This window comes from Rhipicephalus microplus, chromosome 2 (assembly GCF_043290135.1).
Source record: "Rhipicephalus microplus isolate Deutch F79 chromosome 2, USDA_Rmic, whole genome shotgun sequence".
Classification (NCBI taxonomy): Eukaryota; Metazoa; Arthropoda; class Arachnida; order Ixodida; family Ixodidae; genus Rhipicephalus; species Rhipicephalus microplus.
The window spans coordinates 282,626,754-283,121,753 of NC_134701.1; the positions used below are offsets into that span (position 1 = coordinate 282,626,754).

A 495,000-nucleotide genomic window follows, 5' to 3' on the forward strand; every position below is an offset into this window, starting at 1 on the left:
AGTGGGATGGTTCGTTGGTTGATTGATTGGTTTATGGGGTTTAACGTCCTAAATCAACTCGGACTGCGAGTACTATATAATAATATTAATATTATCTGTGGTTTAACGTGCCGAAATCACGTATGATTATGAGAGACGCCGTAGTGAAGGGCTTCGGATATCTCGTCCACCTGGGGTTCTTTAACGCGCACACAAAGAGGCGCGATAGAAAAGAGCATATGCAGCAGGCTTCCGCATCGGCGCCTTTAGAAAAGAATGTGGCTCATCATCTTCAATTGCATAACTACCTGTGGGCTTCCGTAACAGATGTGCTGGTTAACACCTACGCAGTCTTAATATAAAGCGAATACTTTATAGTAGGGTTCGGCTGTTTTCCTAAGCAATGATCGGCGATAGTTCGTGCTCAATTTGGTTGCTTGGAAACTCAGTCTAATGTTGTATTCTGCCTTCCGTATCAATTATATTGCTGGGTACGGCAGCAAGCATAAATAAAACACGGCATCTCAACTGCAGTTTGAGAACGAAACTGCGTTTATACGCAGTTTCGTTCTTTTCAACAGCCTTAGCAACTCGTGTGAATTATCAGCTAGACTCGAACGCAAACTGAAATACGCTCGAAAACTCAACGGCCTGTTTTTTTTTTTTGTTCTCGGGCCACGAGTAATGAAATTTTTGCTTACCGAGATGTTCCTTTATTTTTTTCGCATATGCAGTGCTCCTTTTCTCGAAGGGATCGCAAAATAAGCACTCGTCTTTTATCGGCTCGCTTCTCTTAATTCAGCAAACGCGCGGAAATAAGCACCACTGCTTTGCTTATTTCAAAACGCCGAGCAGCACATGCACAGAGAAATGGGATAATTTTTCCTAGTTTTCCGAGCAACATCCAGCGAAGAGGAAATGCACACAAACGCATCCAGATTTTTTGCTTAACTCTTTTTTTTTTGTACCGCGTCTTTTGAAACGAGTCGCCGTTACAGCGAGCGCGGTCCGTTTAAATGCGGGTCTAATGCGAGACACACGTCTGTCTACGCTCTCTCAATTACCAATAATTCAATCAATAACCAATCAATCAATAATTCAATCGATAAATCAATCAATAACCGAAATCGGTAGCTGACGCTACCGATTTCGGTTATTTGTTGGCGCTCGCACGTTAAAATTGCCCATGTGTGTTCTCGTCGTTCTTGGGTATAGACACTGTCTATCACCAGCGGCACATACCCGCCCGTGGGTATGTGCCATTGTCTGGCGGGACGTGTTTGACGACGTACGTCCCAGGATTGTGACCTTATTCATGTCTTGACCAGCACGTCATATTGGTCAAACCATCTTACCCTCCCATGCTAATTTTTGTTCACGCCAAATTAAGGGGTTGACCACGAGAGTACCCAAACGTAAGAGATAGATAGATAGATAGATAGATAGATAGATAGATAGATAGATAGATAGATAGATAGATAGATAGATAGATAGATAGATAGATAGATAGATAGATAGATAGATAGATAGATAGATAGATAGATAGATAGATAGATAGATAGATAGATAGATAGATAGATAGATAGATAGATAGATAGATAGATACGCTCCAACTCTCCGAAGTTCGCTAAGAAATGCTCCGCATTAAAAAAAAATGCGAAGCACCGGCCTTAAAGTTTTTGCTATACAGCCCTTGCATCACCTCCCTTGCTTTTTTTCGTCTTGTTTTTTTTTTCTGTTCCAAACTCTAGAGTGTACACTGCACACACGACTTGCCGCTGCTGCTTGCGCCGACATCGCCCATGCAGCGGCAGCAGGTGTTGTTGACGAAGGGCCGCGCCTGCTGCGCCATTGTTGTGGTCACAGGCGTTGACGTCAGGCTCAGAGAAGCTCGTTACAAGCGACGCCGGGGAGGTCCCGCTCACCCCAGTGTTTACGCGTGGAACAATTCCTCTCTTCTATCGCTCTTTCTTTACTGTACATCATTCATTTATTACCGTCATTTCGCGCTCGCGCGAACCACCGGTGTAGCCACCCGCGCGGCATTCGTTTTGGATTAACATACAAGTAGGCTCTTGTGCGGTAGATAGGCAATCGTGCCATGAAGAGGGGAAAAGGTACCTGTCGCAAGTGTTTTGACCTGCATCGCAGCTGACCGAGATATAGATTAAAACCGAGCGGCGTGCACGGACGAATGATATCGATTGTTTCCATTTGTATATATTTGAAGGTGATGTTGATGTTGGGGTTTTTTGCCGAGCGTCACGGTGTGGAAGCGTGATGGACGCGCGGTCGCTTCTCTCCTTTTTCTGAGACTACTCGACTCACCTCTTACACGGTTGCCTCATTCCCCAAGTGGCGAGGGAAAGGTAACTTAATTAATAGACAAGCGGCAACGATACTCGCTTGGCCGGCGATCGTCCGCTCCAGTGATCTCGCTTGAACTGATTAGCTGGGCCGTACACAGACAGCGTTTTGATTGATATGTGGGGTTTAACGTCCCAAAACCACCATTTGATTATGAGAGACGCCGTAGTGGAGGGCTCCGGAAATTTCGACCACCTGGGGTTCTTTAACCACAGACAGCGTTTATTCCTGTAGGAGATCGTGCACTGACGTCCGTGTGTTTGTGCAAGCACGTGCGCGCCCGTTGTATTCTGAGCAATGTCGGCACTCGCGTCCATGACCATGAACAGCGAGGGGCTCGCGAGGTCTCTAACATCGGCTTCAACTTAAGTCTCTTTCTCACCAATGCCAAGTATACAATTTTACCGAAGATATATGGGGATTCGCTACCTCCAGTTTTTGCACAAATGATTTCTGATTTTTTTTTGTATTTCGTGAAGTCCTATTTACAACATAACGAAGTACCGAATCCACCCATACAGCCGTCTTATGCTTGTGAGTCTATCTGTAGTCTCACCTGTAGCATTAGCTGCGGTATTATCTGTAGTCTATCTTCACTCTTATCTGTATTAGCCAAGCGAACAGATACAAAACAGCAACGTTGGCTGCCCAAGATGGCGACATGTAGACGCCTCCGTAATGTGTCACGGGTCTATCGTCATCATCATGTGGAGCGCATAAACTATGTGACTCATTCCTATCACACGTGGCTCCGTCAATAGGTCTGCCATGTAGGAAATGTGAACAAATACATCACACCAGTTTTTGTTCCGGAACGGAGTGGGGGCTCGGCAAATGACGTTGGCTTTTTCGAACAATTCATTTATATTGCGCTGACAACTATGGAAATAATTTGTCTTTTTTTACTGTGCGACTTGTTCCTACCAGCTATAATCAGATTGATTAATATAGTATGTGGGGTTGAACGTCCGAAAACCACCATATGATTATACGAGACGCCGTAGTGGAGGGATCCAGAAATTCCGACCGCCTGGGGTTCTTTAACGTGCACCCAAACGGGAGCACACGAGCCTACAACATTTCCGCCTCCATCGGAAATGCAGCCGCCGCAGCCTGGATTCGATCCCGCGACCTGCGGATCAGCAGCCGAGTACCTTAGTCACTAGACCCCCGCGGCGGGGTAGCTCTAATCAGAAGTCGTATGTTTTAAAAGCGAAAGAAAACGCGAGCATTAGTTTGTTGGTATATTTAAGTACTGGTTACGCGATGAGGCTTTATTTTGCGTCATTGTGCAGCAGCGGCTTTCAAAACGATGGGGAAGGAGTGTAGGGAGGATCTATTTATTTACTTTTTTCGGGGTGGGAGGTAGGGGGGGGGGACATTTGTTTTTCTCAAGGCACAGCAGCACTTGCCTTCACGCAAGCTATACATCAGCGCTCCCTGCCCCAGCCGCGATGCAATGCTGTTCACCCAAGGGGGAGGCTAAAAGACAGGCCTCTTATCTTTCGGAGTACCGGAGGACTCATTTCCTCCACTCCCTCGACGTTCAACTTCCGTTATCCTTGCTTAATCTGCCAGAGCATACATAATATTCGAGCCGAATATGTTATCGCTGCTCTAAGGAGGGAGAGGAGGGAGTGCAGCAATCGATCAGTACGACCTAAGCGTATCTTCTTACAGTTTAGTCGGCTGACTCGCGTGATCCGTGTATTACGAACATGCGTAGATACTGTAGTGTTTATTTACATTACTATACCAAATATCCGCTTCCGTGACAAATGCAAGCGAACACGTTGGCTTCCCTATGGGTCCGAGCAAGTATATAGAGTGGCGTTCAAGCGACTTTGATTGCCACACTGATTGCCACACTTATATACCGGAACTCGCGTCTTATCGAACGTTTTGAGCCCTCCCGATTCTAATATCAGTGCCTGTTACACCTGTACGTATATAATTTCATTGACGTGACATTAAACGTGTCGCATTTTATCCTTAGTTGGGAAGGAGCACACGTTCTTTCGTCATACTGCATGCGTTCAATTACTATATAGCTCATCTGCTTTGGACCAGTTTTTTTTATTTATCTTCAATAAATATGACTTCATTTGCTGTTCGATGAAGTGTAATTTGATTGAATTGTACGATAACTAGCGAAATACACGAAGAAACGTTTTATAATGACATTTTACTTTCCTCATCTGGCTTTTGTCTGGTTGTTTCTTTCAATGGGGCTCTACCACACCTTAATTGTAGCAAAATCTATTCAGCTTCGATACATGGTTACCCGTTACGGTAACTTAGCGGATGTGCGGTCGCTCTACTGAGCTCAAGGAGCCGTGTTCGTTTTTCGGCCACAACAGCTGCTTTTAGATGGAGGCGTCATAATAAACTCGGCTGTGTAGTTGTGTGAGGTCAAATTTAACCAGGAGTACTCCGCATACTTGAGAGCATACCGCGACTTTGTAACGCAAAACAAAAGAGACACTCGTTTATTGACAGCCCATCACAGATTGTGACTGAACGAGATATAACAGCAGGTGCCGTGACTTCTCGCCACGCGTCTATCCTAAGTGTTTCGGGAGGTGTTTGTTTTGTGGCGCTCGCGTGGTTGATAAGTCGGCGCTGATACGCAATCACGTGTCGTGACGAAAGAGGTGGCGATATCACGCATCTGATGCGTCGAGGATGTCCGCTTGTATACGGCGTCCGCGTTCACTTACGAAAGCCGTTGCACTTCCCGAGAGTAAAACGATGTAACTCGACCCTCTTCTGGCGGCACTTATAGCTTGCTCCAAGGGGTGACACTCCTTACGAGCGTATTTAATGATTCTACTACGACAGTGTCTAATCTATCTGGAACATTCCATCACGCCTAGTTTCGCAAACAACGCTCAACAGACATGGGACAGTCTGTAAAAGTTAGGTGAGCTCAAACATGTTCTTCCCCCAAAAGTGGGGTAGCAAACCAGGCAAACTTCTGGTTTTCGCCTCTACCCAGCAGAGACCATCCCCTCCCTCAAAGCCAAATCCCTGACCCCATCATTTCCAACACACACACACACACACACACACACACACACACACACACACACACACACACACACACACACACACACACACACACACACACACACACACACACACACACACACACACACACACACACACACACACACACACACACACACACACACACACACACACACACACACACACACACACACACACACACACACACACACACACACACACACACACACACACACACACACACACACACACACACACACACACACACACACACACACACACACACACACACACACACACACACACACACACACACACACACACACACACACACACACACACACACACACACACACACACACACACACACACACACACACACACACACACACACACACACACACACACACACACACACACACACACACACACACACACACACACACACACACACACACACACACACACACACACACACACACACACACACACACACACACACACACACACACACACACACACACACACACACACACACACACACACACACACACACACACACACACACACACACACACACACACACACACACACACACACACACACACACACACACACACACACACACACACACACACACACACACACACACACACACACACACACACACACACACACACACACACACACACACACACACACACACACACACACACACACACACACACACACACACACACACACACACACACACACACACACACACACACACACACACACACACACACACACACACACACACACACACACACACACACACACACACACACACACACACACACACACACACACACACACACACACACACACACACACACACACACACACACACACACACACACACACACACACACACACACACACACACAGTAAACGCATGAGCACTTTCTATGCGCTTGAATTATTCCTATAGGGATTGATATCAGTCAGTTCTGATAACAAACATGTAGCGAAAGCTGCAGGCTAACGGTACACCGCTCTCCCGAACGGAAACCCTTCTTGGTGGGACATGTGCTCCACCACGTGTAGTCTTCTGTGTTATTGAATGAATGCTAGCAAAAGAATAAAGGAGAACACGTACTCGCATCTTCGTCTGCATCACGCTAAACACCCCTTAAAGTCCACATTAAGACGAATGCGCCTGGTTATATCTGCGAGTTTCTTCTTTGAGATATAGGTTTTTTGGAGGCACTCGGGGATATGCTCACTACTGCAGTGATGCGCACTGGCCTTCGAGTGTACTGAACGTTTATTTCTTTTTGCTCATATTTCTTCGTTCATCTGCAGCAACCCGCGAAAGCGCTGCAGTATTCTGAAAAAAGCGTAGCCAGATTCACTATAGTGAATGAAGTGACGCATAGTCGGACTCGTTTCAACTTATATGCGACCAGACACTCTCGGCCCCAAGGTCATCCTGACTTGACGTGTACGTATGAAGTGAGCGCTTTACTTAGCTGTTCTTTGCGTTGTGCTTCTAGGAATAAAAACAATGCGTAACCAGACCAGTAACTGCTATTTTTAGAGAAAAAAATAGGGGGCCCACCAGTGAACAATGTATGTGCGCAAAATGGCATCGTGGCCAACTATGAGAGAACAGCTTGCGCGTAAGTGAATGTTCTTTTGCGTCTCTCGATCGTATCTCGTAAATCTAAATTCATTGTAAGGACTAGGTGGTGATCACCTCACGAGTGTTGGGAACCGATTCATGTTTATTCGCAGCAAGAAATGGAGCAGCCGAATGTCTTTTGTCCCCTTCAGTGTAAAATTACCAGAATAAAAAAATGTCTGGAACCAGTTGTCCTGATTGGTGGGTATTGCAGCCATGGCCAGAAAAGTGAATATAGAAAGGTTTATTGCTGTGTCGACATACGTCACGTTCACGCTGCCTCTCAGGTTATATGTTGTCGCATGTAGTCGCCATGCTGCCTTCTGCATGCCCTGTAATCAAGAAGCTGCTTTCAGCTGCTAGTGACCTTCACGCTGCTTGGATAAATGCGTGCGCGTGAAAAAAGTTTAAGTGAAAGAATCACTAAATGGTAGAAACCCTGTCGAGTAAATAGGCGAGAAGGGGGAGCCCATTTCAAGAAGGAGCGCGATGACGATTCCTGAAGAAATTCGGGCTTTGCTCAGTCGAACTTATTGTGCAGCCACGTTTGGAGTTAAGCCTAAAGTAGGTAACGTCTTGCCGGACCCTCAGAGCGTTAGGTATACAGGTTCCAGTGGTGATGGTCGTCAGTCCTAGCGAATACAAATAAATGCGGCATCGAAGGCGGTGAGCGGAACCTTACGCAAACGACGCTTCGCAATCTACATCTATTGTTCGGGGGCACACGAGCGCGTATACCTACAGAGAGGTCAATATGGTGGCTTATGCAGTATAGAAGGTTTCGCATTGTCGACGCAGAGTGTGTGCATGCACGGGCTATACGACAAATTCAAATGAACATGGACACGAGCATTTCAGCTTTCGACGTCCTGATTATAATGATAAGGAAACAATGGAGACAATTTATATATATATATATATATATATATATATATATATATATATTCAGCTTTCGACGTCCTGATTATAATGATAAGGAAACAATGGAGACAATATATATATATATATATATATATATATATATATATATATATATATATATATATATATATATATATATATATATATATATATATATATATATATATATATATATATATATACACGCGAGTGCTTGTGCGTGTCACCTTCGTTGAGTGTTGTCCAAATGTTTTTCTCGCTAAAATGTTAACTTGTGGATTACCGACTAGCCCGATGTTGCATTGTGTGATAAGATGGTTATTTAACCAGAGACATACCTGTCATGACTCATCCTTCATTATTTGCGTCTTTTTCGTTGTTGCGGTTCCTGCAAGCAACCGGGCTGAAAAAAACAAACTCTGGCTGTTCGCGAACAATGTTGCTGCTTAGTGATTTTTTTTCCCGGCAACAAACTCTTGTTTTTCTGTTTCATTCTTTTATACCCCCTTTTTGCTCATCCCAAGCACAGGGTAGCAAACCGGAGTTTTCCTCTGGTTAACCTGCCTGTCTTTCCTTTACCCTTTTAGGGGCGAAGCTTCTTATGGCGTGGCTTGTGCGTCCCGTTATCGTATGTAACCACCGGTGGCACATAACTGAGAGAGTGGTCCTTAGAATCTCCGCTGTATGATGGTACTTGTATGTGATGAATACATTATGAAAAGATGTGAGATAGCGGTACTTGGAGTGTTTACTAGATATACGGACGGATGGATAGACATACATACAGAAGGGAGGACGGATGGCTGGACAGACAGACGAACGGACGCATTCACAGACGCACGGATGGACGGACGTACCGACGGTCACACGGATGGACGGACACATGGATGGACGGACACACGGATGGACGTACACACGGACGGACGGACACACGGACAGACGGACACACGGACGGAAGCAAGAACGAATGGACGTACAGAAGAACGGACAGACTGATGAGCGTTTTGCCCCACCAATATCGTTCACTCCGTGGATATGCTGTGATTTTTTCTCCCTTTTTGTTTGTTTATTTTTTTTTTGTTTTTTTTCTGTGTGGTTTCAGCTTACGAGTAAGCATAGTCGCTCAGCTCGAAGTTGCGGGTTCGATTCATAGCTTCTGCTTGTCGCGGCTTCGTTAATATAGGATCGGTACAGAAAAGAAAAGTCTACATCCTCATATATGGATGCACGCAAGAAACAAGCCATGGAGTGTTCCAGAGAACATTGGGCTGAAACCCCAACCCTTGTGAAACGCATGTCAAAGATAGTGCGCCTGGCTTTTGAACGTCATTAACCTTTTACTTGCCAATGTTCCAAAATTGGAACATACGAAACCTAATTTTTTATTTCCTCTCCAATATATCGCATATTAATATTATAAGTTCACGCATACTCATTGATGCTTGTGAAAAACATAGCAGTTTTAATTTCTATTATGTACCTACGGAGAATCATTAGATAAATTTTTAAAAACATGCATATTTTGCGCTCCTTGACCACCAGATGTTTGTTGCACTATTCCGCTAGAAAAAGTAATGTTGCAGTGAGCAAAGCAGAACTAAAATATCGGCAAATAGTTCGGGATTACGTGGCAATACAATAAAAAAATAACAAAGACAATCTAGTTTTCAGCTTGAGAGTTTTGTGCGGATGTTCCTTTTTTGGAACATTGGCGTTTCACAGTGTCAAACGCAGCGTAGACGCACGCGCGCATTTCGCCTCGTTCTTTTTCTTTTTCTGCCTTGTCGATGGCGCCCGCTGGGTGGCGCTTGGCAGAAACTTGAACATAAGCTTTCCTGGGCATCATTTTGAGTTTGCCAGACACGTGCAAAGAGCAGCATTGAACTACAGTGCCTAGCTACATCAATCCCTGTGAATGTAGGTAGAAAACTACCTTGCAGCTGGTTTTCTTTTTCTAGCACTGTGCTTTACACCGCAATAACTTTTGTTGTAGGTCATGGCACAACGCTTCCTCACTTTGGAGGCAGCAATTGACCTTTTGTTCAGCCTTCCCGGTGACGAACGCGAAGGTGCGTCTGTATGCCAATTGCCGCCTGTTGAAGATGGCAATATTACTGACGAGGAACACGTGAACGAAAACGACTTTTCTGAAGTTGTTCCCGATGATGTTTGCGGGCACGTTGAAGTTATGCAGTGCAGCGATGAAGACGTTGATTCGTCTTCTGCATGTTCGAGTCCTGAGCCACGACGAAAGAAACCAGCGGGGCGGCAATTTACTGCTGGAAAAGGACGCAAAGCTTCAACGAACGCTCGGAAAACAAATACTTCAAAGCGCTCCCATACACCAGTATGGGGTGAACATGCCACAAGAACCGGTGGTTGTCCACTGAAGAGCTTCAAAAACATCTAAAAAGAAGAAAGAGGATCTTTCCACTACAAGCGTGACGGGGCTGTCTGCGCATGCAGGTGGAATGACAATGCAGTCGTCACAGTTTCATCTAACCACCTCAGCCAAGAGCCTGTTGGAAGTCCGAAACGCTCCTCACGACGCCCAAACAAAAAAGGTGGACATTCCTCAACCACAATTGATCAGAAAATACAATTGCGGCAGGGGTGGAGTAGATATAATAGACCGCCTCCTCGCAAGCTATCGACCGAGACTGAGGAGCAAGAAATAGTGGTGGAACCTTTCCAGCAATGGTTTGAACATAGCTGTCGTCGCAGGATGGCTCCTCCATTGCGAGATTCACAAGGGTAGTGATGCCGCCATGACGCACATCGCCTTTCGGCGGGACGTCACCATGTCCTTGCTGCAGCTCAAGCAGAAACTCACTGTAAGACCTGGACCCTGGGTTCATCCGAGATATGAGGACAGAAACACTGATGGCCACTACATCATCTCAACGACTCAGGGAAGGTGCGCGGAATGCAAGAAGAATACAATGAATCAGTGCCAGCAGTGCAAAAAGCAGATGCACAAGAAAGGCTTTGCCGCTTACCACGGTTTGTGATTTGCTCACTGTAGTACAGCCAGTAGTATGAAAGAAGAAACTTTCATGAAGTGTTGTTATAAATATCTATGCTTTTCAGAGACATCGTATGACGCTAAATATTATTCTTCCGTTATCCTGAATGAGAAAACCCGACTGAAAAGTCAATAAAAGTTGTTCCAGAGAAAATGTGTGTTTTGCATATGGGAAATGCCAATGTTCCAAAAATGGAACATGCGAAAAAACATGCTTAGTCATTGTGAATGTGGCTGGATCTTTTATCATAGTTAATTTAGAAGGCCAATGCAAATTATCAACATAAATTTCAGTTTTTTTCCTATTGCTTCATAGTGCGGCATTTAAAAGGTTAACATGACTCACCGTTAACGTAATGATATAACAAATAAAAAAAAAGCACCGGAGTTTTTTACTCAGTAATGCGGCGCTTGAGTTCAACCTACAGATATTAGCCTGTATTAAAGTCAATGCTCACGTATGATATCACTCTAATACACGTATCACTCGTGGACGTTCGCGTTTAAACACCGTCAGCTCAAACTGAGAGAGTACCTGAAACGACGCCGTGCGTATTAACAGAAAATAATTATTGAACATAATAAAATCAGTGTTCAACATGTCTAATTTATAATATCCTGCATTGCGTCTCACGGCTTTTGCGCATAGATATGTCGTTACTTTTGCAAATCCACGTCTTTAATTCTTACTATTTATAAAAAAAATTCTCCCAGAGCATCTTCGGGTTAATTAAGGTTCCCCAGTGGCCTTTGAAGACTAACATATTCCGGTTAACATCTCTACTTTAATTTCCTGCTTTTCATAAGCGGTAAAGTGTCGACAAGTTCCTGCAAGTACCATGCCGTTACCGTTCTACGGGTCTCTAAGTGTGCGTGGTGAATGCGGATGTGTATGTGCGCGTATCGCTTTCTCTGTTTCTCTTCTCTTTCCTCTCTCTCTTTTTCATCTTTATGCCCCCTCCCCATTCCCCCAGCGTAGGGTAGCAAACCGGGCATGTGCCTGGTTAACCTCCCTGCCTTCCCTCTTGTTGTTTATTCTCCTCCTCCTCCTCCTCCTCCTCCTCCTCCGTATGCTTTCTCTATATTCTTTTTCTCCCCTTTCCTCAGCGTAGGGTAACAAACCCGGTATAGCCTGGTAAACCTGCTCGCCTTAACTTTGCCTGTCTCTCTCAACGAATGTCAGACACACATGGCCACTCTAGCTGTGGCTTTTCTAAACACGCTGCCTCGAGGTACAGCGCGGGAAATCCAGAGAGACAGGAACGCGTGGCGGACTTCGCCTCATCCACCGGTCACTGTTTGCTCTCCGACTTAACCATATACTTTCGTGTTGGGCGCGCAACGTGGACACAGGTCCTCGTGTGTGTGCTCGGAGCGTCCAATCATCGCCCGCGTTGTCATTTCTTTCTCGACGTACGAACATTTTTCCGTTTGTTAATTCCTGTGTGTGTTCCTCACCAAACAGTTGCGAACGAATCTCTTATTTAATTCTGCGCCATTGGCAGAGTTTTCCAGTGCTGCCTCCTTGTCCTAGCTAAGTTGATAAAAACTTGAGAGATTACTTACTACCTTAGCTAACGATTGGACGGTATGCGCAGACGAGTAACGACAAGCTGTTTTGAAAAGTCTGCGCTTAAACGCACGTGACCTTTTGTCCTTGGGTGTTGTTTTCTCGCGTCTTCATGCTTTTGCGAAACAGAACGAAGTAGTTTAAGAAAAAAGATAAAGATGAGGCATGCCTATTTATAAAGTAGCGAGACAAGCAACTTTTAAGAAGCGGTGAAAATCGTGAGCTGGCGAGGGTTTAAATCACGAAATTCAAACGCTCGGTTAATGAACTTTTGAAGGAAGATAAGGTGTTTGAACTCCATGAAAATAAGTTGGAGAAAAAGGAATACGTTTGCGAACATGTCGAGTGAGTCCATTGCACGCGGCAAGTTTTCCCGACACGGTCTGGCTATAACAACTGAGACAAACGTTAAGTCCGCGCCAGGGCTCGTCTTTTGAGTTGCGAAACTTTTTTGGCAAGCGAGTGGGGCCCCATGACGCCTCGCAGGCAAAGCGGGCGCTTTTCTCGCCTTTATAGTGAGACGTTGTATTCTTAACGAGCCGCTTAAAAATAACTTCGACCGCGCATATTCTTGTGTCCGCTCCGAGCTCCTGCGCTTATGTCACCTGTTAAATAACTATTCCGCCGGAATGACGTGTGACCCGCCGCGGTATAGCTTAGCGAGTGAGGTTTCGCATTGCTGAGCTCGAGGGTGCAGATTCAATTCTGGACCATGACCATGACCGTTTGCTTAGGTCCAGGTGCTCGTTAAAGAACCCCAGATGGTCGAAATCAATCCGCAGTCCTCCACTGCGGCATGGCACGTAATCATATCGGGGTTTTCGCACGTAAAACCAGTCATTATTATTGTGGAAGTGTGTGTGGAAGTGTGTGTGTGTGTGCGCGCCTGCCGACGAGATTTCCCGAATTACGTGGAAGGTCCGGCTTCCTTTTAACCATACTGCGGCTCCGAATTCTCATAGCTAGACGTTTTATTTGTCCATACGGTATACTGGTCCAAACGCTGCGAACCTTAACGACCCTGAGAGAGCATTTTCCAAGCTCTCTTCGCTAAGCTTTAGAAGTGTCTCGTTAGTGCGCACCAAGCAATAACGCACAGCTAGTATTCCGCCCACGTGCAACTGCAGCTTGATGCTTCAAAGTGTATACGAACAATAGACAAAGTGGTCGCTGTTCATGTTAAAGCTGAAACGTCGAGCACAGATTTTCAGGGAAGTGACGTGGCATGGACGATGAAGCATTTTTTCTTAATGGGAGGTGGGTCGCATGACTGTTGGATCACTTACGAATTTTGTTTCCTCTGTAGTTCTCTTGAAGTGTCTCGTTATTGTCTTGTAAGTTAATTTATAGCTCTGCAGAATTGATGTACTTCCCGAAGTGTGAGATGATTGTGTTCATTTCTCTCTTTTCTTCTACCTCTCTCCTCGCCTCTTTATTCTTCCCCTAACGAACGGTAGCGAACCGGACGTGCAGGACCCGTCAAAAATTCCCAGGCCACATTGCCATAGAAGTACATAGGATAGTGGCCTAGCGACTTTACACAGAACATGCTCGTCTAGTTAACTTACGCGTATCTCCTCGCCTTTTCCTCCTTCTGTAAAATCAGAAGATGAGTTGTTTACGAGACGCAAAATAAAAAGATAGGCGATAAGTTTGTGTGCGGGAGAAAATATGTTCGAAGGGTATACATAAGTAACTAAGAAAGAAACGCAGCAAAAAAATTGCACTACTTTTTCAAATGGAGTACAAGAAATCGCTCGATACCGTTGGAAACGCCAGGGGGAGACAGCAGAGCGAACTGATAGATCAATATGAAAGGAAACAATACCGTCTTCATACGGGGATAGCCGCATGAGTATTAGTAAGGATGCTCTTTCGCCTAACTGTCATGCTGCTTTTAGTTTATTTTATTTTATCATAGAATGGAGTGTGCGAGTGGATGCAACAAGACGAAGCACCGGGATTGCTCGAGTTGAGTTTTCATGACAAGTGTGGGCCAAGCCCGTTTACGTCTTCTGCTGTCCCTATCTTACACGTGCTAGTTATTTTGCGTCATGAATTGAATGAGTCATGCCTTAATGATAGCGGCAATACTCAAGTGTGGATGCTCGGTACTATTTTCGTGCTTCAGCATTGTCAAACGCGCACATGGTTTTTTTTGTATTTTTCGTTCTTTTCTTCGATTTCGTTTTCGTTTGTTTTATTCGTTTTACTTGTGCTTTGAGGTGGCTGACCACTACGTGCGTCTACACTGCGTTTGTTGTTTGTATGCACAACTGCAACTTGTTTCGCTAAAGTCCCCACTGAAAGTCAACGCCTTGTCATTTTTTGTTTTTTTTTTCATCCTTCCTCGCTATTTATATGCGTGCTGTTTTGACTTAGCGTGGATTACAAAAAGTGTTTACTCATAATTCGTTCAAGTTATACTGCTCTATAGTCTATAGTTTGACGTTATTTGAGCAAGTAACTATGCCACACAGTCAATGCAACAATACTTTTATCATACAGCCGACGCAACTAGTAGCCACTCCGTGCTACTTGTTGCGCGAACGAAGAAAGGACACACAGCTTACCATGTCATACAATTGGTACAAAAAAGAATAAAAAAGAAAGAAAGAAAGAAAGAAAGGAAGAAAGAAAGAAAGAAAGAAAGAAAGAAAGAAAGAAAGAAAGAAAGAAAGAAAGAAAGAAAGAAAGAAAGAAAGAAAGAAAGAAACCTATACAGGTGCCGCAACAAGTAACCACACTAAAGCATGGATACTATCAGCTATGACGTAAGTTATGTGATGGCTTGTGTCGGCTATCGTTGACTACTATTGCTTCATCTTCGTTCAATAACGAAGAGAGAGATGAAGAGGAAGACATTAATCAGGTATAAAGTTGCTGCTGCTGGATATTTTTTTTTTCAGCACATCTCTAAGCTGTGGAAGTATACGAGAACGAATTCTGACCGGTGAGTTTCTGCTGCGCGACAACTGACCCACTACGATGGCACGCTCTGTGGAAAAGTATTGCTCAGACGTAACCTTCGTAGAGTCTAGCGGAACGACTCTGTGATCACGCGAATAGTTATAAATAAGATAAGCTACGTGCAAGAAAAGCGTCTTGATGTATGCGGACACTTATAACCCCGTGTGTACTGGTATTGGGACGGAAAAATACCGCCATGAAAAGACGTGTGAGATGTTTACAGAGTGCGCGTGCGCACTCCTGATGCCTGATATCATGATTTCACGCGATAAAGGCGATCTACGCAATGATGCCACGTCATAGAGACGACGTTTGTGAACGTGCAACTGAACGAGGAAATATTTTCGAGATGATATTGAGCAAGCCGGTATGGTGACGTCCTGGTCTGAGAGGGAGCCTCTAGAAGGAAGTCAGATAAGTGCGCGTGCACTTCCGCAACGCATCTTTCTCGCACTCGAACGAAGCGATCTCTTACAGCCCCCTTGGCTCGAGACGTGCAATACGGAACGCGGCGGTCCTTTGATTAACGCCACCATCGACGTCGACGATGACGGTATAGCTTGTATGCCGCGGCCACCACGAAGTCGCCACAACCAATTAAACCGCGGCGCTCGTGTTCGAGGAACGGGGTCGTATAGCATGCCCCGGGCGCATCTGTCGTTTCGCCGCTGTGCCAGAGTTGGAGAGAACAATGGGGGAGAGAGAAGAGACTGCTGCGGAGTACACGCGAGCGCCGCCATAAAGATGTGCGGTGCAGCGGCACTTTCTTTTTTTCCCTGTCCGTCTCACGTTCGCCCACGTGGGAAGCCGCGCGTCGCTGCGCTTTGTATGCGTGGGGGGTGACGGCGCCGATGAGTAACGGCGCAGACGCCGTGTCACGAGGCCGCGACTACGGCGCCAGACTGTCTTGTCCCCTCCTCTACCCCCCTTTCCGACACGACGCTTCGCCGTCAGTTCGTAAGAGGGCAACCCGAGCGGCGGCACCTCCCGCGAACAAACTGCACGCGCCCTCGTGACGTCACAGCGAGAAGTGATGGCGCAGCTTCGGCGCTTGGCTCGGAGCCCGCGTGCGGAACGTAACGGTAGCTGCTGCTTGCACTGCGCTCCATGCGCGGAAGGTTGGGTGTTGCCCTCGATTCACCTGAACTGGCTGGTGCGATCTTCTTTCAAGGTTGAGAAAGCGGAGAGACATGCGGTAGCATGTCAAGACGATTGGGAGGAATAAGAACGGTGTTCCATTTCTGTTGCACGCAATCAGTTACTTAAAGGAAGTAAAAAAAAGAAAAAGAAAGAAAAGAAGTAGGACGGAAATCCGGTTGCATCAGCTCGTGGATGATGCATAGGGTGTTCCCCGGTATGTCATAGCTACCACTAATGCCAACCTGGATACGCGCTGTCTTTCTCGGCCACCTTTCTTTTCTTTTCTTTTTTTCCGGCTGCATAAGATAGCAGGAAGTCAGCGGCCGATGTGCAAGGGCGCACGTAACGGAGATGAAGGAAGCCGCGCATCGTGCGACTTGAGAGTAGGTGAGAGAGAGAGAGAGAGGTCGCATAATTTCCAAGCAGGCCCTGACTCGCTTCTCTGGCGTCGGAGACGGCGGCTTGCTCATTGAGTAGCAGGTCAAGGCCGCATTTTTCGTGCCAGCGAATCGCTACAGAGTGAGCGGGGGAAACCCCTTCAGTGAGAGGAGGCGCGTATCCCACGGTGGAGTGTCTAGCGTTCACTTAGAATGTAGCGCGCGCTTACGACGGCACAGACAGACACTGCTGGGCGGAAGATAACGAACGAGAATGCTCCGTCGCTTGCAAAAAAAAAGTAAGAAAAAGAAAAGGAACTCGAACGAAGAGAGAAAAAGTGTCTTAGTGTTACGGCGTTTCGGAAGATGTTCCTTTAGAGATGGACGCCTGGCTACCTAGCCCCTGGTACCAGTAGCAATAACCATTGGACAAATAAACTTCCAATCCAATTCCATAACAGTGCATGTATGATTCTATGGTGTTAGCATCAAAGTATCGAGTAATCGCGACTATACTAGTATTAATGACCACGACGATTCACAATAGCAACAAGTGGTGCTGATATCAAGACAGTACTCTATATAAACAGACATGGAGAGGAAGAAAAATAATAGGTACAAAATTAAGCAAAAATAAAAAAATAACGCAAGAACAGTTGAAGATGCACGAATACTGAAAAAATGAACACTATGGTAATGGCAATATATGACTAGGAAACGTCTGAAACAAATTACCACTGTCAAGTACACCTCATGAAATGAGATGTAACACTGGAGGGCTAATATGAGGGGTGGATCGTTTGTCGTTCATATTTCGTGCGTGTACGTGATTATAAACCGTTGCTCCGGGTGGCACGTTGAGGGAGCCTCAGGTTATACACCTCTCTGCTGATAAGCGAATCACGTCAACGCCAGCCCGATTGGTCAACGGTTCGAGTTACATTGTTGTTACGTGGAATGCAATAACCCTCCATACATCGAACACAACGGGTAAAAAAATGTAAAAAGGTGATGTAACTTTACGGAGTTTACCCTTTGGCGTCACTCCTAGCCCCGATGTTTGTTCGTGACGTTGAAATGAATGGATGAATGAATGAACGAATGAATGAATCAGTCAATAACATAGTCCAGGACAGTAGACATGTATGGACTGGTTACCTGTAAGTGAACACAACCAATTACACTCTCTTCAGTAGCGTACGCTCAAAGTCGCTTTCGCGGAATAATTTTGTTATTCGGACTAACAACTGTCAAGATAATAGTTTTGTCTCAATATTATCCACTCGGCGTGTTCTGTTCGTATTGTTTCGTACTGACGTATATAACGCAATATTTTTAACGAGGTTATTAAAACATAAAGTTGTCCTCCTTCATCGCGAAGTTCAGAACGAAACTTACTAAAAAAGAAGCTTCGCAATATACTTAAGTAATATATTTCTTGATAAACCTATTCCGGTCCACTTCAATAACACAATACAAAGGTCAACCACGTTATACCACCGGCTTGTTTCGAAGTGAAGTAGCTCTTGTAAAACAGATATGTAATTTGTGTTTTGCGCAAGTTGCGTGATTGCTCGAAATATCTTTGGAAAATGCGAGCAAGTTGCGCAAACGTTTGCAACGGCTGAACATCTCCGGCATGCCCAGTATGGCGCAGTCAACGTTTAACTAGTATTAACGTGAGTAAGGCCTGAACACATACATTCGCTTCTCGGCTGAAGGGGCTAGTAATGCGTTATTCAAAGACATTTGCATAAATTTCTACGGCATTCTGGTTTTCATCCTACCTTTCAGCTATGTATTTGACAGTGCAACGCCGTATTAACGCAGTTGCTTTAAATACCCCGCGTCGCATTAAAGGGTGGTGTCCCCTGCTTTCCCGGGACCGACGCCCCAGCTGTGTGAATTAGTGCGAGGGACGCATTAACGATCCAACGCTGCCTGTGAGAACTAAGCTATACATGGTTAGTGAAACTAAAGCAAAACGAAGCATACAAAGGTATCCTCACATCAGGCAAGTAATACTTCTTTTTATGGCATCATGCGCTTTTGTTTCTAGCGCCTTCTGTAAAGGGCATACAGAACATTTTTACGTAGTTAATATAATAAGAAGCAGCCATTATGGCTTAGTGGCTACAAAGTGGCGCTGCTGTCAACAATTCCAAATGAGCATTCACCACCCAGATGGGCGCGCCTCCGAGCAGCACCAGATGCATCGTCAACCTTGCAGCAAAATGAGTGCGCCGTATAATGTATACACTAGGGCGCACTGTGGAATATGGCCACGTCAGCAGTGCGCCGTATAATATATAGACTGCGGCGCACTCATAAGCTGGCATGAGCATATTCCTTAAATTGTTGTCATGCCATCACGTGCGTGCCCCGAATCGAAAAGAAAATAATCGTTGTCCAAATACATATTGCGCACGAAAATGCGTGTCATCGTGGTGTAAAAGCAGCAGCGTATCGTTTCCCAAAAGAAGCAGACGACGCGCAATGGAGAATCACGCTTGCGTTGCGTATCTGTCAAGAACAGACGGACACTATGTTGTCTGCATTTGAAACACTTCACCCGTAGCGGTTTTCTTCTTCCTGGTGAGTAGACCAGCTTTGTTTGTGCGTGTGTTATTTTAATGGCCTCTCGAAGAGCGGGGTAAATGTTAGTTTTGGCAAGCGTTTCAAGAAATGAGAGACGCGCGCGAAATTCGGTTGTTCATTTTCTGGACCGGCCCCGCCGCGGTGGTCTAGTGGCTAAGGTACTCGGCTGCTGACCCGCAGGTCGCGAATTCGTATCCCGGCTGCGGCGGCTACATTTCCGATGGAGGCGGAAATGTTGTAGGCCCGTGTGCTCAGATTTGGGTGCACGTTAAAGAACCCCGCAGGTGGTCTAAATTTCCGGAGCCCTCCACTACGACGTCTCCCATATACATATGCTCGTTTTGGGACGTTAAACCCCACAAATGAAATCATCAATCATCATCAATCATCAATTTTTTTGGACCTATATTACTTGTGTGCGTTACTCGCTGACGTACTTCTGCGCTCGTGCAATGTAGCAGGGAAGCCTGATGGACGCACACGTTCCCGCATGCCTACTTTTATTCTGTGCTATGAAGATAATGTTGCGTTCACTTTAAACGCGACTTGTCGGCAGCTCATCCGCTCGCAAGACATTTGAAGCAACTGCAAGTAGCACTTGTTCCAGCGTCCGGAGCATCCGACCTATACGCACCGCACTGCTATAGCTTGTTGTCAGACACTGTGCGTGTTAATACATTATCGTGCAACAGATTAGTTTCCGTGTGATGAGCTTAAATTCATACCGCAACCCTGGAATGCCACAGTGCACCTGATATCGCGGCCACGTTCAGCAGTGTTGCCAGCAGAAGCAGCGTTTTCTGGAGTTGCGAATATGCACAAGCTTCGGGATACAATGGCGACGAAAGAAAAAAAAAACTAGGAAAAGAGAAGTTCAGCGTTAAAAAAACTCTTGTGTGTGCAGTCGTCAGCAAACTCATTTCGAACGCTGCGCCGCGTGGCTTGAAATGGTTTGATTGACGCTGGCGCCGCGTAGCTTTGGGTTGTGTTGGCGAAATGTTACCTACGCATGCCGACATACTATCCAAGCATACCAAAGTATTATGCCGGCAACAGCATACACCGCTTCGCGGCTGGCATGAGTCAAACCAGTCCAGGTCATGCGGCGGAGTGTTCAAGTTAAGTTTGCTGACGAGTGTATACTTTGATTTCTGGGAACGTTATAGAGCCCTAGATGGTTGAAGTGAATTCCTGCCTCGCAATCAGGCAGATCATGGTTTGAAACGTGTGTCCAAAATAAAATTTTAAATGTTTCCCGAGACGAGACAGGATGACGAAACAGCCACAAGGATGTCCGTCATGCCTTGCTTGCTCCCTGGTTCTTTTGCGCCGCTGGGGAACACGCACTTATCGAAACCACTTAAGCTGGAAAGTAGAGCCGCCTCCGGAAGATGCTTTCGCAACACTTCGCTGATTCACTGCGGCATCTAGAACGGCTGCACATTCGTGTGCACAGTCGCCTTGTCCGCGTGGTCACTCGCCGGGTGGTCACGTGTCCAGGCTATCGCGTAACGGCCCGATGGTCCGTTAGCGTTGTGGCCTGCGTGTTTCAATTCTCTGAAAGACTTTTCTGGTGGGGGCGACCACGTTGATAAGATGCCCGTGCGATTCATTGCTCCCAATACCGACTACTGTACGTGCGTGCATAGTGCGTGCATCATTGCATGCACTATGGTCTTAATATTTATCATAGGGAGTTGTATTGCTGCTGTCATACATCATCATCATCATCATGTCATGGCAGTTAGACCGCCGTAACGATCAAGTTGTTTCATTCACCAACCATAAGCCAAGGTATTGTGTAGTGTAGCATGTTCTTTTGTATCATGAATGAAATGTGTATAAGAAGCCGAATTAGCCTGCAATCATATATTTTTGGCAAGTTACGCAGAGACATATATTCTGAGACAATGAAGTGCTGAGAGCTAGTAAGTGAAGTCAACTAGCGTGTTGAAGTGAGTTAGATATGCATCTTGAATAGCCTTTTTTTTTTGAGCCTGAGAAACCATAAAGACACAACATAAACCATAAACACGCAGGACACATGGGTGCTTTGTGTTCTGTGTCTATCGTGCGTCATTGAGAAAAGAAGTTGAAATTTAAGGGCTCCTTTTTGTTATTACATATACAATTTTAATTAGAAGAAAGAGACAATAGTGCCAAGGAAATTATGGGGTATGTTATTAGTAGAACGTTTATAGCAAATCTTAAAGAGAAGTGTTAGAAAAGATAAGTCGCTGCTTATAGGAACCAAACCTGCGACCTTCGAATAACTCGTTCGATGCTCTACCAACTGAGCTGATTGATATGTGGGGTTGAACGTCCCAAAACCACCATATGATTATGAGAGACACCGTGTGGAGAGCTCCGGAGATTTCGACCACTAGGGGTTATTTAACGTGCACCCACATCTGAGCATATGGGCATACAATGTTTCCGCCTCCATCGGGAATGCAGCCGCCACAGCCGGGATTCGATCCCATGACCTGTGGGTCAGCAGCCGAGTACCTTAGCCACTAGACCACCGCGGCGGGGTTCTACTAACTGAGATATAGCGGTGGTCATCCCCCCCCCCCCCCCCCCGTGCACATTATAATGTATATACGTGCATCGCCCTGGGTCACTAAAAGCACCTGTTAAGTCGACGTTAATTGTTGAAATAGTGGTCCAGAAACCTCTTAGTGTTACTCTTGTACCAAGGAAGTGCCTATTTTGAAATAAAATCATGTTTTAGTGGTCCGCATAGGGTTCGCACACTTCAAATTACCCGCCTCAAGCGGAACGTGCACGTCACTGTTGCCGTGCACAACGGTGCCCAGCTTTACTGCGAGGCCGCCGACACTAGCAGCAGCACGAAAGCAGTGGAAGCCACAGCAGCAAGAACGGCCATTGAAAAATTTCCTCATATGGGCCCCGAGATGGCAGACGTGTTTTTGGTTCAACTGGGTCCCGCGAGATGGCACGACCATTACAGTTTAACTAGAGAGCCTCAATGTGCGCGCTTCTCCGTGGGAGACACGCGCGCTCATGAAGGCTCCCTAAATTTAACCAGGCGAAAATAGACCTTTTGAACCACTCGCGCCATTCCCTAAAGTAACGTCCGGTGGTTCTTTTTTCCTCGAACCAAACAGAAATGAATAAGCAGCATTTTATTAAGTCTCTTGATACACGGAAGGATATTTATTAGGTGCAACTAGTTCGATGATTAGTGATTGTAGATTAGAATTGTAGGTGGTACGTCTGACGTAATCGGGATCATTTTGTTAATGTCCTATCGAGGCGCATGTGTTTTCGAGCAGTTACCTTATTTTCCGGGTAAGTAGGGCCTTGCTGTTGACAGTATTGTCGTTTTAGACGTTTTTATACATTTAGTTTTCACTCTGACATGAATTGTTATTAAAGACGATAGTAATTCTTGGGGACCTTTGACACCAAAATTTTTGTCTGTCTATCTGTACATTTCTCTGTTTGTCCGCGCTAACGATATTTTAAACGGCACCCAACGATATGTCCAACGGTTAACATCATCCGCAGCGCCCTCCAATATTGCCCACGTTTAAGCGTTCATACTTGTGCGATAGTCAACTAAAAAGCAATTGTTGCGCATATCTGAATCATCATAACAACACGTCGATATTTTCTATGTGTGGCTTCACACTATTGAAGGCACACATAAATAATTCCAAGGACCGTAGCGTTTATCACGCTGCACTGACAGTGCAATGCGATGCTCAAAAAGGCAAGCGTTTCCAACGCTTTGCTAAGATGACAAGGTGGTGGCACCTGCCCGTCGCTTCGCGTTCTACGCCTTATCGCCTCTGAGACAGGCGCGCATCTTTCTCCGTGGGCGCGCACGGCTTCCTTCGTCTTCGAAGATAACTGCCAGATGGTGCTCGTGCCTAACGTGCCTCGATGCGCTCGTTCGCCTTTGCTGCACTGATCGACACTCTAAAGCTGCGCTTCCGGAATGCAATTCACCGATTTTCTCGCGCAAAACATCAAATAAACGTTTTGTTCACTCTCTCCACACGCAAGATTACCATCTTTCGACGACATTTGCAGGGAAACATGCAGATACGGGGCCAATTTTTACACTTTAGTGTTCCTTTAAGCGTGGGAGGGCCAGTAAGCGCCGCCAGTCGCCTTTACGGCGTGTGTGGACGCTCTTGTTCGGCTGGCCAGCGTCACGCAGCAAGTGATCTTATTACGAGCTGGCAGCTGATTAATAATCCTTCTCATACTATACCTGAAGGCATCAAGTCTGCCAGAACGAGACTCTCGGTTGTGTCATCGTCGTTCTTCGAGCTGAGAGAAATCGGCCGTTTAATAACAATAACCATATATGATTTACGTCCCAAAAACCACGATATGAGAAACGCCGTAGCGGAGGGTTCCGGAAATTTTGAACACCCGGGGTTCAAATCCCTTCACCATTGCACCTCCATCGAAATGCTCCCGCTGAGGTCTGGAGTATCGGAGTTAGGTGGACATATATGCACGCTCCAGGGTCCCTGAAGTTGATTGATATGTGGGGTTTAACGTTCCAAAACCACCATATGATTATGAGAGACGCCGTAGTGGACGGCTCCGGAAATGTCGACCACCTGGGGTTCTTTAACGTGCACCCAAATCTGAGCACACGGGCCTACAACATTTCCGCCTCCATCGGAAATGCAGCCGGGATTTGATCCCACGACCTGCGGGTCAGCAGCCGAGTACCTTAGCCACTAGACCACCGCGGCGGGGTCCCTGAAGTTAAAATCTACGCGGTCTTTTATTCAGTGCGTTATTAATATAGAGCTCGCTGGACAATATTTCATCACCATAACTCTCCGTCTGTCCACCCGTTCGTTCGGCTGTGCGTACATGTGCGTGCATTTACGGAAGGCGGTGTATTATCCCTTCATCCATCCCTGTTCAACGAAAGGGCTGGACGCCGGGGAGGCGGCGATGCAGTTGCTGAACGATACCGTGGATTGGCGTGTACACAACACACTCGATCGGTCGCAATCGTCAACCTTCTATGTACCGTACAAACAGGCGCTGGAAAACGGCCGAACCGAGGGCGGGGAGAACATCCCGCGCGAGGAAATTGGACGCTCTACGTGCCCACCGCGGCGCACGTCGGCCTGCAGGGGAGACTTATCTGAGGAGCGCAACCTTTGGCCCTACTGCATGTAGCGCGGGTAACCGTTTCACGCGCGCACGTACGTACGATTCTTCGAACAAAGCAACGTCACTGGAGAGAGACAGAGAGGCCGGACTACAACGGCATCTTGAAACTCCGGTTTGTAGATCCGCGTTGAACGCTGAACTTTTATTTCAACACTGCGCCAAAATACAATAAAAGACATCATCGAGACACTCTGGAATTTCAGCGCTGAGCGGATCTGAGCGCACATGCGACAACCCTGTTTGCGAAATCCTGTTCCTGTTTGAGTCAATGACGAATAGGACGTCCCTCGTTTGACACGTTTCCCCCGTACTGTCAGAGAGTGGATTCTATAGCCCGACACATGTGCAGCGTTTTTCCGGCGTTGTCTCGGCGTTTCGTTATGCGCCGGCGTCACTCGGCTTCAACGCTGCCGCTGACGGTGGCCGCAACGCCCACTTCTGGGCGATTCAGATAATGTGTATCTCACCTCTAATAAATGTATTACCACAAGTGTTCATATTTTATTTTTTTGCGCGTGTGAGATATAAAGATTGCTCCGTTATTTTCTACATGTAGTTCTTTGGTACGGCGCACAGCTCACTTCAATGAAAAATAAAACATTTGTAAATATTTGTTTTACGTCGAATATCGTCACTCTGCTTTTCGGCATGCCTAAAACGTCGCGTCTTTCACCCGTGCCACAAAGGTGCGAAACGCGTGCCATGGCTGGCTAATCCGCGTAGGACCACATATGCAGAAGCTCCGCCCTTTGTTGCTTTCCTTTCATTACCAAGGGAAGTCGTCTGCGAGTATAGATAGTAGCAAGTTGTGAGCAGATAGCAGAGCTCGTCCTTTGTGCGCTACTAATTATACAGCCAGCCTGGCATGTGCAAACGCGCGTACTGCAACTAGCCATTTCATTCGAGATCGAACACGCCTTTCAAGTTAAAGGCGAATTTTGCCGAAACTGCTGTAAGTCCCTGTGAGTTCCTGTTGTTTCGACTGCCTCTCGCTGGTGTTCTGTCAGTTATACTCGGCATCGTTTCGAGTGGCCCTTCTCGACAGCTTTCGCGCCACTTGAATGGAAGTGCCACTTCGTAGGGATGGCTTCCCCGGGACACCAACAGCAATGTCTGCGTGACAAGCGTCTAGTAAGCCTGCGGCGAAAACTTTCCGTGTTTCCGAGCCTGCGCAAGAAAAAAGCGTATCGCGCAGAAACCCCAGTGGAAAAAACGTTGAAAACGGAGAAGTGTCTGGGGCCCCAGACAGGCAAACAGAGGCCGGCTGCCTCTCAGCGTTGCGAGGAAGCCATACACAGTTCCTTGTGGAGCGGTGAGCAAACTGCGTGAAAAGCCCTCCACAGATTAACACCTATCTCTGCGCGTCTCGCACACTGCGTGATGCGTGCGTGGTCGGCCACAACACACCACGAAGTTGAATGGGAATGTAGTACAACATGTCACCTCGGGTGTCCATTGTCGACTGCCGATTCGGTCGATGTGGACATGCCCGCTAATCTTTAGACGAAAGGCGAAATGTGTCGAGTGCTTTTGCGCACCTTACACTCTTGAATTGGAGTTGGTGTGTTTTGAAAATGACGTAAGTGCACTGTTGTGGAAAAAAAAAGGCAGGAGGCTTAGTAGAAAAAAAATGCCCGCAGCTTCCCTCGGGGGAACACTGAGGAGGATGCGGAGCATATAATTGGTTAACGGGGTGTTAAAGTGCGACTTACTTGGGTCGATGGCTAAATTGGTTAACGTGGTTGTGAAATGGGGTGTTAAATTGCGACTTACTTGGGTCGATGGCTAAATTGGTTAACGTGGTTGTAGGAGGGGGTGTTAAATGAGTGAACACGTACACACGTATGCGAAAGGGCGGCGCTGGTCGAAGGGACGTCGCTCATTGTGTTTGTGGATTCGTTGGAATTCATTTCACCGCGACCTTGGACGTCGACGCGCCGTACAAACCAACCGACGAGCGGCAACTGAGCGAGCGAGCGCCGACCTTGAGTATATATACAGCGCGACGGCGCATGCACTGTCAGCTGTCGAATGTTCGAGAAGGGGGAGAAGCGCAACGGCGCATGCGCGCGCGTCAGCTGCCGATGTTCTCGAAGCGCGACGGCGCATGCGCGCGCGTCAGCTGCCGATGTTCTCGAAGCGTGACGGCGCATGCGCGCTACATTATGCAGCTAGCGAATGTTCGTGAAGAGGAGAAGCGCACGCGGTGTGTAGAGGAGGAAGGGTGCACAGATGGTGGAGGAGTGAAGCGCGCGCGGTGTGTAGAGGAGGAAGGGATGCACAGATGGTGGAAGAAGGAGGAGGAAGCTTGCGGACGGCGCCGCACTACAAGCCTCGAGTATTAGATGCTCCGCATCTAAAAAAGGGGGGTAACGCAACTGGGAGTGTTTAGCTGACAAGTCTGACGAAAATCGGTCAGGTCTGAAAGGATTACAAGGAAATGTTTTATTACAATTAATTTGTCTTTTAGTCCACTTAACTTCATTTTCCGTTGCATTTAAAACTACTGTATTTTATCTCAACTGAGTTAACCTAACCTACCTTCTCTTTTTCATAATTTCCTCAACAAACCTCTGTCGGGTCTATGTTCATCGTGATGGGCAGGGCGCAGTTGCCGCATCGTGTCTACCAATACGAACTGTCCTAATTGATAGCTTTTGCAGCTATAGTTCCCAGAATAACATATTGTGTGCTTGTTGACGCGTGAAAATAATTATTTTGTACGGTAACAATGCACCTTCAAAAGAGCGCATACGTACCTGTACATACGATACGCACGTGGACAGTTCTACACCCCCACACACATTTACGCACGCACATATGACACAGGGAATTCTGATTGCATACTTCGACTCGTATCCGTTTTTTGACCATATACAAGCCACGAATATGTGGCTGTTTTTGCGTGACGAACAAGTTATGGACCATCTCCCCGAAGGGAACCCCGATGCGATGCGAAGCAGCAGCGGTACGCACGGCGCTCACCCGGTTGAAACGGGCGTCGACGCCGGAGCTAGAAGGAGGGTTTGAAGCGAAACTCGGTGTAGCGTTCACTCGAGTAAACGCTTGTTTGAAACGCAAAGGCACGGCAGGCGGGTTGCGTTTCATGTGCAAGTATCATCGCAGATAAACGAGCCGAAAGAGTGTTCCCACTCGACGTTCGGTCAAGCGTTGCGGGCGGTGGAGAGTGTGAAGCGAGCGAGAAGTGTGTTTCGAGCGGGTGGAAGAGCCGGCAGCGGTGGGAGCTGCAGTGAGCATGCAGCCAGTGAGGGAAAAAGTGACGTCAATGTGCACCTGCGAGGGAAGCGTGTGAGGTGAGCGTGACGTCAACACGCAGCTACAATGTGACCTGCTTGGCACCGCTCCAACACCTGCGACGAGGGGAACCCGTTGTGGTGCCTTTGTACGGACGCACGGACTTACGGTGTTACACACGTGAGTCAAACAGCTACTTCACATCTAATAACGAGATAAGGTGTCAGAGGGAGCGCTCTCCTTGAAGTCTTTCCTCATTAATCGTCGCGCGAAAACAGTCATATGTTTTGTGCCTTTGTTGTGCATGAACAGACTAGCGCAGCGAAGAGTACTTCTATAGACTACACGCATTCTTGATGTTTCGCAAAAGACAGGCAGCATAAATCGCACCTCTGTCTTTGAAGTCACCCTAAGTAGATGTAAGAATGGAGGCGTAGATTGAGCATTCATTACAGAGAGAAACAAAATCGAGAAAGGAAATTCTAAAAATAAATAAAAGGCAATGTCGTATGAATGGTCATAAATTGAGCGCTCGAAAGTGAAAGGCGTTGTTGAGTGCGCAGATCATGCTCTGTGCTTAAGTTACGTAGTACGTACGTACTTGTTTATATACACCACGTGGTTGTAACATAAAAATGCCTTTCCATCATAGAGTATCAGCGTGTAAGACATGCTTCGATGTGAATGAATGTTGAGAGCATTCATAATTAATGAAGACCCTGTTTAAAGGGACACTAAAGTCAAATAACAATTTACGTCAGAGTGAAAGCAGTGTATGAGAACGTCTAAAACGACAATATTCTCAACATTAGTGCCCTACTTTCCCAGAAATTAAGGGAAATGAACGATAACAAATGCGCCACAGTAGAAAGTTCGCGAGATGATCCCGATGATGTCAGAAAAACTACCTACAATTAATCATCGATCTAGCTGCATTAAGTAAACAGCTTTCTGTGAATGAAGAGCTGAAATAAAATGCTGCTTAATTATTCGTTTCTGTTTCATTCATGAAATATAAAACCACCGGACGTTACTATGGCGAATGACGCGAGTGGTTCAAAAATTCTATTGTTCTATGGCTGTTTTGCTGCTATTGCTCCCGCTACTTTCCTTCTGCTGCAATGGTGCCACTATACTAACCACCCTAACCATATTGCTGCTACTGTAATTTCGGCGGCCACGTATTAAAGCCACTAAAGCCGGGCAACGTTGGGCTCGGCAACAGTGATGTCAGACGTTTCGTTGAGGCGGCTAATTTGAAGTATGCTAACCCAATGCAGACTCCTAAAACGCAATTTTATTTCAAAATAAGCTCTTCCTTGACACAAAAGTAACGCTGTGAGGTTTCTGGACCGCTATTTCAACAATCAACGTCGACGTAATAGTTGCCTTTAGTGTCCCTTTAATGACTCGACGGAAGCAAATGCTTACAGTTTGTCGAATAAGAGCTAATGGTTTGTCGGCTTTGTGTGATGGAACAAATAGCGCTGTCCGGAATGAATTATAATGTTTTATCCCAGATAGTATGTTCGTATTCGCGTCTGCAACGTGTACCTTCGACATGTCGCCGATGTATAGGATTCGTTCTTGATTACCTATACGAGGCAGCTGCAGCAACACGAGAAAAAAAAATTTACAGTATATCCATGGAGTGAATGATGCTGAGTGGGCGAAGCCTCCGTGCGTCAGTCCATCCATCCTTACGTGCGTCTATTCGTCCGTCCACACATCTGTCCCTTCGTCTGTCCGTCCGTGCGTCCGTCCGCTCTTATCAAACTAGAACACGCACCGGACGGAGGGACGCTTCGCCCCACTCATCATCATCCACTCCGTGGATATGCTGGCTACGCAGGAAGGACAGTACGACCAAGCAGGTGATGCTATAAGGAGCGTGTCCCCTGAAAAATTCTTGACTAGGGAGTATAGGAAGCAGCTATGTTCTCGGAAAAAGGGGTCAGCCGAGCTGATATGGTGTCGATGTTCACCGATACGGGTGGCGCTTGCCCAAGCGTGTGAATATTTAATCACGACGATGCCTTTGCCGAGGCGGATTTCTCATCGTCTTCTTAGTTTCGCACATATTGCTTCCATAGACGTTGTGCGGGCGATCAGTGAACAAAGCGTGTTATTAGAACCGTACTACGTACAAGTATATGGAGAAATGAGAGTCGGAGGCCCGGGTTCCCGCCATTTTTTATTTCAGGTAAACGCACGCAACTCTGGATCGCATTCAAGTGGGTCCGCGAATACGGCGGCGTTTCCATGCAGCTGACAGATAGCTTGAACGCGACTTGTTAGACGCAGCATCTGAACGGACCGCTTATTCGAGATGGTGGCCGTGATGGCAAACTAATTCAGGTTAACCCGCTTCAATGCGTTAACGATGTGGCAGCAGCGCCTATATGCCTGAATGACGAAAGAAACGGCACGTGGTGTTTTGATAAGATTCATGTGACGTCACAAGCTTTTGAGTACCGGTGCTCCGACACGGGGGACTAACGATATCAAGGCAAGCCATTTATGGCAGCGATCGCTTTGTGATAGGAAGGTTGTTGTTTGTCATTCTAGCTTGACGTCGTTCACTCCGTTTCCGATTAAGTGTTGGCAGTGCGATCCCGCTTAAAAAGGCAAAGAAAGATTAGAAGCTTCAGTTAGAAACAGCGAGGCGACTTCGGGATCATGTTTTTCTAATGAATGGCGCCATGTGTTTTCTTAACGCCACAATGAATTGCCGCCGGTACCGCTCATTACTGTCGTGTTATAGTGGCGCGCTGTTGTTTTAAAATAAAATGAAAGACATTTACCGTGTCTGAGTTCGTTACAAGTCTTGTACGTAATGTTGGTGGAAAATAAACCCTAAATCGGAACAAGTTTTCGTTCTGGACACGTCCTATTACGCTCGTATAGTTAAAAATTTAACACACACGCACACGCACACGCACACGCACACGCACGCACACACACACACACACACACACACACACACACACACACACACACACACACACACACACACACACACACACACACACACACACACACACACACACACACACACACACACACCGATAAATACAAGTTTGTTTGCCGCCGTTCTTGTCTGCGTTTATGTGCGATGCGTCCGCGCGTGCTGGAGAAGCGTGTTGTACCGCCAGCAGCAGTCAAATGCAGAGTCACGGACCACTCGAAATAAGTATTGCGGCTGACGCACTTCTATGCCAGTTAAACAGCTTTGGTTTATATTTTAGCTACCTTAATTGCACATGCTTCATTGTACTATAACGCACGTCACTGTCATTATCACCAGTAGTTAAATCACAACACTCGTTTTATCACACAACCGCTTCCTCTGCTATAACTTTTTCGCTGCTTCACGATTGGTTTGTCGGGAGATATCAAGGGCTGACTGCGAAGGAATTAACACAACAGCAGACATTGATATTACCGACAAGGGGATGCATATACACCTTAAGACGTTATTTCCTAGGTTATTTTAAGTACATTAGATTTTCTAAATAACCTGTTAGCAGTGACGTCATGGAAGGGCGGTGGCGCTGCCGGTTACGAAGTCGTGGGTGTAATTAGTACGGTTACGATAAGCACCTCCGCGTAATTTCTTTCTGAGCGCAATGTGAAGCGCTTGAGTGGAGTTACATGTAATTTGGATCACCGTTCTTGCTTCACTACAGCGTTTTGTTTGTTTACATGCGTGTACCCTGTCTGCAAACGAGTATACTTCTTAATCGCGGCACACGAGGAAAGTTAAATGGAAGATGCATCTGCGAACGGTGTTCGACGCGCTCAATATTGTTCCCCAAATGCCAAGCTCTGAGCGGCTGACTGTCTCGTTTGGCCACTTGCGCTTTGTAAAGAGCATTTATGACGGCATTCCTCGTACCACTCTGCGCGACACGTTTTTACGTAGTACATCTCGGCAAACGTCAACACACCGTGAACTACACAGCCGCACCACACTTTACACCACAGCTACACATTTCAGCCGCACCAATGCACTATGCCCTTATTCAGACAGGCGCTCTATTCTCGCCACGCAAAGTCTGACAGGTCCGTAAGAAGCATAACAAGTTACGACACACTTTTCGCGAGAACAATGCGTCGATACATCGTATACGTTTGTTGGCGCATACGGCGAAAGGTGCGCGCGTTAGAATAGCTTGCGAGGTTAGGGGGAAGGTGTACGTTACGCAACGGGCAAGCCGATTGTATTATAGAGTGCGCAGCTTTCGCGCTCTCTTTAACTGCAGCCAACGGTGTACGCGTGCGTGAACGGCGCGTGCGATGGGAAGCGAGGGCAGATTGATTTAAATAACAAAAGACGGAACTCCCTGGACAAGACTCTCTATATAGACTGGCCCGGACGAGTCCTGCGTCGAGGCCATCTCATTGGCAACAGCGCCGACTCGCAGGCAAATTGCTCTGCGAGTGTGCCTTACGGACTTTGCTATCATATTGCAGAATTATGCCGACGTTGGGCTAATTTTCACGCACAGCTGATACAACGCGATAAGGAGAGTCGAATGTAATTCGCCTTGCGTTGCTTTGCAGATAAATCACTGGCTTCGCGCGCGTATGACGGGTCGTACCTTGCTTCGCGAGACAAAGCGCGAAGTGAAATTGTTTACTAAACGAGTTAGCCCCGCCGCGGTGGTCTAGTGGCTAAGGTACTCGGCTGCTGACCCACAGGTCGCGGGATCGATTCCCGGCTGCGGCGGCTGCATTTTCGATGGAGGCGGAAATGTTGTAGGCCCGTGTGCTCAGATTTGGGTGCACGTTAAAAAACCCCAGGTGGTCGAAATTTCCGGAGCCCTCCACTATGGCGTCTCTCATAATCATATGGTGGCTTTGGGACGTTCAACCCCACATATCAATCAATCAATCAATCAATCAATCAACGAGTTATGCATGTCGGGGTTCTAGAAGCCGATGCACGTAAAAAATATTTATTTTTTTCCGGGTGGAATTACGTAGCTTTCAGAAGTTTCACGAGCAGAAACCCTGATTTGATAATGACACACACCGTATAGTGTCAACGAGGCAGAAGCTCAGCGGAGGATGTGAAGCGCGAAGAGATTAGAAAGATTTCAACGGGCTCTCACTGGGACCGCCGTTTCAAGTGACCGTATTTTCGAAGCCTTGTCAAGGCAGCAAGCACTGTTTTTTTGACCACCATGTACCTGTGAAATCATCATCATCATCAATCAGACTGTTCCCACTACAGGCAGGGCAAGAGCTTCTCGCATGGTCCGCCAATCAACCCCGGTCACGTGCTTGCTGCGGATATTATACCCGGAAACTTCTTCGTCCTATCTGCCCACCTAATCTTCTGTCTTCTCCTCGTGCGTTTGCGTCTCATGGAATACCGGCTGTTATTCTTAAAGACCTGCGGTTATTTTGCACACGCGCTAAATGGCCTACCCATGTCCATTTCTTTTACAGCAAAAGCTGTAATGAGGTCACAACTCTGGTCACGCGCTGTTGTCCGCCGCCGCCCATGGTGTCCGTAACCACATCACGCGAAATTGAAAAAATAAAAACCTAGCCCCAATGACACAGTGCGGTTCCAACCCGGGTCCGCTGGGTCGCTGGGTGCCAGCCCAGTATTCTACGATTGAGTTACGCCAGGGCTTGTAAGTTTTCAAACTTGCCTTAGGAAGGCTTGACCTAGCACCAATGACACAGTATGGCTCGAATCCGGGTCCTCTGGGTGCAAGCCCAGTATTCTGCCACTGAGCTACACCGGTGCTTGTGACTTGTCAAACTTGCCTTATAGGCGGGCTTGTTGTCGGGAAATCAATCGTGTTAATACGACTTATAAAGCGTTTTAAAACAATAAAATAACAACCAGTCGTCGCACAATGCGAATAGCGTAACGAGTGGGCCGTCCAATGTTCCAACCCATCACAAAAGCTTGTTCTTGTTCCCCTATTAACTGTGGCGCATACCCACTTCAGCCGTAAATATTTATCGTCGTCAGCCACTGCATGAGCAATTGACACAAAATTCCTTGCAAGTGTTAAGCGAAAAGCCACGCTTCTCAGAAATACGACGAAAAATAGCATAGCGAATGTCGGCCTACTACCCAAATAAATATATTAACAATGACCTAGTGGGTATCATGCAAGTACTTGCAGTAGTTACCCAATGAGTGTTTAGAAAATTCCCTGAAAGGCCGCTTTTCTAGCTTTCGCTTTGACTGTGCTGCACCTTCGAATTCCGCGCAGGCCTGGCGTTTTCTCCTGATTTCGACTAACACAAGTGGCACGCGCGATTCTAAACACTTCCACCTGGTTCTTGCTCTAGTGGGAACGCACCTATAAGCAGGTGCTACACAAGAAACATACGCCACCTATTCGAAAGCAAACCGATGAAAAGGGAAAGAGGTCTGTTGATAGCGGCACGGCAGCACGATAATTGTCTTCTAACTTCAAGAAAACACTTCCTGTTGGTGCCTTGAACGACCGCCGAATGAGAAAAGATCCCGGTAATTACGCAATGCATTATGCGGTTTTACAACAGCGATCGCAGAGCTCCGCGTTAAAGGTTGTTGCCATTGAACGTGAGTTATATATGCTTCAACGTGTGTATCCTATAGGGGTTAGCGTATGTGCTGACCCCTGTAGGACACACACGTTGTATTTCGGAAACAGCGTGCGCATTCGGAGAACGCCAACGCTGCGAGCTCTATTATTAAACTGCCTATTGTTCTGAAATGCCAGGATATTCACTAGGAGCGTATTTCAAAGGCTCTGTGTTTGATGTCGATGAACGTATACGAAATGGTCGCTGGTTGCTAATAAAAGAAACGGTTGTTTATAATACTAGCGAAGAGAAGAAAGTAAGCAGAGAAGATATTGGCAGAGCAGGAGGCGCTTCTGACGTAGACAACAGTACATTTAAAAATGAAGCTGGCATGAAGGAAGAAAAAAAAAAGGAGAGAAAGTCAGGATGGTGATTAGAGGTTACCACGCCATTTCGAATTGGTTTGTGACGCTACTACTACTACTACTACTACTACTACTACTACTACTACTACTACTACTACTACTACTACTACTAATAATAATAATAATAATAATAATAATAATAATAATAATAATAATAGCCACAACGGGAGTCCCATCAGAGAGAATCGGAATTACAGTACGTTCGCACTTTCTCTTTGCCCCTACTGCATATTACTTGCAAGATAGGATGCGCAGGTGGTCTTTGCTCTGAGCCATGGATAGACTATATAGACACTCGCCGAGGACGAATAATACTGGAATCTAGGCCACGGACGTTCATTTGTTATAGCTCCCATCAGAAGCACAGCTGCTGATCGAGTCACCGCGATAAGAAAAATGGTTGTGGTGAACTTGCTCGTTTCGTCTTATGTAATATTGACTCGCTTCTGCCGTCAACGAGATGATATATTCACTCGACCCTCCACTGCCTTGAAAGGTGGTCGCCCGGTTAGATAACCAACTGTCGATAAGCGCCTACTCAAAATGGTTATCGTCCTAGGCTCGCAGAATTGTACTCATATAAACCGCGAACACACAAGACTCTTCAGTGGTTAATGATAAACCACAGCGAACGGAAGGCCCGTGGTTCATGAGCAAGTTTACCCGCAACATGAGCACTGATGAGTTGTTGCAGGCGGCGTAACAGCTTACCGAGGTCATATTTGGAATGTATGAATGTTCTTCGTTTTATATACTTGACAGTTTAAATTGAGTGCCGGCAAATGAGCTGGCAAGCTCATTGCCAAGTTCATCATTAATGCACGAGGTTATTCATCATAATCGACATCATCATCATTATCATTATCATTATCATCATCATCACCCCCCACCACCACCACCACCACCACCACCACCACCACCACCATCATCATCATCATCATCATCATCATCATCATCATCATCGTCATCATCATCATCATCATCATCACCACCACCACCACCACCACCATCATCATCAGCCTGTCTTCAACCCCTGCAGGGCAAAGGCCTCTCCCATGATCCGCCAACCCAGCCTTGTGATTTCTGCTGCCATGTTATACATGCGAACTTTTTAATCTCATTGGCCCACCTAACTTTCTGTCTCCCCTTCGTGTGTTTGCCTTCTCTGAGAATACAGTCACTTACCCTTAATGACCAGCGGTTGTCCTGCCTGTGAGCTACGTGCCCGACCTATGTCTATTTCTTCTTCTTGATTTCAACTATGATATCCTTAAGGTTATTCCTACGAATTGGCGAATGGCTCAACCATTCCTAAACACAAATAAATCAAGTTTCCTTCCCGATTGTACTGCCTAATTCAGCCATCATGGCCAATTCCTATGCTTTTTTTTTCTTCTCGAGGAAAAACGTAATGCCCGCTGTTCTCAAACGAGCCCTTTGATCTTGTTTTCGGATCTGTGTAAAAAAACTCGGCTACTTTTCTCGTTAGATTGAATTCGGGGGTTTGATAGAGGTATGACATTTAGGCAGTAGTTCCGTTAGATTGAAAAACGGGAAGTTTGCCTGAAGCGGAAGGAGCAGCAGATGAAGCTGCAACGCGCCGCAACAGCAAGAAGCCGGTCTTCCCAATCATTGTGCACTGAGAGATCTAAATGGGATGGAAGTTTTGTTAGGTTCTTTTTAGGCAGCTCTTATTACTCGCTTGACGGAGAGCGTATGTGGAAGGAAATTCCACTTCGTCTTTTACTGTCCGAGATAACAAAAACGAATAAAACGAAGAGTATTGTCTTTCACCACTATCATGCGTATAGTCAATTACTTCTGGAGCTGACATTGCGAATTCAGCTGCCGATTGATTTGATTTTTTTAGATATTATAAATGTCTTTACTATTTACCCGGCAAGGAAGGCTCGTGTATTTTCCAAGAGCGGCTGCCGGACACACGCTATAAAGCGAAACACACGTGACATCGCAAATAACGATGGGGACACAAGAAGAAAAAACACGCAGCGCTGAACTAACGACAGTTTATTAGGTCTATTTTTATGACACACATACAAAGAAGCACTCGCATTGATGAGCACGTCAGAGCAGATAATCTTGGAAAATAAGACGGAAGCAATTTTAACTCTATGCGACAACATTATTGACGCCGAACTGACACATTCACCGCCCAAACTTTGAATGATTTCAGCTTCGATTATCTCATGTACTTCTTTATTCCTGTGCTTGCTTACTATGTCAGCTTCTTTAAAAAATTATGAGCACGTATACACCTCTACAATGCAAAGCAAGACTTCTCTGACCTTTCTTTACATCGCTTGCACAATCAATCAATCAATCAATCAATCAATCAATCAATCAATCAATCAATCAATCAATCAATCAATCAATCAATCAATCAATCGATTAAAAGCTTTCATTCGCCATTTCATAAGTAGTGTGAAAAGGGGAGAACTAGATAAAAAAGCCGAAAGTTCTTCGGCTTCGCAAAAGCTCTGGTCCCACAGGCAGACTGTGGTGAATCGCTCATCCATCCAACGGCCAGTTTGGCCGATGTACTGCTTTCCACAACTTAGCGGGACAAAATAATTAAGCCACATGAACTGTGCATTTTTAACGCGATAGCGTTATATAAATCGTTTCGCAGAAATTTTGGCGTTAGTGTCGGCTTTAGTGTCCGACACTAACGCTGTGAAGTGGCGTTAGTGTCCGCCACTAACGTTAGTGTAGTTAGTGGCGGAAAAAAAAACGAGCATGTTTGCGTGACCGAAAAATTCAGGAAGATGCAAATAAAAAAATCTTGGGCACCAGTGGGGGTCGAACCCGGATAGTTCGGGTCTGAATGGTGATCGAACTCGGCTTGTTCGCGTGGCAAGTGGGTGTTCTGTCACACAGCCATGCCATAGCCTTCTAGATTTTCCTTGCCTGCCAAATTATTGGTGGTCACTTGGAAAGCAGCCGTCGTTGGAACTATGGTGATGGCGCCACCTAAGTAGGGGGTGTTTTCAAATAAATTTTTACGTTTTTGGAACATATATGCAACAAAAACAACGTAAAAATGTTTTGAAAAGGCGCAAACGTAATTATTATTAACCATACGTAAGTGACTCCGTCATTCAGCAGGCAACTCCTTCAATACAAGGCATAGCCTCTGAAATTCATAGCAAACACCAAAATTTTCGATCTCAAAGGCCAAGTACAAAGATTCTTATTCCTACGTAGGTAGCGCCGCCATATATGACGGGCGTTTCGCGCTCATCTGGCAGGCAAGGGAAATCTTGGAGGCTATGGCTATGCTTTTTTTTTATTTCCAGTTAAATTTCTTACACAGGAGGACGAGGTAAATTTATTACAGTGCACATCAAATATGACACAACAATGACAACGACCAGCAGGGCTTCTACCTTTTCTGACCATGAAGGAACGCATTCATTTGTCCTTACTACCTCGAGAAACGTTGATATGCTTTTTTTTTTTAAATACTGCCTTGCGGGTCTCCTATCAAGGTCTGTGTAGTATATGGCGCTCTGCAATTACTAGATACCTCACAGCCATGCCTCTGCTTGTCAATACAGTGAAAATAACTTCCTCTGTTTGGACTCCTGTGAAAGTTACTTTCATGCTTTACAAACACAAGCGTGCTGTGTACATTTTTCACAATTGATCATGAAATATTGCAGTAATAATAGGTGGTACAAGCGTACATTGCAATGGGGCGTCAAACGTAGTATTATCATGATGACTTCGTAGTTCGAAGCCAGTCACCCACTACAGAAGGCACACACGCTGCTTCGCCACAGAGGCCACGTAGTGGGTGCATAACAATTACGAAAATACTTCATACAGTGTGTTTTTGAAGTATGCACTAAGAACAGAATATCGCTATGGCGTTCGAATCTAAACGGTGAAGCTTGAGGGTCCTCCATTTTTCTTGAAAAGGACCACGGTGTTTTTAGTGCAAGGATTTGCCTCTTCACTACTTTTGTTGGGTTGCGTTAGCCCACTCACAAAGAGGCCTGCTTTAGTGGGGCTTAAATTACAGTTGAAGCCTGCGATTTGCTGAAACCTGCGTAGCTCTTCGGCTACTGCAACATGGACAAGCATCGGATAGCTTGCCAGAGATTAGATAAGCGTTTTGGGTTGAAGCAGCACAGCTTACATCGTTAGATGAGCACGTGGCTTGGATAAGGCATCTCTAAAAAAAAACACACTTCTTTTTCACGTATTTTTAATGTGCTGACTGAAAAGTTAGCAATAGTCGTCCCTCCGTAGGATCATACCTCCAGCACACGTGCTGAGCATTAAAGTTTAGCAACAAGTCAAGAAAACGCAGCTTTTCATCAACTGGAATTCCATAAGTTACAGTTAAAGGATCGAAACAATCCCAAGTCATGTTAAGATCCAGCAACATCCGACTTAAGTGAGGCGCGATCAGACTGAAAGAAAATCAAGTAATCACCAATAAACATATTAACTTGTTCAATCTAGACCAATGTGCCAGAAGGAGTCGTTGACGCCTTTCACTGTCACAGCCAAAAGTGTTCCTGTCGTCTCCTCCTCTTGGCATCGCCTGCTCCGCTCCTGCCATAGCTTTGTCTTTGCTCACCTCCTCTCCGCCCAGCTTCACCCTCTACACGTCGCTACATTCTCTAGCAGACAGCTCGCTACACTTGGCTTCCCTTTCACACACCTAGATTTACACATGCTTTCCCTCTTGCAGCCGGGCTATAAAGATTGGAAAAAGATTCCCATAGATTTACTTCGGTTTTAAAGAGCTCCACAATTAAATAAAAGCTGAGGGGCAAGATGGAGCACATATTGATTGATATGTGGTGTTTAACGTCCCAAAACCTCCATATGATTATGAGAGACGCTGTAGTGGAGGGCTCCAGAGATTCCGACCACTGGGCGTTCTTTAACGTGCACCCAGATCTGAGCACATGGGTCTACAACATTTCCGCCTCCATCGGCAATGCAGCCGCCGCAGCCGGGATTCGATCCCGGGACCTACGGGTCAGCAGCAGAGTACCTTAGCCACTAGACCACCGCGGTGGGGCAAGACGGAGCGCATATACAGAGACCCTATAAAGAACAGATGACCACATCAATTGGTTCATCGAGTGTGATAGTCGAGCTGTACTGGTAGCTCTGTATAATGTCAGCGCACTCATCTCAATATGACGTCGATAAGTGTTACGCCGATCACTTTTGCAATCCCCATCATTTCACTCTGCCTGGCGGTTCCTTGATCTCTAGCAGGCCCAAGAGCGCTGCAAGGCTAGGGAGACTGGGAGAGACCCTACTGCCTTCAGAAGGACCCAGTTGAGAAGACATACAATGGCTGCCGACCGGGTTGCCAGCGTCATGGACCACCACCAATTGAGCGAAGCGGGGCCTGCGTGTTCCTCTGTCCTAATAAAGTTATTCTCCTCCTCCACAACACGCTCATCAAACTACCTGACCTTGGCTAACACCGCTTTTTCAACATCGACAAATTTTAGATCTCTCCAGTGTCAACAAAGCGGGACAACAGACAGGTGAAGGTGCAAGTGCTCGGGTTGCGTGGCGTGTGCAGCGAGTTTGTGGCGCTGTACTACAATGGGCTGTGTTTGATTCTCGAAAACTTGTCGCCATTGTTACTCCCCATTTTCTCCTCTATTTAAAATTGTTTAACTTGTTTCGCCAAGGTGGAAGTCGTAGTGTGGACATCAGTGTTTGCGCATGCCAACGCTTTTAGCTATTTGGATGGCAAGCCTCGATCTTCCCTTAGTATTGCTTCGCACGCTGCACCATAATGTGATCATGGCTACGCCATTATAGTCATTCCTTTATTCCGACGCAAAGTGAATTTGATCTAAGCTTCGGCAGCGAACAAAAAAAGTCAAAATTGAATTGGGTGAGTGCTTGCGAGGTGAGACGTACATACGTGGTACGAAATATCTGTTAGCGGCAACAGCGTAGTACATCTCTCTCTTTCACTTCGTGTCTCTGATATGCAAATCACTGCAGTAATGTGTCGGGAAAGAGTAAACTACGTATAGTGCTCGTTGACACTCCCCAGAGAGCCGAGCTGAATGCTCGACGAAGTGCAGCGACCGGGTCTGTCGGCAAACTATGCGCGGCCGCCTTCCATTTTGCGAATGTCCGCAGGCCACGCGTAATGTATGTACGGCTACGCAGAAGCGTTGGCGTGGGTGAGTGGCATGGCACATGCTGTCGTCGTGTCTGCTAATGTCCCGCGCGGGCCGTGGCCCTAATGTGCCCGTCGACGTAGTGTTCGTGGGCCAGACTTGTGGAATGCCTGCAGCATGCAATGCGAGAGGTGGGCGCATTCGTCTCTTTCCGTGAGAGTGTGCAGTCACGTGAACACACCCTCTTCGCTTTAACAGTGGATCTGTTATTTATTTATTTATTTATTTATTTATTTATTTATTTATTTATTTATTTATTTATTTATTTATTTATGCTTGACAAAGCTCGGGGATCGTCCGATACCAGAAGTCAACTGGTTCCGGCCGACGTTATCGGGGAGGCGGGGCAGAAGACAGTGAAAGCGGTAGTCGCGACTCATCCCCATCACCCCCCCCCCCCCCACACACACACACACACACACACTCTCAAGGGTGCAAATAGTCTTTTCCCTCCTTTCAAAAGCAGACTGGCATGCACCGCAGAAAGAGGGTATGCGCCAATGAGCTCGTATTACAAAGCGTAGCCATGCATAGGGCAGTATTCTAAGGGGTTGGGAAGGGAAGCCAGGATAAGGAGGAAGGAAAGCCTAACATAGCCTTGTAAAGCATATAGCATAATAACGAGGTAATTCTTTTGTTATTGTTGTTTGGCCCTTCGGCTTTCTTCCTTCGCGGCGTCCTCTTAGTTAGGCGTCCTATTGCAAAATAGTCCACGAGATTCGATATTTTGTGGCACCAGCTAGCTCGCTGCCACAACTTCAAGTACCTTTCGGTGTCTTAATCGTACAACGTCACTCCACTTGCAACTTCAATGACAAATTATAACATATCAATAGAGCTGTACATCAGCTCTTGACGCATTTCGAACGCATCTATAGTATTAGTTCAAGCCACTTATTGAGTCACTTTGCCGCTTCGGGGAAGTACCTTTATAAGTACCAAAAGAAATGCCCTGTGCTCGAGTAGGTGCACTCGAGGACTACGTTTGAGTACGAGGGCCGAAATTCGCAATATGTGGAACGTCGTTCTATACTGACGCGTTAAAATGCCATGACTGAAAAGCTCGGATACAGATGTATTAAAAGACCATGCTCAAAAAGCTAGTGGGACGCAGTTGAAACCAGAAAATACTGGTCCATAGTGGGCTTAAGGAGTTCGAGTGCGCCCGTTTGTGTCGTTATAAATGCCGCTGGTGGAAACATTCAAGGCTTCATCGTCGAACTGATAGCAGAATAAGCCGATGAGCTTTCTCTGGATACTACACTACCGGTGGTATCGTCTGATATTTCGTCAATACGGGACTGTAATATTTGCTATGAAATCACACTAACCCCTGTATCAGCGTATAACTCATAGTTCCATATGCTGTCTGTAGAAACGCTTAAAGTCTACGCCTCCACTTTAATGACGCTTAACTAGTTGGCATGTATGTCGCCATAATGCACGATCGCCCTCACAAAACATCCATGTGTATCATATTGTTGCACTCGAATGAGATCGCCGAAGGCTGAAAGGGGCCGCTTATTAGATCGTGAGGGCGAGTTTAGAAGCGGCCGACTAATTCGAGATCATCCTCGTGCTCCTCTTCCTCTCTAACTCCGAGCGGCAAGCGCGTTCACCGTGGTCTTCGTTGCCTTCGTCAATGTGCGCAACAATATTAACGCGAAAATTTTCTTGGATGCGTTCTTTTCCTTTACGTCTTTTGATTTTTATTTCTATCGCGTGCTTTATGGCGAAACGTTCCACTGCACGCCATGCCATCCTCCTTGATTCCTTCAGAATTTGGCTGTAATGGAGAACCCATTGAAGAGATACATGTTAACGTTTTAAGTTTCACATCTATCTATCTATCTATCTATCTATCTATCTATCTATCTATCTATCTATCTATCTATCTATCTATCTATCTATCTATCTATCTATCTATCTATCTATCTATCTATCTATCTATCTATCTATCCGTCTGTCTGTCTGTCTGTCTGTCTGTCTGTCTGTCTGTCTGTCTGTCTGTCTGTCTGTCTGTCTGTCTATCTATCTATCTACCTATCTATCTATCTATCTATCTATCTATCTATCTATCTATCTATCTATCTATCTATCTATCTATCTATCTATCTATCTATCTATCTATCTATCTATCTATCTATCTATCGAAACATTACACAGGAGGGGGGGGGGAGAGGGGTCAGGCAGGCGAATGGTCAATTTGCGCTATGCATGCCATGGCAAAAACAATTTTGAGAGGGCGGTGAGGGAACGGCCCCAGTATGCCAGCCCCCTGCCTACGCCACTGCAAGAAGGGTAAAAATACGCCTGTAGTGCGTGGAAACTCGTTGCTGCGCTCGATATAATGACGAAAGGACAACCTGTGATTGACGCAGTAACAAAGAAAACAAACAAAATAGGTAAATAAATACTGCCACTGCTCTGCTCCTTTTTCCGCCATCAAAAGAGATCGCTTGTCGGCTAAAGGTGAACGAAAATAGCTAGCGGCAGGTTGGTTAGGCAACCGACTTTCTCTGCGGAACCTGAACTGAACGAGAATCGCTGGAGAGAGGAACAATAGCACGGAAGGAGAACCAGGGAGAAACGCGAAAGCACGCGCCCATAACAAAGAAGAAAGCTCATATCGCGTCCTCGCTCGGAGCATGTCAAGTTGTCTTACATCGACGTCACTCTCAGAGACAGAGAGGAAAGCATGCGCGGGCAGCGCCATCAGCGGCGACGTGTGAGCCCGCCTCACGAATAATCGACAGGCAGCAGGATCTCACGGGTGGTCGCTCCTCCCACATGGCGCATGCAAGACGCGGCCATTACGAGAGCGGAACGACGCGCTTCTTTTTGTTTGTGCACGCGGGCGTTTCTGCACAGCGAGTCTTGCACGCAACGAGGACGAGCGAGAGCTACAGGAAGAAAACGCTCGTTGCTGACGCGCCAGCGGCGATGCCCCGACGCAGCCTCTTTGGACGGTGCATGCCTGTGTTCTTGCGCGCAGTGTTCAGCTGAAAAGAAACAAGGGAAAAACAAAACCGCGAGACTCTCGTCCGTTAAGGGCTCAAGGCCGTCGGCAGCTACTTCGTTCGAGCAGCGGTGTGAGGATGAATAAAATAGGACACGGCTAACGGGCCACCGCTGCCACACCCTTGTTATGAGCTCGCGAAGACGGGGCGGCATTTGTGTCCTAATGGACCGGCCGCCGCAGCACTGTTCAGCTTCTCCGCAACAGGCCATGTACAGGTGTATCCGATAGAGCTGTTTGTGTCCCCTCGCACAGATAGCGCGAGTATGCGCCGGCTGTGCGCTTCAGGGAAACGGGAAATGCAAAACCTTTTATCCTGTCATTCCCTCAAAGGTCTGCACTATAGCATACAACCGAGGTCGGGATCAACGGACGTATTCATTACACAATATGTTTTCGCTATATTATAAATATAATAACTAGTGGTTTCACGTCCCGAAACAAGATGATGGGTGGCGTAGTGGAGGACTTTGGAAATTTCGATCACCCGGCGATTCTTGATTGCGCACCTAAATTAATGTACACAGGCCTCTAGCATTACACCTTTGTCGAAACGTGGCCGAAGCGGCGGGAATCCAGTAAGGCATGATACCCGGGCTTGATGGTGGAGGGTCATTTCTAACTTAGAAGTGTGGCAGCTTGGGCTAGTTGTTATGGCATGACGATAGCTATAGCGCGAGAACAAAACGACGACACAGGCACAAGAAGGAAACGCGAACAGGTGCCTTGTATTAGCAAGCCCTCCGTGGCTCTGTCCGAGAAGGAACTCAGGTTCCTCGAAGGTTTCGGTGCGCGCAAGTAGTTATATTATCTTTACCTTTCTGTTTCGTTTTCTTATAGATTCTTCTTTGCCGTTTTTCTGTGCTTTTGTTTTTTGTCTTTTTTTCCTTACTCACGTTCTGCTCTTTGTGCCATATGGTTTTTATCACATGGTTATTGTCTCCCCTATATATTTTCGTGCTCTGCGCAATAAACTCAGCTGGAAGTTAGTGCTCGTATCTTTCGTGTCATTCTTGTCTCTGTGTCGTCGTTTTGTTCTCGCGCTATAACTATCGTCACTTCTAAGCTTTGTTGTACAAAGCAGCAAATGGCATGGTCATCGAAAAGAAACGACCCACAGAGCTACCAAGGTCGCGGAATTCGATACCGTGACCTTCGGGTCGGCAGTCGAGCCCCCGAATAGGTCAACATGACGTATATGTTTTCGCTAATCGAGAAGTTCGTTATAGTCGAAAACTTCCGGTGGTGTAAGAAATGAGCTTGTCCATTTGGGCTACCTGTTGCCCCCATTGCTTGGGGAACATTTTCTCTTCTTATGGAACTGCTCGTATTTGGCGAATAATAGATATATCTTCGTTATGAACACTTTGTGTCTGAAAGTTTGTCACTATAGCCTGTGCAGTGTTAATGTGCAACACCATAACGCAGTTCGGAAGGTGATAATGAGAACATGACCGCATAGTTTCAGCCATTTTTTTGCTATAGAGGGAATTGTCTGTAAAAGATATATAACTGAGAGCTGAAATGTAGCTCAGTGAAACGAAATAAACGTAGACAGATACTATGCATTAGAATAGAGTGGCGGCAGTCAACGCATATCGGTGCCCTAAACATACCATCTATAACTAATGCGAACAAATCGGCTAGTCAAATGAATTGCACCTTTCATATGACAGATCCAGCTCCACATATCGAGTGACAGTGATGTAGTTCGCTAGGATGTAGTCAAAAGCAGCGTTGGCAAGTTCAAGCCAAACCTTGGCATTTTATAATACGAAGTTATGAGGACAATGTGCATTTGCATAACGTGCGACGGAGCTCGTTGCTTGGAGCAGTCTGGCGCTGTGGTGTGCTCCCATTTTGAGCGATGGAGCAGCAAGGCTTCCGAAGCTATTAAACTTAAGGTCAGGAAGGCTTCTCTGTCACGCTGCCGTCTATGCAACCTTGGCGCGCAACCATATCTCCAGCGATTGTGTGCGTTTGCGCGGCGATCGCTCTTGCGTGCGGGCACTTCTCCAACACGTTAACCAACGCGGCAATTCATGACTGCAACCAAGTCTGCGCCCTGCCCGTTTGGATCGGCAGCGCGTGCAAATAACTAAAACACTTACGACTGCAATAGCGAGAAGATTAATTGTTGGAAGCACGGAATCGGCAAAGATTAATCTTGACATGTCAAAATAGTCTGGGTATAAACCTTCGAGACAGTTATCGTATACTGTGTGAACAATTCTCGTGCGCTCTGGCGCGCAGGGCTTTAGCGGTCCTTGTCGTGCTGTTAGTCCACTTGCATACAGTAACTTGCAGTAACTAGTAAGTTACTGTAACTTGCAAGTGCAAGTTACTGTAACTTGCAGTACAGTAACTTGCATTGGAGGTACCTGGTTTTATAGCGATACGCACAGGAGGGCATAAGGAGGGGGGGGGGAGTGGCCCCTTTGCGCTATAGTCATATCCAAGGAGGCCGTCTAGTCTGCCCTATACCTTTAGCCACCCTCAAAGAAAAAAATTGTCTTTTGACTTTTTGTTTTAAAGTTCTGGCTTGCCACGTATATGACTCTTTTTAAGGAGGGGCGTAAGCTCTCTTTGGCGGTCAATATACTTTCTCCAGAGAGTCGTGTGACCCACAAGAGAGGTAACGTGTACCTTGAACATACTTATATACGTGGCAAGCCAGAACTCCCTAAAAGGAGTCACGCATGTTCTTTATTTCTTTCTTCCTAAGAGTGCCGTAAGACCTGTTCCATCATTGCTTAATGAGCGTTGTTTGTGCCACCAAGTTTTTTTTTTGGTGATAATGGCTGCTGAGATCTCTCACTCTAAGAATTCTGTACTTCGTACATTTACCCCCCCCCCCCCCCCCCGAAAAGCAGAGAACTTAATGCAGGCCGTCGCAGGAACCACATCATCGCTTCATTTTCATTATTGCATTCATTTGTTTCAAGCTGCATCCAAGCTTGTTTCACACGTCTACTACCCTTCCCCGTTATTGTGAGTACATGCATGTCTAAATCATCCTACTCGGAGCAAAGAAACGGGACAACAGAAACGAAGATGAACACAGGAACAATTTTGGAAGAAATTAATGTGACGGAAAATGTAAACAAAATTTCAGGGTGAAGGTGGGTGGCTGAAACGCCTGAACCACCCACTGGCTACGGCCCAACTCAGCGCATAAAAGCTCAGCTCATGGCTTTTCGGCCTAAAATAAGGCAAACCAGCTTACGTTCAGAAGCACGTTAAAGAATAACTCCTGGAGGTCAAACTTCTTGCAGCGTTGTACTATTCCATCATAACCACATCTTGGTTAATACTCATCTAAGAGGGGGCGGGGAGCGAAGTCTGCCTTATTCATTCACCTAACGGGCGGGGGAGGGATGCTGCGACGAACCTGCCCTCCCCCGCCCTGTAGGTGAACCCTGCGTGCGACTACGCCAATAAGCAATTAGGCAAACCTGCTCTCAATACGAAGGCTTGTGCATGACATTCAAGATTATATAAGTCATATCCGTACGACGCTCTCGAAGGCCATGCTATGGGCGAGAAGTCGCATCCAGGAGAGCGGCGCCACTGGCACGTGCGAGGGGAGCAAGGCATTCCTGGTTCTCCTCCGAAGGGTCTAACGCGTGACAAAGAAGGCCGCTGCATCGCGAGGCCGCAGTAATATGCATCGCCTTCCTCCTCTACAGCGCCATTCTCTCCTCTGACCTCCGAGCGAACGCGGGACCGAAAAACCGCTTGAGATGCAACAAAGCCCGAGGATTGCGCGCGAGAAGCATGGCCGGGCTGTTTACCGCGTGCTGAAGACGCGCTCACGGCTTGTTATCAATAAGCTGGCTCGTCACCGGTGTCCCGTATATCGCGGGGAGATAGCGATAACAGGAGGCGCCACGTACCCACAATCGGGCGTCGCTTATCGTGCATGGGGAGAGCGAGAGGAAAGACGGGGCGCAGACTCTGTGGGGCCTCGTCCTGCGCGTCTTATCGGAGCGCGCTAAGCCGTGTTGCAGCAGCGACTGCACTTGTGCTGGGCGAAATGTGCGACGGCATTTGCCGGAAGTCGCGGGATCGCGCGCGTGCGCTCATTTACGGCGCCAATCACGAGACGCCGCTGCGATCTAACGCGTTGTCTCTTCTTTTGTAGTTACGACGTAACTACAAAAGAAAGGGGGGTTACGACGTAACTACAAAAAGTTACGACGTAACTACAAAAGAAGAGACAAGACTAGAAAGAGCGCTGACTTCAAATCAAATTTTATCATTATATTTTCAGCGTTCTCGCTAATGAAATTTCAGTTGAAGTCAGCGCTCTTTCTGTCCTTGTCTCTTCTTGTGTAGTTACGTCGTAACTACTCGTAGTTTTGCACTGTGCGAATATGTATATTCTCAGTCACCAACTAGCCACAAGCATCTGTCTTATAAGAATGCGTAAACGGCAGATCGGCCTGAATGAAGTTCTAAGAACTGCGAAGATTACGCGTGGAGCTGTGTGCCACTCTGGCGACATGACGAAACGGTTACACAAATGCAACATTGCATTTCAGGGTAAGGATAAGCCCCGAGGAAGGGATAAGTGTATCAACGTTATTTTTTTTTCGTCTGATGGCTCTGTTGTGGAGATAGCAGCAGAAAGAGAGGGAGAGAGAGGAAAAACTATGTGCGAGTGATGGGGATGAAGATGGAAAGGCGGGGAGGCAGACGTACTGTACAGGACTAACTGTAGGGGGAAAAGATGTATAGGCGTGCGGATTGCCCGTTCGGTATCACTCATCGCACAATCAAAATAAACCGAAAAGCTTCAGTCACCCGACAGTTTGTGAGAACAGAAAATATTTTTGATTACCATTATAATTATCACACTCTTAATTTGTTTTAAAACAATAATGAAATCGTCGCTTTGTGGAACCATCCGTTAGTGTTATTATTAACGTGTACGTATTCAAGAGGAAAGTGAAAGGAAGCGTATGCTCAATAACTGTGCCTAACTCTATATAGCGAACCGTCGCGTCGTTTAAAATTCATTATATTTGTTCTAACTACCAATCACTTACGTGAACAATGTCTTCAAGGCCACCTCGCAATATATATTCTGGAAACGTATCCCTGTACGACGAATCGAACAGAGTACACTTCTTGTCTACTTCCCTTCATTTCTGTGAGCTGCTGAACTATTTTTGCGGCGTGTCTTTACTTTCTCGGCGTTATGTTGTTCTAAGTATTCGTATAGCTTTGGTAGTGGTGGTGGTTGTGATGCTGTAGCAAGGCGTAGTTAACTTCCTACATGGCCGGCAATTGTTCCGCCTGAGCATCTCCGGAATTTCGGGAGTCTGTCAAGTTGTGTTAAACAGCCTAGTGTGTCACAGTGAAGCCTTCAAGATTCGTTGCATGGGTATACGAGTTCAGCTTGCATCCACATCAGCACTCCAAAGCGCCTTCACCCGCTTCAGTTGAGTATTTTCACTTCCGTCGGTAGTTCTGGAGGACAAAGGCTTTTTTTTCAATATAGTTGTTTCTAACACACTACGTCGTACTAGCATTTAGTTGGGATATGTGGCAGCTGGTCACCTTCAATGCCAACGCGTTTGTTATTTACAATGACCTTTATTGATCAAGTGGATTTCACAATACAATGGTAACAACGACACAACACGTGTGCAAGTTCAGCACAATACAAGTCTTTAATCACGCACGCGTCGATGGAGACAGCCCCCTTATGACGAATGGCCTTGTATGTGTAGCGATATATATGTATGTGCTGCGTCATTACGTATGCGAGTTTTTTTACGGCTCTGTTATCAGCGGATTTACACAATGGAGCGACGTCCTTCTCGCCACAACAATTGTACGCTCTCAAGCGGACCATTAACTCCCTTCACGAAAGACGAGCTTTCCAAAAGCTTTGTCCTCTTCGCTCACGTTCATACACTGTGCATTGTTTCGTGAAAGTTTCTTTCTTCCCATGTTTTCGTCGCCTAAGATTCTGGCCTGTACAGGCCTTCTATAGCGCTGGCAAAAAGTGTTTGCATTTCAAAGCGAGGAAAGAAAGTAGTTGCCATGAAGTCGCTTTTTGTGCTTTCTTGTGCGTAGCCTGGAAGAGGTACGTACGATGACCTGCACGCTTTGCACATATTAATGACGTATGCAGAGAAGAGCAGGTTCTGCTTAAATCAACAGAGACGTTTGCACGGTATACGACACCTCTGGTGATTGCAATTATCAATGAAATGATACACACAAGTCTAGTGGTACAGCCAGAACTTTTTTTTTGCAGGGCAGCCGTTGCAAACTGCGGATTGCGCAACGAGTGGATGGTGTAAAGGGCCATCGGTTACAGAGCGCTTAGGCTTAAGTGATTATCATCATCAACCATGGCATCAAAAAAATGTGCAAGTGCGGGGGTGTGTGTATTGACTCGCACGCATTAGTAAGGCCGCTTATTGAGTATGGTAATATTGTGTGGGACCCACACCAGACTTATACAAAACCTATACATAAACTAGAAAGTATACAAAATAAAGCATTAAGATTTATATATTCGAAGTGCTTTGGACACCAAAGCGTAAATGCACTTAGAAATCAGGCAGGATTACCTACCCTTGCGTGTCGGCGTCTTGTGGCCGCAGTGAGGTTTCTGTTTATGTTCTGTCATAACCACATAAACATAAATAAACAAGACTATAGGTGCAGACGCCGCATCATCTCTCCACCAGAACCTGGCACAATAAACACATCAGGCCTTTTCAGGCCAAATGCGAGACATTTACATATTCCCTTTTTTTTTTCATGGGCTATTGAAACTTGGTATGTTTCACCAAGTGAAATTGTTAAATGCCGATCTGCGGATGAATATATAGCTAAACTAGAATTCTTTCTTGATTGTACATACGCATGTGCTTCATGAGGTAAATGTTTGCAGAAGCTTGTCAAATGTGTGGTGCTTCTTGATGTGTGATCCCATTTGTGCATTTTTTTTGCGTTGTTCTTGATCTATTACTGACGCATTATCTTATGAGGCATTCTGTGTTCTGCTTTCGCTTTTTGATTTTAATATGTCCATGCTCATGTATACTTTTTCTAACCACTTCCTGTATGGGCCATTACAAAAGCCTACAGTATTGTGAAATAAAAATAAATAAATCGATCGATCGAGCAATCAATCGATCAAAGAATCAGTCAATGAATCAATCAATTTTATTTTCACTTTGATAAGTGGCTACTTCGCTTATTCACAAAGCCACAAAGTATGTCGTAGTGGGCATTTGCAATTTTACATGCGGCAGGTCTTTTAGAAAAGTTTAAAGCGGCCAAAGTTTCCCGAACAGGTGTGCTTCTTTCAACGCGGCACTGTAGAGGCGTCCTTAGAGAAGCGAATGAGAATACGATGCAAACGGGGCCCAGATACGCTATCGCGTTTTACTTATGAAGGCGTACCTAAAGTGTCTCCAGGTTTACTTTTTTATACTTTTGTTTATGACCTTATTGGACAGAAACTTTATTTAACACACAAGTTGCGTGTACGTTGCCGATCTATACTGTTAGTAATGAATCAACAACTACCACCAATAGCCTAACACGCACTTTATCTGTCACTACTACTCGAACTTTTTTTCCTAACTCCATACGCGTATGTAGATCTGATCAATTTGAATTACGAGAATAGCGGTGTCATATCAATATAATGTTAACACGAGGAAAAGTAGTGTGTAGATCATAGCCACTTATATTGTGATAAATAACTCTTGCCAGAACGCTGCTTTTCCTAGTCATAAAGTGTAAAAAAAAATATCTACTTCTCTTTGGCTCATGTGTAGTACTCCACTCTGCAAACGTATGCGGGACAAGACTTTTGCGATAAGGGCCCCGCCGCGGTGGTCTAGTGGCTAAGGTACTCGGCTGCTGACCCGCAGGTCGCGGGTTCGAATCCCGGCTGCGGCGGCTGAATTTCCGATGGAGGCGGAAATGTTGTAGGCCCGTGTGCTCAGATTTGGGTGCACGTTAAAGAACCCCAGGTGGTCTAAATTTCCGGAGCCCTCCACTACGGCGTCTCTCATAATCATATAGTGGTTTTGGGACGTTAAACCCCATATATCAATCAACTTTTGCGATAAAGCCCCTTTCTTTATCAGTCTCCGAGCGCGAGTTCAGAATGCAAACTTCAGTCTAAGCAAAGTATTTCAAACTTTTCAGTGCCCTCGTCAATTTTAGCTTCGTAAGAATAAATTTAGCTCCTCTTTTGGCATGACAACTGTATCGATGTGGCAGTTTTTCAAGTATACGAGAACCTGTTAGTCCGCTTTGAAAGTGTGAACAGTGGGCGGGTATAGGATTTCCGTTCTTCTCCTCGCCATTTCACCCGTTGGTCGAGTCTTAAAAGAAAAGATCTCCGCAGTGGACGAAAGAATGAAAATGAACCGATGACGTGTTTGTCACTAGGGCTTTCTATTGGTCTCCGGCCTGCCTGGGTAAAGGGGCCGGAGCAGTACATTGAATGTAACATCAGGCACGGCTGTACTGGAGGACACCGCCGCACTCTCTTGAAAAGAGGACATGCGTGTCGCTCTTCTAGTTCGGCCGTGCATCAGGTAGCCTTGATCGCCATTACCGCCAAAAAAAAAAAAAAAACACGCGTAGCCAAACGCGGCGCATTAAGGGGACAGGGTAAGCAAAAATATTAAAAAAAAAGGTTTTTCTTTTCTTTTCACGCAATTTGAAATCTGCAGTCTGTTCTCAACCAGAATCAGTAATTTGTTTGTTCTAGTGTGACTTTTTTTCCTGTCTAAAAATTGCATATTTCGAAAGCTATGCGGTGGCCTGCTTCACCCCTATTAGGTACGCTTCACCCGAGTGCACATGTGGGCAGCTAAAAACGCGCCTAAATGAAGGGCACTAATTTTTTGACCTGTTTAGTGAAAACAATATTTGATCTGGCAATAAGTGCTTCATCTGCCGAGTCAATATTTAGCCGCAGGTAAAAACACTTTGCGGGCGTTTTTTTTATTTTTTACGTGTTGTTTGTGCGCGTTGCACGGGCTGTTCGCAGAGTTCTGAAAGTATTATGGTTTGTCCATTAGAAAAAATATAGGCAGCTTGGAGGACATGCGAAAGGCTGTCTGGGCCACGTATTTCCACATGGCATCAACGGATATTAATCCACCCCACGGCCTTTGCCCGAAGGACGCTGATACCTGGTGCGATTTAAACAAAGCCCAGTTCAGTGGTAAACCATACGTTCACAAAGAGCACCTTCCGTCATCTGTTTTCGAGGCTGTTAAGCCAATTCTTGAGCAACTTGGTCATCCCGAGTTACTTGCGAAATGCCAACACGGGAAAACTCAAAACTCCAACGAGTCGTTCAACAATGTCGTGTGGGAGCGCGCTCACAAAAAAGAAAGAAAAACGTGTTTCTCGGACAGCTAACACTGAGAATATGTAGTCTTGACGTTGTAATCACCTGTATTGATGACAGTATAGCTGGTGTGAATGATCTGCACTCGTTTGGATTTTCGCCAGCTCGCTACACAGTGCAGGGCCCATACGCACACTTGCCCTGAGTCGACAGTACTTCGCTGACAAGGCTGCGAAGCAGGCGACAAAGGAGACCCGCCAGGCCAGACGCCTCAACCCAAAAAGAAAAAGTGATATATGTGATGAGTACATGCCTGGTGCCTATTAATAATGTCCTTCAATTGACGGTTGTTTTGTGGCGCTTTGAAATAAAGGATATTTTCCTACTTAAAGGCGATGGCCTCAAAACGTGCTTTTTTGTACGTATGTACTTTTTTTCTCAGCAGCCATTGTATGTATAAACATAGATTTCAGCCAGTATTTAGAAAACGGTCTACAGAATATACTGAAGAAGAATTACTTTTGTGTGAAGTACTTTTTTTAAAGAAAATATATATAATGCCGATTAACAGGTGATAATTAGGTGCGTCAAGTAAAAAAAAATAGAACTTAGCGTTGCAAGTTTCCGGATTAATTTTGTTTCAGTAATAAGAGAAATGGCTTATCATTATAATGATAGCAAAATAATTTCTGTAGCGTTTATGGTCAAGGAGAAAAAAGTACATAAAGCTGGCCTAAAGTACATGGCGGGTATAGGGTTTACCCTGTTCCCTTAAACAAATGACGTGAAGGGTCCGGCTGAATGAAAGAATGGAGAGACTGGGCACCCCTTTAGAAGATAAAAGTGAAAGGCTCCCCGCCACCCCCTTTCCTTTGCGCGCCCGCCTATTTGGTGAACGGTGCTCCTCGAATACTTGCTGTCCACCTCGGTGGAACAGTGGCTACTGTGCTCGGCTGCTGACCCGTAGGTCGCGGGTTCGATTCCGTCCGTGATGGTCGTATTTCGATGGAGGCGAAATGGATAGAGGCCAGTATACTGCCCGATGTCAGTAAGCGGTAAAGAACATCAGATGGTCAAATTTCTGGTGCCCTTCACTACGGCGTCTCAATCATATCGTGGCTTGGGGATGCGAAATTCCAAGATATTACAATAAAACTCATTGAATCTTTTCAGCGCTTGAATCGTTCCAGTTTCCCGTGCTGCCATCTGCAGGCCGGGACAGCCGATATCGCCAGAGCGAAATTGCCTCCGAAGTCACGTGTCCTTTCGTGACTTTTCCGCTCTCCGAGGGGCCTCCGCCGTTGGCATCGTGTAAAAAAAAAAAAAAGGCGGATTGCCTTCGTATCGCAGTTTCTGCGTGCGCTTAAGCTCGCCATCTCGCGTAGCTTTGCGTAACTCCATTGCCGCGCCGTTTCGTCGCATGATTTACAGAACAGCGATGTAGATTACACCAATAGGCAAGCGAAAAAGAAAACGAAAAAAAAAACGAAACCCGCGAACAGTATCACTTGAGTGCATACTCAGCAAGGCCGGTCTCGAGACGATGGCCTTGCGCTTGTTCGTTGAATAATGTGCCCTTCAAACTTCTTAGAATGCTCCTACAAAAGACGATGACCTGCCGCAACGCGCACAGCGCAAGCGGTATCGCCGAAAAAGAAAAGAAAAAGAGAACAGCCTGTGAGCGATTACCGCTCGCCTGTAGCTTGGTATCTGGATATGTAACTGCAGCACATTGCATCCGCTTGAAAAGCTAGGCTCTCATTTTGAACGCATGTTTTATTCGAATGAGGGAAAATGTCGATAACACTATATGTATTGCCGTTACGAAGTGTATGAAGACCACCGAGATTATTTTTTCTTCGGCCTATGTGTGGAGTTGGAAGTAAGTTTACTTAGTTTATGTCTACGCGCTTCACCATAGCAACGCAGTGATGGAAAAATATACGTCACACGGCTGTTATGACGGATAGTCTAATTTCGGCCCCGTTGTAGTGATTTTTAAGTAATTGCTCCGAAAGAGATCCTGTTGAGGTTTCAAAAGTTTCCGACAAATACTAGACGTCAGCCTTAGCAGGCCTAAGGACAATCTCGCATGAAAGAAAATTCAAACAATTTTGTTGTAGTTTCGCTGGGAGCTATGACAGAGAAGCGAAAGAAACAGAGTCCATATTTGCAGCATCGCACCTCGAAACTGCAGCGCCTAGAGTTCCCGAACGCAAGTTTTGTATTTTTTTTTCATTATGAGCTCAAATCAATATCAACCCGTCTTCGCCTCCCCTCTTCTCTGGCTCCAATGTTGGTTAGTAATCAGTACTTTATAGACAAAAGTGCAAAAAGAAATGTTTTTTTTGTCGCTGATATTAAGGTAGCATTCTCTTCAATTTATCTTCAAAAACTTAGGCAAATGTGACTTTCTGCCCGCTGTGATCGCATATAGACGAGACAATGTTAAAGGCTTGTATAACGAGCGAGTACAGGTGGTCGAAATCACGCGAGGCACTGCATTACGGTGCGTCGCATAACCGTATCGAGGTGTTGGCCCGCCCGAGATATTATCACGGGGTTTCTTTCGTGCATTGCACATGGGAGCAAGGCGGGAAAAGAACGAGGACATGCAGGGGCATGCCCACATGCCCCCAAAAACCGGGCGTGACACCTGTGTGTGTGTGGGGGGGGGGGGGGCGTCACGGCTGAGTCACGTGCAAGGAGGCGGATGGAGACCGGATGGGTGAGGTCGGTGACGCAACCAAATCCGTCCTTCCCTTTTTCACTGCGCGTCACTTATCGTCCACTTTCTCTCTCTCTCTCGTCACTCCTTCAGAGCCGCCTGCCCGTCGAGCAGGCTCGCGAGTCGAGTGCGACAAGTCTTTCCGCCACCCGGGGTGTTGAACTTCTCTGACGTCGGCGTCATCATTGACCTAGCTTCTGCACTGCGTCCTTTTAAACGCTATCCTATCTCGCTCCTCTCCCGCCGCCCTCTCTCAGCGAGAAGAGGCCGTGCTTTCTCTTCTCTCGCTTTTTTATTTCCCGCGCAAACGAGCTCATTATTTGTCTCTGCTATTCTATGACTCGTGGGTTGTCGGGCGGGGGATTACGTTTCCGCTTGTCTTCTCGGCGGCCTTCCTGGAATGGAAGACGACGGCTGAGCAATTTGGCCCTTTGCTTTGGAGGAAACCGCGGCCACCGAGAGGGGGAGATGGAGGTTCTCGCTAGTCGACCTCCGACGTCGTGTTATCGGGCCGCACGTGCGAGTCCATCAGGTTCATGGCGAGCGGTTAGCGAGTGTGTCTGCCGTTCTTGTACGTTCCGAACTACGGGAGCTTATTCGGAACTATGGGCCAAGTTCACGGCACACCGTGGGAGTCGTTTGGCTAGGAATCAACACTCGTTATTCAAGAGAATTCGTTTCGATGCAAAATACGCGCCTACATGGGCTTCCATTGAACAGCCGTATTAATACATCATTCGGGGTTGATCAGTGGTAATACTGAGATTTCTAAGAACAGCTGCGGAGCTTAATGCTCACTCCACAACAACATGTGTAAATGTAAGGTTACAGTGGTCGTCAAATAAATTGTTCTGCAAACTATACAACGTGTGCAACAGTGAATACCAGCTTAATAAATAGGGATGTGATTGACTCAATAGGCATTGCTTCGGTGATTGGATCAAGCGATCGTGTTTAAGTCGATGTTCCCTAAACATGTTTCTGGAGTTCACATGCAGACACCAACTTTTGCTTTATCAGCAGGAACCAGGGGGTCACTGCGGCAGCAAACACTAACTAGTACGGATAACGACTCTATTGCGGTGAAGAGCCCTTGACTACGCAGAGATATCTTGCCACTCCCAACCCGGCATATACACTGTGCAGCCAGATGACTAGATGAAAGAGCAAAGCTTAAATATTGGTAGTTTCCGTTACTAGCAAGTGATAGATTTACTGGCAAACAATAACACCACAAGGAAGTCACTTTGAATATTCTGGAATAGTTTAAGCATCACGTCACTCTTTTATTCGAACGATGTAAGATTACAAGCTTTGTCGTTCGTATAAACTCGGGTTTATTGAAAAAAAACTATGGTGCGAATACAAGTCTAGTAGAGCTCGAGATTTTTTTTCTGTTTATAATGCACCGCATCATGAAGTGTGGTGTGTATGCAAATGCAGAGCCAATTACACTATTCTGATGATACAAGTTTCGATAGCCTACTCTTCCCAACCGCATAAGAGAGAAAACATTAACGTACCTACAGTATTACGACAATGACCGTGTTTAGTGCTTGTACACACATGTGATATGGCGATTTTCTTTTTTTATTTATGCCTGCGTTATAACCTCCTCCGTCGTAGCGAACGTTCTGTGGTACATAAGATTTTCTCTCACTAGATAATGCTTCCTTAGCCGCATGGCTTTATGCTACTCTGTTTAGTGGGAGGGCGTCAGGGCTCACCGAGCTGTTCTAACAGCTTTTATATAGCCACCTAGAAAGATTTTTCAGCTGCGGAATAAAATTTTGATTTCTATATTTAATTTCAACTTAGTCGTTCACTTTTTATTCCCTCTCGTTCGTCTCTCTTCAGCTCCTCTTATGCGCTGAGCTCTTCAGCATGCACTCTGACTTGAGTAACTTATGCATTACAGGAATAAGTAATAGTTTTAAGCTGCTTTCTAAATGACCACAACTTTCTCCTGCGAGAGACTCCATTTTTTTCTGGAAAACTCCTCCTCTTCGCTGCTGTTAAATATAAGCGTGTCATTTTGGTAAAAAAGGAAAAAAAGAAGAAAAGATACACTGCACGCTATCAACTATCGTTTGGTGGTCGCGTTGCGTAGCCGCTTTCTCTTATATAGCGCAGGAATATGTTAAACTTTGCGGCACTCGCAGAGAGCGTCTCTGCAACTATACTCGACAGGCCCGTTTCGTAACTTTATCGATAAGCTGCGCTCCTGCGCAGGAAGATTTACCGTTCGCTACCATTTTCGTGCGTAATCTGTGATGCCCCCCCCCCCCCCAACGCAGGCAGGAAATCTCTTTCGAGCATTTCACCACAATTGCAAGTTTTACCGCGCGTTACGACAGTCTTGTCTGGGCGTGCGCATTCGGTGTAAGCGCACAACGAGGAAAAAAGAGAAGGGGGTGGGGGGCTACCGTGAATTGAGTGTGTATAAGTGCGCGACGGAGAACGCCAGAGACATATAATATGTAAACAAGGGTACACCTACATGGCGTGGCTGATTTACCAGGAAGCCCTCGAATAAAGAAATAAAGAAATGACTTCGTGATTAAAAAAAAATAACTCCGGCGCCGCATGCGACCGTGAGCAACTGATAGACGCCAGCCTTCGACGCACCGATCTCTTCTCACCTATTTGGTAGGAAGAGCCACACCGATGGCTCGGAACACGTGTTCATTTTTTGTAAGAACGTTGCACATGGCAACGTCTGCCACAAAGCGAAACAGTGACGAAAATACGAAATTAAAATATTATTGAGAACAGTGAGCACGGCCTCTTTTTTCACTGACGCAATCGATAACTGTGGTGACAGCCGCCAGCAAAACTTTTGAATGTATGAGAGACGAAGAAAAAAGGAGGACGGCCTTCAAAGAGTGCGAAACTTTGTATACAACTGAAGAAAAGGATGTAGAGGACGAAAGTAGTGCAATATCTAGCACTCATTGCTTAGTTGGAATCCTGTTGCGTGGTTCGAGTTTAGGTCATTGCTACAATGAAGGTTACCACACCTCCCGTAGTTCAGTATTTAGGGAACATCTTACACTGTATGACAGACACGAGGCGATGTGTATGTAACATAATTAGCATGGCAGCTTCAGCGTCAGTTTGAAATTCCACGGTACGAAGCCACGTGATTTCGCTTGACACATTCACATTAATGACCATTTATTCTTGACATATTCATATTGTGGTTATTGCATATGTTTGATGGTGTCAAGAATTTCTCTTGTATTATGTAATAAAAGTAGACGCTGGTACATGTTTTTTTTTTTTATGGGGGCTAGCGTTTGTTTGCAAATGTGCTACTGCATCAATAAAGCGATTCGATGCGGGCCTGTAGCACTCTGTGAACGACTCTATGCGGGAGCATACTCTTGATACTTTCTTAGGGCCGATGCTCCTTATGGTCTAGGGCAGTCCATCTCTCCAGTGTAGCCAGCACAGCATATCCACATACAGACAGAGAGATGGATGGATGGACGGACAGACAGACGGACGGACGGACGGACGCTTCACCCTCCTCATCATCATTCACTCCATGGATATGCTGTGAAAGTTTTTAGGGGTGTAAGTAGGTGGACCGTAGTTCTGCATATCCATGATGTGCGAGCATGTGCATTTCTACTTTTCATGTATATAATACTTAGACGCCAACTGAAGATTACCCGTCCTTTGCCCTCCGCGTTATGCATATGACATCCGCTTTAATCAGTTCGCCGACACAACGGCTCTCTGAGCAGATGTTCTTGTCGCGAGCATGTCATACCACATGCTTCCTTGCACCTGCCGATAAAGACTTATGTGATTACGACATAAGAGGACAGTTACACGTGGCATTCGAACCAAAGCGAGCTTCTTTTCTCTCTCGATGGCCAAGGGAACGGGAGCAACATGTTCGGGCGTGCGCAGTCGCTGCGCAGGCGGACTCGCCGACAGCCTTCGCGGGGTCGTCCATTTAACGGTTCAAAGCGCCCGTCTGACCACGAGCGGAAAGTCAAAGCACGGGGGAACACGCACCTCCGCCAAAGAACATTTGCGAAGGACAAATCCATTAAGAGTCAGATGCGCCGCTTCGTACGAGACACGACATAAACAATGCCGGGGGAAAAGACAGGTGCTCGTAATGGAGGGCGTAAATTCCACGTCACTCCCAAGGACGTGGAGGCCTTCCCCGTGTGGCTCGGTGCTGTGTAGGTAAAAATAAAGATAAGTTTAAAGAAAATCAGACGTAGGAGGAGCGCCGCGGAGGAATGACATAGTGCGTCGTCTCGGCACCGCAGCCGCAGCCGCTGCGGAGGAGAGACTTGACACGTGCATAGAGGTGGAATGGCGTCGGTGAGTGTGTTGCCATCTAGAAACGTGAGGCCAAACTTCGTTAAGTGGGCCGTGGCCGCCGTGCCACCGGCTTGATCATGGCGGCCACGAGTGGGCGCCACGCGCGAGAACGGGGGTGGACGTTGTCATGGGCAAAATGTCCCCTATGAGCATAATAATAATAATAAAAGTTGGGGTTTAACGTCTCAAAACCGCGATACGATTATAAGGGACGCCTTAGGGGCGGGCTTCGGAAACTTCGAACAGCAGGGGTTCTTTATCGTGCATGGGCATCTAAACATGGACATCTAGCATTTCGGCTCCACCGAAATGGCTGGGATTCGATCCCGCAATCTTCGGATCAGCAGTCCAGCGCCATAACCAGTTCACCACCGTCGCGGATCAATCAATCAATCAATCAATCAATCAATCAATCAATCAATCAATCAATCAATCAATCAATCAATCAATCAATCAATCATCGATCGGTTGATTGATCGATCGGTTAATCAGGAAAGAAAATTATTGATTGATCGATCCGTCAATCAATCAATCATTATATTTCCGTTTATATAGGAGGAGTGCAGGACTAAACGCTCAAGAGCTTGACGAGGTCCTGACCCCGTTCACAAGTTGGCAAAGCAGCAGATGGCAGACAATCATGCATAACGAATATCAAATAAACTTATTGGTATAACATCACAAAACGTAATACAAATAATTATGAAAAAAACACTGAAAAATAAAAAGAGAATAGTTGAAATCATTTAGTCATGAAGGGGCATGAACATGAAAAAAAATCAATAATGGAAGGAAAGAATGGTCATAAATTCTGAAAGATGTATTGTTCAGGAAAATATATCAGCTAGGCGAAGTGTTTACTGTGACAGTTTTGTTTAGAAGAAGGATAAAAATCTTCGCGGTTTAAAAAGTTTAACAGAGAAGGTAGTCTGTAGGACAATGATTCTTCGTGATTGTCGCCGTTTACATTGCGAATACAATGAAACGTGGAGCTTAAATTGCATTATATCTCCGCCGTTGCGTTAGCCTAGTGGTTAGGGTTGACTCATAAGGTTGCGGGATCGAATCCCGAATGCAGCGGCCACTTTTCGATGGGGGAGAAATGATAAAGGGCCGCGGGGACCTAGAGTTAGACACACATAAAGAACCCGAGGTGGTCGAAGTTTTCGTAGCACTCCACTACGGCGTCCTTCATAATCAAGTCGCAGTTCTGGGACGTCGAAATCAGCAATATTATTATTATTATTATATTATTTACAAAGCAAATAACATGGCGGCTGCCCACTAATGCACCAGAACCATAACATGTTAATGTGGTCTTCATCGTCTAGAGTGCAGACAAGCTGCGGCGGCTGTTGCGTTTAAGCACCGGCTCAGTGTTTAACCTGAACACCTGTAGACAAAGGAAAGTAATATAATTTCAGCTTAACTGCATGAATGACATCATTTGCAGATGAGGATGGCGCTGAGAGACCGCTCGCAATGATCTCAGTTTGGTTATCCAATTCCTAAGTGAATAGTTTATAGTGATCACTTTTTCTTTCTCTAAATTTCTTCCACATATCATCGCATAACGTACAAAACTTTTTTCCTCTTCGCCTATGCCCAACATTGTTCTTGTTCACGCTTGTGCTTTGAGCAGAAAGGAGAGAGTAGAGATCACTTTTACGTCTTCAGAACATTCGCCAATAATAGATGAAGGTAATATTGGGAGAAGTGTCATTTGTCAGGCAGGAATAAAAAAAAAAAAACTGGTGCGGCCAGGCAATGTAGAGGAAATGGGTATCCGAATGTATAACAGTTGAGCCGTAGGTATTATGATGTTACGTTGTTTGTGCGCTGCCTCTGGCCACACGTCACAGTATCATATGAAAAAATTGATTCCGGACGTGCATATACTTTTCTAGAATGCGTAGCACTTGATTTCAATAATGATCAATTCTGCCTTTTCACAATTGTGACTTGCAGTTCGATGTCGTATAACGCTGCTGTGCTGCAGAATAGATACTTCGCCATAATTGACATACAGGCTAGCAGACAATGAACTTTAATGAATCCTGGAGGGGGGCGGGGGTTACTGTCACGACCACCTCTGTCATAGTTGAGGCATCTTTTTGTTTTCTGGGTCTGAATCATTCGCGCGTGCGTTCGCAGCAGTATTTCAGTAGCCATAAAATTCTGTTTTGCTGCTGTATGGTATTAATAATTCTTAGGCTTTACCGTTCCAAAACCCCCGATCATGAGGAATGTCGTAGCGAAGGGCTCCGGCAATTTAGACCACCAGGGGTTCTTTGAAGTGCAGCTATATATTGAAGTAATAATGGGTCACCGCTGTTTTCGCCCCGATCGATAACGAGGCCGCCAAGACCGGGATTCGATCGCGCGACCTTTGGGTCAGCAGACCAGTCCGCCACCATAGAGGGAGCTGCTGAGGCCTGGTTAGAGTATGATATAATTTTGATCGATAGTCCCGCCAAAGTGTTGTGAGAAAACGGAAGAGTGATGGCGGGCGACATAAAAACTCGTGGTTATTAAAGAGATATTGATATGAATGACATGAAAATTAAAGTTATTGTTCTTTGGCGTCAAATGAAAGGATCAAGTCCTGAGGGGCTTAGAGATGTACTGCTAAGCTCTAGCGCACCCTGAAAAAGAAATTACAGCGTGTTTTCAAAAGCTATAGCCATACTTGTGCGCGAAGTCACCAGAATTAATAGTAATATCTGTGGTTTAGCGTCACAAAACCACAATATGATTATGAGAGATGCCGTAGCGGAAAGCTCCGGAAATTTCGGCAACCTGGTGATCTTTAACGTGCACTTAAATCTAAGTACACGGACCTGAAAAATGTTCGCCTCAATCGAAAATACAGACCCCGCAGTCGGGATTTGACCCCCCGCGACCTTCGGATTAGCAGTCCAGTGCCATAAACACAAGACCACCGCAGTGGTAGGTCACCAGAATCGACACTGCTGCCTGACTTAGCGCTAGTGTTAATGTTAGTAGGTGCGCCATGACAAAATAGCTGTTCAGCTGTTAGCACCATTCCCGCTGTGGAGTGTCTCATAACCAACCTTTCGCTTTTTTTGACGTTCTCTCTCGCCGAGACAGAGATAGCGGGCGGATAAGTAAAAGCCGGGGAGATTAACCAGTAGATAACTATTCGGCTACTAAATCATGTCCTAAAAACGACAGAAAGGGTAAGATGAAAAAAAAAATTCTAAACAGGGGTTGCGTAGAGCCACCGTTTCGACAAGCGGACTTCTCTGCATAAATTATAACAGTTTGTACGCCTGTGTGCTCAGATGTGAGTGCACGACCCCAGCAGGTCGAAATTTTCGGAGCCCTCGGCTACGGCGTCTCTCATAATCATATGGTGATCTTGGGACGTTAAAACACGCATATCAATCAATCAATCAATCAATCAACCAATCAAACAGTTCTGTTCTAGCATTGAGGAAGACAAGTTTGCTTGTCACAACGCTAATGTGTCATTCGCCAGAGTGTAGATGCTTTATTGTCCCGTTTAAGTGATGATTTTGTACACTATTACTAAAAAATGAAATAACGAATAAAATGTCGTTCGAAGTTTATTATGATAACGATTTCTACTGGGTGACGCCTCTTCACATTGCTTCGCCGTTGCTTGCGGTTTCACAGCCTCCTCTTTTCGATAGATTCCTAAGGAGGGCAGGTAACGGCCTCTTCACGTTATCAAAGTTTTCCCCTGCGCAGGCGTGAGTGTACCTACCGCAGAGTGGTCACAAGTGAGTCACGAGACGCGTAGTGGCCAAAGTGGTCACGCTTTTCATGACGTCGTGGCCAGAGAGGCGCCCGGCCCGGGCAACTCCTTTCGCAAGATATATTTCCCCGTGATAAGGGCCAGGTGATAAGGCTCCCTTGCAACACGGTGTGAAACGTGACCCGAGTGAACCGGGCGTGATAAGAAGCTCCACAATGAGACTAGGATAGATAGCGATGGAAGTTACCACTCGCGATTGCAGTATCAGCCAACGATTTCTCGCACCGATGTATCATATGCATGTATCAGCCTGTAGCAGTTTTTGCTGATGCGTAAGAGGTGAAGGCAACAGCACTGGGTGTTTACCTTAGATGGGAGGCGAAGAGCGTTGTCTCTATTCTCTATGGCACGCTTCTTTCTAGGTGCTCGTGCACTTGTACTGATAAACCGTTTTCATTAGGCATACATGTAAAAGAAGTCATTTGCTACATATATCTTTAGCCAGCGAAATAATTACTTCAACTGTCTTACATCAGTAGTGATATTATCACTCCTGGTGTAGGTCTCATAGCAATTTCTATGCGTTTTTTGAGCACACCCACAACCTTCAAAAGTTGTGGGTCGGATCGAAAAGGGCATATTTTCATTCGCTTTACTTAATTGCAACTTTACTCTTAATTACAATGCTACAATTAAACACAATCAATATACCTTATGCCTTCCCTGGCTTGGTTCTTTGGTGGATTCATTCGGTGGTGCCATCAAAAGCCTTTGCCCGCGCTCTCTTTAGCGTTGCTTATAAGCGCTGTGAATTTTTTCGTCCTCAAGCGGATAAGCATTCTTACATCTGCGGCGCTTCCTCCGCGCTTTGAAGTCTACTATGAAGGAGTATAAAAGCGCACACATTTTCTGAACAGCGTATGATAAACCAAGCATACATATCTCTTCGTGCCTCGCTGAAATAATCTTTCGACACTTCGTTTTTTTTTTTTTTTGCATCTGAACCTCGAGGTGGATAACACCGTATAGGTCTCGCGATAAGACTCCCCTGCTCAGCTCTGCTGTTTGCTTGCTGTAGCATGTGCCTGCCTCTTTAAGCTTAGTCAACCTCTTGTTGCGCGCCCAAGGGAATGTTCTGCGTGATAAAATGCTTCGTTTTGCCCACTTTGCTGAAACATTTGCATGTTTCGGCATACGGTCGCTTGCTACTAAACTGCGCAAAAGTGCGAGTTTGCTGAGAGCGAAACAACGGCGATGCTGTGTAAGCGGTCGCGGACGCAAAAAAGAAAGGTGTACATGTTTCGTGCACTTTTGAATCACCGCAGCTTATATCGGTGCGCATTCTCGATTGTGTCGCGGGCTGCTTCTATTTCAAAAGTCGGTTGTCCTCAAAGGGATTATTGGTGTTCTGGGCAACCTTAGTCGCCGAAACGCTATAATATTCGAGCTCGTTGCCCTAAAGTTACGTTCTTACCACGACCGAGAGCAGAAATGCGTCGTCAAACTCGCATTCTGTTTTTCGCTTATACAGGTTATATATTATAGTGCCTTTTACAGCTCCTACACGTGTCTTTGATCTCAGCGCATCGAGCGGAAATGAACGCGCTGGCGCAGCATGCGAATGAAATTCTTCGAGTTCAAAGCATTTCATTTCTTTTCGCGAGAGATTGAGAGAATCTGTGCATCCTTTCTGTGGCTCCGAACGTTCCAACCGCATTGATTTTTCACACTTTTAAAACTTGGAGTGACTTCTATATAGATCGGTGCGTTTGCTTCTCGCTGTTGCTTCTGGTTCTAGCTGGGAAACGGCCGTCTGCATTCTTTATGAATCGGATTATGAATCCATGTCGATTCTCATGCATTCTTTTGTCGCTATCTTAAAATTTACCGGACAGCACCTTGCTTCAACACTCTCCTAATGTAATAATGAGTCGTAACATTGACAACTTGTTGCTTACAATACTGCCATTTCATATAGGTCAACATCAAATATCATAATAAATGCTGCCAATCATCAATAATTTAGTAGAAAACGTATTTGCAAACCGGTTTCTGTTTAGGTGTCCATGAGGTGGATACGTTCATATTTGTATATTGTATAGTAGTATATAACGCTCTTAAATGGAACATCATTATGCACGATCTGACATAACGAAAGGAACAAATATATAATGATGTGAATGCAAAGATGATATATGAAACCCTCAAGGAACGCACAAAATTTCAACAGGATAAAAAAAACTGTGAGTCTCTTAGTATCCGTTCCATCCCTTCGCAACCTTCATTTGTTGGTCTATCGAAGTGCGCTTATGTTTGTGAAATAGACTGTCTACTGTGCTTTCTGCGATTTCGATTCTGTACTGCGCATTAATCCTCGTGCCATGTCATCCAGATATGGGCACAGCCGTTGTCAAGGAAGACATTTCTTATAAAAACACAGCATAAACAAAACAAAACCAAACAAGTGCTAGACATTCGTAGGAATACTGCAGCATGGAATGAAGTATCCTTACGAACGAGGTGTTTTGTGATGGCAAGGTTTAGACAGGTTGCGCAAAAATGAATATGCTAAAGTATACATTTTACCTGTAGTGAAAGGAATTATTTATTTTCAAAACCTATGTCATGCACCTGTACTTTACGGGGCAGTTTCAAGCACCTGCCGCAGAGTTGTCAATGAGGAGGTTGTTATTCCCTGGTTCGGAACCCAGGCACTCATTGTAAATATATTTGGAGAAGGTGAGCGGCGTTAATGTTCATTGGCTAAGGGGCACAACGTGAATGTACCAGTGGTTTTGTGATGAACAGCTAGTTCGATCACAAATCAACTTGCTCTAACTTATTCCTTGCAGACCATAATGCGAAACTGCCAAGTTTTCCATAGTTGATCGATAGTAGAGGAATTACAACATTACTGCACTTTGCATTACGTCAAATTTTGCGCGGAATTCAGCGTACGTCACCAGATTTCAGTGACATGTGGTCACGCTGGCGAGAAAACACATAGCTTCTTTCCTCCTTCACTGCCCGCAATCACGGCACGATATACTGCGAGAGTTGTTAGTGTCCAACGTTCCGTACTGCGGTACTGGTAATTTAATATCGTGGTATACGTTTACCATTTACTCTTAGGGAAAAGATTCCTGGCACAAGGTTAAAAGAGGGGCTATGGAAAAGGCCATTAGGGGCTTTTGAAACTGCTGTGTATAATGCGAATAAGCTAGACATGCTATAGGCGCTCAAGCATGCTTGGGGACACTAGTACGGATTTTCGTTCCATCAACTGACATATGTGTCCCAGTTCATAAACCCCAACCAAGCGATTTCACCTTATTGTGCATGACGTGCTAGCTTTATATTATGGCAATTTTTCGTGCTACTATTCTCGGCTTACGCACGCACGCTACCCAACGAAGCATGACAAAAAATTTTCCATACAAAATTTACTATGTAAAAACATTCATTCTTTAGGATCTTTTCAGTGACACTTTAGACTTCGCAGTGATCACATGTAATGAAAAGATGTGTTTATGAGAATGTATCTCATACTTTCAAGTCACAAAGAAACCTCTTCTGGGCAATACCTTTTCCTTGCAGGGCTAATGGGAAAGAGGAAGAAAAGGGGGCTGTATGCTGGCACAATTGAGCGTCTGTTTATGTCTCCGCAACCACAAGATAACCCGAGGGAATTCGATTCCAGACGAAAGACTATAAACCTGGCACGTACGCAAAAACCACACATTTCCATTTTCGTTCTCTTTTGATCTTTTTTTTTCGCGCCGCCAGCTCATAACGCCGGGTCTCTTTTATTTCCCAGTGTATTGAGACGACCACTGTGTGGAAGCAGGACCGATATGGCGGCCCATTCTTGGGAAGGCCACGAGGAGAAAGCAATGACACAGCAAATGTGATAGAGCGGCCAAAGAAACCGGCCATCAGGGGGAAGATGCGGGTAAAGAGAAAGGAAATCATCCCGGTGATGACACCGCTGGAAGCACTTTCCCGAAAACGGGGGGGGGGGGGGGGAGGGTACGCGAAAGAAGTATCGGCGCATAGATGATCGACTCGCAGGCCCTGTCACCCTGCCGTGGCAGTCAGATACCGAACAAACGCACGAAAAAGCCGCATCGATGGGAGCGTATGGAGGGTGTGAAAGAGGAGCACATAAAGCAGAGATGAGTGCCTGATGCCGACTATGGCTATTTACTGTTCGTTCCTTAAGCTGCACAGCGTTCTGGAATACTTAACTGCCGGCACCACATATTATGGCGTTAGTATGGTGACGCAAGGTGCGCTCTCTTGCAGAGCAATGTGAGGGGTGAATTGGAGTGGTACTTGCAGTTCCGATATCTAGAAGGAAAATGTGCGATCGCAGCAATCTTTGGCGCATGCCAAAGCAGGTTAGTACACTTCAAGGGTAACTGAGGAACTCGAAAAAAAGGAGTAACTGAACCAAACGTGATAGGTGTCAGCTTTGCGAGACTCGACGGCAGTATATGAATCACAGTGCGTTACCGGGTGTAGCTACTAGCTTGGACGTCGTTAGAAAATAAAAATTAATTTTGGAATCCTGTGGAGCAGATCACGGGTTGGGTATTATGTTAACAGAATGAATTCCAACGGAAGGCAAATGCAGATGAAGGTCGTGATAACATGCACATACGACGATCATATATTTTCTTTTTTCATTTTCTCTTCCAACCTTTTTCCTCCTTTGGCTTCTCTTCCCTCAATCGCCTTATTTATACGCAAAGTAGCATGTAGACGCCCTTATATAAGCCGGCAGCATTCTGTTTTCTGGATTGGATAGATTCCACGTGACGTTGTGGACGCAGTTTTCTTACTTATTGATTCATTAATTTGGCGGCTTTGCTCACGTAAATACAGCGTGATCACGTGTCCCTTAATGGTTGATTTGTGGGGTTTAACGTCCCAAAACCACCATTTGATTATGAGAGACGCCATAGTGGAGGGCTCCGGAAATTTTGACCACCTGGGGTTCTTTAACGTGCACCTAAATCTAAACACACGGGTCTATAAGATTTCCGCCTCCATCGGAAATGCAGCCGCCGCAGCTGGGAATCGAACCCGCGATCTACGGGTCAGCAGCCGAGTACCTTAGCCACTAGACCACTGCGGCGGGGCGCACGTGTCCCTTAACCTGCGTCAATATATAATTGATGTGGCCACGTCATTATTGGTCACTGCGGATAAAAAGCAAAGAGCTTGGAAGTGTGGTAACGATAGCGTTAACGTGACATGACAAATTTTGCGTCGTATTATGCAAAGCACCAATATGGTGATTTCAGTGACGTCTGTGCAAGCCATTTACAAAAAAAAAACTTCCTACTTTTCGAAGATATATGTGTTCCTATGGTATTCATGTCTACAAAAAATAATGCCGTGTGCTTCGAAAACAGGAAGCACGTTGTTCTCGAACTGGCTCAAAAATAAGCTTAAGGTTATCACGGTGAGTTTCAAAATCAATTATAAGCGTGTTTGTGGCCATCACTTGGAATTCCTGCGTTCTCGCGTCTTAGGTAGGCATACTAATGAGAACAGACAATAAGACATAGTACCGTTCTTTAGTTCTCATTGATATTGTGTCGAACAAAAAAATTAAATTCCCGCACCGCCTTTCCTTCAGTAGACACGCTAGTGGCATGAGCGCATTGCAAGGTTGGTTGGTTGGTTCCTCGACACCTTGGCGCAACCCACCTAGGGGGATAGGCCATGAATGGGACGGTGCCTTGCTTTTTAAATTAATTCACTTCTTGAAAGGGAGGGTTGGAATAATTAGGTAATATAGGTAATAATTTAAAGGTGGTATATTTCCAAGCAAACAAAAAAACTTGAAAAGGAAAACATACATAATAAACATACAAAAATAAAAGAAAAAACTCTATACATAGAACAACTGAATTTATGTTTAGCATTCCATTCTTTCATATTCTCGTAGGAAATTTGTAACAGCGGTAAAAACGCTCCTGTGGCTGGCATTGCAAGGAAGCTGTAAGGAAGCTGTTGATATCTTGTCGGTTCGGATTTTTCGTATCGTCGTCGTCCTCGCGCGAAAGAAATGAAGGTTTATCCTAAAGACAGCGCCAGGAGGCGGTGATCGCTCAGTGTTCCGCTTCGCGAAGAGGCATCGCGACGTCATCAGGTGACATTTTCACATCGCGATCGCGTCATCACAGGACGTCACGCTCACCTTGATGACTCGATATCATGAAACACGATATCATTATTTAGCCTGATAAGTTATCCAACCATGGGACGCCGGATCTTTCGCTTCAAGGAACGTATGAGTTCTTCCCATTTGTAAATAACGCCCCAACGGCACCTGTAGCAGTATCTTCCCTACATTTTCGCTGGGCATCCGCTTTCTTAGAGCCGGAGTGGTGAATTTATTTTCATTTGAACGCAGGGCGTTTCTGCGTAGGGAAGACACGCTATAGTCTAGGTTGAAGTCATCTATTTGCTACCAGATCATGGTAGTCGATGTGCACTATCTTTCTCTCTATTTCTCTTTCCTCTCTTTGCTTTCAATCTACCCCATCCCGTATGTATCCACGTGTATGGGGTAGCAAACGGGTTATCCTGAACTGGTTAACTTATCTACATTTCCTTCTCTCAATTTCTCTCTCTCTCTCTCAAGCGCAACGCGAGTTAAGTATTGTTTGAATCGCTAATGGAAAGGACGCGGTCGAAATGCGAGTAGGAACAAAGAAAACACTTTGTGGTTTCAGCGCAAATTCATTTTGATAACGTTGATAAGGTGGTACCTGCGTGCTATAGTAGCAGCGCGACATGCGACATAAGTCTCATTGCGCACCGATATCTCAACTGACATCTAGCGTACAAGAGGTTCATTCCTGGAATCACCGTAAAAACTTATCTTGTTTCATCCTTTGCCGGGTGTGCGTTTATGAGGAGTCATGGCCTACAGGGCGCCTTGCTTTGTTACACTAAAGCGCACACACTTTCTATCGTAAGATATAGGCCGCGGACTCTTACACACAAAAAACAAGGGCCATAAGCTCCCCAGTACTGGTTGTTGCGGCTTACGTGAGCCGGAACCCACAAAGCGGGACGGGTCTACAAGACGCGCGCGCGGATATGCCAGATAAGCGATGGAATTGTCAGTTGTGCACTCTCTCTCGCGCGCATTTTGTGAACCGGGCTGGGAGCGGGGGATGCCACCAAGTGCGTGGAGGACGTCGTTCCCGGAACCGCGCCTCGACAGCGTGCGCGCGCTCGCTTTTCCTATTGAGTCTAGTGAATACCGAAACGCGGCGTCTTGAAGGCCACCGCGTTACAAGAATAATAAACGAGCAAGCACCGTCGAAGAAGGGGCACTCCGTCGAACACCTCGTGCGTGTGACCGTCACCGGGTCGCACAGTCCCAAGGGGGATCTCCCTGTCTGTGGCGGCTATCGAGGCCGTCCCGCGTAGTCTCTTCGACATCGTTAATGTTGGATAACTGCCACATTCGAAGCGCCTGGTCGTTCGGCGGTTCCGTGGATGATGCCCCAGGACGAGTGGTGAAATGTTTCATATAGTGATACGAACGAGTTTTCCAATGCAGATGGGTTAGTTATTTCTCCATCTGCGTTATGCAAACGAATCATTCATTATACGAAAATAATTGGTCTTCACGAAGTGACGAGATCACGCGAACAAAGACATTTGCAGCACCAACAGATCCTTTTGCTTACTGACAATTTTAATGAAACATACTCTAAAGGAGCTGACATATGGGTGGTGCTCGTGCCCTTTCTTTACCTATGTCCTTGTTGTTCGCCTAATATGTTGAAATATTTTAGGGACGGTTTTGCTCTTATCAACGAGTGACCTTACAATAAAAAATAAACTCCGATAAAAAGAGGAGCCAAACAGGTGAGAGAAATAAATAAAGAGTATGTGCAAAAAATAACTACGAAAAATATTGCTGTGTACTATAATGCATTCCGATTATACGACTCGTGGCGTGGGATCGTGTGGTGGTCCAGTGACCCCGGAGTGTCTGAACACACTTGCTGATAAAGTATCTCTGTCTTTCTGTCTGTTGTGGCCGTAAGTCATGCTGTGTGACAATACTACTCATTTTACGCCACACGAACGCCGCTTTCTTACGTATTTTTAGTCACGTGAGTGTGGCAGAGGGGGTGTGAACACTCAGCTCGCTCCCGCTGTGGAACGCTGAAGTGCAACTCCGCTGACTTAATTTTAGGAGCTTGCTCTTTTTGCGGGGGGAGGGGGGGGTCCTTTGTCGTTGCGGTGGTGTGCACGCTAGAGCTCATTGCTTTCGCTGTGAGCGCAGCTGTGCTCTTGGTTTCAACAGCGCTCACTAGATGGCGGACCACTACTCTGGCGACTAAAGCCCCCAGGCGACGCTCGCTCCACTCTCAGTGCGTGCTCTAGTTTGGTAGGAGACCGCTAGGTGGCCGCGCCTCTATATAGCGCTCGCTTTCGCCGCTCTTCCATTCTCTTTCGCCGGGCATCACTCAGTGCACTTCGATACCGTTACCCACTATGAACACCGCCCGAGCTAAAGTGACGGCATGGAGGGCTCGCAATGCGACTGCAGCGTGAGCTCGCCATCCAAACCCCTGTCGAACTTTCCACTACATCCTATAGTTCAAGATCCTCTGGCGTTGTACTTTACGTATCACAAAGCCATTATACTAAAAAGGAAAACTTTCCTCCAAGCTTACGGGATCCGTAAATAAGCTCTTGAACAAAATATGTATACTGCATCAGTAAGTAAATATGTGCATATAGTACATTGATATGCAAATAATAAACATTGTGTATATAATGTGTATATACAATCACACCACAACTCTTGTGTCGCGGGTTCATACGATGATGATTGAGCACATGAACAGAGGATTCGCTGTTTACCGGATTTAACCTCTGGAGCGAGCCAGTTCATCACCATTCACTTCGTGAATACGCGGGATTTTTTTTTTTACTTTACGTGAACCACAACGCCGCTTAACGCAAACGCCATGTTGGTTATTCTCCTTGCATTTCCCTCAATTATCTCTCGCTCTCTTTCCAAAAAAGTTCGCGCTTCCAGTACAGTCAACATGCTCATACCGTATAAGTTACAATCTTATTCGGCAATTAAATGAGTACGTCAAGAATAAAGCTTGACACAATGACAAAATAGTTGTGTAAATAAATACAGTGCCAGCTGATCATCATTTTGGTATTTCATTAAAATTGCCCCTACCACACCGACCACATCGGGAGTCGGCTGAGAACTTTGTAAGTATAGCGCCTCCTGGGACGCCATCTAAAAGGCGCATGTTCAAGGGTTGCGAAACAGCAAGAATGAAACACACATTCAAACTGTAGCTGCAGCATCTGTGTCGTGTAGCATTATTTCTGTGCCAACTGTTTCTCTTACATTTTCACGCTGCGGCAGGTATACATACTTCGCGGAACTTGTAGCGGGGCCACTTGGTAGATAACTTCGAGAAAAAAAATATGTAACCTAGGCGAGCACTACCATCAGACAGCAAGGGCAGAAGAAAATAACGTTCTATATTTGTGTTTCATCTTTCTGATGGTACTGTTTAGGCTTCTATATGTTTTTCTCGAAGCCGCTCACACGCTTACTTTAGTAGGCCTATCCAAAGAGAGAAGGGCGCGAAAATGAGAAAGAAAAAGAAATGGCATCCACAGGGCTTCTCCCTATAGTTATCCTATATTCAGGAAGTGGAAAGAGGGCGTGGAAGAAGGAAGTTTAATGAAACAAAAGAACCTATGTAGGCACCGCATTATAATTACGACTATGGCAATGCCCATGGAACTAATACAAGGAAAGAAATTGGCCCCGCTTCTGCATGTTTTACTGCAAATGTCTTTGAAAGACAATAGTATTGCGTCTGTAGAGAGTGAACAAAAATTTCATTTGATGTTATGCGCGAGAAAATCGGTGAATTGTATTCTGGAGGCACTGCGTTAGAGAGTCTCGATCCGTGCAGCGAAGGCGAACGAGCGCATCGAGGCACGTTAGACACTAGCGCTATCTGGCAGTTATCTTCGAAAACGAAAGAAGGCGTACGTGCGCGCCTGCCTCCGAGGCGATTGTAACGTTTGCAGTGCTCGCCCTCTTTCTACGTCGGGGCTTTCTGATAACATTGCCCGATTGCTGTTATCTTGCTGTTTTCTTTTCTTTCATGCCAACCTGCGATTGGCTGCGTAGCGCTTAAAAACGCGCCGCAAGGTGAATAAACTGGGATTGTCTTCCTGGCACTGCTTGAGTCGTCTCTTTCCTGGGCCGGCTGTCGTCCAGCCGCCGAATACGTAACAGCTGGTGGCAGCGGTGGGATGAACGCCTTCCGCTAGGGGTAGCTTTGGCCGAGTTGTAACGTTTGCAGTGCTCGCCCTCTTTCTACGTCGGGGCTTTCTGATAACATTGCCCGATTGCTGTTATCTTGCTGTTTTCTTTTCTTTCATGCCAACCTGCGATTGGCTGCGTAGCGCTTAAAAACGCGCCGCAAGGTGAATAAACTGGGATTGTCTTCCTGGCACTGCTTGAGTCGTCTCTTTCCTGGGCCGGCTGTCGTCCAGCCGCCGAATACGTAACACGATAAGGTGAAGAACGCAAAGCGACGGGCAGGTGCCACCACCGTGTCGTCTCAGCAAAGCGTTGAAAACACTTGCCCTTTTTGAGCAACGCGTTGCATTGTCAGCGCAACGTGATAAACGCTACGGTCCTTATAATTACTTATGTATGCCTTCTCTAGTATAAAGAGCACATACAAAATATTGAACTGTTGTTATGGTGCCTCAGGTATGCGCATTATTCGCTTTTTAATTGACAGTCGCACAAGTATGAACGCTGAAACTTGAGCAATATTGGTGGGCGCTGCGGATGGGGTTGGCCGTTTGAGATATCGGTTGGGGTCGTTTGGGGTATCGTTACGGCGGACAGAGAGAGACACCAAAATTTTTGCGTTGAAGTACCCCAAGAAGCACTATCGTCTTTACAAAAAAACATCAATGAGCCATTACAATGTGTGCAGGAGCGCCTAGGCAATAATATTGCCTCTTAGATCAACGGCCACATCAATTTTTAGTCTTTCAGAGACAAGTTTTTGTGGCCGCAGACCGTTCATCGGGTTTTCTATTAAGCTACACCTGTGCCGCATATCTCGCTTGAATTTTTTTATTTGCAGCCCACTGCGTGCTAGTCGTGTCTCTGAGGGCTCTAAATAAAGTTTCTCCATCCATATATTCATACTTATAATTTGACATCATCAACCAAGTGCCATCTGGTAACGTTCAACAAAATTTAAACCATCAGCGTTGTAATTTTCCGAAGTCTTCGCTTCTCGGTGACTGCCCCTAATTTTTCTTCGTGGAGTTCAAGAATTCTTACTTGCATGATCTCTGACAATAATGTTGCCCCACAAATTAAAAAAAAACAATAAGTTGTTTTATTAAATGTGTTAAGAAAAGATTGTTACCTATAGGTATGTCTTATGATACTCATTTTTTCTTACACAATTATTTGCATCATGAAGATAATAATAAAAAATAATGTAATGCGAAATTAACGCACGTTAACTCCCATACACAAAAGCAATATTCACACGCCACAAAACATGTTCCCGCTTGAACAGCAATGTTCACACAGAAGAAATGTTCGCGTTTTGCGCAAGAGTTCATCGTAAACAATGTTAAATCCAGAAGTGGACGGCCGAAACTCCGTGACATTACATCGAAACTGTTGCGCCAAGCTTTACCGAAGAGTGGACAGTCGTAAGCGTGTACTGTCCGCTAGAAGTGGAGCGGTTTACAACTTTACCCACAATGCATGCATTCGACTTGCAATGCAAGTACCGAGTCAAGCGTAAACAAGGGGTTTCGAAGCGCCAACTTTGGGGTTTAAAAAAAAAAAAAACGGCGTTCGAGGCAGGCTTCTTCGAGACAATTCGCACGATTTAGGTATCACCGATTTGCTGCTTCAGTCGACGGCTTTTGGCACGTGCAAGCGTGAGCTATATGTTGCCTATATATGCCTTATCCTACGCTGCATCCACTATAAGCCTCGTTACGGGAGACACGATCCGGAGGTCGTGCAAATGTTATCAGGTTCTTTGAAATAGAGAAGTGAGAACACGTTGCGTCGGGAACAGCAACGTTCTAAAAGAACTGGCGACGCTGTTTCCTGCTTCTTCTCACTTTATGAAGAAACACACGAAAGTAAACACACACCAAGGACGTTATACGGGAGCACAACGCGTTACAACACGAAAAAAAACAAACAACAAAAACTTCACAGATTGGGAGCCTAGTCCAAACTTTACCGAAACAGTCTCAACGGTGAGTACCACTACTGAGGTGCCTGGCGCGTCAACGGCGAGCAGATGCAAACAAGCACGGGGATGCCGTTGTCCGAGGAACTTGAAGAAAAGCAAGGCGATGCTCAGGTGTGTACACCGACAGTGTGGGCAGGTTTTGAAGACAGGGCCGACGAAGTCAGGCAGTCGTCTCCTCGGACGTGCGGACCAGGGACCACAACCAAGAACTCGGGCCTACGTCCGGCATTGGACCTTGCGGCTGTGGTAGCTTCTCGCTAGCTCCGTGGGCTGTGCAAGCTTGAGGTCAAGCGAAGCAGGGCGCTCTGGCTCTTGACCTCTGCCAGGCACACGGGGCAAACTACAAACGTGACGCTGGCGAAGTGCCTTCCTCGCTTCTGCCTGAACCAACACCACGTTGGCAACTGCGTGGCACTCCACTCCATGTACCCTACTGTCGGTCTCTTCTCCTCGCGCGCCGGTGCCCTTGTCGCGTCCTAATTGGTGATGTTGAAGTATCGCGGTGCCCAGCTATGGGTCCCTGAATGATGATGATGATGATGATGATGATGATGATGATGATGAACCTTCAGCTTTGCTGGCACTCGCCTACAAAGGGGGATCGGCCAAGAACCGGGTGGCAGGATCATCAAGTGTGCTAAGTCAGGCATTCAGGTGGCCTCGTAGCCGTAAATAATAACAATAGGCTAACAGGGTAATCTCTTTGTTGTCCTTATGTACGCGCACACGGCAGAGAAAACCTCCCTGTGGCTATAACCTGATGTAATCCTCCGAAGGATAAAATTAGTTCCACGTTTATTTTTAAACCTAGCTTCTCAATTGGTTCGACCAGGTATCTTTTCCTTTGATAAGCATAACGTTGACAGGATAAGAAATGATCTATTGATTCCGATTCCTTGCAAAAGAGACACAACGGAGATGCTGTCAGTCCAGCTTTGTGACGAGCTGAATTCTTATTGGGCCACTTACACGTCGATCCCTTGCGCCGCGTGGTCTCGTGCTCGATATTACTCTGACGTCGTCGTCTTCCTTTCGGACACTGTGCGCGCACGCCCTTCTAATAGTGTTGGCAGACTCAAAGGCACACACTTTGAACGCGCACCATACATCACAACATGGCATCCTTAAACCAACACTATTAAAAAAAAGGTGGTAGTACTTGCTAACTTTGGAGTAGTTATGGTTTGTGACATATGTTGCAACCCTGCTAGTAAGTAACGGCGAGAATGGCGCAACAGTTACTATCTCTGCCGTCACTAACGACACTTAGTAACTGCTTCTACCCTAGCCGTTACTAACCTTGGGTAGTAACTTTTAAAGGTTTTAAGAAAAAAGTAGTAACTGGTACTACCGTGTTCATCTGATTGTTAAGGTGCTGCGAAAATATACAAACGCGTCAAGACATCGTAATTCAGATATTAGGAGCGAAGCTCCTTAACCTCGCATGATGTCTATTGTATAGTGTTCGTTCTTGTAGGTCTCCGATGGACCGAATCACAGGTGTTGCAACAGAATCTAAAGTTGGGCCAGTTGGATATGCATGGTATAACGGTCGGTTCAAGCGCACGAATAAACAGAAAGGAAGAGAGGGCAAGCGTTTTCCTCTCTTCCTTTCTGTTTATTCGTGCGCTTGAGCCGCAGTTATACCACAGGTGTTACATATACTGTACATACAGTGTTCATAGCGTGCATGGATAAAAAATAGACCGTATACTCTGTCCTTCGAACCTGTCCATCCGTCCGTCGGTTCATGAAACCGTCCATCCATGTGACCATTCATCTTTTCGTCCGTGCATCCATGCGTCCGTCCATCTGTCCGTCCTTCATACTAGTCAGCGACTTCAACTTACACGTACTCGTATGAACCTTAGGACATGCGTTCACTTCATCATCAGCATTGGTTTCGTGGATCCGCGGGAATTTTGTATAAAGTGTTTTGTTACGTTTGAACGAAACGCGACGTTTGCAAGGTGGCGTTATACAAGGCCCAAATCCAACAGAGGTCGGCGCAGCAATGCCACAAATCGAGGCACTGGTGCGTGAACTAGTGTCTTCTTGTGCTTCTGTGTCGCAGGAGAAGTAAGCTTGCGGCTATGCATAAAATCTAGAGGTTCTTAACAAAAATTATTTTCTGAAACTTTTTTGTGCCATACCCACAATGTGATAATGAGATTCGCCGTTGTGAAAGGTTCCGGGAAACATCTACCACGAGGTGTTCTTTAACTAAAGTGCATGCTTGACTGTGATTGTGTGGCATCTCAGAAAATAAAACAGCGCGATAGACTAAGCACTAGAAAAAAGGGGCACACCCGCTAATTTGCGAAAATATATTTCCGTTAACACAGCGCAATACATGTACTTATTTATTTATCATGGTGTTGACGAAAATAAATTTTCGTTCCAAGTCAGCGGTGTTGTGCTCCATCTCTCGCGCTATTTTATTATCCGAGGGGTTCTTTAACATACGCTGACGTCGCACAGTCGTTTTCACTACATTGCGTTTCGAATCCATTGAAATCTGACAGCTGCGGCCGTGGTCGACCCCGTGTCTTTAAGTTCAGCAAAGGGGCATCAAAACCAAGGCCACCGCAGCGGCATAATCTAACATCTAAAAACAACAAAACGTAAAACCTGCAGCTCATGCGTCATCATCACATGGACATTTAATAACCTCGCTATGTTACTGCGTAATTGCACGTTGTCGGAGTACTTGTTGAAATTGTATACCATTCATCGCTCCATCTTATTATCAAATTCTATGCAAGGCTAGTCGTCATTATAAGTATTTTAATTTTCTGCTTAGAGCTGAGACACGACACGTTGCTTAGTAGCAATCTGTATGTCCCTGTACACCGTTTTGGTGCACAGTGCAGCGTTCTCGGAGATTCATAAACGTGAAGCGTCCTACCGCAACGATTGTACCGCAAGCACACCATTCGCGATGACACCTCTGATACCTTTTATGGCCTCTTACGACAAAGATTGAGGATATGTAGGAATTCGTAAACATTTGGTTACGGAAAGACAAAGTGAAACAACGCTCGTATTTATCACTGCCTTCAGAAGCCGTCGCAATGTCTGCAACATCGTAAACGTATACATTTAACACTAAAACGGGGAGTTCCCCTTTTTGAATGATTAAGTACAGCATTTCACAACCGCGCTTATCGTTAGCAACAGGCCTGTGCAGGAACCACACGTGAGCATAGGACTCAGCTGTTCTCGAAGCCAGTGCCAACTTTCCGGTTTTTCTTAAACAACACACCCTTTGGGGCCCTGTTCTATCGAGGTGTGCGGGTCGCCGCGTACTTCCCCGTTAGTAACTGTACGGGTAGCCCCGGTATTGCTATAGGCGGCTCATTACCATACATTGCGTACGAGTCGTTGCAAAAACCCCGGATACGCCCCGTAGCCGCACACACCTACGCGGAGGGCCGGTAATGAATTGTCCTTACAGACAGGTTCGTCCTCACAGGACATCCTACTCACTTAATGAACCGGGAACGGTGAGCTTGAGGCGTTATGGAGGACTATCGTTAAACGAGCCTTAGGCCGATTTCGCCGCACTAGACATTGAAAGAGGTGTTACTCCGAGTACAGTAAGCCATCGCCAAGCAGGGAATAATTGAAAGCAGCTGTCGGCACCTATTTCGCATGATGTGACGCCTTTGACGTACACAGCCGATTCCCAACGGGTACCGTGCCCTATAACATTATCGTCAGGCGCCTGACTCGTTCACTCCCTGTTAGTTTATTATGAGAGCCCAAGTGATTATTTGAAAGAATCCATGAAGCTTCTTGGAACTACGCATATAATCTAGACACTGCGGTATAATGTGCTCAAATCGCTCAGGCCTAAATACAAAATGTCATAGGCCCTTTATCAACGATATGGTGAGCGCAGGTGCAGCTCTCACGAGACATTCATTAAATTACTTTGACACTATCAGTCTATTGATTGATTGGTTGGTGTTGAGGAAAATAGTATGTGTATTTTTCACAAAGGCTATGTGCGTTTTCGGAAAAGATAGCTGAGACAGGTAATAGAAACGTTATAACTGACCAAAACACAGCGACATTGATTCAGCAACAGCGTATACGAAATCGCTATTGTACGGCTTAGCCTGTTCACAAAATATGCATATATAAGTTGTTTTTTTACCCAATGATTTAGAAGTTATAAGAAGCGCAGGTGCACTTAAAACAAGAAAAAACAAACACGTTTATTCGATGATTGCACCGGGCACTCAATTATTTCCACATATAGCATGACTTGTCAGTGAGATTTCTCTGCGCGTGTTTGCTATTACTCGCTTGTTGCCTTTACGTATACGTCTATTTTCAATTAATGGAGTGACGCGTAGTGTCTCAGTGCTCAGAGCGATGGAGGCGAAATTGCCGTGTGCTCAGACTTGGGTGCTCGTTAAAGAACCCCAGGTGGTCGAAATCTCCGGAGCTACTACGGCGTGTCTCATAATCAAACGGTGGTTTTGGGACGTTAAACCCCACATATCAATTGTTAATCTTAGTGCTCAGAGGCAATAACTCGACGCTCGTCCGAAGCGACGTGTGTCGTGCCAGCGCACCTGAAACCGCATTGAGGGTTTCATGCCGAACGACGAAAAGATTATATCGATGATATGCTAAGGAAGCAGCGCAGCAGTGACGGTTCTGGTTTCGCACGCAACTCCGTTGCTTCTTCAAACCAAGGATACGTTGCCAGGTGACGCGCGAGAGCAGAAGTTGCTGTCATTCGCTGCATAATGGGAGCGAGCTGTTCTTTCACATGAGTATAGCGGTGCTTGTGCGGTCCTTAGAAAAAAAAAACACCTTTTTTGCATACCTTCAGATGTATGACAAGGCGCGCATGCATAAGTATACAGCGATGGGCCTCTCGTGTGCCTGAATATATGCAAAAGCGTGCTCGTATGCTCAGAACAACGCAGAAGAGGACGAACGGAAGTGCGCTCATCTCTTATCCAGAGAGGGCACACTCGCCTTCCATGAGTATATGTGTCCCGGAGCGCAAAACTTGTTGAACACCACGCAAGCCTACAGCTCAAAGATCACACAGTTGAGCACCTCCGGCTTGTTTATCGAAGGGTCCGCGCAGGCTTTTTCTGCTGTGCCCAGAAAACTATATACGGATGTCTTCCAGGCCTGCGCGGAATCTTCTCTACGTATGTAAAATGCGCGTTATGGAAAACAGGTAATCAAAATAAAAGTAAATACACGATGTCTATTAGAGGGCAGTCTTCGCATCGTATACTACTGTTGTTTCATTGAGTCTACTTGTTTAGAAATTCCGTTTTATATATAGAGAGTACTAATACTATTCTCCCACAGATGCGTTCTGGATAGACTGTGCATGTAACAGGGGTCTAAATATGCCTTCGGGAATCAATGAAAAAGCAAAGGAAGGAAGGAGACGCGCATGCTCAATGTAAATAAATATGCAAGTTGACTTCAGCTATAGTAACTGCCGTAGAAGGATGCTGCTGGTTGATAGATAAGGCTGAATAGAAAGAGAGACGTAAAAAGCATCGAAGTGGCTGGGCACTGACGATGTTACACGTGGTTCGTTGCCCCACTCATGGGAGGTGGGCAAAGGGAACAGAATGAGAAAATGGAGAACGAAAGAAATATCATGCGATATGTGGGCACTAGTAGCAGCGTAATAAATCGAAAAAAAATTGGTGAAAGGACATCATCTCAGAAAAGTTTATGCCTGCTGATAATCATGGTTTAGCGCAAAGACACATTGCGAATACACCCAAACGTATTTCCGTGTCTTTGTTATGAGTCTTTGTGCTACACTATATATATGTGCGCACGCATAGCAGCGTTATAAATCGTAAATCATTCTGTGGAAGGACTTCTTGGAAAAGTTTGAGCCTCCTGAGAATAATGGAATAGCGCAAAAACACATTATGAATACACCCAAACGGATTTTTTTGTCTTTGTTATGAGTCTTTGCACTCCACTATTATTATTAACAAGTATAAAACAGCTGTATATGAAGACAGCCGAGGGAGGAAGAAAGCGGGAAAGGGTGTTTGAGAGAATCGCTTTCTTTCTTTCTTTCTTTCTTTCTTTCTTTCTTTCTTTCTTTCTTTCTTTCTTTCTTTCTTTCTTTCTTTCTTTCTTTCTTTCTTTCTTTTCTAACGCACGCGGCATGTGAAGTCCTCCAGCTGAAAGCTCCGCGAGTGTTATATACCCAACACTTCGGTTCCTGTCGAATGACACTTAATCCCTCGCAGAACACTCCCAAGCTCTCGTTGACGCTCATCTGTTCGTTCCTCGAAGCGACGTGGTGTTTCGTAGTATGTATAGCGAACAAACACTCTACAGGTGCTTGTCGATCGCCGACTGGAAAACAAAGACGCAACAGTCGGTCGACGCATCGCCACTTTCGTTTTACGTGAGCGTAACAGGCGTTCCTCGGGCAACGCCACTTCACGAATATGATTCCTTGAGTCGATGTTAATATTATGCCTTCAAATCTTGTGACATCACCTAAAATGAAAAAAAAAATGAAGGGACATGGGGGGAAAGTATAAGGCAGCATGTCGTCTGAAGAGTGTATGTATGCTTCCGTGTCGTACTCGACCAATGCGGTATTGTACGGTGCAATTTGTTTTTTACACTTTGTACTGCAGCTAGCGCATGACGCTGTACGTAAGTCTTACTTTGCTCGTGCATCCATGCGTCGCTTGCGCTGCACCAAACAGCCTTGACGAGGAAGAAAAGAAAGTCCAATTCTCAACACGTGTAGCGGGTTTGATAATCATATTTCGCCACTGTTCTACTGAAGATAAGTCCTGTGACGCACATTAGGTAAAAGTTCTTTTCGAGGAAACTGGCTTCCTCGTCTGTCTGTGAGAATGTAATACCTTCCTGTCCTATTGTCTTCTTTGTTTCCGCGTTACGCGGACAACAAGCACGTCACAATATTTACCTTGTTCGAATCAGTGAACCGTTGTAAGGGTAGCTTTTTTTTTACTGGGGCGGGAGTCTGAATGCACGTGATTACGTAACTGGCTGTTGTTAGGACCGGCGCCAGGTCTGACAATGGATCGGCGTTCCTTTTGATGTTCCTTTTGAGTCGCCAAACGGGGGGGCGGCCGGTGTCCGCCATGTATTGTTCCCACCTGGCCGGAGGGTGCGGCGTCCTGCCGCCGCGGCGCCGTGAGCAGTTCGGGAGACCACCGGTGCAGCTTCTTCTTTGGAAGATGACGGCGGCGGCGGCGGCCGGGAATCGTCCCGCTAATTGAACGAGTCGTTCGGCACCCTTGGAAGCTTGTTTACGGCGGCCCTTTCGATGGATGCAGTCATCAACTCCAGACCCCTCGCCCAGCGACACACCTTGACGGGGGGGGGGGAGCCGCGTTCGTGCCACATGGCCGTGCGGTGACCACGCTTCAGTTTTGAACGTTCGCGTGGACCGTGCGTGCTCGTCACCCTCGCGGGTAATGTGTGGTCCGTGATTGGACGGTGCCATCTGTACGCGGTCCCCGATCTAGGGATCTGGGGAGGACAGACCCTTTATAATGAGCCCCCACGGCTCATTCGGTGCTTTTTCGAGTGGAGAGCTCGCCATGTACGAAGAACGCCACTATATATCTAAACTTTCTTATTGACCTCTCTCTAATGTAAATAAACGTCTGTTCTCTGTTTTCCCATATAAGCATTGCTTCTCGCTATAAGGGACGAGTCCGATGGGAGCCAGCTACCAACGACGAGACCCACAGGACCCAGACCACAACAACTGGATGGCAGCGGTGGGATCGAGCTCATCGACCAGGAGGCAATGCTGAGACCTGCTGTCTGGAGGACCTAGAGTCGGACAAAACTGCTTCGTGGCATCTCTGACAACACGGGAAGGAACGCGTCCGAATTCATGACTGCATAGGGTGAGTGCACTGCTTTTCTTTGCTGAGATATCACCAGGCTTTGCGTAGGATTGTAAACAAAGCAGTGATTTGGTAACGGTTGACGGAAGTATTGATAGTACGTCAAAGTTGTTTAGTTAAAAGAGTTAGCAGCACCAAGGACCGCCATGAATTTGAAGGGACTAAAAAAGCCAGAGTTGTTAGAGTTGGCCCGAGAGCTGGGCCAGGTAATTGCCGAGACGAAAAGAAAGCAGGAGATCATTGACGCCATCGAGAAGATCGGGGCAGATGACGATGAGCTGAGCGAATGCTTGGAGGCTATTACGCAAAGGAAAGAGGAGCAGAGGCTCCGTGAGGAAAAAGAGGAGCAGAGGCTCCGGGAGGAAAAAGAGGAACAGAGACGTCGTGAGGAGAAAGAGGAAAGAGAACGTATCGATCGTATGGAAATGAAACGCCTAGAAATTGAACTAGCAAAGGCTCAATCAATGAACGGAGCTAGCGCAGTGGCACGAGAAAGAGAGCGCCGAATGACAGATTTGATGCCATCCTACGCGGTAGGAGGGGACATGGGTCTTTTTCTGGTGCACTTTGAGCGCACGTGCGAGAGGGAAAATTTTGCTAAAAACACGTGGCCCCAGCGCTTGCTTACGCTGCTGCCGTGTGAAGTAGCTGACATTATAGCCCGTATGGGTAAAGAAGACGCAGACGACTATGACAGAGTCAAAGCGAGTCTGCTCAAAAAGTACAGACTGTCAGCGGAGGCGTTCAGGCGAAAATTTCGTGAGATCGAAAAAGCCAAAGACGAGTCATACCCAGAGTTTGCGTACACCTTAAAGGTAAATCTGGAGGAATGGCTTAGAGAGGAGGGTGCGCTTGGCGACGCGGAAAAGACTCTGCAGTGTTTTGCGTTGGAACAATTCTTTCGGCGTCTACCTGAAAACATTAGGTACTGGGTTCAGGATAGACAAGGAGTAGATACTATCACGAGAGCGGCAGAGCTCGCAGAGGAGTACGTAAATCGCCGTGCCCTCGAAGGCAAGGATGTTCCTAGGAGGGAGATTAGTAAATATCGGGCCGACAAGCCTCCGCGATGGACAAAGTCGGGTCGGTATATGCCGAAGGAGGGTTTAGACTCCAAAGGAAGCGGTGATGAGAAAAACAAGAGAAAGGAAGAAGCACCCGAGAAAAGGGCGGAAGGGCAACAGAAAAAGGCGTTCGAGGCCAAGAAGCCGATAGTTTGCTATAACTGCCAACAGACGGGGCATATTTCTTTGGGTTGTAAGAACCCGAAAGTTGTGTTAATGTCACTCTGTAGTAATGACGAAAACATGAAATTGCTAGAACCATACATCCGAGACCTAGTCGTGAATGGCCAACCGTGCCGCGTGCTCCGCGATTCGGCCGCCACTATGGATGTAGTACACCCGTCCTATGTCGAGGAGAGTCAGTTTACAGGAGAATGCGCGTGGATAAGACAAGCAGTAGAGACAAACAGTGCATGTCTCCCAGTAGCAAGAGTCCGCATCGAAGGCCCTTTCGGTGTTCTAGACACTGAAGCTGCCGTTTCGGCACATCTCCCAGTGCAATACCCGTATTTGTTCTCAAATAAATCAGAGTACTTGCTGCGACAAAAAGGAATTGGGTTCAGTGAGGGTATCGTACAGGCCTTAACTCGATCCAAAGCAAGGGAGCTCGCCGCTCAGACAGTTTGTAAAGATCCGGTGGCAGACGAAACAGCTTCAGCGGCAGAGCCTTCTTTACCTGGCACGAAACTGGACCGCCCTATAATGGAGCCTCAAAACACAATATCTAAAGAAAGATGTAAGAAACCGGATGAATCCGAGGCATCTCGAGAAGTAGAATGCACTATAAAGCTGTTAAATGTAAGTCCTACAGAACTGATAGTGGAACAGGAAAATGACTCCACTCTCCGTAACTTAACGCCAGACGCGAAGGAAGGGGTGGCTAAGCAAAACATTCAGTTCACCAAGAAGGGGGGCGTCTTGTACAGAAAGTACACAAGTCGAAAAGGAGTTCGGTTTAATCAGCTAGTCGTACCGTATCCTTTCCGCAAGGAGCTGCTGCACCTGGTCCACGGAGGTTTGTGGTCAGGGCATCTCGGCATCAAAAAAACAAAAGAATGTTTGTTACGGGAGTTTTACTGGCCCGGCTGCTTTCGGGAGGTGGAGGCATTTGTAAGAAGCTGCGACACGTGCCAACGCGTTGGCAAGCCAGGGGATAAGGCTAAAGCACCTATGAAGCTGGTCCCCATTATCACAGAACCGTTTCGCAGGCTAGTTATAGACACAGTGGGTCCACTTCCTGTAACGCAGTCCGGGTACCGGCACATACTCACAGTGCTCTGCCCGGCCACGAAATTCCCGGAAGCAGTACCGTTAAAGGAGCTCAGCTCGGAGGAGGTAGTTAAAGCGCTTTTATCTATCTTTGCACGTGTAGGCTTCCCCGCAGAAATTCAGTCCGACCAGGGATCTGTTTTTACAAGTGCACTAACCTCGACATTTCTAGAAAAGTGTGGCGTTAAAATCATCCACAGTTCAGTGTACCACCCTCAGTCAAATGCTGTAGAAAAGGTACATTCAGTCATGAAACGGCTGCTACGCGCCCTTTGTTATGAGCAAAAAGAGGATTGGGAGGCTTGCTTGCCCGCAGCTATGTTCGCGCTTCGGATCGCTCCTCACGAATCAACAGGGTTTTCGCCTGCGGAGCTTGTTTACGGACGTGCTCTTCGCTCCCCACTTCGCATTGTTCGAGAATCTTGGGAGGGCCGGGCGGACGACCCTTCGGTAGTAGCATACGTGCTTGAGCTGTTAGACCGACTTCACGCAGCTCAGGAACTAGCGGAGCAGGAAATGCGCAGAGCTCAAAACAACGCTAAGCGCTATTATGACAAGACAGCCCGGACGCGAAGCTTTCGAGTAGGGGAAAAAGTGATGATACTGAAACCCTCACTGAAGAATAAACTTCAGGTCCAGTGGGAGGGACCTGTTGAGGTAGTTCAGAAATTGTCAGACACAAATTACTTGGTTACTGGACTGGGAAGGCGTAAAACGCAACAGGTGTACCACACTAATCTGCTCAAACCGTACCAGCAGAGGCATGCCGTTGTAAACATGTCGCTCAATCAACCGGAAGAAATGCCTATTGATTTCCCGGAGTTAACAACGGAAAACAAAGACATTGGCGAGACTATTAGTAACCTGGTAGAGCAGGCGGAGTTGGAGCCAGATCAGAAAGCGGAACTGAAGGAACTATTGTTTGACTTTAAAGAAACATTTTCAGACACACCTGGCAGAACCAAAGCCCTAGTTCATGATATTGAGCTGACATCTTCGGAACCAATTCGTTCTAAAGCTTACCGCGTTTCCCCGAGGCAACGGGAAATAATGGCCGCGGAGATAAACCGAATGCTCGAGCTAGGAGTGATCGAGCCAGGAGAGAGTGATTACACCTCGCCTCTGATCTTGGTTGAGGTCCCAGGGAAAGAGCCGCGACCGTGTATTGACTATCGGAGGCTCAACTCGATTACAAAGGACCAAACTTATCCAATTCCGCATATTGAGGAAAGGCTTGAGCAAGTCAGCAGTGCCAATTTCATCTCGACTTTGGATTTAGTCAGGGGATACTGGCAGGTGCCTCTAACTGAAAGGGCTAGTAGGCTTGCGGCGTTTATTTCCCCGATGGGAACATTTCGGCCGAAGGTCCTTAGTTTTGGATTAAAGAATGCCCCTTATTGCTTTTCTGGCCTAATGGACAAAGTGTTACAGGGTATGGAGGACTTTGCCCTCCCGTACCTAGATGATATTGCTATTTTTTCTTCTTCCTGGATAGACCACATGAAACACTTGCGAGCTGTGCTATGTCGTCTGCGTGAGGCCGGCTTAACAGTGAAGGTTGCGAAATGCCAATTGGGGCGCGCTGAGGTAGCTTATCTAGGGCATGTAATAGGCCAAGGCTACCGCCGGCCGTCAGAAGTAAAGCTGGCCGCAATAGACAACTTTCCCCAACCACGAACCAAGAAAGACATTCGGTCGTTTCTTGGATTGGCCGGTTATTATCAAAGGTATATCCCGCGTTACTCTGACATTGCAAGTTCCTTGACAGACGCTCTTAGAAAGACTGAACCCCAGACCGTAAAATGGGATGGGGCCAAGGAACATGCATTTTCTACGCTAAAGAAGGCACTAAAAAGTCAGCCAGTGTTGAGCGCGCCTGACTACTCTAAGCCGTTCATTCTTCAGTGTGACGCCAGCGACCGGGGTATGGGTGTCGTGCTTTGTCAGAGGGGAGAGAACGACCAGGAACACCCTGTACTGTATGCCAGTAGAAAGCTTTCTGTTCGTGAGGAAGCATACAGTGCCTCAGAAAAGGAATGTGCCTGCGTTGTTTGGGCTGTGCAGAAGCTAGCTTGCTACATCGCCGGTTCTAGGTTCACAATAGAGACTGACCACTGTCCCCTCACATGGCTACAGTCCATGTCATCGAAAAACGGCCGTCTTTTGCGCTGGAGCTTAGCTCTTCAACAATACACCTTTGATATCCATTACAAGAAGGGTAAACTCAACAGCAACGCAGATGGTCTGAGTCGTTGTCCCTAGTACCCCGAGGGCTTCAAAAGATTTTCTGCTTTCTATCCTCGATTTGAGGCCCACTAGTTTTCTGTATTTATCCAAACATGTGTCAAGTGTTTTGTTTAATGTCTTCAAAAGTGGCTGATGTGGTGTTGCGACTCGGCGGGGGCCACAGGAATAAAGTTGAGGTAGAAGGAAATGACTTCCACAGGTGAATCTAAGTCTGGTGATTCTGAGTAGGGAATTGCCGTGTGCTTGCTCGTGTGTGGGTGTGCTTTCGGCGCAGTTTCCGCAGTTCCTCATTGGTGGTGGGCGGAAGATATGGTGGAGAGGGGTCACCTCATCCCTGCGAGCAACGCCCTCTTGGTCAAAGATCATCGGATCCAGTGTTCGGGACAAAAATAATAGAGGAAGAGCCGACAAGCTGCAATACAGATCCCGCTGCACAGTACCTGCTGGCCACTGCACCTCGGGATCTTCTTTCCCCGGCGGAGAGGCTGTTAGGACCGGCGCCAGGTCTGACAATGGATCGGCGTTCCTTTTGATGTTCCTTTTGAGTCGCCAAACGGGGGGGCGGCCGGTGTCCGCCATGTATTGTTCCCACCTGGCCGGAGGGTGCGGCGTCCTGCCGCCGCGGCGCCGTGAGCAGTTCGGGAGACCACCGGTGCAGCTTCTTCTTTGGAAGATGACGGCGGCGGCGGCGGCCGGGAATCGTCCCGCTAATTGAACGAGTCGTTCGGCACCCTTGGAAGCTTGTTTACGGCGGCCCTTTCGATGGATGCAGTCATCAACTCCAGACCCCTCGCCCAGCGACACACCTTGACGGGGGGGGGGAGCCGCGTTCGTGCCACATGGCCGTGCGGTGACCACGCTTCAGTTTTGAACGTTCGCGTGGACCGTGCGTGCTCGTCACCCTCGCGGGTAATGTGTGGTCCGTGATTGGACGGTGCCATCTGTACGCGGTCCCCGATCTAGGGATCTGGGGAGGACAGACCCTTTATAATGAGCCCCCACGGCTCATTCGGTGCTTTTTCGAGTGGAGAGCTCGCCATGTACGAAGAACGCCACTATATATCTAAACTTTCTTATTGACCTCTCTCTAATGTAAATAAACGTCTGTTCTCTGTTTTCCCATATAAGCATTGCTTCTCGCTATAAGGGACGAGTCCGATGGGAGCCAGCTACCAACGACGAGACCCACAGGACCCAGACCACAACACTGTGCAATAATGAATGCAACGATCGCAATCTGGCAATGACGGTGGAGAAACAAGAATGACGTCGTAATAACGCTCATGCATGTCGCTTGCGTTTTGCCTGCAGATATGTCACCGTAGCAAAAACCAACGACTAGATGACGAAGTGGTCAAGTGACTGGTCGTGCCACTGGTACGAGAGGACACAGTTGAGAAAATGGGAGGACACCTTTAACACAACCAGCAGGCTTACCAGATGGCGCGAGCCTCAAACCGCCAAATTGGACTTCAAGATAGCCCAAACATAGTCCAACGCGTAATATTGAAGTAACCCAAAAATAGCCCAAGCCAGTTGTGTTTTTTTTCATCATTTTTTACGCTTGTGTAATTAATTTCCCGCAAAACTATATGCCTATTAACTCACCAATTATCAACCAAAATTTTGTTACTCTCATATTTACGATAATAATACAGCCCCGGGCCATCACTCAGATAGGACTTATGAAGGGGGCCTAATAAACGTTACATCTTTTTATATAAAAAGAGAGCACATAAGAAAAAAAGAGGAATAAATGAGGACTGACAAGACTTTCGGCGTCGTTTACAAAATATTATGCGCCGAGGGCCCTTCTTCGTAAATTGGCGAGCCAAAAAAACCTATTGGAACGACTCTGACAACACGCCAAGAATGTCCTGAAGCTGAGCAAAGTGCGCATAGCCATCGCCGAATATTGTTCGACAAGATAAATATCAACCATACCAGGATATTCCATCCTGGAAAGCGAGATTAACTGGAGTAGAAGACTACTACTGAGTCGTCTCATATATAGCGAACGGCCCAAAACATTCATTGTTCCCTTGGAATCCTTCCCCCAGTGTATGCACACGGACTCTGCTCTACGGCATAACGTCGGGTCATTAACAGCCGCGCAAGTGCTTTCAAGACGCCGCTGCGACGGCGCCATAATCCCCCTGACGTAGAAACCAAGTCGGTTCTGATGCGTCGGGTTTTTACGTGTATTCACGTAAAACATCTTTTTAACTATTTTAAATCCAACAATTGATGGAGTAAAAAACAGTGTTTCTTAGTTCACCTACCTTTTGTTTAATGTCTACATTTAAAGGCATTCTTTGCTCAGTCCCAGAGTAATCAAGGGGAGCCGGTGGTTGAGAGGGGGCAGGTGCTCTCTCACCCTCAAAACACGTTAGTGATGACACATTTGAGTATTTTAGTGCCGGAACCCCAAACAGCGCGCGCAAGTTCTTGGGGCTTTGTGTTCTTTGTGTATCCATAGGGGAGGCTGAGATCACTAAGGGACGCGTGCGTGCTTAAGCCGCTTGGGGTCCCCTGTTCGAAAATTCTTCACCATTGTAACTAGCTTCTTGCCTAATCGATAACAACGTAGCCCGAAAATAGCCACATAGCCAAAGAGAAACTTTACACGCCAACTCGAACAAAAAGTAGCCCAATATGTGGCTACTAATTTCCCAATCTGGTAACCCTGACAACCAGCTCGTCCATCTGCTAAATGATCGAGAGGAGTGAATCCAAAGGAATCTCGAAGTTTGCTCAATAGACACGTAGTCACATACGGACAATGCAGATAGTTTAAAATGGCTTGCTCACATTTGATCGCTTTCTTATGTGGCTGGGGTTGAGGCACGCACCAAGAACAGAAAAAGAAATCTGCAACGCGGCTTTCTTGCAAGGTTGTTTTCCAACCCAAAACTCGTGCGCAGACTGCTTTCCTCGCTTATTGTGCCTTGAGTAAGACGACTTATTCCCTCAACAGCTACTAAGGGGTCGTACTGTCTCGTGCGAACCCTCAGCCTAGGGATCGCACGGTGGACGAGACACCTGTTGTTCGCATAGAAAGGAGTGAATGGGGGGGGGGGGTGCAGACAAGAACACAATGAGCGAGAAAAGCAGCTTGTGGACGAGAGATTTTTGGTTGGAAAACAAGAAATGCCATCTTGCAAGTTTTTGCAAATGCTCAATGGAGACCGCAGTGCCCAAGGGGCCTGATGATTCTATCACGTTCTACGATTGGTGATTTTCGAGCGTCTTTCAAGTTTATTATTATTATTATTATTATTATTATTATTATTATTATTATTATTATTATTATTATTATTATTATTATTATTATTATTATTATTATTATTATTATTATTATTATTATTATTATTGTCGTTGTTGTTGTTGTTATTAATATTATTATAGCTCACTGTCATTCTTGTTGTCTCTGCTCTTGGCTGTCTTAACGCAGTTTTACAAAATGTACAGATTCTTCCCTTTTCCATAATTAAACAAGACTCCTACATAGATGTACATACCCCTCTTTATTTTTCACTCCCATTTCATGATTCTCTTGTCTTTTTATTCTTTCCATTCCGCGCTGATTTCTTTTCGTTTGCGCGTTATCACTCTCTTTATTCAATTTCTATTTTTGAAGACTGTCCGTATTGTATTGCTTAGTTAATTGTTCATCTTTGTGTACACCTGCACTGAGACGTCGTGGTTGTTACGGGGCACGTTATTTGAATAATTGATTGATTGATTGATTGGCTGATTGATGATTGGAGAAAGTACCAGCGAAATCAGGCACCTACTACAGATACAACGCGTATGCGTTTGCGTGTCGTCTCTCTTGTGGTTGTTGGTTTGCGTTAGTACTTTCTTAATTTGAGATAAATCAACTCGCCCCAAAAAAAGAAGAACTTATGACGTCGTTGCTGCTTCAATTTATCAATATCCTTAAAACCTTCCTTTTCGGAAGCCAATAATTCAACACTAATGGACATCCAGAGTGGCCCGCTTACGTGCCGTGCATGTGTGCTCCCGCACGGCGAACCTAACATAACCGGCTTATTCCATCAATCATCAAGCCTTAATGCGTTTCGCAACCATGGCAGTGGGTGAAAGCTACTCGCTGTCACGCCATCGAAATATTCAACCACATCTCACAGTTTATTCTTCACGAGCGCTAGACGACCATTTGGTTCGTTCGATCGTTCTTTCGCTGAAGTAACAGTGCTCGTTTTTTTGTACTTTCATTTTTCAGTATCCCGCAATAATAATAAAAAAAGAAACGCCAAATCAACGGGCTGCTAAGCAGAACAAAACAACTTTCACGTCCACTTCCACAGTCGGGATTGAAGTTACATTTATACAGAAACATATTGAACCGAGAACGCAATAAACAAGGGTCAAAGTATTAGAATGAGCGCAGCGATGCAGCTTCATGCCTAAATTACGAATGCAGTATGCACGAGAAATCGTGAAATGCCGTGATGATCATATATATATATATATATATATATATATATATATATATATATATATATATATATATATATATATATATATATATATATATATATATATATATATATATATATATATATATATAGATGATCAGAGTTTCTTCCGGCTACCGTAATAAACGTTATAAACTTCGAGAATAGGGCAGTATAGGAAACAAAACAATAAAATAGTTATTTAATCCTAACAGTTTTGTCCATGGTCAACACATAAATTGAAGAAGTGGGCTTCAGTTCACTTCACTTTCGGTGGGATCCGAAACTACAACCTTCGCCTTACGCCCCCGTTCCTCTACATATAATTCTGCGATGGAAGGCGCTCCCAGGTCTGCTTTGTTGAGTATTTTTGTTTTGAGCGTGCAATTCTGGGTAGTGTTAATCGTCGCCACTGGCAGCCAAGGCTGTGATAGCATCATTATTGCGAGCCGCGATCCAGTGTATAAGACATATCGGACATGCGAAAGACCTTCTTGTAGGGGCCCAAGGCGTGACCAACATATTTTTTATGTGCTAGAAACGGCGATATAATTAGGAGAGACTCCTTAGTGAAAGAGTGGACAACATATATTTCGAGACCCTTTAGTGAAGGGGTCTCGAAAACGTGACCTCGGGTGTTGTTTAGCGTGCATCTAAATAAAGAGTACATACTGGCCCCTAGACGTTCGGCTCCATCGAAATTCGGCCGCTGCGGCCAAGATTCGGTCTAGTGACCTCCGAGCCAGCAGTCGAGCCACGGTGGTGCGTGAAAAGGCGGCTACGTTTCTCCCGTTTCTTCTTTCGCGCGTATACACTTGAATTACCTCGCAGTCAATTTATGGGAAGCCGCCAAATCGCATAATACGATGTAAGGCAAGTTCAACTTCCTCGTACTTTTATCTATAGTCGGCTCTAATTTCCCTTGGAGCTTGCGAGAGGCAAGGCCTTCACCCCATTGCATCCGTGCATGCCAGAATCGTACGGTTAATTGGAAACGTGCAGTGGGAACGTTTCGAATAACGCACGGTGCACCTATACCGCGATAAGTGCACGTACCCGCATAGGAAGCGAATTTTTTCCGAGAAATCAAATCTTGACGATGCAGAGCTGCGCACGCGGCTGTTTAATTAACCTGCGGGACTGGTTCCGCGTCCGTCTGTAGACAAAAGACGTGTCCCACACGGCTCACTTTTTCCTCATTAAATGTTCCTCCTTTCGCTAATGCGGGCCGAGTCGATTTCACGGAACTTGCGACGCTCGTTTTTTTTTATTATTCATCCGGATTCTATTCTCAGCTCCTCGTTGCATATTGGAATTGATATGTGGTCGTTCGAGTACTGTTGTCGGAGCAGCTAGGACTGTATAATATTCGCTGGAAAAGCAGAACATACAAGTTCAAACAAAATCTAAGATGATGCCTTTAGTTTTTCTGCAGGGACATATTTTCATTTTACCGCTCAACCGTGAAGGTGATAGGAGCTCTTTTTACTATATGTTTTATAGCTTACATTTTGAACTTTCTAACAATCCTCCATCCCTCCTATTACTTATACCAGAGTCCTTTCTTTGTATTTGCTTAAGGAAGCTTAAAATTACGCACACGCATGCGCATGGAGGAAAGAGAGAGAGAGAAAGTGAGCAATCAAAATAGAGGGGGAGAGAGGCCAAGCTCTCTCTATTCAATCAGTTTTAAGCCACCAATTGAAGCAGCTCGATGATGTCAAAAGAAAAAAAAAAGAAAGAAAAGCAAAGAAGAGGTGGTATTTCAGGCCTCCCTTTCATTTGCGTGGCTTCGGAGTGGTGTACGCGGGATGATGGAAAAGATTCAGGTAAGTATCCGGACTGTAATTTGAACATGCATTTAAATGATAATGTCAGGGGTGAGTGGAAGAGCCGCGCTGCTATATTTCCCACCATCCGCATTTTGTGCTTTAAAAATTTTCATTTCCTAATGGTGCAGTTTTGAGCGTCCAATGCTAAGCGGGTTCAGAGCAGAAGCCACAAATGGCTTCACTTAGCGAAGTCTCTTCAGTGCTTCAGGTCATTCAGCGTCTGCTTTTGCATTTGGAACGAGGAACCGCTTTCCGGCGAGTGGAATATTTGCGCAACGAATTGGGGACGCCGTATAGCTGCTGCTAAAAGCGCAGAACCCAAAGACTTGGAGGCGGACTAAAATAGAGTATGTCATTTGGTACACTGTCGTAAAGCGTGCAAGAAAAATCCATGAGCCTCAACGATCTTTATGCTACTATGCATTGCATTAGGTGCAGACTGAGTGAGCTTAAAGAGCACTCGCTGCTCTCTTACATACATACATACATACATACATACATACATACATACATACATACATACATACATACATACATACATACATACATACATACATACATACATACATACATACATACATACATACATACATACATACATACATACATACATACATACATACATACATACATACATACATACATACATACATACATACATACATACATACATACATACATACATACATACATACATTGATATGTGGGGTTTAACGTCCCAAAACCACCGTTTGATTATGAGAGACGCCGTAGTGGAGGGCTCCGGAAATTTCGACCACCTGGGGTTCTTCAGCGTGCACCCAAATCTGAGCACACGGGCCTACATACATACATACATTTGATGTATGTATGTATGTACGCATGTATGTATGCATCTATGTATGTAATGTATGTATGTATGTATGTATGTATGTATGTATGTATGTATGTATGTATGTATGTATGTATGTATGTATGTATGTATGTATGTATGTATGTATGTATGTATGTATGTATGTATGTATGTATGTATGTATGCATGCATGTATGTATGTATGTATGTATGTATGTATGTATGTATGTATGTATGTATGTATGCCTTGGTGAAACGGGCGTGTATATAACGATAGCATGGAGAGTGATACAGAACCAGAAACAGAGAGACAAGTAACGGAATGTAGGGAGGTGTTAACCAGACGTTCTACCCTCTGGTAAAGAGATAACAAATCAATGTTTCGAGTTTTAGTACACGATGAAACAGAAATAAAAGAAATATGTAATCGCATTGTTTCCACACACACCTTCCTCGCGTTTATCTCTGTCAGAACGAATGCAGCAGCCGAGTCGATAAGGGATTGGAGCAAGTGGTGCTAATGCGTTCTCGCTGTCTACAACCGAGGCGCCACAGAGCTCTTCGAGGAGGGTGCTCTCGGGGTGACCCCGGGGAGGGCCTTGCGAAGATGTGACAATGCGACAAGCAGTGCTTTTGGCTTCCGTCGTGGCTGGCAGACTTATGAGAGGGCAGGCTATTTTCATCGTTTATTCGCTGTCTTTCACCTAAATACCCCGCTGTTCGGTTTTTCCTCCGCGTTTGTCTTTTCTCGGTGATGTTTTTTCTTCACCCTGCGTCGCCGGAAAAATAAAAGTAAACAAATGTAGTGGCTGTTTCTCTGTCTGCCAGAGTTTTCTCGCCTTTATCGATCGTTGGATTTCTTCTCGGGGATTTTCATTTCTGTTTCGCTGCGGCCGAATGCTGTTGCTAACTCGATTTGCCGCGTGTACGGCTTCTGCAAACGACGCCTGTTTCGAACGCGGCTCTCGTCCGTCGTTTGAATCCACCTCTCTATAGCCCCGGGCCAGAAAAGACCGACCTCATCCAATCTTCCCACCCCCTCCTCCTTCAACTCTCACCATCAATGTCACGGACGGGAATGAAATAAAAAAAGTGGTTCTCTACGTCATGATTCTTTATGTTCTTTTCCATCCGCCTTCTTCAAAAGTAGGCATGTGGCAAAAACAGAAACAAAAAAAAACGGGGGGAACGGAACAACTAAACAACCGAGTGAAAAACATGTCCGCGGCTTCGCGTCTTCCAATTCTTTTACGCCAGGGTTTACCTTCGCGGAAGCGTAGCATCTCGTCGAATGGTTGGCGTTCTAGTTTTGAGAAGCGAGCCATTTTCGTTGCGCTTTCATTCGATTTGCGACTAAGTCAGGCATTTTGGAGCATGCATCGGCGAGACCATAATGCAATGTGCTCGTTTTCCTGAAGCAAGGATTTTCTTTGTTTATTACGGAACAAACGAATCCTTTCAGACGGAACGGCAAAGTTCCTTTCAGAGAAAGGATAAACGGTGCCCTGGCGGTCGCATTATGGCTTTGTGCGTCGTTCGTCGCGGAAAAGCTTGCCATCATGAAAGCCTTATGCAATATAATTCTTTTTTTTTAGCATATAAGCGTTTCTTACTGGTCCCTTTGATAAAACAGCTACATAGCAGATAATGGCAAAGTCAAAGTGCCACTGAAAGGCGACAAGCACAAGAGATAACAATGCACTTATTCGTCATACGCCTCCGATAATAAACAAGTTATAAACAGTCTGTTGTAATTAGCCCTTATAACACGTAAGTGAATGTTGGACAATAAAGGCTCATATTAGACTTGATATTGGGCTAGTTGGTAATATGTCATATTTCCAACTATGTCAGCGCCATTTTTGGGGTGTATAGTGGTCAGTGCGTGCTTGTGTAAATGTCTATAGGTGAATAAGAGGGCGCTTAGTAGAGCTCATTTTCTATATGAATGTAAATATTAAATGCGCATCACGTCTAGGTTAACGAAAGGGGACTTGTGTATATATATATATTGCCTCCGGCCGCATACATCAGTGCATGTGTGCGCAATGCACGCAAGTTCCTCAACAATATGGTTCTCAGGGCAGTGAGAGCAAAGTCACCCACTGTGTTATAACATGAACGTGGTGCACATTCGGTGAACGGGTATAGGAGAGCCACGAGCGAGGAAAGATGTGTCATATAACCGACGCAATCAGCGTCTCATTATTATTTGCCCCAGCACGGCTAAGCCGGGATAAAGCATTCTATAGCGCGAGCTGTTCACCGCTGTCACCGCCTGCGATTTATACTTTGGTGCAACAACGACTCCCCGCACACGATTGCCGCCTCGACCATTACACGATGCCCACGGTGACTGCCAGATTTCATACTCGTGGATTGCTGCAATTTTCTCGGTTCTCTCTTCACATAGAGGCCTGTGTTCACTCTATTCGACGAATGATGTTTGACGTCGAACAACAGATAGCATGCATCAATAGCCAACATGAATTAGGCACGGTGTACTGTGTACTATCACTTGAGGGAACTTCGGGAACCTCAAGGGACCCAAGAATATAGTATACATTTTATGTTCCCTAACCTGAATATTCACTGGAATTCGGAGCAGCATTTGGCACTGCAGAGATGAAGTTAAAAGTCTAAAATGCAATTTATTTTGAAAATAATGCTGTCATTCTCAATCTCAATTTTGTTGACAAAACTAACTAATTATTACATTCTCAATTTCAATGACTAAACGTATATAATTATTACAAACTTTCTGGACCGTTAGCCTACATTGGCTAGTGGTCTGGTCATATCAGAGTACATAACAGACCAACAGAGCATATATATATATACACGCACACACATATATACACGCACATACATACTTACATATGAATACTACCCTACCACTTAAAGGCCGTTGAGGAGAAACGGGCGAAGATTAAAAGTGAAGAGCCGACCCACTAAGGGGAAGCTCTTCCCTCACGTGCGGCGGCACGGACTCCTTTCGCCTGCCGCGGCGACGATTTCGGATTGCCCGACATTAGTCGAGAACCGGTCAGCACAAGATCAAAACCAGATGTGAACTTCCAACTACTTTTAGCTGTGCACAGTGTGGTTTCGTTGTTCACAGTTCAGGGTTTTATTTGCGTTCTTCGTCATTATTTCAAAACTTTCTATAACGTCGTTATTCTTTCTTTCTTCTCCTTCTTTTTTAATTTCCTAGTTTCCTTTCACTGTAGCAGACATCTTTTAAATTGAGAGAGACGCGGCAGGAAGCATGCTTGAGCATGTACGTTTGTTAAACTCGTCCTTTGACGAATGAAGGACCCCTCCCGAAACTGTTGGGAAATAAGTATATCTGTCATTGTTGACAACTTCCGTTGTGTTATAATTCATATCTTATATATGAATATATATACATGCATATCTACATATGCGCCCGCCGGGATGGTTCCAGTGGCTAACTTTACTCGGCTGCTGACCCAAAGTAGCGGGATCGAATCCCTGCTGCGGCGGCTTCATTTTCGATGGAGGCGAAAATTATGTAGGCCCGCGTGTGCTCAGACTTGAGTGCACGTTAAAGAACTCCAGGTGGTCGAAATTTCTGGAGCCCTCGTCTACGGCATGTCTCATAAACATATGGTGGTTTCGGGACGTTAAACCCCACATATCATCATATCGTCATATGTATATAAAACGGACGCCCTTACACGCACACACATAATACATGCACATGCACACACGCATTTGGACGGACGCCCTTTAAGCGCTAAAAGATACGCAGCTATTCAGAGTCTACGTTTCTGCGCACTGTTTCTGCACATCTTGTTGCTGTGACACAGAGTCTTGCAGCTTTCTAATATATCCGAGAGCCCCGGCTAAAGATACAAAATTTCAACCTTCAGCAGCCATTACAACTTTTTCATCCCAGTCTTCTATTTTCGGTTCCGTTCGAGCAATGGAAACAACTTCCGCATTTGATAGTTCTGCGCAGCTACTGTGCTGCGCTCTCTTTTGACAGATTTGCGAAATTTTGCAGGCAATTTCATTGTGCACAACAAACTTCGATACTTAGAAAACTGGCTCAGGATACATTTAACTCACTGGAATTCACCACTCGAAGAAAGAGAGCATCCTTTTGCAGTATATAAGTATGCTATTGCACACATGCGTATATGCCAGTATAAGGCATATAGAAAGAAAAATTGAGCTAGACACGTCAATGCAGGGTATATGTTGCAACATCGGCCGACAGATTTGACGAATCTCCTTGTGTTCCTGAAGCATTGCTTATGTTAGAACAGAGAAAGAGTAGGAGTCTATTCTGCTCGTGGAACCCGCACATGAACCGATTGTTACGTCACTCGCCCCTTCATTTCGTCTTTCGGCAAATGTGCGCCACTTACGCGTAAGTTGTCGCTGCACGATCCCTCATGTAGGTATTAAAAAAGAACGCTGATAAGTACCATGTAACAGTATACTCGCGATGAGCAAACACGAATATAGAGTCCGTTAAGAAGTCCCGCACGACGCATAATACTTAGGTATTTCCGATAAACTCGCTGTTCCTTCTCCTTTCAACCAAATTGAAGTAAGCACTGAGTCAGCTAGTGGTATAACTTGACGCAGTGCCGGCATGCATGATGTGTTCCTGGAACGCGCGTCGTTCGGCTGTATGCCCTATAGCTAACGGAGCGAAACTGCACACGTACTCCAGTAATTGGAGGGATCCCAACTGAAAAGCCAAGCGTCTAAACCCCGATTGAGCACGTACAGCTATGCCTTCGAGTTAGTTCTTTCTTTTTATTCTTTCTCAGAAGAGCCGCATTTTGAAAATTGGTCCCGCTTATATAGGCTGCCTACTTATATTGGCGAAGAAAACACGATGTCTCAGACGTGCCTGTCTCTAGATCAATCCTCTAAGGAAGCTGTGTGGGAAAAAGAGAAGCCGAGTCTATTCGTATTTTGTTTCATTTGAACTTTGCCAATCTTTTAATAGAAGCTCTAGAAGGTGCCTAGTCTCCGCCAGGGAGGTTTGTTTGCGTTGTATGCGGAGCGTTCGGGTGATTCGCAACGAAAGCTCAACAGAGCAAGCCGGTCGTTTCCGCCGCGATAAGCACGCCCGCTTCTCACGCATGAAAGGGTCTTGTTACCTCAAGTGATGCTTCTGGTTATGCTCCTGTTGAAGCGCAAAGGGAAATACGTTTCCTGACTGAGTAGAAAAACAAAAAAGGGTGTCTTTTAATGGAATGCGGAACAGTACTGAAATTGCTAAAATGGCGTCGTTTATAATTCAAAACCACTGCGAAAGCATGCGATTGCCGTCTGTATAGGACCAAGGAGTTCGCGCTGCATTTCTATTGTATTTTTCTTATTTAGTACTTTTTTATTCTTTAGAGTGTCCTGCATTCGCTACGCCGTGGACATTGCTTATTAAGGAATATAGACTCACTGGGTCCAAGTGCACGACTCTTCAAGGTTGCCTGTGTACGAGGGGGTGTGCTGCCGGACGTAACGCTGCACATCGGGGTCCGCTAACCTGTACTAACTAAACAGATATGGCCTCCCATTTAAAGCTTATTTTCGTGCCAGTACTTGTTGTTGCCCCTCTCTGCATCACTTGTTGACTTTCCTATGTTCCCTTGCTCTCTCTTTCCTCCTACCTTGACTTCATCTGTCTATTCTGTCCTCCCAAAACCTTTGTGCCCCTTCTCATGGTTCTATGCAGCAATTTTTTTTTTCAGAGGGGGGGAGGGAGGGGATCTTTTTGACTAAAGTGGGGGCCGGGCAGGCAAATGGCCATTTTGCGTAATGTATGCATGGCGAAAAACAATATAGAGGAGGGGGGGGGGGGCATGGGCCTGGAGTGCCACCTTCCGAATGTACGCCACTGCCCCCTTCTAGGTGGCAGTTGCAGGCTTTCTCTTTCCCTATTTTTCCTCTCCATTATACACTCTGCGATGAAACGTGGGACGCAAAAAAGAGTTAACGTCGTATACGTGGCACGTCAGAACTCTTCGAGAAGAGTCACACTTATTCTGCCGATAGCTAAGCTGTTTTCAGTCGAAGCTTTCGCGTCCCACCACTGCTCCACTAAAAATGAGGGCAACAGTTAGTCAAACAAATGCCGTGCGCGTTACCATAGTCACACCACGTTATGCGCTATGGTCTTAAAAGGTGCTGGCTAAACTATCACCTCGAAGCTCAACAAAGAGTGTTTAGTAAAGAACAGTGGTACAGCGTACCTGAAAAACTCGCAAAACGTTGGAACGCGTTAGCCTGACGAAGGTAAAGTTACCAGCTTCACTGTTTCAACGGTATCCACAAACCAATTGAAAGCTGGTTAGTTTTTTTTTCTTCCGCAGAGGGCATTTGATTCGCTGAGACACGCGGAGAGGGCAGTGCCTAAACGCCACACCCAGGACGTATAATGCTTGCATCTGAAAGGGAATGTCATCAAAGAACGTGGCCAGTATCTCTTGCTGTGCTGCAGGGACACCGTGGCAGTGCGCTCTTTCGTTTGTTTTTCCCGCTTTCTGTTGTTGAGAACGACGACGAAGGTACGACGCGTGATTCATAGTGGTTTTAGTTCGCAAATACCCATTACCACCGAACAGCTGGTATTAGTTCTCTTACAAACATAACTCAAGCCGTTCTTGTGAGTGCGGAGTACGACACTGCATTGAAGCGACCGCGAGCCACACCCGGTGAGTACGGTGCCATAGACGGACAAGAAGAAAGCGTACAGCATCGACCAAACTTCGCAAAAAAAAAAAGACATCCAGGGACAAATAATAAAACAAAAACGAATTCTCGCGGAGCCATCTTACTCATACAAGGACGGCGCTCCCTGCGAAGCGCGGCAGTGATCGAAAATCTATACTAAATTGTGCGGAGGAAAGATGTGAGGTTTCACAGAGAGGCCGCGCGGGGGCGTGGCGTTTGCGTTTATGGGGCCGGCGCGAGAATCTCGTCTCGCCAGGCAACCTCGACGAAATCTAAAAATAATACAAAAAAGAAAGTCTCGTCGAGCGTCGCTTACGTAAGTGGTTCACTTGAGAAAGGAAAACTATTTGCATGCGGCTTGCAGACTACTTCGTTGAGTCGTTCTCTATAGCCTTTCTTTCTTTCTGCTGGGTGGAAGGTTGGGGCTGCTGGCAAGCAAAAAACGGCAAAAAACAAAGTGCACGAAGGCATACACGAGCAGGTGCACTTGCAGCCCGTCTAACTGTTGAACGATAAAAAACTGGAGCTGCCTTTCGCCTTTCTACAGAGCTCTTGGGGTTTACCAATGTCGTGAGGTTGTGAACGCATGTTGGATACACCAACCTCCTTTTCTCCCTTTTGGGAAGGGTTAAAGGGAAAATTCATCTTTATTTTGCGAATTTTAGGAAGCCCATGTTTTCCTTTGGTATACGTTATGTCACCCCGCGAGCTTCAGCCGCACATGTCCGGCTGCCTGCTTTCCTAGTTGACGTTTACACTGCTCTCAATTTGAGAAATTGCGGCGTCTTGCCCAAACACATACTCGCTTCGACGACCGTGAGTCGAGGTTGGGCTGCTAAAAGCGAGAGCGCCCGGCGTTGAAGAGGAGTGCCGCTGGCGTATCGTTTAATCGTTACCTAAACTCGAGGCTGCTAGATTATTTTTTATGTGGCTCGAGATAGAGCACATGGGTGGGCTCGTTTATTTTTGTCATCCACTGACGCGATCTCAATTTCGTCCCCACCCCTCATCAGTGCGCCTGTATTGAAGAAACGAAATAGCTCTCAGGTAACTCTTGAATTGACAGAAACAGTAACAAAAAAATGGGAAGCTCGACGCCTGCTACGGAAACGTCCTTTTTACTGAATTTCGACAGCCTGAAAGTGATTTCATTACCGGGTTATGAGGGGATAGTGGCCATGTACTTAAAGGACCCCTCATCACCCCTCAATAAAAAATGAGGGACTGGTTTTCTCCTCACCTTCGCTACCCTTCCTACACCTCCTCCTCGCCACTTGATTCTCAAAAGCACGTGCTCAGTGTCAGAACTAAGCGTTGAGCCTACGAACGTTTCGTGCATGTTTACTACACGCTGTTATCTCCGCTTCCGCAAACGGAAACACACACACACACACACACACAAAACGAAGCTCGGCCAGTTGATCGCGCACGATTTTAATGCGACGCAAGGAAGAACGGCCGGGCAGTGCGGCAGACAATTCACACCCGATATTTCGCGCATTTGGGACAATCTCGTGCCGTAACGACGTCACGAGAATCATTCATTTTCCTTGCGTCACGAAGTGCGAGAGAAAGAACATTGATTGATTTGATTGATTTGTTGGGTTTAACGTCCCAAAACCACGATATGATTATGAGAGACGCCATAGTGGAAGGCTCCGGAAATATCGACCACCTGGGGTTCTTTAACGTGCACCCAAAATCTGAGCACACGGGCCTACAACATTTCCGCCTCCATCAAAATTGCAGCCGCCGCAGCCGGGAATCGAACCCGTGACCTGCGGGTCAGCAGCCGAGTACTTTAGCCACTAGACCACCGGGGCGGGGCAAAGAACAAAATGCTGGAAGAGAATAACCCGTACGTACGTTGTTATTTTTTTCTCCTATTTTCAGAAATAGTTGAGGGGTTGGTTTGACTTTAGTCAGTGATTCGCTGGTTTAATCTGTACACATATATTTTGCTCATCTGCACAACACGAGGCAGTTAGAAGTCAGCGCTCTTTTTTCTCATCTATGCAGTCGAAAAAAATTGAAAGAATAAAAAAAAAATTTCGTACACTGCGCTAATATACCGTCATGTAGTATTACGAACAAGATCAAGCTTTCACTTTAGTGAGATAAAGTACCGCGTATGAACCGGAAAAAACACTGCAGTACTTTTTCGTTGCGAACCATTGCGGTTATCGCAATGCAGCGCATGCGGTTTAGGTGAGACATCCCAAACTGCCATGCGGGCGACCTTTGCACAATAGATGAAGGCGCCACCGGGCAGGTGAGCAAACGGGAAGGGTTAATGCTGAATGAAACTTGCGTTGAACTGCACCACGCGTGAGATAGAGAGATATAGTGATGATAATAACAAAAAAACGACGCAATTATACACCCACGGAGAAGCGAGACGGAGAGGCGAGGGGAGGGAGTTTAGCGGCACGGGTCATTAATTGCGCACCGCCGCGGCAGCTAGAGATACAGCCTCAACGTGAGCGTAGGCATAATTTAGGGGCGTCCACCACCGCAATGCCAGGGTCAGCCCGCGGCGCGACCAGGCAGGAAGCGTGCGGTGGCTTGACTCATTTGCGAAAAGAGAGGACGTGGTTCATTGTTTTTTTTTAGTTTTGCCTTGGCTGTTCTGCATCTTGTTGCGGTGCAGAGGTAGGGAACACGAAGGTATAGGTGCCGTAGTTCATGGAAATATTGTGAAAAAACTATGTGGTGAAAGCATGGCTTGCAAACAGGCCCGACTGTGTAAAGGTAGGAAACAGACTTGGTGGCTCTTATTTAGACAACTAGAGGGGGGACGGGGTGTGTTCAAAAGGCAACAACCTTGTCGGTTAATTGGCCAATCTTTCATTTGTCTTGTACCGCAAGCTTGACATTTCAAGTGCAGCAATTGCTAATGATTCAAAAGATTATGCGTGCTTAACTCATATGTAATATTAGGTAATATATCTCTTCAGTATGTATTATTCCAAGGTTTTATTTATTTTTCGGCTGGCCTCGACAGACGCGTTGACACTGGAAGAACTGAGATAGTCAATCTTTCTAAAATATGACCAGAACTTGTAAGGGCATTGAACTATAATTACTATTTCCATATTAGCATTTCGTACCAATTAAACAACCTCGGGTGGCCAAAATTTCTGGAGCCCTCCTCAACGGCATCTCTAATATTCATATCGCGAATTCAGGGTGTAAAACCTCAAAAACTATTTATTGATTTTACATACACTCAAGTGTATGTAAAATTACTGTATGTAAATAGGTGTATGCAAATTAGGGTAAAATTTTGAAATTTGGCACACCACCTCCAAATAAGGTTTGTCGTCGTTGTATTCGGTACATATATAGGACGTGGGCCGCAAGCTACAAAGAAATAAAGCGTTGATAAGATGGTCTGCACCATATATTTATAATTACGTGTAATTACGTCGCACTGTAGTCGAAACTACCAGAAGGGTTGTAATTTGTTGGAGATAGTGCTACTGAGGGCCATTAGGATATAGAAGAATACAAGAATACATGGCTTCTGATTGGCTGATACCGGCTGAGCCTCCCACTGTAGAGCCACATTAAAGATACAACGGAGTGGCAGCTTTCACTTTACATTCTCCTTTATTTGACCGATAAGTGCACAAAGCCCATTCAGAAAATCATAAACGATGCTTGGCGCGCATAAATAAGGCCTAACGAGTGTACATTCAGCCACGGCTGCTGAATTCGGTGAACTCCGCGTTCGAAATGGGCCGGAACTGCGAGATTTGCATCCAGTCTCTTTTCGTCGCATTCAAGATGCGCTGCGGCGCGTAGAGCTCGCTTTGGAGCTGAGCCAGCTCTGGCGTTGGAACCGAGTGACGCTTGCGAATGTGTTACTTCAACGCACACAGCCGGCCGCACGGCAGCATTTCGCGACGACCCGGTCGCTATGGCAACTAAATGTCTTATGAGTCAGGCGAAACCTTTACGAAGAGTTCCCCGCCTCTTCTGCAAGTTTTACCGTCACCCTATTCTATAGTGGACATTCCCACGCTGCGCTTGAAATACGGCGATGTACGAAGAGGACGTCCTTCTGCCGACATACAAGTTACAAGCGACGCGTCCTTGTTAGCCAAGACTATCCTAAAAATTTAAAAAATATATATTAAGAGATGGTTTGATTCCGTCAAGAAACATTGCATTGTAGGAAAGCCAAGCTCAATATAGAAGTGGGCCAAGTCAATTTTCAACATAGATCTTCATTTGCAAATTGAGCGAAGTCAGTTTTCGGGATGGGCCACACAAGCTTTGAAGTGGTTTCGGACGTGAGTCAGTTTTATTCTCGAATCGCGCAAAGTCGATTTTGGGGGTGGGTCATCCAAATTTCAAGGCATGCAATGCAATGAAGAGAAGGAGGAAGAGAAAGACAGAAGGGCAGGGACGTTAGCCATTTCTCAGAACAAGCTGGCTACCCTGTGCTGGGGAAGGGAGTTGAGGGGAATAAAAGATTGAAGAAGAAAAATGTCATGAAAAACGTAGAAAAAGAGAAAAAGATTAGTACGATATACGGCATTTCTGCAGGTATGCCTGTAAGGTTTTCAATGTAGTTGCGCTGAACGAGTAACGAAACAAGAGGACAAGACAGGTGGTGTGTCCTCTTTTTTAGTTACTCGTTTGCACAATTTGCACAGCAAAACTACATCACAATGGCGTACCGACTATTTCAAATGGAAGCATTGCTAAACTTTTCTGTCCAGTTAGCGACAAAATCAACAACGCTCTCAAAGACTCGACGAAGGTGTCGAAGAAGGTCCCGGCTAATGTCATAAAACCTTTTCCTCCTACAATGGTCAAAGTCCATTTCTTCCGACAATGGGCACAGTCCTCGCCCTATCCCGATCTTGGGCATGCTCAAAGCCAACTCTTACCCCGGTTATACCTGCAGGCTTATATTCAGTTGATTTCAGCCAAGTGCATTGCAGAGTCGAACTTCAGATGTGCCGTGGCATGTCCATGGGCATGCCTGTTGCACTACCTCCTTGCACTCCCATTCATATTCAGCAGGGACATTGCCAAACACTGCATTAATAGTTGATTTGCCCTGCATGTCCATTATCCCTCTTAATAAAGATTATACGGGGGACCCCTGACCACCCAGAGTTCAAAGATAAAAGAGTAGGCCGAGTTCTTTTAGGGGCGAAGCTCCTTATAGCGGCACCCGTTCATCCCTCGTAGCCGTTGTAGTATGTAACGAGTATAACATTTTGACCTCGAAGGTGGTGCTGGTGAGAGATTTTTTCTGTGTGTTGTTGAGCAAAAAAAATAGTGCTCAATGTACATGCCAAAGGGGAATGAGAGACAGGAACATTCGCCTTTTAGTTAACGCGCACGTTGCGATCCCCATTAGCAGCCATTCGCATGTACACTGAGCACTATCTGACAAGAAAGGGTTGCTACGTTATACTCTCTGGCTGTAACCTCCTTTGTTCTAGAAAGGTTTAGCAAGCGTTGAGCCGCAGTGCCATGAATACAATGAACTAGCATATACCATGATCATGAACTCGATGTGGTGAAAGGTGGGAAGTAAATACGAAGCGCAAGACGTAAGAACGTGAAAGCTGAATTCTCCTGTCTCTCAATTTCCATTAGCAGCCATCGGCATGTAAATTGAGCACTATCTGACAGGAAAAGGTTGCTACGTTATATTCGCTGAGGGTAACCTCCTTGGTTTTAGAAAGGTTTAGCGAGCGTTGGGCCGCAGTGCCATGAATACAGTGAACTAGTATATACCATGAACTCGAGGTGGTTAAAGGTGGGAAGTAGACCCGAAGCGCAAGCCGTAAGGAAGTGTGCGTGTGCCACCTCTCGTTTAGTCCTTAGAATGTCCGCTGGATGGTGGTGCTTCTATATGGGGAATATATGGTGAAAAGATGCGAGATGGTGCTACTCGTAGTGTTGAATAGATGGACGAACGGACACACAGACAGATGCATGGATGGACGCATGAACGGACGCAGGGGCGGATGCATGGACGAACGCAGGGACGGACGCACGAACACACGCACGCACGGACGGGCAGATGGACGCATGGATGGTCACACAGACGGGCGCATGGACGGACGGAAGCAAGAACGAATGGACGGACGAATGCTTCGCCCCACTCTCCATCATTCACTCCGTGGATATGCTGCCAATTTTTTTCACCTCCACTACCCTTCCTGCAGGCGTTGTCTTTCCCACGTCCCTTATTTCTTCGTAAAACACGCGGGCGATGCCACCCACCAAGCCTTGAGAATTATACGCGCTTTTCGGCTAGACGTTGTTATCTCCGCTTGCGTAGTTGAAAACGCACAAAAGTAAGTGGCATCGGTTAACCGCGTATCCGGTAGCCATACAGGACGACAAGCAATGGGCATACGACTGCATGTCAAAGCAGCTTATAGAGGAGACAACTCACAATAGATATCCATCATACATGTACCCACCAAGGGCTTATTTTCTCACGCCATCACGTGAAACGAATGCTGGTGTGACAAATTGTGCCGAAAAAACGGGAAACACCAGGGTGGGATAACGCGCTAGTTATCTATATTTCCAGAGGTTACTTATAGGAGCGCCAAGCACGGCGCTCTTTTCTCACTTGACTTTCATGACATGATTAAAAAAAAAACTGTTTGACAGTAACTACAGGACAAAACAAGTCTGGGCGAACACACGCTACGAAGTTGACACTACAATAGCAAAGTCGTCTCTACTTTGTGACGTGTGTGTTCCATAACTTCTTTTGTTCCATTGAGTGTATAGCGACCCGTCACGGTGGTCTAGTGGCTAAGGCATCGGCTGTTGACCCGCAAGTCGCCGGATCGAATACCGGCTGCAGCGGCTGCATTTTTGATGTCGAGGCCGGTTTGCTTCGATTTAGGTGCACGTAAAGAACACCAGGTGCTAGAAATCTCTCCGAAGCCCTCCTCTACGGCATCTCTCATAATCATATGGTAGTTCTAGGATGTTAAACCACATCAATCAATCAATCAATCAATCAATCAATCAATCAATCAATCAATCAATTATCTGTAAAACTGTTTTTAGGGGCGAAGCTTCTTAAGTCGAGGGTCGTGAGTCCTCGATGTATGTAGTAGTATACAGTAGCAGGTAGCCACCTCTCGTTTAGTACTTGGAATTTCCGCTGGATGGTGCTACTTGTACATGATGAATATGAGAAGATACTAGATGGCGGTACTTGGAGCGTTCACTATAAGTGGATGGATGGACAGACGGACGTACGAACAGAGAGACAGACGCATGGACGGACGGAAGCACGGACGGGCTGATTGGCGCTTCGCCCCACTGATCATCATTCGCTCCGTGGATATGCTGTAATTTTTTTAAATCGTGGAGGAGGAGGAAGAAAGTTTAAGCGGAAAGACAGGGAGGTTAGCCAGTTCTTAGACCGGCTGGCTACCCTGTACTGGGGAAAGGGGTGAGGGGAATGATAGATGTTAAAAAGAAATGTTGCGAAGAGAGGGAGAAATTACAAAAAAATGCGACAGAGGAAAGGCAACATCAAAGAGTATAAGACACTAAAGTCTGTCTCTGAGGCCAGTTGTCCGCAAAAAGCGCAGCAAAGCTTTCAAAGCCTTCTGGGCTGAGGATGGGCTTGGCCAATGACCCAGAATCCTTTGTTCCGACAAAGGCCGATTGTCTAGTCTATCCAGAGCTGCAGTGAGTTCTTGTCTTTGCACGTTGAAATGGGTGCACTCACACAGAAGGTGCGCGATGGTTTCTTCGCAACTGCAGTAAGTGCATTTAGGAGAGCTGGCCATCCCGATGAGATAAGAGTATGCGTTCGTGAAGGCCACTCCAAGCCACAGGCGGCATAGAAGAGTCTCCTCAGCTCGAGATATCCTTGGGGGAAGACAAAGCTGCATATCGGGATCCAAGTTATGCAGGCGCGCGTTTGTGAAGTCTGTCGAGTTCCACTGTACCAGTGTGAGGTCACGTGCAAGCGAACGAAGTCTTGTAGCTGCGTCGGTTCTTGAGAACGGGATGGCTGTGTATTGGGTACCATCGTGTGCAGATCTAGCGGCCTCATCTGCGCGGTCATTGCCATATATAAATCGTGAAAATCCAAATAGCCCAGCACCTCACTTTCCTGCCATGACTTTATTTTCGTGACTGCAAGCAATGTGATTTCATTCGATGGCGTAGATACAGTGCAGACCTTCTTCAGGCGTGGCATAGCGTGCTATAATCTTGGCTGACGTTCGCGAGACGGTTGTCAAACTAGAGCTGATGACTGGTCTCTTTTAAAATTTTAGTTTTGAAAAAGAAAATAGTTTTTTAACTTTCGTATTGACTGCAACAGGGAATTTCAAGGCGGCAGCTATCGTTTGACCAAATCAGAAAGTATCTGTCAGTTGGAAACTTCAACAATTATTATCTTCTATAACACGAAATTGCAACGATAAGATTAGCCATATAATGATAACTGTTTATTTGCTTTCGATTAAGGTATAAAGCTGACTTTTGATTGTGCCAACACATGGTGCAATTTGCGTCTCAATATGGGCAAAAATGACAATTTTCTGAAGTTCGTCATTTTTTCTTGTAAAAATTTGCAACATTAGAGGTCTAAAGATATTTTTTTTCTCAAAATGTGTCTCTTGTGGAGTAAGTATTTACAGCTCCGATATTCATCCTGTGCAGTATTGCAATAAAAAATGCAAACACATTTTGCCTTAATTGTTGGAGGCGTATGTGGCCGAAAAATTGTATTAATACTATCGAGCTTCAAATACTTTAAACAAGCTCGTTACCTTAACTCGTAGACCAAACTTGGCGTAGAAAGAAAGAGCGGTACTTTTAAAATAAATTGTTCAAAAAACAACACCCAGACTACATTTCAGGATGTTCAGAAGGCAGCCACGTGACCGACACAATTTTTTTGCGAAATATGATGGCTAATTAACTACTTCTCACTGTCAGATACACTAGCATGACTTGTTAGCATGGTCGGAGATGGTCGATAATTGACCAGGTATGCTTGATTTAAAACGATATATATATATATATATATATATATATATATATATATATATATATATATATATATATATATATATATATATATATATATATATATATATATATATATATATATATATAAGGGAAAGAAGTGTATACCTAAGGGCTCGTTTTTCCATGTTTTAAAACAACAATAATGAGATCTAACAGACAACAATATATATATATATATATATATATATATATATATATATATATATATATATATATATATATATATATATATATATATATATATATATATATATATATAATATGGTGCAAATTGTGCATGCACCTATGCACACCGTGCGCATGGGTTTCGGATGATGCTCTGAAATTAAACGCACCCGCAAGCGAATGCCTAAAGAGGAAGAGAACGATGAAGCGAGAGCGGCTCATCATGCATTGCGGATGTTTACGTAGCCCGCGCATCGGAGAGTGCTTTTATGCGTACGATGCACGGCTGGGACCCTGATAGTATCGCAACAAAAATATATGACGCTACGTGGGACACACTGTCAGGCCAAATTGATCGCTTCGGTGAGCATGATCGATTAAGACGGGACCATGTGTGGCGCGCTTATGGAATATTCATCTACCGAAGAGCTACAATGTTGTGCATATTTGCATACAGGCACAATAAATAATAAAATAATCAATCAATAAATAAAGAAATTCCACGCGATGTAGCCCGTACATAAGCTCAGAACAAACCACCGTAGATATGCGAAGGAACAAGCTTAAAGCATAATCTATAGAGAGAGAGAAAAAGAGAGACACGTTCAGGAGGAAGGGTACAGGAATAGGGCTTGCCCTTGTATCTTCCCTTGTGAACATCTTTTTCTTCTTTCACGCAACCTTTTGATTTCAAGAATGTTAAACAAACTGTAGGCGAAGAATGGCTTTCTTTTAGGAAACCTTGGCCATCGTTTCATGAATGCTTTCTCCGAACGAACGCTATATGCAATGTGTGCTATTCGGTCGCTCGTTTCACCGATTTGGGATGCGCTGCTTCTGTTTGAGTTTCGCTTCCATCAGTAACAGTGTCCTTATGATGTCGTTTCCCCAAACACCAGCCCGGGGACCTGAGTCAACAAGGGCAACGTGACAAACCTGTCTCCTCCCGACCTGGGCTCGATACGAACATACACGATCACGCAGTAGTGACGCGCGCCCTTCTCGTTCATGACGTCAGCGGCTGCCTTGTTTCTCTCCTCCGCATAGTTACCGCAGACAGTTTATTGAGCTTGTCGGGCACATCACATGGTGGCCGGTTTTTTTTTAGATACTCTTAAAATAGGGCTTACTTACCTTAGTGGAACGCTTGAGAAGTGTTCACGTGATCAATGTTCCAGGTGGACTATCACATTTGCTGAACGAAATTCCATCTTAAGTGCACCCTTGTTTACGGTTTCCTCGCGCAAATATTTTGATGGTGTACACGGACGCACGGCAGTTTCGCTAAGAAAAACCGTGTCATGTTGGCGTAAGCGCGTTTCGGTGATGCCCTACGAAAAATTTGAGAACGGCGCATATGGCTTCCATTGATGCGCTATGACGTAATCTCCCCAGGAGATTTAGATAACCTGATGTAGGTGGCAAGAATGTTCGGTGTAGTGCTCAACATTTATATATGTATGAGCACAGTAGGCTGACCACCTCGTTAATATTGATATTAAGAATAGATATTTTCTTGTATGCTGGCAATAAGGTATTCTTAAATATTAATGTTAGATGTAAAGATACAAATGCACAAATAAAATTTCGAGAGTGTAGGCTGGCTATGTATCTGCGAAGAGTGCAATGCCTTCGCACTGATTAAGAAATGTACAAGAAGAAAGGGACGTAGTTGCAGCACATCATATCAAAACGACATTTACGTTTGCGAAACACAAAAACTGACATCCAGCAGGAAGCTGCAAGAGAAATTTATAGGAATTTCACTAAAGCCAATCTTTATGCTTCGCAAACAGTTCGTACCAGCTCTAGATTTGAAAGTGAGGTCAATAGCGGTGCGATCACTCTGCCACATGGTCTAACACGGATGCGTGCAGCTCTTTTAGGCAGAAAAATAATCGCGCTTTTCTCTTTTCTCGCCCTCCTTCTCTTAGGGCCTTTCTGCCCTCAGTCCCTTCCCCAGTAGCACGTGTACGCCGGCAGGATTCGCTGATCTTTACTAAAGAGCGTTCTCTTTCTCTCTCTCTTTCTACACTAATTCTCTAAGCTGGCAAACAGCAAATCATTAGCACGATAGCTTGCCAAGACGAGCACGGAGAAGTGAACCTTGCAAGACAAGCTTTGAATTTGAATTCGAAAAGCCGACAGTTCTGCGTCGCTCGATTTTCTGCTATTCTTGATTCTGTTCGTCGCTTTCGTTCAATTCACGCGCATATGGTGAGCAAAGAACGAGTGGCCGAATTTTCAAACCTCTTCGTATGTACTTCTTGCCGTAAAGTTCTCGTATTCGCTAATGGTATGCCTAAAAACACGATTGGTTGGCAAACGATTTTGGTGGCCTTTGAAGCGCAGTTTTGTTAAGCCACAAGTCTACAAAGCATGGTGGCTAAGCATTTTAAAGGTAGAATACAGTAAATGATGCAAAACCTTCATCCGGTGCTGATGAATCTCCGTATCACGTAAGGCTGCAGTATGAAATACTGGCAAAGAAGTCGTTCCTAATTATGAGTACGCCTGCCGTCTTAGTCATTCACATTCCACATGCTTATAACATAGCATAACCCGTCCGATCTGTGTTAAAAAAATATCAAGCGCTGAATATATGTTTTGAGCAACCTCAATTATGTTAATAAGCACCCGTCATGCATATAACATACGTATTAGACGCCTCATTTGGTCTTACTCGGTTTAGAGACCCTTATGAGGCGCAATGATCACTGGCAGGGGAATAAGTTATGACGTATGCTAAACCTACGAATCTTCTCGCTGCACCATCGTCTGAAAACTGCTTCTTTTTCTTCTTTTTTACTTCACTGAAATGAAAATAAAGGTGATAAAGAAAGTTCTAATTTTCGATACAGCGACGCAGCCTCATTAAGCCTGCTGAAGCTTCAAGCAGTGCTTGAAAAATGTATCACCGCTGGAGGCTCGAATGAAAGGAGCGGCGCTTCAAAGAAGATTTGAAACCTGAACATGGCGAACCTCTTCAAGAAAGCGTCAAGGGTGGGCACGGCAGGGAAGACGTTTACAAAATTTAACATCCAGCATGTTTTGCTTTGTTTTGTTTTCGTATTTCCTAACATTTTTATTTACCGGCAGCCGCGACAGCGCTGCTACATTTTTTTAGTCGTTGCTGGCAAACTCAAACAATACACAAGCAAAGTTTTTTTTTTAATTTCTGCAAGAACTCGCCTGGCGAGAGAATTACCTCATCCAATTTAAAGCGAGCAGCGTTGTCAGCTTCAAACTTCGCGATAGCGAGCTTCACTGCAAAGGCGCTGGCCTGAACGAGACAATCTCGCTGCCTGTTTGGGTTTATACTTGTTACTACTTTTTTTATCTCTTTTTGTAGTTCGTGTGTGTTGTGCAAGTGTATTTCACTGGTGCATTTCCTGGGAGTCAAATTATTTCCACCCGGACTGGCGTGTATGTGCATTAGCTGGAAAGCGTCTCCATTCAAGAATATCTATCTGTCTTCAAACCATAAATTGTCTTTGGTGCACTGCCTGTAAAGGAATTTCAGAAATACATAAAGCTGGGAAGAACAAGATTTACGGCAGAGCCGTCCCGCGCGAAATTCTTTCCGGCGACGGCAACATTTCATTTCACTTATTGCTACCCTCCGGGCTTTTCGACATTACAGAGGTGCAGCGGTATGTAACGGTACAGCGCGTCCCATCACCAGGTGAGTATTAGCAGCAAGCACTTCATTCCAACTCGGAATTTATAAAAGCTTCTGCTACTGCTTATTTCTCTAGCTCAGTTGCGTACACCATGTGTTTAAGTAGCGTCATGATGCTGAACGAAAGCATTCTGTCAACACCAGCGTTAATTAATAAAGACGGAACTTGGGAAAAGGAGAGAGGCATTAAAAATTGATCGATCAATTCATTCATATGACATGTAAACATCACATGTAAGAGATAGAGAGTGGTGCATCCGTGAGTAAAACTATATACGGGCCATTGCCGTCTGCGCCGTCTAGTAGTGAGCTGTCTGCTGCCGAGAACATTTCCTTGTCAAACTCCGTAGAAGTAATGCTTTCGGCAGCAATACGTCAGAGCAGTGTTCTCGACAGTAGACGGCTCACGAGGAGAAGGCCTAGACAGCAATTACGGCATTCGCCCGCGTGGTCCGTATACTTTTGCTTATGAGTGTATGTATACGAGTTGTATATTTAAGCAAACAAACAAACAAACAAACAAACAAACAAACAAACAAACTAACTAACTAACTAACTAACTAACTAACTAACTAACTAACTAACTAACTAACTAACTAACTAACTACTAACTAACTAACTAACTAACTAACTAACTAACTAACTAATATCACACCCACTTGTGTCCATGTGGCAGCAAGGTATGCTGGAACTTCTTCAATAGTTTTTGAAGGGACACTAAACAGGAAGATAATTTTTCACGTATAAGTAAGGTACACAGTCCTGAAAACACCCCTCTTATACCATGGGTGGAAACAGCACCCTTAGATTCCCGATTAAAACACCGTCGCGTCATATATTTTGAAGGCGTCTACTGGGTCCTACATAGCGTCTTATTGATAAATATTAGGTATTTTGTCATCTGTGGAGGTGCCGTGGACCTAGCATGCGAATGCCAATGTTGCGAAAACACGAAAAATATACATTTTAAAAATTTGACGTCACGCGTGGAGATTTCGGCGTGATATTCAAAAATGAAACTTCAACCTTGATTTTCTCCGATAATAATGAACTTATGATAGTGAAAGATATGGCATTAGAGTTTTCTGAGTCTGAGGTGCAGTTTGTCAATGTAAATCAAGTCATCGTTTTTATTTATTGTCCATTTTTGTATAATAAGCAGGTGCCACATGTCGTGATGTAGCAAAAGAGACAAATGATGTTGGGTTGGAGTGATATCACCCTAACCACTGCTAGGCTTCTCGGCATGCTTATTTCTCTTCATTCCCCCCACCCTCCTTCCACGAGTGCCTTGGTTGAGATGTCCTATACAAAGACAGTTATCGAGCACTCTTCCCCTGTTTTCCCTCCTTTTACTTTTTCTTACCGATGCATTAAGAATCGCTAATGACGAATTCCATCGGGAAAACAGGAGCACTTAAAAGCAAGCTAGAAGTTCTCTCTTCAGAGCCGGCATGTTTCAGAGGTCGAACAGGAGCGAGAACACTGCCATTCATTGGTAGAGCTAGAAGGCGTTTGCTGCAACAGCCAGGCGCAGTTTGTTGTACTCTCGCCTGAGAAGTAGAGCAGGCGCAGTCGACGAAAGTCCCGTGACTGAATTTTCCTTCAGGCGGGAGCGTATCGGCAATGGCGGCAACCGTGTGTAGTTGGACACCGCTGTTGTTTGCCGTATCGGTATGGAAATAGGGACCCTAGTATTGGTGCCGTTTTTACGGGTGGCGATGATGACGGCTAGGAAGAGTACATACAGAGCTACGTTCGCTGAATACGTCGTTGCACAAATGTACTATACGTAAGTGCGAATGATGATAATGGTGGAAATGCGACTGACAGATTTTAAACGTGCTTCACGGGTGTCCTGCAGACAATGCCGGCGTTGCGAATGTTTTGATTACATGGTATATTTCATCCCACTCGTCACCCTCTCACTGGCACTCCTGAAGCGTGCCACATTCCAGTGGCAGGTATACAGTGGCCCAGCTCTTTAAGCCTCTACTCTTCCATTGATTCCTCCCTACACTACCCCTATGTTACTGTTCTCTCGGTGGAATTCGCCATGACATGTGGTGCCAGGGCACTGTTGCAGCCGATGCACAAGCGCTACAGCAACCGTGTCGTAACGTTAGCTTGACATTTACTGGCCACTGCGCCCAGATTCAGCACCGCGTTTACTGACCATTACGCTCACTCAGACCAGTGCATTCACGCTGTAATGCTAATTCGCTTACTGTCAGTGGGCGCACAAAATCATGCCAGCGGCGGAAGGAACAACGCGGCTCTGCTTCCGTTGCTAAGATGGGCGCTTACGGTTCGTCGCTTTCGCATCCAGGCGCTTCTATAGAGGCCCTTTCCTCCCGAGCGTGGGCCGTACATACACGTTAAAGTACAACACAACAGCGGAAACGCACTTTGAGAAGGCTGTTGTATTCCTGTCGCAATAAAATATTCTAAAAATGATAAGGATAGTGTTGTGCGAGGTCATTTACTGGTTTTTACAGAGCGTTTTTATTTGTGACATCAAGCATTGCGGCAGCCTCGACACAACCTTTACAGTGAACTAGACTACACACATTGGTAGTGGCCGAGGAAGGAATGGAAGGGGAAAAGAGAGAGAGAGAGAAAAGGCGAGATTGTTAAGCAGTTTAGAATAAAACAGCAAGAACATCTCGGGTTTGACGTCCCGGGACCACGATCATGAGAGACGCCGTAGTTGGAAGATCCCGAGATTTCGGCCGCCTCGTGGTCATGGTCTGCACTGACATCGCACAGTACGCTCCTCCTCCGAAATGCGACCACCATCAAGCCTGTGACCTTCAGTCAGCAGCCACGCACTCAACCTCTACACTACTGCGGCAGACCAGTTTATATCCTATCTTGCACAGGGGAAAAGGATGGGGTAGATTAAACAAATAAGTAGTTAAAATAGAAAAGTACTGAGAGAGACAGAGATAGAGAGAGATGCAAGGAAAGGGAGTGAGGTTAACGAGACGAACGTCCGGTTCACTACCCTTCGCCGGGGGAAGGGATAAAGAAGAGAAAAGAGATATAAAAAATAGATGGAAGAAAGATACACGTAATCACGAGCACACCTTGTGGAGCGCACCCAGTCTACCGGCGGTCACTCAGATTAGTGGCGTCCAAGTACTGTAGTAGCGCTTTAGTCGCTTTCTGCGCTATTGAAGCACACGTCCAAGGTCCCAAAATCATGTGCACAGAGAATGGTCTGGAGTCCAGTTTGTTCAAAACCATATGGATCTGGCGTCGCTGGGTGTCGTAGCAAGCACAGTCACAGGACGTGTTCGACGGTCTTTTCAGCTCCACAGCAGTCGCATGTCGCCATAGCGATGCGAAACGAGTGTGCCTTTGTGACGACGTCTACGGCATCAGAGCTTGCCTACAGAGCCGCTTTACAATATCCCGTTCAAGGAGATCCAGAAAAATGGGTCATATTTTACGATTCGAAGGCAGCAGTTCAGAATTTGTCGTTTCCCATGAGTAAGAGTAATCATGAGCAATTGGTGCATGAAATTAGACATTGCCACCTACAGGTCTAGTGAGAGGGCATGATAATATATATCAGTGGCTGTCGGGATCTATCGGTATTACTGGAAATCAATCAGCGGAAGATGCACCCCGTTCAGCCCATGAAGGAACGAGTGTGGTTCCGATTCCTCTAAGTAATACGGCAAGACAGCTTTACTTGCTGCCTCGAGATTTTAAACGCAAGTTTTTGTCGTCTACCAGCTTCCAAGTGTGTCACTTATATTAATTGAATTTTTCGCTCAAGCTACAGCTACCATTGTAACTTTCTCGCTCCGATTCGACAATGATGTGTCGCCTTTCGTTGGGTGTCGCACTCAGAAAAAGATCGAGAGAAACAAAAGGTCGTATGGGCTTCTTCACTTCCTTGTTGCGACCACAGCAGCGCTCCGACGAGAGTGAGTTTGCTCTTATTACTGAAACTGAAGCCGCTTCCTTCCTCCGAAAACCCTCTTGCTGTTTGATCCGACCATTCTCTTTTCTGCGACTTCACGCTCGCAACGGCGCTTTCGCTTTTTCCAAGCACGCTTCCACATCTCTCTCGGATGCCGCACCACAGCCGCTGACCCTGAAAGATTAAACGCTCTGGCACAGTGTTGTTCTCCTTCTCCGCAGCGCCCATTTGGGACAGCACGCCTTGAATGAGTTATAACCACCACAGGACGACGACGATGCCCAGCGCTTCCATCCCGGTGATGGCTTTTCGCGTCCACTTCTCACGGCTCTTCCCGCAGCGGTGAGGAGGCCGGAGATAAAATGACGCCCGCGAGGCGATTGATCGTCGGTGTGCGCTCGCTCGCATTCCTGTCGTACCAGGAGGAACGACACTGTACGCCGAATTTAATTTGGGTCCCGTTGTAAGCGCCATCAGTGACGCGCGCCAAACACGAGCGTTGGTTCGAATTTAAAGTCGGCAGTCTGCAGGCGTGGCAGCCTCGTTAGTTCGGCAAAGAAAACGCTTCAGTGTTAGCGAAAGTGTGAACAGAGGGCTGAGCTAGTTGGTAAGTATTCATTATAAAGACTTTCTCTCTCTCGAGCGAGCGAGAGAGAGAGAGAGAGAGGTGGAGCGAAAGGCAGAGAGGTTCACTATAAGAAAAGTTTCGGTTTGCTACCCTGCATTGGGCAAGAGAAAAGAGGAATAGAAGGGTAAAGAGGAAAAAAAGGGAATGAAAAAATTGGCCCCGTATCTGCATGTAATCTGCAAACGTCGTCGAAAGACGATAGTCTTGCGTGTAGAGAGAGTGAACAAAACATTTATTTGATGTTATGCACAAGGAAATTGGTGAATTGTATTCAGGAGGCGCTGTGTGAGAGGGCCTCGAGCGTGCAGCGGAGGCGAACGAGCGCATCAAGTCACATCACACGTGAGACATGAGCCCCATCTGGCAGTTTTTTTTTTTTTGAAAACAAAGCGCGTGGCTCCGAGACGGGTGTGCGCGCCCGTCTCAGAGGGGATAAGGTGTAGAACGCAAGGCAACGGGTAGGTGGCACCACCGTCTCGTCTTAGCAAAGCGTTGAAAACACTCCCCGTTCCGTGCAAGCGCTGCATGGTTAGCGCAGCGTGATAAACGCTACTGTCCTTAGAATTCCTTATGTATGCCTTTTCTAGTAAAAGACGAACATGCAGAATATATACGTGTTCTTATGGTGCCTAAGATATGCCTAATAATTGCTTTTTAATTGACAAACGTGCACGTGTGAACGCTGATTCTTGAGCAACATTGGTGGGCGCTGCGGATGGGGTCAGCCGTTCGGGGTATCGGCTGGGGCTGTTTCGATGCCCGGTTAGCAGTAACGGTGGATAACAGACAAATGTACGGACAGACAGACCAAAGATTTTGCGTCGAAGGTCCCCAAGAAAGTCTATCGTCTTTAAGAAAGAAGAAAACTCGCACACACTGAAGCATGGGAGTGCCATAGTCGTTTTGCGAGTTCAGTTGACCGCATAAACTTCAGCAGTGCTTTAATCGCTGCTGAAGTTTCTCAGTCAGACAAATCACCATTTCAAGCTACAGCCATTTGTGCAAGAACCAAACGTCATCCTACCGTGATCGAGAATGTGATAACCAATTATTAAATCTATCTATAACAAAAATACTTTTGTAAAAGATATTTAGTTTAGTCATTGAACGACAAATACAGAATTCATGCAAGCCAAATGGCATACGGAGAGTCACAGTCATGTTTATTAAGTCAAGAGCTTTGTATGCCTTTTGCCAAAATACAATGTTACAAAAAGCCGACATAAGCATGACCTGAAAACACGAGTTAGGCGCTCACTTTTTGTCTTAGTGACGTACTTGTGAATAATACAATAAAACAAAAACACGACTTGACTACGCAAGCTTGGCGTCCTCTGCGTCTTTATGGCGCTTGCTTCACTAAAACAGCTATAAAAATTCACAGCATATCTGTGGAGTGAATGATGATGAATGGGGCGAAGCGTCCGTTCGTCCATCTGACCATCTGTCTGTCTGTCTGTCTGTCTGTCTGTCTGTCTGTCTGTCTGTCTGTCTGTCTGTCTGTCTGTCTGTCTGTCTGTCTGTCTGTCTGTCTGTCTGTCTGTCTGTCTGTCTGTCTGTCTGTCTGTCTGTCTGTCTGTCTGTCTGTCTGTCTGTCTGTCTGTCTGTCTGTCTGTCTGTCTGTCTGTCTGTCTGTCTGTCTGTCTGTCTGTCTGTCTGTCTGTCTGTCTGTCTGTCTGTCTGTCTGTCTGTCTGTCTGTCTGTCTGTCTGTCTGTCTGTCTGTCTGTCTGTCTGTCTGTCTGTCTGTCTGTCTGTCTGTCTGTCTGTCTGTCTGTCTGTCTGTCTGTCTGTCTGTCTGTCTGTCTGTCTGTCTGGATATGATGCGCTGGGTATGCCGGATGGATGAACTGCTCTAGACCTTAAAGAGCTTCGCTCCTAAAACTGAGTGCGCTTCAGCTATATGGGATCCGAATCAATGCCCCGCCACGGTGGTCTAGTGGCTAAGGTACTCGGCTGCTGACCCGCAGGTGGCGGGTTCAAATCCCGGCTCTGGCGGCTGCATTTTTGATGGAGGCAGAAATGTTGTGGGCCCGTGTACTCAGATTTGGGTGCACGTTAAAGAACCCCAGGTGGTCGAAATTTCCGGAGCCCTCCACTACGGCGTCTCTCATAATCATATAGTGATTTTGGTACGTTAAACCCCACAAATCAATCAAGCGTATATCAATGATAATATAAAATCCCTGCAGAACCCTGGTGCTCGTTTCATTTGTTATGACCACTCACGTTTCACTGGCGTCACTGCCTTAAAAGCTAGTGCTGGTCTTGTTGAGGTTTCCCATCGTGGAAAACTTGCTCTCTTATATCTTTTTGATAAAATCTATCATCCGTTGCTTCATGTCCATTTTTTCAGTTACCTTTACCAATCTTTCCTCACCGCGATGACCCTCTGTAGGTCTGATGCATCACATGCCGTACCTCATCATTTCCTAATTTGTTCATACCAAAAACCATCATTGAATGGAACCAGCTGCCTCGAACTACCGCAATAGAGCGGAACATTTAAAATTTAACCAACTTTTTAAAAATTATAACGAACTTTAGCGTTTCGTGCTGTTATAAATAACTCATTTTATTTTATTTTGTGGTCCATCATTAAGTCATTCTGTTATCTCTCGTTGCGTTTTTTGTTATTTCGTTTCTATATTTCCAACAGAGGCTTGAATATTGTGTTTCTTTCTTCATTAGGCAAATCATATGTTTTTTTTTGCAAATTTTTTTATGCTTCAGGTGTATTCATTGCATTAAATGTTTTACCCCCCCCCCCCTTTGTAATACCCTCCCAGTGAGGGCGTTTAGGGCTAATTGAAATAAACAGGTACAACAAGAAACGACGTTCGCGTAATATGAAGTGTCTGGTTAGACAGGCACAGTTATTGCTAATGGCGTCGAGCCTAGTGCATTTTACCCGTGGGAACAAGACAAGGGTGAACAAAGACGCACATAGGCTTATCACCTGACTTCAGCCGATATTCTTCTTCGGTTGAAGCCTTCGGAGACATGACATGTGAAGTGATAACAACCACAAAAATAATCCAAGCTGACTGTAGTATCACTATTACAAGAAAAAAAAAACTAGACATGACGACCTATGTGGTGCATGCCCACTTGCACGAAGCTAAAGTGTGTGTGCTTGTTTGCTCTGGCCACGACGCCAATAGAACACCTCATAGTTGTATTAAATTGCCGTTTGCTAAATCTATTCTCGCTGGGAAACTTGTATTCAAGTTAGGATCAGCGAGCTCAAATTTCAGGTTTAACTTAGCGACTTCAAGTCGTCTTAGTCCAATGCATAACAAACCCTGTATGTCTTTTTTTACCAAATACTTTTGTCGGACTACCGTACTTCATCATGCGTTTTTTTTTCTTTCTCTTGTTGAGTGCGTCCACGTGAAATCACGACTGTCCCCTGCGTGGGATGGACCGCAGCAGGGGAAGGACAGTAATCGAGTCCTCTGAGTGCCGTCGTGTGACCGGAGCACTCTCACACCGGCGAGCATACCGCGCTACATCAAATTAAATTTGGCTCTCGGCATGAGCATCAAGTGAAAGAAGGTGTGCATCAGCCCTGGCTGTATTCAGAATCCGTTCTCACAGTCTGTTTTGTCCTTGATGCGGGCGGTGCCGTCTTCATTGGTGTATAAGGTGGTTGGTGGATCGTGAAGATGATCTCACCTGCGAGCCCCGATGTCTGGAGGGCAAAATATTCGATGGCTGTAAAAAGTACTCAGCATTTAAGTGAGCCATGGCCGGTGAGCTTTGTTGTCAGGGAAAATTAGACCGAAAGCGGAAAGGTTAAAAAAAGCTTGCTGAAGATGTACCTATTGTTGCTTTTAGTGGAGTGCACAACGTATCTGTAACCACCACCACCACCACCACCACCACCACCACCACCACCACCACCACCACCACCACCACCACCATCATCATCATCATCACCATCATCATCATCAGAAGCGGCCGCTCTGCGGATCCGGCCAATCAGCTGGTCTTCCAGGTTCTCGCTGCCAGCAGCTCTTTTCATCGCACCACTGTGGATTTTGCATTGGGGGCAAAGCTGTAATGGCCTGACATGCCCATGCGACCTGTTACAGGGTAGCTTTATCTGAGCGCCACGGGCATCGAGGAGAGTGTGCCTAAGCATCTTACAGAGGGTGTGCAGATTCGAAAATACGCCGGTGTGAATTTGTTCAGATGATCGATTCCTTGTTAGTGTTCGGTGAGGTAGGGAATACGTTTACCGAAGACCTCTATAATGGTTGAAGAGGGCCAAAGTAGTCGCATGGGGCGGGAACAGATTCCACAGGGGCGGAGTTGGATGGCGCTCGGCTCGCGTACACCATCAAGCTACTGTATTCGCTGCCTCGTTTCCCTCCAGCCCCATGCGGGCCGGGTTATGTGATCCCTTGCTTAATGCAGAGTGTGTGTGTGTATTGGGATGCTCGTGCGTGTAATGTCGCGGCATCATTACTTACGTAATACTCTCTATGCACGGTTAGCAAGGCTCTGTCGAAACATGCGGGATTTTATTTAGGCTTGTTACATGTTTCGCGCCGTCAGTGACTGAGAGCTGAGTGGTAGATCTTTACGCTTGCGCATTTTCCCTTGCAATCATGAACACGTGGCACTTTTTTGTTCAGTGTTTTTTATTTGTGCTGAAATAATGTACAAAGAGGTGATAACTACGAACTTGAGCCAGAGTCGCCCAGAATAACGTTGGTTGGTTGTCTTTGATCATCGCGGATCGATGCTCCCTATTTTATTTTAGATGTGAAGCAGCTGTTAGACTATCCTGTGTAACGCTGTTCGTCCATGTCTCCGTGCCATCGCGCCGCACCGCGCTCCCCTTGCCGCAGGTGTTGGGGCGGTTCCAAGTAGGTCACAGCTTTCCTCGCAGTGCGCGGTGACGTCACTCTATCACTCTCCTGCCGCACGCTCGCTTCACCCTCTCCACCGCTCGCAACGTTCGAGCGCACATCGAGTGAACACTCTTTCGGCTCGTTTATGTGCGATGAAGAGGACGCCGGAAAGCGAAGCTCCTTCACCCGCCGAAGCATGCGCTGAAGCGATCGCACCTTTCCCGGCCGTCGCCGGCATTGCGAGGGTTAGCAGGGCCGATCGCGTTCGCGACTGGTGACATCGCACCTGCATTACCGACGACGCGCGAGTAAAAAAATGCCGATCGCATCCATGCGCAACGCTGTGCTTCGCATCCCATCAGGGTACCCTTTGTGAAGATGGCGTTAGTTTTGTTTAAACGTGCGGGATGTACTCTTTTAGCTACTTTTCAAAAGACAAACAAGAGTGCCGAGTTCATGAGCGTGAATCCGAGCAGGCCGCAGACCAATTACGCATTCTCCGACCATTGTAACTATGACGAAACTTTCCCGAAATAATTTCTTGTTCGCACCACTCTTTGGAAATATATGCGGAGTCATCTATCTTCGTTTCGTGCTGCTAAGCAGTTACGAGTCATTCTTTCTTTTTTTGGTTTTCGTTGTCGATGACAGCTCCATCTCTGCTGGGAAACCTTCCGCTGCGGCTTCAGAAGCGAGAGAGCAATCTGGGAAACTCTGATCTCGTTAATTGCCTTGCGACAGTAGCATATCGCTGCGACGCATCCATCTCATTCCTCCCCACTCCCCGTCCTTCTTTGCTCAATCCAAAGAACACAGTGCCTCAGAATGCTTCACACCTATCTCGCGTGCCTTCATTTTCTGTCGGGCCGTGCCTCTCTATACAGACTCCTGCTTTCCACCGCCATGAACTCTCTGAGCACTGAGGAACGGGCAACGGGTACTATTACAAGACCTGCAAACAAGTGATAGGTGATGATGTGACAGAAAGGATTCTCGCACTTCGTGACAGTTTTCTGTTTGAATAAGCTGGAGCCTGCTGGACGACAGTAGAACGCAACATGAGCGTGATATACAGAGTAGAGCTATAAATACAGGACGATGCATCACCAGTCCATCCCCGCCCCTTTGAACGGAGTTTGCTGTGTGCACACCGCAAGATATGCACGCTATGTTCGCTATATACGTATAAGAGCTTGAGCCCGCTTGCATGCACACACATCATAGCGAACAGTTTGCTTGCTTTTCACAGCCATTCGTGTACACCTCGTTAAAGAAGCACCAAGTACACCATATATACAGCAGGTAAACACGTGGTCTGATAGCGAGAGTAATTTGTAACGATTACTGCCTTGTTTGTAGGAAAAAATTTTGCACCCGAGTAAGGTTTGTGGGTGGATGTTACTTCGCGATTTCCGCAGCAACTGTAAGACAGGGAAATATGTCTGCCTGCTATAAATAGTTAGCCTAGCTTTCCCCGGGAAAGCACACTCCGTGGCAATCAATCGCACTTTGCCACGCCACAGTCGGTGGCAACGAGAGTCGATTCCTTCCTTCCGTGACGTCAAACGAACTAAGGTAGATCGATCACTGGGCCCACCAAAATTATACCTCTCTTGCGAGAGGCTTTCAATTAGTGATTCATCGGTCTGCCACGCATGCAGCTTCTGTGCCAATTGTGGAATCGAAAGATGTTAAACATTAACGGGAATATTTAATGCGTTCTAGATCATAGTTTTCCGGGAAAAAAGAAAAGAAAAAGTCTGAAACAAAGAAAAGACACTATATGGCGCGCTGCTTAGCGCATCACGGTAAATGTTTGTGCACGTATAAATTGCATGCTTTTACAATTTTGATGCATGCATACTTTTGAAGTTTCACTTGCACCTCTCAGTGGCAATGGTTTAGTTAGTGAGACTAACTTGATAGCACACCGCTCAACCTTATGAATTGGTGCAATAGCCGTGAGTGACCAGTAATAACGAAAGCCACACGCACACAAAAGTGACAAGTAGTGCACTGTACACCCTTATTACACTTGTAATTTGACATTTTTGTTTGTGTTCGTCTGAGATGTTGTTGTGCCAACTTGCCTAGCAATTTACTTTGTTACTGATTCTTGTGCTGGTATGGAATATAGTCAACACATCGCGTTCAACCACCCACGACCACACCAATAGGGGAAACGTACTGACACAAATAAAATAAAACGATAAAAACATCAGTGAACTTAGTTACACGAAAACGAAAGCAAACATTCCTAATTGACATTCTAGAAAATCGTCCCGTCTTAATATCCGGCGCCTCAACTACAGCCTGCATACTAATCACATCCTTGTTTTGGCACGTAACCCCATCCTCTCCCAGAAACTATTTTTATTACCAGATACTTGGATCAGATTACGATGACTAGAGGGTTATGCTTAGCGCTATTATTGTACAAGTGTTACCTCTCTCGCTGGGTAGAAATGTGTCCAATAGAAGGTGCAATATTTCATTGACGCTAAGCTGGCGAAGTCTTGCCGTCAACACAACGTGACACTATCGTTTTCAGGTAGAACCGGCGCCCGTCACAATCACGCGCACTTCTCGAGGACGCTACTGTTTCGTTCCTTCTTTTTTCTGATCGGACCAAGTCAATAAGATTCTTAGTGAAAAGATAAATGTTTGATGTTTGCGCTGAAAATACACGCTGCTAAATGAATCACGATTGCGCAAAAAGGCAAACATCTGCCATGAGCACTCTTGTCTGTCGTGAAGAACGAGAAAGAGAAAAAGAGGTGGAGGGTGAAAATGTCAGTGCTGACATGACTGATAGCAAACTCACTCAGCTTTAAAAAAAAATGCGACGCTATGGGCGGCAGCTGCCCTGCCATTTAGTGCACCAGAATATCAGTTCTAGCTGACTCTGATTCCTCAATGGCACCGCACACAAGAAAAACGTTGAAACAGCAGGAAGGCGGTGGTCAGTCAGAAACAACAGCTATCAAAGTTAAGCATTTGAAACTTACAAAAAGACATTTGTGCTCATGAATGCGTGCTGTCCTTGATTAGTACCCCCTTTATTCACGGAGTTAAGCATGCGAAGGCGTCATATTTTCTTAAAGGTTGCGAAAAGACGTTGCCACCAATTGAATGGCACCGCCAAAAAGAACAGGTTCATAAAAACACCCTGGCTAAATGTCGTTAGTCGTGGCTGCATGCGCATTCATGACAGCGATGGATAGTTTTTCGTTTATCTCTTTCCGCTGGGGAACTGGTGTCGTTGATACAGCTGTTTCTGAAGCTATCTGGAAGAATGTTTGTTAACGCACCACCTAAGCACGAAAGAAAAGAAAAAACATCATGGCTTTATTGAGGACGTTTGCAATGCTGTTTCGTTATCATTTTTGTAAGCCTTAACACAGACGCACCTGCTAAATTTAGCCACCCTTTCAAGACTAACGTGTCTGTGGCTAGAAGGGCTAAGAGGGGCGCTACAAAGGGATCATGGATGCTAATTAAAAAAGCGTTTTCTTTATCAAATCTACGGAACTAACATGTATTCACAGAGAATGTAGCACCACCGCAGTACCTTCAGAGTTCCACTTGAAAAATGACCTAAGCCTTGATTCTTTTTTCCCCCAAATTCTTGTGGCTCCACGTGGGTTCACGTAAACTTGTTTCGTCCACCAGATACGTATTTTGTATTGTTCAGGTAATTTTGGCAACTTGTATGTTCTGATGTTTGCCAATTTCATTGCGCGTTTCTAGTTCCATAAGGAGTAACAGGATTGAAATTGCTTCCAAGTACATCAATTTTTATCCTGGGTTTTAAACAGTACTTAGCGGCGACTGCACAATCGCTAAGGCGACCTTATTCAACTTTGCTAATGTTTCGTTCTGGGCAGGAAGAGAATAATGGACAAAAAACCTTTACAGACGCAATTTTAGTATGTGCGTATGTTTAACATGGAATACCAACTCACCCGTATCGATACATTGTTTCAGTGTATTCAACTGCCTTTCACAAAGACCAGAACCGGGTGTGTTCTTTAGGCATGCGAATCTTAGAGTTAGACGGGCGCACTGCCACACTTTGCCGACAAACTGCAGCCACGTTTGTGCTTTGTGCATACCTCGTCACCTTTTCCTTTGGAAAAGACCAAGAAAGAGCTGTGAAGGAAAAGCAGGGCGGTTAATAAGCTTAGGAACACCAGTTCGCTACCCTACACATGGGAGCAGGTTGGGGCTCAGGAACCGGATGCTCCAATGATCCCTTTGAACAGAGGGAGTGCACGACCATGCCCGGCAGCTTGAGGTACGCAGTTCCTGACCTCCTTCCCCCCTCTTTCCTCCGGGGACTGTCAAGGCGGCCGGAGTGTTTCCTCGGTGGTTCGTCGGCTGCTATCGCATGCTTTCTCTAACCTAACCTAACCTAACCTAACCTAACCTAACCTAACCACTACCACTACCACTACACAGAACATGCGGCACCAATGGCGTAGCCAGAGGATGGCACACCGGCTCCATGCCCCCCTCCCTCCGAAATGTTTCTGTCGTAGCACACATAGCCCAAAATGACACACAGCTTTTGCTAGTCCCCCACTCCAACTCAAGGTGCTATTTTCCCCTCCCCCTCCTCCCCGGAAACATTTCTGCCTACGCCGTTGTATGACACACAGGACAATATATTGGACATTTGATTTTATACAGCACCTCACGGAGACGCCGTCGCTGGCGGCAACATTACTACTTAAAAAATAATAACGAATATGTAATGTGTAAGATGGCATTTAAGCTACATCTTGAAGACATTGACGCCGAATGGGGCCGACTATTCTAAAACATTTTTCTTCCATGTTGGCAGGAATAAAACGTAGTTCTACTTGCTAATGTTCTTGAAACACACATGTTGGGTAAAATAAAAAAATGAAAAAAAGAAGCTAATTTACTTGAAGCTCGCTTATGTAGCCTTGAACTGAAGTGCGGAACCTGCACATGGGCGTTCAAACCTGCGCGTTCTACACTTATAGGCTGCACCGTAAGTTAACGCTCTTTCTAGTACAAATGCATTATCTTAGCGCCTGACTTTGACTGGACTGTGCTCTGACTTCACAAATGATTACATTAAATAGCTTGGTGAAGCACGTAGACGCACAAATACGCAATCGATGTGCTTAGGAAGTTGTGATGATAAAGAGAGTGAGGTTAAGGGGCCACAAACATATAGAGTCTTCATCTCTTTTTTCTCTTTTGTACTCTCCTTACATTCTTCAGCTTATCCAGAGGCTTTCCAAATGACCTAATAATGTCCTATCTGAATGAAGGTCTGTGCGCACCTTGCAGTCCTCATGTTTCGAAAGCGTCTTTAGCACAGCACTGTCGGCATCCAAGTTACAACTCTTTGGCACCAAAAACTTTCCCGTAGCGGCAATCTAAACCAAAGGCATGCCACTTGGGTTCACTAAAAGAACAGCAAAGATATAGCGTCGGGCGCCGTCGTCATCAGTAAATATAAAAAAGGTCAAGCTTTTAGTACTCCAGTTTCCAGCGAGCATATTGCAATCTACCGATGCGTTCGGAGAAAGCGTTGCTTAGAATAGGAGCGTTGCTTTGTAAACGTTATAAGAATGGAGACGCGCACAGAAGAAGAAAACACGGTGGTCTTGACGGCTTAGGGGACGGTCTCGGGTGGATGCATGAGCAGTGTGGCACTTCCAGAGGTTGCATGAAAATAGCGATCCTGCTAGGAAATGCAAAGGAGAAGTACCGTGGTTGAAAGAAGGAGGTTGCAATTTCAGGAAAAGAATCATCCACAAACCGGATTTCTATGAAAAGTCGAACTGTCACTAACCGCCCCGTACTTCGTTTTTTTCTTGGTGCTAACCACTCACGCCACCTGTATCTCACTGTTCGCGCACGCAATTCTTTACGGAGCCGAGAGAGAGAGCGTGCTTCGTTACACACGTTGCAAAAACGTTGCAAAAACGTTACACACGTTTTTCGGCGGCACTTGGCGGGATTTTGTCGATACAGATAGACAGTTGCTCATCACAATCGTGATGAGTGCTGAAAATAGAAGACCAAGAAGTCCTCTCACTTCGTGCCTACTATCATCATTAGGATTCAGTGTGGAATTAAACGTAGAGGAAGAAGGCAGGCATGCCGTCCGTCTCTGTCTTTTACAATGAGTATGTTCCAGCTAGCCCAATTTGCTACTTTACTTCAGATAGATAGATAGATAGATAGATAGATAGATAGATAGATAGATAGATAGATAGATAGATAGATAGATAGATAGATAGATAGATAGATAGATAGATAGATAGATAGATAGATAGATAGATAGATAGATAGATAGATAGATAGATAGATAGATAGATACGAAATATAGTAATTCATCTACTACGCTGTAAATTTGCCATGAAGATATTCTATGAAATTCGTAGAGCCTGCGAACCTGGGTTTTTACATGCCAGAACTATACTGTGTGTTTAAGCAAAACCGGGAGACATTGTGAGACTTTTGATTAATTTTAACCATCCGAGATTACTTAACGCGTGCGTAGATATAAGTGTACGGATATTTTTTGTTTCTCCCCGCATTGATATGCAATAGCCGTGGCGAGAACCGAACGTGCGTCCGCGTGCTTTGTAGCGTGAAATTCTGGCTGCTAAACTACAGAACAGTAGCTGGGCCATCAAGTGTAGAAGTGAATTAAGATGTTGCTATGATCTTTATACCTAATCTCAAGTTAATCACCTCCGCGCTTTTATGTAAGGCTGATTTATTCCGACGAAGCAAAATAAAAAACACCAATTAAAATCTGAGTGATAATTGCTTGGTATGAATATCATTCCCCGTGTAGCTCTATTAAAACAGTCTAATTGGCTTTCACTATCACATGTTGCATCACACAAGTGTTTGAAAACTAGTTTTCTTTGCTGGTTCAAGCAGAAGTCCGCGTGAGCTGTTTTGATTAGTTTGTCGTTTCAACAGCGCTTGACAATGAACAGGCCATACGAAATATTTGCGCCCGCTCTGTATTTTCTGTGTTGTCTGTTCGTTTAGGGCACTGCTAAAATGCCAAATCTTTCACTCATGCTACATTCAAAATAACTAAGTATTTTTGTGACAAAGCATCGAATGTTAATAACAACATGAAGAATATTTGGCGAATTCTCGCGAAGAATGAAACCGACGTACGTCAATACGTTCACTTTTCTCGTTTATTTTTGCGGAGCCTCTATGCTTTCTCATCGTTCTTTTTTATTTGCGGACAAATAAACGCAGGCCACCGTGTTTTTCCTCAGGACAGAGAGCGTAGTTTATGTCTATCGCGGCGAAAAACCGCCTTCAAAAACAAACCCATTGCTTTCAGCGTAATAGTCATTTCGAGTGGCCAAAAAGCCAAGTCCTACATTTCAGAATAAAATATAATCATGAGCAGGGCTTGTCCAAGCTCTTTCATATTCTGCTTCCACGTTACAGTGAGACATAATACGAAAACAAAAGAGATAGCGGAGGCGTGGAAACCAAAAATGAAGCACTGCGATGGTGTTTATCTAAACGGTGCAGCGCTTTAATTAGTATAGCGACGGGTTGAATTGTCTGAAGTTTTAAAACTGGTGTTTAGTTGGAGATTCTGCTGACCAACATTTTTTTTTGTTTCTTCCTGTCGAGTGCTTATCGCGATGGGCGAACTATGGCAATATCAGCATTGGTCGCCGTGCCCTTACTAAAATTCGCAGACGGAAGACTACATCATTTGTAATCACGATGAATATTTAAATGACTTTGCTCAATACCCTATTATCAAGGCGCCAGAAAGTATCAATACTTTTATGTATTATTGCATCATTCTTTGACTTTGTCGCATACGATGCGAAAATTTCACGCTATATATATATATATATATATATATATATATATATATATATATATATATATATATATATATATATATATATATATATATATATATATATATATATATATATATATATATATATATATATATATATATATATATATATAGAGAGAGAGAGAGAGAGAGAGAGAGAGAGAGAGAATTGAAAAACTGCATCTAAAACAGACAGACCTACAGACCTATAAAAAAGAGGCGCTTTAATTTCAACCAAAAAAGATCATTGAGGAGGGAAATAAAGCTGACGCTGACACGGACACGAATTTCCGGAGATGTTTTGTTTTTTTGCCCTGTCCACTGGTTCTTCAAACAACTAAACGAGCGAAGACATTCTTGTAGCATCAAAAGAACAGTATGATTATTCGCAGTCTGGGGGCTAAGTCGATATCACACGTCGCTTTTATTGCCACAAACATGCTTACAAGCCGCCGGGTCCCAGTCTTTTCATTCACTGTCTGGTCTCGGTTTTACGGTCGAGGTCGCAGCTCGGAAGTCACGGGACATACACACACAAAATGATGGCTAAAAGTTCAAGAGGCCGAGGAAAGCAAGAGAAGGCGTTGCAGCTGCGTACGCGAGTGCGACTGCGAGCGATGGCGCGCAAGCTGTCAAGGACGGCGGCTTTCGGGGTCGTCCCTGTGCTGCGAGTCGTGCTTCTACGGTATCGATCCCATGGCCAAAAATTCGGGAATAAAAACGAACCACGGCCGCGAGGGGAAGAGAAATGGTGAGAAGCAAAGCTCCAGACAGGGAGAGGACTATCGATTCAGCGTCGGATCTGGGGTGGCGATAAGGACGTAGCTCAAGATGATGGCCTACGGCACTGCTGCCTTTGCTTAAGCTCGCCCCACCTCCTCCTGACCTGAAGCAGCAAAATCAGGTTGAGACAAAGGACCTGCGCTGACCCGGATAACAGGAAAAACAGTGTAGATGTAGCCGGCGGCGAGGTGGAGAAAAGTACCGAACCAACAGAGCCAAAAATAACCGTCTCTGGGCGACCTCGATGTAGACGCTTCGAAGACGTAGAGCTCCTAAGCTACATTAAGCCCGCCTTCGCACGGCACGCGGGGCAAGAAATGAGAGGCGAGGAGCCAGGTTCGACAGGCAGGTCTGTATGGACCAACCATGACTGGTCGGTCATACGTTCGTGTGTGTGTGTGTACAGAAGGCCTTCGATCCGCGAACGCGACACGCAACGCAACAGCTTGGCGGGAGGCCGACGTGTGCCGTACCTGCGGTGCCCGAGGTGAAAGTGGCCGGTGTTCGTGCGCAGGCGGAGGAACACGAAGCACTGTTTGGACGGGAACGCCACTCCCGGGCGCCACACGCACGAAGCAGACAAGCAGAGAGGGGAGAACCGCGCACCTGGGTGGCGTAGAAACGATGCCTTTCTTGAAGGAACCCCTTCCCAGGAGAGATTATTGTCCGCAAAGTGTGTTTGCTTTGCAGAGGCCAATTAGCGGAAGTGATACCGGCACACGTGGTCGATGGCGTGTGTTTTGGCCATCGCTTCTCTTTTCGCTAGTCATGTTTCATTTTGATCCTTTCCGTTTATCGTGATCTAGAACAGAGTTGCGAAGACTCGTTCTGTGCCTTCTTTTTTCCTCTACTGGAATTGTTCGCATTTCCCTTGATACCCTGCGCTAATGAAGCTAGGGCTACGCACAGACCGATTAGTCTCCGAGTGCCTCTTATCCCCCAAAAGGGTGGACGTTCGGCCTAGTTTGTAGTTGACCGGCATCTTGAAGGTGGCCCGAAATACACTGCGTCTCTCCTTTTTTTTCTCTCTGCCGAGTGCTTCAAGCTACTCAAACCTACGATTACGTCTCTTGAGCAAACAGCAAAAGTGACTTTCGAAATTACATACACCTCACCATTTAGCCGCTGACCCGAAGGCCACGGATTCGATCGCGGTCGTCGCGGCCACAATTTGTTGGCGACGGAACGCCAGATACGTTAAAAAACACGAGAAGGTCAGAATATCCCGAGTTCTCCACCACGGCGTGCCTGACAATCATATCGTGTTTGTGCCTCTTAAAAGCACAATTATTATTATTATTATTATTATTATTATTATTATTATTATTATTATTATTATTATTATTATTATTATTATTATTATTATTATTATTATTAATTTATCTCACTTTTATTTTCTTTATCCCGTGTTGATAAAGAAAAAGAAAACTTAGCTTCATACTTGCAACAAGTCTTACAGCACGGATGCGTCCTTGCTTTTAAAAGGGATCACGTAAAGCGGCGCTTATTTCTTTCGTTCTTCAACCTCGTTTTCTTACAAAATGTGTCTGTAGGCCGGGTAATCAAAGAACACTAACGCCGAAAACAAATGCAGGAACTGTTCCCGTATAAAGTTCGGGGCGCCTCCTGCGGGGAGCGGGCACGCTCGCTTAACGTCAACCATTGGCGCGTCGTTTTGCCGCTAATCCACGTTGTCGCATTAAAGACGAGTAGCGAGGGCACTGGGCCTTCAGAAGGAACTCCGAAAAGAAAAGCTGCTCGCCGTTACGCAAACATCGAATAACGGCTGTGTGCTCGCGCCTCTTTGCGACGGAGCATAAAGCTGTCAGATAAGCGGCCGTTCAATAAGCGCCGAGCCGAACCGTGAGTCTGGCTTCTGTTATAGCATCGGCGTTTTGCAGGCAAAGCACGCTTTACAGGCTTTGAGAAGGGCGCTTTTTGAGGCGGGATGGAAAACGTGCAGCGGCTTGGGCTTTCTTTCTTTCTTTCTTTCTTTCTTTCTTTCTTTCTTTCTTTCTTTCTTTCTTTCTTTCTTTCTTTCTTTCTTTCTTTCTTTCTTTCTTTCTTTCTTTTTTTTCCTTCTTCCTTTCTTTCTTTTTTTCTTCATTGTGTTTACACACTTAAAAAGGAAAGAAAAACGCAGAGGTGTTTGAGGTTTCCGCTGCACTAGCTCTTTTGATTTTGTCAAATGTTTAAGAGCATTCTTTACAACGCGTGCAGTGAAACACAGGGAACAACAGAATAATTTTCGCGGTGTCGTAATGCCTTAATAAAATTACTGATTTTATTGAGCGGCCAATCAGGCAATAAATAAATAAGTAAATAAATAAATTAATAGTTACGTAATGCTATTTGTTAATCGCGTAAAGCTTGAAAATACTAAACAATATAAAGTTTCACCGTTGAAAATGTATTTATAATGCCTTGTAAATCTTTTTATCCGCCCTGTGAGATGTGCGATGAGAGTGGGTTATGGGGGGACTAGTGATAAGCACTTTCGCAAAACATAATATGAGCAGCGCTCACGCGTGCAGTGATGCAGACATCAAAGAAGCTCTGAGTCTACATGAGCTGGTATGAATAAGATAGGATCGGTATTTGTCTTCTTTAGTGCAAGTTGAAGTAGGTGTAAAGAGAGAGAGAGAGAGAGAGCACGGAGGCTAGCTTGAACCGCAGCCGTGGTTCTAGGGTTAGAGCGTTCCCTTCTGATGTTGAAGGTGCTGCGTTCGATTCCCAGAGTCACCAGGTACCCACTGATTTTTCCAATGATGACGGAAGTACCCAGGCCTGGCGCTCGGTGGCCTAAGTGTTCCATTTCCCGCGAAAATGGCTTCTTCTTTAAGCTCTCTTCTTCAACTTTTTTTTCTCTCATTCTAGCAATGGTGAACAGTGCCCTGTTGTGGTTCGTATAAATAAACATTTCCATGTGCTAAAATAACTACATCAACTAGTCAAGCTTCGGCTTTTCACTATACCCTGTTGTACGCAGGTGCTAATTCGCTTGGGGTTACATAGCAGAAAAGCGTGCTTCTCTGCTAATAAAAGCATGTTTAAGTCATGAAAAAATTATTATTTTGACAATTTCTTCGTTATTATTATAACTTCCTTATCTTACTTGTTGTCACGTATTAATGCATTATTCATCCGAAGTCCCATTGTGCTTCATGAGTCATAGTTATGCACCAGTGTGCCAGAGCGATCATATGCGTATAATCTATGAATCGGCTAGAAAAGTTGATTATCTTAGCTGCGGCATGATTTTAGCAAAATACCACGCCTCTTCTCTTGTATTCCAAGATATGATAAATAAATGAGTCTACGGAGGCGTGTTCAGCTACTCTGCACCTCAGAGGACACGGTGATCGAGCACTTTCGAAGATTGCCGCTCTTCCCTTCCTAGTGAAGCAAAAAAAAAAAACATTTCTGTCTTATTAAGTCGCAGCCTCCAGCTAATGGTATAGGCACCTGCCTAACAAATAGCACTACAGAGCTCCATGTATTGGGATAACATGCTTTCATTTTGTTTGTTGAACGGTAACAAGAATGCTTTGTCGGGAACGCATTCGCAGTTTCTCAGCGCGTCAACTATTGCCACATAGACACAAACATAATAAAGAGAAAATATTTCTTGCACATATAACAGCATAACCTACTAACATACTTTGGCAAGACAGCAAAACTTGGTGGAAATGAGCACAATGAGCTTATAGTTCGCGTATGCTATAGCTGTAAAACCTGCGGCGAAGTATCGGCGTTGCAGGCGCGGAGCGCGAAACGGCTGCCACGTTTTTTTTTTCAGTTTTGCATACGTGAACACGGTGCCAGGCATGGTCAGCGTAATTGTTCTAGGTTCTTCTCTATAGGCATTAAATGCCATTACCGAATTAATATATATAAACACAACAGATTTCCTTTTGTAAACTATAGCTGCACTACATTGACGATCACTGGTGATTAGTGGAACCAACTGCTTAATTGCCCGCACCACGCCACCTTTTTTTTTTTGGCACAGAAATCGACACTTTTTGATAATCTACATAGAGCGAGAGTGCGAATGTTTGCTTTAATTTTTTCTATTGCAGAAAACTGATTTCAGAAAATTTTTTATTGCATGCGATCCAATTATCATTCTCGCAACCTTAAGCGCACCTTCTTTACATTGAACTGAAAGAGCGTCTGCATCATTGAGACCCTCAGTAATCGTTTGAAAAAAAAAACAATGCTCGCTACAATGTGGTGCTGATTCCAGCCACGGGTGATCTATGCGCTCACTGCATGTTCGCGTAAGTTATGAACTGTCGTGTGATAGCCTGCGCATTGTAATGCATGCGATAAAGTTTCGCACTTTCATATTGGAGGATGGCTGTCAGTTAAAAAAATGATTTGTACGGAGGTACAGCTAAACCGTAATTGTGGTTGCCGTCGGGTGGATTCGAAGATGAAGTTGGCAGCAGGCTGCTTTTGTTATTCCTTAGACACGGCATGGTAACGGTTTGCAGAGTAGCGATATAAATAAAATGCGAAAATTCTTGCCACGTTAGCTAGCTAAATATGCCACAGGTTTCCACCTTGTTGACATCAAAGAAGAGCAAATCCCTACCGCATAGACAGCACAGGCTGAACTACTGAAAAGAGAAAACCAACGCAACTCGACGCATCTGTTCCGTAGACCAAAAGACAGTCACTAATGAGGCAAGTGCTTTCTCAGTTAATTCGCAAACAGTGACAGTCTGCCTCTCAAGTCGTGCGCAGAGCTGACGGTCTGTCTCGTGAGTCGAGCGCGGAGTCTGAGTGGCACCTAATTTGTCTCCCGCAGACTACGCGTGGCTTGCGAATGCCAGGTCGCCGTGACAGTCGTCTTCGCGCTCAGCTTAAATCGGCGACCACAGGATTAGTGCGAAGCTGACGCCAGCTCTGCTCTCAGCTACGACACTGCCTGTCTCACTCTTTCGACTCGCTAGTACGCAATCGGCGGGCATCGAGGATGATAGAAGAAGCCCTGAGAAAATTGTGACCTTCGCTAGAGTCCGACACGCGAGAGAGTGCCGAGGAGGATTATCTAGACGTGCTGCGCCGCTACAACACAACAAGAGCGACGGTTACGGATTGAAGGATGCAAGAAGTAAGTTGTCGCTGTCGCAGCGCAAGGAGTAATAGTGGAATAACTGAAAGATCGGGAGGAGGAAAAAAATGCCCCAGTAGTTCTCATCGTCGTATAGCTGAGGGCCGCGCTGAATTCCGGCCAAGTTAGGTACTCACCGATTCGGTGACGACTGTAAGTAGTTGCAGTTTCAGGGGCGTCGTGGGGACGACGTGCTGATGCCGTTCAAAAAAAGGGCCAGTGCGAGCAGTCGAGTCAGTCAGTAGCCCGGCTGCAAGTGTGGCGCTGCCAGATAGACGTCGCAGCGTGCGAGTCTCCGCTCCCCTCCTTTCTGCGTGGGGCAAAGAGGAAGACTGCGAAAAGGGACCGGCGAAGCCTGGAGGCCCGACGGGAGCCCTAGTTGCGCCGCATTGACCACCCTTCGTTCTCCGCCGAGGGCTGCGCCTGCTGGAGGTGTCCCGGGACGGAGTGAGGGAGAGGGTGCGAAGGGAATAGGGGAAGCGTCTGAGGAGGAAGAAAGTTGCGGAGCGAAAGGAAAGTAGCGGAAGTCGGCGGAAGTGACGCCGGCCGCGTCCATTACCAAAACTCCCGGGGGAAGCGGTGGCCGAACGCTGACTCTTTCCTTCCTGCCTCTTTTGTTCTTTCTCGCGTATGCCGTACAGCAGTGTTTCGCCGGCGAGTGGCGCGGCGCGACGGCGCGCTTTTCTCCGCGCCGAAATTCCCTGCCTTTTCGTTTTTTTCCTACTTTAGCATTTTCTTCTTCTTTCCATTCTTCCTCCTCGTCGAGGCACTGCCAGTGTTGCTGCCACTTTGTTTCCGGATCTTGTTTTATACCTACGCTCGCTGCTTCTATGCGCTACCGACGTCGCCGGCAGCAACGTCCGCTTGCTTTCACGTCTCGCACTGTGTGTGCCGCGGCTCTTCATCTTCTTCCTGATTTTTCGTGCTTTTCGTTTTTTGTGAGTTTGACTGCGGATCGCTCTTTTTCTCCTTCTGCTTTCCTCCTTACCGCAGTGACGCGTTGTCGGTTTGCACTGTTGTCACCATTTGCGAGGAACCTTTATTACCCTGTCTCACAAGCAGGGGCCGCTGCCTCCGAAAGAGTGCCGTCCAAGGCAAGTGAGCGGCAAACAACGGCTGATGACAGCGCGGAAAAAAGGGGCGATAATTTAGCGCACGGCTTGGAGTGAAGGAAATTGAGGTCTCCAGAAATGGACACGGATAGAAAAAAAATCACAATAAATGCAGCGTTGTAGTGCTTCAACACATTTTAGCAAAACAACACGTTCGGGATATGGTTCAATGTTAGATAATACTGTGCTCGGAAAATGCAAAGCCGCCTGTAAGCCTTCCGATGACTGTATTTTGACAGAGCTCCGTGGATATAATGTTTATCTTAGGTTCTATGCTGTGACCTTCAAAACAGCTACAGACTTTGCATTTATCCTTTTTGTGTACTTCTGAAAGTGGCCTCCTCTAAATGGTATAAAAATGGTATTTTTGGTGACACAAGAAAGCCTGAATTTGCCTAGTAGTATATCGCGTTTACTTATTAGGATCAGATTTGCCTCCCTATTTTATATCTTTTTCATACTTCCTTTGTTTTCATTCTGTTCTGGAATCTTCGAACTTCCATTTTCCTACCTATGCAGAGGTGAATGTTTGTGGCCGTATACATGTGGTAAAAGATTTATTACTTTCAAGTTAACTCTCTCTCTCTCTCTCTCTCTCTCTGAGGCTACCCTTGCAGCCCGCCGGTAAAGGTACTGCTTTGACGAACGCAAGTATGTTTTAAATATAGCTCGATTTCGATGATGTCTTTTGTTATACCACTGTAAGTCACTCAATATTATGCCACAAATTGACCAAAGGTCAGTGTAAATTGGGGCAATTGCAGCAAACTGCTTCGCAAAGTGATGTTTTACCTTGACAACAGTAGGCTGATAAAACAATAAAGAAGCGAACCTGTTGTTCAAGTGAAGGTATGCCGGGTCGACGAAGGACGGATCCCAATATAAAAACATAACTGTTTATTAACGTGGCAGCAACAGCGAGGCGAGCATGCCGACACTGCGCTTGAATGGTTAAAAAATAATCATGTAACCGAGCTTGACAGGTTGGGTTTAATAAAAGATTGGCTTTTCCGGCTGGAGCAATCCAGCCGTAAAAGAAAGCCAAGACGACGTCTTCCACGGCGATTCGCTCGAGGGGCCTTGCCTCGGGCCATCGAGTGTACCCATCGATGACGGTGAAGCACTAACGGTAGGGTCCTGCCGGGGGAAATGGTCCTATGATGTCGTGGTGGACGTGCTCGAATCAACCTTAGGGCAGAAGAATGTTCCGAGTAGGAACGTGACGTACCAAGTGATTTTAGCGGTTTGGCAGTGAATGCAAGAGTGAGCCAACGTGCGACAATCACGCTGTACGGTGGGCCAAACGTAGCGGTCAGTCACGAGGCGTGCAGTGGCACGTATGCCGGGATGGCTGAGGTTGCGGAGCTGGTAGAAAAGACCTCGGTGATGGCTCAAGGGAACATAGGGCTTGCTCCATCCTGTCGACATGTCGTGGTAGATTGTTCTTACGGACCCTGCAATGGGGACATCTAGTAGCTGTAGTGAGGACATGCCCTTGAGAAGTTCATGCAGTTTGGCGTTGTTCCGTTGTCTGACCCATGGTGAGGGCGTCCGCTGTTATCTGCTCCGGACTGATGGTGGCTAGACGTGAGTGTGCATCGGCGACCGCGTTTTTTTTCCCGCTGACATGTTGGATGTCGGTGGTGAACTGTCCGATGAACAATAGTTGGTTCGGCTGATCAGGCGGGAGTTTCGTCGTGACATTGAGATTGATTGATATGTGGGGTTTAACGTCCCAAAACCACTATATGATTATGAGAGACGCCGTAGTGGAGGGCTCCGGAAATTTAGACCACCTGGGGTTCTTTAACGTGCACCCAAATCTGAGCACACGGGCCTACAACATTTCCGCCTCCATCGGAAATGCAGCCGCCGAAGCCGGGATTCGAACCCGCGCCCTGCGGGTCAGCAGCCGAGTACCTTAGCCACTAGACCACCGCGGCGGGGCTCGTGACATTGAGAGAAGACGTAGGTAAGAGGCTCGTGGTCGGTATAGATGGTGCAGTTCTGTGCTTCGAGAATATGCCGAAAGTGTTCAATCCTTCACTATAAGTCTTGCACAGAGAACACGTGGAAGCCATGAATGCGATGGGTGAAGTCCTGTATGTGGTGGGTGGGGTACCTGCATGGGATAATGCGTGCGTTGAGGGCACGGTAATCCCCACGGGGTGCCAGCTTTCAGTCTTCTTCGGAATAAGATGGTGTGGTGAAGCGCATGAACTGTCAGAGTGACCGGCGATTCCTTAGTGGATTCCATGACCCCAAATTCTGCTTTGACAAGGCGCATGCGGTCTGGGAGAAAACGACGGGTGCGGCAAAAAAAAAACAAAAAAAAACAGGTGGCCTGAAATTGTTCGGATGTAGTGCACAGTGTTGTGCTGCACTTTGCCTGGCGGACCGCTGGATTGCGTCAAACCAGGAAACTTGGAGCGGATGGCATGGTACAGCGATCGATTGTCGACACTGAGTACCTTGATGCTTGGATGTTGGGCGGTCGTTCGCTGGCCTGGTGTGGAATGTCCCATTGTCGCGTCGATGAGCCGGGTCGTTGCGGCAGTCCGGAAGGAGATTGTAGTGAGCCAGAAAATCTGAGCCATTGATTGGCTCAGCGACATCGGCGATGAAAATGTTCTAATGAAGGTCGCGACAGGAGTTCTCTAGCTGGATGTGCAGGTGCAGCGAGCCGTACGTCATAATTGTGTACCGTTTTGCCGCGCTGTGCTCGAAAGATGTCGGCGAGCGAGGACTTTGAAGGTGGGATCGCGGGCAGCAGCAAATGTGGGACCACGTAACGCTGCTTCGTGATTTGGTCGGTGACGAAGCTGCGTCGGCTCCCGGTCTGGCTGCTTGTGACCGTTTCTACGAGCTGCCGTTGTCGTTTTCCGCATGTTCCACGAAACAGGGCGATCGACATTGCCGGGCTCTGTCACCGAAGCGTTGATGGTAGTAGGACGGACCGTTGATGTCAGGTTGCCGCAATGAGGTGGTGTTATGGCCGCGAGTTTGCGAATGGCGGCGCTGTTGCATCGGAAGACGTTCACTTACGTGTTGTTTAATAGAGGTGAGGAGGTGAGCCGTTGATCGATGTCATCGATATGGCCCGCAAGCTCGCTGGAGTTCCGCGGTGAGGTGACAGCCTGGATGGTGGGCGACAACAGCGGAAAAAGGGCCTCGACGATGCGATCAGTAATCTCCACAAGTTCGTCGAGATGTAGCTTGACCTGAACCTGCAGAATTGCCTGGGCGGGCGGTGAGAGTCATTGGAGCCAAAGCGATCGCAGGAAAGAATCCTGTACCGTGTTACCTGATAGCGTACGCATGTGTCGCAGGATCTGCGAAGGTTTGCGCTCAGCAAACTCTGCGAACTGCAGTTGTCGCATCTTCTGTTCTTCCGAAAGTGACAAGCAGCAGATTCTTAAGTGCAGTCTACAGACGTTCGCAGAGGTGGCCGCTGGTGGATCGGTAAGTATATCCTGGACTTCGTTGACCTATCGTGCGTCCAGGTGGGTGGCGACGTAGTCTTAGCGAGTCCAGTCTTGAGGGATGGGCGCCAAAGACAACTAGGGCTCGACCTGGGCAAACCATACCTCGAGCGAGTCCATCCAAGCGGCTGAAGTTGACAGCAACACGCCAGGAAGCAGCGTGCGGGATGGCTTCTGTAAAAGCTCTGACGTCCTCAGTGGCGTCATAGGCACGGCCTCGTTTGTGGAGGCGTTGCGAGATTGCTGCTGTCACCGAGTCTGCAGTTCCTGTTAAAGTTGTCGCGCTTGGAGGCGGAGAGCGGTGAAGTTTTCTAAGTCGGTCAGGGTGGTGTGGTAATTTCTTTTTCCGGGTCACCTGAAGTGGGATGCCGAGTCGATGAAGTACGGATTCTAACATGAAAACAACTTTTTATTAACGCTGCAGCAACAGCAAGGAGAGCATGTCGATGCTGCGCTCGAATGGGTAGAGGAACAACCACGTAACCGAGCTTGACAGCTCGGGTTTTATAACCACCAGTGGTTACGTAAGCCTCCGGTGAAACTTCAGTGGCGCTGTCCCTTATCAGAAGCGTGTTGCAGCAAGTGGCCGTGTCACGCCGGGTTATCCAGTGACTAGATGGAGGATGCGCAGGTTCGTGCGCAATGGTCAGCACAAAATCTTGCTATTTGGGCTAGTTGTTCATTCACCATGACTGCGAATAGCACAGCGCGCCCAGGACGGGACAAAATGAGTGAAACAACACTAGCACAGCGGTAAATTTCAACAATATTTTGTAAAGTTAGCGCTCGTTGTATACCATTCGCCTCGACGCGAACACGGTACTCTTCATGAAAGGTCGGCTTCTTTCTTTCCTTGTCACGTTGTTGTTGACCAGGACTGATTTTTAACCCCCAATTCGTGTCCAGCTAAATAAACGCTGGCCAGAAACAAAATAAAGGGGATCGCAGTGGAAGCACGCGATACGTGGTTCTACAAAGAGCAGAGACAGCGGCGATTGGCTGCTGGCGTGTCTGACTCGCTATGTCTTGTCACAACAAAGGGAGCGCGACGTTACGAATCGGTTGCGTGCGCCCTTTGCAATGCGCCGTGAGCGTCGCAGCTCCACCTCTACGCTATAGCGTGCACTGGCCGCGGTGTTGTGGAAAGCGTCTCAAAGGTTATTTACTTTTTCTTACCTTGTTTGTCCTTAGAGATCGGCCCTTTAGGTCGGTCGAATTTCGCCCGTGACTATTACCCCTGTTCGCGCATTCTACGGAGCTATACTTACAAACAAACATGACTGTTTGTGCAGAAGGTGACGTAGAAAAAGTGCGCAACGTATTGTCTGCCAAGAATTGAGGCTGTGTGCACGTGCGTTAAACTGAAACCTTTTCTGGTGCGCAACACGTAGACGCTCTCAGTTAACATCTCGTTTTAAAAGCTCACTGCAAACCTCAAGAGATGAATATTGATGCAACTAGACGACCCTGCATAATTCAGTGATGTTTTCTCCTTTTTTTGTTATTGTTGACGGTGGACATTATTTGGGTGTTTCTTCTATACCGATTATTACTTTTATCTACTCTCTCCCTGTAATGATTCACAAATGTGGGTTAACAGTATGTTAAGATAAATAAGTAAAAATAAATAAATTTTTATCCTCGCAGTAGATCAATAAAGCATCTTAAAGCACTGTTGTATTTTACTTGGGCAAGTTTATGAGATTAAGCTCATTGGTATGGTTAGAATAACTTAGAAAACTCAGCAAAACAGAGATCTGAGCTAGTTGGTACGTATTCATTCTAAAAGAGAAAGCGAGTGCAAACACGGACACGAGCGGGAAGTCAAGAGGCCTCGATATGACTTTGGTCCTGACCTATTCCTTGTGTCCATGTTTACACGCGCTGTCTCCTTAGAATGAATAGCGTGACGAAAATTAGGGGACCCTAAAGCTTCGCCGTCAAGAGTTGAACGCGATAGTGACATTCTGTTTCTAGTGCGCATTTCAAACACTAAGTTCATGAGTAAAGTGTGGGATTGGGCTAGTTGGTAATCCATATAGAACTTCTAGGCGCGTAAAACTTCAGACAACTAACACAAGAGACGAGGACGAGCGCAGACTTTCAACTGATTTATTACTACTACGACACACATATATATGTTAGAAAGAAGATAAGATCACTTGCTTAAGCAAAAAAAACAACACACAAAATCAAAAGGCGAAAAAAGAGAGACTGCAAAACACCACGTGCTTGGCGTTTTTAAATTTGGCACGTGAGGGTCCAGGGTGAGCACGTGGTGTTTTGCAGTCTCTCTTTTTTCGCCTTTTGATTTTGTGTGTTGTTTTTTTTTTGCTTAAGCAAGTGATCTTATCTTCTTTCTAACATATATATGTGTGTCGTAGTAGTAATAAATCAGTTGAAAGTCTGCGCTCGTCCTCGTCTCTTGTGTTAGTTGTCTGAAGTTTTACGCGCCTAGAAGTTCTATACTAAGTTCATGAAGCCTTTTCGAACTTGTCATGCACCCACTACGTGGCCTTGAGGAAACACTGGCGCAATAGCGTGCGTGCCTTTTTTTATTGGGATACCTGCTTTCAACCACAGAGTCATTATGATAATCACATATTCTGACGCCCGTTGGCAATGGACGCTTGTACCGCGCACTATTACTGCAATATTTCACGTTACATTGTGAAGCATGTATACAGGGCGCATGCGTTTGTGAAGAATGAAAGCTATTTTGTCTGCACTTCCAAGCAGAGGAAGCTCTTTTCAATGTTTTCCCAAGCAGAGGCGTGGCCGTGTGGTAGAACACTCGGTTGCCCCGCGAACGACCCGCGTTTGATCCCCACTCGGAGCCAAACAACTCTGGTTCAGTCCCCACTCAGCTCCAGGATTTGTTATCATATATTTTATTGGCATTGTTCTTGATTTTATGCTCACGCTTATGATGATGATTTTTCGCTCACAACCAGCGACGCCGACACTGACCTTGACACCGGAATTGCTTCGTAACGAGCTTTTTAATGCTATTGCGTTCAAACGACGAGCCTAAAACATAACTGATAATACTATGGTCTATTTGTACTGAGTGTCATCTTTACAGAGTATATGCTTGTCATGTGTGTGCTTATAATATTGCTTTTCATCGCCCAATGTGTGTGTATTTGTCATAATGTGGGCTACATATTAAATGAGAAGAATTTCTTTACGTACTGCAAGCACATTGAGAATCTATCTGTCTATCAACTGCCTACATCAGGGTGTTCTCGTTATCAACCCCTTAGCTTGGCATGACCCAAACTTAGTTTAGGAGGGTGATGGTTTGAGGAATATGACTCACTGGTCATGGCATGAATAATGTCACAATCCTGTCGCGTACGTTGCCAAGCCCTTTCCACCAGACGTTTGGCATATACCCGCGGGCGGGTATGAGCCAAATGTAGGCGGGTACATGTTACATGTGATTGACACTTGATATCTGATCAGAAACCGTGAGAATATGCATGGGTAATTTTAACGCCTGAGCGTTCGAAAAAAGCTGACATCGGCAACGTTTACCCGAGAAATGCCAAGAATAAACGTCAGAGTCCCAACCGGAATCGAACCCCAGTATTCTGCGTGGCAATCAAGTATTCTACCACAGAGCCATGCCAACTCGCGGAACTACTTTTCAAGTACACCCTAATGTTCGTAAAACGTAAATTGCGGTAGTAGTGCTGGCTGTTCAATTTTATAGACATTACATATGTATTCCTATGATACAGCTGCCATGGTTGGTTAACGTTAATTTGAGTTAGGTGCCATCCGCTCAAGTTTATTTGGGAAGCAGTGTCCAGACGATCGGCCACTCTCTATGCAGATGCTACTGGAACACCATCCTTGCCTTTCGTCGGCTCAAAAAGCAGTCAAAGCTGTCCTGTGCTTTTTGGGGACTACAGGCCTACGTGACCACCTTTGACTTTTGTGTAGTGCCACCGCCGCATACGCGTCAGCCCATTGACTGACAATCCCTTTTTTTCTCTCTTTCTCTTCTCCTACCTCTCTCTCTCTCATCTTTATGCCTCCCTTCCCATTCCCCCAGCGTAGGGTAGCGAAGCGGGCATGTGCCTGGTTAACCTCCCTGCCTTCTGTCTTGATCATCTTCCCCCCCCCCCCCCCCCCGTGTCCAGAGCTACTGTCCTTGCAAGCACCAGCGCTTGATATAAGCTTACTGATACCAGTGTTGATGATATTCATATCACTGTTGGCATCGTTACGCAACTGTAAACAACTGCCTATATAAAACATATGCGGTTGTTTAACGTATTTCTTTCCATGCGTGCATTTGTACATGTCATTATCGTCACTTCGAAACGTTTCTCTCAATAAAAAAAAATACGACACAGTCCCATTCCAACCGCATGCTTCGCACAACATCAAAGTACGTGGGATCTACTGAATTTTTCTGGTTAGCAGTGCATTAAATATTACGTATACAACCGCGGCCACGTCTGTGTATAGCACGCGAGCCGTCGGTTTTTGCTTTGCGGCAAGACATCTTGAGGGAGTATCGGGCTCTGACGTGGTCAGCCTGACAAGTTAACCACGCATGCTTTTCATACACCACTTCATAGCCGCAAGCTTTCGCCCCGCCGGGTGGAAACCGGCTGCTCGTGTGCTCTACATAGAAGTGGCCGCAGCTGTACCTATATATTATTTTCATGGAATCGTGGTATTTGTATTTGGTATATCTGATGAAATAGAAAAAAGGAGTACACTCAATTCGCTAACTGTGGCTTGGTATAATCGCCTCTTGTGTAGCCCTTTTTTTGTGTGTGATTTTATAAGTAGCCAGAAGAAATGCGATGAAGAACAAAGGCAACGTGATTTCCATTTTATTATTACATTATGACTTGAGCTTAGCTTTGTAGTTTTTCTTTTGTTCTTTGAACGACACAACGAATGGCTACCCGCGAAATATGATGAAATGTGTATCACTTTCACATGTCACGATGGGCCGGATGGTCGGTTCACAAAGATGTGTCACCGAGGCTGTCAGTGTCATTGACAATGCGCATTTTGCAATCCTGGTCGAGATACACATGTGCGTACTAATGAACTAGCTTTCCAAGTGCTATATACTGGGTGTTTCTGCGAAGTCATAAGAATATAACAATAAATAAAAGGTTTCAAGGAAAAAGAAAAATTCCTTCGAAAAACCAAAAAAAAAAACGGTCGCGTTGACACAATCTGCGCATAATTTCATGCAGCTTCCACCTTACTATCATTTAAGCTCTGCGTGACAAGGCTGCACGCTGCTCTGGGCTCTGATAAGCCACAGTGCCACCGCAGCATCATCTGAAACATACGCCACTGGCGGTGGCTACAAATCCAGGCTACCAAGCTTGCAAGATTATTATTATTGCTCCGCAATCTCGGGCGAGCGTAGCGTCAGAATTCTCGCCCTATGCTGCTACTATAGATGAATTAGTTAAGTTTTCATGTTGGGATTCGTCCTTCCGTCGACACGGCATTCAACACTGTAATTATAGTGGAGGTCTACAAAATAGAAAATCAACTGAACTAGCCGTCGATTCTTTAAGGCGCACCAAATAAATTAAGTAATAATATTAAAATTGACCAAGTGCAGCCGGTGTGTTCGGACAGACTTTTTCCCTGACAGCATACTAAATTTTTAACTGATACCACCATTGAAAACACCAAAAACTATTTTTTAGGAAGTAGAATGAGGATTCCGCTGACAATGCTCACCCCTACCGGGAATCGCTTACTGGCTCGCCGCTGTTGACTACACAAGCAGCCATCTTCACGGACGTGCAAATAGATCGCACAACCTATCACCAAAGCTTTATTCGTAAGGGCAGCGTATGTTGGCACAGACTGGCCGGCTTAACGCAAACGTGGCGGGACCGCTTAACTATGCACAGCACTGAAGACAGCTGCCAACTCACAGCTCCTGAGGTTCATAATGAAAGACGAAGCTTTCTGAAATAAACTATACTCCTGGATTTTCTGCGAGCATCTTCTCTGAGGTCTGCATGTCGCTTCTGCCATTCAAAATGGCACCTGCAGCAATGGTGAGACAAAGCCGGTGATCTTGATATAGCAGAAAAATAGATAAGGGTTTTCGACGTCTTATCTATAGATTGTATCACTACCCGTTCCAGCATTTTGGAACACTGGTCCATTACTTCCACGGCATTCTTCACGATCAGGGTTGCCGCTGGTGGTTAGACTGGTTACGTTACGATCACATCTGCCAAAGAAAATTTCCCGTTGGCTCAATGGATACTTTCTAGCCAGGAAGTATCCCAGTATCCATTTTTGTGAACTGTATTTGTATATGATATATGGGGCTTAACGCCCCAGAACTACCATATGATTATGAGAGATGCCGTAATGAAGGGTTATGGAAATTTCGACCACCTTGAGTTCTTTAACATGCACCCAAATCTGAGCACACAAGTCTACCGCATTTTAGGGTCCATCGAAAACGCAGCCGCCACAGCCAGAATTCGATCCCGCGACCTGCGGGTCAGCAGCCGAGTGTCTGAGCCACTAGATCACCGCGGTGTGGTGAACTCTAGTTGTCTACTAGTAAGCTTTCACATTTGAAGATGAAATAGCAAGCACGTCAGTCACAGAACGAGCGCTAAAAAAGAGCGCGCCGCCGAATCCTTGCGACAACGGTCGGCAGAAACGCCGCGAGGTAAAAAGAAAAAAAAGAGAGAAAGCAAACATCCAAGGCTCCCGGGCGCGCGCTCTCCCCGCAGAAGCACGGCTTCGCAGACGAACCTCCTCACCCCACGGCGGCGGCCGGGCAAGCGCTAGAAATTTCCAGAACGAACGGGGCGGGGTCAGACCGAGTGAATCACCCTCAGGAGAGGGCAGTCGAACCGTCTCGTGCCTCTCCCCAGCCTTCGCTGCGCGTCGCGCCGACGAAATGAGGAGAACGTTCTGGAAGGTGGCGCGGAACGTATTTAATCGAGCAGCCGAGACGAGAAAGCAGGAGGTGACGGAAGTTAACGCCAGAACGCGTAGGGATTCCGCCGTGTAGTCGGCGAAGTTTTGGTCCGGAGGGACGGCTCGAGCTACAGGCAAGAGCGTGGGTTTACCGCTATCGAGCGAAGACGCGGGCAACAGCTGCGTGTGTGAAGCCGACGGATTTCCGGCGAAGAAGTTTGAAGCTTGGAGAGTGGCCTATTGAAGACGGGAGTTTTCCTGGAAGAGAAACTCCGGCGAGGTTTCCTGGAAGAGAAACTTCAGAGGGCTGCGGAACGACAACAACGCTGGACTTTGAGTGAGTTATTCTCGGAAGAGTATCATCTAGACTCTGGTTCCAAGAACTTTGGACTGAATAGGCTTTCTATCTCTTTAGTCTTTAAGTGTCTTGGTTGTTCAATGCATGCGACTGCATTGTAGTGCGTATTGTTGTCCGTGTCCGTTGTATTAAGTGTGGCTGATGGTGTTGCGTAGTACGTTGATTGATTGGTTTGATTGGTGTCATATTGTATGCAACTATTGTGGAGTGTGCATTCTTATGTATTTTTTCGATCTGCCATTATTGAGAATATAATTTGTTTGTTTATCAACTCTCGGCTCTGACTTATTCTTTGGGCCACGGCCGGCGTCCGCTGGCGCACCAAAAAGGACCACTTCAAAATTGTCCACGCTTTCGTGGTGCGTTTCGGGGGGCCGATACTTCGGCTCTTGGAATTAGCCCGGCGATTGCCTCCCTAATAAACGGGACAGGTGTGACAATTAATCTGGCGTCCGCGATACAGGACCTTTTGGTGCACAGTGTGTCCAAAGTAGTGAGAAAGAGCCTCGTGTTGTTGATAGTGCTATCGGAACGATTTTGTGTGTTGTTCAGGGTTCTCGTTAACGAGTGCAGGAGAGTGTTCCGATAGACTGATTTAGGCAGATACTTTTTGCACGCGGCAAGGTTTTATTTGAGAGTTGCGAGACACCATGGATCTCGAAAAGTTAGTTGCTCTGGGTGAGAAGATGGGTCTTTCTGGCGCCGAACTACGGAAGTGGGTCACCCAGAGGGAAAAAGAAGAAAAAGCAGCCGAGCTGGAAAAAGAGAGGTTGGCGGTCGAAAGAGCCAAAGCGGAAAAAGAAGCTGAGGTGGAGAGAGAGAGGTTGGCGGCAGAAAGGGCCAAGGAAGAAAAGGCAGCTGAGTTGGAGAGAGAAAGGCTGGCCGCTGAAAGGGCGAGAGAAGAAAGAGAGGCAAAAGAGCGACAGCTGAAGGAAGAAAGAGAGCAGCAATTGAAGTTGGAGCTGGAGAGAGAAAAGTTGGCAGCCGAAAGGGCGAGAGAAGAAAGAGAAGCGGAGATGGCTGAAAGGGAACGGCAACGGCAGTACGAGATGGAACTCGAGCGGCTCCGTTTGCAACAGCGAAGCGAAACACCCGTCCAAGCTAGAGTTGAAAGCAGCGAACGGGAAGATCACGGCTTCCGTTTGAACCCAAGCAAGCTGCTCGTAGCGTTTGATGAAAGGAAGGACGACCTAGACGCGTACCTCCACAGATTTGAGACGATTGCGAGGAGCCAGAATTGGCCGGAACAGCAATGGGCAACTGCTTTGAGTACCTGCTTGAGTGGTGAAGCGCTCAGTGTGTACCGATGCAGCCAACTACGCAAAGGTGAAAGCGGCTTTGTTGAAGCGATTTAGATTCACTGTGGAAGGATTCCGGGACAGATTTCGGACAGGAAAGCCAGCTGACGGTGAGACGGCTACGCAGTATGCCGCCCGACTAAGCCATTATTTCGACAGGTGGATTGAACTTTCAGGGACAGCGCAGGAGTACGATGAGCTTAGACAGCTGCTAATTAGAGAACAATTTCTTACTAGTTGCCACCCAAGTCTGTCACTCTACTTGAAAGAGAGGAAGGCTGACTCACTTGAAGACATGCTTGAATTGGCTGATCAATTCTTGGAAGCCCAAGGTGGAACTAATTTGGCCAAGGTAAAGAAGGAGTGTCCCGATGATTCGAAGAAATTGGCTCCTGAAGAAAAGAAGCGTGCACCAGAGAGCATTCCGCGATGTTTTCTGTGCAACCGAGTGGGTCATCGCGCAAAAAACTGTCGAACGATCTTTACGAGCCCTACGAAAGTAAAATGTTTTAAGTGTGGTCAGACTGGGCACAAAGCAGATGCTTGTCGGAACGGAGTGAGTCAAACTCACCAGGTATCTTGTGTTCAAGCGGCACCGAAATCTGATAATAATGCCGTCACTGATGGATTCGTAGAATTGAAGAATGGGGAGAAAATTCCTATTGTGGGTGCTGTAATGTCAAAACAGCTAGCCGGTGTCACGAAGGGAATGCCAGCGCTGCCTGGAAAACTTGCGGGCAAAAAGGTTACGGTGTTAAGAGATACCGGCAGTTCCACTGTTATCGTGCGGAGAAATTTGGTGCGGGAAGGTGAGTTAACAGGCAAAACGAAACCGGTTTGCCTAATTGACCGTACAGTTCGAATACTTCCCGAAGCAGAAATTGAGGTTGAAACCCCGTACTTCAGCGGGAAAGTAACCGCTCTGTGTATGACGACCCCCCTTTACGACCTTGTCATCGGAAACATCGATGGGGCGCGAGGGCCGAATGATCCCGAATGTTTGGGAGAAGACCCGAAGATAGAGCCCTCGCCAACACAGCGGCCGCGAGATACAAGGGAGGAACATCTCGTGACGGATCTCACTAGAGCCCAAGGTGAAGCTGCGGCGCAAGAGACAGCGAAGGAGAAGACGATCGGGTCGAATAAGTTCACGGGCCGAGCAACCGGACTTACGTCGGCACGACCTCAACCGAGCGACAGTGTAAAGGAGACGGAGTTGGCCAGCCGGGCAAAATGTAGAGGCATGATCAAGCGGGTAAATAAACAGACAGGACCCGTCGAATGTAATGACGCATTAACGGTGTCGGAAGAGACAACGATGGCTGAGACGACGCCTCAGATATCGTCGTTGGAAAGGGCTCGCCGAAAAAGAACGTGGAAACACAAGAAGAGATCGAGCGAGCACCGCAAGAAAGGACGCAAGCGCAGCTCGAAACACACAGGATAGGTGCTGAGGTGGAATCAGATTGTGTTTGGCAGGGCTGAGTGACATATGTTGTGTTAATGTTCTTGTTATCCTGTGTCTCAAGTGTATGTCGAGCGAGTCAGTGTTCTGTGCGATGGTGTGATGTATAGTGTTGTATAATTGTTGTATAGACAGAACTTTGTACATTTGTATTATTGGGAATGTATGGTGGAGTGTTGTACTCATGTGCCTGTGGTTATATTTCATGTGTTGTGGAATTGAACTACAATGTAAGATTGTATTGCGTGATATATTGTGAATGTGACGTGTCACGAGCGACGGATTGTGTTACAGTCTGTGAGAGTGTGTGGTGACTTTTCGCGCTCGTCTGTGTGGTTTTGAATATTATGAGATAATATTCTTAAAGTGGGGGGGCAGTGTCACAGAACGAGCGCTAAAAAAGAGCGCGCCGCCGAATCCTTGCGACAACGGGCGGCAGAAACGCCGCGAGGTAAAAAGAAAAAAAAAGAGAGAAAGCAAACATCCAAGGCTCCCGGGCGCGCGCTCTCCCCGCAGAAGCACGGCTTCGCAGACGAACCTCCTCACCCCACGGCGGCGGCCGGGCAAGCGCTAGAAATTTCCAGAACGAACGGGGCGGGGTCAGACCGAGTGAATCACCCTCAGGAGAGGGCAGTCGAACCGTCTCGTGCCTCTCCCCAGCCTTCGCTGCGCGTCGCGCCGACGAAATGAGGAGAACGTTCTGGAAGGTGGCGCGGAACGTATTTAATCGAGCAGCCGAGACGAGAAAGCAGGAGGTGACGGAAGTTAACGCCAGAACGCGTAGGGATTCCGCCGTGTAGTCGGCGAAGTTTTGGTCCGGAGGGACGGCTCGAGCTACAGGCAAGAGCGTGGGTTTACCGCTATCGAGCGAAGACGCGGGCAACAGCTGCGTGTGTGAAGCCGACGGATTTCCGGCGAAGAAGTTTGAAGCTTGGAGAGTGGCCTATTGAAGACGGGAGTTTTCCTGGAAGAGAAACTCCGGCGAGGTTTCCTGGAAGAGAAACTTCAGAGGGCTGCGGAACGACAACAACGCTGGACTTTGAGTGAGTGATTCTCGGAAGAGTATCATCTAGACTCTGGTTCCAAGAACTTTGGACTGAATAGGCTTTCTATCTCTTTAGTCTTTAAGTGTCTTGGTTGTTCAATGCATGCGACTGCATTGTAGTGCGTATTGTTGTCCGTGTCCGTTGTATTAAGTGTGGCTGATTGTGTTGCGTAGTACGTTGATTGATTGGTTTGATTGGTGTCATATTGTATGCAACTATTGTGGAGTGTGCATTCTTATGTAGTGTTTTCGATCTGCCATTTTTGAGAATATAATTTGTTTGTTTATCAACTCTCGGCTCTGACTTGTTCTTTGGGCCACAGCCGGCGTCCGCTGGCGCGCCAAAAAGGACCACTTCTGAATTGTCCACGCTTTCGTGGTGCGGTTCGGGGGGCCGATACTTCGGCTCTTGGAATTAGCCCGGCGATTGCCTCCCTAATAAACGGGACAGGTGTGACAACGTCTAAAGACTAGCGATTCTTTTCCCGTCCAGCTGACGCGTGGGCATGTCCTCTACCTCACCAGCAGGCTGATCTACGTCGAGTCACCTTAATGGAACTCGCGGAGTCCTTCGAAGACGCAGTCACAAAGTTTCGCGCATGCTTGCAGATGCATGGCCAGCAGGCCGGTGGTGCTGTCCGCAATCTATTCTGGCGCTGTTGACCAGTTTTAAAGGCCCAGCATCTTAGCGTCTTGGTGCGCATAGTCGTCTGCTGTCGTGACACTCCATCTGCCTGAGTGCAAGAAAGGGCGCCACAGGCTCAGCACTCGCCGTGTAGCAAGAGTGAGTGAACGGCACGCGTTCACTGTGGAAACGATCTTTAAAAAAAACCAACTGCTTGCGCTGCACAATCGTTCGCTCCTAAGGTAGTGCGAGTGGGAGATCTTTCCTGTGCGTTGTGAACAATATATATGCGCAGTATGCACGTTAACAAAAAGCGCGCTAGAATTTAGTGCAATATTCAGTGCAAAAAAATGTGGATTGACGGTATTCAATCATCACGAAGACAAGGCAGTCTCAATACGGGGCCAAGAAATACGGAAAGTGAGTGAGTGCAAGTACCTCAGGGAATGGGCAAATGAGGGAGGTAGATATATATGGAGGTTCAGGAAAAAAACGTCGGCAGCAAAGGGAAAGAGGAATGCGGCGATAATGAAGCACAAAGCGTTATGGGGATACAATAAGTACGATGTGCTTCGAGGTCTGTGGAAAGGCCTAATGGTTCCAGGGCTTACATTTGACAACTAAGTGTTGTGAATGAAGAGGTGAATGAACTCACGGGAAAGGAATCACGGGGGCGCGCATAAAGAAGATGAACGAGGCTGTAAAGAGGGATATGGAATGGACAGGCTTTCAAGTAAGTGAAGCTCAGAGCAAAATGAGATTTGAAGAGAGGCTTAGGAAAATGAAAGAGAGTAGATGGGCAGAGAAGGTGTTCAGGTATTTGTATAGAAAGAGCGTGAACACAAAGTGGAAAAAAGGAACTAGGAAGCTCACCAGTAAATATACGGCTGACAATGTGGACGATATGGCAGAAAGGAGCATTATGCGAAAAGTCGGAGAGGCAGAGATGGTTTATTTGATGACAGCGATGGAAAAGAAGCCAGCTCTCAGTAGCTACCGAAAGGGTAAGAACGAAATAAGGTGGAAAAGGTTTTATGATAATTCAAGGAGAAGTGCTTTACTGTTCGAAGCGAGATCGGTTGCCTCAGAACGCGTATGAGACTTAATAAAGAAGAGGAACAATGTACATGCTGTGTGGGAGCTAAGGAAACGTTCGAACATATTCTAATTGAATGCCGCGATATCCACTTAGTTATACTTGTGGGTACCGGCTTACGTAAGGCGGTTGATTTTAGGGACAAACATGGAAAGCTGAACTAGTCCGCGATAGAAGCAAGTAAGAGATGGCTAGAGTATTGGTGGCAGGAAAGTAGAGATAAAGGACAGAAATAGTGGGAAAATGAGGTCATTCTTTCTGAAGAGCCCTAGAGATGGAACATAAATTTATTTTTTTGCTATAATTAGATCGATTTAATCGAAGTAGATAAGGCATTAAGGTCAACATAGAGTTTTATTCTTCATTTTGTTTTCTTGCGAGCCTGGTGGCACGCATGTCACTGGGCGGTAATAATGGGGACGCTCATAGCATCTCTCCATCAATCCATCCAGCGGACTGCACGTCTCTGTGTCTAATCAGTCTTCTGTCTCTGATTGGCAATTAGCAGCGATTGGCATGTTCCAGTCGGAAACACCAGTCCAACACCAGTCTTTCCCAGGTTTTTCTCCAGCGCAATACCGCGATGAGCGCCAGCGTCAACGTCGCCGCCAGTGTAAGCGTTAGCGTCCGCTGCTTCACATCTCCACATGGTTCCATTTAGAGGGCGATGGTGTAACTTTTTTTCTATCCCCTCTCTCTTCATCAAGTGTTTTAGCAAAGCAAAACATGTTTTCCGCTTCGGTTAAGTTCCCCGCCTTTCTATTCCCCTTTAGTATGCCCTCAACTTAGGAATTACTCGCTTTTGGTGATGGCTAGTAGCAATTTCGGTATTGCGCAGGGCCTCCGGTGTACACCCGAACTTCGCCTAGGTACGTTTATACTCTGTCAGTTAATCGTATGCCATTATCTAAGGCTCTTACAACACTGTACGCATTTAGTGAAGAGGGTTATGTGGCGCGCCGCTCGACTTTGTGCTCGGTACTCAAGCGCCAGTACATTGAAAGCTCTCCAAAAAAAAGAAAAATGTAAGCGACCACCCAAGGCACAGCCTCTCAGTAGCGGCATATTGATTACTCGGCCTTTTATCTGTGCCTGTACCGTATAATAGCGGTAAACGCTACAGTTTCCAAGCATCTCAACCTTCACTTCCCTCACATGGAACCATTCCTCCCCTTTCCCGCGGACTCCTCTCCCACATCTCTTCTTGGCGGCCCACCGTAATGGCGCCTCGATGGTTCTAATTACCTGTCCTCGGCAGCTGCCGTCGACTGCAAACCCAGGAGTGCTGGGCCCTTTGTTCTTAAATATAGAAAGCACCATCCTCTACCTTGATACGCTGTGTCGGTGACGCTGGCGGCCTTTGGTGGCTTACGAATAGGCGCCCAAATGATCGGAAGGCTTATTCTCCTGTACAGACGTGTCGCTGTTCTATTCGAGATGGCATCTGGCTCATGGCGATGGCAAATTGAGAGGTGCAAGCATGGATCTAGATACTGTGTCATCAATTGAAATGAAAAAAAAAGTTGCTATACCACGTAGTAGCATGCACGAATGACACTAGAGAGGTTCGAATATTTCTCGTGTATTACGCACAGGAAAAAAAGTGAGAACAGGTATTCGGGAAAAGCACTCTGTCTTGTGCTTTGGCATTCTTTTCTCGTTCATTTTTTTCTTCTTTACTGTAACTACGATAGACTTTACCAACATGCTTTACTAATTTTTATTTGTTCCCAGAGGGGTTTTTGCAAGGCATTTCTCGCAACTTTTACGCAATGGCATCCAATAAACTCAAGCTGTCTTGCTTGATACATGAAGAGCAGCAATAAATTGAATAAGTTGTCTGCTGCTTTATGGCTGTGTCCTGTTGCAAATAAGTTTCTGTGATGATCTTGAGGTGAATAACAACTATATAGTATGTGAACTATATAGCAACTGCATTGAAAAACAATTATATGAATATCTAAGTGTCCTTTTCTATCCACTCAACAATTTGGTTTTCGTGCAGGCTATTCAACAGAGGTTGCAGTGTTTTTATTCACCGATAATATTAAACACGCTCTTGAGTCTGGTTGTGTTTCCGGAGCTCTGTTGATTGATCTCTCTAAGGCGTTTGACTCAATCGTCCATACCATACCTTTAGCTAAACTTAACTCAATAGGTGTCGTAGGTAGTGCGCAGGAGCTAATAAATAGCTAATTATCTAATAGCCAACAAGCTCTTTCTGTCTCTAACATTCTCTCCCCTTTTAAATTTATAGATAAAGGTGTCCCGCAAGGTTCCATACTGGGCCCGCTGTTATTCTTAATCTATATTAATGACCTAAGCTCGATTTTAACACACATTCATCCTTTCTTGTATGCAGAGGATACAACTATGCTTACTAAAGACAAGTCTATCGATGCGCTAACTAACTAATAAATTGTCCTCTGACTTCTATAACATTCAGAACTGGTGCACAGCTAATGGTTTAACAAATAACACCAATAAAACACAATTAATTGTTTTCCATTCTAGTCAAAACGCTCTTTCACCTACACCCGCTATTACTCTCAAAGGCTAGATACATCTTAATGCCACGAAGTACACATTCCTGGGAGTAGGCATAGATGCTCATCTAAAGTACCATCATCACACTTCACTTATAAGACAGAGGATTGATCATGGTATCAGAACGTTAATTAAAGCACGACCTTTCTTCAACATGCAGACTTTGCTTAAATTCTACTACGCCTTCATCCACAGTCATATTACGTACTGCATGACGTCGTGGGTGAACACCTACCAATCTCATATCAACCCCAATGTGTTTATATATTTTACAACAAATAAAATTTTTTGATCGATTTATTGCTTAACTCGGCTACTTTGAGGTTGTGCAACTCAGGATCAGTCGATGCCGAAGATTTCTGCCATACCCTATGTACACGAGGATCACTAAAAAAAATACCAGCGGTGAGGGTTTGGTTCCTTTTACGGGAAGAAATAAGCCAAGTTCTGTATGCAAGAGATTGAATACCGAAGGTACTATAAACATTGGGTGCAGTAAGCAGAAGGCAAAAAAATGTTTGTAGATTGCATTATAAGAGTTGTACTGCATTTTTCTTATGATGTGGTCGACGGTACATCCGCCAGACGGGACGTCGTCTAAATGACCGCTTTCGAAAGCACGCACATATCATGCACACATCTATGGGCAGCCAATTTGCATGTTACTGTGCCAAGTACAGGGGCACCCCTATGTTTGACGTTTGTCTAGTAATGGAAAGATATGGAGATAAGAGCGCACGTGAAATATATGAACCAATTATATTTCGCGAGACAGGAACCTAGGGTGTGAGTGCCCTGTCTGTCAGTTTGTTAGCCACTAAATACCGGTATCTTTTGAGTTGAAGTGCCACTTCAACGTGCGAATAAGCTGTTTTGCACGTCTGCCATCGCTTTCCCTTTCTCTTTGTTGCTTCACTTTATCATAGCACACCCGATTGGGCACATATATTCCCACCATTTGAGCAAGGAAGGGGTTGTGTGTGCGCTATGCCCTATCTCAATTTTTTCTGAAACGTTTTGCGCACAAAAATTGGGGGTGGGAGGCGGTCCTTGAAGAATGCGGTACCAACCAGCCAATCAACTACCCTTTAGCAATGATTGGTTAGAGTGAAACTACGTAAACAACAATTTTAGCCTCAACATCGTTTATATAAATTAGTGGAAAGAAAGAAATTGTTTTGGCGGGTATGAAATGAACAAATTGTGATCACTTTTTTTTGGCATTTTAAAGAGAATATTATGTCAAGCGTCAGCACTTGCTCGAAGCTAAAACGCTTCAGATTTGCTCGTAGTGTGGTTTTCTTGGCATGACAAGGCTGCACGCGGTGAACACTGCTTTTCAATCAGAAATGTGACCGCTTTTTTGAATATGAATGTACTGCGTGGAGGGACGCCGTAGTGGTACTTTTAGTATTAAATCTGCCCCCACGTTCTTCTTGTCACGGGTTACACAAGGTTATGATTTCTTACCCTAAAATATTGTGTTTGTTAATGACTCATGAACATATATGTGTGCGCCTCTGCGTACTAGTTTAGTTTCTATGAAATGAGGCGCGTAGTTTCCCAGTTTATTGTAGACTGTATGTAGGGTAGAGTAAATAGGGTGTTACACTATGTTCTATTTTCAGTGAGAACGGCTTTTAATGTAATTCATTTATTTACAAACACTGTAGACTCTATTCGAGCCCAAGTAGTAGTGGGTACAGAAATGTCAGTGACAATATCAGAAAAAAAAGAACATAAACAACAAAATAAAAAGTGCGAAATATAGAGAAACTATCAAGAACAGTGTGCAACATAATAATGTATTTAAGCATATTAAAAATCAAAAGAAAGCTTATTCCCGTGATGGGTGAATGATTGTGTTGTGTCACCATTAATCACTTCTTCCATTAACTTAATAACTGAGTTGGCTTCAAAGCCCCAAAACCACAACACGGCTATCAGAGACGCCGTACTGGGGGGGCCCCTCAAATTTTTATCACCCGGAGATCTTTAACGTGCACTTGAATCTAAGTACATGGATCTCGGGCATTTTGGCCTCCATCGGGAATGTGGCGCCCGTGGCCGGGATTTGGTCCCGCTCCATGTGGTCAGCAGTCGAGTGCTATAAAAACTAGACCACCGTGGCGGTTTTGCGGCAACTTGTCTCACAATTAAACTTGTCTTTAGGTGCACTAGCTATCCAAGATCTTATTTTGTGGTGATGTCGGGGTTTTCCCGCTCCAAAATCACTCCTGCCAGCTCCTTCAAAATTGACATGGTATGAACTCTCCGCAACTCCTACCGAGAAAAACAGTTTACCATTGTTACCTGGGCTGGAAGAGTCACTTCTCGCGTGGAGCCAGGCGTCAAGCAGCTGACTTAATCATATAAAAGTTCATACCACCACCCCACAAAAAAAAAGAGGGGGGGGGCGAGGAAACATTCAGGGACACTTTGTAAGTTTTAAAATGTATTCGCCAGGGCCCATTGAGACGGGGTCTTCCTGCCTTGTGATGAGTATGATCACAGAACGTGGTATTGTCGGTTATGTTACATATAACGTATTAACGCGACAGTGTTAAAAAGCTCGTTTCGTAGAAACTATGCTGTGGGCGTCGTTGGTTGGGAGCAAGAAACCATCAATTCATGCAAAGATAAATAATGAAAGGGTTCGTTTTCAGTGAGAATCGAACCTAAGCCGTCTGCGTGGCAAGCAAGTGTTCTCCCATAAAACCACGCTGCTTAAAACTGCTTAGAAAAATCTGCGTGTAAATGTCACGCAGTTTAAGGAAAGAAAATGAATGATAAAAAATATTTTGTTCGAATAAGAATTGCATCTATGCCGTGTATGTGACAAGCAGATGTCGAAGCACAGTGCGACGATATCTTTTTTTATTGCCTTGCATATCGAGACTGTTCACATACTCGACAAAACACAATTCTATAGCAGTACAACTATAAGGTGCAATGAGGAACAGTCAGCTCTGAGTTGACTATTGATCAATACTTGGGCATGCGTAACACTGGTTAGTGTCACGCAATCTACTCTGGTACATCCTCCTGGCACTTCAACGCTTCAAGAAAATGGCACACAGATTCGCAAAAATATTAGTGCACAAATCGCACTTCTACATCCACATTTTAAAAGGCCTTTCGAGTTTACCATATACTGTGTATGCCCAGGGCATTATTAGATAATGTTACGCCGGCTGCCAATTTTTAACAGAAAGTAAACGCATGCCATGTCGACTTAAGAGTAACTCTTTTTTTTTTTCAAGATTCTCTGCAATATGTCCCCCAAGAAAACACCCCGATATAGCAATCTATAAACACGCGTTTCATTGTTCCCGGTTTATTGCACCAGTAACAATTTGTGCCCTTTGATAGAGAATGTATAAGGACATGGTCAATATTTTACTGCCTGCACCATTGCATACCGGCAACTTCACTGTGCAAGCCCAGGACAGAATGTCTTCAAATGTGTTAAAATAATGCGTGTGGCACCAGGTGTGAAACCTTCTTCTTTTAAGTTACACACTGGTACTTTACCAGTTAAAACATGGTTATAACATAGGGGAGTAATGCAGCATAGCCACGATATTACTTGAAACTGCCATATATTTCGCGACAGAAGAGTAGAAATGTGCCAGGCGTCAAAAATTGTGAATTGTGCAACCAGTAGGTGTTTTACACGTCCACCTCTTACGAAGCATTCATTAATCATCATCAGCTGCAGAAGCATCAACAAAGACAGCAGAGGTGTAGGTTTGCGTGTGGCCTTACAGATGCGTAGTGGGCCTTCCGCTGATTCACAAAAGAAGTAGTTATGGTGGTGTGCACGGGTATTTAACTGTACTTGAAGTATCCAGTCTAGGATAGCATGAAAAGGTCAACGTTAAACGCACAGTCATTCGTTTGCTTACGGTACGGTTGAGGCATGCACCGAGAACCGAAGCCAGGCTATAAATTAAGAAGGTCATGCACACGCTTGATCACGCTGTCTCGTTCTGCTCTAGATCGCAAAGTTTAAGAGTCACCAAAATAAAATAAAAAACTTTTTCTTCTTGTTTTAGGCTAAGTTATAAAGCGTAACATGCGCTGCATGCAGACACTAACTGCTCTTGTTTTCTAATGCCAATAAAAAAAAGGTATTGCAGATGGTAATTTTACAATTCGTCACCATTAGATTGCAACCACCGCCACGTAAGAAGGATCGAAACCCCGTCCTCGTGTGCAGCGCCGGCACATCCACGCTAGATTCGTCGGCTAGCTTTTCACAATTTCTGAGACGTCACATGTGATGTCAGAAAAACGCCCACTTTTTTCAATGTGCTTGAAGGAAGGGCATTTAATTTGCAAGCCGCGTACCTTCAGCCCGGAAGAGTCTCCATACGCAAGGGGATTAACCACCTTTCCGTGCGCGCAGCTATCTGGGCGGATTTATTTGCTCGCTCTTCAATTAAGGCTTAGTTAGTCGGGGATTAAGGCTTAGTTAGTCGGGGATTAAGGCGTAGTTAGTCGGGGTCAAGTAGTCACGTTCACATTCATTGCAGCTGGCCGAAGCAAGTAAACACTGCGATATGTCCTCTACTCAGGAACGCCAACTTTTCAGCCATCCTCACTGGCACTCGGGGTGATTCTTTTTGACCCCCTTCCTCTTTCTCTCTCTCTCTCCTCTTCACTGGAGCACGAAGGAAGTTACTACACGAAAGCTGGCTGTTTCATCCCTGCGGCATGGAAGTTCATTAATTTGCAGGCGACTGTTCAACAAAGAGGTGCGATGCTACGCATTAATGCTTTGCAAAATAAATGCTAAAAAAATCTACCACCTGATTTGGTTTTCCTTGACACGCGAGTGGTAATTAATCTCATTTACAACCTACCAACTGCCACCGCTATCGCGACAATGCAGTTGATGGAAAAAACACTAAAATAAGAGAGACAACTTTGATATACCACCGAAAGTAAAAATTGATCATTTCATGACGCTTACAGACGCCGTTAGTGAAGCGTCTTGCGAGAACCAGCTTTTGTCTTAACTAATTGATTACTGTAGACAAACATTTGAAACAACCTTGTTTAAAATTGCACAGAACAGTGTGACGACACAGGAAAAAAGCAATTAAACAAGAGTATTGTTGTAATATATATATATATATATATATATATATATATATATATATATATATATATATATATAGAGAGAGAGAGAGAGAGAGAGAGAGAGAAGAATAAGGTTTACGCTTCTAAAAAATTGTTCATTTGTCGACGTTTCGATCACAGACAGATTTTGATCGATTGAAGACTGATGAAAGACTCGTCTCTCATGAGGTTCGCTCTACCATAAAAATATCGGCAAGTAAACTGTTATTGGGAAGCGTACATCTTTTTCCTAATTTTTACGGCAACCGAAGACAGTTTTCATAGTCTATGACACACACACACACCCATTGTATATATAAAGTGTCTACCTAAGGGCTCGTTCTTTCGTGTTTTACACAATATTAATGAGATCTAACAGAAAATAAAGCCATGGAAAGTGAGAGAAGAAAAGAATATTAGAAAACTAGGTCAAGTCCAGTTTGCTACCCTACACGGTGGAGTGGAGAATGAGGAAGAAAAAAGAAAGAGAGGAGGAGATACACATTGCACATAACACACACACACTGCACACACAGTTCAGGTTTTACAGGTGGTTGGACAGAATAGGGGAAGTTATTGGACCTAATTTTAACGTAGCTGTGAAAAAAAAAGAAAAGTGGGTGAAAAGACAACCAAACCTGCGACTTTCGAATAACGCAATCGATGATCTACCACTGAGCTACCACGGTGGCTATCCCGCTACCACTTTATTGGGCCCATATATGAATTGGAGTGTGAGTAAACGTCCCCAGTAGCCACGGTAGCGAGTGTGGCATATATATATATATATATATATATATATATATATATATATATATATATATATATATATATATATATATATATATATATATATATATATATATATATATATAAAGTGGTTGTGTTGTGTCCCATGGCATTAGCCCTTCCTAAGTTTTATAGTGCTTTTGTGCATAGCTTTAAGGTACTGCGGCAGAAGTAGCTTTACAAAAGGTTTGGCACGTGATAGATAACGGTCAGGCCGGTTGTTGTTTCTTCATTCGGCAAACTATTGATTTGCATATTTTAGTGGCCTCGTAGGCGGGGTTTATTTGCGAGAAAAACGCAAACGTTCAGCTAGAAGCAACACACGCAGCATCTACATCCAGGCATTGAAAACAAAAAACGTTAGTATTAACGCAATTAGTGCACTTGAGCAATAAGAATTAAGCGGCTTTAAATTGCATTGACAGCACAAAGGGCCAACTAAAAGTTGAAGATTTCTCCGAATTAACCAATAATTTTGAATTGTTGAAAGTCTACTGTATCCAAATTCACTTGTCTTGGATCGGGTGAATAATAAATGTAGTAGGTCGTACAAAAAGAAAAAAAAAAACAAGGAGAAACTTTATCCGACGTCTTGACCGGATAGCGATCTTTTTTCATTTTGAAGATAAGAATTGAGAGGTCCTTTCTTTCAATTTATACACGTTCACTCAGAGAGAGGGGTCCGGATAGACTTGTCTAACAATAACAAGATGATTGGTGCAGAAGCAATTTTCTCGCAACTTTAATGTAACTCTTTCCTTGAACTTTTGTTTGAGCGAACGATTATAAGTTCAATGACTGCACCTGTCAACTCCACTCTTGAAAAAAAAACCAGACTGTGGTCAAAACATTAAAAATATGTGCACGCGTTTGTGTTTGTGTTGTTGTTGTGTTTGTTGTTGTTGTTGTTGTTGTTGTTGTTGTTGTTGTTGTTGTTGTTGTTGTTGTTGTTGTTGTTGTTTAGTATTGTTTTTGAACACGCGCTTGGACTTCATAGTGCTCATTGCTCTGGCGCTATACTTCTGGCTCGGTGGCCTTAAATTGTGATAAGCACTTTACTAGTTCAGTAGTAAGCAGCCTCTCTGCACGCACGTGTGTAGGCAGGATTCTGTCTTGAAGGGTGCAAATCCGTGTTCCATCGCGGTAGGGTAGAAGGGGACCCACTGGGTGAGCTTGGGGGGGGGGGGGCGCACTTGTGTCTCCGCATGTATCACTCTTTTTTCCAGGTGAAGTTGTTTTAGTAACACTAACCCCACATTGTCACGCAGAGGTTATTGAACTCGAACAGGGGACGCAATTACGGCGACCCCCGTTAATTCGGTCGACTTTTATTGGCCCGGATCAGGGTAGAGGCTGTTGCTGGGATAAAGGTAACCGCTATGTGCGATCGTCCGGCTAAATGCGTGGCTCTATGCGCGGCCACCTATGTATTGCGAGGCGTTAGTGCATATTTGACCTAAATTAATAGTCAGTGGTCATGACCTTTTCAGTAAACTGCTGAACTTATCTACCCACAGCACTATAGCGCATATACATCGCGATTGCTGTGCGTACACCATCTGGTGTCTGCTGTTGAAGAACATTAGAAACAACTTACCACGTCTTCATAACATGTCAATATGTTCGTACAGCAAAGTCTGTGGGAAACGCCCTTTCCAAGAATTCTCGGATTAATAATAATTTTGACGTTTACGTCCCGAGAGAGTAACGAGAAAAAAGGAAGGCAGAGAGGTTAACCAGATGCTAGTATCCGGTATGCTACCCTACGCTGGGATTGGGGAATAGGGGGTTGAAAGAGAAAGAGAGAGTTAAAAATACATAAGAGAAAAACACTGACACACACGCACACACAAAATCAGTCCACTCAGAGGCGTTCCGACAGGCCAGTAATTCGCAAGAAGCCCAGTAAGCGCTTGCACGGCTTTCTTCTGTGACGATGAGTCATGACGATGGCGCAGTATACTTTCTTCTGACAGCGGCTGGTCATCTAACCTGTTTAGTTTATTAGAAAGGTGTTGTCTTTCCAGGGAAATCACGATACTGATTGAGGGATGCTGTAGTGGAGGGCTCAGGAAAGCTTGACCTCTGGTGTTCTTTAGCGTGCACAGGCATCGTACAGTGCACGGGCCTCTAGCATTCAGCCTTCATCAAAATGCGACCACCGACTCGGGGATCGAGCCCCCGACCTTCGGGTTAGCAGTCGAGAACTGTAACATTAGCCCACCATGGTGAACGGAAGATCTTGGATTCAAAGCGGAAGTATGCGTTAATGGGTCAGCCACCGACATAATCTCGGTGCGTTTATAGCAATTGTGAAAAAAAAAGAGGCGGGCAACGTGCAGATAAAATTGGAGTATATAAAACACGCAGGTTATGACACTGCACGTAGAAATAAGCGCACTTATGAAGAAAAAATCTAACTGTGATAGCGAAAGTGCAAGAGTGTGATAGTGTGATAAATCATTACATCAAGTATGCCTAGTTTTAATAGGTATGAAGGTGATAACCGTTATCACATTTACGTCCACCAGTGGGTCGAGACACTAAATTTGGCCCCGTTCGTATCGCTTTCGCATTTAGTTGAGACGCTTTGTTTCTCGGCATTCGCGTCAAGCGCAATGGAACTTACGGCCCTTTATGGCTATCCTACAATGCTTACTGCAAGTATAGCTGCGTAGCTGCTACACCACAAGTAAGTGCCAACGCCTATGCCTAATACGCCGTAATTCAACATCCCACGAAGTAGAGAAGTAGGCAGTGCGTGTCTGTAAGACATTACGCACACTTACTCAGCAGCACTCTTTGTTAGTACTTTCAATGATGATGATAAGCCTGAGCGTTTTATAAAGGATATAACGTTAAATCACCCACTGATCGTGCAATCCACGTTGTGCAACGCGGGGCGCGACTGTTAACGTGACCACCCGCGCTAAATGCCATGAAAGTAGGGTTTGTTTGCTTTTTATCTTTCTTTAACGGGGTAGGTGCAAGCACTGGCGCGACTTCATGCTGCTTGCTAAGCTCTGTTTCGACTCGGAACCATGCATGGAATGGAATGAAAAAAATTTATTTCAGTCCTGCAGGACGCGCTTAGCGCGTAGCGGGCGTCTCGCACGTAGGGACCGACAGGGAGTACCTTGTGGCCGCTTCGTGGGCCTGCTGGACGGCCCATTGCTGGTCGGCGAGAAGTGAGCTCCTGAGGGACCTCTCCCACTTGCTTGAGGTAGAGTCGGAAGGAGTTGTTCTACACTCCCAGAGCATGTGTGCGAGTGTCGCTGTGTCGCCAGGCATGTGTCGGCATGGGCATGTGTCGGCACATGGGCATGTGTCGCTAGGCATGGGCATGTGTCGCTAGGGTATGCATCGGGATAATAAACGTGAAGCGTGGCAAGGTTTGGGTACGTGTGTGTCTGTAATAGGCGTAGGGTTAATGCCTGCGGTCGGTTAAGTTTCGGATGTTGGGGTGGAAAAATGCGGCGTTCCAGGTAAAAGTGCTTTGGAATTTCATTGTACGTAATTGGTGCATCCCGATTGGGATGCATTAATTGGAACCATGCATGGTTCCAATTAATTCCATTTGTCGCAATTCTTCACTTGCGAACAGCGCTGATTTTTCACTCACAAGCATGGTTGCGGGTGAAAAATTGGCGTTGTTTGCATTCGAACGATCCCGTCTCCGACCCCAACACGAGCATTTCTGCGAAACAAGCTCCTTAGTGCTATGGCGTTAGTATTTACGTAAAACTAACTCACAGGAAACACCAACGTGAACTATATATTCTTGGCATGTGATTGGAATTCTGCTCGTGATGCTATAAAAGAAATTATGAATGAGTTCTGCGCAAGTAAACCGATGCTTGTCTCTTTAAAATAGTGGAGTTATTAACGCTATAGCGATAAGAAGCTCGTTTCACTAAAATTTTGGTGTCGGTGCCCGTGTGGTTGGCCAGGAGCGAAAAATCAGCATCTTGTCCGTGACTGAAGTATCAGAAAATTTTTAATTAAAATAAACAATAATAATTCCGGTCCGAGTGAGGCCAAGGCATTCTTCGTAGCAAGTAGGTGTTGTACCACAAAGTCATGCTATTTCTCAAAACTGATTCGGAAAACTACATTATGAATGTCATGTAGCGGAGGTAGCAACCTTAACGCACGTATATTGCGTGGCAAACGTTTAAAATCCCGCCAAGCGTCAGAACATGGGGATTGCTTATCATCTGAGTGTTTGACTCGCTTATTACAAAGCGCTCAAATATCTTTCCCCACGCTGCCTTGTGGATGGGCAGTGGGCCCTTCACTGATTCGCAAAACAAACAATTATGACGCAGCGGGCACTTGGCGATCGTTCTCATGCAGTGGACATTGTACGATAGTTTGAAGCGACTGCTGTGGCGTCCTCAGTCGTTCGTTTTTTTTGTGTGTGTGTCACAGTTAAGGCACGCACCGAGAACTGAAGCGAGGATACCATATGAGAAGGCGAAGGCGCGTGGCACGTGAATACGCTATCATGTTTTCCTTGAAGACGAAGCTAAAACATCCACCAAATTTCTCATTGTTCTGCGTGAATTATTTAACGCAGGTTTTTTTTTAAAGTAAAGCATGCGATAATAGTTTTTACTGGGTAAGCGAAAACGTCTCTAGGCATGTGTGAGAGGATTGGTTCGCACAATGAATGCTATTTGCATATTCGCACATTATACGGTATATGATTGGGGCAGGAAATACAATCAAGTGAAACAGCTCAACTCTGTCCAATAACACAGTTGTTGGTGCGTCAGTTAACAAAAGTAAAATCCTCAGAAGTCTTCGGCACTGTCTAAAAATAGAAGAAAAAAAAGAAAACTTGAGGGCACTCGAGCTTCGCTTTCGAGAGTATATACAACGCGATAGCTTCGTCGGGCCCTGTTACCGTATTCATTTATTTCGCTTGCCAGGCTCTCTTTCCTAGCCTACATTTCGAAGCGAGGAAAAGAACATCTGTGTGCGTAACATTGGCTGTTTGGAGTGCAATCGCGAATGGCCCACTACGGCATAATTCATAGAAAGGCGAATCACCGAAGTAAACACAACGTATCCGTAAGGCAATACACACAGCTTCACACTATTTTGACGCTGTTGCTGCTGCTAATGATTATGATAAGTTATGCCTGAGTACTCTGCAGTTGGTGGGCCTTTAAATCACCGCCTCGCAACGGATGACGCCTGGTGCTATTCTACGTTTTTTCCCACGCACTCTTGCACGTGTCAAGGGGACTCCTCACACTACATAATTTCTGCATTCGTTTTTTTGCTTTTTTTGAAACAGTTTCGAACGTTTCTGTGGCTCTGTGCTGTAACATCTGATTACCGCGCGGAAAGCCTGCGTTCGAGTCCACTCGAACCTAAAATGATTTTTGTTTACTCTTTACATTTATGTAAAATTTTCACTCATTTTCGCTCGCCTATTTTTTGTTCACAACCATTGGACACCAACACCGGAATTCCTGCAAAACAAGCTCTTGAATGCTATCGCGTTAAAACTACGACCTTCTCGGGACGAGAGCAATCTTTTAGCGTAAGATGTGTTTGGAACATGACGACGTTTTCTCGCTGTCACGAGCTCCTTAACTGAAGTGTGCACTTGGCTACATCTGCAGCAGCAGTTTACATCAATTCCGTCTCCTTCTTCATATTGCTAATTGTCTCTCCGTGAAACGTATGTACGTGCTTGAGAACGTAGTTAAAGACACGCGAGTCGAACTCTATAATCCTCTCTCTAAACCAGCCGGAGATATAGTTGCAGCCACGTGAGTGCTTGTGTAGCGTATAGCTACACGAACTTCGCTTCATTCGTCGGGTATGCATATATTGTGCACGACTAGCTCCACAGTTCTCCAGGACGTTGTTGTCTCCACAAGGTGTCGGTGCTGCGTGTTTATTAATTTGCTAGCACCCTTCGCGCTCTCACTGCGCTTCGAAAGGCTCCAGCGTGCTCCGCATACGGACTGCCGCGCCCCTCTGGTCGTAATTAGGAACTTTGCTGTGACGCATATTGGCTCGGCCGCTTCCTGACTTAACTCCTGGCGCGCGAAGTGCTTGCAGTGAAGCGAGTGCATTAGCTGAGTCGGCAGTTGTCTTCCGGCGCGACACTCTTCCGCAGACTAATGCATGGCGTGTGGAGCATAATTCCGCGTGCCACCGCCGTGGCCAGAGTAGGCACGTGAGATCTCGAATGGGTGATGGCAGCCGGGATTCCGAGCGTACTTTCAAGTCCAAACCAAGTTGACTTCAGCTGTCGTCGATTTCTTGAAGGTCGTCGTGTATTATGCGAAGGAAGTTGTAAAGATAAGTGTATAACGTGACGACAACTGCGGCTCAAGGAGTGTTCGTAGACGAATTTAGCTGATAGCGATGATGACGACGACGTGGACAACAACCAAAACACAACGACGACAATGACGACAACGACGACAACGACCACAACAAAGGACTGTATAGCCTTGGAGTCTAAAGGTCAGATATTTGTGTGTATCTTGTGGCCCGCGTTCGTAAAAACATCTAACGCTTGAAAATGCTCTCAACCACTCTTTTGAGTAACCATGTAATTAATTCACTGGAAAAGCGTATTGCCTCGCAAATTGAACGCCGCAAGAAATTCAAGAATCCGTCTAGTACGAGTGGAGTTACAAAGATTTGTCACTCGCTGCAATCGCATTCTCTTTTCTCTCGTCCCCACGAAAGCGCTGGAAGCTAAGCAGGGAGGGATGGGAGGGGCAAACAAAAAACGTCACTCGCGCTACGTGACCTTGAGTACTTTTTTTTTCTTCGAATACGCGGCTTTCTTAGTGCGATCTCGTGCGCACGCGTAGACAAGTGACGGCCTCTCGCGGCGACTTCTGTAACAACCGAGCGCGCCATGTTCAAATCAGTCAATGGCTGATAGATGGACTTAATACGAGTGGTTTTTGGGCTTATGCCGTGATTTGTTGGGAGAAGAGAAAGGTATTTTTAGGTGACTTTGATAATTTATTGTGAATTCCAGGCCGCGAGCTGCGCTATTATATTTAGCTCGCGTGTTGTCGGGAGCCTCTGCTACCGATCGGCAGTGTTTTCTGACCATGCTGAAAAAAAAAAAGGCAGCATACTCTGTCCTGCAAGAGCTTGCTCTTAAGCGTTAGATGCAGCTTGTGCATTGTAATATTGTACAGCAGTTAACGCATTGTAATATCGTATTGCTATAGCACAGCTTGGCTTGAGCATGAGGAAAATAAGCAACAGTGAAGAAAGGAAACACATGCAGACACCAAGATGAGCGCTCATCCTGTTGCCTGATTTTTTTTTTCATGCTTTGTTATTGCCTGTTTCCTCATGCCCAAACTTAGCTGCGCTATAGCAATGGGATATGATAGTACGTTGTGTCAGGTTGCAGAATGCCAGATTCCCAGTGACGGCGGCATGCATTTCAATAGTGGGAAAATAAATGTAAGAACTCTTTTCTACTTACGGTAGGGTGCACGTTAAATAACACCAAATTGTTGAAATTATTATAGGAACCCATTATTATAGGCAATGAGGCACCCATTCTGCGTGTCTCATTGCCATCTTCCGGTTCTAGCTCATGAAATTCCATATTTTTAAAGAGAACAGCTACCATCTAATCAAGGTGGTGACTGTGTTTAGTCAATAGCAAGCTATACAACGTGTAACCACACTAAAAAAGAAAAGCGAGGTAGATATATAGTATTAGCTCATCTATGTAAATCTAATTACGCCTGGCCCATAGAGACAGTGAAAGTGGCAGCGCGTGAGCTCAAAGGCTTTGCGAACTCATTAGATGACGCAGTCATATTATGTCACAAAAGAGCAAGGTGGTTGATCTGCCTAAGAAGCTTACGAGATTAGCGAGGAAGCGTAAGCCACACAACGTAGTGAAAGCAGGAACTTTTATTTATGTTATTTTTTTAAGCGACAGATGCTCTCACATGCTCTAGCAGCTGCTACTTAATTGAACCTTTTATCCGGATCGCATATTCGTTTCCATCCGAACTTCACGTGCATTTTAGAGAGGCTTACGCGCTGTTTCTCAGGACGCTATTTGCGACGAGCAGAGAAATGCCGTGCAGAACACTGTTTGTATACCCACACTAATACTAGTCTTCCTGTGCTTTGTGTTTCGCGCTGCCTGTGATGAGCACAAAATGAAATTGATTTTTTTACCAATAATATTGTTACAAAAGTACAGCTCAGCAAATACTGTCATGAGGCTAGTTATTGCATCATATTTTAGACAAAGACTTGCCTAATGAATGACTGCTGACTTATATATATATGAAAAAAAAGTATGGAAAGATAGACTGCTTTAGAGCTAGCCATCCCAGCATCGTGGTAATAATATTCAAGACAAATACAAAAATAAATAAATCACAGCATGTCTACGGGGTGAATGATGATGAGTGGGGTGAAGCGTCAGTCTATCCATCCTTCGGTCTACCCGCGCACGCGTCCATGCATCCTATCGCGTTCGAGAACGCAGACGGCGCGTGGGTAACACCGACGAGACGCGAGCCACGAAAGCCAAGCGCAAGCGTCTTCAACGCGCCAGCCGCTCTGCTTCGTCCATGCCCCACCAACGATCCGCCATGTACGATCCGCCATACTGAGATAGGCGCCCGTTCCCCGTGCACTCAGGTTAAGCGCGCGCAGTAGCCAATCGCAGAGTAGCGGTACAGCGCCATCTAGAGTATCCTCACTTAGCTGTAGTTTGTATGTACTTTTGCAGTTTGTATGCAAATTGTAAGAGAGTTCCGCCTACGGGAGATACTACCTTTTTTTCTCGTCTCTTCTTCTCTCGATTAAGCGTGATACGTGACAAGGTTAGACTAAGAAGAGGTTCGCCCCTAAAAATAAATTAACGATGACGTCTGGTAAATTTACATAGCTGAAGCGGCGTTCGTACGCGCAGCATTCAATATGTGACCACCACGATAGAAAGAGCAACAAAGAAAAGCGAAGACAAGAACATAAGCAACAACGGCGACAAAAAAGCTGTATATCTTGAGGTGACAGGTCGGATTTTTGTTTATATTTTAAGACCCGTATTGGTAGAAACTTCTTACACTAGAATTTTTCGTAAGAGCGGACTTCGCTTTATGCTGATGCTATGTATATTGATAACAACCGGTATACATAGAGGCTATCCAAGTCATCATAATAATACTAACAATAATCATCATCAACACAAGCGCTTAGAATGAGATGCATTGCGAATTGAGCCATTGATCTCCTCTGACAACGGAATATTTTCGAGAATATTTACAATATCGAGGGTTTTACGTCCCAACACCAGAATATGATTACGAGAGACGCCCTAGTGGAGGTCTCCGAAAATTTTGGCCATCTGGTATTTTTTTTTTAAGTGCACTGCCATGGCACAGTAGTCGGGCCGTTTCGCTTCCATCGAAATGCCACGACGGGGATCGAACCCGCCACCTTCAGGTCAGCAGATGAGCACCGTAGAGGTGGATTGCATTATCTTCAAAATGACAAGCACAGGCGGCCGCATGTCTTTGTGGGCAAAGGCACTGAGCCCACCAACGACCGAAAGTAGTGCTGGTGATGACGATGATGGCGATGACTTCGTTATCATTGTCATTACATCATGTAGGGTGGGAAATTTTTTTGCCCGTGTATACAGTTAGACCTATGTTCCACCAAATAGATTCCACGCTCTAACGCACATTTCTTCAATATTCCGCATGTACAAAATTATTGAAACAATAAAAAACTAAGGCACTTGATCGAAAAGGTTTTGAGGTTATCAATAAAGAGGGGTGTTCATTCAAACGATCAAACTTTGGTATCTACGTGCTTATATCAATGTTCTAGTGTGCTGTGTGCACAATTTATGAAAACGATGTACGACGAACACTGGAAAAAGTCGACGACTCGTAGCTCTCATAACAAAACGAAAACTGAAAGCACATGAGTTTAGTGGTCCACTGGAGGCAAGGAATACACAATGTAGCATCGTGGGGCGGCGCAAAGCAGTCTTAACATTGCATATTTAAAATACAATTTCGGTACTGATTGAATGTTCGATCAATTATGCATCTATTGTCGCTAGTCTCGAACAAAAATCGTAGTCACTCAGAGCTATAGACTACTCAAAGAAGAAAGCGCGAGCCAAAAGCGAGACCCGAAAGCAGGATCCACAAAAGTCCAAGAACTTCCAAAAAAGATCCAAATATTCTAAAATGAGTACGAAAGGATCCGGCTTGTAGGTTACTTGTACATTGATTGAAATAGACTCAGGCAAAACGAACCATGTGAAAGTTGCGCTAACATTATCTGTACTATCAATTTATTTTGCTTAAAGTAAAGATGTCTGAATGTGGGCTGAGATTCACCGAAAATTGATCTACTATGCGGAAGTTGTAGGGAATGTAATGGCTCTGTACCTAAATATATATCGGTTAAAGTTGTATGTTAATATACATTCAGTACTGACAATCATAATTCGGAGCACAAAAAATTGACAGTGAAACGGTTTCTGCAAGGACGACTGTGAAAACTATGACTAACTCTCTTTTTTTTTTGCCATTGGCAATTTTCTTAATCAGTCCCGGCATCTGTGTTCGCTTGTGACGAAAAAACTCAAAACGATAAAGAGAATCCCAGTACACAGCGCGCGACTCAATATCGAAAGTGCCTCTGATTCGAAAGACTTGGTCAATTCTTTAAGTCGAGCTGCTGCATTTCCAGCCTTGCAACCTCATGCGTTCATCTGTGAGTGAATGTTTCATAACCAGTGACCATGCATGCATGCGTGTGCTTTTATCCATTTCTCAACAGCACACTCATTCAAACTTGGAGAAATGTATGTGTTCAGGCCTCTCTATTTTCCAACGTCAAAACCAGGAACCTTTTTTTTTTTGAGAAAGAGGAAGAAAGTGAGTGCGCAATCTTGAGAGCTGCGCATGCGCCTTAAGTTAAGGGTGCATTCGTTCGTCTGCGTGCGTGCGTGCGTGCGTACGGGTGTGTGTGTGTGTGTGTGTGTGTGTATGTGCGTGCAATGCCGCGTAATCAAATCCCTGGTTCGTTCCCAGGTTCCGGCACAAGAAATAATGTCGCGCAATCAAAACCCGAGCCCTTGACCAAGAACATTTGTGTTTATTCCACTGCTCGAGCCGAACTTCCCCTTCCTTCTCATCCAGGTCTCCTTCGTGCTGCCACCCGTCCGAAATCATCGGCAACATGTGCGTTGTGTATTCGAGTCTCCACAAATGCTGTTCCATCTTTCCCTAAACACGTAAAGGAAGAGAGGAAAACTAGAGAGAGGAAAGAGAAGGACGTTAACCAGTTAGGCATAACCGGTATGATACCATGCACAGAGGGAAGGCGCGAGAACATTGAAGGAAGAGTAAAGAAAATGGGACGGATTTCACGTATACCTGCGAATCAACGTTGTGCGAAGCATGCGGAGGCAAGGTGACCGTGTCGCAATTTTTTTTTATTGAGCGACACGTCATAAAATGAAACTAAATATATGTATTAATGTTGCACGCACAGACATAAGTTGAAGAGTTGCAAATGATTATATAACCGGTTGTTCGCAATTGCGCAACGTTGCTAACTGGAACATGGGTATTAGCAACACCAGAGGCTGATATGAAGCACTGAAGCTCGCGAAGATGCTGGCCCTCGACACTGCTACATAAATCAACTTCAGCGCATGGCAACTAACCACAATTAACGTTAATCTGACCTGACGGCTGTATCAAAGGAGTACGCATGTAATGTTCACAAAATTGGGTAGGCAGCACTGCAACCACTATTGACGTTTCACGAAGATTAGCGTTTATTTGAGAAGTAGTTCCGAGACCTGGCGTAGATCTGTGGTAAAAATGCTTCATTGCCATGCAGGTTGCTTGAGTTCGATTCCAGCTGCAACCCTGAAATTTATTCTTGGCATTCGTTGGCTTGACGCTACCAATGTCGGGTATTTCTTGACGCTCGTGCGTTAAAATTTCCCATGTGTGTTCTCGTCATTCCTGGGTAAATACTAAGTGTCTATCACCTGTGGCACATACCCGCATATCAGCGGCACATACCCACCCGTGAGTATGTGCCACTGTCTGGCGTGAAGTGTTTGACGACGTGCGGGACGGGATTGTGACATTATTCATGTCATGACCAACGCGTTACATTCGTCAAACCATCTTACCTTCCCATGCTAATTTTGGTTCAAGTCACGTTAAGGGGGTGACCACAAGAGCACATAAACGTAAGCAGCTAGATAGGTAGATACGCTCAAAGTCGCCGAAGTTCGCTAACAAATGCTTCGCATTTAAAAAGAGAAAGCGAGAGGAAGCTCACACACAACGCCACAGCGCAGAGCCACAGTCTTGTGCGTCGTACGGCATCATCAAGAGTCTACAGCCACTCGTGCGAGTCTGTTCTTTTTAGAAATTTCGGCAGCGCTTTGGTCGATTTAACTCTCGATGGCATTTCAGAATCACATTGCAGATTATTCACATCAATGACACTGCAGAGCGCTTGGGAAATATCGTCTCTGTACAGCGTAGCGAGGACAGTCGCAGAAGATAATATGCAAAGGTCTCCCCGGTACCGCAGGCGTCGCAAAGATCGTTGTCGGACATCCCTGTCCGAAACAAATATGAGTTTGTGAAAGCGATAATTACGTAGTTTACTTACCATACATAGCCTCAGTTGTGAGCGTTCTACCACTTTTGTCGTATTCGTGTTCTCTTTCGCTCCGTCCATCGTGCAATCCATCTCTGTTTTCCCGTAGACATCAATGCAGGACATCCAACCGCACCCTTAAATTCGATGCCCCATTCTGGAAGTGGAGACACTTCATCGATTGCAATCGACGCGCCAGTGGTTATTAGCGACTCTGCACATAATGGTCAGTGGGATGGCTTGTTAAAATCGATCGCCTATATAGAGCCATAGCGCTGTTACGCCGCCACAGCGAGCTTTATTTCACTTTCAGTGCTCAGCAAGAAACGGGAGACACTTGTGGCGATGATTGGCGATGGGAGTCAAAGTAGAAGAGAAACAGGAAGGCGAGAACGTTGCCTTCGCACATGCAGAAACCTTACAAAAGAAAGAAAAACTGTTATATTTGGAAGGAGGCCGTGTTAAGGGGACCTTAGGCTGTATACACCGGGATTGCTTGCTGGGGAGAGCAAGAGGAAACACATTTACGACGCCATGTTTAATTTGCGCAAGAGAACATCTTGCTCTGGATGACAGTGTGGCGTGTGTGTGTGTGTGTGTGTGTGTGTGTGTCACATACACACGCATGCACGCACGTGCGCAATCACACATAAACACAACACACGCGCACACATAAACGCGCATGCGCGCATTGGATAGACATAAATGGTTTACATGCGCAAGAAGAATCAATAATATTGACGGGAGGACGACCATGACCATAAATTAATCGGCAGAGTACCGTATACGCATTATACGAAGGTTGTATAGGTTCGCTCCGTATACCGACGGCAATTCTCTATCCGTCCACTTTGGCTTCTTTGCACTTATATCATAAGTATTACAGTAACTATTACAAAAATGGCTTCAGTACCTTCATTGGCTTCTTTTTCTGTTGGTTTCATTAGTATGAGTCGAAGGGTTGGTTCCACTAAGTTGGTTGAGTCATCGGACAGCCACAAGTGCGACCCATATGCCTGTGAGGAGGCTTTCGCCCACTTCTCTGTCCCTGATCACCGAATCTGACGGCCTGGACAAAATTCCACTATTAAAACAAAAAAATCTTTGGCAGTCCACACAAAGGCTTTGTGGCGCAGAAATCTGAATTAACTTTTTTGGCTTCAACTTATATGCTATATAGCACTGCTTCACCTAGCTTTCCAGAAAGCATTTGTCGTGCTGTTCGTCAAGTGAGTGGAATAAATTTCCGGTTGGATTTCTGGGGCGTACGTATCGAAACTTGTATCAACCGGGCAATTACTTTCGAACTGAGGATTCTTTTGAACAAAGTGCTCCTCGTCCTTTTTTTTTACACGTTTTGCAATGCTGTAGCAACAACCCCCACCCCTGTCAACTTTTCGGTTTTTACTGGAGTCGATATGCAACCTTAATTTAAACAAGTCACGACAGCCATTTTCGGTCATAAGCTGCGTCATGAGGGTTATTGCTTGTTGGCTTGCAAACATACTGGAGAAATTTTGGCTCATTTGGTCTCAATTAGCTTAATTCATAAGCCAATATTTTGTGAACATGGGAGTAGCCTAAGAATCAGGCAACACTAGTTCACTCGCGAGTCATACGTGACACAACTCGCTGCTTGCTGTGCGGGTGTCTGCATCCCGTTTAACAATTCAGTTTCGCGGTTACCTGCACGTGCAATCTGACTATCGATGCTTTTTTCAGCTTGGCATTTAAATTGAACGATTCGCAGTAGCTGAAACTTTGGTAGAAGAAAGCTTCTCCTCTCCACACAGTACATGACCTCACACACGACGTAGTAATATGGCCGTCGCCAGCTGAGGATGAGTTCTGTAGCCGTTGCCTTCTCCGGCTCATTTTGCACTAAAATATTTGTTCAAAGTCCGTTTTTCACACATGTACAGGTGTAATAGACCGCATACTTATATTTTCAGCTGAAAACCGCAAGTTGTTGAGTGGCCGTGTCGTGGCCCTTTCAACGCATTGTCAAAATTAATTTCTCGCAGATGTTATTTTTTTTGCATATGTAAGAATCGCATTACCTGCTACAGACGACGTTTGTGATATCAAACGCGGAACTACTACGCCGGCTGAAACCTTTCTCCCCTCCTCTCTGACTTTTCTTGTCCCTTCCCTTTTCTCCTGTGCAGGGTAATCTGCCAGGTGGGCACGTCCCTGATTTTGTTACATATTTATTCTTACTCTGTTTCCGTCTAGAAGCACACTCAAAGGCAAATTTATTCATTTATTTATTTATTTTATAATGAGGCGTTTTAGAGTGGCACTCTTTCATAAAACAGGAGAGCGGTCACGACACGTCAAGTGGTAATGGCGGAACCAGTCTGAGTACCCAGCCAACCAAACGTCGTCTTCTTCACCGACTGAGTCATACCCCCTGCCTTTCTGAGTAGCACTCATCTTCTTCACTACATTTTCCTCCCTTGCGGAAAAGAGCCATCCTGGCGACTCATGGGCAGGAGACAATAGAGGGATCATAATACAGTTTTAGGCGGTCTATATGGATGGTCTCACGTCCACGGCGTCGTTGATCATGGGGCTGCTCTAGCGGCTCGACGATGTAATTGATGGGTGAAGTTTGCTTAACCACACGGCAAGGGCCGTCATACTTGTACGTCAGTTTCGTTGAGAGACCAGGGCTGGTTAAAGGGATGCGAAGCCAGACAAGGTCATCTGATGCATAAGAAGCTGGAGGCGTCGGTTTATCGCGGTGGTGTTTCTGTCGTTGCTGTTCAACACTTGTGAGGGAGCGGGCAAGCTGACGACACTCTTCCGCGTATTTAGCAGCTTGTGACATCGTCGTCGACTCAGCAACATCCGGGTGGTAAGGAAGGATGGTGTCTAGCGTGCAAGAGGGCTCGCGACCATAAAGGAGGAAGTATGGAGAGAAACTAGTGGTTGTCTGGACAGCAGTATTATGCGCGTATGTTACAAAAGGGAGAATACTGTCCCAGTTGGTGTGATCGGTTGTGACGTACATTGACAGCTAATCTCCTAATGTACGGTTGAATCGTTCTGTAATGCCATTAGTTTGAGGATGATACGCGGTGGTGGTACGTTGAATGACTTGGCATTCCTTGAGAAGCGATTCGACGGCGTCCGACAAAAACACACGCCCTCGGTCACTCAGGAGTTCACGTGGTGCACCGTGACGTAAAATGATCTGATGCAGTATGAAACGACCGACGTCACTGGCTCATGCAGAAGAGAGTGGTGAAGTTTCTGCATTGCGCGTAAGGTGATCGATAGCGGCGATTACCCAGCGATTTCCAGCCGGTGTAATCGGAAGAGGTCCATACAGGTCGATACCAACACGGTCAAATGGTCGGGCAGGACAAGGTAAGGGTTGTAGTGGAGCTGGAGAACTTGGAGTAGGATTCTTCCGGCGTTGGCAAGCGAGACAGGTACGTACGTAGCGACGAACGAAGCGATACATTCCACGCCAGTAGCAGCGGTGGGACAGGCGGGTGTAGGTTGTTAACACTCCAGCATGGGCGCATTGTGGGTCGGCGTGAAAGGAGGCGCATATGTCTGAGCGGAGACGACTGGGAATGGCTAGGAGCCATTGGCGTCCTTCGGAGAGGTAATTCCGTCTGTATAACAAACCATCTTTGATAACGAAGTGCTGTATTTGACGGCGCATACCTCTAGGGATATTTTGCGAGGGAGCTCGACTCAACAAGTTGACAAGTGAAGCGATACAAGGATCTTTTCGTTGCTCCTGTAGCATGTCGCTGACACTAAGTGCAGATACGTCGGGGGCTGGCGAAGACAGCGACTTGTCACTACATCGTAGAGGTGATCGGGACAAAGCGTCTGCGTCGGAATGTTTTCGGCCAGATCGGTAAATGACGTGAATGTCGTACTCTTGTAGCCGAAGCGCCCAACGGGCGAGCCGGCTGGTGGGATCTTTTAACGAGGAGAGCCAACATAATGCGTGATGATCTGTAACCACGCTGAATGGGCGCCCGTAAAGATAGGGTCGAAACTTGCCTATGGCCCATATGATGGCTAGACACTCTTTTTCGGTGACTGAATAGTTGGCTTCTGCTTTTGTGAGTGCACGGCTGGCGTAAGAGACGACGTACTCATCAAATCCAGGTTTACGCTGGGCGAGCACAGCACCGAGGCCAACTCCGCTAGCATCCGTGTGTATTTCCGTCGGGGCAAGAGGATCAAAATGTCGCAGTATAGGAGGTGACGTAAGAAGGTGGCGGAGTGTGGCAAATGCATCATCGCAAGCAGACGACTAACTAGAAAGGTCGTTGTTGCCGCCAAGAAGGTCAGTCAAGGGCGATATGATGGAGGTGAAGTTGCGAATAAAACGACGAAAATATGAACATAAACCGAGGAAGCTGCGAAGTTCTTTTAAGGTCTTCGGTTTAGGAAATTCGACAACGGCACGGAGTTTCGTCGGATCCGGAAGAATGCCATCTCTAGATACAACATGGCCCAAAATTAGGAGTTTTCGAGCGCCGAAGCAGCACTTCAAGTTGAGCTGTAGACCGGCGGAGGTGAGGCAAGTAAGCACTGTCTCGAGCCGCTGAAGATGCGTTGAAAAGTCACTTGAAAATATCACGACATCGTCTAAATAACACAGACATGTCTGCCATTTCACGCCACGGAGGATGTTGTCGATCATGCGCTCGAAAGTGGCAGGCGCATTGCAGAGCCCGAATGGCATGACGTTAAATTCGTATAAGCCATCAGGGGTAACAAAAGCCGTCTTGGGGCTATCAGCCTCAGCCATGGGAACCTGCCAATAACCTGAACGCAGATCTAGTGACGAGAAGAACTCCGCGCCTTGTAAGCAGTCAAGGGCATCGTCTATGCGGGGTAGCGGGTGAACATCTTTGCGTGTGATCTTATTCAACCGGCGGTAGTCGACGCAGAATCTTATTGAGCCATCATTTTTCTTGACTAGAACAACTGGGGATGCCCACGGGCTGTTAGAGGGCTCAATAACACTTCGCTTCAACATGTCGTCCACTTGTTCCGCGACTATGCGACGCTCAGATGCCGATACCCGATACGGACGCTGACGTAAAGGAGCGTGAAGGCCAGTGTCGATTTCGTGAGATACTGTGGAAGCACGGCCCAAAGTCAGTTGCTGGTGGTCGAAGCTGGCATGGAAGCGCTCGAGGAGGGCGATGATGTCGGTGCGCTGCTGGGCCGTAAGGTTGGTGTCGATGCAGCGCGAAATTGCGTCGGTGAATGATGGGGAAGAGGATGACGCGCAGCAATCAACAGCGTCAATAGGTAGCGTAGTCGAGTGGTCAGGAACTACACGTGCACTCGTGGGATCAATGTCATCGGCAAAGCCCAAGCACTCTCCGTACAGTAACTTGGAAGGCGAGGGAAACGGATTTGAAACATAAATTGCACTTGATGCCTCGTGAACATTCACAATGGCGAAAGGAATCAGGAAGCACTTGCGGCGAACAGTGGTTTTAGAAGGCGTAAAAAGAACAGTTGAGCCACTAGAGACGTCACAGGAAAGCGGAACTAGGGCGGATGAGAACGGGGGTATCGAAGTGTCAGCGGCAACGAAAACTTTTGCAGGTGGAAGGGACGAGTCGAGTGAAGCAGCGTCGCATCACGGCGCGAATTCCACTTCGGTGCGAGCACAGTCTATGACGGCATGATGAGTGCAGAGAAAGTCCCAGCCTAATATAATGTCATGGGAACACTGTGGGAGCACTACCAACTCGACGACATAAATATCGTCAGCAATGGCGACACGTGCTGTGCATGCAGCAAAAGGGCGAATTCGTTGCTCGCTCGCAGTGCTCAAAACGAAGTTGTGAAGAGGCATTGTGACTTTTTTTAGTCGACGGCAAAGTTTTTCAGTCATTACAGACACTGCGGTGCCAGTATCGACCAATGCAAAAACAGGTATACCTTCAACGGAGACAGCAACGACGTTGGACGGCGAAAAACAAGGTCTTGTGGAGTTCGAAAGATCCGCAGTTCTTGCCTCGGAACTGCGGCTCCTAGTTTTTCTCAGGGACAGGGCGAGGTCGACGTAGCATAGGGGAAAGAGAACGGCGTTGAGGTGAAGGCGACCGGTGTCTGTTGAAGTTCCGGCGAGGTGAAAATGTGTCCATGGTCGCAGTCTCGCCAAATACAGCAGGCTCTGGTCGTTGTGGGAAAGGCTAATTGTTGGGCCTGACGTCGTCACGCAGGAAAAACTCACGCCGTCGACAAAATCGTGCCACGTGCCCCGCAATTCCACAGGCGAAGCATATGGGGGGGTTGTCTTGAGTGCGCCAAGGGTTCTGAAAGCGCGGAGGTGGTGGTCGGGAGAAAGGACGGGCAGCCTGGTACATAGGCTCAGTCGGTACGACAAAGGGGCGCGTGGACGTAGGCGTTCGTGACAAATAAGCGTGGCCGTTCGCGACAAGTGGACGTCGGGTTCCGTTCAGTGCTTCGGCATAGGTCAATGGAGCAGCCACAGGTGGTGCGTGAGCTGCTGGTAGCGCCTCGGACACTTGCTCCTGGACTACTCGCTGTATTGATGGCGCTAAAGTAGATGGGGCACCTTTGGAGGTATAAGGCACGAGGGACAACTGGCGTGCGACCTCCTCTCGTACAAATTGCTTGATCTCGAGAAGCAAATTGGTGTGGTCTATAGCAGTGCCAGGCGACGTTAAAGCGGAGATTGTTGCACATGTCGCGTTGGCACGACGAGTGGTGTCACGCTGTTTCCAGAGCTCATCATATCTCTGACAAATTTGGATCACTTCCGCTACCATTCGCGGACTTTTGGCGACAAGCATCTGAAATGCGTCGTCAGTCACGCCTTTCAAGATGTGTTTGATCTGCTCGGCTTCTGTCATGGCCGAGTTGACACGCCGCCAAAGGTCGACCACATCTTCGATATAACTGGTGTAATTCTCACCATTCTGCTGAGCCGTAGTACGCAAGCGCTGTTCCGCCAGTAGTTTGCGAAGCGCTGGACGGCCAAACAAGTCCGCGAACGCCGTTCGGAAGGCCGACCAGATGGGGAGGTCTCTCTCGTGATTGCGGTACCACAGACTGGCTACGTCAGTCAAATAAAATTGGACGACAGTAAGCTTGTGCGCATCGTCCCACTTGTTGTGCTTGCTCACCCGGTCGTATTCGTCAAGCCAGTCTTCTACGTCTTTGTCATCGGTTCCACTGAAGGTAGGCGGACCGCGTTGCCGAAAGGAGCCGAGACAGACAGGAGCTGCAGTAGTTGGAGCCGAGGCGGCCGCCTGCTGATCGTCGTTCGTGGACATCGTAGCAACTGGAGGCCACGTACGGTTTCGCAATTCCAGGATTAGGCGTTACCCAGCACCTCCACCAATTATAATGAGGCGTTTTAGAGTGGCACTCTTTTATAAAACAGGAGAGCGGTCACGACACTTCAAGTGGTAATGGCGGAACCAGTCTGAGTACCCAGCCAACCAAACGTCGTCTTCTTCACCGACTGAGTCATACCCCCTGCCTTTCTGGGTAGCACTCATCTTCTTCAGTACAATTTATTTATTTATTTATTTGTAAAAAGAAGGAAGGTTTTGAAAAACGCGTTTCTGGCTTGCGTATCTAGAGCTGTAAATTAGGGATATAAAAGGGAAAAATAGGGAGATACAGAGACGGAGCAGTAAGCACGCGTCATCATCCATTCGTTGTCATTCGTGAAATGTACAAAATTGAGCGGCCCAGTTCACGTTGAACGACACGTTGTTTCGCGGACTGAACATACATCCAGCTCATTTGGTCGTACGCTCCATACTAGCAAGTGTCCACTCAGAGAGAAGAGTGTTTCGGGAAAAAAAAAACCAACAATTACATAGCGCGGTTGATTGTAAAACATCTGTTTGAAATTATGGTAATACCGGTGTCACACGGTACACTTTTGATCACCAGCGAGTTCGATCTGGATTGAATTTCTGAACAGTGATTGGCTTACATCTGCAGCTTGCCTAAAAGAGCCAATCGTGATTGTGAAATTCAATCGGGATCAGGCACGATCATCACGAAAAGTGGCCGTGTGACACCGGCATAAGTAACGACGTTGTTCGATTGAAGAACTCCTGAATTAAGATAATTATTGATAGCTAAAGCAAACGCAAGTTATCTCTGTTATTCGGTACAGGGTATGGCTAAAAAGTGTTAACTGCAAAAATTAGAACACACCCTAAAGTTTCGCCTTTAGGAGTTGAACGCGATAGCCATATCCCGTTCTTAGCACGTACTTCAAACACTTAGTGCATAAAACATTTTCGAATTTGCTCTGCACCCACTACGTGGCCTTAAGAGAATAGGCGCAGTTGCGTGTGTGCCTTTTGTAGTGGGGTACCGGCTTTCAACCACGAAGCCATTGTGATAATCGCATACTCTGACGCCAGTTAGCAATCAACGCTTGCACCACGCATTATTACAGCAATGCTTCATGTTGCATTGTGAAGCATGTGTACAGGACGCGTGTGTTTGTGAAGCATGAAGGCTACTTTCACTGCATTTTCAAACAGATTAAGTTATTTTCATTGTTTTCAAAAGAAGAGGTGTGGTCGTGTGGTAGAACACTCGATTGCTACACTCTCAGTCAGGTGCCGCATAAGGAACGGCACATAGGCGGCGCGCTCCTGCGTACTGACTGAAATCCTGTCTATACGGAGCCCAGCAATAAAAGATATCCGTGACATCCGCGTGACATGGAAGTCACGCATACAGCCGGTCAGCGCAGGCGCAAGAAGAAAAAAAAGAAAAAAGGGAGAGCCGCCCTCTCCGTCACGCCAGCCTGTCGCCAGGAGCCGGCATCAACATACGCAGAACCGTTCAGCCACATGTGCGAGCGCGGAAAAAAAAGGGAAAAAGAACGCCCCCCCCCCCCTGCCGTTGCCACGCCAGCTGGGCGCCCGGCGCCGGCGTCACGTTCACCGTCGCCTGCATGCCATGGCATTTGTGCGTCATTGTTTGGTCACGCTGTCTTGTGATGGTCGTTTTTCTACAAGAGGGTCTGGGACGGAAACATTTTCCAGTGCTATGTGGCACGTTTTATTCAAAATATCATACATCTCTCTGCATGTAAATGTTTTGTTTTTGGTGAAAATAAAGTTCTTTGATTGATTGATTGATTGATTTTGGCATACGCTAAGATGTACAATCCCATTGTTACTCTTTTGACTTCAATAAAATAGTACAAACAACTTTCCGTTCATCTGTTGTCGAGGTATGACACTGTGTCATTCACTAAACAAAAGAGTACTAGTGCACGTGCGACAGCTCACTGAAACACTGGCCTATGTATGTTGATGCTCATGTTCTACGAAACAAGTTGAACTGATGATTTTGGGAAAGCATGGCAAAAAAGAAACAAACCGAAGGCCGCGAGACAGAAAAAGATCAAAACTGAAAATCGATTGGTCAATGTTTGATTAGTGGTTGCGTAATTTTATGATGAGCATCAACAGAAGTCAGAAGTAAGTCAGGTGCAGAAGTCAGCAGGAGAGCCCCGCCACGGCGGTCTAGTGGCTAAGGTACTCGGCTGCTGACTCGCAGGTTGCGGGTTCGAATCCCGGCTGGGCTGCGGCTGCTGCATTTTCGATGGAGGCAGAAGCGTTGTAGGCCCGTGTGCTCAGATTGGGTGCACGGTAAAGAACCCCGTGTGGTCGAAATTTCCGGAGCCCTCCACTACGGTGTCTCTCATAATCATATGGTGGTTTCGAGACGTTAAACCCCACATATTAATCAATCTATCGAAGTCAGCAGGAGAGCGTGTGTCACCGACGTTTGCTCACTCTTTTAAATATTAAGTACAGTTCTCATATTTCAGCATGAATTTGTAACAGTGAACCACGACCAAGACAACCAGTGTACTGCTGTGGAGATAATGTACCAGCTATAAAAATCCCCATTTTCTAAAGAGAAACTGCTAGCGCAGTAACAATTATTGTTTTGAGGTTCGTTTTGCACTATTTCTTGACCCCAACTGCACGCCGACGTTCGCAAAAGAGATGTGCAGAGACATTATTTATTTGGAGGGAGACCGACCTGTCCGTCGCTAATTTGTGCACGTCATACTTGACCTTGGCGCGCGTTTCGGCATTCACGTGAACAGTGGTGTGATGCTGAATGAAGGTAAGAGAAGCCACTCCCCAAAAATAAGATCAGTTAAGGACTTAAATTGAGTAAAAACCACTCAATATAGCGAAATAATGCGCATAAATTGTAATCGCAGAAATAAGGAATCGTTAAAATGCTAAAAAGGTGCTGCTGCCCCAGCGTGCAGCTCGCGGTAGTTCGAGCGTACGAAATGCAAATGTTAGAGTAGGCACGCTAAAATACCCATGCAACGTTTACGTGCGAAAGCGCATTGTCTTCAAACAGCTGAGAATAGGCTGCTGTCACTGACACGCGTGTATCTCCCGACACAGCTCAGTGAAATTGCTCACAGCACATGCACGTGCGAGAAACGTACGCAGGTTTCGACAGCCGAACACCGCCTCGTCCGCGAATTTCGGTGAGCGTAACACCCGCAGTTCACGGGGTAGCACTAAAACGACGCACAAACACACGTTATTCGTTCTTGCGGAACGGCGCACCATGAACCGAAGTCGGAGCCGAAAGCGCTCTCCGTGGTTGTCTCGAGTTCATGAAGTCCTACAAACTAATCGCTGATCAAATGCATGCACATCAGTACAAGGTTCCGAATACGGTTTGCAAAAATCCGCTCGGTAGATATATATTCTCACAAGAAGAATGCGGTGGCGCTGTGGTGCAATGAGTAAGACATCTGCTTTACGTGCATGCGGTCCCGAGTGGGACTCCAGGGCTGTGCTTTGCATGCTAATCTCGCAAATTTATGTAATTGTGATACTAATGGTTTTCAAATTACCTGTAGTCGTTATATTCGCCGCATTCTGAGCGAGAAACCGCGCTCAAAAGCGTTAAATACTGCTTTTTTTTCCGCCACATCAGGGCCGGGCCACCTACGAAATGTCACGCCTAACCGCAGGCCGTATCTTGCGAGAAAAAATTTGACCTAAAATCCCGTCTTATCTTTGTCCCGGCTCTTTTGAAGGTCACTTCAAATCGGACCGATTCCTCTGGGACACGGCTACGGAGCCGCGTAGAGAAGCGGCGATAATTTGACTTGATTTCATTCCTGCGGGCGTGTAGTCTATCCAGGATTTGACTAAGAGTATTCGCGAACGACCCGGGTTAGATATTCACTAAGACCCAAACAACCCTGATTCGGTCCCTACTCTGATGCATTTTCTTTGCGTCGTTCTCAAAATTTTTTGGCCTGCAAAAGATAATTTTTCGCTCACGACCAACAACGCCAACACCGCAATTTCAACGAAATGAGCTCTTTAACTCTATCGCATTAAAATTTATGTGTTTTGTGGTGATGTCCCAAATAAAGATTACTTTAAGTGAATTACAACTACTTAATGGTGGCTGTACAGCGCAAGCCTCAATGTCTTTGTGGAAAATGCCTCAGACATTACGAAAATAGTTTACGGAATCATACTGTTACGGCATATTCAGTCCTTTATTGTCACGTGGGAAAACATGGACGGATTATTAAAATAGGTCAGGAATTTAGCGCACCGGTCCGTGCGAGATTTCAAACGCGTCGCGCGGTGCTCGAGGTAAGCGCTCGAGATGTGTTGTCGGAAAAACCCACGATATGCTTTTGTTTCCGGTTTTAGCCTTGGTATGAGCAACTTCAACAATTCCATTCGTTGTTCCGCCGGTCGAAGAGCGAAGCAGCGAGAGAAAGTGGGCCATGCACCGGATGTATATTGATCGACTGAGTGATTGAGAGACGTTTCCACCTTTCGAGCTGTGGCGTAAGGGGAATTCACGCAGAGAGAGTGAACGACTGTCGCGGACAGAAACGGATTGTTTTCGTGTGCACCTGCAGCAAGCGTGACAATTGTTTTGGTTTCCATCAACGCGTGTGCCGCGGCGTGTCTCACCTTGAGACCCTCGCTTTGACAAGCGCGACAACGACGGCGAAACTTTCTATTCATAAGTTGGTACTTCTTCTTGCTGGAATTGGGCAGCGAGCATGAGAGCTTTAATACTTTTGTTACGTGGAAAAAGACGAAAATATTCACAAAATATTCCTGAAATTTATTTTCTCAGCATGTAGAACTGTTATTTCTTAATAAAACGGTACCATCTTTTCAAATCAATAGATTTTTTTATTTCATTAATTGCGTTAAAAGCATATAGCTCGAAGGTTCCCTCAACGCATTATAATACAATAAAAAATGCAATGAAAGCCAGAACATAAACGGCACAACTTGGACGAGTGTGGTCTTCTCGCATTAACAAAACTATGACGACTGTAACGCCATTGGTTTCTTGTGGAACCAATTTTTGTTAACGACGAGTACAGTCATCATCGGTCATGTTGGTACCAAACCTCATGGCGATTTGACTTGTCTATATACGTTGCACTTTCTCTTAAAGCGAATACTTTAGATGCCTTATCGAAACGGTAACATTGACCGTGGGCGTCGGAGTCCCAACTGGGCGGCTTCGCCACGAGTGTTGCAAGAAATCAGCATCGCGCGTTCGTGATACTACATGACGTAGCCACTACGTCACAGGCGCTAAAATTTGTTACGTCAACATGACGTATTTACATGCCATCGTCGCTTGGTTGGACTTGCGCCAATCACGGAGGCAGTGCAACAAGCCAGGTGAACTGCAGAAAGCTTGCAATGCTTCCGATCCTGGAGGCTGGGCTGAACCACGTCGAGTGCAGAAGCCTTTCGGAGAGGAACAGGGCATGATGAATACAACGAATGCAAGAAAAAAGAGAAAAGATTGTTTTCGACTTTGAGTTAGAGTAATCGATGAGGAACCCTGTGAACTGTTGTTTTGTGTGCTTGTGTGTGAAAAAATTTAGGGACATTGAGTTAGGATCGGTGAGCAACAATCATGCTTCCAGCGGCGGCTGCGTATTATGGGAAAGCATTTCTTTTTGGTTGAGGAGACACTTGGTCTATTCACATAAACACTGATTGATCAGTTGGGTTACCGTTCTTAGCGTAATAGCGTTGAAACTAACCATCTTAGAAGACTACAGCCGTGTTCATTCCGCTGGGACTGAATTTCTAATACGTCTTGACGCGTAAGGTGCTTTGCCGTGGGCTGACAGCCTTCGCTGTAGTAATACAGTTGATTGGTTAATGATTGATTGATATGTGGGCTCTAATTTTCCCGTCTCAAAGTGACTCTGGCTATGGGTGATGTCCTGGTGGAGGGCACTCTATAATTTCGACCACCTGGAGTTCTCGAATGTGCACTGTCATCACACAATAGAAGGGCCTTCATCAATTGGCCTCTATCCCAATGCGACAGCCGCGACCAGGACCGAACTTAAGTCTTTCGGCTCAGCAACCAAGCACTGTAGCCAAGAAGTTGCTGTGGTGCTCACGTCAGAATAATGTCATCCTGTGAGGTGTTGGGCAATCTTCTGACACTAAGTAGCTTATCACTTGGGCTCGAGCTTGCTTGAAAAGATAGGTGACCTACAGGCATACATTATTCGTTTTCAGTTGAAGTTTGTCATTTATATAGGCGGGTTTCGAAAAACAGACGATGTGTCTGGGATCAAAACAAGTGCTTGCTTAGTAAGTATACTTTGACCCCGACTGGTCGCATTCGTCGGTGCGATGTCAAATCTCACGATAACTTGAAACCTGTGAACACGGACAGTTCTGGGGTAAGAACACTGCAAACACCTTCGCCCCACCGCGGTGGTCTAGTGGCTAAGGTACTCGGCTGCTGACCCGCAAGGCGCGGGTTCTAATCCCGGCTGCGGCGGCTGCATTTCCGATGGAGGCGGAAATGTTGTAGGCCCGTGTGCTCAGATTTGGTGCATGTTAAAGAACTCCAGGTGGTCGAAATTTCCGGAGCCCTCAACTACGGCGTCTCTCATAATCATATGGTGGTTTTGGGACGTTAAACCCCACATATCAATCAACTGCAAACACCTTACCGATTACCTGCGCTAAAATCTATGCCCCTTAAGCTCCCGCACCCTTTTAACTCCGGCGGTCTCGTTTATGTTATCTTCAAAAGCTTTGAGATGCGTCATGCTCAATGGCTACAAGTTAACTTCGACGGCCTCTGTCTCGTCAAATCACAAACAGCATTCGCAGGTTTCTTCCGTGCCGTCTATCCCATACGAATGAAGACACCGCAATGTGTAAATGACCTTCTGCTACGAGCTTAGAGCGTCGTAAGCTCGTAATCAACACCGTCGGTTGTTTACAAACACTAAACTTGTTTTGCGACACATTATCGTTACGGGCCCTTGACTGACAAGCGTCAAAAAGACGTCTGTATTCTTTCGCTGTGCTGTCCCGCTGTCTGACTTGAAGTATGCACGAGAGCTGTTCAGTGGTTTCATCGTCAAAAACTATCGCAAATTTCTGTTCCTCATTGTCCTTGATTTGCAACATGGCTAGTTATAGGTACAACTCAGAATGTGCGCGCAGCTCTCAAGTGACCCATGTTTTTGCTACCTGTTAGTGACGCAACGTGCTTGGCTATATTTCGCTCGGTGCAGCTTCCGTAGTGCTGCACCGTTTAAGTAATACTCGCGCGCGAAACTACAGGCTAAAAGAAGAAAGCCACCGAAAAAGAAAGAAGAGGCGAGCCGATAGGCGAACAAATAGAAAGAATAATGAAAACGAGGAAGAAAAAGAATAAAATAAAATGAGCCCGCTTGCAGGAAACGAGTTTTTTTCTTCGTCCCTTCGTTCTCTCCGAAATATTCTCGCCGAACGCTCTTTCTCGGCTATCCTTCCCTCTCCCGCTCGTCCCCTCTCCCAGGAGCCGTTATACCGACAGCGTCCGCAACGAGATACACCTCGCCCGCCCGTTTGTGGTCCTCGTCGGACTGGTCGAGTTTCAACGGCGCAGAGTGCCACTTGCCATGTTCTCGGTCATCGCGTTCGTCGTAGTCCTCTGCTGCTCCGTTCAGCGGTGCGCGGCGGACGACGTACGCGCGACGCCAGCCGCGCCGACGTCGACGCCGAACCCCAGCGGCGCAGCCTCCACGGAGGAGCTCAAGTCGGCCTCCAACGAGTCCCTGGTCGAAGCACCGCCTCCTCCCACGACGCAGCAGTTGGACCCAGACTACGGCGAAGGCGAAGATGACGTCGAGGATGAAGAGGAGCAGCCAGCAAACGACACACAGGTGACGACATCATCCTCAACTCCTCAGTCGGTCCTTCGGTATAGGCCGTCAGGTCGGTTGCCTTTCGCTGTGCGACATCCTGCCTGTTTATGCGACAAAGCCTACCACGCGTCTTCATCGCGTCGTAACTTTTCAATAATTGTTATGTACAGAGGCCACATACATACATACATACATACATACATACATACATACATACATACATACATACATACATACATACATACATACATACATACATGCATACATGCATACATACATACATACATACATACATACATACATACATACATACATACATACATACATACGTACATACATACGTACATACATACATACATACATACATACATACATACATACATACATACATACATACATACATACATACATACATACATACATACATACATACATACATACATACATACATACATACATACATACATACATACATACATACATACATACATACATACATACATACATACATAGTGGCTCTGGATAATGGTGCCTAAAGTGGATCTACAATGTGCAAACGGTGGAGTGTTTCTGATATATAATAAAGATAATGAAGTGAGGGCCACATGCTTAGAGGGCCACTCAGCTTGAACCATAAGTTAATTTAGGTGGACCAGTTATACTCTACAAGGTGTATTGTCGTTAATTTAGCACCCATAGGTTCATTAGTAGATTAGAAAATGTTTCATCGAAATGTGAAAAGTGTCACCCCTATATTTCCCGCCGGAATATCCTATGGCGACGTCATGAATTTCAATATGTGTTTTCGCGTGTGTTGGTCGCACTTGCTCAACTAAATTTCTTCGAGTTTGGTATCTTGAGTCTGTCTTCCTCAGAAGACAATGTACTTTATTTTTCTGACCAGGAACAATGCAGGCACTGTAGTAAACGTCGTCAGAACTTGAACGCCTCAGCGACTGACGCGAGAAGTTGAAGGTGGCGTCGTCATGCACATCTTATTTTCAATCATTTTCTCGCTTAGTAGGCATCTTGTCATAGAGCGTGGTGTTTTTGGTATCATGAAAGAGTAATTTCCTAATATGTGAAAAATTATTTTTCTCTTTGGTGAACCTTAGGACATCGTAATCGCTTGGATCATTTCTCCCTGCAATTTGTAGTGACGTAATCAGTTATGTAGAAGGTTCTTAAAGTCCGTTAAGGAGACGAGGGCCTTAAAGAGAGAAAAAAAAGGAAAGAAAACCATTGAAGTTACGGTGTCATTCTGACATGCCATGAACACGACTCCCACTGAATTTATTAGACATACCTCAATACGTTGTATCAGTTGCCCATGCTGCGTACCACGTCACGAGTTTTTCGTTTCCCTTCAATGTGCACCGACAAGCCCATTCATACCACTCCACAGTTTACTTTTAAGAGAAGAGCATATTAATCAAGTCTCGTCTGTAGTCACGAACTTCTAAGAACCCTATTGTAATGCACATAGTGACTGCTTAAGTGGGAATGCTTTGGCAGTTTGTACAGTGGTTATCTGTATGCTTACCTTGTGAGTCGCATACGCTGATTAAATCTGCACTAGAGTTATTTTTATTACAGATTAAGCTTTTCCCGAAACTGTAACGTAATGAGATGTTCAGGTACGAACGGTAAAAAGTACACATTTACAGAGCATATGAAAACACAAATAAAAACCGCATCGTTGAAGATCTCTGCGCTCTCTGACAATTATTAAACACCAAAAACGCCACCTACCAAAATCATTTCTCGCCTTTTCATCGCCCATTGCGAGGCGAATATTGTTCCGCTGATGCCGCCTTTTGGTGTAGCTGTCTATGCTTATGCGTCGCAGCCTGTGTGAGTGGCTCGGCCTGCTTGCATTTTCCGCATCGGGCACAGGCAACATGCGCAGACAAGTGGGGCCGTACTGCGATTGCTCTGTGCCTAAAATGTTGTTACACATTCCCTCTTCTGAAGAAATGTTAAGGAGGCAACCCACATAGACAAAAAAAAGAAAAAAAAACAGGACAGAGCGTTTATTGCAACTGAATTCATGTTTGAAAAAAAAACTCCTTTTTATATGCATGCACGCAGTTAGAGTAGCCCTTTAGACCCCCTTCCTGTTTTGCGCTTTTTGTTTCTCTAGTTTCTCTTCTTTTTTTTACTTGTTCTTTCTCTTCGGAGAGGCACGCCATATAACGAATATTAACGGCTAGATACCATTATCTGCTCATTAAGATCCACCCACGTCGGCATTTCAAGACGCGTTGAATGCTATCAGCCCACCCTCCGATGCCTCCGACAAGTTCGTTTCTTCTGTTTTCTTTTGTTTTACCCTTCCATATAACGATAAACAGAGACTGCGGAGGCTCAAAAGCCCCCGTGTACTCCACTCCGAAAGGGTTCTTTGTAAAGCTACAATGTCGGGTATTTACGATGTCTATTCGGGTGAGAGGTAATGTTTGTTATCGAAATACGACTTTCTAACTAAACTATGTACGTCGGTCAAGCAAAACAGCTGCTACCGCGCACTTTTGTTGGAGATGGCGTCGACTCTTATGTTATGAGTTTTTGTCAAGCATGTCTTGCGGTGTAAATGACCCAACTTATAGCCGGCCCTTCTTCGATATATGAGCTGCTTGCGCAGATACGTAGTCGTGCGTAGCCTGTAGACTGCATGGTCTCGGCCCTTGCAGACCTCGGGACTTTGAATGAATAATGTTACAGCTCAAGCTTGTTTCTGGAGCAGAGAGTGTGCTTACCTTACTGAATGACAAACAGACAACTACCAATTCAGTTGTACACCGCGCATATTTATCTAATACGGGTAATTGTCAGCACTACAGACAAACAATTTAGTTGAGAAAGCTTCTAAGGCGCAAAAGTGATTACAGCTCACTACGTCATCCACGTGGACATAAATCTTCGCCGAAGCTGAATCTGTAAGTCTTACAAGACTTACGAGACTTACAAGAGAATTTTAATTTCGAAAGTTAAAGAAAGTTCCTTCCTCTTGAATGGAGCATATAAAGTGTTCGAAGTGTTCTCAATGGATCAAGTCAAACGTACAATCTGCTCCTTCTCCCTCAAGCCGTTCATTTCTGCTGAACAAGATGACGCGCTTCTGGACATCTGACGCGCTTCTGGACAAAAATAAAAGCGCAAATTAGATCAGAGAGACGGCACACAAGTGCTTATGTGTAATCTCGTCTCTACAAATATTTCCGGATGCGCAACCAACGATTCACCACAACTGTTTCGTTTGGCCAGCTAGCCTAAATATTTTCTCACGCAAAAACAGCTCCCTCGTTGCTCCATCGTTTCTGAAGATTCTCCTCAAATATACAGAAGGAAAACACAGGTGGTCGTGCATGTTCTCCCTTTGATAGCGGAGTAGGTGCCTGGTCGTGTGCATATTTGAATACATACAAAATTTCATACATACAAAATTTACGCATACATAAAAAAATTGTTTTCGTTTAACAACCTTAAAGAGAAAGAAGTAAAACGAATTGCCACGTTAGAATCTGAATGCGAAGATGGCTAACTTCAGACATCACGCAGTGACTGTTTGCTTTTTAGGTTTGAAGCCTTTTAAGACCGCACAATGTCCGTAAACTGCCCTCTGGCGCCTACCGCAGATGTAGCGCAGGTGCAAGTGAACAAATCGTGTGAACAACAAGAAAGGTTATCAAAAGGCTGTTAAACAGAACAAACAAAATAAAAGGCCACAACTCCGTAAAAACACCAACATTGAACCACCCACAAATCAAAGCCCATTACAGAACAAAGGGTTAACAAGAACAAAATAAAAGGCTGTTAACCAGAACAAAGTAGAAGGCCATGAATCATGACCCGATGTACACTGACGGAGAGACAGACGGACGGATGAACAAATGGACCTCGTTGCCAATGACTGCATCGTGCAGCACATGCTTTCCAAATACGCACTCAGATGTATCCACATGCAACCTATCACGATCCAAGGGACGTGCATAGACTCAGTGTTTGCAAAATTCCCACTGCAGCCAGTACAAGACCCTCTGATGGACAAATGGACCTCGTTGCCAATGACTGCATCCTGCAGCACATGCTTTCCAAATACGCACTCAGATGTATCCATATGCAACCTATCACGATCTAAGGGACGTGCATAGACTTAGTGTTTGCAAAATTCCCTCTGCTACCAGTACAAGACCCTCTCTCGCTTCATTTCATGGACCATTATAAAGTCGTAATAATGAAAGGACCTCGCAATCCAGCCGTCATGACAACAAATAAATAAAAAGAACAAACGAAGAAACGGATCAACAAACGAAGCAGAACAAAATGAAAATTTATTGGTATAATATACGCACAGTCATACGTCTTTTTGATGATGTGATGGGCTAACTTTTTACGGGAGAGTTACGGTTTACGGATGATCTCCCCCTCTCGAGCTTGGCCTCCTTATCATCATTCATCACGTGGATGTGGCGTCATTTTTTATCTCAAAAAAAGTACTATGCCTTGCTTGATATCGTCTTTTTTTTTAAGGACATATATGGACTTTACTTGTGCATAATACATGTGGTTTGCCCGTGAGATAAAGCAACAGGAGGGCTTAAACCTCCTGACTGAGCCAGGCCTCACTGGAGAGGCAGAAGCAACGAACTTTAGAGTCAAAAATTAACTTTCAACATAATCAAGAAACAAGAACATAATTGCTGATTACATTAATAACATGACTATAATTAACGTAATAAATAGCTTACTCATGGTAGGAACAAAATCACAAGCAAAATGAATAACCACTTTTTTCCAGAATTCAATCTAATCTCCAGCGCACTTCAAAACCATTATTTTCGCGCGCTCGTACTTTGTGGATTGTTGTTTCTTTTTCTGTCTGAATGGAAAATCGCATGCCTCTTTCTATATGGCGGCTATACGAAAATGTTAACGTCAGCAACAAAAACTGGGCCGCATAGGTTGTGCCTGTGGTTGCGGAAACTCTGACGGATCGAAGTTTGGTTGACTTTATAAATTGAACCACATGAATGCATTGCTTCACTATTTATTAGGAAGGACTTATAAACTTTCCCAACGACCATGACCTAGATAGTTTTTATAGTAAGGCTGAATTAGACTCCGATAGTTTAGTAGTATAAGAGAGGCGGTGAACGGCGCTGTCTTTGCAGATGGTTATGAATGTCAAGATTTTATGTCCCAAAACCATGATATGATTATTAAAAGGCGCCGTATTGGAAGGCTCTAGAAACTCCAACCACCTTGTGTTTCTTAACACAAACTTCGAGTGTATACACGAGAGTTTAGCACTCCACCTCCCTTTAAATGCAGCCAGTATTTAATCCCGCTACCTTCGGGTCATCAGTTGAACACCGTAGACCACTTTGGCGGGTGTTATTTCCAGAAGGAGCGACCCACTCACATGAAAGCTTGTAAGTGATTAAGTTCCTTTTCTTCAATGCTGGGAGAAGGTTTAGCTTCGTGAAACAGATATACGTTGCCTTAGTTTGGACATAGCACATACATTCTTTATGTAAAGCCCTCCTTTTGCAACATGGTCTAAACTCTTTAAACAAACTCAACGGAGCTTGGTGCTCGATGCAATTGTGTAGTTATGTATACGCATAGCCTCCTTCTTCTTCTAGTTAGTCAAACGTTTTATTTCTTACAATGATTTTGTTTTACGAGATAACATTGTTACAAGGTCTGTGACTACAAGTGCAGTGTCCACGTGTCGCACACAGCGTGAGAAAAAAACGGCATTCGCTCTTAACGCAAAGAACAACGCGCAATGTCAAAGCGTGGCTGTCTGCAGGGACGACTAACTTGTCTTGGTTCCATTGTTTTTTTTTCTTTTTTAAAGCGGTGGAGGAGCTGTTTCACTTGATAACGTGCAAAACAATACCTTAATTGTGCTGCGCCCTCACCAAAATTATTTCACACTCTCACAAAAAAAACGGAAAATAAACGAAAAATGGTGAGTTGTACGCATGAGTTCAACGGTGACCTAGAGCGTGCGAAGTCATTCAGTTATTTTTCTCCCTGTTCTTTTCCTCTTGCGCTCGGGCCCGCAATGTGCAGCAAAGACAACGTTTCCGAGCGAAAGCACTGACGTTGGGGCCGCATCGTCAAGTGCGCTCCACGTCTTTCAAGATATTCCAACGTCGCGCGTGATCGGTGCATACGCCGTCGATCCCATTTTCGTTGGCTGAGTTTTGGAGTTCGGCGTTCTGAAAAGACTGAGGCTGTGAGAGACTGCGTAGTAGAGAGCTCCGAGTGATTTGGATCACCCGGGGTACTTGACATGCACTGGCGTCGCATTGTTTCAGGGCCTCTTACCATTCCGCCTCCATTAAACGCGACCGATGCGGTCGGAATCAAACCCGCATCTTTCGGGTCACCAGCAAAGCCCCGTGACCGCCGAGCCTCCGCGACGGCTGTTAATCCATTCAATCTACGAATGCAGGATAATACTACAAAATCAGACGCTTTAAAGACTCTCTATAAAAACAATGTGCGCAGCATAGCACTTGTAGTGGTGAAATGCCGGAAACAATAGCGGAGTGTTCAGAAGGAGCTACCCTCTCGGGAAGCACGCGTGTACCTGCCATGCTTAAACGGCTTCGGCCTGGTGGAAACATGCCATGTGACTACTGCGACATGATTTTACGTCACGTGACCGGTGTTCCGTGATGTTGGCGGGGACATGTCTGGCGGGGACACGTGACTATAGAGTTGCGGGTATTTTGGTGGGAACATGTCAAGAAACTGGGGTCACGTGTTATTACGTGGTCCAGCCCCCTCACTCTAGTACGGGGTTATGATATACGCTAGGAACTGCTTGGCACACACCTACTGTTTGTGGCGCGCAAAGCATACTATCCAAGACTGTTGCAAGCATTGCCTGCCATGCGTTGCAGTTACCGCTTCTTATTTTCTTCCTCCGTACCCTCGCTTTCCTTTCCCACCTCCTTTCTGGACTCTATATACCACGCATGGCTATGCTATGCTCTTAGCACATACCTGCCTCTTGTGGTAGAGGGCGTTCATGAGGGTGATGGTTTTTCGTGAGCAAGCGCGGTATTCTCCAAGCTTAGACAGCTCCGTTGCTAAAAAGTAATTAAAGCATATACCATACTTATCAAAAAGTCGACAGTTCAATTTCTGTTACGTTGGATACCGTTAAGTATTGTATGCGTAAATAAGGACCTGGCCCCGTCCCCTTACAGACAGGACCCGGTGTAATTCATTGCAAGAGAACGCCTGCTAGCATTGGTAGCACACATTCTTGCTGTCAGACTAACCTGTTGCGTGATGGCGGAGGGTTTGCCCTGTCAGGCTTTGCCACAGAAATAATTCGCAAATAATAATTGTTTTAGTGAGCAGCTATCAAACGTGAAGACCGCTCAGTGCCTGTCCAGATGAAGTCAACTCTCGTTCGAGAACAATGTGGCAGAGTGGGGCACTACTCCCGTAGAGAGTGGGAGAAAGGGGAAAGGCAGGGAAGTTGACCAAGCACATCCTCGGTTGGTTGTCCGAAATGTGGGGAAGGGAAAGGGTGAGCAATATACATAAACAGAAAGAAGAGCAGGAAAAATAACAAATGTACCATCAGCGCGCACGCACAGCAGCGCACAGTAGACGACTAACTAATCGGACTGCGGCTGAATGTAGACATTTTTAGTGTTGTAACTTTTGATACAGAGCGTCAGACATAATTTAACTCGACAAGTCTAGATTAGTCACAATTTAGCTGATGCATGACAACATTAGACATGGATATATGTAATGTGTTCTGGTAGTATGAAAGTAAATACAGCTCTTGAAGCCAGATGGTTTAGTCAGAGGCTCTTTTATACTGCACTGATGCAGTATAAAAGAGCCTCTGACTTTATACTGCACTGATGCAGTATAAATGACTTTATACTGCACTTTTATACTGCACTGATGCAGTATATTATACTATACTGCACCGTGCGGGTCTATACCTCCTGTTAGAAATCAGACACCGAAGCGTGTTACAGAATGCGGGTGCAACAGATTGAGGAAGGAATTGTCCTCAAAATCGCCCGCATGGAACGATAGACGACATTGTGGTCAATAATTGCTGGGCTTATTTCAGCACTACAGACAGATTGGACGCCCCCTTCATTACCTTCCTCCACAATAATTTATGCGAATAACTGCCGGCGGAAAAGCGATGCACCTAAGTTACCACGATGTTTCCAAACTTGTGACCAACGCAGCGGAACGCTTTCCTGCGAAGATGGTGGTCTCATTATAAGGAGTTACGGCAACGCATGGGGGGGGGGGGGGCACCTAGTTTACGAGGAAGCATGCTTGGAACATATATTCCGTTTGTTTGCTTTTGGGAAAGTGCTGTATTTTGAGACTCTCTCTGCTCGTAGGGGTAGCTCTATCACAATTACCGCTGTAAGCATGGCTCGCATGAACAATGTGAAGTTTTGTAGACAGCACGTAGCGTGCGTGCGGTGGATCGGAAATCAGTTTTGACGCTTCTGATCAGTGAATAAACAGTTCTACATCCTTTATTTTGCCCATGTTGCGCGCTCCGTTTGTTTCTACAGTACGGGTGATGCTGCATATTTTGCAAAAGCTTTTTTTAGATTTGTCGCTATAGTGCTGGGGCCAAATGTATTCTAGTTAACGTGAAAAGTTATTGCGACACCGGAGATTGTTAGACGAGGCGCAAATCATGTAACCGTGCCATCCATTGCTTTGGCGCAAAAAGATTTTCAGTATTTGTTGCGTGTGCATGACAAGCTTAAGTGATAGGCTTTTACTATATGTATCGTTTCTTAGTCTTTTTTATATATATTTGCTGTATTTATATAACGGCGTTTAGTTCCATTGCCCCCCGTATATTTCTTATTCTGTATTTTTTTTTCAGACACTAAAATTCAGTTGTACTTCAGCGCATTGCCGTTGTGTTAATTACCCTCATTTGCTCTTTCCTTTTCTGCCCTGTTAGCCAGTGTCATGTTTGTTTAGTTGTACAGCTCAAGGATTCAAACAAGGCATTATTATCATTTTTGGCATGGTGACTGGCTTATTTACTCAAGATAACTTTGTCATATCTAGGCTAATCTGATCTCCAAAGATGGTGTTTGCTTTGGTATATGCGTTCGATCTGAAATTATGCGAATATGACTCGAACTGAAGACGATGGAAATGAAAGCACTTGTTGAACTTAGCCCTAAATCATCCCCCTTTACAGCGCGTAAATACTGCACGCATGGTTGTCGCAGCTTTATAGCTTCACCATTTTTCATTCAACTTTGCACACAACTTCAAAGAGGCAGTATGCATGGTCAACATTTGGTAGTTTTACAAAGTAACTTTTTCTGTGCGCGGCTTTTTAAAATAAAAATTCAGTCGACCCAATCGCCGACGGAAATATTTGTCTGAACATGTGTGGAGAGACTCTATTCTTTGTGCAAAGGTCCCACAGTACATTACACTAAATTTTCACGTGAAATGCCTTAGTTACATTTTTATTATAATAATTACGTGAGATTTCCGCCTGCCACCTTTCTGAGACGTTACGCACGCTGCTCAGCGCAGTACAGATTTAACGGAAGTGCAGCACATCTACATAAGTACGCATTCGATTTGTTTGATAACGCTATAAAATTAAGGAAAGTTCTGGACTTTCACGTTGTAGAAAACTTCTATAATGTTACGATTCACGCCACAGCGGGAGCTGCGCAGGCAGCAGTGCGAATAAAAGTACAAGAGAGAGAGAGAGAGAGAGAAATAATTAAAAGGAAGAGACAGGGAGGTTAACCTAGACGAACTGGTTTGCTACCCTGTACGGGGGTGGGGAAAAGGGTTTGAAAGATGATAGCTATAGAGAGATATAAAATAAATTAGAAAAAAAAAGCACATGCACACACATTCAGGTAGTTCCAATCACAGTCGTTTGGACAGGCCGGTTGAACGCAAGAAGCGCATGAGCGCCTTCACAGCCTTCTTCTGCGACATAAAGTCCTGTCGGCAGCGCAGGAGTCTTTCTTCCGAAAGAGGCTGGTTGTCTAGTTCATCTAGTGCATTGCAGAGTGACTGTCTCTGCGAGCAGTATTGTGGGCATTCACACAGAATGTGCCAAGTTGTTTCATCCCTGCCACAATGGTCGCAGGCAGCAGTGTCAGCCATTCCTATGCGGAACGCATACGCTTTGGTAAATTCGACGCCCAACCATAATCTGCACAGCATAGTAGCGTCTCGTCGGCGTAATTCCGGAGGAATTCGAAGACTGAGAGTTGGGTCTAAAGTACCTAACCGTGCATGGAAGAAATGGGACTCGTTCCATTGTGACGTGGTGTGTTTGCGAGCAAGCATACGGAGTTGCCGTGCAGCGTCAGTTCTGGAAAGCGGAATTGATATTTCATCGCTTTCAGTATGGGCAGAACGGGCTGCTCGATCGGCCCGTTCATTGCCAATTATTCCACAATGACTTGGCAGTCATTGAAAGGCTATTTCATGTCCTTCCTCAATGAGTTGGTGAGTCTTTTCTGCAATCTCAAATACCAGCTGTTCGTACGGGCCGTGGCGTAAAGGTGATATAAGGGATTGCAGTGCCGCCTTTGAGTCACTGAAAATTGTCCATTTTTGTGGCTGTTGATCTCTAATGAATTGCAATGCGGCACGAAGAGCTGTGAGCTCTGCTCCCGTTGATGTCGTAAGGTGGGAGGTCTTGAATTTTTTCGTCGTGTCTTTTATCGGTATAACAAATGATGCCGTTGAACTCTTCTGTAAAACAGAGCCGTTGGTGTATACGTGTATACAGCCTTGATACGTCTCGTATAACAAGAGCAGAGCAAGCTGTCTAAGAGCAGGTGACGACATATCTGCTTTTTTCTTGATGCCAGGTATAGTTAGCCTGATATTAGCCTGAGTCAGGCACCAGGGAGGAGTCAAATAAAAGTACAAAAACTCACAACCACGTTCTGATCTCAAAATTGCATAGTGATCTTGAATCTTCAAGTCCCAGAACTAAAAAAAATCGCTGTTCAGAAAAAAAAAACATTGTCAGCATCGGTTGAACAATAATAACGGTGCTCTGCTGCTGTTCCCTAGGTCGCGGGTTCGATTCTTGCCATGGTGCTTGTGTTTCGATGGAGGGTAAACGCTTGAGGCCTATGTATTGTGCGATTTAAGTGCACGTTAAGAAACACCAGATGGTCCGAAAATTTCGGAGCCCTCCGGTACGGCGTGCCTTATAAATATAGTGGTTTAAGCATGCGAAAAAACAAAACAGATATGCTATTACATAAAAAAGAGACAGTGGTCACAACATGTTCTGGAAAATAGATAGATAGATAGATAGATAGATAGATAGATAGATAGATAGATAGATAGATAGATAGATAGATAGATAGATAGATAGATAGATAGATAGATAGATAGATAGATAGATAGATAGATAGATAGATAGATAGATAGATAGATAGATAGATAGATAGATAGATAGATAGATAGATAGATAGATAGATAGATAGATAGATAGATAGATAGATAGATAGATAGATAGAATATTATATTTCAACGCTTTCTGAAAGCAAACGGGCCTCTCGCCAACAGCCTCGCGAAATAGCCCGCTAATCCACCTTCAGGAGGTTTGTGCTCCCGCAAGCGAGATGCGCCAAAATGGGATATTCGATGCACAGCGGTTCACCGGGTTCTGATGCGGCAGTTGCGAAACACGCGCACGTAATAAAAAGAAATACACACACACGGAGGGCGAATTTCGAGGTGCGCTCAATTCTCGTTGCGCGAGCCTTATATATACGTATCACGCATCCCCGCATCTCATCTGCACACGATGCGCCTCTAACGCGCTTTAAGAGGCGTCAGCTCGCGCGTGTACGCTTCACTGAAAAGCTCTAGAAGGCAGGCACAACTTTCAGAGCGATGGTGCGTGATGTGGGAGAGGAGGAAGGGTCAGGGGATTGAGTAAAGCGTGTCAGTGATTCGCGTGCAGAAATTAAAAAAAGAAAGTGTTTACGCAGAGCCGACACGTGTGCCTGCACCCGGACAAGCAGCCGGCTATTCAAAACCAAGCAGAAACAACACACACGACACACACACACAGCTGTCGCTTACAACGGCTACAACTTAAACGTTGCCTCAAGAAATATCCGTAATGCTGCCAAACTGTAACTGTGTGGCAAACTTACAGGAGAGTGGCCTTAAGAGCGCATATGTCTATAATGTGACCCGTACCATCTGCGTTATTGAAAGTACAATGAGTATGCGAAAATCCAAAAGTGCAGTACTACTTTAGGGACTCATTTTATTGGAGAGCGGGTGAGTATAAGCGGTTACTCATACATGATATTTGGGCAGCGTCGTGAATGTATCGGCGGTGGCAGCTCGAACACTTCGCGTGGCTACTAAAAAACACTAAATATCGGTGTGTTTTATGCAAAAACTACGACTTTATCACGAAGCACGACTTCGTAATCAAATTCGTATTAGTTTTGACGTTCTCGGGTTAGCGGTGGAACCACTGGCCTATACACCGATGGGTGTATAGGTTAGTGGTTCCACCGGTGGGCTCGTGGCATTCGTAACACTGCACGCTTTTCGAATGAGACGGAGATGCACACGCGAAGGTCCTTTTCTATCCACACCTGAAATGCCTAAACTTCTCCCGGGACGCAGCCACGCGCGAAGGAAACAAAATATAGAACGAGGTTGACATAAAAATGGAGTCTGTGTGCATTCATGCGATCTTCAAACGTTGGTACATTCCCCGCCCCCCCCCCCTTTTTTTTTCATGTTTCGTATATACGTTTGACGGGCTGTGTATAAGGGGGAAAAGAAGTAAACAGACTCAGCAGATGTGAGGTGTGCGTCAAAAGTCAGCACATTCGTGACCGAATTCTCAGCAGAGAGCCACGCTCGCAGTGCTCTCCTGCGCCAAACGCTGATTTCTTTATTATTTTCCCCCTTTTTCTTCGTTCTTCGTCTTACAAAGTGTTTTTTATTTGTTTCTTGTGAAGGTGACGTCAGGTTTTACCTTTAAAAAGGATCTGCCACGCAAGAAAATACTGGGTCATTTTCTCGGGGAAGGTTTAGACAGTGCACGGTTTATACCAACTGAACTTTTCTCTTTCTTTTCTGCTTTCAATATTATTTCGAGTAACGTCGCCTATTTCAAAGGCAGCCTCCTACAGCGGATCGAGCGATGGGAGGAGCCGTTGGCCATCGAGAACCTGGACGATCTGCTGAGTCGTGGTTCTCGCTGATGGACCCGACTCGCTGAGTGGCAGCCGCCGCAGAGCCCTGGTCTGAGCTCTCCCCATTACGAAATTCCCTGCAGTACTGCAAGTGTAGCGAGTTGAACGCCACCATTAAGAGCGCGGGCACAAACACTACCGCGTCGAGGCAGTTAATACAGCGCCGTAATGATGTAATCATGAGGTGGCCCGTTTTAACAACGCTGTCTATAGTGATGGACCTTGACATAGTGCGGCTGTTTGGGCTCTTACTGAAGGGATTAGAAAGATTATTATTTTTTTTTACTGCTGCGCAACGTGACTGCAGCGTTTCAAGCTCCGTATACGGCTACCTTCCCTCATCGTAGGATACATCGACGCTGCTAGAAGCACGCTCATTCTTGCGTGTTCGTTTCATCCACTCGGTCACACGTTGTGGTTTACCCGCGCCCGCAGTCGCACCAGCCAGCACTTGCAACTTGAAGCATCCAGACGATCAGTTTACGCCCACGACTTCGGCGCGCTCGCATTTTTATCCCCGAGAACGATACGTAACACGTTTCGTTCCCGCAGGACAAGCGTCGTCTCGGGATGGGAAGACAGCTACAGAGAGCACACCACCGCGCGAGTATCTGCTGCACCGTAGAAAGCTCTAACGCCTATCTGCGTTTGCATAGAAATAGCACACATTCATGCGACGAAAGCAACGTGAATGTATACCCTTGTTTAAGGGAGCCGATTTGATCACAAGAATAAGTCTGTTTGTGCGACTTAAGCCGAAGTAGGCCCGAAGTCGGAGCTACATGTATTGTTGTCATATGTATTGTGGTTCTGGCACTTACTGAAACATACTGTCCAACTACACAGCCTTCAGGGTCGGAACACATTCTGTGTTTACCTGCTCAACGTTTCGCATCAGCCCGTATATGTCTCCTTTATACAGCGACACGAAAAATACGTGGAACGGATTGATTTGGGAACATCATATTATGTGTAACAAATTATTAATTGGAGTTACGGTATCAATGCAAAGAAACGGGAACCAAAATGCAAAAGTAACAATACTTTATTTATTTATTTATTTATTTATTTATTTATTTATTTATTTATTTATTTATTTATTTATTTATTTATTTATCGATACTGCAGGCCAATGTGCTGGCCCACGCAGGAGGGGGAAATACAATAATACAATGACAAGGCATTCACAAAAAGAGTAACAATGCAAGAAGAAAAACGTACAGTGCAAGACGCTTGCTTTGCAAAACAATTTACACAAGTGATAGCAACGAAAAAAAAGACTTGAAAAAATACCGAGAGGAAAGAAAGAACGCGATTCGCACCGAAGTCGGATACCAACGACACTGTACCACGATATCCACGTGGTATGGCTGTCTAACAACCGCCGCAAACAGCGACATGATTTTCTTGTAGCATTACCGTGAAAAAAAAAGGAAAAAAAGTCAAACATTCGAAAACGGGAATTCGAACTGACGACCAGCGTTACGTCCGCTTCCTCAACTGCGCGTCAAGCCACTACGCCACCAGAACAGCCAGACGGCGGCGTCTGAAACGACTACAAATTTGAGGCAACGGGCCGCCTCATTTACCATTACACTACGGTGACGGGCCCCCTCACCGTATAGTCATTGCTTTACGATGACTGGGCCGTCCCTATAGCTGCATCGCTCTTATGACGGGCCCCGTCACTTTAACGTCACTTTACTGCGCTGACGGGCCCCGTCACTGTATTTATGATTACACTACGCTGACGGGCCCCCTTCACTCTAACGATGGTACTGAGTTGACTGGCCCCGTAACCATAGTCGCTGCCTAAGTTGTTATATATTCTTCTTACTTGTCACCTTGAACACGAATCAACTATCAGTACTACTTTTCTAAGAAAAGACTCACGCCATTTGTAATTTCGCGATGTACACGTGTATCCCGAAAAGCAAGCATCGCTTGTAAATTGCTGACAAGGGTGATAACACACAGTGCTGTATATATTTTTATCTGTGAAAGTCGTTTTCGTGCTGACACAGAATGGCCTTGTTAATTTTAACTTGACAAGTGTTTGGGGGACCTCGACAATTGACATATATAAGAGCGTGAATGTTAAGGTCTGTATTCTCAGACGAAGACCGGTCCCACAGCCTAATTGTCGGATTAAACTGTGCTATATAGCGGCGGTGGCGGACAACTAAGGCGCCGCGCGTGACCCGAGTTTTGATTTCATAACAGCTATCGTTGTACAAACAAGCAACTAGTACCAAGGAAACAGTATATAGGGCTCGAGTCTGGGTCCGTTGCGTGCCATCCCAGTATTCTACTACAGAGCCATGCCGCTGCTTATGACTTGCCTTAGGCAGGCTTGAGGTCAGGAAAGGAATCGCGTTAATATGAGTAATAAAGCGTTTTAGAACAGCAAAAGAACAATGAGGCGTCACACAATGGGAATAGCGTAACGAGTGGGTCGTCCGATGCTCCCACCCATTGCAAAACCTCTTTTTTTATTCACCTATTAACTGTGGCACATACCCACTTCAAGCATCATTTCTCATCGTCGTCAGCCACTGCATGAACGACCGGGGCTGTGTTCCAATACTCACCGTAGACGGCTAAATAGACAGCTAAACGGATGGCGGCCATCTTAAGTCCCATTTCAATTCTCACGTAGCCGGCAAAATAGACAGCTCCGAGAAGACCACATCGTAGACAAATACGATGCAGGCTACTTCAACGTTACTAGACTACTCCAACGTTACTAGACCTATTCTAGTAACGTTGGGCTACTTTGCTGTCTAAACAAGATGGCGGCTCAGCGAATCGGTCAGATAGATCGAATCTCGCCGGAATGCTCGTCTGCGCACAAACAGATGTTTTTCCAGACGCTCAATGTGGGTAACGTTTATTTGTTTTTGACTTCAACATGAAACAAGTCAGACAATACAACTCTTACGTTTGTTTATTTTAGCTTTTTCTTCTCGATGCGAGATGGCGCATCGTCGCGTAAAAGCCGTCCAGAAGTGTTCCAATTCTCGGCCAGCATGGGATTGGTGCTGTATTCTAAGCAGACTACGTAGACTGTCTATGTGCTGTCTATAAGAATTGGAACACAGCCCGGCACAAAATTTCTTGCAAATGTTTAGCGGATATACCGCGCTTCTCAGAAGAATGACGAAAAACAGCATAGTGAATGCCGGCCCTCTACACAAACATTTTTATTATTAATGCCGTAGTGGGTATCAAGCAAGCGCGCTTGCAGCAGTTACCCATTGAGTGTTTATAAATGGGTCTGAAATGCCGCTTTTCTAGCTTTTGCTGTGACTGTGCTGCGCCTTCTATGCAGGCATGCCATTTTTTTCAGGCAGATATTTTCAAGAGAGCCAACTGATTTAGCACCCTATTTCCGCAATCATTTAGAAATTCATAAGGCATTATAACATCTATGACAAAGCGTACTTGCATTATCAAACATCTGCTCCCTTCAGATCTGTGTTTCCATGTACAGGACGTCAAACCTGCCTTCACTTATCAGCCCCACTTTCTCCTTTTATAAATGTCCGGTAGCAGAAAACTAATCGCTAGCACACTTACGTCGTGACAGGACTTCATCTGAGACCTTCTTCTCGTACATAATATAATCTATGAAAGTGACATTCATGAGCGTTTCGCCAAACATTTTAAGAAATTTAATGACCGTATCTCTGATAACTACGAAGAGAAGCTCGTTTTTAGGGGCGAAGCTCCTTATGGCGTGGCTTGGGCGTCCCTCGTATGTAACCACCAGTGGCACATACCCGAAATAGGTATAACACTTGACCTCCAAGGTGGTGCCAGTGAGAGATTTCTTCTGTGCGTTGTTTAACAATAAAAAATAGTGCTCAATGTACATGCCAATGGCTGCTAATGGGGAATGAGAGACATGAGCATTCGGCTTTTAGTCAACGCGCACGCTGCGATCCCCATTAGCAGCCATTGGCATGTACATTGAGCACTACCGGACAAGAAAGGGATGCTACATTATACTCGCTGGGTGTAACCTCCTTAGCTTTAGAAAGGTTTAGCGAGCGTTGAGCCGCAGTGCCATGAATACAATGAACTTGTATATACCATGAATGAACTCAAGGTGGTTAAAAATGAGAAGTAGATACGAAAAGTAAAAGCCGAATTCTCCTGTCTCTCATTTCTCATTAGCAGCCATTGGCATGTAAATTGAGCCCTATCTGACAGGGAAAGGTTGCTACGTTATACGTTATACTCGCTGGGCGTAACCTCCTTGGTTTTCGAAAGGTTTAGCGAGCGTTTGGTCGCAGTGCCATGAGTACAGTGAACTAGAATATACCATGAACTCGAGGTGGTTAAAGGTGGGAAGTGGACCCAAAGCGCAGGCCGTAAGAAAGTGTGCGTGTGCCACCTCTCGTTTAGTCCTTGGAATGTCCGCTGGATGGCGGTGCTTCTATATGGGGAATATATGATAAAAAGATGCGAGATGGTGGGACTTGGAGTGTTGAATAGATGAACGAACGGACACACAAACAGATGCATGGATGGACGCATGAACGGACGCAGGGGCGGATGCATGAAAGAACGCAGGGACGGGTGCACAAACAGACGCATGGACGGTCACACAGACGGACGCATGGACGGACGAATGCTTCGCCCCACTCTCCATCATTCACTCCGTGGATATGCTGCCATTTTTTTTTGTAATAAATCACCGCGAAAGCCGATATGATGCGCACGCTATATTTGATTGATTTTTAACGGCTCATATTCGGCCAGTTTCAACGTTCAGTACTTCCCCGCAAAGCAGGCCCCCCTTCCCGCACACTCGTAATGGTATCGCATCGCTCTCACTCCACGCCCTGAGAATGAACATGCCCAGATAGATTCGTAGATACACGCCCAGATGCAGTCCGCATTTATCGAATGACGTGTTCACTTTTATAAAGACGTGTTTCAAAAAAGCAATATAAAGGGTAAGCTTTCAAGAACCCAAATATCATGACCTCTTAAGACTAATCAAAGAAATAGAAGTACGCTTGCGAAACACGACGTCATGAAAGGATTTAGAAAAAAACTGAAAAAAAAACATACGAGCTTATGTGAATTTCGTATGCGGGGCTTATGTAGCAGGGCAGATCTCTGCAGCATTTTGCAGTAAGCTGAATGTTCACTCTATTAAACTAGAACTGAAATAACGCCACGTGCCAGTTGCTCTTCCTTTATAGCGGCGGCGAGCCAATTTGAGATGCAACTTCAAATTTGTTCGCGAGTGGTTTACGAAAGAAGTTCGCATGGCCCGGAGTCCATAAGGCCGGCTCATCAACCTCTATATGCTAGCACACGTGCCGAGATCTCGGCTATAACGGACAAGATTCAATTTTCGGCGAACAAGGTAGTGCTCGTTTTCCGTGCGCTGTGTTACCATCATATACATGCAGTGCTCCTCTGAGGCGAACCGAGTGAGACGGCTGTCATACGTCAGCAAGTATACTGAAGACGTATACACTAAATGGTTGGCCTTTTCTTAGATGTAGCAACGTCAATTTGGACATAACTCTGCAGACAGTGTGCGCTAACTTTCCTACAAAGTTTGTTCTGCGACAGTACTTTGCTTTTAAACCGCATTAAGGACACTCCTTCGGCCGCTCGCCAACAAAGTCACAGGTTAAGAGAATAAGTTCGTTTTGTGAGGCGACCGCTCAAACACCACTTACTGCATCACTGACGAAGCAGGGATGGAGGGTGGGGATGTTGAAACCCCCTTCTACATTGTTTTATTTTGCGTGTGTATGCATAAATACACGCGCTCATATAAACGCACGCTCGAGCACACATTTTCTTCTGGATGCACACCTGCACATCAGAAAAAAGCACAAATGGGCAAAGGTAATCACCTCTGTTCATGATGTATGAAAAATATAATCCTGAGGTGAAGCAAAATGTTGCGTGCAGACTACGAAGAGAATACATGACGCAGCTAATTTGTGTGCCGGCCAATAACTTAATTTTAATTATCAATACTTCGTAGCGTTGATCACACTTGGTCGTACGTAACTGAAACGAAGCATAATCAGATTAGGACACAAACTCTAAAATTTTCGACAACACTACAGCGCTCTGCTCGCACATTTAAGTAAGCTTGGACTTGGGCAAATGCTTCTTTTTATACATATGAAATTCACTATGATTCATGCAGGTGTAATGAACACGACTCTCTGTACACTTTAGATCTGTTATATGACCTTCAGCCTCCTCTGTTCACGCTTTCAAACAGCCGTCGAACAATTTTGCGCTCCATAATTTTAAAGTTCGCGGAACGTCTTGCTGTTAACTGATGCGTTTGAGCACGCAATACGTTATCCGTGAATAGAGAAATAACCATTGGCATACGCATAATCGTACATTATACTAATGAGAACAGACAATAATGCATAAAGTATAGGTGATGTTATTAAATATAATCGTAATGTCAAATGTGAAGAAACAAAAGTAGAACTTTCCACTGGCAGGATCCGAACCTGAGACTTACGAATAACGCGCCCGGTGCTCTACCATTGATTTATACAGTAATGGTCACTCAGCCCCTCCCCCCTCCTCCTCCTCCTCCCACTTGGCAGGGTATATATATGATGTACATTTAAACGTGGGAGCGTCAGTCAGCGCCACCAGTAGCCATTACGGCTGGTTCGGTCCTTTTCGTGCGGCAAAGTATATTTTCTTCTACTTTTCTTTTTTCACATGTACATGAAACATCCTCTATACTCTCCTTGGTGTCATTGTTCGTTAGGTTTTCATTAATATTGGGTCTAACGAAGAAAACGACCCCTTAATTTCACAATTATTTCCTTCGAACTGTGCAGTAATAATTCGGAGATCTACGCCCACCTAGTAATGGACAATAGTTTCATTAGCTTGTTGATGTGGCACACCTACGCCACTAATGGTTGAACGCGTTTAGCTGTTGCACATTTCAACACGATTAGCATGCTTAGTACACTTCGTGTACTTTCTGGTATGCTGCTTTGTCTCCAACAGTTTCTCGCGAACACTTGTCACTTGCCAGAAAATTTTTGGTCTATTGGGTCAGCTAACGTGGTTGCTTGGGCGAGTTGGTACGACATGATTCACATAAAAAACAGCGCCAATGACGAGCGACAAGGAAAGAAAGAACAGACAGCGGCAGTGCCGCTGTCTGTCTCCTTTTTTTTTTTGTCCCTCGTTATTGGCGCTGTTTTTTATGTGACTAATGGGTAAGGCCACTGTGCCGAAGATGTTAGTTATTGTTAATCATACCAAACACCCTACCCCTTATGTAACGTCCAAGACTGTCAACGAATACCTTTCAGGGGTCCTTTCAGGTTATAGAAGGAACTCAACCGAAGTGAAACCATGCACCAATCCAACCGTCAGTTAGACGTATACGTCACAAAAAGAAGCAAAGAAAGAAATAAGAAAGAATGAAAGAAAGAAAGAAAGGAAAAGAGAAAGAATTTTTTTTTATTTTTATGTCATAACAAGTCAGAAACATACCAAAACGTATACATACTTGGCGCAAAAACTGGTTGTAGGGGGCACTGAAATATTTACAGAAGTGGTCAGCGAGATCTAGACACCCGCCCCTCCTAAATCCCACTCACCCCATACATCGCATAAACGAGTAATGCATGCTGCAGTTCTTGAGGGCCGAGGAAAAGACGGCTAACTGAAAAAAAAAAAGCATCATTTTATCATTTTGACGCTTTTTTTTTTTGCTGTACCTTCGTCTTTTCCCAAAGTATACCTCAACAAATAAGAATCAACCTGGTTAACATCGATGCCATTTCTCTTTCTCTATTTCCTGCCAGTCGTACACCTCAGCGTTTCGTCCGTATGATAGTAGGCAGGTGTCGCGCTTGGCAACACCGTCATTTCTCTCTGCCCACCGGGCTGTTTCTTTAACCCACTTCTCCTCCTTCGATAGCCTTGCCCTGCTTTGGGAGAGTCCTTGGCACGCATTTCCGCGTTTCACATCTCCTTGGTGATCCTTGGAACTCTGTCGCTTTCTTTCAAAGACCTTTCAGGGGGTCTTTGCTTTTATTCACTAGCAGCACTCGCAAATCTCTAGGGACAATAATTACTTGTGTTCCGAGAAGATGAGTGCCCGTGAATCACTGCAACTTTCATCAGTGATACCAATAAAAAGAAATACCTCCAAAGTGGGGCTGAAATATTGTAGGCTGTGGTCTGTATGTCTAGACTGACGCTGTATATGTAGAAAAACGGGCAATTATAAGTGGAGCACGGGAGTTTTTTTTTTTTTCTTTAGCGGATTTGCATTTGCCATGTCTTTTAAGAGTGCGAGCATATTCTTCTTTCCCTTTCTAATACGCAACACGAACGTTGATCCACAGTGGCAGAACAAGATATATCTGGGCCTTATCTTCAAAGTCTTCCATTTGCATCCGCCACGATGGTCTGGTGGTTATGGGGCTTAACTGAAGGTCACGGGATCGAATCCCGACCGTGGCGGCCAGATTTCGGTGGAGGCTCAAATGCTCGAGGCCCATGTACTTGGATTCAGCTGCACGTTAAGGAACCTTAGATGGTCGAAATTCCCGGAGCCCTTCACTACGGCATCTCTTCAATCATATCACAGTTTTGGAGCGTAAAATATATTATTATCAGTTTTCAAAAACTGCTTTAATTAACTGCTTGTTTTCTGTCTTGCCGACTGAACTATTCTTACTTCTGCCCAATCTTGCGAAGTTCTTCTGCGTAGGATCGATGTTGTGGCGCCGCTTCAGGAACGTACAGATGGAAATGTTACGAACAAGTTTATTTATTTATTCATTTATTTAATTGTTTATATGTTAGTTTACCTATTTATTTATTTATTTATTTATTTATTTATTTATTCAAAAAATGACATCTACGTCGCTCGAAGGCATCGTTGTGGAGGGGATTAAAAAAAACAGTACCATGAACATCGGCAGCTATAAGGTAAACCACACTGGTTTTGATAGGTTCTATCAAAACACCTCTCAGCTTTCTGCCAACTTCTAAACAATTTTTCTGTAGGTTATTTATCTATTAAGAATCTCTAGACTATTAACGGTCGTATCATCTATCATCAACAGTTTTTTTCCCCTTGACTTCCACTAAAAATATTTTTTAACGGCATGTCACCACTCTATCTGCCAGCAACAGGCACCTGGGCAACACGTAGATGTTCATCATAAATTATGTGTTCGTATATTGTGGGTAGAACTATAAATGTGTCCGTGCGAAGTTACTATTGCAATGATTTTTTCAACTTCTTTCAGCTTGCTATATATTCTTCTTTGCTTGTTCATTTTTTATCTTCAGTAACCACCTCTTTTTCGCTGCAGTTACTTGATCAAATGCAGTATCTGAGGTGATATAAACCTTGGCCTCTCCATTGCAAGCCAGTTAAAAAAAGAATGGAACAGTATACCTCAGCTAGTATTATGTTTCAAACAATAGATAACCGATGTAAACATAGAGCGGCGCAATGGACATTAAGGGATGGGATAAGTAGACAAGGAAGACTGAGTATTATATCGAGTGATAATATCAGAAAGTTTGCAAATATACGATGTAAACACCTTGAGTAGGATCTATGAAATGAGAAATCAATGAGAGGCCTCCGTCCTGCGGGGGAGAATGATAATTATGATTACGTTATCGTTAACCAACAATTATATCCCGTTTACTTCTCATGGAAATATTTAAACTCTCTGTCAATTCTAGCACCGTTCTGGTTTATTTGCGAACGTCTTGTGCCACGAAAACTGGCGTTGACCTGGCATCTACTTTTCAATGTGTTCATTGCTCAGTCTTCGGGCTTTATCATGAAATCGTCTGTTAACTACTCAAGTTAACAGTAGCATTGGCGAACACTCAGTTGTTTAGTTCTTCCATAAGAGGAGAAAGGCGTGTCGCAACACACACGCGAAAAGTCAGAAGGAATAACAAGCTTTTACGCCGAATCTTCCGGACCTCTCAATGATTACTATAATAAATGTTGACATAAATCCTGTTTGATTTTGTAAGGAGCGTCGTGCCTCTGCTTATTGCGTACATCCAGGGCATAATTGAGCAGGAAACGATTCATTAGTGGTTTTGAAGCTAATAACAAACGAAAGACGTTGAACTTCGCAGGCGGGAACGTTAGAAAATAACGCGATTTCTCGATAGTTCTTGCGAAACCACGTTCTCGTTGGAATCTCGCTGAGCTTTCGCGAAACACGAGCGTTGCACGAAGGCAGCAACGGTGGATTTATTTATATAGCAACGGATTATGTATATAGCGCGCATCTTTGTAGTTAAGCGAGTGCTGGTTTTCTTCGGACGCCCCCACATAACTCGCGCGTGAACTCGAGTCTCGAAAATGAGATCCCTGAGGCGTTCGATCAACGCCGCCCACTCCTTCAGATATAAATTTTCGAAGGAAGAAAATGAATGAAAAAATAAAGATAAATCAAAATGTTGCGCATTAGCGTGGCGACTTCTTGGTATACGCAAAGCGACCGCTGAGGAGTTTCTGGGAATGAGACTAGAGGCAGGCCCACTATCACAGAAAAAAAAACTGTAGTGCACAATGCAAGTAAACACGACTTCGAAGGACCCGAACAGTTTGAGGGGGCTTTTCGAGAGGTAACGCATGACACATTAGCAACGATCACCTAATCAAAACGTCAACGTCGGTTAAGATTTTTTTCGTAGGCACTGCTTTATGTATAGAGCCATTCGTTTGCAATTTATTTTAGCAGCTACTAATGTACCGAAAAGGGTTTGATATCGTGGGATAACGCGCTGACTTTCAACGCACATGCTGTATGTAACAGTGATAACGGATTGAAACGAGATTTAAGTAGTTAGCACAACGATTTACACGCCCAATCGCTTCATAGACCTACGTCACAACGCTAGCAGTCTGGTCGCTAAGGGTTTAGATGTAAGTGCCCGAGTGAAATATCACCCTACATTACAGGAACTAAAAAGGGTCGAAACAAAATGATGTGCATTCCTTAACTTTAAATTGTCGCGTTTGAATTAAAAGGCATTACAGATATACTTTTGGGGACTCATTCTACCAAAACTCGATGCGCAGATTTCCACCACCTAGCTCCACATTAGGCAGATCTCAGGTTGGCTGGAGGCGACTTCGAACCCGAACATTTCCCAGCTCGGAGCACCTCAATCGCATCTACCCCAAACTATACCCATATCACTCGTGTAAGCTATGTATAGCATGAGACACACCACTCTAAAGCATATTTTATGGAAATGCGCACAGATACAAGACGCCAATGCAGTCTTCCCAGAACAGCGTGGGGTGCGGTGGAGAGCCGCGCTGATCAGCTCAGATCGGGCAGATCAAATATGCGCCATCCAGTGAGCACGGCAGGAAGCTAAGAGACAGGGTCTCTATACCGCCCCTGGTGCGGCTTAGTCCCACGCCTCAATCCGCTGGTTTAAATAAAGTTTGCTCACTGCTCTCAAACTCGTTTATACATACTGATCATAGATGAAACGCCAGCATGCGCGAATGATTAAGACGTCACCGATTTGGCAGCCCGAATCAGAGGCTGGCACCGGCGGTTCAGTCAGGATCAGTCAAATAAGCTTCTCGGTGGTCTGAGCAGTACGCACGTCTTCTATCAATGCGCGTCATCGGTGGCTCCCACTTTCTCATTTTAGATGTAATAATAGTCACACTTCCATGAAAGTCACGACAGTTTCGTTTGAAGAACTGGCTAAAATAAGAAGGAAAATGGCGAAAAGTTAATGTTATTGCCCAAAACAACTTGTAAACGTTATATCTCGCTAGCATGTGATGCCACTGATGTAGTAGTTTCTCTGCATGGTAAGGGAGGTGCTGGTTCACACTTCTTGATGCCTTCATTTTCTTCCTTGTTCAGAAGGCTGCACCTGAATATGTTATTCGATAGAGTTTCATGAAAATGAGAAACAAGCAAACAAACTAGAGCACATTCAAAGTTTTAGCTAAATTTAAATTACTTGAAGGTACAGCACCATTTAACAACTCTTATATTTTCGTTTACCAGGAAGTGTGATCCATGCGATGGCTAGAGTCTTCCTCTGCGGTTTAAATTGGCATTGTTTTTTTTAAAAAAATCGGCCGCATAGTTATAGAAAATTCCAGGCCCAAAGCATCACGTTTCAGACATTTTCAATTTGAGATTTCTTTCAAAACCGGGCCGACACGCTATAATACCGACATTAAGCTCGGTTTTACGTAGATAGGTCGCTCCGAGACTATACACGGCGTCAGCAGAGTATTACGAGCTCGGCGCGTTTTATCAAGGTAGCCAGTTTAGGAGCCGCATAGCGTGTAGGCACGAAAAGTGGAAACCCCGACGCAAGTTTCGTGACTGCAGCGCCACACCTGCTGACAGCATAAACACACCTCCTGACAAAAGGGAGCGCCAGCGGACGTGTAGCAAAGAGGCGCGGTATCGGTGCGGCGTCGCATGAGAGAAGTTAACATTATAGCAGACAAAATATAGCTTCCGGTGTAATTATTAAGGCACCCTTGATGTGTACCGCCAAGTGTCTCTTCACAATCTTTGGTGAACAAGACAAAACAGCAGAGGCCAGTACAAAATCTGACCCACGCAGCTCTGGCCTCCCGTATAACATATGGCAGGGACCATATAGTTTTCTAATAATACGCCAGAGGGAAACTAGGCGCCAGCGTCTATGAAAGCTGCAAGCATGGTAATTATTTGTAGTACCTGTTCTTTTAGAGAGTGTTCGCTTAGTATGTGAATTTGTCTAGGCTTCGTTCTTTCGACTTCGTTTGTCTCCGTGTGGTCTGGAGCCGCTTTGTCGCAAGACGAAATTGAACAAACGTTCGGCAGTTTCACTTTACCGCCCCGACAATTTTAGGCTCACCGATTCTAATCGGGACACGAAGCTCACAATCATCCTTTCTTTGATCGGAAACAAATCCTAAACCACAACAATAAACAACACCACAAGTGCGTATTAGAGACATAATCACTGGCATGGTGCATGATCTCGCAGCCCATGAGTTCCCTCTGGTAAATATTCTAGGAAACTCTACTGCAAACGTAGCGGGCGATGTGCTGAGAGCACAATGGAAGCCTCCTTAGTTAGGTGAGCTTTGTGAAAAACCCATGCACACATGAGCAGAAGCGTAGCCAGTGGGTGGCACACCAAGCACGTGACCCCCCCCCCCCCCTTCCGAATTTTTTTTTTTTTGCCATGTCGTAGAGAGCGAAAAATGACCGATTCAATGTGGTGCCCCTCCCGAAATCGAGAAGGTTATCCCCCCCCCAGCCCCCTCTCCCGATAAAATTTTCTGGCTACGCGCATGTACATGCCATGCTGGATCTTCGTGACGTCACGACCACTCATGTCGCTGCCCCAACGTACGCTTCACGGATGTTATTTTGAAGCGTGCGCGCTGTGACATCACTAAACGAAAAACCGCACTTGCGATTGCACTCGGAATCGCTACCGCCGTTCGTGTAAAACAGGAATTTGGGAGCCCAAGGAGTGTTTCGTATCGCTACAAGCGGAGTTTGAAGCCGTTGTCGGTTTAGCCGTTATACGCTTTTTTACGCATAATAGCACCTTCAATAAACCAGGCACGAATGATACGCATGTTTTAGGCCGGATTCAAAAAACTGACTACCGCAAGTATACTTGTATATAAGCTTATTCATTTATTTTAAATTTTCTAAATTGGGATGAGAGAGAGAGCTTCGGTTCGAACTGAAAATTCATAAAAAGTGCCTCAGTGCCAAATCACTCAAGAAGATAAACGTCATTATTAGAATTTTTTTGTTCATCGTTGACAAGTAATTCGAATTGAGAAGTACCTTTGATTAGAGTTGGATTTAGGATGAGAGGAGGAAATAGTTACCCTCTTCTCCAGCACAGAGTACCCAGTCGGAGTAAACGTTGACAGAAAAGAGGTGTTAAAAATAAAAAAGGAAAAAAATAAGGACAACAGTACAATCGATGACACTGCTTTCAGTCTTTCTCTGAGCAGCATTCCTACAACCACAAAAAAAATTACGCTCATGTTTATCTCTCCGGGAGCTTACCTCGAGGCGAAGGAACCGACAACAACAAAAGGAGAATATAATGTTGAAGTGCATGGTGGTCTACCTCATTAAAGTACCGCGGTAATTCTGTTGTTTCACACTGCGTCATGCGCAATTCTGTTCACTTACGTCATAGTGCACGCTTTGATTCTCAATGCGCGCCGCGTCCGTAAGAAAACAAAGATGGTACTTCGAAGCTATTTTCGACTGAGATGCGGTTGCGTCTGTTAATGTCATTACGAATGACGTCACACGCAAGTCATTTGCATGCACCGGCATGGAATCGTCGGGAGATTTCGTTAGAACGTCTCTAGACGCTTGCGTAAATAGAAATAATCTTTTTTTGAATCCGCAGCAATTAAGGTTAGACTGCATCGTGTTCGGCTTGCACGACGAGACCGCAGCCGATAACGAACTGCCACTGTTCGCGTATGCAGAACAGAAGCGCGGGATTATGCTATAAACACGTCGCGATGTGCCCTCAAACAACTTTTATCCGAAATTATGGACCAAAAGAATGAAAATTACTGGAAAACGAGCGCGACAGCGTTTTATTCTACTGCAGAGCCTTATCAATTCGTGACCGTGCAGCTTTCGCTGTATTTTGTGAATTAGAGAACGACTTTAATGCACATTACGTAGGTTTCCCACAGGCGCGTGCGCGAATGCACGAGCATGTTTTCGCTATTCCAGAATTTCGCAACGCACCATTGTTTCGTTCCATAACCCCGACCTTCGAGTTTGCTGCGAAGCCCGACTTTTCTATATTTACCGCAGCGCTTTTGACGCAAAATGCCACGTCACGCTCTTGGTGCCCGTTTATTCGACAATTCTAGTGGCGCAGACGGGTGAGATGGCTGTTTAAGCTTAAATACCGCAGTTAAAAAAGAGTGTCCGCTTTGCGCAACATTAAAACAAGTGATAAACGTTTTGAGCAAAGTGAAGTTTGTCTCCGCGCGCAAGTAAGGCCGTTTGGTTACCAGCATATAGCGCACAAACACGGCCCTTCAGAAGCCGTCCTGGTATTCTAAGCGCATGCAACGAGGAAACGGCCTTGAGTTTGGCAGGACTGGACCAGCGAGAAAGAACAAAAGGGCAGCTCGGATCACCAGGGTGCAAAACACACAAGGACGAGAGAACAGTAAAAACAAAAAAAACGAAAGCTCGCATCAGAAAGAATAAGTGGCTCGAGTAATGCGACTCCACCAAGAATGACTCCATTCTTGGCGTGCTTTTTTGCATTTGCCGGCCCTCTTTGTGAACCCGAACCCAGACGACTGAACCGGGCATGCCTGTATTGTGTCCTTTTGTTTCCACGTTTCGTTATTTTTCTCTATCTCCCTTTCTTTTTATTATCTTTTCTTTTGTCCTCAGAACTGTCCACGGTTTCAGACTAACAACGAGCCTGCATTCCCATGTATATATATATATATATATATATATACATATATATATATATATATATATATATATATATATATATATATATATATATATATATATATATATATATATATATATATATATATATATATATATATATATATACGGGAATAGTGAATGAAACGCTAAGCACGAGAAAATGAGCTGTTACCAGCTGCCAGCTTGCGCCACTCGAGGCCAGAAGGTCAGCCTCTTTCCTTTCTCCAAGGCTGTATATTTAGGGAGACACACGATACTCAAACAGTGCCCGCTTACGCATGCGAGGAGAAGTGCAAACACATATTGGTCTGCCGTTTGTGAGCGCAACAGGTCATCGGTGACACTTTTCTCGACGACTGCTAGCATTCAAACTTACTCTTTTCTTAGTCCCGTGCACCGGCTGGCGCTTATTACATGCAGATCGATGAATCTCATGTGCCAAAACTGTATACCGCGCGAGAATTAGCGACACAAAATCACGTATCGTGGCGCTGTGATGGCTTTCCTCCCCCACAAAACGCTCCTGCCAACTCGCGCATGGTCAGCGTGGGAGGATCCCTTTAAAACTCCCATTAAGGAGAAGCAGCTCGCTATTGCTGTCTTGGTTGAAAAGGTCGCTGCCCGCGTGAAGCCACCTTGAGAACTGTGCCTCATATGTCAATACAGTTGGTTCCTTCTTTCTGCTGGTCGTGTCACCGGAGTAAGCATTTATTCATTTCAAACGGCGCCTCGGGGTACTGCGAAAACACGAATTGCACGTGCGAATGTCAGCATGCAAAAATCAGCGCCGAAGTTGAAGGCCGGCGCTGATTTTCGCGTGCCATTCCACGTTTTCTCAGTATGCTGTGCCGCTGGCTCAGAAAGGTACACACCGTAGATTTATGTGCGTCTAACGCACTCGAAGTAATATCCATCTCAATAACGACTCATTACTCGCCGAATATCCAAGTGACGCTTCTGTATTAAAAAAAAAATAGCCCCGCCGTGGTGGTCTTGTGGCTTAGGTACTCGATTGCTGACCCGCAGGTCGCGGGATCAAATCCCGGCTGCGGCGGCTGTATTTTCGACAGAGGCGGCAATGTTGTAGGTCCGTGTGCTCAGATTTGGGTGCACGTTAAAGAACCCCAAGTGGTCGAAATTAGCGAAGTCCTCCATTACGGCGTCTCTCATATTCATATGGTGGTTTTGGGACGTTAAACCCCACATATCAGTCAAATGTATTAAAGAAATTAGTAACGCGCAAAGACATGCTGACAAGCGGCAGATCTAGTGGGAAGGAAGTGGTTGAGGAAATCGCCCCGCCCCCCAAGCACGTGTCCGCCCCCCCCCCCTTTCTCCAATGCCTGTTGTCGCCCTCCTATCACCAATTAGTGCGAATGAGTGGGACCACTGTGGACACAAATTAACAGTATTTATACTTTTGTGGGTTTTTTTACGATATTAACCACTAAAAACAAAAATGTCAGGATCCCACCCTTCTCCACGCTTTTACTTCAATTGACCGCCCCCATAACATGAGTGGTTACATCCCATATTCTTAAAGCTGAAGCACAAAAAAGGTAGACTACGGATGATGGGGACAACGACGACTAGCCCCCTTCCACACCTTGACTGTATTCACCGCTGATGTTTACAACGTATAGTTGTATTTGGCTACTCTGCACGGCCAGATGGCGTGAGAAGATAGACAGCTAGAACGGTTATCACGCAATCTTCGGTATGAAACGTGACCGAAGAGCTCTTAGACAATGGTTGTGTAGTGTCTCCTCCCCTGCTGTCATCCAGTGCTATATTTCCTCTGGTCGTGTACCAACTAGCTTGCCCGTTAATTATATCGAGATAGGTGCGAAGCATAAAGAAGGGTAAGAGCAGTCACCCAATCCTGGCCCTGCCATGGTGGTCTAGTGGCTAAGGTACTCGGCTGCTGACCCGCAGGTCGTGGAATTGAATCCCGGCTGCGGTGGCTGCATTTCCGATGGAGGCGGAAATGTAGGCCCGTGTGTTCAGATTTGGGTGCACGTTGAAGAACACCAGGTGGTCGATATTTCCGGAGCCCTCCACTACGGCGTCTCTCATAATCATATGGAGGTTTTGGGACGTTAAACCCCACATATCAATCAATCACCCAATCCCGGTGTAGAACATGGTATCTTCGAAATACACTATGCACGTCCACGTCCTGAACGTTGCCTGTGATATCGAAGGGCTAACCACCTGAATATTGTTAATTCACATCCTTAACGCATACGAGGCTTTTTTTTTTAATTGCACTGCCGTTGATACTGAAATGTAATCGACAATCTTGCGCTACGATGCAGATTGATCCATAGCTTGAGGCCGCCGTGCACTGCTGGTGGGGCGCCATACTGACAGGACTGGAGCGTGAGACCTTACTGAAAGAAACGTAGCTGATGAATTGGAGCTACAGGTTAGCTTCCCAGACATGATAAAACGTCAAAAAAAAGCAAGATACCGCAATACCGACTATTCATTAAAATAAAAATTACAAGACATTTCAAAATTTTCTACTATGACAAAAAATTACAATCTGTATTTGTGCGTTAAAAGAAACAATGCGTGTAATTGCACCCAGTTAATGAAGAGATCTTGGTCCTAATCTCTTTGACAGCATCACTTCACGTTGATAATATTTGGAAGAATATTAAGCAAAGTACACAAAATGTTGCCGTTCACTGCTTAGCAGTCTTGCCCACATTGCACATTTTTAAAAGGAGTTATATCTCTGTGAATTGGAAAGGATTCAATGTGAACAATTTGGCGTCATACAAGCGGGAACAAATACAGAATACACGCACAAAAAGGCTGTCGTGGTGGGCTTATCTCTTCTTCACACCTGTTCGTTTTGCTCTCTATGGTTTACAGTGCCTACGCTTCAGCCTTCAAGAAACCATTCAGGGAACTAACGCGCATGCAACGGCGTGTTCGTGGGTGCGTACGGAAAAAAAGAGGAAATGCAACGGGTCATGCTCGGTGTGGCTACAATGCAGCCAATCGGCGCTTCCTGTACCGGATACACTTCCGATTGCAGCGAGGAGAAAAAAGCGCGAGCCGCATTCTTGCATGCCGGAAGTCTGAACCGTGCCAATTGACCGAACGCATAAGCGATTGGGGGACGAGTCGCCATCAGCATTGTGAAAGAAGACGACGAAGAAAAAGAGTTAGGGAAGGGAGGAGAACACGTCAAACTTAAAGAAGGCAAGAAGTGAAAGTCTGGAGATGCCTCCGTTGGTGTCGACACAGTATCAGGTGCGTGATGATGCTAAGGGGAAAAGGAAATAAAAAACACTTTCAAAATATGACAAGGGGCATTCAGGGGCCGATCTTTCGACTTGTCAATTTGTATCTGCACGCGGAAACGGAAGCAGTGATGAACGCTGACAGAGGTCACCTTCTAAGGGCCTGTTTTCTCAATTTCGTCGCATAGGAGCAAAGGACGGGCTCGAAAGTTAAAGCGCAGAGGTATAAAAGAACGTGAAAGTGACGGAAGTGAGACGAAAGGAAAGAGAAAGCAACATTTGGATACTCCGCAAAGATTGCAGGCGAGTTGCACTGGTGAAGACAGTCGGCTGGAATACACAGATGGTTACAGTGTTACAACAGATTCGTGGTTGTGCAACAGTGTAATTTAGAAACAGACAAATGGTGTCGAATAAATTAATATGGCAGGCTCGGTCAAGAGAGCCTGTTCTCACACGTATGACTTCGCCATGTTTTGCACCGCGGCGGCTGCATTTCCGATGGAGGCGGAAATGTTGTAGGCCCGTGTGCTCAGATTTGGGTGCACGTTAAAGAACCCCAGGTGGTCTAAATTTCCGGAGCCCTCCACTACGGCGTCTCTCATAATCATATAGTGGTTTTGCGACGTTAAACCCCACATATCAATCAATCAATCATGTTTTGCACCACTTTTAACCGCTACAAGTAATCTCCGACTTAAAAAAAAACCCAAAAGACAGCCGCTGTTGAACCCACCAGGCCATAGTTCTAAGATCCGCTCTCCTTATTTGTTACTATTTAGAATTCATTGATTCGCGTTGCATCATAAAAAGTAAGTTATAGCCAGCTTTTAATGTTATTTGGAAAGTTTACCATGAACTCTGTCAAGTCCATGAGGTCTTATAACTTGTTTTGCCACGAGTACTTATAGCTGGATTGGTATCGGTAGTCGTTGCCGCTTTGTAGAAGGGTTTGGCACCGGTTACGTGGATCGGCCGCATGTAGAACACATTTTGGGTCTGTGTAGCAAAGGGCTTTGTTCCTCTCTCCGTCCCGACCCCTTTACTTTCTGTTTTGTTTTTCACGTCTAAGTAAACTGCTAGTACTCGCCAGGGTCATAGAGCAAAGCCTAAAAAGTCCACTGTTGTCATTCATATAAATGTATATTGTTTTGACGTGTAGGTGAAGTTCTACAGTTTTAGCTACTTTTCCGCAAGGCAATGTGGCCGATGTTATTATCGGTAGATAGTAGAGTGCTCTCGACATTGGAGTAGGCGCAGCAGCTCCGTTTCAGCACAACAGCAACCAATAAGTGAAGAATCGCGTAAACTTTGTAGTCAAACTAAAACTGGCGCTAGAAGTGTCGGGCTGTACAGTAAGTGTTCGGCTTAACATGAACACTACCACACAGCCGCCTTCTCAAGAATTTATCCGCATGCAAAATCGGAAATTGGCTCTAAAGTGGTCGTCTCGGGAAGCCACATGTCGTTAACCGCAATGCCCCTGACTCCCAATCAACTTTTGTGTCAAGCTTCCAATCAAATGTCTGAACTGGTATGCGCAGCAGAATGTGTAGCGGTACGTCTTAGTTACCGACCTGCTATGGCAGGTAACGTTAGTTTCACTCAGTGGCTTTCGAATTCTGAAACAGAAGTGATTTTACAATTACAAGGATAGCTTGGGTTTCCACCTTATTTGCAAAGAAATGTCAAGTACAGGCGCTCCAGTGCAAAGCGTATGATGTTGCTTGGCTTATTCACGGTGGTTGTAAATTTGTGCTGCTTCATACTAAGCCATTCGCCAGCTGCCTGCCCGAAGCGGAGATTTACGACCGCACATAGTGTTATGCCCTGCATCTTCCAGGTGGCATACCTTGGAAAAGCGAGAATGGAAATCGAAAAGCGAGACTTATGGGCTTGCAATTGCTCGCAGGAATTCACATCACTGCACAAAATGTGCCAAATGGAAAAAAAAGAAAAAAAAAGCACCGGCTGGCCGCTTTTTCTCGCAGTAAATTCCCGGATCGTGGGTCTCCATATATCACGTGTCACTACGGCTTGCACCGAGAAAGTCGAAAAGGAGTAGGGCACGTGCGCTGGGAGAAATATAAAAGCAAAACAAAACAAAAAACGGGCAACGACGTGCTTTTTCGAAGTAAGTCCGGAAGCAAAGGCGCTGTTACTTATGAATCCGGCCCATGACATGACGATCGCACTCGAAACAAAAAAAAATATTTCTGAACGCAGCAGCTCTAGAGAAGAAACCATCAAAGCTCAGTAAGAATAAACTTTTCTCTGTACTCGGTGAGCGATATAGCTGACGTCAAGTACGCAGCACCTGCGTAAGTCATGAATGATGACATCGCTTAGCTTGCTTCGGGGTGATAGGCGATTTTGACTCCTCGATAATAATTTGCAGCAGAAAAACGTCGGGTACTAAACTGGTGACTTCGTCGTATCATTGTATAGTTCTGTGGAATCGTGTTGCTCGTTCTATAGAATCAGATGACGAAGCTCCATAGATTGACCTTCGTGAGCGCTAGACGTGAACGTTATATTCGCAACTGATCCTTGCAACCGTCACAATCTTAGTGAAGTGACACGGCGAGAACTCCCCTTGAGATTTGCTAACTCAAATGCAGTCAATTTATTTTCGCAGTTAGGTACCTCGGCAATCTAGAAGCTGCTTGGGTCGAATGCACAAGGCTTTTCATTCACAAGTGCTTTTTGCCACTGACCGGCCTTCATGGCTAATAGCATAGCAGCGTTAAAATTTTGGCTAATGGTTTCTGAACAACTGAAAGTAAACAGCGTGACTTCCCGTAACGAGGACAAAAATGAACAAAAAAAAAGAAAGAGGTCAAGTAGAAGCGCAAATTTCTTTGAACTTGGGCGACACGTGCGATGATAATACAAAGTCGCGCCTCAATGTATTTTTTTAATCAGTGCCGTTTTTTCTTCGTTTCTTTCCACAACATGTATATGTGTATCTCTACTGCACAATAGAGTTCACAGTTCGAAAGCCTGCGCTTGTCCTTGTCGGTCTGCTTCTTTTTTTTTCTTTTTTGCCACCGTTCTAGGTCATGCTGCCTAATTTAAGTTATGACTATAGAACTACAGTACAACAGTGAGTTTGTATGTAGGTTGTACCGGCTTTGCTACCCTACACTGGGGGAAAGGGAAAGGGGAGAAAAGAAGAGTAGAAAAAGGAACTAGGAAAGAAAGAAAAAAAGAGTACATCACCACTGCCGTGTGTGACGGTAGCCAAGCGTGCTTCAGCTCATAAAACAAAAGTACAGCCAAAACGGACCGTAGAAAACGATCACCAAGCGTTCAAAGGCAGACAAGCGACAGCAGCACACCGAAACCATCAGCAACTCAAGATAACCAAGCGTCTACAGCTTTCACCTCGCCAAAGCCAAAGGCACAACAGCAACGTGCACCAAAAACAAGTGATGTGGATATGGTTATGTCGATGCTCTTCCTTGCTTTGGAGGCAATCCTGCGTGTATTTCCACAGGCCAATGACCTACCAGAGGTGAGCGCAGTCCTTTCATTAGAGCCTCTAGCAGTACAACAAAAAACTGTTGTGTAGCAAAATGGCTCTACAAATGAACAACTGTCTCTGCAACACAGCTGTGTTTCAGTGGAATGCCAATGGCCTTAGGTCCAAAAGCACAGACTTTAGAAAGCTGGTTGCTCAGTATAGCTTCCTCGTTCTGTGTCTAAATGAAACCGACGTTGGCCCTGACTTTAGGATTTCTAACTGTGTCACATATGCATCAAGAAGAAATGCAGGATTAGATAGATATATATGTGGTGTTTAACGTCCCAAAACCACCATATGATTATGAGAGACGCCGTAGTGGAGGGCTCCGGAAATTTTGACCACTTGGGGTTCTTTAACGTGCACCCAAATCTGAGCACACGGGCTTACAACATTTCCGCCTCCATCGGAAATGCAGCCGCCGCAGCCGGGATTCGATCCCGCGACCTGCGGGTCGGCAGCCGTGTACCTTAGCCACTAGACCACCGCGGCGGGGCGAAAAAAAACCAGGATTAAGCAGGTCATTGTTATGCCTACGGCGCGACACACCCTCTTTTTTTATATATTCGTCGGAATCGGACGTGCCAGAATTTGTAGGGTGCAAAATTCAATTCCATAAACTTACCATCGCCGTAATTTTCGTTTATTTGCAACGATCGACACGCATCTTCGAATCATCTCTGGTTCATTCATTGGGTAAAGCCCAAAGACCTGCCCTCATCTGTGGACATTTCAATGCGCACAATACCACGTGGGGCAGTACTCATACTGATTCATGTGGGAGGACACTCGAAAAAGCAATTGATCGATGTGGTCTTGTTGTACGGAACGATAGATCAGTAACGTTTTTAAGAGGTAATAATTATGACAGCTGTCTAGATTTGGCTATAGCCTCTCCTGACATTGAACGAGATATGAACTGGTGTACAGACCTCGAAACACGAGGGAGTGATCATTACCCAGTTCTTATGCAACACCCAAGAATACAGGTGCAAACGACCACATTACTTTCAAAGCTAACTGACTGGAAACTATTTCGTGAACATGCTGGACGTGACTTGATGGGAGTCAATGAATTGCATACATTTATGTCCTGCATTAAAAGCAGTTACTCCCGTGTGACAAGGTTTACAGCTGTCCCAGTAGGCCACTCCAGTGTAGATGCAGAATATGAGCACCTACATGCTATTAGAACGCGAGTAGAACGTCGCTATCGCCGCACTGGGAGGCTTGAAGATTATAAGAAGAGTCAGGCCATACACATCCAATCTAACCAACACATGCAAAAGTTAGGTCGGGAAAATTGGCATGATTTCTGCAATTCATTGACCCCATTTACTCCACATCCGAAAATCTGGCAAACAATCACTGCTCTAAACCATCCAGTATCCAAGCGAAACCCATTCAGAGCATTGGCCATATCTCTTGGATTATCCGAACGTGATGTTTCTAATAAGTTTTGCACAATGCTGACTGGAACTGGGCAATTGGTTCACAACACTACTGCACTGCCTAGTTCTGTAGAGCAGCAAATCCAAGATGCATACACTTTATCACATGCTCAACTGGATAACACGTATTCCCTACTATAGTTGCGTACTGCTCTAGCTATCACTAACCCGCGTAAGAACGGCAACCGGTCGCGACAACGTATCGTACAGTGTTCTGAAAAATCTAGCACCCAACGGCATGCCAGTTCTTCTACGGATATATAATGACATGTGGACGAAGGCGTAAGTTCCAATGTGTTGGAAGGTCACGAGAATCGTCCCACTATATACTGAAGCCCGGTAAATCACCGCTTTCGCTTGACTCATTCTGACCAGTCAGCCTCTCTAACTGTGTATCTAAAATAATGTAAAAAATGAACTTAGCTTCTATTAGCGCGGCACATATGAAAAGGAAAGAGGAAAGAATACAGAGACGTCAAGACAGGTAGGCGCTAAACTTCCAACTGTTTATTTCATGCACTTGACACCCGTCTTATACATGCGTAGAAACACGACTCATCTTGCACGTGGTGACATCCCAAGAAACGTCATTTCCTTATCTGTCAAAGCAATCGAAGGTGAACTCACACACAAGTTCCCCATTTTTTCTATTGCCTCGGCTTCTTTGATCTCACGTGTCAGCTGATTGCGAGACCGGCTGATAACGGTGCAGCTATACAGATCAGGGGAGCACCCACACCCCTTGCAGTGCGCCGCCAAGAACCCTCCCGCTGAAAGTTTATTTCTCGCGTTGTAAGCATGTTCCCGCAGTCTATCATTAAGACACCGCTTAGTCTGTCCTATGTAATATCTTCCACACGATAACAAGAACACGTACACAACGCAACACACACAATCTACATATCTAACCTGATGTTTCTTATCACATACTAAGCGAATAGAACTAATTGGGCAGGTCAACTTGCAAAGCTCCCCTAGTTTTTTGGGGGCTGAAAACACCACACGTACGTGAGCCCGCTGGGCTACCTTCTTCAAGTTATGAGAGACAGTATGCATATATGGGATTACGCCTATTCTGCTACCCGAACACTCCAACACTTGTTGCCTATCTTTCTGTGAAGCTTTGAGGATACGCTCAGCTACAGAGACCTGCAGCAGAACAGGGTACCCTGCTTCGGTGAGACGCTTACTCTGAGTCATGAAACTGTGTGCCATTTTGTGATGACACGATTTTGCTAGGGCGTTTTTAAAACACAAGTTTGCGATTCCTCTCTTTATAAGCTTAGAGTGCGCCGAGACAAAAGAAAGCAGAGGCTTATTTGCCCGTGGCTCATACGACCAGCAAGTGTGATTTCCTAGAAAAAACAACCGGATATCCAAAAACCGCAGAGAGGCACCTTGGGGGAGCTCGCAAGTAATTTCAAGGGGTGCGAGACATTCCTTAATCGCTGGTAATACTTCTTCAACCTTCGCTTCTAGGTCAACTGGTGTACAGTCCATCAAAAACAGGAAATCATCGACAAAACGAAAAGATTTGCACACTGGAGTGTCGTCTAACGTTGAGGACAAGGAAGTGCTAAGGCTGGATAAAAACAGATCACTAAGAATGGGTGCTATGCACGAGCCGATGCATACACCGTTTTTTTGCAAATACAACGCGTTGTCCCATGAGATAAAAGTAGAGGAAAGGTAAAAAGATAAAAGTTCTAAAAAGTGACTCAACGATAATGAAGCTTCATTTTGAAAGCGCGTGACACCGTAATCATCTATGGCATGTTCAATAGCAGACAACAGAGCACCATGAGGTATCGAGTAATACAAGTCTTTTATGTCCACCGAGAAGGCTTGGTAACTGTCATGTGTGTGGTTATTCAAGAATTCAATTACCTGATCGGAGTTCCTAATCAAGAAAGGATCATTAACGGGTAAACAAGCAAGCTTGGCTTGAAGAAACAAAGCGACTGACTTTTGCCATGTGTCATTTTCTGAAATAATTACCCTCAACGGGACGTCTGGTTTGTGGGTCTTAGCGCTTAGCGTCGAAAAGAGGAGGCCACCGGAAGAACTGTTGTCCATGGTGAGACAGCTTGCTAAACTCGTCCCTGAGGAGGAAGCGTCCCGCGTTGTATCTGAAGGTGTAGATGTTATTTCACGTAATCGTATGCCGCGTCCAAAACACTCTGTAAAACGTGTTTCGGAGTATCTGACAAGCAATTCCTTGTGTGTGTTGCCTGCCGACAAGGAAGGTGGTTTTGCTGTTTTGCCTGCAGCCACGTTTTGTGCTAAGGCGAAGGAAGCCATCTCCAGTGTTTTCAAAGTGCATGATCAGGTCGTTCCGACAAAAGTTAAGGCGCAGGCCAAGAAACTGTGTAGTAGGCTGAATCTTGATAAGCTAAAGAAAAGTGTCAATGACAGCAGACGAGGTCACCTTGAAGTTCTCTTCAGCGCTAAGACCCACAAACCAGACGTCCCGTTGAGGGTAATTATTTCAGAAAATGACACATGGCAAAAGTCAGTCGCTTTGTTTCTTCAAGCCAAGCTTGCTTGTTTACCCGTTAATGATCCTTTCTTGATTAGGAACTCCGATCAGGTAATTGAATTCTTGAATAACCACACACATGACAGTTACCAAGCCTTCTCGGTGGACATAAAAGACTTGTATTACTCGATACCTCATGGTGCTCTGTTGTCTGCTATTGAACATGCCATAGATGATTACGGTGTCACGCGCTTTCAAAATGAAGCTTCATTATCGTTGAGTCACTTTTTAGAACTTTTATCTTTTTACCTTTCCTCTACTTTTATCTCATGGGACAACGCGTTGTATTTGCAAAAAAACGGTGTATGCATCGGCTCGTGCATAGCACCCATTCTTAGTGATCTGTTTTTATCCAGCCTTAGCACTTCCTTGTCCTCAACGTTAGACGACACTCCAGTGTGCAAATCTTTTCGTTTTGTCGATGATTTCCTGTTTTTGATGGACTGTACACCAGTTGACCTAGAAGCGAAGGTTGAAGAAGTATTACCAGCGATTAAGGAATGTCTCGCACCCCTTGAAATTACTTGCGAGCTCCCCCAAGGTGCCTCTCTGCGGTTTTTGGATATCCGGTTGTTTTTTCTAGGAAATCACACTTGCTGGTCGTATGAGCCACGGGCAAATAAGCCTCTGCTTTCTTTTGTCTCGGCGCACTCTAAGCTTATAAAGAGAGGAATCGCAAACTTGTGTTTTAAAAACGCCCTAGCAAAATCGTGTCATCACAAAATGGCACACAGTTTCATGACTCAGAGTAAGCGTCTCACCGAAGCAGGGTACCCTGTTCTGCTGCAGGTCTCTGTAGCTGAGCGTATCCTCAAAGCTTCACAGAAAGATAGGCAACAAGTGTTGGAGTGTTCGGGTAGCAGAATAGGCGTAATCCCATATATGCATACTGTCTCTCATAACTTGAAGAAGGTAGCCCAGCGGGCTCACGTACGTGTGGTGTTTTCAGCCCCCAAAAAACTAGGGGAGCTTTGCAAGTTGACCTGCCCAATTAGTTCTATTCGCTTAGTATGTGATAAGAAACATCAGGTTAGATATGTAGATTGTGTGTGTTGCGTTGTGTACGTGTTCTTGTTATCGTGTGGAAGATATTACATAGGACAGACTAAGCGGTGTCTTAATGATAGACTGCGGGAACATGCTTACAACGCGAGAAATAAACTTTCAGCGGGAGGGTTCTTGGCGGCGCACTGCAAGGGGTGTGGGTGCTCCCCTGATCTGTATAGCTGCACCGTTATCAGCCGGTCTCGCAATCAGCTGACACGTGAGATCAAAGAAGCCGAGGCAATAGAAAAAATGGGGAACTTGTGTGTGAGTTCACCTTCGATTGCTTTGACAGATAAGGAAATGACGTTTCTTGGGATGTCACCACGTGCAAGATGAGTCGTGTTTCTACGCATGTATAAGACGGGTGTCAAGTGCATGAAATAAACAGTTGGAAGTTTAGCGCCTACCTGTCTTGACGTCTCTGTATTCTTTCCTCTTTCCTTTTCATATGTGCCGCGCTAATAGAAGCTAAGTTCATGGATAACCAACTCGCCCGAGCCACAACACTTTTGAATGTAAAAAATGGTTGACAGAAGATTACAGTGGTGGATTGAAGCTAACAACTCACTTTCAGAACAGATGGCTGGCTTCAGACGATGGCGATGCACCATGGACTGCGTCTTCGACCTCGTTACATTTGTAGAACATGAGATGAGCTGTGGAAACATGGCTGTTGCGGCGTTCATGGATATTAAGAAGGCGTTCGACTCTGTGAGCCACCTTTCTGTGCTGCACGGGTTTACCTCACTAGGGGTTCATAGTCGTATCCTTCAATGGATCGCCAACTTCCTATGTAACAGACAAATATAAATTTCAACCAATAACGGAGACAGCGATCGCTTCAAAATGAGCAGAGGTATAGCCCAAGGAAGCGTTTTAAGTCCGCTTCTTTTCAATGCGGCAATGGCAGGTCTTCCAGAAGTACTGTCCGAAGCCTTGAACATATCCATGTATGCAGACGACATATGCCTATGGACGTCTCACAAATCACTGGAACTGATCGAACATTGGCTTCAACAAGGACTAGACGCAATAAGTGATGGCATGAATATTTCTCACGCCAAATCTGTATAGTTCTGCCATTCACGAGAGAAGGTGTGAAAAACTTGAAGCTTTTTGTGGATCGCCAGAGAATCTAAATTGCACGAAAGCATCGCTTCGTTGGCGTTACGTTAGATAGCCAACTCAGATGGAGTCAGCATATTGCTGATCTAGAAAATCAAGTGAACAGCACCATAAATGTTATACGTCGCATCGCGGCAACAAATTAGGGTGGTACATCAGCGTCTCTCCTCTACGTCCATTGTGCACTAATCCGACAGAAGATAGCCTACTCTGCGCCAGTTCTCCACAACATCTCTCAGACGTCGCTACACCGACTTTAGCTGTTACAAGCACGAAGCTTACGCATATGTCTGGGGGTTCCACAGGCAACATCAAGTTCTTTTACACTGGCAGAGGCAAGAGAACCCAACTTTATAGTAATTAGAAATGTGGAGACATGTCGGCACCTCTTTCGTTTAGTCACTCAACACCCTTCCCATCTGCTCATATCCAACATCGTGAACCGTGCTGGAGCGCAAATACACCAACAGCACATTTCCCGGCTTCCTGTGTCGACACATTGGCCACTGGACCAAAACTACCCTGCATAGCTGCTTGAGCTACCAACTATTGAAACGTCAATAAAAGGACTTCACAGCAAACATGAAGTGCCAACCGTTGCCGCTCAGCAGTTGGCATAACATCATCTGTTTGACAGGTACCAAGGATACGTTCACGTGTACACTGATAGCTCCGTCACCAAAGAGACAGCGACATCAACATTCATATTTCCGGAATTGCACGAAGAATGTGCATGTCGGTTGGGCCACCTCTCTTCTTCAACAACGTCAGAGCTCGTAGCAATTTCGCTAGCCATAAGTTTTATTAAACTGTCAACGACACCAAGAAAATGGGTGGTAATTACAGACTCTCTGGCACCACTGGCATGTGTGGAAAGTGCCACTTCAAGACACATTGATGTGCGTATAGTATACGCTATACTAAAAGAGCTCTCAGAAGCTACGAAGTTGAATCATCGAGTGGTATTTCAGTGGGTCCCCAGTCACGGCGGAATTAGGGGAAATGAAATGGCGGGTGAATTGGCGAAAACCGCTCATAATTCTACACAAACGTGCCTCATTCCGGTACCTCAATATGATGTAAATAGAATTTTAGGAAACAACAAAACGTAAATTATGCCTGTCTACCTGGTTCACAGACAAAAACAAAGGAATCGATCCTATATTCTCTTGATCCTAATCTTGAATGCCTATTAGATCGTGACCTCCCGAGACGTATCGACACACTCATTCATCATCTACGACTCGGAACTGCTTACACAAAGCACTTCCTACTTCGTATTCAGCGTGCAACATCGTCAGCATTTTAATGCGGCCACGACGACGAGGATATCTGTCACCTCTTACTCGACTGTCCGAAACACGACACACATCGAAGGCGACTAGAACATGAACTGCATAGGTTAGATCCTGAGCGTAACCATTCGGGTTGAATAAAATACTAGGTCCATGGCTATCAAAAAAAAAACAGCAAAGCAATGAAGGTGCTGCAACAGTTCTTCGAAGAAACGAAGATTTGTGACGAATACTGAGTGGACAAAAGTTAAAAGTGAGCGTGTCGTTGACGTGTTTGTTCTGCCCATATAGGAGAACTTTTGCTCTCACCGATGTAGGACTGTATATATGTATATATGCTATTGTCTTTTTGTCTCATAATTTTATTTGTACCAATTAGGTGGAAAGCGGTAGCCGTCGCCAAGTAACGGTGACAAAAACTCCTTCGTTTATTTTCTATTTCAATAAAAAAAGTTAGAGAACTGATACGCGCACACACACGTGAGCGTTCACCACACACATTTAATATGCAGTCACACATGGCGAGTGTTTTAAACTGGTTCTTCTGCGGTTGTATAAAAGTACACACTAGACTCCAAGATGTCCAAAAAGGGCTTGCAAGGACAGGCTCCAAGGAATCCAGAATTTTCAGTGCGCATCGAGCCGATTGACTTGTCATTCCGCTCAGGAGGGTGCGCATTGTGATCGCGAGAAACTTCAACAAAGCGAGGACTTGTCGCTTTTCGTCGTGCAAATCATCCGTGCACTGTGATGTACATTGCGGGGCATTCTGCGCCAGCTCTTTAGGAACGCGCAGTGGTGGCAATGAGGGCCACCCGTGGCCGCTTTCAAAGCCTCTGCATTTTTTCGGCTCTCCGACTTAGATGCATGCGGTAGTGTGGCGGCAGTGGTTGCAAATGTCGCTTAAGGGAAGGCTGACGGTTTGTTGAAGTAGGGCATTGTGTTATTCTTCCACGTTGGGCTGCAGTAGCTCTAGACATTCGTGGTGAGCGCGGGCGTTGTTGCCTATACTTCTCACAATATCAGCCGCCTCTTTGTGCGTTGAGCCCTTCCATACCATTTGCTTCAAGACACACCGTTCTTTTTTCACTAATGGACAGTCTCTTGATGAGATGTATGGCAGTTGGGACGTTTCAGGATGGTTAGTTGGCAGGATTCCACATCATGTGGCTCTGCACAGCGGACGCAAATCATTCGCTCACATGACCCATTTTTTTTAACATTTATGAAGCTGGAGTAGTCTTGGTGTAATTGTGCGGACCATGTGATGAAAGTGATCCACCTTCACGTGTGATGACCATGTGTTTCCTTTGAAGAAAATCTTCACAGAACGCGAGTTTCCTAGCCCTGAGACTCCGACGCTGTTGCCATAGTCACTGACTTCCTTGATCAGCATTGGAATGGCGCCTCAAGGAATGCAGATGTCGACATTGTATGTTACCTTTACCACCACGTCACTGTTAAGTAGAACGTGAGCTCGCACCTTGATACCGTCGAAGTTAGTGATCCTGGTTAGGGCAAGCACAGATGTCTGGTGTATGACGTCGATGACCACTTCATTCTTGCAGGGGTTGACACGAAAATCCTTGATTGATTGATTTGTGGGGTTTAATGTCCCAAACCCACCATATGATTATGAGAGACGCCGTAGTGGAGGGCTCCGGAAATTTCGACAACCTGGGGTTTTTCGACGTGCACCCAAATCTGAGCACACGGGCCTACATTGCCGCTTCCATCAGAAATGCAGCCGCCACCGCCGGGATTCGATCTCACGACCTGCGGGTCAGCAGCCGAGTACCTTAGCCGCAGTGTTTGTTTGTTTGCTTGTTTGTTTGATTGTTTGTTTGTTTCTTGAACTTTACAGAATATGGCACATACCCACTATGATGATTGGCACTGATTTCGCGGTTTTAAATTAGGTAGATAGTTTCAAAAATGTGAAAGGCTTACGTCTTCGTCTTCTCGGTCCTAACAGAAAGCATTAGGGTCCACCATGGATTATAACGTTCATTTTATTTTTTCATAAGCGTTATAGCGACTATAAGTGTGCGTGGATTTAGACATAAAAGGGGCGACATCACTGGAAAATGAATAGCCGGTACAGAAGAGCACGCATCGAATCTGTTCGGGAAGATAGGGCTGCAGTTTTCGAGATACATCTGCGCACATAGCACTTGTCTCCTCGTGTATCTGGATCAAGTTCATGTGGACTGGCCTCCATGTTCTACGTAGAAGACCGGGATCGTCTTCTAAGTGTGGAAAACTTTGGAGGCCCGGCTTGTCGTATGATGTCGTACGCTGTCATCGCCTGGCATAACGCAGGCAAAACCACGTGTAAAAAAATTCAAAACAACAAGAGGGAGCAAGCGAGAAATAAAGAGAGAGAGAGAGGGAGAAAGAGAAATATTGGAGGAAAACTGTACCGAGAGAAAAAAGAGTGAAAACTGGAAAAGAGAAAAAGAAAGAGGATAAAGACGGGAAAAAATCGCAGAGAACGAAAGAAGGTTGCCCAGCTCCGCACTTCTTTCAGGCTTGTTGCCACCAGCGTGAAGCTACCCTAATGTTTTGTCACATTTATTTCTTTCAATTTTATTTTTTCTATTTCTTTTTGATATTCTGTTCGCTGCATTCTAGCGACGTTGACGTGATACACGAACTTGTCTGGCGTGTAAAATTGTTATTTGGTGAGAAATAAGATAATTTCAAGCAGAATCAAAGATACTTACAAATAAAACGTTCAGCCACATTTAGTATTATAAATAAAAGGACGTCTGGAGAGAAATGAGTTTTCTCTGATGAAATGCATGTGCAACGTACAAATGCTTTTATGAAGAGAAAACTCACTGCACGCGCCGAGTACATTGATTTTTTGGGGCGAAGCTCCTTAGGGTGTACTGCTAGTCCCTTGTCGTCCATCGTAGCTACCCCTAGTACTCGTAGTGCTCAATAGACGGCGCTGCGGTGCTCGCTGCACTTTGATCAGTAGACGAGCGCTTTATTGCGGTAGAAGACAGACAGACAGACAAGACAAGACAAGACAAGACAAGACAAGACAAGACAGACAGACAGACAGACAGACAAACAGACAGACAGACAGACAGATATCCACAGACACACAGGCACAGACAGACGGACAGACAGACAGACAGACAGACAGACAGACAGACAGACAGGCACAGACACACAGGCACAGACAGACGGACAGACAGACAGACAGACAGACAGACAGACAGGCACAGACAGACAGACAGACAGACAGGCACAGACACACAGGCACAGACAGACAGACAGACAGACAGACAGACAGACAGACAGACAGACAGACAGACAGACAGGCACAGACACACAGGCACAGACAGACAGACAGACAGACAGGCACAGACAGACACACAGACAGACAGACAGACAGACGGACAGACGGACAGACGGACAGACAGACAGACGGACAGACAGCCAGCCAGACAGACAGACAGACGGACGGACGGTCAGACGGACGGACGGACGGATGGACGGATGGATGGACGGACGGGCGGGCGGGCGGACGGGCGGGCGGGCGGACAGACAGACAGACAGACAGACAGACAGACAGGCGGACGGACGGGCGGACGGACGGACGGACGGACGGAGCAAAATTCAGAGAGAATTCGCGTTTTACCGATGTACCTTCGGAGCTTCGCCCATTCATCATCATTCACCCCGTGGATGTGCTGTGACTTTTTTTTTGCTGCAATCAAGGGAGGCGGTTTGATTTTCGAAGTCCTGAGAGGCATAATTTTTTATCAAAAACCCTAGCTTTTTATGAGAATTTCTAAAAATATCTTGAGTTATTAGATTAGAAAGAGGTGGCTTAAAAATTAGCAACTAATATATGTACCGAAACAGCCATCGGAGCTTTGCAAAGGTGACTCTCATAGAATATATCAAGCAAATATTTGCTTTATGAACTAGCGAATTACGTGAACGTTTCAACCCTTACCAGAGTATCGCAGCATCTCTGGTAAATTGATGCTCTATTTCAAAATGGCTTTTAATTCCCTACTAGATGTAGTTTTCATAATTTTGACATCGCTTGAGAATTATCGCATCATTTTTTTGTCATTGTTCAGTGATATATTTGTTCACTTAGTTGTTAAGTTGTATGCCATTCAGTAGTTTTCAGGCATTTTTACTCATAAATATATCATAAAATATCAATACCCATCCAACAGCCCATTAATTATTCTTTTAGGTACAATGCACTTAATTAAAATCGGTACACTTTTAGCCTAGAAATTATATTTTCGTTTCTATGCATTTAGATATATATCTCTGAGCTTAAGTGTTACATGACGTGTTTGTGGCCTCTGATTATCATGACTTACACAGACCACTTTACAAAGTGCTAGGCGCTAAGTGGATTCGCTGAGAAGTGCTCCCGTAGTTGCAACATATTTGATGTCGAAATGCACGGCGTGGGGCCGTTACGAAAGCTGTGGGTGAATTTTCGTCTTTTTCGTTCACATTCCCCATTCGAAGTAACGACACCAAGCATCGTATTTTTTTTCCCTCTCATTCCACCACTTGCTGACGACGTTTTTTGAATCGTAGGTTATTCAAGCACGGCGCCTATAAGCCTTGCCTATCTGCGTCGCTCAGCTTATACTGCGCAACAGGTGGTCTGTTACCTCACACAGCTTTTCCATTTGTTGGTAAGATTACAGTGCCTATGCCAGGATGGGAACGAGGGTCGAGGGGGAGAACTTGTCAGAACCTAAAATAAAACTGTTTCATTGAGCACATGTGGACCTAGGAGGGTCACCTAATGCGAAGAGTGGATAATCGATGGCCAGTTATCTCTAGCGACAGAAATAATGGTTACCGATCAAAGAGGAATTCTAAGCGAGGGTGCACGGCAGAGGTTTATACGGAGTGACCGAATCGAGAACCTTGCAGGCATAACATATGACTAGCTCGCACAAAATAAGATAAATTGGAAATTCTTGTGAGAGTTTCTGCTTGAAATGAATACAAAACAGGCTAAAATAAAGACGACGACAACGACGACGACGATGACGATGCTGATGATGATGATGATGCTGATGATGCTGATTATGATGATGATGATATTATGACACATAGGTTTAGCTCAATACCCTAGTGAAGTGCTGGGATCAATAGCCAGCACATCCACCAAAATCTTAGGTGAATGACGAGGCCTGAACTGTAGACCATTCAGAATACGTGTTTACAGCAGTGGTTGTAGCGTTGACCAGTTCAGCTCAGTCTGAACGGATACAGTCCTTCGTCCACTTCGTCGGATGGCCGCGTGCGTGTTTCCTAGTCACTAGATTGAGTGTGCGTGTAGCAGTGCGCTCCTGACCTGCATGTAGCCTGCTGTGCCCATAGTCACGACATTCTTTCCGTCGGGCCTTTGAGCCAAGTGCGCTTCGTTTGCGAGCTATTTGATGTACATGCCTGTGCGTTGGAAAACACATAAAGCAAGAGCGTGACGCGGTCGTCGCACCTTTTGCTATAAAGACGTGACATAACGAGAAACGAATCGTTTCGTCGGCGTCAAACGCACGCAGCTGTCGTAAAGATAGACATGGACAACGAGAAAAGCCTGCTTATAGCCTTTTCGTGGCCATTGTAGATAACGCAAATACCAGATGTGTTTAGCGGGCTTGCCTCGCACTATTGATAACTTCAGCGCCACCTTGCATTATTTTGCGGCTCCCACTACGTCATTATTAGGTGACGCCGGCAGTAGTTGAGAGGAGAGGAAAGAACTTACTTTCCTACGTCTAGCTGAGCCTGCACTAATTTGAGAGAAATGGCAGCTTGTGTGCAGAGCAAGCCATCTCGGGGCAAAGATTCGTCTTATACGCGCCTTACTTCACAAAGTATTTGCCAAGTCTCATTCTTAGTCGTATTTACCTCGCTGCATTGCAAAATAAAAATGTGAGCACAAATATATCGTCCAGATTGAAAAAAACACAAACAATGAAAGCTTCCATTTAAGTTCACAAGAAGTACCACACTTGCTTGGGGGCAACACATCATTGATGCATCCAGGACTTTATACATTCTCTTGAGGTCGCTGGGCCTGTCGGTTGTTGGTAATAGGAAAAATATTGTTACGGGGATATGACAGAAAACGGGAGTATTCACAATATTTACAGTCCACAGTAAAGCGGGCAAAAACAACCAGATGGCGAGAGCAGGCACCACCGATAGCCCCTCACTTATTAGTCATCTAGGTTAACGGCATGTAACATTGTGGTGACGTTCTTATTTAATCGTAAGAAAATTACTTGGAAACAAATCCACCACTTGGAATAGGTTTTCACAAGGCAATGACGTTATCCGTACTTATGTATATATTTTTTTGTCAATTTTGTCATAAACATTCACATATACCTGCGCCTAATAGAATACATGAAATATTTCTGGTGTTCATGCATTTCAATCATGTCATAAATTTCAAGGGACTCTATTTTCTGTGTATGTTGCTGTGTGTTATAAGCTGCCATTCTTTTCTTTTATTATATTGTGTTGATGTTATATTCCCGTGCAGCTTACTACCGTCATTGCGGCTCTAATTTATTATATTGCTACTTTCTTTCCTTGTGTTTGTACTATTGTTATATTCTTTCTGCAAGTGACTGAGCATCCCCTGTTGTATTTGCACGAGCGTTGTAATATTAATTGTTTAGGTAAACAATATTTTTTCTGCGATGCCTAATATGACTCATATTTGTGTTGAAAATCTTTCCAGCAGTCACTTCTTGCCATGTAATTGGTCTCCTGGACCCCAGTAAAGCGGTTTTATGACTGATTTTAGCCGCAGGAAACCATTCAGAATGTAATATTTCTTTTCGTTTATTCTTGATATAAAGAGCATGAATTAATAAATTCATTTTAGTCAAGTTTCATGTACGATATTTCGATATTGTTATCCTGCACATCGTGCTAGCGCTTATTTTTTCTGGAGGATAAGTATGATGATCAGTAGTATTAGTAATTGCACTAGACAAACTGCAGTTTCGCAAACACTGCCAAAGGTTGCTCCACAAGAGTGTCGCTCATCAAATGTACGAAAGTGAGTGAAACAACTTTATTGACGATCCGGCATAAAGGGGGAAGGGGTATGGGGATTAAAGCGAGACACTAGCGTACTCGGACGTCCCGGAGCAGCAAACTACTCGCGTAAAACCCGTGGGGGCGCCGCTTTCGGCCGCTGGCGTTCCAGGATGCTAAGCACGTGCTGGACCACGTCTCTTTGATTGCCTGGCTCTCGGCTGATAATTTTGCTGCTTATGGCAGTTGGCATTACTTACGAAAGAAATTGTTCAATTTTACGATATGAGAAAGCTTATCCATATATGAGAGCTAACACTTATGGCTTGTTTGCAGCGCTTTCTGAATGACTGATATGTGGGGTTTAACGTCCCAAAACCACCGTATGATTATGAAAGACGCCGTAGTGGAGGGCTCCGGAAATTTCAACCACCTGGGGTTCTTTAACGTGCACCCAAATCTTAGCGCACGGGCCTACAACATTTCCGCCGTCATCGGAAATGCAGCCGCCGCAATTTGATCCCGCGACCTGCGGGTCAGCAGCCGAGTACCTTAGCCACCAGACCACCACGGCGGGACTGCCAGCGCTTTCTGTGCCATCTGAATTTTTGATAAATCTTTCCTCCTCAACCGTTTTCAAGCTCGTGACGTCACACACTTTTTTTCTTAGCGTACGCATGCGTGCAGTGCAGTACGTAGTGAAACGGGGCTTTCAAAGTTCTGGGTCATAATTCACGAAACTATTCTTTAGTAAGTGCATTTTCCTGTTGCCTTCGGTAAGCAGTCGTCCAGCTCCATGCTTGGACGCATTTTTTTTTTTTGTCTCGAAGAAGCATTTGTGAATACAGGCCCAAGTCTACATTGTTCGACCGTAGGTTGGACACATTGAGAGGCACGGCAGCAGTGGTGCCTTTTTCTGCTTTTTTCTTTTTTTCGCGGTGCACGTGGCGTGTGCGTAGACCGAGTGACCCTTATCTGGGCAAACATCTCGCGCCAGCTCCTTCCGTCCCGCGCAAGACGCGCCCGCGATTACAATGGCCGGCGACGAGCGGCCATCGCAGCTTCTGCACGACCATCAAGAACCCATCAGGTCGCATCCCTCGAGACGCACCGCGACCGTGTTTTGGGTTTATATACGCGCACTCACGACTCCCGTCACGATCGGGTGGCGAGCACGAATCTCCACTGGCGGTGGAAAATAAGGGGCGCTCCATACTGGCACCAAAAGGGGTGGGGCGGGGGGGGGGGGGGACTGCTTGAGACTACGGGGATGCAGAGAGCTTACGTCAGCGCGGCTTCTGAGGCAGGCTGCTTATTCGGCCTGACTTGCACTTGCATAGTTGACGATCCTCGAGCCGAAATTGGTTGTTCGAGGGAAGAGCTCGTCGGGGCCACAGAGTTTCCCACAATACTTACTAGAGGGAACTCTAGCGCTAGTGTCTATGGGAGCTGCAACGCACGACGCTTCAGTGAGCATGGGAATGATGGGTAATTGATTGATTGATATGTGGGGTTTAACGTCCCAAAACCAATATATGATTATGAGAGACGCCGTAGTGGAGGGCTCCGGAAATTTCGACCACCTGGGGTTCTTTAACGTGCACCCAAATCTGAGCACACGGACCTACAACATTTCCGCCTCCATCGGAAATGAAGGGGGAATGATGGGTAGTACACACATTTGTCTAATATTAGTACTTGTGGCCTGCTTTTGGCTCCGTTTGTGTTCGTGTGGCTTGGAGCTGTTTTCTTACGAAACAAGTATTAGCAAATGTTCGGCGGTTGCGCTTCACCCTTTTATTTTTTTCAGACTTACTTTCCAAATTGGCTCACGAAGTTCAAAAGGGTTCAATCTTTCTTTCAAAACAAAACCGAAACACAGCAATAAACGAAGCCGCAAGTACGATTCGCCGCCCGCAAGTACGAAGACTAGGCAAATGTGTGTACTACTCATCATTCCCATGGTCGCTGAACGATCGCAGCGCCAGAGTCCCCTCTATAGTTAATTTTGGGAAACTCTATGGTCGGGGCAAGGCAGACTCAGGGGCGCTCGATAAGAGTTTCAATGTGGTGGCTGTGGCTGAAGGGGTCTCAACACTGAACGGTGGCATCTGCAAACGTTAGACTGGTTTAGATAACTTGCATTGTTGTATTTTGCTAGGTCGGCTCGGCTTTATAGCGGTCACGTTACATTGAGTGCAGACATGTTGCTAACCATATTAGCCGCGATTGTGCATGAAACCCGGAAACAATGACGCGTCGAAACGAAATAAATAAATACAGAAAACAAATTTTGAGGATGATGCGTCTGTTTTGTTATGTGATCAAATTATGACAGACATGCATCGCTTAAGTACAGATCAGCGGGAGAATTCACAGTTTTTACTTCACAGCTTGTACTGGCTTGCAGCCTTCGCTATAATATGATATTCAACTCATCGTGGTGGTACTGTGTGTATGGTGCTCTATTGTTGACCTGAAAATCGCGGGATTGAATGCCGGCCGAGGCGGTCGCCTTTCAATGGAGGCGAAATGAAAAAGGCTCGTGCACTTTGATTTAGGTGCACGTTAAAGAACACTAGAGGGTCTAATTTTTCGGGGCACCCTGCTACTGCGTCCCTCATACTCTTATTGTCTTTTGGGGACGCTGAACTCTAACAATTATCATTACATCACGCAGGCCTCCGGACCGTCTGTGCGTCGCGGCTATGCGCGGCTGGCCTTCAATAACTGCGGCGAAGAGACGGATCCGCTGTTCGTGACGGGCTTCGACCTGGACCCGAACCCCGTGCAGATTCCTGGCCCACTGTCTGTCGGAATCCGCTTCAAGCTCAACGAGAACCTCACGTCACCCATCGCGGTCTGTATGGCACGCTATTTCATCCCGTCGTCACTCTGTATGCAGGCACACTTGTAGGTCAATTCTCTGATTGATTGATTGATTGATTGATTGATTGATTGATTGATTGATTGATTGATTGATTGATTGATTGATTGATTGATTGATTGATTTGTGGGGTTTAACGTCCCAAAACCACCATATGATTATGAGAGACGCCGTAGTGGAGGGCTCCGGAAATTTCGACCACCTGGGGTTCTTTAACGTGCACCCAAATCTGAGCACACGGGCCTACAACATTTAGGTCAATTCTCTGAGTCCAGGAACGTTTGATTTTGTCTTTACATAATACACGAGGTGTGAGAGAGAATAGCTTCGTCTGGGCCCTCTCCTCTCGCATATCTGCGGTGATGTTCACGCAGCCTTGTTTTCGTGAGTACTCTTTGCCAAGTCATTGCTAATTATACTGCGTCAGATCGATCTGGCCGGAATTTTGAATTAGGAACAATCTACACAATGATGTCCTGAATTCATGCCCTAAAACGCTGCTAACTTTCTTATTTGAAACAACTTTAGTTAATAAACGTTTTTCGTTTATTATTAAGTACATGATTTGTGTATCTTACCCTATTTTGCCACCGGCTCCCTTATTCCCTCTTCCCCCCCCCCTCACAACAAAAAAGAAACGTAAACGAAGTTTTATGCTATAGTTTGTCGTCAGAATGAGTTTCAGCCGATCCTGATTTTGAACACATTATCAGAGAAGACAGCTTACTGGTTGCGAATGGCAGGGAACACAGCCCGCACATGTATGGCAAGGTCATTCTACATCCTTCGTGAATTCAAAGAGTCCACGAAACTAATGTCTCGCCTTCTTTTTATATCACAATGAATAACATACAGGTGCTATCACATCTGTGCGTGTTTATTGCAATACTTTGCACATAGCATTTACAAAATCGGCCACGCTGAACGCCATTATTATTTATTTATTTATTTGGTTTGTGCGCATAGAAAACACGAAGACACAGAGGAAATATGGAGAGACTTGAAAGGCTGACAACTGCCCCCTATAGTGGTACAACGCCTGCCTCCTCCTTCGGGAGGGAAGACATATAGAAAAGGAAGGCAGGGGGAAGAAAAAGAGAGGAAATAAAAGAAAAGAAAGACACAAGTAAACACAAATAAATAATCACGTGTAAGATGTCTATAAATGTGACGTCAAGTGCGTTTTTTTAAACAAAATTAAAAGGGCTCGATATGCCTAATCACGAGTAGAAGCACATTTTCCTGCGAACGGTGGTCGTCAAGGGTCGTGGACCTAAGTCCAATCTGTTCATAGTCCTTATTAAGTAGTGCTCGCTGCCCGACGATTGTAGGGCACTCTAAAATGATGTGTTCTACAGTGTCTCACCGGATACACACGATGAACATATCGGACAGTCCCAGCTCGGTCGCCCATTGACACAGAATCAACTCTTAGCTTATATAGCAGGTTTTTGTGACGACGAGTCAATTCACGACCATGTATACAAGGAGGAAACAATCCGCTTGCTGATCCGGCTGCTGCTTTAGAAATGTCGGCGGATCAGCAGACGGGCATTGTCACACCGGCATGAAATTTCGTCACAGTCACACTCGCGGACACAAGTCGAAGCGAGGCGATCGGCCTCGTTCATGCATTCTGTTTTAAGCCCAGAGGCAACAGCTTGGCCGAAAATGGAAGGCTGTCAGAGCAACGCTAGAAATTCGCGCTTTAACGCTTGATAGTAATCGCATTGCGCGACCGCTCTGTCTACCCGTCGACGTCTGGCTTTGCCAGTATCACTGGGCAGAAATAACGCCGTTCCTACTAATCCAAGGAAACTACGGCCTAAAGTAATTCAGCAGTGCGGCTTGTAAATGGCGCGCTACGTATGTCGTTTGCACTAATATTCATTGCACTTACAAGGTCAGCCAATATAGCGCAACGGCTCCCGTCGAGTCGTGGCCGGGCACTGCGCAAACGACACGCCACACGGGCTCGTTACCCAGAAACGGCTGAAAGAAACTCGGCTTTCATTACCACCGTTCGTGGAGGCAGCAAACGACGATAGTGGAAGGACTATCGACATCTTCGCGTATGTAGCCCAACACTTCTGAGCTCAGAACAGCAGGCTAATTGCAGATATCTCGAAACTCGTCTTCGGATGCCAAAGCAAAACAACAGCGGACGTTCGCACGTACTTATAGATTTCAGTTGTATCGCAGTTTCCCACGCAATTGTGTACACGACGAATCCTTTTTCTGTAATCTCTCTCATTTTTCCTTCTGTTTATATATTTCTCCTTGCCTTGACTTGAAACATTTTTTCTTTCGAGACTAAATAACGTATTAGATTACAGTTGTCCAGTGAAACTTACTCCAAACATTTTTATAGTGTGTGTGTGTGTGTGTGTGTGTGTGTGTGTGTGTGTGTGTGTGTGTGTGTGTGTGTGTGTGTGTGTGTGTGTGTGTGTGTGTGTGTGTGTGTGTGTGTGTGTGTGTGTGTGTGTGTGTGTGTGTGTGTGTGTGTGTGTGAACTTCGAACTTTTTGTTCATCTGGCTCACTTCGTACTCTTTTCTTTCTATCATTTAAAAAAAAAACAATAAATAAAGAACTATGCGGGCGACAGTTGCCTTCTGGCTCATTGATGCTATTGGTATTGTCGCATGGAATCGACAATGAACAAGTAGCAAATGAGCGTGCTGAGCCTAGTAAAGCTTGCAGACGTCTACATTGTCGTGTTACTCATGTAGAAGGAAGGAAGGAAGTATGTTTATTTACAGAAAGGCAGAGAGGTCGGCCTGAGCGATAGCTTGCTCTAGCCTGCTACTCTACACTGGGGGAAGGAAAAGGGGAAAAGAAAGATTAATGGATGACGATGGTGAGATAGAGAGGTGAGTATGTAGTGTTCTTTCTAGCTGAGACACATTTTATAGCCGCGCACATAGTCCAGTTGTTTCTAAAAAGGTAATAACTGCTCTTGTGACCGCAGTTGCACTGTTGGTGTCTGGCCAAGAAAAATTGCTGGTGGACATACGTTTGTGGTCAGAAAGACATAGTGCTGTTCACTCGTCACGTCTTGGGCTGCACTCACAGCGATTTAGCTGAGCTACGCACGTTTGACGCCACCCTCTTGTAAACAATGAAACATGGTAGACGAAGAAAGTGCTTAACAGCGCAAACGTCTAGAGGGGATAGAAGAGACAAGAACAGAGCGCTGTTCTCGTCTCTTCTATGCCCTCTTGTCGTCTGCGCTGTTGAGCACTTTCTTCGTCTACCATGCAGCACCAACCAGCTCAATCAAGCACTTTGATAATGAAACATGGTTACTCGACGTGAACAAACTTAGCTCAAATGAAATGTACAGACAGAGAGTAAACGAGGACGAGGATGTTTCGCTTAACTGACAAGCAGTTTCGGTACACGAACACCGTCACCGCGAATGCCTGAAAAGAACGCCCTCTCGTGTCCACGCACGCACCTGCGCACTTCCGCGAATGGAAAATAAGCCGAGCGCGCTTCGATCGAACGCCACCGATGCCGCAGACCCGCATTCCAGCGCCGGAGCCGCAATGCCGCACGCGGGGAAAGAAGCAGGGGCGGCAGGAGGAGGCGGTGCCGGGGATGTAGGCCAACATTCCGACGACGCTGCCGAAAACCGGCCGACTCCGGGAGTCGGAGCAGCGCCCCTGAGAACCAGACCTCCGTGCGGCTTTATCCCTGCACTTCGCGAACCGCGTTGAGCCTGTCTCAAGACGAGCTATGAACAATCGCCAGCTTACAGCAGTGTTAAACATGTGGTTATAAATCAGTAATGATATCACGCGTGCGCGTGATATATAAACACAAACACACACAAACACACACACACACACACACACACACACACACACACACATATATATATATATATATATATATATATATATATATATATATATATATATATATATATATATATATATATGTGTGTGTGTGTGTGTGTGTGTGTGTGTGTGTGTGTGTGTGTGTAAAAAATTATCCGGAGCACATCATCACGCCATATATCGTAGCCCCAGAGTTGCACTAAATGACTCTATCATTAATCGTTTCTTTCTTTTGAAGCCGTGGTCCTAGTAAAAATAGTGCACCTTCAGCACCGGGTCAAAATTAGTTCTGGGGTTGCGCGAGGCAGCAGTGCGCTGCTTTCATAGCGAGCTCTTCCCACCCTCCATTCCCGAAGACTGTCTTCTTTGAACGCTAAACACGCTGTCCATTAGATCCCCCCTTTCTTTGTCACGCCGTCGGCCCACTGCTGTCGGGGTCAGGGCGATAGAGGGGACCGCCTCTCTCCGGGGAAAGCGGGCACTTCCGCGTGTGCCAGCGGAGCCGGAAACTAACAAAAACAAAAGAACCATTTTGGCAGGTCGCAACACATAGCAGCCAAAACGTTCCGCCGTTCGGCTGCCGTAACGGTACGGGAATGATAAGGAAAACGATCAGACGTCATGTAACCCCTCCCTAAGGCAAAATCAACCGGTCCGCGGGGCAGTAAAAAGGCAAGACAGCGGACGGCCGAAAATAACCGCGCTTACTGTCAGCGGCCAAGCGCGCTAAAGAGGTGATCTACGCAATTGGGTACCCCAGACGGAAAAGAGCTTCGGATTCGCGAGTTCGAAGCAAAAGAGCGTACAGGTGTTCAGAAAGGCGCCGAAACGAGCTTCAAGGTGCGTTGTTATGCCCTGATCACGGGAGCGTGAGCATGCGGAAGTGTTATAATGCAATTCGGGAAGAAAGTTGACCCGAAAGTGAAGCGTGAGTCATTAGAGTACACGCTTCCTTTTCCTTGATTCGCGTAGTCTCTCTTCACTCAACCTTGAACGAGTAGGCATCCCGAAGCTTCGCCCAGTTTTTCGCAGAGCATAATTAACAATATAAAAAAATGCATGTCAGACACTCTCGTGAAATTATTCACCGTGCTTATCTACTGATATATTTTGTCTGCATGCATTTTCTATATGACACCATTATGCCTGTGCTGATACAAGGAGACGACGTAACCTCAAGTTGAAAATAAAAAGAAGTGTATTCACCACTAAAGAAAACTCTGCTGTCATGTAAAACATCGCAGCTGCTCCAGTACACATACTAAGAATTATTTTCGAACAAACATAAACTGTAACGGAATCCCCCTCTCCCTGAAAAAAAAATAGTTCAGGCTACGTTCCTGTAACATAGGAGTACCTGCCACATTAGTTTCTGACTCTCCGTCTTATCACATTTTACGTACCGCCCCACCGCTGTGAGCCGACCGAAGGTATCCGACGCTATAGTTTCATGAAGTATCGCTAAAGAGACAGTTTTATCGAGATTGATCGTCTCAAATGAGGTCCCAGTAAAACGAAACAATAAGTGGAAATGGCATCTCAAATTAGCGCTGAATTGTCATCGTTTCCTTACATCCGTGTCCAAAGCAGTCACGTTTTAAATCTACTGAAAACAGTAGTAATACGATCTAATGTGTTATTTCTCAAAGCCAGGATATGGTGATGAGAGACACCGTAGTGGCAGGGGGAAAAAGAGGGGGTTCCAGAAACGTTTACGACCTGTTGTTGTTCTTTACGCGCAGTGACACTGAACAAAACACGGGCTGCAGCGGTCACATTTCGATGGAGGCGAAATGTGACCGCCGCTGCCGTAAACGAACCAGCGACATTCGAGTCAGTGCGTAACTGAGCACAGCACCACAAGTGCGGATACTCGAAAAAAAAGCCAAAACAGAATACAAACAAAAAAGCTAGCCCAACGTTTGACGTTGCTGAAAACGAGAATGTCCAAGATGAAACTCTTTATTTGGCCGAACTTCATTTCCGATGGAGGCGGAAATGTCGTAGGCCCATGTGCTCAGATTTGGGTGCACGTTAAAGAACCCCAGGTGGTCGAAATTTTCGGAGCCCTCCACTACGGCGTCTCTCATAATCATATGGTGGTTTTGGGACGTTAAACCCCACAAATCAATCGATCTATTTGGCCGAACTTGAGGGCTGGAAACGAACTCGAGCTGCAGCAAGCACTGCACGCTGCGCAGGTGTGATCAAAAGTGTGCAGACCACGGGATCGCGTGGCAGAATGCATCGACGCGCCAGCTAGCGACGAGTTATGACGAGACACCTGCTGCTGGGTGCATGCGCGCCCCTTCATATCACTTGGCTTCTCGTGCATAGCGAGCATCGCACAACTTGACGAAGCCAAACGCACAAAATTTAATTTTCTCAGGCCAGCTTGCCTTTGTCGGGCTAATCCAAGTTGCACTTAAATTAGCTTAGTTAAGTCAATGTTAATGTAGCCGAAATAATCATACGTGAACATATACGCGAAATTAAATACATTTACTCTCAAAAGCGTCCTATGCAGCAACAGATGTCTATATTAGGCGGATCGAGGCGTGATTTGCATAACTCTGCGACATCAAGCTCGAGTACTTCGCGTGTGCTTCGATGTCACGCACATTATTCAGTAATATTTATAAATAATGTTAAGGCTAATTTGATTTATATTTAGTTAAATGACACTCGACTTGGTCGGGAGTAATCGGCATCTTGCTGAGCTTGAATTCTCTGAACTCATGAAATTTTGACTTCAATTAAGTTAATTATTTGTGTTTTATTAAGATGTTACTTATTTAAAGCCTATTATAATGCAATTGGTTTGATGATTCTAGAACCAACCAAGCATAATGACATTTTTTATAGTTACCTTGGTGCTTGCCAAATTCGCTTAGTTATGCATATTCAGCCTAATTATGCCACGTAGTATGGAAGGTACTTTAGTTGGATTTAGACTAATATTCAGTCATAATTAGTATGCATAACAGATAGCTCTAATTTCACATAAAACATCCTAATTAGTAAAAAGTTGGTAAATAGTATTTAGTATTTTACTGGCCTTGACTTCTTTGGGTTCATGGAGAAGTCGACATAGATTAATTGGCCGGGATATGGTTTTCCTTGTATAAACTAATTTTACACGGCTAGGTTACACATGAGCATGGTCAACTTTGCCTAATTAGGTTTGGCTACACTTATTTCAACTCATCTGGGCTCATTTAAGCCTAACTTCGAATAACATGAAAAGGTGAACAGGGCTTAACTGAACCTACTTACGCCTGCCCTTCTTAGGTCATAAAGCGCTCGACTACATTTAAGTAATTTCGGCTACATTAACTTTGACTTAACTGAGCTCATTTAAGTGCAATTTGTATTAGCCCGACAAAGGCAGGCTGGCCTCAGAAAATTTAATTTTGTGCGTTTGGCTTCGTCAGGTTGTGCGATGCTCGCTATGCTTCCTTATCCTTATCAACCGGTGTCAATAACAACGCGAGCCGGCGCTTGAACCGGCCCCGTCGCAGCCGCTATGTAAAAGAGCGGCACAGATTAGATAGAGCCTAGAAAGCGACACAGAGTTATCGTTTCGGCTACGAGTGCCGTAACCGCGTCCAACAGAGCGACATGAGAAGCCAAGTGATATGAAGGGACGTGCATGCGCCCTGCAGCAGGTGTCTCGTCGTGTCTCGTCGCCAGCTGGCGCGTCGATGCATTCTACCACGCGATCCCGTGGTCTGCACACTTTTGATCGCACCTGTACACTTGATATCGGGTGGTGGGCAGAGCAGCGTCGGCCATCGATCAACTGATCATTATTGTGACGCGCCGTCTTTTACACCTCGCGCGTCCAACTTATCACTGGTGGTCGCGCAACCTCTGGAACAAATTTGAGTGTTCGTGTCCTGCACGCAATCTTCACAACATGGGCTACTATAGTCCCGAAGCTTCTCTAACACTGAGGCGTAATCTGCGGGGAGCATTGCCGACAGTCTTTGTGGGCGTGAACCAAATACAGCAAAATTGAAACAACTAACGGGCATGGCAATATTGCACACAGTTCGAACGCAGATTCGTGTTTGTGAAGTCTGGTGATGGTAACAAGCCAAAACTCTCCTTTTGAGCACGATAAATGGGCCGACTTGACACTTCAACGCTCTTGCAGTTTGCCTTTAACGACAACATAGAATGCCTGCAGAATAATGGTGCAGTTTGCACTGCGGTGGCCAAAAACACGGCGCCTGGGCATGCTGTTACCTATCTCGTTTACTACTATAGCAGTACTTTACGGTTTCCAGAAGTACTCACAGCGCGTGTTGTGGTATTGATCGCGCCAAACGGACCACAACAAGGTAAGCTAGCAATTGTGTTGTGAGGAGCAAAATAAGGAACAGAAAATATGAGTAAGAAACGCTGTGAAACACGAAGCGTTAGACTTGTCTCGTGTGACCACCGAAGACTATTTCATTCAATGACAAGTCAGGAAATATACATGCCACGCATTCTAGCACAATACGGATCACTGACAGTTTTACCCGGATGAAGGGGGGGAAAGTGCGTATCTTTCATCCGTCGTACAAGTAGTCATGTCCTTTGTTCCGTACGTGGCGTCAAGAACGAACACAGCGAATACAAACTCGATTTTAACTATTCTTAAATATTATCTAACCATTCGTTTAAACGAGTAAATGTTATTGCATGGCTTTGTTTATTTCTTTTCCTCGTGACCGCTTTACCGAACTGTCACTGTAAACTTTGGCTCTTACCGGGAAATCGCACTCGCACAAGGCTCGATTCCTGAGTAAGTAACTTCATGAACGTTGTGGTGCATTGCCTGCCGTAGTTAATTTGCGAATATGTTGTGTTGCCGGAAACCTGAGCTCGGATTCAATTCACGGCGTCAAAATTTCCATCGAAGTGAAATGCAGAAATGCACGTCCTTTTCAGCTTGGTTCAAGCTTTCCATTTAATGGTTACTTAAGTTCATTCTGGTAGTTCCAATCTTAATCAATGCCACTGCAATGATCACTGTGATAGTCGAAAGCGACAAGAAATGGTGGTTTACGCCAGCCTTCGACAGCTTAAGAAACAGCGGAGCTTGTTGGTCTTAGGGGCTCAATGCTGCCTTGTTAGCTTATGCTACGTCTTTCCTTGGTCTAGACAAAACAGAGTCGAAACACAGTATTTCTCTGTCTTCATTTTTCGCACTGTTTACCTCTTACAATGAATCGTTACCAACTTGCAAAGTTTTCAATACTACTCGAAACACGTATCATGCAAGCATATCCAAACTACAGCGCCAGGACTAACGTACGAAGCTGGCTGGGGCACCCCGGTAGAAGAGCGGTGCTTCCGTCGCTCGCAATCGGCTCCAGCCACACCAGCGTGCTCGGCACGGCGACTGCGCGGACTGTCTCCGCCCGGGGGTGTGTGGTTCATAAGCAACGGTCTGGAGGGTTTTATTGCGATAGCAATTATATGTACACTCTCGGCTGGATTTTGCTGCCGACGTCGCCGTCACTCACCGTATATATATATATATATATATATATATATATATATATATATATATATATATATATATATATATATATATATATATATATATATATATATTGAAAGAAAAAAGAAAAAGCAGCAAAAGACCCCGGCGCGCGGAATCGAACTTGGGTTTCCCGAATCGTGAGTGCGAGGCGTTAACCACTGAGCCACAGAAAAGCGCATCCTTCGACGTTGAAACGGCAAGCTTTTTATATCTTTCTTTTGAAAAATTGAATTCCTGCACAAACTTGAAGAAAAACAAGGGAGGCAGGAAAGAGCCCATATCTACCACTTACCGCTGCTGACGGGCACCTCGGGGGGAATTATCGTGTTTTCAGCATTACCAGCAAGATGGCACAGGAGCGCGCAACGCCACATCGCACGGTGGCACGCGCTACAATCTCCCACGCGTACTTTGCCCCGCTTAGAGGAGGGGAGCGACGCCTCCTCGCGCGCCATAATCTTGCGGTCGGGAGGAGAGGAACATCGTACGTCTTGGCTGGCCCCGGGCTTTACCTGGAACGATTCTGTTGTAGTTACCGGTCGCACAAATGTCACTGCAATCATTTCAGTCTCCCTTTGCAAAAAGTGCGTGCTTTTCAGACACAGCGAAGTAAACACTGAGACGCTTATACTCGTGCATCTGTACCTGTGAGTACGTATCGTGCGTCGTTGTGCGTGAGAAACGCAGGGCACGTTTCGATCTGCTTTCTATTCTGCGCGTGACGTTCCGATTTGTTGCTATCGCATTCATTTTGTCACCTTTGTGGCAAACCTGTGATTTTTTAGATGTGGCGCATTTTACGGGTGAGCTTGATCTGGTGGCGACCGCGCTCCACTGGGCATGCGCCTATTCTCTCTCTCAAGCTCCTCTCCTACCCCCCATCCTTGCCTCGCAACGCCGATGCAGAGCGTCTCATAGCTTAGGCTCGTTCCCCCCCATCTCCTCTAGGCACCTCACCCCGCGGCGATTACAACCTACTTTTACAACCTCCGATTACAACTCGCTAGCACGCATCTGCTAGCGAGTTTGTTGGTAGAAAAAAAAAAACTGACTGCTCACGCTGCACAACTGTTCAGTGGCCACCCTGTATATACAGGCACTGGATCTTGATCATCCGCCGGCTACATACAACATCCTAATCCAAGGTAGTACCGGTGGGAGATTTCTCTTGTGTGTTGTTGAACAATAAAAATTCGCAGCATGCGCATTAACTAAAAGCGAATTGCGGGTCTCTGTCTCTAATCAGAGTGGTGGTGGTGGTAGTGATTAGAATGAAGAGGAAAAAGGCACCTAATTTCTGTCTGCCTTCAGGCGACACGGCGCAGTGCCTTATAGGGGTGGGGGGAAGGAGGGATAAAAAGAATAGAAGGAAAGTAGAAGCAGAAGAAGACAGCCAACGAGAGGAAAAAAAGAAGGAGATAGGAAAGTGGGGATCCGGTCGAAGCAGTCCAAGGGCGGGGTGCCACAATGCGAGAGCTACACGGCGTCAGGAGACCGCGGAGGGCGAACCAGTCGGCGGGAGCTACGCTGAAGTCGGAGATCGCGAGGGCACAACCGTCCAGCTTGAAATCCTGCGAGCGAATCCTAATCTGCACAACTGTTCACTGGCCACCCTGTATATACAGGCACTGGATCTTGATCATCCGCCGGCTACATACAACATCCTAATCCAAGGTAGTACCGGTGGGAGATTTCTCTTGTGTGTTGTTGAACAATAAAAATTCGCAGCATGCGCATTAACTAAAAGCGAATTGCGGGTCTCTGTCTCTAATCAGAGTCTTCGGTCCCTCATTGCCCATTAGCAGCAATAGGCATGTCCCAGTAGGAAACACTGATCCATCACTGCGTGATTTGCGCCTACCCAGGTTTCTGTCGTGCGCAACGTCGCGATGAGTGCCAGCATCAACGCCGCCGCCAGTGTAAACATTAGCACCTGCTGCTTCGCATCTGATGATGGTTCCCTTTAGCGAAAGATTGCGTAATTATTTTTTACGGACACCCGACATTTTACTTCGAGCTTCGCTCTTGAAAAAATAAATAAAGTGTGCGGGTCTTTTACACTGTCGCTAAAGGCACCTTCACACCGAGCGCGGATCCGGAAAGCGGACGCAGATTATCCGCAAAAGCGGAAAATTTGCGGCCTCTCTTCTCAGCGCGAAAGAGTTGGCCGCTTTGGCCGCAGTCAATCAGCGCCCGAGAGGCGTGCGTGCAGTATCGCATAGTGCCGCAAGATGGCGACACGCTCGCCGTGGATTGGTGAATTGCCTCGTGCTTGCGGCAGAACGGGAAGAAGGCAACGCCATCGGTCTGAACAGCAGCGCACGCTCGCTGCCGCACCGCTTCGAAAATCCGCTTGCCCGCTCACGCGCTCGGTGTGAACGCGCCTTAAGACAACTGGAAAGCGAAAGTCTCAGCGGGGTTGCCACAAAGACTGAAATGTGACGTCAGACTCCGACGAGCCGTTTGGATTCTCGCACTTCGGCAAGTACGTGTCGCGACTCCTCTGGCGTTGCATACTTCTTCGGCCTGCTACATCATCCACATATACCCTTTCTAAGCGTTCTCATTGTCAGCGTTACTTCATTTAGCCTCGCGAACACCTACCTCGAAGGCGAAGTAAAGGGGCAGCTCACAGATATGATTATCATATCAGGTTCGGAATGTAAGGCCCCAACAATCATTATAAACGAAACATTTCGACCAGGTGACCACGTATCCCCGTTTGCTTTTAGCGAGAACTGGGCTATAAGTCGTGCGTCGTTTATATACGTAGAAAGGAAAGCAAGACTATGTGCCAACTTTACGCAGGTGCACCTTGAGATGCAGAAAAAGCTGACGCTCCTGTTTGGCCTGTCCACGTGGTTGACGATACCGTGCCTGCCCAATGGCGTGGGTTCGTGCACGTACGATGACATCTGCAAGATACACCTTTTCAACAAGCCGGAATGCCTGGACGTGAAGACGGGGGAGGAGATCCCGTGTCAGTGTCCCTATCACGAGGTATGTGTACTCTTCATCTTCGTATATTTCGTGTGCACTCAGAAGGACTGTCCAAACGACCTGTGGTTACGCATGCCTTTCATCAACAGACTACATCTTGTACCTTGAAAGATCCTTGTGTAATCACAACACGTCATGGTGTGTTGCCTTGAAATGGTCCCTAAATCTCTTCCGATATTTTTTTTTCGAGCATTAAGAGTAATGCATACAAGGTGCATGCAGCGGGCGCGCCACAAATTCAAAGAAATATCTCTTTCTCTTCTCAGGGCCTTTCCGGTCACCCTCGTGACGTGTGTGGCGTCAACATGTTGAATATGTGATGCGCTGTACAAGCGATGCTGCGATTGGTCGAAGAAAAACATATGACTTTCGGTTAGTCTGCAAGCAGCTGACGGCACTCCTTGTTCTTCGTCACGTTGCCCCCGTGTGTGCGTGGACGAATCAGAAACTATGGCCCGTAAGGCAACTCCCAAATCGCTAGCTAGCGATCTTATAAGCTGCGCAAACTAAATTCGGCAGTGCCAATGCGACAGCGTTAAAAAGCTTCTTTCGCAAAAATTCCGGCGTCGGTGTCAGTATAGTTGTGAGCGAAGAATTATCTTGTCCTTGAACGCGAAGTCGAAAAGATGCAAATAAAAAAAATAATAATTTGCGGGTTCAAGCGAGGTTTTGGCCCATCGATTGATATGCGAGGCTTTATGCCCCAAAACCACCTTCTGAGAGACGCCGTAGCGGACGACTCCGTAAATTTTGACCACCTGTAGTTCTTTAACGTACACCCATATCTGAGTGCACGGGCCTACAGCATTTTCGCCTCCATCGAAAATGCAGCCGCCGCAGCCGGTATTCGATCCCGCGACCGTGGTTCGAACCAATGCACAGTGGTAAAGAGGCAGAGTTCACTGACACCCATCTTCGCCTCTGACGATGTGCGTTGTTAAACTTGTGTCAGTTATTTTTTTTCGTCAATGTCGTGAAGAAGACAAGAACAACATCTGTAAGGCTAGCTAATATTTGCCCATGTCAATACTTATAAGAAACCGGTGTTAGCACGTATAAGTCTTCACGCAGAAACGCCACTTGGATGCAAGCAGCGGTCATCTCGAAGATCTTGTTGGAGTTCTGGGTTGCTGCTGAGATTTCTGGAATTCGAACAGCGTGGTGAGACGATAGACGAAGAAATAAAGAAACTTAAACGTGTTTAGAAAAAAGTGTGAAACGATTTTGAGTTTTTCGTACTCAACTACGGGAGAGCAATGAGCCGACCCGATGCGAGTTGTAAATTCATACTTGGAATACGTGTAACCTTTCCAAAAAAGTAAACTTAGACAGTCAAGCGCAGACTAACAACTCGCTCAACATTCCACTCCAAAAGACAGTTGCTCGCAGCAACAATGCCAAAAAAAGGCGGGAGGGATCGCTAAGAAAGCTTTTTTCCCTCGAAGGGGCTGTTAGCGCTTATAAAAATGATAATAATGATACTAATGTCTGGGGTGTAATGGTCCTCCCAAATCATGACATGATCATGAGGGACGCCGTAGCGGAGGACTCCGAAAATTTCGACGATTTGGAGCTCTTCAGTGGGCATTGACATCGTACAGTACACGGGCATCTACCATTTCGCCTCCGTCTAAATGCGCCCACCACGGCCGGAATCGAACCCGTGACCTTTGGGTCAAGGTCCGAGCACCGTAACGACTGTTCCATTGAGGTTGACGGTAAGCGGTTATGAACCACCAGTACATCACCGCCGAGGTATTTCAATACGCTACGCGTAACCGCTGAAGGTGGCGTACTTACGCTTACTTGTAGACTGGCAGGTATACTTGCGTGTGCGCTAAAGAGAGTCGTCGAAGTGGCATCCATGCCGAGTCTGTAATGGCTGTGGAAGGTTTTGTCGGCAGCGGTTGGGGCATGTTCCACTGATGTGGACGTATAGCGATTCTGGTAACAATTACCAAAGGTGTAACTTCGTGCTGCATCTTTGGTAATTCAGCTTTGTCTCACGTCATTCCCAAAGGCTCCACCTCGTGTGAACTCCCCGGTCAGTGCTGATTAACTAGCCTATTTACTTTGAGGATGTATAGTTTATAACACTGAGCATGCGCACTCGCTTTGGGCCATTTGTTCGATAAAAAAAAAGCAATGCGTCTTTTTCAACGAAACCATGTGGCAAGTTCAGCGCCTGCTGTGCCACTTCTTTCGTTTGTTCTGTGTGTTTAGCGCTGTTCATTTTTATCATGAAAACGTACCAACTCACCCAATCTGCCTGTCCTTCTTCAAGGCAACATGAACAGGCTTACACGCCTCAATCATTCGTTTCTAGCGCTGCACGCAAGGTTCTTCCCGCTCACTTGTCTTGTACATTTGATGTTCCCAAATCACATTTCAGTAATGGTAGGTTTCCCCACAGATAGAGTCTTTTGCCTAAAGAATCATATCTAGCGATGGCCTCTCGTGGTGGCGTAAAGGGGTAACGTTACATACCCTAGTTTAACGAGGCGCTGCTTCGCTTCGGGACAGGCGACGCACGCTTGGAAGGCCCCGCGAGAGCAGGAAAAGTGCCGATTGCGGTTTCAAGCGTAACCGGTGCTGCTCTTCTTTTAACTGTGCCTTGCAGGGCGAGTGGCGCCTCAAGCCGTCCACATTCAAGGTGCCCGAACTTCCACCGGACCTTCCTTCGTACCTGCTCGACGGCGAATTCGTCATCAAGGCCACGGTGCTGCGAGACGGAGAGCAGATCGGCTGCTATTCCACAGACGTTGAACTCAACCTGTGACCTCGACCCCGCCACAGAGCGTATAGGGACTCCCAAAGTTGTCCTCCTGTGTGCTTAATGTCGTGTGCGTGCGTGAGTGTGTCCTGTTAAAGCGTCTCTCGTCCCACTTTTGATCGACAGCGAAGAGCTCCGCGGAACTGGGGTCGCAGGGCCGCCGACCCTCTGGGGTCACGCTTTCCGCGAAACGTCGAGTCAGCGTCGTCTGCGGTGACTATTCTTCGTGGTTACACAGCGACACCGAGCCTGATTCAGGTGAAGAAGTTCCATGAGCCAACATGCGCTCCGCCACGCAATGGTTCGCCCACCGGCGTACCTTGGAAGGCTGCCTTTCGTGCATATGAAAATTAGGTTTGTCCAAATAACGTCGAGTTTCTTTACCCGATGCTTTATCTTCCCGAAAGCGAAGTAAAGCTGATGCAAGAGGGTTTTCTTTTTCCTGCTACGTGATCGTTCCGCGCGGTGATAAAGGGATCTGTCTGGTCATCTAAAGTGTGGGAAGGCGCCTGGCTCAGATCTATCAGTCGATCGCTTCACAGCTAGCGCATGCATCTCACGAACCGTTTTACAGCATTGTTATGTACATTTGGCGAATTGTGCAAGCACGTGTAACTCTGTCCCGATATAACCCTTTGTAGCACACGGCTAGTGTCGACTGTGCAGCCGTCAGCACTGTAAACACGACCGCTCCGCAGCGTGACCTGCCCTGGTTTTGGCCAGCCGTGAAGTGCTGGGAGCTCTCGCCGAGATAATACCACTGTGAGCTTGTATATCGTGTCGCTATGTATAGGTAACCTAGTTGAAACAAAACCCAAAGATGGCGCTGGCGTCAGTGAAATTGTTTAAGGCCATGCTGCAAAGCGTTCGTGTTAAGCATGCTGACGAATGTACATCGTCAAGAATTGTTTTTCGCATTCTATGTACGGCTGGGGGCGCTACATCAAATTGACTTCCGCATAACAGTCCCGGGTAGATCTCGTTATTTCCACTGAGCTCAACCTAAAATGGAGAAATGGTGTGAATAAGTGGGTGGAACGAAGACGAACAAAGAGGCACATAGTTCTCCATTGTTTCACAGCTCATGTAATCCTCGTTTCGTGCGCTGTAAAACGTCGAATCGTGCTACTCCAACTAGGCCTACACTCAACCTTAGTGAAGTTTCGGTAGTCATTCTGTTTGCATGCCACGTGAAGCGTCACTTCAGTTCCGCCATGTTTGAGTGAATTGGCCTTGTGAGCAGTCAGCCTGTTGACATGTCTGACACGAATTTGGAAGCTGGGTTACTTTAGGTCTAGTGCTGGAAGCTTGCATTTTTGTGCTGGAAGCATGCATTAGCGACAATCTTAAAGTGTTCCAACAAAAGAAAAGAAAGTAACCTTAGTGCCATCTTCTAGTACCCAGCATAGCACAACTCATTCAATTGGCTCACGCAGTAACATAGGAAAGGGTTGGCGATCGACAGTTCTACAGCGAAAGCTGTTATGAGATCAGAATGTATCAGCTGTTATGAGCTCAGAACCAGTATGGCAAGAAATAAGAAAAACACTCATAAAATAAAAAAACTATTAAAGACACAATAGGATTCATACCCGGGTCTGCTGCGTGCCAGCCCAGTATTCTACCACTTAGCCACGCCGGTGCTTAAGCAGGCCTTAAGCAGGCTTGATGTTGGGAAAGTAATAGCGTTAATATGAGCAACTAAGTGTTTTAGAGCATCAAAGCAACAACCAGGCGTCACCCAATGCGATCTCGGTAACGTGTGTGTCGTCCAATGTTCCAACCCATTGGAAAACTTGTTCTTGATCACCTGTTAATGGCCCATACACACTTCAGGCACAATTCTTCATCGTCATCAGCCACTGCATAAAAAAATTGCACGGAATTTCTTAGCAAGTGCGTAGCGGATACCACGCTTCTCCGAACAATGGCGAAGGATAGCATAGTGAATGCTGGCCTCCTGCACAAAAATTATGATCATTTATGGCTTAGTGGGTACCCAGCAAGTGCTCTTGTAGCAGTTACCCAAAGAGTGTTTAGAAAAGGCTCTGAAAGGCCGCTCTTCTAGCTTTCGCTGTGACTGCTGCGCGTTCCGCGCAAGCCTGGTGTTTTCTTCTTTTTTTCTTTCTTCGTAGTTACAAGTTATGACAGAGCAAGCACGCTTGTCTCATATCTTCGTCTACTCCGTGTAGTCTTCTATTATAGCAGTGTTGGTCCAAGCGCAAGCCAACTAGTCCCGGTGAAAGTGAGAAATGCTGATTGAAGGGGCCACAACAGTTGCGGCCCTCTTACTCTGTCGCCTTGCGTGCGTGGTATTGTAAACGCAGCATCCCGAAATGGTGATTACGCATGAAAGCGTATTTGCGAGTTCTTCAGTCTCGGAGGTCACACGAGCAATCTCGGGGTCTTGTCACACTACATAAAATCTTGCCCAAAGATTACATCAATCTGCCATACAGGTAAAAGCGGTGATTTTTCTCGAGTGATGCTTTCAAGTTTTTGTTATTTCCATGACTGTGTGTCGTGAGCCAACTGCATGCGAAAAACCTCCCTGGTATGCAGTTCCTTAAAAACCCCTTGGAAATCTAAATCAAACGTCACAAAGTCAGTGCGGGGTTAGCATATTGTCTGCAACGTTTGTATTGAAAAAGAAAAAAAGCGTGAAATATAGAAATCTTGCTCGAATTTTACCCAACTCGCAATGTAAATAGCAAAGCTGTGTGTGTGCTGTATATGCGCCAGTAAGGAAGGCTGGTGTTACTTGAACAGGGCGTTATTAAGCCAGACTTTAGGTACACAATGAATATATATATATATATATATATATATATATATATATATGAAAAAGAAGGTGTCCTTGGATATATGAAGAAGGTGTCCGGGGACCGCCTGATGAAGGCCGGTCCCCGGCTGAAACGTAGGAAAAATAAAAAGTTTTCGTTTTGCCCGTCCTCCACTTCTTGGTATATATATATATATATATATATATATATATATATATATATATATATATATATATATATATATATATTATTGTGCTTCTGGCTACATGGCGCCCAAAAGGATGACCACACAAACGTTTACATGACTCTTTCTTTATCATTAGAATAGCACTTGGGATTCCACTGTATATTACTTGTGCGCCCACGAAGTGTTTTCAGATCATACAAGAAAACAAAGCAAGTCAGCAAATACGAGATGCATCGCGATTGCAGATTCGTTCAGCTATAGTTTACACGCAAGATAAAAAAAATACAGCGCAGGCAAAGTAGACAGCTATAATCGAGTTAACACAAACGTCTTGGTCGTCGTTGCTTAATCGGCTTGCGCCACATGTCCTTTTTTTTTTCCTTTTTTTATGTAAGTACGAATACATGACTCTAGTGTCTGTTTGTATTGCGACATCTCGAGGTTACGTGACGTAAGCTGGAATGCCGCGTGTGACGTCATGGGTTTAGCGGCACATAGTTGCTGACGCTGTCTTTGGCAGCAGGAATGCCGACGAAATGGTGAGGGCTGCGAAGCGGCATGGCGTGGGTTACTGGCCTCAGTGACACGGCCCAATTATTGGCACAGACGAGATAGCTGTTCTTGCCGCTAACGTTTCACGAGTGACATCATGCATTTTTGTCAGGTGACGTCATCACGGGTTGTTGAAGTGCAAGTGAACTCACTCAGCGTGGCTAGCCTCTCCCCCTCCCCTCTGCTTGTTGTTTTGTTTTGTTTTCACTGTTCTCACATCTGCCTGCTTTGCGAAAATTGAGCGAGTATGTGAAGCCGTGAATATAAATGAGCGTGATGTTTTCCCAAAGATTGTTGGCGCTTCGGGATAGGTTGTTTTGCGAACTGCGAGCTGCTTCGCGCTACTGCGTGCCTTGTCTTTACCGTCCCAAAGGTAATCCGCGAAAATCTGCGCCCCTGTTGCTGGGCGGCGACTGACAAGGGCATTTTCTTGTTGCAAATGGTTTAGCAGACGTCGAACATTGGGAAGATTTTGAAAGAATTCGGTTTCGGTGGAGAGGTGCTGGTTAAGCCACCTCGCAGATATATACTATACAACACCTATATTGCATGTGAAATGCCGAAAAGAACTGTTTAATAATGGTGCTTGAAATTGCTGGACCCTTCGTTTTGCCTGCCCAGAAAAATTGACCTCGTATGTTTACTGTGAATTACTCTCAATATAAGAAATATTTCAGTTTTGCTGACAAATATAATCTACTGATGTCACAAAAGTCACGTTTGAATTTTCGAAGTTTGGTTGTGTAATTTTCAATGCAAAAAGAATGAATAAAAAATGTTGCAACAAAGTATCATAGTCTGTTGTTGTCCCTTAAATTATCAGATATTATTGGTGTAATTGTGTGATGTTGACACTACCAACGTCAGTACGCAAGCTGACGCTTCCACACAACTCGGAACATGACGTCATATAAAAAACATTCATGTGCACTGTACAGGTTGACTATATTCGCCAGTGCCAGACCCGCATAGCGAGCCGTGGCTCTATTTTGTCTCATGAACTATACTTTATCTCTTAAATTTACACAAAATCTATGTTACCAAAACACAATGAAATTTTGAGCAATTGGATACTCAAGATTTTTAGAAGTTATAATTAAGCTTACCCTTTTTCTTAAAAATGTGCACGCAACCGATTTTTTGAAAACGGGACAAAAGCTTGAGAAATCAAAGAATTCAAAGTTTCTCAGTGCTACAACAGTAGTTCTTAACAATAAATGTTTAGCGAACCCTTTGGGAATCGGTGGAATAGATGAGGGACCCCCTTAAGTGAGTGAAAAAGAGACCATAAACTAACACAACATGTAGCATGAGCTTTTTTTTTTTTGCAAGAGTTACATCTTGCATGCAAAATTCATCATGCCCCGTGAGATTTTCGTCTATCCCACAATGCAGCCTGAAATTGGTGCTTTTTGTCTATTCGATCTCAACATCTGCTCTTCACAAAAAGTTATGTGGTCTGCAGCCGCATTCAAGCTGCTTCTCGCTGCTATTGCCTTTCAAACACGCAAGCCTGGAAAATCAGCTTCACCGACGTCCCCTCTATGGCAGGGCAAACGCTCGCATCTCAGTGGGAGCCGTCGTCCGCTTTTGTTCAGGGAACGGTCGCGGTGCGGCGCCACATGAAGGGTAGGGCTAGAGTTGCTGTATATGATACCTTTAGGTAGCAGAGTTGCGCATACCTGTTCCTTCCACTGCTATTCGGTGAGTGCTGTCACGTGGTGCAAAGTGAGGTCAAATGTTTGATTTCCCATGGCAAAGCCTATACTTTACAAGTACCATGGCGCGGCGCCCGCGCGTTCTCTGCCCGCACCGAATTGAGTCTGATTGTTACCGCCATTAGGGACTCATCTTGGTTGAAGAGCACACACGAGACCACGACGAAGTAAAAGTAGGCCCCGGAAACTCGTCGCTAGCTTCGGTTTCAGGGAACACGCACGCTCGCACGGTTGCCCGGCATTCCAAGATCCAGTTGAACGAAGTGAGATTGATGTTAATGTTCGCATTGATTGGCTTTCACAAGTTTTTTTTTACAAATAAAGAAAATCTGGTACCCCTGTAAAGAACTTCTTTTTTGTTTATATGTCTATTCTTCTTCTTGATTTTGTGAATTTTAAATCAGCCGAAGCACGGGAAGTGATTAACTTACGTTCCTAGCGCTTGCCTCCGCTCCTTCTCGCCCCTTGCTTAGCGATATTAAAAGGTGGATCACCCCTCAGTTATCTCGCTCGGTTGGCGTGTTAACTACGGAAAAGATAAGGACAGCAAGCTGTGGCGGGCAGAGAATGGAAGCCGCAGTGAGCTACGCCAAACAAGTCAACCATGCATTCATCGAAGATCACTTAATCGGGCAACGCATGTTTTCCGTGGCTCTGTGGTGTGCTAACCCTATAATTTGTAGTTCCGCGAAAGTTTTTCAGCATTTCCTAAAGGCAACGGGTGAGCCAGGAATTATACCCATTATTTGAGTAGGTATATTGATTTTCCATGAGTATACATACGAGTAAACCCAGTTCTCTGCAAGCCTCACTGGATTGAGAGAAGTGTGGTGTCGTTTGACTGATTGGTGAAGACGGACGCCAAGTTGGGAAAATGAGTTTATTGAAAAGCTTGAATCCGAGTTGGCTCGGCTACACAGTTTTACTTTCCTTTACTTTCGGCGTGTAGTTCAAATGATGTCAAGTTACCATAGGCTGCTTCCTGCTCATGAAATTCTTGTAGCTGCGGTTTGAAATTTTTCTAGTCTTCTAATAGTGTTACCCAAGTTCGCGTGATGGACTAAATACTTTTAAAATCAGTACAGAGAATGCCGATGGAGCCAACGTTTTTACAAGTGAACTTTTTCTTCGTCAAGGCAATGCTGTTGCCCTGACAAATACAAATAAACTTGCCGAAACACTGTTTCCTGCAGCGACGATCTTTCTTGAAAAACTTCTGATCGCTTCAAGCCTCTCCGTGCCTCTGCACTTCAGGCTCGTTTGGTACTCAAGTTCTGTATATATAAAAAAAAAAATCTATGCACGCTGTCAAATACGACGTGCCCTACTCGCTATTATTCTCGCATTGGTTCGGATATTCTGGGTTCAATGTTTGGTCATTATGTCAGTATGGCAGTTGTAAGTTAAAGTACCCCTGCAACACTTTTTGAGCATGGTCAGAAAACGCTGCCGCTCGGTAGTAGAGGCTCCCGACAACACGCGAGCCAAATATATCAGATCACGCGGCCTGGAATTAACAATAAATTATCAAAGTCATCTAAAAATTGCCTTCTCTTCTTCCGACAAATCGCGTTATATGCCCAAAAATCACTCGTCAACAACCCATCTATCAGCCATTGACTGATTTGAACATGGCGCGCTCGCTCGTTACAGAGATCGCCGCAGGAGGAGGCTACTTGTCCACGCGTGCACGCGCGATCACGCTGAACAAGCGATGCATTCGAAAAAAAAAAAAAGAAGAAAAAAAGTGCTCAAGGTCGCGAGGCTTGAGTGACGTTTTTCTGTGGCACTGCCATCCCTCCCTCCTTAGCTTCCAGCGCTTTCGTCGGGACGATAGAAGAGAATGTAATTTCAGCATGCGACAAACCTTTGTAACTCCACTCGTACTGGACGGATTCTTAAAATTCTTGCGGTGTTGAATTCATTAGGCAATAAGCTCTTCCAGTGAATTCATTCCATGGTTACTTGAAAAGGTGTTTCAGGGCCCTTTTAAAGCTGCTTTTATGGATTGACGCTTTCATACTACGCGTATGTCCACTTGTTATACAAAACATGCAATAAACAGTTCATTAAACTATTGTCTATCCAGTTTCGTCTTACTGAAAAATCACTCAGCTTAACTTTCATCTCTTCAGAAAACACGAACTAATTTTAACAAGATTCGCAAAATGGCCGCATCGCCCAAGCGGCCAGCGGACAAGAAGGCATGAGCGCATTCCGCTTGCATGCGAAGTAGAAAAGGAGGGCTTTTTTTCGTCCTCTCCTTCCATTTTTCATCCTCTCCTTCCATTTCTGGACGTCACCAGTGACGTCATAGTCAAAATTTTCTGTTCCTAATTTATATCTAGTAAGGCACCCGAAACCCGCCAGTGGTAAGAGTGGCGCTGCCGGAGCCGAGACCGAATACATGAGTGATATAGAGAGTTTCCGCCCGGAGTGGTTCTTCTTAATAAAGAAAAAGGACGAGAAAAGTGAGCCCCGTTATTGTCTGCTTCAGTGAGCGACACCGCCACAGAGCTCACAAGGGATGGGGGTGAGGAGGGATAAAAAGGGTAGAAGTAAAGGTATAGAAAAGAGGAAGACGAAGCAACAACAAACTGAGGGGATAGGAGAGACAGGAAAGATGGAAGCACGGTCACTGGAGTCCGAGGACGGGGTACACTTGCGAGAGAGAGTTTCCGCCCCTTGGTAAAAAGACACAGACGTGTGCTGACTCGCATCTAACATTTATTTGGGAAAGAACAGCTGATATATAGGTGAAGTGGAACTTAACAAAAAATGCAAAAAAGTAAACAGTAATACATCTAAACACGCCGCAAGCAAGTAAAAAAATATATACATTGGTATCATCCTCTTCAGGTGCTGGAAAGATAGCTAAATTCTACGTCGTTCAGTGCAGTTGACGGCATGCTGACACACTTATCGTTTTTCCTTCGGATGTGTAAGGCTTAGATCACTTATCTTGCTAACTGATTGTTTATGATGTGACAGTATTATTTTGTGGTTGAAGAAGGATACGCTGCCGCATTCGTGACAGTAAGCGGCGAGGGAGTGCGGTTTTGACTCTGATAATGAGCTTCGTGTTCCCGAAGGCGAAAGTTGCTGCATCTTCCGCTTTGGTCACAAGGTTAGCCGCTGAAGGTAAGCCTTGTGTCGTAAAGTGCTCGAGGTTTAATTCCGAAACTAGCCCGTCTTTCTGTATTATTGCGCAAGCTTATGGCGTGCGCTGACGAACGTCTGGTCTTTTTGTCATCCCCTTCTTCCCCTCCTGCGTAGCTTTCAACGTGCTTGCTGAGGACGAAGTTGTCGAAGTGCTTAAAGCGTGCGACAAATTCCTGTCTCCGTGATCCCACTTGACGCATTCTAAAAAAAAAAGCTTTTGTCGCACTTTATTCGTGAAGCGATGAATTCATTTATAGACGCTACTGGGCAAAGAGTTGCAGGGCCTCTTTAGGGACTATTTTCTTTTATCAGAGGCTGCAGGCCTCAGCGGTGACCTGGTTTCTTGTCTTCATTCGCACGTACCACGACAGCAGGATCAGCAAAAGGTACCCGTTTGTTGCTGGGGCTCTGAGTGACCAAGTTGGGTGCCCTCCGACAGCCCTGATGCCATGCCTCGGACAGCCTAGCACGCCCAGCGACGGTGGTATACCACCTGAGCGCCGTGGCCACCACTGCTCGCTGATCACCCGAGCAACGCCGGGTTGCCGTGCCACCGGCGGCGTCGAGGTGGAGACCGCCTCGCTCCCGCCGCGTGAACAGCCAGACGTTATACGGGCAGAAGAGTCCGCATCGCCAGTCCGGAACAGCTTCTATGACTGGACACTGCTGCAAAAAGCGCTTACATTTCAAAGGTACGATATTCACAGCTACTAGCTGCGTTAATCGCAATGACGAAACAGTTGATGAGCTGGCGATTTTTCATAAAGGTGGAGCTTTCTTCCTCTTTCACGTGGTTTCCCGTACATTCGTTCTTTTCTATTTGAATAAGACAGAAGTTGAGGGGAACATGGACGCTTGGAGAGGTAAAAAGTCCTTAAACATGCGGGGAGGGAGGGAAGTGTCTTTGGCGCCGACGTTCCGGCGGTCTACTTCATAGCAGCACTTGCTTATGCCTTAGTGTGTGTGTGTGTGTGTGTGTGTGTGTGTGTGTGTGTGTGTGTGTGTGTGTGTGTGTGTGTGTGTGTGTGTGTGTGTGTGTGTGTGTGTGTGTGTGTGTGTGTGTGTGTGTGTGTGTGTGTGTGTGTGTGTGTGCGTGCGTGTGCGTGCGCGTGTGCGTGCGTGCGTGCGTGCGCGTGTGCGTGTGTGTGTGTGTGTGTGTTACAAAATATTTCGAAAGTTCCAGTTGCTGCCCAATTTAAATAACTACAGTATTTTTGCCGATTATATATAACCATAACATTCATCTGGCTAATGTTACTGCTGCTTGAGGCCCGTGCGCTTAGATTTAAGTTAATACTGAAGAGCCCCAGGTGGTCTAAATTTCTGTATGGACTACATCACTACGGTGTCTCTCATAATCATATGCTGGTTTTGGGACGTTAAACCTCAAGAAGTTTTATTAATGGCTGAAAAAAAAACATGTCGAACAAAGACTCTTTACACAACGTGTAAAGAGTCTTTGTCTACCATCATTGTCTACCACTCTCACTGTGGCTATGCTTGTTTCGCTTCCAAGACAGATGTGACAGTTTTATTCTAATTCTTATTGTTTTGAACGGCACGTTACTTACAACCGGGAACCCAACAAGTTTGTTGAGGGGTCACGAACGATTCTAACAGCACAAGAAATATGCAATAGCAAATACGTGAAAAGGGTGTATCAACAATTTCTCACTCAAATAAGACTGTGAACCACTCGCGTATACTTACTTCAGTAAAAGATCTTGCTATATTGTTTTACGTTCTGCTTCTTCATCCTAGGTCTGCACCTGGTGAAGAGCTTCTAGAATCGGGACATCCTAAATGCCGCAAGTCAGGGCACCAGTGAAGGAAACGACGAGGCGGCCATGGTGGTGATCATGAGCTTGCTGGAAGTGGACGCTGGACTTGGTGGACCGGTGGACTTCAGTGGCATGCCGTGGCCTTTGCCTTGAGTCACACGTTCACACTCCTGTTTACGCAGACTTCTCACGAAGCATTTCTGACGTCCAACAGAGAAGAATGTATCATCTATGGACACTCATGCGAAGACATTGCATCCTATAGTCTGTATTCACTCCGAAGTGTGTGCACGTTAGCGCACAGAACTATGAGTCACGCTTTGGTAAAGACCGAGCCCAGCAGGAAACGTTTCAAGGAACTGACGTCCGTCTCTTCCAGTGCGGTTTGCGGTAAACCACGTGGTGTGCTTGTCGTAGAGTCCTGGTTTTATTATTTAGGCTTCGTGTGTTTTAACAGCGAGTTCTGCTTCTGTACAGCGATGTCGGTTGTGCTCTATTATTTCCCTGTCCACAGATTTACGAGGAACCATGTCATACAGCCGCTTTGCGAGCATTGTTAAGATAAACTTTATACTTTTGCTGCGCATTCCCTGAATGCGTAAGCGCACACATTTGGAATTGCGGCCCTCAGAAAAAGATTAACTAGGGAGCACTGCGCTGACAGTGGTAGAAATCACTTGCAATCGGACTGTAGCACGTTAGAAGCTTCTTGTACGGTACTTGTAAAAGAGGCAAAACAAGTGTCTGGTTTATCTCGTTTCTGTGGCATGGTCTTCTTTGCAAAGCGTCAACCGATTCCCATAACGTGAGCCCTCGAAGGCACGTGATCAGATGTGGGCTTTGGCTGACACGCAGTTGGAAGTGATAGAGACGCGGTTCTGTAGACGCATCATGTCATATTCGATAAGTCTAGTCGTCGCAGCAGTGTTGGCGACATGATGTCAGCTGTGATGCTACGGAATATCCCGAAACACCGCTCTACATGTGGCAAAGGTAAATAAAGTTCAAACAGAGCAGCAGTTCGAGTCACGTTGTGTAAGTTTGAATGGTGTGCTTGAATCACGTTGTGTTTTAATCACGATGATCTTAACGACAATCGTGAAGGCTTTGTTTGTGACATAAATTCCACAAGCAAATGGAGATATGCAGCCAACTGAATTGAGCGATGATTCTGTATTCGCCATAAGGTGTCCGTTGCGACGGTTTTATAATAAAAGAAATAGTGTAATGACATTACAGTGTGCTTGTAAAATGAAGAACCGGATATTCGAATATTAGTGTCGAAATTAATGTCATTACATGAGGTTGCGATGTTATTGCTCCATGGCCTGTCGTATTAAAGTTATTCGCTTTTTCCTGTGCAAAATACATGTATTTGAAGTATTACGACATGTTTGTTGCGGTTGTCGTTATTCTTTCACCCTTGTGCCATTGGAGGGTCGTTTGCCTGCGTGAACTCCGTGACGAGCAATTCTGTGGCCGAAAAGGAAGACGTTTCTGATGAGCCTAGCTCTGGGTACTCATCACACAGGCAACCCACGACCCCGATTTGAAGCATTCTATTTAGTGGTGGCTTGGGCATTTGAAACTTCTTTGCAGAATGTTCACGTGGAACAGTGTGCTACGAAGCTACCCCAGGGTGCTACTTTCTTAATCGCTGAAATTATCGGTGAGCCTTGATACAGCGAGTGAGTTCTGCGGAATCCTGCAAGGTAGCGAAGGCTTATGAAATAGAGAAATGACAACCACACATTCGAAGCATGAATCCACGAGAAACTCCACAAGGATTTCTCGGAACAAAAATCTTCTAGTTGAAGAAAAATTCGTCCTAGTTTCCGACCAGGACGAATTTTTTTTCAACTATTACAATTTCGTCTACGTACTCTTATTCTTTTGTTAATGTGTGAGAGAGAGAGAAACGAAGGAAAGAGGCAGGAGGTTATGCAAGCTTCGGTCACTGGCTACCCTACTTAACCAGCAATCTGTGGAAGAAAAATGGCTCACACTGTAAAAGATATTCACTAGAAGAACGTCGGCCTAACTTCTGCAAGTGTGCTTTTTTAGCCCTGTGGCTGAGACACTCGACATTGGAGTGTGGCACCATGAGTTCGAAACTCAGCACAGCCTTGAAGTTTTTCTTTAGTTTATACGTCTATTTATCTTTAGCGCATTAATAAGGTTCAGAGATACACACGTCCTGCAAACCTGGGTATTTACTTCAGTGGGTACAACACTCGCCTTTGGAGCGTGGGGCCCTAGGTTCAAAAATCAGTGTATCCTTTAGGATTTCCCTTCATTTGATGCGTGAATTTCTTCGTGGTGTATTTACAAGGTTAAGAAATAGAGATGCTGTGCATGCCTGGACCTTAAGCCTAGTGGGTAAGGCATTCGCCTTTGGAGCGTGATGCCGTAGTTTCGAAACTCAACGCAGCCTACAAGTTTTATTTTCTTTTCTATATATGTTTCTTCAGTTTGATTTGTAGTACCCGGAATAGAGATGGGTGGACGGACAGACACATTTAATTATCGAGTCGGCTTCTATGCTATCGACGTATAGAAGCTCTGCTCAAAGTCCCCTTTTCGGGTAGTCTAAGTAAATCAAGCCATCAATCAGTCTTTATTAGTCGAGTATAAGTAAAACGGTAATACAGTGCAGGTAAATATACAGGAGATGCCCCACGGTTACAAAATGCAGGCTGGAGGTGGTTAATGAGCGTGAAATTCACTGCCAAAAACTCTGTGACAGTGGCTAGACTTTAGTGTGACGTCACACAGTTCAAAGACGGACCTCCTGTGCGCGTAGGGGCCTCCTGAGCAGAAGCTTCCCATGAGGTTTTGGCTTTCCCACAATGTATAAAGAAAAACAGTCGGAAAATTCGGGGCTCTTATCACCCCAGATAAGGTTTAAGTTTTTTTTTTTTTTGGCGTAACAACTTGCAACGCAGGATATACTGTGCTTTTATATTGCAGCATCCCATGCTGAAGCTTCCCCTGATGCGTTTGCTTTCCCGCAATGCATGTCGAAGAGCAGACGAAAAAGTTGGGACCCCTCTCGCCCCTGATAAGGCTCAATTTTTGTCTGACGTCACAACTTGCCACGAAGGATATACCGTGCGTTTTTATTAGAGCCTACAAACATGAGGCTTCCCCTGATGCGTTTGCTTTACTGCAATGCATAAAAAAAAAAGCAGTCCAAAAAGTGAGTTCTTTATAACTCCTGATAAGGTTCAAATTTTGTTTGACGTCATCAGATTTTTATAGCCGTTTCCGACATATGCGAACCGAAAAGATGCAATATTAGGTCCACCGCTTCCAGGTGTGACGTCAAACAAAAGTTGAGCCTCATCAGGGTTGATAAGGGAGTCAACTTTTTCGGCTATGCATTGCGGAAAAGCCAACGCGTCAGGGGAAACTTTAGATCGGGAGACTCTAATATAAAGGCACAATATATGCTTCGTTACATGGTGTGACGTCAGATAAAACTTGAGCCCTATCAGGGGTGATAAGGGCCTCAACTTTTTCGGCTGCTTTTTTGACATGCATTGCGGGAAAGCCAACGTATTAATGAGAGCTTCAGCTTGGGTGACTCTAATATAAACGTACAATATAACCGTTGTTGCACGGTGTGACGTCAGACAAAACTTGAGCCTTATCAGGGGTGATAAGGGCCTCAACTTTTTCGGCTGCTTTTTTGACATGCACTGCGGGAAAGCCAACGTATTAATGAAAGCTTCAGCTCGGGTGACTCTAATATAAACGTACAATATAACCGTTGTTGCACGGTGTGATGTCAGACAAAACTTGAGCCTTATCAGGGGTGATAAGGGCCTGAACTTTTTCGGCTGCTTTTTTGACATGCACTGCGGGAAAGCCAACGTATTAATGAAAGCTTCAGCTCGGGTGACTCTAATATAAACGTACAATATAACCGTTGTTGCACGGTGTGATGTCAGACAAAACTTGAGCCTTATCAGGGGTGATAAGGGCCTCAACTTTTTCGGCTGCTTTTTTTACATGCATTGCAGGAAAGCCAACGTATTAATGAGAGCTTCAGCTCGGGTGACTCTAATATAAACGTACAATATAACCGTTGTTGCACGATGAGACGTCAGACAAAACTTGAGCCTTATGAGGGGTAATAAGGGCCTCAACTTTTTCGGCTGCTTTTTGACATGCATTTCGGGAAAGCCAACGCATCAGGGGAAACTTCAGTTCCAAAGACTTTAATATAAACTTACAGTATAACCTTTGCTGCACGGTGTGACGTCAGACAAAAGTTCAGCCTTATCTGGGATGATAATGGCCTGAACTTTTTCGACTGTTTTTCGACATGTGTAGTGGGAAAGCAAACGCATCAGGGGAAGCTTCATCTTGGGAAAAACGAAAGGAGGAAAGAGGAAGCGGAAGGACAGGGTGGTTAGCCAGTCCTTAAATCTGCTGGCTACCCTAAGGGCAAGAGAAGCAGGCTCACCAAATCAGAAACAAGAATAAAGAAGGAATGGAGATCGTTTTCTACATAAAAGTAAATGCGATCGTCGTCTAAGTGGGCTAATTGTCACAGATATTCGTTACCCTAAGGACATTCAAGTAAGTTTCGTCACGCCATAGCTGTCCATCTACAGTATGAGCAACTAGCACTTCTTGGAAATCATTTCGAAATGGAAATATGTATAATAAATCGAATAATATGGGGTTTAAAAAAGTAAGAGAACTCCTGAAAAAATAGTAAAAGAAAGATGCATTTGTGGGGTCGGGTTTTGCCCCTGGAGCGTAACGATTCAAAGGCGAGTGTCTTGACCACTCAGCTAAGTGTCAACGTTGGCCGAGCGCAAATGTATTTTACCCATATGAATACTCTGTACCAGAGATTAAAAACAAAAGGGAACACTTTCTGTCGAGACATTGGTGAAATATTTTGTAATGTTGGGATAAAATCCCCTTCCAGGAACATTAGCATTCGAAGACACAAGGGAAATTCCAGCTTTGGGAAAATTTATTTTATTACGATAGCATTTATATGGACACTCTCCGCTGCATTGTACCGTCGACGTAGCCGTCATTCGCCGTATTTTTATACGTATCTAATTATATGAAAACGCAGGAAAGAAAAATAATCCAGAAAAAGACTCCAGCACGTGGAATCGAACGTCTGACCTCTGCATTGTGAGTGCGAGGCGTAAGCTACTGAGCCACGAAGAATCACCTCCTTCAGCGTCGAAGCGGCAAGCTATTTATACCTACCACTTACCGCTGGCGATGGCCACCTAGGAGGAAATATCGTGTTTTCAGCATTGCCAGCGATATGACACAATGAGTGCGCGTCGCCAACAGATACTGTACATGCTATCTTTAGGTAGCAGAGTTGCGCATACCTTTTTCTTCTGCCGCTCGCGCTGCTATTCGTCGAGTGGTGTCACGTGGTTCAAAGTGACGTCAAATGTTCAATTCACGCGGCAAAGCCAACTTTACTTGTGCGATGGCGTGGTGCCCGCGCGTTATCTGCCCGCACCGACTTCAGTCTCATCGTGACCGTTATTGGGAGCTTGTACGTATACGATTTGCGTCACCATGTTACCGGATAGAATGTGCGAACGCGCAGGTCTTTACCGAACGTAAACCTTTACGTAAGGTAAACTAACCGCTAGGTGGGCTTTACGTTTGCGGCGCTATTTCGCAAATCCAGCTTCCTTCGCATATCTGCACTGCGGAGACTCCAGACATCGTGTCGAAATAAGCCGAACTGCGAGCGCCAGTAGCGATTACATTGTTTCAGCCGGATTACCAAAGCTAGAATCACCAGAACATCGAAGCCGCAAACGTGTGAACCCCCGGCAAACTGAATAGGTAGCGCCATCTAGTGGCTTCAAGATAAACCAAGTCATCATAAAAGTGTTGTTGAAGAAACATTGTGCATTGCACGTCTGGTGTAAAAACCATGCGGCGGCGTTGTTACGAATGAGTTACTTTTTTAATCATCTTACCTCATTTCATTATTTGTTAAGTTCAACGTCCTAAAACTACCATGTTATTATGAGAAGCGCCGTAGTGGAGGGCTCCGAAAATTTTGCCCACCTGAGGTTCTGTAACGTGCACCTAAATCTAAGCACCCGGGCTTCAAGCATTTTCGCTACCTATAGCAATATACCACTTCATTGCAACAGTGCAATCTTGCTCAGCGCCAGAGAAAGTCTGCGGTACGCCACGCGCACCAGAACATCGTGCTGTACATTTCTCCTGCGAGCGCGACGAGTGCTTCACTGCACAGCCGTTGATCATAATGGCGGACCTATGCGCAACTCTGCTCCCGTATGGAGCATATTGCCACTTATTAGAGTTGTTGGTGCTCTTGGTGCGTGACAATATACTCTCTAGGTAGAGCTGCTAGCGTCACACGTGCGTCCGAGTGCTTCCTAACGAAGATGCGATGGGAACGCCTTCCCTGTTCGATATCATGCGTCTGTCAAATTTTTAGGTGCGAAGCAGCTTATGGTGGAAGTCAGTCGAAAGTGCGGTGTGACCACGCTTACTGCGCATGAGCCAACTCTCTCTCTTATGCCAGGGTGTAAGGAGAGATTTGGCGCATGCGCAGTGGGGGAGCGGGCTGTCGCCGAAGGCCCTCTCCTCGCGTGAGTGTGAGGAGGTGGGGGGAAATAGGTGGTGGTGGTAGTGGTTAGAAGATGAGAAAAGGCACCTAATTTCTGCAACCCGGTCGGGAGCACGGCGCAGTGCCTGTGGGAGATAGGGTGAAGGAGGTTCTAGAGCGCTGCCTCCACTTCGTTTCTCCTCTCTCGTTTATCCCTCCGCCGTAGCTGCAGCTGTGCGCTCGTATATAATGCTGAGGCACTGCGCCGTGCTCCCGACCGGGTTGCAGAAATTAGGTGCCTTTTCTCATCTTCTAACCACTACCACCACCTATGTAATGCTGCGCTCGCTCACTCTGTTGCATTCTCCGAACACGGTATTACACAAAATTACGCGGTGGTGGTGGGGGTGGGGGGGTAGCATAAGCGGTACACAACATATACGCAAAGCCACACACAATTGAAACATACAAGGAAACATACAAATGGAAACGCAAGTGAACACCAGCGTTGTTTCGCATCCCACATGTTTCCATTTAGTGGGAGATGGTGTACTTTTTTTCCCTTCGTATTCCTTCTCTCTTGCTCGAAGCAATGCCGTCACCGCCTTCATCTTAAGTGATGTGTCCCCATTGGTCACCCACGTAGCGCCCCAAACGGAGACGCGCTATATCAAAACACCGTGTCTCTTACAGAGCCAGCCAGACCACCAACATAGTGAACACGGGGGGGGGGGGGGGGGGGGGGTGTCTGACGCCGCCCCACGGATCTGTACGCAACGCAACAAAAAAATTACGTTATCTGATTTTCGACGTGACACACCACCAAACAAGTGATCCCCCCCCCCCCTTGAATTCAAAGCACCCGTGAATGCTATAGGCGATGGGCGAAAGTTACAAAGGAATACAGAGGAGAGGGTTGTGAACCACTGCTTCTTTCGTGAGTGAGCAGTCTGATAATTCCTTGAACTTACATTTGTGGGCACTGTTGAGAAACGGCGGACCGATCCCGCCGAAGCCACCACTGTTGAGAAACGGCGGACCGATCCCGCCGAAGCCACCACTGTTGCGAAAGACGGCGACGCCAACACGGCCCCGGAGGCGCCACTGCTTTCAACTCCGCCGGGAAGGTCACCAGCCGTTTGGTAGCGTATGTTTATCAGCTCGCGACTGCTTCTGCGCAGAGCTGATAAGACGAGCGGACGAGACGACGGTGAGTTAAACAAGGTTTATGTACAGCATATATACAGAGGCGTTACAATTTCGGCACTGGGGCCGACAGAGACTCGAAGAGCCGAGCTCTTCTCTCTAACACATAGTTCAGCCTTTCGCCTAAGACCGCTGATCGCGACACGCCGCAGGGCTTCTTTTATTTGCACCGGGTCCAACCAAAACGTCCAATCAGAAGCGCCGCTGGTCGTCAGAGCAGACTCCTCCAATGAGGTTCGCCGCGCGATGCGTCAGACCACCAGACATGAGGACGCCGGCTCGCTGTCACGTGCGCAACTGACTCAATGCACGTGGGCCAGAGATGCGCCGCGCGTGTTCACGCCGTGGAGTTGTTCGCGCCCGGCGGACTGCGGGCTGGCCTTGACCCAGATTGCCTGTTTCAGAGGCACGGACGTTTGACGAGGACTCGCTGGCATAACAGCACTGAGAACACAGCATGTTAAGCTGGAATCGCGTTGTATTCTTTTCAATTTCATACACTTTAAACAAACGCTGAAAAAAATTTAACAACCCAGTTCTTTTACCACAGATTGAATTTTTTACGGTTAATCGCTACAAGTACAAGTATTGGAGTTTAATTGAAATCGGTTTTCATTATTCTTATTCGCTTCGGAGTTCAAAATTTTATATTTGAACACACTTAAATAATATTGCTCCGTTATATTCACATTCCAGAAGAAGAAACAATGGCGAAGGAAATGGTTAAGCAGCACTTTCTACAAGCACGGCTGCTTAGCGCATTGCGTTAGCCGCTATAGGCTTCAGAGCGTGGGTCCCTATTGTTTCGAATCACACCACTGCGAAGCCAGCGCTGTGTGTGTGTTTCTTCTCTAAAAGTACCGTCTTTTTTTTTTTTCGCTGATAGATCTGTCTAAATAATCATGAACCAACTCGCCCAAGCAGCAGTTTTAGCAAACTGTTTTGTTTTTAACTATATATACCTTCATAGCGATTAGTCTTAACGGGGACATGACACCCAATTTTCGGTCGTAATCTGTGTTGTGTGGGTTAATGCCTGGGTTTCCACAAAGAACATAGCGAAACATCAGCGCGTGTCGTCAAGAACTTAATTTAACCCCGTCGTGGTAGTCTAGTGGCTAAGGTACTCGGCTGCTGACCCGCAGGTCGCAGGATCGAATCCCGGCTGTGGCGGCTGCATTTTCGATGGAGGCGGAAATGTTGTAGGCCCGTGTGCTCAGATTTGGGTGCACGGTAAAGAACCCCAGGTGGTCGAAATTTCTGGAGCCCTCCACTATGGCGTCTCTCATAATCATATGGTGATTTTGGGACGTTAAACCCCACATATCAATCAAGAACTTAATTTATAACGAGCACTTTTACAATCTCGCGAGCAGCCCAAGAGTGTATCGACACGTAACAAGCCACATGCTTTGCGAGCGTCCATATTCCAGTCAACAATTTTGTTGCGCCGTCAGTGAAGTGTACTATGGAGATATTGCAGCTTACTTGTGTACGGCACTGAAGATTTGAAGAATTTGCCACAGCTGAAGACTACGTCAAAGAGGACGGCTCCACACCAAGAGGCACATGATGTCATGCATGGCACGGCAAAATGGCGGACGCCGGCGATAGTTGGGGCTTATATATGGCCGACAACATCTAGTCATTATTTTGCGATAAAATGTTCTCGTGTAGCCAATTTTTTATACTTGTACACGCAATATACCCGTATATATTGCCACACACGCCCTTTTCGACCAAATAGTCGACATCTTCACCTTGATTTGATTGATTGATATGTGGGGTTTAACGTCCCAAAACCACCATATGATTATGAGAGACGCCGTAGTGGAGGACTCCGGAAATTTCGACCACCTGGGGTTCTTTAACGTGCACCCAAACCTGAGCACACGGGTCTACAACATTTCCGCCTCAATCGGAAATGCAGCCGCCGCAGCCGGGATTCGATCCCGCGATGTGCGGGTCAGCAGCCGAGTACCTTAGCCACTAGACCACTGCGGCGGGCCGACATCTTCACCTTGAAGATGTCGACTGCTCCATTTGTTCATGTAACTACCCCGTGACAATTTGGTTTAGTTTGGGAAAACTTTATTGTGAAAGTTTGAAGGCGTGCGCCCTATCACACGGCGAGCCACTCCCACGATGGGAAATTAAGGCCGAGGCCTAGCGCCGCATCGTGGGCCCTCTGGACAGCCCAAAGTTGCGATGTTATGTCCGGACTCTGGAGAGCGGAGTCCCACTTTCTGGACGATGCTGTATCGGTACCACGTACCGAAGGGCAATCCCAGAACATGTGATGTAAGATGGTTAAACAGCCACATTTTGTACACAAGTTCTTTAAATAAACCTCAGGGTAAAGCTTTTGAGAAAGGCAGGGTCGGGGTACGTTTAATCGCAATGTAAGTGCCTGCGCTCTATCTAGCTTCCTATGTGGAGGTGAAAAGATTCTCCTATCCATAGCGAAATGTTGTGCAATTTCATTGTATGTAGTCGGCGGATCCCCGTTTACGAAATCTCCAGTTCGACCCAAAGGTCCTCCATGGCCACGGACAGCTAACCCTCGCGCCCTGGAGTGAGCCAACTCATTGAGGTTGATAATCCCTCCGTCCATGCTTCCCATATGAGCTGGGAACCTTGTAAGGGTATGGGTTGTGACTTCTCACCGAGAAGTTTTTGGCCTCTTTGCACACAGCTCCAACACTGAAGGCACGAATGGTCGCTCTAGAGTCGCTAAATATATGTTCATGACCCTGATCTAAAAGAGTAAAGGCAATGGCAACATGCTCAACTGCATTAGCAGTTTCGGCGCATATCAACGCCGCATTAATTGTAACTCATTTGTGGTTGACTGCCACTACCGTGAATCGGTCTCTCTGGTCATCATATTGCGCCGAGTCTACGAAACAGGCACCCCCGTATAGATGCGCAACTTAGCGGAGAAGGGCCCGAGCGCGCGCTCTTCTCCTTCCAACATTTCGTTGGAGATGCATGTTCCGCGGGGCAGGCGAGACAATGATGTTGTTCTTCTGATCCCTCATCAACCCTTGGTACAGAGCTTCAATCTGAGCTGGTAGAATACCCATATCCGCGAGAGTCATCCTCCCCGCTTTTGAGCCAGACAGCCTAATTCCCTGTGTTCTTTCCTGCGCTTTCGCCATTTATTCCAATGTGTTATGAATTCCCAACTGCAAGAGACGATTGGTGTGGGTGTAGTTGGGGAGCCCAAGGGCATTCTTTACCGCTCTCCTTATCATTGCATTTAGCTTGTCCCTTTCCGGTCTCTTCCAAACATGCATTGCCGCCACATATGCAAAATCACACAGCAGAAAAGCATGTATAAGCCTGACCAAGTTGTCCTCTGATAGTCCTGCCCTTCGATTAGCCACCCGCCTTATGAGCCTAATAACACTATCTGTATTTTTTGCTAACCTTTGAATCATGATGTTATTGCTACCCGTTGCTTCTAGCGTCATGTCTAAGATCCGAATGGAAGCGACTTTGGGGATGGGTCGTCCACTTTTGGTACGTAGGTGGATGTCTGTCTCTAGGGGCGGCACCCAGCCTCACAGTCGACGGCGCTTTTTGACCGGGTTATAGAGGAAATTGTCAAACTTTTCCAAAAAGCAGAAAAGGCCTGTGTCCTCCAGAAAATTCTCGGTATTGTCGATGGCCTCTTGCAGGGCAGTCTCTACAGTGCCATCACTTCCTCTTCTACACAAAATGGTGATACCGTCGGCATAAATTGTGTGACCAACATCTGAAATTCCAGAAAGCTGCCTTGAGAGACCAGCCATGACGATGTTAAAAAGTAAAGGTGATAAAACTGATCCCTACGGGGTGCCCATATTTCCCAGCACTTGAACATCCGATTCAAGATCTCTAACCTTAAGTATGGCTTTTCGACCCCTCAGGAAGGATCTGACAAACGCGTGAAATAAGGAACCTAGGTTGAGACCAGAGATCGCATCCAAAATAGAATCATGGCGGAAATTATCAAACGCTTTTTTATATATTCAAGCCTCTGGTATGATTATCTAGAATCTGAGTCTTAATGATTTTCATAGCATCCTGCGTAGATAGGCCTGGCCTAAAGCCAATTAGGTAATGAGGAAAGAGATAATTGTGCTCTATGTAATCCGCCATTCAGTTGTGGAAAACGTGTTCCGCCACCTTTCCTACGCATGACGTGAGGGAGATGGGGCGCAGATTATCCAAACTTGGTGCTTTACCGGGCTTGGGAACGAGGATCACCTTGGCCACCTTCCATTGCTCCGGGATGTCATTTCCTTTCCAAATCCTATTGGTCTCATCTGTAAGAAATTCAACAGAATCTTCTTCCAAGTTCCTAAGCGCTTTGTTCGTGACCATATCCGGACCCGTTGCCGATCGGCCATTGAGTTCGTGCAGGGCACGTCGCAAGGGTTCATCCAAATGGGCACAAGGTGTTCCCATATACCCCGGATAGGCTTGCATGTTGAAATCGACTGCTCGCGGTAGATACATGGTAGCAAGCTGCCCCCATAGCTCCGCGCCCGAGGAGAATTTTTTGAGCAAGATGGAGTACTCTAGTGAGGACCCCACTCTGATTATATTTAGTACCCGACTAGTCAAGCAGGTGTTTTAAAAGATTCCATTTACCAATGGTTCACATTTGTCCATCGACTGAGTTACAAATTTCATCCCGCTGCTGCCTCGACAATTTTTAGCAAAGTTATTCACTTTGTGTATTTCACTCTGCAATCTTTTTCCGAAGCTTAAGATTAAGCCTCTGGCCCTTCCATCTGGCCAATAGCGACTGATTTGCTTCCAGTAAATGCGCAAGCCGACTGTTCATTTTTTCTGTCTGTACCTCTGTCTCAACGGTCCTGGTAACCGTCCTAACGACTTGCAGCAGCATTTTAGTCTATTGCTCCAGAGAGTCCGGGATTTCCCACTGTTCCGCTCAAGCCCTTCTTGACTCCCGAAACTTATCCCAATCGACGTAAGTTAACTTTCCTTTAGATTTTGCCTTCATCAGCAATTTAGTAACTGTAATATAATAATAACTTCCTAAATCCGTCAGAAGATTTTCCCAACTTACCGAGCCAGCATTTTTCATGAAATCTAGGTCCGGAGTGGATTTCCTGGTGGTAGATTACCCGCGCCTGGTTGGAAACGCCGGGTCTGTTATGAACAAAAGATCCACATCTCCCGTCTCCTGCCACAAGCTCCTACCTTTAACAGAATAATACGGGTAGTTGCACGCAAGAAAAGGCGCGTTAATATCCCACGCAACAACCAGAGGGGAGAGCCCAGCCAATCTGGTTGCCTTAGCTATGATTGTCTTAAAACGCTGCCTATGATCACTAGGACTACTGTATATATTCAGTATACAAATGCTGGAAAGGTTGGAAGCACTCAGAATGACCTCAACCAAGGAAGCTCCGTTTCTTTAGGCCTTACCCCTAGGTCATATGTGTAACAAAGAGGAACTTGTTTCCGACTAACGTGGCAATCCCTCTGTCTTCCCCTTTATCTGTATGTGCCTTGTACCCCGGGAGGGTTACACTATCAGACAGCGTCTCCTGCAGTAGGATCACTTGCGGCTTTTCGCTGTGAGAGCGGACAAATTGATAGAGGGTGTACCTTTTGCTAAGGATCACCATGCAGTTCTATTTCCATACACGAAATTCAGCGTGTGAGGCCATGTTGATTATTGGAGGTGCTCCCTGACCCTACTGTCAGGTTGTGCACAGAAGCAGCTGTACAATTCAAACTGGGTATACTCATGGGAATGGGCGCCGATAAAGGCGTTTCATATAAAAAAAAATCAAGTGAATCCTATAGTTGCTCCCCTGATATCGGGGCTCCGCACCTGATAAGGCCGGCGTTCTGAAATTGAGTCTCCACACAGTGAATTCTGGCATGTTGAATACCTATTTTCTGATCCATAACTGCGAGACGTTGATCTACCACCGAGGAACGCTCATGAAGTCTTTGTATTTCAAGGCGAATTGAATTTAAAGTCTGCTTAATTTCTGATTTAGCCTTAGCCTGCACATTCTCGGCCGAAGTCGCAGCCTTATGCTTGGCTAGTTGCCCGAAGGCCCGCTTCCACGACCATGGGAACGTCCGTGGGTTCAAAAGAGGGAGAACCTACCGACTGAGAAGCAGAAGCCCGAGTAGCTTGAGATGTACTGGCACGTCTAAGCTCAGCCATTTTGGCTCTCAGTGACTCAATAATGCTGCGAATTTCGGCATTCTCCTTCCTAAGTTGATTTAGATCCGCCAGACCATGCTCTGGTGCAGTGCACCGCGTTACCTTTCCACCTCCTCCTCTGCGCACCCGGTTAGCCCAGATGCCACCCTGCATCTCCGGTTGGGGTGGGCTTTGGAAACGGACTGTTCCATGCGGGTCCCTGGACCGGCTCCTCGAGTGCGACGGCCTGTATAGATTGGGACCCACGACAATCTCTGGACCGGGACTTGGCTCAGCCTTTGACGACCTTCCATTTCGCTGGCCTCGGGAGCGACTTCTGGAACGAGATCTGGATCTGAACCGGCTGCTTGCCCACTGTTATGAGTCACGGCTGTCCACCCCAGTTGCAGCAGCAAGACTGTTTGTACGGGAGTTGCAGTGCGAGGGCTGGCTCACACCCTCGTCGGCGTTGGCAGGTACCGTTTGCTGACTATACGACGCTCAGATTCCGCGCGGCGCTCTCTTCGCCGCATTCGCGCAAGAAACTGAAAACTTTGCTGGCAACATTTATCAGTCGTGGCGTGTGGGCCACCACAGCATCCACAGGTCGGGGAACATTGGTGGTTCTCATCAGGGTTGTCCATTCCGCACCTCTTGCACACAGCTTCGTCCGGAGTCGGACAGACGTACGCCCTGTGCCCCAGTCTGCCACAGGCGTAGCAGAAGTCATGCTGCCGATGGTAAAGCGAGAATCTGACCAGTGCCGTGCCGAAATAAATGAAGTTGAGAACTTTCTAGCCATCGAAGACAATAATCACTATTTCAGTGTTCTTAATACGTCTCACTCCCAGAGCCGAGGGGTTTCTTCCAGTAAGGATGCCCCTCTCCAGCTCCGTCTGGCTCTCCGATGCGTCAATCTTACGGATGACCCCCTTGCACGTCTCATGCGGGGCAGCCTCGTAAGTGTTGATGTCATACTTCTTCATTCCCGGTGTAAGGTAGCTCATCTTGAGGTAGGAGTCAACGTTCGCCCGGGATGCCGTGCTAATAACTATAATATCTTGCGCTGCATTCGGGCAGATGATATCCTTACCGATGAGCGTGGGTGCAAATCCAGCCGCCTCTGCGATTGCCCAGCCAAGTCTAGCTGAGCCCGCCTTCTCAACATCCAAGCCAACCCTTGGACGAAGGATGATCTTCCAGTGCTCGCTTGGAAGTCGAGGCATTCTCGATGATTTGATAACTTTATTCTTCAAGTTTAGAGCTTTTCTTGTAGCACTGGAATGGCCCCTGGCGTTCCCGCCGCACGCAGTGGCACGCTCTGTAGCACTGGCGTTTGTGCGCCTCGAGCTTTTCTTCACCGCGATGGAGCGCCAGTCGTGTTCTTCTCCAAACTCTTCCGGAGGGAGGTCATCGCCATCCATAATAACAGCCGCGCCGTCCAGCATATTGGCTCAGCAGGTGGAACGAAGGGCACGTCCTGCCCAGGAGACGCCAACTCGGCATTGTGGTTGTTCGCCCAAGCACGAGAGGCGCAGTCGGTGGCGTAAAAGTCCGGAAGATGCGCAAAAATGAACCTACCGGTGAAGGTCCGCTACCGACGTGAACCTTGGCAGCTTATGTGTCGACTCGTAGCAAGATCCTCACAATAGACCCTCTACTTTTTTTTCTGCTGAAAACCGCAGTTTTGCCAATGGACGCGTGTCATGTCCCCTGTAATTAACTGACAGAAGGTCGGGCGGGCGGACCAAGGAGGATTAAAAAAAATGCTGGAGTGGAAATGATTGCGCAGAAGTGAAGCCGTTCCTCTGGCAAGATGGCGGTTGTGGCGGCCATCTTACTAGGGGCACGATAAAGTATCACTGTTCAGTGACTAAAAACGAAGGGCTTCCCTCGCACGCCCAACAAGTTTAATATGGGAACTTTTTCGGGTCACTTATTGCTCCAAGTGCGTCTTACAGTTACTAGTTTTCCATAGTGAGCCTCTAATTAGAGGCAAAGTTTTTTGAAGATTCAGCCATCCATACTTGTTGCTGTGTGTTATTTCGTCGGGAACAACTATCTTTTAATATAGAACTAACGTAGCATTTACATAACATATAAAAGCCCCTTGATCTTTAAGTGGGCACTATCAGAAAAGATTTTGCCACCGTCATCTTGGCACCACCATCATCCTAGGTGGGTACAGCAATTCTTCCGTATATATATATATATATACGTAATATAACGCAGCTTTTATTTCAGCAGTGCACCCTGTTTGTGTTTGTGTAGGACAACGACTCTAGCACAACCTTATATATTTAGGTTATAACAATATTATACAGTCACATGAATATTTAAGTGTCTACACTGAATATAAAATGAATGAAAGATCCTTAAATCAAATGTTGTAGCACTACATTTGACGAGGACAGGACAGAGAAGAACATGACAGTACGGGCGGTCTATACTCCGACTAGTCATTAAGCCCTACAAGTGTTTTGTTAAGCAATTAGCAGGGGTGGTTATAGTAAAATTAGGCACAATGGTCAGTGCCATTTCTATTGCACATTAATACATGATTAATTTTAGCAAGCGTCAGCATAGCTAGTTCTGGTACAGCTGCAAGGGCTCACCACTCTTTGCAAGCGAGCCTCAGGAGCCTGTTAGCCTAATGGGCGTCCACCAATAATTTTAATGCACAATTCTGCACCAACTCAATGGCAAAAGTGTGCGCCCATCCTTCCACCTGTCACGCGTGACGAATCACTAAAGGTAATGAATAATAAATATAAATTCATAGTAAATAAACAGGGTAACATGCTTCGTAGGCGAGTGTCCTGTCCTCTGTTACATGCCCCGGTTACATCAGGAGTTCCTGCCGCCTGTGCCGTCATGTGCACTCCGTATTGAGTATGCATTTCTGAGTTCAGTCTGACGTTGGCTCAGTATCGTATTATACTCCAGAAGTTCCTAATTGTATGTGTATAGCACTCTTCCTATTCATAACATTCGAGTCTGTTGTGATCGGTCCAATGTCTCTTATCTGCATTCCCAATCCTTGCTTTTAAGAAGGGGAATAATTTACGCAAGTATCCTGTCTAGGGGGATCCGACCATCTGCACGCATGCAGCTGACGACATCAAGGAGATCTAGATAGATCGAGTGGTATCTTTCACTTGCTTAACGTTATGGTATATGTGCCCCGAGACACGATCTAGATTATCTAGATAGATATAGTATAGTCGAACAATGTTCGCAAGCTCTTGTGTAGCTATAACATCGATAAAATCGTCAAAAAATGAAGGTTTTGCAAGTTTTAGGAGCGAAGCTTCTTAAAGAGTGGGTCGGTCGTCGTCTGTATGTATGCAGGCATGTAATAACCACCTCCCAGCATATCCACGGAGTGAATGATGATGAGTGGGGCGAAGCATCGGAGGGTTTTATCGGCAAACCATGAATCATCCGCTGGCCGTGTACGTCCGTCGTCTGTCTGTCTGTTTGACGCACGGGCGGACGGAAGCGCGGACGCACTGATGGACACTTCGCCCCACTCATCATCATTCACTCTGTGGATACGCTGTGATTTTCGTATTTGTATATGAAGTTTATTTTTTATTTTATTTCTTTCGGATAGAGAAAGAGGAGTAAGAGCTAAAGGCCATATTGCCTGACAGAGGCTCCTACTCCCATGCGTATTCGGCATGCGTGTACATGTTCGCATGCGATGCGAGTATACAAACAATAGAGCAACCAGAAAAATCAAAACATGCATGTACCTAATTGTCACTGCAAATAAAGCATTACATGTAGACATCATACATGAAAACTCTTCATGAAAACAAACATAGCATACAGACACTCCAAGAATATATACCTACACGCATTAAATTGTGAACTTTCAAATTGTAGCACAAACTGTATATGCGGTACACGTAGAGAATTAAACAGATATATTTTATTGATAAGTTATCGTGGAATGTAACAGAAAGTTCTTTATAATTTTTTTAAAGCGGGGTCCATGAAAATCTATATGATGTTCAACAATGTTCAATAGCCGGGGTACTTGATACTCAAGGTCCTGACGCCCGTAGTTCGCATAAGTGGTGGCATTCTCGTTTGGTGGCGTAATTGATATCGAAGGGGAGAAACGGGCAGGCTACTAACATGGAGCCTGCGCTTTTTCGTGTTCAGCATTCAAAAGTCTCAACTTTTATACGACGCAATCCGAGAGCAATAAGTATAACATTTCCTAACTCAAGCGCTTCAATCCCTTCTAGGGGCGTGGTTGATAATCCTACAAGTCTACAGATCGCATCACGAATGTAATGCATCACGGCTGTGCCCGCGCACCCAGGCACAACCCGCGCAGTAGCCAATCGGAGAGTAGCGGTACAGCGCCATCTAGAATATTCTCACTCAACTCCAGTTTGTATGTACTTCTAGAGATACTGTATATGCTACCTTTAGTATATACAGTGACTCTGTGTACTTTACGAGAGAGCTACGAGAGAGCTTCTACGAGAGAGCTAGTCTATGGTACTGTTCAGGAGATACTGCCAGTTACGCCTGACACAGGACAAGGTTAGACTAAGAGGAGCTTCGCTCCGAAAAAACAGCGCTGACGTGTCACTTGGATAGCTGTCTGAAAAGCTTTTCGTGGAATATTTTTATTCACACTATTTTAGTACTGCCACATGACGTGCGGCTACACGTAAGGGGTATAACTACTAGAAAGAAATCTCCTGTACGGGGCTTCTGGAAAAATTAACCATTCAACCAGTCAACATTAGAGAAATGAGAGGCAGCCCTGTACGGCTATGATCTCTATAGCCGGGTGTGATCGAGAGAGCCGCTTTTACCAACACTTACCAAAGTACTTTGCGTCTCCAGCACTATTCTACAATCAGCTTTAGTCAACAATTTCACCCCCACCGACACGTGCTGGCAATACACATACCTGGATTTCAAGTTTCGATCTCGTTAATATTCCGACGTGCATTTCAATATTATTCGTATCAGAGCACCTCAGCTGTTATGAAAAGTTGAAATTTTGAAAATCTTTAGATTGGTTTGAATTAGAAAGAAAAACAAAAAAGCTGAAGGGTCAATCACATGTGCGCACCCTAACAGCCTGAGGGGACGAGGACGACGACGTTGAAGATTACATGCGGCTCGAGCCGCGAGCCCGCTGTGGTAAAGCCTTTTTGAGCGCAATTCGTGCATCTTCGTTGAGCGCTTTTTGTTCTCCTGGGCGTCACCCCATCAGGTTGTGAGACCGGTGCAGTCCGCGGAACAAACCCGTACCACAAGCAGCCATCCTGGTCATGGGCCGACCTGGGTCCATTCGGAGAGTCTCATGATCGTCAGTCGCAGGGGTCTGGGCTCCGAACAAGCAGCTCTTTCTCGGGGTCTGGAATAGAAGACGTGAGTGCACCTCGGAACCCCAATTCCGTTCTGATTAATGAGCGCTGGGTATAGACTGAGCAGAGGTGCGGCCGAAGTAGACACAAGGCACCGAGCTTTTTTGACGTGAATAGCATCTGAGCGAGCCAGTGTTCCATCTGCATAAATTCGTATTCTCGTGCCGCATTCAGTAAAACGCACCGCGAAGTATGGTTATATTCGTTTTGCCCATGAACGTTGATCAGCTTATTACAGCTATACTTTGCAGTAAGGCACATATGCCAGCTACAGTCATATCATCTTACAACAGTGGGTGCAAACTCTTGAATACTTTATGAGCAAGGAACCGGATAATAAAACTTCGCCGTTCGATAATGAGTAATGTTAACAACTAAAAATTATTTAAAGAGCTGTGTTCAGTTTGCTTAGAGTGGTGCAGCGCACTTGCAACTAAAACATTCTCCAACTTGCCGTTTCGCTATTAAAGAAATGGAAAATACAATCTAAATATACATAAACGTGTTCTTAAAGCGTGACTGCGTTGAAGATCTTGCGTTACCTGCAGTTATGCGGACAATTATTGACGGCACAATTTGCAGGTATATTTACGTAATATTTGTAGCTAACCGTACTTCGACATTCTGTGAAAATTGCATACAACACGATTTGTTACGGTTGAGAAGCGTGCAGCAAATGAAGAGATCTGGGGTTAGTGAATTTTAGAGTCTAAAGGCTGTAATGTTGTATTGCTGTTATTGCTGCAACTTCTTGCTCCAGTGTAATTTCATATTGTGGTTATCTTGCAGATCCAGCCTGCAAAATGATGTCCGACGAGCTAAACGTGATCAACGACGAGGACAAGGGTCGCAATGTCACCAAGAACAAGATGTACGTGACGGCGGGCGCCGTTGGTGCGTGTGTCGTGGTGCTGATGCTCCTGTCGGTCGCCTCGATCGGCTCCAGGAAATCCAACGATGAAATGGGTTTCGTAAAGAGACAGATAAACGTCGCCGGCACGTGCAGGTGTGTGCACCCCATACTTTTCTTCCCCGCATAGAACACAACTCTTCCACAACTTCCCACTCCACAGTCGCCGCGATTGGCTACTTTCTTTTCCTCGAAACAGGGCAGCGTCCAGTTAATCACAGCAACATTTCTCATTGTTGTGGAAATAGGAATGAGAGAAAAGGAGCCACTCATAAGAAGTTGGCTGAAGTTATTCATAGAAACATATATTTGGCACTGGAGAAATTCAGTGACATATATTTAAATGTTGTGGCACACTATGTAACATTGATAATTTTCCCGTCGCATGAATGTATGCGTTAACCTCCCTGGTTGAACGTAAAGGTCCTCGATTTTACGACATACCGTGCAGCCACCTAGCTATTTCTCTTTAACTGACATTCGTGCACATTTTTCGTTTCCTTAGATCTCAAGCCTGCAACCAACTCAGCACAACGTTAAACAAGAGTCTGAGCCGCAAGGAAGCTCCTTGCCAGAACTTCTATCGCTTTGTCTGCTCTGGGAAACAGAACAGCGAGGTAGAACAGAAGCAGGCTGCTTTGCAAGAGAGTAGTTTCGGATCATCCTGGGTAATTGAGACACTAAAGGAGTCGTTTCATAAAGTGGAGTCAAACCCCAAGATTCCGGTACGGTCCCAGACGGACGCGCAAAAGTTTCTGACCTTCTACCTGTCCTGCTATCACAGCCTGGCACCGGGTTCTAGGAATGTACGAAGCATGAAGCACTACATGCGCATGTTTAACTTCAGCTGGCCTAAAGTGAAACCCCGCGAACTGAACTCGTTCGACCTCTTAGTCCGAATGGAGCTAGACTTTAATATCGGGGCCTTCTTCAGGTTTGGGATCTCTTTGAAGAGGCAGAACGCCTGGGACTTTACGCTTAAGCCACCAAAAATATCCAAGTTCATGTTTGCACCCACGAGGAAAGAGAAGTACAGGAAGTACTTGGAGAAGGTTGTCCGAACCATGGGTGGCGGCCTCAAGCATGGTAGCATTGTAGATGCGATAGCAAAATTCGAAGAGGAGCTTTTCGAGCTGGCTGTCATGGAAAACAAACAACGAGTGTACCTACGGAACTTGTCAATGCTGACACCAACGATCAGTCCCGAGATGTGGATGGATACGTTCAGCAAATATTTCGTACTGTCCAAGTTTATGGAGAATCACACTATGTTGATCACAAGCCCAGAGTACTTCACGAAGCTCTTCAACTCGCTTTCCACTAAAGAAGGCGCACTGTATTTGGGTTGGAGGATCTTTCGATTCGGCAGTTGCTTCACAAACGAGTTCAGGACACTAGAAGAGAGCATGGAAATGAACGTGGACTCTTGCAGTCATCCCGTGAGCGATGCTCGCGAGTACTGCAGAGAGTACGCATCAAAGATGATGCTACCACAAATGATAGCGTTTGCGACGGAATCGCTGACAAGCAAGAATGAGGTGCGGTCAGTGGTCAACATCGCGGACAATGTGAAGAGGGAGATGTCGAAGGGCCTCAGTTTGAATCCGTGGCTGGACAACAGCACGAAGCTAACGGCCATACAGAAAGTTCAAAGCAGTCGTCTCGTACTGCCAGAGATTGGCCTCCGAGCCGACAACACCAGTGTGTCCTCATTTCCCGACTTGGGAGCGGACTTCCTTGAAAACTGGGTACGAGTCATCCCACACGCCGGCTTTCCAGCCAGGGAGTACGAAATCGAAGAATCCATGCGTAGGCTCCACGACGACCACATCAAGTACGACGTCTACACCAACGAGCTGCACCTCCCCATCGCTAGCACCAAGGGACCACTCTACTCCGCAGACCTTCCCGTGTCAGCCATCTACGCTGTGCTCGGCAGAATCATTGCGCACGAGCTTCTTCACGGACTCGATGCGCAAGGGCGCGATATCAACAACGGCCAGGCCCAAACATGGTGGAGCGAGGACTTTGCCGACGCCTACAACGCCAGAGCAGCCTGCTACGTCAACCTGTACGAAAATGTCGGCGACTACACTAACAACACGATCCAGGAGGACATCATAGACAACGCAGCAGTAAGATACGCGTACGCTGCTTTCAAGGCGGCCCTGCCTTCGGACAAAGTGGCCAACGTGCTCGGCGGTTTGAGCACTTTCAGTCCCGACCAGACCTTCTTCATTACATACTGCCACAGCTTCTGCGACAACACGACTGACCATCCGGGAGCACACGGTGGCTGGACAAAGTACTCCGACGGACACAACCGCTGCAACGTGCCGCTGATGAACATGGAAGAGTTTGCACACGCATTCTCGTGCACGGCGCAAGAGCCAATGAATCCTGTGAAGAAATGCTACCTCTGGTAAAACTGTGTCAAAAGTAGCGGTGCATTCATTCCATCAGCCGTCTACCGCGCAGTGAATGGCGTGGTGTTTATCAGGTCTGTTTAAAAATAAAGGTCACGTCTTCAGTTGCTTTTGCAGACGCAGCGTAGCACGTTGATGGCACGCTTCACACAAAGTACCTTGGAAGTCACTCACATTCGTGGCTTCGTACTTCGCATTAAACTATGAGAACTAGGTTGTCTGTTTTAGCTTATCAATATTTCAACTTAATACCAGAAAAAAGCAAGCAAGTTAGTAAGCGCTACCTATATTTTCACAGTATCTGCAATTTCTACTCCGAACCTCTCACGTTTTCTGACAAGTACAAAACCACTCGTAAAATGACCTATACTATAAAGATGCCACCTATAGGTAGCATCTTTATAGTATAGGTCCTTTTACGGGTGGTCACGGGTGAACGTGCGTTTGCTCGGCTGTCGCACGCAATGGTTCATTGTCGGGATAAGTGTACGAAAACGACCGCAATGGGCGCACGTGATAACGTAGCCACGAGCGAAACGAGGCGAAGACGGGATGCGAAGTGAGTGCATTCGACCCACCCGTCAGGCAGACTGGAAACAAATTTGCTAGTGAAACCAACACGCACGCCATCTGTCGTTAATAGCAACGACCATATCAGATTCAACGCTTGGCGGCATGCGTGTTCGTGTGTGTGTAACACGCACACATGCCAACACTGCAAAATTGAAAATTTTCGGGTGAAGAAAGGGGCTTTAGGAATTTTTTTGGCTACACCCCTGCAGGGTATGGAGGTGTAAAAAAAGTGCTGGAGTGGAAATTCTTGCCCACAAGTGAAGCCGTGCCAACCGTAAGATGGCGGCTGCGCCAGCCGTTTTACTAGGGGCATGGTGAGCAACTGGCATTTAGCGATTAAGAAAGGACAGTTTATTGCACACTTAACTTGCACACACACAAACTAAACATCCAAAACTAGTAAAGACGGTGTATACATCTTACAATTCATCACCAAGATCTAATTGATCACTGCGTATCCAAATGTTACAAATCGAAAAAAAAAATGAATCAAGTTGATCACATTTTACAGAGTACCACGTATGCATTCGTACTAGAGTTGGCGCATGGCTAGTACGGAACAACTGGAAACTTCAGCTGTCGCTCTCTTGCTTTAAGGAAACGTGTGTGCCATCGTCAAAGGAAAGCCTCTTCGCCGTGCATTTGCAGCTGCTGATCTAGGTAATTCCGCACAATGAGCCGTATTTTTTGGAGTGCGAGATAGACGTCTCTATGAGGCTTGTGCCGTATTTCCGCTAAACAGCTTCACCGCCACGGTACGTACAAGGTCACTGTAAAGACCAGTCTTGCAAACAGCCCACGTTCTGTTCCCATGCGCACTGTTCGAAAGCCAAAGAGGCATTGTACCATGTTCCAGACGCCTTTCGCCACCGTACACTGAAACAGCGCATGTTGTGCCGTCTCTCTTTTGCCACGGTTTGGACAGCGGTCATTTGGAACGACTCCCCAATGTGCTAACCAGTCACGCGTAGGCAATGCCCTCCATCTTCTCAACCAGTCAAACTCGCACACCTGCTTAAGTACGCGATTGCAACGCCGTCGTTTCCATTTTTTCATACAGGATGCTTTTTCTTCCTCTTTGCTCAGTGTGCTACTTGTCACCATTTCGCATATTTCCTGTGATGAAACATCTTCCAAACTGCATAAACCTATTTATTCCACTGTTCGTTTTAAGCCACTGGCAGCTCTGTAAAAGTTAAGCGGAATTTCTGCTCGTGGTCCGATGTCCGGATTTGCCATGAAAGTTCCTTTTAGTGTACTGCTCCAGTACATCAAGAGGCTGTACCGCGTCATCGAAGGGCTTCTGTGTTGTTTTGCAGCCAGCGCACTCGTGAATGTTGGTATGTCTGGGAGACCCAGGCCTCCACGGTTTTGCGGGAAGCTGCGAAAATTTCCTTTGTACATTTGCTTTTTTTCCTCCCCAGAGAAAGGTTTCCGCAATGGAGGTGAGGCGCCCTGTTACACGGTGAGGTAGAAGGGCAATGTGTGATATGTAAAACACAAAAGCGCATGCCTGTGTCTAGACGACTGTTGCTTTTACCGTTAGTGACAGGTTAAAATGAGTGGCTGCTGATATGACATTGGTGAATCTCCTAATTACGTCATCCCAGGTCCTTTTTAAGACATCTCCTTCCTCAAAGTAAACGCCCAACGCCTTAACAGCTTGAACGTATTCTACGTCTCCTGGCAATAGTTCTCAAAAGCCTCCAAAGCGCAATGCCTTACATTTAGTGGAGTTTAAAAGAGCACCAGACAGATAGGAATACTGAGCAAAAACGCCAAGGAATGTACTATAGCCAAACAAGTTACGAAAAAAAAATACCGAAATATCATCGGCGTATGCGACAATTTTGAAGGTTTCCTTGCCTGGCATCGGGAAACCCACTATGCGCTCGCAGTTTGCAACCTTTCTAATGAAAGGCTCTTGAGACAAAACGAATAATACCGGAGAGAATGGACAGTCCTGTCTCACTCCTTTTTCGAATTTCAAAGCTTCTGGTCATTTCACTGTTGAAGTAAAGACAGCTTGACAGGTCCTGATATAGTATTTCTACCAGTCACACATATACTTCTCTGGGAGGCCAAATATGCGCAAAATAGTGAAAAGATACCCGTGTTTCACTCTATCAAATGCTTTGGCCTGATCAAGAAAGATAAATACTCCTGTGATCTGTTTCTCTTTCGCATATGCGAAGAGGTCTCTGATGATTGTTAAAGGTACGAAGACGAAACGTCCTGGTACTGCGCACGTCTGCAACGGCGACACAATCTTTTCCAAGAAAGGCCACAGACGCCGTGATAGCAGCGGGGCTACTAACTTATAGTCTGTGTTTAGAAAGGTAATAGGCCTCCACGATTTTGGATCTGACGACTCCATACCCTCTTTCAGCAATAGAATCACCCTTCTTTCGCAGAAAGACTGTGATTTTTGGCCGTCACGTAACAAAATATTCACGAAATCAGTGATCGCATTTTCTGGATATCCAAGAAGCGCAGGTAAAATCTCATGAGTATTCCGTCTGGGCCTGGTGACGTGGACGTATTTATCTTAGGGCGTATTATACTTCTTTATCAGTTTCTGCATATAATACTAAACCATCTTCCAAGCCTAGCGATGGCAAACCTTCACAAAAGGCTGAGAGTTTGGCACTAAACTCGTCGTCCTGTGCGTCATGCTCTGCAGCGTACAGTTTTGCAAAGTAGTCTCGGAAAACTTCTTGAACTTCATCCGGGTCATTAACAATGATACCATCCTCTTTCAGCGCATCATCGATGTAGTAGGGCTGGCTTCGACGATCACGGTTTCTTTGCGCATGTCAAGTTCTCGGTTTCATCTGTTGATAAGTGCATTTCTTTTGCGAGCCTTGTAGCCTGAGACCTCTGCTTTAAAAGATTTTGATGTTTGACTTTTTGTACTTCAACGTATTCGAGCATAGCGAACGTGGTTGACCCACCTCTTTCTATGATTTGAATGCGTCGATGAATCACATTTATCTTGGCTTTGAGGCGAGCGTGCCATGCTTTTGCTACCTGCTGAGCTATGAGGCGCCAGCGAGACTTTAAGTGGTCCCATGTAGACGGAGTGCTTTCGTCATCATGAGGAATAATTGGGTCCATCCTCCATGGTTTGTGGATTCTCGTTGTTGTGCTCACCTTAAAGGCGAAGAGTAACGGAGCGTGATCACCGAGTTTCTGCTGGTTTGGAGCGAGCTGAACGACCTCACATGTTTGGAGTTCGGTAAGAAGTCGTTGGGCACATAAACTCTATCGATTCGGCTTTGATGAATGCCACAATCGCGAGTTGCAACGAACCTGACTCCATGTAGAGTTAACCACCCATCTGCCAACTTGGCATTTTTAACTAATTGCTGTAGTTCTCTGGCGTAAACATTGTTGGCGCCTTGGCCGCGGCAGCTGACGTCCCGTGTAGTCTCAAGCAAGCAGTTGAAATATCCGACAAGCACATATGATATCGGCTCGATCAAAAAATTTCTGACACCTTTAAAGAGCCCGTTCGTTTCTTACCTCGTTAGGTGCGAACATAAGTTGAGAAATTTGACTCGTTTGCAGTTAAGTATCACTTCTACCGTCATGATGCGGCCTTCGGTGTCAATACGACAGTGAGCACCCCTCCTCAGCGCTGCGTTCATGAAAACAACTCCTGTCTCACGTGCACGCGATCCTGTCACTTAGAAGAAGACATCTACATGAAACCTTTCCCGAAACCCTGCAACGTCAAGCTTAGTACGAAAATTTGTCTCCTGCAAGAAAATCATGTCCACGCCATGCGCCCGCGCGAGGTCAAGTACTGCCTGCTGCTTCACCGGATCTCGATAACCGCGAAAATTGAACGACATGAAAGAAAGTGATGCCATTGTTAAAACAAAGGCGAGGAAGTTACTCAGAGGAAAGAAAGGGATGAGTGAGGAGAGCAAATTGTTAAAAGTATACTTATCATCGTCACTCACGGTTGGTGACGATTGCCATGGCGACGATCCCACGCGGGGTTTCTTAAATGTTCCGTGGTTAGCGGAGTCGCTGCCGCTGCTCCCACTGCCTGGCTTGGAACGGCGTTGTGAACTGGAGGGACTCGATGCGTCTGAAGATCGTGCGGGTCTGGTGGAACCTCGGTGTCCGGCGGTTCGCTGTGTTGGTGGTAGACTTCTTAGCTGCTTCGTCGATGTCGAAGGCGCAGCGTTCATGCTCTTCAGGGTCATCGACATTCCAAGGTTAGCGTTCGGTGCGCTGTCACGGGTGTCTGTCGCTGTCGTAGCAGTAGAAATCGAAACTGCGATGCCTCTTGTTATAGATACCTGGTCGTCAGGCGTTTGGCCTTCCTCGGACGCCATTGGTGCGCTGCAGTTATGTCGAGTTTCGATGCTGCCTGCTAGTGAAGAAAAATCACTGGACGTTTCCGTGGAACTCTCATTAGAGTGTTCATGCTGCGTCTGAGCGGGCTGTTTCATCGGTAGTTGCCCCGTCTGGCGTACTGGCCGGCTTGACGCGAGTAGCGTCTTCCGACTGTGCATCTACGAATTCTTCTGTCAGGCTCTCTTCCTCCCAGTGGTCTGGTGTCTTGGCTCGTGTCGTTTTCTTTTAAGGACGCAGTATTTCACAGGTTCTAGATTGCTTGGCCCCACTTGAGGAGCTTGAGGTAGATTCTTCCAGCGTTGGGAAATCTTGTACACTCGGTGACGGCGTCTTCTGAGCTGCGTCTGCGTATGATCTGCGCTTGAAACACTCTTTGGTCGGGTGATCACCTCCACACCTTATGCAGGCTTCGGTGCACTCATCCACAGCGTGTCTGTATGACAAAAAGGTGTTGCACAGGCCACAGCCATGTGGCCATCATTGTGGCGACGCGCACAGACGCGACGCATACCACGGTATTCCAACATAACACGTTGTTGATTGATTGGTATGTGGGGTTTAACGTCCCAAAACCACCATATGATTATGAGAGACGTTGTAGTGGAGGACTCCGGAAATTTCAACCACCTGGGGTTCTTTAACGTGCACCCAAATCTGAGCACACGGACCTACGGCATTTCCGCCTCCATCGTAAATGCAGCCGCCGCAATCGGGATACGATCCCGCGATCTGCGGGTAACATAACGCTTTGTCCATGAATAGAAATGAAGCACGGTGCGGGCTTTGCCATTTCCATCTTCACTACTCGTGTACCGGTAAATGTAGACTGACTTCGTTGCAGAGTAACATATGTTATACTACGTACTTTGCCGAAAGGCTGCAAAGCAGAGACCACCACGTCATCGGGTAGGTATGGCGGCAGCCTGTACACCCTCTCGAACACACTTGGTGAGCCGACGTCTTCCACTTGAACTTTTTTCTTCTGAAGGACCAAACCTTCATTCACCATGAGCTTGGTGGCTTGTTCCGCTGGCCTCGTTGCTACCAAGAACTTCAACGCGCCGAGGTGTCGTAGGAACAACACCCCTTCGCTGCCGGTCGTCTCTTCGAGACGCTCGATGATCTCATCGACGGAGACCTCACCTTCAGGAACAGTAAACGTAAAACGGTGTTCTTTTGGCGGGTTGCATACTGGCCTCGACTCCATCCTCCCAGGGACCCAGGGGGTCGGCGACTATACTCAGCCGAAGCCCCGGGGATCCTGAACGCGAGTGAGACGCCGAAGGGACGCCACCGAAACACTGGACGCACGCGTCGGCGAGAGCCGCACTCGCACAATAAAACACTTGTCTTTGTGTCGTCGTTTTGATCTCGCGTCAAGCCATACCAACTAGCCCAAGCTGCCACACAAACGGCGATTGAGAAGGAGCGTTTTCCTTGCACGCCCAACGAGTTCAACGTGGCAACCTTTCCGGGTCACGGAGATAAAGCTCAAAGCGCGTCTTTGTGTTACTAGTTTTCTTTAGTAAGCCTCGAATTCAAGGCAAATGTTATTGGAGATAATAAGTCACCAATACTAGCCCCTACTGATTATTTCTTCGGTAACAACTGTGTTTTAATTTATAATTAACGTAGCCTTTAGACTGACAAATCAAAGCAACTCGATGTCTAAGTGGGCAACACCATAAAATAGCATGTTTCCGAGATCTTTAGAGGACAAAACCTGGCTCCACTGCTGCTGGCAAAGCACTGCGGGAGCTTCCACTCCAGCACTTTCTTTAAACCTTCTTGGGGTATACACCCGAACCATGCCGCCAGGGAAAGAACGCCTGTGCGCGTGCTTCTTCTAGGGTACCTACTGCAAGTTTAATTTCGAAATAAGTACCTACTGTGCCATAGCTATGGGGGGAGCGGGGTGAAGATGATTTAGAGTGAGGGCCGTACATGTGTGGCTGGGTGCACGCTATTTTGCACGGCGAGGAAAAAAATCGGGGTGGGGAGATGGGGGGGGGGGGCAGTGGCACCTCTTGCCCAGAATATCTGCAGACATTGCGGCTCTGCGAAGAATCATACGACGATCGTTTGGGCTGGTGAGGGTGCGAGGCAAGTACGCGGAGTAAATATTTACTTTCGCGCCTTACACGTGGACCCAGCCAAATCCGTGTGACATAGGGTTGCCGTTGGTGGATACTTGTCGCCAAAATGGCTACTTTAGGGCACTGACTGGCTATGAAATGTTGAGGTTGGCGCCATGGCTTTTTGGCCACATTTAGCTGTTTAGTCACACTTAGCCAATTTTCTTATTATTTGCAGGTAAAAGAACAACGCCTAAAGATCAACTACTGTCGCGTAAGCGAATGCGCGCGCACATTTCTTGGCCCCAGTTACAGGCCAAAGCGCGCCAATGCACCCCCACGGAAAACAAATATTAGCACCAAAATGAAGCTGCATGGTCTGTTATAATAAATTGCGTGATAAGTTTCCCTCCATGGCTTCAAGGGAAACTCCCAGAAGGTTAAACGTTCACACTGAATAGATAGCGGGAATGCTCCAAAATTTCCCACTCTTATGGCCCTAAATGTGACAAATTGCAGCGTCATTGGTCTTCAGAAACAACATTCTGCCTATTTACCTCTTGAACCGCAGTGCATTATAAAAACCGTGACTTGTAATGGATATTTATATACTCGTACATACCATGCAATATTAACAGATATTAAGTAACAGTTTTTCGAATTAGAATCGCACTGCTAACATGGCAGCCACGATATCCAGCCTTTCCGCTCACTCTGCGGCAGCGCATCGAAGTTTGCGCTGCTTGAGCTTTGCTCCACGGCCCACTTATTGTGTCAACGCGCTATATGGGCCATCCCTTACTTGGTTGTCACTCTGAGGGCATTCTATTTTGTAAAACCCGAAGTCTATTGGAAGTCTGTTCATTCTCTTTTTACTCAGCATGTTCTGTTCATTTTTGTTTGTGCTTCATTCACTCTCCTCAGTAATGCTCTTCGCCTAGCAGTAATTAATGAAATAAATAAATTTATATGTGGGGTTTAACGTCCCAAAACCACCATATGATTATGAGAGACGCTGTGGTGGAGGGCTGCGGATATTTCGACCACCTCAAATTCTTTAACGTGCACTCAAATCGGATCACACAGACCTACAGCATTTCCGCCTCCATTGGAAATGCAGCCGCCGCCGCCGGGATTCGATCCCGTGACTTGCGGCTCAGCAGCCGAGTATCTTAGCCACTATACCACTGCAGTGGGGCTAAATAAATTGCTTTTTGCAACTCACATATGGTTGAATAACAAGATGGAAATAAATGTTCTTTGTCTCATTTACATGTTCTTGCATACTCAAAATCATATTTACTTTGTAAAAATCTTGGTCATAATACAGTTTTCCAAGTTTTTTTTTTAAACATCATTATAGCGAGATGGCTACTGTTAGTATGGTGCCATACTTTTAGCTATAATTCTGGCTCTATGTTCAGTTGTAGTGTTTGAAAATACCACACTTTAACATCGTTAAAGTGTATTAGTACACTGTAACATCATGAAAATTTTTCATCAGGCGCTTTCGTGCCCGTATAGATGTGATTACACATTATTGCCATGTATACACGTGGACCGTGTCCTTTAACATTATAAAGCATTATTTGGCTCACGCTCAGAGTTTTTTTTTTTTTTACAGCAACCAGACAACCTCACTCTCAATAAGTTTTCGACGATGGGTTTTGAATCCGACCGTCTCCGATGAATAGGCATGCACAGGGTTTCAATGGATGAAGTCATAAAGCTATTCCGTGCTCCTCCCAGTTGCCTGGGCCAAATTGGAACAGTGGGAAGTAAGTAAGGAATGCATTAACAGGAACATTAGGCCATCCAATTATTGGCATCAGAATCCCTTGTGGCCAGTACCAGTTAGAGCTCTTTCAACCATGACGCAACACGTTGCACTGAGTATGATGGGGAAAGACCTTGCACCTCGCCCTGTAGGATGCACGCTTATGACTCTGAACATTTCAGGGGTGAAGCTTCTTAGGGGCTAGCCTTGTATGGCATCCAGAGATGTGCCAGCGCCACACTCGTATCGCAACACCTGCTACAGAGCTGTGAAAAAGCAACTTGCACCATCTGTCCATCTGTATGCCCTTTACACTAGTGAGCGATTTCAACGACAATATTATGGACTTTAGGACCTAGCTCAGCCCACTAGTCATTGTTCAGATTGTCAAGATGTGTGAATTTTTTCACAGACGTGCAACTGCCCCCATTTTTTACCTACTCTATGCACGAGTCATATACTAATGCCAAAAGACGCCAGAGACAGGCTAAAAGCGAGTGACATGATGAAACAGCAAGCCGTAAACACCTGGAAAGGTTTTCCAGTTCCAAGCAAACACATGCACATCTGTATCTCTACAGTCATTAGAGATCGCCAGAGACTACGCTATCTCAACAGCATTTTACGTAGCGTCGAATGGCGTGCAATTACTTTTTGTACAAAGAGGTTCAGCATAACACGGTTGTCCAGAGGAAAGTCTTTACAAAAAAGCACTCAATACAGCCCAAGAAATATTCAACTCCAGTAGTCTATAAGGGCATGCTTGATCATTGTTTTTTGCTTAAGAAAAGCACTTTGAGTGAAAAGCTGGTACGAGACTTGAAGAAATACTCTAAGCGCCTGCTGGTGCAATCACTTCATTTGCACGCTTAAAAACATTTTGTCTTACGGAACTACAAAATACCACTGCTTCTCCAAGGAATAACTGTCATACCAGTAGTCCCCACATGTCACATGGCCGTCGGCCGGGCTTTCTCTTGGTGGAGTGAAAACACTTGTTCTCATCGTGGCTGGTGTAGCTTGGGTGAGGGCAAGTGATGTTCCGACTTAAGGGGGGCAAGTGCCCCTTTGGCACACCCCTGCTGATGCTCATGCATGTACACTATCAATTTGAGGCATTAGGTACATACGTTACCTAGCATACCAGCAGTTCATGTATTAATAGGGGAAACAGCATTTGTTTGAATCAAGTGTGGGAGCTAATATTGTGAAATGTCTTTACAACAATCCAGCAAAAGCCACTTCACAAGAATAGCGTAAGAGCACTTCCATAGGCACGCAAGAGTGACATCACAGATTCTGTTATGTGGTTTCCTTATTTGGACATATTTTGGACATAAGGAAATAATAAGCAAGTGATGCTTATTTACATTACCTGATACATTATTCTCTAAATACTTACAATGCCACACAAATTACACCTACAGACCACCTTCAGCTCAACTAGTATTCATTTGTTCCAAGTGATTTGGTGGAAAAATGCTACCAGGAACAGAAACATATCAGTAAGGTTGGACGTTGGGCCACATGAGAAGTTGTCAGTCATTTTTAGAAGAAACCTAATGCAACAGTAAAAAAATACTTTATTGTTTCAAAACAAGCAAAATTTTGAACACAGCTGACATCAGCTAAACTTGGGGCTCTGAAGAGGAGGCAATAGCTCCTCATGTCGTACCTCCTTACAATAAAAGAAAACGTATAGGCAAAAAGAGTTACGTTTTGAGAAAATAATTTAGAGGATTTATCATTGGGAATATGAAAACTTATGCAATTAAACTAACTTGGATTAATTTTTTAATGCACAAGGCTAGAGAGAAGATCATAAAAGGTGTGAAAGAACAGCAGTAAACTGATACTTCTATGATGAGGCAAGTGAGAGTTTTTCTCAGCCTTAAAGATTTCAACAATATGCACGATACTGACTCCCATTAAAAAAAAAAATCTCTGTACAGCTATAATTACTAAGGCATTGTTTCGTGATATGATCCACACAGGAACAGATAACAAAAGAATGCAGAAAGCAGGCACAAGTTTTTACACTGAAAAGCGGACAAACTATTTCATGAAAATTTGTTGCAACACCGACATTCACACAAATGCATAATCAATAAGGATTATGCAGGAAACTCTGAAGCACTAAAAAATGTGTACTTCTATGCAATTCGAGCACTATGACTTATAATAACTTCAATTCCAAGTTGCATATTAAATCTACCACACCAACTTCAGTGAGCTGAGTTTGCAATACAGGCACTAAGTGTGGGGCTGTATATGAGCTGGCATGGCGACTTAGTATAACTAATTCCTTTGTAATGAGCGTAATTTTCTGATGTAAGTAGATACACTCTTGCAACTGAACAGCCACAATCACATCGGACCTTGTGCTTAGGTAAATGCGGATGTGGAATTATCAATGAAATATAGCGTGATAAAAAAAAACCTATACTTCACTTCACTGTGCCTGATACTTGTTTGTTTTCAGTTGTGAAATATATTATTGACATTCACAATGAACACACTAAAACGCTATGGTGAATTTAGTGCCGATTTGTTAGTATACTGTTCTATTTTAAGTACAGCACTGTATTTCTGTGGTTATGAAATTCTTGACTGTACAGCTTAAACACCTGCTGTATGCTAAATGTGAGTGCTTCCAGAAACCTATGGTCAAGCTAGCTTAAGCTCTAAAGACCGAGTCTTTGCTGGAAAACCAAAGAAACAAAGTCTGAATCTGTTTGTTATAACCGGAGTCAACAACACTTGGCAGGCTATTGCTCATGCCTCGTATGAGTGCAGGTTATGTCCCATGCATGCTAATAACGTAAGCTAGGGAACCTTAGTAAAGCATTCAGTGCTCCATTAATAAACACAAGCACAAAGCTGCCTAGTGTACAAGTGTAAACAGTGTTCATAAAAATCGGCAGCAGCCCTCTCCATGCCATTTCCAGACAGTGTAGAATAGACACACTAACCCTGCTTACGTGCATTGCCACACAAAAGGCAAATGTAGTCCATGAAAGCATGTTTACATATATCAGGAATCACTCACGGCAACTGTGTAAAGCAATGTAAATCGCATGCAGAATCTAAGCTTTATAAAATTTTCACCAACATATGTAATGAATATCACGGGATGCTTGCATGTCTGTTTCTACGATGTATGCTGTGACACTCCAATATAAGTAGCAAATTGCCAATTGTAGTTTCTCTTGTAGGTGAACTTCCATAAGCTCTGTGTGCCAAGAATGAAACTAATGAAGTAGTACATAGCGCAATACAGATACAGGTGATAACAAAAGCCATGCTCTTCCTTTATCTGACTCTATTGTTTGCACTGAATGTTAAAATATTACATCTCATTTTTTACATAAGCTTACAATCAAATCAAATCAAGGTACTTTATTCACCTAGGGATAGTAATTCAAAGAAACCATTAAGAAGTACAACGAGCAAAAGGCATAGCTTCAGATACGTACTACCTAATATTAATTTAATAATACCATTTAATATAGTTTCGTATCAAAGCAATTCGTTATTTACAGTCGGCTTAATAAGTGCCACAATACCCTATTAAGGCAACTTGAGGGTTGAAAAAAAAAAATACTATGATTGAACAGCAAGTTCATACTAGGGCTGTGCATTAATCTTGATCAAAACCTATGCTTCCATTCGCTGCTCTTGCGGTTATCACAAGACATATCCAAGCACGCATCACTTAAAATTATATAAACAATGTGTTCCTAGTTGAGTGAAACAATGAATAAAATTGCACATAAACTAAAAGACTTAACGAAATCAACACCCATACTGCAACAACCATCTATCACACTTTGTAGTGAATTACTGTCTCAAGTAGAAGTACTCGAAACACTCCGAAAACTAATGAAGTTGTCCATGGTGAAGCTCTGCCGACGTTCCACAGGCACTGTATGTAGTTCTAGCACTTCCAAACAAAACAATTTGAAAGACGCACAGTTCACCTGAAGTTGCAAGGCATTTGGAAATGTGAACAGCATTCACAAGCACAAGTGTCAAGGCGACGCTTGGGAATCACACAGTTGCGGTGCAGTGTGGCTTGCAAATGTCGTAGAAAATTATTGCACTCTCCTGAGGTAATGGCTCTTGAAGGCAGGAGCTGATCACTGAGCGTTTTTTGCACTACAAATTTTTTTTCACTGAAACTGTCTGCCACTGAACAACTTTCACAGAAGTTGGGTTAGCTTGGAAACTGGTGTTTGCTGGTTTGATCCATATCTGCAATCAGATGGAAGAAAAAGAAAACTGTAAGCATGAACACACAATAATGCAACAATGATTCGAAGCACATCCCAAATTCGCTTTAGTATTTAGTTCATACTGTCATTCCTGGTAGCTGATGATCACCTTTAATGCTGCCAAAGGAAGTGATGCCTGCATACAAACGTTACAGTCAAATACCTAAGGAAACTAATCAATGAAACATACTCTGAACCGTGGGAAACCACAGCCCTCTGCATGTTGATTCTCAGAAAGGCAAATATTTGCTAATGGCGAGGTTTTCTTGTACTGCTGTTACTGTGGCTTACTCTCTTGCTGGCACCCACATTTTCTCAATAGACCCATATCGCACACAAAAAATATTACAGTACCCGTGACAAGGAACTGCATTTTACCTTTGTGTATCATGCATAACATGATTATTGCTTCCACAGACTACATTTAAGGGAACTTGTCCAGAATAGACTTCAGTGTTTTTCAGGATCTTTGTCAGGTTCCAAATTGTACGCCAAGCTAGTTATCTGCTACCATGCCATCTTCTATTTTGGCGATATTTCTGATCTACCAACGTTAACTGGTATACTACTACAGCATAAGTATATGATGATAACTTAAAGACTGCTGCCACCATGAATGTGGAGCGATCTTTTGCTAATTAATGTTAGAAAAAAACTAAACATTTCTCAGTATGGTGTGTCATTTAATCCATGAAATATATAAAGTTCTATAAACTAATTGTTGTCTAAAACACTGAAAGCACTTCATATAGTTCTTTAAAGCACTTCAAATGCCCAGTAGTACAGGAAGCAAGCTGTCAGCCCCAATCCAGAGCTTCATGTCACAACTGCCCACTAGAGCTGCTTTCATAAAACAATTAGTCCTTGTAGCTAAATATTTATCCCGTGCCACATTCCCGTATTCAGCAATTAGTTTCTACAATGCTTTGATATTACCGAGATCGAAGAAAGACCAAAGCTGCTCAAATAGCCTTTGGTAATGTGAGAATTGTACAAAAGGCCTCTGTGGGTCTAATGACCAGTGCCATCTTATGGCTCAAGTAGTGCAGGATTGGGGGAACTTTGAAAAGGTCATGAAGTGCACCTCAGTAAGGTGACGACCGGTCCTGTGACTTGCGGAACTGCCCTGCGTTGAGGGCTATTGTGTGGCATCCCTCAACAGAAAGAAAAATCTCCAAAAATGCCAGGCATTCCACACTTTGTTAATATTCTTTGGCAGCCCCTTGAGCTCAGCTGCAACTAGTCACTCTGCTTGTGAATGTTTTAGCTGTATGCCAATGGCTCCTCTACAAACAAAAAGAGGCATACTGCGAGAACTTCAAGATTAAAAATAAAAAAAATGTAGCATGAAAGGAACACAGGACTGGCGATCTTGTGTCACTCTAGCTTTTTTTTTTTTTTCGAGCTGTGCTTTCTCTTGTCAAGTCATGAACCAATTCACCCAACAAAGCATTTTCCAAAAATGTCAGCTAACTGCACATTTCATGGCAGCCACAAACTTTTCTAGCACAAACTATAGAGACGTGACTTCATGAACGCAACTCACCAAATATGACTTCCATAAAGTAAAACATGTGATGTGGAGCACTTGTAAGGCTCTCAATCAGTGATGTGCGAAAATTGAGCCACACCTTTCCCGAGTGACTACACCTTGTGTCACCAAACTTTTATGTTATTTTTATGTTTTCATCAATAACTTTTGTTTCGTATTTGAGCATGTTACAGCACAATGTGAAAAATTTTGTCTACTCAGATAAAAAGGTTTTTCTTTTAATACAGATTTTAAAAAAATTGTATGATAGTGACGTTGCCGTCATTTTCGCACATGTTAAGGTGGAAGTACTTTTCCAAAGCTAAAATGATTTTGAAACAACTAATTACCAAGAACTATTTAGTTAACCTTTTATTTATTGATTAGAGAGCTGTTGTTTATATCAGAAAGTTGTATTTCATCATAATTTATGACACACTCATTTTTAGAAATCGCAAAAGTCACACGTAGTTTGAGATATTCCTCACCGAGTTTTAAAGGCAAAATCGAAACTGATCGGGCAATGCATGCACGAAATGCGACTGTTCATCTTCCTGAATTCGCAGTCACATTATAGTGAGGTGATTTGAATGACTGCGCACTGCGGTCACATGTTTTGAGGAAAAGCTGAAAGTCATCTCGCCTCTGTCTTCGCATCACCTTACTTTTGCCTGTACTGTACAGTGCTTATACGTCGTTTTTTTTTAACTGTACACAAGAAAACAGCAATATCAACGTTTCCTTTGTCTGGAAAGCATAAAACTTATCACAGACAAGCGAAACAGTTTCTCGTGCCTTCTTATCACAGACAAGCGAAACAGTTTTTCGTGCCTTTTTATAGCCTTTCCAAAAACACTCGTCGCCAAGTTAGAAAATTATTTATGAAAAAATAAGTTTGTTTCCCATCATGCTGTATAAATCCACCTCTTCCTTCGTCCGTGTGCCCCCCCCCCCCCCCCCCACTCCCCCATTTCAATACTTGGAAAGTGGTCACCCTACCCTTCAGGCTCGGTGGAAAAACATAACCTGGGGATACCAAACACTACTATAAACAGCTCAGCCAAATGTTTCAGCTGTGCAGTACAAGGAGAGTTTAAAAGCAAAGCAGGAAGTTGACAATTTATCAGGCACCCTTTTTTTGTACAAGGGCCTGCGCTCACTCTCTTCGGAGCTGCTGGCACCTGCTATTCGACAACAAGTAGCAGCCAGCACGCTGTTGGCCAATAGATGACATAAATCGAAAGTGGTGATAGTATCGGATGCACTTCCCATCACAGGATACTGTCACGTGCCAGCACCATGCTTCATAGACTGCTAACATTACATAGTGAGGCACACTTGCACACGAATCGAAACAGAGGACAGCAACGGAATGCCAGAGGAATCAAAGTCATACTGAAAAGCGAATAAGCAAGTGGATTGCAAAAAAGCAAATAGCAGATATCATTAATAAAGGCTACAATTAACCGAGCAAGGTAGAGACTTCCACGGAAATATAATGTATGACATGACATTCCAAGGTGTGCAGCTGGGAAAGGCTGATGAGTTTATATCATTCTTCCTCCTGTATATTTTTTTTCTTCTTAGTCAAACAGTAAAGCTTATTTTTCTCTTTTTCTTCAATCTGTGCTTACACCAATTGCAACTAATTCATCTCACAGCAATTCCTGTAACCTTATGCTCTCGCTCACACGTTGCAGCACTAAGCTGCAGCACTAAGCTGCAGCTGATACGTACAGCTAAAAGACTGACATCCCAAACTCCAGAAAAAGGGCCATCCAACATAACCGTAAAATGTCATTTTAAATATTGAACTTCGGCGATGACGGTCAGAACACACCTCCATGTTTAAAATGTATTGAGTTATGTTAAAGTAAAAAAAAAGCGGGAATATTTATGTCCTCCCTTAAAAAACAAAACGAGAAGACAGGAGTGGTGAGCAAAGCATTTTCGGGCCTTCCATTCATATTCACCTCTCATTCGCTTGCTATGCTTTTTTTCTCAATGGGTACCTGGTACCTCAACCGTGCCATAGAGAAATAAAGGTCTGTGCACATGAGATTTGCTGCTGGAAACTTTCCTCGCATGACTACCACAAGAATGCAACTGCAAGACAACTACATAGCTGGGCATTTTGTTGATGCTGTGGCTGATGATTCATTATTATTAAGTCCTTTCTAATGAGTGGTCAGCTTTAAACTACTACTTATACGGAATTCACATGGAGTGATACGTAATGCTATCGTACAATTTTACCATATAATATGACTCCTATGAATGTGATTTCTTGCCTCAAACGACGCCTCTAGAAGTCTTAGTCCAAAGCAAGTTTCAAGCAATGGTGTAGCTCTCTAACAGAACGCTCGACTTCCACACAAAATGCCTGTGTTCGATAGTGGCTAAAGCCATGATTTTTGTTCTTTGAATCTATCAGAATCTTTGCTCAAGGATGATGTTGCTGATGCCAAAATCAACACAGTCATTTCTAACATTATTGCAATAAAAAATCCTGGAAGTCTGAGGTTCAATGATCTAGAAGGATAGTAATAGCCATGTCGTAAACATTTATTCAAAACAGCTGACTTTTTATGAATTTAAAACATGTCTCGCATATCACAGAACAAATAGAAGAATTTAGAATGCTTAGATAGCACAGAACAAATGGAATAATTGAGTTTTTACAGCTTGTTTCTCTGTTTCACACAACCTTAAGAAAAACCAGGAGGTAATGAAGTTGAGGAAAGCATAGAGAATGTTCATTGTACTGTTTTTATAAATGAGTTGTAGTAATTGTGATAGAGACGTCGATAACGTAAAGCAGACGAAACGACAACTTGCCACTGGCAAAGACTGAACCTCCCACTTTCTTGTAACGCGCCTGGCGCTCCATCAATTGAGTCAGTACTGTGGTCAACTGCTGCTGCAGCTCAATTGGTAGAGCACTGGGTGAGTTATCCGAAGGTTGCCGGTTTGGCCCCTGCCAATGACAGGTTGTCTTTTCGTGCACTTTACTCTCTTCACATCTCTGTCGTCATGACAATTGAGTTAAAAAGTATGAAACGGTACAACAAACCTCCCCCATACCTTCCTTGGCTTCATTACCTGCTGTCTTTTATTAATGTTATATGAGAGAACAAGCATACCAATAAAAAAAAAAGTAAAAATAAAATGAACGACCAAGTTCTAAAGAGGACCACCAAATGTTGAAACATCAAAAGTTGAAATGCAACTGGCTGCCTGCTTCACATTTCGCGAGGTGAGAAATCAGCATGAACATTTCTCACCTTGCTCACCTGGCTTGTACTACCACTCTTCAATAAACGAATCTCAACGTAAACACAGAAAAAGGCATGTTGGATCTCGCATACCTCGCTCAGAATGGCCCAATGACTTGAGTCATATTGAATGTTCAGTCGTAGGGTTCGCACACTGCCTATTTCAGGTGGCAAATTTCCCTCGGCAATCCCTGTGCTGTCTTTGAACCTTCCAACTACATAGAATCCATCCAGTGTCCTCGTAAGTGGCAGGATCACTGGCTCGTAGTCAAGCTGCACTTCAACTGTTGTGTTGTAGAACTTGTCATCTGGATGCTCTTGGTTTCCACTACGGAACAGAAACCTGAAAGATAAAGGGCAAAATAGTGAAATCAATGAGTTTTTTCAAAATGAGAGTAAGTACTGGCACTGCAGTAATGCACAGACGCCCTGTGTGGGCAATCACAAAAAAAGCGCGATTCTTCAAAGGGCCCGTTTCTTTGTTAGAGACAATCATTTGGAAGCTGGAGAATAGCGCTCGCACACCAAGAAAGATGCCATAATGAAGGACTTCATTTTCACCAGAATAAACTCTTGACATTCACTTCAAGCCAAACCATTCTGTCTAAATTAAGTTTACTTGTGTTGTTCAGGAAATGAATCTGTGACATTATGACCTCCGTAGAATGCCGCAACGGTTAATCCATCTTGTCAGTTTTATGTAGATGTGTGTAGGTAACATGTAAATGTGTATAGCATGATAGATTGCACTTTTAGTGCAGTGCGAAACTATGAAGACAATGAATATGGACAAGCACTTGATTTCGTCGAGAGCACTTTGAAAATGTAGGCTTGTGGGAACATTTGCACACTTCAAAAATTTAAACAAATAATAATGTATTCAAATTCACTTTAGTTCAAGTTTAAGTTATTGAATGTTTCGAAGGATTCGAAATGAACGCATAGGCATATATTAGTTTGCATGTATTTCCCTCCTAGAGATAGTTTCACAGCAGTGGAGGAGTGGTATACCTTGATTATACCTTCACACACACACAAAAAAAAAACACATCTGCACTGTCGCAAAGCCCCAATTCAAGATTAAATCAACATACTACCTTCACATTGTTTTTCAGTTTAAAGGCTTGTAACACCAGCCCCTAACTACTCTATAACTACAGTTTATTTATTTATTTATTTATTTATTTATTTATTCATTTATTTATTATACAGCCGGTCTGATCTTCAGACCTTAGGCAGGAGTGGGTACAAGTGAATACAAAAAAAGCTTACAATAAACACACATGAAGCATTGCGGCGATAATAACAACAAAAGAAGAAGACTACAATGAATTCATACAAGCAAAGTGGCAAGATATTTAAATAACCAGTGAAAACAAGAATACGTAAACATATGGAAGAAAAAGAGCGTCACGGTCCGTGTAAAACTATGTCAGAGCCATGTCACATGAACTGAAGGGCCTGTAGATAGGATGATAGCGACGAGCATTCCACCACAGCTGAGGGGAGGGAATTCCAATTGGTTGCAACTCTCGGAGAAAAAAGAATACTGGAAAATGTTGGTGCGACAAGAGAACTCAGTTACTTTTTTTTATTATGAAGGGACCGAGTAGGTCGCCGGTGGGAGTCGTTTGGATATGTATTCTTTTTGATACCTAAATGTCCATAATAAAGAAGGTAAAATAGTCTCATTTGTTCGCGGTATCGGCGATTTGCTAATTTTTCCAGCTCAGCCGTCTTTAGAAAAGATGTGACTGATGCCTCCCAGCTGTATTTATTAAAGATGAACCTAACTGACTTCCTCTGTATTTTTTCCAATATTGAAATGTTGCTTTTTGTGTATGGATTCCAAACACCGGCACAATATTCCAGGAGTGGCCGAATAAATGTTTTATAGGCTAATATTTTAACTTCTGGAGAAAACTTACTCAAGCGCCTCCTTACGTATCCCAGTTTTTTCAATGTCTTTCTATGTATGTAGTCAATGTATGTAGTTGAATGTATATATGTAGTTGAATCTCAATAATTCGAACATGCTTAATTCGAACTCACACTGTGGTCCCGTCAAAGCTATATGCATTCCAATGGGCGAAAACGCCCTGTAATTCGAATGCGGAAGCACTTGCGATGGTTAACTTGAACATACCGCGCTTTGAAAATGCTCTCAGTACCACGCCCAATCTCACGACGGCACCTCCGACACCTCAACGCTGTGCGCGAAGAAGAAAAAGAAGAAAAGAAAAAAAAAGGCTGCGGCAGAATGTTTGCTCTCCCTCAAGTGCCGATCTGTGACCCGCCTCTGTCGCGCTTCTCCCTTTTCTGTCCCTGCCGCGTAGAGACCCTTCTCCTTTCAACGCCACACATGAAGAGAGGGGAAAAAAACAAAGCTGTTGTGGAGTGTTGGATCTCTCTCTAATGCCAATCTGTGATGCGCCCGTGCCACGCTTCCCCTTTTTCATCCCTGCCACGAAACGTAGCGACTATACCATAGTCTAGTTTACTATAAAACAGACCCTTGTTCATTGAGCGCCGTGTGCGAAGAGAGCAAAAAAAAAAAACTGCAGCGAAGTGCTGGTTCTCTCTCAAATGCCGCTCTGCTCCTCCCCCGCGTGGAGACGCTCCTCCTTTCTCATCTTGTGCAGGCCACGCTCTAGCTGCGGAGCAGAGGGTAGCAGCGGAGAGGCAGTCGTTGCCGTCGTTTTTAGAGAGTGTTCACTGCAAGGCAAACGTGTGCAGATGCGCATCACGGATTACTTGAATTAATGATGAATGACCTATGATTTGCGAATAAATGTAAGCCTTTTGAAGCTTCCCTCTGGTGTGTTAGCTCAACGCAGATGCACCATTGCATGGTGAGCCCTCCGTTCGTATAGCTTTAATCAAACCGAACTTCTTTGAGTTCAAACAAATTTTCAGGCCCCTTCGAGTTCGAATTGTCAAGATTCAAATGTATACTAAATTTTAAAGCGTAACATATTTTACAAACATTCTTGCATTCTGCCAAAAGTCAAATCCTACTACCATTCAAACTTTTTCTACTTCCTTAGAGCCAAAAAGAATGACATTTGCTCTTGCCTTGTTTATTATAAAATTATATTGTGCTTGTTAGTTGGGTCATAAGAAATATGCGAATTTTTCTTTGCAATATGTGATATGTACTATTCGAATTCAATATGAAATTATTCACACCAACGGTCAGTTTAGCGGTTCGGAGGGCTGGCCAGCCGAGATTTTCCAGGCGGTGAAGGAGCTGTTACGTTTAGCCCGGCAGTTCATCTGGGCAGACGCCATTGTGCGTAAGCCAATCTGCTAGGTTGCTTTCAACCCCATTGGCGCCCAGTCGGCTAGAGGCTGTCCTGTAAAGGTTCCAGATAATAGCCGAGTCTCAACGAAAGCTTCGCAAGACAACCCTTTTGTTGACCAGTTTTGAACAGCGTGGAACAGCGCCACTGTGGCGGTTCTCTTGGAGTCGAACTCTCGACTCGGCTGTCGTCGCCAACGCGAAATTGCTACAAAAGCACTGACAGCCCGGAAGTGTGAGAACGCGTTGAAGAAGCCGTTCTCAGGAATTGAGCGTTTGGACTGCCATGTTCAAGAGAATTCTGGAAGCCTGTAGCTGAAAGCAGCCATGGACCGCTGCTGACGTTCGGGACAGCGGCCATCTCCCCGGAGGAGCTCAACTTTCCCTCTCCGGATTCTACCTCCTCGCCCTGCGGTGCCTTCAAGGAGTGGGCCGGGTGCGTCATTGTGTGGCACTCGTGCTACCATTGGGCCTTTTCGCCCACCCGAGTGGTGCAATATCTGCACCCTCTCTGGTGGGTGGACCACTGAGACTTCACGTCACTTGATTAGTGGCAAGTGGTCACCGCCTTCTTCGGACCTCCATGTGAAGAGATGATGGGCTATAAAAGCCGAGGACATTTTGTTAATAAGAGCTCGATCGTGAACTGAATCTCTGTTGTACATAATGTGGGATCTTCTGAATCTCTGTACAGTTCCCATTTTTCTTCTATCATTTACATAAACCTTCGTTCTTATCTCTTACGAACGCATCTCATCCCTGGCAAAGAGCGGCTATGCGGACGACGGCGGGGTGTCAGCTACCATAAAGATACCCGCCGTACCTGCCATCAACCTCGAGCCTTAACAGTCTCCAGTAACGGTGAGCACGAACAGGCAAGAGATTATTCAAAAGAATAAACAGAGCTGAGAACTATTGACAAACGTAACAGAATCGGACGCCTCAAAAAGAGAACAATCACTGCTTTGCACATGCAATATGAAAAATTTGTGCAGTAAAATGATTCTCAGAACCATCTTCACTGCCTTCCTAAGCTACATGCTCACCGTTCTATCCGGATGGGTGGTGTGAACCGAAACGTGATGTTGTCCCCTTTCTGAGGCATCAAGGCCCAGAAGAAAGTGGCGCCCTGGTATGCTCTAGCAAGGTTGTAGTTCTTGTAGGATTTGAGTGAAGTGGTCACCACAGCTGTTGGGTTCGCATGGCTGACGTGAAGTGCCAGCTTGCCAAAGTGGCGGTCCTGAGTGTGAGAAAGGCAAGAAGATAAGAATGCATTGCATTACTCCCCAAATGTTTAAAAAACAGTTCATGTAGAGAGCCGTCCACATCAGAAGGGAACCCCTCATTAGCATGCAGGACTTCATAGAAGCTTATGTTCAATACATAATTCGAAAAATCATTGAGTTTATGAACATATTATTAGACATCATATAATGGGCATTTCTCTTGCCATGTAGAATTAGCATTCTAGTTTTGCTGGCTTGCATTTATAACGAGATGTTAACCTTAGATCTGGTCGACCTTGTACATACTCCGTCTCACTCTGAGATATTGAGGACAGTCAATGGCAGGGCAACTCAAATAGCTTGCAGGGCAAACTCCAAACACCGTTCCAAAAGTACTCATGCGTTGCCACACTGCTGCTGTCTGCGCTGCAGGCTTCGGACTGAGCAAGTCCATTTAGCAATCACAAAACAAACAGTGTAGTGGCTCAGCTATTTCAAAGTATTGGGCAGTACACCAAATCTTGCACGAATAACTGCATCAGGACATCAATGATGCTGTTTCGACAAAGATAAGTCATCTGCAGTAAGTCCCAAAATGTGCCTTGTTTGACAAGTGTTAACCATTTCAAGCTTCCCATTACTTGGACCTTTTGTCTTTCCAGTGGCAGGTTTTTGCGACTACGCTGAGTTGATGACTCTCTCGTGAAGCTTGGCAGAAAGGTGGAATTCAAAGGTGCTCTCATTATAATGCAAGATTTAAGCGCATTGCCTGTTTCATCTAAGATAAATTCCAAGCAGATGGTGTCAACAATGAGGCCAGGAAAAAAAAAAATTTGTTTTGATAAAATGGTGCGGCTATTTTCACTGTAACAGCACGTAGCACTTCGTTGTTATACAGAGAGATGGCACTCCTCTTTAGTGTGAGAATTTTCATTGTTTATCCAGTGTTTCTGCACACAACGTACACGCAAGGTGACGGGCAGTTTTTCATGTTCAAAACAGAGTAAAGGTTCCTACCTTTCATCGTAATGATAAAAATGATTGACTGATGCAGACATTTGCAAAGCAGCTCAGACTTATTAATATAAATGTGCGTAGCATCGTCAACAAATCAATAGAACAAGAAGATATCGTGTCATGTTGAAGCTATCGCGTCAATCAAATATTGCCGTTATGATGGAGACCTGGCTTCAGGATGACATTGCTGATACTAATATTTTTCTGCCCTCATATTAGCATATCGCTGTGGCCGCCCTACCGGAGGTGATGTGGCTGCTTTAATAAAATATGGAATTCGAGCATCACTGGTACATCAGATAGATAACCATGAAAGTGTTACTTTGAAGGTTTTCTGCGCTGGGCGCACTTTCTTGTTGTGTGCCGCGCGCCCGCCATCTCAAAGCCCATGATTCCCGATGCACCAGCTAGTTTTTTTGCACGATTTATGCGACCACTTACAGTCATTTTCATGTAATGAAGCAATAATTGCGGGTGACTTTAACTTACCCTTTGTTGACTGGCACTGCCCCTTTTCAAGTACAGACCAATCTGCGGATGTTGGGTCTTTGCTTGATATTGTACTAAACCTGGATGTGCAACAAGTAGTAACAGAACCTACGCGAGTTTGTAATGCGTCCCCTGCGATCCTAGATGTTGTCTTTGTTTCTAGGTCTATTGAAGAAATCACAGTATCTGTTAGTCTCCGTATTTCCAATCATTCTATGGTGTTGTTATCGTTTAGCATTCAAAAAATTGGCAGATCCCATGCACAGTGGGAATCGATGATACGCGAAGCACGAATGAGAAATGTTGATATGTCACTTTAAAATCAGCACAACGTTACAAGGTGTAATTAAATTATGCCGTACATGACTTCCATGTCATGATTATCACATTTGGATGTGTTGCTTACCTTCGTCTTCTATTCATGTCACGTGATACCAAATTTACTATATGTGGAGCTAGCGAAACGGCCGCGAGCACGCTATGAGCGTGGTAGGTTATGTTTTTACATGACACGTGTGTCAGGATTATGTCTGCACCAGTCATATATTTCATCATCCACTGACGTCACGTAACACCGAATTTCGTAAATGTGGAGCTAGCAAAACGGCCGCAAACGCATCATGAAGAGCCCAATATACTCCAAAGTAGAGTTGACGCACGCGCACGCTGGGCACAGCGACGCTACATTAGCAAAACAGGAGCACTCCATAGTCTGACGCCAGGCGCGACCAGCCTTCATCGACGCGGACCGACAGCAACCGGCGCGAAATGTGACATGCTGTATTTCGCGCCGATGCGTTAGCCTTACAACACTGCGTCTCCCTTTTTTTGTGACGGAGAGACGCCGGACGCGCTGAAACACGCATGCGTCAAAGCAACGCAGCGTGGCGCGTGCCTGCGAGTATATGGCAGGACCGGTGCCTGGCGTTGGCACGCCAGCATGACGTCACAAAACGAACGCCGGCACGCACACGCACCGCGTCACGTCAAATTGTATTGGCGCTTTGACTGTGGCATGTAGTCATGTTCTCGCATGACACGCACCTCATGATTATCATGTTTACACCAGTCAAATACCTTCATTATCCATTGGCATCACGTAATACCAAATTTGGTGTATGCAAAGCTAGCAAAACGGCAGCGAGCGCATCATCAGTGTGGCATGTAGTCATGCTGTTACATGACACGCACGTTGTGATTATCATGTTTGGATGTGTCATTTACCTATGTCGTCCGTTTGCGTCACGTAATACCCAGTTTGGTACATGTGTAGCTAGCGAAACGGTCGCCAGCGCATCATGAGCGTTGCATGTACTCATGTTGTTACATGACACGCATATCATGTTTATCATGTTTGTACCAGTATCATACCTTCGTCATCCATTCACGTAGGTAAATAAATAGGTAGGTAGGTAGGTAAGGTAGGTAGGTAAATAGGCTCAAAGTTGCAGAAGTTCGCTAAGAAATGCGAACTTCTGCATTTACAACCCTGTAATGAATTTCCTGAAATTTCTTTTGTAAAAGATTTCTCGTGTCAAAGATGGGATCATTTTGGGTCATCTGGCACTAATGTTTGACAATTTCCTTAGTTCTGATGTTAACAATGTCTGGATTCAATTCAAACAGATCTGTACTTATTATCTCGATAATTTCATACCTAATAAAGCTAAGAAAACTAAAAATCAAATCCCTGAATTACGAGACAGGTCTTGGACTTAACGAGAAAGCTTGAGCGCCTTAAAAAAGAAGAGCTTCTAAAGACGTAGTTGATGCTGCTAGAATTGCCCTTAATGAAACACTAAAATGTTCTAAATGGCTTTACTTTCAGCATAGCTTACCAAATTTTCTAAAGGCAACCTCTTAGAGTTCTGGGACTTCTTAAATTGAAAAAAAAAAAGTCTGTCAGCGAGATTCGAATCAATGGTGTTCAAATTGATGGCGACAACACCATTGTAGAACATTTCAATATCTATTTTCATAGTGTGTTCTCTGTTCTATCAAAAACATTCGATAACCAGTATTCTGCCCAGACTACGAGGATGTTGAATTGCAGCCAGGTATTGTCACTATGCTTTTCAACCTAAAGACAAAAGCATCACTTGGTCCTGATGGCCTTCGAAATGCCTTTATTCGTCACTATGCCGAAGCACTCACCCCATTCCTCACATACATTTTTTGTACATCGTTATCTTCAGAGCTACCGGTTTGATGACGAACGGCACATGTAGTGCCCGTACACGAGAAAGGGGACACTACGCTGATTACTAACTATCGTCCAATCTCGCTCACTACTTCCTGCTGTAAGATTAAGATGCTTGAACATATTGTTGCAAATTACATAGTTAAATTTTTGACAGACAACAACATTCTTTTTTCAGTTCAGCATGGCTTCTGAAAGGATTTTTCAATGATTATGCAACTAACAGTAATGCAACGGTTATGTAACAACTGCATTGTTACTAAAATTGTTTGATTGTCTGTTTCTATTATGGCTTTGTATAATGAAACAACTGTATGGCATTTTGCGATTCCTTCTTTTTTTGTGATTTTAAGGATTATGATTTTGTGTAAACAAATAGGTATATTTGCATATGTCCTCACTGCTATAATCTCTGATGAGATTGGCAGTATTATTAAATACATAAATAAACAACTGTAATTCACAATTTTGCAAGCATTCTCGACAAACCTAGACAAACTGATGCAACTTTTTTAAATTTCCAGAAAGCGTTTGACCTCGTTTTACATGAAAAGTTACTTTGCAAACTAAAATACATTGGCCTCCCCTCTTTCATAATTAATTAGACCTCTGCCTACTTAGACAAACGCACTCAATCGGTTTCTATTAATGGCCACTACTCGCGCCGTCTGCCAGTTACCTCAGGGGTACCACAGGGCAGCGTACTGGGACCACTCCTGTTCTTAATCTTTATTAATGACATCGTTAATGTAGTAACAGAGCCGGTTCAAATACGCTTATTTACAGATGATTGCATATTGTACCATGAGGTTGTTTGTCGAGAGGATCAGGAACTTCTGAACACTAACCTTCATAACGTTCACACGTGGTGTCAAAAATGGGACATGAAGTTAAATGAAACAAAAACAGTTAACGTGCATATTATGAAAAAAAAATAAACAAGCAGTTGTTTTTTTACAATCTTCCAGACAGTACCCTTGTTGAGGTAAATGAATATGAATATTTATGAGTGACCATGCCTAACAAGCTCGGTTGTAATTCTGGTATCGCTAACATTTGTGCTTCTTCTTTTCCTAAACTTTGTGCTCTGCGATGCAAAATAAAGCAGGTGCCCCCAGAAACCATACTTCAGGCATATAAAGCACTGATTACGCCAAGCTTATAATACACCTGCACCGCCCGGGATCCGCACACCAGCCAAATTATAGTAGCACTTGAGATGGTTCAGCGCAAATCTGTCATATTTATTTTTTCTAAGTTCCATAAAACTGACTCACCAACAGCAATCGTGCGTATTAATAAAATACAGACTTTGAAATTATGACAAAAGATACTCAGGCTTAAATTTCTTTTTCTCCTGAAAAATAAGTTGTCCTTTCATTCCGGTACGCCTGTCAACAACAAGACAAACCAGACATCATCACTCTGAAACCTTAACTCCTCATCAAAAGAGAACTAGCACCTTCAAATTTTCTTTTTTCCCTCGCCCTATTAACGAATGGAACACACTGCCATCATCATTGCTAAAATCAATTAAGTCTATCGACACAATTACTGATATGTAAACTTTGAATTGAGCTGTAAATGTCTGTTTTTTTTTACCTTTTGAAATTCTATATTTTGTTTTGTAATTTTGCCCTTCCTGTCTAGGCCCTGTGGGCCTACAGTATGTTGTAAATAAATAAATAAATAAATAATAAATAAATTTCATGATATTTGCCACGTGATAAATGTGTGGAGTGCACACCAGGTTTCTTGAAATCTGTTTTAATATTATATCAAGTGAGAAATACTACATATTTTAAAATAAAAGCTGACCTTGCTAGTCATTTCATTACATCATTTTGCACCTTTGTACATTAAAAGCTCTCATTGATTGATATGCGGGCTTTAACATCCCAAAACCACTATATGATTATGAGAGACATCGTAGTGGAGGGCTTTGGAAATTTTGACCACCTGGGGTTCTTTAACGTGCACCCAAATCTGAGCACACGGGCCTACAACATTTATGCCTCCATCGGAAATGCAGCCACCGCAGCCGGGATTCAATCCCGCGACCTACGGGTCAGCAGCCGAGTATCTTAGCCTCTAGACCACCACGGCGGGGCAATAGAAGCTCTCAATATAAACAATTACTCATTCTATACTCCCAACAATTGTGTGAAATAATTAATGGCATCAAACTCTCATTACTTTAGATATATATGACCACATTCTCCTTAATCTAGATGAGCTTCGGTGCATGCAAAGTACAGCGAATGTGCAACACAAAAGGGTGAGAACGGAACGAGCATCCAGTCAAACGAGGCAGTGCAGCTCTCATTATCATGGCCATCAGCAGGAACAGTATGATAATTGAGAGGAAAGTCTGAACATCTTGTGCCTATTTTCGTATACCATCGTGTGTGACACTGCCTTGGTCCCATATCTTCAAAGCTGGGTGGTCATTATCTATGATCGTGCTATTAGCTACATAGGTTTTATCTGCAGCAAATTTTGGATTAAGACAGAAACCATGCATTATAGCCATTTCGTGAGGGAAATGAGAGATGACGAGAACTGCAGGTTGCACACTGCCTTTACGTGAAATAGGAACAGGATTCATAAAATAACTAAGTGAATGAATGCATGTTCATTCACAAGGCACTGGTATGCTGTTTTTTTTTTCTTTTGAAACACTAGGTAACTTGACATTCCATTAGTTCTTCCACTTTTCACAGACCTGTGGAATTTTAATGAGCAAGCTTTTAGTGTAATAATCATTGGTTTTTCACATTGAAAATACCATCTACAAGTGGTGATGAAGTCATAAACAAACCGGCCCTAATTTTTTTAACAGAGAAAAAGGAGTTACCTTCAATTTCTGCAGTTTGCCTTTCAGGGACGAATGCATGCCCACATGCTGGAATAGCGATGGCTTATAATGAATCCATACGGTATCTACTCTCTTCCGACATTGTTTCTGTTGACAAAATAAATACAACAAGCATTACTATCTCACTGTGCCACAGCATTGTTAAAAGCTTTAGTGATATTGTTTTGTCGTTTCATATAGGTTATGGTTACAGATCAACAGCATCAAAGGGCAAACAGACAATTTTTTATGAGTGCATCTATGAAAGCAATTCGTGACGCTAGGCTACAAAACACAAGTTTTTGAGCAATGGTGAGCTCCAACGGGGTATTCATCACAGCCACCTGAACCATCAAGTGATAACTTCATACATGAGAATGAGAGACTGGTCTCAGAAAAACAAATCTATTCAATGCTACATTGTGCAACTGTTAATAAATGTGGCAGGCTTGCGTCTTAATTCTGCTGACAATGTTCTTAGGTTCAGCGACATTTTATGGTAATATCAGCATACTATTATACTGTCACTATGTAATGTTAGTGCTTACAACTTGACTCGCTCAAATGCCACTAAATAAAAATGCACCAACCATGCTAAAACTAACATGAAATTTCATGCAGACCTTACCACACACTGCCAACGCCCCAACAAATTTTGCAGCACACAGAAGTGACAACACTTTATTCAAGTCACAGCTTAAACTGCGTTTTTATGGCAGTGAAAGAGAGCTTGTACTTTAGCTCATAGTAAAAACAAATTTGAATAAAACTTAATGTCCAAGGTTTTGTGCATCAAAAATTGCCACATTTATGAGGGCCCCAGCTTTTGAGGACTCGGATTAATTTTGACCTCCAGTAGTTCTTAACCAGGTACATACATACTAAATGAGATTTTGTAAACTACTTTCAGTCTTAAAGAGAGACATCACCATGGAGAACAGAATACCAAAAGAACTTGAGCAATATTCAAAACCCCGTGCCGATCGAAAGCACAGACGAACATACGGCACTACTGCCACACCAGTGTTTGTTCTTGAGAACCTAGAATAAAAACTGCCAATATCACCGGCACCTTGTGGTAGTAACGAGTGTGCTGTTTGCAGCAATAAACCCTTTTCAAATATCTAAAGTTAGGTTCCCGGCTATGCAGTTTGAACAACTCATGGCGGCTTGTCATTTAATGCAGATATGTAGCCTGTTCAAGTGCGACTTGCTTACTCAACGGTGAGGAAAATGTTGAGTCACTTCTCTTAATATTGTTGCGTGAAGGCACAAGGGAAACTAGGCGTTTTAAAATATATTTACACAGCGCCAACGCGCAAGCCAAGATGGCGAACAAGAGAGAGCGCGCGCACACACAAGTCACCTCGTCTTCCTCAGCGCCTATCTCACTGTTTAAGTGGGGCATTGTCTCGTAACATAACCCCCGGGTGCTGAAGCACCGTCTCGGTGCTTTCTATTGTGTTGCCGAGTGGTAAAGCTTAAGGCGGGATACGTGGACAATGTCTGTAGACAGCGAAGCGGAGGCGGAGGAAGACTCGAGCGGGGCTATCTCGTATGTCACATCTGTCACCTGGCGCAATACGCGGTAGGGTCCCGAGTACCGGGAAAGCAGTTTTTCAGAAAGTCCGACGCGTCTAGTCGGAGTCCACAATAGCACAAGAGAACCTGGTGTAAAGGAAATTTGGCGGTGATGTGAGTCGTAACGATGCCGCTGGTGATCTTGCGATGCTAAAAGGCGCTGACGAGCAACTTCTCGTGCTTTGCGAGCCCTGGTGATAGCATCACGGGCGTATTCAGTCGTAAAGTCGACGGCTGTCGGAAAGATGGTGTCGAAAGGTAAAGTTGGATGACGGCCAAACACCAGGTAGAAAGGTGAAAAACCAGCTGCATCATGGCGTGAAGAATTATAGGCAAACGTAACGAAGGGCAATGCAACGTCCCAGTCCTGGTGGTCGGACGATACGTACATAGCGAGCATATCAGTTAAAGTCCGGTTGAATCGTTCAGTGAGTCCGTTAGTTTGCGGGTGGTAAGCTGTCGTAAATTTATGTTTCGTCTCGCAGGAGCGAAGCAGGTCGTCGATAACTCGGGAAAGGAAATAGCGCCCACGATCTGTTAGGAGTTGGCGTGGGGCGCCATGGTGAAGTATGACGTCGTGCAGGAGAAAATCGGCAACGTCTGTGGCGCAGCTGGTTGGCAAAGCCCGCGTGATAGCGTACCGGGTTGTATGATCCGTCGCGACAGCTATCCACTTGTTCCCCAAAGTGGATGCAGGGAAAGGGCCTAGGAGGTCAAGACCAAGTCGGAAGAAGGGATCAAAGGGAACGTCAAGTGGTTGGAGGAACCCGGCAGGACTCATAGAAGGTTTTTTGCGGCGTTGACACTGATCGCATGAGGCGACGTAGCTGCGGACCGAGCGATAAAGACTGGGCCAGTAAAATCGACGCTGTACGCGGTCATACGTCCGAGACAGTCCGAGGTGACCGGCAGTGGGAGCGTCATGAAGCTGGCCGATCACGCTCGCACGTAGGTGGGAAGGTACCACAAGGAGCAGTTCGTGTCCATCAGGGCGGACGTTGCAACGGTACAATGTGTCATCCTTAAGCACGAACAATCGAGTAGAAGGATCGGGTGCCGCAGAATGAAGCTTCTCGATGATGTTACGCAAGGCAGGATCTCGGCGCTGTTCCTCACGGATGTTGCTTAAAGCGGAGAGAGACAGCACACATGGCGATTCATCGAACGCTTCAGGTGGGTCCACTGGATTCCGAGATAAGCAGTCAGCGTCATGGTGTAAACGGCCAGATTTGTAGGACACCGAGTAGTTATACTCTTGAAGCCGTAGTGCCCATCGACCAAGGCGCCCAGTGGGGTCCTTCAAGGACGAGAGCCAGCAAAGTGCGTGGTGATCGGTTATGACAGTGAAATGTCGACCATGTAAATAAGGCCGAAATTTTGCTACTGCCCAAACGAGAGCAAGGCATTCCCTTTCGGTGATGGAGTAGTTCCTTTCCGCCTGCGAGAGGAGACGGCTGGCATAGGCGATAACGCGGGCGCAGCCGCTTTGATGCTGAACCAAAACAGCACCGATTCCGTAACCGCTGGCATCTGTGTGTACTTCGGTAGGGGCAGAAACGTCGAAATGGGCCAGAACAGGTGGTTTTGTTAGCGATTCAATAAGTGTAGAGAACGCCGTAGCCTGCGCAGCGCCCCATGTGAATGAGACATCTTTTCTCAATAAGTCTGTGAGAGGACGGGCGACTTCCGCAAAGTTGTTCACAAAACGTCGAAAGTACGAGCACAGACCGAGAAAGCTGCGTACTTCTTTAGTGCAGGTCGGAACAGGGAAGTTACGCACGGCTCGCACTTTATCGGGATCAGGACGTACACCAGAGGAGTCGACAAGGTGGCCCAACATTGTTAGTTGCTGGCGTCCGAAGTGACACTTTGACGAGTTCAGTTGGAGACCGGCATTGCGAAATACGGCCAGTATTGAGGAAACGCGGTCGAGGTGGGTTTCAAAGGTCGGGGAAAAGACGATAACGTCGTCAAGGTAGCATAGACAAATTGACCATTTGAACCCACGCAAAAGAGAGTCCATCATCCGCTCGAAGGTGGCTGGAGCGTTGCATAATCCGAAGGGCATGACCTTAAATTGGTAAAGACCATCGGGGGTGACAAAAGCGGTCTTCTCGCGGTCCATGTCATCGACAGCAATTTGCCAGTAACCTGCTCTTAGATCAATAGAAGAAAAATACTTAGCGCCGTGAAGACAATCTAGGGCGTCGTCTATGCGCGGTAGCGGGTAGACGTCTTTTTTAGTGATCTTGTTCAGATGTCGGTAGTCAACACAGAATCGCCAAGTGTTGTCCTTCTTTTTGACAAGAACAACAGGGGAAGCCCATGGACTACATGATGGTTCAATTATGTCTTTGGCGAGCATGTTGTCGACTTCTGCTTGAATTATGTGACGCTCGGTCGAAGATACGCGGTATGGCCGTCGATGGACAGGGGAGGCATCGCCGGTGTCAATGCGGTGCTTTACCGCACTGGTTTGACCTAGTGGACGATCACAAAAGTCAAATACGTCCCAGTATGACTCAAGAACGCGAAGGAGTTCGTCAGCTTGATGCGGCAAAAGGTCTGACGCGATCATTTTTTTAACATCAGGAGACGGGCTTCCTTGCGAAGATCGAGCATGTGTGAAGCTGGAGTGTCGAGCCTCGTTCGAAGACAGAGCTGATATGACGCATTCTTCAGAAGGAGTCAGCATGGCGAGGGCGATTCCGCGCGGAAGCACTTGCGGACACAGAGCAAAGTTGAGCACAGGAATGCAGGCGTGGTTTGCACGTAACTGAATAACAGTGTGTGGTAAGGTAACACTGTGGGTCAAGAGAAGGGATGTGATGGGCGCGAGCACATAGTCACCATCGGATACAGGTGGCGAGGGCGTAACGGTGATGCAGGTCACGGTTTGCGGTAACAAACGGACATGTTCAGCAGAGCACATACGGGCTTGCGGTCGACTGGGCGGATCAATCGGACACGGTAGGTCAAGTTGCACAGTACCGGCTGAACAGTCGATGAGAGCGGAATGAGTGGACAAAAAGTCAAGACCGAGGATCACATCATTGGTGCAGTGAGAAAGAACAGTGAAGAGAACTGAAGTTTGACGGCCGGCAATTGTAACGCGTGCAGTACAGACGCCAATAACAGCAGCCGTACTACCATCAGCAACGCGAACACTGCGTGAAGGGGCTGGAGTAAGTACTTTCTTTAAGCGGTCTCGAATGTGCAGGCTCATCACAGAAATATGGGCGCCAGTGTCTACTAAGGCTTTAACAGATAAACCGTCCACTTCAACGTCGATCAAGTTCTGATTGGTCGGGAGCGTCAACAGAGGAATTGGAGAGCAAGTCGTATCAGCAGCGTCACCTCCAGGAGCTGCAGCCGTTAGTTTTCCGAAGAAAACCGCCGGGCAGAGGACGGGGACGGGGAACGAGGTGGTGGTGGAGATCGGGAAAATCTACGTCGAGGTGAAGGTGAGCGACTGTACTGGGCAGTGGTCGTAGTGGTCGGGTCGTAATTAGCTGAGCCCTCACGCCGTGGTGGTTCCTGGTCATAGAGGTGGGCCGGTGAATGGGGGTTGGAGAAGTTTGGGTTTGTCCGATACGGTGAGGTCCACGTGCTTCGGCAATGACGGGAAATGTGTCCCACTCGTTCACATCGGAAGCAAATCGGCCTGTCATCAGGCGTTCTCCACGCATTTGGGTCACGATTACGTGGAGCAGGGCGGCGATACTGCTGTGGGTGGCTCGGGGTAGACGAACTGACAGCGCCGGGACGGTGCACAGAACAGACTGTGTGAACACCCGCGTTGGCTAGTTCCTGGCGAACAACGGTCTGTATTAGCGATATGGTCGGCTGAGGATCACTCGGTGCCAGTGCTCTCAAGGGGGCGGGTGAGATGGCTTCGATTTCACGGCGTACAATTCTCGTGATGTCACTGGAGTGTGAATTGGGCAGGGTCGGTACATGGAGATCCGCACATGTTGACGTCGCAGCAGTGTTGGGAAGGCGCGTAAAGTGGTAAGCAATGCGACGGCTTTTAGCCTCTTGAAACTGTTGGCACTCCAAGATAACATCTTGCACGGTGGAACAGCCTTTGCACACAATGAGGTTAAATGCATCGTCTGCGATGCCCTTGAGCACGTGCGCTACCTTGTCGGCTTCAGCCATGGTTCGGTCAACTTTACGGCAAAGGGTCAGCACATCTTGAATATACGCCAGGTAGGACTCCGTGGACGTCTGAACACGTGTGCCAAGTTCTTTCCTAGCGGCCTGCTTGCAGCCGGCAGATTGACCAAACAACTCGCGTAATTTGGTCTTGCATACGTCCCAGCTTGTGATACCGTCCACATTGTTATTAAACCACGCCTTGGCCGTTCCTTGTAAATAAAAGATGATGTTTGCCAGCATTAAGGTTGGGTCCCACCTGTGATTTGTGCTGAAGAGTTCGTAGAGTTTAAGCCACTCATCCACGTCCTCGCCGTCCGTTCCCGAAAAGTTGCCGGGATCGCGGGGTGGAGCGGCCACGAGATAAACAGGAGAGGTCGGCGCCATTGATGCAGTGGGCGTAGCAGTTGAGGAAGCGTCGCTGCCGGTGGACATGTTGGGAGCAGAGACTAGGCGTCCGCTGCGTAACTCCGTCGTGCGTTGTAACCCAGCACCTTCCACCAAAATGTTGCGTGAAGGCACAAGGGAAACTAGGCGTTTTAAAATATATTTACACAGCGCCAACGCGCAAGCCAAGATGGCGAACAAGAGAGAGCGCGCGCACACACAAGTCACCTCGTCTTCCTCAGCGCCTATCTCACTGTTTAAGTGGGGCATTGTCTCGTAACAATATAAACACTCATAACAGACACACCCCAGCACGTACCACCAGGTCTCTGCTTGAACCACGACAGGTGCCGCTATTAGTTGTTCAAACATACAGTGCAGAGAAGCGCACTTGCGAATTAATAAAGGGTCCATGGTACGTCTACAGCATAGTTAGAGGGGATTAACACAAACTCTTAGTGGGCGGGTTCAGTTAGCGTGCTCCAAACTCCAATGAAACACAGTGGAATGTGCTCAAGTGACACACTTTAGGAGCTTAACTTAACGGCGATTCCAGCCGACTGCTTTCAAGGGAGCAAAAATGTTACGTGGTGGACGATATGTTGCTTCAGCGGTAGGAATGAGCAGGGGAAAAGAATGCACGTCATCAGAAGAGAGTCTGAAACAAATAATCGTTCCGGAAGCCATAGCAGATACGAGAGCTCGTTCCCAGTCTCGTGGTTGGAGTGTGAAGAGTACACTCCGTGATCATGCACCGGAAATTGCTTTTTAACCGTTAAGATGATAAGAGTGCACTCTGCCAGCTAGAGTACGCTCTAGCTCCTTAACTTATTGCGCCCAATGTCTCTACATCCATGCTAGACGAAGAAGCAAATGATAAGAGTATATGTCTAACCATGAAACTAAGGCTTTTAAGGAATAGCAGGTCATGCAAGTATCGCGGCAGATAATTTTTCCCTGGTACCAGCAGCCAAGGCAATGTTGGCCAAGACTGCATTTGTTGGCCAAGACTGGATTTGCACATAACCTAGTGAAGCCACAACATGACACCACGTACTGATCAGTATTGTTGGTATAATAGGAAAAAAAAGAAATATGTGGCATTAACTGTAGGTAGCCATCAGCCTTGATAGCAGCAATTTCTGAAGTTGAAGTTCACTGAAAAAAGAACGCTAATGTGAGTGAATGAAAGATCTAGTAGTATAACAAAGTCATGAAGCTATACAGTTTAGCTAGTTGGGAAACCAATTAAAAAAGGCTGTTATTGTGCACTTGTCTGCATGGTATGTCCACTCAGCAGTCAAATAGCATAAACTATAAAGAAGAGTGCAATCAGTTTCTCAGAAACAAATATACAAGATACTCACGGGGTCATGATCATTTCGGCAAACCATTGTAGAAATCATGTTATCTAGAAGCCAGTCAACAGGCTTGTCATTGTAAAATATGAGAAAGAAGGCCACAAACTTTGACAGGTCCACACACTTGAACAGTTTCCCTGCAGAAAAGTAGTTTTATGGTTTAAGAGCCAATAGATGCAGAACAAGGCCCAGTAAAGACCACCCAAGTTTCCACTGTCTGTTTTGACTCGCATGCTACAAACCAGCTGAAGGTGTAGGCAAGGAAGAAAAGAGCGATCTGTCGTACTAGAATTAAGAGTTCACTGAAGCTTGAAGCAACAAGCTTTAGATCATATGTTGCAAGAAGTATTAGGAGCAAGCAATGCTCAAAGTGCTTTTGTTCAAAGTGTTTCAATGCTTCTTTAAATGTGACCATTGCCCATCCTGTTTGAACGCAATGTTAGCAAAAATGCTTTGTGATAAGGCAACAACAGTCTGGGTTCATTATTGAAGTGCACTTTATTCAGGAGAAGAATTTTAGTCACAGTATCTGAACACGTGGAAATCGTCAATATTTATTTACAGAATAAGGCATCATCTGTTGTTCTTCTGGCACAAACCTACACAACATAAATAAACACAACAGTTATAAACACATTACAGAGGCTCCATGGCTCCCTTGGCAATATACTAGTGAAGTGCTTAATGACTAATAAAATGATCAGTGTAGGGATGGTAGTACTGCAGATTTATAACAAAAACAGAAAAAACAGCTTGACAACACTTTCAGGAAGCACTAGAATTTTATAAGCATCTGCGACTCAATTCAGTGACAGCAACACTCAAATTCAAGAATTTTTCACCCCCTAGGAAGTCACTGTCATTAAATAACGTATGGTCAAAAATGTTTGGACAAGATAGTTAACCTAACACAGAAACTATGAAACATAGTATGTGCATTAATAGCCACATGTAGGCTCACATGTTAATAAAAAGAGGTACTTAGTCAATATGACAACAGTCGACTGCTGTTTAGTGAAATGTTGGCCAACTTACCAATAAATCCTAGCTGGCAGAAGTCAAGGATCATCCAATGCCTCTTGTTCGCTATGTGATTGTATGCAGCATTTTTCATTTTTGTGATGTATCCAGGTTTTGTGAGGATATCATCCTCTAGCTACAAGAAAGAAGAAAGCGAAAAGAAAGCAAAAATCTATATGCATGCCACAGCTACAGTGACAAAAAAGTACAACCATATAAAGCCTACATTACACCCTGTGAAAGTGGATGTATGGCAAAGGCAGGAGTGGAAGTGGACCTTAGTGTATTGAAGCAGCTCAGGAAGCAGGAATAATGCTGTTTTATGGTACCTTTGGTGCAGTAAAAGGCAGGTTTTGGAGCAGTTTTGGAGCACCAAAAGGCACGTTTTGAAGCAATGCAAGTTAAATTTGGAGATGCTTTCTAGGGTGAAACATCGTGGTCAATCGAAAGTGCTTCTGGAAAAAAAAAAATTCCAATTTTGTTCCTTAAAAATTCACTACTAATGAGCTTACTACTAAACTTACCACCCACAAGTGTGTGTGTGCACGTGTGTGTGTGTGTGTGTGTGTGCGTGTGTGTGTGTGTGTGCGTGCATGTGTGCGTGTGAAGAGAGGAGGATGCAAGCATGTACACGCATATGTTTCCATCAAAAAGAAGCATCACAGCTGACAGAGACTGAGAGAAACCAAGGAACAAGTGATTTTTATCTCTTGTTTTCATGACCGCTTGATAATCGCAGCTCACTCCACTTAGCGGAAGAAAGTTTGTTATCCCCACGCTAATTGAACAAACTACTCTGCTCATCTGGGCTTGGTCTAAAGTGGAGTGGGGACAAGCAATTGATACAGCAAATTCACACGCACAGTGCAGCGAGCCGCCCAGCAGTGAAGGCGTAGGCAGCATAAATGCTGCGCTGCATGCAACTAACCAAGAGATGATCAAGTTTACGCAACCATTTTGTGTTTTCATGAAACTGTCAGTTGTCGGTCAGTATCAGATCGCAGTAGAGAAAGGTGCATATGTATTGTGAAAACCAACGGTTCCCATTTTGTCGCTATCTCAGTTGTTGTGTATCCCAAACCCTGTAATTGTAGTTTCGAAATGCTCCTTGGTGTCACCACTACACGCTATAAAACCATTGTGCGAGAGAGGCAGCCTAGTATTATTTCTGCAGTTTGGAAAAAAAAGAAATGACTTTCTGGTGAGTACTTCGGCAAAATCTGAGGTGGTACTGTATTTCTTTATCGGTGGCACAGGTTCACATCATCAGATGCACATTTTTACTTGTAATTGCACACTGCTGTTTAGTGCATGATTATGCCACGTTCTGAGCAGGTACAAATTACCGATTACTAGATAATTCACAGTTACTCGTCTTGGTGCCACCACTGTTGCAAGAAAACCATGGTGATAACAATGATGAAACAAGCTTTAGCAAGTCCCACGACTGAATAGAATTATAATGCGATTGAACACTGGGTATGGATGCGGCCGCTTCACCGCATCCTTTTTCTTTTTAACTATAGAAGCCTGGAATTCGCTGCCCGAAAGTATTCATTCTCTGCCCTTTCAAGAATTTCTGGAAGCCTGTTGATGAAAGTTTACTCGTTCTTGTTCTTTTTCCCACTCCTGCAATAGTCTCATTGAGGCTGCAGTATGTAAAAATAAATAAAAATTAAATAAATGACCACCAAGTATTTGTGTGCAGAAAGGCAGCTGTGCCCTCTTGCACTTTGAAAAACTAATTCTACAGAGTCCTCAGACTCTTTATTTGTTTAAAACATTCATATATTTGGATCCTATTAGGTAACAGTCATTACATAATAACATAGTACACAGGTTTTAGCATTGCACTTGAGAAACCATCCACCACACGCCACAAATAGCTGTGTCAATGGTGTGAGACTGGGTATGACATAAATGGAACTGCCAAAATGTAAGACGGGGCTCTTTAAAAGTGTCAACTGAAAATTCTAGTTCATTATACCCTCTTTTCCCTTCCACCCTCATGGTATTAGCACGCACTTTTTATGAAGAGCTTTTTTTTCTCTCTTTTTTTACAACCCGAACTGATGAAGGGGCCCTGGCACACTTTTTAAGCAACCATCGAATGGCTTCCCTAAAGGAGTTAATTGATTTATAAATAGACCACCACAAAATTGTTAGAAGTCGTCAAGGAGAAAAAGAGTTACAGAGATTCGTCTCTTCTCGTGTTTTTGCAAATGCACTGGAAGTTATGCAGAGAGAGATGGCACAGGAGAAAGAAGTTACGCCCCACACGCATCCACATCTTGAGCACTGTCATTATTTTTAGTTGAAAAGAAGCAGAAGCATCTGAATGGGAGCAGGATTCCACTTTCAGTAGAATGCAAGTGGTAACCAGAAAAATATGTTATGTCTTAAAATTTATGATAGTTAGAGCATATAAGCCAGTATAACAATCTTTTAAACTAAAAAATGATGAATCCATGTGAGGGCAATATGTTTCTTTAAACTTAATGTGAACTTTCGTGGCAGCACATATTTTCCCTGGAGAGGTAGGTGCCTTCGCGGTACAGCACCCTTCAACTGCAGTGAAAGCCCCTTTACAAAGGGTTACATGCAAACATACATTTATTCGTTGATTTCGAATACTTCGAAATTTCCTACAATAAAAATTCAAATGAAAGTTAATAGTAATACTGTAATCTTCGTACAATATTTGAAGTGCACATTCGCAAGGGCATAGTTACTGCAAGCAAAGAAAAAAAACGTGACCCAATCACCAGGAGGAGTTCCTCAGGTTTAAGGGACTAAGGAAGACTGTTCATGTCCTGCACAAGAATTATGATCCGGTTCTGATGAGCTTTCACAAACTTTACAAGCTGCAATCTTTTGACATTACCACAAGTCATAGGCAGATACAACTATGTGGACACAATATGAGGTCGATGCCTGATCGTGATAATTACAACTGGGTTTATGGCAGCCAAACGGTACACAATATCTTCCTGGCAATCTATGTAACTATTTGAAACAGTTTTATTGATTATCCAAGAGCATACAGCAAGTTTAGTAATGAAAAGCAAGAATTATACAAATAGACGTTATTCACTAACAAGATCACTATCACTCACCTGCACGTAAAATGTCCCCCTGCTTTGCGCGTACATCATAAGGTACGCAAAATCCAACGTTTGCTTTGTTCTCCACCTGCACATTCAGGCAATCCCAGAGAGTTCTCCAAACAGTATAATGTCACAGTCAGTCAGCAATTTCAATTCACAAATTCAGTGTAAGAGAACTGCCCAAAGAATGAGTCAACTCGGATTCATTAAAAAGCTGTATGAGAGAGTACATAGGCACAATAAGTTCAACAATACTATCTGATGATAATTTTGAAATCTGTTCTGCTGCAAATGAGCAAAGAGATGAAAAAGCTACTCAACAACTAGCATTTTTTAGGCCCTTTTTGTTAAACAATGAATTCATTCCAATTTTACAACAGAAGAAAAACTGAAACAGAAGTAATTTTAATTAGGCTACATTAATCTTACAAAAAGCTCCACAACCTCTTAATTTGATTGACATTTCATTGCACAGATTCATTCATTACAGTTGGAGCAATCTGAAGTGTCGACACAACTTTTGCTCCTTTCTAGAAAAAGTTAAAATAAAGGTTGAGCAAACTTCATTACAAAAAAGTGCATTATTTAAAATATTTTGCACATGAATGTTATGTGTATATTTTGCCACTGAACATCTGTTTACCTAACCCAAGTTCAAAATTGTGAACTGGTTTAAAGGGGCCCTGCAACACCTTTTCAGCATGGTTAGATAATGCTGTCAATTAACAGTTTAGACTTCCAAAAACATGCCAGCCAAACAGTACAGGCAACAACATGTGGCCTGGAATTTACAGTCAACTCTCAAATACAGATAGAAGTCGTTCCCCCCTTCTCCCAACTAATACTGCCATAAACCTAAGCTTTATGGCTATTGAGCATCATGAGCTGCTTAGGTAGTCACCGCAGCCACAGGAGGATGCTACCACATGCCCGCATGCGAGCTCTCGATCACACTGAAGGCAAGCCGCACACTCAAAGGGAAAGAAAGTCGTCAAGGTGATGATGTGTACTGACAAATAGGTGTATCTCCTTGCCCCCTCGTCATTACACCTCCTCCTGCTTAGCTTTCAGTGCGCCTGCTGGTAAAAAAAATAATAAACTGCCTGAAGGGCAAGTTGAATTCCCGTAACTCCTTTTATACTTGACAAATTCTAAAAATTTTTGCAGCAGGTAATTTGCGAGGTAATAAGCTCTTTAATGAAACCACATGACAATTACTCAGAAAAATGTTGCAGGGCCGCTTTAAGCTACCTAGTGCACCATGATGGCATCAGCAAAAAAACACGAGAATATGCATTGTGAAAGCACATGTATATAAAACGTGTCTTTGTTCAAGAAGACAAGCACTGTATGAAAAGGCACAGCAGATTAGGAATATAGACATGGTTGGATAAGCTAGCTAATTAATTACTTTGCAAAGATCAAGTCAACAAACACTAATGTTTGAAAGTTATTCAGTCTCAGAGGGCCTTTGCTCAAAACTTGCATTAACCACAGGTCTCCTGCAGCACAACCATTCGAAACAATCTCCCCATCACAAGTGCCTTGGCATACACTTTCACGAAATGCTCTGCTTTCAACATCAGGAGGGTAGACGACACTGTTTCTGATGTTTGCGGCAGTGAAGAAACTATAGAAGATGTTTTTAGCAGCTGCCCTTACTACAGGCAGCCACTTGCAACTGCCCTCAGCCATATCATACTTTTTCTTTATTTCTTAAGCTTAATTGTAGAGCAGAAAAAAGACAAGGACACCAGAAAGAAACACACCAGAAAGAGGGGCTTTAGTGTCCACATCCCTTGCTACGCTACAATGAAGCTTAAGAAATTACCCACTACCAACAAGACCACGTTTCAACCCTTATCTCATACAGCAGGTGGCTGTCGGAGCAGACAAAATGGAATGTTTACTTAAATAGTCATAAGACCAGAAGTTGGTCAAGGTACTATTGAAGCTTTTGTCTGGCACTGGTGTATTAGGAAAAATCTTTTCTCACATTACTCACCTCTTCTACTTTTTCGAACGTGAACTTTTCTTCACCACTTTCCTTTCCTCTGCCTTCCCTTAATATATTGTCTAACCAGGAGCTTCCTGTCTGGTTAACCTTCCTACTTTGCCCATTTGTCTCTCTACTGTCCCTCATATTTGAAAATAAATTGTGCATACATAAGCACACAATTTATAAACAGCAGATTCTCAAATTGAGTAAGAATCAAAGAACGAAAGCTATTTGGTTCCTATGCAAAATTTTAAACTGTCAGTATAATATATGCGAATTCTTTTGACTCACTTCACGCGGGTTAGCGGGTCCCCCAGCGTCTCCGGCAGGTGGTCCATGTCTGGGTAGAAGGATGCTGGCGGGGAGATGATCTCCAAAAGACCACTCTCAACATGTTCACTTAGCCTGTTCACATGATGCACCAGGGACAGGCAAGAAATTAGTCATTCATTACCGAGTCTTTTTTCGATGAATAACTCTGACCCCTTGCGCAGGTACCTGAACCCCACACTTGTTATTTCAGCTTTTGAATAAATAGTTATTATAAGTATTGATGCATATGTTGCATGCTTTTTTTAATTGAGTTGTGCTTGTAGAAAGCCTTGGCATATTTTTAAGATCTAGTTCTTATTTATTTTTATTCTTTTTGTGATTCACCAGAGTTCCTCTAGAAAACTGCCTATATATAAGGCATTACTTGATTTTCTGCAGAAAATATCGTGTTTTAGAACAATGAAATCTCCTCCCTCATCAGCCGCATTAAAGCTTGGGCCTGTTAATGCAACATTTAGAAGAAACTATTGCATAATCGTATGTCGACAATAAAAAATAAGAACGCAGGCATGCTTCTTGGTGGACTAGTTGGTAAAACACGTTATGTCAATTTAAGTGCGCTTGGTACAAAACACCGAAGTAGAAACTGCGTTCATCCTGTCTGCTTCTGCTTTGATGTCTCGTTAGAAGTTCAATTGAGATTTACATCAACAACAATGCAGTGTTACTCTCTTTGCCAACATAATAGGGGCTGTGGTGCTATCTTTCCTTATCTACATCATGATTGTGTGCTTGTTTCTTTCATCCACAAGCCCAAGTTTGAAATATACCTGTTCATTCTTTTTTGTTTGTTTGTTTACTGGCGTGTTACTGAAGCTTAAGTGTCATTAAATATTAGCTCTTAAATTCCTACCTATCTTGTTAGCTTATAAACAATACGTTATGCACCTCCTTCCAGAGGAACCAGTTAAAGAAGACAGAAGCTAATTCTCAGAAGAAAGCTGCAGTTAAATTTTCTTCCACACCAGCTGAAGGACCAAACTAGCAGCAGCAACCACGACTGCATGCTTGCAGAAAATTCAACATCACAGAAGCAAAGAAGGCTGCAAAGAAACAATGGTGTGGAGCTGCTTATCCCACTACGTACTACAGCATGCACACAACAAAACTTTTCTCATTGTGAAATTATTCAAGCTAACCACACAATGCGGCAGTGGATGTATTCTTTTTTTTGAATGTTTTCTATGCATATCTGCCTGCTTAGATTTTTCCGCTTTCTTCCAGGACATTTCCAAGGGGCAATGCCAGTGATGGCTTACAAAGTTGAAAAAGTGCTCGTAAATACTTACTCTTGTTTGATTTCTTTGGATTGCTCCATGACATAGCTCAAGTCAGTCTGAAGAAAAGTAGACAAGACAGAGGGGCAACAAATTAATAAATTAGCATTTGCATTTTCGTCAGATCACCTCATGCACACGCACAACTCTTTCTATGTATGTATGAAGGATGGGATTATAAAGAAGTATTCAGTCAGTGCATTGTCATTCACTAAAAATTTCTGTCTACATCTTTTTCATACATCTTTTTCGTTGATGTTGACTATTAGGCCAACCGTTGGCATGTTTACAAAAACAACTGATATGCCTTAGCAGATTTCAAATGAAACTCCAACTTTTGTAGCTTGCAAAAAGAGCTGCACTGACCGTATTCTCACTATTCCGATGTGGCCGGTGGCCGCACTGCTCATCGCCTCATCTGGCATGACATCAGAGGAGAAGCCAGCCAGCCTTCCAATTGAAAGTTTGTGTGTGTGCGTGTGTGTGTGTGAGTGTGAGTGTGTGCGCGTGCATGTGTGTGTGTATGCGTGCATGCATGTTCTACCCGGTGAAATCGCGTTCAGGTACGTTTCCAGTTGAAAATCAGCGATCTGGGTGTATATGTGTGCATGTGCACACACACACACATACTGTTCAAATTTAACAAAGGAGGAGCCGATATGGCATTATATATAGAAGGGGCCGCTTGGAGGGATTCATTAGCCAGTATAAAAAGCAAGTCAGAGAGACCGAAAGAAGCCAGGCTTCGTTGCCGGCATTTAACCAACAAAAGGCAGTGAGCAGAAAAGACGGAGGAAGAACGAGCTACTTGTCTCAAAAAGCAAAACTGCACAGAGAATCCAGCTAAACAATAAGGTTAATTGTACCTCTTGGGACACACACCCAGGCATATCTCAGTTAAGCCACAGCCAATTTTTTTGTGTGTGCATGTACTCGTGCTCATTTCATTCTTTTAACGGCCATGCAATGTAGGTGCTTAAAAACATTGCGAATGGAATACTAATTAGACCTCAGAGATAAAACAACCAAATGTGATGATTTTTATTCAAACAGAGAACTCACAACGAGGTCGCAATGAAAAATGGCTGTACGGCAAGTCTGGCAAAGGCGGCACACGTTCTCGCGCAATCAGAGCGCGAAATTTTTCATTCTCTTCCGAAGGTGCATACACATTGGTGCTTATGCTCCACTACACAAATGCCTAAACAGATAACAAGAAACGGTGCTTCTACATTTCACTCATCAGTGGTAGTCAGTTGATGCAGATTGAACCCTCTTTCTCTTCATTCACAAACACTTGAAAACAAGACTTAAGTTCAAGGTATCCACATGATATAAACTAAACACAAGTGCTATGCTGCAGCCTGAAACTAATACTACAAAAAAGAATTTATCTTAAAAAATGAGCTGAACCTCATTAAAACAATACCAAGTTAACACCAAAAAAATTCACATTGTATTTTCAATATTCCACGCATATGCTTAGCTACTTGAGAGGAAAATATCATGATCATGTTTATGTGGAAGGGGTGCAAGCGCATTGTCAAGGGAGCTAGTTTGCCATTCTACTAAAGTGGGAGGGGTGGGTGATGATCACACACCTGCCCCATCTACCACCCCCATGCTGTCCAAAGAAGGGCGAGTCATTCAGTGACTTCATGTGCTTACATATAAAAAAAAAACAAATTACATATGCATGCTTCACACCATGCAAATGCATGGAACATCAGCCTGCCAACATTAGCTGAACGAAGACAACCACCAGGCAAAAACGAAATCTTACATTAAATACATAGAGATGAAAGTGTTTAAACTGAGTGCTTTGCCACCCATCAGCCCATTTTCACAAAAGCCACTGTGCTTCAAAGTCTGCAACGACATACATGAACTCTATGTTTGCAGCACTGAGTGCATGAATCATATCAGTAAATTGAATAAATAAATCAATAAATAAATAAATTCAATAGCATCCTAATATGACAGTTGAAATTAAGGCTTTTTGAACACATTGGTGCCTATGCAAATATTGAATAGCCTAACAGCAAAAAACTTAACAGTTCTTCTAAATCTGTCGGCAAGTGCAATATGTTTGCACATATTAAAAGAGGTGTAATGTAAAAGCACTCATGCAATTATATTTCAATGTGCATAGAATAAACGTGCAGGACTGGAAACGATGTACGCACGAAGTTGCTACAAGACAGTATGTGGCATTCATGTACCATACCTTGGGTGTTGAGCATGTGCTAAGGAAACTTCATTTCACTATCACGTTGGATCTTGCATATTTAATATCGTTAGTGTCCTCAGCTTTATCATCTATACACTTTTTGACACATTCAACAACTAGCCGATTGCAGCAGGTGGAAAAAAACGCACCTCTGCGACGAACACCACGATAAGCGATATACGTCTCTCCTCGGGACTCATGTTGTTGATCAGGTTTTGTAGCGTAGACATCAGGTAGCTTTGAACCTCCCGCTTTACAGTGGGCACGCCAAGCACCATGGTCGCTGCAAAGACACAGGATTGCAACATTGAGTACAATGCACTGCTCAGTAAACATCGACAAAATATAATTAGAGAGATAAAAATAAAATTAAAATTAGCGTGAAGCCATGATGCCACGTAGTGGCGGCGCCAGTGAGGGGTATAGGGAGGGCCTGCAGCAGCTCCCTGAAAGTGTTTGCCTGCCCCTCCTTTCCTTCAGAATGGCTGACAATTGGGCATGTTAGTACATGATCCAAAGTCTTAAATTGCACAAAGAATGCAGGGACTAAAGGAAGAGACAAAGACAATGTGTGCTCAAGGATACAAACTTTCTTTGGTACTAGTTTGTGCTCTGTTTTCCGCTGTCTCTTTATAGAGTCCTAGCCTTGTTTCTTCAACTTCACACTTTGCATCCTTTACACCCTCCCCTCAGAGCAGATTTGGCCAAAACGGGATTCGTAAGTTCTTCACCTCCCTGTAATGTTGAAGGAACTCCCTTGTCCATCATAACCCCCCCCCCCCCATCTCATTGCATAAAAAATCCTGGTACTGACCCTGATGCCTTGTGGCCGTGCTTAGTACTGTGAAGTCTAATAACATTTGAAAACTCATTGTAGAAAGGCAGCCAGATCAGTTGCGATCACTTCGAATAAGTGATGCTCCACTCCATTGTAAAGGTCTATATATACATACAAACTGTAAAAGCACCAGTGGGGAGGGGTCGAAGCACACCCTTCCAACTCATCTGGCTACATTACGGTCTCTACCGCCATTTCCATCTCTCTTTCCTTCTTTTTCTTTGTTACGCACCATTTTTTTTCGTGTTTCCTGGTTCGAAAAGTATTTGGCCTTATGACTATGACTAGAAAATAAGCTGCACTTCACTGGTGCAAGACATATGCACACATGGGGTACAACTAATTTGGTTCGAAAAAACCAGAATACAATTCAGAGAAATTTATGACGTCAGTCATGGTACTTGAACTGACACTAGAAGTTGCCAGCTTACAAATTGTTACATATAGAAGAATTTCTAACAGACTTTTTGAGCTGGGTCATAACAAAGCAAGCGTACTTTGCATAATCACTTTATGCATAGCGCAGGTCATGTGTGGAATGTGTAGTATTATAATAGTCCAGTTTAAAGCAAAAAACAAGTGCCGCCATATCCACGAAGTGAATGATGATGAGTGGGCGAAGCTCCGGAGGTAAACCTGGTAAACCATGAATCCTCTGTACATTTTGCCCACTCGATTTTATTACATCGCTCCCCCTAGCGTACGTCGCCGCACTAAATCGAACGATTGCCTTCAACCAATGACACGTGCCATATGTGACATCATTCCTATTTTATAAGATCTCGCGTCTTTCATCAACTACAAGTACCGCTTTCTAGTTTATAACATCTTGCATCTTTTCATCATCAGCTACAAGTACCACCATCTAGTAAACACTACAAGAACTAAACGAGAGGTGGCTACATACAGGAGACGGTACCGCCATCTAGTGAACACTGCAAGAACTAAACTAGAGGTGGCTACATACAGGGGACGGTACCGCCATCTAGTGAACACTGCAAGAACTAAACTAGAGGTGGCTACATACAGGGGACGGTACCGCCATCTAGTGAACACTGCAAGAACTAAACTAGAGGTGGCTACATACAGGGGACGCACAGCCCACGCCCTAAGGAGCTTCGCCCCTAAAAAAAAAAGAGAGACACTGTAAGCTGATCACCATGGCAGGGTGTGCAATTGAATCCGTGCTCAAACCAGGCAAGAGATTTCACACGACAGAACTACACTTCGCAACTAAAAACAAACATGCAGGGGAGTAAAAAAATTTGGGGGGGGGGGGGGTTTAAATTGCGATACTGCGCCCTGTATGCCATGGCGAAAAAAAAATTCAGGCGGAAGGGAGGGGGATGGGTGGAGCACGGGCCTAGTGTGGTACCCTCTGGCTACGCCACTACCACCACGCATACCGTCATGTTAGCAGCTCGCTTGCATCACGAACCTGTGCCTGTGTGACATCACGAACATTGGCGTGCGCAATGTTCTGCATTAAATTTGGGGGGGAGCGGGACCGTCGGGGAACGACGTGGGTGAAGTTTCACAGCGGCATCACCCTCCCCCCTCTCTCTCTCCTTGCCTCCGCAACTCCCTCGTACAGAAGCCCCTTCGATCCCAGGCACTGCGCCGTGCTCCCGACCGGGCTGCAGAAATTAGGTGCCTTTCTCCTCTTCTAGCCACTACCACCACCACCGATCCGAATCACAGAGCCACGGCCACTCTGAAGGCGCGCGCTCGTTCCTGCACCTCTAGACCGGCCGTGGCAGTGCAAAGACGAGAGCTTTAGTGATGGGGCCCCAAGCGGCTTGCGTACGCCTCCAAGAGAGGTTTATTCATTTTTTTATTTCCAGGTACTGTCGGCCGATTGGGCCGTTACAGGGGTGGGGTAGAAAACTGACGTAACAACCGTCATGTCATGCGTAAAAAGAAATGCATAGCCGATACAAAAGGAATACATCACTATACTACGTTCTACGACTTACATGCTACATCACATACATCACAAAATACACTTCCCAAGATTACATCCTTCAACGTACATGAGACAAGTTACAGCAAATAGATTCATAGTCAAAAGATGACAGGCACACACACCAAAAACAGCAATCACCGTTTACGAAGATTCACTTAGAAAATAATTTCGTAACATTGTTTTCAAAATGTTCTGCAGTTTGAGAATAACGTATAGCATCGGGTAATATATTCCAGTCTTTTATTGTTCTAGGGAAAAAAAGAGTATGCATATGTGTTCACACGACATTGAGGAACTAGATATTTTCTGGGGTGGTCACTTCGTAGGTTCCGCACTTGACGGGGAATCAGGTACTGCTCTGCATCAAAGTTAAATGTATTTTGGGAAAGCAGATTAACGCAAGAGGAATGTTTTCGAAGCGCGCTTTCGACTACACACCTCCGCTTCGTCCCCTGGAGATCTTGACGGCGGGTCTGATGGCGTCCGGACCCGCGGTTAGGTGCGGCAAGAAGTTGTAGATGGCCGGCAGCTGCAGGTCGAGGGGCGTGCCGTCGCCTAGGCTACCGTTTCGGGGCACCAGGTGCTGCTGCAGCGCCAGAACGTCCTCCCAGCGCTGGTGGTTCAGCATCTCGGCGTGCCGCAGTCGCTCCTGCAGCTCGGCGACGCGCTGCACCAGTGCCGACTCCTCGGACATGTCTGCGCAAACAAAACGGTCCTGTCAGCTTTTTGATGCACAGAGAACTACAGGAACTTGCTGGGGTAGTTAATTGGTAGTTCAATTTATGGTTAAAGTTGTATCACGGCCGTCCACTGGTTAGCTTGCGATTTTCAACTCTAAGTGACGGCAGAATTGTTTATGAAAAACCGCATTTCGTGCCTTTCAAGAGTGTGTTAAGCCTGGCAACAGTTATTTCAAAATTCCGCATCGCAAGAAGAATGCGCCAGCAGCGGCGATGCTCCAAGAAAAAGAGGTGCTTCTTGGAGCACTGCATAAAGCAGTGACGTCGTATAACGTGCGCCTGACAGCGACTCGGACGTTGTTTTATATTGCTTGAGGTGACGACAAAGCTTTGTGTGACCCGGCCAATGTGCATATATATGTTTTGAAATCTACCACATAAAGAGCGACTATATATATATGTAAAAAAAGTTTTGTTACGACGAAGCAACGTCTGTGCAATTTCCAGTATGTTACCGTTTATTGCATCAAATAAATAATCCGACTTGCTGTACGTTCTCACACCACGGCATGCATACAGGTAAAGCCACCTGGAACTTTTAAAATTTCTGTCATAATTGTACACCGAAATCAGTGATGTATTATCGGAATTGCATGAAGAAATTATCCCCGCTTAAAGAAAGAAATTGGCGACTTTGGTATGTTCCCAGGACGTTATATGGGAGGTTTAAGGTTTAATTTTATAACAAATGCACTGCATACGCATACGTGCAATGCATGTACTACACATGATGGACTTCTCTCAAGCTACACAACATCCCATAAAAAAATACGCAGAAACATAGGTAAGTTGTTCTTACGTACGGTTGGCTACGATTCGTTGGAGAACGGGAACACGGAGAAAAAGAAAGGTGACCACAAGCTCGCTTATTTCAGCACAAAACAATATTATTCATTCCGATGTTATGTGGGGCAGCCTACAACTCCATAAATTGGAGTCTAGCGATACAAGCAATCAACATGCCCAACAATTGGTGCATTTAGTACAATTTTTCTCCTGCTTTCTTTAGATACATTAGTTGAAGTTGAATGGGTCAGCCAGTGCACACGTTTCACACAGCGCAAGGGAACTAAGACTAAAATACCGGCGGTTCCCCAAATCAGCGCAGAGGTCCGCGATCGACATAAGATGCGAGACATTTGTGTGCGACGATCTCATCGACCGACCTAACCCGCACTGCTCCGGCGCTCGTGACAACCGTGTCGTTAAGATGGGGGACGTATAATTAACGAGCGGGCCGTCAGCGGCTACGCCTGAAGCGGCTGGCTGTATATACTGTATACCATCGACCGCGTAGTTATCCAGAAAGGTTGAAAAAGTTGAAAAAGGAAGAGCACAAGGTAAACGAGAGAAATAAAAAAAAAGAAGATACAAATGTAAGCGCCAAAAACTTCGCACACGGTAAATGAGACGCAAGCACGCACGCACGCGAGCGCAACAGCGGAATATTTGCGTTGCGGTCTGCGATCAATCCGAGTAAATGATGAGAACGAAAAAACAGCAGGGCAAAAAAAAATCAAACAGACGCGAATAAACGAATCGCAGAGAAGAACGAAAAGGCCGCGGCGGTGCGCAACGACCCGCGAGGGCTGCCCTTCACGCCTGGCTCACTGCAGGCGCACAATATACACGGAGCAGCACTCGGCCCAATAAATGCGATTGAAGCGCGGCTCTTCCACTGCAGGCTCGCACGAAAGAGCTGCGGAGCACGTCCGCCGTTATCGCGCCTTGCACCGACTGCAAGATGAGCGGCCGATGTCGGCTACGAAGCGGCAGTGCACCGATACGCACGAGCCCATAAGTGCCAGCTATTTTAGGCCGCAAATGAATGGCTAGGACTGCGTGCTGTCCGCACCGGCACTACCAAGATATATGAGGGTCGCAAGGAACAACGCCGCCGATTCGTCAAAAGGCGCGTCGGCGTCACGTTAGTTGTGCGACAAAAACGACAGGAAATCCGGTGCGCTATCTCGTGACGGTTCGAAAAGCGAAGCGGTTCGTTGTAATAATAGTTAGAGGTTCGTTCAGCAACTACATGCGGACGCATTTAGCAATGCATCAAATTATTCTGGGTTCCAGAGCTTCGACTTGCCGATTAAGGAGCCGTTGAGCTATCGAGGAAATCTTAGTCACCTCAAGTGACATGCGGTAGCGATTTAGGAACAAAAACAAAGAAACAAAAAAGACCAGCAGACATTTTCATTCAATTGATAAGTATTCTTCCAGATAACCGGCGTGGATTTCTTCTGCTGCTTCGCAATTGAACTGAATGCTTATTCCGCTACCTACGCCACCACATTATTAACGACGGTATTCACAAATATACTCTATCCTAGCTTATCCTTTTATTTGCTTATCGTTTTCGTATCCTTAATGTACCTTGTTCACAAATATAAAGGCAACAATAACAAACAAACCAGAAAAGTTATGTTTTACCTTTTTTTCTGTTTTTATGCCCTCAAGGCGAACGACAAGGAAACTGAGATTGATTGATTGATATGTGGGGTTTAACGTCCCAAAACCACCATATGATTATGAGAGACGCCGTAGTGGAGGGCTCCGGAAATTTCGACCACCTGGGGTTCTTTAACGTGCACCCAACTCTGAGCACACAAGGAAAGTGAGAGTTAAGGGGTAAGGTTGGTTTGTGAATACGGGCCTCAATCTATGCAAAGTTGTGTTGTGCACAAAACCAAGGACGAGCGGGAGTAACAACAATATGAAACACAAGCAGTCCCAACCAAGCCATCGCACAACGCGATCGAAAGAACGGCCGCAGAAAAGGTTGTGCCGACTGAGGTTTTGGAAACGTCGTCTCCATGGAAAAGTTGAGTGTGTATCTGTTGTTTTGTGTTGTAGCCAGAAATAGCAGCGACAACGATGTGTAGTGCACGTATTGTGTAAGCAGCCCCCGATGTATTTGCGCGTTACGTGTCTCGGAAGCCGATGGCGTGGCATCGGAGCGTAGCTACGTGTACTATACGTCTCGACTTCTCATTCGCCAACAAGCGCATGACGACTTTTGCTGACGTTGCGACACTTATGGCCGCGGTTTCATATAGAGCTTCATTTTATTTCCCAACGAAAGAGAATATAGAACCGCGGTTTGAGAGAACTTGAAATTAGGTGAGATGGTGCAAAGCTATCGGGAATTTCAAGTGCAGAGAGAGAGAGAATTAATTTTTATTTGAGCAAACGCATTGTGCGTCCAAAGTGGACGGCCTCCTTATTCCAGGTAGCCGCGGGTCTTCGCCATCTCCCGCGCCCGTTGAACCATGCTGCGCTGATTCTTGAGACTCGAGTTTGATAATGCAAAAAAAAAAGAAAAAGAGAAACATTCCCAAGAACACTGCTGTTCTTGTGAATGTCTTGTTTTTGAGCTCACGAGAGAAGGGATAGTTGAGAAGGAACAGCAGAGATGTTAACCAGTCCAGGAAAGCCGGTTCGCTACCCTACACGTGGGGACGGGGAAGGGGAGATTAAAAGAGGGAGATCGAAAGAGTGGGAAGAGAGAGAGAGAAAGATAGGACATAACAGCACACCCACAAAAATGCAGTCTGTTACGTGTCCATCGCGCTCGCGCGATACGAGACATCGTTCTCACAGCCGCTTGTCCAAGTTAGTTTTTTTTTTTTTTTTGAAGAGAGAGAGAGAGAGATAGAAAAACTTTATTTGCGCATAACGCGGAGCATTCCAAATGGTCGGGCCCCTATTCCAGGGCTCCGCTGGCACTAGCCATCATCTCTACCCGTTGGACCAGCCAGCGCTGATCAACAATAACCGAGCTGGACAGCAGTGTCTCCCATTGTTCCTCTGTGTTGTTCATGTTGTGGTGTTGGAAACTTCAGGAGTTCCTTGGTCACTTTCAGCTGCGATGAGCCGTCCGGGAGTCTGGTTGTTCCAGAAATATGTTTCTTATTCCGCTCAGACGTTCCCGAAATTTCGCAACGACAGCGCATGTTCAACGAAATAGAAATTGAAGGCACGATAAGTTTATGCTAGTTTTAACTAAGCTATTTCGTGTTGTAATTTATTCTTTTGGCGCTACATGAGCCAGTAACCACATCGAACTGAATACTGCGAAAGAAGGTTCATCATCATCCTCATCAGCATCATCAGCAGCAGCAGCCTGACTACGTCCACTGCAGGACAAAGGCCTCTCCCATGTTCCGCCAGTCAACTCGGTCCTGTGCTTGCTGCTGCCATTTTATACCCGCAAACTTCTTAATCTCATCTGCCCACCTAACCTTTTGTACCCACCTAACCCACTTGCCTTCTCTGGGAATCCAGTTAGTTAGAAAGAAGGTTAGCAATTGATAACTCTATATTCAGCAAAATCCTGCTACCCACTGATTCCTTGTTTATTACGCAGTTCTCCTGCAACAGTAAAAGTTATGTTATTGTAGATTGTTTGGTTACATAAATGCCTGCATTCATTCTTAGGAACTGAATTATTATTATTATTATTATTATTATTATTATTATTATTATTATTATTATTATTATTATTATTATTATTATTATTATTATTATTATTATTATTATTATTATTATTATTATTATACACTGCTCACTGGTGTGTGAAGGTCCCATTGCTTACAACGATAGCGATTCCCTAAGGGACTGGGCATAGTATCGCGATGATCTGCCTTCCTCTACTTCATTTCTTTTCCTTCGAACGCACCGCTCAAAACCCACCAAAGTCGTACGAATGAAAAAAAGCCAATCTACACAGTTTCTTTGCACAGACCCGTATTAATCGGGACAGCCACAACATGTCGGATGAACCTTGACGATGTGTGGTGATCTGCAATGAATCGATCTGAAGTTTCGCCAGAGATAGCAACAAGCCAGTCCAGCCAATCTGTGTAAGAAAAAAAGAAGAGCAAACACACGATTCAATATTACGCGGAATTTAGGCCGACGGCTGCAAAAAGATGTCGTTTTTTTTTTCATAGACTGTTGGTTGTCCAACTGATGTCCCACTACACAGATACTGCTGTAAGGTGTGTTTGTCCACCTCGCTAAACAAGCATTAGTGCCGTACGTGTCTTCAATCATATTCCTTAGCATTAAACCTCGTCAGAACGAAGTTTACGCGTAGGCTATCAGTGGGGTCGTGACACTATTCAGGAACGGCTATTTGAAATTAATGTTTGCTCTTCTGTCCAAACAATTCATTGACTCACCCGCCACGGTGATCTAGAGGCTATATCGTGCTGGACTACTGGTCCGCCGGTCACGGCATCGAATCCCGGCTGCGGCTGCCGCACTTTCGACAGGGGCTAAAATGCTCGAGGTCCGACTATTTACTCTTGAAGGGCACATTAGAGAACCCAGATGGTCGAAATTTCCGGATCCCTACACTATACGGCGTCCTTCATAATCATATGGCAGTTTTGGGACGTTAAACCCCAACTATTATCATTCATTCATTCATTCATTCATTCATTCATTCATTCATTCATTCATTCATTCATTCATTCATTGGTGATTGATTGATTAATATGTGGAGTTTAACGTCCCAAAACCACCATATGATTATGAGACACGCCGTAGTGGAGGGCTACGGAGATTTCGACCACCTGGGGTCCTTTAACGTGACACAAATCTGAGCACATGGGCCTACAACATTTCCGCCTCCATCAGAAATGCAGCCGCCGCAGCCGGGATTCGATCCCACGACCTGCGGGTCAGCAGCCGAGTACCTTAGCCCCTAGACCACCGCGGCGGGGCCATTCATTCATTCATTCATTCATTCATTCATTCATTCATTCATTCATTCATTCATTCATTCAGTTGCTAGTCATTCCAGGGTGCGCTGAAAGAGAATGGCTTGTATGGAAAACAAAGGTTGCCCCAGCCCACACGCTACCATTTCATCAAGGCATACAGGGCGCCTGGTTGCAGATGCCCGCAATGCATCCGCTTATAGATTACATCCGGCGCCGGTGCGGATGCGATTTGGGAGCGCGGTTATGGCTAAACTAGGCCGACGCCAACAACACTGCCGAGACAGAAGCTCAAGCCGTTGGAAACGAAAGCCACCGTGTTGGCACTTATGACGTTTGCGTGGCTGTTTTAGACGGTCTCTTTTTTTCTTTTCAAGCGTATATCCACGCTTCATTCAGTTTTTCAATGTCAAGCTATCCGCGGCTATTACAGCATAGCACATAAACATACAGCGCATCCACCAAAAATAGCGAAGACGAAGTACACTCACACTACATTGAGAGGACGCCACCAAAAAATATATCTCGCATGTGAATAAACATAAACCATAATTTAACAAAGGCGGTTGACATGAGACAATATGTCACATATAGCACGGAGACGCAGCTTTTTAAAAACGAAGGATTACAGTACGCACGTCGCATCTCAGTCTCATTAGTGCAGATTGACTAAAACATACACCAAAATATAAATAAAGCGCTAATAAAACTCCGAACACAATTTAGATGAGAACCAACGAAGAAATAGGGAACAGCTAACGACTCCGATCGCCAACGTCATTTCGCGTGTCTGCTCGTAACAGGCGCCTTTAAATCTGGCTTTTCCACATGGTAAGGCTTTGTGTGGAGAAGCCCACTTCTGCAGTTATGTTCCTATTTCGGGTTATAGTGCTGGTAGCTACGTTATTTATTTCATGTTATAGTTTATAAGAAGACAAAAAGGTTGCGATACCAACGGTAATTGCCGTCTTCCGAAAATGCGTCTACTTTTTATAGGCAAACCACTTCGCCGTGAAAGAGCGCTTTAGTGGGCGCCATACCAGCGCTGTACCGTTAACACTCTAAAATAAATAATAAACAATTCACAGGGTCCCTTGTGCATTCACCTAGGCCGACTAGAAGGCAGAACACAGAGCTTATTTCTCTTCTCAGCTGATATGTAGAAGGCAGCAGGGAACGCGAGCCGCGGCTTGACAAGCACAGCCTTCATTTTGTTCTGAGGTAGCACGCCCTCCAGTTCCTTTCGCCGCCCAAAGGAGGGCGCTACAGCAGCATCACGTGGCGTTACGTCACATGACGTTTTATTGAAATTTGTGACGTCGTGATTATATTTTTCATCACTCACCCCAACGACGCGGAATGGTCGGTGCCGACTATGTATGAAGGATTTCGCCTTAATACGTAGTCTGGTACATCTTTAGAAAATTTCAGCGCTGATGAAGGATTTTACAAACACTACGTGCGCTATATTTTACTTACGGTTCACAAGAGCCGCTGGCGTCAAACGCACACACCTTCCTTCTAAATCTTTAAAAATATAGGATGTTTTTAAGATTTCCTAGATCGTACGGGTGCACACCCATTGCTCCTAGTCACCGAATTGTACCCCAGTACACTCACCTAGACACTTACTGAAGTACCTTTATACTGTGCGTACTCTACGACGCCATTGTGGTCTACAATATATGATCCGTTGATTGATATGTGGGGTTTAACGTCCCAAAACCACCATATGATTATGAGAGACGCCGTAGTGGAGGGCGCGATAAATTTTGACCTCCTGGGATTCTTTTTGCCCGCATCAAACATGCAGCCACCGAAACCGGGATTCGATCTCACGACCTGCGTGCGGGTCAGCATCCGAGTACCTTCGCCACTAGACCACTGCGGCGGGTCAATATATGATCGGTTAAGCCCTAGTTTCGTCTCCTAAATGCGAAAATGCTGTAGGCCCGTGTGCTCAGATTTGGTGCACGTTAAAGAACCCCAAGTGGTCGAAATTTTCGGAGCTTTCCACTACAGTGTCTCTCATAATCATACGGTGGTTTTGAGACGTTAAAACCAAAATATCAATCTAGTTTCATCTCCTGTACGTACTCAGTAAGTTTCTATACTCTACGGGGATTTAGTCTCTATAGGCATGATTCTGATAACTGCGCTCGCTGCAACCAGAGTTTGACTCGTTTAGCCTGCAAACCTGCGCCGCGACTAATAAAACGTACAGCCATACGAGTAGCGACGATGTTGAGTCACAGCGCGGATAATAAGCCTTTCAACCACTACTGGTTGAAGGGACTGTTGTTGTCATCGCATATATATATATATATATATATATATATATATATATATATATATATATATATATATATATATATATATATATATATATATATATATATATATATATATATATATACTCGAGTCAAGCAAAGCATCAAGTCCAGCGAAAGCCAATTAAAGACGCCCTTGACTGAGTTCCGAACACGAGCTCCGCCGTTTTTACTCAAAGCTCCATGCGCGCCGCTATAATCCTGTCTGGCCTGTTGTTAGCGCACGTGACCTAAAAAGTGCAGACTCGCTCGCTGAATTTCGTGCCGCCCGGTTGTGCCCCCGCGAGATTCAGACGACAGCGCAGCTCTGGCCGACCGGCTCGCCCTCTGCCATCTCCTGACGCCGTGAAGCTCTCGCTGAATAGTACGCTGTCCTCGGACTCCTTCGACCGTGTCCTCATCTTTCTATATCCTATCTTTACTTCTGTATGTGGGTGTTCTCACCTCTATCCCTATCCCTTCCTTCTTATCCCCTCCTTATCCCCTTGCCTCGTGAGTCACTGTTGAGGTGTCGCACTCAGTTGCAGACAGTTACGGGGCTCACTTTTATTTTATTTTCTTCCATTTAAGAATCACTCTTCCCCCAAAAAGTGCACTGCCGAGACTGTGACGTCGGATTTTGTACTCTCGTGCAACAGCTCAGAAAGGAAGAAATCCTCCTCTATGTAAAAAAGGTTCATATACACCGCCCGCGTTCGTAGGAGAGGAGTACTGGGGAGAGGTCCGTAGCCCAACTGCGCATGATCAGCTTGCTAACGCCCAGTGGTGTCTTAACCTTCAATAGCTCCTGAAGCGACAGTTCTTTCGGGTGTCTTCTGGGCCGGCACGAGACGCGAGCATGCGCAGTGGTGGGTGTGGACGGCACCGCCGACGCCGAAGCGCGACATCGTGCGACTAAGAAATGCTCCGTATTTCAAACGACACAACGTTAAGTATACCGCCAGGAGGAGTCGTTGACATCCTTTCAGCCACTGCGCGGTTTTAGAGAGGCAGAGAGTAAAGTTTACGGCCAGAACACGGTAGCCGCAGGCTAAGCATATAGCCTAGAAGTCGTTTGCCGGCTGGAGAAGCGATCAGCTCTTCGTCGACGGTCGTTGATGCCGATTCCGCGCGGAGGAAGAGTACGAAGGCGGGTAGCGCAGCCGACTATAAAGAAGAGAGTGCGAGGCTTCCATTGTCGGGTCGGCAACGCCGGGCGGCCTATTTTCGGGGAGGAGCGGCGAAGTCGACCAAAGAAAAAAGGGCCCCGTCGGCGGACAGCTGTAAGCGCGCTGCACTGTACAAGTAAGTGTACGCTCTTGGAACCAGGGGGCGCAGGATGCCGCGGTCGTCTGCGTGTATGTTTTACAGCAGCCGATCCGACGGCGCCTGCAGCGAGACACAGTTCACGAGAGTCCGGCGTGTGTACAGCTCCCTGCATGCGCGCACGATGAAACGGTTTCACGGCCATCATTAGCACAGTGGTCGTCGTCTACGGGAATGTGCGGAGAAGTGCTACAGATGCGAGACTGGAAGAGAGAAATGGGCTCACTTTTTCCATGTCTGTCTGTGTACTGAGAACCACAGGAAACGACGGTGAACATGCTTCGTCGGTGTGTAGGCACACTGGAGAAAACGAAGATCAATAAATGGAAAAAGGGGGATTTCCGTTCCGTGCGTTTGTACGCATCCTTTTGCTTGTTTTTTTTTTTTTTTTTTTGAAACGGAGATAAGTCTACGAACTGGACTTGTTAAACAAGGCAAGACACCACGCCACTGGTGTCTACCTCGTGCATACAATATTTAGTACCAGTAACTAAGTACAAGATGTTGCCGTTCCGCTATAGCTATGCTGCAATATGAAGTGTGCCAGCTTGGGATAGTTGGTATGGCACGACGATAGTTAAAGAACAAAACGACGACACACACGAGACAAGAAGGACGTGTCTTTCGTCTCCTTCTTGTCTCTGTGTCGTCGTTTTGTTCTCGCGCTATAACTATCGTCGTGCAATATGAATTCCCAGATGCAAAGCGGAAATATTATTGCGCGGAGAATAAAGAGAATTGAACTCGGTTTTCTGCATGGGTACGCCTCGCATGACATCCACCGTGTTTTGTCACCACTTCCTGTCTTCCGTACCACCCGCCGTCGTATAGGTTGGCGACTTCAGCTTCGCGTTGTAAGATTCGACCCTCAGAGACGGCGCGGCCGCATTTCGATGACGGCGAAACGCAAGAAGGCTTCGTGCGCTTACAATTTTTGCGCGTTGAATAGCCCCAGATGATCGGAGTTAATTAAAGAAGAGCCCCACGTCCAGTGCATGTTTCCAGGGTGCTAGCCGGTATAAAAACATAGTACTGAGTTTTCGATTTATTCACCCGAACGAGAATCCGGTGAAACGATTTGTAACAGCACGATTAATATTCGATTCGTGGGGAGAGAGGCGGTTACGTAGAAAACCGGGAAAAAATTCGGGAGTCCCTCCTTTATCGGGAAAGTGGGGGAAAGCGAGATTCGACGTGCGAAAGCCTCACGTGTGCGTTGTGGAAACGACGTGTTGCACTTGAAATCTGCCTTGTTACTTGAAGCAACGCGCGTGAATTGCGTAATTAGAGTGTCAGATATTAGCACGGTCCTTCGTATTCGCTCGACATTTGATATCCGTTGCGCGAGTATGAGCTCCAAAGGCGCGACCACTGTAAAACTTTGATTGATTGATTGATTGATTGATTGATTTGTGGGGTTTAACGTCCCAAAACCACCATATGATTATGAGAGACGCCGTAGTGGAGGGCTCCGAAAATTTTGACCACCCGGGGTTCTTTAACGTGCACCCAAATCTGAGTACACGGGCCTATACAACATTTCCGCCTCCATCGGAAATGCAGCCGCCACAGCCGGGATTTGATCCCGCGACTTGCGGGTCAGCAGCCGAGTACCTTAACCACTAGACCACCGTGGCGGGGCACTGTAAAACTTTGCCAACACAATAGCGCGCTAAACTTCACACAGATTACAGCTATACGCGTGGTGACAATGAAAAACGGTAAAAAGTAAAGTAATGTAGCAGGAGAAAGGTCGCCTTTTCCGTCATGCCTGCGGCGGGCAGGAAACTGCTGCCCACAGCCGGCAGAAGCTCGGAGCACCAGCCAAGGGTTTCCTTCGCAGCAGTTTACTATTCGGGCATTCCAGCGACGCAGGCGGCGCCACGTAGCCGTGCTCCGACGCTGTCAGACGGTGATAAAACTGCGACGCAGTTCAGTAGTCATGATCCAATGAACGCGTCTCCACGCTCTGCGACGCTGACGTAAACGCTCGCTACATCACCGTCTCGTGAATAAAAGTTTATCCAATAAAATAAAATTTTATCCAATAAAATAAAAGTTTATCCAATCCAATCACCGTCTCGTCCGCCATTTCGACCTTCCGCAGCGCCGCCTATGTACGCTGAAACGATCGAATCGAAGTTGACGGCGTCACACTCGAAAGGATTCAGTCGTCAGCTAATCGACGCGCTAGAGAAATCCCGAAACGCAATCATAGAACGGCTTCCGACCTGACGCTGCCGGAGGATCACAGATCACGTTTATACAGATCAGTGGCTTATCATTCTCGTGCTCTCACTTCGTTTTGCATGAAACGCTATTACGGAAATAAGTTGTTTTTGCAGTGTCTCGACACATCACATATAGAGTGACCGCAATCGCGCAATAGTTTTCAGCTCTTTCGGCTCACTATTGAGTAATGATCCTACAACTAATACGAAGAAATGCCTGCGAAGTGTAGTCGCAAACTTTTACACGCAAGCGTTCGACCCGACGGGTCAGGCGACTGCACGTGCGAAAGTATACCACTTCGAACGCCGTTAGGTATCAGTGTACATACAGGCAGCCATTACAAAAGCGACGTTACGAATCTCCCCACAACGACATTCCTCCTCCAGCAGCGGCGCGAGGATATCTCACCGTGCCGGATTTGCATATCGCTCAGAATCGGAGGATAGATAGAATCCCAGCGCGAGGTCTTTCCACCGCGCGAGAGGAACGACACACACGGGCAGACGGCAGAATTTAATTTCGCGAAAGCCGGCCAGGAGGAGAGAAAGGAGGCCCGGCACGGATAACTTTAGCTCGGCGCTGACCTCGCCCGGCGAAACACCGAGAGGAGGCTCAATTTTAGGGCCGTGTCAGTTATGCAAAGTTGGCTCCCAGGACTGCCATTATTGTTATTTGTTTTTTTTTTCGCGTTCCTTCTCCCTCCATCGGCGGGCTATTTTCCCTCCGAAGGCTCCCGGACGACCACGCTGCCGCGCAACCAACTGTCATGACAAGGAGGGGGGTTGGGGGATCTGGAAAGACGGCAGGAATGGCCCGTCCGACCTGTTCGTCTCTTAATGCGCCACGCAGGCAGATGACGGGGAGAGAGAAGGGCCACGCCAGGGGTGCAATTTGGCCCGGCGTCGTGGCGCTTACCCCGGCACCCAGGGCCGCAGCCCACAAAAAGGGGGGGGTCTGCCGTTTACCAATAAGGAAAGTTTATTGCCACATCGATCGCCCGCAGTCCGGCTGTAAAAATATTTTCCCTGTGTGTTGCGATAGGCACTGGGGTGAGGGGTGCAGCGCAGCCGTCGCCCGCCCGCACCACTACAGCAAAGGGGGCCTGCGAGAAAGAGTGGAAGGGGGGTCCGGCGCCACTTTTTTATGCGCGCAGAGAGCTCTTGTTTTCTTTTGCCCTCTCCCGTGTGCGAGCCGCCCTCTCCCAAAAAGAATGGGCGAGTAAAAGAGGGAGGGGGCCCAGCCAGTCAGGTGACCCCGATCGAGCGCTCCGGTTGGCGGAACGCCGCGCCTAACACACTTTTTTTCCGTGGGCTAAAAATTTCTCGGGGGAAGGAAGGCCCGCAGACGAGACGCCGCCGACACTCCCGCGGGTCGGGGCTAGGAAAACATTTTTCCGTGCCGTCGCTGCTGCCGCCATCTTGGAGCGACGCCCGCTGGCGAGGTCGCCGCCGCCTCATCTGTGCTGCACGACGCGGGAGCTTTGTGTTTCGGCCGGCCCGCTCCCGTCTTTCAGCACGAGCCTGCTGCTGCTGCCGCTGCAGAGGAGAGAAACGTGAGTGTTCCTCTGCCACGCGAGGCGTTAGTTGGCGGACGCCGCCGCGAGCGACCCTGGCTGGTCTGTGTGTGAGCGTGCGTGCGTACGTTAACTCCCCCCCCCCCCCCCGCCACATTCGTGCACGCTGTCTCCGCTTCCCGGAAGTGACGTCACGCTCCCGTGCATCAGTGGCGTCTCAGACGGCGTCTTCCGACGTCGCCGGTGTCGCGTTGTTTTCCTTCAGCAACGCCGCTAGAATTTGGATGCTCTGCTCCGACTTATCACAGAAAACCGCATGACCCGATGTATTCGACTGCTGGTTGTGTACTATCTGCGTCAAATGAAACCCCAACAGTGGCAAGCCTTCGCGATGGTATATAGCGCGCCGTACACTTATCATCATGCACAAGGACGCATATACGCGCAGAGCTGCCGAAGAGCTCTGCGCTTGATGACAGGCGTCTTGATGTTCGGATTTCATTTGACGCAGACAGCACCATCCACTAGCTACCCAGGACCGTGCGTTTTTCTCATTAACTTAAATATTGCGCTTCTAGAGCAACCTAACTGGCCGGTCCAGTAGGGAAGATGCCTGTCATTATAGCTGTCATCACGCCGAAAGCGAAAGTATACGTACCTGAACGCCGTCGGTCAAGAATGAACGCAACTTCCGCTGTAATGCCACATACGTACACGGCAGTGACGTCACCTTCCGCTGCTGCGAGCGGTACTTTTAGCCGGATCCCCTTTTTGTTTCTTCAAAAATACACAATTTGAATTGCGCGCGTGAAACTTCTTCGTTGACACAACTGCATGGTACTGCACGTCGGTCGAAATGTTCCGGCATAGTCTCCGCATAGTTTGAATGAAACTCGTATGTTGGCGCATGGGCCAATATTCGACACCTTTTGTCGTTGCGCCGCTAGAATGGCCCGATAGTCGGCGCTAGAACATACACCGGATACGATGTCCTCATTCGCTGAACACTTCCATGTTCTTGGAACGGGATCGCGCGTATCGTTGCTGCGAAGTGACATCTTGTCCTAAGCGGGCTCGAGCAGATTCAGCTAGATTTACTTCAAGGGGACACATTTACTTGGCCGAGCTGTTACAGCACTCGGGCGAATACAGCGCGACGTTGATGAAGACAGAAAACACCGACATGCAACGGTCGTCCGTGTCAATTTCGATCTCCTGTCTTTGTCTAAGTCAAGCTGCATTTGTCCGCGTGTTTACTTCATTACATGAAATGCCCCACAAAATCACACGCGGAGGGCGGAATTAATTCATCCGTAATATCGTATGATACCGAACACCGCCTAAAATGAATGCAAAAAAAAAAAAAAACTTAAGACAAGTTTTCAGTTCAGAGTATCAGGAAATTTCAGAAAAAAGTCGAGTGTGCAAGAAGAGCCGATACACAAAAGGATACAGCTGACTCAACCGTGCGAGACGTAGGAAGGATTTCATTCAAAAGGAGGGAAGAAGAGAGTCTTAAAACTAAACACATCAAGCTAGAAAACCTTGCATATAGCCTGCCTCTTTTGAATTTGCAGCTTTTCAGGAATGTGAAGCGAAATCGGTTACGACATGCAGTGCCAGTCACGTCCGGCTTAAGCACGCGATTCACGTGATGGTGGAGTGGTTATAATGCGATCTATCTCTTCCGTGCAATACTTTAAAAATCATCAGGGAACGCAGTTCAGTGAAACGGAGAACCGAGTCGTCGATTTATGTAACAGACGAAGGTCTAAACAAACGCGAACAGCAGGAGTCTGCGACGTCAATCGACCATGCGATGACGGCCAAATTCTTAGAGAGATGAGGCGCCGCCAAAACAAAGTGGTGCCGCTATTTCGGCGTACCTGGTGTGGAGCCACCCCAACACTCTTTCACATCACGTGGGAGTGTGCAGAGCACGACGAAGAACACGATACCACTGACACATGGGAGGAATGGGAGGCTTGTAGTCTAGCACAGCCCTGGCGGATCAGCTGCGATTGATCCACAAAGCTGAACGGATGGCTCGCGCCAGTAGGGCCCTGGAATAGGGGCACCACCCTGGCTACAGACTTTGCTCTTCACCCTGTATATTCCTCGGGGCACTGGAGTTCTAGCCTGTCTGGATTATGTACATAATAAAGTTTTCTACTACTACTACTACTACTACTACTACTACTGCAAAACGCCAACGTTAACAACGGGGCTCAAGTTATACGTCGATACGGGCGAAGTTATACGTCGGTACGGGCGAATTGGGTTTTTTTTTTTTCTTTTTTTGAGATCAGTCGTGACAGGCGGCTGCTAACAGTTACGCGGTGTTGTCCGGATCAATTACGAAACTCGCCGGAGAAATGGCGCCTAAAATATCCAATGGTATCAAACTTTCGTGTTCTCTTCAATTATAGGGGGGGGGGGGGGGTTACGTGCCAAACTTTATGTATGATCATGACGCACACCGTACTGGTCGCTCCAGAATTATTTCGACCAACCGAGTCTCTTTAACGTGGCACCTAAAACTGAGTCCCACGGCTCGTATCGCATTTCGCCTCCATAGAAATGCGGACGCCGTGGCTCGTAATCTAATCCGCGACGTCGAACTAAGCAGCGCAGTATGGTCTCGGTGAACGTTCAGATAGGGCCGTCGTTGAATTGCAATTCGGTTATTATGCTGTTGGTACTATATATAAGTAGAGACACCACGACGTTAGCCGTCATTCAGCCAATGTATACGCCGACACTGGCCATAATCAAGCCAACACTAGCAGCTACTGACCAGCGCTGGGATTATGCAAGTCGAAGTCGCATGACAACGTGAGACGCTCTGCTAGACTACCCTGCCTCCGGGATCGGTTCATATATCTATCGTCACAAATCGCACGCCATTGTATTCTGCAAGTGAATGCTAGCGGAAAAGCTGTAGGAAAACATCTTCCGAAGAACTCGTGCTGGATAGATGCAATTAGCGTTTGCATACTCAACTTTCGAGTTTACCTGCGTACGCACTCCGCAAAAAAAAAAAAAAAAAAAGACGGGCTTCGCGCCAGGTAGCGCGCGAGAGCGTTCGACCAGGGGCCCAGGTGGATGCTAATAAACGTTGCTCCTTTTCTTTCTTTTCTCCTTTCGTCTTTGTCGGCTGTCTCGTGAGGCAAATATTCTATGCAGACAGCACGGTGAACATGACGTAACCTCGGTCCGCATACGAACTATACACATTGCTTTCTCACACTTCATCTAACGAGTAGCTGTTAGACACATTTTTTAATCATTTCTTTCTTGTTATGACTGAAGTGTACTTTTAACAACCTGTTCCTTTAAATGTATATTTTATTAAACTCCTTACTAGCCAGTGGCCATGTGTATAACAAGTGTTGTGTATTTCCATGTACTAATAAGAACTTGTACCAATAGAGAACTTGAACACATTACTAATGACAACTAACAGAAGACGCCAAGGAAACTACAGGGGATGTTATTTCTAGTAATGGTAATGTAAACGCGAAGAAAGAAAAGTGGACGAAAAGATAACTTTCCGCGGGCAGGGAGCACTTCTCTTCACATTTATATTACACTTACTAGTAATGAGATCCCCTGTACTTTTCCTTGGGATCAGACTTGGGTGCACGTTAAAGAACCCCAGGTGGTCTAAATTTCCGGAGTCCTCCACTACGACGTCTCTCGTAACCATGTGGTGGTTTTGGGACGTTAAACCCCACATATCAATCAATCAATCAATCAACTTCCTTATGATCATTGTTTGCTAGTTCTTATTAGTATTGTGTTTAACAGAAAAACAAACACTTCTTCCCAACAAGCAGCTGTGTGTCTGAGTTCCCCGGGTAACGCGGCGCACGGCACTGCTTGCGGTTAAAACTCTGTCGAAGATGCCCACTCATGTGCGGCGACGCATGAAAGGAACGCGGTATTGCCCCGCGAGAGAAGAAAGAAACAAACAAAAATCATACCGATCGATCTCCGATCTGCGATGATCAAACTCCCGCAGCTGGTCTGTTCGACGTAGATTATAAAACAAGTCACTGCTTCATTATTTCCCACCTCAGTCCAACATTGGACGTTTTCGCCGAACCTTTCTTTTTTTTTTCCTCTCGTTTGCGCGTGTTTTGTCTTATTGGCTGAAAACTCCGCACTCACAAAGGACAGAACGAAACGGAGAAGAAAACGTCTGTCTCCTCGCTGAGAGAGACATAAAAAAGAACGATACAAAAAGTTTCGGGGAATAAGAAAAAGAGAAACCAGTCTCCGCGAGAGGCAAGTGAAAGACAGAAGGAAGACGGCGCGGTAGGAGTTCGTTGCCTTGGGGGGGCTCCGAGCGAAAGCCTGTTTCGGGATGGTGTGTGTACGCCAGACAGATAATAGACGGGTCGCACCGACACTTTTCGTAGTTATTTCTTTTTAAACGCCGCTTTTCTTTTCTTCTTTCAAGTGGGAAAGAATAAAAAGTCGAGATTGGCATCGGCTTCGCGCGTATAGAACGATGTGACGACCGCCTTTGTGCGGCGATGGCTGTAATGACTAGCCGCGCCTTTGCTCGCCGCTCCCCGACTTGGGAAACTTGTCCGGAGACAAAAAGGAACCTTCTGTGCGTTCGAAAAAAAAATAAAGAAAGACGTGAAACCAACATATCCGAAATGGATCGGGTTCATTGAGCATTTGATGCTTGAAGCGCGAGATGAAGGGCTATAGTGTATCCGGCGGAATAAAGAAAAGAAAACAACGTACGAGATCTGAAAGGAAATTTAAGAGACCACTGTTGGCGTGTTTTCAACGTGACCTCATCAATGCGGTCGCGATGCGAAAATTGGAGGCGGCTTAGGAACTACATCGTGAGGGCGCAACTAAACACAACCCACAGATGTGTTGTGTTTATAGTTGCGCCCTCACGAAGCTTTTTACGTCAAAGCACCAACAGTCAACTCTTTTGAGGGTCTCTGCCTCCGGTTGCACACTTGGACACTACGAACCTCCACCACCATTGCTTGAATGTCGCCGATTGGATTGGATAAACTTTTATTTGGTCCTCCAAAACACAGATCACTGTGTTGCGGGCAGCTCCCACGTGGGGACTGAGATGCCAAGCTCCTCAGCCGCCTCGCGGGCTTGGTGGACAGCCCAGAGCTGATCTGCCAAGGACGAGCTGCGGATTGCCGCCTCCCATCTGGCAGAGGTGATGTGCGATAAATGAGCAAATTTGGTGCACTGCCAGAGCATGTGCTCTAATGAAGCTATTTTCCCACAATGTGGACAAAGATTACTTGGGTATAGGTCAGGGTACATGATGTGTAACATTTTCAAAGTAGGGTACATCCGCGTTTGCAAAAGCCTTAATGTAAGTGCTTGGGGCCGGGTAAGATTTTTGTGAGGGGGTGGGAAAATCCTTCTAGACAGGTAGAAATGTTTAGTGAGCTCGTTATATGTTGTAAGAATTTCCCGGTTATCCCCTTCACCGGTAGCTCAATGAAGCAGCACACGAGGCGGCGCGAGAACTCTCCAACCGCGCCTCCACGGGGATGAGTGTCGCCGAAGGCGCCTACCAACTCGCAGACGGACGATTTTCTAGCGTTCCATCTCATTTCCTGCTACATTTCTTCAAACGCGCGGGTACAGCGATCGCGCGTTGCCGCTGTGGCGTGAACCGGCGCGCAGGTTGATGGGAAACGAAACATTGATTGATTGATTTGTGGGGTTTAACGTCCCAAAACCACCATTTGATTATGAGAGACGCCGTAGTGGAGGGCTCCGGAAATTTTGACCACCTGGGGTTCTTTAACGTGCACCCAAATCTGAGTACACGGGCCTACAACATTTCCGCCTCCATCGGAAATGCAGCCGCCGCAGCCGGGAATCGAACCCGCGACCTGCGGGTCAGCAGCCGAGTACCTTAGCCACTAGACCACCGCGGCGGGGCGGGGAAACGAAACAGCACCGACGGAGGCATTACAAAATGCCCGTCTCTATTCGCCCGCCTTCGCTTTGAAACAATGCCTTAAAGACGCACACGTAGCGGTAATAATAAATTACGAAAGACACTTTACGGTTGAACAACAGTAGTGCATGCGCATAACAATTCAGACGTGTGGCGATAGTGTAATTACAGTAGAAGACAGTATAAATATGCCACGACATACGATATATCTAATATTGCGATAGGCATAAATCGTCCTGACGTCATTATTACAAGTTACCTGGATCCGGCAGGAGTCGCCCAGCGGATCGGCACGGCGCAACACTCGAGGAAACCGGGTGAGAGTATAGAGAGTGACAGTCACGGTTAATGGAACAAGAACGACACACTAAATGTAAACGTTATGATGTCATTTTCCTAACTATAGCTGCATATACAGACTGAGACAGTCTTCTCTTGTAACACAGAGAAATATACAGTGAACAGGGGCTGCACGAAATAAGAACACCCGGTCAACATCTTCGGACTATATATGCACGACCATGCGTGCTTGTATGCTGCAGTTGCGCGTCAATACATTTCGATCACATCTGCCGGCATCCTCCGTCGTCCCGTTCGCCACGCAGACCTGGTGAATCCCCTGGTTTTCGTTGTTCCACACCGTGCTGATCACACCTTCCATTGTCTGATTGTGTACAAGATGCGCATACCACAACGCCCCTAAACGCACTTTCACTAAATCCCAATGAACTGGCTCAGTCTGTCACACAAGCCACTGTGAAGAATAACTTTCATGGGCCTTCCCGCGGCAAGCCCAATTAGTGAAGAGCAATAGGCACCGTTCAGTCGAGTTTTCCAGCGGATAAAAAAAAAGCAACCTTGAGACGACCTCAATGAAAATGGAACGCGACGCGCCCGTCTCGCGCCCTGTCGGCGAATCGTGGCCGCGATACAAGACGGACGCGAGCGCACGTCAATTTTCTGGGTGCCTCTAACGGTGAATGTCAAAGACTTTGAGACGCGGCAGTGTGAGCAACGCAGCTCCTTCTGGTCAGACCGCCTACCCGTTTGAGAATCTAGACGCGCCACGGTGGCAGATCTGGCTGCACAGAATCTGCTGGGATGACTTCAAACAACGCCTCCTGCCTGGGGAATGGCTCGCGCTCCCAGCGGAGTTGGCCTGCCTTCAGTTTTGAGCAAGCGCCGCGCGGTGGCGCTCGCGACCGAGACTATTATCACGGCAGCGGGCGGTACCAGCCATAGCCTCCTCTATAACTTTGTGCCCGAGCGGTCGGTCCCTCAGCGCCGTCCCCCGAGCTATTATGGGATGCGAGCGCTCCTGGCGGAGCGCCGAGGCGCAAAACGAGAGAATGGATGGCAGCTATGGAGAAAAAACCGGCTTTGAGTAACTACCGAAAGGGCAAAAATGAAATAAGGAGGGAGGCATTTTACGATAATTCAAGGGGAAGCGCTTTACTGTTTGAAGCGAGATCGGGTTGCCTTAGAACGCGTAGTTATAAAGCAAGATTCAGTAAAGAAGAAGAACAATGCACATGCTGCGGGAAAGATAAGGAAACGGCGGAGCATGTTCTGATTGAATGTGGAGATATCCACCCAGGTGTACTCCTGTATCCGTCAACTGAGCTCGTAATGGTTCTAAATTCTCTAAAGAATTACGCGGAAGTTTTCCTCGCAAGAGCGAGAAAGATGAATCAGCCACTGAAGGCTGCCGTTGACAACGCCGCGCAAATACTACAGAAACGTGACAAACTCAAGTGCTCGACCCCGGGACATCATAAAAAACTTTTGGAGGTTGTGCTCGTGAAGTTTCTCCGCCCACTTTTTCTGAACTTCGCGACGAGTGTGACTGACAAACACGACTTGGCAAAAGATTTTCATGTCAAACCATTGTCTCGAAAAGTGCTCAAGCTTTGAGCGCGAAATCAAATAACAAAGCTCACATTGCATTCTGCATACAGTGCTTGTGTTAAAAATTTGGTGTGTGCGCACTTCTTAACGTATACGCATAATCCAATGCAATGTAGACGGTTTCTAGACCGTCATAAACGCAAGCGTGCATAGGCCGCGTCGTCTGCTGTTATTATGGGATCGGTGCGGCATCTGGCGGCGAGCGCCAAAACTATAAGGGACGGATGGCGCGTATGTATTTAGCGCTAATGCGCGGGCACAAAAAAATATAGGAGGCTATGTACCAGCTAAGCGTTTTTCATCTGCGGCCCATAGGGGCGCGTCAGTCGAGAGTTGTTCGAGACCTGCAACTGTACACCGCTATTTCGAAGGCTATGCAAAGTGTTGCGTTGTTACACCGTCCGCCACAGGTGACGCTAGCGCCGGAGAACATTCTAAAATAAAGGAGGGAAAGGGTGTGGCAGCCGTTTTTCTTCTCATGCGGCAGGCATCTTCTAGAGGAGGCGTTGCTTCAAACTAAAGTAAACCAGAATATAATTCAAACCGAGTCGACTCTGCAAGGTATATGCGAGCGTCTCCTCTCATTTCGCTAAGATCGTTAGGTTTTCGTCCTTCTAATTAGCCGCACATTCATTTTTTTCGTGTATTTGTATGTTCCTCCGCGGCTTCTTTGAAGTAGTTTTGAAACGCGTTTCTGTTAACCACGGTGTAGGATCCATACTCTTTAGCTGGAGACGCTTCTCATTTGGCGCACAAAGCGCGTTCCATGGCAACGCCGACGTGCACCGCATGTCGCATTTTGTGCGTGCGTGTGCGTGCGTACGTGCGCGGAAAACACACAAACACGGCGTGCGTTTTCAACTTTAGGGATTCGCGCTACCACGAAATACTGTGGCGCCAGTTACAGACCCGTACGTTTCCTACCCCATCTTTTCGCCATCTTATACACCCTGCAATATACCCCTCCCCTTTGTGCATTTTCTGTCAACAAAGAGCTAACCTAGACCATATCATGTGGGGGTGTACTCGAAACCCGCCACCCAATTCTCTACACATTAATAGTAAGGAGCAGTGGGAGGCTGCTTTGTGCAGCTCGGCGCCCGAGGTCCAGGACCAGATCTTGGATTGGGCCAAGAGGGTAGCGGAGACCTACGCTGGGTAGGCTCCTTTGACACTCCACCACCGCACCTTTCCCTCTTGGGATGAATGAAGTTTTTCTCCTCCTCCTCAACTTTAGGTACTGGTGTGCAACTACCGCGTTCTTTGACTAATAAATTCAGATTTTCTTCGCACCGCCAGTTTCTTGAACATAGCGTTTTCTTTTTTCTGCGCGTCATCCCACTGATAGACACCCACATCCGTCAGCAGTCCGATCAAGACCGCCGTGACGCGCGGTTGTTTCTGGCCGCCACCCAAGCGCAACAACATTTCGATGTCCTCTGACCCGGCATTGCAGGTTGCTGCGGTGACTCGGGCCGCCGATGTCATCGCCGCGAAAGGCCTGGACGGCCGTGTAGACGTGGCGTGGGACCGCGCGGTGGTCCGAGGACCTTATGGAGTTGTTCAGTCTGTCCGTCTGTCGATGTTCTCTCGTGTTTCGGCAGTCAGTAATAAGTTCACACGAAGACAATCGAGTCAAATCTCGCCAAAATACCAACCGACGAGCGCGAGCACTTCACGGAAACAGCGTTGGGCCAACGCCACCTAGACTATAAGTGGCGTTGGTTGGACGCGGAGAGCGTCTGCTATAGCTATGCACCGCGTAGGTGGAGCCACGGCCGAAAGAAGAAAGAGCGAAGACCGCCGAAGGAGGAGGAGAGAGGAGTTGTCGTTTTTATTTTATTCAGGTGCTTTAGTAGAGGGTGTAGGGAGTAAGGTCCCTAGATGAAACCAGGGACCTTAGTAGGGAGTAGTAGATGGTTGGCTGAAGCGCCCTCACTAGGCGATCGCTACAACGAGCTGTGAAGAAGAATCTGCCCGGGCGGTAAGGCCGCGTTCACACTGGGCATTCCGGCCGCCGAAAGTGCTCCGAATCCGGTTCGGCGGCGGCGAGTTCCGCCGAAAGGGCCTTCTCCGCGCCGATCGCTTTCGGACCGATTTTTGCGGCGTCTGCCGCCGAATCGGTCACCGCGGACCAATAGGAGCGCTAGTCAAGGAATTTTGAAAAATGGCGGCCAAGCCCTCACTTGTTATGCCGCAGTGCACGTAACTGAATGTTGAAACCAACGGGAGTTTAACCTACTCTGAGCCTACTTCGCCTCCGTATTTCGTGAAAGAGGTGACCGAGCTTGCTGTTGGCGTGACCGAGCTTGTTGCGGTCTTGCAGAGCAAAACAAACCCACCAACGCCACTGGCGTCGGTGGTTTTTTTGCTCTTCGTGCATTACAAGACAGCCACTTGCCAGCAAACTAAGCAGTACTGTCTTTTCTTGCTTCTTGCGTACGAGAATCGTCGAAGTATACACCACCGGATAGCGTAGTAGCGTTTGCAAGCCGTGACAACAACCGGGTGACAGCGCATCCATCCCGCGTTCGCCCCGTAGTAGATGGTATATTCGGCGGTAGGTAGTAAACTTTATTTCGGCGGCGCGGGGCGCGTCCAGTGCGAACGACGCTGCGTTTCGGCGGCAGGGGAATTTCGGTCGCTGTAGAAAGCGGATGTTTCAGTGTGAACTAGGCATAAGTGCGCGCATGCCGCTCCTCCAGTCTGGCCATCACCTGTAGTGCACTGTGAACTGAATTGACTCGACTAAAAGCGCGTTTTTGCACTCATCAATAATCGAGTTTTTCTTCGGTGCACACTGTATCCTTCGGTGCACATGCACTGTAGCCCCGTACGTACTCCCACTTCCAACATTGCTCGCCATATGGTGCAGGTCCAGTACCAGGCGAACCGGAGGATGACCGAGCACTGTGCCAACGCCGACCCAATGTCCGGCGGTGCAGGCGCCGCGGCGGGCGACAGTCCCGGCCTGTGCGTGAGCCAGAAGATCCACTGGCCGCACAACGTGACCTGCTACCTGGTAAAGTTCTACCGCCAGACGCCCTGTCTGTGGGACCACTCGCACCGCGACTACAGCGACAAGATGGCCAAGGAGAGAGCTCTGCAGCAGTTCTCGAACGAGACCGGCTACCCCGTCGAGGCGGTACGAAAGAAACTCATCAACCTGCGCAACCAGTTCACAAACGAGTGGCAGAAGATGGACCGCAGCAGCAACTCGGCGAAACCGTACCGCACCAAGTGGGCGTTCTACAAGTCCCTCACCTTCCTCAAGGACGTCGTACTGCCACGAAAGCCCAGGAACGCATTGCACGTAAGTACATCTACGCGAGCGCGAGCTCTCCCTTACAGGTAATATAAAAGTCTGCATTTCACACTAAATATACACACCCTTATAAAGTTTTTTTCTTGACCTAAGGCGGACGTTCCTTTGCAATAAACCGTATTTTCTCTCAGTTACATAGAAACGCCACGGCCGTACAAATCCTTTTCCAATTATATTATATATATAATTGGAAAACGCCTAACGCATTCAAGACCGTGGTATCATTATATATATATATATATATATATATATATATATATATATATAATGATACCACAGTCTTGAATGCGTTAGGCGTCGCATAAAGCATTGTGCCGACCCCAGCTTTGGCTTCTAAATTAGCCTAAACATATGCTAGCCTTCAGATATTAGCAAAAATTTGATGCGATGCCTCCAGCGTATATGGACGCGTGCGAGTTGCTTAATTTCCCATGCGTGTATGAAGCCTTCATTGTTCCGTTCACGCTTTCTGGTATAGAAGGTGGCACCGCCGAAAGAGGTTCCACTCAGTCATGTTTCGGTGAATGCGTGTTGGCGCGACGATATTATTGCTATGAGTGCACTAACTGCGTCTCGACATCACTAAAGGGTGCTGCCGTATAACGGTACGGTATCTGAAAAAAATATATATATATTGTGCTCTTTCGGTTGCAGCACGAGGGCGTACACATGAGGATGCCTCCGATGGGCGTGCAGGCTTTCGACGCACGCTCGATGGACATGAGCGCGAGCTTCGGATTCGCCCGGGAGAGGCGGCTCCACGAAGCGCAGCAACAGTTCCACCACGACGGCCTCGACCATTCTCCGCAGAACCACCAGAACCACGGCAGGTCGGCGCAGAACAACAACAACGAGGACTCCTCGCACCTCGACGGGTCGGCGCTGCTGGACGGGTTGCAGCAGCAGCAGGAGGGCCACCGAGACGGATCTTCGCACCAGACACCGCCGCAGCATCAGCAGGACCAGGACGTGACCGTGATCGGCCCGGGTGGCGACGTGGACGACCTGGAGCTGTCGCAGTCAAGCAACTCGCTCGTGCTCTCGCCCGAAGTGACCCTCGAGGAGCCGTCCTCGAGCGAGCGGAGGATCCTCCCGGTGAGCATGCCCGTGCGGTCGAGCATTGTGCACGCGTCCAGTGTTTGCACCGTGTGCGCCCCAGTAGTGTAAGGTTAGAAGATAAATTGAGCCAATCGAGCTTTACTTTGTTCTGGTCAGCATAACGAGACTTAACACAACGTACTTTCCTCCATCAAGGTAGCTTTATATTTTTCTGCACATTCTTTTAACACAAAAGTGTTTTCGCCGAGGTCCACCAACATCTTAGTGACGTATTTCCGTCACGGAAATGACGTCGAAAAAAAAACGGGTGATCAGAAGACAAAGAAAGTACCGTTAGCAGAAGTCGAACCCATGACCTCTGGGTCCGCGACATGTTTGCAGATGCCGGGCACGCTATACGCCACTGTCACAAACTTTGTACGCTTTAAAGAAGAAGAAAAAACGCTTTTTATATCTACCACGGTCCTCTCACAGCGTTCTCGATATAGTGTAGTCTCACGTGGGCTGGATAAAAAACAAGGTGGTAGTAATGTATCATGACCGTGGCATCCACGGTTACTTCTTTAACGCGTCGTTTCAAAGCGTCCGTTCCATTGGGCGCGCTTCCAATATGAGTACATTTCTGTGAACGCCGTAACACACCTCCAGGAGGCGATCTTGCCCCAAGCGTCGGCCTCGCTCATAGCATCCATCCATACCAAACTTAGCTCTGCAACCTCAGAACGCGCCTGTTTCGCCTGGATATAGCTGCTCGTTGCCCAGCCCCGCCAATTCGCCGCCGGCCAAAGGGAACACACGGCGCGTGCTGCGTTTCCCTCTGGCCAGGCACTACAGTGCCGCGAGTAGATGACTTTAGCCCAAGTTCTGCGTCCAATCAGGCAAGCGCTTCCTGTTGTCACATCGCTTTCTTTGATTTCGCTCTCACTGTGAACTACCACAGCTACCATAAGCGTCTATCACCACAAGGGTTTGCTTAATCATTAACGATCGATGTTAGCCGTCGGGATGGAGATGTACGATTAAGTCGCAACGCGGGTGCATTCACGTTGAGTGGTGCTATAGCTGTCAAACACCAACAGACATAGCGCAAGGTCTCCTGTATCAATGTACGCTAAACATTAAACTAGTTGTGTAGAAAAACTATTTACTTCTGTGTTTTACTAATTCCTATGACCGAGGGATCAACCATGTTTTTTTTTTAATTTTTCTAACGTCTTCGTGGAATGTTCTGGCGACTTCACGTAATTTGCCTATGTGATTGGCACGAGTAGCAGCGGGAAGATTGCATCTGTCAGCTCTGTCTAAACTCTGCTAACACTTTTTTTTTTCAGGCGGAGGATGACGGTTTCCATCAAGATATACGACCAACGTACACGTTTCCAGGAGAGCGCTACGGCGACATCCAGAGGTACGAAAATAACTTAGAATAGTGTGCGTGCTATGCTATACTATGCTATGCTCAGCGCTGCAAAACTGAAGGCGGGTATAGTGGTACCAAAGTCGGTTCACACAAGCTGCGATTTCGTTAGCCGTTACTGGGTTGCCTTAAAAAGCAACACGTGGTCTCAAAATAATGCCGCGCAGGACCTCTATCCATCATTTAGTAGTCTTGGCCGGCGAAGTCGCGATGTGCAGTCGATTTTGCTTTAGAAGTGTAGAAACACCAATTTAGCACGAAAACCAACAGCTTTTCGCACCTGCGAGCCCTCGAATGCCGCGCACCTGCGCACCTAAAAGCCACGAGTCATTTCGTTGACAGTAGGAAATAATTCGTCGAATCGCACGAAACGCATCATCAGTCACACGCGATAAACAATGAAATACTAAGAGAAAAAAGGGGGACATATAGAAAGTGTGAGTTATACGGAAAATATTTATGCGATAAATTACGAACTATCTGAACTATGTCTTGCATTGCACACGCCTTACACCTACGTGTCATTTCGCCGACAATTAAAAGTCATTCGTCGAACCGCAACGCGGGCACGAAATATCTATCAGTCACGCTAGGGAAACACAGAAATGCATTTCAAGAGAACAAAAAGATGTTACACGGGAAGCAGGCGTCATACGCTAAAATATGAAGAGGCTGGACGTACAGCAGGCCTGCGTATCATTTCGTCGACGACAAGGATTCGCCGAAGAGCACCGCAGGCACGAAGCACCTTATAAGCGAGAAACGTTTAAATGTCTTGAAAGAGGAAAAGAGCTCATACGGACAGAACACATTGTGTACGGGAAATTATGACTCTAAAATATTTACTCCGACTTAGCAGGGCACAATAGTATTAACAGAATTACAAAGACCCACCGCGCACTCATCATGCAGACGGCATCGTGCCAGTACAACGCCGACACTAAACGAGCTATAGCCGATTTGTCGCGACAAAATCGGCTTGCGAACAACCGTGGCCACTTACGGGACGTTTAAAAGGACGTGTGACGACATTTTTTTTTCTTCAGTAGACTGGGCGACCTCTGCTCATTTGGTGCCAGTGCGTGCTGAGGATGCCGCCTGCAGAGATGGCAAAACGACTAATTTCAGTAATATTGTTTAGTTGTGTTACGTCGGAGTAATTCGTTTAGATTAATAATGGAATGAACTACAATGTGCGGAGTACAGGTTCAACGGCCACGCGCGAGCATGTGTTCATGTGCTCCCTGGTCTGATCAGAGCTGTCCGAATTGAGTTTCAACAACCGGTTACAATCTAAGAAAGAAAACATGATCAGCCCACAGCTATTACTGTGCCTCCCCAAGTGAGTTCGAATCAATGCTTCATTCAGTAGCGCTTCCTCATTTTCGTGACGTCCAACTATTCTCGGTTTTATAATAGTTGACTTTCCCACACAGAGACACGTTTGCAGAGCTGGTTTCAGGCTGTAAAATTTAATGTCCCGATGAATTTTGCCATGGATTCTGAATTCGCTGCTCAGCTAAACGTAACGTTTTAGGTATACAGCAACAAAAAGCCTACAACTCTTAACATGCGCGTATTATTTACGCAACGAGAAGCCTTTAACTTTAAATATGCGCGTATTGTTTACATTATCCGAGGTAACGTGTACACGGTTCTAGGGGAAACGCAGCTAGAGCAACCGTCTTTCGCTGGGGAAGGGCGGGTGCCATGCTTTTGTGGCAGGAGCTTACGTCATCCTGAACGCTACAGACACTGGCGAGCATTCCAATACACACCCACTCAGAATTTGGCATCTCATTGAATGTACCCCGGGTCACATGGGACTAAAGGGAAACCATGGCAGCGGATACAGGGTACCTCGAGGGTATGCGAGCCGAGCGCATTCTAACTTCGCCCCTGAGGAACCCGCTCCCGTGCCTTGCGACTGTTAGGCCATCCTAAACAATTATAGAGGACTTACTCCCGTATTCTAGAGCGTCCCTTCACTCAACGCTTCAGCTTCACTTGAGAAAGCCGATGGGAGCGCCGTCTCTAGGCACGGCAAGTCACTGCATATCAGCGATAATCTGCTGCGATTCTTGAGTATCGCAGCGTCATTTTCAGCCGAACGGTGGCGCAGTGCTCAACTCTGTCAAATGAAGGGTGGAAGTCGAGTCGAGGAGCGTTTGTGAATACGGGGGTTAGGCAAGCTTATTCCCTACCACGCCGAACATAAACAGGAATCGGTCAGCTGCAGGCAAACTCAAACCGGCACGTTTCGAAATTTACTGTGCACGTTTCCTGTGTACGGAGTCGTACACAGCTTCGGTTGAAAGGACTAAAGGCAGATTAACTCTAGCTAACTGTACGTGACATTGCGTGAAAGATTGTTATGGGAGAAGCGCCAGTCTTTATTATCGCCCGGTGTGTGCCTACGTACAGAGCACGTTTCTCTGACGCAGGGGCGATCACGTGGACGCGTTCACATGCTACATCGGCACCGAGCTGCGACGCATTCCGGACGAGGAGACCGTGGGCCAGCTGAAGCTGCAGATCCTCAAGCTGATCTTCAACGCCCAGGCGACCACCGCCGCCTACCAAGGCAACGCGCAACAGTGACGCGGCGCGCTCCCGTCAACGAGTCACGATTCACTGCCAACGCGCGTATATAGCACGCGGTGCGGTCCAGCGTAGCGGAACAACGTCAGGCAACCCGTTCAGCGCTAAACTCCCCGTCGTCAAACTGGACCGAACCGCGTTCGGCAGTATACAACGCGCACCCAGATGGGAACAAGACTATAGTGATGGACGAACAAGACTGTAGTGATTACCGGACGAGACCTAAGCGCCTTCCGCGTCAGAACTGCGGCCCAGCGGCTGCGTTCAAAGTCCAATGTGTCAGAATGCGAGTAAGTCGCTCGCAATGTACCGATCGTGGTGCCGTATTTATTATAGGGAGCACTGTAGGCGTGGCTCTTTACCCGCGACAACATAAGGCGATTTAGAGGAGACAAGGACTTCCCTATAGAGAAGAGCTTTTGTTTTAAAAAAGTGCGCGCATTTAGAAACACAACGCCGCTGACACAATATAACCCTGTGCACTGTTATTATCAACGGCGCCGTGCGTCGACGATTCGCCTATTTAGCGCGATATGCATCTGTCCCTTGCAAGCAAGAGACTGGGTACATACTCATTGCCATCAAAGTATATGGGGTTGCTTGACCCTCAACGAAAACTGCAGCTTCGGCACTTCCGTGTCACTGCATCTATGCACAAGCGAGCACACCGCACGAGGGTACACGGTGCCGCGTTGTCACTGAGCGGAATTTTTTTATATTCACTGTTAGATTTTGCGTAAGCTTTATGCCCAACCTTTGCCGTCGAACAGGCTCGGATTGAGTCCGAGAGTATACTTATGCGCGCACGTACATTGTCGTGTTTTGTTTGTCTTCCTATGCCACCTTTAAAAAAAAAGCGACCTAGAGGCACAGCTGGCCTTAGTTTAGTCGGACCAGGTTTACGGCACACCGCGACAACGAGTAGCGCAAACCGCCCGCCGTACATTCGAGTACGTGGAGAGACTATGCACAACTAATGGCACCGTGCCGATTTTAGTGTCAAAGTAAAAGCGAATGTGCGCACAATGCACACGCGTGTTCACTTTGCACCTGGAAGTGAAGAAGTGTTGCGGACAGTCAAGCTAGTTTGTCATCCATTACCTATCTACAGCAGCGCACTCGTTATTTAGTACAGCAACAAATGCGAAGCCTGCACTGGATATAAGAGACAGAGCAGCCGGTTACTGACGGCGCTCTTATGCAATTTCTCCGAGTATAACGCCCGTGTCTTACAGAAGGCGTGACGTGTCATGTCTTATAGAAGAAGGTTTATATATACGCCACATGTAATGCGTGCGAGGTCACAAGACGAACGTCGTATATTTCCGTGCATTACTATCGAATCGCTCGCGACGAGGCTCCAGTCACGTAAGCGAACTGCCAAACGAAGACTCCTTTTCCGGTGCACGCTCCAACGAATGTGGGTGTGAATGTGGGTGTGAATGTGTGTGTGTGTGTGTGTGTGTGTGTGTGTGTGTGTGTGTGTGTGTGTGTGTGTGTGTGTGTGTGTGTGTGTGTGTGTGTGTGTGTGTGTGTGTGTGTGTGTGTGTGTGTGTGTGTGTGTGTGTGTGTGTGTGTGTGTGTGTGTGTGTGTGTGTGTGTGTGTGTGTGTGTGTGTGTGTGTGTGTGTGTGTGTGTGTGTGTGTGTGCGTTCGTCAGTTTCCGCAAATTGACGCGCGAACTGTCGTTCTGTTTATGAATAAACGTATACGCACGGATGTGATGAAACACCTTGCCTCAAGCTGTCGTGCAGTTCACTTTTTTTTTTCTTGTCGTTATACTTGGTGTTCCTGGCTTGCCTGTGCTGCACTAACCGCGGCGCATTGATCGTGCCGTTGGGCATTGATTCCGAGAAATGCAACACCTGCGACATGTCGCTGACCTGCGACCGTATAGCCTGTTCCATACAGGTAAAGCTGGTGCGGGGACCAGTTAATATGACCTCATGAGTCATGACTGTTCACGCCACCAAGAACTATTATATGTTAAAGTTACTATAGCTGCTGGATACTCTGCAGCTGCAAATTAGCATTCGTAGCGAGAGTGACACGGTAATTTTGCCTCACAGTCGTGATTCGTGCGTTGTTAATAGAGAGTGTTAGTACTGCGTACGTGGCGGCGTTGCGTACGTAAGGACGCCACATTCTGCGTAGTGCGCATGCGCAGACCGCAACGCGCACGTATCGCATTACGTACGCAGCCGCTACGTACGCACGAGGTGATCGCGCCGCTCTCGAACAAGTTCGCGACAGCGCGAGACTGCGTTTTGCAAAATGGCGGCATCGAAGGCAAGCACCGACCAGCTCTGTGGCTTAAAATATGGTCCTATTCTGGCTATAACACTTGGATTGGCTCACATTGGCTGTCAACAACACGTGCTTCTATTTCGATCTACCAGATGGCGCAACACGCTTCTCGCTCGTTACGTACGCGGGTACTACGGCGTACTAAAAGCCGATTAGCGGCAAACGACGCCACGTAACGCAAGGCACTTGCGTGATGCGTACGTAGCACCATTCCGCAGTACTAAAACTCTCTAATGTTGAGCAGGGGCATGGCCAGAATTTTTTTTTTCGGAAAATGTAAGGTGTTTCAACCATAAATCATGTCTCGTCGTATGTGCGTTTGTATGTGAGCGTGCACATATAAGGAAGCAAAATTAAACTGAATATCGGGGGTGGCGGGCTGCCCCTGGCTACGCCCCTGCTTTTGAGTGATAATGATAGCTGGGCTTCATTATCACTCGACGTGTCATAATTCGATACGACGTGTCATAATTGCGATACGATTAAGAGGCACGCCATATTGGGGAATCAATGATTAATTTCGACTGCTAGAGGTTCCTTAATGCACACCTGAATGTAAGCGCATAGGTGGTTGTATTTTGCCCCGGTAGAATTACGGCCACCGAGGACGAAAATTCGAGCCCGCGCACTCGAGTGGACTACGAAATTACTGCGCGAGAGCAAAGTAACTGACAACATCGAAAATAGCCACCTTGTCCCTTCATAAATCTTCACCAAAGAGCTAGTAGACCAAAGAGTATAGTAGTAATAGTAGTAGTTATCTGTCTTTTTTCTTATAACTGTAGCAGAGGCAAGGTATTACTGCGAAATTAGTCCCGATTGGCCTACTTTCCGCGAATGCAATTCGTTGTCCTCCTTTCACAACTCGACCCCCGTAGAACGAAGCCCATCGCTTCTTACTACTCCGAGCGAGAGCCCTTTTTCTCGCAAATTGGCGAGGCGCAGCCCTTTCCGCCGAGCCTCACTATGATATGTGGAGCTTAAAATGCGCCATGCACCCTAATGGGCAGCAGAAATTAGGCGTCTCATTCTTCCTCGAGCCACCAACAGCACCGACGTCCCAAAACCACCATATGATTATGAGAGACGCCGTAGTGGAGGGCTCCGGAAATTTCGACCACCTGGGGTTCTTTAACGTGCACCCAAATCTGAGCACACATGCCTCACATATGTTCGCCTCCACTGAAAATGCAGCCGCCGCTGCTGGGATTCGATCCCGTGACCTGCGGGACGGCAGCCGAGTACCTTAGCCACTAGACCACCACGGCGGGGCCCGAGCCTCACTATCGTCCCTCGGGTTACAAAACCTGCGCAACGCCTGCAACAACGACTATGGCAAGGGATCATTCTTAGCCATTCCACACGGCGAATTGTATACGCTACGAGTGAAGTGCAGCACGATGTTCTCACTGCAAATTTCGCACCGTCACATGCAAAAAGCGTCGCTCTGTCGCTTAGTCTAAGCTAGCTATAGACTTCTTCCATAGCTTATTATGATATGCATTTTATGCGTTTTGTGCTTGGCGGGGTACAGCAAATTTAATAGAAAGCGCGTGCAGAGTTCAAGCCGGCGCTCAAGATGGCCCTCGACTGCTTAAAAAAAATGGCCCCGTATCTGCATGTTACACTGCAAACGTCGTCGAAAGACTATAATCTTGCGTCTGGAGAGAGTGAACAAAACGTTTATTTGATGCTCTGCGCAAGAAAATCAGTCAATTTGTCTTTAGGGGGCACTGCGTTAGAGTGCCTCGAGCGTGCAGCGGATGCGAACGAGCGCATCAAGTCACGTCACACGTGAGACATGAGCGCTATCTGGCAGTTATCGAGGAAAACGAAGCACGCGGCGTGCGCGTCAGTCTCTGAGGTGATAAGGTGTAGAACGCAAAGCGACGGGTAGGTGCCACCACCGTGTCGTCTAGGCAAAGCGTTGGAAACACTTGCCTTTTCGTGCAAGCGTTGCATGGTCAGCGCAGCGTGATAAACGCTACGGTTCTTAGGATTACTTATGTATGCCCCGCCGCGGTGGTCTAGTGGCTAAGGTACTCGGCTGCTGACCCGCACGTCGCGGGTTCGAATCCCGGCTGCGGCGGCTGCATTTCCGATGGAGGCGGAAATGTTGTAGGCCCGTGTGCTCAGATTTGGGTGCACGTTAAAGAACCCCAGGTGGTCTAAATTTCCAGAGCCCTCCACTACGGCGTCTCTCATAATCATATGGTGGTTTTGGGACGTTAAACCCCACATATCAATCAATCAGGATTACTTATGTATGCCTTTTCTAGTAAAAAGACACACATACAGAATATTGATGTGTTGTGTGGTGTCTCTAATATGCGCAATAATTGCTTTTTAATTGGCAATCGCACAAGTATGAACGATAAATCTTGAGAAATATTGGTGGGCGCTGCGGATGGGGTCGGCCGTTTGGAGTATTTTTTGGTCTCTTTGGTGCCATCTAGGGTACCATTAAGGCGGGCAAATGGAAAAATGTACAGACGAAAAATTTTGCGTGGTAAGTCCCCAAGAGAGACTATCATCTTTAAAAAAGCTGAATGAAACAAAGATGTGCCCTCGGTAACGCCACACGCACACGCAAGCACTGACCCTGCTCCTTCCCAGGGCCACATGTTTTCTTTTTCTTTTTTTTTTTTGCGCGTCTGCAACCAAAACACGCGCAACCATTTTTTTAGACCGACACCGCGCTACATGCACTGCACCTAGACGCAGACGAGAGAAGTAAATAAACACGGCAGACGTAGAGGCTAGACTTCCGAAATCGCAGCCGTCAGCGGAAAGGCACATCGCGTGGCACAGCGAAGACCAGCATAAAAAAAAAACGCCCGAAATGCAGCGAGCCGCGCAAACGCTGATTTTTGCTCGCGCTGCACGACAGTTCAGTGGGTAAATATTATTTTCTCTCCCGCACGCGCGGGCTCCCTCCACGGCTTTGTCCTTATAATCCGAGACAAAGTGCAAGAAAAAAAAAAGACGAGAAAGGGAAATCGAAAGTTGGCGCACGGTCACTATATATATACATGAACCACCCGAGACGGTCGTTCTAGCGTCTCGCTCGCTTTCCTTTCGCGTAGCCACGCTAGCCTTGCACGAACCGTCGGCGATGTCTCGCCGCAGTCGTCTTCGTCGTCTCCAGTGGCCCGTTTCTCCCTCTCGGCAATGGCACCTCGGACGTCGACTGTCGATCGACGCCCTCGGGGTATACGTGTCCGATACGACGACGCGCAAAGAAGACGACCGCAACGCAGCGGCATGCATTCAGCCAACGGGGGACCGCGCTATAACGTGCGCCGATCACACTTGTCCGCTGGCCGCCCTTTAGTAACACACGTCCCCCAGGGAGAGGATCCACTTCGCCATTAGGTTAGTCGCGCGCCGAGTTCCCCGGCTACGATGCGAGTCTCGTCTCCCGGTAGACGATGGCCGGCCATTCAGTTTCCCGGCGGCGTTACGTATGTCGTCGGCGCGGAAGAAGCACTCCGGAAAACGATGGGAGGAACGCGCCGTGTCCTCTTTTTTTGATCGATCACGTCATCTTCTGAAAATGCGTTCCTTTTCGGGCGCTCGTCTGCTGCTCCGCTGCCGGTCGGTCGCCCGTATACGAGTGGCAAGAGAATTCCGCCCAGCGGTTTCCCTGGTTACGTAGGTTCCCATGCATAGTTGTAAGGGATAGGAGTAATATTCAGGGGACGGTATAGTGTCGCGAAGGCAATGTCTCGCGGAAAGCCTTTTCTTCTTCAGCTACAGCTGGAGTTCGTTCTTTGCCAGATGCTCTTGTTAGAGTCGCTATTTAACGACTTGTCTCGAGGAGGCCACCCCGAGGAAGAATGAGAGTCTGAACAGAAAAAAAGCTGCGTCCGGTCGGTCACTGCGCGCTTCGCGCCAAACCAGGCACCGCGCCGTGCTTCCGACCGGACTACAGAAATTAGGTGCCTTTCTCCTGTTCTAACCACTACCACCACCACCCCAAACGAGCGAGCCGCCGCTTGCGTCCTCCGGGGCGATCGGGGAGCGACATCATAGCACTTGTTTGCGCGTCAAGGCCATTTTAGAGAATGCGCCCGTTTCGAAAAGCTGCTACAGTCTCGTTGCGAGGCAGGCTTCACGCGACCATGAAAACTCATGTTGGGATTGGTTATCCTCCTCGGCTTGCCTGATTGGTCCACACTCCCGTGGATGCTGGAAAACCCTATTTAAGCAGCGACTCGGGCCCTTTTTGGGGTGATCGGACTCGGGGTCAACAGCGCATCTCACCACCGGAGACCAGTCATGCAAGCCGAGGGGTATGCCATCACTTTCCATGTTTTCTATTTATGACTTAGTGAACTGTGTAAATTCAAGTTGTGTTAGATAAATAAACCCCCAATGAGTGCACCCCCAAATCATCGTGTCGACTTGTCATCGCTTGCCTGTGCGGAATCGCTCCCACGCTTCTTCGCCTCGAAGGTCTTCAGATGTGTCTAGCTTAAACCCCGAAGTTTCGCCACAGTAGAATGGGTCATGGAACAAACTATAGGGGTCGCACAGTTGATATCAAGCGAAGGTAATAGGCCTAGGCTGACCACTTAACTCTTAAGACAGGCCAACAGAATGGTTACCAAGGGATAGAAAATGCAGTCGAGGAAGACAGGGTGGTTAGATGAAGTGAGAAAATCAATAAATTCGCAGATATGAAATGGAAGCTTCTCGCGCCGTACATGGTAAACTGGACATGACTGGGAGAAGCACCCGCACTGCAGTGGAGAGGCTGAAAATGTCAATCACCGCGCGCTTGAAATATTCAGTAGTTCGAGGGAGCAGACGGTCCGTATGTATACATACAATCTAGAAGCCAGAAGATGGTATATAGTACACGTTTGAGCAACACATTAGCCATTGTCGTAAGCAGAAAGTTCTCTTTTTTTTTGGGGGGGGGGGGGGGGGAGTGCAAACCAGGGTTGCATCATGGCTGGGCGAGGGGGAAGTACTGGTATAGCTTGGGTGAGGGCAAGTGCCGATGAGACTTGAGGTGGGCGTGTGCCCCTTTTGTACCCCCCTGCCGACGCCCGTGACATCAGCGGCTAAAGCTGGAGGAATGTGTACAGAAGTCCCAATACGGTTGGTTATATAGTGCATGCCTTGCGCATTCGGCACCGTCGTGTTTCAAGCTGTGCGCTTCTCCTTCTCTCCAAGTAGTCGCCTCAGTAAGTGCTGTGGTTACGATGTCGGCTGCTGACCCGGAGGTTGAGGGTTCCGTCCCAACCACGGCAGTCGCACTTCTATGAGGACGGGATGCCTGAGGTCCGTGTACACTGTGCACACCCGAACCACCCGTGCCTCGCAATAATATCGTGCTTATGGCGCGTAAGAAACCCCAGATTTATTTATTTATACTTATGCCTACAGCGCCCTCTGGAGGCATTGTTGTAGGGTGGTTTACAAATTTAAAGTACATTTAAATCGGTGGGAACAAGTTGAATTGCACGCCACAAAAAAATAAAAAAATGAAAAAATACCCAAATCACAGTATACAATATCATTGTGTGACCACATACTCCTTTGAAAGGTAAGGAAACGCTGTGGAAGGGGCGGTCACAATGTTTTTTTTTTTTGAAGACTGTTCCATTCGTGTGTCGTTTTAGGAAAAAAAAAGTGTTTGCATACGTTGATGTTCGGCACATACATTCACACACTTTCAAAGGATGGTCCCGTCGTGATGAGATGTATGTAGATACAATCCCTGCATGTGTAAGCCAAGAAGCTCACGCAACATTGTCAATCGAAATTCAACAGTCCAATGCCAGCGTAATGTGGAAGACGAATATAGTGAACGTTTTATCGATGCTCCAACACACGCTCACACCAAGGCCGAACAGCGCTAGGCAGCTGCATCTGAACAGGTGGGTACTTTTCCTCGCGAACAGGACGACATGCGAGGGCTGCATGATGCGTATAGGGTAGGGTGGCGTAAAATGAGACACGGGGCGAAACGGGACATTTTGACTTTGTAGACCTCGATCGCGAATACAAGAACTACTTTTCTTTAGTTCTTTTTTTTTCAATGATTGGTGCTAGTAGCTGTCAAATATTTCTGGTGTAAAAGTTACTGGTTGCTGACAGCGTACACGCAGGAAAAATCGCACGGCTGATGTCAGTGTTTTCGCGACCCGCCAAAAAGGTGCGAAATTCTACTCGGCCAAATTTTTTAATCCGTGCAGGAAGTTACTGCAGCTAGAGTACGGCAACGTGAGTATTTATTTTGTTATTTCGTGCTATTAGCTACATGCCACTAAAAAAGTTTAACTCGTTTGGTGCCGTCACATGAAGGGGAATTTTTTTTTAATTAGAGCATATGAGATGGGCAAAACTCGACAGAAAGGCATTAAAGGAAAATGTCTTACTAATTGAATCATACACCTATTATACACTGGTTTCTTTGTTCAGGAGGGTTTGGACGTACAAGAGAATATCATATAGAGCTTTCTGAGAGGAAAACAACATCAAATGCACCGATTGCGGTTCAAGGCATGGTAACCTCCAATCGCGCTGCATCGAGGTTTTTCCGTGTTCCCAAGAACGCTCTCAAGAGGCGCAAAAAAAAAAAAAGATGGAATCTCCAAGTCAAGTCGTTCACTAATACGTTTTGGCTTGGCATCAAGTTTTATGGACTTTTATGGACCAATAAGCTAATCATCAAGTTTTATGGATCAATAAGCTAATTGTTACAAGCTGCCACTCTAGCGTCGCCAGCGCGAAGTCGGCGACGGGAATGACAGCAGGTTGGTTCGTTCCGTACGCAAGCCGAGACAGTGAAGAGATCAGAGACGTGGGAAAACAAAACAACTTTACTCTAATGATATTGCAGCACACGGGATCTAATACAACACTTCAATACAACCAGCAAAATACATCGACACTTGATACAACTAAAGAAATATATAACAGAAACAATAAATCAGCTTACGAGAGAGAACTATTACAAGCTACACAAACTAACAACAATAGAACTACGCAGGAGAAAGTTCCAAGATATAAACAGGTGAAGGCATACGTGTGATGACCGGCAGCGTTGTGTCCCCGACGATCGGATGCGAGAAGTCGAAGAGAGTTCTGGCACGACTGCGATGTCGGCGGTGTTGCAACGCTGGTGGCTCCGGGAGGCTAGTGCTTGCAGGTGACTTCGAGCAGGTTGAGCTAACTCGAAGCGAAGTCCCGATGTCTACGTTGCAGACGTTAATATCGCGTCACAGCTAGACGAACGGCTAAGTTTAGGTGGCCAGCCGATACAGAGCCACACTAAAAACTTCTAGAAGAGATGCTTGTTGATCTGTTTCTACACCATCTTGGTCAGCGACTAGTCTGCCTAGCAGGGCAAAATCCTGCGCTTAAATCCCCCTCGTGTCTCCTCGCTCTTTTCCTTGGGGACAAGAGACCTCTACCTGGGTCCAATCATGCGCGTTTAATTGAGGGGAAACTCCGCCCCAAAAATATTTTGACCCCACCCCTTTTTAATAGGGAGAGGGCCCGCAACTAGCGAGAGTGACAACCTGTCGGGTTGTTGTCATACGGCTTGGCCACCAGAGCGTTTCCCACGCTTTTTTCCGTGGGAACGGTCAACCACTTAGCTCTCAGCCGGGCGTCTTGTAGTCTAACCCTTGTACGGGGTATACCGCGGCCTTCTACGACCTTGCAGACGTCGCCACGGTTATAAAAGGATTAACTGTCGGCGGCGACGTTCTAAGGAGAGCACCCCCATTTTGCACTTATCTGTTCCCTTTCATGTGCCGCCGTTTCTCACGGTCAGTCGGGGAGTACGGCGCCCGTTAATTGCCGTGACGCGGTGTCGCCGAAAATAGCCGTCCGTGACATTGCCCCCCACTTTCAGAATGTTATTCATAACATTTGTTCGCACGGAGGGGAATTTTTCCGACAACAAGGAACAAAACACCACCAACAAGGGAGACATGTGGGCTGTCCCTCTCATACACAACATCATCAGGCAGAGTGCATCAAAGTAACAACAAAAGGAAAAACAAACAATGGTTAGAGTACCAGCTTCATTTACACGCAACAATATCAATGCGCCATACAAACAAGAAAAGGAAATAGCCGTGTACGGCAGCCATCAATACAGAATACACTGCACGAATGTATACTACAAAATAAAACGGAACAGGTGCGCTCCTCAACTGTAGTGCAATCCTTCAGTGTGCATTACAGCAAGTAAAAACAACCAATACACCAAGCCAAAAGAAAATAACTTAAAATACACTTCTTATACAATGAAATACGTGCATACAAACAGAAAACAACCGACGAAAAGAAAAAAAAATAACATGCTCATAGACCTCAATTCTCAATGCACGCAACAACAACTCCACTGTGTTGCGCCAAACTTAACCATTTTACGAAATCATCTGGTCTATATTAATATCTTCTTCCTTAAATGCCAATTCACGCCACATCCACATGACAGTAAAGGCATACGGTATCAAACCAAACCTTTGAAACACTAAAAAAAAAACAGAACAATTTTTTAGTTTTTTTTTTCCTTCTCGGTATATTCGTACAAATGATTACCGGACTTCAATTTTCAGCCTTTAGTTCGGTGGTTTTCCTTTTCAAAAATTTACTCCGCATCATGTAACTTACCAAAATTTAAAAGACTTGAATACACATCTTGGCGTACAACTGAGTAACAATATTTAACACGCCTTTGCAAAAGTTACTAGAACTGACCGTTCCCCCTTTCTCAACTAGATTCTTTTGAATCGCACACGATGAGGTCGCGGTCCCGGCGGTTTTCCATCAGGCCTGAGGCTACTAAACACACGAACGTTAGGCTGTGTTTTGCCGTCGCGCCTCATTCTGCACTTCGGCCGGCTTTCTTCGGTAATGTGAAAGGGGTACGAGAAGCAGGGGGAAAGCCTGTGCCATTTTTCTTTTGTGTTCTCCCCTATGCGGTATTTAGCCACTCTGCCCTTTCGACTCTGACCCTTCGGCAAAGGCCGCTTTCCTGAATTTGTCGAACTGAACCGCACGCTGCGTTGGGGTGGCGTACCTCGTTTCCTCCCTCTACACCTGGCTCGCCGCTTGTGCTTCCCTGAACGCCACCATTGACGTTCCTTGAAACGGACTAATGGCCTACCCTCTCGTCTTTCTTGCGACTGAGTGGGGCCTGACCTAGACTTGCGCAGCGCAGTGCGCTTCCGCTTCTTTCGTTTCCGGCGATGTTTGCCTGCCCCCTTTCTCTCGATGCCATCATCAAGTCGCGTCGGGAACTGAGAAGTCGGGAAGCTCGTTGGAGCTTGTGTTACATTTTGCCCCACGCTCAAACATTTCGAACTCGGTGTCACGACGGACTGCCGGGCCAAATTATCTCTGTTAATGCTGATGAAACCATTAACTGGGCCCTCTCCGATGGCATCGCTGCACTCCTGAAGCGTCGCGTTCTCGCTGTGTTTAGCCACTGTGCTAACCCTATCTGCATGTGACGATCTCGAGACGTCCTCTCGAGGCATGAGGATGGTTTCCAGCTTCTTACTGGGTCCATTAGGGCTGCTGGCACACACCTCATCCTCGCTAGGACCGTTTTTTGATACTGTCTCTACCTCGAGACCGGCCAAGGCCTCGTTCTCTACATCATTTATATGGATGCATTCGAGAATATGCGGGCCCTTTTCTAGCGCGATTTCTGGTTCTGGCGTTTCATGACGCGCTTCAATGTCCAACGCTTTCCGACGCGCCTCGCTTTCAGACTGCTTTCTTTCTGTTTCGCGCTTTCTTTCAGACTCTTGTCTGAGCTGCTCTTCTTTTGTCGAGACCGAAGTTCCGAACGTCCGGAACATCTCTGCCTTAACTACCTCGTTGTTCGCGTTCTGCTGACTGCGTCGCGCAACAGCTTCATTTGCCTCGCAAGGCAGAACTGTGAGTAGCCCTTGACAACATGTGTCTCGCTCAAATGCCAGTTCCTCGCCGGCATCGCCGTGCTCACTGCTGGATCGGCTCATCCTGCTACCCTCAATGAGGCGAATCTTTAATTGCAGTAACTGCACTTCGCGTTCTCCGGCTTCCCTTGCCGCTTTCCTTGCCGCTTCTCGTTCTTTCGCCCTTTCTTTGCGCTCTCTCTCCTTTTCTTGGCGCTCTCTCTCCTTTTCTTGGCGCTCTCTCTCCTTTTCTTGGCGCTCTCTCTCTCCCTTTCTCTTTCCTTTTCCTCCCGTTCTCTCTCCCTTTCTTTTTCCTCCCGGGCCAGTGCCCGCTCTTCTCTGGCTAACGCCTGCGCCTGTTCCTGCTGCTCCTTAACCCATTGTCTCAGTTCGGTGCCCTCGAGGCCTAACTGTTTACCGTACGCGATCCACTTATCAAAATCCATACACTCCATACTGCAAGTGTCACTATAATGCCACTATAAAACCAGCGCAATCTTATGCAGTCTGCAACCGCTTCAACTGTGCGGCTCTATCACCACGCTATCCGCACGGTTCTCGTTCACCCCTCACTGTCTTACTCTTGTACGGAACGTCCTGTCTCGCGGACGCCAGTTTTGTTACAAGCTGCCACTCTAGCGTCGCCAGCGCGAAGTCGGCGACGGGAATGACAGCAGGTTGGTTCGTTCCGTACGCAAGCCGAGACAGTGAAGAGATCAGAGACGTGGGAAAACAAAACAACTTTACTCTAATGATATTGCAGCACACGGGATCTAATACAACACTTCAATACAACCAGCAAAATACATCGACACTTGATACAACTAAAGAAATATATAACAGAAACAATAAATCAGCTTACGAGAGAGAACTATTACAAGCTACACAAACTAACAACAATAGAACTACGCAGGAGAAAGTTCCAAGATATAAACAGGTGAAGGCATACGTGTGATGACCGGCAGCGTTGTGTCCCCGACGATCGGATGCGAGAAGTCGAAGAGAGTTCTGGCACGACTGCGATGTCGGCGGTGTTGCAACGCTGGTGGCTCCGGGAGGCTAGTGCTTGCAGGTGACTTCGAGCAGGTTGAGCTAACTCGAAGCGAAGTCCCGATGTCTACGTTGCAGACGTTAATATCGCGTCACAGCTAGACGAACGGCTAAGTTTAGGTGGCCAGCCGATACAGAGCCACACTAAAAACTTCTAGAAGAGATGCTTGTTGATCTGTTTCTACACCATCTTGGTCAGCGACTAGTCTGCCTAGCAGGGCAAAATCCTGCGCTTAAATCCCCCTCGTGTCTCCTCGCTCTTTTCCTTGGGGACAAGAGACCTCTACCTGGGTCCAATCATGCGCGTTTAATTGAGGGGAAACTCCGCCCCAAAAATATTTTGACCCCACCCCTTTTTAATAGGGAGAGGGCCCGCAACTAGCGAGAGTGACAACCTGTCGGGTTGTTGTCATACGGCTTGGCCACCAGAGCGTTTCCCACGCTTTTTTCCGTGGGAACGGTCAACCACTTAGCTCTCAGCCGGGCGTCTTGTAGTCTAATCCTTGTACGGGGTATACCGCGGCCTTCTACGACCTTGCAGACGTCGCCACGGTTATAAAAGGATTAACTGTCGGCGGCGACGTTCTAAGGAGAGCACCCCCATTTTGCACTTATCTGTTCCCTTTCATGTGCCGCCGTTTCTCACGGTCAGTCGGGGAGTACGGCGCCCGTTAATTGCCGTGACGCGGTGTCGCCGAAAATAGCCGTCCGTGACACTAATCTATAGCACAGTTTCACATTCATTGTCTCACAAAGCCCGGCTGACGAAAATAAAAGCCATAAAACGTCTGAGCAGCTCTGCATCAAAACGGCAAAAAAAAAAAAAAGACGCAAAGAAGATACGTCAGAACCCATCTAGCATACAATCGCTGATTAACTAATGAGGCACAACCGTTCCAGAAAAGACAACTTTAGCACGAAAAAAAAAAAGAATGGCAGTGTTTTATCTGCAGAGAGTTTGGTGGCAACAAAGCACCGCGTTCTGTCTAGATTCAACACGCAGAGTGCAAGGACTGGGCTCCTTTAGACTGCGGAAAAGCTCACGGAGCGAATTTCATGTACTTCTATTGCAAAAACGGAAGGAATAATTTTTGTACACTGTCTCGTTCTGCCCCACGCAGCGTTTCGCTTTGCCACGCGGGTTGGAACAAAAATGAGACATTTATAGCATTTTTTTAAATTTTTAGACAATCTTTTCAATGGCACCAACATGGTAATATTTATGTAGCACATAACTTGTACCCAAATGAAAATTTCTGCGTTGATGTTTAATGGTAAGCAGCGGAATAAAAAATATTCGCAATTTTCACATTTATTTTTCGCTTTTCCCCATCCATACTCTATATCTACACAAATACTATAGTCGCTAGCCACTACGTGAATACTTTTCTAGCCGCGAGTGCATGCAAAGACAGCTGATGTACCGAGAGAAGAAAAAAAAACGTGCACGTGGGAGGTGAATTCACTTGGTGCTCACCTTTTTCCGCGATACGCCAGCTCTCCATAGCGAGATCTCGGCAGTTTGGACAAGCTGAGCAAACATTGCGTCGCGTGTTGCGGTGATGTCCTTGCGGGTGCTTCAGAACAACGTAATAAAAGTTCGGACACGGGCTCGCACACCTGGAAACATGGCTGCTGGGCAGTATCGGAGCTACATGCATCTCTGATAGCATCATAGGAAATTCCTTGGATACCTTGTATCTGTACGATGATACACCCGACAGAACGTGTATCGGTATTTGTGTTATCTTTCCTATCTCTTCTATCCCCTCATCTTGTCGTCGCTCGCTTTGGATCACCCCCTCACGTCTCTTCTTCTATTCTCCTTCTTCGGCTTTCCTACATCTTTACTCCTATCCTTTTTATCCCTCCTCACCCCCATCCCTCGTGAGCTACTGTGGCGGTGTCGCTCACTGAAGCAGACAATAACGGGGCTCACTTTTCTCTTCTTTTCCCTTTTCAAGAGTCACTTCGTATTTCAGACGCAACGAATGTGTCATGTAAGATGCTGCTATCAGTAAACCACTGTACGAAACTATATATATGTCGCGGAAGTCCACTTTAGAAACGAATACTGTACTGCCACTAACACCCAACACGGACACTAGAACAGGAAATCGGTCTGTGCTCTTGCTCTGTGCAATTTCCTGTTCTCTATATAGTGTCCGTGTCTGTGCGCGCGCCCTTATTCAGTTAAAAGATGAACAGTAAGCCACACTCACGCACAAAAATAACAATAGGAAAGAGTGATCCTCAAGCACCCTGCAAGATCATGTAGCGGGCTGACGTAATTATATCGTAGTTACAGCAGGAAGGACAAACAACATTGACAAGTAAGTGCGCTCAGGCTTTCAAAGTCGGCGCTCTTTCCAGTCCATGTTTGTGTCTTCCTACCGTTGCCACGCTGCAGCTAGACAATATAGCTACGATGCACTGACTCGCCCAAAATCAAGCTCAATTGTCGCTGACGTAACTTCTTTTCTCCCGTTCCATCCCTCCGTGCTGAGCTTCCAGTTCGCTCGTGAGTGCGAGATAGGAGAGAAAGCGGTGGAAGCGCGCGACAAACACTTGTATATATACAGCTCCACTCATGCTGGGCGTGTTCGAGAAATTTCTGCAGAAGTCGACTCGTGAGGCGATAATCTTTTATATTAAGGTAAGGTCATTCGATGTTTGCTAGAAAAAGTGCCTCATCAACTCTTTGAATTTAAGTTCGTGAGCCGCTATAGTATCTCGTCTCCATCTAAATGTGACCGCCATAGCTAGGACAAAGAACGTGGCACCAGCGTTCGCCGGAAAACTTTCGGTAGTACACTCGCTGCAGAAGCTACACTTCATGTATAGTGCATGACTCAAATACTTAAGAGGCAAGGTGTCAAAAGCGTTAAGTTTTGACGAGTTCGGACGCCTACATGTACATATGTAGTGACGAGTCTGACGAGTGTTGAAATCTCTATATTCTAGGAAATCATGGAACATAAAAGTGCACAAACTGCGACAGGGGAAATCTGTACGAAATGTCACACCCGTCTACTTGAAAGAACAACCTTTAAGAGTAAAGTGGCAAGAAGAAAGAACAGGAAGCGATGCGCCAGGGGGTGCGCCAGAAAATAAATAATTAAAAGAAGAAGGAAGTAATCAGAAAAATTCAATCATACCTTTGATTCGTTTTGAGTATTAAAAGAAGGGCCGAAAGCAGCACAGTGAACCACGGAGAAGCCACATTGCACGTATATTTAACACACACACACACACACACACACATACTTAAGAGGCAAGGTGTCCTGTTCTTTCTTCTTGCCACACACATACCACACACACACACACGCACGCACACACACGCACGCGCGCGCACTTGGCATGCTTAGGTTAAAAAACACTCGCTCTAGAGAGACAGAAAGAGAATGAGGATGAAAGAAAGGCAGGGAGGTTAACCACGGCTGAGCCCGGTAGGCTACCTTGCACTGGGGAGAGGGTAAGGGAATAAAAATTAGAGAGAGAGAGAAGGAGAGAAATGTCACTCATGCCGTCGACAAAACGGCAGTTATGTGCTTAACATCACAGACGGCGAGTCGCATCCGTGTCTTAAACAATTGAGCCCATTCGTTGCATTAACTTGTATGCGCGGTTCCATGCACCCAAAATCTTGCCGATGGTGAAACCATGCTGGTGCCGCTTGCGTTCTCAAGCAGCTGCAGACTTCTGAAGGCTTGCGAGAACTGGAGTGATGGTGTCAAGCAGTTGCAACACGCCTTGAACTGTCGGTGTCCGCATCTTGCTCAGCAGCACGCGCACAGCACTGACCAGGGTGCTGACCATGCCGATAAGTTGTCCTTCGTCCGTCAAGTTGTGAAGTACCGATGAAGTGTCCCTCATTTTCGAAATCTGATGCCTCTCATCAGGCGTATGTATCTTTGGGAGTTCGGGCCAAGCGTCACCTGCATTGCTCCATGGTAGATGCATCATTGCTCTTTGAAACGACTTCGTTTCTCACTGGGTAATAAGTATGAAGCGTCAGCTGCACTGATAGCAGAAGCGCCTTTGTTGTTGGAACCGACAGCGCTTGGCACTCACTCTAAATTTCCAAGAAAGCGCACCAAATCACGGAGGAATCGATAACACCTCTTTCGAGTCGACAAGGCACGCTCTCTCCCCCAGAGTCCTTAATAAGCAGCACGTGCTGTTCAGTCGCGGCTACTACGTGCGAAAACGGCAGCAGCTACACAGATAACAACGGCAACCCCTGCAACTCAGATGCTCACTGTTCGGGATGCGGAGAGTGCAGAGATACCGCGCGAGGCAGCGTTTACACTACACGGCACTCCCTTCTGCAAGCCGTGAGAACGATAAGCCCAACAGCTGCAATTTGCTGCAGACGGTGGACGACGCACAGTTATCAGCTCATTCAAGAGTACACAATCAACGGGCAGAGTGCCAGTGGGCGTAAGATAAGGACACACGGGCACGGCCACGTGGCGATCGGCCGCACATCACCGCAGCATACATATGGTAAATGTCTCGGTCTACAAAAAGAGCATCATCATTGCCAGCCTGACTGCGCCCACTGCAGATCAAAGGCCTCGTCCACGTTTCGCCAATTACCCCGATCATGCGCTTGCTCCCTGCATCCACGTTATCCGCCCCTATTTCTGAAAGCGGCGTTGACACTTTTTTTTTCGGTCAGTGAAATCCCCAATTCTTGTGCGGCCACAAAATGTACTGGTAAGCGTGAGTGCACCACGGAAAAAAAAAAAGTTGGCTTCGTCTCCTACTTTACCCTGACGTCACGACACGTTATAAGCTTCTCGTCACGTGCTCACACAAGATATCGTGACGTCACCACGGCCACTCTGTTGTGTGGCTCCGTTCGTGACCCAGAAGTGCCCACTTTTGATGTCAGGTACCAAACATGCAAGATCGCAAGCAGCGATTTTGCATGTTTGGTGTACCCGACATGACATCACCACAACTATATATAGCCATACTAGCGCGTGAAGTAAACAGAATTGACGCTGCATGACCTGACGGCGGCGCTCTAGTATCGACATAAGTGCGCCTTGCAAAAATTTGCTTTAATACGAAAATAAAATGTGTTATCAGCATTTACTGAGCTTCAGGGCGCGTTTACACTTGATAAGGGAAGTGAAAACGAAAACGCCAGGACAGTCTGAATTGTGAACAGTGAAATTGTGTGCAGTGTAATAAATTCCAGTTGTTGTGGAGAAAACACGACGACTGCTCTATTTGAAGCACACGACGTCACACAGACCGTGGCAAAATGGCGGTCGCCGGCACTTGGCGGGGTTATATTAATAGGCGGCGACTTCTAGAGAATATTTTGCACTTTAACAGTGCATTTTTCATACAAGTCTATGCCCGACATACCCCATACTTTCATTTTTCGTTGAAAATCACTAATGTTTGAGTGGCCATGCGGTGACCCCTTTAACACCCATGCCCACCCATGCCTGATCAACCCGTCGCCGCCGTTCAGGAAGAAGTCATTGTTGACTGCAAGTCCCAATCGGATGCCTTTCTATACCACTTCGCTAAGTCCTTGCCCAGCAAGCTCGTTCAACCAGCACAACAACGCCAGGCAACAAATATCGCAATGGCACACGGAATGTGCACCGCCGCTTTGTCCTCGCCTGCCGGGGACTGCTCTATCAACAGATTCGATCGCGCCAACGCGCTCTGCCGTGACGGCTCCCGCCACAGACGCGTACTACGTGTACACACCTACTATACGTGGCGGCTGGCCGATCAGCCGCTCTTGCTTTCGCCGCCGGTCGAGCGAGGCAGCCCCCGTAGTCGCTAGGTGCGTACGCGGGTACAAGCTTGCGTTTGCGCGCACGTACGCAGCCACAGTGCAGCGCAGCAAACATCCCGCTCCCATTGTTGAACCGAAGCGTTAACTATAGGCGTACCGCAGTCTTGTTCTGCCTGTACTGGCCTTTCGACGCTACAGGGAGGTTGATTGATTTGTGGGGTTTAACGTCCCAAAACCACCATTTGATTATGAGAGACGCCGTAGTGGAGGGCTCCGGAAATTTCGACCACCTGGGGTTCTTTAACGTGCACCCATATCTGAGTACACGGGCCTACAACATTTCCGCCTCCATCGGAAATGCAGCCGCCGCAGCCGGGATTCGAACCCGCGACCTGCGGGTCAGCAGCCGAGTACCTTAGCCACTAGACCACCGCGGCGGGGCGCTACAGGGAGGTTTTCACTGTGAACCCCCTCTGGGTTTCGCTGAAGACAAGGCTGCTTCAGTTGTCCAACCGGGCAGCGTGAAAATAAAAGACCTATAATTGCTAGAGTTCAACATCCCAAAACCCAATATGATTACGAGGGACGCAATATCTAGTAGGGCTCCAAGAATAATTATTCCTCTTTCTGCGGTATCACACAGGTTGTATTTATAATTGAAGTGTATACACTCGTGACATTTTCATTAATGAGTTCTAATAAATTGGTTTGTTATTCGATAAATTTGGGTTTGTTCACATATTCCTTGCTTTGTTTGCTATGAACTCAGTCTTGCAGACAGGTCTGTACTTAATAAAATTGTTCATCTAACGTTTTCTTTATCAGTTCTTATAAAAAGTTTGTAAATGCGGCTGCTTCTTTGTTAAAACATTTAAATTATGGGTACATTACTGCTTTTTTGCGCTTTATAGTCTGGAACGAGTTACGGCACCTTGTCAGGCATTAATTTGCCTTTTTGCCAACCCTGCCCCTTACTTGTGTCTACTGTACTTTGTGTACTGTACTTGGTATGATTGTATAATAATAATAAAGTCTGAAAGAGTGCTCAAATATCGAGGCAAAATATAGTGGAGGGCTCCGAAAATTTCGACGATCTGGGGTTTTTTTATAGCGTGCACCTACATCCAGAAGTGCACGGGCCTCAAGGCGTTTGCATTCATCGAATATGGCCGAGATCCGATTTCCACAACCTTCCGGTCAGCAGATCACGCATTGTAACCACTAAACATCGAGGCGGGTCGTGGTCGAGGAATGTCATTCGCGCTAGAAGGAACAATCGCGCCAAACGTGTTGGCACGATGGCTCATTTGCTTCAACTCAGCAGGACAACTAAAAAAGACCGCGCGACATAAAAGGCCACTGTTTACCTTCAGGGGCTGTATACCTTCAAAGCCGCAGCACTTGTTCGCTTCATAACCACGTCGTCTATAAGGCGAAGCAAGTTAAGCCATAGATGTAATACACGCGGTATAGCTGAGACGTAAATGTCAGCACATGAATCTATAAAGTTCAAAGTCGTTTATGTCGTTGGTTCAAACGTATACGCGCCGCCACCGATTAGATTACCAAACATAAATTCACTTAATGTGGTCACATTTTCTATTCTTAACAACTGTTATAGTCCACAAAGGAAAAAAAATAGATCAAAACCATATACGGTTCACTGATTGACGACTATAGATCCAGACGGCAGAAGGTTTGCGAAAGTGTCATTAGAATTTGAGCGCGTCCTGTTACTCGTCATTCACGTGTTGTTGAAAAGAGGTGAATGTCTCACAGCCCACCCTCTGTGAAAAGAACGTATTCACACGGCATACGTTTCGTTTCTTGTACTCGTAGGCCTTGTATTCCAAATTCCCATGATATACTTGTTATCGAAATGTTTTAGTGTGTACAGACAACAATGCAGAATGCACCTATAGAACCGACTGCACACAAAAATATAGGACCGGAGAACGAGCTTTTGTGTGCCAGTATAAATGTTCCTGCATAGTACATTGACGCAGTACGTAGCAAGATAATCTGTAAATTATAATTGGAAAATACGGACAGTGCCATCAGATTGTACTAATCGACTGACTAAAAAAAGCTGTGTAAAAAAAATGAACTGGTAATCTGGGTTTATTCGCTTTTTCCACTTTTGAGACAGTGAGAGCGAGTTACGTATACATGATCGCATACACGACAGAATGACGTCTGCCTGTATGACAGAATGTGATCTAAAGTGACACTGTTCCAAATATCCGAAAAATTACTCCAGAAACACCTTTCTGATGTAACTGCCCAAAAATATAGTTGACGAGCACACGCAAGATTAGCCACCTTCAGCCAGCATGTGTCGCCATTGGAACAGCATTAACGAACGATAAAGCCTCAACTACAGCATTAACTGCGACAGCATATTTTCTTCATTGAGTGTACAGTATGGTTACTTGATGAGCCGACTGCACTTCAGCGTGGCACAGGCCCTGGCTGTGCATGTATATACAGGAGCTAGCATACGCGCCAGAGAGGAACATTGGTAAAATCATTGCTTTCAACACGGTTCTCGTACAAGGAAAGCGCAACTGTCCCAAATGTTCCATAACACAGAACTGTGCTGGCTGATACGCATTCATGTTAAGACTGGACGTGCAAACACAAACAAAAGAGAAAAGGTCAGGACACCTGACTAAAATAGATCAGCTCCGTGTTATTCTACAAGCTTTCTTTCTAGTACTCCGAGTCCTTTTTGTGTTCTTGATCCTACATGCTTTTCTAGCTCCTTTTATTGCTATTTTTTGTTGATTTCGCGTTAGCGGCGTCATGATTTTCCTCTTGTCCATGTTTGCACGCTCAGTTTTTACATGATTGAAAAAGAAGTTTTCGTTGGCACAACACTACTTCATATATATATATATATATATATATATATATATATATATATATATATATATATATATATATATATATATATATATATATATATATATATATATATATATATATATATATAGTCCTGTAGATCCTCCGTGAGCGGTCACAACGTGGTTTATTTCGACGTTTCGGCCTAGAGTCTGACCTTCATCACTTTTCCTGATGAAGGCCAGACTCTAGGCCGAAACGTCGAAATAAACCACGTTGTGACCGCTCACGGAGGATCTACTGGACTATATATATATATATATATATATATATATATGAGAGAGAGCGCAAACACACGTCCATCACGTTCACACCCACACACACTTTCGCAGATTCGTGTACGTGTTAGGTGCCTGAATGCGGGGATGCGCGCAAGCATTAACCTGCCGTGTCCTTATAAGCTCTAATATTTTTGAAATGTTTAACGTTACCCTCCCTGAAAAGAAATGAATATCAACGCCTTCGACACCACGAGACGACGCTTTCGAAAAAGCGCAGCTCAATCATTCCAACACGTGTCCTCCTTTCTGGACCCTTCCGTCCCTCCACTGCACTCGGTGCCTCCACGTTGTATAAACGCGACAGATCAGACAGCCCCCCCCCTTCCCCCTCTTCTTCCTCTATTGCCCCCCCGCGCTTCGTTTCCTGCAGAACTGGCTCGCCCAGAGCCGATGCCCATTGACCCACATGTATAGTAGCCTCGTATGTCGCGCGATTTCGACAGCGCTCATGCAGAAACGACCGGCGAATGACGGCGCATACGGGTATGTCGTCATCCGCGCTCGACCGCCGGCCGAGTTGCTTTTCACACACGAAGTTTTTTTTTTTTTTAAAGGAACCCCGCACAGCGTCGCTGAAGCTATGCAAAATTTGTTACTGCAGTTAACTATGCGCCAAAAGATCCTGATTCGCACGACGGTCAAACAAACAAGTGTGCGGACGAATGATTGGTGAAGAACGGTAAAAAGACTTCTGGAATACTGGTGCAGCAAAAACACCAACAACAAAAAAACTCGCAATATACGCATTCGTCTTATATAACACGACTGGGAGGCGAAATCCATCCTATTTTTCTGCTTGCTTTGATCCTCCCCCGCCCCCTATCCGAAAGCTTTACGCACCAGATGTGGTCTAGCACAGCCTCAGAGATCGGGGGGCATCGCAACCGCAACTTTTCTGCACGTCGCCTATACTTTTGCACTGCTCCTGTAATCGGCTCACCTTGGAGCTACTAACAGCGATAGTCAACTTTCGCGTTTGATGAGCCATATATAAGGCATTGGCATTAAGATTACGGGGAACATGCAACATATTTTAGGGGCAATGTATTCATCCGCGTGATTATCAGGACGTCGTATAGCTTAAGGAGTGCCAACCATTACAGCGCCTTTAAGGCCACGTAGTGGGTGCATAGCAAGTTCGAAAAAGTTCGAAAAAACCACGCGCATAATTACCCGTGGTTTAAAGCATGCTACCCGTTGCACAGAGTGCAGCCGTATGCAAAACCTTCACTGACACAAGCCACTCTGAACTGATAACAGGATATCGCTATAGCGTTCAACTCTTACAGGCGAAACTTTAGGGTTCCCCAATTTTTTGTACAAGGTTTAATGACTTGTTTGCCTTAAGGGCCACTACAATAAGCGTAGAATAAAGCTACATCTATGACAAGCTTGGTGGCGTCTACCTCGAGCCTCCGAGGAGGTCTTTTTGTCGTCTACCTCCATCCACGTGGTGAGAAAGCCAGAACACTATGAAATGGTTTTTCAAACAACTGCTCAAGCCTTCAATCAATCAATCAATGAAACTTTATTTTCATGAATAGATATATGCAATTACAGGGATTATTTGGACCGATAGCCTAAAGTGGCTAGTGGACGGTCCAATACAATGTGCAACATAAAAAAGTGTACAGGTCAGCTCTGAGGTAACAACATCAAAAAAAAAACAATCATATAATACAGATAACACAGTAATACATTTTTTCCTGCAGATATGCATACTTATTAGCTTGCAGCTAGTTTCTATAGATAGGCACTTATTAAAAAAATACAATGGAAATCGAATCAAACACACACATGCTTACATGTCTTGACTCCACAGAAAAAATGATTTACATGCCATGCTGAAATTACGCGCCGTTTTAATCTCTAGGGGGACCGTGTTCCATATTTTTGTTCCATTAAACTGTATCAGTTTTTCTCCGTAAAGTCTTTCTCCGTATCAGTCTTTCTCCGTAAGCCTTGACGAACGCTGCACGCTTTTCGTGACACAGAAAGTAGGAAGCGGAGTGCCCGCTCATCGATGACCCGTACGGATTCAACGAGGCTTACACGAGTGATCGACACAGCCCAGCAATCTCCAGCAGGGTATACACGTGCATAGGATAGTATACTTCGTCAACGCGCCCGTCACAAACTTCCCGTTTGTCCGACAGAGATCGATCTCGCATAGCTGGTGCGAGCACACACACGACTGTGGACTCGGCACCGATACGCCCGTTCGAGCCATTCGCGGGAAACGTGCGAAACCTGACCGTTTCGAGCAGCTCGACTTTCTATAGCTTCGTATAGCAGCTAGTGCACGTGTATAGCGGCGGCGTCCGTTCTTCCCGCTATGGAATGACAAATCGTCGACATGTGGGCGTGGTCACTCACCATGCGTTAAGGAATCGATTGCGATCATTTCCTTTATCTGCTGCCGAAAACGAAGGGGCGCGTTTTCACTGTATACGTAGCTGTCAAAAACGCTCTTACGACGCTCAATCAAAGATAGAGGCGTTCTGTTAACGGTCTTGAAAGCGATGCACAGAGTAACGCACTTTGTTTATATGAACAAACAACGTGGAACTAAAGTTAGAAACACGCGCACCTCAGCCGTTTATCACTATGTACCAGAGTTGTCCCCGTCACATTGGGTTTAGGGTTTTGGGTTTATTTCCAACACAAAAAGTTGGGGGTTCCCCAGGCAAAAAAAAAAAGCTGTTGAAAAACAGCTTGAAGGGAGCTGAGGGACCGTACAGGCAGCAGCGAATAAAAAGCGTAACTAACACACGACATGATACAACTTATACAACTTGACAAGATATAATAGCATCGGTACATAGCAAAGTAAATATAAGGGGGTACAACAAAAATGCACAGATACAGCGAAATGAATGTAACAGGGAAATGCATCAGAAATTAAAATGCACCCATATAACTAGGATAACTGCACATACCGAAAATGCAAACGTTTGAACGTATAAAAACTGCAATGCAAGAACAGTGGTGCAGTGACAGCTAACGAGGTTATGCTGTAATGGCTGCACAGTCATTTAATAGGAAAAGTTTTATTTGTTTTTCAAATCTATGGAAAGGGATATCAAAATTTATTTGTGAAGATACACGATTTATTAGTGCAGGTATCTGATAAGTTAGGGCTGACCTTCCGTAGTTCGTACGTGTTCTTGGTATTGGTGTCTGTGTATTACGTAGTGGATAACGTCTTGATGTTGCATGTGCCACGTCTATCGGATCATGTTTCTGTATGTGCAGGAGCAGTTTATAATCGTATAATGTGGTTGCTTTAAGCAAATTATATATACAGAACTTTCATCGGCAGTAGATCTCGCGACTTACACCCAGCTTGATCAGTAACGTTTGAAGTATACATCAGAACACTGCGATTATCAGCTAGCAGTAGCAAGCTGCAGCTACCGGTATGCATAAAGCAACAAGACACCCGCCACGGCGGTCTAGCGCTTATATAGCGCTCGACTGTTGACACACAGGTCGAGGGAGCGAATCCCAGCCACAGGGTTTCGATGGAGGCGAGAATGCTTGAGGCCCGTGTGTTTAGATTTATAGGTGCGTGTTTAAGAACCCCAAGTGGTCGGACGCCCTCAACTAAAGCATCCCTCGTATTGTAGTTTTTGGGACGTTAAATATCAACCATTAATTATGAAGATGCCACAAGCCAATGTCGAGCTGCGCATGCATGGTCCCGTTGCCGAAAGCCTGCGCCCTCGCGTATAGTATAGCCTCAAAGTACAGCCGCCTAATCGAATGCCGTCACTTGAAATATCGACGATATATATATATATATATATATATATATATATATATATATTGTAACGACGAGAAATAAGACACAACGCCTTTGCTGCAGGCCGGCTGTTCTTATTCTGCTTCCTCCTCGTCGTCTTCCTCCTAGCATGCGAGTCTGTGCCAGAGAGAGTTCCAGTTTCGGTTTTCGTCATTACACTCGGCCATGACTGCTAGCGCGCAAAGGGCAATTTTCTCTGGAGGGCGGCACTGGGAGTGCCGTGGTAGTCTGTCATGTGCACGCCTCGAGCTGTCCTGTGGAACTGTCCTGTACTCTGGTGGACGACCCTGGCTGTGTCGAGGTGGTCGTTGCAGGTCGCGTCCGCGCGGCAAGTTAATGTAGTCACCTGGAGAATGTAAACCCAGCAGGTGATACTGGCTGGTGCGGAGTGATCGCATTGGTGGCGGACCATCGCGATGACTACCCCTTCGCTGCTTGGATGACATTGCAGGGACACCAGTATGCAGTACTGCGGCCCACACTGAGCGGGGACGCCTGCGTTGTTCAGAGCGAGGGAAGGTACGATGGGCTATATCGATAGATATCAGCGACATCGCTGTGTAGACTTTGCGCGTAGACTTGCGACGCAAGTCGTGCTCTAGCGTCTTCGCTGATGCACTGCTGGTCGAAGTGGAGGTTTTTGCCAATCCGTCACGTGCGTTCATGTCGACATGGCCAGTTGCCTCGCCATCCGGAGCAACCGTGAACTGCACCGGAATGACTTCGATGGCATCCTCCTCAGGTGGAGTAGGCACTTGTGGCTCGTTAGGGGAGACGGCATTTGGCAAGTTACGAGCGTCCACGCACTCGGCCAATGACGGCAAAGGTGGCAGGGGATGGTGCGGCTCCTTACTATGGGTCAAACTGGCCGTTGTGACGTGTGCTTGGTCTCCGGCTGGTTGTGAAAGAGCCGCCGTCGTCACGCAGCAGGTCAATGGATCCAGGCCATTTGGGGCTGACCAGCTTGGAGGCTGGCTCACTGGCTTCTGTGCTTTATAGGCGGTCCTAAGTTGGGTCAAGGGTAATTGTGTGTCAGGTGTCGACGCGGAGTCAGAGATTTGCCCGGAGGAGTACACCGTCCAGCTTGTCTCGATGATTGCCGCAGGGTACTCTGGGAAGCTGTCCGGGGAGGGGGCACGCGGCACAGCTGTAGGGGGGCGCGGCGCCTCGTGAGGTTGATCTCCGAGGTAGGGCAGGTTGGCAGAGGGTGCAGCTGCCTCGTCGTTGTGCTTCTCAATAGCCCCTTGCTCGGTAGTGGCGAGGGTAGAATGAGAGGTAGCAGTGAGGTCAGACTCATTTCTTCCAAACGCAGCAATGAGCTTGGCGCTCCAGTCCGCCCAGGACTGCTGCCGCACGCCTTCGTACCTGTGCCACGCAGCAGCAGGATTTTGAAGGCGGTCTAAGGCCACGCACCACTTCTGATTGTCGCTCCATCCCTTGCGAGCTCCGAGAGCATTGATGGTAGCCACCCAATCGACGGCATCGTCCTGGAAGCCGCGAAACTCGGGTAGCTCGGAGGCAGCCGGTGGTGGTGTCACGGCAGGCGAAGCTCCAGAAAATAGCGACGCCACACAGCCAAGTTGGTGTGAAAGAGCCGCGAGAGTATACTGGAGCTTGCTGCGGCTCTCGGGGGAAGTTGTTGAATGGTCTTGCGAGGCGGCCGCGGCCAACGCCTCATCGATAATGTGAAGTCCCGGCAAGGCAGCAGGGAATATCGCAGAACTCGACGCTGTCAGGGCGCCGACCTCGAGGCGGAGTCGCGCAATGGTGCGCGAAAGCTCGGTGGCACTCTCGGGCGGCCCACATGCGGAGCCAGTGGGGACGTGTTCCCCGATCAGCGTACTCACTGCTGCGGTACCCTCGGCCGAGGGAGCTTGAACAGCACCCCTGAGCGGCTGAGGTGCCGATGAAGCACTGAGCAGGACGTTGTCGCAGTGGGAAGCGTGAACGGCATTCCCGGTCAACGACAGGCCATGTACTGTCGTGGTGGGGCCGGGGCAAGCCTGCCCAGGAGCCATCGAGAAGGCCTGGACGCCGTCCCCGAATGGCGGCACAGGTGCTCCCGGCTGCAGGAGGGCTGTCGGCTCCATGATCGAGGAAGCGTGAACAGCGTTTTTACGATGAGAGAACCACGCAGTGGCGGCAGGTGAACAGCTGCTGAGGAGGCCTTGACGCCGTCCCCGAGCGACGCTTACCGCATCTGCACGTCGGCGGGCGTCCTGGATGACGAAGCCGGGACGTATGACGTCTTCTTCATCGACTGCGCCATTGTAACGACGAGAAATAAGACACAACGCCTTTGCTGCAGGCCGGCTGTTCTTATTCTGCTTCCTCCTCGTCGTCTTCCTCCTAGCATGCGAGTCTGTGCCAGAGAGAGTTCCAGTTTCGGTTTTCGTCATTACAATATATATATATATATATATATATATATATATATATATATATATATATATATATATATATATATATATATATATTATAGTTCCGAGCTCGGAGGGAACGCGTCGTAATGAGGCGTCAAAAGACTCGTCGTTCCCCACGCTTTCATCAATAACCTATCGAAGTTGCACTAAGCGTGTTCGAACAAAAATGCTCAAACGGTGGCAGTATGAGGATCTATAAGCGGAAGGGGCTGCCTGAATTCTGAGAGTGGGCGCAAGACAACCGATACGATCACAGACAACCGATAACATCAGAACGTCGCGTTCCAAAGGAAGCGCCACCGCGGAAGTATAATGTGAGTCTCAACGGAACAAGCCCGGATGTTGAAAGGAAATGGTCGATGATAAAACGTTGATAAAAAAAGTGACGTCACGCCTTTTGGACTGATAGCTCGCGAAAACGCCTGGTTCCGAGAATCTATAGCCTTCACAGTCCCGCCATGTTCTTCATGCCCGAGTCTCAGAGCTTCGTCGTCACCGCAGAAAATCGTTTGCACGTTTCCCGCAGTATTGCGTGAAGTTCTCGCCCATTATTTCGCGCCGATGTTTCCCCACGGCGCGCTGATCCCGCGCTTTGTTCCACGCGTGTCGTCGAAGCTCCGGAAAAAGCTTCGTCTAAACGCTTGTCACGCTGAAAAAAAAAAAAAAGATCTTGCTCGCACGCGTGTTTACAAGTAAACAAAAACTCCCAAGCATTTCCCCGAGGGTGAACATGGTTAAGTGCGAATACACGGGGTGATGTTATGAGGGGTATTTATTAATTCGCACTATTATATTTATTAATCACACTATGGTGCCTTTATGGTGTAATGGTTCCTGGGAATCGCAATTTGATCACACGGGGGAGTTTACGTTAACTCACTGGCGAATGCCAACGGATTTTAACTTTACTCCCCCTCACGACCCGCTCTCGACGGGAGACTGAGAGAGAAGGCGGGCGCGCGAGAGAGAAGGGTGCGCGCGCAGCTGCAGCGAGCGAGGAGAGCGGAGGAGCGAGCGAAGAGGGAGGGGGTATAAGGCGCGTTACTGACACCGATATCAGCGTCGCGTCCGTGGCTTATTCGGTAGAGCGTCGCGCTGCGGCCCGCCAAGTCCTCTTTCTTTTAAAGATAGAGAGAAGACTGCGGACGCCGCCGACGGCGGTGGATGGTTTGGGGTCGCTTATAAAGTGTATTCACACTTAAAACGCGCAGCTGCGCGTGAGACACACTGCAGCTAAACGCCAGAGGCTAGTCGACAGCACCCGCAGTCTGGGTAGAATAGTAATAATAGTGCGCTGCTATTGCATAAATCGCTTCGCCATTAGGGCGAAATCGGGAAACTACGTATCCCCAATCGAAGCAAAGCCAGGGTTCGCTCCTCTGATGTGAGCGACGCGCGGAAGAGGTTTCTATCGAAGCAGAAGGTTCTGCTCGTAAGCGAACGCGACAGGTATACCGACAAAAGCGCCTCTAGATCAACCAGAGCAGGGTTTCAAGGGCTGCCCATGCATGTCTTTTTGTGACCATGTTCGTAAGCACCTATAGTTGTATGAATCACTCAGCAGGTGGCGCTCGTGTGACAAACCAAACGATCGATCGACCGACCGACGCACGTACGGACGGACTTAAAAAGGGACGGACGGACAGAAGCAGGGACGGACGGAAGCAGGGACGGATATGGACGGACGGACGAAAGCATGCGAGGTCAGACAGACGAACGGACGCACGACTGGACGGACGAATGGAAGCACGGACGGATGGATGGACGGACGGGCGAACGGACGGACGGACGCTTCGTCCCACTCATCACCCTTCACTCCGTGAATATATGCTGCGATATTTTTCTCTCCTTTTTCGGTATTCATTCAATATCGCGCTTGAAATCTATCACCGTGCGGTGAAATTACTTCAAATTTATTATAAAATTCACAAACACTTGCTAAGATAAAATAAAAAAAAAGATTTGAGAGGTTTAGTTTGACTTTTACCATCCGGTGAGCTCATAGCAATGTATGCATGTATATTACTTTGTGTGTGTTGATTGATTTGTGGGGTTTAACGTCCCAAAACCACCATTTGATTATGAGAGACGCCGTAGTGGAAGGCTCCGGAAATTTTGACCACCTAGGGTTCTTTAACGTGCACCCAAATCTGAGTACACGGGCCTACAACATTTCCGCCTCCATCGGAAATGCAGCCGCCACAGCCGGGATTTGATCCCGCGACCTGCGGGTCAGCAGCCGAGTACTTTAGCCACTAGACCACCGCGGCGGGGCTACTTTGTGTGTGTTCACAAGTGGTCAGGCAGAACGCTGTAGCGTATGCGTACAACGTATTGCCATGGCTCCGGCAGGCCGACTCAGCAAAGCACATGCTTTGCCATTTTTTTTTTTTTAAGCCTGACGCATTCCGTGCCTCTCGAGCCGTTCTAACCTTAAAAGCGCGGGCACCACATGCGCAATCAACAGAAGGAGAGCGCAATAGCACCGACAGCAATGGTACAGTCGCATCGCCAAGCGTGTGCGCCTCAAGCCAGTATGCGGAAACGTATCAAACAATGCGGCTTGCAAATGCGCCCGTAATTTTCCGCATTCTCAAAAGCAACGCAATGAAAGAAGTGGTTGTTAAACTCTAAAACGCCTGAAATCAAGACTGCTTCCCCCGCCTCTCTAACCATTCAGCAGTTGTTATTCACTATACCGGCCAACACCGAATCATTCCGAGCTCGCTTCTTTAAAGAGTTTTGAAACTTTACCCTATAGCACGGTGGTCGAGAAGAAAGCCGCTAGCAGGACGTCCTGGTTGCGGAACACGAACCGACCAGACATTCTCCACTATGCAGATCATTAACGCGGACTCTGCACGAGCAGCGACGGAAGCGCGCAAGCGCTGTTCTGTAGCCATCATATCGCTGTGCCCGTTCACTTTGATACAGCGCGGAAAACAGCCACGCAACTTCCACAATCGTATGCGACCAAGAGGAAATAATTGGGACACTTGTTGCAATACGACGAATATGCTATACGGAGACTGTTTCGTACAAGCTTCTATACGCTGCAGCTACAAGCTATACCTATAGAAAGGCTGAAAATGGTCCCCACACTTTCCCGAAAAAAAAAAAAAAGTTTAAGCCCAACTGCAACAAGCTTAGAACTGGAAACTGGGGGAAATTGGTATGCATTCACCGTTTAGGGGGTGCGTATAGATGATCCGTTGATATAGTGCAGTATTCACAATGACAAGGACCAAGCGCTGACTCACACCAATGTTTTTATTATTAATCATGCATATATATAAAAGGTTGCATCACAACACTCGCCAATTAAAGAAAAATTAAGAAGAAGGTGCAACATACGCATTAGAGATGAACGCTAGTACCGTATCCCATTTTGCGAGTGCGCCGACGAAGAAAAACATTTATGCATAGATGCAACAGAAAGTTTTGCAGAAAACGCGCAAAACTTGTTTACCGTAATTTATATTTGGGGCATAGTTGATTGGTTTGTGGGGTTTAACGTCCCAAAACCACCATATGATTATGAGAGACGCCGTAGTGGAGGGCTCCGGAAATTTCGAACACCTGGGGTTCTTTAACGTGCCCCCATATCTGAGTACACGGGACTACAACGTTTCCGCCTCCATCGGAAATGCAGCCGCCACAGCCGGCATTCGATCCCGCGACCTGCGGGTCAGCAGCCGAATACCTTAGCCACTAGACCATCGTGGCGGGGCATTTAGGGCATAGTTCATCCAGAACTACATGCGAATGAAATACCAGTGAATTTATACCTCAGGAGCACATACATCTTCCGATAGGAAAACAAAACAACAATTCATCCATTACACCTACCGCGTGAAATAAACTCATGACACGAAACGCAGAAGGCGAGCCACACTCGTGGGCGCCACATCCGAAAATAGGCGACGCCAGTAGCTGCCCCGATCCACGCTTAACAAATCTCGGAGGCGACGTACTGTAGTGCAGTCTACGTCACACAAACAGCAAATTATGCCATAGTGAACTTTTTAGGGCTCGTATTTTTTTTACGGACCCTTTATGGAAACCAGCAGATAATGAAGTTAAGAAGGTACAAGGAACATTAATTGTACTGTTTTTGATGTGTATTGCAGTAACTGTGATACAGAAGTGAAGAAAATAAAGTGGAAGAAAGTAATCACAATTACTACAGCACCCTTAAACAATATAGATTACGCTCCTTATACCTTCCTTTGTCATCTGCTGGTTTTCATTAACGATAACTACGAGGTGCACAGATTACTGGCCAGGCGCGATTAAGAGACTGCTAATAAGGGCATTACAGATCCGCTCGATCCACGATAGTGCAATGATTTTAGGGTATATATCCATTTGCAAATAATTGATTTCCGGTGAACCATTTCGCGATCCACTTTGAGAAATTAAGCAGATCGCATTTATTTTGCCGAACATATGCCGCCAATTCCGTTTCAAGTGCACAAGCGTGAGTGCTGAATACTATAATAACGCGAAGTAAACTGAAGAATGAAAAAAAAAATTAACAACAAATTTTACTTCGGTTCTACCAGCCTGTGCGCAAAAAGTTAGGCACTATCGCACCTATAGCAAAGGCTGCGCTACAAGCGTGGACACTCGGACGATCTTAAATGGCTCACAACGTACGCGATCAAAGTAATGGCTTTTAAGGAGGCCTCCTCTTAAAACGCGACTGAATGGGTAAAGGACAGAAAAGACACGACCAACCGTGAATGCGTGCCAAGAAGTCTTTCGCGGAGCACAAAGACGACAGATCAGCGCAACGTCAACGACCACGTCACAGACCGCTCAGTGAGGGCCGACTAAACCTGCACTTACTCGCTATGTGGTGCATAGTCACGCTTACTAGCCGCCCGAGACTTGCTAGCCGTTCTAGCCTTTCACATTAGCGGAGAGGTCGGAACTGCTAGTTTGAGCTGGATTACCGTATAGGGTAATTCGGCTCAAACAACGTGGTCGTAAATGGCGCTCGCGCTTCGACTCATCTATAGACCACTTTACGGCGGAGGTAGTATAGTGATCCATAGAATCGGTGGCTGCAGTCTCCGTGAAGGCGATATTGCGAGTACCCACGAACGACGTGATTTTGCGAGATAAAGCCATAAACAAATGACGCCACATAGTCTACATTTCGGGAAATCAAGTCTACGTTATGTGAAGGCGGGCGCATTCGCAGTTTCTATCCGGTATTCCGGTTACACGGTAACGCGAAAGATCTACTGACAAACTAAAAACCTCTAATTTCGAGTGCTAAAATTTTTCAACGTGCACCTATACGTATACAATCTTAAGCACATAGAGCAGGGCTACGCGAAAAGACAAGTACCATAACAAATTCACGACAGTCACCAGGCTATCGAGCACATGAAAGCCACTGCCCGGAACCATGTGGCGTGGCCTGATGTTGACGATGATCACACACGAAGTGAAATCCTATGCGGTATGCCAGGAGTATCAGCATGTGCGCCGATAAGAGCAGTCGACACCTTGGTCATTTCCAGAAACGCCATGGTCACGCCTACATGTCAATTTCGGAGGCCCATTTAAGGGACATCACGTTCTGTTCATTGTAAACACCAGTTGACATGTGACATATCACCTTGGTAAGCAGTCTACGAGAAGTTTTTGTGTCAGGTAATGGTACAAAGTTCACTAGTATGAAATTTCGGCAGTTTTTGCAGAGAAATCAAGTTAGAGGCATCAGAGCGCCGCCATATACCATCCTGCAGCTAATGGTCCAGCTGAACGTGTAGTGCGGTTGGTAAAAAGCTAAAGAGGCCGACGTCTGGTGGTTTCCAGACCCAGATTAACCGAATGCCATTCCGGTACAGGACAACACGTCATAGCCTCACTGGAAGGCCCTCAGCAGAGTTATACTTATAGGCGAATTCTTCGAGCACGTCTCAAACCTTTGTGTCCCGACCCTCGAAGTGATGCAGTGTTGAAGCAGCTGAAGAGAAACTACATCATGATAAAGGAGCACGTCAAGCTCAGTTGCTTCAACTAGGTTTACGCATTCTTGTAAAGGAGCTCAGACCAGACGCGTCATGGCTACCAGCTACCGTTATAGACCCAACAGTTTCATCTTCAGTGCAAGTGGAGCCCGCTGAGGGGCATAGCAACAATCGGCATGCTGATCACATCAGACCGAATGTCTGTCTTCAGCCTCCTTACTACGGTTCCCCTGGAATAGTGCAAACAAGGCAACTATCACCTGATGCAGAGACTGAACTAGCTAGCGGATCTCTAGTGGATGCTGAAGCGACGCCAGAGTACATGGCACCACAACCTGCACCTTTGGTGCCTAAGGCCACTGTCGCTTGACCACCACTCGGAAGATACCGATTGAATCGATTGATATGAGGGGTTTAACGTCCCAAAACCACCATATGATTACGAGAGACGCCGTAGTGGAGGGCTTCGGAAATTTCGACCACCTGGGGTTCTTTAACGTGCACCCAAATCTGAGCACACAGGCCTACAACATTTGCGCCTCCATCGAAAATGCAGCCGCCGCAGCCGGGATTCGAGCCCGCGAGCTGCGGGTTAAGCAGCCGAGTACCTTAGCCACTAGACCAGCGCGGCGGGGCCACTCGGAAGATCTCAACGAGTGAGGAAGCCAGTGTGGCGATACTCTCCCAAGAAACTTCGGGGGCGGGGAGGAGTTACATAAATGCGACTTGTTGGTGGCGCCACCTAGCCTGAGATTGATACGAATTAAGGAGCAGTAGGGCAGAGGCAGGTCATTTCACCGTCAGCAGCACAGTTGTGCGTTTCGTTTCTCACAGGGTATTCGCCGCGAATTTAACAGGAGTTACACAGGAAGGGCAGCTGCAATACTGAAGGCCAAAGCGGCTCAACGGGAATAAACATCAGTTTGACACGTGCCTATAAAAAGTAACCAAAAATACATCAAAAGATTATAGTATCTAACAGCACAAGAAAGGACAACGACAAGAAACACCTGCGGACAAGCGCTGAATTATCCTTGTAATTTTTTTTTTTGCGCAGTTAGATACTCTATTAGATCACCCACTTGTCCAAAGATTTGCACGCATCAAAAAACTACACAGCGAACACCAAACAACGAACACTGACGATAGCAATATCAGAATAACATTTATCGACCATGACATGCGCAGACTCTAGAAAACTGCTAAAAACGCACAGTCCAACTGGACCACTAGGTTTGACTACACAAAACCATCTAAAAAATGCCGCTCCTTATATTGCGAGAACCACCAATGAAAAAGGCCTTTACTACTTCCTTTTTCCATTTTGTCATTGGGCCTGATAATGTCTGGTGGCTTTACATCCCAAAACCACAATATACTTATGGGAGACGCCGTACAAGTGGAGGGCTCCGGAAATCTTGGCCATCTCGTATTCCTCAAGGCGCTCTGACAACGCACACACAGTACACGGGCCGCTACCCTTTCGCCCTCATCTAGATGCGACCGCCACGTCCGGGAATCACGTCATTCGACTTGTACAAGGTTACTGTATCGCCAATACTCTACGTACATTTACAGTACTTACTGTTTATTTATTTATTCATACTGCAGGTCAATATGTTGGCCCATGCAGGAAGGAAATACACTGACAAAAAAAAGTAATTAAAGATAGAGTCAAAGCAAGAAAAAAAAACAAATTCTACATGAAGACGGTGTAATCAATAACCACATTGTACAAAACGAAAGGATTGATTGGTACAATAAAATAAATGACGCTTTCCTTAAAAAGAATTGTCCAGACAATAAGAAATTAAAATTAAAAAAAAATTACAGCATATCCACGGAGTGAATGATGATTAGTGGGGCAACGCGTCCTTTAGTCTGTCCGTGCGTTCGTCCGCACGTGCGTCCATCCCTCCATGCGTTCGTCCATGCGTCTGTCCGTCCGTCCGTGCGCGCGTCCATCCGTCCACCCATTTGTCCGTCTGCTTGTCTGTCTGTCCGTCCGTGCGTCCATCTATCCATCCTTCTAGTAAACACTCAGAGTACCACCAACTCACATCTTTTCATCGTATATTTGTATCATATTGAAGTACCACCACCCAGCGAACATTGCAAGGACTAAACGAGAGGTGGTTACCTCTTCATCCTCTTGCTGCTGCTGCTGCTGCTGCTGCTGCTGCTGCTGCTACTACTACTACTACTACTACTACTACTACTACTACTACTACTACCACTACTACTACTACTACTAAAAACAAATTGCCTACAGCTTGATGTGGTGGTCTTCTCGAGACAAGCTTGGACCACGGTTTCAATGGACAGCGAGCACAGTTTCGAACCAATATGTTTCTACGTATTAGAAGCAAGGGTTGATGATGATGGGTGAAAAGGGGTGTGTGACAACGTCATTTAGTGAGCAGGGTCTGCAAGTGCACGAGCCATATTCCTTTCAGTTTACAGCAAGACCGACGGGACATTTCGAGACAAATCGCCGTCATTTCCGTGCAAACGATGGGGCTGAATAGTGGCACACGAAAAAACGTGGCACAAGCGGCCGCACAAGCGCACAAAAAAAAAGCCCGCGGCCGCCGCACAAAGAAGGGAGATGCGTGCCTCGGGTAAACAGTCACGCCAACGGAGTGTGGCGTCGCGTGAGAGCCGTCGTCCTCGTACCACGCGGGGCGCGGCGGCTCCAACGACGACGTGGCGAAAGCGCTGTAAATACGAGGGGGGAACCTCCCCGGCGCTTCGGGGATAATGAAACGGGCCGATCGAGGAGCCGTATACGCGAGGCGACTTGAGGAGCACGGCACAATCGACCTTCGCGCTGCGCACGGCAGCGTGTCCGTCTTCTATACGCGCCAAGTGACACGAGCGGAGAAACTTTCGCAGGGCGCCATCGCGATGTGTCCCAATCGATTCGAAGGGACACAACTCTCGCCTCGCACCGGACTTGGCGGTCACAAAGACGCGGCGCCAACCCTGGCTGAATCAAATGTATGCTGCAATACTAAGCAGCTGGGTTACAGAGAGAAACGTAGTGTTAAGTGATGGGCCCCATCTGGACAGCGCAGCTTACCAGGAGCGAAGGGTGGGTCACCCGCCATGGCGGTCTAGTGGTGATCGCGCTCGACTGCGGACCCGAAAAGTCGCAGAATCGAATCCCGGCCGCAACGGCGGCATTCGGAGCAGGCGAAAAGCTGGAGGTCCGGATACTTTAGATATGGGTGCACGTTAAAGGCACACTATACTCAAATATTAAGTCGACGTTGATTGTTGGGATACAGTGGTCCAGAAACCTCGCAGGTCTACTTTGGTGCAATGAGATGCTTATTTCAAAATAAAATCACGGTACACAAGCCCACACGGTGTTAACGCGCTTCAAGTCATCCGCCAGAGCAGGCTTTCTCATAGGCGAGCGCACGAGGGGGGTGGGGGAGCAGCCCACAACTAATAGGCGAGGGGGCCAAATGTGCATCATACATTGACTTCGTATGCCTATGGAGGGTAGTGGTAGTGATTAGAAAGAAGAGGAAAAAGGCACCTAATTTCTGTCTGTCTACAGGCGACACGGCGCAGTGCCTTATAGAGGTGGGGGGAAGGAGGGATAAAAAGAATAGAAGGAAAATAGACGGAGAAGAAGACAGCCAAGCGAGAGAAAAAAAAATTGCCCGCAGCTTCCCTCGGGGGAACACTGAGGAGGATGCGGAGCATATAATTGGTTAACGGGGTGTTAAAGTGCGACTTACTTGGGTCGATGGCTAAATTGGTTAACGTGGTTGTGAAATGGGGTGTTAAATTGCGACTTACTTGGGTCGATGGCTAAATTGGTTAACGTGGTTGTAGCAGGGGGTGTTAAATGAGTGAACACGTACACACGTATGCGAAAGGGCGGCGCTGGTCGAAGGGACGTCGATCATTGTGTTTGTGGATTCGTTGGAATTCATTTCACCGCGACCTTGGACGTCGACGCGCCGTACAAACCAACCGACGAGCGGCAACTGAGCGAGCGAGCGCCGACCTTGAGTATATATACAGCACGACGGCGCATGCACTGTCAGCTGTTGAATGTTCTCGAAGCGCGACGCCACATGCGCGTCCACTGGAGAATCAGGAGAATTGTAGATGTCGAACGCGGTGTGTAGAGGAGGAAGGGTGCACAGATGGTGGAGGAGTGAAGCGCGCGCGGTGTGTAGAGGAGGAAAGGATGCACAGATGGTGGAAGAGTGGGCGACGGCACGATGGCGCATGCGCGCGCGTCAGCTGTCGAATGTTCGAGAAGCGGTGCGGACGGCGCGGACGGCGCACTACAAGGCGCGAGTATAAGATGCTTCCGCATCTAAAAGAAGGGGATAGGAAAGTGGGGATCCGGTCGAAGCAGTCCAATGGCGGGGTGCCGCAATGCGAGAGCTGCACGGCGTCAGGAGACCGCGGAGGGCGAACCAGTCGGCGGGAGCTACGCTGATGCCGGAGATCGCGAGGGCACAACCGTCCAGCTTGAAATCCTGCGAGCGAATCTCCCTATGGAGGGGAGGCGCTGCAATGAACATGGCACGCCCTCCCCCCCCCCCCCCCTCCCGATGGCGAACCCTGCGCTGCACGCCTATGGGCCTTCTGACGTAGCATTTGCCTATAGTCCAAAGTTTCCCGTCTTCACTGCGCGTTGATGTGGTCGGGGGTCTGCCCATAAGACCGGAGCCAGCCAGAGTCTCGGGGAAATGTCAAGGAAAGGAGCCCGGAGCTGTTAACAGTAGCTTTTATTTACATTATTTACAAGTAGCCTCTTAGATGATGGTGGTAGTATCAACGAAGTTCTCGATCGAGGCTTCATGAGAGCACTGAACATATTTTAACACAGTGCACGACTGCGCGGACACATACGAAAAAGAGACAAACCGCAGCGCTGCGCTGTGTTAAAATATGTTCAAGTACTATCACCAACTGGCCCACCTTTCAGTCATTTTGCTTGATGGGAGCTTCTGGGAGCTTCTTGGAAGCGTCTCAGCGCTCGCGTTTTATGCCCTGGTCTTCCCAAGATTCCTTGTAGGGAAAAACAATGGATGCCAACAGTTCAATGAAAATTGCCATCTTCACCTCCACCCCCAAAAAGGGAAGGTGAAACACCAACTCCTTCCCAATCCAGGAACGAAGGAAGAGGCACGCCCCGTTCGTCCCAAGGCGAGGGAGAACACACTGCACAACGTGCATGCACGGCACAGAGCGTAGGCACTGCGCCGAGCTCCCTACAGGGCTGCAGAAATTAGGTGCCTTTTTCCTCGTCTAACTACCACCACCACGTTGAGTCTTACGTGCAAAGCAACTGTGTAGTCCGTTGCAGTGGTGTGTGTGCGGCTCCAGGCCGACGATGGTTTGTGGAAACGGCGGCATGAGTGCACCACAGAGAACGTTGGAAATGCACAGGAACACGGATCCCAGACGCTTGGCTTATTGTCCGGTGCGGCGCATAGATGACCAAACAGCCCTTCTTAGGCCGTCAGTTGGTCGGGCAAGTTGAAAAAGTTTTACGAGGGGAGACGACTGCGCTGCGAAATTAGAAGTGCTGCTGTCCAGTTGTCGCCGCTTTCGGCGCATCTCGGGGAGCGCTGACCCGGAACAAATCAGGGTAGGCTCAGCCGCAACCTCTCATGCGTCCAAGCGGAGCCAAGCTAGGGAAGTAACGACGGCCGCTGACACTGTAGTGGCAGCAGAGCGAAAGTGGTCACCGCAGCCTACCGGAGACATGGCCTCCCGGCCACCACCCTAGAGCACCTACTGTTCCTATCTCGTCCCCATCTACCAGCGCTCCGGAGCCTGGTAGAGTTCCTGGACGAGACGGGAATCGTGGCCTGCCGCTGAGGACGTGCCCATTGCCACCCTACCCTTGCTTCTGGACTGCTGTTCGTGTTGATGACGACCGTGCCACTGCTCACTTAATCTTTTCTCTTCTTTCCACTTTTCTCCCTTTTCCCTTCCCCGCAGGCACTGCGCCGTGCTCCCAACCGGGTTGCAGAATTTAGGTGCCTTTTCTCATCTTCTAACCACTACCACCAAAGTGGCCGGAGCTGCAGCAGCCACAACGGCCATCGCAGCTCGCCGCGATAGATGTCGTCGGGGAACCTAACAACAAAAATATCTGGGGTTTTACGTCCCAAAACCACGATAACATTGCGAGAGACGCCACTGTGGAACGTTCCGGAATTTCGGCGATTTTCGGCGTTTAGCGCGCACTGACAACGCACAGTACACGGGCCTTGTGGCCAGAATCACCGGAGACCCTGACAATGAGACATTGGCTCGCGACGCTGGCGCAGAGGCACGTCACTCAACCTACTTATAAGCTAGCGAGCCATCTCTGACTGCCAGTGACTCGCCGCAGCTGGCAACTCGAAGGGGACTGTTTGTGAACTCAGGGGAGCAAAACCATAACATTAAATAAAATTCTGAATTTTCACGGAAATTCTATCAACTGTACTTAAATAGGAACCGCTAGTTACCAACATATACCGTGAATTCCTTTACAAAACTTGCGCAAGACAAGTACGTCTAGAGACGTGTATATTGCCCAACCGTTTACACAACGTGACAGTTCACGGATCGCCCTAAACATTACTGCATAACATATAGTTATATTTGGGGTTTTACACCACAAAACAAGAACACGATTATGAGGGACGCCGCTGTGGGGAGATACACAACCTTAGACCTTCTGGGGTTTTGTAACGTTCTCTGACATCACACAGTACACAGGCTTCATAGAATTTCGCCGCTATCAAATTGATTGATTGATTGATTGATTGATTGATTGATTGATTGATTGATTGATTGATTGATGCGTGGGGTTTAACGTCCCAAAACCGTCATATGATCATGAGAGACGCCGTAGTTGAGGGCTCCGGTAATTTCGACCACCTGGGGTTCTTGAACGTGCACCCAAATCTGGAGCACGCTTGCCTACAGCATTTTCGTCTCCATCGAAAATGCAGTTGCCGCAGCCGGGATTCTATCCCGCGACCTCCGGGTCAGCAGCCGAGCCCCGTAACCACTGATCCAACATGGCAGACTAGTTAACCTGTACTTATATACCTGGACTAGTCGGTTGTCGCAGTAAGGTCAACAGAAAATCAGGGAACCTTAAACTGCAAAGTATGTTAAGCTATTACACGGACCATTGGCAATGCCAGGCTGCCCCTTTTACGTAGTCAGTACGCTCGGAAACAAGAATATCAGCGAAAATGATGCAGGGACGCCAACGAGATGTTACTGCACGCACCAGCAAGTTGCGGGCCTCATAGCATATGCCCCAGCGCGAGTCGAAAAGATTTTCACTTACGAAAATAAAACGTTCCATAGAAATGAATTACCCGAACAACAGTACTGAACTATAAGGCGATGACCTAGTCCCGATTCGAACCTACTGCCCCACACCGTAGGGCTTGAGCGCAAAAGGCGAGCGCTGTGCCGACATAGACGTAACTGCCCCCTCCAATTCCAAATCACGCCATTTGTATACGAGACAAAGCAAGTGCGAGTTCTCTACAAACTTTTCCAGCAAACTGCCGTCGACTCCTGTCGGCGATGTAAACGTGTTCCCAGACAGGCGGATCGGTGTTCGAGATCAGAGTATAGCCGCGATACGTGTTTCAGCAACACTGCGTGTCAAGGTAAAGCGACTCGTTAACGCTTATAACCTACTTCGCGCTACAAAAGGGGAGCTGACAGGCAATATAAAAGAACATGCGCGTTGACAAGGACGCCACGGCGCAAATGGCGAGGATCTCCCCGCAAAAGCAGGAACTTCATCAAGCTCACACTGGCATCGCTACCAAAAAGGGGAAAAAACGAAGAGGGGGGAGAAAGTACGTAGCTGGGAGACGTCAAAAACTAAAGGGGGCGTGCTGGAAACAACCATACATTCACGATACTTTTAAGGCTATTACCATGGTCCTTCAATACTTTTTTCTGGTCATGAAACTCCCGCGAAAGTTTCATATAGGGACACAAGTGGCCACCAGAGGCGCCACCGTAAACAGGAGGGCATCGATCGGCCGCGCTTGGCAGGGCTGTAGCGCGTTCGCGGAAGCGTTTCCCATCAAATACACTTCTTCAGATATTTTCCTTCTCCGTGTTATCGCTAACAAATCATAGCAGCTATTAGTATTGTCAAAGTGGTCCATGATGCGCGTTGTCAAATTGCCTAAGTCTTTGACTGCTGGCAATGTTTTAACTGAGTTCGTCTGTCAAGTGACGCGCATTCGTAGCGTTCCTAAATTTCTCGATTCCTGCATAGCCGCTTTTGGGGCTTAAACCGAACACTGTGACTGGTTCTAGATGACTGAAAGGTTAACATATTTTGCGCTAGAGATTGCGGAGCAGCCGTGCTCTGGCTGCACGTAACGTTCATTTTCGGAATAACTATCACTTTATTCCATATGGCATCACGAAGCAGCCAATAGAAGTTCGCGTGCCAATAAACAAATCTGTGTATCAGGGTGACTTGACATTAATAGCCTTGAAGTACCTCTTGAGGGATATCGTTAGTGAAACATAGCTGAAAAATTAAAAGCTCAGAATGAGACACCACAAGACAGAGAGGGATGCTCAAGTTGTGCTCTTTTCTTTTTTTTCTTTGATGTCATAATTAGCGCCCCTGATTTTAAAGATTAAAAAATGAGATGAAACTGTTGTGAGCTGCTAGATATAGGCACTACGTGCTATTTCGAAGCGAGAGCTTTTGTTTTTACGCATGCAGATTTGATAACGCAGCCGAGTTTTGATATACGCGGCTTTTTTTTTATTCATTCCCATGTACTCTCCCAATGACCACGACTTCTAAGTCCGCGTTCTAATTAGCCACCCTGTTCCTTCTACGCGCACATAGAAATCAACCAGGATCTTCCTTCAACCCAGTTATTCAGTTTAAACGAATCAGTTGTACATGAAACTGCATTGCTCTTTTTGAATATTTCTAGAGATTTTCTTTATGCACTTAGATATCTCTTTCAATCCAACTTGAGCTTTTTATGTGCGAGATATTTCTGCCTAACGAAAGCAAATCTGTGTGCCACTTACCTAGCAGGGGGTAACATTTTGAATTTGGCAACTACGCTACGCGGCAATCGTCGAGAATTCGAAACTGCCATGAGCACAGGCACATAGTTTATTCAAATCTGCGTTTCAAAACTGTGGATGAAAGTTGGGAGACGGAGTGGATGACACAACAAAAATCATTGAAAAAATTTATGTCCCTGGTTTCCTCCCTCCTTTGGCCGGGCAGGATAAACGACGTCCGCCAGCACGAAACAGTTTGTTCTGCTCACGCGTAAAAAAATGCAGACGGCACTTAATAAAAAAGTGCACAACTTCTGCCGTAGTGCTCACGAAATGTGAGCCACAGCCAACACTGGCCGAAGAAGTGCGGTCGTCCAGCAGGATGTTCTCAACAATGTTCATGTAAACACTGGCACAGGCTATTTTGTCCACCGTGCACATTTCCACATGTTCTTCCACAATTTGCAAGAGCCGCAGTAATTTCTCCGATGGCACTTGCAAAAATCCTCTTGTCTTGATTTGAGTCAATGCAGTTGGCTCTCGGGAGTTGCTTCTGAGTGTTTGGAGGCAGTCCTTGCAGCTTATTTTAGCAAACTTTTTTGCTACATACCCACCAAGGTAATCCAAAATACAGTCCCTCGTTGACTCGGGATGAATCATGTCTTGCATGCATTCAGCAGGCTCCAGCAGTATATCGTCAAAAAGAACTGCCAAGGTATCAATCTGAAACATATTTTGCGTTATCACAATGGCCAGAGTGAGAAATTTGTAAAGTAAAATATAAAAATGCAGAATAAAACTTCTAGGCGCTTAAGCAAAAAAAAAAAAAAAAAAAAAAAAAAATTTTTTTTTTTTTTTTTTTTGCTTAAGCAAGTGATCTTATCTTCTTTCTAATATATATATGTGTGTCGTAGTAGTAATAAATCAGTTGAAAGTCTGCGCTCGTCCTCGTCTCTTATGTTAGTTGTCTGAAGTTTTACGCGCCTAGAAGTTTTATATGGATTACCAACTAGCCCAATCCCACACTTTACTTAAGCAGAATAAAAGTCTGTTCTATATCATACGACCAGACGTGCATGTCATTAGCATCAAAAAGCTAGACGACATTCAGCACGTTTACGATGCACAAACACCCTACAAGCAGCATTGGTGGGTGCTATTCAAATGTTTACCTGATTAACAGTAGGCTCTTTATGTTGAAAGAGATCCTGCATTTTCAAGAGGAGACGCGGACCATCCCCTTCAACCGAGGCTCTCTGTGGAGGACGGATCAAGTTGTTCACCGAGAGCAACCGGTAAATGAACAAAAATTGCTGAACAGTTGGCTGTCCCCCTGCTCCAGCGACATGTCTTGCGATGCCAAAAAATCTCTGAAAAATATAAAAGTGTGAAGAAAACGTCTTCAACGAGCAAAAACGTTTAAATGTACCTCGAGGTGGTCTTGTCCAAAGTTGCCAACTAAAACATAGCGAAAGCCACAATTCAGCAGCTTTTCAACAAGCGTCACTGTGCTGTGCAAAGTCATTCTCAAAGCATTGCATGTTGGCTTGCTGAGAAAGAAGAGTTGCTTTTGCTTTGGTAAACTCTGGTTGTAAGTGTGCCACCTGTCAAGCCATTCGATGTTCTCCTTCAGCGTCTGAAAAACAATCTGATTTAAGTGGAACTTCAAAGGATGTGACAGTAGGTTTGAAATATTAGGGCTTACAGAAATGTGTTCCGCTTCATTGTACTGCACATCTTGTGGCCTTTTAGAATTGAAGCAGTCGAATAGACTATTCATTCGCCTCGCAAAATCCGAAGTTGCTTTGGAGCCACGAAGTTTCACACATTCTTCTCTACTGCGATAGAAGTCCATTGCTGAAGCAGTGCTTTCACTGAAGAGCTGAAATGTTTTAGAGAAGTTATATGGCAGAGTGTTGTATTCTGATGAAGCAACACCACTTTTTGTTACACATACTGATTAATGACTCATGCTAGAGCAGCTGTTATGTCTTACCTGGACAGCAAGTCTCACACTCAGTTTTTGGAAAGCGTTGGGGCTGATGTGAGCTTTCGTAAGCTTTGGCACAGCCCGAAGTCCAGCTTGCTGCTCCTCGTAGTCCAGCAGAGCTTCAAAGTGGGAATGCTGTACTTCTTTGTCACCAGGCAACTGTTACATTTATAAAAAGGCTGTGAGACAAAGTTAGCCAGAGCACTGTGATGACTTATCTTAAACTGTTTTACGCACCAGGAACTTTCCGGCCTTCAAAAGGTTATTCCTGATGCACTTGAAGATGTGCGGCGGGTCAATTATAGCCTGAATGACTTTGGAGGAGTCACATGGATGCTCAAACGATGTTGATACTCTTGTGACATCACCACTGACACCTAAAAGAAAGGCATTTCTATTATTAAAATCACTTACTAAATACCTTGAAAATAAATAATGACTGCAAATATTTACCCAAGGAGTTCAGTGCTGATCGGTTCGAAGTTGAGTTATCGCAAGTGACTGCCTCCACAATGACGCCGGCATTCGATAGGAGTACAATGCACTGCAGGATCAGTTTGGCAACAGTGGATCCTGGTGCAGCCCCGGACGTGCAAAACGCTCCGACAGTCTGCGACCAGCCACCAAGGAATGGTCGGAAAAGGAACACCAACACGTGGTCCCCATCTTTCACTTGGTCAGTCGGCTTCGTGTGCTCTGCTAAGTCCACCTTTCCAAGCAGTGCCATATCCGATTCCCTGACGTGAAGGCTCTTTCTCACGCTCATCTCATCAAACATGAGGACACCTAAAGAAAAAAAAATATTTCAGCTCTTTACCTAGAGTCCAGAAAAATCAAATGCAAAAGAAAAAAAAAGATAAAAACCTCGCCGTTCTCTCTTTGGAATCTTTTCCACTTTGTCTTTGAGGATGTCAAATAAATTTTCATCAAATCCGAAGCCGGCCTTCAGATTTTTCAGATAGGAGTAGAGTGTGCGAGGGTGTGGTAGAGGCAGAAAATTATTCTCGTGAAGAAATGTATAAACTGCTGTGGATTTGATTTTCAGCAGTAAACAATCGTAAAGCCATTCCTTTTTATACCTGCAATAAATAAAATGCAATTTTTGTGGTCACGATTCTGCTACAGCTCAAGCAAACAGCACCATCAAAGTAAAACAAAATATTGCGTTTTGTCCCACGGCTTCACTTAGTAGTTTCTGTCAATATCCAGAAAGCAAACGAATGCGCACCGAACATCGCACTTCACATAAAATTGCACACACACACAAACTTTACAAACCGGATCTTACCGTGCTGCTTTCGCAGACTTCATATTTGCTTTCATGATGCACTGGTCTATAATGAGCTTCTCGCGGTCTGAAAGCTTGTGAATATCTGCATACACTCCATTCTTTCTATTCGCGTGCGCCTCCGCTTTTGTGAGTTTCCGCTGACATGACTGAAGCTGTTGCTTCACGCTGCGAAGTTGGGCCTTCACTCTCTGTAGCTCCGACGCTGAACAAACGGTGACCTCTGTTTGACACTCTGCATCAGCGTAGCCATTGCGATTCTCAGTTCTCACAACATCTGCAAAGAGTGAGAAAGGGCAATATTTATAAGGGAAGGAACCAATTTGGTTAGCGTAGTGAGCGAATTTTGTTAGCGTGGTGAGCGGGTAGGATACTTGCAAACTTTGTGCCAGACTTACCTTCGATTTCTTTGTCGGCTGCACTGGAGACGTCTGCATTCGCGACTGTCGCATCACAATCCGGAGAAAGCTCTCGCGGCCTTTTTAGAGGTGGGCCCTTCGTTGCACGCGAACGCTGCTTTGGTTTCGAGAGGTAGGAAGGCAAACCTTCAAAAATCCTTGGTACGGCGTCTTCCACCAGTCTCGGTCGTTCTCGGGGCAGCGAAACGATGTCTCCGTTCACAGTGCACACGTCCGCACGTACAATGTCACTGGCGTCGAAATGTTTTTCACACACGCGAGCGTACTTTGATTCGAACGAAAATCCGGCAGTCTCCTGTCGCGGGATCGCACGTTTCCACCTGACGCGTTGTTCTGCGTTGGCTGGTAAACAGAACAGGGAAACTTTTTCGACGGTGCCCTTGTATCCAGAATGACAGCCCGGCACGCAGCAGGTGTTGGGCATCGCTGTCAACACGATGCGACCGCGAAAAGCTAAAAAGGGGGGCGATCAGCACGACCACCACAACTCCGCGCCAACAGTCCGCTAATGGCGGCCAACAGAGCAGCCGGCCGGGCCGGCTTCCTCGTCCCCCGTCTAGCTACGCCAGCGCCGCGGCGCGGAAAGTGCGGGCGGTATATGAAGCTCTCCCATTGAGTGACGCGGGAGTTTCATGACCAGAAAAATATTGAAGGACCATGCTATTACATACTACGTACGAAAAACACCTGTCCTTTCCACAGGAGGGCCAAAAAGAAAAGTCTATAGCTGCGTGTGGGTGATTGCTACGGCTTGAAGGTGGGCTGGTCGGTCTTGGATGATGGTGAATTCCCAAAAGCGCAAAAAAAAAAAGACCAGACGAGTACGCAACATAAGCGGCCACTAAGTATCAACTAACCTTCATATGCGGAAGTGTGCGAGCCATGTCACATAAACAGGGGACAGACCCGTGGAGAAAGAAAAGGCTGCAAGAGACGCGTTCGCGTGGTGAGTAATATATATATATATATATATATATATATATATATATATATATATATATATATATATATATATATATATATATATATATATATATATATATATATATATATATATATATATACAAATGGAAGTCTTGGTGGAATTATTGCTGAAAATGTGTAGTTCTTTCATTCTTAGAACTGTATACGGAAGCTTTTAAGAGGCACATATAATAACATTTTTTTACACATGACACGTTCAATGCACCTAAGCCGAGAGACAATTGAAATGCAAAGTAGGCACTCATGTGCAACGTTAAGCATGCATGTGCGTGGACATGTACTTTAATCACGTTTACCACCAGCTAAAAACAAAAATGGCGTCTCGGCGAAGTCAGCTGCATCGAGCATCAATTGTTCGATGAAAGGTTACACATTCCTAAGTGGATGCGATATTCATCGATCAATAATTTTTAAATATTTACCTTCTCTTCTTATCCTTTTATGTCCCCATTGACAGCCACAAGATCCCACTAGAAAAGACGCGGCGCCCAAGGAGTATAAAAAAAACAAAAAAAAAACAAAGAACGCCATCTTAGTCCTTTGGTTTACGTTAGAACAAAAAACAACGTGTCAAAATTATTTTTAAAAATTTTTGTCGCTCAGTTTGTAGAGATTTTCTTTTTCTGAAGAGAACAGTACCGTTCTTTCGATTCAATGAGGTTCATCTGTTTTACTAATCGTGTAAAAAAATATTACCTGAAAGTGGCTTCACTGCATGACGATACAATAAAAATTATCAGTAAACTGAAACCCATGACACAATCAACTGGCCCAACAAGGACAAGTGCGGGCAACAAGCGAGAATAAACACAAATATGACTGGCATACCTTCCAGTGGTTGCCCGTAAGACCACGTTTTCTTTGGCGATCAAAGAAACGTACGTTATCGTCATCGATCATTTTTATGGAAAATCTAATGAGCCATGACTGTCTCGTAAACGGCGGCGAAAGGGCCATTAGTGTCTGGAAAAAAATTAGCGCTCAGCGAATTAAAGAAAAGCGTAATGCTCCCACGATCTACAAGTTTAATATAACAACCTTTTCCGCACATACACTGCTCAATGTGTCCCCCTTGTGTTACTGGTTCCCTCGAGAAAAATACAAGCCATGTGGAATTTCAATGGAGATGATGCCATCGTATCGATATGTTACTTTAGTGGGGAACAACGATCTGTTGTATAAGGAATAACCTAGCTTTGAGATAAACATAGCAAAACATTGATTGATTGATAAGTGGGGTTTAACGTCCCAAAACAACCATATGATTATGAGACACGCCGCATATAGTGGAGGGCTCCGGAAATTTATACCAACTGAGGTTGTTTAGCGTGCACCCAACTCTGAGCACACGGGCCTACAATACTTCCGCCTCTACCGGAAATGCAGCCGCCGCGGCCGGGATTCGATCCCGCGACCTGCGGGTCAGCAGCCGAGTGTCTTAGCCACTAGACCACCGCGGCGGGGCAACATAGCAAAACAGCATCTCTAAGCACGCATCACCCGGAAAGAGCATGCTGTCAAGGTTAAGGATGGGCAAGCGGTGACTTCACTTTAACGAAAAATTTCAGTCCAGCAATTTTAAACAAGCAGCAATTGAGCGGCCTGGCTTTTGATCTATCCACAAATCTCTTGAGCCGTGATCACGCTCAGAACATCAGGAGGACAATACCGGCCTCAACCAAGACTGTCAATGGTGAAAACCCGTTTAAGTAAACGAGCAATGAGTAATATATTATCAACAGAACTTCCAAGAAATAATCACAGAAATTAACTTGAAATGGCCATAGGCGTTTGGGAAATATGTGGCTGACACCCGCGCCGGTCAAGAGAGGGCGCCACCACCTCGTCAAGCGCGCGCTTGCTTCATCGCTACAACTGTAGATGCGAAACCACCTGTCGGAACTCGCTGCAGAAGACCCGTACCTCAACTGTCTCAACAAGCGGGAAGCGGACAAGGCGCATCACAAAGAAGTGCACATGTTGCACACCGGGCTGGTGAACCTGCCTAACAAGAATTCTACTCGGGCCGAAGAAACCGTATACCAAACGCTGACGTATTCGACGCTTCGGTCAACGAAGCAGTGGGAATTCTACGAACGGGAATAGACGAGGGACCCACTGTCCGCGCTGCGCAGTTTTTCAGGTTTTACAGCAGTGGAGTTGCACCTAACACAGGATTTAGAACTGTGCCACTCGCTACGCAAGAAAGAGTTTTTTTTTTAACAACATTCTTGGCGGCGACATGCCCATCGCGCAATAAAAGTTTTGCATAGCTAGCGTCACGCTTCCGCCCTCCCTCTGTGTGTGGGCGTGTGTTTGTGTGGGCGTGTGTCTGTGTGGGCGTGTGTCTGTGTGGGCGTGTGTCTGTGTGGGCGTGTGTCTGTGTGGGCGTGTGTTTGTGTGGGCGTGTGTTTGTGTGGGCGTGCGTGCGCGTGTTTAATATCCCTGTATGACATTTCACGGTATCCGTCATTTCTCATTTACTTTTGTTTCTTTGCGTTCGACATGCAGAAAAAAAACAAGCTATTAAATGTTCAATCTTCTTGATTGTTTTGTCGCTAATCACATTAAAATCAGATACTTTCTAACAACCCTACAGCCCAATGAAATCGGTCAATGCAAGAGAATCACCCTGTAGAACACAACACAGCAAAGCGAAAGGCGCTGACAAAAAAAAAGGCAATACATAGTTCTTCATGCGTGCCTTTTCGCGTTCTATTTCTAAATATCATACAAAAAAGCTGACAGCCCAGCGAAGAAATACGAAACGACAGCTTCGTCATTTCCTCGAATGACAAATTCCGCCGAGCGAAGCGGCGCACTTCACTGTGTTTACTGGACCACGTCAGCGCATGCGCAGACGCTTGCGCGGAGCTCTGAGCCGTTCGTCATACACGTCAGCTCATCGGCACTCTTTGAACTCCCCAAGCTCTCGAATAACGCGTCAGCGAAACCATTCGTCTCACGCATAGGATAAAAGCACCCTTTATTGCACAGTACACAGTGCGCCGCCTTCGTTTCGAAAGGAAAAAAACCGCCGTTAATCACATGCAGCGACGTGTCATCACTATAGCACATAGCCGGGGTGTCACGTTTCAAGCCCTGTAGATACACATATACGAATATTTACATTGCACTATACGTGCAAAGCCTGGGAGGCCTCGTCACAAGCGAAAATTGACCATCGGCGTTCCACGGTGTCGGAGCCAACACAAGTGGGTGATGCAAGACATCACGCGTTGACGTCACCAAATTATAAAAGCATGGCGTAACACATCACCAAATTTTGTGAAGTCACATGGCGTCACATACCACACGACTAGGAGACGCCGTGGCAGAGGTCTGCGGAAAGCTTTACAATCTGGCGTTCTTTAACTTGCACTGACACCGCACAGTACACACGGGCCTCTGACATTCGAGCTCCATCGAAATGCGACCGCCACAGCCGGAATCGAACTCGCGACCTTTGTATCAGCAGCCGAAGAGCCTCACCGTTAGACCAGAGCGGCGGAGGTGGGGGCAGGAGAGGATGGGTATAAATCGACTGTGAAAACAAAAACAAAAAAAAAACCTTGCCTTCACATTCGAGTCATCTTGCAGGGAAGTGCATAACAGGGCCTGCGAGTTGGTTGGTTTGTTTCGAGCGACTTGGCAGACGTCCCAAGAGCAGCGCTTTCGATCAATAGTTTAATATTTCGAACAAATTTATTGATGCCTCGCAAGCTAGAAATCTAACCCACGACCTTCTTAATTCGCAGCAAGAAACCTGTACCCGTATAACACGGAGTCACCGCAGCACGTGACGCAACGGAAGCATCTCATAGGAAGCCGAATGATTCACGCACAATTAATTCGTTAGCGTTTCAAAGCAAAGCAGTGCCGACCGAGCCTTCAACATGCGACGTAGCGGTACAGTTGCGAGCGGCACTTCCATTATACGAGCTACAGCTATACCACAGGCACGAGGTGATGAACGGGACGCTCGCACGGACGCTGTATTCAAGACACGCAACCAACCCGATGGCACACAGCGTGGCAACTGGCCTTCGCTTCGAACAACAACGCCAACGCACGCTAGGTATAGTTCCCAAAGTTCCATTACTGGCGTTGATGTGTACGGAACACTACAGTCGTGGCGCCATCCGCGGGGCATATTTTTACTGAAAAGTCACGGCGCACTGTAAGTGAAAGCAGTCGCGACGTCACTCAGCGGCACGCATCTGCAGGCTCGGAGAAATGGCACGCGAGCAAATCGACCTGTATGTGCACGATCGACTGCCTGTCATCCTGTCCAGGGGCAACAAACATAGGTGGAGTGAAGAGAGAACGCGAAACAATCATTGTTCACTGGAAAGCTTGCGTGAGCTGAGACCGACGACGACTGTAGACACGCGGGCCATCAAAGCGTACGATATAAAAACCAGTGGACCGAAATAATCGATTGAAGAGAAGGTTATGCAGGCACTCTTGGGTTAGACCTTCCAAACCAACAGTCTGCGTCGAAGTTTTGCTGCAGACGAATGCGTAGCGTACGGTTCCTCTACAGCCACGTCTATAGAGCGGAGCATTATAGCAGTGGAAGCTATAACAGCTGCTACGGTTGTGTTTTGCCCGCAAAGCATGCGGACACCGCGGAAAGCGAACATGAACGCGCATAACATTCCTGTTCGCATTTTCTGCGATAGGCTGGAAGTCCAAATACGAGGTTTATTGACTTGATTGATTGATTCATTGATTGATTCATTGATTGATTGATTGATTGATTGATTGATTGATTGATTGATTGATTGATTGATTGATTGATTGATTGATTGATTGATTGATTGATACGTGTGGTTTAACATTCCAAAACCACCATACGAGTATGAGAGACACCGTAGTGGAGGCCTCCGGAAATTTCTACCATCTGGGGTTCTTTAACGCGCACCCAAATCTGAGCACACGGGCTTACAGCATTTTCGCCTCCACTGAAGATGCAGCCGCCGCTGCCGGGATTCGATCCCACGACCTGCGGGTCAGCAGCCGAGTACCTTAGTTACTAGACCACCACGCCAGTGCATACCGAGGTTTACACGGCTTTTTTTTTTTAATTGCACGACTGTGTACTATGTAAGCTGCCGAATCGCAGCGCAAAAAATCACAGCGTCCCTATGCATACACTAAAGACGACTCAGAGGCGTAAGCCATCCTTTTCCTCTCAATACCTTACCCCGTACTCTCAACCGATGTTTCGATGCTGCCCCGTCATCCTTCTTTTAAAAGGGTTCTGCCTTTAACGTTACTTTGTAAATTCCTGCAAGATGGGAGGCACGCGTTGGAGGTTTGCGTTAGCTCAGTGATGGGACCTCCTCTGACCAAGCTATCATACGACGACGCCGTCATAATGCGACTTTACGTCACGTGACGTCACTATCGCCATAATAATGTCACAAATTCGGCGATCTGTGACATCATACGGTGAAGTCATTTCTTGAATATCATTTTGAATCACTCAGTACCCGACGCCGCGAAAGCTAGAAGTCGACAGTTGAATTTGGCGTTTGACGATGCGCGTAAGGATTTCGTCTTAAAAAGAGACGAAGAGGAAGGAAACGCTGCAGACGGGACGAGCCCTTGTTAGTATAGTAAGAACAACGCTTGTGCAGTAAATCGTGCTCCCGCGTCGCCATCGTCCTTTTCTCGCTGTGTTACCCCAGCTAATCATGAACCAAATCATCCCAATCAAAGTCTCGCTTGCGTAATATAGTGGAACCTCGTTATTAAGATTCTCACGAGCATTAAAAACGTATCATCCGAAAAGCGGATTATCCACAACAGGGCCCAGATGATCGCATACGGTACACACCTGGCGCAGATCTCGAGTTTGTTAACGATTTTAAAATAGCGCGTCACGCTCCGCTGAACTTGTGTTGTTTTCTGATAGTTTCGGATAGTTGACGTTCCCATAAAGAAGTATGTCCGCGTTACGTCAAAAACTTGAGCGGTCTGCCAAATTTCAGGGGCGATACATCAAGGGTCTTTTTTTCTTTAATGGCGAGCAGGGGAGGGGAACCCACGTCAAGTGGGTGCTTTTAAGGGGGCAGGACGGTAGGCAACTAATGGATTAAGTATGCTTGCTCTTGAGGGGGGGGGGGGGGGGGTCAGGCGCAAATTTTATGGGAGTAGCTTCCCCCTACCCGGCTGGCGCCACTCCTTGAAATATTGTATCAAGGATTCTGCCATTACTGCTTAGCCAAAGTTATCTGAAATAGGACTAACCAACCTTTAGTTACATAATATTATTTACATTAGCACAGTAGGACTTATAATATGTCAAACAAAACCAGCTTACAGACGATGAATGAAAAGCGCCCCGCGCTCCTGTGGGCGTAGCTTGCATATATTCTTAGCTTGCGACCAGACAGTATCCTTCCGGGTTGTGACCGACTATGACTTTATTTGGGCTGAAACGAAGCGATGCTGAAGAGAAGCAGCGATTTGAGCACCGAGCAGCGGTATAGACAGGACACGAAAATTGACGACCAAAGGCGTATATATATATATATATATATATATATATATATATATATATATATATATATATATATATATATATATATATATATATATATATATATATATATAGAGAGAGAGAGAGAGAGAGATAGATAGATAGATAGATAGATAGATAGATAGATAGATAGATAGATAGATAGATAGATAGATAGATAGATAGATAGATAGATAGATAGATAGATAGATAGATAGATAGATAGATAGATAGACAGACAGACAGACAGACAGACAGACAGACAGACAGACAGACAGACAGACAGATAGACAGATAGACAGATAGATAGATAGATAGATAGATAGATAGATAGATAGATAGATAGATAGATAGATAGATAGATAGATAGATAGATAGATAGATAAAGTGCCCTATCGGACAGAACTACCGGCAGAAACGCAACTGCAGTCGGATTTAGGCGCACGTTAAAAAAAAGAAAAAAAAAACTTCCGTAAGTGGTCGCTGCAGTCGCAGTCACAGGGAAGCCGGCATTGCGGAACCAGTGGCGGCTCACTTTTCCTTCCCGCAACGGCCGGCTGCTATACCGCGCAAGCAGGCGCGGCGAGCGATCAGAGCACGCTCCACCGAACCTCGAACAGCAGTTGTTCCACAGGGCCAGCCCAACGTTACTAGATAGCGCGTCACCAAAAAAAAAAAAAACATTCCTTATCCGGTGAAAGCTCCTTATCCGCACGCGGGATGGCCTTATTCCAAAGCGAGCGTGCCCCGCCGCGGTGGTCTAGTGGCTAAGGTACTCGGCTGCTGACCCGCAGGGCGCGGGTTCGAATCCCGGCTGCGGCGGCTGCATTTCCGATGGAGGCGGAAATGTTGTAGGCCCGTGTGCTCAGATTTGGGCGCACGTTAAAGAACCCCAAGTGGTCAAAATTTCCGGAGTCCTCCACTACGGCGTCTCTCATAATCATAAAGTGGTTTTGGGACGTTAAACCCCACATATCAATCAATCAAAGCGAGCGAAGCGTCGCATCTTTGGGAGCCGAGAAGGAGTGCCTGTCCGTGTTGTTCTTGTTGCTGGTCCCGGGTGTACCAGTGGCTGGTACACCCGGGAACGAAGCAGGTCGGCATTGTCGGCCTCAGCCTCACATGCAGAGGCCCACAGCAATGAAATGCAGACGCTGGAAAATCACTGAATATGCCACTCGAACGGCATCGCTCATTGAGCACTTCTGAAAACGACCGCGCGAACAAGAAACGCCGGAGACCGGGGCACCGAATGCGCCGGCTACTGCGGCGCATAAGCGAAACCGCCTGCGAGCGCCCCGGCAATTGCGACTGCAGCGCCACAGAGAGAAAGATCGGTGGCGGCTCCGGGCAGCGCCGGCCAGTTTTACAACTGAAAATAATCTAGTAACGTTGGGGCCAGCCTATGGTACGCAACGTTTCCATCTAGTCACAGGCCCTAAAAGAGGTCAGCTAATGTCCAGCACGGCTGTCCGGGCAACGCTATCGGAATGTTCAGGGAGCTCGAACTTGAATAGAGCACCCCATTTTACTCGTCCAACGTCGCAATTTAGCGCAATACGGTGCGTTAACTTAACTTAAAGACAAAAGGTTCAAACACTTTATCAAACGCGAAAGTACCCCTTGGTGTAAACACGAGGGATGCAGAAAAAATCCCCACGTGATGACGTCGATGTCACAATGTGACGTCCCGTAATGGTGTTGTCACGTGAGACTGTCGGGCAGCCATAGGCGACCCAATCACGAAGGACATCAAAAAAAAAAACCAGGTGACGTGCAGAGAGAACTCGGAGCCTGGCAGGGGCGGATCACTGCACCGATTAACAAAAAAAAAGATGATTGTCGCCGTAAGTCGTCTTAGGTACGTATACGCGAAAAGAACCTCTGCGAGCTCTTTTACTCAAGCAGCATCAACCAAGACTGTTGGCCTGTTATGACATCATCCATGAAAAACTCGTTACTCCGTTCAACGGACCAACGTACAAACTTTCGCCTAGATTTACTTCGTAGAACAAATTTCCCAATGCTTGTTTGCCTGATAACCTTACACAATATTCTTTCTACACTTCCCACCACATACACCAAACCTATAATGTTGGCATAATTCAATTCCACATCAGAACCTGTTCCTAACAAGACATCTCAGGAACGGAACCACCTTCCCCGCACAGTTGTTGCGATCAAAACAAGTAAACATTTCCTTCAGTCATATCACACAATGCCGCTCCTGGACCCAGTGAACTACATCAATTTTGATGTAATATCGCATCTATGAGTATTTGTATTTTTACACTCGCCTACATACAATATATTGGTCTTACGGTATATTAAAATAAAATAAATGGAATACCAGACATTTATTTCCCATTAAAAATTTACTTTTACGAAAGTTCTCCGCGTGTTTAAACTTAGACATATAGTATCACAGGTCATCGTGGCGCTGTGGATAAGCGCTTGCTGGCCTCTAACGCTCAGCCTAACTTGCATAAGTTCGTATTAACAATGTAGTAACTCTTCAGCTATTGGTATTATATGGCTAAGACACACGAAATTGGCGCCCACCATGAAAACGATATATAACTGAGCAAAGCTATGCTAATTAAAAACGTTCTTCTATAGCGTTGCACAAACAGCATTACAGATACTATGGCATTAGTAGGAGGGTGGCAAGTATCGTAATTGGGTTTCATAAGAGATACAAGATGAAGGTGGTACAAGCCTGCGCGCCTACATCCATCCATTATGGTCACGTGGTCGAACGCTTCTACGAAGACGTACAATCAGCAAGGGTATGGTAAGGACAAGGTATACTGTACTGATGGACGACATTAATGCCAAGGTAAGCAAGAAACAGGCTGGAGACCATGCAGTGGGGGAATATAGCATGGGCTCCAGAAATGGAAGAGAAAAGTGATTAGTAGAGTTCACAGAACGTAATAAACTACGGATCTTGAATACCTAATACAGAAAACGGGATAACCTAAGTGGACATGGCGGAGTCCTAATGGCGAAACTAAAAATGAAGTGGACTTGGTTCTGTGTGCGCATTCAGGCATCGTACAGGATGTAATAGTAGTTGGCAAGGTCAGATGCAGTGACCATATAGAATGGTAAGAGCTCGCATTCACCTAGATTTTAAATAGGCAAAGACAAAAACTGATACGCAAGAAGCCAATTAATGAATTGGCGGTGAGAGGAGAAGTACAGGAATTCAGGGTTTCGCGGCTCTAACCGAGAAAACCGACGTTAGCGTTGACGAAATGAACTACAAGCTAATACCGTTAAGGACTGAGCAACCTCATTAGCAGACGTCAAACCACGAAAGACTCAAATGTAGGTAACAGACAAATTAGAGCGGGCGGAGCTTTCGAAGTAAATCAATAGGCGTAAGGTAGCCGACATAAGAGAGTACATCTTTTAACTGAATGAGGGCGCGCACACAGACGCGGACACTAGAACAAGAGGATGCACACAACATAAGCACAGCATAAGCGCTTATGTTGTGTGCATCTTCTCGTTCTGGTGTCCGTACGTGACAGTGTGCGCGCCCTTATTCAGTTAAAAGATGAACCAATACCAACTAGGCCAATTATCCATGCTATACTGCAATATTGTATAGCTAACATTGTATACGCAGGACCTATTTAATGCATTTTTTGTTTGTACGCTGACTTTTGCTTATATTCGTACTAACGCTGTATTTTTCCCTCCCCACCATGTACCATGTGTTATTCAATGTAATCCACTCCCCTCTGTAATGCCATTTGGCCCTGAGGGTATTATAAATAAATAAATAAATATGAGGGTAAAACATGGGGATTGAGTATGCTGTAAAGGGCTGAAGACGCCGAACAGCTGTTAAGGGCAAACTGTGCGTAGAAAAAAATCAGATGTACATGTGGCGACCCCTGCGCACAAACCTGAGTAGCCTTCGTCTCGTCACTGGTTAGCCCGGCGTGACATAGCCACTTGCTGCAACGCGCTTCCGATAAGGGACAGCGCCACCGCAGATTTCATTTGATTAATATGTGGGGTTTAACGTCCCAAAACCACCATATTATTATGAGAGACGCCGTAGTGGAGGACTCCGGAAATTTTGACCACTTGGGGTTCTTTAACGTGCACCCAAATCTGAGCACACGGGCCTACAACATTTCCGCCTCCATCGGAAATGCAGCCGCCGCAGCCGGGATTCGAACCCGCGACCTGCGGGTCAGCAGCCGAGTATCTTGGCCACTAGACCACCACGGCGGGGCCACCGCAGATTTCACCGAAGGCTTACGTCACCACTGCTGGCTATAAATCCCAAGCTACCAAACTAAGTTTCAAGTCCCTAGTCAAAGAGTTGAAACAATTACAGTCCTATCAGCTCACGGTTCATTGTCTATAAGCTGTTTATAAAAATTAGAGACAATGTAACTAATGTTGAATTCCAATGGCGGAGTGAGAGCAGCCGATGGACTCTGCGAGCGAGCAATCGACTCTGGCGTAGAGCAACGCCTCTAAATCCACGATTGGAACACAATCTACGCTGCCGGAGCAAGTATAAGGAGCAAGGTAGAAGCGGAAGTCCATGAGTTGCCCAGGATACTTCGCGTGTAATATTCAATTCCGCTAATTCCGCTGACAAATTCTGTTGAATTACTGCTCGTACGCGGTTGTTCGCTGTCACTCTGCGACGAATTGATTAGCCCAGTTGGCCATGTCGTCCATCATTATTGCCAAAACACACGACAGCAGCTGCACCCCAAGCGGGCGAACGTATTAGGGGTCATTCACACAGCGGTCAAACACCCAGTTCCGTCACCAGCACGGGAGTATACGGCCCGCCGAGTTCCGGACTTCCTGTCCGTTTCACCGATTTCGGTGGAGCAACTTTTCCTGCTACTTAGAGTCACTCCTGCTCTGAGTCCATTCCAACTCTCTTATTGGAACAATTGACTCCCACCCTCACTGTGCCATTGGAAGACACGTGCCACAAAAGGAGCAGAAAAACTTGCTGCGACTCCGTCATTGGAATTAAACATAAGACGACATCAGAGCTCAATCAACCAAAGGACCAAGCAGGATTTCATACAGGCCACTCAACAATAGACAATATTCATACCATCAATCAGGTGATAGAGAAATGCGCGGAATGCAGCCAATACACAGCCTTCATAGATTACGAGAAGGCATTTTATACGGTCGTGATATCAGCAGTCATGCAGGCACTACGGAATCAGGGCATCGACAAACCCTGTACATAAACATACTGGAGTAAATCCACAGCAGAACCAGAGCCACCATAGTCTTACATAAAGAAAGCGACAGAATCCCAATAAAAAAGGGTGTAAGGCAGGGAAACGCGTTCTCTCCTACGCTATTCACCTCGTGTTTACAGAAGGTTTTCAGGACCCAATATTGGGAAGAGTTAGAGATAAGAGTTATTGGAAAGTATCTTAGTAACCTGCAATTCGCTGACGACCTAGCATCGATAACTCAGGGCATGAATTACCACTCATGATTACTGAACTGGCCACGTAAAGCAGCCGAGTAGATCTGAAAATTAATATGCATAAAACTAAAGTAATGTGCAACAGTTTCGGCAGAGAACAGCGTTTTGCGAAAGGAGGGCAGACACTGGAACATGTAAAGGAATGCGCCTACAAGTAGTAACCACGGAGCCGAACCATGGAAACAAAATAGCCAGACGAATAAGAATGGGGAGTCCATTCGGTAAGCATTTCGAAATTATGAATGGTATAGTATACCACTATGCCCCAATAGGATGGTATACAAGGTACATAACAGCCGCATCTTACCGGCACAAACCTACGGAGCATAAACCTGCAGGCTTAGACAAAGAATTCAACTTAAATTGGGGACGACGCAGCGAGCGATGATGGAAAGCAAAATAATAGGTGCAACCTCAAGAGACAAGAAGAGAGCAGATTGGGTCAGGAAACACACCGGGGTCAAGGTTATGACAGTTGATATCAAGAAGGCGAAATGGACACAGGCCGGGCACGTAGCGCGTATATAGGCAGGATAACCACTGGCCATCAAGCGTAACCGACTGGATTCCAAAAGAAGGCGAACGCGTAATCGAGGGAGACGGGAAATAAGGTGGGCAGATGAAGTTAAGAAGCCTGCCGGTACAACGTGGCAGCAGAGAGCAAAGGACCGAGTTGGTTGGCGTAACATGGGCGGGTCCTTTACCCTGCCGTGGGCGTAGTGAGAATGATGATGATGAGCTGACCGTACTTCCAGTTCAAATAATAGACGTTATATATTGCAAAATGACACGCAAGAAGACGCTGTATTTTGAAAATTGATAGAAAGCGTACTGGCAATCAGCTACCTCATGATGCTTCTTTTGAAATTCAAGTCCTGCAAAAATGAAATTTTCCAGATTCAGGAAAGATCGGTGAAGCTGAAACCAATGGCCTATTACTGCCCATGGATATTGAGTTTGCTGGCTTCTGTGAATAGCAAGAAAAAGAAGGAAAATCTGGGCTACGTTGAGAACCTCATTTTGAAATTCTCATTATGCGCGTGTCTTGCAAATTTTGAGGTCACTTAATTGGAAGACCAAGCTGCACACGGGCTGTCACTCCTTCAAATTCTGTTGGTATTCTGTCTCATTCCTGTCGTTTCTTTTAATAAACTTTAGTAGTCAGTCGGAGCTCGTGTCATCACCTTTTTTCTTTTCACATCAGCCCTCGTCCCTTTTTGCGCTGTAAGCTGGCAAAAATGAAATGCTATAAGTAGCGTTGTAACGCATTCAAGATGCATCCCAAATTGTATATATCAGTTCTATATCTCCCTCTCTCTTTCCTACGTTCCTTTCTCCTGCAACTATTGATCACATTTTTCTTACTTGTATTGTGTTTATTGCGTTCAGTGCCCTAACTTTAGATGCAACAGACTTTTAGCAGAGTAAGATACGTGGCAGAGTGGGTGGCCTGCAATAGTAACTTTGGAATCCCCCCGGCAAGAACAGAAATTTCCACAAGCAGTGTGATTCCCTAATCATACGCATGCGAACACAACAGCGACAATGAATAAAAAAAAACAACACAACCGTGGTAGACGTAACAAGAATAGAAAGTTGTCAACTTTTACATTTCAAAGAGTGGATTGCACGCCCCCACGAAGACATATGACCCATGAACCATGTATACGCGTCCATTAACTTGGAGCTCAGTATATTAGATTGTCGAGCAAGTCAACTCCCTTCCCCACGGACGCGCACCCTACCGATGTTAATCCATTAGCCGGATGCGAGTGAACACTACAAAGGCACGTTTGTTCTCAATATCGAGAAGCCGCTCACGGACTCGCATTATTCCCGAGCGCTGGCGAAATCCTTTTAACAAACGAAGGGGAAGGAAATGCGAGAGAAACATACAACGAAGACGCGCTAATGCGCCTGAGGTATTCTCGCGTGAGCAGCTACAGCCCTCGCCGCGTCAGCGGCACGCGAGAACTACGCGTCAGAGTCAACAAGGAAGCGCGCCAGTTTCGCTTCAAGTGTCATCATTCTATAACGCGTTCACGAGGTAAGAGAGAGCGTCTGAAAAAGAAAAAAAGTGAAGCAAGACTCTCCAAGGAGGTCAAAGAGGAAACTGGGGAAAACTGCGCCCGTATTCGGAGAAAAGGTGGACAGCCAAAATCGTAGCTCACGCAAAGGGTTGTGCGCTATATACGCGGCGCCCGTCTGCATCGACTCCCGGTTAGAGATGTCGTGCCGCGGGAATTCTCGCCAGTACCGTCGCTTTCTCCGCGTTCCACCCAGCACTCGTGGGGCTCTTTTTCTCCCAAATCGCTGCGTAATACTTAGGAGAGCTGTGCAGTTTATTTGAATAACAAATGCAGTCACATTTGGCAGCATTAGCCCATAAGCGTGAGTGATTTTGAAGTGATCAGCGTTTGCGCTCGAAAATACTAAATCGAGGTGGTTCTGGAAAATATTACTACATGTTTCAAAGGTTAATCGCATACTGCGTTCGAAACCCACCTCTCACTGTTTTTCGTGTTTGTCCATTTCCACTTCTCGCTTCGTGCCCCGCCGCGGTGGTCTAGTGGCTAAGGTACTCGGCTGCTGAACCGCATGTCGCGGGTTGATATCCCGGCTGCGGCGGCTGCATTTCCGATGGAGGCGGAAATGTTGTAGGCCCGTGTGCTCAGATTTGGGTGCACGTTAAAGAACCCCAGGTGGTCGAAATTTCCGGAGTCCTCCACTACGGCGTCTCTCATAATCATATGGTGGTTTTGTGACGTTAAACCCCACGTATCAATCAATCAATCACTTCTCGCTTCGTTGTCTGAAATGCGCGAAATATCATCTATCTATTCGCAAAAAAAGAAAGAAAAGAAGAACATAATCACAGAACAAGCGGCAACAAACACGTCACGGAATTTCACTAGATTTCTCCCCTTATTACACAGCGCAGCACCTTGAAGAAGAGAAGGGATATGCCCCGAACCGGAAGTACCGTTGCAGACGACGCGCCATTTCGCTATCCGCCTATTGTGGGAGACGGTACATCAACGTAGATGTGCTGCTAGAACCGTTGTCGGTCACACACGAAGAGCTATAGCTGACCGGTTTCTATGCAGCGGCATCCAAAGCACGCAGCGGCGTTCGTTCATGCACATACACACATACGTGCAGCGCCCAAGGGGGGTCGCCCGTTTCTCACTTACCTCGACACTGGGGGGCGAGAGCGCAAAGGCAAAGGTCGACGGCGCGACGTACGAAGGTTGTCCGATATAGAGTGCCGATAGCGCATTTCTCTCTCTCTCTCTCTCTCTCTCTTTGACTCTACTCTCGTGTCGCGCCCTCTCTCCTGGAAGACGAGGAGAGAGATAACAGGTCTAGGCACCAAAGTAAGTAAGTAGGACGCGCACAGACCTCCGCATTGTGCGCTTTCACATTTCCAACACGGGATACGCAACGATTTTCATCACGGAGGTCCTCTGGCATCAGCATTAACGGGGATGCTTCTAATATACGGGAAGAGCGTAACCATCCGGAGCGTAGTAACCCCCCTCGTGGTCCGAGTTATGGCACGAAGGCGTCTAGAGAAACCATTTTGCGGCCCGCTAAGTGGAAGCACGAACAATGGGGCCGGTAGACTCCGAGAGGAAAGGCGTCCAAGGAGGTTAAAGAGCCAGAGAAGAAGAAAGAAAGAACAGAAACGGGACGGAGAAATGCGGAATGCGGTGAAAACGTGCCCCCTTCGCGTCTTCGCCGCCTGCTGGCAAGAGGACCACATCGCGAGAGGACGCTCGGAGACGGTCGGTTCGAGAGTGAAACGAGCAATGGGAAAAAAAGGAGGGTGATCACGTGAGAGGGCAGGTGCGATGTGTCGTCCTCCGCGCATTCAGCGAAAGCGCGACATGCCGGCCGGCAAGTTCCGGGCACAAACTGCTCCCTGTTCCGGGTTTCTATTTCCGCGCCGCTCGGCGGACCTCACCGTTACAATGCTTCTGCGAATGTATCACCCTTTAGCTGCGCGAAGACGCGCTTTCGCTGTGCACCGCCGCGTTTTCTCTTTCGGGGCAGCGAATGAGCTTCGCGTGCCTAGTTTCATCGGGCGACTTGACCAGGTAAGCGGCGGAAGGCGTCAGAAAGTGGAAAAAAACAGAGGGGGGCATCCCTTCTTCAGCGTCAGCGGCCATATTCCCTCAGAAAGCGACTGAGGCACGCGAGGGAGTCCGCTGCTGTTCACGGGCGTTTCCTCACACTGATGGAATTGGTAAAAAACTAAACTTTGAAACCAAATGTCATTAACGCAATTCTAAGGTCGCAATGACCCAATTTCCAACAATTTCTCCGGCTAGTCATACAGTAAATCATCCTCGGACACAGACAAAAATCGCAATTTACGGGTTTCTTTTGTTTAATTTATTGGACCATACCCCAGCGACACATGCCCATCATGTGGACAAACAGCGACACTCGCACACATGCTCTGGGAGTGTAGAACAACTCCTCCCGACTCTACCTCAAGCAAGTGGGAGAGGTCCCTCAGGAGCTCACTTCTCGCCGACCAGCAATGGGCCGTCCAGCAGGCCCACGAAGCGGCCGCCAGGTACTCCTTGTTGGTCCCTACGTGGGAGACGCCCGCTACGCGCTAAGCGCGTCCTGCAGGACTGAAATAAAGTTTTTTTTTTCATTCCATTCCATTGGACCACGTTATTTGCCGTCGCTAAATAGGGCGTACCATCATTTGCGAGCAGTGAACGAGACGATTGAGCGCATACACAGCGAAAGATGTCATCTATTGAAAAGTGACAGTGTTGCGTAGCCATGAAATCCGCGATCCGATCGAAGAATGATGAGCAGAGCATGCCCCGAAATGGGCACTTTATGTAGGCAAGCCTTTCCTTCCCCGTTCTATTTCTTTCTTGCGGGTGATTTGGTTGCCATCTCGCTAGCATCCCATCAACTTAACCTGGAGGTATGCGCGACACAGGGCGTACGAGTATCGCTATCCAATCCTCGAGACTGGAAATATGCCAATGAGCAGTTGCTTGAATAACCAAGCTCAAGAAGCGGAAACAAACGAGTAAGTTCAAAACAAAGAGACGAAGGAAGTAGCCGACGTTACACGAATAAAATGCGCCATTAGCGAAAAGCAGCCAGACGAAGAAAACAGAAACCATTGCTGAATAAGCGTTGGGCAAGATGGACGGGAAGACACGAGTCAAATGATGATTGACTCTAACATGCAGGCGGGTTCCTAAAACGCGCGCACAAGCACGCACACACGCACAAAGAATTATTAGAGGCCTATCCACACCACGGAACACGGAATATCCTTTAGTTTGCTCCGGGACGTCTCGCTTCGCACCGCAAATGTGGGGGCCATGGAATATTTCGAAGTGACCAATGTACGAGTGCTTTTGATTGGCCATTCTGGAGTACAAAATGCTATAAAAATAGTATTCCGTGATACAGTATAGGCCCGCAAGACTGCTGCGTTCTTATACCTGGTTCAACTAGGAGAGTCGGAAATGGAGAGGAGGAGCGCTGCGCAAGTTGCAACTCAACGCCTCGCCAAGGGCTGCTGCTACTCATTCATAAGAAGGTAGCTGACGTGAAATGATTCTCCGAATTCGTGTTCTGAGGGCACCTGCTCATCAAAAATCTCAGCGCTGAGCAAGATAACTACATCTCTTTTTTTCTTGACTTCGCCTAAGGTCACGCATTTCCAGCTGTTATACCGAACACAACAGACGTCAACGCCAGCTTGTTTGAAGCGCTCAACCCGCTGATTCGGAACACTGCCTCCGCCGAGTAGAACTCACTGCTACGCATGTACAGTGCTGCAAACTTGATCAACGAGCGGGAGACGCCATCGTCCGGGACGGAGAGCTGTAGCTTTTTTTTTTCCACGGATAATATAAACAGATTTTACTTCCCTAAATTTTGTTATCAAGTAAAAAAAGGAATTTCATCCGCCCACTCCATTGCGCGAAACAACAAGGGAAACTGTGGCGGTTTTATAATAATAATAATAATAATAATAATAATAATAATAATAATAATAATAATAATAATAATAATAATAATAATAATAACTTTTTTTGTATTTGTCCTGCTCAGAAGTACAATATTTTTTACTTAGAGGCGGCCATTCCGGGAAGGCAATAAGGGCTTTCTTTGTGCCCCACATCTTCAATTCGTATCAGCTGCCAACTCCTCATACGCTCCACGTATTGAAATCCGGATCAATACAGCGAGGTCTGCCGACGGTACCTGTCCAACTAAAAAAAAAAATCAAACGAAGAGATGGCATTTTTATTGTATTTTATATCATGCAGAAACCCTTCTCCAGAAGCCCCCCACCCTCCGCTTGATGAAGCGAGCAGCGGGTTTATCGTCGCAGTTGGCACGTGACACAGCGGTTCCACAACTATTCAACCTTTTCTTAAAGTATAATTCTGCCAAGTATTGCCACGCTGACTCACGCAGTGACATCGAAGACTGCAGCGACACGATGTGTTCTGTCGTCGCTCCCAGGTGGCGCGTCGATCTCCGTATCCCCCACAAATTCTTCCGAGGGCGTGTCTGTGTTCCGGAAGGGACGAACGCAAGTTATTCTTAAACGGCCTTGTCTTCGTGCTACAAAACGCGAGTACAATAAATATTCTTTTCTGATGAACGATGAAAGTTTCCTCCACGGTCCGACAGCACGACATTTAAAGGAAGGCTTAATAATATCACAATAGAATATCGCAAGTCTCTCTCAACATTAATCTCCGCAAAGTGTAAACTTTTTTTACGGTTGCGGGCAGTTTCTGCAGGCTCTCAAAATACGCTTCAACAGAGAGCAACAGAAGCTGTGCGTGGAATAAAGGGTAAACACACGTCTTCCATCTCGTTCATCACCGTTGACGGCGCTTGGCGAGTATACTGTCACGTGGTACGACGAAGAAGAAGGCGACAGTCGCACTGCTAAAGACGAAACTCTTTATTCGGCGAACTTGTGCCCAAAAAAAAACGACTAAGCACCTCAAAGTACTGCAAGCGATGTACGCTGTTTAATGATAGCGGCGATCCAGTCGTTAGCCCTCTAATCGTCGACGAAACGCATCGTCTTTTATATATCAGTGATCGAGCCTTGCCCCGTTGTCGTGCTCGCGTAATACGATCCCGAATAAGCATGACTATTTTCCCATAGGCCACGCAATCTTCACCGAACAATCTGAAACAATGGCGAAGCTATATATATCCGAAACATTGCGGCAGCGCCGAGCAGTGCGACCAGTGTTTTTTTGTTTTTGTTTTTTTGCGGGTGTAACACGAATATATCAAGATAAAGAAACAAGGGCCCGTGGACAACGATAACTTTTACGGACTGGCACGTCACACTGACTAACGCCCGCTAAAAGAAAGAAAAAACAAAAACGTTGGTGCCCGCATCTTCGCACGGGGGAACTCATGTGAATACGTCGTATAGAGTGGTTGCGGTATCACGTGAATTTTGCGCAACTGGGTATAGTTTTGGAATGCTCAATTGTTATTTCGTCTTTATTATTCTTATCTATTGAATGAAGGAGAAGCGAAGGCAAGGAGTGTAAAGTGTGTCTTTGCACCACCGTTCGAGGAAGACGAGACGAGCCGAGCATGCGCAGTGGGGGTGCGGACGTCGTCGAAGCGCGACATCGTGCGACTAATAAATGCTCCGCATTTAAAAAGCAAGCAATCTTGCGCGGTCCGTGTGTGCAGCCTCGCAGAGAAAAACAAAAAAAAAACGACACAGAAGAAAGAAAAAACAAAAGGGAGAAAAAAAAATGGCAGCATATCCACGGGGTGAACGATGGAGAGTGGGGCGAAGCATACGTCCGTCCATGCGTCCGTCTGTGTGACCGTCCGTGCGTCCATCCGCCCGTCCGTGCGTGCGTCTGTTCGTGCGTCCGCAAGTCCACCCGTGCTGCGAATTTTTTTATTGTTCATCAACGCACAGGAGAAATCTCCCACCGGCACCACCTTGCAGGTCAAAGTGTAAGTAAGACGTGTTACGCACTACGACAAGGGACGAACGGGTGCCGCTTTAAGGAGCTTCGCCCCTGAAATGATACATTAAATCGTGAGCGAGACAAGGGGGCGCTGAGGGAGGGAGGGAGGGCAAAATAGACTTTAAGCCGGTAGACTTAACTAGAAGGAGGTTATCTGATTGGTGGCTAAAGTCAAGGCACGAGTGAAAATTAAACCATTCACTGCAAAGTACGCATCCTCAACGTCACTATTTAAAGGGGAAAAAAAAGATAAATCTAATGGTTAGTTCACTAAGTATTACGGCTAGGTGGCGTTAGCGACCGCCCGATCTAAAGGGTACAGCCACATCCATCCATCCATCCATCCATCCTACTCGGTGAACGCTATACGCGCGCGAACAACGCACGAAACTGACACCCTACACACGCAACAAAGGTTCGCCCCTATACGAGCCTCAACTTCCCGCCGTTTGCCGTCCGAACGCCATCGCTATACACAAAGAGCCTGCGCAGAGATTAACGCACAAAAAGAGAAAAAAAACGAACGGACAGTTGTTGACAGGATACAGATGCGTTGATATAAATTGACGAAGGGGGTCAGTATCGGCTGCTGCAATTCACGTCTGTACCAATTGAGCGAATCCCACAGCGATGAGCCAGAAGCGGGAAGAAACAAAATAGCACGCCTCGAGAGCGATTCCGTCTAAACGAGACGTGGATGAATGACATCAGCCACATGCAAGGTTTGGAGACGTGCACATGCAGCGCCATCTCACGTCGGTCGTAACTAAACGAGAAATAGGCCTAATGTTTGCATCATTCCTTCCTTTCTGTTTTCTTAACGTATACAGAAGGCGGGAAATAATACTTGGCGCAAACTTATAATTATTGCGCGTGGTTGAACATTATAATTCCATACTTCGTTGCATACGCAGACTCGGCCAACAAGTTTGAAACTACTGCGGACGATTTATAGCACCAGAGTACCCTCAATGTAATAAATTTAGTTAGTAGAATACTCTCAAGCCCCGCGGACTAGATTCCTCGCAATCTCACTGCGTGAGTTCCCCTTCAGGTGAAACCATCTTCCACTTCCTTTACTGCAGCTTTCTTTCTTTATGATGTAGTTGAATATAATTGTACAAATGTGGTGCAAAGAGCGTTTTCAATATAAATCACACGTGAATATATTAATGATTAAAGCAAAATAACACCAGCAATAACAAGTAATAGCATCTCGTGTTGTCTTCATTCACAGCCCTTCTTTTATACGGAGTCCGTGCATGTCCGCGCACTGCTCGGAAGGATGTTTGATAGAGACAGCAATGTCGACCATCGAAATTTGTGTAACAACAGTCGCTTACCTGTGTACTCGTTTACAATCAAGGAAGAAATGTCAGCCCCGCCCTCAGTCAACCCTGTCTCTTTCCTACAGAGAGCAATCGTATGAATGCTTCATGCAATTGTGCTTGCTCGTTTTTGTGACGTCATGCACTTTCCGTGTCTTTATGGTAGTTGACTTTCCCCTTACTAAACACACACGTTTCTGTCACTGGTTTTAGGCAGGGAACTCGAAGTATTTCTAGGCGCTCGAGGCTATAAGAGTCATTGATGATCGATCAAGCGTGTAGAAGCGTTATTCTCTCTTCCCCCCCCCCCCCCCTCTCCCGCTACACAAGTCCACCCAAGACAAAATGTTCGACCATTGTCAACCACTAATACATCGTTAAAAAGACTTATGCCGTCGTCAAGAGAAATAAACGAGCAACGAACGACTACAGCTGTTTCGCTCTACACTGGCTGCAGAAGCCTGGTGGGTTAATTAGCGAAAACTTGAAATCTTCAATTTTACGTGAACGTCAATCTCATTCCGATCGGTATCAACGATGACCGATATGTGGGGTTTAACGTCCCGAAACCACCATATGATTATGAGAGACGCCGTCGGTGGTCGAAATTTCCGGGCTCCGGAAATTTCGACCACCTGGGGTTCTTTAACGAGCACCCAAATCTGGGCACACGGGCCTACAGCATTTCCGCCTCCATCGGAAATGCAGCCGCCGCAGCCGGGATTCGATCCCGCGACCTGCGGGTCAGCAGCCGACGTGCCTTATATAGCCACCAGACGACCGCGGCGGGGCGATCGGTTCCAACTAAACGCGATGCTTACGCTGCACAATAAGAATCATTTAATTAGACAAAGAGTAAAGTCGTACTAATAATAGCTGATATTCAATATCGAGACATACGCACCACCTTTTTCGGTTAATATACCTGTCTAACACGTCGATCAGAAGACCTTCTGCTACAATTATAATTTAGTAGATGTCACAACGATATTTACTTCACTGTCGGCTATAGACTACGCCGTTAAATGTGCACTACTTATATAACAGTATAATATTATAAACGCATGCATACTGCACGCTCAGCATCAATAAAGCCGAATAACCTCACGGCTTTCGGGCATGCATGGCTAAACTAAAGAATAAATTGCGTTCGGCGCTGCAGCCTACGAGACTGCATTGAATATTTGTCCGTTTCGAAAATGCGCGCTTGGACAGACAAATACAGCTTGCCCTACGCAACGATGGTTACTTGTTTGGCGGCTGTTTGCAGAAGTCAAGGTAAATACCCGATACAAGGTCACGTGCGTGCAGTCCCGTCTAAATATAAATCTAAAGAAAATAAAATGATTGATTGATTGATTGATTGATTGATTGATTGATTGATTGATTGATTGATTGATTGATTGATTGATTGATTGATTGATATAAATCCAACGCGAGTAACCAGACAACTTCGACAGAGCAGCGGCTGGCATGCACGTACAGCACTGGCGGTGCTGGAATTTTAATGCCACTTCGTCTCCGAACAGCTCAACGAATACTTATCTGTATAGGATGTCAAATTTACGGTCCCTTTGGCTAACGAGAACACACGGCGAGTCTGTATGCAAGGTGGTACATGTATTGCGCCGCCCGCCCCCTTTCTTGCCGCTATACTGTTTATTGCAACCTTGAAAGGACACTAAAAGCAATTTTTTGCATAAATAAATTACCCTAAATAAACTATACTCACAGCGTCTGTCGCGAGAAGACGGTTGGTAAGCGAGGTGACGCGCAAAAAGGAATTTCTGCAGCGGTTACGCCACCTGGAGGGTCCCGCACCATGGCGTCACAAATTTTGATGGTGTATACCTACTAGGCTCTACGCAGTTTGTAATCAACAAAAAATGAGGTACACTCGTCACCTGATGGGGTAACAGACTTAACATGCGGATTTTCTGGAAATTTCGCTCGGTCAACGACCCGAAAAAAACAACGAAAAATACACTTTGAAATCGGTGACGACACGTGCGGAGATTTCGAAGCATCATTCAAAAATGAAACCTTTGACATGTTTTCTACTCTATTAATGGACCTATACTGGTGAAATTAGAGACATGGGAGCATGTACAGTATAATTAGTGAACCGATTCACCGTTTCACTTTAGTGACCCACCACGTAACTTTTTAGTACCGGACACAGAGGAATAGTGGTTTCGGTGCTTCGAGTGCTGCTCCGAAGGTCACGCGACTTAATCCCGGCCGCATTTTTAGTGGAGGCGAAAATCGTTCAGGCTTGTTTATGTACACTATAAAGAACCCCAGGAGGTCGAAATTCTCTGCGCCCTCCACTACGGCGTCTCTCATAATCATATCGTGGTTTCGGGACATTAAATCCCAACAATTATGACCAAAGGGTTTTGTGAGAGCACAGGCGAGAACTTCTGCTTTCACAGAACACTCATTGAATTACTATGATGTCCCCATTCAATATCAGAGTTACTCCGTTTTACTTGTTCTGCTTCAGCTAAACATCAGGACTGGTTTGACATGCTGAGACTTGGTTGCCAAGGTGGTAATTCAGCCAAAGTGGATGCTTGGGCGTGTTGTTACAACAGGGCGGAAACAAAAGCAGCGCTAAAGACGGGGCACAATAAAAAAAGGAGGACTTTTGCGCGTTAATTGCAGGCGCGTAAATTTAAATTCGATCCATCGTTACTTTTGGTTCCCTTTAATGCGCTTTGACACTTGATTGACTCGCATACCTTAATTTATTCGCTATCCATTAATTTCAAGTTTGTTTCAACACGCTATCAAACCGCGCTAACAAATTTTAATCACTTGGCATGCCGTCATTACCAAACGCACCCCCCCTCCCCCCGCCCCATTTTCTGCTCCCGGAAGTTTTCTGCTTCTTACACGGTGTATACCGGTGCCACTCAGCAGTGCCATTTTTTGGGCGTGTTGGTAAACGGAACTTGACGACATATTGAGCGCTAAGAGACGGGGACATCAGAGAGCGAGAGCACAACACAATACGCTAACTTCGACAATTTTTTATTTTCGGGAAACGCAAACGTATACATCCGTGCACAGTGGCGCCACCAGTCTATCCACTAGCCAAGCAGAAAAGCCCTTTCCCGATCTAAAAGGTCAACTTACACATGTGCACCGTTTGCGAAAGATAGCATTGGCTTCAATTATCTCTCGGACGTCTTTATCTTTATGCTTTATTTATCTTTATTTAAGACCAGCGCAAGAGACAAGGACTGCCTTGTCTCTTGTGCTGGGCTTAAATCCATTTCGCCCGACAAACATGCAAAGTTTTAACCCTTCTGTGAATTGGAATGAATTAACTACTAATACGGCGACACAGACTATATTACCACGTAGGAACGAACGAAAAGAGGACACGCTTCAAACGACATTTTCATCGCGTGTTTGGTGGAACGAAGAGCTGAAGTTCCGATACATCGCAACTGCACCTTATACATCCCGACATGTCGATCATCCTTTCAAAGTTCACGTACACCTTCACAGCGCACAGTCACCTACTCGTATGCATTCTTGCCAAAAACATAAGCTCGCTCATGCCGATATTCGTGGTCGCATGCTTAGAATCTACGGTTCTCAGCAAGTGAAACAATAATCGGCTCGCACGGCAGGCGGTACTCTCTTGCGTCACTGGTGAACGCTGAGCCAGCTCATTATGGTACAAACGTATACGTTTACGTAAACGTATACGTAACGCAAACGTATACGTAAACGTATACGTAGTGTATACACTCTGATGCAAGTGGTACTTCGAAAGTTATTAACCATGTTGACCTTTTCAGGACCTTTCTAACCATCCTGCTTAGACCTGTACATGGTTTGCAGCGAATTTGGTATTACGCGACGAGAATGAATGAATATGACTGGTGCAAACATGATAATCACGACATGCGTGTCGTGTAACAACATGACAGCATACCACGCTCATATGATGCGCTCGCGGCCGTTTCGCTAGCTTCAGATATATGCCTAACTTGGTATTGCGTGACGCGAATGGACGACGAAAGTAAATGACACGTCCAAACATGATAATTATGATATGCGTGTCACGTAAAACACGACCGCATGCTAGGCTCACACAGCGCACTCACGGCCGTTTCGCTATAGATTCCCATATACCAAATTTGGTATTACATGACATCAATGGATGGCCTAGCACAAATGCCAGGCGGCAAACATGATAACCATGACATGTAAGTCATGCGCGGCATAATGTACACCCGTCTCGTAACCTTGTGCTGATTTTAAAGAGACAATTGAACGGCGTCATTCGTGCTTCGCTTATCATCGACTCCCACGGTACGTGGGATCTAACAATTTTTTTTTCTTAGAGTGTCCTTGACGGAAAGGCAGCGGCAATATCGAACTCACGACATAGATACGCGTAGTTACAAAAAATATTATTTATTATGGCTGAATCCACTGATACAAAATTTCAGCAAGGAGTTAGGTTGCACGAGTAGCTTCTCATTTTTTGATCCAAAAAATAGTGCGACTTGAAGAGAAAACAATAGACGAGGAAGAGGGCTGGCAATCTTGAGCAAGCTTTGGTTAAAACGTGTGAACTAACATCTGTGTGTTCAAAGGTTTGCGCACGCTTACGTGTATGTTAAGATACATTGTTAGTTCACATGTTTCCAACAGAGCCTTGGAGTTGCGATTCATCTCTCGTATTTAGCTGTTCTGTTCGCATCTCGCTTTCTTTTTTCTTCAATCTCGATACAAAGGTCGCGTATACAAAAACAAAAAGGTCACGAGACAGGCGCGACATTTCATTATATGTTCGCGCTATCAGGAATCGTATTCTAAACACTTGTCACTCACTCCCTTAGCCTCTACAAAGAACGGTCAACATTAACACCTCGCCATTGTTGATTACTAAGCTTATTAGTTTCAACGCACCCCATAGGGTTCAGGATTACCTATGACATTGTATTCCTTGAAGCACGGTCAAGGCTCTGCTAACAAGCGTCCGTAACTAACAAAGCGCTACAAACCTGTCGTGTGCTGCTATAGGCACCGTAAACAAATGCAGCTGCAGTTCCTGCGGCTAGTCCTCTGAAGTCGGAATTGTGTAGTTCGTAGCCGCAGACGAGTTAACAAAAAAACCAATATCACACGAACCGCGTATGACGCGGCTTAAGATCGCATGAAACAGCAGACGGGGAGACAGTATACGCGTAGGGCCTTAAGCACATGCCAGACTCGCCGTGCCTTCTCGTTCGTTGGGCTGAAAACATAGAAAACGTGCGCTAACAAAGAGCCCTATACGTTACAGAAGTAACAACACCTTTTTATTTTCATGTTTCGATCGAGTAAACTATCACCCTGCGGTAAACCCGATGGCCGCGCGGAGAACACGTCGCCGAGTGTTGGACGAAGAAATCGTCTCGTCCGTTCATTCTTTCAGCCTAACTTGGATGAGGCGTTTGTGCGGTAACTGCGCGATCGAGGATGTGTATTTATTCCTCGTGGTGTTTTTTTTTGTACTTCGTTAAGTAGTAGTAGTAGTAGTAGTAGTAGTAGTAGTAGTAGTAGTAGTAGCAGTGTAATAGTAGCAGTAGTAGTATATAGCAATAGTAGTAGTGTAATAGTAGTAGTAGTAGTAGTAGTAGTAGTAGTGTAATAGTAGCAATAGTAGTAGTAGTAGTAGTAGTGTAATAGTAGCAATACTAGTAGTAGTAGTAATAATAGTAGTAGAAGTGTAATAGAAGGTAATAGCAGTAGTAGTAGTAGTAGTAGTAGTAGTAGTAGCAATAGTAGTAGTAGTGTAATAGTAGCAATAGTAGTAGTAGTAGTAGTAGTAGTAGTAGTAGTAGTAGTAGTAGTAGTGTAATAGTAGCAATAGTAGTAGTAGTAGTAGTAGTGTAATAGTAGCAATACTAGTAGTAGTAGTAATAATAGTAGTAGAAGTGTAATAGAAGGTAATAGCAGTAGTAGTAGTAGTAGTAGTAGTAGCAATAGTAGTAGTAGTGTAATAGTAGCAGTAGTAGTAGTAGTAGTAGTAGTAGTAGTACTATAGTAGCAATAGTAGTAGTAGCAGTAGTATGAAGGTACACAGTTACCCTTTGGGAAGGAAAAGCCACAAATATTGCGCCCGTGAGACTGCCGCTGCTAAAAACAAAACAAGTTCCACTAATTTCAACAGATGTCCGCCACGGTGGCGCAGCGGTCGCGGTGCTCAGCTGCCCACACAAAGGTGGCGGTTCGATCCCGGCGTGCCCCATAATTAATTACGCAGTCCATGATTTTGGTATGTAACACTTCTACGGATAGTAATTGCGGTATACGATTACTACTGCTATCAAGTTTCAATACAAACTGTAACTGTGCCAACATTAAACTTCGTGTAGCAAATTGTATAAAGACTTACGCGCACGGAGTAAATTTTGCCAAAACTGATTGTTCGGGTATTCTTTCGGGCTTTTGCCTCAGCTGCGAAGGGCACACAGCAAACGTGATATACCTCGTATTTTGATATACCCCGTGTTTTGGTATACCTCGTGTTTTGATATACCTCGTCTTTTGATATACCTCGTCTTTTGATATACCTCGTCTTTTGATATACCTCGTCTTTTGATATACCTCGTCTTTTGATATACCTCGTCTTTTGATATACCTCGTCTTTTGATATACCTCGTGTTTTGATATACCCCGTGTTTTGATATACCCCGTGTTTTGATATACCCCGTGTTTTGATATATCCCGTGTTTTGATATACCTCGTGTTTTGATATACCTCGTGTTTTGATATACCTCGTGTTTTGATATACCTCGTGTTTTGATATACCTCGTGTTTTGATATACCCCGTGTTTTGATATGCCTCGTGTTTTGATATGCCTCGTGTTTTGATATGCCTCGTGTTTTGATATGCCCCGTGTTTTGATATACCTCGTGATATACCTCGCGTTTTGGTACGAAAGTGATACCTTTGTCACACGACCAGATTTGATCGCGATCAGCGCCAATCCGAATCGGACTTCTCGATCGCGATCAAACGATTGTCGCTCCTATACACGGTCCAGCCTGATACCGGTGTCACACGGGCATTTTTTAATCGCGATCAGTGCCCATACGGATCAACCACGATCCGGATTTGGTGCTGCTACACGGTCCCTTTTAATCGCTATATCAGGCCCGATCCGGATCAAGATTATCTGGATCCGCGCATCGCGATCTGGCTGAGAAACGCGATTTCGTGCCGTCTGCACCCGCTGGCCGAGCTTGTTGAAAGCAAAATAAACAAGAAAATCAAGCAGAGTTCTGTAAGAACAGATTTAAAGAGGAAGATATTTATTTATAAAAAAAATTTGATCTGTTTCAATTGGGAAAATACGTGTATTATTTCATATTTTAAGATTCGTATTTACTGCACGTAGTTATGGAAGAAGCAGACGATAAGCAGACGACAAGTTCAAGAAGAATGGCTATTTGGGCTAGTTGGTTTGAATTCATCGTAATAAGGGCTGCAGCGCGAGCACGAAAGTGCTAGAAGAAACAGACGAAAGGCGACAAGTTCAACTCTCGCCACGTCGGAGCAGTTGGAGCACCTCGAAGCAAATTGATTATGAGTGCCGCCAGCTTTTCGAATACATCACAGCATACGCACACTTCGTGGTCGAATGAAGAGACCTTTAGAGTAATTGACCGCTGTCAGAACCAACAGGTTGACTTGAGGCGCCAGAAAAGAAACTCTGGCGTTTACAACGAGATCGCCGTTTCGCTGGAGCTAGACGGCTGCGAGCAGGTTCCGTCAGAAATAGAAGTGAAGATTAATATTCTCGCACACCAATACAGGTAAGTGCAAAAAAAGAAATGCCGAATGATGGATTTATGAGATTACTTTTGTCGTGGCACGCAGTTTTTTTTTTTACGTTCGAGCGGTTTTTGCTTAAATAACATACTGCTGATAAATGGCACTCTATTGAAATGTCGTACGCTGAGCTTTGTTAATGAAAAATTTTACGGCACGCAAGCGCCACCTGGTGCTCTTTACCTGACCCAAGCTCGAACTGGATTAGCTTGAGCCGTGTAGCAGCGGCCGTAAACTTCATCGCGACCAGGCAAACCGATCCGGATCGCCCTGATCGCGATTAAAAGTACCCGTGTGACACCGGTATAATACTGAAAGAGTTTGGCAGAGATGTCAGCCTATATAATCGCAACCACGCAACAACTAGATCGGGATCATATTGATCCCGAACAGGCCTGATCCCGATTAAATTAGACCATGTGGCAGCATCTGATCCGGATGTCTTGCCGGTTATTGGATTGGTATATTTGGTTGTGGTACTTAAATATCCTGGCTTGAAGTAGAGCTCATACACTTAAAAACCACTTGAGAAAGCGTCTTACCGTAGTTGTCTGCAGGCACCTAAATTCGACTGAAATTACATCAGGGCATTTTTCAAGGAAGCATTGTATAGGCTAATGTTCTGGCGAGACTAGCTCCAAATTATAATACCGCAAAAAAAAAAGCGGTGGAAACACTGACAAGACAACTGTTCACAAAACCGATGCACTGAGCAACGCAGTGCGCCTTCCTATTTTTTTTTTCTCAACCGATAAACGAAGGTGCCCACGGTGCAATTCGCAAATAGCGAAATGTTTACCGACCCTGAAGGATAAACGCCTGTTCTGAAAATGTACTGCCACGCCCGTTTATTGCTTTAATGTCAATGCTTACGAAAACAAAAAAAATACACACGGCCTTATTTTTTTTTTTTTTCATAGCAAGAACGGACCGTGTTAGAGATGGTGCTGTTGGAACGTCTTAGAAGTATGTAGCACGGATGCACACTGTCGTGCTTTATGAAAGGGAACACTCGGACGCGTGGCCTGCGCTCTGCGGTGGTAAAGTTACTGTATACCTTTAGGATAAAGGTAGCATATACAGTAACTCTATGCACCGGCTGCCTACAGCACCGTCAACCGACAGCAAAAGAAAACACGTTCGCTTTCAGCGCCATCTGTTGCCAAAAAATAATAACGAGTTACAACCGGTAGACAAGCGTTGCTATAGATTGCACTCTGTCTTCTGTTCACGCCTGCAGTGCGTAGTCCACTGCAAACATATCAAACGTTGTGCGAGACCACGGCGCAAGCTGCAGTAATCGCCCGATATCGCTCAGCGGTGAGGGAACGTAACTTAGCCCCGCTTGTCATACCAGCCATGACTCGTTATCTGGCCTGGCCATAGATGACGCCAAAAGGTGAACGTGCTTTCTTCACTTGTCGGTTCATGGTGCTGTAGGCAGCCGCCGCAGAGCGCAGGCCACGCGCTCGCGTGTTCCCTTTCATGAAAAACGACAGTGCACACATATATCCCACTAAGAGAGCGTCTGTCAACGTAATCTCGACGGATACCACACTCCTATTTCTTTCTTCGGTCGTTCTTAACAAACGAGAAAGAACGCTCGCACCTTCGGTTCGTTGCCGTAATTGCGTGACAATTCGGCACACGGCATCCATCAGCCCACCACGCGGATTTGCAGCCGCATACGCTATGAGAATATGCTGCGCACAAAGCGCATCACATATCCACGCAGCAGTTCCCGGGCACACACACACACACACACACACACACACACACGCGCGCGCGCGCACACACACACACACACACGCGCGCGCGCACACACGCGCACACACGCACACACACGCACACACACACACACACGCACACACACACGCACACACACACGCACACACACACGCACACACACACACACTCACACACACACACACACACGCACACACACACACTCACACACGCACACGCACACACACACACACACACACACACACACACACACACACACAAAAGAACACGTTCTCGAGTCGCCAACAAGCATACCAGCACGCCACAAAAACATTCGTCAGGCTTGGCAATTTATGTGTGCCGAGCGACGAGAGCAAGCGTATAGGCACGTCTTTGATTGATATGTGGGGTTTAACGTCCCAAAACCACCATATGATTATCAGAGACGCCGTAGTGGAGGGCTCCGGAAATTTCGACCACCTGGGGTTCTTTAACGTGCACCCAAATCTGAGCACACGGGCCTACAACATTTTCGCCTCCGTCGGAAATGCAGCCGGGATTCGATCCCGCGACCTGCGGGTCAGCAGCCGAGTATCTTAGTCACTAGACCACCGCGGCGAGGCGCGTCTGCGCAGCGAAACACGGCGGTCTAAACGGAGTGACGTCAGAGCCCGCGGCAGAAACAGTGAGCAGGCCTGAAATCATCTAGGTGACATTATAATGACACCTGTGACGTCACGTGCAAGCTATATTTTATCTGAATGCGGTCGTCACGGCCGGGAATCGAACCTGCGGCCTCGAGTTGGTCGCTCGCTGGATTCCGTGCCGACCGGATGTGCCGTCGCGATCTCCGACGTCAGCGTAGCTCTGGCCGACTGGGCTCGCCCTACGTCATCTCCTGACGCCGATCTCCAACGACAGCGTAGCTCTGACCTACTGGACTTGCTCTACGCCATCTCCTGACGCCGACAAGAGCTCTCGCAAGCCATGGTGCCCCGTCCTCGGACTCCTGTGACCGTGTTTCCATCTTTCATATCTCTCTTATCCCTCATATGTCCTCGCTCGCTGTCCCAGCGTATCTCTATCTCTCTCTCTCTGTATACCTTTAGTCCTATCCTTTTAATCCCTGCTCACCCCCATCCCTTGTGAGCTACTGTTGAGGTGTCGCACCCTTATGCAGACAGTTACGGGGCTCACTTTTCTCTTCTTTTCCCTCTTATAAACAAACACCCCCCCCCCCCCCCCCCCCTCGAGTTCTAGTGTCGTAGCCATTCACGGCGTGTCGGCAAAAGCTGTGGACGTTCCCCAAAAACGCCATAACAAACCAGCGCTGCAACATTAAACAATCTGAAGCCCACCCTATTCTTTGCTTCGTCGAAATAACTTCGACTAGGACCCTCATTCGGCGAACTCTTCATGACAGGATACGTTCTGAAATATTCCGTGTTGATATGACCTTTGATTTGACGACGCGCTCACAAAAAAAACCTACACGCTTAGTGAGCTTAGTCATTCATCCTACGCGATGCTTAAAAAGACAGCGATCTACAACTGCCCACGGAGAAGAGCAAGCTGCGCTTCTTCTCCGTATCAAACTCGTCCGGGCATAAAAATGACAACTTCGACGTGTCACAGTCGCTAACTTTATTCGCGCCGTGGTCCCGCTCAGGTGGATCGCAGGAATCAACCAAATGTTATTATGGCAAGCGTGGCTCCTCCTTGCAAAACCTAGTAAAATAACCACAAGAGACCACGCTTGTTCCATCGCCAAGCGATCAAACAGTGTGGTCTTACGATTAACACTGACAACCTCGGTCCATCAGAATCTGTTGCACGCAACATAGTTCAGAACAGCGCACACACAGCGGCCAGTACTGCATATCGCATCGGCGTGCTGACGAACGTTGCTGATTTATTGACGCGAAACGAAAAATACCATCTTCAATTAGGTTTTACAGCCTGCATAACAAGTTAAAGCGTGTCAACATTTTTTTTTTTTTTTCATGCGATTACACGTTCAAGCATTACCGCGCCGGCTCGGGCAAGCCATCATGGAGGTAAAAGTCGCTGGCGCGATGAAACGTGGTGTTGCAAATTAACAAAGCATATATAGTAACCGCACAGATGCCTACGCCAACCAACACACTTGGAAGCCACACTTACGAGAACATCTTTAATAGGAGCCATTGTTAGACAGAAAAGTTACTACGGAACAAATGATGGCTGAATGACGAAACAAAATCACGATGCCACCGAACATTGATTGTGTCGCGTTTTTTCTCTATCATGAATCTTTGGACGCGGCAACTAATTTCTAGCCTCATTCAGGAACGCCAAAGACGACGGCCTGCTGTCACATCGCAACCAGGAATACGGTAGTCAGCGGCCAGGAAAGAAAAATCTACGGAGAGGCAATGTTTTTAGTCGTGAGAAGGCTTTCGTTAGGCGGCAATCTCAAGTGTTCTTACATAAGTAGCCCTTTATCAGCGCAAGCACACGCCCATGAAGTAAAACCGTCTCACGTAGGTGCAATGAAAGTATTAGAACGTCCTTGAATAAAACACACAATAGTTCCTGCATGGCTTCCTGCGTTCGTGTCTGCTCAGCCAAGACAGATCATCTAGTTTATTTTTATAAGTTACATTAAATGGTGACGCGGAAATTACAATGCATCAGTCTGTTCTTCTTTTCCGTAATGTAATGTAGGCACTAGACAAATAGTGGTGAGGTCTTTAATAGCTGCAGTCAGCGCATACCAATATCTGGCCGATGTACAGACTTTGATAAAGTGAAAAAATCAAGGTCACTCGGTTATTGCTGACAGCATAAACGCAACCACCTCTTTACAAAGCGAATTCGATCATATTGACAAAAGAGGCATAATTTATCAAGCGGCTAAAGACTGGAACCGTTTGTGCCGGCAGTATTTTACGAGCTTCAGCGAAAAGAAGGATGAGCCGCACGTCAAGAAATCAAACGAATTCATGCGATATGTGACTATGCCGCCGGCTTTTTTCCGTCCAAACCCGTTGGCTTACATCAGGTTCCACACCACATTCGAGACAGAGAAAACGAAACCAACGGATAGTGTAATGTTCAACTACCTGGCCGGAGCATACACACAATCCCTGTAACTAAACTTGTGAAAATTCTGTTGCGTTTTCAAGGACGTTACACGCAACTTAACCAAGGTGGAAGGGTCACCGTCGTATAAAGCGGGCAAGCGTGCCTTTCACATTCGGCATCGGTACTTCGGTTTTATGCGCGACAGAATAAGTCACCACGTCCAAGAGCGAAATGGGATTGAATGAACGGTTGCCCCATACCGGAAAACGCTGAAACCACATATGATAGACACAATGTACACGCTGATGTACTTAACTGCGGTTCGCGTGAGAACGTGCGTATTAAAAGATTACATCACGCCCATTTTTCTTATTTGCTGTGAGGTGACGCGATTGGGTAACGAAAGTCACTTCACTGGCCGTAATGTTGCCGTGAAACAGTAAGTGTGCAGACAATGTGAACTACTCTTTGCTCCAGGATGACGACGAGTGATGGGACAGTAGTGGTGCACGCGTGCCTCTTCCAAACGCGGATGTAAAAAGATGCAAGATTCGCACTAGCATTCAATCTCACCAAGAGGTCTGCCAAGACTTTGCCCCAAGAGGAAGAAGAAACACAAGCGCGGCCGGCAACGCGACTGACCCAGAATGACTACTGCAGGCGACACTTACCGGGCTTCTGAAACATGACGAATATAGTGAAGAAAGGTGCTGCAATCACAAATAGCGCGACGTAGAACGGCACTGGCCTCCTCGGGAGCATCGTGGGGGCTGCCGATGTCTGTTTGTTGTCACAGTTTTCCACCACGCACGAAAAAGACGTCGAGGGGCGGCAGCGCTCGCAGCAGCGTGGGTCCGCTCGAAGTAGCAGCACTCACACACACAGCGTTCCCACGAAGCCGCCCGGCCTCATAGTCGCACAGGCACGTGTTCGAACTGGCGCCCTGACGTACAAGCACAGACATTTAAAACACAGCACTGCGTCAAGATCCTCCAGAGCTCACATGCCGCAACAGCTGCTGTGGCAGAGCACGACATACTCCACGGTCTCCTCAGTTGCTCGATTACAGCAACATCAGTGGATACTTGCGCCGCTTGCTACCACTTGCAACGATCGCAGTTCCCTCGAACACCGCCAGGAGACCGAAACCACTTCTGACTTCTCTGCGCAGCTAACAGATGGCGCGGCATCTGCAGCAACTTTTCCTGTCGCATCGCCGCTCGTCAGCCGCGTCTTTCGAAACAGGCTCCTCGCACTGTTATTGTACAGACGAATTTCGGCGCAGCAACATCCTTGAGACATTCAAATTGAGTACCTCTTGTTATTTTGTACATTCAGGTCATTAATTCAGCAAGCGGTATTGATTGCGTTTAGTGTGCGTCATAAAATACGTTAATCAGGTGCGTAGTCAGAAAGAAATTCGGAGGGATGGTGATGGAAGTAGTAGTCCTGTTTATTGTCAAAATGACGCTTAATTCTACAGCCCAATAGGAAAAACGGTGCAGCGTCAAGGAAGTGGAAGCGGGAAATAAAGGGGGAAGCAGAAGAAGGAAAGAGAGCGGAAAGATGTCCTTTATGTATATTCCAGCATGTGTTTGTATGTGAGAGGGAAACTCGGAAAGGGTTGAGCCCCCAGCAAGAAAACATCCCCCCCCCCCCACACACACACTTCCTACGTCATAAAAGAGCTGCAGCAGTGCTTATAATTTTAAGACCTTACATGTGCTAACAAGTGATTTCCAATCAAAGAAATAAAGCAGTTCGATTAAGAAGAAATCATACCACGTGTGAAAAATAAATAAACAAGTATAACTGCACAACAGCGTACGGCGGACTTGTGCAGGGGGATAGAGACATGTGCTAACTTCCAGCCAAGAAGTTATAGACCTACTTGGAACAAGCAAGGTCCGCCATCTACATTAATTGGCCGACCACCCTCTGTTAAACAGTTTTTTTTTTCTTTTTTTGCACAACAGGCTACAAAATAGCCAAGTTCCTGCAACTAAATAGGAAAGCACCAGGGTTGGGTATTTGCAGTTAGATTTCCTATGGTTATATGTTAATGAACTTGACTGAGCATATCCTGATGTACTCTGTATTAGTTTTTCAGTAAAAATGAACACCTGTGTTGTGCATGAACATTTGAATTATATTTTACCCACATCATACAGTTTGGCTAGAGCGAAATTGGCACAAGTGCATACTGCATTGCTGTGACACTAATGATACATCGTGCACAGGAAAAAAAAGTAAAGCTAGAACTTTTATCAAAAGCAGCCACAGGTAATGGCTCCTTACAGACATTCTGAAAGTATTTCCAGCCACCAAAAAGCCCTGAGCAGCTATAAAACAAACTGAGTTTGACCGTCAAGCATGACTAAATGCCGCCTGTTTCACTTAGACGAACAGTTTTCTACAGACAGCAGAATATTTTGTTTGGCTTGAAGCCAAGCAGCCCACCCAATAAATATAATGTGGAAGCTAGCCACCACTGTATTGATGAAATTCTTGTAGGCACAACGAAATGACTCTAAGATTCTTGATCTACTCACATGAAGCAATGTTTAGAATCTTCAACCTTTTCTGTTTTGGTAAGTTAAGCAGTCCCATGAAAGAACATTAAATTTGCTCCTGTTTTACCCCTACAATAAACTCTCAGCAAACAGAAATCTGTTAAATAGAACTGCTGTTTAAATGAAACTGCCTCTAGCACGATTGGTTTCGTACATGGATTCTCCACTCTTCTTCATCTCCCAGTAATCGAAACTCCCGTTAAATGAAACACATTTTCCTGGTCCCTTCACGTTCCGTCACACAAACACCTTCAAGTCTGCTAGAGTGGATGGTCATCACACCACCTCTCAATATTTAATTGCACGACTCCACCAATCACACATCTAGTAATGACTCGAATGGAAACTGATCTAACCCTCATCATTCTGAATATGATGATATGAAGTCAGTCCAATTTTGCTTTTTGAATATCCTTTAATATCACATTTTTGCAATACAACTCAAAACTTTTCCACGGGCACTTTCACAATGCTATTCTGTTGTTCTTGCATCACAATTCTTGGCAGCCACACATATAATCACTATTTCCTGCCCCTGGCCACATTGACTGATTGAAGAAATGTTTTGTTTCACTCACACAATAGCTTACAATAGAATATATTTCACACTTATCTTTTATCTCTACCACTCACAACTGCACAAAAAGGAATCTTTGTGCAAGTATTGCAGATCATAATGGATTTGTAAGCAGCCTTAACCACGTCCTAAAGCACTAAGACTTGTGATTCATGCATAATCTTTTATCATCTCCTGAAACATTGCACTTCATACATAACAAGTACTGATTTAGTTTCTTTTCTCCACTTGCACATGTTAAGAAATTGAGTTACTTTGTTCATTATGTACCAATTGCTTGCAGTCAGGGTAGGTGTGGCCACAAATATTGGGTGCACTATGCGTATAATTAGCAAGCAAATTTTGCTACCATGCCTTCATTTAATATGGTCTTGCATAAGTGCACAGAATTTACAGCAAGTTATACGATGTCAAACAGAGATTGGAGCTGGAGAAAAATCCCAAAGATAAACTGGCACCAGCCAAGGTTTAGCCTAGTCCCAATGTTTTGGGTCCTATTTGGTTCTTTCCTCAGAGATTAACTGGAGCTGTCACAGGGACGGCACGTTTCCTGCTGGTAATTTCAGCCTTCTGAACCCTGTACCTATCCACCGACATGTGCGTGAAAAAATTACATTTATGTTGAACAAGAAGCCACTGTATACTCTGGAGCTCAGAGGCAGAGTGTACCCGTTTCGAGCTATAAATCCTGGGAGAAGCTTTGTGTGTTCTGTCTCAAAGGTAGTGCCGTACTTTACTGGCATCAGTGAAATTGCGCTGAGGGTCGATCGGTGGCAAATTCAAAGGTGTAGGCAAACGTGTGGCAGAACAGTTCAAAGCTAGAGGTTGCAATATCTCAGGTACTGTCTGATTTCGCAATAGCATTAGGACTTGACACAAAGCAAACAAAAATTAATTTTTTGTTACAATGTAACAGTATAACAAATAACAGAAGGAAGAAAGAAAGTTTTGGTGAACACATCAATACTACATTATAATATTTTAAGCAAGCCGCAGTGCATGAACATTCTATAAAGATCTGCGCTTACAATTAGAAATTTATGATAGGTGGGGTTTAACGTCCCAAAACCACCATATGATTATGAGAGACGCCATAGTGGAAGGCTCCAGAAAATCTGACCACCTGGCGTTCTTCAACGTGCACACAAATCTGAGTACTTGGCCTGCAGCATTTTTGCCTCCATCGAAAATGCAGTTGCCGCAGCCGGGATTTGATTTCACGACCTGCAAGTCAGCAACCGAATACCTTAGCCATTAGACCACATTTTGAAATTAGTGCAGGATCGATAGCCAAATAATGCCTCTGCAAGATTACAAGAACTGTAACACAATTAAGCTAGGTGTAGGTACACAATGTCTCTTACATAAGGAGGTTTTTGCCAGGTCATCATGTGAATCTGAAGAAACCATACAGAAATTGAAAATGTTAAATAATATCCCTGGAGCCAATGAAACAAAGAGTATTTGTGTAAAAGTAGCTTTGAGAAAGCATGTTGTTCCTCATCATTCTAGACTGAAATTACATGCCACTTACTTAGCCCCATCATTAATTGAGATAGATAAGTTGCCTGACCAGCGAACATGATAAACCATGCCAGCGGTCTTGTCAAGGCCAATTCTTTGCACTTGTACAAGCACAATAAAGCTATTCACATTATACACAAAGAACCACGCATGCATAATACATGTACAAAATTGGTTCGTCTGCACTATGCATCCTGCCTTCTTGTTTTGGCAAGGGCTCTGCTCAAAGCCCCCTTGGATTTATCACATGCTACAGCCTTTACACAACAAGCTGTAGGAGGTGCAAAATCATTGTCCATTCTTTGCCAAGGAGTTTTCACAGTTCTATGAAGTGACTGAGCTTTGTGGTGAAGAGCCAGACAGAGAGTCCTGTAGTTGTTGACCACCAATGTGCTTCTGTTCCTCCGTGGCATCGACCAATTTCTCTGCCTGGGCTTTGGCGGGTGGATGCCTCTCTTCGGGCTCATCTTCTTCATCGACAGCATAAAACACCGTGTTGCAAGCTGCGGGTAAGAACAGTAGAGAGAGTCATAAACATAGCCCTTGAACTAATTAGTGCCATTGCTTCGAAGGTATAATGCTGCAGCCGAAGCTAGTGATATAATGAGTTACTTTCAAAGTAAGTCAAGTGCTATTGTTTTCTATTCTCTATTTAAATACTCTAAAGATATGTGCCAAGAAAAAAAGTGAAAAAAATAATGCAAGAGCCACAAATTATACTTGTCTTTGTCAACGAGGTCTCCTTCGTATTCGCTTCGTCTGCATGGTTAAGGCCTAAAAATTTTTACGGCAGCACCACTAAGGCAAACATCTTTTTTTTTTTTTTTTTGGAAGGCAGATCTCGACGCCTACTCGTCATGGCTACATAGAATTAGTAATTACAACAAGCACATGAAACTATAAACATATTGCAGCTCACCTGAGAATGCTGCTGGGTACTGCTGTGCCAGTTTCATCTTTAAGAACCTGGGATACGAGAAAAAAAAAAGCACAATACACTGTTTAGTTTTTTTCTTTTTCTAGTCTATTCGTATTCCCTACATTCCTACGCACGGACATAGGCAAAACTCTCTTACGAACCTAATTCTCTTGAAGACAGAATCCAAGTCTTTCTTGAGATCAAAGAGGAGCTGCGTGTGCTTTTTCAGGTCTTGGCTAGCAACGGCGAAGCGGGTTGCAGAGAGCGCGTTGCAGTTTATCAACATCTCATTTGTCTTTTCAAGTCTTCCAAGCCTGAAATTCGCGGAACCAAACGCGACGTTAATGCAATGCCGCACTCTGCCATGCGTGCTTCTCGCCGCTGGGTAACATAGTAGCAAATCTATTTATGTAGCTGCGCCGCAACGACTAAGCAAAAAGCATACAATGAATCGAGGCTGCACGTCAATTCAGTAGTGAAAGCGCCGCTGACGGGTGTTGCACAGTTAGTTTAAAACCGTATGTATATCTGAGCCATGCATAGCTGTAGTACTTACACTTGCTTCTGGCATTGTATAATCGACTGAATGTCGTTATGGTTTACTTGATTGGCCAGTGCATGAGCAATAACATCTGCAGCAGGCGACGCACAGCAGCTGAAGTCACCGTGCGCCATGTTTACATAACAGTTGCCAAGCCAGCCACGAAACCAATGTGACAGCCAAGCCAAGTCAAGCCAAAAATGTTTTGGGATTGGAACATGGGATTGGCTTTGAAATTTTACATAACATTGGTTACCAAAAGTATGGTCCCTAGAATACCGAAAGTACTTCAGTGATTGCAGCAAAAAAGTAGGTCTAAGAAAGGTCACCTAAAAAGAAGTAGTTAGTTGTAGCCCTCTATCATTATCACGTTCTTACTGCTAGCTATTGCTGCTATTTGTTTCTCTTCGGTTTCGATTCCAGCTACCGCGTCACAGTTTTTTAGAAATTGTGTTTTCCCTGCTTGTTATATTACACTCCAATGAAACATAGCAAGCTTAAAACACACAAAACTCGAGTTAGTTGTAATCATGAGTTTATTGACAAGAAAGAGAAGGCAACTATCGAAGCAGAGGGCGTTGCACGCCCTAGCTGTGCATGCAAAGATAAATATGCGTGGTGAAAAGCTTGTTAAAAGAACCTATCATTTACCATACTTCCATATCTCACTGCACCAATACTTAACAGAATATTTAGAAGTTCTTCGATAATTCAAGTCGTGGCATGGCCGTATTATGCGCACACAAGAATGCAACATGCGCCCATTATCGGTTTGTTCGTAATGATTGGGGCGCAAATTGTGAGTATGAGAGTCTAACAAAGCAGTGATCATACAACGTAACCTGAAAAAAGAAAAAAAAAATCTGCAAAAATATTTTGACCCGGACGTGATTCGAACACGCAACCTTCTGATCTGGAGTCAGACGCGCTACCGTTGCGCCACCGAGTCAGATGTTCGAGTTGTGGTTTAAAGGCAGTTTTCTCAGTTCAGTAAGGTTTGATTTTCGTATTTTAAAACAAATGATGAGATTAGTTGGTCGTTCAATCGAAATAATTATGGCGATTATACCGCTGGCAATCTAGCCTTCACATAGTCATGTGGTGTCACATAAGCTGGTGAATACACCTGTTCGCTTTAAAAGTTCTTGTGGTGCGCTGGGGTTTTCCGGCTACAGCAAAAAAGACCACCTGTTCGTCTGTCAGACTGAGGGCTTGTAATGCGTTTGCATTGTCACATGGAAACTATGCATATGCTTCATTCAGAGCATGATTCACAGCGCTACCAGCCGCTTTCTCAAGACCACAGAGCACCGATATCGAAGTGCTCGGATGCGTGTCCACTTAGAACCGCTAGAACTTAGTAGATGGAGCTACACTGTTTGCTTTCTCCGTGGCTGTTTGCGTTTGCGAGTAGCACGCCAGAGAACAGACAGGAAAGCTCCTATAGGATCTAGAAGTGCTAGACTAAACGGTCGCTGAAAAACACGCCGTTGGAATTTCGTACAGTGGCGAGCGTCGGCAGAACTTTGTCTCGGAGGGCGTCAACCAAGCGTTGCATTTGCATCGCGGCGGCAGTGGGGAGGGGCAAGCGTCGGTGTAGCCAGTTGTACTTATTTATTGTGTCAGGATATGGCGCGCATGCAACACGGGTACTAGAACAAAGAGGCACACAGACGTCGACTTTTCCATCCATTCGTCTTTTTTTTTTTCTCTCTCTCTCTTTTGATCCCCTGTTCGTTTACCCTGTTAATAAGACTGTCGTTTGTGCACTGCTGTGAACTAGAGTCACTGTATATGTTACCTTTAAGGAGCATATGAAGTTAACTCTACTGGAACTAGCCAGAGTCTACTTAACTTCCGGTTCTGCTACGCAAAGTTGCGCGAAAGCTACTAAAAGCAATAGTACGGGACGGCCAAGCAAGTGATCAAATTATGGAACGGGTTAAAAAGCCGTTCCATACGCAAGCTCTACATACAGATGCCTCTACATACGCAAGCTGTCCCATCGCCTAAAAAACGCCGCAAATAGGCATGACGCCTGCGTAGTACATTCGGCCCCTGACAAGTTAAAAAAGTTATATGGTTGAACCATCTGGAAACACAGAAGGTCTAAAACGACGAGGATTAGCAATGAGTATTACAAGTTCTCCTATGTAGAATGGGCAAAATGTAGTTTCATACCGTTGTCTTATGGTCATATCTACACAGGCAAACAGCGGTGAGTGCCCATGCGTGGTTGCAAGAGCACAGAAGATTGTTCGGACCGAAAGACTGTTTTTTGTGATGCAACTACTTTTCATCGAAACGCTCTGATCAAATGATTTTCCTTAGGAGACGCGGAGAACAGTGTGTAAGCGACCCCATAGTCCCACTAGAATTTTCATATCTCATCAGCCCTAAGGCATTGTATCTGCCGCCTCGTTAGTCTGTCTTCTTTAATTTTGCTTTTTCACTGTGCCCTCCCTGGGCGAGAGTTGGCATATCATGTGACAGTTCTGACTCGATACGTAGGGCTCCGCGTTTTCGGATAAACCTTCCCCCCCTCCCCTCGAAAAAAAAAATATAAACATTTGCCGGCAAAGTGTTTGGCGATTCGGACTTATCCGATAAGCTCCGATTTCAAGAGGACATTCTCAAAATTCAAAGGCCAAATTCATAGCTGACAATCGTCAATCGAAAAGAGCGCACCGACATCATCGGCAGCAACCTCGTAAACTCTGCTTGCGTCTAGTACAACAAGGTTAAAGGTTAATACACCAAGAAACGTAGGTGTTTTGTATTCAAGTACTTGTGCTTGTATGTATCTGTGATTGCGCGCTCAAGCCTTCCAGACATCTAAAATACACGTAGTGTGTTCACATGTTTTCGTGTTCAAATACCATTTCATCTAAGATTTCAGAGTTCACGGCAATATGAATTACATGATAATAATATGTTTTTATTTTTCGTCGAGAAGATGAGCGATGCTGGGATAAAAAGCTGAGAATCAGCTTAATTGGCTGAACTGGTATGTGCCCGCAAAATTGAACTGTAAATTTCACAATTAAGCTTCAGGTTGATCTTTGGAAGGAAGACAAATTTCAGTTATAAGATTAAATTGTATCGTGAAGAAAATTACGTATGCTGGGCACGCACCCCACGCTGAAAAAAGCCTATCTCAGGGTATTCGAATATCGCTAAGATGGGCACTCATATCTTGACTGAGTTGTGCCATAAAAAGAAAAAGAATCATTCTTCGATGTGAAACAACATAAAGTTTCACAAATCTAGAAGACTAATCAAAACTGGTTTCAGTCTGCCCGTCCAATGCAAGGTTGCACAGAAGCTACTCATTTGTTTCCCAGTACTCATTGATGTTTTTTTTTTAGATATTTTATTTGTACTTGCCCCCCCCCCCCCTCTTACTCCATGGCCTAGTGGACCTTGTGAGGTCTCATGAACAAATAAAAGTCGCCGAATACAGATCAGGTCAAATAACTTTCTTCACTGCCCTGCAAATTGGTGGAATGGGCCTGGATCCCGCCTATATATGCTTCGGCCAAGGGTTGCTGGCCCTTGCGGCTTCCTCCGATCGCTAGTCGGCCAAGAGTTGGTGCTCCAAGTCCAAAACGAGCAACGCAGACTCTCACCGTGGGCGGAGGCTGTCGCTGTATGGGTCTGCATCACAGTATTACTCACTATGCCTGAAACTCTCCTCTAATGTGGCTCTAGAGTCGCAATGTCTGCACTTCTGTCGATTATAAATCTGAATGTATTGTACGCCCATAAGAACACGGATACAAACGACTCTGTGTACTCAGGTAGTAACGCGTTTGTAACTGCAGCCATTCGATGGACAGTTCCTAGCTCAATTTCAGGCGAGGTGGGGGGAATGTACGCCTCTGCAATCTACGGTGTGCTGCGATTCCGTGAAATGTGGTCATTCTATCTTCCCTCTCCCACTCGTCAGTATTCTCTGACGCGGGACCTCTGTAAGCCTTCGAGCCTCAGTGCTGCCATCTCATAGTGTGTGAGCAAGATGTCCAAACGAGACGGACACTTAATTCTTGATTAGTATCATGTTTTAGAATCCATGGTGCCTCTGCTGCGAATCACTGACTATTACGTCCGCTTGTGTGTGTGTGCTATGGCTAACGTGATAGCTATTTCTGTAACCGCTGTTTTGAACAGTGACGTCATTGTAGTCATCTGCTTGTTGCGCTCATCGGTGATTTGGTTTCGGTTTCACCGTAGAATTTACAATTTCAATAATTCGCAATTATTGCTCGAGCCCGCTTTTACGAAATGTCAAAGCGGCAATGGGTTCCTCGCATGAATGACCTCAATTCTCCAATTCGACTTAACTGCTTCACTCATTGAAAAGGGTTAATTAATTTAGCTTTATAATTACCGTAATTACTCCTCTAAATAATATCTTCAACCCTCCTAAGATGCCCGCTGCTACAGAAAAATCAACTGTGAAGACAGCGAGCAAATAGCGCCTTTTGCTGATTTTTAAAGAATATTAGACACATTTCTTGAAACACCCTGCATAATGCCGCGAACGTATATCCAAGGTCCTCTCGATCATCGAAGCCCCGGTGACGAACTCAGCGACGGTCTTAGGGGGGTTGCGGATGAGTCCAGCGAAGAGCTCGTGTTCAACACCCCGCATCAGAAAGCGCACCTTCTTCTCTTCTGCCATTTCGGGGTCAGCTCTCCGGAACAGCATCTTCATCTCCGCAGCGAACAGTACAACACCTTCGTTAGGGTGTTGCATTCGCGTCTCCAACAAAAGGGCGGCTCGTTCTTTCCGTACAACCGTAGCGAATGTTTTGAGGAATTCGCTCTTAAAGACAGTCCAGTCGGTTAGGGAGCCTCCATGGTTCTCAAACCACGTTCGAGCTGCATCCTCCAAATAGAAGAAGACATGACGAAACGTTTGTTCGTCGTCCCACCTGTTAAAGATGCGGATGCGCTCCAGCTTCTCCAGCCACTCTTCTGGGTCTTCACCAGGAGATCCTCGGAATGATGGGGGCTCACGAGGTTGCTGCAGAACGACGGGAGGGTTGGTAGCGCTGGTCATGGTGCCTGCGTTGATCATCGTGGTTTTTACGTCTTCTTCCCTTTTTTTATCCGGGAGCAGTCCAAACTCTGGCTGAAGGCCTTGCTGTCGGCGGCTGACACGAGTTGGGCTTGCTTGTCGGCTTGGCAATGGCTTAGGGTTCATATACCTCGCACCTCCACCAGATGTCACGCAGCAAAGGACGACGCAGTTGTCTATGAGGAAAACAAGTTTATTGGAGCGAACCTGTGCTCCCCTAACAACTGAAAGAATACACAGGCGGCGAAGCAGCGGCCGGCAAAACGACGGGCATGCTAGTGAGCGTCGGCGATCGAATGACGCGGCATCGGCTGTGCGGGAATTTATATCCCTCGGCGCGAGGGTTTCTCGAATAGTCGAATTGTATCGAGAACGCCGTGATAGCGTTTGTTAGAAACGCTGTTCGTTCGAACAGCGCTTCTAACAAACAACGCTTGAAGCGTTGTTCGATAGCGTTTGTTCGAAACGCTGTGGTAGCGTTTGTTCGAAACGCTGTGAAAACGGCGATAGCACAGGCCGGCGCAGCCAGGCCGAAAAAACAAAACACAAATAAACAAACCCAATGCATGGTTCGCGGCATGGTTCGCGGCCGCGTGACAATATATCTATGCTTTTCTTTGCAATGAACCATAGTTGCGAATTAGTGCGTCTGTGTCGTTTACGTCTTTCTTCTAATGACCGTGTTTGTGTGAGCGCCATAGCCTGGCAAAATGTTGGTGTAGTAAAGAGGGGGGGGGGGGGGGGCGTGGTATCCCCTTGTGGACGCCCATGAACGAGAGGGGCTCATATACTATGTGTGTCGCACGGTGCACCGTAATATGCATAAAATATGTATTTAACAAATAAATTGAGTTGCGCAAGGAAATCGCAACACACGATCAAACAAATCAAGGAATCTATGTCTAATGAAATGCATGCAAAATATTATTTTCCAATTTTATTAAGTTGCAGGCATTCAGCGGAATCTCTACGTGGTGCGAATGTTGGTAATTGCTGCGATAATCGCTCGGTGGCAGCAGCAGTGGCAGACATTTCAGCCACTTCGGCAGCCACAAATTCCGGGTTGAGCACCAGCATGCTATAACGGTACACTTTCCTTGCGAAGTAGGCCTGCAACGAGACACCAAGGCATACAGTTCATAAATGCGTTAAGTCACTTCAAATCTCTCAAATTATTTATCCGTAGGCAGATTCCTAGAAAGCTAATAGCAATTGACAAATAAAATTGCTTGTATGAGTCATCTTCATCTGAACTACAAACTTTAAGGCTATCTCACGTGATCGCATTGAGGAGTGCGGGCGAGCTATTACAACAGTCGATCCGCAGTTCCGCTTCACTTGATTACATTATCAGCTCGTATATGTAGAAATGGAGTAAAAAAATACCGAAATATTGACGGCAGCAATTGAGCACTACGTAAACCTACTTGCACTGAATTTCTTCTTGCGCGCACCTCTATACTTTTGATCTTTACAAGCCGGTAGCCAGGAATTTTTTTTTTTTTCGATGAGAGGGAAAGGGGGGGGGGGGGGGGGGCTTGTTCAAGTCTTCACCTATTTTTATTATTTTGTGTTGGTAAAACACCCCCTACATCCAAATTTCGAACAGAGAGGGCTAAACCCCCTCTACCCTGGCTACGGCGCTGGTTCTCTACCCTTTTATGCTAAACGTTTCTACACATTCTGCGTTCGCGCAGTGTGGGTCGGCCAGTTTCGAGTCGTAATTCATTAACCACATCCATACGTCGATCCACCAAACGATTTGCCATGAAGTTTTTGGGCGATATTGTCATCCCGCACCGAGGTAACACCTGACACGTAATCTTTGCTAGTTGAAACGTGCTGCACGATTTATGTAGTCGAGCAACGAATGACGTTCGCCTTTAGGTATGTTCTGAGCAGATGGCGAATAACCTACAAGAACATTATTTTTGAGTATTTGATGTGTTACCATGGGCATTCCCAGAACCCTTTTGCAAGGGAGTGCATTAGCCGGGGGAAGGGTACGGGGGCATCCAACACGGTAGCTTTTCTTTCGCTGCTATGTCATCACTGGCAATATATATATCAAACGCGTGTAAAGTTTAAGTCAGCTGGAATTCCTGAGGTCTGTTTCACACGAATATGTGGAGCCCAATCATGGTGACGATAATAATGATGTGTGATGTTTGACGTCCCAAAACCACCATGTATGTGAAGCCCGGGTGCGCAAATGAAGCCATGCAGCTTATTGCTACTGCATATAAAAATTATTACATGAAATTCTGAAGGGTGCAGCCGGAGGGTGTTACCTTGTTCTAGAAAAGAGAACACGACAGGATTCTTACGGTGGTCTAGTGACGTATGACCCCAATGTAGCACCTAGTTATCTCCGCAGCGTTTAGTTCGGCGATAAACCAAGTCGGCGAAGAACGGGCGCGATATCGAGAGATTTGATATTGTGCGGTAAAAGCTGCCCGCCACATCCTATTTTCAACGTTTCTATGCGGGCTTAATTCGCGCGCTATTCTTGTTCAACTGTTCTCTCACGGAACGCTAGCGCCATCTGTTATAGACTCATGAAGTTGGGTTACAGTAGAAAGCAGGCGCCAGGTGTGCGACATCCGCGGGGCTTTTAATTTGCGGGTTTACGGGCGCACATCTATAAACTGGCGTCTAATCTAGTTCATTTGTTAGAAATTTTATGACGTTAGTTGCGACATCGATTAGACATAGCTTGAATCAGCGCCACCATGGCTGCCATCTTAGGGCACAAGCTCGTTGAGATAATGCGTGACCTCTTACTCGAACACGCGGAGCAATAAACTGTGATAACGGATCAGTGCCTACACGTTTCCCTCATTAAATTGAGTTCTTGATTCTTATCTTTCATTATTAAATTTATCACAGCAAAATTGGTTATTGTATATTTGTTGAAGAATAATTATCCGTTTAAATCGTTTTTTTTTTTTCGTGCATATTGTTAAAATCTATATGACTGACGCTCCAAGAGGATACATTGCTGAAATTCCCGAGGAGACCAAATTTACAGTGAGAGGGAATCTTTAACAATTTAAAACAGAATGTCAAAATAAAGCGGGAGTCACTAAAAATGAAGTAAATTTTAGTTATAGGGGGCCAGAGACTTACCATACCAAGTTTCAGAACATTTCGGTGACCCCATGTGGCCGAAATATGACACTCTTTGAAATCTGACGTCACACTGACATCCGTGCAGAGATTTCGGCACGACGTTTCCCACTCTAAATTCAATTCTTGATTCTTATCTTTCAAGAATAAATATATCGCAGCGAAATTGATGACTGTATATTTGTTGAAGAATAATTATCCGTTTAATTTTTTTTTTGTGCGTAGTGTTAAAATTTTTATGACTGACGTTCCAGGAGGATCCATTGCCGAAATTCCCAAGGAGACCAAATATATAGTGAGAGGGAATCTTTAACAATATAAAACAGAATGTCGAAATAAAGCGGGAGTCAGAATACGCCACAAGACAGAATTTCCGACGAGAAGATGTGTCCAAGTGTTACTGCATGTTCACCGAGGCTAAATATTCAGCTGCAAATTCCACTGTTTTGGTCTTAAAAAGTACAATGCATCGTTTTGAGCCTCCAGGAACTGTCAACATCAATCGAGATTCCGCCACGCAAGCGAGGAGCACCCGGTATGCAAAAGGCAGTGGTATGGCCAGAGGGTGACACCCCCCCCCCCCCCCCAAGTCCCTGATCTTTAACTTTTTTCATGGAATATCAAGTCCAAAGTGACACTCGACCACATATGTGTGCCAGGGTCCATTTCAGATCAAAGTGGTGCACCCACACCTTCAGGTGGGTGCGTACGCCCCTGGCAAAAAAAAAGTTGCGTTTGCGTTGAAAGTTCTTTAGGTTCATCAAGTAAGTTACAAAATTAGCCCACTGTCAGGCGCATGGTATCTCCGGTGATAGATGTGTCACTTTAATAAAAGCTTCTGTTCACCTCCATAAACTTTTTAGCAGAAGGAAGCGGGCCCGGCTATACGCCTCGTTCACGAAATCTTTTTTTACGAATTCTGAAGTGAAACGTTCAATGTTTTTGCCGCCTTACGTGTCATCTCGCGTTGACAATCACTTCCAAGTTCAAGTGCCATTCTGCCATACCAAAAAAGCCCTCGTGCTGAAGAAGTCCGAACGGAATAATCTCCCGGCATGCCTACATCACCCGCAACCCTGGCCATGCTTCATTACAGTCTGCCATTTTAAACTGGGAACACCACTCATCTGTGTAACGCCGCAAATGGCATTTATAATAAATAAATAAATAAATAAATAAATAAATAAATAAATAAATAAATAAATAAATAAATAAATAAATAAATAAATAAATAAATAAATAAATAAATAAATAAAAAGCGCGTGTGTGTTTGCGTACGTGTGTCCGCATGTGCGTGTGCATGTGCGCGTGTGTGTACAGTCAAGTCGCATAAATCAACAAGTTGCTTGCGAAAGCGAGAGTTCGCCAATCTCAACTTGCAGGAAATCGTGCGGGCGTCATTAAAAATAGAACGTAATTTGAAATATTTGATTTATAAGGGCGTGTTGTTTTCGTAATGGAAATGCTTTGAACATCGATTAAGAATACACGCAACGGCGTGGTCCACAAATATATTTCGTATAACTAATAAATATGAATGATTACGACGCGAACAGTGCTGCGCCAACATAACTACGCCATTTCATTGCAGAGAGCGGTGATTTTTCAGGCATTTGTCATGGTTATCAGGCACCTCCGTTAGCGAATGCACTATAAGGTTATACAGTGTTAAGAATAATGCTTGGCAAAAATTTACCTTCAATAAAACGAATAATCCGGCTGTGCCGACGAATGGTCCGACTAGCGTCATCTGCGCAGGAAGAAACATCCGAGGCGTAGGCATCCACAAGTACCCAGGAAATGAGAAATGGTTGCCGGAATCATTATACCCCAATTAAGAGCATCGTACACAGTGGAATCTAGATGATACATTTTTCATGGGAACACAAAAATAAAGCTCGTTAGACAAAAATCTTATTAACCGAACACTTTAAAAAATAACGAATATATGCATGCCCTGCCAGCAACACACTTTTACTGGGCAACATTGAAGTAGCTCGTCCAATTACTCGGCGCTTGCTTTTTTCAACGTCTAGGAGTAAATTAGTCTAAAAAGCATTTTTCTGTATTCTTCTGAAATTCCTCGCCTGACGCATCGTCATCATCATTTGACGAAGCAGCCATGGCCGTTTCTTCACCACTAGCCGACGCTGCTGCGACCTTAGCAGCTCTGCAACGTGCACTACGTGACTTGTTCGAATGCAGTTTGAACTAGTATTCCGAAAAATAAACATAACACTTTTTTATTATTTAAGTGAAGATCCGTTGTCATGTTCTCATTATTCCGTTTCGGGCAAAATTTTGATTACATTAAATGCATGTAAGTGCATTATTTCCAATGGACGTTGGCGGGAAATAAAAAAAAAAAGCGAAAAACGTGTTATGTCGAAAGATGGGTTATGCGGAATCACGTATCAACGAGATTCCAACATATACAGCCGGCGGTAAGATGAAAAAAAAAAAACAGATGAAGCTGCCACTTCGATATATCGCGAGTGCTGAAATGTGATGTTATTACTTAGACACGAAGTTCACTACTGCTCGGCAGCTCAAGCTTAAGCTGCTGCTTAGCCACTACAACATAGTGAATTTAGAACGTTAAATAGCAATAGCATTTAAATAACAATGTCTCCAACAAACCAGCAACTGCTCGCTTAAGCAGCTTTACAACCGACTTTTGTACTTTTATTTAATCAAACATATCATCGTAATTTAGCAAAGAAACATGAAAGGGCCATTTCAACTCTGCAGATTTCTCAATGACCCTACTGATGACAAACGTGTGATCAACTGTACGATATCATCTAGTCTCAGCTGTAGCTTTTCGCAGAGTATAATTTAGATTAAGGAATCTTGGTCTACAATCGGTGGATGCCAGCTTCAAAATACCATCATAACTTTTTGTGCTTGACACGGGAACACTTATCTAGCTTTGTGAATTACTTTTTGTATGTGAAACTTAAACCAAACTTTCATCTAAGCCAAAAGGTCATCGAGCTCTACTTGCTTTTATGTACCAAATAGACCTGACCACCCTATTACAGACAGTTTTATATTACTTATACTTTCTAAGTCTTTGTCTTTTTTTTCTTTATTTCCTTCTCCTATTTCCTCTTTCTCTCCTTCTATCTTATTCCTTTCCTCTGTTTCATCTCTCCTCCCGAAAATGTGAGCAGGCGTTGTGGCCCTCCAAGTGGCAGTAGCCAGCTTGCTCTCTCTCTCTCTCTCTTTCCTCTGTCTCCTCGTGTATTCGTGTATGCAAATCAAATAAATAAATAAACACTCAAACCACACATTCCTCCTAGCTGCAAAAATCGCTGGTGTGCTTTAGTTCTGACATTGCTCCTTTCGGTCACAGAGATTGCCGGCAGCAATTAGTCACTCTAGGTGAGTGACTGCTGAGAATGTGCCGGACCATAAAGCTGTACTGCCCCCCTCTCTCTCTTTCCGGAATCAAGAGGTGCAAGCAGAATTGCTTAGAGTTGATTACGTTATATACTCCCTTTGGTTAGAAAGCATATACAACAGGGGCATTGCCAGAAACTTTTTTCTGGGGATGGGGGTGAGAGGTCAACTATGAGATGATCGTGCGTGCGTTTGTATGTGCATGTGTATGTGTATATAATGCCAGACTCACTCCTTTCTTTCTATACCTAGAAGAATTCGGGTTATTTTAAGACCATGTGTTATGCCTGGGTACGCAAACGCGAAAAGCTAGCTGATCAGTTTCATCTACACGGCCGACGCATTGTTCGCCGCTATCAGTGTTCGCCACTAACGTGTGTATTGCTTGCTTGAAGTAGTTACGTGTTTTCGATTTCTGCTGGAGTTGTCTGTACCATCACGACCACGTGACAATGTGCGCATGAAAATTGGGTAAAAAAATACGGACCACCTCCCAGAAAGGAATCCTGATAGAATTCGAAGCATCAGCGGTGTGCACGGCGTTCACCCGTTGAAACAGGCTTCGATGTGGGTGCTGGAGGAACAGTTTGAAGCGAAACTCTGTGTAGCGTTTACTCGAGTAAACGTTTGTTTGACACGCAAAGACACTGGAGACGGATTGGGTTTCGTGTAAGTTTCATCGCAGATAAACGAGCCGAGAGAGTGTTGCCACTCGACGTGTGGTGGAGAGTTGCGGGCGGTGCAGAGGGAGAAGCGATGAGTTTGTTGCGAGCGGGTGGAGGAGCCGGAAGCTGCGGGCGCTGCGGTGAGCATGCTGCGGGTGAGGAGGAGAGTGACCTCAGCGCGCCTGCGAGGGAAGCGTGCGAGTGGAGCGTGACATCAACGTGCAGCTGCGGAGTGACGTATACTTGGCACCACTCACACACCTGTGGCGAGGGGAATCCGTGTCGGCGCGTTCGCACGGACGCACGTACCTACGGCGATACGCTCGTGAATCAAAGAGCTGCTTCGCATCTAAAATTGCGGGGAAGCATTGGACGGCCCCATCCACTGTCCTGCTGACGCCAGTGATACAAGGTAACACTAAAATTGTTCAGCGGTGCATGCTGAAAATCACTGGTGACTCGTTATGTGGCAGTTATTCATGCACGACCTGCAGGTATTAAATGGTGTGTAGCATGCACACTGACATTGTCCTCGTTGGTCTTCCAGATGGCGATAACAATCAGGGCCAGAGTGTGTGCCACGGTTGTGAAAGAAGACCACCACATGTATGCCAGCATCGGGACACGCGAGTTCTGCCGCCAGAGGGGTGCGTCCGGAAATGATGCAGAAAAAAAGGAAAGAAAATAAAAGAAAACGTGTACGATTGAGGCACTCAGTGAAGGCAAGTGTTTACTGAGAGCATGAAAATGACTCATGGTACCCTCGCAGACGTGCCCTTCATATGGCCGCCTCAATCTTCAGAGTTGATAGATATGAACTCCGAATAAGAAAAGTCACAATTTTAAATGGTAAGAAAACATGTGAAATCGTCGGAGGAGCCTTAGGTTGGGTCAAAATTCTGTATTTTGTTGAAAAAATGAACCTATTGACGAGGACATTCCCCAAGCTTTTCATTTTATCAATGAACGGATATAGGTACAGTAATCGCTTGTACTCCCGCTCGTTTGAAGGCAGCATTGGCGTCCTTGTCAAACTCCCTGCCATAATAGCATAGAGCCTAGAACACATCACATGATGCGGGCCAGCGTTCCAGGTTCAACTTTCAAACTTTTAAATGGGTTGCAAGCAACGGTATATCGAAGTCTTAAAATTACGCCGCTTTCGGGTGCAGTTTCATCGAAGTAAAATTATCGGAAGAGTACACCAACTGCTTGTTGACTCTTGTATCAAAAGAATTCCCCGGGTTGTGATTAGGGGGAGCCAAGTATCACTTCAGCGATTCCCCCTCCCACTCTTCCGAAAGAGAACACAATTCACAATGAATTCAAGAACAATAAGAAAGCAAAATGAAACACAACAATGCTTTTCCCAGCTGCGTACGCCATCGGTCCGCAGCTTTGCGGGGACCGAGGACAGGCCGCTAGTGGTGTGAGACAGCATGGAGCAAGGCAAGTAGTTCTTGCACTTTACCAACAGGGGCCCTCGGCAGTCATCATCATCATCATCACCATCATCATCATCATCATCATCATCAGTCTGACTACGTCCACTGCAGGACAAAGGCCTCTCCCATGTTACGCCAGTTAACTTGGTCCTGTGCTTGCTGCTGTCAATTTATACCCGCAAACTTCTTAATCTCATCTGCCCACCTAACCATCTGTCTCCCCCTAACCCGCTTCCCTTCTCTGGGAATCCAGTTAGTTACCCTTAATGACCAGCGGTTATCCTGTCTACGCCCTACATGCCTGGCCCATGTCCATTTGCTCTTCTTTATTTCAGCTATGATATCCTTAACCCCCGTTTGTTCCCTAATCCACTCTGCTCTCTTCTTGTCTCTTAAGGTTACACCTACCATTTTTCTTTCCATTGCTCGCTGCGTCGTCCTCAATTTAAGCTGAACCCTCTTTGTGAGTCTCCAGGTTTCTGCTTCGTAGCTAAGTACCGGCAAGATACAGCTGTTATATACTTTCCTCTTGAGGGATAGTGGCAATCTACCTGTCATAATTTGAGAGTGCTTGCCGAATGTGCCCCACCCCATTCTTATTCTTCTAGTTACTTCAATCTCGCGGTTCGGCTCCGCGGTTATTACCTGCCCTAAGTAGACATAGTCTTTTACAAATTGAAGTGCACTATTACCTATCTCGAATCGCTGCTCCTTTCCGAGGTTGTTGTACATTACCTTCGTTTTCGCAGATTAATTTTAAGACCCACCTTTCTGCTCTCCTTGTCTAACTCCGTAATCATGAGTTGCAATTCGTCTCCTGAGTTACTCAGCAATGCAATGTTATCGGCGAAGCGCAGGTTACTAAGGTATTCTCCATTAACTCTTATCCCTAACTGTTCCCATTCTAGGCTTCTGAAAACCTCCTGTAAGAACGCGGTAAATAGCTTTGGGGAGATTGTGTCCCCCTGCCTTACACCCTTCTTGATTGGTATTCTGTTGCTTTCTTTATGAAGCACTAAGGTAGCAGTTGATCCCCTGTAGATTTCTTCCAGAATGTTTATATATACTTCATCTACGCCCTGATTCCGCAGTGTCTGCCTGACAGCTGATATTTCTACTGAATCAAACGCCTTCTCGTAATCTATGAAGGCTATGTATAGTGGCTGGTTATACTCTGACATATACCCTCGGCAGTCACTAGCACTAAAAACGTGCATGGTCATGACTCTGGTCTTCAAAACATTGCGGCACAGGTCTCACTGAGTGAAGGCATGAAGCAGGCTTGACACCCCTCCCCTAACTGATTATGAAGACCCTGAATACGATGGCGACGACTATAGAGCCTCCTTTCACCTTCCACCGGGTATTCGTTTATGAACTTTCCTAAACGAGGACGACGCAACCTTCAGCGCGCGTACAGGAAATTAACTTTCCAGGAAAGCAAGAGGTAAATAAAAATTCGAGTGGCTCACATCTTCAATGCCGATGATAAGGTATAAATCCACGAGGCTGCTGATGTAGAATGAAGCCACCACCAGTGAACCGGCGAACTGTATCTCTGCGAAGAGGAAGACGTCAGATGATCCAATGTGGTGCTTTAAATATCACCAATGATCATACTTTGTTCGGCTCAAAATAAAGATGGACAGTTAGTGCAGCACCAAAAAGCCAGCTTCGCACTACGAGTGCCAAGCCTCAACGAAACCTTCCTTGTTTATCTTCGGTTTTCTCTTCCTTTTATTCTCCCTTTCTTTCTCTCTATTACGTTCTCTTTCTCTTTATTTTTTATTTATTCACCTGTCTTTATCTTTTGTCATTCTTTCTGTGTTTCCTCCTACGTCTTCCTTTCTCTCTCTGTTTCTATTTTGCGTTTGCTTCCTTTTTTTTCTGTTTCGATACATGGTTTCGCCGGCGTTACACCAAGCGCACTAGTTATGCTCTGACGACAAGTGATCATCATCATCATCAAGGCACTCGAATAACAAGAGGAAGAATATTAGTTCTCCTTGGCGTGAGAGTTTGCTCAATCTGCTACACATGAAGTGCTACGCCCAGTGACGATGACAGTACACGACAGCTCGGTGCCCTAAAATGCTCCGCACATAAAATAACATTACCTAGTAAGAGCTATATGCCTGACGCCTTCGAACGCTCCTCGCATTATTGCTCCTAAGTGGAGGACGTCGCTCTGGAATGACGGTGGGACTGTCACATATACCTGCAGGGTTGCTGTCGATCGAGCTGAGCTTGAGCTGAACGGCGGCGTCCTCGGCCTTCAGGACGCTGAAGAGGAACACCATCACCAGAACGCTGTTCAAAGTCTGCGTGCACACACATGTTGACAGAATAAGAGAAGAATGGCTATAGTGAATGCCTACAAACTAAATATTAGTAGTCATTTCCGGTCAATTTAGTTAGAACTTCGTTACAGATGTGTAGTTGTTGTTTAGTATAGCCGACCAATCACTTATGACGCACAGCGTAATACTTGAAGGCACGCTTTCCGGTCTTAAAATGTGTAGGTCCCATTCTCATGCCTCAAAGGCGTGTGCAAGGGGAGAGGGGGGGGGGTAAAGTATGTCCCATACATTGATTTAGGAACCTTCGCCCCCCCCTCCTCCTTTTGAATAAGAACCTTGCGTACGCCTATCTGCGCATGCGCACAGACAGACGCACGTGCTACATTGTTCGCGAAGTCTCAGCCTTCGTCACCCCATTCAGAGTTGCATTCGATCGATTGTGCGTGATGGCGACCTGTATAACAACGTCGTTTTTGTGACAAGCCGTCTTCGTGTATTTGCCTACAGAATCACCATGCGTCCATGCCACAAATGCTGCCTTTTTTGTATGATATTTAGAACACTTGAGACGGTGTCACGAACTCTCTTGAGCGAACTCAAATACTGCTCACTCGACATACTTATAACGTGCAGATTGTGAACAATGCTCATATACGATGCTTGACATAATTCAAGATAACGGGCGTTGATTGGCAACTTACGAAGAAGATGCTGCTCGTAGTCTGTATGCCGGGCCTGTTCTTGAACATGAGGCGGTCAAAACAGTCGCCCATCGTGCGGTGATAAGGAAGGTGTCAGCTGCGAAATAAGTATAATTTCGCCGGCTAAAGAATTGTACGTGCGTATATTCACTCAAGAACATCAGTGAACTGTGACGGCGTGAACTAAATTGCCTGCTCAATATACGGTGCATCGCATACTGAGGAATATGAACGAATTTAAGCAGCTCTAAATAAACGAAAATGTATAGTGTATATTCAAGCCAGCAGATAATGGACGCGTTTCGCAAGCCTAATCTGAAAAGTTTTCATAGCTGTTGCTTATATTATTCAATATAAGGTGTTACAAAATAATGAAGTGACCCTTGTCATGGTCTTACCTTCCAATCTGTCCGAGCAGATTTGGGGTGACCACGAATTAGCTTAGCTTTGGAAACGAAAGTTATCCTTGCTGGCGTGGCGCCTTTGACTTCTTTTTCTTCTTCTTTGAATTCAACTAACAAGCCACAATATGAAGCGTGGAAACTTGGGCAAGTTGGTAGGGAACAACTGAATATATGAACTGCGCAACGAAGAAGTATACCGCGTAACTACGGAACTAACTTTCCTGCCCTTGTTTTTGCTTTCGTGGTTACGTTGTAACTACACTTCGAGGTTGCGCTGTTCGTATACTTAGTTAAGACAAAATAAAAACGGCAGCTACGTTTTATACGCTAGTAAACTATACACGCATCAAATTTAATGCATGTCTGCCGACATGTGTAAATATTGTAGCTATTGTCCACTTGTAGGTCGCAACCACACTTTCAGAAATCATTGTTGACGTGCAGGGTATATGCCTCTCACGCTCCCCAGCATTCATTCGTAAAACTGTCCACCTCTCGACTTTGCAAAAATCTATTGCAAAAATAAAAAAAAAATTAATCATCTGGCTAGAAAACAGCGAGTGCATGAACATTTTATCCTGTTGGGCTAGGGCCGTTCCTCGGTTAATTGCCGATAGGCTTTTAATTCAGTAAGATATTTACTGCTGCATGTTTTTGAAATAATAATAATAATAATAATAATAATAATAATAATAATAATAATAATAATAATAATAATAATAATAATAATAATAATAATAATAATAATAATAATAATAATAATATGGATAATACCCTGATGCGGAAGAACCCTACTAACTATATTTTTCTCGCTCCCTTTCTGCTTAACGGTGGGTACGTGCCATTGTAATCGCATTATCATAATTATCATCACCGTTCTCATGCGTCACGAACAGGCAGCAATGGAGCCAGCAGCACCGGAACAACCTCCCGCAACCAGGTAACGATTTCACCTACCTCGACGTAAGGAAGATGTTGACGCTGCCATTAGCGCTGGCCTCTTTTCACGTTCACAATATACGCGAGAAAACTATAAGCCGTAGCGGAGACCACACACCCACCAAACAACGCAGTGCGGCTTTTTAGATGATGTAGTGATATTAACTGAATTTTAATGAATGTTCGTGTAAAAACATTGATCGCTGTTTTTATAGAAGGAGTCAGACTTATTTCTTTCACCCCCCGACAAAACTTGTCGATGTGCCGTGCGCTCAACCTAACGTAAGTGATTGAAAGCGCACTTACCGTGTTCATTGGTGTTCGCACCTTGAAACCAACCACGCGTAACAGTTCTTACACTTTACCAACTTGCTTTATTTAGTCTGCTCAATAGCGTCCGCTGTATACTTACTTTCACTGCTGTTCTTCAAACTCTGCATTTCTATCATGACATGTCCTGATGACATTAATTTATCCTCCCCCCCCCCTCTTATGTAATACCTTTAATAGATGACGATGATCAGATAATAACACACATTAAGGAAAAAACAACAACAAAAAAATCTCAACTTATGCAAGCCCTATAGCTGAGTTATGGGCACAGTCGCCAGAGCATTGCTGCATGGAGTGTTCCAGATAAACACATTTAAGTCGTTACGGGACGGCACGAACGTAAAGCTTATTGTGCCGAGCCGGTTCATCAAGGGTTCAAAATGACCGTTGAACTCTAACCCGAACCAACTTTCTGTTTTTCGCTGCGACGTCATGGTTCAACACCACCTAATTCAAAATTTTTACACTTTGTCCATGGGTATATAAACCCTCAGGTGGTCGATCTTAAGACGTGTAAATATTTTAGTACCACCCGAAAACTTACAGCACATAAAATTCGAGGTAAGGAAAGGAGGGTAGTCAAATACCCTTCAGTCAGAAACCCCTCCCCTGCCTATATATGGAGAGATGTCTTATCTTTCTCGTAAATAAAAAAAAAAACCAGTCCTTGAACGACAAAGTGCGCCAATCACTGTTGGGTATGTCTTCGCGATTCTACTACGTCTTTGACTCTTTGTATAGCCAAGCGCATAAAAAATAAAATTTGACTTGATTGTACGGCAACGTTCTTCTCTTTGACCCGCGTTTTCATTTACACTGCTTGAACCAGTGGACGTACTCATGTGCGTCCTAGAAGACGACCAGCTTAACGTTAGTGCACCGGCGACAAGTATAGTCGTTGGCAGGCAGCGAATGAGCGACTGACCCAAACACCCATCTCGATGGTTACGAATCGCCGCAGGCCTCCACCGGCCACGACTCGATCTTTGTGCCCGGCAGGTTGCTACTGTTGCTTTCACCTCCGGAGCCGCTCCAGCATCCAGAGTTTTGCCGCACTCTGTTTCGTAAGTGAGACGCCGCACGGACATTTTTCGCAGCTGCAGGCTTTTGAACACACAATCAGGACGAGAACGGGCTGCGGTAGAATGCCACACTAAAGATCACTATCAGATTGTTGTGCTCGCCATCACGCATACAATTATGACTGAATATAAAAAATTGTGATCGCTTATGAATAAATGTAAGACTATCAATAAGAACAAACCTAGAAATATGGCCAACCTGGCAGTCATCTATGCACGAGAGCCCTGCTAAGTGGCTTCCGTTCCAACGCTAAGTGTTTTTGTGGCTGCTAATGTAACTGTCACTGACACTAAGCATTAAAAGTTCGTCATACCTTCTTCAATATTGCCCTTCACCGAGCAGTGATAACGGAACTTTTGCAAACCTTTAAAACATTGGGGTAGCTACAGCGGTGATTCTTGTAGACAGCCAAAACAGTTTTTCGCGCATATTTACAGTTCAAGAAAAAAACAGATATACACCACGCATCGCATGCAATAGCGCGCGCCGGGCGCGATCAGTTTCGATTTCACCCGTCAAGTTACATAATGAATAGTTAGAACTACGTGCATCTTTAACAATTTCTAGTGCGTGTGCGCGCGCGTGCGTGTGTGCGTGCGTGTGTGTGTGCGTGCGCGCGTGTGTGCGTGCGCGCGTGTGTGTGTGTGCGCGCGTGTGTGTGTGTGCGCGCACGCGCGCGCGCGTGTGTGTGTGTGTGTGTGTGTGTGTGTGTGTGTGAGTGAGTGTACGAACAAACGAAAAATGACACTTCATTGAGAAACTTTCTGCCGTGGTCAGGGCTTTGTGAATGCATGCACACATAAGATTGCGATGCGAACTTTTCAAATAAGCCCCCGTGTATGCATACTCAATGTTAACAATAACAAATCCCCAAGATGCGTATAATCACACGCGCAGCATTTCGAATAGTAATAATAGCAGACATAGCGGATCAGAAACAGTTATTGTAGATGTGTCACGGTAGCGTAAAAAAAGAACGAACATAGCATACAAGATAGCGGTGCATTTGTGACTCAGTGGCGAATATAAAGTCATGCTTAAGGAACGTTCTTAAGTAACACTCACCTTCAATCAAATGCACATCAGCAATATAGTATATCGGCATGGACGTCATGATAATGGTAATAATTGTACTTGCGCGTTCTGGCTACGTAACTCGTCTGGCTGATGTCGCCAAAGGTATGACGTGAAACTCGGTAAATGCTGAGAAAATATTTTATAAGATCAATAAAGTCGGTTCCTGCATGGCGCACCTGCCAACATCGACACTACCGTGACGTCTTGCTACGAGCTGATGATTTGACATTTTTTTGTGGCTAGTTTAATGACGTGAGGCACCAAAACATTCAAAACGGCCGCTCGTGTGCACGGACTGACAGATCCACGGAGCGGAGTGGCCGTGAAAACGTCACGACGACTTCCGCGAGCACGTGATGAGAAGCTCATACGGTGTTGTGACATCAAGCTACAGTACATGAGCCGGAACTATAGGATAAACAAAAAAAAACTGTGCTCCCTTTTTCTGGGTGCGCTCACACTTACCAGCCCATTTTCTAGGCTTTAAGGGCTTGGCCCATCAAGTGATACGAAAAATTGCCAACTGAAACATTTTGTGTCAGTTTTCCTTTCAAGCAATGCGAGCCCTTGGCGGTATGCCGTCCCTCTTGCTACACATTCTAGAAAAGCTTTTAGCTGTTTAACTGTGACCATAAGTGGATGAAGCAATTGCTGCACAAAAACCGATAGGCTGATACTTTCCCGATTTTTTGTATATGTGCGTAACGCGCAGTGTTGCAGTTCATGGTTAAATTTTCGTACAATTCCACTTACTTTCCATCCTTGGTTGGGATTGTTGCAGATTTGCAACGCCCTCTTGCTCCTCATCCTGTTCTTCATCGTCGTCAACCCGGAAGAAGCGACCGTCTACATTAAGCTCAGCATCGTCCACACCAACTTGAAAGGTAACCTTCCAGACCGCGGATATAAAACCATTGTTACGCCAATCTCACAGACGCCACGCTCAGGCCAAGCTGCGTCACTGTTTTAGCAGAAATGTGCGCGCCAAACTACGCTATGCATTTTCTTGCTCCACTGGACTGACTGCCGGTTTAACAACACGGTTCGTGATCCGCTGACACCTTCTCGTGTTGCTCAAATTACTTCACGCTAAACACTGTGTAAGCTGGTATACCGAAGCACTTAATCTTGGACCAGCTCTCTTAAGGGTCTTAGCTGCTCGAATCAAGCGATTAGAGCACTCTTCCAATGTTGCGTGAACGCAGATTTCTCTCGCTCGAACTCGCAGAGGTATCGCTGCTGCCCATACCTTACGTGATCACGACCACGCTGAGCATCATGGTGGATCTGCTCCTTCTCATCGGAATCGAAGATGTGAGTGTGATTATGTAGATTGTTGCTGCAGGCCTTGGTGGAACAGTGGTTAGGATGCTCGGCTGCTGACCCGACGCGTGTTCTATCCAGGCGGTGGCGGCGGTCACATTTTGATGGAGGCTAAATGGCCCGCGTGGGCTATGTCAGTGCACGTTAAAGAACATCAGATGGTCAGAATTTTCGGAGCCCTCCCCTACGGCATATCTTATAATCATATCGTGGTTTGGGGACGTAAAGATATTATTATTATCTTCCTGCAGACGTAACAGCTACGCCTGCGTGAACGATGATGAGCGACTTCGCTTCATCAACAGCATGGAAGGGGACGACACGACCAGCACAAGCACTTGACCCCACCCTATTCGTTCCTACGTGTCGCCATAATTTACGAGACGCCATAATTTGTTTTGAACTGCCAAGGCGTGTCTTGCTAGCATGGCAAGCAGTGGCTCTGAGACTTAAAAAAAAAGCGCCTGTTCACGCTGCGCAACCTTTTAAGAAGTCATCTGGGTACCACTGCGCCGTCTTCGGATGCAAAAACAACCAGAGCAAGATCTCCAGAGATCCAAGAACAACCAGAGCACTGTCTGTGAAGATCCCAACACGATGCATGTGGCAATCGTGCCGGTGCGGTGTATCCTGATTGCACAGATTTCCATCCACAACAAAAAATGCCGAGCTCCGCCGCCTGTGGATATAGTTGATTGATTGATATGTGGGGTTTAACGTCCCAAACTACCATATGATTATGAAAGACGCCGTAGTGGAGGGCTCCGGAAATTTCGACCACCTGGGGTTTTTTAACGCGCACCCAAATCTAAGCACACAGGCCTGCAGCATTTTCGCCTCCATCGATAATTCAGCCGCCGCAGCCGGGATTTGATCATGCGACCTGCAGATCAGCAGCCGAGTACCTTAGCCACTAGTGGATATAATCTCGATCGGCAGAAAACCTATGAGTCCCGTAAAGGTGTGCGAGTAAATATAATTATTACGTTTACTTAAGCCCGACGCCAGCTGTCCCCCTTTACACCAACGTTTGGCGTGCAGTCACGATGCCGGTATAGTATGCGGCACCAAATTATTGCCGTACTTTTTTGCAGGCTACATGCCAGCAATAGGATATGTTATGTCTCACACGTGGATGCAAGCACCGCTTACGTGTACAATTGTAACGGCGTACTATACAAAGAGACGTGATTGGCGCGAAAAGCATAGCTTTCTCGACCTAGTCGAACTACGGCGTGTCTTGACTCGCTACGCGAATCTGTGCTTTCGGTCGGCGTCACCGTAGCATTTTAAAATCTTGTTCTGGTTGGCACTTCCGCCACGCGTGTGTGTTATGAGTGCCCTGCATGAGTGGTAAATGATAAACACATGCAGTGGATGTGTGGATGGGTGCAAGTTGCAGCGAGATTCTAGCGCTACGTTGACGCCAACTTACAGCACTAATTCTACCTTGCCATAGCCAAGGCACGCCACAGTGTGACTGAGTCGAAAGCAATGCTTTCCGCTGTTCGTGTTTCTTTCAATAGCAATAGTATGTACCTGATGAAGTTGCTTACGAAGACTGCAATGCGCGTGCTGTAGACATTCTGGACTGTCTAGGAGGGTCTCCTCGACGTTTCACGCAAAAGTCCAGGAGAGGAAAAGCACGAAACATCATCACAGCTGGACGCAGGTTGTGCAGTTTCGCGTTTGATTTGCGGAGCGTCTGCTGGCGTGGCAGTGCATAGGTGTCGCTTCGCCGCGCTTGCAACAGATGGCGCGACGCGCCTTTTAATATGGCAGCACGCACTGAGCTCGCTGTGTTCTGGTGTTGCGCCGCAAACCCACAGTTGCCATCCGTCACGCAGAACTGTCGAGAGGTGCTGCAAGTCTACATCGGCTGGAGTTCGTTGTGCACGGCGTTTGAGTGTGTCTCGTGGATTGGCTTCGTGGCTTGGAAGGCGAACAGCGAAAACGTGAGTTGCAAAACACTCGCGACAAGGCACACTCAGCGCAGCTTTTGCAGATCACTGGCTTTCTTCTTTGCTTCCTCTATACCCTGAAACTATACCTGTAAACCGAAACTATAATTCAGCCGACAGTATGAAAGAAAAAATAAAACAGGTGGCTGCGTTCTTTGCCCGCATATACTGGACCACAGGTGGCTACAGCTGTGAAAAACTCCTCTTTTCACGTGCCTGCTGCAGAAAACGGTCTCGATAAACAACAATTAAATACGGTGTGAAAGTTCGGCATGTTGATGGTATCACATCACATGAGGCAAAAGAAGGAAGTTTCATATGTGTTTCTCAACGGTGTGTCCTTCAACACCGAGTTGCCTAGGTTAATATCGACGTCGTGCTTGTGCACACGTATATTTATGCGTTTGGATGCACTACCTTGCTATGTTTTAAACTTTCCATGCGATTTATAATGCAGTTAAATAAAAAAACTTCATATACGACGCCAGTTTGATTCGGAACTCCAGCTTTTGCTTTCTCTGTGTTAATAATGGTTAATTTTATAAGTGTCCATGACACAAATCAGGGGTGAAGACAGAAAATTTTTTGTGGAGGAAGGAGGGTTTAGTCATACTTTACGTGTGTTCGTGCGCGCGTTTGTAAGTGTGAGCGCATATATGAACAATAAAAATTTAAAAAAATTAGGGACGGGGTTTGAACCCTCCCAATTACGTCCTGGCTCATGGCTACGCCCCTCACATAAGTGCGCTTTCCGTTTCCGATTCTTGCGAATCTATATGATAGTCTTTGAGGCCATCACTGTAACATTTTATTAACGATATCGTAATTTCAGCGAAAAAAAAAAAGGAAAGTACAGTAATAAAGAGCTGAAGTAATAACCCTTGCAATACGAATACAGGGCATAGGTTTTCCTGTTCATGAAACGTTTACCCTATAGCAGCTGATTTTGACTTCATTTTCAAAGCCATAACGTAGCGTCAATTATTTGAGAACACAGGAATATTATAAACAGCACAGTTGAAGCGATATAGCACACAGCCTATACATACGAGGACTCTATCGGAGTCCGCGCGGTCGTTCGCGCACATCTGACATTTCATCTGTTTTGTCAAAAATGGAAAAGAGAAACAATAAAGCCATAACTAAAACAGATGTTATTGCTTTTTCCTTTCAACTATTCCTTCACAAATATGCTCTTGACCGCTGTGACGGTTCAGAGTTCGTGAATGGCAGCATGCGCGGAAGGCAATTGAAATTAAGGACACTTGGGTGCGATGTGTCTTACCTGCGGCCGCTGTCGAGATTCATTTTTTTTTCTGGGTTCTTTCTGCGCGTGCACTTGTCGCAGCATTTACACGCACGGTCAACGGCATTCGTTATGACGATTGTTATAGCGCGAGAACAGAACGACAACAAAGAGACAAGAAGGACACGAGCGCATCTGTTAGTCCCAGCTGCGTAATTGATGGACGACACGACGCAGAAATTTCAACTTCCGATAAAAAATATTCAATGTCCCTTGCAGCGTGGAGGAGGTTTACTATACGTTGTTCACAAAAGTGTCATAGTTGCTTTGACGTCCAGTATAATCACGACAGCACCATAACTGGGAAAGGTTCTGTATCCTTCACGTATCAAGCCACTTTCACTCGTATTTCGCACTTATAAGTGTACCATAACACTGAAGCATATCTCTGTTGATAATAAAGTTTATTGTTTCTTAAACTTTTTTTTTTGGGGGGGGGGGGGGGGGGGGTTGGCTAGGGTGAAAGTGTGAAGGGTCCAGAGCTAAGCAGTCATGTCAAATTGCGTCGTATGAATAACAATAAGAAATACATGGTTACAACAATAAAATTTAAAGTACAGTAGACAAATTTGGTAAATGGCGTGGAACTAACTCGGTCAACGCTTGCCCCGCCCTTTTCCTCTCCGCCGTGTATTTTTTCGCACTGTTAAACCTCAATAATGGTAAACGAACTAGCCCAGTCAGCCACTTTGTTGTGAACAAGAGGGCGCGTGTTCTCATTCATTCATTCATTCATTCATTCATTCATTCATTCAATCAATCATTCATTTTGAGTCTGTTTGATGTCTGATTCATGTTGTTCATGTTACGTGTTTTCGACATCCGCAATTGTTTTGTACCACCTATGTAGGGTAGTGTTTCCGGTCCTACGCTCAACATGCACAAACGAACTCAAATGAATGCTTGACTGACTTCATTCTTTCACATTGTCATCTCATAAGTGAGGCGCACCTGAAGTAGGCACAAACACTAAAAAAAGCACTCATACTGCAAAGAGGCACATTCTCCAAAGACCTGTTAAAATACCGCACATGAGACGCGAACTTATACGCATGGTAGCTCCATTGTGTAGTTAACAGTGGTACAATATCTTATCAACGCTTGTTGTATAGATGCACGCTGTGTTCATGCTTTGCAGTCCGAAAATTCGTTGGCGAAATTTTCTCGGTCACTTCGAGCTGTGATCAGAGCCGGACAAGGGTCGCCAAGCTGTTGGCTGGTTTATCGCAACTATGCACAGCTGAATTTTCGGGGCAGGCTCATGCAATGTTGTAAATGTCTGGCACATACCCGCAATACTCACTATTCGCCCCGAAGTAGTCTAGCTCTATCGCATGAAGAGTGCGTGGATTGTTGAATGACGGTGTGAAATTTTCGAATATTGATTCCCTGTTCTTTCGTCAGGCATTCAGTTGCAGGCGGGTGCCTGCGCCGTCTGGCTGCAGTTTTCTATAAATAGACTATAGACTGTCTCCGGGAGTTGTTCCCATCAGTGCAGTCAGAACTGTTAACGTATCAAGTGGAAGTATCGGTCGTGCAAGGGATTTATTAAAACTTTACGTGCAAAGGAAAAAACTACCTCGCGATATAAATTAAAGTTGTGCATGCTTAGCTGCTCGTAGAGGTATACCTAACACCCAGTCTTTCTCGCGAAACCTATGCAGATGTTTATGTCGCACATCTCACATTTCTATCGTAACGGTGGTGCACAAAAAAAAAACAATAGCACGGAAGGAAGAAAACTAAAAACAGCGCACACTAACAACTGAGAATTTACTGCAACAACACATAACTCGCCCAGCAGTCCACGCCTCTCACGTTTATGTGTTTGTTGATAACACTTACTTGCGCAGTTAATTTGATATTCCTCTTTTTATGGTGTGGCTCCTGTTTAATAGCGCAGTGGCAGGGCTTTCTGTGTACGTTTACCGCCCGTGGTCCAGCATCTGTATGTAAATTACACGTTAACACACCAGCAGCGTTAGCTACCGTACTAAAGAATACAAAGAATACCGTACCAAAGCTACCGTACCACATAATATTTAAAATGTTAACACAGTTTTCATGCTGTAAGTCCCGCAAAGCTGGGTCACTGCAGAGCTTGTGGGCACGTTTCATCTTCTTTTGTTATTAATGAGCACGCATTGCTGGGGCGGTGATTGGGCACGCGTTGGCTCATGATTATATTAATTTTCTTTCTACGAGACACGGCAAACACTGACAGTACCAGCTCTGCTGTAGTAGTTTCACTGGACTAAATTACCATGTTTCCAACAAAATATCCGTTAAGTACGTTAACACTTCCCTATAACTATTTTGTTTGTTTCGCAGCTTGCCTTCTTCAAAACGCCGTCGATCATTCTCATCGGTGTAGCGCTCTTCAAGGTAAGTTTCCCTGTCGAGGTAATATATCTCGAAGCTTATTTGTTCGCAATTACTCAAGCATCAGACATGAAATACTTGGTCACGCGCTTTGAAATTAAATGTACTAGTACGGTGTACCTGTACACAAAATTATTTCAACTGTTTTTGACAGGAACAATAATGAGAGCAAAGCATGGAGCACGTCGCTAAGTGCAGCGTCCCACAAAATACTCATGACGAGCGTCAAAGAGATGGCTGCTTTGACCGTGTATGTAATACCATAGCCTCCTACATTTCCCTTCGCTGCCGTATTATCGGCGGTCACATGGAAAGCGGCCGTCGTTAGAACTATGGTGGTGGCGCTACCTAAGTAGGGGTGTCTTCAAATAAGTTTTTACGTTTTTGGAGCTTAAATGCAACAAAAATAACGTAAAAAAGTTTTGAAAGGCGTAAACGTAATTATAATTAACCCTACGTAAGTGACGCCGTCATTCAGCAAACAACTCCTTCATTACAAGACATAGCCTCCGAAATTAATAACAAACGCAGAAATTGCCGATCTCGAAGGCCTAGTACAAAAACCTTTACCCCTACGTAGGCAGCGCCGCTATAGATGACAGATGTTTCGCGTTCATTCGGCAGGCAAGGGAAATCTAGGAGGCTATGGTAATACAAAACGATGCCACTGCCACTGCTAGCATGACCGTGGAACCGTTATCTCTCATATGGAAGCTACCCGTGCGTTCAGCGCAGCATACTCGTAGTGACATTTTTCGAAAGGCTGTCCCCGCGAAAGTGTATGTGCAAGAAGAAGCCCACTATTTCTCAAGCGGCGCACCAATCCCCATGATGAGCGTTACAACAACCCATTGATAGCTTAATCAGTGAAATAGTAGCGATGACTATAGCAACGGAGACTTGCACATGTTACAAAAATGCGTAACCGATTACAATTACTTTCTTTAAAATGCAATTGATTGCAGCATTCAATTACAGCCACAGTAGAGTAATTGAGATCTCACAGAAATGCAATAGATTACTTTTGCGTTACTTTTATTCATACTTTTATTGCCGTGACACAATAGCACCAGCCTGCAGTGACTATAACGAATCACCGTAGCTTGCGGAGTATAGAGAGGGCTGGAAGATTGCATGGAGGCTGAAAGCTTATACTGTGGCTTCTGTTATACTATAGTGTTACGCGTTGTCAACTGTCAACAGAAGCTGATTTTCGAAATTATCGGGGCTAATGCTTTCGCGTTTCCTCGTTAGGAGGTCTGGCAACTTTCTCAGAGGAAGGTGCTGTTACAGTGAATCTTCACTTGAGTGAACTTCAAGGGACCCAAAGAAATACTTCACTGAAAATTCACTAAACTGAATATGGAACAGCATTGGGTACAATTGTGGTAAAGTCATTTAAATGTGCGAATTGTAGTTCATTTTGAAATATTCGGTAATTTTTAATTGGACTAGCCCCGTTAAAGCGCAAGAAGAGACAAAGCTGTTTAGGGGGTCTACGTTTATGTGCACTGCCTCTGGCGCAGCTTGTTGTTACTGTTACACGAAGTCTCACAACTTTCACTATCTTGCAACCTTGGGTATAGAGATACAATATTTGAATATGCCCCAGAGCCATTAAAACTACTTCTGCGCACTTTTCTGCCGGGTTTCGTACGAACACTGGAAACAAGTTCCAAATGTGACAGCTCTACATGTACAAGCGATATTGCCCCGCCGCCGATGGATGAGTGATTTAGGGGCGGCGCGCGTCGGCAACGACAGTGCTGTAGAGCGCTAAACTTCATTGAATTGCAAGAAATTTATGTAGCGCGAGGCGAAAAAACAGACACAGGACGGAATAGGCTGAGAGGACATTTTTTTTTCGCCTCGCGCTACATAAATTTATTTCAATTGCATCACCAACAAGCCCACATCGCCACTCTTGTCGACTTCATTAAATTGACTTTGACAATGAGCCTGAGTTCGCCAATCAAATCAGTTCAACTGAAATATTCAGTATTCAGATGTTCATTTAACTGAAAGAATTTTGCATAGAACGCATAAGAAAACCACCTAGGATTTTCTTGTTGAAGTTTGTTATTCTGAAATGTTCGTTAAACTGACATTCGTATTTAAGAGTGTGAGTTTACTGTATAACGCAGGAATACGTAGTGCAACAGCTCGTGTAGTTGCATAGTGCTTCGATAGTGTCCGTGTCCTCTATGAAGCGCCGCGCTTTGCTGTTGCTGGAGCTCGGGTAAGGCGTTACAGATAAGACCAAGGAAAATGATGAACAAGTGGGATCACCCCCCTTTTCACAGGACGGGAGTTCTATACAAAGTGGTCGTATGTTTTTCGGGATGAGAACTGCCGTAGAAAACTGGTTACAACCAGATTTTGGAGAGAAAAAAAGTAATTGACTGGTGGTAATCACTTACTAGGAAATGTTAATTGCCCAGAACGTTTCAGGTCAAAAGAAATAATTGAATAAATGACAAAATTACATATAAATATAGTTGATTGCAAGTAATCAATTTTTTGTAGCGCGTTACTTACAAATTTGATCAATACCGGCACCTGGCTCGGGAACGTCGCAAGTGTTCAGAGTCTGTGCCCTGCTTTGACGGTCACCCCTAGCGCTACTGGACAATAAGCAGCTTTACTACTAGCAGCATACTAGTCAAGCAAGTTTGTTGTTGTTGCTGCTGATGCTGTTGTGGTAACGTATCGCACTACAATAATAACTCAAGAGCACGCGATCAATTCCCGGTAGCAGCGGAATCGTTTGGATGAGGGCGAAATGTAATATGAAACAAATCATATATTTAGACTTCGGTGCTCGTTTGAGAAGCCCGCGTGGAGAAATTTATAACGAATTCCCCCACTAAGGCTTTCCTAAACAGTTGGTTGGTTTATATTTGATAAGCCATTGCCGCACAAAACGATATGAGCACAAGGAACATATAGGATCGTACGTTGTAAGGGGCACCTATGCTCCTTGCTTTCTTTATAGATCGTTCACCAAGCGGCTCTGTTCTCATTCATTCGCAGGTGTACACGGTGCGACAACTTAGGGACTACATGAAAGTTCTGAAGGACGCCCAGCCCATCGTGCGGGCGCCCAGTTAGCCTCCCAACAAGAAAATCTCATTAAATGCATCTGCCCTCGTCTTGTCAATGTGTTATGCACCTGGTTGGCCTTGTAGAACCATATAGGAGGGAGTTGTTTAGAAAGACAAGAACGCCAATGAAAAAAAAAATGTGGCGAAAGGGCTTGTAGGGGATGATTTAAACTCCACTAACGTGATACCTGAGGAGAAGCGAAACATTTATGCAGTGTGCGCCAGTGTTTCCCGCAGTAATATCTCTACTTTCTACTGATTTACTCGCCATCAGTCCAGTGACGCACCACCACTTTGCAGATATGTTTCAAGAAGTGTTTCAAATAGGTTAGTCTACCGTAGAAGTACAAGTTTGTCGCAGGTTTTAAATAATAAACTTGAGCGTCTTGCTAAATTTCGTCTAGGATACCAACATTGCTGCCAAGCCAAACATGCTTTAGGCAGTATAAATGACAAACCTTTAACTCATAATATGTATAGTGTGGACTAGACTTTTGCTCGCCACCGGTACAGTAACACACCGTCACTTTAGAAGATATGTTTCAAGAAGCGGTATTTCAAATAGATCACATCACCGCAGAGGTCGATGCACGTTTGTCTCTGGTTTTAGATGAGAAACTTTGGCGCCATGGTAAATTTCGTCAGGAACTCTGACACCGCTGCCTAGCCAAACAGTGTTTAGCCATGACAATGAACCTTCAACTCATATGCATAGTATGCATGGAGCGATGGAGAACAGTGGAATTTACTCCATTCTCTTGCCACACACTCGTTTATGATGGACCGTGGTGGCGACATGAGCAGCCTACAAGGCAAAACCTTAAGGTTTCAACTTGTTCTACACTTGCTGCCGACGTCACATTTCAAAGCCCTCATAAACACCACTTTACTCGTCCTTTCGTTCACTGTAGGGAAGGCTCTCATCAGGGAAGCCGCAACGCCCTTTTTGATATTAGTTTTCATGGTCACTGTCCTCTTAATTTTTATGGTGTTACTGACCAGACGGACTTCCGTCAAAACCTTGACGTGAGAATAAAAAAAAATATTTGGATCTAGCGCTTCGCAAACGTTGAGAACGACAGACGAGCATAGCTGAGATCAGGCCTTCGTCACAGAATGGTAATCCCTGACCCTGATGGAGGCCGGACCCCGACCGTAACAGTTCTCCTCTTTGTACATAGCATTTCAAGGCATTTTCCTGCTGCAATAATGTGGAGTGAGAGATCGGCAGTATTGTAAAATTATATATATATATATATATATATATATATATATATATATATATATATATATATATATATATATATATATATATATATATATATATATATATAAAGGAAAGAAGTGTATATTTAAGGGCTCGTTTTTCCGTGTTTTGACACAATGTTAATGAGATCTAACAGACAATAATGCCAAGGAAAGTATAGAGAAAGATATTAGACCGAATTGTAATGTAAATGTGAAGAAAGAAGAGTGGGTGAAAAGATAACTTGCCGTGAGCAGGAACCGAACCTTTGACTTTCGAATAACGCGTTCGATGCTCTACCACTCAGTTACCACGGCGGCTATCCCCCCAGCCACTTTATTGGGTATATATGTGAATTCAAACGTGGGAGTGTCAGTCAGCACCACCAGGAGCGGAGTATGTAGTTAAGGAAGACCATGAGCGTGCGAAATGCAAGTGAGCAGGTGAGCCTGCCGATGTCAGAATGCACACGGTATGGCCCGCAGCAAACCTTTTACACGTGTTCGACCCGCCATTGGCTTAAATAATCGGTATCCTTATTCTACACAACCTCTATTCTGTATACGGTTACCGAACGGCAGATGCATGCGGTCGATTCCAGGCACCGAGGTGCTCTCTTTAGGGCAGTGCAGAAAATAGCACCTCCACCTCTTCGCAAGCCTCTTCTTTCCCTCATTTGGGCTATTAAAGTTAAGCGGTATAAGATCGAACCGATTCGTGGCCGCTCCTTCCTCGCTTATCTTACGTGCAATTGAGGTGGCTCGGCGCGAGTCGTTGCGCACGGCCTCCATGCAGGAAGCTTTGCCGGAAGCGATCCTCTTGTTTTTTCGGAGTCTTCGCAGCCACTGTACTCGCTGTAGACTTCCTCGAGCAAGTGTGTTTGTCAAACAAGCTTCGCGCTGCGTCCCGCGCCGCCGCTTCCCAAAGAAGCACACACGCACATTTCTAAGACACACACGGAAAATGCGCCGAGGAAAGGCAGTAAGACGCTTCTCAGACCAGCTGCAGACGAAAAGGGGCTTCTCGTGGCGCCTTGGCACTCGATTGTCATGGCGAGAAAGCACGCGCCGTGGTCATGGCCTTACGCGTCCGTCACCGTGAAGACGTTGGCCTGGGGCATAATGCACCACTCGAGTTGCGTTCTCTTCAGTGCCATAAAAGGTACCACGTGATATTGAATAAATAAAAAATCAATCAGTTCCGAGATGTGAATAACCGGATAGTGAATCTGAAAGCGCGCGAGTGCATGTCATTGCCTAGCGAGATCACTCGCATCATCATCATCATCAGCAACAGCTTCTTCTTCTTCTTCACTGCTCCGCCATATGTCAAACACCAAATTTCGAGACCATCATTTCCACAGCACTGTCAAACACACATTAGTGCACAAAAGCGGTAAAAAAAAATATATTAGGATGTCACATGTAAAAAAAAATTGGATAACTAAA

General features: G+C 45.9%; 8 protein-coding genes and 1 non-coding gene across 14 annotated transcripts in view; 5 read left to right on the forward strand and 4 right to left on the reverse strand.

Annotated features, from left to right (window-relative positions):
- The first annotated feature begins 10,710 nt into the window (after positions 1-10,710).
- On the forward strand, positions 10,711-262,696 carry LOC119180071 (uncharacterized). Its single transcript, XM_037431215.2, has 5 exons — positions 10,711-10,859; positions 192,635-193,001; positions 245,746-245,925; positions 258,143-258,334; positions 260,955-262,696. The coding sequence occupies exons 1-5, from the start codon at positions 10,711-10,713 to the stop codon at positions 261,111-261,113; spliced, it is 1,047 nt and encodes a 348-aa protein (XP_037287112.2). The 3' UTR covers positions 261,114-262,696.
- A 6,354-nt stretch (positions 262,697-269,050) lies between these two features.
- LOC142788353 (uncharacterized) lies at positions 269,051-272,679 on the forward strand. Of its 2 annotated transcripts, XM_075884916.1 has the most exons (3): positions 269,051-269,488; positions 269,881-270,201; positions 271,271-272,679. In XM_075884916.1, the coding sequence occupies exons 2-3, from the start codon at positions 269,954-269,956 to the stop codon at positions 271,335-271,337; spliced, it is 315 nt and encodes a 104-aa protein (XP_075741031.1). In that variant the 5' UTR covers positions 269,051-269,488; positions 269,881-269,953; the 3' UTR covers positions 271,338-272,679. The 2 variants fall into 2 exon arrangements, with proteins under 2 accessions (XP_075741031.1, XP_075741027.1); XM_075884912.1 differs by lacking the exon at positions 269,051-269,488 and having other exon boundaries at positions 269,531-270,201.
- Positions 272,680-290,383: 17,704 nt separating this feature from the next.
- On the forward strand, positions 290,384-294,114 carry LOC119163300 (neprilysin-1). The gene is made up of 3 exons (XM_075882160.1): positions 290,384-290,666; positions 291,452-291,668; positions 292,078-294,114. Exons 2-3 carry the CDS (start codon positions 291,466-291,468, stop codon positions 293,996-293,998), a joined length of 2,124 nt encoding a protein of 707 aa, XP_075738275.1. The 5' UTR covers positions 290,384-290,666; positions 291,452-291,465; the 3' UTR covers positions 293,999-294,114.
- A 12,697-nt stretch (positions 294,115-306,811) lies between these two features.
- On the reverse strand, positions 306,812-456,542 carry LOC119180080 (alpha-1,3-mannosyl-glycoprotein 4-beta-N-acetylglucosaminyltransferase B). The gene is made up of 12 exons (XM_037431224.2): positions 456,204-456,542; positions 343,660-343,917; positions 340,567-340,700; positions 338,200-338,246; positions 336,869-336,982; positions 334,588-334,663; positions 331,487-331,607; positions 330,458-330,588; positions 322,965-323,072; positions 316,222-316,415; positions 311,968-312,217; positions 306,812-307,048 (listed from the first exon to the last, which is right to left on the reverse strand). The coding sequence occupies exons 1-12, from the start codon at positions 456,292-456,294 to the stop codon at positions 306,953-306,955; spliced, it is 1,620 nt and encodes a 539-aa protein (XP_037287121.2). The 5' UTR covers positions 456,295-456,542; the 3' UTR covers positions 306,812-306,952.
- LOC119180088 (uncharacterized) lies at positions 356,348-374,739 on the forward strand. The gene is made up of 5 exons (XM_037431233.2): positions 356,348-357,112; positions 367,822-368,259; positions 368,926-369,366; positions 370,662-370,738; positions 373,192-374,739. Exons 2-5 carry the CDS (start codon positions 367,846-367,848, stop codon positions 373,346-373,348), a joined length of 1,089 nt encoding a protein of 362 aa, XP_037287130.1. The 5' UTR covers positions 356,348-357,112; positions 367,822-367,845; the 3' UTR covers positions 373,349-374,739.
- A 3,786-nt stretch (positions 456,543-460,328) lies between the features above and the next one.
- LOC119180100 (kxDL motif-containing protein CG10681) lies at positions 460,329-461,815 on the reverse strand. Its single transcript, XM_037431241.2, has 4 exons — positions 461,682-461,815; positions 461,287-461,439; positions 461,126-461,172; positions 460,329-460,709 (listed from the first exon to the last, which is right to left on the reverse strand). The coding sequence occupies exons 1-4, from the start codon at positions 461,798-461,800 to the stop codon at positions 460,531-460,533; spliced, it is 498 nt and encodes a 165-aa protein (XP_037287138.2). The 5' UTR covers positions 461,801-461,815; the 3' UTR covers positions 460,329-460,530.
- Positions 461,816-462,543: 728 nt separating this feature from the next.
- On the reverse strand, positions 462,544-462,615 carry TRNAW-CCA (transfer RNA tryptophan (anticodon CCA)). Its single transcript has one exon. It is a non-coding gene; the product is annotated as a tRNA-Trp (tRNA).
- Positions 462,616-467,652: 5,037 nt separating this feature from the next.
- Positions 467,653-495,000, reverse strand: part of LOC119180114 (uncharacterized) — a 42,587-nt gene continuing 15,239 nt past the window's right edge. For 2 of the 5 annotated variants that reach the window (XM_075882163.1, XM_075882162.1), the window contains exons 2-7: positions 478,395-478,491; positions 477,612-477,714; positions 476,866-476,951; positions 474,474-474,581; positions 471,575-471,628; positions 467,653-467,859 (exon numbers count right to left, since the gene is read on the reverse strand). In XM_075882163.1, the coding sequence (XP_075738278.1) occupies positions 467,674-467,859; positions 471,575-471,628; positions 474,474-474,581; positions 476,866-476,951; positions 477,612-477,714; positions 478,395-478,466 (609 nt within the window). In that variant the 5' untranslated portion in view covers positions 478,467-478,491 and the 3' untranslated portion in view covers positions 467,653-467,673. Of the gene's footprint in view, positions 467,860-471,574; positions 471,629-474,473; positions 474,582-476,865; positions 476,952-477,611; positions 477,715-478,394; positions 478,492-478,792; positions 479,131-488,665; positions 488,911-495,000 lie in introns of those variants that run through there. The other 3 variants (XM_075882164.1, XM_075882165.1, XM_037431272.2) reach the window with 3 other exon arrangements.
- Positions 479,687-492,419, forward strand: LOC119180135 (uncharacterized). The gene is made up of 7 exons (XM_075882166.1): positions 479,687-479,738; positions 481,032-481,134; positions 483,012-483,114; positions 483,459-483,544; positions 485,401-485,508; positions 489,152-489,205; positions 492,236-492,419. Exons 1-7 carry the CDS (start codon positions 479,701-479,703, stop codon positions 492,311-492,313), a joined length of 570 nt encoding a protein of 189 aa, XP_075738281.1. The 5' UTR covers positions 479,687-479,700; the 3' UTR covers positions 492,314-492,419.

What these genes read in the sequence shown, in the direction of transcription:
- LOC119180135 (XM_075882166.1), top strand. Translation starts at nt 479,701, where the DNA reads ATGGAGCCAGCAGCACCGGAACAACCTCCCGCAACCAG. An exon ending in CGTCCACACCAACTTGAAAG is followed by an intron (nt 483,115 to 483,458) that starts GTAACCTTCCAG and finishes TCGAACTCGCAG; the next exon opens with AGGTATCGCTGCTGCCCATA. An exon ending in GGAAGGCGAACAGCGAAAAC is followed by an intron (nt 485,509 to 489,151) that starts GTGAGTTGCAAA and finishes TTTGTTTCGCAG; the next exon opens with CTTGCCTTCTTCAAAACGCC.
- LOC142788353 (XM_075884916.1), top strand. Translation starts at nt 269,954, where the DNA reads ATGCCATGCCTCGGACAGCCTAGCACGCCCAGCGACGGTGGTATACCA. An exon ending in AAAGCGCTTACATTTCAAAG is followed by an intron (nt 270,202 to 271,270) that starts GTACGATATTCA and finishes TCTTCATCCTAG; the next exon opens with GTCTGCACCTGGTGAAGAGC.
- LOC119180088 (XM_037431233.2), top strand. Translation starts at nt 367,846, where the DNA reads ATGACCGAGCACTGTGCCAACGCCGACCCAATGTCCGGCGGTGCAGGC. An exon ending in AGCCCAGGAACGCATTGCAC is followed by an intron (nt 368,260 to 368,925) that starts GTAAGTACATCT and finishes TTTCGGTTGCAG; the next exon opens with CACGAGGGCGTACACATGAG. An exon ending in CGCTACGGCGACATCCAGAG is followed by an intron (nt 370,739 to 373,191) that starts GTACGAAAATAA and finishes TCTCTGACGCAG; the next exon opens with GGGCGATCACGTGGACGCGT.
- LOC119180080 (XM_037431224.2), bottom strand. Translation starts at nt 456,294, where the DNA reads ATGCTCCCGAGGAGGCCAGTGCCGTTCTACGTCGCGCTATTTGTGATT. An exon ending in GACCCGCTAACCCGCGTGAA is followed by an intron (nt 334,664 to 336,868) that starts GTGAGTCAAAAG and finishes CTGAATGTGCAG; the next exon opens with GTGGAGAACAAAGCAAACGT. An exon ending in GGGGGACATTTTACGTGCAG is followed by an intron (nt 331,608 to 334,587) that starts GTGAGTGATAGT and finishes TCTTTCTTGTAG; the next exon opens with CTAGAGGATGATATCCTCAC.
- LOC119180100 (XM_037431241.2), bottom strand. Translation starts at nt 461,800, where the DNA reads ATGGCGCACGGTGACTTCAGCTGCTGTGCGTCGCCTGCTGCAGATGTT. An exon ending in TCTGTCTTCAAGAGAATTAG is followed by an intron (nt 461,173 to 461,286) that starts GTTCGTAAGAGA and finishes CTCGTATCCCAG; the next exon opens with GTTCTTAAAGATGAAACTGG. An exon ending in GTACCCAGCAGCATTCTCAG is followed by an intron (nt 460,710 to 461,125) that starts GTGAGCTGCAAT and finishes TCTTACCCGCAG; the next exon opens with CTTGCAACACGGTGTTTTAT.
- LOC119163300 (XM_075882160.1), top strand. Translation starts at nt 291,466, where the DNA reads ATGATGTCCGACGAGCTAAACGTGATCAACGACGAGGACAAGGGTCGC. An exon ending in AACGTCGCCGGCACGTGCAG is followed by an intron (nt 291,669 to 292,077) that starts GTGTGTGCACCC and finishes TCGTTTCCTTAG; the next exon opens with ATCTCAAGCCTGCAACCAAC.
- LOC119180071 (XM_037431215.2), top strand. Translation starts at nt 10,711, where the DNA reads ATGACGCACATCGCCTTTCGGCGGGACGTCACCATGTCCTTGCTGCAG. An exon ending in ATCTCAACGACTCAGGGAAG is followed by an intron (nt 10,860 to 192,634) that starts GTGCGCGGAATG and finishes CCCCTCTCCCAG; the next exon opens with GAGCCGTTATACCGACAGCG. An exon ending in GTCAGTGTCCCTATCACGAG is followed by an intron (nt 258,335 to 260,954) that starts GTATGTGTACTC and finishes TGTGCCTTGCAG; the next exon opens with GGCGAGTGGCGCCTCAAGCC.